The sequence below is a fragment of the Agelaius phoeniceus genome, chromosome 9 (assembly GCF_051311805.1).
Source record: "Agelaius phoeniceus isolate bAgePho1 chromosome 9, bAgePho1.hap1, whole genome shotgun sequence".
NCBI lineage: Eukaryota > Metazoa > Chordata > Aves > Passeriformes > Icteridae > Agelaius > Agelaius phoeniceus.
In genome coordinates, this window is record NC_135273.1 from 23,540,974 (window position 1) to 24,034,936 (window position 493,963).

The 493,963-nt window shown below is 41.1% G+C and overlaps 2 protein-coding genes and 2 long non-coding RNA genes across 14 annotated transcripts; 2 read left to right on the plus strand and 2 right to left on the minus strand.

Moving 5' to 3' along the window:
• Nucleotides 1-113,174: 113,174 nt before the first annotated feature.
• On the plus strand, nucleotides 113,175-452,290 carry ZMIZ1 (zinc finger MIZ-type containing 1). Of its 10 annotated transcripts, none has more exons than XM_077183273.1 (23): nucleotides 113,175-113,381; nucleotides 162,109-162,238; nucleotides 229,623-229,705; nucleotides 295,670-295,779; nucleotides 312,576-312,689; nucleotides 325,515-325,620; nucleotides 400,779-400,923; nucleotides 415,962-416,076; nucleotides 418,279-418,496; nucleotides 419,934-420,132; nucleotides 421,155-421,445; nucleotides 423,444-423,626; nucleotides 425,863-426,037; nucleotides 427,316-427,502; nucleotides 430,713-430,923; nucleotides 432,112-432,217; nucleotides 432,755-432,915; nucleotides 433,201-433,268; nucleotides 434,634-434,702; nucleotides 435,223-435,470; nucleotides 438,281-438,444; nucleotides 444,139-444,387; nucleotides 447,830-452,290. In XM_077183273.1, exons 4-23 carry the CDS (start codon nucleotides 295,720-295,722, stop codon nucleotides 447,935-447,937), a joined length of 3,177 nt encoding a protein of 1,058 aa, XP_077039388.1. In that variant the 5' UTR covers nucleotides 113,175-113,381; nucleotides 162,109-162,238; nucleotides 229,623-229,705; nucleotides 295,670-295,719; the 3' UTR covers nucleotides 447,938-452,290. The 10 variants fall into 10 exon arrangements, with proteins under 10 accessions (XP_077039388.1, XP_077039387.1, XP_077039390.1 ...); XM_077183272.1 differs by lacking the exon at nucleotides 113,175-113,381 and adding an exon at nucleotides 113,716-113,870; XM_077183275.1 differs by lacking the exon at nucleotides 113,175-113,381 and adding an exon at nucleotides 113,716-113,870 and having other exon boundaries at nucleotides 421,173-421,445.
• LOC143694778 (uncharacterized) lies at nucleotides 402,837-407,873 on the minus strand. Its single transcript, XR_013183480.1, has 2 exons — nucleotides 407,406-407,873; nucleotides 402,837-407,301 (listed from the first exon to the last, which is right to left on the minus strand). It is a non-coding gene; the product is annotated as an uncharacterized LOC143694778 (long non-coding RNA).
• LOC143694777 (uncharacterized) lies at nucleotides 447,678-460,846 on the minus strand. 2 transcript variants are annotated; one of them, XR_013183478.1, is made up of 4 exons: nucleotides 460,819-460,846; nucleotides 455,733-455,937; nucleotides 452,990-453,211; nucleotides 447,678-448,105 (listed from the first exon to the last, which is right to left on the minus strand). It is a non-coding gene; the product is annotated as an uncharacterized LOC143694777 (long non-coding RNA). The 2 variants fall into 2 exon arrangements; XR_013183479.1 differs by lacking the exon at nucleotides 460,819-460,846 and adding an exon at nucleotides 460,635-460,791.
• Nucleotides 460,847-461,258: 412 nt separating this feature from the next.
• Nucleotides 461,259-469,278, plus strand: PPIF (peptidylprolyl isomerase F). The gene is made up of 6 exons (XM_054637069.2): nucleotides 461,259-461,572; nucleotides 463,594-463,624; nucleotides 464,474-464,562; nucleotides 466,768-466,864; nucleotides 467,600-467,675; nucleotides 468,078-469,278. Exons 1-6 carry the CDS (start codon nucleotides 461,384-461,386, stop codon nucleotides 468,211-468,213), a joined length of 618 nt encoding a protein of 205 aa, XP_054493044.1. The 5' UTR covers nucleotides 461,259-461,383; the 3' UTR covers nucleotides 468,214-469,278.
• The last annotated feature ends 24,685 nt before the right edge of the window (nucleotides 469,279-493,963 follow it).

The window sequence follows — 493,963 nt, forward strand, 5'->3', positions numbered from 1 at the left end:
TCTAGAAAGCTTTGTTTGGTTTTGGGGGTTTTTTTGCTAGTTTTTCGAGCTTGCATTGAGAACTCAATTTTGAGGGACAGGCTCAACCACTCTTGTTCAAGAATATCTTGTAGAATATAACTGCGTTGTGCATAACAATACTATGCTGTAATGCTCTGTAACTTTTAGCAATTGAACAGTATTTTCTAATATTTTATAGACATTTCTAGCCCAGAAATTCTACAAAGAAATAAAACTGTTACAACTTTTGTTGTAACAATGGAGGCCTCTTATTACAAGACCTCCAGACTCCGTTTTTTTAAACCTATAAAAAGACAGATAAGGGACTTAATTTGGTGGTGAGGGGTTTTTTTTGTTTGCTTGTTTTAATGCTGCTTCAAGATGACTCAGTTTTGGAAGTCTCTTGAAATACTATGCATCATAATTGTCTCTGCCTTTTCTGATTCTTATATATATTATTCTTACTTTGTATATCAACTGCAAGATGTCAGACATTGTTTTCTCACTTTCTTGCCTTCAGAAATCTGTTTTTCATTGCAACACTTTGCACCAGAAGTAACAATTTTATATATCCATCCTATAAATGCTAGGATCTTGCCAATACTGGGAATTTCTACACTCCCCACATCATTTCCTATTCTATTTAAACCACTTAGTGTCATTTTCAGAGCTGTTCAGGGTAAGTGTAAAAGAAGATTGCCACTTCTATTGCCATAAACTATAGCAAAGAGCTGTGAGAAAGAAGAGTTGGCCTTCAAGATTACCTTGTAGGTTCAAAGGCTTGACCCTGAATGTTCTAACAGTTTCATTAAGACACTTATATTAGGAATGTTCTTTCTGAGTCAAGGTCTGATAGAGATGATTAGAAAAAGTCTGAGTAAGTCTGTTCAGACTAAAGGCTTTCCTTATGCGCTGAAACAGGTTTTCTTTTTTGAAACATGTAGTAACATTTACAAATTATAGAATACTACAATGGCAAGATTTCTTCTGTTATGTCATACAGATGGTTGAATGCATGCAGAATAGGAGAGACTGATTCTTCTGCTTCAGCAAATGAGTTTAGTTACATTCTCTGTATTACCTGTATCATTGAGGCCTGAAAAGCACTGCAGCTGTTCATGTTGGTTTATAGATGAAATTTTTTTTTAATTTGTATGTGTAAAGGAAATGTGAGATCTGTGTTACAAAACTTTTTTAACCATATTAATTGAATTGAATAATGTGTTGTATCTTATTAGTTTATACACACATGCATGTAATAAAAATATATTTGCTTCAGCTTTCCTAAAGAAGAAGAAATACAATGTATTTCTGTAATACTGCATAATATTCTTTTGAAATAACATTACATTATTAACTGATTTTCCGTTCAAAGTCTTCCCTAAACCACATGCACCTTTTCAAAGAACTCCCTTTAACAAACTATTCTGCAGCATATTTGGATGAGAGAAAGCAGACAAAGGAGAACTAAGAAATCTTTAGGCAGGCTGTCTAGGAGTTGTCAGCTGAAGGGTTTTACTAGCCTAAAGGAAATTTCTGTTCTTTGACAAACCTTTTCCTGGATAAGCAAAACTTTAGTGATCATTTCTCATCAGATTTTTTCAGATCTTGAAATTCTTGAATCCACTGTACTAGGTCTAGACCACTGCATGTTTTTTATTAGACACTATTGATTCTGGAAGAGACAAATTATCCCTAGTCCTGACCTTGAGCGCTCTGTTAGCGGTGCTTTGCCTCTGTTTTGCAAAGAACTTGTAAATTCAATTAAAACATGTCACACTTGTGTAACATGCTTACCCAGTTAGTTACTAATTCTAAGGCTGCTAATCTTAGTTTGTTTTATGAGGCCATTTCTGAACTTTTCCCTTTTAAGTGGAAATATTCGTTGATAGTTTTTAATTTTATATAACAAAATTAACTACTAGGGCAGGGTTAATGAGCAGCTTGGCTTGTCATGGCCATGAATGGAAAAGCAAAGGTGTTACAGTTGTAACTGGTAACAAGTACAGCAGCATATCACAGAAGGGGACAGGTGGAAAGGACCACAGGGGTGAGGTTGGTCCCACCTCCCTGCTCAGGCAGGGCCATCCCAGTGCAGAGGGCACAGGATTGTATCCAGACTGCTCTTGAATATCTCCACTGAGGGAGATTCCACAGCCTCTCCAGACACCCTGTTCCTGTGCGTGGTCACTGCACAGTAAAGAAATTCTTCCTCCTGCTCAGGTGGAATTTCCTGTGCATCAGTTTCTGCCTGTTGCCTCTTCTCTTACTGCTTGTCACCACCAAGCTGGGCTCAGCTCCATCTCTGACACCTCCCTTCAGATAGAGACATCTGGAATAATGGGAAACTACTAAGACTAACCAAGCTCATGGTTAGTCTTCCCAACCTAGAACTATATGAATGCCTAGAACTATATTCCTCTTACACACCAGTAGCTCTAACCAGTATAAGATCAGGAGGCTGGTAGTAATGGGTTAAAATTGGTTTCACCTTAGCAAATCTGAATTCAGTCACTTGACCTTGCTTTAACTTATTTGTGCTTCAGTACGTCCACTTCCCCCTTAGTAACATGAAGGAAATAATTCCTTTTCCTGTAGTTTTGCCTGACTGCCCTACTTAGACTGTAAAGTCTTTGGAACAACTGCTGTCTGATCTAATGTGCATGTACAGAGCAGAGCACAATGAAGTCCTGATCTCAGCAGGAGCCCCATCTGCTACTGCTGAGATAAATGATCTTTTCAGTACTGGTTGTTTTTTAATCTCTTTAAATTACCATAAATACATTTTTAAAGCCATATGCTTTCATTCTGTATCCCACTCCACCGAAGAAATCTGGGTTTCTGTGGAAATATAATTATGTAACCATATAATTAAAGACTGCATCATACCCTGTACATGCAAGAGGGCTGAGTTGAGGTCAAGTGCCAGACTATCTGCCAGTCTGTGCATTTCAAGTACCTAAACTTACTTTAGAAAGGTTATTTTAAATATACTTTTGTGTATGCAGTTCTGTACTTTTCCAAAGAGAGAATATTCCATTGAGTTGAAATTAGTTCAATTAAACTGAAATTGGTTTGCAGTAGAAGAAACCATGATTCTGAAGAGACCCATTAGTTTCTGGTATTGGGGTCTGGTGTTGGATGCTCCCTGAGGAAATCCAAAGGAAATTTCTCATTTTGTCGGAGGGGTGGAGAGAACTCCATCATAGCAGTAGTGGAGCCCACAGGTTCAGCTGTGTCAGAGAGGAGAGAGGTGAGCAGAAGCTCTGGGAAGGAGGAGACATTCTCTATTCCTCACTCTATTTCTCTCTACTGCATCAGTGTCCATGTGGCACTGCTGATGCGTTGGCAGAGGCATGAGCCTAACATAGTAATGTTTGTTAGGGTTTTGGCCGAGCACACAACATTTCTGGAATATTGCAGATGCTTTAAAGGAAGTGGCGAAGTTCAGAAGTTAATAACTTATCCAAACTGAAAGAGGAATCTATAGGCTGAGCAAAGAACATGCCTCTAATCATAGGTATTTGTCACTGTCAACTTTCAGCATTTTACCTTAAGTAGTGGAAGTTACAGCCTTTCAAAAATGCCACACGTTTCTTTAACAACAGAAATTATTATTCAGCCTGGGTGTTGGGACTGCTGCTGTTTCTGTGCAACAGCATCTGGGGAATAAGGGTCTCTACCTCTTGACAGACCTTGCTCTTTCATGCTCTGAAGAACAAGGGTAATTCCTGTGTTACCTGAACACTCAGATTTGACTTCATATGAAGTGGTGCAGGAGGCACATGTGCAGAAGATTGGGTGGAAAAAGATTTCTTGCAGTGCATGTTTGCATAATCCAGAGACTTAGACTACTGCTAATTATTTCAGTTTTCCTTTTTTTGTTTCTTTCTGAAAAGAGAAGCTGTTTATACCTAGAGGTTTTTTACTTTTGTGCAGTTTAAACCACCATCATCACATGGTGGTGTTTTAAGAGTTGTTTGTGATATTTTGTAGTTCTGCTGAGCTGTTCTGGGGTTTTTGGTGGTCGTGGTGGTTTGGTTTGGGGGTTATTCAACTTCAGGAGACACTAGAGATTTGCATAAAAATCTTTCCTTTTTCAAGAAATCCAGCTAACAAAGAATGCTTGTAAGCACCAGGTGCAAAAAAGAAGGTAATTGTCTATAATTGTGAGATTCTTGCTAACACAATATGTCACTCAGTTGGATATGTACACAGCATCCATTGCTGCCAATGGAGTTACATAAACAAATTGAGGCTACAATAGGGACACTTATGTTTAGCTTCATTTACATGAAATGTATTGATTTTTTCCTTTGGTAAGGGACTGTTTTTTAAACAAAATCAAACATTTACATGTATAAAATACAACATCCATAATTTTTCACAAGTTGTTAAAGTCCAATTAGGTTTCTGCAATCTGTACTTACTTGATAGGAAGATAATTTGCCGTTACCAAAGAAAATACATTTGGGGTATTTCATATGTAAATTGATTTACTTCATAGAAGAATTAAAAAAGGCTTTGGAAGTTGATGCTTTTGCTAACATCAACATTTGCTTATCTTTGAATGGCTTTTCATAATAACAGAATCTTTGGCACTCCCTTTTGGCCTTCCACCCAGTCTCAAGGTACCTCGCAAACACAAAGTTGCACAGTTCGATCTCATCCCCACGTTACAGATGGAGCACAGATAAATCTCTGCCTGTGGTCTGATTTAAATTGCATGTTGGCTTCAGCTTCCAGTGATGGTGGCCAGCTGGCTCTTTTTGAAGTAACCAGTGTAAACTTCCCGAGAAGCTTTGCCTTACACTTGCTGAGCTGCTCTCACTTTCCAGCAAAGGCAGGTTCTGCTGGCACATAAAGGGTGCTCCCCTGCTTGTGCTGAGGCTTCACACCTGCTGGGTGCCTGGGCTGCTGACTGCTCACATGGAACTTAACCACCCATACAAAGAAGATAGCCAGTGATGTGATGAGTGGAGGCTCCAGCATCCTTTAGCTGAGAGGATGTCTCATGCCTTGAGCAGTCAGATAGTCAAATCAAACTATCTGCTCCTCTGTGAAAATTGCTTATTCTGTCATGCTCACTGTTAGTTCCTCTTTGGATGACAAAAACCCTGATTTTTTTTTTTTCCAAGCATGCATTAAGGACAGAAAAATGAGATTTTCATGATTGGGTGAATGAACCCATTAGCTCTGATCTCATTACTTTGAGTAGTGTCTCAGATGTATTTAAAATTAGCCTACTAAAGCAGGTATGACCTTTAAGGAAGAAAGAATTCAGAACTGCTTTTTATTCTAAAACAGGTTCCTCTCCAAATATTTCTTCCAAATTATAAATATTGAACTGTTTTGTTGATGTGTTTTGTCTTGCAAGAGGGAAAGTTACTTTATTTAATGTGATGAAAATCTCTCTCACACTATGTTATATTTATACCTATGGAAATGAATGTTCACTTATTTTTATGCTCATCTCTAGATAATGTACAGAGCAGGAGCAGGAGCTGGAGTTACTGACCTGACAAACTATATCAAAACACTAAAACTTAAACAAAATATTCTTTTTCTATTCTTGTTTCAGAGACAAGTAAACAAAGCATTTGTCTGAATTAGAACACAATTATAACATCATCTAATTGAAATTCAGTTACATGCTTTCAGGTGGCTTTAGTAACATTCCTGCTCACCCCTCCTGGTTATTGAGAATTAATAAATCAAGGACAGGACAATAACTTGTATCTCAAAATTATCTATTTATTCCAGAAATCATTTTACTGACCCTAAAGTATTAGTATTGTAAAGCAGCTCTTTTGAATCTTTGAAGACTAACTAGATCTTGGCCTTTTTAAGTAGTGACCATCGTGCAATATCCTTCACTAGCAACTGCTTCCTCTCTCTAGTTTGTTTGCTAGTTGTTTAATTCTTTTATTTGCTGTTGTCAGTTCTTTTCACCATATTCTGGAACAAAGAAGAAAGCCTATTTTGACATATGGGTCAGTTGCTGGAAGTTATCCAGGGAGGTCTTCCAGATTTGAAGGGGTAGGAGGGGGGAGCAATGAGCTATACCCCATAAGGGATTTCTTGTCCTCCCTGAGAAAAGTCAGAGCAGAAACTGCAACAGGTGATTTCTGGGGTCTGCCAGTCTTTGTTAGTGTCTCAAATGAAAGTATTCTCAGCGTGAAATGAAGGTGGAAGTGAGGAACAAAACAATCACAGAAAATCTGCCTGTGGCCGTATTACCTCAGGCTGAGATCTTGTGTGGCCTCGTGTGTTGCATCAGGACATCAGCAGCTGGACTGGGACCCCAGGGGCTGGTGGCTGGGCTGGAGCACGGAGCTGCTGTCCTGCCCTGCATCTGTGTTAGATCAATGTCATAATGCATCACTCTGTGTGTGGGGGCAGCTTTCCTCCTGGGGTAGCATGGTGTTCACTGAACACCACAAAGGGTACACAAGAGAGACATTGAGGAAAAGGAGGGGAAACCACAGGGAACTTGCACATTGTCTCATAATAACCTCATAAGGTATCACAGTAAGTGCAATGGGAAATACTAGTCCAGGTTCTGGCTTCCTTTCTGATTGCTAACCACTGGTTTGCATTGTAAAATGCTAGAGGCAGTGGCTACACACCACCAGGGCTTGAATACAGGGCTTCATTGAAATTGGGCAGTCAGTTTCAGTTATGTTATTGTTTTAAGAAGGGGCTAAAACATCTGGAAATTGACAGAATACTAATTTTTATTGTTCTCACAAAAAAAAAAGAAAGTACCAAATTGTTTAAATCATCATGGTACAATTTGATTCCAGACTGTGAACTGGCTAAGCAAGTTCAAATCTGAAGCATTTGTTATTTCACCTTTCATGTACAGCTGAAGAAAATCTGACACTTCCACAGATATCCCAGGTAACATCCTTACCTCACTGCACCAGTGAATAACCACCCCACAGCCCCCATTCACTTCTTCCAATATATTCAAGTTGTCATCTTTGCAGATGTCCACATTAGGCTTTCCTGATAAACTGGACAGGATATTGGAAAGGAGTAGAGAGAAATGAAGGAAAAAATGCGGTTCCCCTCAGAGAAATTGCACAGGTTTCTTGATTAGGCTGATTGCTGTGTCCATGCAGACTTCCATGAATTCAGAATTCAGTGAGAATTGACAGATCATTCATCTGGCTCACTGGCTCAGGTTGTATGTTCCAGAGACAGGACAGAGGTAATGGGGACAAACTGACATGTGTGAAAGTCCACCAGAACACAAAAGAGCAGTAACTGTGGAGGTGGTTGAACAGTGAAGTTGGACAGAGGGGTTGTGAAATCTCCAGCTGTGGAGGTACTCAAAACCTGACTACAGTGTATTGGACAACCAGTCCTAGCTGGTCCTGCTGGAGCAGGGGCATTGAACTAGATGATCTCCCAAGCTCCCTGCCAACCCCAAGCATTCTGTGTTCCTGTGTCATCTCAAAGATTTATTTCTGAAAGCTGAGGCTTCTTTCATTTTGCACACACATTCACACCTCTGTACAACATGAAAACCACTACTCCAGCTCCCACCACTGACCATTTCCTGGGTGCTGCTTATTCCAGCAGCAGCAATGTCTCATTTGGCCATTTTTCACTGGCCTCACCAGTCATGCCAAGGCAGGCTAAAGATGAAGAAGAGCATTGTCACACAATGGTCTGTCAAGAACACCACTAAGAATTCTGATCTAAGCTGTTGGTAAGAACTGTCCCCCAGCCCCTAGTGGGGCTGCCCTGTAGAGCTGTCTGGCCCAGTGAATAATGTGGCCCTTCAGGCAGGGATAATTTGGGTGCTTGGGGGGAGGACATCTGGCATGGGAGTTCTTTCTGCTGAAGGCTCACTTCTGTGTTCTGTAGGCAGTGAGGACAGAGAGGTTTGCTGTCTTAAATGGGGATCGTTCCAGGGCTCTGGCTTGTATCATTTATTGTGCTGGTGCAGTCAATGTATGGCAAATCGTAGCACGTGGCAGACATGACTGTCCAGACCTGGGAGAGGTGACCCTGTGGTATTAAACAAAATTTATCCTTGCACAATGTCTGCCATGTCACAGTCACCATTTCGTCATTTGAGGGCAGAAATGCTGTATCCTTGTTTGTTAAAGCCTCTTCCCAAACAGACAAAGCTTGGCATGCTTTCCCTTCTCCCTCTGGCACAGTGCTCCACCCCATCAGCATTCTCAGTGCACAGCTGCTTAAGGGTTATTTTCTCTGGGAGGTGGTTGTGTGGGGGGATGTTCATGTACACACACACATGCACAGAAGGATGTGTTCTCCTAAAGAAGAAACAACTTTGTCAGCAAATTATCTCATCTTATTTCAGCTATTATAATCCTCTTCAAGCCTCAACAAAGCACCCACACATGTTTGATCAAGTCACTATTAAAGAGAAATATTGTGCTATTCTTGCCAACTGGACCACCTACACCTTGGTATCACTATAATTATTGTCAAATATTATTGTTACAAGCGGGCACAAACTGTGTAGATCTTTCTTTAATATGACAGTGGCCAATTTAATGGAACATTACTGATTAGCAGAGCCAGTGCAGAATATGCTAGCATACCTTTTACAAAACTTTATGTTACACTTGAATGGATTACAGAACACCTCTTGAATGCCTAGTGGCTGGCGTTGTGCCAGAGCCTTTAAAAAAATGGAAAATGCAGCTTGCTTTCTCCTTTTTCATAAAGAAATCTGAAAGCAGAAGCACTGACCTTGGCAAGCTTCTTGCATTAAGTTTTCCAGTAGGCAAAAGCACTATAAATCAAACCAGAATAATCCTGTGTATGTTTTTGTTTTCATGCAGGCTGCTAGGATTGCACTTAAGGACTTGATTTTTATTGCTAAAGGAATGTTTTTAAATCATCAGGACCTGGAGCGTGTTGTGAGCTTAGTCCAAATTTCATCATCATCTTTTGCAATTTGCCTAACGCCCCGGCACCCATGGAAATACAATTTATTTCTCTTGCAAAAATCATTACCATCTATGAGCACAAAGAAAGAAACCTGCAGAACAGAAAATGAGCAATAAAATCATGACAAAATCTGCTACCTAGATTCTTTCCCCTAAAGCAGAAAAATAAGATAAACAGTGCTTCTCTTCCTCTCTGAGTTATTATTAGTTCAGTATTATTTATCATACAGCTTGGAAATCTTAAAAGGTTACAGTTTATTTTTCATGCATGGCTTTGGGGAGCCTTTTGACTCTGCTGAGAATTGTAACATGACATTGTTTTCAAAATGAAAGCTCTGAACAGATTATTTTCCACATTATCTAGATAATAGAGGTGATAGATGGGTCCAAGTCTAGCTGGTGTAAGCAGTTGTAACTCATTTAAATTATGGAAATTTGCACCAGCAAAGAACCTGCCTCAAAGAAGGGAAGTCTGGAGGAAATGTTCTAATTCAAATTCATGTTATCTTCTTATTGGGGGGTTTTGGTTTGGTTTTTTGTTTTGTTTTATTGTGTTTTGGTTTGTGTATATGGACATAACTTGCATTTAGGTTTATGGTAAAGAACACAAAAAACCAAATTAAACTGAACACAAATTTAATTCCATCTCTATTTGTTCTTTTATGGTAAACCACTAAAAGATATGTTCCCTAAGCCTGTTTGCAAGCTCCATCTTCCTATGCATCCAGGTCAGCTAAACACACACTTAGATCAGAAACTTAGAAAGTCTATGTCAACACCACTGGGACACCTGGTGTCTTGCAGTAAGCTTTGCTAAGTGTTGATCATTAGAACACATATTTAAACTTAAAAGCTTTCCTTACTGTAGGCTTCTAGGCCCTCCTAAAACTTTGTATCTTCAGCTTAGAATAAATATGTCTCTCTCCACAAACACATGGATGTATTTATATGTACTTTCTTAATTTGCAGCATCTAATATTATTACCATGCTGCACATATAAGCAAGAAGTATAGGGTATTAGTAGGATTTTCTTTGCTCCTTTTTCTCCAGTTTTTCCATCCATACTTTGGATGTGTTATTTCTGAGTTCCAGCACCAGTTGGCAAGGGCAAGTCCTCAAACCCACCCACGGCTGTTTCTGTCAGAGTGTCGGACTGGTGGGGCTCAGCAGCTCACAGCTGAACCATGAGACACAGCTCTGGAGGGAATGATCCTTCTCCATGCATTTTCTCAATGTGCTGCTGGCACTTATAAAGTTAATAGTCACAAGTGTAATGAATGGGCCTACTTTACAATGGACATCACTCACAATTAAGGTTTTTATTTCATGCTCTAAGTGAAACGTCCTTTTTCTCAAATTCCCACATGGCAGACAAATGTTTAAACATAATGGGGGCAACCACACAATCCTTAGCCTAAGTTTTTTCCTGAAATTATTTTCTTTCCTTGTGAATCTTCTTTAGCTGGCTTCTTTCCTTTGGTTTCCCATCACCACAATAAAAGCTTCTACATCCTTATGTACTCTGGAACAAGAGTTACACTGTGAGAAACCACCTGAACCAACATTGGCAGTTATGAAAATAACTGCACTAAGGACTCATCTATTGCTTCATCATCTGCATTTTACATTTTTCTGTGCAATTGTTTCAACAGATGTATATCCCCTAGATTGTGCTGTAAGAGTAGCATATTTTACCTTAGCTGAAACAGTTCCTGAAGTATTTGGCTTAAAACAAAAGTATCCTTATGGGGCTTTGCTGATTTAACTCTTCTGGTTTCAAAAAATAGTTTTACTTACATCTCTAGAGAAACAAATTGTACTAATTTAAGACCTAGCATCTACTTTAAGAGACTGTCTAATGGAGGGGGAGGAAAGGAGGGGGAACTATTTCTACCCTGAAGTTGTCATCTATTAAAATGAAGTAACATTTGAAACCAAGACCATTGCCTTAACTAGTTATACTTTATAGTGTTATAATGTTACAAGATTATGAGGGGAACCTGTTTTGGGCAGATAAGAGTGGAGACAGAGCAAGTCTTCTGATGATAGCAATTTCAGATGAGGTTTAGGTAACTTGGGCCAGTTTAAAGCTGGCAGGCACCCTGTGTAACTTGCAAAGATGGATGGTGGTGTAGCTGGGGGAAGGGATATTCCTCTCTGGTTACATGGCTTCCCACATCTCTTGGGGTGCAGCATGGGGGAGGGAGCTCTGCCAGTTCATCTCACTGGATACAAATGTGCATTTTCTTCTAAGCATTCTTGCATGATTAGGAAAATTATCTCCTATACAGAATATCCATGAAGTGCCTTGCCCAAATGCATGCATTCAGCAAAAATGCTCCTGTAGCTTCTGTAAATAACACTGGTCCACAAAAGTCTTGCTGGCTCACAAATGGCTAAGCTGTGCTTGCACATCGAGTTGGTAGATGCCTTACAACTGCTTAAGCTGGAGAGAGATGCTCTGGCTAGATTGCTGCCTTGGATATGCAGATTTGATAAGCAATTTTGCCCCTCTTTCACAGTGCTAACTAGGTGGATACTGTCTACATGTGTGTGTGTTTCAGTGAGTTGGAGCATCAGAACACAGAGTCCTTACTGGTAAGATGAAACTTAAGTTTTATTTAGTAGCACTTCTTGAAGATTGGAACAGCACCATCAAATCTCTGTCTATGAATACCTGCATGTGGTTGTGACCTAGCAGGAAATAGGTGGTCTGATTCAGTGTATAGCACCACCTCAGCTGACAGCACTATGAAATCTCAAAGGATTCAAGTTAGACTCTTCCTCCCAGCACTCCTGGAGGAACATCATTGATGGTGTTACAGTGGTGGCCATGTAACATTGTGTAGGTGTGCTATACTCTGTTTAATTTTTTATACTGTGTTTATATTCATCCAGGGCAATTAATGAAATGAAAGGTGTGGGTGGCTTGGGGTTCTGGTTGCTTGGGATGGGTTTTTGTAATAAATACAGGAACTCTGCAGCAGAGCTCTTACCAGAGGTCATCTTTAATAAACTACACTCGATGCATAATATACTGGCATGTCATGTCTCAGCAGTATACCATTAATATCTTCTGCCTTACTTTGTAGATATTTCAGAATGTGGGGTATGGAAGGTCTTGAAACTAAAGCTGAATGCTTTATACAGTGTGCTCACTGTCAATCTTATTCAAACATACATTTTAGTCATCTTCCATAAGCCAGGACCCCCAGATTTGCTACATCCCCATGGTGTAATTTCCTCATTCAAAAGACTGCATTGGTAATCATTTAAAGAGACTATAAACAATATCGGTAATTTGACAGGCTACTAGCCAAAAGACATTGTGGAATTTATAATTTTTTGAGAGACAGGTATAAGTGAAGGTTTTGGAGGATCACCCCACTCCAGCTGAGACATAAATTTTAACACTACCAGGGTGCCATTGGATATAAAACTTTAAATGAGCAATATTCTTTGTGTAGGTTTCAAACCTGTGCTTGCAATTTTTCCTTGCAGAGTTTGTATTTATTGAAATTGTTTAGCTTTTGTTTCAGACCTTCAGTCGTTATGGTCTGGCACAAACAGGTAGTGACTGCACTTCTAAATGCTTATTTAGATCAGAATCATCTGATTTCTGCAGTCTGCCCAGGTTATAATTTTATGGTAATATCCTTGAAGCTTTCTGGTTTTATCTTACTTCATCTGAAATTCACTTCCCTAATATTTATGGCCCTTAGTTAAATTAAGAGGTAAATATGTTCTTCTGAGCCTTGTTTAACCACCCTGGAAGTGTCCCTCTGGAAACAGCTCTTTGGAAAGGAAGAAAAGAACTCCTTCTATTGAGTCAAGATTATGAAAATGGAACAAAAATACAAGGCAAAATACAGCATTAGCATCGAGGTCAGAGGGGCAGAGACTGGAGCTATGTCTGCATGGCATTGACATGCTTGATATAATGAAACTATGACAGGAAAGAGTTTTGCAAAACTGTTATCAGACGAGCTTCATTTCCAACCGAGGGTTTCTGCATGGGTCTTTTTAAATCTTCAGAGACACCATCTTTAAATCTGTGGAGATAGCTAAAAGGTATTTTAAATTATTTGACTAATTGTCAATTATGTTTTTTAATAAACATTATAAAAAAGCAAAATATGAAAAAGAGCATCCTCTATAACTACATGCAGACAAACATGAAAATAAGTGAGCTAAGATCCATGCAGAGAACCCCGTACACTTCAACTGGTTCTCTAAAACATATGTGAAGTTCTTAACGTTGTTAATGCTTTAAAATCAAGCTGAGATTCTCACAAAAAAATGCAAGAAAGATTTGGCTACAGACTGCTTCTAAAATTGGCTAAGACTTCACAGAAATATTCATTTCTTTCTACATCATGCTGTAAAACAGTCATTACTTCATGAGCCAATCATGCATGCCAGAGTGCACAAAAGTAGAAATTAATAGTATCTGCTAAGCATCCTGTACACTGATGTTGCACAACATGGAAGAGGAGGGTGACTTTAAAACTTTCAAAGTAAATTAAGAACAAGTCACTTGTTTAATCCTGATTCTCACAGAATTGTAAACAATTCTTTGCTGGCTATCTCACCTTTCACTTCAAGTCACAACAAATTCCATAAAAGTTCTTACTTACACATCTGCTTAAAGCTGAATGGAAGTGGAATTCAATTAACTTTATGGCGAATCTGTTAAAAACCCACAAAACAAGGGAACCAAAAATTCAGTCTGAGGACTGCATCTGATTCTCCATCTTTAACATGCTGCGATGTGTCTATAGATTACAGCACATATGGTCTGTAAAACCACCCACTGTTTCAATATGTCTGAAATACCAGCAGTACATGTAGCATCACAAGCTAGAAATTAGGTAGAAGAATGGATGTTAGTGTTAAACCTACAGAAACACAGAATTCTAGAGTTCAGATTAAATATGTTTTCCTTTGTTCCAACATTGCACCCTTTGTTTCTGTTAGGCTGAACTGGAGAAGTTCTCCAGGCAGTGGGTGCTTCGTGTGCCAGATGTGCTGCACCACCAGGGCAGAGTGAAGGACAGTGTGTGAGGAAAACTTCAGCAAGGAGGTTCTGAAATGAGTCACACCAACTCTTCGTGTTTCTTGTGACTCTTAAAAGCCTCTGCAGTCTTTACCTTGAATATCACTTTAGGCAGTTTTGTGGAGGAGCAGTTTTGCAATACTTTCATGAAATATGATATGCTATTATACCAGCTTAAAACAGTCATCAATATTTCAAATGAACAAATGTAAAGAGCTTCTCAAAACAGGTACTATTTACCTGTACCTCAAACAGATGCCCTTCAATGGGAATTACAGAAGCACAGCAATATAAAAGCACTATCCTGATAATAACACAGATCACGATCACACTGATGTAAATCTGAGGACACCTCCACAATCTTGTTTCCTGCGCTGCATATCTGACAAAATATAAGATATTTAATTCCTGGTCAAAGGAAGGTAAAAGAGCCAAGCTTTGTGTCTCAGCAGTTCGGTGATACTGCTGAAATTGTCTTTACCAGCCTGTCTTTAACTCCTCTTCAATCATTCTTTAATATAAGTGGGAAAGGGACCCTGCTATTGATTGAACTCTTTGTTTTTATCCAACCTGCCTTAAGCTTGAAATAGATCTCTCTTGTCATAGAAATAATAATAAAGGTTTCTCACAGTGGAGAAGGAGGTCCTAGGTACTGTGGGAGTTTTTTGTTGCTCAAATAATAAGTAAAATCTCTTTGGATAAACAATGGCATCAATGCCAGCATCCACACAGTGACAACTAGTGCTGCACAAATTGATGTGCCACCTTAATGCTCCAGGATCGATTGAACATTTCTCTGCTGTTACCTTTTTTTTTTTATTATGCTGTTGTCTTTCCTCAAGAGAACAGTGTTCCTAGCATGACCCCTTTTTCTTTGCACATCAAGTGAAGGAAAATCACCCTTTGCTGTACTTGTGGGGACAGATATTGATCTTGGGCACAGTGATGCAAACCAAAAGTATCTCCTTGAGAGCAGAAGGCATTGCCCCGGACATTGGCCTGTGAAGCTGGGGTCAGACTCCAGCCACAGGCCTTCAAGTTTGTTCTTTTTCTCTAATGAGCAGCAGTATTTCTAATATATCCATGCTGCAGAGAGCCCTGAGTGATTTGGCAGAAGTGAAAATTTATTATTGTCTATTATTGATGTTTATAACACACAACATTGATGTATGTCACAGTCTCAAAACATTTTCTTAACAGTCACATCTATGCCAAATGTATTTATATTTCTGCAAGAGTTTATGAGCAGTAATACCAACATTTAATTTTCATAAAAGCCTTTTTTTCAAGAAAATCCCATAAAGCCTCATCACATACCAGAGCTATCACTTACTGTGTAACAGATATTTTATGCTCAGTTTATGTCGCTCCAATTTGCTTTAGAAAGTGCTGGATATGGACATAGCTAAACTCAGGACAAATCCCTTCTGCTGTGCTGGTAAATATTTGTTTGCCTTTTATAATATACCCAAGGTGAAAAGGTGAATGAAGCTTGAGTTGAGATAAACATCAAAAAGTTTGTGCATTTAGAAAAAGAAAATACTCGGGAATATATGGTTTTGTGTCCGAGTGAGAGCATTAAGAGAGCTAACAGTGGTTCCAGACAGGACTTGTACAAACACAATGCTCCTTGCGAATATAAATTTAGAGAGGGAGAGAAGGCTGTATGAAGTGAACAACCATTCACAGTTCAAGCATTTTTTTCTCTAACACTGTCAGTATAACATCTAACCAGCTTTGCACTTACAAAGTAATTCAGTGCTGATGCTTTGCCTCTCAGAGGATGGAAGATATTTTTGCTGTCATTTGCCTGAGATGGTACTATTTCCTGCTGCTTTAAAGTAAATAATTTATTGTAGCCTGGGGCTTTCACTCTAAGACTTTTCATATATGATACACTACTTACCTTAGCATTCCTGTTTATGTATTTACATTGCTCTCATCTCAGTGGTTCTCAGGCTCCTGTGTACCAACATGTCTTCCACTCCCTGCAGAGGAGGAGTATAAGTCATTAATGCTTCTGTATCCCTGATGATTTTATTAAATGAAGTTTAATTACTTCCATTGCTTTTGTATAACATAATCTAGTGCTCATTTGCTCCATTATTAACATTCAGAGGAATTAAAATAGGGTGCATTTGCATCAGTACACATTGAGCATGATGTAAGGCCAGGCGTAATTAATTTCTCTCACTTACAGCTATGAAGATTGTTAATTTAAAAAAAATAAGGCAATATGGAGGATTTTATTTTTTATTTTTATTTGCATTAGGTTACTGATCACTCTGGAGCTGTAAATCAGCATTCTGGTTAAAAGTCTTCCTATTTTTACTTTGGAGCACTGTTTACTGGTGTGCTGTCAAATGGTAAAATGTAATAATGGAGCTAATTCTTTTTGCTGTCGGGGAAAAGAAATGATACTACACATTCGTAGTTAGGTAACTGAACTACAGATCTAGCTCCTCTTATGAAAGGTAACATTTTCAAGGAGAGAAGGAGAGAGCCCCTCAGTCAATGGTTCCTAACTTTCTGGAGGAGACAAGTGGTTCTACCCAGGTCTGGTCAGGTTCGGTGCTCCCCTGTCCCGGTGCCATGGCTTTGACCCAATCCGTAGCTCCTGTCCTTGCCAGCCCCAAGCTGTCATGTCACAGCTCTGGATGTGAGGTCTGGGAGCTCCACACATCTCCTGCAATATACCCAAAGATCTGCAATGTGATCACACCTTGCTCCTTGGGAACCACTGCTTCCAATGACACCATTTGCAGAACTGCCTGGTGTAGGGGGTTCCAAGCTCTGTTTTGGTGCTCCCAGGCTGACAGAGAGACAGTGACCCATTTTTTTACAGAAAGTGCTGAAAAAATATTTTTTTCTAAAAAAATTTAGTTTGTTTAAAAGCTCACTAAAATGGGAACCATGAAACTGAGGAATACCTAAATCCTCAAGCACTTTTTAAAAATGCATTGCTTATGTAAGAGGATTTGCTAACAGAAATGAGACTGAATCTTTTAAATGAACCATCCACTTTGGAAATATATCACTGCAGTAGCCTTCCCTGACCTTTTGCAAGGGATCCTGTCCGTGTGTTTGCTCAAGAATTTTTGATAGAGAAATGTGGGTGCCTTTCTTGTTTAATTCTTTACTATTTCCATGTGGTAGAATGTTAAGAGATTGCTTTTTCTCCCCTGTCATTAAGTGACCTGCCTTAACCAGGCACTCCAAATGAATCATGACACTTGTCAGCACGTGCACCAGTGATTGCTAAGGAGCTAAGGCCATCTGTAGCAGTGCTTGTTGTTCATTTCCCAGTACAAGGCTTAGTACAAGGTTGTGTCTTTGGCAGTGAATATTTTTCATGAAAAGTCCTCATGAGATGGGGAAGTGAAAGAGAACTACTCTGTCAGCTGTATCCATTTTGTTATTGCCTGCTGGCCATAAAATCAGAGTGGGTGCAGTGCAGAGCAGGGATACAGCAACTGAGAGGGAGGTGGTCCCATGGGAGCAGGAGGAAAAGTTGGGCAATTGTTTGAAAAGAGGCTTTAGCAAGTGCTTTGGGAGTCTTCTGTTAGCCCCTGAGAAAATCAAAAGTAAAGACTGAGCAAAGGTAGTCAAGGGAATCCAGGTAATTCACCACTGATGTAAACCATTGGTGCAGACTTAAATCCTAAGGAATTCAGATCCCTGAGGTGAAGATATTGTACACCTTTCTCAAAGAGAAATTCTTCTCTAGCTAACCTAGTTTCCAAACCCAAAGTCACAAGTATCAGGGGAGCAAGAGGTCTTTTCTCTTTCCTGCTGGGAATTTCCAAGGAGAAGAAGGGAAAGAGAAAAGATAGCCCACTCTGGACTAGCAAAATACTTCTCAAATTCCTGTGAGGTTCTAGTAAGGAAGGTACAAAGCAGACACTAAGATCTCTACTGAGTAGCTACAAATTTACTGTGTTTGAGTACCATGTTTAAATTCTTAATGCTCAATGTCAATTCACTCTGGAATTACAATGGAATTCCCAGGTTATGCAGTGGCCAGTTTATGCATTGAATTCAGATATTGGAAGAAGAAGTAGTTATCATCCTTTCAACATTCTTCTTGCTGTGCTAGATAAACAGTGTTCAGCCTACCTTCTCATTGATTTTAAAACATTCTGATGTAATCCTAAGGTATTTGATGTAAGAAAAGAAAAAAAAAACGTTCAGGAAACCTTCCTGAAATATGGTCAAATAAGATTTCTTTTGTTAACAAAATAAATTCCTTCAAACTGGCTTAGACCAGTGAAATAACAATACTGTGAGACTTGAAATGTGAGGACATTGGTAATGGACTGGTTTTGATGCTATGGATAACTGCACAGAGTGGGAAGCTCCACTTGAGACAACCAGCAGTCTTGTTGTTTCAGTCTAAGAAACATATTTCAAATTCCACAGGCAGACTTACCCTCAAAAATAACTGTGGAGCCAAAATAAATGGTCTAAGAAATTGTTTCTGAGAAAAGTTGGTAATAAATTTTGTTCGTAAAACACCTTTTCTTCCTGTTCCCAAACCTTGCTAAATGCCTTCCTTGGGCCAGTAAGGAGTAAGCATAGGCTTAAAATTAGATCCATGTTGGATTAATGAAGCACTAATAGGACAATAGATTTAAATTATTGATGGTAAATTTTAATTTGAGGAAATTCAAAAGACTGAAACAGAAATTAATTGGATCTCACTGTTTGTTCAACAGATTTAGTAGTACCCTCATACCATAAAACATAGAGAATGCTCGAAGGAAACCTATTGAAAATTCGTTTTTCTTTCTTTAAATTATTTTTTTAATGTGTCCATAGCCTTATAAGAATAAGGATGTTAAAAAGTCACCAACATATCCAGAAAAGTTATCCTTATAAATTATAATGTTTGGGTGTGTCCAGTTGAAAAAGAAAACAACAAAACACAAAATATTTTATTAATTAATAATCATTTTCCAATAACAAAAGCTTCGTGTTCAAATTGCAGCATACAGTGTAAATTGGGGAAAAAATATTTCTGTACCTTCTGCTGTGTAAAAAGCTTCCTTGATAGAATGTGAGCAACCTTGTCTGCATTTTTTTTCTTACTGAAAATCATCAGCAGCTTTCATCATACCAGAAGGTTTTTTTGTGGGCAATACCATCGTGTCTTTCTGTCCAACTTTGATAGGCCACAGGATTTTCAATTTCTTCATTCAAACAAGCATCACAATTGCAATCTTAACTCTAATTTTATAATTAATTTAATGTTCCTAAAAAGAAGAAAGCCACAGCTTTGGTTTCTATTTATTAAATCATACCACCATGCAGACAGAGTAGCAGAATAATCTAGATAATCATCTTTTATGCTAAAAATTCCATCCACACTTAAGAAATTAATCTGGTTTTTAAATGGAACATTCCACAACAAAAAAGTGAGTTTTGAGCTGCACCTAAATGAGATGGATGGGCAGTTACAGTCCTTAAACTCCACAGCATTTCCACCATCAGTGATTGATTAGAGCACAGTTTGTAGGTTCTGTATGCAAAGCAATTACTCTGTCCCCTGAATATCCTTGGCCTGAAGAGGTAGCTGGGAATGGACCATATTTCTCATGGTGTGCTAACTCTCTCCTGCACCAACAGGACAAAACAGAAGGAGCAAACTGCAGCAGATGCCTCTCCAGTATCTAGCTCAGGACCACTGAGGGAGCTGCAGCACTTTGCAAATACAAGGGATTTGATCCCATACTCCTCTGTGTTTTACCTGTTCATCACCTGTGTTTTCCCTGCCTCTCTTTAAAGCTTTTTGCTACTAAAAAGAATGTGTTTTCTTGGAGTGCAAGAGCCTGAGCAATATCACTCCCTATTTTAATTATGTAAAATTGTTGCTATTCACACTGATACAGAAATTATAGGGCAATAGTAGATGTATTGTTTACAGCATGGTAGTAATACTAGGGATTTGCACTATGAAACATATGCAAAAAAAACCCAGCTTGTTTCTGAAATAACTTGAGGTCATGCTCTTTCATTTTTCTCTCAGAGGAAGGCACATTATAATTTTTGATTATATAGTTGGGCAACAGAAAAGTGAAGTTCAGTGCTTCAAAATGTGGCAAGAGGAAGTTGTTGTGGAGACTACTTTTAGTCATTTCTAACTGCAAGTAATTATTAGTTTATTCCTTCTTTCTTGTAAGTCAGGAAGGGGATACATTAGCTCATCACTTCAGAGTGCTGCAACAGGATCCATCCCTGTAGGGGCAGGAATTATCCCCATCAGTGACAAGCAGTGGTCCCAGAAGTGTCACAGAAAGGAGGAAGTACATGCATGTCTGCCTGGGCAGTTTTAAAGGAATGTGAGATATTGTACAGATAATGTGTACATGAAGATTTTACTCAGGCCTTGTCTAAAGGGAAAGAGCCTGCACTGTATGATTGCTTATGTTCTTTAGCTGAACATCATCACCTTCTACCTTCCTGCTTTGCAATACCTTCAAAATTCTGGTATTTTTTATGTCTCTCAGAAGTATAAGCAGAATAATAAGTCCATGTACTGCCCTTGCATGGCACATGCACCTCTTGCAGGAGGCATAGTATGGGTGCTCAGTGTTCTCTGTCACAACTTGATACAGTTCTGGTCCTTTCTGAAAGGTCTGGCAACCTTTTCTTTCAATAGTCATGAAGGACAATAAAGGAGCTCTTGCTTCTCTGCTTGTTGGCCTCTTGCTACCCACTGCTATCTAGGCTACGGCTCTATATACACCATATATGCTATCTATATTACTGTGGTATATATCTATATTTATATATAAATATATATATATGTATTATTACTGTGGTATATATGTTTTATAAAATCTAAAAATTATTAGAACACATGATCAGAGCAGTCAAGACAAAAGCCTTTGACTCAGTATAATCCTTTTTTCATAGTCTGAGAAGGGATTTTCTCTTTCTAGTTACTTTGAAGAAAGATATTATATTTAGCAGTCATATACTTAAAGATTTCTAAGGAAGTGTTGAAAGAAAGGGTTTGGTGGTCTTGGATTCAGTTTGAAAGTGCTACCAGGTCTACATTGCTGATGTGACAAATGAACCCAGATCTGGTCTCTAGTTTGCAGTTATGGTGATGATATACTGAGTCTAAGAAGAATACATGGGACTTCTCAGAAAAACCTCTATGTATTTTAATTCTACCTTTGTTATTTACCTGGACTGTCTTTTTCAATCTCTGCAACTCAACAAGTTTTGTGCTTGTTCATCTTTTAAAATCCATGAGTATTTTTCAGTGAAGCGAGTATAAAAAACATTGAGTCTCCCATGTTTGCCCTCCTGGTATAACATGGTGAGATTCTTCTGGGACACAGATTGTTCTCTTTGTAACATTAATGTAGTCATCAGCTCATAGTTCATAGCTCATGGTGTCATTCTTTGACTGAATCATCAGTATTTATTCCAAAGAGAGGGGAGCTATTCTTAGATCCTCTTTCTTTGAATTTCCATCAAGAAAGATGCTGCTAAATAGAGCTCCCTACCTAGCAAGTGTCTTTGTACCTTTCCAGCAATCTCTGATCTGAAACTGAGTATCAGATGCTTCTTGAAAATCAAAATCTAAAGTGTCTTGGTCTATGTTTACTGTAGCAGTTATCACTGGAAAGAAACCCTCCCTCTATGTTAATTAAGCATGTCCTTCCGCAGACAATAAATCAGTTGTGTCTGGAAGGTCGGTGATGGCTTTCAAGGCATTCTGATATTCAGTCTTGTGAAATTCCTCCTGGTAATTTTCCTGTTCTGCTCTGCTTGCTTGCCTATAATGGAATTGATGCGCTCCTTATTTTTCTTTCTTTTTTGAGTAGGTGTTGTGTGTTTGCCACTTGAGAGTTCTCTAGGGTTTATTCCAAAATTGTCAAAGTTTATAGCACACATTTTCAAATTAACATTCTTAAATATGCCCACAAAATCTGCTGCTGCTCCCCAAATGCATCTTTCTACATTAAGCTGCACATTAACATGAGTACCATTTGCATTCACAGAGAATGTACAAATAGATGCTCAGCAAATTCTGAAAAGATGTTCTGTGAAAATTTTGACAATTATTTAAGGCAAATGTTGTCTAACCTAATAGCTTATGTGTGAGGCTAAATCCAGCAGGATCTTGGTGTACTCTCTGGCTTATGATGTTGATGACTCTCAAAGTTACCTGCTCAGGGAGGATCCTCTAAATTTAAAGTCCTGTTCTAACTTTAAATCTGGGTGTGTATTTCAGCACTCCTCTGGCCTTTTCCTTTTAATCCTTTCCCTCCAACTATTTTTAGATTCCCAAGATCTGTATATATACAGGACTAAACCACAGTAAGAGCAAGCAGGAAGATTTTTCAAAAAACCCTTAAATTAAAAGATTAATAATCTTGAAATTTTTAATGCGTGCTAATATTCAAATGGTTTTTCAGATCCCACACATTATCCCAAAATCCAATTATTATGGTTTTTTCCATAGATTCTGGCTGTGCAGGCTCTCCTAAGTTTCTGAACACCAATCCATTTTCTTTCCATGGTGGAAATTTTTACCAAAAATATTTGTCACTTCTGATCACTATTGATAACTCCTTTGATGTGAAAAGCAGAACCAATTCCAGTTTGCAAGTCTATACTTGGGATTTTTTCATGGGACTACCTAAGATTGTAGTCTGTCTTAGTCTGTCATCCTAAGACCTCACTGTCAGGCTGTTCGATTGAAAAAAACACATAGAAAGAGGCTTTGCATGTAACAAATGCATAATTTTTGCATCCTTACTTTTCAACTATTGTTTTAATTTCATGTTTGTTGACATTCATTTCTTTAACTAAAAATGCTCTTTAAGACAACATTGCATAACCTCTCACAGTATAATTAAAGTAGTTTTTTAATACTAAGTCTAATTGGAGATAGTATGAAAAGGAAAAAAGTTATTGGTCAATGCATTCTTCAGACATTCTCAATATTTTCATCTTCTGATCATTTCAGAGTCATTGCTGGCAACATGGATTTTCCTCTGGAGTAAAAATACTGTATTTCAAAGCTTAGGCCATTGATCACTTGGATAGCAACTTTTTCAAACATTCAAATAAAAAAGTCCTGTCCAGGAAAAGCCACCTTCCTGTATCGCTATTTCACACTATAAAAAATAATGATATACACAGAGTCAGAAGGAATATTATACAACAGATCTGGGCTTCTTTCTGAATTCCTCTATTTTTCCCTCATTGCACCTGTATTGTAATAAGTTTATTTGCAAAATCCCAAAGGTTGCCAGGAATATCTGTCAAAGAAACATTTAGACTTATATAGAATTTAGAAACAGTCATAAACTTTTTTTTTTCTCCTCTTTCTTTAGTTCTGTCAGCTTCCTTATCTTTTAGCTTCTGGCTCCCTTAGGACAAAAGAGTCAGATGAACACAGTCTATCTTTGTCAGATAGACAAAATCTACACCTTTTTGAATGTCTGGAAGGTGCCACATATTTCAAAGTGTGCCCATGGAGGAGCAATAAAAAGCACATAGCTGAATTTCTGACTGCAATTTGGAACCAGAAATAGGCCTGAATTCCACAATCAAATGTGCTTCTCTAGTGCTGAGTTTAACTGTTTCCTTGCAGCCCATCACAGACAGACCGAGCTGTGAGTTCAAATCCCACACTCCGATCCAGGTCTCAGCATGTGGAAAGTTCAAAGAGTTTGGAGCAGCCACTTCTGCTGTATTCACACACTGCATGAGCCCAAACCTTAAAGCAGGGCTCAATCAAGCAGACCAAATTGACTGAGCTTACCTTGTGATGGCACAAACGTTATTGCTTCCCCCCCCGCTTTTTTTTTTCCTTTTTTTTTTTTTGCCTTCTTTTTGGTTGTTGGGGTTTTTTGTTTATTTGGTTTTGGGTTTTGTGGTTTTATTTCTTTTTTTCCCCCCCTCTCCTCTCTCCCCAGGTTCTCAAAACTTAGCAGGAACCTTCATAAAGGCAGAGTCCAGGTTTTTGGTTTGTCACAAAGCATTGGAGCCAGGCAAATTTCCCAGGGTCTGTGCTTTCATTCCAAACATTTCATAGAGCTTTAAATCACATCCAGGAGCTCTCTTCAGTGTTTTACAGAGAAGAAAAATTACATATCTGGCTACTCATTGAAATTATAACTATTTCATTCACCTATTGAGTACAGTAAACTCATCATTTGCAGGCAGCAAACGAATACCTTAACAGATGGGAATTTATATTGTTTCCATGGTTACAATAATAAATACAATGCTGATCTGCCCAGAGTAGCTCTTGTTTTTCAAAAGAGTCTTTAAATTACTTGCATTTTCCAATGGATTTTAAACTTCCTTTTTTGTATTATGATAATCTAGAAGCTATTTTTTATTAATCTAGAAGCTATTTTTTATTATTACAGCATTTATCTTAGACAGTGCTGTTGTTACAAGAAAATGCAATTTCTAATTTCTTTGAAGAATATAACTAGTGGGTTGAGTAAAAATAATGCTGCACTGTGTGCTTATTCTAACCATCACTGTTCTGAAACACAGAGAGATGTTAAAAGCAGCAATGGAGATATGGCAGCAATCTTGAATTTCACCTTTTTTCTTCTTGTTTATTAGAATTGCCAAAGAATTAAACCGAGAACTGGATAAATACCGAGAATAGAACTTATGAAAAAACTGTAGCCTCATTTGGGAAGAAAGAAAAAAGGCAAAAATGTTATTTGTAGGCTTTTTGAGACTGTGCATACATTTGAGCAGTATCTCAAATTATAGGCCACGTAGTAGGTACTTTAATCCACAAAGAAATCTTGTCTGAAGCAGTAAAGTCTTGTTTATGCACAAACCCAGTATTTCAAAGTTAATAGGATAAGATTGCTGGATAAATTGTACAGCAACATTGCCCATTTTTCAGTCCATTTTCCATGGCATCACTGAAAACTATGCAACCTATTTTGCCACTTAGTTGACCTAAAGGTAAACTTCTCTTGCATCTGCCTTTGTTGTGATCAAACACTCTGCAATGGGCATTTTAATGGAAATTATTTATTTCAGCATTTCTCTTTCTAAAGAATTTAAAGACTATTTCTGGAACTAACAGAATTTCTTTATATGTATTTCTTCCCCTTGGAATCAAATGGAAGTGCTGTTGACATGCAATGCAACAGTCAATTTTAGCAGGAATTTTCCTTCCAGAAGTAAATAAATACTGCATCCTGCTGAAATGAGAAAAGACAGATTTGGAAGGGAGACTCTCAGGAGCTGCACTGAAATATGTCAGAGTGGGAAAGGCACCAATACTCCTGGGAACTGGTGTTTTTAATGACCAGAAGCAGTCAGTGAGGATACTGAGCAAAGCTCATACATCCTAGGCAGTGTCTATTGTATCAAACCAGGTCTGGTTTGTAAATTCTGCTTTCTAATCCTCTGTTTGGCTGTCTGTGAAAAATCTATGTGGGCCTCTTTTTATTGAAAAACTAGCTTGATTTGGAGGCTGGGGGAAGGAGGGGTGGAGACTGGGAGCTGATGCTAAACATTGATTTTACTGTAACAGCCTGGCCCGACACATTGCTTAGGAAAGACTGGGTAATTATTCTATTGGGTTGCTTCCCCAGGCTCAAGGTCCAAATTATGTAGGCTGTCTATGTGGCAGAACAGGATTAAAAATGTATTTAAGGCAAGATGCTGTCTGGGCTGAATACAGACCCGCTGCAACTTGCCAGAAAAACAGCCAGCCAGTGCAGAGAATTCAAGAGGGAGTCTGTCTGGATTTAAGTGTTGACCAGGCTTTGGGCTCATATATCAGCTAAAGGGCTGCAAAGGAAAGCAGCACGTCTCAGGGATCCTTTTTGTTTTGTAAAGATTAGTAACTCCCTGGTGCTCTCTTCAGTGTAAAGATAACCGTGCTTAAGAAATTACTTGGCTACATTTGTTTTCCTAGCCTGTCTTCCTCATTGATTTTGAGTAATCTTTTCAAACAAGACATGAAATTCAGAGGGAATATATCTTAAGCAGCCGGGTGTTTGAAGGAATGAAATGCTTGCTGGTGATGTGAGGCAGTAACAAGGCACAGGAGTGCTCCAGGACAGAGCAGCCACCCCCTGGCATGTGCTGCTTCAGGACTGCCCCCAGCCCTGCCCAGGTTTGGCTGGGTGTTGGAGCACTGGGATCCAGAGCTGTTGGTGTCCCACTGGAATAGGCTTGCACCGAGTTTTGTCACCTGCTGTGTATGAAGGATGCAGACTGTGAGCATGTGAATCAACCACAAGTTGCAATTACAAATTACAGAATCAAAAATTGCAGTAAAGGATTTTTGTGTGAAGTAAGGTAAAATTCTTATTTCTTTACACATTTGAATGCTGAGTATCAGTGATACTAACACCAGGTACTAGTTTTCTTTTGAAGCAGATATCAGAGAAGAATAGGATTCTTGGATGCTCAGGGCTCAGATGCTATAATGGAAAAGACAAATGTAGTTGTTCTCCCAGAAATGTTTTTCCAAGCCTTTGTGACTTAATAAAGGCCAGAGCAAAGATTCTTATTCATCTTTCCAGTCTGTTTCACAGTGCTGTGATGGGTGATTTTCTAAATCTTATTCCTTGAAGTGCACCATTCATCCTTGAGAGGCCATAAACTTCAGGATAGCTGGCAGAGTTCAACCTGCCTCAGAGTCTGCTCTTGTAGGGCAGGCAGAGGTAGCCAAATCTGAGGGACTGCTTCTGTGTACTTGCTCTGTTTGGTTTGGTTTTAATGCAAAGATGTAATCAAAAAGAAGCCCCATGGACTTTAGGAATTACTGAAGAAACCAGAAAAGTTGCTTATTAGCTGAAAAATTAAGCATGTGTAACAAGTTTCTTTTAGGTAGTATATAACAAGATATTACTTGTGAATGAATGTGTTCTTGATTAGCAAAATACCCCATAATCACAGGACACTTAGTGGGAAACATGGGTCTAGCCTTTCTCCTAAAGTCTCCTTTTAAGCACCTGGTACTGTTCTCTGAAAATGTGCAAGATATAATCCAAAAAAATTACATGGTAACCATTAAAAATCTTTCATAGGAGCACTGCTAACTTTTTATATGGATCTCAGAAAGGTGATTATATTTTGGGGGTGGGGAAAGGGAGGAGCAGAGAGTAGATGGAAAATTTTACTAGAAAGTCAGATATGTCATGCTGTTTACCATGTCCAAAACGTGTTGATGTCTTGATCATGGGATAATTTCAAAGGTAACTAGTACTAGTTAGCACTCATCATCTTGGTAAAGGTATTCTGAAATGCAAGTGAAAACAGACCTGATGAAGATTGGGTAAATTTGAAAGTCTTTTTAGTTGGAATGTAATTTTATGTCCCTGACTACTAGAATTAATAAGGTCAGGGTTTCACACTTGGTCTCTAATTACACTGAGTAGCATATAGTTTGGAAGACATAATTGTAAGACTTCCACTTCTGCACATTTATATCTTATTTTCATGCTATTGAAAAAGGGAATTGCTTCTTTTTTTCCATTCATTTCTTATCAGTTTTACTATATATGTCCTATTTAAACTGTTTTTGAATGGTGAATTTGCAGTTTAGAAGAAAAGGAGTCAAGAGAAACAGAAAATTCTGCTAAAACAGGATTTGATGTAGCTCAATAAAAAACAAATTTCAGTAAGTCTCAAGGTTTGTGGGAGACTCAGAGCCCAGCCATCACAAGGGCTCCACAGTCAACATTTTGAACTGCTGCTCTGTTTAGAGGCTTTGAGGGACAAAAATCAAATCTTATATTAGTAATCTTTATACTGCCTACATATGGAGGGAAAACCACTGAAAATGCATAAACATTAACCCGGCTTTTCCATGTGATGGGCTCATGTCCTTCTTTCCACTGAACATGGTCCAAGCATAAGTTATATGGCTCTTGACTTCATTCTTTCTCCAAATTTTCTAACGTTGCTCTGGCTGACTAAAACACTCCAAAGTCCTAAATCTTGTTGACCTCAGTTACATGCTGGTGAAGGGAGATGAAGCAGACTGTAGACCTCTGTGCTAGGGAACGTGAAGGATACTGTTCCCTCACTCACTGATCTTTCCTGAGCTGTTCCTGTCTTCAGCATGTAGGGTCATCAGTAAAATATTGCAAGCTGATAACTGATGGGTGGGACAAGTGCTGATGAGCCAGTCCCAAGATGCAAATCAAGAGCCTGTTTCCTATAGCAAGAATCAAATATGGTAAAACAGTGCTTCATTCAGCTTTGACATTAATACTTTCATTTTCAGCACCATCCAAAGTGCATCCTTATTTGGTAAACTTTGGCTAACACAAAGTAGTTGCCATTTTTTCACTAAAGAATAATGCATGCTTTGATGATCTTGAAGAAAAGCTAAAATTAGAATCCTTCTCTAATGGATATTTTCACCCAGTGGTAGGTTTTACTTATTTGGCATTGCTTGTTTCTTTTTTTTATATAGTGTTTAGATCAGGCACAGATAGGGACAGCTTAAATGTGTTCATAAGATAGGACATATTTAGACTCAGATTGTTCAATCTGCATTAAAAAAAAATCAACAAAAAATCAAGAAGCAAAACCCACTGGAACTCAGGAAGTCATGCTTCATTGACAGGTTCTTCTCCTTCCCCTTCTCCTGTGGATGCGGACGTGTTATTCTTAGGAGAAGTCAGGGTTGTGTGATTTAACCAGTTATTTGCATTTAATGCTGGGCAGTAGGCTGCAGTTTCAAAGCAGAAGATGTTTGATGCATCAGGCCAATACCCAACACAAGAGTGACTACTGTCCATGCTGCTATTCCATCACAGCTCAGCTCAGTGGGAGAAGAAACCCTGAGAGACAGAGGCTGCTGGGCCTTTGGGTAGCTCTGCTTTTATCTTTCTTCCAGTCTGCAGATTTGCTTTGCAGAAATATTTTGCTTTATAAAAATATTTTGCTTTACTTAATATTTTCTCCTCAGTATATGCAAAAGACTTCCCTCAAATGAAATAATTAAACAGGGATGTAGAGGTGTTATGCACTGTGCACAGAGATGAGATGCTACCCACCACAAAGGTGGAGGCAATGCTTCCTGGACAGTCTTGTGCATTTTGTACTTCCAAAGGGAGAGCAACTTATTCCCTTGAAAATGGAGGAAGCTTTTCTGTTTTATTTTCTTAATAAAAGCAGGACTTCGAGTATAATCCTCTCTATCTTTTTGCAAGCACAATGGAAAGGCCTATGGAAAGAGCAACATCCACTTACCCTTCCTTAACATGAAATTTCTTCTTGTTATCTAAATCACCATTATTTGATCTCATTGATGGAATGAAGTGACAAAAATCCAATGCCATGGCTTCTAGATGGAATTTTTTTTCTCAGTGACAAAGTACCCTGCTGTAAGGTTTTACTTTCTCTGCTGTCACCACTGAGGAGTTACTTCCTTGACTAATAGACCAACACAGCACACTTTGATAAGTCATCACACAACTGTTCCTTTAAGGTACTAAAATATATCTACTATTAGGGAAAAAAAAGTATATAATATCTCAGCGTATCAGTGTTTTAATTTTGCTAATCAAATAAATGGCTTCTGGAGCAGCACACAGAAGTAATTATCATTTAACTTCGATGGGCAGGGTGGGGTGTACTCCCCTAAGCAATCTGAGGTTTGTATTTCCATGTGGAAATACATCTTTTTGTTCAAACCTCTGATGTTTAACCGTACACCTGTCAACTTTCCTTTAAAACACTCCATTTGTACCATTTTGGTTGCAGTCCTGGAAGTGGGTGGTTGTGACTCTCCTTGTTCTGAGCAGAACCCAGAGCAGTCATATCATCATCAGGTAATGACACCCTGGAGTTGACAGGCTTCCAAAATCTTTTTGGTCTCACAACTGATACAAATCTTCATAATTGATTTGGATTGTGGGGCTGGTAATACAGCACTGAGTAGCAATTAATGCTAACATTTTAGTTTCATTTCATTCTGTCAAATATACTTGACATTCTTTTTATGTGTGAGATTGCCAGGTATAAAGCCATGTGTCTCATTATATGCCTATTTGTCACCTCCCTTCAGATCACTGACACAAGTGATGCAGGTAAAACCTCCCTACTCTAAATTCTTTTAACTCACTGGTTTTGCAAGAAAAATTTATAAAAGGTGTGCCTATAGTTTCCAGTAAATCACATCAATTGCCACTACTGTCTCATTAGGAGTAAACATATGGGGAAAAAACTATTTCCATTTAAAATAACAATAATTTTTTAATGCCTAAATATATTTCCATTGTTGTAGTGCCACTTGGAAACAGAATCATATTTCATTGTGAATTATATGTGCTTCTGCTTTTTTCAAAATTCAAGAGAGTTATATCTGTGCAAATCAGGCTGGCATTGATGCCTGGAATTCCAGTGAATCAAGCCTCCCATACCAGCAGCACCAACAGATGTACCACAGGGCAGTTTACATTTTCCTCTACTGCTTTTAAGCTAGGCTGAGATTCTTTTGGCAACTCATTAAACATATTCACAGAGCATCAGTTTAATAAGAAATTATTATAGAAATTCCTTATCTTTCAGCTCCATTATTTAGTGAACATATATTGTGTTTGATTAAGATTTGGTCTGGGTGGCCCATGATGTACTAAAAGGCTTTTTTTAGGACTGCTGGGTAGATGCTGTAATCATTTGATCACTGTGAAACTACAGGTTGTTTACTTACTGTGAAACTGCTAATGCTCTAGCAAAAGTTTCCAGTTTGGGGGAAAAAATTAACAACCTATTCAGGATTTAATACAGCTCTTGCTATCTACTCATCTTATGCACATTGACTTGGGGATGTATCAGTGTCAAATAGGACATGACAGTTTCAAAGAGCTCTTAAAAGGTAAACCTGTGACGTGACAAGTAATGTGAGAAAGCCAGATCCAGGAGGGAACATGAAAAGCCTCTAACAAGTGTAGGAATCTCCACCATCCAGATTCCTGTCTCTGCACTCTAGGGGTTTGCACACAAGCTGGAAAGAAGCTAATAGGACAAATCCCACCCCCATTTAAAGGTTCAGAGGCACTGGTCCAACAGACCCTGCTGTGGTTTAATTGAGGAGCTCCTCCAGCCTCAGAGGAGACTCGGGCGCTGCACGCAGAGCCTCCCTCCTCCTCGGAATACACTGAGCACCCTTTGCTGGGGGCTCCAAGGGAAGGGGGCAGGAGAGCTGCCTCAGGCTGCTCCTTCCCTCACCCTGCACTTCTTCCTTGGAGTCAGCACCGGAGCTGGGCCAGCAGAGCTCACACTGCTGAGCCTGGGGCTCAGGGGCTGCCTACACCAGCCATCTGAACAAGGTTACCTGAGCAATAAAATAACTGTGAAGATTTCTCAGGAAATCTTGGGAAATTTCTATCTCAATTTCCATTTTTATTTCAATTTTTGGAAGCTGAGCAAGTTTCAGTAGGTTTTGTCATTTATTCAACTGTGAAGTGCAGCCAGGATTGAGTGAGCTTTCTGATTCCTCAGTCCCCTCTTCATCCATCCATTCATGCACTCCTTTGTTAAAAAAGAAGTGGTAAACTGAAACCCCACCAGAGAGTGTTGGAACATCTGAAAATCCAAAATCTGAAATTAGAGCTAAAAGCCTTTTTCTTTCTGTTTTTTTTTGTTTTTGTTTTTGTTTGGTTGGTTGTTTGTTGTTTAAAGCACGCTAGCTGTTCTTTGTAATATTAGTTAGCACTATTGCCTTGTGCACTTTGAAAGCCTTCAAACTGCAAAAAACATTAACATGCATTAAATAATTATTGAAAAGTTAGTCTTGACCCATTGGCTAAGCAGCTTTGGTCTTCCAGTAATTCATAACTCAGTTTCCTTAGTATATGTCAATTCCCTAAAATTTTCAGGCCAGTCTGCTTTGTGCCATGTTGCTTTTCAGTGTCTTAAAGAAGGAAAATGTTTTTTTCAGTGTTACCAAATAAATGACTCTTAGTGGTGGGATCGCTAAAGAGATACGGTGAATTTGAAGGGCACTGCTGTAGAGCTTTTTGCATTCTGTATTTGCCAGGGTCGTCTGTGCAGTATCTTTGGCAAGTTGGTTGGTGTCACAGCTTCATTATGACCTCTTGAAGTGTATTGTGCACTATGAATGAGTCATTTTCAGATATACACAGTCTGTGGTGGAAGGGGGGGGGGTGAATAAATACATTATTACATAATTTTTAAGTCTCTCTAAGCTCCTTCTTTTTTACGCAAGTTTAGCAATTTTACTAAATCCCATTTGAGCTAAATCATGTTAGAAAGAGCCTAATAACAGTTTTATTTCTTGTTATTAAATCATATTTCATTTAAAAATGGAAGGCACCACAGAAACATTATTAAATAACCTTGTGGTGCAACTGTTTGGGACTCACTGGGCTCCTTCTGTGTAGTGTGCAATTGGTACCTGCCAGCAGAACTAATCAAATACAAAAGAGATAACAGAGGTCACAGCATCAGTGTCTTTGCATAGCTCTGTGGACATATATCTACAGATGATGTGCTAAGCATGTATTCATACCATGGTGTATCAGTGTTACAGCATAACCCTCTTGAAACCAAGATTGTTTTCCCAAATGATCTCTCATGCTAGCATTTATCAGTTTTATCCTTTTAGTGATTGGTACTTTTTCTGTGGTGAGCTATTTGGTACATAGGACTTTATGGATTTAACAGTTTTATTAATTTGTGAGGTTTCATCTGCACAATAAAATACCTCAGTATGTCAAAGGAAATATCATAACTGAATTGATTTGTCACCTATCAGAATGTAATCCAGCAGTGGTTTCATTATTATGTTTATTTCCCCTCAATTATCAGCAAACTTAAAATAATGACATAACATCCCTGTATCAATTGACAGGGGAATAAATGCAAATGTGACTGGGTTTCACAAATAACCTCCAGATAACTGGTGCTTCATATTAATTTTTATTCCTTAAGGAATCATATTTCATTGAGATAAACCTTTGTTGATTATTGTGAGCTTTGTCTCCCTGGAAAGCAGATAAGTTGTGATAAAATTTCCATATTTGAGCTCATAACACTGATGTTATGGAGGACTACATGCATCCAACATGATGTGATTTTTCTTTAAGACACTTCCTCATACCTATCACTAAGTGGGTACAATATGTACCCATATATTGTAAAAATACAAAATGTTCTTGTCACTGTGAATGTCTAAAAGGATATAGGATGAGTTTTTCAGCACACACAACTGAAGGCCTGTAGAAGTGACATAAAATCAAGATGCTGAATTCTCTCAGGTGTCTTTGAAAGACCCAAAGTCTATAGTTTTATTCACATATTTACCCTGAAACAGTTGTAGCTGTTAAAAAAGTGATTCCATTTTGACCTATGGGGAAGAGGCAATTTAAGCAGTCCTGTGCTGATGTGGACCTGGAACACTCATGTGATTTGTTGCCACAGACCAGGGTAGTGACTTCTTGAATGGTGAATTTTCAAAAGTTGGAATCAAGTGAATATTGTGAGATGCACTGAATTCTCTGGGATTTTTATTGCCTGGTAGTCTGGTAAAAAAATTATAGGATCATAAGATCATGTCTCAGCAGAGGCCATGATTAAACAAACACAATTATATGTTTTAAAATTGAATAGACATAACTGAACAAGCTTCCTACTGCCACAGTGCCAAGCCAAAGCCCTTGGTGAAGGAAGGTTATTCCTAATGATATAAAGAGTTTGAAATGCTGCACAGGACCAGGGGGAATGGAGATTTGCATTTCTTCCTTCTCCAAGAATGTAGCTTTTCTGCCTTCTGTCTTAAACCTCAGAGCAAAAGAGCGTCACAGAAGATAGTAAAAAACCAAATTGTCCTAAATTATGGTACCAGTTTATTGATAACCCTCATTTTAATATTTAAAAGCATTGAAAATAACTAAAAGTAAATTAAACATCTCAAGTAAAGTATGAGAAAGAAAGCATCAGATCTATTCTTTGAGGTTAAGAGACACAATGGAATTATATAGGAGCACATGCTACTGGAACACTGCACTGCAAATATACAACTTGAACATTTTATCAGGCCAGAGAATCTGTCAGAAAACCAGGAGAATTCATGTCAAGTAATTCTTTCTTCTTGAGCTTTGCTTTCATATACTGTATGTGGTTACACCAAATTATTCATGTGCATTAATTCTAGGTTTCATTTGTGTTTGCCAGATGAATGAGAGACAAGCTCAAACATGGGAAAAATTAATGAACCTGAAACCAATTCAAGGTGAACAAGTCTTCCTCCTCTCTATCCTAACTGTTTCATTTCCACTCTGACCCATGATCACTCATAAAGGTTTACAATATGTTTGGCATTAAAATAAACTAATATGTGCAAAGCATATATTTCAAAGTAAATCTGTGGCGAGAGAGTTTCCATTAGGCCGCGTTTGAATGAGGAGGTTAAAAGTGTACCTACAGCAGGCCAACAAATCTGAAATCTTACAATTAGTGAAAAATCTGGAAAATTTGAAAGTGCCTGGAATTTTCCTAGTATTCTCAAAATATGTTTATAATTACGCTTTCACAAATTTTCAAAAGATTGATGATTATTTTCTGGTCCAATATTTCAATCTTTGCTATAAAAAAGACATCTCTCGTCACTCATGTTTCTATTTATGTAATACTGTAGTACAGATACCTGATGCCACAAAAATTTAAGATATCCACTGTATCCAAGTGATCATAACAGACCAGGTCAGAATCTTTTAAAAACATACACTTCCTTTTCATCTTTCTTTCTTTCATGTGGGGTTTGCATGTTTTTCTTTTATGTCATGTAGCAAATAGTTAAGTGGTTTACAGAAACAAGGAAAAGGAATCATTTATTTGTGGTGGTGATGTGGTATCACTGGATTTGCTTCATTTTTAAAATAAGATCAAGCAATATAAATTTCATGAAGGCAAAACTGAGAAAAAAATAAATTGCATGAGTTTGTCAGCAGCTCAGCTAGAGCAGTATCTTATTGCTCCCCTTCAACATAACATAAGTATCCATATCTTTACAGAGAAACGATCTGAAAATATCAAAAGGAAGTTCTGAAATGTAAAGTCCAAGTCAAGATAAGTTTTCATTATGAAGGATAATAGTAGCACACTGGTGTCTCATTGTTACAGGCCATCAAAAACCACAAACGTGGAAAGAACAAACTTAATATTGATTCATCCTTTATTCACTCACAGCAGCATCAAGATACAGTTCTGACCTCAGTTATATCTCAATAAAGCCAAATTAACTCAACAAAATTACACCAATTTTAAGCCACAGTGGGATCAAAATCCCACTTTTGGTGTTTGTAACACTGAGTTCTAAGCAAAATAATTTCAAAGTACTTCATCCTTATCCATCTACTCATCTTTTCACTTGTTTGAACAGTCATCTAACATGATGAATAGCATCTAGCACCTGTATTTGTTTGTTTGTTGATTATTTTATGAATTATCATTTATAACAATTTGTTATTTTTTTTCTTTTGACATCTAACATCTTATTTTAGTTTTTAAAACCAGTAAGAATTGGTTTATTTTTCTACTTATGGAATACATTACAGATAATGCAAAGAAATAAAAGCAATAGAGAAGAAAATAATGAAAAATATCATTACGTCTGAGATTACAAAATCAATTGTGATGCTCTTTGGTACTCAAAAATATCCAGTTTCTGACTTTGGAATGCAAAATCTGCTCCAAAGAAACTAAAGAAAACACTGACCAGCCCTTTGATATGAGCTGCAAATATCAAGAGGGCTGTTTGCTTATAATCGTGTCCTTTTTCATTAGCACTTTTCCAGCTCTTATGGAAATCCTGGTTCGTGTTAAGGGAGATGTCCAAGGTAAATTATCAGTTACCTACAGAAAAGTAGGACCTGCAAAAAAAGTCTTTTTCGGCTGATTAAAAAAAGCCTTTGAGGGGTGATAGTTACCCTCCCATGGGAAAATTGTCCCTACAAACTCAAATCTAGTTGTTTTAAATTTGTTTGTTTTGTGTAGAAGTAGAAAGATTTAGATATCTCAAGTAATAGAGTACACTGCCATCTACCTTTCCTTCAATAAGTCATAGCAGTGGGTAATTTTCTTTCTTCTTAACTCTATTATATTTGCTGTCCCAGTTCCAGCTAATAGTAAATAACCAGACTATTATACAGTGTGTGTGTTCACATCTTTTCTTGGTATCTTGGTAGAATGTGATTCAGATGTTTGCTCTGGTTTTTATGCGCAGCTCTCAAATCTCAAACTTGACTAAAATCTCAGACTTGACTCTTCATCAAGAGCTTATCCACAGTGTTAGACACTGCAGTGTCCCCTATCTCCCTACTGTGTTGGACAGCTTGAAGAGAAATTCTAACAGCACTTAGAATATTTTATAATCCATTAGTTACAATAGTCTTTTTTAAATGGACCTGTTAACTCAAGTCCTATTTAGGACTTCAGCTAATCTGGGTTTCCAGAGTATTTCAACTAATTTTTTACTTTTACACACACTTCTGCCTTTCCTTTTCATTTGAATTAATTACATCAGAAATGTCTTCAAGAAAATAATGCGAATAATTTTTTTCCCAACAAAATTCCTCTGTGTCAAATGGAAGTAAGGGAGGTTTTGGGGTTTAATGCAAAGGAAAAAAAATCCTTTCTGTTCAGACAAAAACTTGTTGTTTTTACTGGTCCATGAGCTCAGACTGCACACGGAGGTGCTGGCACAGGGGCAGTCAAGGACCAGGCTTCCTGCAGCCACTGCCCAGCACAGGGGCTGAGCATCCATGTGGGGTCTGCAGGTGGGAGCAGGGATGTGTAGGTAAGGCCAGGGGTCAGCTGGAATCCTCATCACTGGCTGATAAATGTGCTCCTGAGCTGCCTGTATGTCTGTGGTCCTTGTCACAATCTCATGGTAAATTTACCTCTGGTAGATTATAGTTTTTGGTGTTCTCCACTGTACAGTGAGCAAGTGTCACTATGGCTCTCCTGTGAGGCAGAGGAGATAAGTGTCCATGATTAATGATGTGGACACTATCTAGCAGCAGGAGCCCATCAACCTGTGACAACTTTCTATTCCATGGGCATTAAACTCCTAAATGCTGTCACAATCCTGCAATAGATTGTAATGGCTGGGAACAAGGAACAGGAAGGAGCTTCATAACCCTTAAGTAAATGAATTTTACTAATAGTTATTTTTGCCTACATTTTTTTTTATACCCAAAAAAAGAGTTTGGAAAATGTTAATTTCAGCTGCCTCCTAATCTATTTGGGAAACACCAATTCCCTTCTGTCTGTTCCTGCAAAAATATGATCATTACTGTGCTGTCTTTTTGCTGCTTTATTTGTTCACAAACGTGATCAACAAAGGCCAGTTCTTCTCTGGGGTCAGGGCATTTATTTACATAATTGCTGCAGGAACATACAGCTTAGGTCCTATCTAGGTTTGAGAGAAATAGCAGGTAGTTCTTGATCTTCTAAAGTCTGAGAATTGGCAAATATTTTAGAAGACAGACCTTTTTTTCTTTCTACAGATGATCTTTTTTTAAATCAAACAGTGCTGGCAAAAAAAATGCAAAGAGTGGAAACCATTTTAAAAAATCTTGACACATTTATGTACTTTGAACAAAATACTTAGAATTTGCTGTGTAGCAGTCGCCCCCACAAACACACAGCATGAGGAAGCTGAAGCAGAATAACCAGGTGATGATATTAAGGGGAGACTGCCTGAGCACTGTTGAAGATCTGGAGCTGAGAGGGGGCTGGTTCTGGGACCACTGTGCCCTCTGTGCCCACCTGCTCATAGCAGAGCTGCTGCTGCTACCCCAGGGCTGCTGCTGGAGCACCTGGCTGTGCCTGCCACAGACAGGGCCAGGAGGAGTGCTGTCAGGAGAGCAAAGTCTGAGCTTTTCCTGATGAGGAGGAAATGCTGAGGAATAGGAGAGATGGCAAGAAAGGGGAGGTTTTGGCATTTTTTAGAAGTGGCTGTTGGTTTGCTTTGCTCTGGGAAGAGAGACTGTGGGGGCATGGGTCTTGGCTCTTTAAGTTCATCTAGAGAGCTGCAGCTGGGTCTTAAAGACACAAATTAGTTTTAGTTAAGTGCAAAATCTATGCAGCAAAATCTTTAACCCCTTCCTCCTGGTCTAAAATGCTACAAAGTCGTGGGATGCGACACAGCTCCCTGGGATGCTCCCTGCCCAGGCCATGGCTGTTCCTCCTCCTGGAGCTTCACATGTTTCATTTTCAATCACAGCTCACAGTCAGCAGTGCAGTGTTCCCTGAGAAAGAGTTAATCTCAAAAGAACAACTTTTCCCAGCCAGGCTTAATAGATTCCCAGCTTTCCAAAGAGTGCAGCAATGTGCAGTTAGGCAGCTGAGTTTTCTTTTAAGTCACTGTTTCTTTTTTCCACACGATCTGGGTTTTTTATTTATGTGGTACAGCTGTGGATGAGCACTGATATGGAGCATTATATTCCTTCTCAGGTGTGAAAAAACAGCTGTATGAGTTATGAATGTGTCATCTTCACTTGAGCGTATTGATACATCCCATATGTTATTGACTTGTGAAATGAATACTGATTGTAAAGAAGAAACATAATGAATAAAATAATTCAGGAAGATCTTAGTGGCAAAGTCTGCAAATAAAACAGTACAATTTTTTTCCAAAACTCAGGGAACACAATCCTACTTGCAATTTTTATATTTTAAGTGCTGAGGCTTATATTCAGGGACTTTCTACTGATCTGCCCCAGTATGTTCATTATAATATATCATAGCAAAGAGAAAGAAGAGAAGGGAAGAGATCACATTCCTGTAGCTTGTCATGATGATTTGTACCTTCAGTAAAGAGCCTAAAAGCAGATTCAGAGATGCCAGCACTGGGAAGCCTCCCTGGGCAGGAGCATGGTGAGACAGGCTGGGAGGCAGCACAGCAGTGCCATGTGCCACCTGACACATCACTGCCACCAACACAAGTGGCACAGGGCCCCTCTGGGAGTTGCACCTGCCAGAAGCTGCCCCAGCCTCTAATCGCAGCCTCTAATCATTTTCTTGTTGCATGAAAAGGAGAGTGGAAAAGAAAACTTTCTGGTTTTTGCAGCTTCTCTGACTGAAAGAAACTATTAGAGATACATTCTCTGAGGACTAAATTGTTTTGTACCCTTAGGCACTAAAAACCCAAAGACCCTGAAATTGTTCAAATACAATAAGAGAAAAGCTCCTGCTTTTTGCCACCAGAACAGTCCTGTGTTTGTGCAAGTTAAAACTGAAGCAGCAGCCTTAGATACTGAGAATTCCAGGAGCTTTATTTGTATATTTGCCATTATTCAAGAAGTCTTTGTCAAAAAGTTTCTCTTGGAGGTCTGAAGAGGGGGTTGATCTGGAGTCATTCTCCCAGTGCCTCTGGAAGCAGATATTTTTGATTATTGCTGTTGGGACATATTAGCACAATAACAAGATCATGCAAAATTTAGAGACCCTGAATTTTGTGTGTGCAGCACAGTGGCTCCCTAACCCTGCCTGGACTTTCTGGGGATAGAGCCAGCAATAACATTGCAGTAGTTTAGTAAGGAGCATCCAGACTGGACTGCTCTTGATGATAAGAGCCCAGAGGTCTGAGAACTATGGCCTGCCCACAACAGCTGCCCTTATCAGTAAGTGCTTTTAGGAACTTATTGTGGCTGTAATGTGTTGGTTGCAGCAGCCCCAGCCCCTGGATGATGGGTTTCTTTTGTTGCAGAGAGCACAGAGAGCTGGGACATGGAGGCTGACTCTCACAGCAAAGGCAGCCAGTGTGAAAGAAGTGATAGAAATTTAGAGGAAGAGACTGTGTGAGGGTGTTAAGCCAGGAATTCCTTTGATTCTGTCAATCAATTTCCAAAACTGTGTATTCACATTTCTAAAAATGCAGAAGTGACTGGGGTGATTTTGGGGGAGGGGAATAAGTCAAGGTGAATTATATTCCTTCTGCCGCAGTGTAATTCCAGAGTCCTTTCACAGTTGTAAATCTCCCTCAGAAAGCTTTGAAAGTCTTTTTGAGTGTTAAAAGCCTGGGTGGTCAAGGTCAGGTGAGTTCCTTCCTCCCTCTTTCCCCAGACAATGAATACTTTTAAGAGGCCTACCCTTCTAGTTAGGTTTCGTTATCTGCACTTTTTATATCCCTCTCCCTACAGGAAACAAAGCAGCACATACAGCCAGCTAGGGGCTCCACTGGAGGACTGCATAATTCCTAACATGGATTTTAAAAGGAAAAATCCTCCTTTTCTTTCCCTGGCTATCCCCAGAGGACAGGATCAATATCTAGTGCAGCCACGCAGGCTGGATCCCCTTGCTCTGAATGTGAGAACAGTGTCTTCTGAGCCAGACCTGGAATATCATGTTGCACAAAAAAAAACAAGCACCAACAAACACCTTCCAAAAGAATAAAATGCTCTGATCTTAAAATCTTTCCTGGGCCATATGCAGGCCCTGCTCCCTTCTAGTTTTTGCTCGTATGTCTCCAGTTTTGAAAACCAGCTTTGATTTGTGGAAGAATAGCACACATATTGTTGTAGATAATAGGACACACTGGGCATTTTGGCAGACAGCAGCTTGAAAACACTGGCTTGCTCCAATGGTGATTTTAGATGTACAGGATGATGTTCTGAAAGGAAGTTATAGCTTTGCCATTGGTTACCTTAAAAATTTCCTATATACCTCTGTAAAAATGCTGCAGATAGCTGTGTTTCTCAAAGTTTAAACTACAGCCTTCAGCACACACATCAGGTTAATTTCTCTAATTTTTAAAATTCTTGTCTCCCTTTTGTTACATCGACAGAATTTCTGTACCTTTGAAAATGGAGCTCTGCTTATTAGAACCCTTCCCAGTCAGGTCTTGAGATGCTTGTTCATATTATGAAATAGGGCCAAGGTTTAATCACAATTACCTGCCATGCTGAATATGATTTGTTCTGATCTACACTGACAGGTCAGTTATGGTCATCATTATGTCAAGTTCCAAATACAATAATATTTCATAATGAGAGCAAGTGCACAGAGATTGAGTTTTAAGCAAGAGTGCACCCTTTGTTGTATGAGTGGGAAGAGCTTTATTATGGCCCTGTGTGTACTGGCTATGTAGAAGAAGACAGTAAAAGCTGTGAATATTCAAACCCTTTCTGTACTTTTTAACAAAATCCCCATTTAAGGTGAGGTTTATTATCACCAGACTGTTTTTTAAATGGTGCTGTTCTTCCAGTGGGGTTTGAGAAGCAGAAGCATTTGTGGCCACAGTAGGTATCTTCAAGAAGACAAACTCAGAAACTGCCCAGGTTGCTGGACCTCTTAAAAAGACATCACTGCTTTTATAAGAGCTGGATCAGTGCCAGAACTACCTGTCTGTAGGATTTATTCTCAGCTCTTCAGAGAGCCCTACCTTGTAAATCTAAACTGAATTAAGGATTGGATCCTGAATTCCTTTGGTTTTAGCAAGACTTTGGATCTTAATAACCCTATATATCAAGATTTTAGTGGTGGATAATCTAACTTATTGAAGAATCTTGTCAGTTATGGCATCATGCCAGTAACTGATCAAATCAAAACCTTCAAGTTCTTACATATATCTACAGAAGAGCCTTTTTCCCCCTCTTTTTTTCTCTTCCAGGAAAGAATCCAGAATATTTACACTATAGATAGCATTGTTTTTTTTAGTTCTTCCTTTCACTTTTTTTTGAGGCTTGATTTTTTTCTTTCATTGTACCTCTGAAGTCTTCCCTTGCTTACTAAGTTCTCAGTTTCTATACAGGCTGCTATAGTCAAGGCAAACATCTGTTTCTTAAAGAACATTATAAGCTAGGTTTATAAATATGGGAAATATGGATTTCTGAATGTGTGGTGCTGGCTTGCATGTGCACATCCAGATCACAGAACTCCTCACTTACAGTAGGTGTTTGAACTGTCAGTGCAATGAAGTTATAGGAATGGAGTCACCATTTCCATGGCTGTCATCCCCTATTGTATGGATGCCCAGCACAGGATAAGGTTGAACAGATCTCTTTCAGCACCTCCTGAAAATGAAGTGCTTCCTATGGAGAAAAAAAAGCCAGCAGTACCCAAAGTGACATTTTGGGATCTAAACTAAACAATTCTCTGATTTTCTGGGGCCAGGATGCTCAGACAAAATTATGGCATATATAAATGAGCAAGCCATAAACACTCACTACACAATGTTTATGTTTGTGGTTGTGCTTGTCTAAATTTAGATCTTATAACCTGGTTGCACAAACACATCTGGCTGAGCCCAATTCCTGCTGTTCTGAGGGATCCCATTGCCTGCATTTATTAAAAATTGTGAATATTTTTGCTCTAAGTTCACTCTGGCTTTAAGTAAGATGATTCACAGTAAGCATTTTGTGTCCTAAACAATGTTTTACTGAGACTTAATCCCAGGCTTAAATCCAAGGACAAAATTCAGTGTTAGAGTGACTCAGACAAAACCCATTATCTTTCCCAGATCAAGGTCAATAGCACAATATGATCTGTTGGCACAATAGTCATTCTGACTTGCCCAAAGCTTAGCCAGCCTCCTGGCTTAGCTTGGTTTGGGGCTGGTGGTACATGAGAAATAAGTTCTATGGCCAACATCCACCTCACATCCAGCATGGTGTCATGATCTGAGAGCAGTGTCTGTCACCCCAGAACACAGGACCCAAGCTCCTCCCTCTGACCTGGCTGAGAGCCACCTTTCCCTCTTGTCTTTTTTCTGCCTCCCCCTGCAATTGATGTTCTGGGGTGCTGTCAGCCCAGTGTGGACACAGACTTCCCAACCCAAACTCTACCAGCAACTCCCATCTTTGATTTCCCTGGGAAACTGCCAACATCCTACTGTTTTCAGATAATTTCTAATTACTACAGAGTATTTGTAGGGAATAGAAGCAGATATTTCTGCTCTGGGTATGCAAAAATTATAGAAGCTTAAATTGTAGAATGGAAAGGGAAATCCAGGTGTTCTCCTGATGGCAGGAGGAAATCCAAATGCCAGTCATGCTATTTGGGTGGGAGAAAATAATTATGGGGGGTTGCTTCAGTTTTCCCTTTTTTTCATGTAATTGTTTTCTGCTTGATCCTTTGAGCTATTGAGATGTTGAAGGCAAAATCTGAGTAGTTTCCTTTTCTGTCATACCCAACAAGACAGTAGAAAATATATAACAATTTAGGATAAATAATAACTACAGCAATTCTTAAAGGCTGGTGTCAGGCTAATAAGTGAACTGCATGTTAAAAGCTTTGCTCTGCTGCCAAAGATAAAATGCATCCCTTTTCTGGTATGTCTCATAGACAAGTCAGAGTGCTTCTCCACTCATATGTATTGACAATTGAAAAACAGGCTGGCATTTGCATAGAAGGAAGCAAGTATGGAAATTCTCAGTATGACACTTAGAATCTGCTGAAACAAAATGCCCAGTTGCAGTAAAAATGTAGATGGCCTGCGTGACCCTCGCCCCAGTTTTGTTAAAACCACGTTTAAACAGGTCATGGAATACTTCTACCATTCCTTTTGCACCCCACATTTCTGTCCTAGGCTTCAAGTGGGAAATGTCACCAGCACCTCCAAGTATATAAAAAAACCTTGCCTGTTTCTACTGCTGGCAGCTTCTTTAGTCTGCACAGATGGGGCACTTCTCTCTGAAAAATCATGCCATAAATTGCACAGACAGTCAGCTGTTGTGATTCTGTCCTTGCTGCCCATTTCCCACTCCCTCTCTGCCAGAAAAGATTCCCCTTTTCTGAAGCAGTGTGAAGAAATTCCTCTATTTCTGCTGAAAATGAGAAACAGTAAATTCTTTAACTCTCTTTTTTTAAGGGCTATTTAACAAACTCCTTTGGCCAAAGATTCCAGTAAATGGCAGTGTTGTCTTTGCCCCACCCAGTCATTCAAACCTTTGGAAAGAGGCTATTTCAGGAAGCCTGTCCTGCTACAGGGGACCTGGGTATTCAGTGTCCTTTGGAGGAAGTACACACCCAAAAGATGCTGCTTCATCCCCAAACTTGGCTGTCAGTCAAGCATTTCCTCATGATTGACATGTGCACTTGAAGACTCATGTTCTGAGACCCTTCATGAGCTTTAGTTCCTTCGCTGCAGCTGAAAGCCTCCTCCCCAAGGTTTCTCTTTGTTTTTCTGGGTGTTTGTTAGGTAGTGTCTAACTGGACACAGGTAACAAGGGGAAAACAAGTAGGTCTTTGCACATCTGCTCATAACCCACTAAGGTTTTCAGCAAGGGCAGGAGTGGATCTGTGGCTGCTGGGAGAGACCATGGGCCAGAGACACTGCCAGAGCCCACGGGGGGGAGGCAGGAGTTCCCTCCTCTGTGCCCAGCCGTGCCTGCTCTGTGTGTGCCCAAAGGAGCTCAGAGGCACCAGGACACGTGTCTGGCCCTTCTGAATGCGAGCTTAGGAGTGATGGAATTGTCTGTTTCACTCCAGCCTGGGTCTGGAGGCTTTGTTTTTAACTTTGCTCTCTCATTTGAGTCTTTAGATTTAATACAACTGAGAACTTGTGGATTATCTTTCTCCTAACCATGAATATTATGTAATCGTGACTGCACTTCTGTGACCTTTCTATGACTTGTTACAGTTATGTGTATATTTTAATAACTCTTTTTTTGCTAGATTCTCAGGCTGACAAATTATTTTCCTTTTTTAGAGTTATGTTTAAATGATATATGTACCACTTGCATGAATAAGTGTCTTCTGCAGCTTGGAAGGGCCAAAACTACAGTTTCCTTATCCTTCAAAAGGCCATTGGAAAATCATATGAAACTCCCTTACTGCTCACACTTGGAAGTTCACATGGAGGTGGTCTCTTTTTTGTGTTGAGGAACTTTAGGAAGATATACTGACCAAATGTTAAGAAACAGAGACTCTCTGGGTTAGTTACTCAGTCGGTTGCAAAAAGATTTCTTCCTTTCCATTCCACATGACAGAAGCTTCTACTGCACTCACAATTTTAGATAGTTAAGTTATAGTCATGTTAAAAAAAAAAAAAAAAAGGCATTGGAGTTTCAGGTAGAAAATTCAGACAAAATAGTTGCATTTAATAAAGTGACTAAGACTTTGCCATTTTTTAAAGTTGGTTATAATCCAAGATTCACAGCTCATACATTTTTTAATTATTTCTCTGTGTGATATTTATGTTTTCTGCTTCTGCTCTTTCTTCTGGATTGATGTTTTGATGAAAGGGATTTGTGAAATTCCTTATGTTTCTTCATCCCAAAAACAGACGTACTCTTCAATTCTTTTTAAAACTGTGAGAAACATGTTAATCTATAAAGGTCCATTAGTTCTGCAAATTCCTATATTAAATTTTAAAGAGTAAAATTTTTAAGGCTATTTCATCCATGTTTCATATCTGTACTGAAACCAAAAGTCAGATGTGCTTAATATGCTTACAGATCTCATAGTAATTGGCTCTTTTCTCAGACTTGGAGGGTTTAGAGCATATGTTTTTCAGCTTGAGACAGATTTTTTTTAATCTGGTGCTAAGGTGAAGTATCATGCAATAGCATTAATGTTATGATTTACTGGAGACCATTAAATCCAATTCATCATCTTATATATTTCCATTGCAAATTGGGTGTCTAGCTTCCTTTATAGCTCAATTTTCAAACATCTTGAAGTGCTGAGAAAGTTAAACTACTTGCATGTTATACCTACAGGAACTAAGCAAATGTTAAATATATTTTTTAATTTCTTTCATTATTATTTGCCTTGATTGAGGAATTAACTTTAAAAATTAGACTGGAGAATGCCTGCCTTTAAGCCTGCTAATAAATTCTTTATGTCCATTCTTTACCTGGCATGAAAAAATTTTCACTGGCTATTTGGTAGTCTGTCATTTTCATTTGTATTCTTTCAGGTTTGTCAGTGAGAAAATTCCAGCAAAGTAAATTAAATAATCTCTCTAAAACTACAAAGCTGGTGAGAAGTGTTTTAGCCAGTTTCACTTGCCATGTTTAAATTTGAGTTCAAACAAGACACAAGATGTGAAATCAACATGTGATATTAGAGACTTTTTAATACACTTTTTTGTGCGTTTATTTATAATAAAAGCATTTATGTGCATTGCAAACCCCTTAATACAAAGTCTGCCAAGGGAATGGTTTAAGTCTCATCAGCACTTGTCCTTATCTCAAAATATGTAGTCAGAGGCAGCTCAGTACCCCAGAAATTCATAAATGTGCATTCATAAATGAAAGAAAGATACCTCTTGGCAGTCTGGGCATTAACATGTGTGGTTTAGAACAAGTCAGAGAACCTCGTCACTGGGGCAAATTCTGCAGTTGAACTTTTCCATATGTTAATAGCAGGAGTGATGGGAAGGCTTATATTGTTATGTGTGAAAAGTAAAATGAAAACAAATGGAAAATAACACTGAATTTATGCTCTTTCTTCTACAGAATGATAATACTTCTTTCCATGGTTCTAAGGTTAAAATATTTTTTATTGAAGGATTGTTTTCTCTTGTGAATCACAAAGAGAAGGTATGAGGGCTGTTAAGGAAAAGCTGCAGGTCTATTAAATTTACATTCATACCAACGTTAGCATTAAGACTTTGGGACTCGTTTCTCATTTGCTATGATGCAAATGTATTCCATATTTTACAAACACTTCAAGGCTGGTTTTTTCTGCCAGAACTGTGAAAAGTGCCCAGAGGGTAAACAAGAATCAACAATTAGCCTGTAGCCAAAGCCTCCAGCCTCCAGTCTGGATTAGGACTGTTGAGAAAATGTCTGTAACAAGTCCTCAAGATCACAGTCTTTCCAATGTATTATTCAAAACTTGAATTACTATCAAATCAGCAGGGAGAGAATGGCTGTTTGAGGGTTAGACATGAAAGTGCCAGAGCTTGCACCTCCTTTTCTGTATTTGTAGGTAACTTTCTAACTTTTTGAAAGAGCTCTAGCAGACTTTCTCATAATCTGTGCTATTATTCCACTGCACTTTGGCTGATAGCTTGTGCAAGTGACCAATAAAAACTCAAGTCAGCACAGGTGGTTTCTGACAGCAGGGTCTGACATTCCCTGTAAGTACTGTGACTGAAGGTAGTGTGCTTTGCTAATAAAAACCTGGGGAATCATAAGGTTAATTATTGAGCCTAGGCCCATCAGAAATATATTTTCCGTACAAAATATATCCTCCATTGTTCTTGGATAGTGCTTTTACCCCTTAAGCTCTCCTGGAGAGTTTAAGAATTCTTAAGTCCTGTTTTTTCCATGTGTCACTTGCCTGCATCCATCCATGATTCTGTGAAGCCAGGATGAGCATAAATAGCTAACAGCACATGCTATGCTTCCCTACTTGGAAGAATTATAAAGAAAATAGGCAGACACTGCCTTGCCCAACAATTTGCTCTTGGTTCTGTACCCAGCCCAAACAGCCTTTCTCTGGGATTATCTGATACTTCAGGAACCACAGAGATTCAAAATCTCTTGTCACAGAGAAGAGTTGGGTTGGAGAAAAGATCTCTACTATCTCCACATGTGACCACTGAAGATGGATTGTAATGTTTGGTCAGAGCAAGGATTAAAACATTTAGAAATCCTTTACAATACAAAGAGAAACATGGTTTAGGGGATTGGTTATTTACTTATTTGTTAGGTTTTGCTTCTTTGTTTTGTGTAAAATTTTTGGGGAGCCTTTTTAGATTTTTATTGAGAAAGTAAAAGAATTAAAACACAAAGCTGGGTTAAAACATGCAGGTCTTATTTCAGCAAGTGTCTTAAGAAAACAAAATTATACCCCAGCACAAAAAGCACATGTGCATTTTGTGATCAAATTTCCTGAATAATAAAAGCAATAGACCTTGATCAAATAATTGCAGTGACATGATTGTGTAAATTCTCCACCTCCTGAAAAGTCCTCAATATTTTGCAAGAAAGTAGCAGAAAACTGAGGATAACCCTGAGCCCTTCATATTTCTAAACAAACTCAGTTTCCTCATACTCATTTCACATTTCCCACATGAGAGACAGAAGCCCCATCTAGTAAGCATCAAACCACAATTTAGAGATTGAGGTAGCAAATAAGTAAAAGGGAGTACATTCCTGTCATTTTCTGTTGCTATGATCCTTCTCCTCAAGACTGCGTGAGATGTGATGCAGAATATACCAGATAGGGCCCTTGTGAGAATAAAGGAATTGAATATTGCAAAGTGGTGCAATGGGAGCCATATATAAATGCTAAGATAAATACAGATTTGATAAATTACCAGCAAAGGCACTGGAGGGAACAATACAAGGCGACGCAGTCAGGCTTTTTCATCTCACTCTCATGACCCTTAGAGAAGACATGGCTTTCCAGAACTCTGCACCTGAGGCAAGATGTTTTAGTCATTTTATACATAATTACCCCTTGAGACCTCTCACATTCTAGGATAATAAAACGTAGCTCTGGCTCTTCAAGTGTGGTGATATACGGATGTCCGTTTTCAGGATGGGAAAAGATGCAGTAGGTCCACAATTCTTAGCTCTGATTGCCACAGCCAGTGTGAGCAAATGCACTGAGAAAGCATGGCTTCTGTACAAAAGCATGGCTTCTGTAAAAAAGCATGGTTTCTGTACAAAAGCATGGCTTCTGTAAAAAAGCATGGTTTCTGTACAAAATTCAGCTTAGCTGCACCTCGCACTCAGCCCTGCGAGGGTTCTCTCCCAAGGCTTCCCACCCGATGGAAGGGCAGACAGGCAGGTGCTGGGATTTGCACTGAAGACAGCTCCTTTGGAGCTGAGGATTTCTCCCAGCTATCTGTGCTGAGCAGACATTTACCTCAGCTTTATGTATACTAGCACCTAAAAGCTAATTTAAAATCAAAGATTTCAGGCATCTAGTGAAAGGAGAATAGTCATCTTTGCTGCTGACATCCCTGTTTCTCAGAGCTGCTAAGCAAAGTGATAATTTGCTACAGAGGAACTATACTAGATAGAATACATTTTTACAGGAATATCTGTATTAAGGAATACCTCTATAAAAACTATTTTGTCTTGCATCATTTTGCCTGACAGAAATATTACTTACACTAAAATCCTTAATGTGAGATGCCCTATAAAAAAGTTGCTTAATTTAATAACATTCATTGTATTAGTTCCCCCTAAAGTAATCACTTTGTTGAGAACACACTCTGTGTTCCTTTATTTGATCTGGGAATAAAATTATCCTGTCTTTACTTTAGTATCTCCTTCTTACTCTTTCTAGAATAAATAAACATGAAGCTGTCACTGCAGAGCATGTACTGCCTCTCCCTGTCATAAACCTTTTCATTTCTGTGATGAGAGAATTTTTCTGCACAATGACCTCTTTAGAATATGCTTGAAGTACTGCATTTTCTTACTTTCCTGTTTCCCATGTAGATACACAAGTAACCACAGAGATTTCCTGCTGTCCCAGTAGATTATATGTCCTATCAAGTTTTCTGTCATTCTCATAGAACTACTCAAGCTATTTATCACAAAAAATGATTTAATATATCAGGCACTAATTTTATTATAATTTTTATTATGGCAACCAAAGCCACCACTTGGGAGATGTGAGCCCTTTTATATCAATGAAATATATAGCAGCCCTCTGCTTCATAAAGTCTTGGTTAAAGGGCTTGATTTGTGCACTGCTCACCTGCTGGGTAAATACTGGAAATCCTGGCCTAGAATGTGGTGGGTGGCTTCTTAGCTATGCCAGCCAAAAGACCTCAAGTCAAAAAGCAGAAATCTCCACAAATAAATCCAAAACCTTATGGCATAACTGGGTCTTTCCCAGCCAGGTGGGAGCATGGTGAATCCCAGCCCTATGTTATATCCACTCACCTCTATGTCTCTTTAACTTTCAACAAAGCTGTACACAAGGATTTCCTAGACTGTTTGTGTATTATACACATGTACTAAACATCATCAAAATTCTTGTTGAAGAAAAAATAGAAATTCCTGGCTTTATTTACTAGAAAAGAGTGTATGAAATTGTGAGATGTAAATGTTGTATGATTTTCATCCTCAAGAAACACGGAATTGCATGGTTTCTGAAAGTCCAAACTGGCAATCTGTTTGAGACACCACTAGCTTTCAGGGGGTTATTTAATCAAAATGTTATTATTTGCAGGTTTCCCTCTTCCTTAGAAGACATAAAGCTCCTTGTTGCAATGTTTTCTGTTGGTGACTGGATACCTCCAGGGGCTGATGAGGAGATGTAAAACTACAGTGAACCCAGTGACCATTTCAAATCTAGGCCTAGTAAGTATTGTTCATTTGATGTTTAATCTTGTATCTGATCAAAGTAGATATTGTTCATTTAATCTTTAGTCTGGTATCTGTCTGATAAAAGCATGTGAGGAATGAGTTGACAGCATCACTGCAATTTGCCAGGCAGTTGTAAGAAATCGTCTTCCAAACTGATGTATTTATTTGGTAGCACTCCTGAAGAAGCTAGCAACACACCAGGAACAGAAATCCTGTCAGCATTAGTCAAAGGACTGAAGCACTCAAAGGAAAAGAATAAATACCCTGGGCTTATTCCTAGTTTTCTTCGTAAAGAACAGCACTTCTTTGTTCAAATAACATCTGAGAGTTGAGTTAAGCAGTAGAAAGGAGGTGGCTTTATGAAGCAAAGAGAAATGCACATCTAGACATCTTCAGAGCAGATGGAAATTCGTGTATCACCCATGTACAGAGCATGTGAGGCTGATTTCAAGCCCTGGGAAAAGCAAAATACCAGAGCTTCCAACACCTCTGTGCCTCATCCCCAGCCACTGAGGAATATGGTGCAACTGCAAGGTTAAAAATAAGTAGGCCCTAAGATCATGTTTCACACTTGTCATAAAGACAGCATTTAATTTTATTTACCTCTAGCTGATTTTCATCATTTTTTGAGAGGATCACCATCAGGAAACAGTCAGGCCCTCTTCTCACCCCTTGCAAGGCTCATGTTTATCTCAGATTGAATCCTTTTTGCCATAATTCAGACACCTGATGTTCTTTCTTAAAAACAGAAAAGTAGGGCTCACAGCTCAGTGTTTCTTTGGTGCCTTGAGAAGATTCCTGTTCTCTGCACTGCCAGGAGGGGTAGACCTCTGCTCTGAGCCAGAGCCCCACGCTCTGCCACCAGAGCCCAGCCAAAGCAGCTGCCACTGCCCCACAGGGCAGCTTTGCCCAGCTGCAAACTTCCTAGGGACTGAGAATGCCCAAAGCATCCACATTTGGTGTGGCAAGAACTTTAATTTTCTTCTTTTTTTCCTAATTCTCTTTAAGTTAGACAAACTGTAAGGGATGAATATAAACAAGGAGCCAGTAGTCAGTGTAGTATAAGAGCAAACATTATAGATTATGAGCTGAGGGACAGGGCTCAAAAGGCGGCAATTCAGAAGCCAGTCAGAATCATCAACTAAATTTTTCTTTACTTACTTTAGGGTTTTTAGTGCCCTCTGGAAGGACATCAACAAGATTTAGACAGAAGCATATCACTACTGTAATGAACACTGACAAAAAAAATTGAGAGACTGGAACTGGAAATGCATTTGCAATACTTCTCTGGGAATTACCACTATAATTACACCAGTTTAGAAAGCAATACCTTTGTAAGTGCTTTTACCCCATCATGTCTCACACGAGGGATTATAGCATTTTAATGACCTTGGTGGCTAAATTGTACAATATCTATAATAGTATGAAATCTATGAGAATTTTTGGCCCCATTGAGGCCATAGAAAATCTCCTACTGACTTTGTTGGAGCCAACAAAATCCATCCTAATTTTTCAGGTGGCCAGCTTCAGCCACAAAGGGGCTTGTATTTTCCCCAGACTCTTAAAATAAGAGTGAACTGATACTTTTCAAATACTTATGCTACAAATGCCCTGAATTATATTTCATGAAAGATGTTATGACATGGAACACACTGTTTCTTCATGAAACACACACCTTTTAATAGCAGTTATTGAGAGGGTGATACATACATCGCTATTTCTCCTGTCACCAAATGAAATGAAATTCATAGATCTGCTCTTAGCTAACGGGATACACATTTTATGGCTAAATAAGGCCTTGAAAATGAAAATCTTCTGCCCTTCTCAGGAGGATATAGATCCAAATTAAATGAGCAAGTTACATTAAGGCACCTGTAAACCTTGAGAAGGGTGTATTGGCTTGTTCATGGATCCTACAGATAATAAACTCACCCATCAAACATCTAGAGAGCAAGCCAAGGGAAGTAAATGTCACCCTGCCTTAGCTTCCCTTATATGTTTTCTGTTTTCTGAAATTGAACATATCTTCTGTAGATAGGACTATAAGAGATTGATAGATGCCTTAAGATCGGTTTGCACATGAAAAGGTAATAATTGATCCCTGGCCACTTCATGAACCAGCATTTAGTGTGTTGTGCAATTTAAGAAATAAATCAGAATAACTACCTGAAGAATAAAAGGAGGCAAAAAAAGCTTACTTTCCTTCAGCTTTAGAAAATATATGTTGTGTTAGGGAAGGTGTTAACTGACAACATGTTTTAACTGACATGGCAATAAATATGACCAAGCACCAGCATTTTCTCCAGTGTGCAAACTGCCTTTGCAAGAGCCTGGAGAGATTCCCACTGGTCTCTGCAGGATTTGGCTTCAGCTCCTCCTGCAGAATTAGTTCATGCCAGTGGAAGTAAATAGGCCCTTGGGGATGCTGCTGCTGCCATTGAGGTATTTATTTTTATAATAACTTGTTGGCTGGTACAGAAATAGGAAGTCACAACCACAGCTCTTGCATGCACATTTCCACACCATTCATCCTTATCAGTTAGAGCCCTTTCTCAAGATAGAAATACTCAGAGCCATAAACTTGGGGGCCTGGCTACCAGCACTTGCTGCACCCTGATGGCTACTGGCCACTCCTCTGGGAGCAGCTTCTTTCCCAGTGCTCTGCAGTGCCTGTTGGTGCCTCCCAGCACCAGCAGCCAAAGCCTTCCCCTTGGACCACAGGGTAATGTGCAACAAGGGCAACAGATCACAGGGTTTTCTGACTCATACAGAGCCAGTAAAATGCATCTCTTAGGAAGGAGCCTCCCTTACTACTTACTGTTTCCAGCGTCTGCTCACACCGTGCTTTATTCAACAATATTTTCTCTAGCTTGGCCCCTTCCTGGCTAACAAAGCCCAGCCCTGTCTGAGAAGCTCTTCTTCTAACTTCCAAAATTGACCCAAACAAATTGTTCTGTTCTTACTTTCAAATCAGGTAGGAAACACTACCAGATTTCACTAGCATGCTCTTCCCTTGCCAGACATGAATTCATAACTCAGAGAAAACTGAAAGGATAAAAAGACTGAAAGGGCCGCTGATAATGACACAGCACTTTCACATCACGTGTGCTCTTTTATCAGCACTTACAGACTTTTAACACAGAGTGGAGCCCTGTAGATTTGGCTGGTTTTCACATTTTAAGAGTTGTTTTCTCACTTATTTCCTGGGTTTTTTTACCAGCAGGCCCAACCACATCCAGAACCTAGATAATAGTTGAATCAGTGTCTCTGCCAGCTTTGTTTAAACTCCCTTTTCTACACTTTAAACAAGGTTGGAGCTCCACTTATTCCCTTTCTGATACATAACTTAAGCAAAACTTGACTTGAGGCCAACAATATCTAAGAAAGGAGACAGAAAGCTTGGGCAGAATAGGAAATAGGTAATTTTGCTGCTGTTGCAAGTGCTGGAATATAGATGAAGCATTTTCTAATAACTTTCTCCAGCTGCCAGTTACTTGTTCAAAATGAAACACATATACTGCAGGGGGAAGCAGGCTGATGTGTTTTTAGGTTAAAAGAAATGCTGTCCAACATCTGTTTGCCACATGGTAGACTTAACCAAAAATTTTCCCTCCTCCCAGCCGTTGCTTGCCTTGCTGTGCACCCATTGGTTGCCTTGTCCTTTCCAGCAGTGGCTTTGAACCTACTGCATGATTCCAGAATCTGTAGGCTTCACTTTGTTCTCACCCAGCCCAAACTCTCATTGGAGTTCACCTGGTGAAGCAGTCAATAAAAGGGACTGAGAGCCTCAAAACACAGTTCAGAGCACCAGAAGCCTCTGAGTGCTGGCAGGAACCAAACACCTCTTCAGTAGGTGGCTTCCACAGAAAATCCTGAGCCCCCTGAACACGCACTCAGCCCCACAGCAAAGCCTACGTTAGCTTGGACAGCCGTATCACCTTCATGGCTTGTGAGCAGCAAACATCAAAGGGCCCTGAATCCCAGAGTCCTAGCTCCCTCTCCTGGCAGAGCAGCGCACGGGAACAGGGACGGGGTGCTCCCCGACACAGCAAGCCCGAACCCCCGGGGAACCGTGCCCTTGAGACCAGAGGCTCCTCTCTGCAAGGAGCCCAGTGGCAATCACCCAGCTCCAGCTCTACCAGCAGATTAATACAGGATTAGCCAAGGAAAATCTATTCTAGTGAAGAACATCTGCGACAGAGCTTTAGCTGCATAAAAAATATGTACTTGAGCACAGATAAAACTTCATTGCTGTGCATTATCTGCAGTCCTTAAGGCTGGGGGTAGTGCAATTCATTCTCTAATACTCTGATACCAGACTGACTCATGCAACTGTGCCATGTTCCTCTCCAACACCACAGCCTTCTTCTGTTTGCTGTTTCCTGTACACACTGAGCCCACAGAGTGCCTCCCCAGACTGTAATTTTTTTCTTGAGAAGTACACATCTACAGGCTAGATGAGAACCTGTCACTGTGGCAGGTCGTGTACAACACCAGGGATCTCAGTAGCAGTCTCCAATCCTTCAGGAGCATGTGGCATTTCTGTTTGGGAAAGGACAGCTATTGCCTGTCAATCCAGAGTCACTTCAGCAACATCCCTGCTTAGTGAAACACATCCTGACACCACGGAGGTGGCAGTGTGACACCTGCCTTCATGGCCCAAGGCTGAAGCAAGGTCCTTCTCAGCCAGCAGCATGTGCCTCCACAGCTTCAGGGAATGAGCTGGCTCCTAATATGCAAAAGAGTCACCCCAAGCACACAGGCCACTGAGAGCAACCCAGGCAGCAAGCCATGTGCAGGTACATGAAGTTGGGTCATCTCAGCCATTGGCCATTAGCACCCTGGGCTGGGCACACCATCAGTTTATTTCTGCAGTGTTTTGATTCAGCCATCATGGGTGGCTGAAGTCCACTGAATGCCTCCCTAGCAAGTGGGTGGGCTGGGATGCCAGGGACAGGGCTTGTTAGCATCAGACCTTCCCCACTCCTGCTATTTCTATGGAGAAAGGGGGAACAAGGTTTCCTGCACAAGTAGAACAACAGGTCTCTCTTAGGGCTCTTTCAGTCTTTGGCAACAAGGTTACAGCTCTTGTTTATGAGGAGCTGGAGGCAGCTCACACATGTGCAAGCTCATTTCTGCTGTGGTTATGTTTTCTTCTAGTTTTCACACTGCAGTTTTCCCAAGACAATGGGTCCTTCACAGGTCAGTGTCTTACTTCAGGAGGCCCCTTCAATCCCCAGCACCAACTATGGGTCCTGCTTAAATGGTGAGGCCTTATGTTCTTAGAGGTCCATAAAGCAAAGCTAAAGCTGCACAGAAGCCTTTCAGATAAGCCAAAGCTGTGGCTCATAAATTATTTCACTGTAAGTTAACCATTAACTGCAGGAGACTTTCTGTATATTAATCAGAATTAAATTATTGTTTCTTCCTCAGGGAGAAAAAATGAGGTTATGAAGAAGAAAGAGGAAGACAAAGGGAGAAGGGTACTTCTGGATATTGCAAAGATGTCTAAACTTCACTAGCATGCTCATCCTATTTCATCTTAGGTATCATAGGCAACTTATCTCTTTATTACCATAATGCCAAATTTTCTTCAAGAAACAAAGGTCCCTCCCCTGCAGATGCTCACACATTCCCTTAGCCAGCCCTCAATCCTGCATCCATCATCAGGTCCGGGTTCCATGCTGTTCTGAAAAGTGTTAACTTACTATAAGAAAACTTAAGATTCTTTGTGACCTGAAAAGCAGTGGTTTCATTTTTGTGCTTTGCCCCTCCTTAGAATTTTGTCCCCAGCAGTTATTATGTTCCTGTGATAAAACCAAAGCTCACTACTAGTGTACTCTATTCTGAAATATGTCTCACAACCAATCATTACATGATGGTGATTACTCCTAACTTAAACTGCATTACTAGTGTTAATGGATTGTATCAAGGTTTGTTTTCTCAGTCTGGTATTTGGACTGAGGATATATTTTGAGATATCTGAATATACTCATGCATTTTCTCACAACATTTTCTTCTAATGCTATATCTACCTTTCTCAGTTTGTACGTGTTTGAAATGGTGGTGCCAATCCTGACCAGCAGAGATCCCAGACTGAGTCCTACCTTGGAACCCGACAGCCTGCATTTCCTGAATTCAAGCTCAGCACAAGGCTTGCTCTCACCACCCTTCCTCAGGCAAGAAGCCCTTTTCACATTGCTGACTACACATGAGGTTTGTGCCAATACACAGGGCTGATAAGTGTTTTGTAGCCATAAGAACAAGCAAGCAGTCAATTACCTAAATTTGGTAATTGATCACAAATATGGGAAGGTTCTCCATCACAGTCTTTAAATCAGAGCTGGTTATCTCTCAGAAAGGGACAGTCTGTTTAGAAGTGGCTGATGCTGATACAGAAATTATGGGGCAAAATAGTTGTAAGGCTGCTTTTATACAGCAGAGCAGACAAGTGCTGGACTCTCTACCTGGGACAGAGCAGCCCTGGATGTGTGTATAGAGTGGGGAATGAGAGGCTGGAGAGAAGCCCAGAGAAAAGAGACCTGGGGCTCCTGGTCGATGGCCAGCTGAATGTGAGTCAGCAGTGCCCTGGCAGCCAGGAGGGCCAGCCCTGTCCTGGAGGGCACCAGGGACAGCATGGCCAGCCAGGCAAGGGAAGGGATTGTCCCACTCTGCTCTGCTCTGGAGGGGGTCTCACCTTGAGCTCTGGGGGCAGTTTTGGGCACCAAAACATAAAAAAGAGATTGAGCTGTTAGAGAGAGTCCAAAGGAGGATATGAGGACAGTGAAAAGTTTGGACGAAGCCAAATGAGAAAAGGCTCAGGTGCCTTGGTCTGTTCAGCCTGGACAAGAGGAGACTGAGGGCAGACCTCACTGCAGTCACAGCTTCCTTGTGAGAGGAAAAGGAGGGGCAGGCACTGATCTCTGCTCTGTGGTGACAGTGACAGGATTTGAGGGAATGTCCTGAGGCTGAGTCAGGGGAGGTTTAGGTTGGATATCAGGAAATGGTTCTTTACCAGAGGGTGGCTGGGCATTGGAACAGCTCCCAATAGAAGGGCAGAGGTCACAGCACCGGCCTGACAGAGCTCAAGCAGTGTTTGGACAAAGCTCCCAGGCACAGGGTGTGACTCTTGGGGATGATTCTGTCCAAGGCCAGGAAATAGACTTAGATGATCCTTGTGGATCTCTTCCAACCATGATATGGTACTATGAATCTTTATCTGGGGAGGGCGTTGTGTATGCCCAGAGGTACTTTTTAAAAAATTATTTTGCAGAGCTGTGCATCTGTGAGTGGAGCTGTCATTCTGCCTCCCAATCTTCTGTTACAGAAAAGATCTTGAAAGGGACTGTGTTATGTAGAAAACATTCACTCACTTCCAGCAGCAGCTGATGTATTGGGAGAGAATTGCTCACCTTTAGTTTACAGACCAGTTTGGCCCCAGCTAGGTAGACAGGCCAGCACACTCATACTGGTGCCAGGAATGTTGCTACTGATCATGCTCACCCAACCATGCTGTATCAGCATGTCCAAGACTAGTTACAGCTAATAAGGCTCTATCTGAAGGGAAAAATGAGACCAGAGTGAGATTTATGACAATTCCAAGCACAGAAAAAGCAATATGAAACGATGAGCTTTAAAGAATGGTAAGGTGCTCTTTACATACAAATATTTCAGAGGGAAAAATAAGAAAATAATAGAATGAACTATAGCAAACACTTTTTCTAAATAGAAGTTTTTTTCTGCATTTCCCATGGCAGTCAGTTGAATGAGGGAAGGAAAAAAAAAAAAGGAAGACCAGAAACTGCGAAACTGCTTGCAACACAGAAAAAGCCTTGAGTGCCTTGAGTGCCAAGAACATGCTCCAGATTTTTTTAGAGATGCATGACTCTTATCTCAGTCCTGATTCATCACAGCTTTGTCCCAGAATTATTCAGAATTCAAGGACCTTGCTCCTGCAGGGTTAATGGGTTACGTTCAGCATTGAAACCCATGACACAAATAGCTGCTTAATTATTCAATCCAGACAGGATTAAGGGGTAATGGAAATAAAAAAAAAAATGGTAAAAATTTCAATGTTTTACATTTTTCAGGGGAAATTATTTTTTCTTTTGACTGTATAATTCAGGACTGTGCAGAGGCAGGAGGAGGCCCATATATAGGAGGGGTTGTGCTGCTTGTGACACAAAGGATTAGCATACCCCTGACTGAAGAGCAGGAAAAGGAAAACACTGCCATAAAAGTTACAGTAGAGGTGAAGAATTGTGGTGAATGTGTAATGCACCACTGAAAAGATGCAGAAGAAAACATAGCAAACTAAAATTCTTATCCTATCTACCGTGCTATTCCAAAACACAAACTAATTTGAAGGGAAGAAGCTGCTGTTCTCGTTGGCTCTCACCATTTGTTCATAAACACAGGCAAGAAATGCTAAAGTGATACAATTACCATAATTATTATCTTTGTGCAGGAAATGCAGTGGTGGTTTTCCACCCAGCATTTCATTCAGCAGCCCTTGTGGCTGTGCCAGTCAGGAGCTAGAGGCACCAAGCACAACCGCTCTGGGAGCAAACACAGGAAATCTGCACCTCAAATGCAGCAGCCACTTGGGATGTCACAGAAAGTCACAGACACAGGAGCACCTAGAGGTATGGGTCAGTCCTGTTACAAGGAAGTTGTGTGCAGTAACCAAAGATGCAGTGCTAAACCAAGCCTGGCAGACATATGGCACTCCAAGAGCAGGCAAACCCCATGGGAATCAGTGGGTCTAAGCCAGGGGTCCTGTAAAAGGTCACACTTAGCATTTATTTAATTGAGCCCTGTTCTGAAAGCATGCTGTGCAGCAGGGTGGAAATAGGAATCCTAAAGAAATAAACAGGATCACTTTAAATCCAAATCATCACTAATGCAATGCTGCTTCGTACAGGGGATATCAAATTAGGGGGCTGATTCCCAAACCTCACCAGATTCCCTTCTTTCTGCAGCTTCCCGTGGGACCAGCTACAGGTAGGGCTTTCCTGTTAAACCCTGGTTAAGCAGCTATCTGTTTGAGTCTGGATAGGGCTCAGGGTAAAGCAGACTAAATGTCTTGTTCAGTTGATGACACTGGCAGTCCTGGTCACTGTCCTCTTATCTTCTCACTCTGATTTGCTTTGGTAACTGGTCTGATGCAAGTTGGGAGGGAGTGTGTGTGTTGAGCCAAAATATTTTTTAGCTTAAAAAATAAAATAAAAATCTTTCACATGTAAAGTACCCAAGCCAGAGTAATTTAAAGGCTGAGTTTGGATTCAAGTTCTGAGTCATAGCCAAATTTCTACCTTCATCCTGTATATACTTGTTTTTGTCTCTCTCTTTAAACATTTGAAAAAGTTGAAGTTTTTAAAACAGATTAAAAAACTTGGGCTGTATACCTTGCATTTTTCACTACTGCATTTCATACTGTGCAGCAGTGAGATGAAAGTTGTGTTTGGATAAATTGGGAATAAAAGGACTGTGGTGTGTTCTTCATAGAATTAACACATAAGGGCTGCATTGTCAAACATATTGGAGGTAAACTAGAGATGATAATTTTGTGTTTGGCACAAAGATAAAGGATTTCTGCCTGCATGCTACTAGAAGTAAGGGATTGTTCTACAAGTGACAGTGGAGGAAAAGGAGTTCTGTTGTTTTGTCACAGAAGGAAAAGGATTACTGTGCAAATGATACTCAAGGAAAAGGATTAGACCACGTATGACATGAGGTACATCCATCATGGAAGGGGCAGGGCAGTGTGTGTTGTATTTCTCAAGAAATTATAACATTGTGCCAGGTACACCACAGCTGAGACTGGGAGTGCCACATGCCAGCACTGCTGGCCTGTTGGGTGTCTGGGACTTTTCTACTGACTGAGGAATCCCAGCCTTCTAGCTCTGAGATAGATGGTTCCTTTCCAAACATAGAATAGAGGAGCAGTGTAAGCCTAGGCGGATTGCTGTTGTTGTTGTTTCCTTAGGAAAAAAGAATTAAATATCAAGCTGCCTAAGAAAAATATGAATGAAACAAAAGGTTTGCTTTCTTCATGGCACTGAGAAGTGTTTCAGTCATTACCTCTGTGAAAGTAGATATTTACATTTCCACGATGCAGCAGCCATCAACCCCCAACTTTTGGCTGTGATAAGACCTGATAGGTAACGGAACATGTTTGGGGTGAGGGCTGTGATATCTTGCACTGGTATTTTATTATGAGAAAGGAGAAGTAACAAGGAGAAGATAGCAATTATTTCTACCTTTATTATGCCAGTTTCTGGCTCAGGACTTTCCAGTTATTTGGGGATTTGTTTGTTTTCCCACAATGATCCTGACATCCAGTTACTCATAACATGTCACTCTCAAGAGCCCTGCAACACTTTGTACCAGGAACTGCATTTCGGAAAAGGTGAAGCTGGGGTCAAACACATTCCTGCTAATTGTGCCGACTGCAGGAAAGTTATTCTGTGATTGAATTTGCCTTCAGAAGTTAAAGGGGGAAGCTGCTAATTGCTTTTAAGGAGGACCCAGAAAAATGACTGTGGGCTGGCCAAGAACTCCCTCGGCCGGGCGGCGCATGCTCCCCGGGCACACACAAGATAAGCACGGTTAATCTTTTGGGGGAGTGTGGTATGTGAGGAGGATGTGCAACTCAAAGTACGCAAGGGCTTAGAGGGAGATGCACAAAAAAAACAGTCATAGAAAATGGGTTTGTAAAAAATGTACATCTGTGCATTTTGTACTGCTGGTACTCACTGTGTAGAAGAAATCTGCTACAGCAACCTGATCTCTTCAAAGCTGCCACCAGTGCAGTGGCATGGCCACTGGCTCTTTTCTGCAGTGTTTCTACAATGCAGGTTCTGAATGGCCTCAGGCTCCTACATCTACTTTTACCATCATCTGACCAGGCAGCATATCTATTTCGTCTTGATCTAGTTTTTTCTTGTAGTTTTCCTGCTTATCAAATCTGCAGTCTCTCTTTGAGTTGAAAAATTCAGGGCAAGGAGAGACAAATAGGGTCTAGTTTGTACAGAATATCACAAAGCAGTCCTGGCTTATTGATGTGCAATATCACAAGGACAACCAGACTCTGATTCTCTGCTAAAATTTATGATTGGGTACATCATTGGGTACATCTCTACTCATCATCCTGTTTTAATTATTTCATTTTTTCCACTTTCCTCAGAAACCCTAACTCCCCAAACCTTTCCTACTGAGAAATACAAGTTCTGAAAAGTTCTGCAAAGCTATCTTGTTTATTCTGTTTCCAGAGTCCTCCTGCCCCTTATTGCGGAGAAGTGTAGCCCTGCAAAGGAAGGGTGACTGCCTGGGGCTTGACAAGGTTTGTAGCTTCCTATATGAGGAAGTGTATGGGGAAAATCTAAGGTGATGTGTTGGCTGAACTTCCTCAAGCCTGGGCTGAAATTCATGAATGAGGGAACTAGATAGAAATTTGCAACATCCTGAGATTGCTTAAGTACAGAGCTCTTAATGGCTGCCTTAGGAGATGGAGAAAGCTGTAGCCAATCTCACTTTAAAAATTACTCTGTCCTTGCAGAAAGAACACCAGGGGTTGTAAATAAGATTTCAGCTGAGAAAAGTTTCTCTCTGAGTTCTTTGGGAGAGTGTAGCAAAGTTGTCAGACTGACTTGGTGCATTGGGCTCCCTTTGCTTGCTGGCTGTTACTGCTGGGTGCAGGCTCCCATTTGAAGTTCTTGGCTTTGAGAGGGAGCACCTCCTAGAGCTCAGTTAGACTGCTGCAAGCACACACCTTCCAATATGCCTTTGGTCTTTGAGAACATGAAGGGGGGGAGAAAATGGCCCTGACAATTGAAATTTAGCAGGTCTGGTTCACTGCTCAGTGAAGTTGATGGGAGACTTTGACCTCAAAAAGGAAGAACCAGCAGATTAATTCTATTTTATGCAAAGAAAAAGGTAAAGTAACACTAGCTAAGAATGAAAAACTGAGTGATACATGTCCAATTTGAAACATGTAACAGGTAAATGTTACCCGAAAGTGACTTAAATAAGGCTGGGTTCTGAAACTATTTCATATAAGGGGTCTGCAAAATATGCATAAAGCCACTTGCAGCCACTCCCCTGTGCCAGTGTGTGATCTGGGCTCAAACTGCAGCATGCATCTCCCAGGAGGTGCATGGTGGCTGTGGAGAAAGTTTTATGATGGAACCAGGAGAAGCTTGGAGTTTTCACCTCAAGTTTCTCTAGTTTGGTAGCAGTCAAAGGTGACTTGAACCTGTAGCCATAAGGAGGATGAACATAAAGCTCTGAAATGAAAAATGTGATCACCAGCAGCATGGAAACAGCATCAGTGCTGCCATGCAAGCAGGGTAACAAACTATCTGTTGCTACTGGGGAGGAGTGGTTGGCACTGGCCCCAAGGGAGCTGTGGTTTGAGGATGGAAATCACTTAGCTCATGAGTAGGCCCACCATTTACCAACACTCCTTCCCAGAGTAGAAACAGTAAAGATGAGCAGCAGTATGGCTGCTTTTCTCTCATGTAAATGCCTGATGAGGATGTTTGCTGGCAAGGAAATGGAGCATGGCCCACATAAAGGTGATCTGGTGGCACTGAGTTCTTCCGTGATTTTGCTCTTTCCATCGGCTGGTATTTTGCAACCCAAGGTTTCAGTTCAGGCTGACTGTTCAGAAAGACATTTGAAAGCAAGGCAGAGGGAAATCCTTTTCTTGTTAACCCACCTGTATTGCAAAGCTTTCTGTTTTCTCTGTTAAAGATGATGAAATCGCTAACCCAAACAGCTCCCTGCCCTTCATTTAGAGATTAGTGACTTCATCAGCACAAGAAGAACAAACAAGAGTGCTGAACTTAGAGTTGGCAAGTCCAAAGCCTCCCAGTCTGAGATGAGCAAGCAAGGGAACACTCACAGCAGTGACAGTATTTTTGTCTCTTTAACAAATGAAGGGACTGACAAGCTAGTGATACAGGCTTGGGAAGCAATCAGCCAAGCCCATCCCTGGTGTAAAACTGGTATTCCTCCAATTCAAACAATGGAAAAGGGGCAAACAAGAAACATCCTTGGTAGCAAATGTGATTAGATGAAGCAAACAGTGAAGACTCTCCTGTAACTGCAGTCCATCATGCAATTAGTTTCCTAACAGCTTCACCATTCAGAGGCCTCTTCCTTGGCGCAGTGCCACAGCAGCCAAATAAATCAGCTTTACATACACGACTGTCAGACAGAGCTGCAGCCCCAGCCCTCCAAAGCAAAGCTGGAAGGCTCTCCTCAAAGGAGAAGAGGCTTGAATACACAGGGGAAAAGAGTTCAATGAGGAAAGGAGGTTGTAGCCAAACAGCACTGGACAAATACCTGGAGGCATCCAAGAGCCCCTGCAGAACAGCAAAAGCAGTTTGTAAGCAAAGGCCCTCGTACCTCTGGCCCTGTCATTGAGATTAAATGTGATCATTGGGAATAATGGTGAAGTGGAATGCATATTTAATTAGAGAAATCAATGAACCCAAATGACTGGGAGGGGGCAAATCATTAGGATCCAGCTCCTGCTGGCCCTACTCAGCAATATTTCAGACTGCCAGCACTGCAAGTGGGTCTGATGGTGGCACATCCCCAGCAAAGAGATTGGACTTGTGTGGCTGCTGTTTTGCACGTGGAAGTGCTGAGAAGGGAATAGGGAGCAGCATGCTCTGTTCATGTGAAAGCTGCCATCTTCAGAAATGAAAGCAATGGTAGGAAAGAAAGCAATCACTCAGCACTGGGGCAAACCCGAAACTCTTGGGCTCGAGGGTTAGTCACAAATGGGCACAGTCACACCACAGAGACACATTGGGAAGGATTTTTTTTTTCACAGCAGTGTTCCTTTGGAAAGCTGGCTGAAAATTCCTTGACAGAATCCTTTTTGCCTGTAAACATTATTTTGTCAAAAAGATTTACCAGTGTATATGTCAATTACAAAGGAAAAAAAATCATAGCAGAGATTTTTCTGAAATGTTTTAGGGCTTATTTCAGTATTGTCGTCTTAGTGTTTATTTTCTCTCATTTTAGAAAGGGTAGGGCAGGAGAGTGAAAGTAAAACTCAGCACCTAACTTCTGACTGAGTGCCAATGTTTCATTACACTGGCCATTTTCACTACATTTTCTTTCGGTTTTATTATCTACTGAAAATTTTAAAAATCATTACCGGGCAACTGTGTTACTTAGTGTTCATGTAACTCTAGGAAAATGTTCCCTGAATTCATACAAGCAGAATTAAAAGGGGACTCAGATTATTTTAGGAGTTTAGAGACAAGGAAGCAGAATTGGCATTTTCTGTAATATATGCAGGAGATGACTGAAAAACTGTGAAGTTTTGCAATAAGTAACCTTATAAATCTATTTGGTATGTGGCTGGGAGGGGGAAAGAGATGAAAATTGACCAATAAAATGCTTCACAAAAATATTAGACTGATCTGAATCAAGAAAATAAATTATTTAAATTCCTTGGAAAGCTTGGCTATGTAACATGCCTTATAGCTCCCTTAGAAAACTGTGGAAAGGAAGGGATTTTCTTGCAACAACATTTTGGGATTAACTGAACTATTTTGCCCAAGGCATGATTTAAGGTACTTTCTTATTAGACACAATTCATGTCAGTTTTTGCATAAGAAACCCCAATCTGCAAATATTTCTAGTGTAATACCACTGAAGTCAGTGAGTTTACACTAGGGATTAATTTGCACTCATCCTGTTTCCTTCACTTTATATATTTGCCTTGGAGAACAGAATTGCCCCAGCTTAGTTATTTATCAGATGCAGAAAACTGGCACTCCTTTGGAAAAGCATTAAAAGCCAATTACAAGAGATCCTGCTCAAGGTGATACCTGTCACACTAAAACTGTGCAGCACTCATGATCCTTTTAATTGATACTTTCAGATGAAGTGATCTGGCCTGCTGCAACCCAGCTGAATTAAAAAATAAAAAGTAGCATTTGCATATTAGTAACTAACTTCTCCACTTGAATCCATGCAGGGAACTACCACTGACTCATAATCCAGATCCTAAAGTACTTCCAGTAATGCAAAGACTTTGTACCCAGTGTTTGGCTTCTGTGGAAATGGTCTGAGGTTTTCTGAGGACAAGACACACCCTATCTCATGGTAATTTTTGTTTCTTTATCAAAAGCAAATGATTCATTTTTTTAGCACGTGAAAAAGAAAATATATTGGTCTACTGATAAGTCTAAAGACTTAGAAAGATGTTTCAATATTGCTAAGATGCTGTTAAACTACTCAGTCATCAGATCTAAAGATATTTTCAGGTATGTTTAATTTAGTGGAAGATGTACCTAACCTTTAAAATTGAGCCAGTGTTCTGTGTAACACTGATCATTTTTAAATTATAGCTGATAAAAATATAGTTGTAAATTATTTTAAGTACTTGGTTCTATGTTTTTACTTTTAATTATAAATCTACACATTCTGACATGTTCTAACCACTGGTACTGAAACCAAATCCTTTGGGAGTTGGAACTCTTTAAAACAGTCTTGATGCAGAATCCATTAAGCCTCTTGGTTTGAATTGCACTGGGATTTTTTTTTTACATTTTTTCTCTGTATGTATAAACCTGGAAGGTAAAGATATTAATCACAAGAACCAGACTGATATTTCAAACTTATTTGCAACAGGATAAGTCAAAGTAACTTGAATGAGGCCATGGAAGTTACTCTGGATTTACACTCCACAGTGTAGCCAATAAAAAATGTGAATAAGTGCCACTTAGGACAATGTTTGATTATTTGTTCAGGTATCTTCAGTGAAGTGAGTATTAAATTTTGACCAGAATACTATTTTCTATGGAAAAATGGAATTTTATATCATTGCAAAGCATTCCATCTACCTGAAAGCTGTTTTCTTTAGGAAAACCATGCTGATAGAAATTTTCTGACCTTTTCTATGCCAGACTCGTGTTTCATAAAATAAGATGTTCCTCAGCAGATGTTTGTGAAAGACCAAGCCACACGTGCACATTCCTACCTAGTTACCCTTAAGGTTCATGGTGTGGAAAACAGGAAGGATGGGCCAGTATCTGAGGTGCTATGAGAGCAGTTGGGGTTTAATTCAGAAAAGCACCTAGATTTTTCTTTCCAGAAATAATAAAACCACACCAAATTTCATTTCAGACTGAATAAAACAGTACTATTTTTATTCTTAAGGAAACCTTCCTGGACATCCCTTACCCTCACTGTTGTGGAATCTTGTTTGGTTTTAAACAGAAAACGAAAATTTTGAACTGCATGCTATAACTATGCTCGCAGTTTGAACTGAATTTTATAGGTCTGAAACCACACTTTACAGAGAATAAGCTGATTGCATGAGAAAAATCTGAGTCTCGGGAAGACTCAGAAGCCTTGGCTGAGCATCAGGTTCACTCTGTGACTGAGGATGTGTCACCTAGGGCACACCTTCACAGGCCTTCCAGAAAAGCAGTATTTTGAAGATCTCAGCCACAGTATCTCGGTATGAATTCTATAATTACATCTTTGGATAAATAGATGAAGGACCAGCTGAATTAAGGTGTCAGTGCAAATCTAAAGAGCAAAGGCCCTCCTGACACAGTGCTTGCTTCACTGGAAGCAGTGCAGGCAACACCTGTTGTGTTTCCATGTAGAAACCCCCATCCTCTCCATGCAGAGACTCCCATTCCCCAGCACATAGGATTTCCTACAGAATGCTAAACCCACTGATTTTCCCATGCCATGTGCACCTCCCACTTTCTGGCTGCAAGGACCAGCAGTGCCCAATCCTGGATCCCTCTCTCCTCTGCAGCCTTGTGCTGTGCGCTGCCAGGGGCGGGCAGAGCTCCCGGGGCAGAGCTCCTGTCTGTCTGTCTGTCTGTCTGTCTGTCTGTCTGTCAGGGAGATGGATGGGCTCGGAACCCGCTCTGCCTCCAAACGCTCCCAGCTCTCTGGAAATGGCCAGAGCTGCTGAATTTCAGCCATTGATCCGCTACCCTCCCCCGTCCCTCTCTTCCCCCTCTTCCATTGCCTGAGGACTCTGCTGCCTGGCTGGGGCACGCTTCGGTGGCAGCTCCATTGCTGGGGAAGAGGTGATGCAGTGAGGGGTGCAGGCTGCTTTGGGTTTACAGTGCCAGCTTTCTGTGAATGGAACTCGTTTAAAAAAAAAAATCAAGCAGCTGTAGCTGCTGTCAGAGCCATTCCATAGTAGCTAAGTGCATCTGCTTTTTCTCACCTCCAAAACGAATCAATATGGCTTTAGATGATTTCCCTGATGCCTGGATTTCTTGCCTTATGCTGCTGTTAGCCTAGACATGCAATTGCTTGGTCATTCCTGCCTTGTCTTTTCAGTCTCTCTCTCCTGGTTTCTTCTTGCTGCTTTCTCTTAAAAACACATATAAAACACTCAGCAGAGCAGCTTGCTTTTGCTCGTATGTCATTTTCTCACACACAGTTTGCCATCCTTTGCAGCCACACACGCTCACCACAGTGCCTTAATACCTGTCTGCCTGGCTCTCTCTCCATCCTCTCCCCCTCCACACACACACACACACACACACACACTGCCTGGCTGATTGCTGCCTAAGCAACATCTGCTTATCGGGAGTTTTTCTCCTGATGCACTGGTTACCGGGGAAGTGCTCAGGTTTTCTTGTGACTCTGTCTGTCTGTCAAAGATATTCATGCTTTAAAAAAAAAAAATTAGTAAATAATCTCTTGGGTTCTGGGGTTTTTTTCTCTCCCATACAGCTTCACGCACACGCACACAACCCCCCCCCCCCGCCCACTTTGGGCAGGCAAATAGGCAAATTTTATTGTAAACCTATCATTACTGCTAAAAATAAAAGACCTCCACACAGATTGAACCCATGCTTTGGGGCTGCCCCATTTTCCTAGATCCTGCCTAATCTTGGATTTGGATTGTTCAGAACACGAGGTATCCCTGACAATATAAAAAGCCTTCAGAAATGCTTATGCCTCATCTGGGCATATTGACATCCCAGTGATCTGCTCAGACAAACCTGCAGTCCATCAGTGCAGCTGGCTGAGGCAGGAGCCCCCCCAATCCCCTTATCACTCCAGTGGTGCACATAAACACATTAGCTGCTTATTTTAGGCACAGCCCTCAGCTTACAAATCCAAACTGCTTTTGCTAGCATCGTCCCTTTTTTGTATTTATTTATCTTTACTGTGTATTGCTCTCTCACAAATTTTGCATTTTGAGGTGCTTTTCTATGCCCAGCCACCCGCTTAAAGCACACAGGAGATCATTACTGGCTTCTGATTAGCACAGCGCATTTGAGTGGCATGCTGGAGGCAAAAATTTGAAGTGTATCAAAATGCAAATATGTCCCCATTGACCTCTGGAAAAACGTGTTACATTACAAAGTACTTTCAAAGAAAGCCAGAAGGGAAGAGGAGAAAAGAGTATGAACTTGCAAATATTTGTGATACTAAAAAAAAGTTAATCAGGCATTGTTACTTGGAAACTTGAATTCTGTGTAGCACAAACAGCTTTCTTTTCTTTAAAAAGAGGGAGGGGAGGGACCAGATGATGATACTTCTGCCCACTTTGTGTCTCACTCCACTTCCTTTGCTAAAGAACCACCAAAGTGAATGGGGTTGATTGTGGTGCATATTTTTTCAATCTGCCATGACTCAAATATGTAGGCTAATACATGGCAATGGCCCAAAAGAAGAGACACAGAAATTATTCATGATCCTTCTTTCAGTGTGAAAGACTCCTTCTATAACCTCAGATTAATAACTCTGCATTTAAGAAGTAAATCCTTTTCACCAAGAAAGGTCAGAAGCAGCCAAATTTGCCTGGAGAAAGTAAGGGTGGTATTAAGGCAAGTGACGTCCCTGCAGTGAGGTATGCCAGAGAGCTGTACTGGGGGAAAAGATTCAACATGACCCAAGTTATTTGAGCTGGTTTCTCTTTTACCCTCACTAGTAATAGTGAAAATACCCTTTCACCATGGAAGACTGCAGAAAGACATTGGGTTACACCAGGAAAAAATAGTCCTGTGCCCCAAAATGAAAGCTTATGGCCTGCCTTGATCCTTAGTCTCCTCAATGCTTTACTGCAAATACTTGTTTGCCTGGAGGCATCACTTCTCTCTTATTCCCTGACACAGAACCAAAAATGTGTCATACCAAAGCAAGTAAAATGTTTTCAGGTAACCTACACCATCCAAGCAGGAGTTTGTACTAGAGTTCAACTTGCTCAGTGTTGAGATTAGCACTGCTGGTGTAATGAGGGCAGGGGTTAGAGCACCCTCTGAGCCCCTCACTGCCTTCTGCACCACTGCTATTTGGTGTTTGGGGATGCAAGGAAAGCCAGGTGGAGATGCACAGCTGCTTCTGGCTGCACTCATAGCACTTTTTATTCTTCGAGCCTTCTGAGTGTCTAATGTGACAAACACAACAGAGAAGAAAAGGGAAGGGAAACAGCCTTATCTGTGATGACCACTAGCTTCTAAAGAGCACGTGAAAGAAGCAGCAGGAACTCCCCAGGACTCCCAAAGGTTGTTTGCCACTGCAGGAACTCCCCAGGACTCCCAAAGGTTGTTTGCCACTGCAGGAACTCCCCAGGACTCCCAAAGGTTGTTTGCCACTGCAGGAACTCCCCAGGACTCCCAAAGGTTGTTTGCCACTGCTTGGCTGGTTTCTGTCTGGCTATTGCTTCATCATACTTGATCATAAACGAAAGCTATCTAATGCTAATGACCATGGTGCCCACCCTAATCATGCATTTGGAATATTAATAAAAATAATTATGTCATGTGACTGCTTTTTAACCAGCTGCTTTCAGGACTTTAGACCAGTATTATAAAAGATGTGCATTTATAAATTATTAGTCTTGAGCATATAAGCACTGCATACTATGGGGAGCACTTTTGTAGCACTTTAAATTAATTTATTGTTATTCATTCCAGCTGTCTGTGATGTAAACCTTTGGCTATAAATTTGTACCACCATCCAACATACCATTAAACTAAAGTGGTGCCCGTGCTGGAACATATAATAAAACATATGAATAAGATTTCTGTGGGGACACTTTTTTAAAACTCTCTTCTCAGTTAATGACACAAGAAAACCATGAGATAACATAGTCATTCTGTAACTATGTATTCATTAAAACATGTCTGGTGGGGGGGAGACTTTTAGACTTGCACTTTTATTGAATACTGACTGAATGTTTTCCTTTACCAGATTGTTTCAATTCATATGCTATCTGGAGCAAAAGCCTTTGTCTGAAGCTGCCATGATGTCACTAGCTGAGACTGCCAGAGGATTTTTGTTGGACCTGAACTTCTCTATGGTGGAAATAGCTCCTGACCACTGAATCACAGCAGTACAAGAGCAAAGAAGTTTTACTGTCTTATCTCCTCTGCAGGCAAACATTCTTTCTCCTACAGATCACCATAAGGGTAACAAAACTTTATCAGCGTGACTAGCACCATAATGCCTTGATCCACTTAACAGTATAGATGTATTTTGTACCAGCCCATTGGAAGATAGAATTTCCTAAAATTTAAAGCAAGTTTTTGATCATGCAGTGCTCTACCAAGCAGAGTTAGAATCACCCATGCCTTACAGGTCTCATCTTGTCCACGTGCATGTTAATACTTTTTGTCACTTTTGTGACAGATGACTTCTGTTGAGCCTGTTTGGAGGAAGTCTTGCCCATCTCAGTCTTCCACTTACACCAGTAAAAGTTTTGCTGCTATTTTCACTGATTTAGGCTCCTGATATCAAACACAGCTATCTGAAAAGCAGAGACAAATATTTGAACTTCAGATTCTCGGCTGAAATAACAGAGCACAACTTCCTTAATTTGTACCATCTGCTCATATAGGCCGTGCTTGTCAGGTCTGAAGCTTTCTGAGTCATTCATCCAGTAGCAGGACTTCTGGAAAATTGACTGAGGGTGGAAAATGGTACTCATGAAGAATAAATTTTCTATTATAACTAATCTCATAAACTGTTACTTTGATGGAATAAAGTTTTCTGTTCCTTTATTTCTAAATCTATCTGAAATATCAAGGTTTGGAAATCTGAGGCTTTGATTTGGAACCATCTGTAATCAACATGCAGGATGTCTGAAGTACTTGGGAATATGTGTACACCAATAACTGCCCTTTACAGGCAAAAATCAATTTGACAATAGGAAGAGTAGATAACAAGATTCTACCTTGAGAGAGAATTTTACTTTTATACAATATCCAGTTCCATTGTCCAAAATCATTGAAATATGTTTCACAGAAGCTTCACAAAGGAGCCTCTAATGCAGCCTGGAACTGAATTCTGCTCCAGATAGCTGGACCACACAAGAAGATTGGTTCCTCTTGGATGACATGTACCAAAAGGCTAAGACAGATGGACACTCTTTTTGAGTCTGATTTGCATGCCACAGCAAGACCCTCATGTGAAGATCTGTGCAAGAGGAAGAGATAGCAGTGGGATGTAGTATCCAGAAGTAACCTGGAGCTTTAGTTACATTTTGGAGAAAGGTGAGAGATCAGATTTACCTATCCATGTAACCCATGTCCCTCTGAACAAAACATAAAGCACTATCAATTTGCACTTTTATATCACTTCCAACAAAAAGAAACAGTTACAGAAATCTTCTGCCTGTTTACACAATGTCTTTCTTATTGTGCCTAGATGTAGGATCTTCACCAGAAAACTAGCAACCAGGGAGTTGATAATAGTGTAATCTTCCCTGAAACTGGAGATTAGGACAAGAGATATACACCAGGTGCCTGAGAGGCCAAAGGATGCTGATTCCTGAGCTGGAGGCTGGGCTTTAGCTGTTCTCTCAGCTAAATCTGAAGACCTTAGTGGTTACAGTAGTCAGGGTGGTTACAGACTCTCCCTTCCAGCAGACATCCTCCATTCATATTGATTTTCCTTTAAATATTCCTTTAAATATTCCATGTCCTGCTACTTCCAGCTTTAGAGTCAGTCTTCACCAGCAGTTTTTACATTCTGTCTGAGAGTACACACAGAGCAGCTTCTGGGTGATGTGTTGATGTGGAGCCATTTTGCTGAGATAAAATGCTATTTACTTCATCAAAAATTTTTTAACTTAGTATAAAAGAAGAAAACTTGGTTGTGTGAGAAAAGCTATAGAGAGCTTTCTTTTTTTATTAATAGATTTATCACTGTCACTGGCTGTGTTTTAACTTATTTAAGAGGAGCTTCCTGACTCGTAGCACATAGCTTATAATTAGTCTGTAATGTAGATAGTCTCAAAAGAAGGGATTGAGTTGGTTTAAGTTACAGTAGCTAACACAATAGTATTCATCTCCCAGCTGCTAATTAATCTGTTCAGCTATCTGTATCTTCCTTTCCTTACTCATTACTTAGAGAGAAGGTCCTATTTCTTTTCCTTCTTAGTTGAACTGTAATCTTTCAGGAATTAGCTGTATTGACTTCATTCTACTGAAGTTTGTTCAAGTCCTCTAAAGGTGCCTCATGGAGGAGGAGAAGAGACGTTTATCTTCAGATTCCTCCTTTCAGCTGATGCTGGAATAACTGCTATATGTGGTGTTTCATTTTCCCTTGTCTGGTGGGACCAAGCTCCTTAGTCCATTACAGTGCCCAGCAGCTCCAGCCAGGCCTGAAGGTCTCTCTGTGTGCTGAGCTGCCCAGAAGCCCCCTACTCCTACACAGGGCATCCTGGATATGACAGAGGATAATGTGTGGATGCCAAGAACTGAAAGCATCAGAAAGGTTCACGGCTGCACCTCTGCAGTTTGGTGAGCTGCCTCAAAACAGCTGCTACATGAGGGGTACACCCCACCTGCCATCCACAGCCACCCCAGAGTGCTGTGTGAAGAGCACAGGAGGAGGGCTGGGAGCCTGTGCCTGCCCCAGCTGAGCTCAGGGACTCGGGACCTTGTGCAGCTGCCAGGCTCCTGCTCGGAGTCCTCGCACGATTGCCATCCCTGCCATCCCCCCTGGCAGGCATATGCTCGCCTTTGTGCTATGTCAAAATATGCTTTAAAGCCCATTTCAGCAGCAAGCTCACTTAGTTTCCTTGCCAGGAGATGTTAATTACTGTGGTGCAGTCTTCTGTTTTCTGTGGCAAAATAACAATTAATTTACACCATTGGAGAAACACTTACACTTTTTTTATTAAAAATCAATAAAACCAAATCAATATAGCGTAAAGTATACAATATCAAAAATAAAAGCTCTTGTTTTTATACTTGAGCATCCCTAATAAAATTCCACTGTTGATTCAAGCTTCTTGTCTATTCTAATCTAATGAGAAGCTGTCAAGTTTCTTTTTAGCATTTTGGAAATGAATAAAAATGGCTGTCCCAGTACTTGGCAAAAGAATGCAATAATTAACCCCGAGTTGTAAGTCAATATGATGATGCAAATGCTGCTGCATTCATCTCTCTGCATTGCATCACCTATGCACCTGGCAGTCCATGGAATCCATTTTGAATTGGGATGGAGGTTAGCTCTTATTTATAGCTGTAATTAGAAAAACACTAGCACTAATGGAGACTGCTCTGTTGCTTGAACGTGTCACACAGAGTAAATTCCACAGCAATTTTTGCATTTTAGCAGGTCAAAAACAAATTAATTGCTTCATCCCGGGACAACCTGTTTATTCTTCAGCATCTGATGATTTACTGGAATATTGATTTCAAAGCTTTTCAGGAAAAATTCCCTCTGATGTTTTTCTACTACTGCTCCAACTACACAGGGTGCTGCAGAGCCTGGGAAGGCAGCTCGTGCCACTCATCTCATGGTTCCTGGGCTACACCAACGTTTCCAGGTGGCAGGAGTCCCTCCACGGAGGGGACAGGAGCTCTGGGATCTGCTCAGCAGTGCCCCAGCCCAGAGCAGCACTAGGTAAGTGCTCCCCCAGCCCACAGGGGGACATGCCAGGCACAGCACTGGGGAACACTTTGCCCTTTGCAGCACAAGCTCCTGCTGTGGTTGGCACATTTCTGAGTGCATCCACAACAGTCACAACTGATTTTTAGGAGCTAGCCAGAACAGAAAGGAACAAGGTAACTTTAATCCTTGTTGGATGGGCAGATCACCATTTCCTTTCCACAGACAGAACCACCATGGGTTTGAGTTTGATGTGGTTTTTTTAACAGCAAATTGATAGAAGGTCCTTTTAAATGTGTGAAATGATCCAGAGAAGACAGCAGGTTTTTCAAAGCCATTAGACAACTTGCATAGCCATGGCAGTGGGCTGGGAGGACAAGTGTCACTGAGATAAAAATGCATTAACTAGACTAATTTAAAAGGGATTGAGAACTCACACAAAAGCACCAGAAACTCCTACTTTGTTACAGTGGTACTGGGAATCTAGACAAGATAACTAACACCAAAAATAAAGAGACTTTAAATGAAAGTTTTGCAGATTGGGATATTTGGCTTGAATTGCCTTAAGAAATTCCAAAGTATGGCAATATGCTACTGAGATACTGAAAAATATTGTAACCTGATGTCTGTACATGGCACATGTGCATGCACCAGTGTTCCCTGCTGCAGCAGGAGCTGTGATGTAAGCACCATTTTGTTACCACGATGAATGAGTTTAAGGTTTCTTACTACTGCAAGAACATACATTAGTCCGTCCTGGGTTTTGTGTGTGGTGTTAAATGTTTTTCTAAGTTCTGTTCTCTGTGTGGTAAAACATGTTCCTGAATGACTTTCTGATGGCTGTTCCAAGCTAAGACAAGCTCTGCAAAGGTAGGATGATTATTTGCATTATATAAGTCTTTCAGACTCTTGAAATATGGGTCTTAAACATATTATTAACTTCAGACACATTAGTAAGTCCCACCAAAGTAAAAAGGATGTGCTTGAGGGCATTGATGACTATCAGCTAAGAAAAAGCTGAGAGATCTTGTTTCCTTCACAGGAATAATTGATTACTTGTGGAATAACTTCTCTGAGAAACTATCACTTGATCTGTATTTGAAATGTATAGGGAGTGTGCTGTATGTTAGTAATCTCCTCCTACTGCAGAATTGATGAGTTTCAATAACACTCTAGTATTTTCCCTTAGAAACAGATGTTCTGTTGGACATCCCACAACAGAAAATCAATACTAGGTGAGCCATAAGTAGTCCTTCCCTCTGAGAGGGCTCCATGGTGACAGCTGTGCAGGAATGAACCCGCCATTGGGCTGGACTAGGACACTGACATTAGCACTAGAATGTTTTTGGGGCAGGTTTATCATATTCCCACTATTTGGAAATCAAATAAATGAGATGGTTTGTGTGCCCTCCAGAGGAGCAGAGCACTGCTCTTCCCCCAAGCTGAAGCAGGCTGCCTTTCAGCCATGAGCATGGACCTGGACTGCAGCTCTGCATGGATCAACCGGAAATGCAGTAGGAGAGGCTCTGCAGGCACACATCATAAGATAGTAACTACCCCAAAAATCTGACTATTTACCTCAATCTGACAAAGGATGGCTAGGGTAAGAGGCAGGGATAAAGCAGTGATTTTGCTTTTATTCAGAAGTTTATGTAGAATAAGAAGTAGAAATAATGGTTTTTCAAATGTTATAAACACTTAAGCACATTCAAAGATCTTCTGGAACAGAAGATGTCTTTGAGGCTTTAAGTATTTCACTGGCCCTCTCATTCAGACAACATAGCATGGCACCATGTGAATGTGTAAAACCATTTCCAGTGATTCTCCTTAGTTTTTTTTTAATGGATGTCATGACACAGAGAGAAATATTAGATGCAAGCAAGCCCTATGGTTTTGATTGTGGTTAGTCTGACGGTTCTGGTTTGCCTTAAGTGGAAGCTGATGAACAATGGTTTAAAAGGAGAAAGGAAAACAGCCTCAGCGCTGAGGTCAGCCAGCCACTTCCTACACCCAGCTGTTTCAGTTTATTTTTTTAATTAAGTTTGGCTTAAATTAATGATGACAGTTTAAAGAGAACTCTTTCACCTATTTAGCTTACTTTACATCTGAAACCAAGTCCCTTCTGTCCAATTGCATTTTGTTACAAGATTTGCAGTTAGGTTCCTAAGAGTCCCTGGTTTCTCCCCACTTTATTTTGTCATCTCTCTGCTCAGCCATTGCCCTCTGCCCTTTTGTGCTCTTTCAAAGGAGGGCTAAAGCTATTGCTGCTGCGGTATGGAAACAAAGTGCCTCCTAATTGATCGTTAATACTGCTGGAGTGTGAGGATGTTGGGAATTGCTAGATCAAGCCCATTTACTCCAGCTTCTGGGTCAGCCCTTCAGATGCTATAAATCAGAATCCCTTCCTGCCTCCTTCACAGCTCAGTGTAGGTTTGCACCACAGAGGAGCAGGGTCAGGGGCTCTGCTCTGCATGAGCACCAGATCTCTGCTTCAGAATAGTGGTAGCTGATTTCCAGAAGCCTGAGAATTAGCAACTCTAGTACTGCTATAATTATTAGCAATTTAGGTGATGGGGGGAGAAACAGAAGGCTTAATTTTTCAGAAAGAATATAGCTTAAAACAAGTTTTCTAATCCTGTGAGATGCCACAGAGTTACACGAATGGGCGCAGTCCCAATGGGCTTTCTAAGCCGGTAGAGGCCCTGCTTTTTCAACAAAATATCCTGTCCTATGGGGGTTTTGGCTTCATTCTTGTGGGGGTTACTTAAGCCTGTCACAACTATCAGTTTAAACCTTCTCTCCAGGCTTGGCTACTTTTCTTTCATTATTAAAGCAACTTTTTTTTTGACTGGGAGACCTCGCCCTAGTATTTAAGGTGAGAGCTGGTGACTCATAACCAAAATAAGAAATGAAGTGCCACTCCTTTTACCTCTCCCCATTTGCTAGGAAAGCAGTAGGAATTGCATCATCACTCATTGCACAGAGAAGCATGATCACTATGGGGGGCAGCCCTCTGCAAATAGTGAAAACCTTGAGGACTTCTTAAATTAAAAATAATCCCATGGCCTGAGTGGTACCATGTTTGGCAATTCATACAAGACTACCGAGGGAACTGCACCCTTGAGGAGGCTGGCAGAACCAGACAGACTTGTGGTGGTTTGGTCATTCCTTGGTTGGAACCAGGTTGTGCCTCATCCACCTCGCCCTTCCCAGTGAAAGTGAGCAGAGGGAGGGCTGCACGTAGTGATGAGATAATGTCAGGACTGTCCCACACCTGGCCCAAATCCCTGACAGAAATCACCCTGTGCTGGGAAGAATGACTGAGGATGCTCTTTTGGGTGAGTCTTTCACTTTTTTGCAATATAGTTCCTAAGTTACAGCTCAGTAATGGTGACAAATGTTTTGTGATGCCTAATTATAAGAATGTTGTACATTTTTGCCATCACATATATTCTTACTGAAATGACCATATGGCAGGTCTGAGATCAAATGGAGTCTGTAGATATTAGGTGAAATCTATACAAGTTTCCAGGCCAAATTCATTTAAGATAAATAGCTATGTATTGACATACAAAATTTTCAGAAATTGAGATTAGTGTCAAAGAAATTTGGTACCTTATATGCATATAAGTCATGGATTTAAAAACAAAAGCAGTTGAGAAAATGTCCCTACCTCTGCTCTACTCCAAAAGTACCTAAACTATCTGGTTTACTTGGGATGTCTTTTTCCTCCTTCATTATTAAAATATTTAACTCAAGTTTTAGACAAAAATAGAAGCATTTGAGGAATGTAATCACATGTTGTTTTCTTCCAAGAAAATCTGCAGAACCTACTTCACTGAACTTTGCACAAATTCACAACTTTGACTGACATTGAACTATGTTTTTTTTTAATATTCCTCTGTGATGAAAGTCTCTTCTCTTGAAAAAATTACCCAGCTGTATTTCTGGTCTTTGTCTCAGGTGTTAACAGCCAGACACTAGCACCTTGTTTTCGATTTTTCCTGTCTTGGAGACACTACTTACATTTAGGCTTTTCTTTTACTGGTGGTAGCTACAATGGTCTGGGCTTTAATCACCAGCAGCTGTAGAAATGAGAATAGGATTGGAAAAGCAAACGTTGTCCCCTTGAAGATCAGTTCAATTCACATCTGCATGTGCACTTTTTTCCTAGTATTACGCTCCAATTTAGTAAGGTTTTGTGTACCTTGGGAACTCATTCTTGGCGCTCTTCCCACCTTTGAGTTAAAATCATGTGTAAAATACTTATTGTGCAGGGAACAGTGATGTGAACTGGGAAGAATATCTTTTGTCTGGCTTATTTCAAAGTAAAATTACACAGCTTATATATTAGCTTATTGTTTTGCAGAGCCATAAACCTCCACAAAACTCCTTCTGAAATTAAGCAGACTAGTTGTACTAGCCAAGCCAAACGGATGCAGGAGTCTAACAAAAATCCAGCTTGATGTGATATTTAATATCCAGCTTTTCATGCTGTAGCTCGATGGTACAACACAGAGGGGATTTCCAGGCTCTGGACCATGGAAAAATCTATCACTTCCTGATGTCCATCCCACCCTTCTGGCAGAAGATACTGAAGCAGGGTGGCAGAAGGGACCACCCCAGTTCACAGCACATGGTGTACTCATTCCAACATCTATTGATTTTAATTTATGTTAACATGCTGGGCTGTGAGCTGCAGCAGGAGGCATCTCTGGTTCATGACTCCTTTCGGGTTCAGAAGAGCTGAGGTTATCACCTCAGAAGTAACCTCTTTAGCCACCAAAGTTAAAGCTGATTCAATCATGAATCAGTGCCCTTAATTAATTCTCCTTTATAAAAGCCCAAAGCAATCATACCGATGTCAATGCAAAATGTCCCAGATGAGAGTTTGATTGTTTCCTCAATATAAATAAAAAAAGTAGTTAAAAAGCTAAAAACCAAATGGCTCTTTGGGGGAATGGATTGGGTCATTAATATATCACACACATATATCAAAAATCTTGTGTTAACAATTTAACCTCACAGCTTCTTAGGACAAAAACAATTACTAGTCTGACAGAATGACTTACCTTCTCTGTATTCCTTTAAACCAAATTGCATAGGTTGAAATGTAAGAATGCATTTTAAGTAAAAAAAATTGTGTCTCCAATAAGTTCAATTACACTCCCGTTTTTTATGCATCAAGGTTTCCCTTCTCTAAAATAAAACAACACTGACTCACCTCACAAGTTGGCCATAAATAGCTCATAAACATCACTGCTACCTACTAACTCTCCCCAGTTTACATCTAAATAAATAAATCTGTCTTTTCTGTAGGTCTATATATAGAGTAACCTTTCTTACTATCTGGGTAGATCTCTCTACTTGACATAGTCTTATTTATTCTCAATTCTGCATATTTGAGACCTGTGAAGAGATATGCAAACTATAAAGGACTGTGTAAAGTTTTGGTAGAGACAAAATTCTGAAGACTGCTGTGGTTAGGTCAATATTGTTTTACTGTTCAGTGCAGCCATATTAAAAGAGGTTGTAAAGGAGAAATGCTATTCCAGGAAAAAATTTTCTTATTTTGGTCCTTGGATGTCCTTACATCCCCCATGGCCTCATTAAAATATGTCTGCAACTATTTCAGTGTGCAAGGGCTCAAATCAGGACAGGGCCGATGGAGGCATAAGCTGGAAGAATTGATGACAATGAACAGGAAAACGCTCTTACCCCAACCCATCCCAAGGGCCCACACCAGAGAGGGAAGCCAGAAGCACAGGTCAATGGGGTTGAATCGTGTCTACAGTGCTCTGGGCTTCAGTCCTTTGTAGGAGATTGGCTATGTCAAAATACACAGCCAGTAAAAATAATTGTGGGCCCTCCCCAGTCTGTCCAGTGCCCTCACCACACATACATAAAAGAGACACTTCCATTCAAGGTGCCCACAGGGCTAAGGTGCACAGCCAGCCACCAGCATGGCACAGAAGCAGCTTCCTTCCTCAGGGAATGTTGTGGGGCATGAGGAGCTGTGGAGGCACTGGAGAGCACAAACCCCAGTGAGCTACTGTTTGCCCAGCCTCAGGGTAGGGAACAAATGTAACCCAAGTTCTTTTGTCTCTGGTGTGGTGCCTGGAAGGGAAGCTGTCCACTCTGTATGGGCTTGATCTCCATGAATGAGTGCAGTAGCAAATGTGTCTAAGGGTGGGGGCAACTGGAGAAACTGAGTCTAGGAGTAGAACAGAGGCAAGCAGGTGCATGGCCCAGATGCACACTCAGCCAGAGAGAGCAGCTTCACTGCTGTGGGTTCATTCCCACAAATATCTACAGGTTCCCTGGCACATAGCAAGCAAGTGATGGTAAAGCAAACTAAGTGCTGTTTGAAATCTGATTTGTAGCTTATTTTTTTCTCTCTCTTTCTTTTTGTTGAATAACCGTGTTTCACTATGACACCTGGGAATATTTGTCTTGGTAATGATTAGGGCATAAAACCTCTGGCAGCAGGATTCTGCAAAAGGAGGTGGGGGCAACCCAGTTCTCATGCAGCAGCCTCACAAGCCCGGGTTTCATAGAGCATAGCTGGATGTTTGAGTGAAAGCAAAATAATTCTTCAAGTTCAAACTAGGGCATATTTAATCGTCTTTGGAAGTAACAACAAAAAATAAGCCAGAGTGCTTTCAAAGAGAAATCTAATAGAAGTAGATGAGCACATGCCAGCCAGCCCTGCTGAACCTGGCCACTGCTGTGCTCCACAAACAGATTTTGTCCTGGGAGAGAGGCCGGGAGCACGGCTGTGCCTGTTAGTTGTGAGCAGAGCCCCTGCTGAGACACAGCCAACAGGTTGCAGCCAACAGAGCTAGCAGGGAAAAGGTTTAACAGTGCTCAAACTGGCAGGGGAAAATCTCCTGTGAAACAGCCTCAGCCTGGTCCACCTGTAACAAATGAGTGGGTTCATCAGCAGGCCTCTCCCACAGAGGCAGGGCACTGGGTGCTGTCAGTGCCACTCTGCTTCTGTGTTGGATTTTCACCATCTATAGTACCCAAACTGAAACATTTTGCTGACAGCCTGGCACAAGGCTGGGGCCTGCCAGGGGCAGGGTAACCCAGAGTGTGGGGCAGACCCTGCCCAGTGTACAGCTGTGGGGCAGTGATGGTCTGGGGACACCTACCAGAACACACAGGGAGAGCTGGCAGGGATGGCATTAGCAATTGGAAAAGCAGTGTTTGGGGTTTTTCCACTATTTAAATACAGGCTGTTAGAATCTGGCAGGTTTTTTACAGGATGTAGTTACATGCACTTAGGTGACAACTGCATTTTAAGCCTCTGCTTTCCTTGCAGTAAAGCCACAACTGAAAACCTGAGTCCAGAGCCAGTAAAGAGGGAGCTACCAACGCTCAGCAGTTTCTCCCTGAGCAGGGGAGGTGGGGCTGCCAGGAAGCAGCTGTGAAAATCCCTCTGCAGAACCACTGCCGTGTCCCCATGTGAGAGCTGGGAGACTGGGGAGCAGCCACAGCTTTGGCACAGCTCAGCTGAGGTGCTGAGGTTGGATCCAGGTCTAGGGACAGGGAATGAAGTGAGAAGCTTGAGAGCAGGACAGGGTCCCAGCTATCCAAGGGACATCCGTGGACTTCAGCAGGGTTCCACCACTTTGGAGGTGGGGAGCCCAGGCCACGGGCTGCTTTCCAGGAGATAACAGCCCCTGGCACCAGCTGCTCCCTAGGGGTGTGTGGGCCCTGCTGGGTGGGTTTGGGCACCTTGGCCTCCAAGGGCCACTGCTCATATTTACATAAAGGGCGGGTGCAGGCTGTGTAAGGCATGGGTGAAATGCTTCCCCATACAAACTACTTTCTCAAGGGAAGAGTAGGGGTAGCCATTTGCAAAGTGAGGTCTGCTAAGCTCCATCTAAGAGAAAAACAATTCAAGCTGGGCAATGCAGACAGGATGCCAATTTTCTTTTTTTCATGGGTTAAAATGGAGCCAGTTGCAGCAAACAACGCTGTAGATTTATTCAGCTGCAGAACTGGCACACAGCAGGTGCCTTGGAGGGACAGAGGGAAGGAGCAGAGGAAAAATGAAAAAGGCTGATGAGAGTGAGCAGCCTGGGAGAAACCTCTGGAAGGTTTGGGCATGCAGGAGGCAGCACTCATGCTTTATGTCACTGCAGAACATTAAATGAGCACTTAAAAAGATAATTAGCACCTTTTCATTGGACCAGAAATCAAAGGTGTAATTTACCAGAAGTCAGTGAACAATGTAAGAGATCTAATTTAATCACATTGTCTAGCATAGCCAGGGTGAGAAATCAGAAGCCCATCCTGGCTGTACAGCTGCACGTACAGCAAATGTGCCCCCAACAGGACAGTGCCACCAGCAGCAGAGCCACAGCTGCTGCAGGTGGTGAGGCCACACAGGGTGTTTGTGCTGTTTGAATTCTACTGCAGCATTTTAATTATTTCACAGTAAAAGCAGAGGGTATGCTATATATAGAAGAAAATGCTCTTGTCTAGAAGAGGGGGCAATTTGTAGCCAAGGTTGGTGTGACAGTTCAGGTGTTCTCTTGCTGACAAGATCAGCCACTCCAAAGTTCAGGAGGATGAGGAGGAAATGGAGGTTTTGTTTTAGCAGCATAGATGAAAGGTGATCTTTCAATATTCAGATTTCAGTTTAGATCTGGACTGCCCAGTCTTGCCTTAAGGCTTTGGAACGGGTGATTCAGCTTCCTTCTACTTTCGGTATCAAATGAAGTGTTCAAAAGATCAATAAAAGAAAAAAACCACTATTAAATTTTAAGTACCATATAAAGAAACTCAGCTTTAACTCAGTTATTTTTCAAGCCATAGCTACAGGAGAAGGCATATTACCTTTATTGGGATTTCTTAAATAAAAATGTTAACTGTATGTGCTCACAGTTGTAAAATCAAGCTGTTAGCTGACTAACAAAGCTGCAGTACAGCAAATCATATTCAGCATTACACCACTTAATGAGGATTAAACTTCATCCCCTGAACACTACTGCCTTTCCCAGATTTCTGTCTTTTTTTTTTCTTCCTTTTTTTTCTTCCCTTGGTAAATCTTTATATGTGTTTCCATGGCAGCATAGAAATCCTGGAAGTCCTAAGCATGGTGGCCAGGACTCTAGATTAAAATGGCTAATCATACTGGTCACCTTTTGATAAACAGAGGCAGATCCTTGCCTCCATCCTTCCCAGGGGTTCCCAGGTGGATCTGAAGAGGAGCTGAAAGGCAAGGCAGGGCTGTTTGTGTCCATGTGCAGTTCCTCTGTCAGTGATCACAGTGAGGCCAGCAGAAGGTAACAAACCTGTAAGGGATGTGGCCTCCACTGAACATGTCAAGAGAACAGTTTCTGATGATTTAAATGATAGCCCTGACAGGAAGACCTGACCTCACTTTCTTAGAGATGTAACCTCAAAAGAACCCACGTAAGTAATAACCATAACATAATGGGACTACACAAAATAAAATTTCAAATTCTCAGCTTCTATTTTATCTATGATTTAGCTCCTGTGGAAATGTAGGTGACTGAGAATAGTCCAGACAAACAGTAATCATTGCCATTTAAGAAAACTGACAAAGCAGTAATCAAAGTAGTAAGCTGGCAATCCCTGGGAAATACAGGTTTCTTAAAGAAAATTCAAGCAAGAAAAGTGTTTGTCTTTACTGCAAAACATTCATTCAACTCAAATAATATATTACCTGGCTCCTAATTATTATGTCTAATTATAGATTGGCCTAGCACATTGGCAAGGAAAATATGTTGTAAAATGTATGTTGAAATATTACTGTGCTGTTGTTGAGTCAGCTCCTGGGACATGAGGCATTAAATATCAGAATCTGGTTGATTTCAGTGTTTTTATGTTGCTTAACCACACTGTTAAGATGTATTCTTGCAAACTTCTCCTTGCTGGTTAAATTTAGCTTCTCTGTTCTCCAGGTGCAATCTGATAACTCCTAGAGAACTGTCTTCCCCATTCTTGCACTTCTCCTCTACCAGACATTTGTTTCCCCAACTGGCCTTATTTATTTTATATATTTTTTAAAATCTACACTATAAACATTTTTAGTTTCAAGTTCCACTATAAAGCTGCCTGTGTTATTTCTTGCTCTGTACTGCAGCCTGCTATCACTGTCTTGCAACCCCTACTATTCCTGTGTATGTTTTGTACTCTTTGTCAGTCTCCTGTATTGTAGATTATCACTGAACAATATCCTACAAACCACTTGAGAGACTTGGACCTTGAAGCTGAATACACATTAAGTAAATTAGGATATTATGCCACAGGGAAGAGATATTTGGACATAAAGTACAGTAAAGAAAGTCCTGGAATGAAAGAATTATTTTTCACTATATCGGTGTCTGTGCTGGTAACAGCAGAAAGTCTGACTTGGGCACTGTGTTCCAGCACCCACATGAAGCACATCATGGCCTTCTTTCAAAAAAAGTAAAAAGCAGTGATTAAATGTTAAAATAAATTGTTCTAGGATTTTGTTAATAAAATGGGGGGAAGGCCCCTAAATCATTGCATTTATTAATTTGTGACCACTATTTTTTAGAGCAATGCCCTTAAAACTCTGGAATTAGTAATCTCCAAGAGAGTTTAAAGAAATTGCACAAAAAAATTACTTATAATAACCATTTTACAGTCATATGGTGACTTGCAATGCAATTCCTGTTTCTTTTTCTCTGAATTATGATCACATATTGCACTTGATGACCGTACCAGAATACTCCCAGAAAAGCCTTATACTGTGAAGGGTTGGGTAAGGATGAGCCAGTAGGCCACAGATGTGATAGACATGACAAGTTCTTTAATATAAACCTTTCTGAGTAATTAACAGGCAGATTTTTTATCAAAAAACATAAGCACACTTGCAAATGGAAAAATAATATAAATGGAATGAGCAGATTACAGTACTATTGATGTCCCCAGTCTTGGGACATACACAGAATAGAGATTAAAACTATTAATAGAAATTTAAGAAAGCACCTTGGTTTTACACAAACCACACAGATCTGCACAGTATGGCTGCTGGTTTATGTGTAAAGACAAAGGAAAATCTCAATTACATTCAGGTTGTTTAGTCTGAATCCTGTGCAAAAGTCTGAGGGAGTGTTCTGTCCTTGGAAAGTCTGCTTTTATCTCTTTAGGAAAACACTGGATCTCTCCATTATAAAGGACCCTGATGGTGTTCTCTCCTGCCTCAGCTTCATACTAAAATGTCTTGAAGTTCAAATACTCTGTGATGGACTTTAATTGATTTCCAGTCAAGACTTCTTAAATCATGTTTCTGAAACATCCACTTATTATTGGCAGGCTCTTTTCCCCATTTTAACTAGTCTGTGGTTCTTCAGTTCTACAGATCAGGAAGCAAAATATATTTACATGCAAGAGTTACCTGAGGCAAAAGAAAGCAGAGGACAAAGCCAATGGCAGTGGAGCCAGCACACTATGGCTGTGATCTCTGAAGTGCTGCAGCCCAGGAGGCTGGCAGGTGCCTCTAAATATAGACATGGATATTAAAATGTTAAAAGTACAATACACAGAAAGCAAAGAGAGGAAAATTACAAGTTTCAAAGAGCTCCTTTCTCTTTTTCCCTTGTCCATGCTGCAGCCACAGCAGTCTGGCCAGAGGTCTATTTGATATTTGTAAAGTTCAATTCGGTCACACACCACAGAAACACTGAAGACAAAAAGCCCCACACAAAACCTGTTCAAAACCTGGTCTGCTGGGTGGTACTTAAGGCTGATGAGCATTGCATGTAATGATGGCTTTGGGTCTTCTCCTGGGGACCTGGGTCAGACCTCTCCTTACATTAAAGAAGAATATTGTCCCCAAGTCCATGGTCTGTGAATTGGACCCTTAGATGTCAGTGCAGTTAAAATTTTCAAAAGGAAAGGACTCTGGGGGGAAGAGCATTTATTAAACCTCTTCTGTTCTTCATTCTGATAAAGAACAAATCTTCAGTGTAATTAAAAAATAGTTCAATCTTTTAAAAAAATATACCAGCACAATCTTACTTAGAAGTTCAGCATATTAGCTGCTAAAATGAATTCCAGCAGCCCTCCATACATTTGTCCAAAATTTCCAAAACTTGCCTGTCCAAGCACCAAGTTAGGCTGCATACTGAGGAAATGTTATTATGCTGTTGCACTTTTCTAGGCTGCTAGCAAAAGTTTGTAAACCTAGTTTCCAGTGCAAACCCCTGGACAGAGAATGCTGTGTCCTGTTCAAAAAAACCCACATATTACCTTCTCCTTAACAGAGAAAATTTGGAAATGGACATGATTTACAGCAAACTTAATCTGTTTAGCTTTATTTTTCAGGAGGACTTTAAGGTCATAGCACAGTTCCACCCATGCCTGAGAGTCAGGACTTGAGCAGTGAGGAAAGCTCCAATCGAGCTGTCCCAGGCAGTGAGGCTGGGCAGTGCTGCTGCCCTGAGTGGCCCCTCTGTGTCCTGCAGCAGTGCTGAGATGCAGGCTGTGAACGTGTGTCTGTCTGCACGGCTCCTGGAGAGCTGCAGAGTGAGCAGGGAGGGGGGGAAACTTCCATGCTGCAGCTGTGCAGGCAGGAGGAGAAAAGGAACTGCTAGGAATGATCATAAGGTGGGATAAGAATTAGACTGTGGATGCTGTTGTGAGAGAGCATGTAGTCCTGAGCAACTTGGGTTTGTGTGGGGCAGTTCATTTCTGTGAGGTTCTCCCTTGCAAACAGGTAAAGCTTTGTGCATTTGGGTATTTTGGAAGTGCTCTACATTAGCTTAAATCCAGTAATGACTCTGCAAGGAGTATAAAACTGACATTGATTTCCAATAGGTCTCATTAATATTTTATCAGAACGTGGCCAAGCGTCTCCTCACAGCCTCGCTTACTCATGGCACCCCTACCCCTAGAGTAGGGAGACTGATTTTTGACCAGCAGGACCCTGCAGAGCAGAGCCCACAGCTGCTGTATGGACAGAGATGGCAGCACACACGTGGGCAGTGCTCCAGAACACCTTCAGTAAATCTCAGGGGAGCTCTGCTTCATGGCAAAGACACCCAGGAGACCTCCTTCATGACTGGAGAATACATGGAAGAACACAAACCATCACAATATAAACCAAGATTTTTTTTCTGCAGTAGTGTCTTAGAGGGAGTTTTGAGATCATATTGCCCTCACCCTGACTAGAGAAAACCTTTTGATCCCAGGAGAGAGACTGATAAAACTGAGGGGCACTGCCTGCAGCAGGTAATGCATGTACTGTAGTCTCATGATTGCAACCTACTTGGGAAGTCCTAGAAATACTGGTCCAAAATAAACAGAAAATAAAGAAAATGAGAACAGCACCATCTCTGTTAAAGAGAAAGTAGAGCCTTTTCCCAAGCAGGAAATGATGTTCTTACATGAGCCCCAGCCAGAATGAAACTGCAGAATGAAGGTCTTTTTTTGCAGATTTTACTTTTTTTTTCCTTTTCTTTTTTTACATCATTCCAAAGACACCAGATCTTTAAAAAGGCAACCTAAAATTTTCAAAATGTTCTTTCTCACTATCATTTCTCAACATTTCAACTAACCTAAAAAATAACAGTACTTTAGTGAAAGCTGTATCATGTGATTTTTTCTTTTCTGATTGAATATTTTTCAGTGAAATAGAGTGAAACCTGATGAAATGCAATAGTAAAATGCACATATTAGACTTCTAAGTATATTTCATTTAGGAATCCTAATTTCATTTAAAAATCACTATTGGCAGTTTTATTATATTTTTAAAAAATCAAGTAAACTGTTGCCTATATTTGTTTCCTAAAAGTATAGACAAATACTGTGCAAGAACTCCTTAACACTGAAATGAAAGCTGTCAGAAGAGACAAACTATCTTGAAATCACAAAATAACTTTTCTTATCTTATCAGACACCACCACACAGAGACTGTTTGAATTTTATACTGCTGTACTGCTGACAGTTTCCACAACTGTAGATCTTAGGAGTGACAAGTGCAGTCAGGCCAAAATTACAAAGGTAGCTGGAGACAGACCTTGATGCCTGGTAGCATTTAAAGCAATAAATGGTTTTGGTGTCTGACTCCCAGTGAGTTGATTTGTCATTTAAAACAGGGAAGGAGGAAGGGGCATGTGAGAAGTCAGCAATCCGCTAATCCTTCTGCGGTGACAGAACGGAGCTGAACCAACCATCATAAAAATGTTACAGGGGAAATACAGGATTTTGCAAGGCAGAATGTCCTGGGCAACAAGGAGAGAGAGGATGAGATTTCTTTGTTGAATTGGGAAAGTACCAGGTCCCAGTGAAGGTGAAATTTTTGCCAGTTTTTCTGCTTTTATTTCAGAGACCTTTCTTATGCAGCCTCCATCTCACACAGGTACTAACCTTGGTGTGAAGACAATGTAAAGATGCACCTTAAAAGAATTTTATAGGTTCATCCCAGCACCACAGCTATTTATCATATGATCAACTTCTGCATGCACAAATGGTCATGTATCGTGACATGCTAAAAGAAGGTGACCCTACCCAAAGTAATTTAAAATAAAACATGGGTAGAATGGACCTAGAGAACTCAGCAGAATAATTCCCTGGTTTCCTAGTTCATATATATGCAGCTCATTCCTGTGTTATTTGAGGTTAAATTGAAGTCATTAAGTCAGATCCATACCTATTTGTTTCTATTCTGAATTTGCCCCAAATATATTTAAATTCTAAAAGCTAAATTTTGTGATAGCAAATATTTTCAGGAAACGTAACCTTGTAAGTGCAGGTGAAAGACCAGAAGAAGAAAAAAATCACTCTGAACAGTGCCAGAACCTTGATTCACTCAACAGCTGAAATGAAAAGTAATGGCAATGAAAACATCTGGGACAATAACTAGAAAAGGAAAAAAAATACTCATATTTCCTTTGCTTCATTTGGTCAAGATTGGAATAAACTTGGGAAATGAAAGTGTTGTAGTGCCTGGGGACAGGATATACCAGGATGGCTTTGCACATAGCATGCACATAGCTTAATATGCAGAGAACTAACCAAAAGGGCTATTTATTTAAAATGAAATAGAGAAAATTAACCTATCCATTAATCATTGCAAGCACCAACTGTACAGGCTAAGTACCATGCTAAATGACTGTTTGCCTGCCTAAAAGTGCAACCACCATAATTTTAGCCCTGGTAGGATGCTGGAAGAGTGCATACTTCTTGCTTTCTTCTTGGAAAAGAGCTCTTATAATCTGCATTGGTTGCACTTTCCTACTTGGTAAATAACAGTGGCTCCAAAGGCTTTACAGCAGATGTACTTGAAAGGTATTCAGAGAGAGCTTGAAATTGCAGTTTGCTTTAGAACAGAAAAAATTGCCTTCCTTCCTGCCCTTAAACAAGCAGGAGCTTTTTCTACATGTCTGTTCTTCCACCCTCAAAGGTGGGAGACTGATCCTTGTCCCCACAGACCCTGCTCAGTCACTGTCATGGGGAGCTGCTGACTGCTGCTCCCCAAAAGACTCAGGATCACAACGGTGCAAAGGAAAAAACCACTGAGCTCTTGATGTTATTGTTCTGCTTATGTGTTCTAATGGTTTAGAAAGCAGAACTAGAAGCACATGTTTATTTTTATCTATCTGTTGTGAAAGGCAGAAGCAGCCATAAGGAGTGATAGGAACTGTGATACACTGGATGAAAGGGTGTATCAGAAATGGGGACTCTAACTTCTCCTTTGGATGAGTGAACTGTGTAACTCTTCAAGTAAAGGCATTTTTAGGGTGTGGGAGGATTGGGAAGTGAAGACTGGGAACTTATACCTTTCTCAAAATACTCTCCAAAACTCATTCTTTCTCCTTTATAAAGAGAGAATTAGAACTGATTAGAGCAGGATAATTTTTGAGGGGAAAAAAATCCCTACAAATTTTTGGATTAACTTTCTACAGTAACTTTATTCTTCTACTCCTAAAATCACTACACGTTTCACAGGGCATTGAAATCCCTCTGTATTTTTAATATCCATATCAATGAAATATTTAAAATTAGTATTTTCTGGTAAAAAAAAAAGACAGGATCAGCTAAAAATTACCCACAAGGTTTCAACTGCCTCCATTCCTCCCTTCAGCTGTTCAAGTCTGCTCTGCATCTTCCTTGGCAAAAGGCTGATTCCCATTTTCCTCCCAGCCTTTCTGTGACACAGCAAATGTTCCGCCAAGAGCAAATAACCGTGCACAGTGGTGGCTGCACAGGGCCAGTGTGGTACAAAAACATTTCTGTTACAGCCCAAGATTTGTCATGCCAGTGCAAACCTTTGTGTGGAGAACTTTATCTGTGCTTAGTGTGAGCGTGTAAAGCAGACATAAGTAAATTAACCGGCACAAGACAAATGTCAGCAAAGTTAGTATAAGAAATTTAAGCTGATCCAAAATGAAACATGCTCCCTTTGGACTTGCCTGCTGTAGGATATTTGTGTAGCAGATTTGCATCTTAATTTTAAAACCCAACTTAAATGTTACTTCCTATTTGGTTTTTCCTTTTGCCGCGGAGTTCGGCAGGCGGCAGAGAAACCCCCAGCAGCCGTGACAGCGCCTTGCCCAGGCAGCTGAAGGGTTTGCCTGTGCCAGGGGGCTTTGCCAGTGCCCTGCCACTGAACTGCCTCTTGCTATCTCTTGTACTCTGGGTGTTTTATCTGCCAGCAAACGGGGAACCTGGTCACTCTCAGTGTGGTCCACAATGACAATAACAAAAGATATAAATCAGATGAGCTTCATTTGAGTTGCAGGGAAAGAGTTATGTTTTGCTATAAAAGGTTATTCATGTTGGGGCATTCTTGAAGATTACTCTGCCATAAGGGGGTTTACTTTATTTATGGATTTATACCAGGAGGCTAGAAATAAAGACTGGAACTGTGGCTTTGCTCCAAGGCCTCAGTATGGGTACTTGACTGCAATAGAGTAGAAGGGAAACAGAACACCTTTGGAAACTCATAAGAGAAGTATGTGGAAGAAGAAATCTTCTATAAGCTTATACCTGTTAAAAAAGTCAGATGCCTCTTTCTCTCTGCTCAATCATCTCAGCTGCTCTGAGCAGCAAATTTGGGAACTGTAATTACATTTAAAACTCCTCCCTCTAGCCAACCCACCCGCCCAAGCCTTAGATCCTCATTTGCTTCTCACAAACTCCTATTCTGAGCAGTACTAGGGAACAGGCCTGCATGTCAGCTGCCCATGCACAGCATCTGACACCACACAACATCAGACATGGTCCATGGAGCAGATAACTTACACTGTGGGTACACAGGAGGTTCTTTTCTGCACAAGGCAGCACGTTCCAGCGCCCATGTTTGCTCACTATATCCTGTATGTTTCTGCTAGAATAAAGTTCCTCTTCATTCCAAGCAGTGGTATGAAAGGCTTCATGGTCAATAAAATCCTTCACAACCTGTGGCATGGCCACCACTGTTACAAGGTGCCTGAGGGACTGACCTATCATAATTTCAGTTAAAAAGGACAAAAACATACCCTTCATGTAATGATATTATAAAAGATCCCCCTTTGATGTACGTGGCTGATGAATTAAGGGTTCTTCTTCTCAGAGTTATGCAGTTTAATGAATGTTTTCCTATGTAGCAACAGCAGCAGTTAGGTTAAGTGCTGTTAGCTGCCTTTACAGGCTCTGAAGTAAGAAAATGGCATAAAACTTGATGCACTACACCACAGACTTTCTCCTCTCCCAGCATGCTAACTATTGAATTATTAAAGACATGATGGGATTTATTGTTCACATTCCATTATGAAATGCAATGTGCTGAAATAGGGCTGACCTTGAGGTCCCTTTGCCAGTTCCAGATCCGGTTTCTTCTGGTTGTCCTCTGCCAGATAAGTTATTAAAGTTGTCAGTGGTGCCTCAGAAGGCAGGTCTGGTCCTTTCTTTCAGAAAAGGTGTGTGTTTATGACAGGATTCTTCTGGCTCTGTAGAAAAGCAGTAGGTGAGAGGGGCTCAAAGCCTCCAGGAGCCTTGGCCAGGGACAGGGAACTCTAGGCAGTGGGAACAGGAGCACTCTCTGTGCTGGCTGGAATTTCCTTTTACAGGAGTTGCAGCTGGCACTCTGGGCCTCCCAAAGATGACTGCAATGTAGTCCTTTTTCCAGACTAAATAATCATGCTAATGTAAGCAGCTCTCTCAGAGGCTCGAATATTTTTAACAAGATTCTCTTGATTTAAATCAAACAGATCTCTTACCTCTGACTCTTCCAGAAGCACAAGAAGGCTTGTGGGACTTTCAGGAAAGCAGTAAGAGGAGAGACTGCCATTTCTCTCTCTCCTCTGTCCTCATTCACAAATGTCTTTACCATTTTCTCTGGGTTTGGATGAACCTTCCTGCAAGCTCATCAGTTTACAAAAGAATCCTCATTTGCTATGTGAAGGAGACTATCCCATAGAATTGGGATAGTCTCCTTTCGAGTTTTGGATCAAGTCTCATGCATTTTTAAGAGGGCTGTTCTTTACCAACAAGCTTCACAAGCTGTATTTAACATTTTTCACAGTCTATCAAGATTTCCTTGCAAAAAAATTGGCAAGCACAGGAGCCGCTTGAGTAAATTCAGGTCTACTAATAAACGATGCAATAAACTATGTTAGTGGATATTAGGATTTAGTTTTGTACCCAAATTACATAATTTCAGAATCTTCCTCAAGCTGATAAAGACTCAGAGATGCCTCTTCTAAGCTCTTTCTTGTAGGAGCATCCGTGGATACAGCTCGCCTGTTTCAGCAGAGGGACCTTTCTGGCTGAACCTGTGCACTATGTGAAGAGAGACACAGAGCAGCTACATATTCCACATTCATCAGGTGAGCTGTGAAGCCCTGGCCACTGTGGGCATTAATTAAGCAAACCACCTCTTATTAGCAGAGGATTTTAAAAGTTTTCAAAGTCTGGCAACTGCTGGAGTGCTCAGCATCCTAAGGGATGTTGATATGAACTACTAGGTTGGGTATAAAAGATGTATGTGACCATCTTGGTAGCTGATGTCCAAAGTATTGCAAAGAAACAGTCATAGGACTAAAGCTTTTATTCTCAAACGTTAAAAGTATAAAATGGGTTCTTGCCAACTCAAATTCCTCAAGCATTGTCAAGCACTGATTTTTTTCACACCTCTACTGATAATGTGGTTATGTATCTGCTGCACTGCAGTAAAAAGTAAAGCAATTATCATACAGTGTTTATCCTTCTGTTTTGGAGTACTATGAAACTCAATTGAAGGGTAATCTAAATGCATGAAAGACTACTGACATACAAAATCTGGTTATTACTTTCAGGACAGAAGAAGGACAAAAAGCAAAGTAGCACATAATTTGCTAAACACTCTGGCTTCTATGAAATCTCAAAATCTTATTTTTATATCTAGTATTTCTGGTAAGCCATCCCTTAAATCCATTCTGTTTAGCAGTGTTGCTTTCATCCCTGTATCTTTGCTTCTGTAGTTTCCGAAAGAGGCCAGTCTGCATTAACTAAGGAAATTTCATCTTATCCCTTATCATCAGAACCAAAAAAAGATAGAGAGCCCTTTGGATTCCCTATCCCCAGCAGATGTTAAACAGCATTTTCATGTATTTTGACTGATGTTAGTGCTGATACTTGGTTTCACAAGATGAATGCTCACCCAAACACAAGATTCAATTAACATTCTTTTATGACTGCATCCATATTATTCTTAACGAGCAGACTCCTTGGTGAGACTGAATATTTACCTCATGGCATTAAATCCACAGTTTTCTACCACAGTCATTAATGGTCATATAGCAAATGATCATCCCAACACCCTGGCTACATTCCAGTTCAAGTAATTATATTCTGCCTCTCTTAATTTCCTTTAGAGAGTAATTGGACCTGATAACAGTCTTCACTTGTTATCCTTAACTGCTCTGCAGCCTGACCACATCTCAAAGCTTCAAGGACTTAATCATAGCTCCCAATAGGTGAAATACTGATAGATGATCCCTCTGCTCACCCCATCTTTTTATCACTTACAAATCCATTAATTACTGTAACACCTTCTAACAAATTCAGCTCTGCAGGTACTGTAGACTATACGATTTGTATATTGCTGGCTGCCTGAAGACATAAGTCAGGAGCTTAAATGATCTCAGAAACTTATGAACTCATTGATTTTTGGAAGCTGATGATATAAAACTGCTGTACCTTCTAAGCGCCTCTGACTTTGCCCACATTAGTGAGCCATTAGGCACAGTGAGAGCAGAGCAGCAGGACAGTGCAGCTGGCTGTGAGGGCTCACAGTCACGTTTAGAGTGCATGTGATTTGGCATTTTACTTCAGGCTGCATTTAGTTTGATTTACTGGACTGGACGTCCCAAATCCATGTGGTTTAAGTGTAGGCCATGGATCTCTTTTCTCTCTAAAGCGATTGAAGCACTATTAGCATGAACCTCAAGTAGAACTTCTGGCTTAGTTTCCTTCACAAGGATATGATTCATATGCACCAAAACAGCAAATGAAACCAGCACAGGATAAATGGGAATGATAGAGAGATTTGCTGCAGAGCTGTTCTGCTCTCCTAAACGCCAGCATGGCTGGGAATCCACTGGAACTGATTGTCATCCATTCAAGCACTGTTAAAGGACAACAAACAGACTTTGACATGGGACATTCCTCTGACCAACCATGAGACCAGACAATAATAAGGAAACGTGTAACTGACTCATAATGTTCAAAAGGAAGTTTTTGGAGAGGAGAGAGGAAGAGACAAGCATACTTCAGTAGCTGATGGGGGGTGGTCTTCAGGAAAAAACTCTTGAGCCCTAAGGAAACTGTTCCAGGTGGCGAAGAATCTGAGAGACAAAACATGTTGGGTTCCTCTGATATGTGCTGGTTTATTTTTGAGGATTCCAAAGACATCAAGCAAAGAAGCGGTGCCTTTGCCCATTTATACTGCAAAGCAGTTAGAACATGGGAGAAATCTCAGTATGGTATGAACTGCCACAGCTGTGACAGCGGATGGGGACTCCAGAGTCACTCTGTGGGGTGACTCAGCATCCCAAAATACTGGATCATGGTTATATGAAGAATCTTTAACATTGGGAGAAAGCAATGAGAAAAGGTTTTGCATTTCTGATGTAGTTAAATTTCAGATCCAGATCTATTTTAAAGTTATTTAAGCTTAAAATATTTCTGAAAATTTTAGCAAACTTCTACCAGAAAGGAAATGAAAAGCAAAGAGAGGGTGTTGCCACATTTTTTTTCTCTTTGTGGGGAAAAAACCCAGAAAGATCATCTATAGCTTCTTTTCCTACTCACAAAATGAAATATGTCTATGCAGAGAGATTGATCCAGTCTGTTTTTTTTAGTTGAAATGTACCCAGCAGTTCTCTGCATGCCCCATATATCCCAGCAATTTATTACATGATGTGAAAGTCAGACTGTCAGAAAATAAATACCTTAGAGCCAGCAGTAGCCAGAAGCTGAGGTGTCCAAAAATGAGTATTAATCTGGAAGGAAAAGGGTGACTAGCTGGAGACTTAAGAGCTGTGTTGCAGAGATGTGTGTGGTTCCTGGAGAAGCTCATGCTCAAATTCTTGTGAAACACACCATTTAGCACTTGCTGCTCTCCAGTCACATTCTTTCACTTCACTGTTTATATTTACTCACCTTTTTCTGCCTTCTGATCTTTGCCATAGCGTTATAATTTTCAGTTTGCTTCAGTAACATTAAGAGCAAACAGTGTGCGACCAAGTTAGACATGGTGGGGGAAATGACAAGGAACATGGTGTCCAAGTCAGGCCTTATCCTGAGGAGCCAGGCAAGATTTTCATTATTTCAATTGCCTTCTCTATATCCCTGTGGTGCCCCCCCACTGAATGCCAGCATTTATGAGGCGAGGCCTTTCTCTGTTTCCATGTTACCAGATAGGAAACATGTGCCCTACCTGGGGATGTGGGACTGGAAGAGGACACCCAAGTCATCCAAAGTGACTCCCGCAATGGTGGGGGAGATATTTAATGACAGGAGGCTCCTAAGCATGATGACTCCACATCCTCCACTATGGAAATGCTTCCTAATGCTCCCCAGGATAAATAAGAACTATAGTTAAAAAACCAAACCAAACCAAACGAAAAAAGGCCAGGGATTTATGATTTATCACAGACAGACAAGAAGGGCATCAGAGTACTGTGAATACCCTGTGCCACTGCAGAGGACTTACTGAATTAAACTTCCCAGCCATTACAGACAGCAACTGTTTTCTGTTCCATGTTACAGAACATGGAAAAAAGCCAAAGGAAAATCCAGCTTTAAATGGAACAGAAATTTCTTAGTAATACTGAGGATGTGAGTAGGACACATTGACCAGATAACTTAAGGAATGTAGTGTCAGCCACATCTTGGAGCAAGCAACTTCTCTGATCCACATACATCTGCTACCAGAGAAGAGCAAGGGCAAGCTGTCCTGTGTGGTATGAAATAACTTGTCCCTTGCCTCAGGAAAGGGAAGGGGAAATAGGGTACCTATATAATGCAATGGTGCTCCATCTGCCTGTCTTCTGTCCTGCAGTGCAAAGTCTGTTGCCATTACTCCATCAAAATTAGAAAACAAAAGTCTATGTGCCAGCAGCATTAAAAATATGCTTCTCTCACAAACTAAAGGTTGCAGATAACCATAGGGTGTGGCTGCAGTACTTAATCAGAGTGTTTAGCTCTGTCAAAGACACCTATGCTGAAGCCACTGTAGCTGCCCATTATCCTCTAAGAGCTGTGGAAGTCCTGTCTATATTTACAGGACTTCAGTGACAAAACTGTGCCCTGTGGATGGGGACCAGCTGCTCATTCAGGGCACGTAACCCTCTACAAGGTGCTGAGGGTTGTGACTGGTCCTCTCTGTCACCCTTCTGAGCAGGGGTCAAACTGTTGCCAAGTTGCCACATATCTCCCAAAAAGACATGGATGAACTGACAAGAGTGAACACGCTGTTTTGTAGGTCCCATGCTGATTATTTTAATGACCATGGGCCCTTCTGGAAACCTTGTGGGGGGTAGAGAACATCACAGATGTGACAGGAGCCCAGCAGCTGACTAAAAGCAGTCCTGGGGGACCCACTTACTCATGGACAGATGCATATGCTAACAACAGACATCCCATCACCCTTACTGCCATCACCAGTTGTAGCTATGAGGACCCAAGGTAAACCCCAGCAGTATTCAGCTGTGATTCCCAGTCAATGGGAATTGTCCTGATTAAACTGAGTGCAGCTCATCAAGTATTTGAAACTCCACTTCAAAGTAAATATTGACACGGTTTAAAGGGATTAACTAAGATGAGTGGATTCTCGTTAAAAACTTTTTGCGAGTAAAAAGAGCCTTTTACAAAGTCTTCACAGTATTTTGAGATGTCATTTCCTGTGATAAAATGGAAAAAGAGGAAAACTTGCTTTAAAAGTATATGAAAATCTCATGTTCCTAAACACTTACTTTTAAATGACCAACTCTTAAAATAATAGCTCTCATAAAACTACACATCAAGTAGCTCTGTGTGTGACTTATTAAAGGATGGTGGATGATGCCACACTGGCAGCAAAGTAATAAATAGATTACTTTGAGCTAAATAGATTAAATTTCCCAGACCCATATTCTTTACTGTATGTAAGCAACATCAAGTGGTCAGTCCTGAATTTTGTCTACTTTTATTTCTCCTAAGTGCAGAACATTTTGCTTCTCTTCATCAGTCACCCTGTGTATACAATGAGAATAATACCTGTAACATCAGCTACAGAAGAGATTTATAGGGATGGATGGATGGATGGATGGAGGAAGGAAGCAAGGAATAGAACTTTGCCACCCGTGCCTGCTCTCCAGCAGGAAGACTGAGTGGTCACCCCGGAGCCCATGGCTAAGGCAAAGCCAGAGAGGGAAGCTTTCCTCCTGCCCTGTGGTGGAAAACCCCCATGGCAGCTCTGTGCCTGACCCCGTGCTTATCTCCCGATGGAGCTGGAGCCTGCAGTTTCCCCAGAGCCGCTATCAGCGTCTCGCAGGCGATGAGAGCCACAGCAGGGGAGAAGGAGCGTCCCTTGCACTGCAGCAGCCCGGGCCAGCCGGGGCCGTGCCAGCCCAGCCAGCTCCCGACGCACCCGCAATAAACCACAGCATGGGCTGGGCAAGGAGCCTGAGCTGTTCACGAGAGGAAGCAGAGATAGGAGATAGACACCAATATTCTAAAAGTGTTTGAAATCAAAACAAACCTCAAAAAGAGCTCCCGGTTTTCTTTCAGCAAAAATCATAGAATTAAATCTTTTACTTAGTAAATTCTTTCTTTTAGAAAAGCAAATTTAAAAATGCCACAGTGATGAACAATGTAATAAAAAAAGCCATCATATTATTCTTGAATGAGGTTTAATAAAAATCAAATAAAAGCAATTATCTGAATTTTCAAGAGGATCACTTCTTCCTTCCCTGAGGTACAAAAGAGAATGAATTCAGGAAATCATTAGAATCAGAAACTGGCGCTGCACAACAGAGCCAGTGTTTGCTGTACAAAGACAAACAGAAATCTCCTCCCAGGCTGACAGGCTCCTTGCTAAAGCTGTTGGAGTGGAAATTCCACCTATAGGTGAAGAAGGGTAATTAGAGGCACAAGAATTTCTTTGTAGTAGGGCTGGCTTTTCTACTCCCCAGCGCAGGCTTCGGCTTTTCAAGTATTCATATTCTTCTTTACTCATACAGAAAGAAATTGGACACATGACAATGTTCAGAGCTGCCCACGGATCCCTCTAAGCAGGTATGTGTGAATGAACACCCAGTAGCACATCCCACAGAGCACTTGCCTGCTCTCTCTTCTCCTGTGTAAATCTGCACTGCCCAGCTTACCCTTTCCTTCTGCCTCTCAGCCATCTCACCCGATGGAGAGCATACAGCATACACTTCTCAGGTGGAAAGGGAAATCCAAATCTTTTGTGAGAATGTGGTGATTTCAATGACATTTTCAAAGGCAGAGAGCAGAAATGCATTATTTCAATACTCTAATTTATTCTGATAAGAGGATAACATTTCATGCTGACTCATTTCAATTTCTTTGGATTCCAATGTTATGGTATACTAAGTATTGCAATATTGATATTACTGTTGAATATTTTGATGACAAGCATGATTTTTTAAATATGCATGAGAATTCTTCAATGTGCCAACTGTTTTCTATTCACACTTTGAATGAAAACAAATCCTGAAGCAGAAATCTTACCATCAAACTAAGATGTACAGAACTAGATTAGACATATATCACTTGGCAGCCAGACTCAAAGGAGCTCCACTGACTTCAGAGGAGCAGCTTTATCTTGCAGCATTGTTCCAGGAGAGCAGAAGTCTGTCCTCTGTGTTACCAAATACCCCTTGTGAATGGTTAAAGACCATTTAAAAGGGGCAGATCTTTCCCTGCTTGACTGATATTCATAAATGCTCTGATTTCTGCCAAAGGAGGACAGCTAAAGTTGGATGCTACATTCTCACTGGGAATGTCCCATGGTTTTGCTGTACTCTTAGGTCATTTAGGACTTGACTCAGTCTTGCAGAAATGGGTCCTTACATATCTCATAAACTATTATCACTTTTCCTATGAGCCTGCATCTTGCTCTGAAGTCAAACTCTTCATTGCTGATTTTTGGTAACCAAACAATTAAAGAAGTGGACACCCATTTAAAATGTACCAAGAAAAACATAACAACAGGAATATAAAACTGAAGGAGAAAGACAGGGAGCAAAGACCCCCTGATTCTAATCTTGCAACAAATTGTATGTAAATGGCCCTCAGAGAAGGCACTGGGCTGTGTAAGTTTCCCTGCTGAGCGTTTTGTACAGCTTGGGCCTTAACTTCATGTCACAAAAGCAGAATAAAAATGAAATGGAGGGAAGTTTGACTCTGCTCCCATCAATGCCCGGTGGGATTCATTGTTCATCTTCCTTGAAAAGAAAGCAACAGCCTTCTTGCTACATATGTTTTAAAATACTTGAAATTTAAGTACTGTTGGGCCAGACTGCCAGGTTTTTTCGCATACATTTTCCCCAGAGAAATTGCTACCTTCTTCAGTAGTCTCAACAGCAAAAAAGACTGAGAAGCACAGGGTTTTCAAATTAAAACATGAAAAATAATCTCGCTACAGATGTCTAAATATTTCATGAATTACATGAATTCAGCTCTGGCAAGATGTGTCATCCACATTGCTATAAAACAGCAAAAAGATTGTTCATATATTTTAAAAGATCAGTCACTTCTCTCTACCCTTTCCTCCAGTTCAATTTAAAACAAGAGAGGATGAATGTTTCATATCAGGCTAAGGGATTGTTTTTATCACTTTTTTACTTTTTCCCATCTCCATCATTTGTGACAGAGATGGATGGTTGCTCTGCTTGTCTCTTCCCTGCTCTGGAGGGCCAGACAAAGTCTCCCTTTAGTCCCCAAGGACTGATTTTAAAATATCACACAAAGAAACAACACTGAAAAGAGGATGGGCTGCATTAGCAAGGATTGCCCATAACTGGGATTTCTGTAACCTGTAGAAACGATGAAGCAGTACAGGCAGCATGAGAATTCATGCTGCTTTCTTCTCACTAAGACTTCCTTTAGTAACGTGCCTTGTGATTTCAGGACTTTGATGAGGGTACCTTGTATTCCACTGATCTGATCTTCAAGTCCTACTAAGCCATTGTAGAACATAAGGTTGGAGGAGTCACTGGTAATCTCCATTCTTCCCATCCCATGAAATTATGGAGCGTGAATTGAAATAACTTTGGTTCTTTGTTTCCATCCACAAATTTGATTCAGTATTTAAACAAAACCCTAGCAGCAGCCATACAATGTATGCTATAGGTGCTTCCAAGTTTTGGGACTATTTCAGGTTTTTAAAGGTGTCGTAAGAAGTGGTCTTAAAGATTGGGACTCTACAGCTTGGGACTATTTTGATAGGGTATAACTGCTGCATGCCAGTTGCCAAAAGAAAATAAAACATACAGAAAAGTCACATTCACAAAAAGAATTTCATCAGAAGTCAGGAAGCCATTAATTTAGGTCAAACTTGCTGCATGAGCCACTGTTTCAAACCAAACACTCACAGAAAATGTAGAATCACTAACAGGAAGTCAAATGGCTGCTGTTTCAGTGGTATACTGGAAAAATGTCTATGTATAGAGATTAAATGAAATAAAACCCCCCAGCTAAAAAAATGATTACTTAAATGATTACTTTTCTGTTTTCAAATTTTCAAGGGGAAGGGAAAGTGGAACAAGTGTAATTTTGCTTTGAACAATAGTGCTATTATTCTTCTTTAAAAGAACAAGCACAGCAAACAAACTAGTGCTAGTATGCTTCCCTTTTTTCCCATGTATTGTGATACAGCAACTAAAAAATAACTGCCCAGCTTTGGCTCACACTAGGGATGAATTTATGGGGCTGTGCCTGCCCTGCAAGGAGAAAGCTCCACAACTGTCTGCAGGAGGTTAGCAAGGATGACACACTTAGGTTGTTTAAGTTGCACTGAAATGACGATGACTCAACACAGCCATGTAAAATATGCAGACACTGTTGCCGACTTGTTGGAACACGGCACTTGACAATGCAGTTTCTCTTTCAGAAACAGGTTCAGGTGCAGGTTCTGGTCAAGCATCTGCCACTTATTTTTGACTAAATCCTGATGCCTGGACTCGTGAGAGTATCTTCTGTTGCTGGGTGCTTGGGTTGCAAATATCCCGTAAGGGGCAGCTTCACTGTGGACAGCTTTGAAACAGATGTGGTTTGTATATTCCAACAGTCCCTGCTAATAACCTGCTGTGTCAGCACTTTGCAGGTGAGGATCTCAGAGCAACAGTTCATTTCACAACCACCACCTGTGAGGCTCATTGATATGCATATATTTGTATTTACTAGATCTACTTGTATTTAACAATGTTTATTCATATTTTTCAGGCAGGCCAAAAGAATCACACAGATGTTTAATTTCCAAATAAACTGTTGGCTAACTGCAGATATTTTCATGTCCAAGCTATCAATTTGAGACACTGTGAATGTGATTTTGAGACAAGTGGAGTGTAAGTTTTCTTGCTAAGAAATGTGAATGTCAGTTGTACCATCAAACTGCTTTTGCTAATCTGATTAACCAAAACTGTTTTCATAAATTAGGCACTGACCAGAGAGATGCTTCACAAAGAAAATGGGCTTGCACTGGAGCAGTAAAGAGTGAGTAGGACTAGCACTAAAACATCTACATTGCCTCCTTCTATTGGTTTTCAAAGTGATTGTACTCATTTCACTTTTTGAATCACTTCACCTTTTGATGATACAGTTTCCCCACCTGTGAAATGGAGTTGCTGGTAAAAAGATCTTTGAAACGTATTGGAAAAGCAACACTGACATTTAGACAATGCCATGAGAAGAGCTCTGTGCATGCATCAGGCCTGGCATTACCAGTGCTGCAGCTCACAGCTGGAGTATGAGATATCCAAAGGACATATATGGATAACATTAGCAGATATCATAAATGCCTTAAATTCACTAGGTCTTTAAAAAATCCCTCGAGCCCAGGCAAATTAATTTTTCTCCTTGTGAAATGTAAATCTTCCCCACACAGAAGCATGAGGTTTTTCCTGTCTATGCAAATATATTTGGGCAGCACAGGGTCCAGGGGACCTTACTGGATGGCAGGCTTACTCAGCTGGGGAAGTCCTTTGCTGGAAGCAAGTGTTTATCATACAAGTTACCACCAGACATAAACATCCGAAAGACCTTTGGTCCTGCATTCACACGAGTTAAAGCTCTAACCTAACCTGGCAATGCTGCTCTACAACAAAGACAAGCTAAATAAATTCCCTACAGACACACAGAAAATGTGCTCCAGCTGCAACCCACCTCGTCTGCTTTCCATTCATGCCCTCAAACCCCATATTCCATGGCTTTAGACATCCATCATCCATTATCTGAAGAACAGATAAATTTACTGAAAAATTAAAGCAAATTAATACGGCAGATCACTGTTTTAGCAATGCTTGTCTTTTTTCAGAGACTGCATTTGTGTGAAATCCTTAGCTCCTGAAAGATTCTCACTTAATTATAAAACATTACTGCAAATTGAAAATTTTAAAATGACACCTTACTATCTTTAATCCCCATCAAGCACAAGTATAGGAATTTTTATTAACATAGAGGAAAAAAACCTCAAAGATATGACTGTTGTTAGAAACAAAGCTGAAATTACTCAGTACCCAACAGCTTTTCTTGTTGGATTGAACCCCAGCAATTAAAAACTGTGTTTCAAATATTTTTGTTAGATTTGACCCACTGTTATCACATAGCTACATTTTTTTCTTTAATTTAATAGCTTTAAAAGTGAAAGAGTATTAGTGAAAGAGTATCAGTACGAAATGTAGTTCTGGTAATTTTTTCTCTTCTGTTAAGTAAGTGCAGAAACATTTATTAGTCCACTTCTCAGAAATAGGACTGGAGCATTTGCAGGGAGAAGGGGTTGTTTGAATTAGGTTTATTAGCCCATTTTGCAGAAATAGGACTGGGGCATTTGCAGGGAGAAGGGGTTGTTTGAATTAGGCTGCTTTTTGTGTTTTTTGTTTGGTGGTTTTTGGGGGTTTTTTAAGCAGAAAACAATTGGCAGATTGGACATTCAGAAATAAGCTTTTAAAAAAGTAACAGCATTCCTGACAACTCCTCCAGCCCAGGAAGTATTAAAGAGAGAGCTCATTATTGCCCCAGCTGTGGCTGAGGAGCCAATTTGAAACAGCTGTACTAAAAGCCCTCCTGAAATTAGCAGCTGGGTACACCCCAGGGAACCCTGGAGGAAGGTCTGGAGTGCAGCTTTCTGAGTGTCTCAAGGCTGTAGGCTGTGGTTTGGGATCTTCTATTACCCCAGGGGCCTGTCCTCAGTCCTCCAGGTAAGGCGTGCAGCTTGCATTGTGCTGGGCACAGCAATGGGAGGAGAGATGGGTAGAGAGCTGTCTGACCCATCTATATGGGGTTAGAGTTCAATGAGTAGTGATGTGTGGATTTCAGTCTGATCAATCTTCTCATAGTTTTGCTGTAAATCCTGAGGAAGGTCTCTTCTGTGCCTTGGCTTAAGCTCTCAAGTTTTAGTGGCTTAAAACCCTTGTGCTGACTCTGTTGAGGTGTCCATGAGTGAAGGTGGGCAGCTGTGAAACTGCTGCTGTGCTGTGGAACCAACATGCACACCCATAATCCAGTGGGGGGTGATGGCATACAGGTTATTTCTGCATTAAGTGCAATCAGGTTGATGCTTTCTAAGTGGTCAAAGCCTCATGAATGTAGACAATTTTCAATGGCCAAAAAACCCAGTACTTGACTTAAGTGATTAAGATCTCAGCCGCTGTAATTTGAAAGGGACGGCTTTTTACTGTGAAGTGCTTAGTGGTGCTCTGACTTCATAGTACCTTACTGTTACCTTGCTATGCTTCTTGAACAGCCCCTTGTGATCCTGGCATAAGGATAATGGGATTAATCTAGGGAGCTGCTCAGGTTTGCTGCAGAGGTGATTGAAACCAGCTGAACAGCTGGAACGTGCATGTCCCGCTTTGCTGGTTTTGTAGGAGATGTACCCTGTGCGTTTCCACAGCTGCATTTCCTTCATGTGCCTGAAGTCATTAAAGTGTAGTTAGCTCTCCCAGAGCCTACGGCTCCTCGGGGCACGGCAGCAAAGGCTCAGCCGGGGCTGCAGCCTGGGCTGGTGGGGACAGACAGGCGGCTCCTGCCTGTTGGACCAGGAAAGTGCTTGCAGGAAGGCCCGGCTGCTCCCCAGAGGAAACCTGCAAGTGTGTATCTCAAGATTTGAGGGCAAGGAGAATGCCTGGAGTCTTAAGGGAGGGCATACAAGGGGGAAAACCCCAAACCAAAAGCAACTTGAATTTCCAGTGTATGACTGTAGCGCTAACGCGGCACACCGTGCTGGGAGATCGATCCAAAATCAAGCAGTACCAAGATATTTCCACTGACATGTTCAGTGGAGTGTGAGAAGGCCTGTGGGAGAGGGAAAAACCTGGTAATATTAGGAAGTGATCACAATAACAGCAAAAAGAGCACAAATTCACTTCTGCTTTTCACTGGTTAAATGAAAAGGATGAGATGTTTGGTGGATCAAGTGGGGGTGTACTTGATCTTTAGTTTTAACCTCCATGTGTTTTGGGTTTTTTTTCTAGGTTTTATTTTTCAAGTCTGATAAAAGACTCTGAAAAAAAAGGGTGCCTGGGCACGACAGCTGTGTTTGATAATATTGTGTCCTCTATCTACTTATTTATATATAAATATTTGCATCTTATTTAAGAGCTATATTCTCCTGAACTTCTTCTTCCTCCTCTCTTTTCCCATTAGGTTACATGACTGACACTTTTGCCATGACAAATCCATGAGTGTCTTAAAAATTTACCATGAAAACCCTGGAGCTTTAATTATTGTGCATTTACATAATTAGTGCAAATACATGCAATTACCATGTGTACCTACACAATTACCAGCTACAATGATGTACTAACAATCCTTATTAAACTTTAGTGGGGGAGGGATGCATTGATTGTATGCACAAGCAACATCTGCACTACAGTCTTTCCTTTTCTTGCACTTATTTGAAATAGCCCCAAGTGTTCGAGGAGGGGGGGTTAATATGCTGAAAGCAGTGGCATACAGAAAGTAGGTCAATAAGCTGTCCAAATTAGAGTTCTAGTGAGATGAAAATACAAGACATGATTCCAGCAATGTTTTCAGGATGCTACAGCTTCTGCAGTTAGTAAAGTACTCACAATTCTTGATTACCTATAGGTGAGTTGTAGCTATATCCTCTATCACATCTGTAGTTCACCTGAATAGAATTTCCAAATTTCTCTTTCATTTGCAGTCTTCTTCCAGTTACAAGTGTCAGCATGACTGGAGTCCTCATCACATGCCCCTTGGCTGTTATGTCAAGCTGAATGTCTACTACTGGGGAAAAAAAGTGTTTCCAAATTACTTAATTATATTATTTATCTTAATTAATCTTTGAATTATGATGAGGGGAATTTCAGCTCATGAATGCTTTTTCTTGCAAAACACATGCTTCCTTTATTATAGAAAGTATTTAACATAAATATCCCAAGCATTAGAAAGCCTGCTAATTCTCTGGGCTCTTGTGTTCTCTAGGAATTTCAGTGGCCTTCTACTTTTCTTGGCTCACATACAATAAAATACAGCAAATGATGCATTAGGGACCACACCTCTTCCTGTTGTGTTCATTTTTGCACTTATTCTCCTATTCAGCTGTAAGGAATTTGTTGCCTGTGGTACTACAGCAAGAGAGCCTTATTACGAAATTCTGCACTGCTCCTTCTGCCCTAAGTAGTCCCCCAGAATAGGACAGAAACTAATCTGCAGCTTTTTTTTTGTTTGTTTCCTTCACTTCATGGACCACAGATGAAGCCTTTGTGGCCTTTTGTGCCACTTGCAGTTACATATGCCTCTGCAGAGTACAGCTGACAGAAGAGAGTGGGGTTTGTTTTGGTTTGGTTTTTCATCTCTGCTTAGACAGTAGAAAACCATACTCTTTGTTAGGGCAGTGAAAAATGGAGAGGGTAATTGTTGCTGCTAAATGCAATAAAGTAACACTTTGGGCTCTCAAGCATGTTTTATGACCAATATGGCAGTTAGCGAATAAAATCCCATGCTCCAGAACATTTTTGTATGTAAATAACCTTTGGTTATTTATTCATATTTTATGAATTTATTTTTTCTTCTTTGGAAATTGTATTAACTATCCCTTGTGGTACTAAATACAGTTGGTTAGGGAAAAAATAGATTATGTTGCTTGCTAAGTTGGAGGACCCATTGAGAATCCAGTCCTAAGTGTGTTTAAGGCTACATTTTATTTAGCATGACTGGCTGTGTTACAAAGCGTTATAGTGCCCTGGCAAGCTCTGGCTGATAGGAAGCAGTTCTCACTGTCTTGAGAGTAACATCTTACTTTACACTTGTTTGCCCTCCTTTCACATTGTCAGCCTAGCCAGTTTAGACTAAAATCTCTCCCAGATGCTCAGATCAGAGCTGAACCCAAGTTCTCTGCTGGGTGGTTTTTGTTGTCTCTGTCTCCCCTGACTGCAACACACAAAAACTGAAAGCAAGGGGAAAAACAGAAGTCCAACTTTGACTGTGACACTCATGTTTTACACACGGTTTAATTTGTTTTTCTTTAGATCTCATTAACATTCTCCATTAAAATTTAGTGAGGCTGAAAGAAGACCTGCTTCCTGACAAAATCTGGCAGTAGGTAGTCAGATGATAGAAAGATGGAGTAGTATTTCCTCTGTCATCTATGAAATGGAAATCCGTACCATGGACATCTCAGTTAACACAGCAAGTGAAGTGCTCTCAAAGTAGCTACAGTATATCTGGGATTACATAAGGTTATCTGATTGCTTTAGATGGAGCAGATTAAAAATAAGGTCCTGATGCGTGTGGTAATTTAAAATCTTTGGGTTCGTTTTTTTTTTTTTTTTGTTATGATGTTCCACATTTCATGCTGGCCATCCTCCAGTTTGCTAATTATATTCTGCTTGAATACATTCCCCTGAGTTTCAACTTGGATAAGGTTTTGTTTCCTTTTTCACTTTTCCTCCTGAAACTGTAATAGTGTAGTGTGAAAAGCATTTAATAACAACAGAAGCGATTACAATCCCTACTCACCAATCTCAGTTGGGATGCCTAGAAATTATTTGCTTTAAGGACAAGGTTTGGATGAGTCAAGTGACTTCAGCCCAGGACAAATTTTGGTTTGAGATTTCTCAAAGTGTAAACGTGCTTGGTTCCTGAATTTAGGCTTGGGTTTGACTCTAACAGGGCAGAGTCTTTCTCTTCTTAAGATGGTTACCTTGCATGCTCAGGGGTACCTAATGTTTATATCCCCATAAAAGCATCCTTTTGGCACTGTATAAACAGCGTGTTTACGATGCTCCATTTCCTCAGCTCACATATGTTAAGCTCCTTTTCAGTATGTTATACATGGCATACCTTCTTTTCCTATCCTTCCCTTCCCTTGTTTTTTGTATTTAAGCTGTAATTTTGCCTCTTGAAGGCATATGTCTTGGTGTTCAATGTTATCTTCCCATGTAGTTTTTAACGGCTTTATTCTCTTTGTCAAACTGATCAAACCCCCCTGTATAATCCAGCATGGTGTGCAAGTGAGAGCTGAGGACAATGCTATAAACTGTAGTTCTGATCCTTCTCAGAGAATACCCCATGCATACCTGAGGCATGGGTGCAAAGTTGCTCAGCAGTCAGTTACACGGGGCTTGTGTTTGCAAGACTGGAGGCTCACCAAGTGTCTGTGTTGCATTACTGTGGCACCCCATAGAGCTCCTAGTGAGTTTTGGGCTCGGAGTACAGAGAACAGTTTGCATAAGACTGCTGTGAGTAGCAGTCTGGTTTAGAAAGAATGAATAAAAAGGATGTGTCTATGTAAAATCCCATAAAATACAAGATGTGTATCCTTGGTCACCAAAAAATGTCTCATTGATGCTCCTTGTCTTGCCTGCCATGGGAAATCTTCTTTGGAGGAATCCAGTCCCTCAAATGAGTCAAAAATGACTCTGTGACTTAGGAAGCATAGGTTGAGAATGACCTAGGCATGAAATTGAAGACAATATGCAAATGTTTTCAGGCCTCAAAAGGAAAAGTGAAAAGTAAAAAGTCCAAACCTCCAGCTACTTTCCTCTTCATGTCTTGTAATTCTTTTCAACTTGTTTTTGTCAGTAAAGTTGTTTACTTTTTCCTCTAGGACTCCAGTTGCATAACTGCAAATTTCCTTAATGTCTTTGCATAGTAATTTCATCTCTAATTTATGAATCCAAATAAACGCTGTTTTCTTTCCCGTACTATTAACAAAAAGACAAAAATGGGCATAATATCAGTTTCTCATGTGTGTGGAGTAATGTGTATAGCCTGACTGCAGCCTCGCTGAAAGTTCATCTCACTTTCACATAGGTGTAATTTTACTGCATCCAGTAGTATTCCTGGCATCCTTTGCTGTTGCTATATCAGAAAAAGACTTGCTAAACTTCAACCCAATTATTGATCAGAGTAAGAATTTGCTTAAGCTAAACCCATGGGTTATGACAGAGGACAGATCAGAGATTTGTGCTGATGGATTAATAGTTCTATGAGGGCTCAGAAGACTTCTAAACGTGTGTACTTGGGGAGCATGAGCTGGTGTGGTGCCAGGGATGTGAGTGTAGCAAACAGCCACCACAAAAGCAATGCTGATGTCAGCCTGTTTTGCAATCAGCACTGATCCCAGGCAGTTTTTGGTGTATACTGTACACCTGCAGTCCCTGTGGGGCTGGCTTGACTGAGCTGTTAACCTAGGGAGCCCAGTTACCAGTGGCTGTAGAACTCAACAGCCCAGTGTGGACTTGGGATCTAAGCATGCACTCTCCACTTTTGGCCTCCGTGGTCTGTGCTAAACCCTATGCTCCAAAAAGAGCTGCATTGATAGCAGTTACCTGATAAAATTTGTATACACAAGTAACCTGGATATGTCTAGACACAATGTCTACATGCCATCTCAATCAATTCCATTTTCATTATGGTATAGAATGAATTATGACAGCAGCAAAACCTAATTTGAACTGCAGCTGAAGAGGGCTAGGGGGAGGTGATATTCTGGTTTACCATACAATCCTCTGGAGAAAAGAGTTCAGATCTGTCTTAGGTTATATAACAGAAATGAGGTTAGCAGATTTGGTCTAATCCCTTGTGGACAGGCCCACCACAGAGCATGGAATAATGTGGATAACTGTCTGTCTGCATGCTTGCTGATGGCTTTGCTACTGCAGCAGCAGAACACTGTTAAACCAGGATCCCAGACTGGGCACTGAGGCTTGTGCAGCCTCTGTTTCAAAAGCTGTTCCAAGATCTCTTGGTCTCAGAATTGTCGAGAACATGAAGAGCAGCCTGGTCTCTTAGAACAAACAAAAAGGGCCCAATCCTTTGTCATTTTGTGAATACTGTTTTTGCTTTGCTCTGACATTGCAACTGAGTTGGATAATTAGGCTGATTGGCCTAATTGAGGACTTTGTTTAGAGGGGTGTTCTTGGGGCAGCACTGAATACCCTAAGCCGACCCTGCCATACATGTAACCTCCTAACTCTTTTTTTCAGTCCAACTGACCAGTCCACCCTTTATGCCACAGCAGGCAATTGGCAGTGAATTGGAGGAGCTATAAAAGTTCTTTGTGGTGGATTAGCCTGGTCCCTGGCTGAAAAAAAGCACATCAACATGCATTAGTGGCACTTTTCTCAATTCACGAATTCTATCAGCACAGGTTAGAGAAAACTAAGGTTGTCTTAATCCTCACGGAATTAATTTTATTTACAAACAAACTGATAAAAATACAATAGACAAACTGACTGCTGCGACCACTTTTGGGGCAAAACTTCATGGGTGACCATCACACCCTATGGAGGAAACAGGAAATGTCTCTTGCTACAGTAGAAGAGCCCTGTGTGGGCAGGTGTAGCAGTTGGGATCTGGCTGTGACACCACTTAACATGTGCTGTCACTGCAAGGGTGGCTGAGCTCCAGTGACTGCAAGTGGCAAAGGTTGCTAGGGTTGCACCTCCCCTGTGGACAGGTAGCACTTCCAACCCCTTTGGTGCCTCTGAACAGTGTGTGGCAAAGCCCAGTTTAGCAGAGGCAGGTTCAGAGGGCACAAAGGCACCTGCTAAATCACTACAATGATTTCCTGCAAGACCTTTATTTTCCTAGCCACATACTGTATTGATCAGGCAACTTGGTTACTGAAAGAAGGCAGGGTGATGCAGCTGGTCAATCGTGCATGATGTGCTCATGTGGAACGTAGTCTGGCAGGAAAACTACAAAAAGCTTGAAAAAGTAAATGTGTGTTTACCAATTTGTTTTCAGCCTGGATGGTATCGGTGGCATGTGCTTAAATATAACGGACAGGCCCTGTAACCTTGTAACGGTGCTGCTGCACAAAGATTTAATTTTCTCTTTCTGTAAGATGGTTTCAAGCAATAAAGCACCAAAACCTACTACTTTGACTTTGCCCATGCCCAAGACAGAAGTTTTGACACCTTAAAAAGATATTAAATTTGATGCCTTAAAAAGGTATTAATTGCAAATGAATTCTTAAGGTATGATGCCTGATGTGTGTGATTATCAGGAGATTACCGTATTGCTACAGTGCCCTTTTTGGTTACCTAAAAGGCTGGGCTTTTTCTGCGCCTGTTTTGATGAGACATCTAATGCTGTGCAGGAGTGAAATGGGCTGCACTGACGGCTTAAGCCTGTGGACAACAGGTTACAGTCACGGGGCCAGTGTGGCTTGGCGAGGAGGGCAGCGCACCGTGACAGGGGAAACGAGGGTCACTGCGGGAGCAGAAGCCGAAGTGGCTGGCAGCGCTCAGGTCCTGGCCCCCGAGGTGCCGGACTTCTGGCGAAAACCCTTCCCTGGCGGGTCCCCGGGCTCGTACGTGCGGCCAGGGCAGTGGGCCCTTAGGCCGCGCTGCCCGGGGCGCGGCCCGCCCAGCCCCGCAGCGCCGCGGGGAGCTCGGCGCGGGCCGGCGGGGCCCGAGCGCTCCCGCCCCGGCGGCCGCCGGTTCTTCCGGGCAGCTGAAGGCAGCGATTAGGGCGGTGGAGGCCGCGCGGGGCACAGCAAGGGAGGGAAGGAGCCGTGAGACGGAGAATCTGCTTCGCTCCCAGTCCGGGCGGGCAATGCCGGAGGGACCCGGCGGCGGCCGGGGGCTGCAGGGCGGGGGGCCCAGCACAGGCACCCCGTCCCTTCCATCCCCCGGGCCGGCGGCGGGGGCCCCCGGCAGAGCCCCGTGCGCCTTTAAGGGGCGGCGGGCGGGCGGGCTGGCAGCGGCATTGTTCCCTGACGTCACCGCAGCCTGTGCGGCGGCAGCGGCGGCGGCTGCTCTCAAACTTGCCTTTGTTATTCGGCGCTCCCCGGCTGACACCGCGGCCGCTCGCAAAACGCGGAGCCGGAGCGCGCCGGAGCGGCGGGACGCGCCGCCCGCCACCGGCTGCCCGTCCCCGCCGGGGCTCTGCCCGCCCGGGGTTCCCCCCGCGGCGCTGCCGGGCCGGGCGGCCGCCGCTCTGTCTCCGCGCTGGGGGCGGGCGCCGCGTCCGCAGGGACCCCCCGCGCCCCGAGGCGCTCGGGGGGCGGCCGGAGGCACAGGGAGAAGGGCAGGAAGAGGGGTCTTTTTTCTGGGGAAGCCACGAAGGCGTAAATGAGCGGGGCGGGGGCCGCGCCGGGGGCACTGCCCTCGGGGTTGGCGTAACCCCGCGCAGATCGGCGCGGACGGGGGCAGCCCCGCGGGGGGAGCGGCGCGGGCAGCGGCGGGAGCGCTCCGTTCCGCCTGCACGCAGCTGAAAAAAATATGAAAAAATTAGACCATCTTCCCCCTTCCCCGAGCGATCCGTCATCACTTTACAGTCCCGATCGTTCTCCTCCTCCAACAACAAGACGAATGTGACCAGCGAGAAGCTACACAGAGCTGTTTAAATTGCTTATCTTAATTGCATAATCTAACAAGCCCCGTTGGAGCAGGGATGAATATATTAGGCTTATTAACAACTCATCATAAAATATTGATTGTCCTGGAAGTGTTTTATCAAGGGGAAGAGAAGTCGAGGGAGATGTTTTTTAGCAGATTGGGGCTCGTCAGACAAGGACGGTTTCTTCTTATTTTCTCCCTGGAAATCGGGCTGGATTTCCTAAGGAGCGCAGGGGAAGAAAAACAGCACAAAAACACGCCCTATTGTTAGCGCCGGGGGCCGCGCTCCGGGCGGCGGGGGGGCCCCGGCCCCTGACCGCCCCCCCCGCGGCGGGGCCGCCTCCCGGGCCCGCCCCGCCGGGCACCGCCGCCCGCCCGGCTTCCCCGGCTGAGCGGGGACCCCCGGGAGAACCCCGCTCCTACCTGGGTGGCGGGAGCTCCGGGCTCTGAAAATAACAGCGGCCCCGAGGGTGGGGGTGGTGGCAATAAATGGAGGGGGGTGGGGGCTAAAGTGCAATAACGGAGCGGCAGGATGTCTCGGCGTTCCAGTGTAATCCCCCTGCCCGCCCGGTAGTTCCTTCCATGCCCGTAAAAAATTCTCTCGTGAAGACGACAGAGACGGAGAGACCTCATGCTTGAGAGTGTGTTGGGTCCAGGGTGGTTTTCCCCTATTTAATAATACAAAAACACCGAAGGGAGTATACATATTCTCCAGCTTTCAGTTTCCAGAGTGGAAGGGTTTCCGAGTGCTTGGTATGCAGGAGGACTAAAACGAGAATCCCCGCCTTAAAAGACACTGTAAGACAATATTTGTATTTTAACTCGTATCTAAGATTTTTAACTTGGTGTGATTTGGGGGTGTGTGTGTGTGTGTTGCGGGTGGAGAGGGGAAGGGAGAGGGCGAAGGGAAGAACATCCCTGTAGGAGGCAGCTCCCTTTCAGATAGGAATCTGGGACAGATTTTGCCAGCAGCCACAAAGCATGGCCCTTTGGTAATAGAATAGCCAATGTAATTTGACACTTCAACTTGCTGTGCTCTCTGCTAGTTGATTCACTTACTCACCCACTAACATTGAGCTCCTTTTCACTGTCTGTGGGCAAGGGGAAAAAAAAGGGGGGGGGAAGGAAGAAAAAAGAAAACAGGGGGAGAAGGAAGAAAGGAGGGGAATAAACAAAATTATATATTTAAAAATACCCGAGTAGAGCTGCAAATCAGTTGGGAAAGAGGATTTTGCCTGCCTTCTTCCTTATTATTTTGCTGCTGCAAGGCTGCTTTGCAATCCGTAGGTAAGTTTCGCGTCTATTTGCGCTCCCTGCTCGCACCTCCCCGTTCGCGGCCGGCCAGGGGTTGCGTCTCGGCGGAGCAGAAACAATGGAGCGGCCACGCTGGGGAAAAAGGTGTACAGGGAGAAAAAAAAAAGAAAAACAACAACATATTTATTCTGCAAGGGGAGAAAATGTGTGGAGACTTCTTAAAGGGGCAGACTGTCCCCGCCGAGGGCGCGGGGCGAGGGCGAGCGAGCAGCCGCGGAGCCGGGCCCGGCGGCGGGGAAGCGGCTCTTCCCGGGCAATGCCCTTCCCGGGCCGGCCGCGGGGTCGCGGGGGGACCCGGCCCGGGGCGAACTTGGAGCAGCCGCGGCGGGGGGCGGGCGGGCGCCGGAGCCGCCGCAAGCACAAAGGGGGCTGCGGGGACCGGGGCGGCGGCTGCCCCCGGCCGGGGCGAGCGCCGTCGGGGCGGGCAGGAGCCCCGCAGCGGGGCCGGGGCTGCGGCTCGGGGCGTGCGTGCCCGGCCGGCTGTGTGTGCGTGCCCGGCCGCCCGTGCGGGGCTCGGGAGGCGCGGGGGGGAGCTTGCGCCTGTTCTCGGGGCTCCGGGAAGCTTGCCTGGGTGTAAATTCCTTGCGTCTGGGTTTTGAGAGCCAGTTGGGACCTGGGCCTCTCTCGCCAGGCAGGAGGAAGGAGCAGCCCCCCTCCCTCCCTCTCTCTTCCCCTCCCTCCCCCCGTGCATCTGTCCAGGAAGCCGCCGGGCGGAGGGGAGGGGGCGCGGGGGCACAGGGCCGGGGGTGCCCTGCCCTGCCCGGCCCGACCCGGCCGGAGCTCGCCCGCCTTTGTGCGAGGGGAGCGGGGGAAGAGCTTCCAGGGGCGGCCGGCGGAGCTGCTCGCGGGGAGAGGGAGAATGGCAGCCAGTTAAAAGACACTTCAGGAATGTAAACATAAAAATAGGAGCCATCCAGCCACGCTCTTGTCCCCCCCCACCCCCCCGCGGGGCTCGGGATAGCATTCTGGGCTGGCGCGGTAGCGGGGAAGGAGTACGGCAGCCTGAGACAGGGGGAGGAAGTTGTTACTATAATCGGGGTTTTAGACTGTAAACTTTGTTTTGCACGTGCAAAGTTTAATTTCGGTGCCGCCTCGGAGGCTGCGATGAGAGACGCGGGGCGGCGCCTCGGGGGTGCCCCTTGGAGTGCAGCCCCCGCCGCCGTCTCTGCTGAAGGTGGAACCTGCCCGGCCGTGGCAGCGGGACCCCGCATCGCCGCTTTTGTCTGGGGTTGCCGGGGTCCCGCTCGCCAGCCCGGCAGCTGCATGACTTGGTGCAAATTGCGGCTGTATCGTCAGTTTATCGAGAGCGAAGCAAACTCAAGGCATAGCTCTGCTCTGTCCGATTGTGCGCCGTGTGTATTTTTGTGCTTCAGTTAATAATCTGCAAACGGCTTAATGGCTCTGTAGTGCCAGAGGAATTGGTTTTCTCCATTTACTTCAGCAGGCCTGAGTGAAGCTGGTGTTCTGACTGCTTTTTTCAATGCATTGACACGAGAGAAGAGGATTTAAGTTGGCAGCCTGAACAAATGCTCTATCAAAGGTTTCCTAAGAGACAGTAGGAGTGCTGGGGTGATGAATGACCTGGGGTAGTTTTAGGGTGCTACCTATGCAAGCTTTCTTTTAAATATGAAATGGCCATTTAGGGCTCTGAATAAAACTGCGCGCATCAGAAAGGCGACAGGCTTACAAAATTTAAAAGGGCAAAAGCCCATTAATGCTGTGGCGAAGCTTTGGCTCCCAGCTCTGGTTGAGTAGTTCCAACTGCCGTGAAGTGCCAAAGCTTTTAAGGAATCTTTAGCAACAGCTTCTCTCTGGCTGTGGAACGGACCTTGGCCTTGGAAGTTTAATGGTGCAGCCTCTCCTCCCCACACAAGAGAGGAAAGGTGAGGGCAGCAGGTGGGAGGGCAACGTAGGGGTGAAGCAGAATCTGGAAGGGAATTTTAAAAAAGGGCTATATGCTGGAATGTATGGCTAAAACTACTTACTGGTGGGAACCCGTTCAGGTTACGATACTGGGGCAGTAACATGGTACAATGGGTAGCTCAAAAATATTACTAGGACCAGCAGAAAAGTTTCACAAAGGAATGTAGCAAAGCTAAACACCTTTGGGAAACAAATCCCTCTGACAAACATGGTTGGTCGTGGATTCAGAGCTCCACTTCCTTCTCTTGACTGGGGAAAATGTACTATGGCATCAATCTTCTCTTGGCGGGGCCTGGTGCAGGTTTGTGAATGCCAGAAGACTCGCTCTGACCTTTCTCTGTTCCAAGCTGAGGATGTTGAAACACCAGCCATCAAACAAAAGAGACATTGAAAGCAAGATCTGCAGTGGAGCACGTGTGACTTTGAGGCTAGCTCAGTGCATTTGGTGGCCGTTTTCCTCAGAGTTTGGGGTGGGGAAGAGGAGAAGGAAAAGGTCACTTATTTTTACAGTGAGGCTGTGGAAAAGCTGACTTGAAATCCCCTAAATATCCCGTAGTCAAGTCTTTTTTTCATCTTTTTAAGTGTTGTTTCAAAGTGCCTTGATTTCTGCTCTTTTTACATATGTATCTATAATTGCTACATTACAAGAGGAAGATTATTTTTCCCCATGGTTGCAAGGAGGACCAGCAATTTTGCATTAATCCACTGCATTAAAAAAAGAAAGAAGCTTTAAGAAAAAAAAAAAAGTCTTTAGGATTATATTTTAAAACAATGAAGAATTTTCTGGGATTGAATTGACAGATTGTGAGTTTTATCTGCACGAGATAACACTACCTCGAAAAGTGGCTGATTTCAAGATTATTCTGTAAATTGTAATTTAAATTTACTTTGGGCTCTCTGAATTTAAGAAGAATGCCTTTGGGACCAGTTGATATAGGTATCTAACCTGCCAATTACATTCATGTCAACATGGACAGATGCTTTTATTGTTTGCATTGCTTACAGTTCACAATACCTTAAATAAACGTTGATCATGATTAGAAACAATAATTGAGTCTGTGGCAAAGGATCAATGAAAACTTTGTTTCAGGAAAGAAGTCAGTTGCTGTGTATATGTACAGAGAATGTTTTGTACTCTCTGGGATGAAACAAATCTGCTATCTTAGTATGGCAGACAATTCTGTTTTTAGATTATTTAAAGAAACCCACAAAAGATAATGGATCAGTTTTTGCAACATCTGAATGATTTCTCCTGTACAAGGAGTGGAAAGGCAAAGCTCTCTGTAGCATAGTTCCATTCATAACTTTTCTTGGGAGTTGCTTGCCCTTTGCCCCAAATCTCTTCCACTTTTATGGGTTCCAAAGGTTTTCTGTTGGGGGGGAAAAAAAAAGGCAAAAGCAGAACCAAACCAGCACCCCAAACCCTCATGGATGGCAGTTAGATAACTGATAGTATAGTTGGAGACAATGTTGGCAGGTTTTTAGCAACTTAATGTTTCTACTAGCAGCTTGGAAAGCCTGGTTTCTCTCCTGAAAAGGAAGAAAAATAGATCTGGGAAAGGAAAAAGAGTTGGAATTCCTTTTGCCTTCCCCAGTGTTGTTGATAGGTTTCAGAACAACAGGGATCCAGCCTTTTTCCAGTCCCGCAGAAGATAATGTGACTATGAGAAATGGAGGTAGTGGCTGGCCAGGAACTCGTGGTGCCTGCTGTGCTGCTCTAACAACGTGGGTGATCAAATGCTGCAGGAGGCGTGAGCTTGGCTTGTTATGGCTTTACCTGGGAAGCCTGTTTCTCATAAATAAGTAGGACTGCAGTTAATGCCTGTGGTAGCAAATTTGACCACTATGCAATTGGCTAATTTGTTCACTCCTAGTTAGACCAATTTTTGTGAAATTCTATCCTGTATTACAGCAAAGCAGCGAGAATATTGCTGAAGATTTTATGTTGGTTTATGTTTGTTCCTGTCAAGTGCCTGTTGTAGGACAAGCAGCACAAGCCCTCTTGATCCATTTAAGTGTGTTTTATGGGAAAACACAGTAAGCAAAACATCAATATAGAACCACCACAGATAGACCTCCTGCTCAGATATTCTATGTTTTCCTTACGCTCAATTCACATCTTCACTCCAAGTGTACGTAAGCCTTCCTGCTGATGACAAGTTGAAGCTGTCAGTGGTGTTAGAAATAATTTGAGCTTTAAAATGGTGTCTTTGGCTTAAAAGGTTGTTTTGCCATATTGATTTCCTCCCCCCCCCCCCCTTCTTATGATAAAGCAGAAAATTCTTATGTAGCAATTTTCAATTCTTCACTTCCGTTGGGTTTCACGTGATCATTAATATTCAGCTTGGCTAATGTTAGAATATTTTAAAGAGAATATAGGCTGCTAGGGAAATGTCCAGGCAATGAGTTGTAATGGATCTCCACAGCTAGACTGTTGGAGGCAGTAGTGTATTATGAGAGTAGGAGATGGCCTTACACTTGTTACATGTTATTTTTGGTTCTAATAATTTAAGATATACTGAAGTCCACATTGCCTGCAAAGATGAAGTTTCCTGGCTTCAGTACAGTGCTCTGCCCTTCCCTTTATGGAGTAGGGCAGATTTCTATGAGTATTAGGTATCCAGTAAAAAAAGCAAACTTGTTCTTAGACAGACAAAATCACTTGCAACCTAATTTCTCCTCTAAGTGTCAATAGGAATTAAGTTACTCCACAGGGAATGACTCATTCTTTAAAAGAACTTGCCCTTCTGAAGGCTCACATAGGTGATCACTCATTCTGGAACACCCGTAGTTTCCTTCAGTTGCTTATACATTTTAGTTCTGTGGCAGAGGACAGAGGAAGTAATTTTTACTCCTGTAGTGAATGGTGTAACATCCAAGAAATCTTTTCCAGTTTGTGGTGGTTTGTAGGGGGATAGAACATAAGAAAATAAAGATAGTGTAGAAAGTAATCTTGCCCCTAAGGAGTTGCAGCTGGGCCAATTATCAAAGATCAGGAGCAGGCCTGACTTTAACAGGCCACAGCTGTAAGCAATGAGAAGAAGATGCTATGAAAGAGTGGGGTGGCTGGGTGAGAGGGGAGCTGGAGTCAGTTGGCTGCTTTGTGAAGAAGAGAGAGTCAGTGCTCTGAGGAGCTGCCCACAAGAAACACCAAGAAGGTATGGAACTTTTGTGATAAAGAGACAACAGTATGGAACCCTGCAATAAGATGATGATAGTGATTGATGCATTTTAGAATAAGTTTTAGTATTTAGTGAAATATCTAAGCTTGGAAAGGGATTTCTCTTCTTTACATGGAGAATTCTATAGATCAAGCTGGTTTGTATTCTCTCTAGTGTACTAATATTGGGGTGGTGACATACAACCTATCACAGTAACGTTCCATTAACGTAAATGTGGGAAGCATACCCTGGTTGTTAATCCAGGGTTTGTTTTGACTCTGCAGACCAGATTTGACTTGATTCCCAAAGTGAAGCTGGAAAGCTCCTGGCTCCATACCAGGCAGCAGGAGGGAGGAAAAGAAATTGCTCAAAACGCCATTTATATGCACAGTGCTACAAACCTGTGTGAATTTCATAAAAGTGCGAGTTTGTATTACCTCCACTGCTCATTGTTAGTCTATACGAGAGGTTTCTTCTTAATGTTATGTTTGCTTGTTTGCCCTGGCTTATGGCAGTGGATGGTGAAGACCTGATTTATAACTCATGTCCTCGTGCTAAGACGTCCTCCTTCAGACCTGTGAAACCTACCCAGGCAATGGTCCAGCTGCCTGATCCAAAGCCAGTTGTGTTATCCTCTTCCTGCAGGGCTGTATGCCAGTTTTTTGGTAGTCAGTGTTGGCTGTGGGCACCGAGGGGCTGTGGTTGCTGTAAACCTTTTTTATTTCCAGGGAACAGCAGCACTGCTGTGGGCTTGACTTCAGAAAGGGGAACAACTCTAACATATAGATAATACATATGTGTTGTCAACGATAGCACAAGAATGAAAGCCACAAAAGTGAAGCATCTGATAATGTCACGTGAAACTAGTATGGAGATGATTGTCTTTATTTGGGTTTTCTTCAAATCTTACTTGTTCTCATGTTCTCAACTCTTTGCCTGGTAACTGGTAAGTTCTTCTGGTGATTTAGTTTAGTAGTCAGCTTGGTCCAGGTAGTATTAACTAGAGAATACTGACTGCTTGATCTAATGCACAAATGTGGGGAAACTGCCTCATTCATATGGCAGCTCTTTGTGTTGTGAAATACTATTTGTCATCTTTGCTGATTAGGTAAAAAAATGTTTGAGGAGTAAGAGAAAAAGCAATACCTTGAAAACAAGTTTGTGTTGTCTTTTGGATTCGTGTACTAGTTTTTCATTCCTTTGAGACTTCAGGGCTCCGATGACTGACTGGCTGGCACAGTGAACAGTATCTGTCTTAGAGATTTCTAGATAGTCTCATAACTAATCAGAAAGCATTATTTATTGGGACTGCAGTGACATAGATATATGACAGAATAGTAGGGGCTTCAATTGGCCATTTAGTGGCAAAAACAGTTCCCTTGATGTGTATCTGCTTGTTTCTTGGCTACATTCCTGATTCCCTTTGAGAACAGTGGAGTCTTTTGGGCTGCTCTGAAATACACACCTCTGTATCTCCATCAGTAAATTCTGCAGTGCAGGTTTCTCTTCTTGAACACCCATTCTGAAAACAGATGAACTGATCTAATAGTGGTTTATTGTGTAAATAAGGGCACCGTGGGGTGAGGGAAAAGTGTAGGACAGTGCTGAGGCTGACACTGTGGGGCAGGTGGTGCTTGAAAAAGTTTGAGATGGGGCTTCCCTGGAAATTGTCTGGTCTCATACTGACAAAGAGGGAGTCTGCCTCACCAAAAGCAGAAATCATTATAAGCTTGTAAGGTGTTTTTATGACTTTGATTTTGTGTGAAACTCAGACCCTTCCCCTGTGCTCTTCTCTGGGACATGACTGTTGTCCAGCAGCCTGCTAGATGGGCATTCTCCAGCTCAAAGGTTACCATCTGCTCTTGGTTATTTTGGAGGTGTGAGAGTGTGATGTGTGAGGGGAAAAAATCCACCACAAGAGAGTTGAATGACAGGGAGGAGAGGCTTGAGCCCTGAGTTGCAAGACCTCCCCCACTCCAACTACAGCCACTTCCTTGAGGAAATGAGAGAAACTCATCAACTGCTGTCCCACTGTGTCTGTGCCCAGTTGGAACAGCACTTCTGTTTGTGCAGCCCGAAGGTAGGATGCCTCCAGAGATAGTGTGAAAATAAGAAATACCTTATGTATCATTGCTTTCACATAAGCCTTAGTTTTCCTTAGTATTGCACATCTCTAAGATCTTGGCTGTTGTAAATGACAAAAAGAAGCTTTATAAATATGAAAATTTTCTTAAAATACATTGCAAAATTCAAGGTCCTGCAGCTAAACTATTTTGACAATAAGCACTGTTACACTTCAGTTTTAAAACTATTTTATATTTTTAGGTGAATGGAAGAACCTTGATTATCTCCCCTGTCCTACCAAGCTGCACCAACCCTACCTCCTGCTAAAGAAAAAAGGGGGCAAGAAAATGCTTTAGAAAGCACTTTTAGAGACTTAGTTGTAACTGAATTCTTGGAAAAGCTGTTTGTTTATGCATCTACCCATAGATGGGAGAGAGAAGTGGTTATTATCCTGCAGGTTTGCAGGGGAAAAGAATAATGATATGGTTGTCAGGCAGTCTACCCAGTCTCTTAGTGTCCTTCTTGTAAATTCTGTTTGTTTAATGCTTATAACTCTTTTCCCAGCAGTGGGATCACTGTTAGAAAAAGTTAACTTCTTTACAGCTGTTATACAGCATATGCTTAGGTCTCCCTTACAGCAACCCAAGGCTTTCCCCAAGCCTTTTCAAGTAAAGCTTCTCTTCTCCACCTAGCACAGGTTGATTCACTTTACATTAATTAAACTTCTTTTTTTTAAAACTGGAATTATTGTTCTAAGGGATGTCAGGCCAGTGAACTGCCATCTTGTACATGCTTTTGTGATCTGACTATCTGTACACTCAGTTCACTGTCCTTTAGGTGCTTTACAAAACCACAAAACCTTATCTTTCTGTTGCACAGAAAACCAGGATGCTGAGTTGCAGTGGGCACTTATGTGCAGATGTGGATGGTAGTTCTGTTACTGAAAGGGTGAATTCAATGTGTGTTGTGCTGTCAAGGCTGTTTCTCTACAAACTAGTGTTCAAATTGGTCCCATTCATGAGTCCCCTTTTTGATTCTGAGATATCCACTCTGATATGTCTCACCTGGTAAGACTTAAAGCAGCTATCAGTCTTGCTTTTAGATGCTTGTTACAGGAACTGTACTTGAGTCTTTGCTTGTTCTCTCAAGTGTGAGATTTCTCCAGAAATCTACATCACTGTTTTAAAAAGCAGTCCAGCTGGAGTTAGATACCATTAGAGATGGGCGCCTAGTAGCTTTCCAAATGAATGCGTAGCTTTGGCTTTTGGCACTGTAATACTCTGACATCTCTCACATTAAAATCATAGCAGTATTATGTAAGGAGAAGTTATTTTGGGTCACTAGCAGAGCTCTCTCAGACTTTGTTAAATCAGCCTTGCAAGTTAAAACACTTGGGCTCCCATCTTCTTCCTGCAGCTTTTTGGCAATATAAGCATGTGGGAGCTGTGTCCTTTCTCAGTCATTTGCCCTCTGCTTTGCTCGGGCTGCATGGCTGGCTCTGAACCTGCCTCTGCCACAGCAACTCGTGTGGCTGTGAGGAGCCCTTGCAGAGGAGAGGCACACTGAGCACTGCTCAGCCCTGGCTTTCACCCCTCAGTCCCAGCTGCTAGGTGGCACTGGAAGGAAGAAGAAACCGGGGGGCTCTGTGGTCCTGATGCTCCAGGCAGACAGGAGTTGGGTGGGAAGCTGGATAGCCAGGAGGGCTTCAAACTGCACTAAACAAAGTCCCACCTCTGCAGCAGGCACTTGCTTGTTTATTTGTAACTCAGGAGTCAGTTTCTTTTAGCCTTGTGTTATTCTTTAGTAGAGGACAAGTAAAACACCAGCTGTTGGTGACCAGCAAGAGACACAATACAGAAGGAATCCCGGGGAACCTATGCAATGTTTGTTGATAACGAATACTTAAACCTGGTGTTTAGCAAAGGTACAGTTTAGATATGAAAGATGCCACACTTGGACTTGTGTGAGTGTTATAAATGCTTCCTTTGGAGACCAGTCCTTGCATTCTGAGTGATCCTTATGTATGCCCGAGGGATGGCCATTTGGAGATGGCTTATACTTCAGAAGGAATCAGCAACAGGACAGGAGATAAATATTTTAAAACATCCACATGCAATTGCTGTGTCCTCAAAGTCTGTGCAGCAGGGAGAGCAGAGCTGCTGGATGCCAGTGCCAGTGGCTGGAGCTGTGCAGGTTGGGAGAGTGGAAAGGCCCCCTGGGGCACAGAGCAGATGGTGCTTGGTGCTGCTCAGGCCTGGGTGAGGCCAGTGGTTCTTTCTGCAAAGGGCAGTGCTGCGCAGTGTTAGTGCTTCAGAGCTTTTTTGACTAAAACGGGTTCTGAAAATATTTGCAATCATTTTTTTTCCACCTGTATTCATGGCAGATGGCTCTTTTGTAAAGGAACCAATTGAAAAGCATCTGAGAGGTGTAGGGTCTGTAGGGGAGAGAAGGACAAGGCTGAGGTGGCAGCAGTGGCTGCTGCTGGAGGGTTCAGAGTGGAGCTCTGAGGAACTGGCTGGGGGGAAACAAATTAGTGCCTTAAATTCAGGATCATGCTGCTTCTCTTACCCTTAAGTAAGGTTGTTTTATCTCCAAATAAATACAAAAAATGCTGAAAATTTAGGATTCATCTGTGGATGTTTCTTTTGTTAAATAATTGGTACTTGGAACATCTATTTTTAAGACTTTGGCATGTTTCCTCTTAGCTACCCTAGAGCATAGCTTCTCCCTCAGAGTGGTGGTTGGTATGCTGCATTTAAGGCAGAGTTTTGTAACCTTTGGATATCTGCCTTTAGCTCTCTGATAGGCTGTGATGGGTCCTTGTGAGCCCCATTCCACTGGAGTGGTTCACCCAGGACAGCTCCAGCTGGGTGTCTGTGTGCCTGGAGCAGGGAGCACCAGGCACATGCAGGTAAACACATTAACGAGCTGAAAGGAGGATAAAGTCGATGACAGGCAGGCTGCTATTGTGTGGTGCCCAGGCTGTGCCATGGTGACTAAGACGCTGTGATGGTTTCCTTATTGGCCACCATCTGTCTGCTCCTGGCTGGAGCCGCTTGGCTGGCGCTCTGCCTTGGAGAGGGACCGGCGCTGCCTCGGCACGGCACCCGGGGCTGGGCTGGGCAGGGAGGGGACCATGGACACCCAGCAGGTTTCTGGTCATAGCTGTGTGATACGCTTGTTTAATCACTTTGGGAAAAACCCCCAGACTTCTGAGACAGCGTTTCAGTGTATTCTTAAAGGTTTTGCATCCTAAATGCTTATAAAATCATTCAATGCATAAACTCTTTTGCAACACTTTTTGTGAAAGAAAGTCTGGTACCAGTGCCTGGTTTTGGAATATTAGTGTTTTGAAAATTTAAAGGAAGCTTCATGTGTTTCTAGCAATTTTATGGTGACACACAATTTGAAATTCAGGTTTAAAAATTTTAATTTGGTCACCCAAGAAGAAACAGCATGTTGGTGTGGAGTCTTACTCCTTTTTCTGAAATTGCAGCTATTGCCTTCAGTATCTTTTTCTCAATAAAGAGAAATGTAAATCAAAAATACTTGTAATATAGCCAACATCTTGTCCTAGCAATATCCCAGCATATTAAATAATAAAATAAAGAAATAGTAAATATCTCCTAACATGTGAAAAATAAAAAAATATTTAAAGTATGTGTTTTGCTCTAGTCGTGCTCATCTTCAGTGTTCATGAGTTTATACCGTATTTTGCTGAAGAAACTGACAGCCAACATTATCTGAAAAACTGTTAATACAAGAAACAAACTATTGGTCAGTCAAGCTTCCATTTTACCCGTTGCACCCAATTTAGGACTATTTTGTAGTAAATGAAAGGTGAATGCATATACACCCACCTCTCTTTGCTTTCCTTCATTGTTTAATAAGGCTAAACCCCCAAAGGAACACGTAACTTTTGGCAGTTGATCTATTTGTGTTTTTAACGTAGAATATTTTTAGCCCAAGATGCAAAAATATGTACTTTTGTATTGAAAGAGACTGTTGTTTCCTTTTATTTTAAACCCTGGATGAGAAACAAGATGTCAGACCTATTATAATGCAGCCCAGTAATTAACATATGTTGGTCTGCCTCTGCCAAGGATTTCTTATGAGTAATGCAAGTTGCACAAGTAGAGGAGTCAGGTGGTTTGTCAGTGAAGAATCATACACATGCTTGAGTGATCAGATCCTAGAGACACCATCTGAAGATAGAATGTGTATCTGTGTTTGAATCTAAGAAAATTATAGCTTAAATGACCTCTCAGCTGCCTTAAGTTTAAAAATCTAGGTAAAGTCAGCTTTTTCATGGTGGAATTTTTTTCGTAATGAGGCATATATGACCAACTCTGATCTATTTTCCTAATAAATGTGATGGGAAACAAATGGTATATTGTGGATTTAAATAACTAAAAGATTCCTGAGCTCTGAAATGTGCTACAGTTAGTGTTCTTTCTACAAGGAGATTTTGTTCCTTAGCCTGAAAGGAGACTGTTGCACACCTATTCATGGTCTAATGTGGGCTCACAATTCATGAATGCATCTTCTGCACAACTTGCTCAATGTGACCCCATCACCTTGGCTGAAGGGACTGGAGCATGGGGATGTAATAGAATCACTCAATATCTCCAGATATTGGAAGTATTAACAACTTACAAACACCAGAGCTTCTTTGGTAGTTTATTACCATAGTGTAAAGCCATCATTTTTTTTTTCTACTTCAGAGTTGTGTTTAATTTGTAGTTTATATTTTGACACTATCTGTTCAGCTATAAATCAAGTTTGACTGTGACAGTCATGGCCTTCAGGCTATCTTTTGGTTGTAAATTCACAATTGTTTTTGCCTTGAGTGCCATTTTCAAGCTATGCAGTGTGGTTAGTCTTGAATAAAGCAACTTTCAATACTGGAAGTGGATTTTGGTGCTTAGACTAGTGATTAGACTAATTTAAGATTGCCAGCCTTAAAATATTCAGCCATTAGAATCCAGGCACATAAAATAATTTTAAGTAATAACAAGCTTGAATTCTTTTGCAAAGTCTGCCTTTGGTACCCTTTGGTTTAGGGTCCTTATTTTCAGGTTTCATCTTGGCTCACAAGCACTAGAAACTCAATTAAATGGACAGAGATGCTGTTATAATTGGTTCACTTAAGGCGTTGGAGCTTTAGAGTACACATGAAAGTACTGTTAGGCTTAGCTTCAGGACTTGTTTCTCACTTTCTGCTACATTTCCATGCCATGTTAGGTCGTGGTAGGTCCAATTCAACCACGGAGGGTATTTGCCACCCTTTCTCAAAACAAGGTAGTGCAATTGGTACTCTCGCTTAGTAACACTGCTTGCATGTTTTTCAAATCATTGAGCAACTTGTGGCTTGCAAAAAGGTTAAGTAAGGACTGCAGTGGGTCAGAACTCCTGATTTGCAAAATTTTAATGTCTAGAAAATGCTGAGATCTCTAAAAGTGAAATTTTTGGATGGAAGTTTTTTTCCCCTTCCACTGTCGTTATTCTAAACTGGGCAGATTCAGCAGCTTTTGAGGAGATGCTGGAAAACCCGACTAGTTTAAGGGGGAAATAGCTGGCTGAGAAAAATAAGTGGTGAGAAAGATGTAGCTGCATTTACAGCCATAGCAACATTTTGGCCATGGGAAGTGAAATTGCTGAACTTCTGTTAATATTTATTGTGTATTCAAATACCTGTCAGAAGGCTTTGTGATCTATGGGTACTATTTTTATCTTCATTTACAAATCAGCAGGTGTTCACAGGTCTGTTGGACATCCATCCTTTTGAGGCATTTATGAGTAAACGTTTCTGGCTGTCATAATTTTGGTTGGTCAAGTTCACATTAATTGCTGCACTCTGTGCAGTTGTTCTAACATTTAAATACTGCCTGTGAGTAGGTTTGATTAAAATTACGTCTCTAGGTGCACACTAAATACCTTTGATACCTCACCTACAAACAACTGTAGAATTGTTGGTGAGAATGACAGCTGCAGGCAATAAAGGAGGACAGTAATAGAAGTCTCAGTGCTGGAGAGAGCATCATAAATCATGAGGTGAGAGCAGCGTGTGTGCTGACAAATCGGTGAGCAGCTGCAAACAGCATTTTCCAGGTAAGAATTATTGCACTTGCTCCTGATAACTGCTCAGAAACCACCTCTTCCTTGTATGTGGGCAACTTTGCCCCTGCACAGGTACTCACAGCAGTGTAAGCTGTTGAGCTCTAGTATTTTGCCTGGGAATGGTGTTTTGTGTGGTGTAAGGTACAAATTGTACATTGGACCTTGGTTTTCATCCAAGGTGTGAGTTTTCCCTTTCAGGGAGGAAAATCCCCGTGCTTATTGCAGCAGATGAGTTGTTTGACTTAGCTTCCTCAGAGACTTTGGAGAAGTGTTCTTGACAGGTGGAGAGAAGGAGATGCATTTGGCTGGTTTTAACAAGCTTGCTTTGTTAGCCCTTGCTGGGTGGAGTTTGGAGGAGGTACATATGCCTCTTCAAAAATAAACGAAAAAAAATACTGGAATGGTGCTGGTTAAGTAAGGGAGATGGTAATCCAGTCACAGAGAAAGCAGTCTTGCTCTTCTACTATAAGGGAGATGAAAACTATTTTAATGAAATAATGATGGGAAACAGATGGCAAAGAGCTAGCAACTGAAATATTTTTGAACACTAGAAAATAAGTGTCAAACACATGTCTTATAATGTAATTATTGCTAAAAGCATAACATGTCAGAATATGTTTTAAAATGTTCAAATCTTTTTTTATGCATAATTCAACTTTATTCTCTTGGGTTCTGGTTAATAGACTTTAATCTTGATAAATTAATGGCTTAGAAGTTTTGATGACCAGAAGTTACTGCCACTTTGCTTGGACAAGTGAATGTGACACCAGTGCCCTGCTCCAGAAAGGTGCTGCAGCTGGCAGACATTCATTCATAGCTTTAATATGCAGTCCTGCAAGACTGCCCTTTGGAATTCCTGTGCTGTCAGTTTGTTGTCCATGATGGGAGAAGTTGCTAACACACACAGGGCCATGTTGGGGCTGCAGTGTGGGTAGGGCAGCCCAGCTGTGGGTGCTGGGTGTCTGGCTCTGGTGTGAGGCTCCCCTGGCTCTGGTGTTGGGGACCACAGCTCCAGAATGCAACACACATCCTGGTGAACACCAGGAGCCCTGACAAGCACTGCCCCAGTGCTGCTGCAGGTGTGACCTGTCCTGTGACAGGGGAACTTGAGTATCTGCAAGGATTTCTCAACGGCTTTGCTGTGCTGTGCTTATGGTTAGAATGTAATTGTCTTTCTGTTGTACTTGAAACTGTTTACATAAATCATACAAATAAAGTGTTCATTAGAAATGGTCCTTTGAATAGAATCATATAAATATGAGAAAATTGTGTCCCAGTTTACACCACACCCCTCTCCCCCACTGGGCAGCAGGATTTGATCATTGGATTGAGAGAAGACTTGTGTGGTTTTGGAATGTTTTCATTGTGGCTGGTTTTGTTGTTTCTTTGTTTGTTTTCTTGTTAAGTTTCATTTTCAGCTGACTTAGCAATGATTGATACCACTGTCCATGACTGCCTGGTTTCTGCATCAATGAAAGGAACATTAGGAACACCTCAGATAAGCAGATGGAGGGCCAAGACCTCCCTTTCAGCTCAGCTCAACGGGCTTCAGGCTGTGACATTTTTCTTTCTCAGTGTCCAGGCACTTTGCAGTTCCCCCAAAAAATGAAAATTATTTTCATACACTTCAGAACAGTGCAACAACCTGGTTTTCTAGAAACTCTTTTTTTTTTTCTCTTATAGAATATTCTTCTGACATTGATGAGTGTACAAGAGAAGCTATTTTTCTGAGTTTTTATATTACTGTAACATAGCCAATGTGCACCTTCATGTGGGTTTTTTTTTTTTCCTCTAAGTCCCATTGAACTGAATACCTCTTAGCAGCCTCACCTGATTTAATGCTTAGCTAGCTCAAGGGTACCATTCATTGGCTGGTGGCATGGTGACTTTTGGAAGATGAGCTGGAGAATGTGCAAGCTTTGGTGCTAGCAACACAGGGCTTTGACTGTGGTGTCCCTGGCATGGCCACATCCCTCCCCTTTGCTCCATCCTCTGTGCTAGCAGGAATGACAGAGGGGAAGGTGTGCAGGTGTGCTGGGTCCCATCTGTGCCTCTCAAAGGAATGGATAAATTATGTCCTGGAGGTGGTGCTGACTGTGTGCCACTGACACAGGCTGGTGGGAATCAGGAAAGGTAGGGTGGCATGGAAGCAAGGGGCCATCACTGCACCATGGTGGATGGCTTGTGTATGGATCAGAATCTTTTATGGCTTTCTGCATTCGCTTCTCCTGGACAGGAATAAATGATGCCATTAATACTGAGGGGACCTGTACCATGATGCCCAGTGTGAACATGCTGCTCTGTGAGAAAAGTGGACAATCCCTCTTTCCATGCTGTGGTTTTGTGCTGTCAGGACTACTTAAGCCTCCTGGTTCCCTGCTGCACGTTATTCCCATCCTTATGCTGTGTTAGCATAAATATTTGTGCAGGTGCACAATGAACCAGACTGCTGAACTGATGAGGATGGAAACAAAAAAACCCTTTTGTGTTTCTTACACGTTTTTTCCCTAGTCTGTTTCCTTCTGTGCCTGCACCATGCTGATGCCCATGAGCATCGCATGGGCAGCAGCAGAGGATTCAGAAGCAGAGCTGGTGTGGCAGACGTGGAGGCAGGAAAGATTGCTTTAACTAGCTCTCCTGCATAGGAAAATAAAACAGATCCACAGCTTCACAATTAGCAGAAAATAATAAACCCAGCTTGTAAATAGATTGGATTGAGTGATTAAAACCACAATATTTTGATTTGCATAAACTTGTTTTCCTATTAGTACAAGAGCATCTGTTGCTGGGGGCAGGTAGATTCTCACTAAATGAAAACCTGAATTGCATGTGACCTTCCCTACATCGGGCACCGCTTGTCCTCTATTAGAGCAGCCTCTGGAACTGGTCAGGAGTCCTGAAAGCAAGGCCCAAACAAAGGGAGCTTGGTTCTGCAGGGCCATGCCCATGCAAGATCATCGTTTGTCCACTGGATGATCTTGGGAGGCTGGAGGCCTCTGCCATCTCCAGCTGCCTGTCCTGCAGAAGTGGAAAGATGCTGGAAGAGCTCCGTCTCCAGCTGCGCTGTGGTTGAGGGCACTGGGGAAGCGTGACGGGGCCAGGGCTACCCATCACACAGAGTAGTCTCCCTCAAGCCTTGTTCCTCCCCATGCTGCCTGGTGCTGTTCTGGGGATGGGATGGGTAGTTTGGGATTGCTGGAGACCCTGAACCTTTGAAAACCCTCTTGGTATGTTCTGTGACACAGTGTGTGAACTGGCACTGAAACCAGCTGTGCTACATCGTGCTGGTTAGTTCTTCCAGTTTGGATTAAGTACCCCCAGCTCTGAGGCTTCTGTTTTGCAGAAGGTGACTCTGCTTTCCACAGACTAAAAGCCCATATGCAGATCTTAGGAGACACTTTTTGTTTTCCTTTGAACAACCTGTGTTTCAACTGAAATGGATTATTTCCTTTTCTGTCAAACCAGGTCGTGGGAACTTAGCACTGTACAGTCAGAGAGGAGGTATCAGGAGCTCCAAGCCCATCCTCCCCTGTGGTTGGTGTGGCTACAGGATACTTCTGTCACCCTTAGCCCTGGCAAAAAAGGCAGCTGTGTATTGTCACAAATTGAGCAGTAAGATCGAAAGCTAAAACCTGGAAAGGAGAGCCAAGCTCCAGCTTGCAGCCCTGGAGTGTTCCTGCTGGCATCTGCTGTTCCCACCCTCAGAGGAGGGAGCCGGTGGCTGGTGGGTGATTCCTGTGGGTGCCCGGGCGGGGCGGGCGGTCCAGCGCAGGCGGCTCTTTCCGGGAGCCGTGGCCTGACCGCGGCCAGCTGGCAGCAGCCCCTGGCTCTGTGCCTCTCCTGCTCCCTGCTCTGCTTCTGCAGCTTTAGAGCCTCGTTCGGGGGCTGAGGTGCTGCAGCACAAGCTGTGCTAGGAGGGTGCCTTGTGCATGGTGTGCAGTCCTGCTGATGTGGGAGCCCTGATTGGTGGCTGGAGCTTCTGGGCACCATGATAACAAAAATAACCCTTATTATTAAACCGAGCATGTTGTCTAAATGCTAGTTGTGATTTTAAATTGTTTTTGTTATGTTTCCTAAAGCCCATGGCACGCTGTGTTTCTTTGATCTGGATGTTCGGAGGTGTTCTGTTACTGCGGGGGCTGGAGCTCGGGGATCAGACCACGAGTGGCCCTGTCCCCTTGGGAGTGTGCAATAAGTCACTCTGGCTGCCCTGTGGGTGTAGATGTGTTACATCTGTGGGGTGCCCATGCTCCCATGGAATTCAGTGTTCTCTCTGTTTACTGTCCATGGGTTTGTTGTTAAGGGATGTTATCACTCTTCATGCCTTACACAAATGAAGTGACAGAGCCTGTGTTGAACAGAAATGCATAAACCAGTCATCTTCAGGTATTGGAGAAAATTTCCCCAAATAAAAAAGCAAGCCCGAGCCTTAAACTGGCCAGTATTTGTGTGCATTTTACTGTGGGCACTCTAAGCCATCTCAGTGAAGTAAACCTGTGACCTTGGTCTAGACTTTGTCCTGATGTTGTGATTTTGAGTAGATTGCTGTTGGGGGTGCCACACAGCATAAAGATTTTGATGAAGAAATAATGTTCAAATTGGAATAGAGCTGATAGCATTGTACACAGATGTTTTGTGCATCAGCCTTTATTGTAAAATAACTTTTAATAGCTCCAGATAATTAATTTTTTTTTTAATTTAGGAAAAAAATAAGATGACTTATGGTTGAAAACAGAAATTTGCAATACCTTCATGTCTCATGTTAATTTTTCTTTCCAAATTTTGTTTTTATTAAAAATCGAATTTTTCTTGAAAAAATGCTGTTTTTTCTTAAGGCAACTGATAAAGGAAAATGCCTGAAAGAGGTCCCTATTCCAGTGCATGCTATTTCTGAAAATTTGATACTTTCAAATAGCATGAAGTAAGACTTCCAAACATCTCCAAATTCACTGAAGTTTTTCAAGTTTATAGACTATTTCTAGAAATGAAGGGCACAGATTGATTTTTGCAGGTGTTTTGCTTTTTCTTCTTGTGATTGGTTCTTTTAATTATATTCCAAGCAAATTACCATAGCTAAATCTTTGTGTGTCAAGATATCAAGAATAACATAGTGTAAGCCTCTTCCATTAATATTCATTGTGATATTTCATAACTGTATCTGTTGAGCAGCACTGATTGAATTTAGAGAAATTGTATTGTTTAAAATCCTTTTCATTAATATATTAAACTCTGATAGGATATTATTGAAATCAGTTTGTACACAGACATTTGCTTTTGCATCTCTAGCCTTCCCTAAGTTAAGAGACTGCTTGCATCCATTAATGTCATGTTAGGGAAATTGACACTCCAGTTTGATGGGATGCTGTGTTTTGGTAGCTTTAAGAATTGTACAGTTTTCAGAAATTATTGGTGAGACTTAAGTGTATTACAAATTAATAAAAAGTTATAGAAGATACTATTTATACTGAAGTGCACAATAAATACTGGATTTTCTTCTAAAGAGAAAATGGTTTGGGGGTTTTTGACTGTTAAATAATCACTCTGCCAGGCTTAATGATTTTAAAGAAAAAAATACACTTAAAGCATTTGGTTTTTTTTCTGTTCTACTTCACTATCAAAGACTACACAAACAGGGGAAACAAGCAGATGAACTGGTCTTTGGGAGGACATAGTTAAAAGTTGTGAAGCCTAAGTGCTATCAAACATATAAACAAACCTCTGAAAGTAACATTCGTATTAACAACTTACTGGTTTTAAATGTGTCTTGTCACTGATGGCAAAGAAATAAGAGGTGAGAGCTGTGTTTTTTTACTTATTTTATTAGCTCCTGGTGTGAAGGAAGTGATGTTATCCTAGCAACCTCCTTGTCTTCATTTGGCCTTCAGCGTTTTTCTGTGTGTGTATGTATTTTCTTAGTAGTGAGTGACTGAAAACATGTGCAAGCCAGCCATGTGCTGATGTTGCACTGACTCCAACTCTCACCCACCCGCCCACTTTCCTTCCTTCCTTCCTTGGAGAGCTGGCAAACAAATTACAGCCTCAACGTGTGTGCTGCTCAGGCAATGGCCCGCTGGGGAAATGCAGGGGGAGAACATTTGGATGCCAGATCAGTGTCTCATTAGGCATTTCTTAGTGTATTTTACAAGTCTGCAGACAAACAGTAGTTAAGGCTCAGATGGAGAAAAATTTATATGCTCCCTGGAGGAAAGGGGGGAGGCTGGGGAGTCTGCTGGGGATTGCAGGGCAGTTGCTGCTGCACCCAGGCAAGTCCCACATGGCCATGCAAAGATTCAGTAATGTGCCCTAAAACCTGATGGGTAGGAGGGGATTGGTGGCCCTCTTGATGACTTTGAAACATGAGGGTGATTGATTGCGTTCTGCTTTGAGATAGGGTTTACAGATCCTGCACAAAATGTTGGGGTATATGTGTGGTACAAGTGTGAAACTGGGCTGAATCCAGCCCAGACCTGCTCAATGAATGGTGATTTGCAAAGTCATGTGGCCGAATCAGATGACTTCAGATGTGTTTTTAAGTGAGGGTTAAAGGAAACATTAAGCTTATGTTTCCTTGTTGCCGTCATTGCTGCTTTACCGTATTAGAGTCTTAATGGCAATGTTTTCCTTTCTTTTTCACAAACAAGATGACCTTGGCAGTTAATGACCTGCTTGCAGTCTTTGGCGTGGCTCTGCCGGGGAGGGAGCATTCGTCATATTTATTCCATAATTCCACATTACAGAAGATGCTCGACACTGGCTGTGAGGAGGCAGTGAGTGCAGCAGTAAAAAGGGACACAGCATCTAGGAGAAGGAGGAGGGTGGCACCATTTCAGGAGAGGGATTCCTCCCTCAGGATGGATGCAGAAGGATCTGGACCGCAGGAAAGCGAATGCAGAAGCCGGGGGTGTGGGCTGCTGTGGGGTAGGCCTGCCTGTGGACAGCAGCAGCCCAGCTGCCTGGCGCTGTGGAGGCAGGGAAGAGCAGCTGCTCCCTCCCTGCACACTTGGGTGCGTTTGCTGGACAGCTGGGAGCTGAATGGCTTTGCTTCAGCAGAGCAAAACTGGTCCCTCAGCACCTGCATAATTGGGCTGTGCAGACCCCAGCACAGCAACGGGGGCCTGATGGTGGGGAGGGCACATGAGCCATCAGCCCTGCTGCTGCCTCATCTGCCCTTCAATATATATATATATATATATATGCCATAAATAAATGGTACCAGGCCTTCCCGACCCACATTGCACTTACTGGCTGGAGAAATGCTGGGTGTGTTTGGTCTCCACATACTTGGTGCTGTGCGCTAGCCCTGTGTCTTGCAGCCACGCTGCTGTAGTTGGAGACTCAATGAATAAAACTAAAGCTCAGAACTCTTGGGTCTAAGTTTTGTGGAGTTTTTTTTTTTTTTGGGTTTTTTTTTGGTTTCTTTTTTGTTTTGTTTTGTTTTTTTTTTTTGTGAGGAGAGAGGGATAAAAAGTTGTCTTTTTGTTTGTTTGTTTTGTTTTTAAATCTAGATTAACCATACAAAGAAGTGTTACCTATGAACTGCTGCACTGGCAAGAGTAAGCTGGTGCTTTGGAAACAATTTCTGACTTGGGAGCAAATAATTTGCTTTTTAAGTTGCTCTGTTTTTTCCTTGGCTTTGCCTCTGAGGCCTGGGTGGTGAAGGGCTCTGGTTATGGGCGCAGCAGCCGCTGAGGGGACAGTGGGGGGGCTGCCATCATGTGAGCAGTAATTTTATTTATGTTGGTATCCTTTCAAACTGTCACAGTAAATCTATGTTTCTTGTCATTTTGTAGATGATTATATAGGATTAGGCCTTTTACCAGCATTTAAAAATTCTGCAGTCATTTTGAAGACTCTCTCCCTTCCTGGCTCAGCCAAGCGATTCCTATTCTTGCTGGTATTCCTCGCTATTTAAATAATGCCGGGCCTGATTAGGAGGAAATGGTCTCTGGAAGGCAACCGACATTTTCAAAAGCACTGTTTCACAAAGGAGACTTTGAACTGTGCTAAGGCTTTAAAAGTTAAATAATATTTTGAATGTTAGAGTTCTAATGTTTTCCTATTGTCATGGGAGACTTGGATCGAGTCCCAGGATTGTGGTTAACTTTGCCTCCAAGCTTAGGCCTTATTTATTACCACTGAGGAGATGAACTTAAGCTACTTCACCTCTTTTTTTTTTCTCTTTTTTCTGTATTAACTCTTAAAATTGAGACAACTTTTAATATTTTTTTATTATGTTTATTTCCAAAAGGGCTATAAGTTTGCTTATTTTTTTAATGGACGCCTGAGGAGGATAAGTGGTGTCTTGGGGCTGCCCAGGACTGTGGCAGAGCTGCTGGTGCCCTGAGCACCCCATGTCCAGAGGGACATGGGACACAGCTCTGTGGAAGGGCTCTAAGGCTCCTTGCAGCTGCTCTGGAGTGAGGGCACTGGAGGCGATTTAAAGAGGAAGATCCTGAGGGGACAGAGCCATGAGGGGCGCAGCAGCAGGGCCTGGGCAATGTCTGGCTGAGGCCGGGCACAGTGCCCGTAGGGAGCGGGCCCCATGGCTGTGCTGAGGGGCAGGGGGGCTTCGGCCCTGGCTGTGAGCGGCCCTGCACTCCTGTCTTGCAAGGAAAGGTGAAAAGGCCCCTTCCCACCCAAACCATCCCACTCTGGTGTGGAGCTCGGCGTGCGCGGCCCAGGGGCCTCCGATGGGATGCAGCTCAGGTTTGTGGCTCTCACAAACGAGTTTATTTTCACACAGCAGCCTACTGGAGCCACAGTTTAAGGTGTGGTTGTGATGGAACAAGGTTGTTTTAGGAAATACAGTTAATACTTAAGGACATTTATGCGTTTACTAAGCCCTCAGAAAGCTGCGTGAACTGTGATAATAAAATTTGCTGTGCGGGTCAAATCATGGCCTTCATTGTTAGGCATGGTTTTTTCCTGTCATCATTCTCCCCTGGGGATTTATTTGGCATGAGGTATAATTTATTTGGCATCACGTAATCTGTGCACAGTAGTCATGAACCCTTGCTTTGAGGATGCGGGGTTCAGGGCTGCTGTTGGTCAGTGCAGTCTCCCAGGGCCCATCTTCCATTGCTGTGTACTTCCTGCCCATTCCCAGGAGCCTAATTATTAATATAATAATATGTAATAATGGCTTATCAGAACAGATTATGTTAGTGTGACTTGCTTTTACCATAAGTCAGTGTATGTTAAAAGCATTTGTTGGTTTAAGTTGAAAGCTGGGTATGTTTTTCTGCTGAGGAAATGTTCCTTTCCAGCTTCCAAAAGGAAAGAAATCCCTTTCTATTTAGCAACATTGAGTGTCTGCTAAAGCAAAAGAATGGTGGTTTTGTAGTTGCATTTTTTGGCCCAGGTGAAAAATGTAATAAGTGAAGCACAAGGCAGAGGAGAGGGAAGAACCTAACCAGATACTATAGAGACTTAATGAATATTAAGCGTTTTCCACTTATGCAGTCTTTTTAATAATCTGAAACATTTATAGTAGTATGACTGCCTGCATCTGCACCAGCTGTAAAGAGAGATAAAAGTCTCAGTTTAACGTGATTTTTATCAGCTTACTCATGCTAGTGTTCAACCTACAGAAGTTTTCACTTTGCATGGTGAAAAACAGCTTTCTAACAACAGGAGTGACTATATGCACAAAGAAACAGTGTAAGTTTGATTCTTTATCTAGGAAATGATGGGGTAACTGATGGTAGTTTAAGTACTTCAGGGTTTTTGTTCCCTTCCCCCCTCCAAGGTATTCAACCTTAGTGCCTAGAGTTGTACTTCATGATTCAAGAATAAACCTGTAAATGCATGCTGAATATTTTCTGGTAACTAATTATAAGAACTATTTGTTCCAAAGTTAATGAACTCCGTATTAGTTTCCTGCATTCAGTTTGTTACATGTGTTATAAAATAATTTCAATATCTTGGGGTTTTCTTAATGTCTGTGTTTAAATGTAAGCTGTTCCAGTAAAGTAAAAAGATATGGTTGTGACTGTTCTCTAAACTGTCTGTGGATATTTAAACCTGTGCTCGTTGCACTCAGGAAGATACTTTAGAAGTTCTGCATTCTCAAACTAATTCTATCTTCCTGAGTGGTTTGCTTCTTTTTTTTGATACCTCAAAAGGTAATGCTAAGAAAGTACCTGCTGCACTTGATGCCAGATACAAGTATCGGTGAAAGTTTTATACATATGCAAGTGGGTAATTAGGTAGAACTTAAAAAAAAAACCAAAAAAACCCCCCCAAAAAAAACCAACCCCCCCCCAAAAAACCGGCAAACCAAAAGCTAAACAATAAAACAACCAATGCGTACTAAATCTGTTGCTTTGGACTTGTCTGTTCAATTTCCTGCTCAGAAGGGCTGGCCTGCACTGCCCCTTCCTCCAACATTTCAGCTTCTGTCTGGGAGCTGCTGAACGGTTTGTGCTGAAGTGAGCGAGGGCCCATTTCATTTGCCCTTGGCTTTGCAGGCTGTTAATCACAGCCGAACAGGTGCCAGGTGGGTAGTGTGGAGCATGGCTCTGAATTTGTGTATCTGAGCACAGTTAAGCCTGGGATCCATTTTAGGTGATCCCATCATCATTATAGGTAATGCCTGTGTCCAGATATGTTTGCTCTTTGCCTGGGCAGCAGAGCCTGGGGGAAGGATGCAGGATAACTTTGTGTCTGTTCCTCACAGATGAATATGTTGCATGTTCCTTAAAGAGTGGACTGCAAGAAAACAAGAAAGAAAAATGAAACAAGCATTTTGTACCACTTATTTGTGTAAGGTCTGGGTTGTGTTACACATCTGGAAGCAGCTTGCTACTCTCTGTGCGTTTGCTAGTGATTAGCTTTTTTTTCCTCTAGTGCTTCTAATTTGAGATCTTGCTATGGAGTTAGGGAGGAGTTTCTATAGAAGCAGATATAGTACTTTCTTTTAGCAGGTTTTTTAAAGCACTAGTATTGATTCGTTTGAAGGTCTATCTCCTCTAATAACTCAAATTCATTTCTTAGAAAACTCACCATCACTGAACTGCTGTTGTCAAGTTAAAAAAGGTAAATGTGAAAGGATCTCATTCTCCTTCGGCAGCAGTTCTTGTTTGTTCCATCTGATGTATTTCTCTTGTCACTATGCTGCAGACCTTGTCTATCCAAGGAAGTGAGTAAGCCACTGTTAATACAAGTGCTTAAAAATATTTTGTTCCTGACCTTTGGAAAAGTTGAACTTAGGAGATCAAAAATAGAGAAGGAAAACTGTATTTCTGTCTTGCTAACTCCCCCCTTCCCCAGGCATACAGAACCTTGAAACTGTGACAGCATTTATGTGTTGTCTTTCAAACTTAAAAAGTGACAGGAAACATTCTCTGCTAGGTTGTAGCTAGGCTTGTAAAAAAACCAGAAAAAAACCAAACCAAAAGACATAGTAACTTTGGGGAATGCTGGAAACAAATGCTGTGTATTTTATGGAGATCCTTTCCTAACTGATTCTGGAACTTTCAAGTTATGTATATATTTAAAATATTTGGTCATGATTGAAAAAAGCCCCTGTACGCTTGATTTCTTGTATTGCATCTTTTTATTACCTGTGATTGTTATTTGTTTAAGTGAAGAGACCTTTCTAGGATGAAAAGGACAGACTAAAGTGGGCTATTTGCTGCAAAGACAATGTCTTCTCTTTATGGTACCTGTGGAAACAATTTCAGTCTGTATGGAAATACCTTGAAAGTTCTCTCTGCCTGCCCCCTCTGCCTGCCACAGCCCTGGGGAATTTTTTTTTAATGGGATTTAGAAGACTTTGAGAAAACTGCTTTTTTTTGGGAGCTGATGACATCATGTGTCTGCTTGTAGTTTTCTTGGGCAAATCAGTGAATATTAGTGCTGCACTGTTTATTGCCCTGTAATGTGTAAGCCCTTTTAGCAATGAACCAATAACTCATGGGTTACACAGTGGTGTCTGAGTGATTTGGAGCTCTCCTGGAGGGAGAATGGAGTGGCATGAAGCTGTGGTAACCATCTTTCGCCCTAGCATTTTGTGCATCATCTGTGTAGCATTTTTAGTTATTGCTAAAATTTGTGGTAGGAAGCTGCCTGAAATGAAATGTGAGGAACTCTGTATAATAATAAAATCAATTGGACTGTTTCCCCAGTAATTCTGGAGACTGATGCATCATTAATGTTGGTAATACAGTAGCTGTCAGATCACAAACTTCTCAATAAATGTGCAGCTGGCAGGCTTTGATGGAAATTGGAGGCAAGCAGAGAATGAGATTTAGGGCTTTGATATATGGGGTGTCAGCCATGTGATGAAGTTTTTATCAATTTCTGTCACTTCTGTCTCTTATGTTCACTACATATGTGGTCTTCCTTGTAGTTTCTGGTGGTGACTGAAATGATAGGTGTACCTTTTTAATCTTTAGTAATAGAAATAGAGGTTAAAAGAAGAGGCAAGTTTGCTTTTAAATATGTTGTTTTGTATATGGTGGCATCACATTAGAAATGTAACGCAATGATTGCCTGATATACACTTAGAGATTTATTAGTCATTATTATAACTTCAGATGGAAGCTGGAAGCAGAACTAATCATCAAGGAACTTGTCTGAATGCAATAGGAAGGCAGTTGTTCAGTATCTGGATTAATTACCTGTACCAGGGAGGTATCAGGGGAACCGGATGAGTGGCTTTTCCAGTCCTTCTGACTCTTTTTTGTCGTGTTTTTGTTTTCAACTGCTTAGTAAATCAGAAACTCTCTACATCTTCAGAATAACTCATTTGAAAGACTTCCTAGAACAGTTACTTGAAAAAAATAAAGTGGGGAAGTTGCAAATTGCCATCAACCCTGATTTAGATCAGAATTACATAAACAGCTGGAAAGTGACACAAATATCTGCAACATAAAGGAAAAATAAACCAACGAGTTTGCTAAGAGTAAATACTGATAAGGACATTTGCATCTGAACACTTTGCACTTATGAGCTGTAAGGAACAAGTTTTCGTTATGGGCTACACTGATTTATTTGTTCACAAAGTTGGGATGTGAGTTTTTCTCTCTTTACACTCCTAAAACAAAATGAGATTTCTAGAAACACAAAACGAATCCTTGCCCATCATATGAATAAGTTTCTGACTGCATCACATTAGCAATAGCTTTGGGTGGCTCTGGGCCAAAGTTGGCTGAGAGAGCCAAAGCAGCTTGCATCAGTGTAGGACCAGGGCGTACACTTTGAGCTGCTCTTGCAGGGGAGGGCTTTACTCCTTGTACAGAGTTGGTAACTTGTGATTTCAGCCAACTTTGGGGGAAGCTGCTTTTCTTGTTTGGATTTTTGACATGAAAAAAGTGAGTATGCAGACGATTTATAGATGAAACTTGAAGGCATAATGATCTGTCCCTTGCTCTGCCTCCACAGATTCTTACAGGGAGGATGTAATTGGTACTTTTATGTGAAATCCCATGGAAATTATTAGTAATGTAACTCTGCATAAAATATATTACAGGAGTTTAGTTAAAAGAAATGCCCTTTAAAAATTTGATAGGCTGATTCTCTATGGGCAGATATCAGACTTAGAGGAATTTGTTTCAGCATAACCTAGTGCTTTTTCAGTAGTTTGGATTTTGCTAATGCCTTATCCACACTCCTATATTTGCTGCCATTTTAGCTACAATTCTGTGAGTTGTGCTCAACTAACAAAAGTTTGAGCAAAATATTTTGGCCCATTTTGCCCCCTTGGGATTTTTGTATCGGTACAAAACAGTTTTTCATATTGAATACCTGCAGAGAAGTGTCAAGTGCAAAAGAATTGGAGCAAAATATTTTAATTCTTGTTTCTTCTGTATTTTGAAATGAGTAATATGCCAAGTAAATAATTCTGAGAAAGTATTTCAAGGGAAAATTTTAATTCCCATTCTAAGTAGTTCACTCAATGTGTCTATAATTCCTCCTAAGGTCTGCAACTTAGATGTTGTCTGTTCCCACGTTCTTTGCAGCCTTAGAACTGGAAGCTGTTTCAAGGCAAGCTGCAATGCTTGCAAATACATGCATGTGGCCGATGTGCTGCTGCTCTTTTAAACAGTATTGCTGGTTCCCCCTTGTTCTACTCATTGATAACTACCTATTTCCTTAAGTCATGATAACTGTATGCATGTATAGAGATGTATGTGTATTTAGGATTTCTATATATGTGTATTCTACATACTATGTATTGTTCTATATATTAGGTACTTGATTTTCTTAGAATGATGCTGTCAGAGGCTTTTTGCTATGGCATGATTTTTTTTTTTTTTCTGTGTGTGAATTTTCAGGAATTAAAGTTTAAGGGGGCTTTTTGGTGTTGAATGCCAAGCTTGCTTTTTGTGGGTTAGACAATGTTATTTGTGTAGGGATAGACAGTATTCATTTTAGCAAAAAGGCTCTGCATCTGGCTTGTAGTCTCATAGGCAGATGAAATCACGAGGAATAGCTGGTAATGTCAAGTAGAATACATGATAAAATTATTAAATTATGTAGCATTGTCTAATCTGCTCACACAGCTTTGCCTGTTACAAGTGACAAACTAATATGCCATCAGACTTGACAGCCCTCTTAGTTTCTTGTAGACACTCGGCACAAACTGTCGTTCATGTGCTCTGGAAGTGATGTGTTTCAGATAACGGGAAATACGTTCCTCTGGCACCTTATAAAACCGTACAGTTGGGCGAGTGTTAGGTGAAAGAAAGCACTGAGTCCAGGTCATAATAACAAATTCAGCTTAGACTGAGTACATGTGCAAGTCCACTTGTTTTCCTTTTGTAGGAGTTTGTGAAACCATTCTTTTAAAGTTAGTGATTTTGTTAGAAGATAAGCAGAAAGACGTTGCACGCGGTCTGCTGCAGAGGTGTGGAGCCAGAGTATGTGAAGTTATACCTCAGCATGGCATGAAAATTTCAGTAGGGTTAAAATCTGTCAGTCAAATTTCTGGCCCGAACAATACTTCAAGTGGATGTTTTCATGGGGTTCAGGGCATGCCAGAGCAGCAAACAGGAGCTCAGGTTTCAGCCCCCTGTTGTAATGGTTATAGGTTTCAGTTTCTCACTGCATGATATGGAGGAAAATGTGCAGATGACCCCAAGCTAATGGGGGTGTGTTGATCTTCTGGAGGGCAGGAGGGCTCTGCAGGGTGGCCTGAACAGACTGGAAAGATGGGCTGAATACAGTGATGTGAGGTTTAACAAGACCAGTGCTGGGTCCTGCACTTTGACCACAGCCTCCTGCAGTGCTACAGGCTGGGGCAGAGTGGCTGGACCATGGCCAGGAAGAAAGGACCTGGGGTTCTGATTAATGGCTGGCTGAATGTGCGCCAGCAGGGTGCCTGCTTGACCACTGGCCAATGCCATCCTGGCCTGGATCAGTAGTGTGGCCAGCAGGACCAGGCAAGGGATCATCCCCCTGTACTTGGCACCAGTGAGGTCACACCTTGAGTGCTGTGTCCAGTTCAGGACCCTCAGTTTGGGAAGGATTCTGAGCTGCTGGAATGTGTCCAGAGAAGAGCAGCAAGGCCCTGAGAGGGTCTAGAACGCAAGCACTATGAGGAGCAGCTGAGGGAGCTGGGGTTGTTTAGCCTGGAGATGAGGAGATTGAGGTGTCATATCAGTCTCTACACCCACCTGAAAGGAGGTTGCATCCAGCTGAGAATTGGTCTCTTCTCCCAGGCAACCGCTGGCAGGAAGAGGGACACAGTTTTAAGCTGCACCAGGGGAGGTTTAGGTTGGACATCAGGAAGAATTTCTTCACAGAAAGGGTGGTTAGACATTAGAATGGGCTGTCTAGGGAGGTGGGTGAAGTTACCATCCCTGGTGGTGTTCAAGCAAAGACTGGATGTTGTAGGCACACAGTTTGTGGTAATTGGGGTGGGGCTGGGCCAAGCCTCATCCCCAACTGGCTACAGCTGTGAGCAGCAGGTGAGCAGCATTGACAGCAATGAGCCATGGAGTGCCAGGGGCACTGACCAACCACCAAAGGGAACAGAGGGCACACAGGTGCAGTGCATCAACAGGAGGGGATAAAAGGCTGGGCTAAATGACAAGAGGAGCAGATGCTTGCAGTCTTCTGGAGTGGAATGATGTTAGTCTGTATGGGCAGGTGCCTGAAGCCTTCTGATGAGGTATGGTTACTCTGGGCAAATACTTAAAGCTTTCTGAAATTGTGTGGTGATACTCTGTGTATTGTGGCTGTCTTGACTGTGGCATATGTTGTGACAGGATGTGGCACTCAGTGCCACAGTCTGGTTGACAAAGTGGTTGTTCAGTCATAGGTTGGACTTGAAGATCTCAGAGGTCTTTTCCAACCTAACTGATTCTGTAATTCTTTGAGTTAAGCATCATCCCTTTGAGGCAGGTCTAATGAGGGGTGATGTGGAACATCTATCTCTACTCCCTTGACCTGTGTTCATTTGTCTGGATTCTTCTATCCTTATTAATATACATCTGGCTTCCTCTCTGGAAACACTGAATGTGGTGCCAAGCCTTGTGGTGGTTTTGGACTGATTACCATGTGCCTGATCAGCTGGCTTGCACCAGTCACATTTTGGAAAGAACCTTCTCTTGAGAGGCCAAGTGGTGTGTGACCGTGCTCACGCACTGCTACGCTGAGGTAGTACCAATGGGTTGAGAACATCTTCACATCTTGTAATGTGCCCATGTCTAATGGCTCAGACTAGAGTAAATTTGAAGCTGCTTTTAAAGTAGGTGCTGTTGGTGGAAGATGAGAGTATATAATGGGAGTATGAAATTCTGCTTCTCCTTGGGTTCAGTGCATTCGCTCTCAGTGAGACAGCCCCAACAAATAGACCCATCATGTCAAAAAAACCAAACTTGCTCCAGTAGGACATGTATTTCATCCTCTTTCAATCTCTCTGTGCTGTTCTGTAGACTGCAACTGATTCAAAACCAGGTTTAAGAATAAAGAGGATCTCTGTTCTATTTTACTTGTAGTGGTCAAGTGCAGAACCTAAGAAAACTGGTTAGAGTGAACAGTTTAGAATTTATATGTATTTCTTTCCCTTTCTTGAGGTCAAAGGACAACTTGATGTAGACTTTTGGAAGGGGATTGTCTTCCCTAATTCTCTTTTGGGAAGAAGACTTCTCTCCCTTGAATCAACTGAGCTGCTTTATTTTCATGTTTGCTTTCTGGTGCATTTTCACAAGATCTGATATTTGAAATTTCTCCATACTATTCTAGTCATCATAAAATTTTGCCAAAAGTGCTAATCCAGATTAGCAAGAACATGACACATCCGTGAAGTCTGAGACATGATAAAAATTAGTTTTAACACATAGGATCAGAGACTTTAAGGTTCCAAACTAATTAGAGACTGAATTAGTCTTGAATTACAACTGGTTTTCATATCTTTTTTGAGATGGAAAGACAAAGTAATAACAAGCAAAGAGAGAGAGCTTTTAAAAGATCATATTTCTCCAAGAAAGAGAATGGCTAGAAGAAGATGAAGTTGCCTTTGTCTTGTTTCTCTTTGAAAATATGTCATGTAATTACTGGTCTTGAAACATAGCTTTAGTTTTCCCTATGTGTTACAGGAATGAAAAATACTGTTAAATTATCATTGTTGATGAGCAGAAGATAACACTTATTTGTCTAAATTGTTTCACTGAGCTTGCTGACGCTGCACAACAATGCTGTTGTCCTCAAGCTGCTGTGTGCCACTGTACGCTATATTTACAAAAAAAGGAAAAGTGTGTAGATACTGTATTTTTAGATGTCTTGAGGCATGCATTCAGGGTGTTTCAGTTACAGGCTTCAGAATTGGGCAAAAGTTTATTAGCTATACCTTTAATAAGATTGCTGTGATACAAAATGAGTAAAGCTTATCCTAAAACTGCTTAGAATAATTTAGTTGTTTGATTGGATTTGTTTCTTTTGGAAGAAACTTCTCACAGATTGCAGTCTTTGTGCTGGGCAGGAAGAGTAAAGTGAGTATTGTCTTAGAGCCATTTGCTTTGAGGTAATGCTCAAAATCATATCTTCAGGGGGAGTGTGTTCTCTTCCAAAGTATTTGTGTGTTAAATCAGTAGGGGCAATTGGTGACTATTAGGTGATGGTAACCTCTAAAAAGAGAGGACAGAGTGTTTCATACTCTAAAAACTAAGTACGTAGAAAGAACCAGAGTATATTCATGTCTGTTTTGTGTGACTGTAAATTCAGCCAGTTTTGAGTTAAATTTTAAATCTGTTTGAGCTCAAGTTCAGTCAAGCACATGTTAAGTTTGTCCTTACTCAGAAAAGTGCTTACATTGACCATATGCTTAAATATCATCAGCTGCTGAATTAAACTCTGAAAACCCTCAGGTGTTCTGCTAGCTTGCTTTTATTGTAGCCTCTGTGCCTCCTGGCAGGAGGTGGGTATAGGAATATCTTTGAGGAGTAGAGCAGGAATTTGTAAATACATCATGCTGTCTCATTTTGGGCTTGAGGAAACCAGTGAGCTTGGTCTGTGGCTCTACATTCTTCATGTAGTGACATAACTGCTGGTGAAAATATCAGAGCACTGGACAATTTAATATTAAAAATCTGTCCTTTCTTTCTAAATGTATCACTTGCTATAGTTTTTCCCAAATATTTGCCCAGCTGTATTTTTGGAAGATCCAAAGGTTTATATTGTAATTGGAAGTTCTTTCTGAATTTGTTATGTTTTTAAAAACATCCAGTGCATTTTACACTGCAATTACTTTGTTTTCCTCCGATCTGTGCAAGTTCTATATGTTACTAATAACTTATTACTCATATTTTTAATTTGACACAGTTTTACCTTGAAGCTTAAGAGAAAAGAAGCTAGAATATTAATTTTGTTAACTTAGCCAAATATGAGATTAAGGTAGAGAGAACTAAGTGCACACAGCTGCTCTCTATTTCAAGGGGTACTTGGTGTATGTTTTTGTACTGATATTAAAGTTAGAAAATATGGTGATGAATATCTTGAGTAAGATTAATTTATATAACTTGTAACTTGGAAGAGAGCTTGAGATTTATGTCAAATAAATATTGATGGTTTGTAACTGAATTTGTTGTGCAGATAAATGGCATCTGACTATTATTGTCAAGCTTGTTTTAACCTTCAGAGATAAGGGGTTTTTTTGAGAGAAACATACTGCAAAAGCTCTCTGGCAAAAAGTCAAGAATTGAAATCTGGTAGTCTATTTACAAATGGTACTTGCAGTGAAAAAGATGGACAGTATAGGGTGGGAGGTTTTTATTTGTTTGAGTTGGGGTTTTTTGGTTTTTATTTAATATATATAATTATTTAGCTGTTGTTCCACCCAGCAAAGCATATCAGAATGAAATGAATGCTTTATTCTTCAGCTGTCCCTTAATTTTGGGGTGTACCATTGTAGCAAAACACTTTCTTGGGTTCTTTATCCAGAGTCCTCTGAAATCACACACAGTCATTCTGTTTGAATAAGCTTATTTTGTTTTGGTACTCACAACCTGCTCACTGGCACTGGAGTGCTGTACCATGAGGTTCATAGATGTTTCTGTGAGAGCTTAAAAATCTTCTGAGAAGTATGCTTTAATATTTTACAATGCTCACGTGAATTTAGGCCAGGAACATAGGCCCATATTAAACAGAATGCAGTGATGACACAGGTGACAAACAAGGGAGTTTATTCTGAAGCACTCTCTTTCTCCTGCAAGATCTGCTGTTCCTGTCTCCTGCCCTCCTTTGCCCTGATGCAGTTGGACCATTTTGAGGATCTGCTTTCAGGAAAATCTAAAAAGCAGTGGAGGTTACCTGTGCCATCGATTAGTGCATCAAAATGCATTATTTATATCCAAGGGGCTCTTGCACTGTGTCTGGGAGGGTACAGAAGGTGGCAGGGGTTCTGTGCTGTGTTGTGCTGGTAGCAGCAGCACACGAGCAGTGTGAGCAAAGCTGTAAGCGGGACAAGAAGGCCTCTTGCAAATTGTCATGGTTTAGTCTCTGCTTCTCTTCTGTGTCTCTCTTTCAAAAGCTTGAAATCTCTTCAAGAAAAATGTATTTGCTTGATAGGTTATGGAATACTGTGAATCAATGCCAATGAGCATGTAAATTGTTTTCATTCAGTGGTAACTCACCTTTTTCAGAAAGTGTTTTTAGCTTTGACCATTAGATTAACTTTTAAGTGTCTGTGTACTCAACTATGTCACCAGTTTCCTTATGTGGAAGAGAAAGCTCATTTGTACCATCAGGTACTAAACTGCTTTTAATTAAAGCATTTCTCAAGTACATGAAGGTTTTTGTCATTTGAATGCAAAATGCTTTAGACTAACAATGAGGAGATAGTAGGATTGGGGAAGCACGATAAAGGTTCCAAGTACTTATTTATTATTAGGTTTACATTTTCAAAATTACAAATTCTAAAATCAGCGTTTCAGGTTGCTAGTCCAGTTACCTTTTGACTTTGCTCATTTTTTGGGTGTGTCCTATGGAGAAGCTGAGCTTTGTTTTTTTAGCATTCTTGAAGTTAAGATGCTGATAGTGTTATGAGCTTGGCTTTTCTATGTCATATGTGAGGATCTTAGATTAAAAGGGGTAAACAACTGATCTACATGGCAATGTTTTCTTTTAGTGGAAGGGAAGGACTAGGAGTTAGAAGAAATAATCAATTTCCTTTACTCTAACTGACCTAATGTTTGCAGAACCTGGTTAGGAACTCCTGATTACTATAATTACATACAGTAACAAAACTGAAGTCCTTTGGAGAAACCCAGGGCAATTTCCAGTGGTGTTTGTGGATGGATTAATTTTTTTAATACCTTTGGAGTAATGCCTCCTAGCTCTTCCCCCCCCCCCTTCAGCATTACAGTCAACAGCAAAATTTCTTTGCAAAGGACTTAATTGGTAGTAATTTGTTGGCTAGATAGAAGCTGTCAGGAAATGGAGAACACAGCTCTGTTGGACACACGTTCTGTGTGGTTTTGATTTATTTAGGCATTCTGGGCTTTGTCCCAGGGTGTTGCTGAAGTTTCAACTTCTGAAAATTTGATCAAGGACCATCTTGTGTCTGACTTCAAAATAATATTAGTAATAAAAAGGGTGGAGCAAGACCACTGTTCCTAGGGGATTGAAAACAGTTTTAGCGATGTGATCCTTCAGAGAGCTCCTGTGCTTCCTCTCCACACAGCTGGAGGAGAGGTAGTATATTGGGCCTCAAAACTGATGTATTAATGAACAGCTGTTAGCATCTGGGGGGCTGGGAGTTGGCATGAATTAAAAATGCTGTTGACTTTCTATTACTAGGTTATTACTTACAGAAATTTCCATTGCAAGTTCCTCTTTTTCTTGTTTCTCCATTCCAGAACAAAAACTTAAATTGCTGATAACTCATTTACTAAAACCAGTGATTTTTACAGGCTGACACTGGTGTTATTAGAATGAGTGAAAAGACCTCTTTTTTTTTTTTTTCCCATTCTTTTTATTCCAACCATTCTTTTTATTCCAATGATTGGAGCCAACATACTGGAATATGCCGACACCCAGGATCACTGTATTCATAAAATGATGACACCTGTTACATCTTATTAAATCAATACATTTTGGTGCTTTTCAACACTGTTTGGGTTTTTTCTTGTCCTATAGTCTTTGAACCTTGGATTTTGTGCTTGAAGTCCTCAAGAAATGTCCAAAACCAAAGCTAAAATAGAAAAAAAATAACAGCTGTGTGATAATAAAAGTGCACTGATGGCTGTAGGAGGGAGGATGCCAGCTTGAAGCAGTGTGTCTTGTCAGCAAATTGAATACTCTCCGAAATAAGGTCATTTTAAGGTAGAAGTAACATATTCTGCTAGAACTGCAGGCTGAGGACCTGTGGGAGATTTAAAAGAAAAGTTAAGGCCTAGGTATCAGCAAAATTTGTCTTGTGTGTGTTAACATATAAACGCAATTGTTGACTTTATTAACTGTAGAATTAGTGTATCACCATAAAGCAGATTGGCAATGTGGTGTCAGTCTTTGGAAGAAGAAGCTGTCTGAGTTTAGTAGTCTCCAGTTTAACCTCCCATCCATTTTAGTAATCTGCACGTGTACTTGTTTGAACCTCCCAACCAAAACTATATCCACGTTTGCCAGAATGTTCTTGTGCCATTCAGGCAAGTCCCTACAAGTCCCTGCAACTCTGTATTTTTGGCAGAGTTTTGGTAGTAGTTCAAGTAATTGCACAGTAAACTCAAAAAGAAACTTGAATGTGTGAACCCATTTGTACCTTCAAAAAAAAAAAAAGAAGCTGGTGTAACCCAAATTTGGCACAGCTCCAGTTTAACCTATGTGGAGCAGCTCCTTTCTTTCCTTCTCAAGAGGTTAAACTTGCATCATCAGGGCAATGTGTGGCGTTGGAGATCAGAAGGCTTCTAGAGATTTCTTTGGCAGAGCTGCTGGTGTGAAAAGGCTCATGGTCTGTGTCTAGAGGGCAGCCAGTTTAAATCTGGGTACAGGGATTGAAACTGCTTTGTTTGCATTCATTTTCCATCATTGCTGATCTAGAAGTTATTTTATTTGGTGATCTGGGAAGATAAAAGCTGGTGGGAGAATGGGCTCTGCGTAGATGAGGGTCATGAAAATGCTGAGGACATGCATGGATGGCATTGACAAAAGGACCAAAGTGTAGACAAGTGCTGTTGTGAGACAGCATCAGTTGCACTTGTGGAAGCAGACACAGCCTTCCCAGCACCTGTGAGTGGTGAATAAAGCTGAAGAGCAGGAGACTGGGGCTGCCTTCCGAGAAATGATTGGCAGGGCTGGAAGATAACTCATTACAGAATCAGCAGAAGACTGGGAAACATTCATTTATGCCAATTCAAATTGCTCTGTCTCTGGAGACTTGGCAGTGTGATTCACTACTATGAAATATTCAGGTTTTAATCATCATTGCCTAGTGCAAAAACTGTAACTTGGTCACTTCTAAAATGTTGAGCTTTTATTTCGCATAAACAAGTGTGAATTTATAGAGCAAATGCATGTAAATAGGTACAAAGTATAGTCATATATTAAGCTTCTAAAAACATAATTGTATCTATAATGTATCCACATTCATATTTACTTGTCTGCAATCTTAAAAGAGCTGTGGAAGAAATTATTTTTCTACTGGGAACAATTTGTGTATGTTTTGGTGAATGAAGAGTAGGGCACAGAACTGAGCACTGGGTGCTGGCAGATTAGCAGTGGCTCAGCACAGAGCATTTAACAGCTGGTCATATATTTTTCACAGTAACTTAAATACATGTCTGAATTGTTCTTAAAGATTTACTTAAAGTACAAAAATCCAGGTTTTGCTGGTGGGTCAGACTCTGCTGAGTCTAAAGGTGAATTTCTGGGAAAGCTGGTATTTTTGTTTCAGATTTGCCCAGCTGTTCCTCATTGCCAGACTTATTGCTGCAGAGCAGTCCATAGCTACAAGACTGGAGCTCCTTTTCTTCAGCTGTTTTCTAGGAATCCCAAACCCTAGTACTTTGCCTTCTGATTCTGGCAGCTCTTACAGCTTGAAGTCATCATGCTTCCTGTTGTTATCCAAGCAAGCTGTCCCCTGATAAACCCAGACAAGTCATTCTGTTCTACCAGATCATTGCATTGTCCAGTTTCTGCTCTAGTGTCCAAGTGTGTGGCACTCCTGGAAACAATGTGTTCCCAACTCCTCCCCTCCACCTAGTCCCCATGGCTTGCCTGCCAAGAGAGTAACTTACTCTCTTTGAATGTAGGTTTGGTCATTTTCATACAGCTATGCCAAGGATTACTGAGTAATTGCAGTGGGATTTGGAGTGACCATATAATGGAAGGGAAAAGAGATTTGTGTACTTTCTGCTTTTTAAAGACAGATGAGCAAGGGCTCACAGGTTTGTTAAAACATAACTCAAATACTGGGCCTTAGCAGCTGCCAAAGGCCCTCTGGTTTGCTTGATGATATGAAGGCTTCTGTTTTAATATGCTATCAAAGAAATAAAAGTGCATGAAACATGGGCTTTAACTGAACAGAAGGGGCATTTGAAAACCTAGCTGAAATCCCTTTTGTGAGGGTTTTTTTGTTTATTTGTTTTTTGTCTCTTTTGTTTTCCTAAGGACCCAAAGGTGCTGGGGTTTTGTTAAAGCTCTTATTAAAGTTTTGACACTCAGCTTTCCCCACGCATACTGTCATAGCTATGTAATTCATATCTCTTAATAATTCCTCCTGAAATATATTAATAATAGGAAAAAGCAAAATTTCTGATGTTATTAATGGAGAAATTGTGTGTGTGAAGATGGCCAGTGTTTTGCTCTAAAATGTATTGCTTTTATTCCCTGGTCCCCTGTGCTCATTTTAATAAGTCTTTCCTGCACAGCTGAAGTGCAAAGTAATAAATAGACAGTATTAGACCCTAGTTGTATGTATGTATTTTTCTCCTCAGAATTTCATTGAAAAGGTGAGCTTTTGTGTTTTGGCATTTAAAAGTAAGCATGGGGGTGTATTTGGAACCCCAGGTAAAATTCATTTTTCAGAATTGCAGTGGCTGAGGTGTCTGTGTTGGACCATAAGGCCTCAGAATCCTTCCTGCTGCAGCAGGAAGGATTCTGATTTTTCTTACAAGGCTTTAGCTTGCTGATTAGTATTGATTGCTGAAGGAATTGGCTGCTTGAACTAGATGCTGAATCAAATAATCCCCTCAGTTCTTGCTTTGCAAATCCATTGTTGTGGAACAAGCTGCTGAGAAGCTTTGCATATGTGCCACAGTGCAATGGGAAATTCTCTCACAGTCCTAGTGGTAAAAATTGCACCTTTTCTCTACTTCTTAACATCCTATTGACAAGTGATATTTGTGCATAAATTTTAGAGTGATAGTTTGTAGTTACATCTAATAGAATAATAAGAAAAGGCCAGAAGTAGCTTTTCAGTACATCCAAGTGATCCACAGTGAGATTGAGCCTTGTAAATCACATAGGTAGTGTTGAAAAATTCCCCATCTCTTTCTGTGTAAACATTCTCTACTGATTCAACTCCTGACACAGAGCATAAACAGAGGACCTGTAGCTAATGAAGCTTTTAAATTTTGTGTTCTGAACTGATGTCCAAGATGTTGGTAACAAACCCATCAGCTGTTCCTGTCCCACCTGCTCAAGGCCTTTACGGTAGTGTGGGATGCTGCATGACAAGAACATGGGGCCGCTGGCTGGGGAAGCAGGGAGCGGGTGGAACCATTGAAAATAGCCAGGGATTTGGTGTGAAAGTTTCAGGGAAGCGCAGTGGTTCTGATCTGTGTTACCTGAAATTGTTGGAATAAAAACTGCAGCTGATATTTCGAAGACCTGACTACTGACATATGAAAGTAGGGATCAACCAAATGGGAGCTGCAGGATCAGCCACCTTCACCTTGGTTTTGCTAACTGGCTTGGACAAAGCCCAGGGAAGTCAAGTGATTGCTACTATGGTGCTCTTTGCAGACTTGGAGCCTCTGGCTGAAAGACAGTTGGTTACCTGTTGGTTATTCTGGGGTCTGGCTGCTCTGTCAGTTACTTCTTTCCCCAATCCTTGACTACTGCATTTTTGTTATTGTTCACAGAAGACATTCAGCTGAAGCCTTCTTACAGGAATTCTAGTTCCACATTTCCCATTGGCTATAACTGCAATTATTATGAAAATACTTGCTTTAGTTGATAACTTCAGATAACCAGTTAACTTCCTGTTCAACTTCTATTCTGTTTGAAAGTATTTCAGATTATTTGATGAGAGGAGGAAAAAATTCACATGAGAAGTATGAGCTATGGAAAAGCCTCTGACCTTGGAGCATGAGTAATATATAGTATTAAGTCATGAATTGTATCATACTGTATCAGGCATTCATAGATGCAACTATACTTTGGTTTTAGGAACATCAGATTTGTCAGTAATAAGAGTTTCATTCAGGAGATTGTCCATGTAAAGAGTCCCTTGGAGACAGTTGTTTTCCCCCTCTGCTTTGGTGGCTGATTAAATTCCTGAGGTTGAATTTCTTGTAATGAGAAATCAGCTCTTGGATGAATTTCCAGAGGAAAAGTATTCACTAAGGGCTATCTGAGCTTCAGGACAAGGAAATGTGCTAGAGGTGGAAAATACAGCCTGCTATATATGCACACCCAGATCATGGTTCACTGATTTATTTTTTTTCCTCCTCTGGAGACTAAAGTCAGTCTTGTCCATTGACCACTGATGGCAGAAGTCTGTGACAAAGGAGAGACACATCAGAACTTGTGAACAGAATAAGAGAATTAATTTATTAAGATGCAAAGAAAGTAGTTTAATGTAGGTTATTGTTACAAAATAATAGGAAGTATTAATGTAATAAATACCTGAAAATGTGTGTAGTGTACATTATAATAATAATGATGTTCTTAGCATGGTCTTGAACAGCCGACATGGAAAAAGTTTCAACTAACAGAGAAATGTCTTCCATATTTGAGATCTCGGAAGTTTTGGGTTCATTATCTGGACCCTTGGGGTCATTAGCAAATCTTTTGAAAATTATTCACATTACTTTTCTGGCAAGGGTGGCAAGTTAGTACCCTCCACTAATGCTCTGTTACCTTCCTCACGCCCACCATGTGCTGGTTCAGCGAGGAGTAGATGACCAAGCACCTGAAGCAGAACTGGTTGTCTTTTGATGATTTTGCAAGCCTGGAGCTAATGCATTTGTTTTAAGGAGCTTTTCTGTCCTACATATGCAATGCATGGAAAGCATGGTGCCACTGCACAGGTCTTTACTAGCAGTGATATGGTTGCCAAATGATCTCTGCATATTGATAGTGAATTTTCTCTGTTACGCGTGTAACTTTCCCTGGGGTGGTGTGAAACTAGATCACCAAAATGATTTATGAAATGGAAACCTGTTTGAAGGCTCATATTAGTGGTAGTTTGACAGTTGTTTGGCTTTGTTACTTTAAATGGCTTTTATCATGGAATCAGTTTATTAAAACAAAGAGGGGCGGCTGGTGAGTATGCACAGAGACTGCTGTACCAAACCCAACTGTCCAATAGAAAGGCCCTGCCTCTGAAACTATTGCAACTCAAATAGTTAAGCCTTGAGTGTGAATCTGTGATGGTTCAGTTAAACATGCAGTTCTGACCTAAAGATGCATCTCTCTCCGCTGATAATGTATTCCTTACAAATAGTAAGGAGATTTTGAAAGGCTTTAACTACTAGTTCAGCGTTGCTTTTCATTAGACTTAGTTGCAGTTGTCATGAGGCTTCTGTTTGGGGATTTGAGTTTGTTTTGTAGCCTTTGCTTATGCTGTCATATACAAGCTTCACATTGGTTAGGAAGGGGAAATGCTAGGGAATTAATTCTGTGCTTCCACCGCATCTCTTAGCTAGAGATCCAGATTGTGGCTTCAAAATAAAAATTCCAGATGCTTCATTGGAAGACTAATGTGCTTTACAGGCCAGACAAAATTAAATAGCACTGGTAGCTGCTTGAAATGAACATTCTCAGTGGCGTGTAGGGAGGAGATAGGAACTTGAGCGGCCTAAAAAAAATTATATATTTAAAAAAAGTAGAAAAGGTTTGGCAAGAAGGATGCATTACAAGTAGTGAATAGTTTTGCATGCACACAAACACCCACCTAAACCAGACCTTTTCCTTGCCTCACCTTGGAGGCAGTGGGCAGGGGCAGCAGCCCTGGCAAAGCTGGGTGCTCAGGCTGTGCTTCCCTCAGCTGCAGCAGCAGCTTTGGGCAGGCAGCTGTGGAGCTGGCCCAAGCACCTCCTGTCAGTGATTTCCATTGTCCTTATCTTGGCAGGTAGCACAGAACACTGCTCATGGCCTGAAGGATAAGTGGGCATCTCTCTGAGCTTGGTACTGGTTCCTGGACCAGTGTGAAGGCTGCTTGTGGTTGTGTGCTGCATTAATAATACTAATGGGCTATTACTCTTACAGTTTTGTATATAGATAAGGATTAATATTATATTGAAATTTATTGTGAATTACTTAGTTTGTTGATATATGATGAAATCAATTCAGTGGTGTAATAGCTTTCATAGTATTACTTTAAATACTGTGCTGCCTTTCCTGGGACTCAGTGTAATGAGATGTGTGTCTTAATTGACTGGTTTTTTTTAACATGTTGTAGATTTGCACTAATGATGGTTGGAAGTGAATATTTCTGTATTTTATAACATAGTTGCCTGTAAACAATCAGGCTAGAAAATGTTTTCCAGTGACTGCAGCTTTTCCTGGCTGCTTTTGTATCAACATTTGGCATTATCTAGTTGCTCGACTCAGTGCATTCTTGAATCGTTTTCAGGAAAAAATACTAACCTCCCTAGGACTTAGGTTTTGGTAACAGACAATGATTTTTTTTTTTTGGTACTTTTTCCTAATCTCTAACATACTTTTTTTTTTTTCTTTGTGGACAGAAATGGTTTTTTGAAGGGACTGAAGCCATTGTTGGGAGTGGAACACTTGGATTATGACAAGTTTTTCCTGCTAGTAGTTTCTAAGTGGGCTCTGGGTGTGGGCACACATTTCTCAAGCAGTCCTCAGCATTGTGTTTAGCTTTTGGATGTGTCTGCACTTTGCTTCAGAGCTATTATTACAGCTCATTTAAACAGACACAAGGTAGTTTAAAACAAATTAATTTGGGTTCCAGTAGCAGGCCTGCTGCAGGGCTAAGGTTTCACCGTCTGAATATCCAGCCAGAGCTGGGGTTTGTGTGTTTTGCATTGATATTTTTATGGCTATGGCTCACCTACAATTGCTGCTGTAGAGGTATGTCAGGTGGGTCCTTGCATGCTACAGTCATACCTGACTTGTTGCTGTGGATTGTGTTCTCTCTTTGTTACATTGTAAAGTAGTGAATTTCAATAAATTGCCAGGGATGAAAGCTAAGAGAGCTCTTGTAAGACAGGTTTTCATTCCATGCATAAAATGGACAAAAAATGGGATATTGATGAAGAAGATGTCTTCACTGGTAGCCAGCCTATTGCAGCCAGGCAAGGTGCCTCCAACTGGCATCCATCTCCAGGTTCCCCATGTTGACATGAGTCATTCAGACCTGCTGCAAGCATTAGGTCTAGTTATAACTTGCCCCAGTAAAGGTTCATATTAGCTTCAAGAGACTATCCCAGTCTCTGCCATTTTTCTGAGCTCAGGCTGTCAGTGTGACAAGTTGGGAATTTCTGTACATCATCAGTCTTAGTGGCTCACGAGCAGGTGAGCAGCTTGGGGTGAAATCTTCATCTCGCTCAAGTTGCTGGATGCTTTACTATTCACCTCAGTGCTCCTTGTTTTCCCCATACACCATTGAATTAACATGTATTTCAAATAGGGATCAAATTTGTAAACATTTTTGGGCTGACTGTAACTGCTGCCAGGTGTTGGGAGTGATTGATGGCGTTGTTACTGGCCCTTACAGCAGAAGTGGATGGGCTTTGGTGCCTCAAATTGCTGCTCCCTGGTATTGCTACCTGTTTACAGCAAAAGACAGAAGCCTCCTTTGAACCATTCTGCTTCATGTTTTAGCCTCTCTCCTGCTGCCAAGAATATTTTTACTCTGCATCAAGAGAAAATGAATTCATGCCTTCAGGATTTGTACTCTTTGCTCTGTGCTATATGATAGCAACCCAGTGAGATGTGCAAGTGGAAACTGCATAAATGATTGATAAAAGCTGAGAGCTGTTTAAATTTTTTTCCTGTTTAATGACTATCAATAATTTAATGCATTTACTGTATGTTTTTAAGAAATAACACCCATATTACAGGCTTGGGTTTAACAGGCTAAATGATTGAAACTTCAAAAAATACCTATTTCCAGCATGAACTGTATCTTCTTTTTAATTAAGAATAAGATGGAAAAAACACAAAATCAGGTTTGTAAGATAGAGGTAGTTGCTGCAAAATAATGTTTCTGCATGCCCCCCTCCTACCCCCCTTATCCTTGGGGCTGATGCTAAGTCAGCACTAGCCCACTGACAGCAGCACACAGGTTACCACCTGGCAGCAGGGAGCAGCAGTGCTTGCCACCCCAGCAGGATGCTGCTTTCCCAGATGTGGCCATGCACCTGCCTCTCCTGTCCCTTATGTCTTGGCTCCTGGGCCCCACTCCACCAGTTGTTTTAGCTGGTTTATCAGCATCCTGTCACCCAGGGGAAGGTTGAGGGGCAAGGCTTTTAGACAAAGATATTGCTTCCTTCTAGATCTAGCTTAAAAGGGAGAAATAAATGCTTGGCAAAATTATTTCCACACTGTTTCTTTGGAAGGGACTAAATTTTTCAAGTGATGAGTATCTCTTATTATGCTTGTGCACTGCTCATTATCATTGTGCACTGAGTTTGGTCCTTGAGACTTTGCATATAAAATGTGAGGTATAAATTTTACTTGTGCTTGGTAGGTACCTTTTCAGGTGATTAAGAGAAAATTAAATAATTTTTTTCATTCTTGGTGGGGTCATTGCAGTTAGACTAGAAGGTAAATGTCATACAGAGGTTGGTATGCTTTAATAGGCATGTTACATAAATGCATCCATGTGAATAGTGCTTCAGAAAGCACAGATTTTTTGCATGGACAAATGTCATTTTGGGCAGAGCTTTTTTCAGGATCCAAGGAAAGCAGGTGGGAAAATACAGATGGCTGTAACATTAAAGCCATAGGGAACAATTGTGTGAACACCTCTATTCAAAGATATAGAAATGAAGTTAGGCATTTGAATTAAAGTTTGTTCAAATTAATAAAAATTACACTGCTTGTTTAAGAAATATATTTCATCTAAGTAAAGTCTAATCTTTTACTTAGACATCTGTTAGTGGTGGATCCCATGAGTTCACTAAGGCAAATGAAAGGACAATTTATTTAGGAGACCTGTGTTTTCATTGACTCTTACCATGTTTGTGTGCTTTGTCTGTGCTTCTGCAACAATGTTTTGGTTACTTTTTCTTGGCTTTTTGTAATAGATACAGTGATAATAGATTGAGAAGAGCTTTGAGTAGAACTTCCTGTCTTTGTGCAGATACAGTTCTGGGAAAATAGTATTTATGTTTGAAGAAGCTTCTTTTTTTCCACAAATGTCTCCAGTACAGGTGTTTGTGGTGGAAGGCCTACCCTGGTGTATGTGTGAGACACGTGCACACACACACATATGCATGAATAATAGGGATATGCTTTTAATTCATACTAAAATAAATGAGAACTTGCTAATTTCTAGCTTGTTCTCATGTTGCTGTAGGTAAACATTATATTGTGTTTTCATGAAATGAAACATGTGAGTTCTATTTCATCTGATTCTGTGCCAGCTGTAGATAGTAGAAAATAGCTTGGAGAAAGAACCTGATTCAGAAGCAGAGGTTCCTGGCTTCATAACCCAAGGCTGAGAGGTTTTATTCAGTTTCATCATGCTATTTTAGAGCAGGTATTTTCATCTTCTTTTTTCTTAGCTTGCATGTTTGTTTTTTTCAGTAAGAAATGGAGGCTGCTACTTCCCTCAATAGATGTTAAGGAAATAGTTGTTTTATTACCTCTCCTAGATCAAAAGGTTGAAAACAGAAAAAGAAAGAAAATAACTTTTTGCTGTGATACAAACTTGACCTATATTAGTACACTCTGAGTGTACTTAAAATTCACCTGAAACAGAGTAGATGTAGATTGGAGAACCTCAAGAACACTTCTTGATTTTCTCTGCAAATTTTAAGAGGTGTTGATGATGATGACGCCCACTATGATTTAAACCTTGAGTTGCCGCATGTTATGTACAAGGTTTGGGGAAGGTTCTCTTGCATACAGCAGTGCTCTGATCTAATTCCTCAGTGTAATGAAATTAGTAGCCATCATAGAGTTAGAAAATGCAATAAACCAGAAAATCATCCAGGTTGGCTGTGTAGCATGGGAGCTTCTGTTGACACAGGAATTGCTCTAAGAGCTGATGGGGGCACCTTGTAAGGGTCAGACAGGACATGGTCAACAAGCTCTTCACCAGTCATGTTGTGCAGATTGGAAGTGAGGGGCATTCCTTTCCCAAAATTTTATATTCTGAATGTAAAAAGTGTCTGGATCACTTAAGACCTAGAATCTGCAAATGTTGTATAGGATTTTTGCCTTTTCCATAGGAAGTGGGCTACATTTGGGTAATGCCTGGAAAAAACACCATCTTTGTTGTGCAGCACTACAAATAAATCTGGTATCATCATTTACAAAAGATAAGTCAAAATTGCCTTCTGGTATCCCTGCTCCAGCTCAGGTACTGTCCAGAATGGGCATGCATTGTGTGAGATGTAATGAGAACCCAGACCTAGCTGGAATAATTGAGGATTATTTTTATTAAGCTTGATGTAGGAAAGCAGCTCTGCTAAATTCATTGCAGGAGTTGACTCACACACCATCTTGAGGGTGTTTGACTCAACATATGCCTAGTCATTTATCTAATGTTGATGTCAACGATTTGTTGCGTTTTGATACAGTGTTTCCCAGTTTTCTGTTTGTTTCCTTCCTGGAGTGGCTGTGTACCCAAAACATTTTGACATTTTTTTTCATACGAATTATCTCTGGCCCTGCCAGAAATTTAGTCAAGTCTTTTGGTTTTGTAAATCATTTTGTGAGGTTTCTCCACTTAGGATTTGACTTTGGGCTAATGCGTTATTTCACTTCACGTTTTTTCTTGCCTGAGGATTTGAGAACAGACCAATCTCACTTTGTTTGGAGCAAGTCAAACCTATGTCTTTAAATGGTACTTGAGACAGATTTCTGTCTGCCTGAGAATGTTGTTTAAAAACTTTGGTTTTTTGCACCAAGACTTACTTTCTGCCACTTCTTGATTTTATGTTCAATTTGAAAATATGCTTTCTTCAAATCTATGTCTACTTTAAATTATTCCTCTTACTAGTAATAGAAAGCAAGTGCAAAATTTTTAAGCACTTTAAATAAAACCAGTACTTGAATTCTTAATAGACTTTACTGGAGATCTGGGGGGGGGAGGGTGGGTACTTAGCAGGGAGAAAAATACTGTCAAAAGCATTCTTTTGATTGGATAATGAAAAAGAAAAGCAAATTATTCATTTGATTTAGGGATACAAAAATAATGTATGTTCGAAGGGGTGATGCGATTTTTTTTTTCTTGCATTTTGCAACCTGATCTGTGCTGAGCTGCTCAGTAAGTATTGATTTGCACATAGCCTCGGGGTGTACACGTGTCAAGAGCAATTCACTAAGGGTCATTTCTTCTCCCATCCCCACAGTTAGGGCTGTAGCACTGTTTCCTTTTTTAAAAAAAACAAAGAAAAAACCCAAAAAAACCCCAACAAAAAAACTGATTTGAGTTCTCCAGGTTTCAGCTTAAGTTGCTTTGCATCAATTACTACAAGTTGGTGGAAGGTGACAGAAAGCAGAAATGCAACTGATGAGGGGTAAGACATTGAGAAAGTGAAATTAAACACTGTGGGAAGGTTTGCCTTTAGGCAGAGGGTTGAGGAGGCAGGTTTTTGAGTAGCTACATTTTTGTGTCAGGATCCATTCTTTCACATTGTCAAATTATTGCTGCGCCTATTTATGGGTGCCCATAACAAGGCAGAAGAGGTTTTGAATCACTGAGCTTGTTCTTTCTCTCCTTAGTGCACATTTTCTGTGTGTTGTCTTCTGTGATCTTTATTTAGTTTTTCATTGTTTATTTACACTGCCACTTCATGAATTCTTTAAATCATTGCCTATCTAGAGGGGAATCTGGACAGAATTACTCTTGCAGTTTTAAGTCTTGCTGACAGGAGGAGAGAAAAAGAGAGCTTTTGTCCCCTAGAGAAATGCAGGAACTGTGGCCATTTAGAATTGGACAGACGTGGTGGCTTTCAGGGAGATGCTGTGCTAGAAGTGCTGCCTTTTATGTTGTATCCTATCTGTTGGGGCTCCTTATTTCAAATGTTTTCCATGAGACTAGGATCTGTATGCTGTTAGCAGATGGGTTAATTGTTGTTTTGAGGGGTGGCAGAAATGTGTGTGGAAATGTAAGGTAGCATAGACTTTTTTCCTTATTTTGAGAACTTGTTCAGATTTTCCATAGGAGAGAAAAGGGTAGAGTTTTTCTGTAGTAATATAAGCCAACAAAGTGTGATGGAGAACAGACTGGATGTGTTTCCCTTTGCTCATTCCCTGTGGAAAACCTTGATTGCCATTTCCTCAAAGATGTTAATGTCTTGCATTCATGCTTTAAAATAATTTTCCACTTGATTTTCCTGCCTTTCATCAGAGGCAGGTACTGGAGGTAGGGAGGGGCCCATTAAATCTCTGTGTCTGTAAGTTTCTTTAAAGTCATGTTTAGGAGTAGGGCAGAGAGAGGGAGATGGTCTGAGGTGATGAACTGTGGTTTTATGGGAGTGAAGCTTGATTGCAAAGTGGTACCTTTAGTCAAAAGGGTTTTTAGATCCCTTTCCCTTCATTCTGTTTTAGAAAAACCCCACACAAATGCTTACTCTTGCTGTTACTTAAAGATTTGATATAGTTGGAATAGATTGTCTTAAGAAAAAGAGAAGCTGTCTTAAAAAGAACCAGAACTTATGATTAATTGCAAATACCTCATAATTGTAGGTATGATCCTCTCAGAGCAGAGTACATAAGCACTCGAATGTTGGTATATACCTGTATGTTCAGTATGCATGTTGGAATTTGCCTTTTGCCAACTATTTTGATAGTAAATGTGGCTCATTTGAATTTTTACAGAAGTGGGTGTGAGCTTGGCTGAAGCTTGTTTACTTAATAGAATAAATGCTCCAGAATATTTTTGAATTGGACTTTAACCCATTCTGACAGGAATCGCTTTGCTTTTCTTAGTAGTGGTTGACATTCATAGTCCCTGTTTTGGTAAGGTGACGATGGGGAAAATACAGGACACCCTAAACTGGTATTTTGGAAGTGCAGAAGTAGTGGCACAGTAGCTCTGTCAAGCAAGAGTTGTAATCAGTAGCCTTTTTGAAAATCATGGAAGCTAATGCTTATTTCCTTTTTTCTACGTTTTTTTCCTCTCCCCTCAGGAAATACTGTTGTGCTGAGGAAGAAAACAGCTTTCTCCTCCTCCTTTTTTTCCCCCCCCTCCCCTCCTTCCTTCTTGCCTGATTCAGAAGCTCCAGGAATGTGCTAATTGGCGGCGGCCTCTTCAGAAAGGTAAGGGGTAATTGTTATCTGCTTTTCAAGGTGTCTTGCCTGCTCTGCTCCTTCTGGAAGGACAGGTGATGGCAGAAGAAGTTTGTCTTTGTGGAGTTTAGCCAAACTTCTGGTTCATGTGGGTTGCCCTTCTAACGTTGGAATGCAAACAGGAGCTTTGTGCACTTCTTGCTCTACTACTAAGTGTAGGATACAGTCCCTTGAGAAAATCTAGAAGATGAGATATATTTTAAATACTTGTAGAGGAAAAAAAGTAAAACTGTTGTATTGCAAACTGATTAACTAAATCTTTGTCTGAATATCAGCTTGGAAAAGACAGTGTTAGGTCTGGAGAAGACAAGTTGAAGAATCCTATCTCAAGGTGCTTCTTTTGTTATTATCATACATGTACATCTGATCAGGCAAATATAGATTGGTTTAATTGTTGTTTTGGTTAGTTTTTTAAATCTGATGTCTTCTCTGGTGTCTGTCATGGTTTTGTGGCTGGTTGGATCCCTGACAGATAAGACAGGAACTATCTGGAAACCCAACTCTAGTTCTGAATGGTGAAACACATGGCAAGTCTTTAACTATCCGGACTTTTTTCAGTTTTGGACAGAAGTGCAAAATGTGGTGTGTGAGAGGAATTTACTTTTGTAGCTATGTGGTGATAGGAAAATCTATGTCCATCTTTTCACTTCAAGGCATTCAATTTGTGTCAGGGATATATAAAGTCCAAAAAATTAGTGCTGATTCATAGAGCATTGTGAGCTGCAGGAGTAGACTCAAGTTTGTTGCTAGACAAATTGCATATGTATTTTAATATTAAAGATTTGTATTTGCTTAGGAGCTGTAGTGCTTTGAGATGTCTTTTCCTCTTCCATCTTTGTGATAGATGTTAATGCTCTTTGTAGTGGAGGTAATATCTTCTGTCTAGACCTCAGCCACTCTGGTTCAGAATTGACAACTTAATCCAGCACTGAGAAGGGCTTTATGCTAACTTGCTAGGCTCTGAATTGGAGAGGCCAGTGCGTGATACAAGTTTTCCTGCTGGATTGCTCGATGGTGCTAACATTTGTGAAGGGTTTTGAAAGACAGTGTGATGCAATAGTGTCTTCAATTGCCCCAGCAAGATTTGTCAGAGTTCATTTGTCAGACCCTCACGCTGACTGAGTACACTAATGTATCAAGGATAAGCTCCAGACAGGTAATTGTGCCTTGGGATGTTCTTTTTCTGATTCTCCATCTCATTCTTGCTGCTGCAGAGGCAAGCTAAGTCTTTATTGAACAGCCACTACCAGCTGTCTGGCTACTTTCTGCAATAAAGCTAATGATCTAATGGGCAAGTGTTTCTTGGGGACCTTCAGCTGAAGCGGAGACAAGGAGAAACATACAGACCAGCTAAAGGGTTCTCAAGGAGTTTGCAATTTCCCCAGGGCTCCTTCTATGTAATTACCTGTCTCTCTCTTTGTCTCCTATCTTTTAATGCAGCAGGAGTGTCAGACTCAAGGCCGCTAATCTTGGTTACTATGGAAAAGCTGGTTACACTCCTCTTGGTGCACTTCAAAAATGGCAATCGTTGGTCCCCAGCTGGTTCCCTGAATCTAACTTAGAAATGGATGATAGCTTTCCTCCTTGGTGCCAGACTAAAGGATGCAGCTGCCTGTGCTGTTGCAGGCAGGCATTGCCTTCACCACTGATGCTGTGGTATGCTGAGAGGAGCCTGCAGGAGCTGCCTTGTGGTTCTGAACATGTTTTCTCTCAAACAAGCTAAGGCTCTAAAATTCCTTTGAAACACAAAATTTTGGGGCACACTGAGATGTGGGAGGCTTGGCTGAGCTGCATGTGTGGAGGAAGGATTCTATAAGGATTCATAGCTCCAGCTGAGTTTTTGTACTGTTTCTGAATGCCTTCAAACTCCCTGGGTTGGGGGCTGAGGGAAGCTTTAGATCTCTTTTGCAGGACTGTGGGCATCGCTTCTTGTTATCGTCTCCCTCCCAGAATGTGTCATATGCAGTGGTGTGCAGTGGAGCCACTGCTCAGTTCAGTAGCATCAGCTGAGAGGCTGTGCACAGCTATTTCTCTCTGGCTGGATGCATCTGTTTGTCCCTCTTGCACAGCACTGGAAATTTGGAGGGGAATCCCTGCCTGCTGCTCCCCTCCTCCTTTTCCTGTTCATGCTTCCTGAGTTGCAACATGTCAGACAGATCATTGCTCTGAAGCTGTGGCTTGGGAAGGGTTCCAGCACAAAGGCCTTGTCTCTGTGCTCCTTTTCATCCTAGTGAGGAGAGGGAAACTGTCCCATGTTGGACAGGCTCCCTTTCCAGCTGCTGCAGGCTTGCACGCCCAGGAAGTGTGTGGTGCTGAGCCCCTTTATGGTACCTTTGTAAAACATGCTTTAACTGTCTGCAAATGTACGGTATTTAAGCAGCAGAGTCTGTATTATCAAATGCAGTCATGCAGACTGGAGTCCTCGGGGTGAAAAGCTCTGGGGGGAGAGGCTGGATGTGACAGTGAAATTTGAGAACCAAAGCAAGAGGAAATTCTTGTCCATGTGTTGGACCTAGAGCAGGTTCAGTAGAGGTGGAGGATGGGGAACAAATACTCCTCCTCAGTTTGGAAGTGTTGAAGGAGGCAGTCAGAAAGGAGAGGGAGAGGCAGGGCAGGGAAAAGGCAACAAAAGATCAGGCTGTTCAGTGGGCCACAGTTTGCTGTGTTTTGTTTTTTGCCTTTAATGCTGTGCTTTTCTCTGCCTGTTCTTCTTAACTTAAAATTTGGGCAAAGATAATTTTCAAGTTTTTTGTTTGTTAAAAGAGGAATCCTACCTCCATTCAAATTTTTTCATAAGTTATGTTTTGTATCAGTGCATCTAGAATGACTATTTTGCACTGTTTTTTTTTAAGAACTTTTATTTCCCTCATCATTTCCCAATTTTGCGTTTTTATTTGTATCAACCTGAGCCATCTCCAAAGGAAAGGTGATACTGCTACTAGTGGACATTTTTTGGTGGGTGACACTGTATGTTAAACACCATGTCTGTAATAACATAGCTGTCAGTTGGAAGTTTGCCCTAATTGTGTTTTTCTTTTCATTTAGAAATCAAGTTCCCAGTTCTTGGGCTTTTATAGAGCATTTCAATAAGGTGTTTGTTTCAGGTCTTGGATTTTTTTTCTCTCTCAAATCCTTTGAGATCTCTGAGGTTAGTATTTCTCATTCAATAACTATATTCAGTAAAATGAGGTGCCTGTCAAAGCTGTGTTGCACCTTAGGAGAGGATGACAGGTTCCTCCTGAGTTCTCAATTTGCAAAGCCTTAGCCATCTCCCACTTTAAATCAGGACTTTGCCACTGCTTAAGGTCTTTAAATACTTCATTAACTTAACAATAAGCCTGCCCTCTCTTGCTTTTTACTAAAACCTTTGATTTTTTTCGGAGTTTCATTTCATGAATGTCACAGGTATTAATTCTTTACTCTGATATAGAGAAGACTTAAATCTCCAACTTTAGTGCAGAAGGCAAAATAACTTCAATCATGAGTTGATATTTCAAAATCATGTTTTCCAGGGTTTTTTGTCTTTTCTACTCTGTTTGGCATACACATGGTTTTATGTGGTGCTGCCTAGGGTATTGTGAGGGCTGGGTACTACTTGCAGCCCAGGCTGTGGTAGCAGAAATCATTCATCCTGTGTCATCCCTTTTTGGCTTAGCCCACGGGAGGACTCCTGTTCAGTTAGCCCAGTCATTACAGTAGAGAGCTGCACTAATATCTTGCCAGCTGCAGGACAGAAGATATTTCATCTTGGAAGCTTTGCCATGAATAAATTTTGTCTAGAAAATTCTGTACAGATTTGAACTGCCAGGCAAACTTATACTGCAAAGTGCTTTGTGAAATGTGTCCTAAAACATTTTTATCTGGTGCTGATGGCCTTAAAAGCCAGATGAAGTGTATCAGTGACTCATGGTCAGTTACTGCCCTGCTGTGTGATGTAAACCAGAGCTTGCTTTGGTGCCTTCTTGCATACAGCCTTTCAGACTGGATGGTGAATTTCAAGCTTGTGCTTATAGTCTGCAGTTCATACCCTAACCAAGCTCTTCTCTTGAAAGAGATCTCTTAAATTGCTTCTAACATAAATAGAAAGTTTCCAGTCACTTCCTTACTAGTCTAGTTACTATTCTTGATTAAACAGATTAGATCTAAATGTTAGAATTACCCAGAAAGTTTTATTTCCCCTTCTCTTCACCTTCTTTCCTTCCATTCCTCCGTCAAAATACAGATTTGTTGCAGTTTTAAGCCTTATGATTTTTCAGTCTTCTGGTGGGCATTTTTGTGAAAGAGTGGAAGATTAACATTTTAAAGAAGCAAAAGGGAAGGTGTGTGGCTTTGGGTTTTCTTTATTGTGTGAAGTTTCCCAAATACGTTTGGGTATTTCTAACAGTTATAATAAAATCAGTTGATTAGACAAGAAAGTTAGGTATATGAAGCAAAGCACTGTTTTCCAGCAAAATGAGCAGCTAGGATGTATTTCAGTCTTCAGATGCTTGGCTAAATAATGGTGACATACGTTTTTTGCTGCTAGAAGTTGAGATTTTGGCGGTCATATGCAACTGTGAAATCTGTAGGCATATACTGTAGCAGAAGCTGTCTTTATGCATATACAGCACATGGTATTTGGCTTGGGAGAAAGTTCTTTGCTCTCTAAGAAAGTCAGGTTTTTGATGGAACTGACTGCTGTTTGTACTTCATAGTTAAAATTTTTAATCTGGAAGGAAAAATGAATTGTATGTACTAAAGATATTGTTGTGTGGCCCCTGTTCGCAGCAACATAGTCTATTTCCCTGTCTCTTTCTTTTTTCCAAGTGTTTCTTTCCAAGCTTGTGATCATAATTACAGTGAGAAGTAGATTACATACATCTGTACATTCCAGCAGGAAAACTGAGCCTTGGAACAATTTTGGACTGTGGGACATTTCTGTGCTCACCTCTGTCTCTAAAAGTGTTTTGGTATTCCCAAAGGGCTCTGAAAATGTCCATCTGATAGGACACTGGGTGTGGGGAGGACAGAGAGTAAAAGGAAAAGGATGGAAGAAGTATACGAGTGGTGGTTCACCAGTGTCACATTAATAGAATCCTCGAATCAAGTGCTCATTCATTTTAACTAGAGGCTAATTAATCAGAGTGAGTAGATAAAATGATAAGCTGCTTTTAATGAAGTGAAGCAGCTTTATTAGCAGTAAGCAAAACGCAAAATATTTGGTCTCTGGCACATGTGGTTTTCATGGGGACTGTGGTTTGCCACCAGCTCTGGATTGTGCTAGCCTTTTTCTTGCTGCACTCTGCAGGCTGTGCTGTCTGTGTGTTTCACCATGTGGCCAATTCAGAATTCAGGAAATAGAGTCTAATCAGAAGCAGGTGTAACATTTTAAAACCAGAAGGAATGTTCCTTACAGATCTTTTTCTATGCCAGATTAGCATTTGCCGATTTTCAAACTTCGGATGCTGTTATTTTTCTTTGGAGATAGCAGCCTTTATGCTTCCAAGCAGACAAACAAAAAGCTGTCTGGATTTACCAGGGTGCCGCTTTTTGAAAGGCAGCAATATGATACTGCTTGCTAACTGCTAACATAGCCTGAAACCAATGAGTAATTATCCACCCATTTGCAACTTAAGAACAGAAATGTTCCAGGCTGGGTGCTACTTGTGTGTATGGTTAAGTAGAGGGCCAAAGCCAGAGTGCCACAGTTAAACTGGAGCAGGCTTGCATGCTCTTGTTTCAGATGGCTTTCTGCAGTGCATCTGTGCCATTGTGCTGCTCCCCAGTGTCTCTCTGGAAAAGCTGTAGAAGCCATTCGATGGACTATGATGTGCATGGCAGTGCAAGGCTATAATAGGAAATACATAAATGAGTCATAGATTAAGATAATGACATAATTTACATTGGACTGAATTACATTAAGTGCCCACATTTAGGCTCGAAATGAACTTCACTTAAGGCTATGTATATCTTTGTTGAAATAAGCTAAAATTAACAAATTATTCATTAAAGTCACCTCGAAGTAAACTTAGAAACTAGCAGTTCGATAAGGTTCCGGTAGTTATGTGAACTGGAGAAGCTGAGCTGGTAGGTGAATGTGATTTGCGAATAGGATGCTGGCAAGGAAATTGTCTTCCCCCCACCAGCCTTTCCTTAAAAGACTCTGCTTCTCAGCGCCATTCAAGTGTAAATCCTTGTGCAACAAAGGGGAGGCTGGCAGCTCCACCGGTTCAGCAGTATAAGCGATCTCTCATGCTTCAGTTGAAAGGTTGAATCCCTGAAACGAGAAAGCTGCTATAGAGGGAAACTCTCAAAAGGCTGCTGAGAATGGCGGGGTGGGGGGGAGCACAGGGTTGGAAAGCTGTTGAGATCCTTGAAAGTGCAGTGGCAATTTTTGTCTTGACTGTAAAATGACCTGGAGGCAGCTGGACAAAAGGAAAGGCTGCTGTTCAGGTGAGGTTGCCATCACCACTCTAGGAGCTGGATTTTACTTGTTCTCTCCCTTAGGAACACAGCATGCTGCTCTATTTGCCAGCACTGTATGTGGTGCCAATATTTTGTCTACAGTGTGCATTGAGTCCCTCTTAGTTTTCCTGTTTGGATTATTCTTTCTAACGACTGTGTGTTGCAAGTCTCAAAGCTTTGGAATTGTGACTTCTTGCTTTGCAAAACAGTATGAAATTGTGGACATTGGGTTTTACACTGAAAGGATGAGGTTAATCTTGCACCTTCTGAAACCCTTGTAAATATTTGACTGGCTACTCGGCAACACAGCTGAACTGCCTGAGTTAATGCTTAATGTGAGAGTGGTCCTGAAGTGCATGGCTTTGGTGATGGGCCAAGGGTCACAGAGTGAGCAGTAGTTCCCCATGAAGACATCTGTGCTCCCTGTTCCTTATCTTTCAGGATTCCTCCCTTTCCCCCTCCACTGCCCCAGATCTGCAGGCAGGAGGAGGTGACATAGCTGAGTCCACTCCAAGCAGAGTCAGCTGGGTGTGTTCAGGTGGCAGTAAAATTGCTTTGGGCTGTCCTGCTGACTTTCTCTGCCCTGGTGCTTTTGCTGGTCCAGCAGCAATGTGGTAATCCTTGATGTCCAAGTGAGGGTAAGTCTATCAGGCTCTTCACAACTACATCTGGGTTTGGAAGAAAGTTTTTGTGCACATACAAATGTGCACCAGTGGGCAGTAGGTAGTACCTGGTCACTGGGAAAGAGCAGCCTAGAGACCTGTGACAAATCTGATCCTGAGTATGTTACAATTTAAATTGCAGGTTCTGGTACCTGCCATGCCTTGACAATGTAAAAGTACCCTCTTGTGTTCTGAATGGAATGCTTTGTAGTGTTGGAAAGTTAGTACCAAGACTATATGGGAAAATGTTTTCAGCTTTATGTCCCAGATCAATGAAAATCCCCTTGTTTTACGGGAACTGACCAGTGCAAGACAGCTTTTGCTTTTCTGATGTAAAGATTGATCCTTCATAATGTTGTGCCATATCAGTCCTTCTAAGTGGCAAGAACCTTAAATGTCAGTGCAAATTGAAGAAGATGCTTCAATATCATAACAGAGCCATAGCATTGTGTAAAAATAAATGTGTTTTTAAACTGATTGTTTAGGTGTGATGACTGTTGCTTGAGGATACCAGCTATCAGAGACCATCCCAGAGACATGTATAATGTGTTCCAGTGACTGTATAAAGTAGCACTGCCCCACCTACTGCACCATGACATGGAAATAAGCAAAACTTTGATTATTGAAAAATGAACTTGTTATATGCTGTTCAAAAAAACTGTAGCACTTTCTACATCTGTGTTTTTTTAAATTATTGCTGCTGTAAAAAGAAATTTGTTAATTTCTGGCAATAGTTTATTATTTTGATATTTGGGAGGGGGTTGTTGTATTGTTTGGTTTGTTTTTGGTGCTTTTTTTTCTTTGTTTGTTTTGGGTTTTTTGTTGGTGTTGTTGTTGTCTGGGTTTTAATATGCTGAATAGTTTTTATGCCCACTTAGAGTTTGGTAGTCTCTATTTTCTAGTCTGCATTTCTGTGGCAGAAACTTTGATTCCTGAAGATCAATTTGGAAATACCCTATCTGACAAAAATGTCTCAGGAGAAAATGAGCATCTAAGAAAGAAGGCAGTAGTGTTGGAAAAAGTCTGTTCATGCTGGTAAGGAGTTTTGACCTCAGACCGGGGACTTACTTGGGAAAGGTTCAGTACATTTGACTCCAATGCTCCTAATCCAAAGAAACCACACAGAAGAAGCTAGAAAAGATAAGGTTTGGGAAAACCTTTTGCTATGTGGCTTGGGATCAGAACACCTTAATCATAGTTTCTATACCTTCTTTTAAGATGTATTAGTGGGCATACACCTGTGTGAGCCCTGAGCATGGCCTCAGCTGGCAGGTGTTAGTTTAGGTGTTTTTATAGCAGAATACAGCGCTGAAAAAGAATATCATTCTTTACAACCCATTATCAGAGGGGGAATTGAGATCTAGGCAGTGGTTCTTCTGAAGGACCACAGCTTATCATGAGCTCAGCCTAGATTCAAGTGAAGTCTAGCATTAGCTTCCTGGAAGTGTTCAGCAGGTGCCTCTGTAAAATAAGAGTCTATTGGGCCACTACAAATGCCAACCCTGTATTTCTAACTGAACACATGGATGCACAGAAAAGCAAAGTTATTTTCCTTCAGTTCCCTGGCAAGGGAACTACATAGCTGGGAATAGAATGGAGATTTCCTGATGTCCATTTCCCTCTTATAATTATAAAACAGCGCTGCTTTCTTCTTCATTGTAAACATGAATCGAGCCAAATGGCATGCACAATTAGCTTTTTTTTCTGGAAAGCTGGAGGGGGAAGGAGAGAAGGAGGAGGGGACTGGAGATATAAAGGGGGAGGGGAGAGTCATTCAGGGACACTGTACCTGCTGGGGCACAATGTAATAACCACTAGGGCAGCCTGGGCTGCAGATGCATTGTTATCTGCAGTCCCCAATCTGGGAGAGCTGCAAAAGGTTTAATGCAAATCTGAGACCTCTGCCATTGTGTGAGACAGATTAGGGCTCATTTGCATTTCTTCTCCTATAATAATTACCTAGCAAGGAGTGCCTGTTACCATTAGCTTCATTCTGTTTGCCTGTGATAACGCCATCAGCAATCTCTTCTCCACGGATTGTGGACACTGTGAGGAAGGGCAGTGGGCCAAAAAAATGATAATAAAAGACATCTGTTGGGAAAGTAGTAGAAAAATGTGAATGCTGAAAAATTAAAATGCAGATAATTTTAGTAATAGCCACTAAATACAGCTGGAGATATACTGTGAGCTGAAGAGTAAAAGTCAATATTAATCCATAATATTGATGAGTGGTATGGTTTCAAATATCAGTTGAGAAAAGCTATCACAGGATTTTAACTGAGCTTTATCAATGGTGCTCAATAGTTTTGTTCAGTCTTCAGGATTGATTTAGATTGTTCTAAAATGAGTGCAGCTAGAGATCAGTGTTACTGAGAGACAAATGTTAACTGTCTAAAACTGATGTGATGCATCAGAAAGTCAGGTAAAATTCTGCAAACTTAGTGGAGCTTTGGGTCCTGGAACTTAAGCAAAGAAGGATTCCTGACTAAGAAATTAGGGCAGATATTTGGGGTTCTTTTACTGTGGGGTTTGTTGGTTTGTTTTTGAGATGGGAGGAGTGAAATAGCAGAAAAGGAATGCAACTAAACCTGGGAGAAAGAGGGTGCTAAAATCAGCTTGTTCTTTCTGCACATTTATTGCATATAGAAGGAACATGAAATCCTTTTGAGCAACATTTGCTGTTCTTGCCACTCACTCTCCTTCTCTTGGTTTTTACCCTTTGCACTCTGATGAAGAAGCTGCTGGAGTCAACCCACCAGAGGCAGAGAGCCCTGAAATTCCCTGTTCAGCTTTGGCTCCTGCCTTGAATCCCCAGCTGTGCATGCACACAGCAGGAGCAGAGAGCAGCTGCTGGGGATGGAGCCCAGCACCCATCTCAGGGCCTGCTTCTGTGTACCACAGAAGATCTTTGGATGCTCCTAGTGCAGGGTGTAGGGGGAACTCTGGAAGAAGGTAGCATGCCAGATATTCTATGTGCATATCAACATCAGGGAGCGAGCAGGGCTGCCTCTGGTTTGCTACAGATTGCCCTGTTTTGGTGCAAGCTTTCACCTGCCAGTGTTTTCAGAGAAGGAATTCCATCTTTCACAGTGGAGGGGTGGGGAAGCAGGAAGACAAATCAAAGCAGCTCTGACTTTAATCTGCCAAACAGCCACCTTACATATATTTAAATAGATGTAGGCTGATTTCTGATCTGCAGCAGGCCATCAAAATTATGATCTCATAGCTGGGTTGTTTTGGGTGCCTTTATTTTTTCAAGTGATATTCTGAGGGTGTGCTGCCACATTCACCTTGTCATCAGTGTGGAAGCAGTAGAATGCCTAGGATACTGCCTGAGGAGTTGGCTGTGGTTCTGAGGGGAGAGAGGAGTGGGGAGTTGCTAGGAGCTTTTCTGTACATGACCTGTTGGGCAGTGAGTGAGCTGCCAGGAGGAAACCTCAGTTCCTGTGACTGGCATCATTTCTGGCTGTTAGGGATTTGGGTGGATACTCTATTCACATAGCTCTGAATTCAGAGTTTAGAGATCCTTATGTGTGAACATCCTTAGTTTTCCAAAATTTTCCTCTTGCCATCAGTTGATTTTCTTAAACTGTGGTAGCAAGGAAAGCATTTTGACAACACTTAATATCAAGGTACATGGAATAGGGCTAAGTGCTGCCTTCCATGATAGCACTAGATATTTAGCATTAACCACAAGTTATATTGATGTAAAGGATTAGAGGGAATGGCAGAGGACTGGAAATGTTCATATTTCTTAAGTCTATTTTTTTGTCCTCTTGATGTTTTTACTGCTATAATGATGTTAAAAATCGCAAACTTGACAGTTACACAAAGACAAAAGGAAACTTTAAAAGAGAAGTTTAAAAAATAGTTTTAAAGCACATGTTTGTTAAACCAAATGAGTGTTTTTAATTCTAAATAAAAACTAAAGGATACAACTGTATTTTATTGAAGAGCATCAGCATAAATCTTTTGTTCTGCTTCAGACCTTTTTCTAGGAGGAGGAAGTAAAATTTGGTGCATAGCTTGTTTTACATATATATATATTATTTACAAGTTGTGCCATCATTACATTGGAATAAAACTGCAGTTGATATAATTGGAAAGGTCTAGTGTATGTAGTGTGTGGGGAAGGACAAGGAAGTTTTGAAGTGTATGGAGAATAATGATTATGTACATCTAAATGTAAGCTAAAACAGAGCAACATATGTTACTGTGTGAGTAATTGGAGATAAAAAAATCTGACTACTTAGTTACTGCAGTATATGTGAAGCTGTATGTTTATATGTATATACAAACACAGTTTGAAACTTAAAAAATAATATAAAGATAACATAGCTTCTTACAAGGCTTGTATCATTTCTGCAAATTATTCTTCTCCTATGGCCCTTCTTTAATAATTATTTTAGTCCAGTCACCATATGTGTTTTTAGGCTTTTATTTTGATTCCGTTGCAGTGCATTCCAAGTAATTTGTGTACTTAGCTGTATATAGCTGTTCTTCTTTAACCCACCATGTGCATGGGTATGTTACTTGTCCCAAGGCTTCTGTGATCTGGAAGAGTGCATCAGAAATGAGTTTTTGAATCCTCTTCCTTATCTGAGAAGTTGAACTTGGGCTTTAAAGGCCGTTGTTAAAGACCTGTAAAGGCATGTGAACAGCTGAGTTTTTGTTGGAGGAAGTGTCACCGTAAGCGTAAGAGCAGAGGTGTGAAAGCTCTGCCCCAGCGCAGTGGCACTGGGACTGCTGTTGTTCATCCTCCCTAATGGGAGGCAGTGGCCTGTCACACCCAGGAGCAAGGAGGTGTTTGTTTGCTCAGGCTCAGGTACACAACCTAAGCTACACAAGCGGGTCTGAGTTGTTTTTCAGTACTGCTGCACTTGAAGGTAAATCTAAGCTGACTCTGTTGATTTGTTGAAATGCATGTTGGGTGCTCTATCCCTCAACAGAAGTTCAAATACCTGTTTGCAGAAAGGCTAAAGTTGTAGGCAAATAAGCAACTTTAGGAAAGACGTCCTAGCTTGGCTTTTGAGAGCAATGCATTTCCAAAAGAGTCACTGAAAAGAGAAAAAAAAGTAGGGGGGGGCTTGTCTGTGCAGTTCACTGCATTAGCAAACGAAGGACCCACATGGTCAGTATGTTAAACTGACCATCACACATAAAGGAATCCAAGGAACAGCTGGTTATTCTCTGGTATCTTTAGGCTGTCTGAGTACGATCATCAGGCAATCCTTTCTGTTGTCACAGAGTCCAGGTATGGACTGCTTTACAGAAAATGCAAGGGAAGTTACTTTTCTAGCTCAGCAGTAGCATGGGCACACAGCTCCCTGCTCCACTTTCATGTCTCACCATGCCTCCCTCCTCTCTCTCCCTATCCAGCCGGTTTAATAGCAATGAGGTTACTAGCTGAAGAACTGGCTTTGCTGACTTTTACCTAACAAAAACGTTTCACAAGCTTTACGCTATATGGCATAGTGATACTTTTTCTTAAATACTTGAAGAAAACGTGCCCAGAGCATAGATATCCATGAAAACATACTTAAACATACATTTATGAAATAATGTGGATAACGAAACTTTTATATAAGCATAACCATACACCCACACAACTTACAAGACTAGACTTATTTTCAGCTGCCTTATTATCAAAATTACGATTTATATAACATAAATTATGTGAGCCAAAGGAGTTTATGAAGCAGAATTCTGGAATTGGTTTAACTCTCTTGATTCTGCAGAATGTTTCCATCTTAGTAACTGCAATACTTTTTTTTTTTAATTTGGGGGCATGGAAGGGGAACAGGAGAGTTGGGATTAAAATGTTTTATGAAAAAGGCTGAATATTTGAAGCATTGCAAAAAGCTCTGTTTTAACATTTATTGGAAGGCTAATTGCAAAATATTTCTTGTAGACGTACTCCAGTACAATGTGGATAGCTGTAGTCTACACAGCAAGTTATGAAGAGAAAACAATGAATTTGCACACTGCTGTCCAGTGACACCCAAACTACTGCCCAGTGACAAAATCTGGGTACCCAAAGCAAAGCAGCAGTGTCCTAGGCACAGGCTCTGCCCAAGGTAATCAGCTTTCCTGAGTTAAAAGAAGTCTGTTTTCTGGGTGGAGCACCATGCAGATTTGCCCAAAGACTGCAAACATTAATCTTTTCATGTGGTTTTGTGAACTTAGGTTTATTTCTTAATTTGTGTACAACTCTGTTGGGTAAAAACATGGTGTTGCTGCAGAGAGCTAATGCACGTGGGTGTACATGTTCTTGGCTCAGCCTCCTTGAGGAGGACTGACACACAGGAGCTGGGACTTGTGGGGTGTTTTTCTCAAACAGATCCTCATCCTCTTTGGACTAACTACAACAGAAGATTTTTCAATTTAATTTTTTTTTATTGCTCTCCCCTGCTAACATGACTAAGGAATTTGTTTTCAGTCCTTGTGACTGGTGTGTGGCTTTGGTCACAGGTCATGATCTTAAATTTGGATGGGTTACAACTCCAACTAAATAAAATATGCCATCTTCACTTGTTCAGTGTGAAGTTAGCTGGGCATTTGAGTAGAAAGGAGTTCACCATTATAAAAGCAGGCAGTCTGAGGAGAATGAGGAAGCTGAGCACAAGCCTGCAAGCACAGCTTGTGTACATATTTGTTGAAAGCTAATTGGCAACGCAGTTGCCTTTCAGAGTTGTTCTTTCACCTATCAGTAGAGCACAACTCTGGTACTTAATGTACTGTAGATTACGTAAACGCTACCCTGAAATATTTGTACAGGCAATTAACTCTTGTTTTTATACTACTCTTGAGTTACAAATGGAAGCCTGCTGTAGAGCTTGGAATATTTATGCTATGAGAGATATTCCATAATTAGATTAAATAACACTTTGAGCAAACTGACTAGCATTAAGATGAGAAAAAAGGATATTGGCTATCCTGTAAGGAGCAGATGGACTTTTAAAATTCGGTATCCAACAAATACAGATGCTGTGTTTGTATCACATTGTTAAGGAGCAGCAGTATTTACAAGGGTTTTGTATTGAGCAAATGTATCTGCTTTTGGTTATTATATTGGAAGACTGTAAATGGTTGTATCACTAACACTGGTCTGCATTTTTTGTGGCAAAACGTTATTATTAATGGAGTGACTGGAAGCATGTGTGCTAGTGTGGTGTCACAGTTACCAGAGCAACATCATCATCTCATGTGTCTGGGTGGCTCTAAGAATACTTATGTAGATGCATATTTATTTTTCTTCCTCTTGCTCTTTTCAAACTTATCTTACAAACATTTTGTCCCTGATGAAATTAAGTCACAGCTCTGCAATTTGAGCTGGATAATAAATGTATTAAAATGCAACCAATTGGTAACAACGGTTTCGAAGCCAGACCTCTGTCCTCTAGAGTTTATTCACAAGCACTTGACCTAATATGACCATGACTATGAATAAAATGTTAAGGGCTTTTATTGCAGTTCATAGTGTGACTTGCTGCTAGGATAATAAAACAACATTTCGAACCTCAGTGGCTGCAGCATTCTCATGCTCAATGTCTGCTTGTGCTAACATAAGTGTAAGTAATGTGTTCCCCAGTGAAGTCAAGGGACTGCTTAAATGAGTTCTTTAGTATTTTATATAGAATCAAATAGGCTAAAAGGGTGGAAAATAAAACTGATGGAATCAAAATCCTTCATACATATGTTGTACTAAGACATCACAATAAGATCAGGTTCTAGCTGATTTTAAAAATCAGCTTCTTTAGAAAGGAGAAAGTGTAATTTATTGTATATTAGTGCAAAAGTGTTATTACTAATAGTGACACACAGATGCATTGGCTGGGTTTTTTGTGGATGAGGACAGCTAAACTTGACTGGCACTTCCATTATCAAGTCAGAAGCCCACTTGCAGGTTTTGGATTTGTTCTCTAAATGGTCCAAATCAATTGCTTCTGTGATCAGATATGTATCTGTTTTCTCCTGCATTTATTTTTCCTCTTCAAAACAACCTCTCCCAGATAGAGAATTATTTATGCAGGAAATTTTAAGCAATTTAACTGAGACTTTTCTCAGTCATTTGTGAATTGTTATAATAGGTTTTACTTGCCCAGTTGAATAGCAAAGTGTTCTTGCCTAAGAGTTCCTCCAGCTTTTTACATTTCTCTCGCATGTATGGAGATGAGCTGTTTGCAGGGAAGAGCTAAGTGTATGAAATGATTCTTGAAATGCCTGATGTCGTCCACAACCGCTCTTCCCTATGTGACAGAAGATGTGAATGGTAAATATGGCTGAAACCAGAAGGCTGCTGCAATTATTGATGATTTTCAGTAGTGTCTACAAGTTTCTCTTGGATTCCTTTAAAGTCCCCTGTGGCTATAGGAAATTAAAGATGTTGGAAACATTACCTACTTGCCAGATGAAAAGAGATGGCAACTGTTGTAATGCCTCTGTCCAGTTGTTGTCGTCTTTCAGGGACTGTAGTTGTTCATTAAAGAAATCGTAGCAAAAATGAGAAATAAATCACCTTAAGAAACAATTTTGGTTTGATGTTTCTCCACTTTAGAAATTTAAAACTAGTTCTTAGTGTGAAAATGAAGAGACAGAGGGATTTCTGTTTAACTGTCAGGACAAGATTTGTAGGTAGAGGGGTTTTAATTATGTCAGACAGTGCAGTTGGAAAAATAATTATTTGTGGATGTGAACATTTCTTCAGAGTTACATTTAATGTTTTGATGGAGCAATTAAGTTTCATTCATTTCAGGCTGATAATCTAACCTGCCTCAGATTTCTTAATCCAAGGTCAGGAGTCATTGGTTCTTAATGAGTGTTGCAATGTGTGAAAAGACCAGGTAGTTTGTAATCTGATCTTCATGACTAACTAGAAATGAGGTGCAACTTTGAAAGAAGTCGAAGCCTAGTGAAAAACCTATTTTTTATTAAACAAACGCAGTTGGACTGTAGTGGGAAATATGGCATGTTTTTGTGTGTCTTAATTTGATGTATTATTTAATCATGGCTGCTTCTGAAGCTGATGGCTGCTGCTGCAGCTCTGGTTATTCCTTTCTATAATATGCCTGTCCTTTCCTGGAGAGTTGGCACTGCCTACCCTAGTTTCAGGGTTTTTCCTAGTCTCTTTACTAGTCTGTGTTAGAGGCTTGGTGAGCTACCATTATTTAGACTCATAAAATAAATTCTATAAATTGATGTGAATCTGCTGGAACTCTGGTAGTTTACAGTGTATCTGATCTGTGTTTTGATTTGTACTCTGCTTCAGTAGATTATACTGACTCAGAGTCTAGGGGCAGCTTTTGCTGGTTTTCATAATGACTGTAGGTAGGACTGAGTAAAATTTGGTGTGGTATTAATTCATGCACCAAGGCAAATTATGGCAGCAAACAATCTTGCAAACTTCTCACTGCCTGGCTTCCTCTGTCACTGGTTTCAGTGATTCTCATTCTCTCATTTCCTGTGCTTGTCACAAACCATTTGAGCAGGCAGTGAAGCCTGAGGAGTACTGGCTGGGGAGGGAAAAAAAAAAGGACAAATAATTCTCGGTTGTGGGTTTAGACCCACACTTCTAACAAAGTGGTTGCAATAGTCTAAACAGTATCCATAGCAAGACCTGCATGTTTTATGCCCATTTATTGTGCTATCACTGCGCTATGGGACTTAGTTGTAATAATTAGCAGACTTTAGGTCAGAGGTGATCTGTTAATTATTCTTCTAGCTCTTCACAGACTATAACTTGCACTAAGCCATAGGAGTTAGTTGAATTAATGTTTTTGGAGCTGAGAAGGCATGGTTGTTGTGCTGGTTGTCTTACTAATAATTTTGTTATACATACCTAGAAGTGAATTGTTAAAAGTTGTACCTGAAAATAAAGGTTTTTCTTCATTTTTCTATGAGTATAAAATATCTAAAGTTTGGAAGTCTGTGTGTCTGACTTTAAATATGGTGGATTTCAAAATCAGGTATGCTATTGGGCTCTGTCACCCTTCCCTTTTCTCCACCCCCACATCCAGAGAAAGAAGTAACCTAGTATCTGAAGAATGCAAGTTATGCAGATGTTCAAAAGGCCAAATAAAACAAATAGATGGACTGCAGCTGCTAGAGCAGCATAAAGGACAGAACACTCACTGCTGTGATGAGAATGCTGCATTTCAGCAGGCTTCTAGCTTTTGCTGTTTGAGGAAAACAGCATGTTATATTAATTTAACCAGTTTTTAATCTTATTTTGATTGTAAATTGTGATTACTGTCATAATTGTTGAGATTTCAAACCTCCAGATTTCATGTTAATGAGGGAACAGAAGAATAAGTGGTAATGTCCTTTCATAGAAAGGAAAAAGGGAGTCCCACAGTAGTACAAGATTTGTTGTTAATCTTTTAGTGAGAAATGACAGACTTTCTTGGAAGTAAATTGCCCCCCCTGTACAATGTCCAAATATATCTTCTAATAATCTGAGATTACAGTGGGAGACCAGACACTGCTGTACATTAAAAGTCAACTTTCCATCAGAAATTTTCATGTTGAGGGAGCTGAAGGTGCCCTGACCGTTATACTCTTCCCAACTGAATGTCATCTGGAGATTAAAAAAAAGGGTCAAAACCTGGTAGTAGACTTGTATGGGACCAAGACACTGAGTAAATCATTGACATGCAGATTAACAAAACTGTTCAGCAATTGATTGCTATTTTAGGGCATTCCTAAGCAACACAATGGCATGCCATAGAGAGATGCCCAAGCAAATACTACCCTCCTCTGGTACGTTCACATAGCACAACCTTTTGCAGAAATATTTGTATTGTTCTGGGAATAGCATGGGCATGTCAGAGCAGTGTAACCATATATTTGAGGTCTACAGGAGGAGAACTTGGCTCTTGCCAGCATTTGGTATTATTACTTCAGCTCTTACAGCATGGATAAACACACTTCCTAAAGGGGTACCATGTGTGAGCCTGGGCAGCTTACTCTTTGTTCATGTTTTAGGAATGGTATGTTGAACAGCAAGGAAGATGTGGTGTCTTTGTGCTCAGCCTTTCTAATCTGGTCCTACTGAACTGTTGGTTTTGACTGTGAAATCACAAAGATTCTAGTCTAGAGGTCCTGCTCAGGGTTTTCCATTTCCTTTATGCTGCAAAATCCAGTCTGACAGTAGTTTGACTTCTGAAATAAAGACAAGGTCATGATTTCAAGCATTTGAGGTAATATTTTGGGCTTGTTACATGCCTGTGTGGCTAGTACCTTATGCAAAAGGATGCCAGCCACTGTGCATATTAATAAGTACTGGAATAATTGGGGTTTTTTAAATAGAAAAAATAAATACAAAGCATGCTAAATTTAAAAAGTGAAAATAAGAGTTTATGAGAAACTTGCTCTTTTCTGCTCTGTTTCTGCAGGTGAGTCTTAACCTGAGAGCAGATTTTATCCAACTCAGTAGATTTTTGCGTTGCCTGAAACTCTGTAGTCTTTTCTGTCCCTGAGAAACTCCTTCCATTTTCTCTGAGGCTCAATTTTGTTTGCACTCTGTTCCTCATTACAGTCTGTTCTTGAGCTGTAGGCACCAGGCTGCTTGCTATAACTTCTACCTGCTCCAAACACAGTATTTAAACCTTCATAAGAATGCTTAAAAGTTCTCCATAGGAATGAATTTTCTTTCACAGGGGTCCACTAATCCAGTCATTTCTGAAAGAAATGTAATGTGTAACACAGAAATTAAATACTATATTGTATGTCTGTATCTTCTATTGTTCCTGAATATTGTGACCAAAAATTCTTATGATACATTTTGTGTGTTTATTGATACATTTATATATTATATGCTTTCACCAATGAATATGGTCTTCAGAGAACAGAAATTCCTCTGTTGTTATGAAGCAATGTACCACAGCATGGTTGTTTCAACAGGCCACTGATACCTACTTGCAAATACATAATTCCTCTCACTAGAGTATAATTAATGGTTAAGAAGAAATTAGCAATGGGACGTAACAGAACACTTCTGCCCACTTAAAATGGTGTTGAGTCATACCATTAAGGCTTTTAACTTGCTTATTTGCATTGCAAACTTGTTATGAAGTCTATCATTTTCTCTTGTGGAAGTGTCTCTTGGGGAAATTGAACTCTCTCCTTCACTTGATGACATTTGCACAATACGTTCCTGATGTTTGAGGAGTGGTGGGCACCATCTTTGAGCTCCACTAGCGTAGTAATAGGAGGAGAAGAATTATGGTGAAGACATTTGTGCCATGGGATATCTACTCTTCTGGTTGTATTTTCTGCTTCTTCTCTAGGAATAAGTACAAATTGACCCAGAATGGAGGGCAGCTAAGCAGATTGAAAGCAAAGCAAACCATTATGGTGGGCTTGGTCTCTTTGTTCCTGAAATGTGTTCCAAACCTCCTTAATTAATGGTAGTGGAGACAAACCTTGTCTGATAAGGTCGTTTAATCTAATGAAACTGGATGGGGTTTGTATGTTTTGGTCTTTTAAAGATTTTATTGAGTAACTGATAATTGCTGTTATTTAATTGCTATACAGTAGCTTTTTATGTACTAAAGTTTCTACTGGTTTGGGTTAGCATTTGCAGCGATTTAGTAATACAGCCTGTGGAAGAGTAAAATGGATGTGTGATTCTTGTGTGATGTTGTGAGGGTTTTTGTACCTGTAATCACATGTGTCTGGACTTGTACTTGGTTGTTCCTGTGAGTCAGGTAGATGCCATCCAGATGCACACTGTATCTGTTCATCAGGTGCAGTACTGTGATGTATGTACTGTCCTGCTCCCAGATGCTGGAACACGTGTGTGGTCTTACTTGGTGTCTGCTGTTTGATGTCACTGCGGATACTGAACATGGAGTTCTGGTGCATATGTGCCATTTCCCCCAGACAGCTGAGCACTTTCTGTAGGAAGAACAGGCTGCAGCTCCAAGTGCTTTAAATGATGAGACCCTCTTGTAGTTCTTTCATTACCATTTGTATTACAGCAGGGACTAGTTTTCACTGGGGGGTTGACCCCCATTTGCTCATTCAAAGCAACAGGCAGTCTGTGCACCAAAACTTCAACATTTGAGTCTGCAGTAGTGAGTCCCTGCTTTTCCTTCCACAAGAGACATAGTTTGTCACAAATCATGTTGAAAAGTGAAGTGTTAAAGAAAGAAAACAGCTCTCAATTCCTGCTTCAGTGCTTCATCTATTGTGTGATGCACCTGCTGAACTGACCAAGGCACTTGATTCAGGGTGGACTTATTTTGGTGCAAGCTACTTAACTATTAGTTGTGGGTTAAAATGACAGCCAGCTTTTCTGTTTCTCATTATGGCTTTCTCTTTTCCATATTCATGTTAGACTTTCCATATTTAGTGTTTGAGATTTTATGGAAATACAGATAGTCAAGTGCTACACTTGTGAGGAGGTGAAATGAGGACAAAACACAGGGGACAAATCAGAATCTTTAATCTTTGCTGCTGCATGTAATTTATAAAATGTATGAGTCTGGTTTCATTCATTTACTGAACTATTTCTCACTCCACATCTCTGCTGTTTTTCTTTCATTTGAACTGTTTCAAAGCTAATTTCCTTTAATAAGGAAGACTCAGCTTAGAAAGGTGCTTTAGCCCTCACACCTTTTTGTCTTAGTTCTTGAGTGTCTGCCCCCTAAAGTTATAGGGGAGTTCAAGTAGTGGTGTTAGAGTTACACAAATCAATTTCATTGCAGAGCTTTCCCTGTCATAATGATCAGTTTGCAGCACAAATCTCATTGATTTTTCACAGCCCTGTGGAAAAAACCAAACCCCGGAGTTGATGAGTACAGCTGGGAGAGACTCAGGAGACACTAATTTTGTGATTAGTGGGAGTAGCTGTGGTTGTTCCCACCTTCCTTTCTGGGTTCTGTAAACCTTTTCCTTAAGCCTGGCCTAGGAGAAGCCTGGGGATTTGGTGTGGTAGCCTGTGAGAGACGGTGACCTCTTGAGAGGACAGAGAAAGAGCAGCACTCACATCCCTGAGTGATGGAGGGAATAATCTTGCTGGGGTCAGTGGTGCCTCATCAGCCAGGGCTGTCTGCTCTCCTGCTCACAGCCTCATCCCACCACTCACTTTCTCTACACACACTCAGAATAATTGGTGCATCACATTGCCTTCTCTTTTTTCCTTTTTCCTGATTTTTTTTCTTTTAATTTTTTAATCTCCTTTCTCCCCAGCTACAGATTTTTATAAATCTTTTCAGGGGCAGAAGGATGGAAATGAACTAAAGGTTTTTCAAAAAGACAAAAAAGGTGACATGGTGCTGAAAAAGTAAGAATTCTCTCCATAGCGGTGTGTAAATTGTACTTCATGTTCAAGCTGTCTGCTTTATTTTTATAAACTGAGTCTTGCAGAGTATTGTCCTAGTACTGACCCCTTTTCATATGCTATTATGCAAGGTATATTTAAATAGCAGGGCTGTAAATCTCGTTCTGGAAAACTTCCCACCTCGCCTGCCATTCCCCTTGCTACTACTATTCCTGTTCAGCCAATGTGGAGAGCTGCAGCAGTAGTCGTGGGGCAGCCCTGTGCCTTCTGGCAGCAGCCTGGGCTGCTTTTGGCCATTGCTTTGTCTACTATCAATTAGCTATGTATTTCAGACTTTCATCTGCTCGTGGGATTTTTATGCACTAGATTTTCTGAGCTTGACTCTATCTTCGAAGCCTGGTGTACCCTTACTGGAAAGGTACAGGCAATCTGTCACTGGCAACAACACATGTAATATTGTCTGTTGTACAAGGAGAAGCTGTAATTGTGGTAGCATAGGAGGATTAACAGTAAACTGTTGAAATTGTTCTCAACTAAATAGTTGTTGAAATACCACAGAATTTTTAAAATTATTGGATTGCCTGTTAGAATGCCACTTTTTATTATTCCAAATACTGGATTTTGAAAGAATTGTTTTTCTACTGAGATTAAATACGAAGAATTAGAAGAACAAGAAGGAAAATATTTTTCTGATTTTGTTCATCAGAAAGTTCAAATGCAAGAACATAAAAACATAGGGAAGTTTACAGAAAATGTGATTTTTTTGGTCTGATTTTTGGTAATTTTTTTCTCCTGCCCTTGCTGTCCACATGGTGTTCCCATGAGTAGGAGCTCTAGTGTACCCAGAGAAATCAGAATCTTCTAAGACTTAACATGAAGATGTTGTAGGATGCTTTTTTTCAGTCCCTCTTTTCAGTCTGTGTACTTAAGAGTGTGTGGTAATCTGTAAGACCTGTAAAAAGCAAGTTTCTGGGCAGTTTGGTTAGGTTGTTATTTGGAAAAAGAAAGCATCAAAGAAGATGAAAGCTGGGATGTCAGCCATTTCAGCAGAGGAAATGGGCAGAATGTGACAGAGTTTAAGAACTCCAGGTCAAGAAATACTAGGTACAAAGAGGCTTTGACTGTTCTAAGTGTATTGGTCTACAAGAGAGAGTTGAGAGGTTAACATAACTGTAGAATAATAGATTAATGCTGAGAAAAGTGCTGTCTGCTTTACTGTCAGTCTTTTGTTTGTGACTAAAGATAGGGTACTATTTTGCAAGGAAATATATAAACACGTTAGCTGATGTTCTAATAAAGGTCTGCACTTTGAGGAGAGCTGTAGCATGATAAAGGAGCAAACCTATGTAATTGTAATTCTTATTTATATTTTCAGTAGTGCAAGTATCTCAGGTCAGGTTAAAGGAAAGAGTTGTGGCATGGTTGTGATCTAGCATTTATCAGTGAAGTTCTGTAAGATAACTGAAGCCACCAACTAAGGGGAAGATGGATCTCGTGCTCCTTGCATCTCATGCACCCCAAACATGCAGTGTTTGCACTGCATCCCCTTGAGTAGGTCAGCTCTCCTAGTTGGGCAATTATGTAGCTGCCCACCATTAAGTCTTCCTGATTTAGCTGAAGCAGTTCACTAAACTGCCCAAAGACATCCACCCTTCTGAGTCTTTGCTGAGCTGAAGTGAATAGGTTTCTGTAGTCTGTCAAATGACAGAGCCAGCACAAGGTTGGCAGCAGAAGAGCGTGGCCAGGAGTGGAACCAGCTTTTAGGACAGCAGTGAGCCATTCGATTGTCTCATTAGCAAAAACCTCACTCTTTCAGCTTCATTTTACATGCAGTGTTAAGAACAGGAGCTTCTCAGTATGTGTTCTCCATATCTCCCCATATGTGTGTTATGGTATTCAGAGGGATGGTTGGCCATAGCACAAAGTGAAGACTCTGTGAGAGTGAAACACAGATGAGGACATGGAGGAGCTTACTTTGCAGAGCACCCTTCCTTTTGCATATCACCTTCCCCACAGCCTGCATGAGGCAGGAGTCCTTTAAAAGCTCCCAGATTTCTTCCAGAGGCAGGCAAGTTACTGTAAGCTGCTAGTGGAGTTCGGGTAATTTGTCTGACTTGGCATGTCTCGCTCATTACTTGCATTTTTTGTTGCCACAGAAGAGTAGGGGGTGAGTGCTGATCCCTGGATGATGCCTTATATTAACTGGGGCAGCAGCATGTCCAAGTAGCTGAGGATGGCAGTGTGAGCCCTGGGGGAGTCATGCACAGAGTTGTTGGCACACACAGTCAGTCAGGGCAGCGGCCACTCAGGGATGTTAGATGTCTGCTGAGTGTTTGAAGAGTTCTGGCTTGGTTCTTTTGCACCTGCAGACTGGAAACTGGTTTTGCCATCTGCCTGAGGTATGGTGAGATCTCCAGGAGCAGGATTACCCAGTCCAAAGGTTTTGGGAGGCTCTTTCAGTTTCCCCCGGTGCAGTTCAAGGGAGAAGCCAAGTCACGCACAGTCCGATGTAACACCTCCTCACCCTGTGAAGGAAACCTCCCTGCCTGTTCACAGCTGCCACAGGGCTCCCCAGCAATGTGCTGGTGCTGTCTGTAAGAAAAGATGGATGCAGGGATCTGTGGGGGGGGGTGGTATTCCTGCCTTGTGTGGCTTTGTGTTGGCAGCTTGGAAGGAGCACTGAGCGGCCGCATGCTGAGGCCAGCGGGCAGAATGAAAAGCCGCCCCATGCAGGGACCTTTTCTGTCCATCTGCTACTAGTCTGTGCTCTTCACTGCTGTATTTGGGAATGAGCCCTCATCACTGGAAGAGTTCATGTGCAGCCAGGTCCTAGACCAGCAGCTACCCTGCCCGTTTTCTGGCACAGGAGTGGAGCTAGCCAGTGGTAAAAGACTACAGGTGTGTGCCCTTCACATGCATGCATGACACGATATATTTAGAAGGGACCTCGATTTAGAAATGAAGGGCTCAGAGTACAGTGTCTGGTTCGGCAAGGAGAATGTGAAAATGTGGTATAGAGGTCTTCGATTCTCGTAGGTTGGAACTAATTGCTGTACAAAACCCTCGCAGGGACTCAGTCCCTTTAAAGAAAGAGCAAACATGTTAATCCTTGATATTCTTTCATCTCTTTGATTGCTTTCTCCTGCTAAATGTAAAGGATTTGAAATATACCACGAGGTACAGCTTTTGGAGACCTAAAAAATGTTTGCATTTGTGATGACTCTCTTTTGCAATTCAAGCGTGCATTTCAAAGGATTATAAAAATCTAAGTCAATAATGCATTTCAGCAATTTTGCCTTGTCAAAACCCCTTCCAGTTCCTTGGTAACTATTAATTGTTGGATTTCAGATGGCAGGGATGTTTGAGCACCATATGTGATTGCATGTGTTAAGCTCTATTGCTGCTGGGGTGGGAGGATGTCAACCACTTCTGAAAAGAAATTCGTACTTGGGAATGACTTTGCCACTTGAAAAGTTAAGAGAGGAGATTATGAATGTTCAGAATTGAATTTCTGGTCCCATTAAGTTGCTGTAGGAATTTTGCCACTGGCTTCAGTCCATCGGTGATTTCACTAGCAAATGTAACATCCGAAAGAAGATCCAGGCAGTGCCTCTGAGGAGTTGACAGGAGAGGTGCAAAAGATTGCTTAGTAAATGAGAAGAAGCAGATATTCCAGTTGTGTATGTATTTCACTTTGCTATAGCAAAGAGAAGAACACTTTATCTAATTTCAGTCTGTGATTTATTTCTTTGACAGTTTTCAGATTTTACATGCCTTTTGGGGAACCCTATAGTTTTAACATCATAATGGTAATAAAATGAAGATATTAAGAAATATGCTATGACATGAAATGCTGTTGCAAAAATTCTTGATGTTTAAATTGTTTTTTCCAGTCTATTAAAATATCTGGCAACACTGTTGTACAATTTGTAATTGTACAATGGTATTAAATAGAAATTACTTCCATTGAGGAATATTATAATAAAATGTTAATGAATATTATTTCTTCTGATCACCTGTAAATATATTCAGATATCACACATAATTCTAAAATATAATTCTAACATCATAACTAAGCATGTATCTTTTTGCTGACAGATTTGGATTTTAAGTAGCCATTAATACAACATTTGTAATAAAGAGGAACAGCAAAAATGTAGTAATTTGTATTAAAATTTGTATTATTCTGGTTCAGGTCATTAACACCATGATTAATACTGTGATTTGAAATTCAGGTCTGAATTTGTGTTTAATTTATAGATTAACTATATTACATTAAGTAAAATATTTTTACTTTATATATATATACTTTTTTTTCAAATTGCTTCCGGTTAGAAATACACATTTTAGTCAGTATCTCTGGCAATTTTGATGTAAATAATCCTAGGGTTGCCACTGTGGTTTATATTCCAGCAGCTTCATGATTTCTTTATCTTTTTAACAGCTATAGTAGTACTCAGGAACAGGCTGCTTTTGCCTGGAGTATTTACCATCAAAATAAGTTGGGAAGAATATCCAAGAATATCCTTTATTGTGGATAAATGCTGCAGGTGCAGAAGTGGACTATAATTTGTGTAATAATATATGGCAGAGCTAGAGCCTGATGTCCCCGTTTCCTGCATCCAGACCGTGCATTAACTTAGCTTTAAAATTTAGAAAAACATCACTGAACCCTGAACATTTCAGTTGCATTGATCCTTGTACCAAAACTGTTCTTCCTCTGCTTCAGCCCAGCACTTGTACACAGCTCTGCAATCCACAAATCAGCATGAGCCACTTGAGCAAAAATGTCTTGATCTTACTCATCAGATATATCAGTACCTTTAAAATGCAGTGAACCAGGCTGTAGTGTATAAAGTTGTGTCAGTTATTGTTTTATGTCCCTAGATTAGAGTTTCAAAAATGCACTGGATTTTTGTACAAGAAATTGTGTGGAGAAAATCTAATTTGAAATGTATAAGTGATCTGCTTTTACTTGATGAGAATTGAATCATTATTTCTTCAGGCATAAACTTACCAAGACTGTTACTATATCTATCCTCTAGTTGATACCTAAGGTATTATCTGTTACTGAAGTTTTAAAGTAAGATTATAATCTATCCTTAGTTGTGCTAGACAGTCAGCTCCATGTATTGTATTTTGTAAATACGTATTGTCTGAAGTGTTTGTGGCATTCTTTTCTGTAAATATTGATGAAAACCTGTACTTACTACATCAGTGTTTTGTCTTTCTGATCGCATTCAGTCTGGTGTTAAATAAATGGTAGATGCCAATCATTTCAGTTAATATTGCATATTTAAATTTGCATCTAAGTGCTTTCTGTGTCAAGTGGAGGCAAAGAAGTTGGTTTTTATGAATAGCATGCTACTTTTTTCCATTTTTTAATCAAGTTCAGAATTAGTGCTTTTCAGTACTCTCAGTATTCATATATAAAAGGGGTGTCAGTTGATTTTAGTCCCTACCAGTGTGAAACTGTTTCCAGCAACTGTATTAACTATTGAGCAGTTAATTGCTGCTTTAAATAGTGTTCTCTCCATAGTCCACTAGGATGCATTCATGCTTACACTCAGCTTTATGCACTGTTTGGCAGATCCTCCTCAGAGAGTTACGCTGAGTTGCACCCTTTCTGGTGCATCAAGTTAGAGTTGTATAATGTGTGCTGTTCTTCATGGGATTCTCTCTTCATAATAGATAATTTTTCCACTCCTCAAATAGCACCATTCCCTCACCTTGGTTAATCTCTTAGGAAGAAGTCTGCCAAGGTAACTGATTTGTTTTGTCTCTGTTATGTGTTGAAGCGCATAATTTAGTGCATCATAATGAAAATTTTGATTGGGACAGACTGTTATGCCTTCAAAAGTAGTACAGGATTGCATGTTGTGAGTCAGTACTGGTCAGGGCAAACAGCAGGGTTACTGTTTGGTCCTCTGTCTGGTTTGGTCCTCTGTCCTGCAGCAAATGCAAACGGTGATAGCCATGTTTTGGGAATGGTGTGCATGTGCTGGGTCCAGGATGCAGGATACACTCTCCTGGTCACTTGCTGGGAACAGGCTGTATATGCCTTCCCTGGGATGGGAATTGCTTTCAGTAATAGCAAGAGAAGCACCTCAGGAAATACCCAATTCTCTCTTTTGTCCAGTTCATGAAAAAAGCAGATGACCATGTAGCTCTGTAGCTGAAATAAATTCTCCTTCTTACTTCCTCTCCTATTTGAGAGTGTTACAAACTTTGGTTAAAAAAGGAATATTTAAAAGTCATTCCTCACCTCTTATCAAAAGTGAATATGACTATGCTCGCTTTTGAAATATGTAGCTACAAAAATCCAAAGTGCTGTAATAGTCTTAAATGCCTGTCTCTGCCTGTGGAAATAATTTCCCTATCCTGTGGTCACCTGCAGGGAGTGGAGGATTTGGGAGTGGTAATGTCTCTAATTAATACTCTAATAGAAAATTTATGGAGAGCTGAACAGCACTTGCCTACCAGATTAATGTTGGGGCTGTTACCCTTGTTCATTCTTGTTTTAACAGCTGCTTGTACTGTATGTACCTCTGGAACCAGGACAAGATTGGCAACAGCTATGCATGGAAATTGGTGAAAATTCATGGAAATTGCACAGGCTAAAGGTGCATTTCTCAAGTTATTTGATTTCCCAATTAAACATAATTGGGTTATGAGGAAAACAAAAAACTGCTCCTTGTAGGGCTGTTCTGCATCACCTCTTGAGCACTGCAGTTCACCCTGGAGGTCTGGGTAGCCGGTGGGGATGCGGTTTTGTTGAGTTCTGCTCTCAGCAGGACACGTGCACCTGGAGGGATCAGGTGGTACCTGAGGCTGTTCTTCCTCTGCTTCCAAGTGCTGGCCAGGCAGATCTCTAAATGCTGACAGCTGTTCTTTGAAAGTGAAAGATTTTGGTGTTAGCAGGGGTCTAAGCAGAGGGGATGCTGCTGCAGTCTGCATTATATTGAGCATCAGGCAGGAGGGTGAGGGCAGAGGGAAGACACTGAAGTTAATTTCCAACTGGCTGCTGAGGGTCTTGCAAGGCTGCATAACCACCCTGAACTCTTGTGCTGTGTAGTGCCCCTGACAGATTTTATGGCCACCAGGTCTCTGGTCTCCCACTGGGTCATTTAGTCCCTGTCTGAGCACTCCCAGAAGCTAAGGGAGGTTGTAAAGGACTGAGCACCTGTCCTTTGCAGCCAGCAGGATCAGCAGAGCCTGTGTGCACAGCCTGTGCCAAGGCTGCCACCCTTGCTGCCCATCTCAGACAAGTGTGAGGGACAGCAGGTAAGGGTTGACAGACTTTGCTTGGTGTTTCCTGGTGGCTCTGGGTGCTGGTCTTTACAGAGTGACAGCTATAAAATTAGATAATCACTTAATCACTGGTAAATTAGGCTTGTGTCTTTGTGGAGAACAAATACAGTATTTATGTAAAAGTTGTTAGGAGTTTTTTTAATTAGCAGAAATAGATGCAAAATGAGTGATGATTAGGCAGCTGATGAATTCAGTAGTACAATTATGCCTAAAGCTATGCCCCGGTACTTAATGATGGGTGCTCTGAGCAATCAAAGGGGCCTATTTATATAATTTATTTATTAAAAAAAGTTAGATATTAGGCAAGATGTCTGTGTATATTACAAGTATATGAACTTCAGTGTCTGTGAAAACCTTTCTAAATTTTGGTAATATAAGTATTTTTAAAATTCTTTCTGTAATTATTTATTTTAAATTACTGTTACTGTAGTTGCTGTTTATTTTTGGGTTTATATGAAAGGCTGTTCTTTAATCAATAGCTAGTGAAATCCTAAACATTCCCGGGAGATGAGAACCACACAGGAATTGTACAAATGAATGTATTTTTATTTCTCCTTTTGGGTAGTCTGAGACCGAGGAGTGGAGAAAATAACATAGCCCTGGGTGTCTGCTCTGTGAAGCTTTACAAAAATGCAAGTCATGATGAGCAGCTGCCTTGTATGCAGCCAGTTGGGAAGGCTAAACTGATTAGTCTGTAAACACTAGGAGATGGTAAGTGTTGGTGTCAAAGGGACTGTGACAGTCATCAGATTGTGGTTTATCTCAGGCTGTCGTTTGAATGATGGCTCTCCCCCACAGAAGCAGTTTTATGGCTTTGCAGAGGTATAATCTGAGCCCAGCCTGATGGATCCAGAGCTGCTCAAAGCAGCTTCCCAGTTCTCTGTTTTGTACCACCAGTCCTGGGCTTTTCATGTGCAAGACTGTTATTTTCTTTTCACCAACCAGGAATTACAAACATAAAATTTACTAGGCCTGACAGAGTGGAAATTGGCACTTGCCCATTTGCAGAAGGGTATTAGACAGCAGCAGAGAGTTCCCTGAGGACAGAGCAAGGGGGCTGCTCACAGGAGCAGCAAGCAGGTGCTTCCTCTGCTGTGTCTGCCAGGGGCACTAGCAAGGTTGCATTTTGCCCTTTGTGCTCAGAGATGGTCACAGGAAAAGGCCTTCCTGTAAACAGATGGACTTCTAACCTGCTGCAGAGCTGGGCAAGAGCATGAGGTGATCCTTTGTGCTCTAGCTGGGTGATGCCCTCAGGAGGGGACGGGCGATGGGCAGTGAGCGTGGCAGTGCTTGGTGGGTACAGTCACCTCTGTGCTGGGCTTGTGGCAGATGTTCTTCAGCAAGGCAGCTGAGGATACACAGCTGTGCATGCAGGAGCTGGAGCTCATTTCTGATACAGCTCCAGTAGCTGCACTACCTACAGAAGTTGTATATAAAACCCACTCTTGGTTTGTTTCTTCAGTGATGCAGACAGGAAAGAAGCTCCTACCTGCACTACTTGTGGACTTCTTGGCTATTTTAAGTTTTAGGGTTATTTAGTACACAGTCATAGGAACTTCTGCTAAAATATAGTCCGTGTCAGTGGGAAGAAAAAAGGATTTACTTGCTCCCATAGAGCAGAGAACCTCCTGCAGTCTCTCATGTCCCAGTAAAGGCTGCCATTTTTCAAATAAGATATCCTCTATTCTGGGTGATGAGCAAGCCCTTCTTCCTAAAGATTTTCTGGAAGACCCTGAGGCACTATCACCTGGACAATAAATTTTTATTTCAATAAGGGTCAGAGGGAGCAGTCAGAAGCTCTGAAAGCCAGCCACAGTGGAGCTCCTCCATACAACCCCCACAGCTGCAGATGTGTTAGGAGGGGGTCAGAAGAGCTGTTTCACAGATGCTGCCTGCTGGGAGATACATAATAGGAAGATAAACAGTAAATGGAGATAAGTAAGAGAAGGTGAAAAGACAGCTATTATCCCCTTTACAGTAGAAAAAAGTTTTAAACCAAGCAAAGGCAAAATTGGGAAGAATATGGAAGCTAGGGGCATATATCTCTATATATATGTATACATATGTTACCTTAAAACCTTATTCCTGCTTTGGGAGTTCTGTAGAAAAGAAGAAAAGAATTACAAGGAAAAACAAACAACAATCCAGAAGAAGAAATTCTAGGAAACTTGCCCTGAACTTTGGAGCAAAGGTTGGAGACTGGAATCTGGTTACTCAGCAGAGGGCTGATAGAGGAAGAAAGGAATTTGTGGAGATAGCAATGAGATATGTAAAGTATCATGAATCTTTTTTTAATGTTTTAATTCCATGTATTGCATTTAATTACATCTTTTCTTTTTTCTCATGAGAGTTAGAAGTTTGTTGTATTTAAAACTGTTAAAAAAATGTGCAGCACCTTTCACATTTGATCCTTTCTATATTTCTTACATTTAGAATAGCAATTTTTACTACTGTCCTATGAATTGTGTAAGAGCATCTTCCCCTTCCTTCTAATTCTCTTGGGAGTAAACCATCCCCAGCACATCCTGATGTGGCAATTCAAAATGCTCATATTCCTGGTAAGAACTGTTTCTTTAATGAGGGCCTGTAATGGTACCTCTGTACTTGCACAATGGAAAAGCGTAGTTTAAGACACAGGCTTTGATTTAAAAGCTGTTGGCAGCTGCCTTGCAGTAGGTCTATTTCTCTGCTTTCCTAGCTGAAGATTTGTATGAAGTGCGACAATTAAGAAACCAGGTTTCCTGCTCTGGATGCAGTGGACAATGCTAGTTGGTCTGCAAGCTGGAAAGATGGTGACATTGGTTACTAGTTTGCAAGGATAAGAGACTATTGATTTCTGGCAAATAGATTATGGTAGGGCAAACATTCATAAAAGCCATGCAGAGAGCATAATAATGTTCAGCAGTGGAAATAAAAACTGCAATTGATTTAGCATGCTGCTATAGAGCAGCACTCCTCCTCTCCCTACCCCAGTTACAGGCTCTTCCCTGCTGCTGTGCCTCTGCCGGGGCACCCACCAGGGAGCCGAGGGCGCCAGTGGCTCTAATTGCCTGGAATTTGGCAGCTGGAGGGGATGCCACTCGCCTTGGCCTGCCTCAGCATTTAGAAATTGCAGCTGCACTGTCCAGACCTGGCTCAGTGTGGTAAACCCATCTGGCTGAGGAGAGCCAAGTTCTTGTCATTCCCAAATGCCCCCTGCCATCCCACCCTCCCATGCCTGCTCACCCCCAGCCCCACGCCCATGTTCTGTGCCTTCCATTGCACACATGCATCTTCTGCTGGGGCTGGTGCTTCCTTCTGTCTAGCTGTTGTGCACCTGAGGAACATGAAATCAGCATTATTGGTTTTAGTTATTATTGTCCTGCATGAAAATTAAACCACTGGTAGCAGTCGTTTGGTGTATCATGGTTTTCTTAAAATTCAGTTCCAAGACAGCTTCAAAAGGCAGAGGTGTGTGGCAGCACTCTGCCAGTGGGATGCTGTTTCGGGTTGTTGTTTGTCTACCAGACTTTCTCTTCCACTTCCAGAATGTTAGGATCAATATTGCCTGATTTTGTGGATTTTGAATGCATTTTTCAAGTATTTTAAATATTTAAGTGCTAGGCCCAGTGATAGGGTTTTTTTCAGCCTGTAAAAACGCTTTTCAGTAAAAACACTGCAATGAATGGATCTGGGTGTGACTTTGTGAGCTCAGAGGGTCAGAGCTTGAAATGCTTGCACAGGAGAATCAGAAACAATATGTTTTTCCCATTTGTGCTTTAAAGTAATCTTACATTCTTGCATCTCACAGTATTCCCCTACCTTTTAATAGTACAGGCTTTGTTTTGAGCGTAAGCAATGATGCCAACATATTCTTCCCCTTTTCATAGGCTAGCCAGCCTTTTTGGGTTTACTCTGTAGTAGTCCCCCAATCTGCTTCATCTTGTGTGGCATTTCTGTCAGTTCTGGTTTGTCAGCCTGGCCTGCAGATTAGAGGTGGGGAAGCCAGGATCATTATGGGATAAATATCCCCTTCTTCTGTAACAGCCATACTGAAACTTGGGGACATCTTACTAGATCATGGCAGTGCACTGTCGAGATGAAACTGTTTAGTAATGCCTGTTAAGGAGTCTTTGGCTCAGCCTTGGTTTTTATGCAAACTGCCTGTTGTGGTGTTGCTCTAAGCTGGCTGTGTCACTGCTTTTCAACCTCAGGTACACTTATTACTTCCTCTTCTCTCACAACTGGAAATTATTCAGCTTTTCAACTAAATTGCATTTATTTTGACTTAGAGTACTAAAAGAAATTGTTAGGTTTAGAATTCAGGTTTGGGTTTTGTTTTTTTGTTTTTTAATGATATGGTCTAAAAATGGCTGAAGTGTGTGTGCATGAGCTAAAATACTGTATAGCTTCCAATACACCCTGCTGAAATCTGTGCAGTGTTGCTGTTTGCAGGTAATTAGTGTTGTGGTATTATTTCTTATGTTCACTAAATTATTGCTGAAGTTTTAATCTGTTGAAATACAAAACTGTAGAGAATTTAATGCTGACCTTTGTATATGAAATCAAGTATAATGATTAGATTTGTGAAGGCCTTTTGAATTAGCTAACATGTACTAACTCATACTTAGACTTGCCATGGACTGCTAAATTGATGTTATTTCCAGTAAGCTTGCTGAAAGTGGGAAGAGAACATTTACCAGAGGTTTCTATCTTGCCATTAACACATATTTTTATTTTATTTTAAAGTGTTGTGTAAAATAAATCCACACAATATGTCTGCACTCATGTGCATAGATGCACAAAAAATATTGGTTAAGAAAGATTTCAGAGCTAATTCATAGTAAGTCAAGAACCTAATGGCAGGTCAGAGTGTACTTTTGGAGGTGGCTATAGGCACGAGATGATTGCAAGGCTGGGCCATGGAGCAAGACAGCAAAAGTGTTTTGTACAGTCAGCTGAAAATACTGTTCTTTCTCTTTCCTACAACATCTAGCAGCTTCAAAGATGGCAGATGACTTTTTGATTTTCTTATATAAAATCTAGCAAGTGAGTTTTCCCATAGTTTGTAAAAAAATCTTAGCTGTACAACACATCAAATGAGGATACAGATTGTCTTTGCATAAGGATTGTGTCTTCTGTAGGAGCAGTTTTTAGGTTTTGTTTACTTCTTCTAACCCATAATTCAGGTTATTTTAATAAAAAAATTTTACACAAATTTGCTATACTAGATGAGTTTGCCCTCAGCTTGCTTGTTTTGCCAACAGTGTTCAGCAAGTGACTCTAAACCAACAACTAGTGTATTTCTAAATGCTGTGTCTCTGAAAGCTAAAGCCTTCTTCCTTCTCTTATGAAAAAATTGCTGAATCCCTTGGTTTGCACCTCATGCATGTTCTGGTTTTTCACCTAAATTGTCTCAGTGGCTGCCTTGGCTGCTATCTTGAAGCAGCATTGCTGAGCTCTTGGATTACAAGGCAGAAGGAAGCATTTGCTCCATTCCAGGATGCCATGCTGAGCTGCACCAGGTCTCATGCAGTCCCTCTGTCCCACAGTGTAGTTCAGGAGCTCCTTTTGTCTGGGCATGGGACACTTTTGCAAGGCTTGCCTTTGCATTGCTACCAGGCACATGCAGAGTTAGTCACAGGTTGCTGTCTGCAGAGACCTTGCACTGCATGAAGAGCTGCCTGCAGGGATGAGAAGAGCAGTGTGAGTCCTGGGCAAGGTAAAGCAGGGATAGATGGGCACTGACACTGCTCAGGCTGGGCTCTGCAGAGGCCTGAGCAGTTCTTCTGAGGTGGAAATGGGTGCTGAGAGAACTCTGCACGTGGCTGGAGATGCTCACTGTTTTGAGCTGAACTGAGTGAGAGAACAGCAGCAGTGTTCAGACTCAGGGAGAGCAGATGACTTGGGTTCTGAGCTCTTCCCAATTTGCTGGATGAGCTGTTTGTTCATATTGCTTCCTCTCTATTCTGCTATTTTCTCTAGGGGTTTGCTGTAGTGGCTATTGCTGTATGAACCAGGTCGAGCTACACTGGGGCCTCCTACAGAAGTTGTGCTGCTATCCCTGTCCCCATTTCAGACAGGACAGATTAAAAAAAAAACCAACAAAAAGCATATGCTAAGTCTTCTCAGAAGTCATAAATTTCCCAGTGTGCCCAGGTCTCTTCTGCCACATGGCCTTCTCATGTATAATGTGGGTTGCAGATAGTTCCAGGTTGTCAAATATGCAAGGAGATGTTAGTGGCAGAAGGGAGGTGGCAGTTGTAGGACCTAGCCCATCTTTTTCTTTGTTCATTTGCTTCAGCAAGCAATTTTATAATTATTACCACTTGTTAATCAATTCCACTTGGTGTGGATTTATGTACCAAGTGCTTAGTGTTGCTTGGTCAAATCTGGAAACAAAGATTTTAAAATAGGGCTCTCTTGAACATTTGATGTGTGGGAAGACAGTGCTTCCTTCGCCTTTTCCATGTCTTTGCAGATACAGCTGAGCTGGTTTGGTGTGAACAATTTGAGCTTTAGAAATAAAATGTACCATGGTACAGACACAGCTGTCTTGGTGCTCTCCAAGCTCGAGCCAGCAGGCAGTGTTGCTGTGCACCACAGCATCCTGTTCTCAGGCCTGAGCAATGGCTGTACTGCAGTTAACCTGCTGGCCAGCACAGCACACCCTTGGAAGAGGGAGCAGAGAATAGAATTTCTTTGTGGACAGGGAGGTGGTACAGCTGTTAGAGGCTTTGGGAAGTTTGCCTGCCTTTTCAGTTACTTCTAATCAGTAATCCTAAGAGCATATTGGAATATCCTGTTTCCTGCTCATCACTGGCTCTGTTTTACCCAATATCCCTTTTCCCAACATATGTACATAGAGTTACAGCTTTTCTCCGTTTCAAAAAGCAAATAAGAATAATTGATTAGATAGTTTTCTTCTAAATAAAAATATAAAGCTTGCAACAACTTTACAAAAACCCATTTCTTGGTATATTTCTGGGCATTTGTATTTTTGTAAGTGGCCTTAAAAATACTATGGATTGTCTCTCTTTATTCATTGAATTACAAGCCTTTTGAAATACCTTTTTGTGTTCATGGGTTTGCACAGTGCATAACAGAATGGACTTGCAGTCTTGGCTGGACCTGTGGTTTTTACAGCAACATTTTTTAATATTTTTCATTCCCACTGCAAGCTTTAGTTAAGTAATTCTGCCCCAAAATCTAGCATCCCCTTTAGACTGCATATTGTCCTCAGGGTACACAATAAGGCTAGCATAGCAAAAGCTTTTAGAAGCATGTGCCTTCTCTCTATGTCCTCTGTGGTGAAAGTGCAGTCTCCCCAACCTGGGTCGATACTACATGTGAGCTGCATTCTCTTGTGTATAAATACACTGTGTTAAAAAAGGAAAAGCTGAGTGCAGCCTGCTTTCTAGTGTGTCCATGCTCTTCTCGGAACTGATGGGGCAATTCCTTTCTCCTGAGCTCACTGCTCCTGGGTGAGCCCGGGGACAATGTGCCTCCTCCTGCCCTTCTCTGCCAGTTGGACAAATCTAGCCTTGGCACAACAAGTTGGGGAGGATCTGCTCCGCCAGGTTCTGGTGAGGTTTGTCATGTTACTCACTGTGCATCTTTCCTGACTTGCCATCTACTCAGAGAGATCTGTAAGCTGGCTGTCTCCTTTCTTCTCCAAGAAAACCCATTTGTGGAAATGATACTGGTATTCATATGCTTAGGCAAGATAGAGTGGTCTGGTTTGTTTTGCTTTTTGTTTTGTTTTTTTTTTTTTAAACAAATATGCATGTTTTAGAGAAAGAAATAATTCTGAAATTTTGGGGGAGGGGGATTGGACAGGAAAAGTGAAACTGGCATGGTGTACAGGTGTTTAACAAATATTATCAATAAAACTTTCAACAAATGTGAGGAAATTAATCTATGTATATATTTTTTAATGCAGTTCAGCAGCCAAAACAGGATGAAGCACCATTTGCTTGTTTTATTTTTTACTGACAAAAACCCCAAAATAAACTCAATTTGGTAAGAAAACATGTCTCAAACACTTATATTGTTTATGATTTGTCTGTTTAATGGCATAAAAATTAAAATATTGATTCCTAAAGCAAACCTGGGGGTGTGAGTGTAGACAGTCTCTCAGTGAGCGCAGTAGTCCAGCAGAAATCAGAAAACTTGCAATCCATTCCCATGTCTCAGAAGAGCTCCTTATTTTACAGGCTTCTGGTTAGTTTGCAGAGCATCTCCCTTGATTTTTGCTCTTAGGGCTGGTGTTTGGGCACTTTGGGAAATAAAACTTGGCTTACAGCCATTTCAGTTAAGTCCTGTCATTTAGGTGGGAAACATAGCAAACAAAGCAATCGAGTCTTATTCTGAATATTCTGGAATGCATTTGAAAGTAGCATCCATTCCAGCATTATAGTTTCATAGTATCCAGTGCCCCTGTTCACCTGCAGCTCTCTGATGTTTGTCAGGCCAAGAGACAGAACAAATCTTGCTTTTGTAGGTTTTACTTTGTTTTACTAGATTCTACTTTATAATGTCAGAGCACACAACATTTATTTACGGGAAAGGTACAAAAATAGTTGGGTCAGGTCAAAGAGTGCCAGGAGAAGCTGTTATGTTTCATTCTTGTTAACAGAGATTTTGATTAATTTTCTTCTCTTGGTTGATTATTTTCCTTCCAGAGTTACTCTTGCCTGGGTTGGACTTTCCTGAAGCGTTTTCAGTTGCCAAAGGCAGCAAGCTGCCTCTAAGTGTCAAAATCCCGACTCTAGTCAGAAGCTCTCAGGAGTATCTACCTGTACCTGAAGGCAGCTAAATAATTTTTTTGAAATTTTAGATTTTGCCACTAGATTTAAAAAGTAAAAATCTGGAAACAGTATTGATGTGAACTACCCCATTAGTTTTGTGGGTCTAAGATTGTGGTTGGGTGACCTGAGGAGACGACTGGATTAAAAGGTGACCAAGCAGAGTTGTTGCCACAAGCCTGTTAAACTTTCGGCAGAATTTGTGAAGAATCTGTGGCTTGAAAAATACCAAAACATATTTGGCTGATACAAGGAAGAAGTGAGAAATTGTTTAGGGAATGGGATCTTTCTGGCTTCCTTCTGAAGTCTGGGATGAACGGTATTTCTGTTTTCCATCATGGATTGTAGGATGTTTCCATCTTGAGATTTTAGTAGTTCATTTCATCTGTCTGTGTTTTGTCATTAGCATTTGGAGTGAATGATATACCTCTGGGTAGTTTCTATTTAATGTGCTTTTAGTACTATTTTCATTATTAGTGTTTTACCAGTAATTTAGTGTTATGTGACTTAGTTAATGATTGCAATGTGATTCTTCATCACTATCACAAATAGTTTGTGTCTCTAAAGGAATGGGAATGAAATGTCATAGCAACAGATGTGTAGTTCTGGAAATGTAATACGTTTTTAAGAAGAAAAATGTAAAGAAAAGCAGAGATCCTGGTTCTTCTAAAATTGGGCTGTGCCTTCACCAAGGTCAGGAGGCCCGGTATGAATGAGTAGCCCAGGGCTGTGTACCAGTGTTTTTAAGGCAGTTAATTTATAACAAGAAGCTGTAAAGCACCAACCTGTGCTAGGTCTCAGGGCTACAATCCACACATGGTGTTGCCTAAGATTGTTTGTTTATGTGCAGAGATCTCCATGATAGCAGTGTCTCCTGGCAGCCATTGGAAACTGCTATTATTAAAAACCCTACATTTCTCATTAGAACAACTCTATTGTACATATTGTTTAAATATAGATTACTAATGAAATGCCTTTTTATTGCTTTGCCAGTGAATACTTTCAGCATAAAGTTAATTTGTAGTGTTATGTAAATTCGGTTTAACTTCAATCAGGTTTTTAATTACGTTTTTACCACAGTAATTCCCATTTGATTTGTCATCTCCTGTTAAGTATTTAACATTGCACAGGGTGTTTTTTTTTCTTATTTTCCTTTTTATTTTCCCCTCCTGTTTTAGTCTTTGATGTCACCTGGAATAGCGCCTCACTCTAAAGCTGTGTAAGTTTGATTTCCTTTCACGCAAGTATGATTTAATGAAGAATTACTAGAGAAAACCAATATTGGAAATACTTTATTGTTTTGGTATTGATTAGCAAAAAGAAGATTAGACAGAGGTACCACTGAGAAGACATCCAGCTGTTTCATATGCTCCCTTCCCTTTACCTTTCTTTGCTTTACCTTTCTTCCAGTTGCTCGGTTCAGTGAACCTTTGATGCTGGCAGCCCTTGGATTCCATTTAAAATGTCAGTTGCTACTTAACACCTGATGACCACTCAGTCTGGGGCTGCCTTGCATAGATACTAATTGTTCTCACAAATGTTTGCTTGCCCACTGAGCAGATAAATGGACCCTCTTTTGGCAAATTGGCAGCACATTAATCACGTCTGAGATAGGGCTTGTCAGGCAGCATCTCAGGGCTAGATAGTTATTTTCAGTTGTAGATACATTTTTTTACTATCTTTTTCTGATGAAATTAAGTGGAAATAGTTGAAGTTAAATCTGTCTTCAGAGGTCATGGCAGAAAAACTTCAAGAAAGAGGTATGATACTTCATGTATCAATGTAGAAATTTTCTCATATACATGTGAAAAGATGTGGATTAGTTTTGTACAACAGTAGGGGGTCTTTTAATTAAAATATGCAGCATTTTTTTTCTGAAATCAGGGCTTCCTTGAACTCAGTAGTGATTTTTGCTCAAAAATTGTTCATGCTGAAGTAAAAACTGTGTAAAGGGTTTATGATACATTCTAAATTCTGGTACACTTGAAGTAGCTCAGTTGGATACTCAAAATTAGCAGCAGAATGTGAAATATTTGCTCTGGGAACATAGTATTAAATATAAATTAATTGCTATCTTAAATTACTTTAAGGACATTTGCATACTTGCAGGTTTATTTCTAGAAGATTGGGATTATAAAGACCTTAACAATATGCTAACCGTCCTGCTTGAAGAAGGAGTGCCTGTAGTGCCTAAGCACAGCCTTTATTTAAAAGTACACTTTTGAGTTATTTGCAGAATACTCTTCATTGTGTGCTTGTACACTTCACATCCGCAGTGTGTTCTGGTATTCCAGGATTGACTGATAGTACCATCAATTCACAGATCTCCTACAGAAATGGAAGATAGAGAAATAATCTACTCTCCCTCTTGAAAAATCACATTTCATATGTAACTATTACAATGTATTTGATTGAGATGGGAATTGTGTTACTTTCTCGTGGGAGTTGTTTGAATTTCTACTGTTTAAAAATCAATTCAGCTTGATGAGTGGTGGATTCAAGCAGTGGAACCCATTAGGATGATTTCATATCACCAGTTACACCCTATTTAATCTTTCTGTTGGGAGATAATTAAGTTGAACTCATTAATTTGCACAGATGTTGAATGTTTCCATCAAACTTGGCTTTCCCCACCCTCACCTGTCCCTCCTGCCCAGGTGCATGGCACTGCCAGCAGTGGGCAATGCCCCATGGCACTGAGTGGGGCAATGCACAGGTAGCCGTGCTCTCCTTGCATGGGATATAAACTTTTCCTGCAGCTGAGGCTGAGTAGGAATCTTGGGCTCTGACTTGTGTATTAGGCTGGCAGGCATAAAGATTGCTTTTCTTTTTTCTCCAACTGCCTGAGATAGAATGGCTCAATCTTTAATGGTATATCTATATATTAAGTTCCCTTTTAAGCCACATACAAGGGAGTTTGGTTTGGGTTTTTTTTGTTTTTTTTTTTTTTTTTTAAACAAGAACCTGTAAATCTTCAGCCTGCTGCATTTCTGTGGGCTCTGAATGCATTTGGTGCTTTGTCAATATGCTGGCAAAGAAATGCTTGTTTTTGGGAAGTGATTTTCTGCATTGCTTTTGACATCTAGGTTTAATTTCCTTTGGAGCAGTGCTATTTTCTTAAGAGAATTTAGAGCTGGTAAAAAGCCCTCATATACAAGAGCTGACCATCTCTCTTTTCTTTCATGTCTACCAAAGCTGACTGGAGTAATGCCTCCCTGCACCCAACATGATACAGGTTGGGAGCAGATGCTTTCTGTTGGCCATGCAGACATTTTAGGAGAAGGCACAGCAGTGCCTGGTTTGCTCCTTGGTGACTGATTGCCCTGTCTGATCACTGGTGCCTGTGGTGGGACTTCTTCTGTTTATTGTGCACAGCAGAGTCCATCTGGCAGGTGACAGACCCAGAAAAGCCCTGTATTCCACTAGAAATGTTTTATGCTAGGAAGGTCGATTGATTTCTGGTTTAGCATCCTGCTTGTTGGCTACTAAAAAAGCTATGTGTATTTTACTGTATTAAGCTGGTTTCTAATACTCTAGTGCCACAATCCAATTGCAAATAAGCTTCTGGTTTTTGTCTTGGTCTGTGTAAAATTTCTCTCCAGTTTAGAGTATGAAATAGAAGTCTAGATCCAAGTTCCTGTGTTGGCATCGAGAATTTACCAAACATGTATGCTCCCAAAACATCCTGAAATTATTTGACCTGGATTTTCTGGCATGGAGTAATGTCTTTTGTAGGGACACATAATCACTTGGAGAAGAAAGATCTTTTGACTGACATTTTTAGCTCTTGATATCTTATATATTTCATAGGTAGTATGAAGAAGAAACTGAAGTTGTAGTAGTGCTGCATCCAACATTATGCTGGGATTACAATGCAATTTGAGTATAGTTGTCAAAATAAAAAACTGGGTTTATTCCCTTGAAATTAATGTAAGAGTTTAAAATTAAGAGACATGACAGCACCATGGGCATACATCTGTTGGACTGGTAATTTACTTGGGATATTTCTAACTTGTGTTCTTGTGCTTGAAATTGTTCTAAGATATTTCAGACGTAAAAGTGCACAAAATGCACACAGTACTTCACCACAAAGTAGTTTATCTAATAAAATACATTCCTAAGGAGATGACAGGTAAACAAATATTCCTCTTCTGATATTTTAACAATATTTCATTGATTTTTCATGTATAGAAGATGTAAATTCTTTTATTTCCTACTACTTTTCCTTTGAAAAGGACCTCCATAAAGATGAATAGAAACCAAAAATTTGCCACCATTTCTTTAATACACCCAAAAAACTTAGTTATGTACGTTTTTGCCATGTGCTCCAAGCTTTTTTTTCCACTCCTTTCCAAAGGAGTGATATTTTAATCAGTTGTGTGGCTATTTTTCCTATTTGCTGAAATAAGTGGTTCAGTCTAGGTGGAGCTGGAAGGGCCTGGATTTTTAAGCTGTTGTGTAAAGTGGAGAGAGGAGGCCGAGCAGAAGGGAATGCCATTAGCAGGCAGTGACAGTGGCAGCAGAGCTGTTCAGACAGCTGCACGTGTCACCTCGTGTACTCGGGTCCCAGTCATGCTGCTATTTCTGTCTCGTTAGCGCAAATCACAGCATCTACTTCTGCCAGTCCCTCTTGCACCTTGGCTTATCTAGGGGCACTTCCTAATGTGAGTGAGTTTGAAAGGGATGGTGAAAACTCACAGTCCGGTAACAAGCTGTTCATTTCACTGCAGAGCACAAAGCAGTGCCACCAAGCCTGTGTCTGGCCAGGAATTGGGCACCTGGCCCCTCTGTAGGCATTTGGGAATGGTACCCCAGTGCTCCTCTAGACTCAGAGAGACAGCATTTCCTACCAGACAATATCACCAACTAAGATGCTTGTACAGAGCAAGTCAAGCTAATTCAGGGAAGGTATGTAGAGGAAAATCCTCTGTCTACTGCTTGTTACTGCTTCAGTGGCCACATATTCTAGATACTGTCTTCTCAGATAAGCACGAAACTCCAGGAGATGGAAGCATTGCTTACAGTGAAGCTTATGGTGAAGTCATACATTTGGTATTCTAACTCAAAGCAACTATAAACCGGTATTATGAATTAAGGTATTTAAAAAAAGTTAAAAACAGACTACTGCTGGTTGATATGGTATTTCTTTTTGTTACATTTTGGTGGTGTTTTTTTTTTAATATTTGCCCATGCTAAGACATCTTTTTTTATTCTCACTGACCTGGACCAGATTTTACATTGTTTCCCGAAAAGTTCCTGTTTTCAGTGCAGTAGGTTTGTGTTGTATTTCAGAAAATAATTATGTAAAAGCATTAATACAATTTAGCTGTTGTTAACTTGCATTTTAAGAAGGCTTATAACCTGCTTAGCTGTTAATGTTCCATTCTTTGTATGGCATATTAATGTCAAGAATTCCTAAATTCTGACCGTTGTTGCTGAGGCCACCCTGTGTGTTAGACAGATCTCTAACTACACCTGCAGTCGTGTGGGTGTCCATATGGAGAAATTAGTCTTTTTGAAGTGAAAATTCATGTTAGATGCTCAGAAATATATCAACAGGATTTCTTTATGCTATTTACAAATGCAGTATATTTCTCAGTTTATGAGTTTGGTACATGTTTACTGTTTGAACAATAATGTCCATATTCACTTGCTTCAATAATAACACTTAATATCAACTTGCAGGTTTAACGAAGTATGAGGCTCATAAACAGGCATAAGCCGAACATAGTATATTGATTTAATACTTCTCCTCATATCGATTTTCTCAACATCTTTCAGCATGTTCAAAATGAGGGAAATTAAAGTTTGTCTGTCCTTAACTGTCTGTCTTGTGTTCTGCAGGGACATATGTCCTGGCTTTTTGTGGTTTAATTGTTTCAGCAATAAGGATGACAAACAGTAAGATTTTTTTTACTTTTTGAATGAGACAAGATAGAGCATGCCAGTGAGTGCTAGGAGAAGCCTTCCCAGCACAGCAATTGATGTGCTATTGCAGGTCTCTGAGCTTCAGCTGTCTGTAGTGCTGTGTGTGAGCAGTTGACATGAAAGTGGCTCCCATAAGTGCTGCCATGCTTTCAGGCTTCCTGGTTAACTGGTGCTGAAGACAGCTATCAAGCTGTAAATGCAAACTTCCCTTGTACAGTCCTGTGCTGGTCAGAGTTGGACGAGAGGGGCTGGAGCAGCAGTGTGGGAAGAAGCCTCTGAAAAGGAGGCACAGGAGTTCAGTTGTAGTGCATCTTGTACGTGGTTGTGAAAATGTACATGTGTCCTGGCTAGTGAGTCACTGGCAGCTTCAGCAGAAAGGGCAGTGGCCAGACTCGTGCTCTGCTTAGAGCACGATTTGTTTCATGGGACTAAACAGGAATCCAGTTGCTGTCCTCCTACTCCTTCATCTGCAAATAACTGGCAATGGTATCCATGCCTCATCCACAGGAAGGGTAAGGGAAAGCCTCCTCCAAGCCTCCTCTGTAAGGGACAGGACGAACTAAACCCTCTTGGTTTAAATAATCTGCAGAAGAGCCCTTTCTTTGGGAATGGTTGTTTTCACATTTTTGTCTTGGGAACTGCTGAAGCATCCCACAGGGTTTGGGTTTCTGTCTTGGTACTTGCTGTGCATGCAGGCAGTGAGAGCAGGCTAAGCACTAATCAGCTGTGATTCATTGTGCCTTTACCCTGCAACATCCAATACTGAATAGATTTGAAACCTTTGATACGTCTTCCTTTGTTGGTTTGTTTCCACAATTCACTTCCATTAATTTCCAGGGCCTTAGGGATCTTTGTTTTTGCGTTGCTGATGCTGGCCATGAGCACACAGGCAGCTGGTTCCGCCTCTGCCTGCCAGGCTTCGGGAGCCAATTCCTTCTGCACAAGCACGCAGCTCGCTCAGCCCTCTCCCCGCTCCTGTCTGGATTATGGTTTCATTAAGGTCTCATACATATGTGATATTTTAACTCAAATGGGATATAATAAATTTCATCTGAATAAGCAGTGCCTTTTATGTGTCATAAATTTTGCCTTTTCCTGTCCCCACTAATATGTTTCCCCCCTTAACATTTCAGTTTTATACTGATAAACTCCTCGACATTTAAATAGTGCTGTGGCAGGCTGGAGGTGCAGAAGTGGGTCACGCAGAGCTATTGGGAGAGCCGTGACTTTTACAACTGCCTGAATAGGAAGCTCCCGGCTACTCACATTGCTGCCAGGTTGCCTGCCACTGCTGAAAGCAGACAAATAAAGTGTGCTTTCGTTCTAAAAGCACTTTGCACACATGATTCACCCTTTTTAGGGGTCTGGTGTGAGGTGGGTAAAGGTTGTTGCTTCAGGTTGAGAAACTGAGGCAGGAGGCTTGTGTGTGCCATTGTGAACAGCTGGGGTTGGGTGCTGACTGGCAGGCCGTGCTTGGGCTCACATCACAGCCACGCCCTTACCTGGTAAGGCCCTTTGCTGGCCCTTTTCTGCCATGCTGCTGGGTCTGGCATCCTAGTAGAATGAAACTTTCACTGTTGTTGCAAGGTAACTGGAGCTGGGAAATGTGTATCTATCTGCTGTCTCCCTGGAGTGGTTGGTTTGGCTTTTTTGCTGTTCTTCCTTTTCCCCCCTCTTCCTTTTTCAGTTTTTTGTCCAAAATAGTTCCACTCTTCCACTTGAAAAAACAAACCAAAACCAAACAAACAATTGATGAATTTTATTTAGTCCTACAATGAGAAGTCAGAATTCTTCTTGCTAGTAAAAGCAAAAACTTGCATGTTGTTTAAAAGAACAAAAGTACTATATTTTCTGAGTTCATCTTAGACTTCTAATGGCGTGTAGTATACATATATTTGTGTCTGTAACAAGCTTTTAAAATGTCTTTATGTGCTATATAATCCAAAAATAATCCAAGTGCACTGTGGCTCAGAGATCCCTGCAGTACTGAATGATTATTAGTGGGAGTGGAGAGATCAGTTTAGGAGATTGCTGTTATAATTTTTGGGGGCCCTAAAATGTGTGGAAATATTTTTTGCTTATGTACTTTGATATAGATTTTTTGGAGTGTGTCTTCTGATCTGTCTGTTGTGTATCTTTGTGGTTTGTGCAAGCTCAGCTTTATTACTTTAAAAAGAAGACATTCCCCCCTCTGAAATAATGTTACTTAAAAAGCACATATGATTATTACACGACTTTCTTGCTTAATTTTGCGTGCTAAAGGAAAGCTATAAAGGTCATTTGGTGAGCAATTTTATCTGGGATTTTCTCCTAGTAGTTAAAACCACATGACGTTAATAACTATTTACATAATCCCTAAAAACTGGTAGGCAAATTGTGCATGTGGAAACATGAAAGGTAATGTAAACAGGCGAGGTGATTTATCCTGAGATGTGTGTTTTGACTGTAAAGCTGTGTAACTGAAGACTGAAAAAAGGTAATTCTAATTCTAATCCATTTCTTTTGTCTTAAGGACTTGGTGAGTTTTGAGTCCTATTCTAGGAAATGGATTTTTGATTTTCTGAGTGAATCTATAAAAACCCCATGAAATCACTGTCTTTTGGCAGTTAGCCAGGTAGTTCAGTAAACAAGCTGGATTGATTATCTCAAAGTTGTTTTTTATGTTAATGTTGGATTTCAGATACATAGTGTCACCTTCATGTCTTCTGAGTTCAGCTGTGTAAGGTATATTCAATCCTGTATCTACTTCCAAAGCCAAATAATTTGGTTTTTAAATATAAGCAGAGAAATCTTAGTTTACAGTAATGAATCCTGTTGGCATCCACAAACAGAAAATAAACCTCAGTGCCTTCCGTGAAACCTAAGCTTCCTTCAGCACAGGTCCTGAAAATAAGCCACCAACAAGCAAGCATCATGCTTTTTTTTTTTTTCCATACAGATGTCTGAGATGAGCAGGTATTGAACTGTTTGTTCAGTGCTGAAAAGGGAAATGTGCTGTTCTAGCTTGTGCTTTACCAGAGGAAACCCTGGTTGGAACAGCTGCCTCCTCAGCTTAGTTCTTGAGGTGCATCCTCTCCTTTCACCTCCTACCCAAGTCTAAGGTGTTTGGAGAGGATTCCTTTAAGGGTGATGAAAAATCACCTTTCTGGGTTTTGTTCAAGCTGAGAATTTTAAAAAAGAACATTAGCAAAGGATGGAAAAATTCTCAGCAGCATAAAGACAGTGTGGGGAGAACCTTATTCTTGTTAGCCACTGTGTTGATGTTTCTGTCTGGGCACCTGGCTAAAACCATCAGTCTGTGTCTTAAAATGGCTTTGTGAATGTTTCCTGCTAATGAGAAGCAACTTCAGGGCAGGGTTGTAATTTGTATACCTCCTGCTTTGATGGGTGATGTACATTGAAAAGGGACTGAGCAATAGCAGTGGATCTGAAAATAATCTGGTGCCAATTCCCCCACCTCGCTCTTGGCCTTGTGTTGATAGCTGTATTTAAAACCTTGCCTTTTGGAATCAGATGATAGTTTAAACCAAGCTGATAGGATCATTTTCCAGGCCCAAATTTCCTAGCAATGCTAAATCCGTAAGAGATGGAAATTGTAAATCAAGTGCTGCAGAAGAGTTTAAGGAACAACTAATGTTATTTCATGATTGTCGTGGAAGTTTGGATGGTTGGTTGGTTATTATTGATCATGATTGGCTTTAAATACAGAAAGAGCCATTTACACTTAGCCAATTTTAATTTTGAGACCTTAAAAATAATAAAAAAGGGCTATTGAAACTTTCTCCATCTACCAGGGCATTTGTGGCCTCGTACCAACAAAAAAGATATCATGCTGCTTTCTCATTTTATTATTTCTTGTATGTACATCATGCCATTTGCATCTTGCTGCCCTCTTTTTTTTTTACACATTTCATTTATAAGTCACTTTCTCTCTTCTGGCAGTAGCTATTGTTTTATTTTCTGGATGCTGCAGAAACTAAGTTATAATTGTACTTATTTTCAGGATTGATAAAACTATGGATAGTTTCTCTTCTACTTGAGAAACTGTAGCCAAGATTTTAGTTTATTTTTAATTAGAATACCTTATGGATTGGTTTACTAACAAACAAACCCCAAAAGGATGACAAAAAACCTTTCAGCCCCCAAACTTCAGGAAAAAAAAATCATAAATCAACCTGCCAAAGGTATTTACTGTGTCTGGTTTTTACAGTGGCCTGAGAACAAAGTACACTTCAACATTGTAAGTTTTCATCCTGTATCTCCCAATAACACCCTGTGGCTTTTGACAAATGGCTTGACCTCTGCTGGCCAAGTTGGCCACTGGTGAGCATGAGGCTGAATCCTTCCAGGCCTGTGGAAGTGCATCAGGTTATTCCATACATTAACTGACTCCTGTAGGTAATATATATTTTTCTCCATTTGCAAAATGGAGATGGTGATACTTTCTGCCTGCCTCTCAGTGGGATCTGGGAGGATTAGTTCTGTCTCTACAGCAGTGTATAAGTGGTAAGGATGATTACAAAGAACAAGATGTGCAATTACACTGGAGGGGCAGCAAGCTGTGAGTGTCTCGTTACACTTCCATAGCAGAGCAGCTGGCTGATGAGCTGTCCTGACCTCTGCAGTCAAACCACATTTCAGCACAGTTGGCTCATTTGTGGGCTACTCTGATTCCTCACGTCAGGACCTCTGTTTTCGAAAGGTGCCATCAGACAGGGAAATACAGATGACAGCTACCCACTGGAGCTGTGCATTTGTGTTTGGCTTGCCAGAGCAATTCCAGGCACTGTGGATGTGAGCACCTGTAGGTGACCATCTTTGACAGAAGGCTGTTCTTTCAGTAATGTGAGTCTTGATGCTCTGGCCACCTGCTTCTCCCATGACAGTCTTCACTCCTTTGCTGGCATCACCTTCTGCACATGGGACATGCTTCCTTACAGGATTTTCCTTTCCCTGCTTGCTTGGCTCAAATTCCACTTAACTCCTCAATACTTCTGCAGTGTCAGCAAGAAGTTGGTCAGTAATAATAGTCATATTTATTTTCTTTTATGTCCTTTTAGGTACAGTCTGTTTATCTGATTTTGCTTAGAATGTGATCTCTTGGGTGGACACCTTCCTGGGTCTTTTCTCATGTGGGCTGCTGCTGTGTTGTCAGTGCTGTACAGGGTTAACCCCTGTTGGCACTTTGACAGCTCTATCTTGGGACACTTGGGAATTCATTTTTTGAGTTTCCCTAAACTCATTCAGTGAATTAAATAAAAGATGTATCTGAAAGGCAAGTTCTTTCATTTGAGCTCTGTGTGCTTTAAAACCCTCTGAGCGGTTAAGTTATAGTGACTGCTGAAAGTAATGAGGATGAGTGATAAGAAAAAGGATTTACTTGTATTTTCATTAGGATCTATTAAGACTAATGTAATCAAATGGGAACAAAATGCTGTCACCTTCTGAGGGTCATTGTCAGTAATTGTAACAATTAAGTGATTATTCTAGTGTCTTGCCTAAGGGAAAATTAAAGTGACTGAAATAAAAAAACAGGAGGTGTGATGCAATGCATTTAGGTGTGGAGCACTCACTTATTTGAACTGGATGCCAAATAGTTTTAATCCACATCGAACAGCTGCATTTGGTTTTCACTTTGATGCATTGATAAAAAACTATGGTGCAAGTAAAGGGCTAATATTTTAGATAGCATTTATCAGAGCAAGAGAAAATAATAAAATGAAAAGTTTCTATTGAACATACAAAAAATTAGGAACCTTCAGTTTTGGATTTGGGTGCTGATTTTTGATTTTGCCAGTTTGTAGCTCTTAAAAAGCTTGACTTTCAAACAAGGTGCTGCAGACTTTCTGAAAGACAGACATGGATGGCATCTGAGGTATGTAATCAGTACAGCCAACATAGTCTTTGGTGTAAATGGCCTCGTGGGATGTTTGTGGAATCAACACTGCACATGCAAGCAGAGTGAAACAGATGGGCATCTAACCAGGTTAGTATCATGGCACAGTCAAAAGCAGTAGAATGAAGCATTCATTAAAATTACCTGCTTCAATAAAGGATCTCAGGTACGTTTTGTCCTTATTGTTGCTCTGTTTTGCCAGTGTCTATCATAAGCAAAGCTATCAGTTAGTGCTGGCAGGATAAACCCCTAAGGCTATTATAACAACAAGCTTTTTATCTCAACTGTGTCCTGTTGGATGGAAGCTACAGTTTGTGGCTAAAGTATTCTGCAATATTTGGACTTGACTCATGTTCCTCAAGTTTTGTGCTTAGCATCAGGTGCCTCAATATTCCTCAGACTGAACTGGGAATATACCCCATAGTTATGGAAAAATAGCATATTGGAAATTAAGGTGACAGACATTTATCTCCACTGATAAAGAGGAGACTTTTATTTCATCCATTTCAAAGCTGTGAATTATGATGTAGGTCTGTTAAGGGAGGGTTAAACTATTTGTCCTGCTTTTTTTTTTTTTGTGTGTGTACTTTAAATTGTATTTTTCTTTTGTTTTAAGCCTTCTCCCATGTTTCAAGTAATAGTTTTTAGAGTGCAGATGTGCAAACATATGATTTCCCTTTCAGGACAATAGGAGATGTTTTGGAATACTCATTCCTACAGAACTTAAGCACCTAAGTATTGTAAATGTTTAAATGACCCAATAAAATCAATGAAAGTTCTTAAATTAATGAACAACTTGGGAATTAGTGATAAAAGCATGTGATCTCTGTGGCTTGCTTTAAACATGCAATTATGAAAAAGGACTTGAGCATGATGGGCAGAGGAGGAAGAAACTAGTCTGTAAAACTTTGAAAATATGGTAAGGGGAATGGTTCATGATCCAGTGCTTCTCTAGAGGAGGCAAAGACTGTGTGGGACTCTACAGTGTGTGGTGAGATGGCTCTCATTCTGCAGAGTCCTTTCTGGGCCATTAGGAGTGTTGTGCTGGTGTCTGTGCAGAGCACCCGGGCAGATGAAAGGTCGCACCTCGCTATTTTGGGGTTGGCTCAGCTCGGAGCTGACACACAAATAAGCTGAAAGGCACAGGGAAGTTGTGTGGTGTGACCAATGCTGGCTAAAGCCAATGGGAGTCTTTTCTGCAACCTTAATGGCTGTTAAATCAGACTCTGTTTTAGCTCAGACCTTTTCATTCCTTGATCTGCAACCATTTGAGAATGTGCTGTTATATGTGAAATCTTTAAATAATGCTTCAGTCTGAAGACTCTCACTTGCCCACGAGTAGTTTTGGAAGCTCTGTGCTGCCACATCATTTTTCTACTAAATTTTTTTTCCAACTGTTGCTTGTGTGGTTTTAGATTTACCTGATATATTGGATACACAGATTAGGGATATTTATTGTTCTTTATATGTTGAAAGGAAAAATTATATTTGAACTCTGACAATCCCAAATCAAGATCAAGATACAGTCTATCACATTTTGTGCTCTGATTCTTGGAGGGTGAGGGTTTTTTGGAACATGCAGTGATGGTGATGCTCCTGTGTTTGTCAAGCAAGTTTCTCCGTACATAAAATGGAACTATTTTTGATGTTTTCCTAAAAACATTATGGTATGATTAAAACATGGGTTGCTTAGGACAGGAGTAGTCTTTGTTTCTGTAAAGAATAGTGCCAGACATCTCTGGTGTATCAGAGAAGGAGTGAGCAGTAGCTGCAGCCATTTTCATTAGGGTCCTTCCTTGTGTGCTGGCTTCACTGCTGCTGTCTGGCAACACGAGTTCTGGGCTGGCAGATCTGCAAGATCTTTCAGATCTGTCAGGAGCCTAATCTAAAGCATGTAAGTCAGTGTCTGATCCTTCCCATTTGCAAAGGGATGTTCCTGAGTTCAGACTATTTTTTTTTTTTTTAATTTAAATGTACTTTGTTTCATAGGAGAGAATCAGGGTAATTCCTAGTCCAGTTTTGAGACACAGGAAAGAGCATTTGCATCTTTATCTTGATTGTGCTAAGCATGTGACCCCCTGGAAAAATGGGCTGATTATGGAAAAGTCTTCTGTTTGTTCCTGATTTCACTTGGCCCTTGCTGTTCTGCTGTTGATAGCTCAGGATACAACTGTCTCAGCCTCACTACGTGGAGACTGCTACAGGTGTCACAGAAACTGGTTAGTTATCATAAACCACTTTGTAAATAATAACCTGTAGTAAAAAAATAATTATAATATTGTTGAAGCACAATTAATTCTTCCAGTAAAACTACAAAGAATTAATTCACAAATTAAGAAATTGAAACTGGGGTTTTCTGTCTGTAAGAATCAAAATGCATTTTTGTGGTTTCAGTTCATTTTCAGTTTATGAAATAACTTATTTTCATGGTGCAAAATTACCTAGTATGCAAACTCTAGACTGAGTACTTGAAAACAAACAGGGCTTTGTAGTAACTTGTTATTTTCCCTGAAGAGTATGTGTGCCCTTTCTTGCACTCAGCATTGTACTGCTTCATGTGGTTTTGTCTTTGGTATACAACCCACTGTGCTCCAGCTCCACACTTGATTAAATGGCATTATGAACTCTCTAATTATAATACCTTCACTTTATTACGCTCGAAAGGATTGGCTCTGGTGGATGGTGGTGCAGACAATGTGCAATGTGAATGCACTAGTTGGAGTTTCCTGATTTGGGTTGTTATATGCATTGTGAGCTTGCTTTGTGGTCACCATCATGGAGGTAAATATGATTGGGGACTATACAAAGAGGTGATGGCTTTCATAAGTGCTCTACTATCCAACTAATAGTTTATGCTTTTATTACAGTAGCAAATATTGAATATCTGTCATATGAATGCAATCTCCAAAACACAAAGAGGTTTTCTTGGGGTGCTTTTGGGTTTTTGAGGGTTTTTTAAAATAGATGTGAAGCAAGTGTTAAGACATAACTTGTCAAGAAAGGTTTTTCTAGGAAAGAAAAATAGATAATGAGGTGTTGTTTGTGGTTTTTGTAGCTAATATGAAGTATGGAACTATAACGACAAGGAAGTTTGGTATGATGTTGGAAGCCTGTTTTTTTTTTCCCTGCAACTTCATTAACCTCATGAACAGTAGCAGAGTTGCTGTATGGTCATTTGTATTTGTGGATTTGTGTGTTATATGCTCTTTCTTCTACAAGAAATTGCTGAGGTCCTCAATGACATTTCATTGATGCTAATGTTAAAGTCTATGAAGTTGTTTATATGGTCTTATCTTCAGACAAGAACCATGTCATTTTAATGGTAAAATAGGAATAAGGGGAGTTAATGTCATTATTGACTAAAACTCAGTACAAAAAGTCCAGAGAATTTGATAGAAGAAGAGATAGAACAGGAATCTCCAGGGTGTAGTCTGGATGTAAGGGTTTAGTTTGCATCTTAACAGTGACAGAGGGAAAATAAGAGAAATAAAGTTCTCATTGTTGTGAGGACCTTACTGAAAAGGAATTAGAGTAATGGATCTTAGATGCAATAGGATGTAGGAAAAAAAGAAATAAAGCATTAGTGGAAATATGGGCATATTCTCAGAGGAGTCAGTGGACCAAAAAGAAAGCAACCACCAATCAAGGGTGCAGGAGGAGCATGGCCTTGTCCCCACTTGATGGTGGGGTCTCTCTTTGCCTTCACTTCAGGCACAGCCCTTGCCTCCCTCTCAACTCTCTCTCTCTGTGAGCAGCCCCATGCAAGGTTATATAATCCCCCCCAACACTGCTTTTAGCTAGTGGCCATGCAGCTCAGCTCTGCCAAACCCCATTGCCCTCCCTCCTTCCCAGAGGTGGCACTCAGCTGAAATGGGAAGTGCATCCCAGGTGTGCTGAGGCTGAACCAGAGTTCTGGAACAGGCAGTGTGAGGTCACTACCTGCATCCACATACCATGGCATGAGTGAAATGTTTTGGATTATCTTAAAATTGACACAGTATCACTGGGGTGCACTGTAAAAGAGGTATCAGTAATTATTTCAGAGTGCTGCAATTTTTGTTTTACTTACAAATGTTGGGGAGTGGGGGGTTTGCAAACAAAACCTAGTACCCTTTAAAAAATATTAACCCTCCCAATAAACAAAACCACAAAACAAAATGACAAAACCCAAGCCATTGAATTTATTTAGTGTCTTTTTAGCATGGTCCTGGGGACATTATCTCTAAGGATATTTTGTGTCCTGCAAATCAGAACCGTCGGCTGCTGCTTTGTGCGTTTGCAGCAGTGATTTTGCAGAAGGCTGACAGAGTCTCTGGGCTGAGCCCAAGTGCTGTGGGCTGGCAGATGCGGCGGGCAGCGTCTGCGCGGTTGGGAATAAAGAGCCCTTGTGCCTGCTGGAAACGCAGGGGATTATAAACGTGAAACTGCTGAAACTGTCCCTTGCATTTGATTTCAAAGAAATTCAATTTGTTTTAAAAATAGGTTCAATACGTAGGTTTCCTGCTTTAACGCAGCTTCATGTATTTAGGATCTTGTAGAAGATGCGGAGGGGGGAGTTTTGGAGTGAAGCAAATCACTGGCAGATTTAGCATCATGTACGTGTATGCCAAGTTATTCTTAGCATGAGTGGAGCCCAGTCAAAAGGCTTCTGGTTTGTGTGCTATTCTGTTGTATTTTAAACTGATGTTGTGTATAATTGGCATTCGTTAAGGGAAAAATGTAGTGCTGTTTGCTTACATCATGCAAAGTAAAATTAGCCACCAAATTAATAACAACTCATTTTTCAGGCACGGACAAGGAGCGGGTTGCATGGCAGTACTGTATGGGGAAGAATCAGCCAGCTCAGTTTTTATATTGTGCTTGTTAATACTTTCCTCCTCCTTCTATCCTTTATGTTGACATTAATGTTAATTACTTATTTGCAGCAACCAAAAAGTATTGATGAAAGCCCATGAACCCAATGTGCTTTTGTAAAATTAGTTTCCTGCTTAAGCAGATATTTCTGTAGTAATTGACACAAACCAGCCTCAGACAGAGAGGCAAAGGCAAGCTGGTTGTATGATTGATTCGCTGTATTCTGTGGTTATTTCATGTTTATTGTAAAGAGAAGACTATAAGTATAGGGCCTGATGCTCCACCTGGGTCCTTATCTGAAGATGTGGCCTGAATAATTTATTAAGGTGCTGTCCTTTACATTCTCTTCAGCTAGAAGTCTTGCCATAAGAAACTCCAGAATTTTAAAACCTTTCTCTTGTTTTGCTTTGCCTTTGTTAAAATAGTGGGACACTATAGTCAATCCCAGCAATCCCAATACTGGTGCAGAATAAGAAGCCGTATGTGCAAATGCTACTGTGCGTATACTGCAATATGGGAAAAATAACTGCCTATTTGTAACTGGATTCTCTCAATGCCTAGTATTTGTAGGTGTTAAAAGGAACTGGTTTAATGTTTTAAGGACACATTCAAGTGGTTGATTGGTTTGGGTTTTTTTTTTTTCCTTAAAGATTAATAAATAACTTCTTTTGTTATCCCACATTACCAGGAGATAAGGAAATAGCATCATATAAGATGTGATCCCCAATAACATTTTTCTCTTTGAACGGATGAGTAGTTCCTTGGTGCCAACCTTGTGGCTTTCATGTGATCTCCCAAATAGCATAAAGCTTGTTGATTTAAGTACTGATTTTGAAACAAGCAATATTCTCTTCTGTCTTGCAGGACAGCTAATTGTGCTGATTTCCCCTTGTTTTGTTCTCTGATTTTCCTTTCTCAGTAGAAAACTGTAAATATTATAATAAGGTCAGGTGGTTTCTGTCCAAGTAATGGATTGCTTCAGGCTTTAAAAATGATGCCTGTTTATGGTCCTGCCATCTGCAGGAGCAGCAGCCTATCATAAAGTTACTGTATTGATTTGTCACTAGTACTGTCTTGTCTGCCAAATGAAAAATGGCTTAAACTCATAACCTAGGCCAGCAGTTTTCTTATTGTAAGCCAGACAAAAAATGCTATTGATCTTCTTTGCTGAAGTGTTCTTTTCACAGCTTGCCAGCATCAACATACTGTTGTCCTTAGTCAGGGCTAATTAGGTAATAATTTAATGCAACTGAGACAGCAATCTCAGTTTGGTTTAGTAGCAAGGGAATATGCTGTAACTTCACAAGTATGGCACCTTTTTAAAGCATGGTCATGACTGCAGTGCTTGTCTCTACTTTTACACTCTCACTTCAAGTTTGATTTGCTCCACACTAAAGAATAACAGTCAGTCCACTTAGGTTGAGGTGTGCTGTCACTTCAGGATTTATAGGAAGCAAAGCCCAGATGCAGTGTTGGTGTCTGTGTTCTTGTATGGTGCTCTTGGTTATGCACTTGCACTTCAGCTTTATGATCACTTCTTGAGTGAAACCAAATAGTTCATTAAATTAATCATGGGATCCCTGTGGTTTGGGAGCTACAGACCAGATGGATTCAGTCACCTCTGAGAAATAGCCAAATATACCTTTTTTATTGACTCATTTGGTTTGTTGGGGTTTTTTTGGTGAAACACCAACCAAATGAAAAATGCACTGCTAAATTGTTTTAAATCAAAGTTTGTAAGATGGATCTTTCTTCTAAGAAATAAGTTTTCTTAATCCTCTTACTACTATGGGGGCCCGGAAGTGGCAAGGAAACTCAGACTGAAAGCATGGGGAAGATCTCATCTGCTCACAGACATTGAAAATGCATAGTAATCTTCTACAAGTATTACTCTTTTTAATTCAAATATTCAATTATGTGTATGAATGGAGTTTGCTTGCTTTCATTCCTTAGCTGTGTATAGGAAGCAATTGGTATAACTTCAGCTGGAGGGATGGCTCAATGTCTATCTGCCCATGTTTAATTTTGTGGGTGGTTCTCCTGGCTTGTCACATACTCTTGTAGTGGTGAAAGGTACAGCCTGTACAACATTCCTTTTAGAATAAACAGTAATAAAACCTTCTGAAATATAATTATACACGTTTTGCCAAAAAAAAAAAGAAACAGGCATCATCTCCCAGTTTTTAGCTGTTAGACAATTTGTAAAAGTTCTTGACCCAAAGCAGCTTCTTCTGCAGTCTTTGCCCAGACAGTGTAGGCCATGTCTTAGTTTATATTTCAGAATCATGCATGATTCAAGTTGTATTTTTGTTTTCTGTTCCATATTGCTGAGCACAGTGTGAGGCAATGCACAGGAGGTGGAAGAAAACAGATGATCCCTGAGGGAAGTTATTCTTTACATTTCATGCATTAGTTTCTCTGGAGTGTGGGTACATATGTTAATTTTGTACATGAAAAAGGAGTTTAATCTATAAGGACACTTAAAATTTGCTTGAAGTAAGGCAACTTTTAATCTCTGAAAGCATCCCCAAAGTGCAATTAACTATTCTGATGTCCTGATGACTCAACAGATGCTTCGGTAAACTAGAACACATCTGTCAGATTATAGAACTGATAGATTGCTATATGTGATTTAAAATGACTGCCCATAAATGGTTGTATTGGGTTAAATATCAAATAGATGGCAGGGATGTCCAGCTTTGCAGTAGTCCTTTAAAAACATTTGACAATGCACTGTTCATTGTCACTCTCTAAAGCTGGCTACATTCACATGAATTACCTGACTCTTCCTTCCTATCTTTAAAACTTGTTTGGGATTTTCTGCATATTGCCAGCTCCTTTCTAATGCATGCAGGCTATTGAGTGGTATTTTTAATAAAACAGTAGAACTAAAGATTTTTTCTAAGCCTTTCTGAAGATTACCAGTAGCCACTTCAACTGATTTTAGGCTGTATTCCATCTGTCTAGCAAAGAAAGAAAATACATTAGCAGTCTACACATGAATAGCTTATTAGTTCATTTGCTGTGTGCTCTACAGTGATTCAAGACTGATCTAAAATATTCATCCACAATTACTGGTGCAGCACAGTTCAAAGTGCTTCAAATCTGTGGGTTTGACCGAGAAATTTAAGGAAAATAGCTGCAAATTGATTCTATATGTAATTAATGAAACATTTCATTCTTATGTAAATATTAAACGCTTGGCTATTTTTTCAGCTTTTTTTCCCTTTCCTCTTACTGAGCTCCCCGTTCCTGACCTCCATTATATATTTGTTTGTTTTATAGGATGGTGGGTGGGCTGGTATGGGGGCATATTCTCTTGAGAGGAACAATTAATAGCTGAGTCCTGTGACTCATACAGTGAACAAACAGCTGTTCTCCCTCTAATTCACCCTTGCTCGGATGTCCATCCCACCCCCGGAGAGGAGCTGCCAGAAGGCACTGTTTGCCTCAGTTGTTGAAGCTCAGTCCCCTTTGTTGTTCAAAATGCCCTTTCCTTGGCCAGCACCCTGTGCCTGTGCGAAGCAGAGGTGCCGTGTGAGCCCCTGGCCAGCGGCTGCAGCCACCCCCTCTGCTGCAGGGACACACAGAATGGCCCCACTGGCTGGGCAGGATTTCCCAGGGCTCCCCTCTTACAGAGTAGTGGCTTTGGCACAACAGAGCTTGTTTGGAGCTGGGGCTGGATGACAGTGGCTTCAGTACAGGTTAAAAGCTTTTGGTGTGTTGCAGAGAAAGGGCTTTCAAGGACAGCACGGAAAGGAGTGGATATTTGTGCAGATATAAGGAGTGAAGTCAGTGAGGCAGGACTGGGGTTTTGTTTGGGGTCTCTCCCTCCCTCTTTCAATGTCACAGAAAATTAATTCTCATTTTAGAAATGCTATCAGTGGAAGATTTTAAGAACAGCCTGCAGGAAAACTTGGAAGATCTTGAGGCAAAGTGCATCTTGCTTTGAAATTACTGTCTTTCCAGCTCAGATGTCCGTGCAGAGCATGAGTTGTGTAATGCTGCCTCTGATGTTGCGGATGACCTCGAGTTTTAACATGGGCAGCCTGGCAGGGCTTGGCATCAGGGAAGGCTCCTGCAGCCCTCCAGGGGACCAGAAAACCAGGATCCAGGGCTACCAGTTTGAGAGTACTTGTGTAATAGCTTGTGTGATAGACAGCAAGAAGCACTATCTGTTGAAACCAAATGACCTGAAGAGAAGATGGGGGGAAACTGCTTCTAGCTATTAAATCCCAAGATAAGACTCTTCCTCTCAGACATCTGTGCAATTATTCCTTTTGGAGCTTTCATTGCTATGACATTAATTTGCATTAAAGGCTTGGATGTCTAAAATTGTGTTTGCCTGCATCTTATTTGGGTCATAGTGTTGCAGCTTTCCTGCCCTTCACTTCCCTGCCATGACAGCACCACTCAAGCAGGCAAAGCAGGCAATTGCACCCTGTGCAGACATGGGGTTGGATATACATGATGTTCAGTGTTACAGAAGGAGGGTGGTTAGGGTATTCAGTGAGCTGATGTGAAGACACTCAAGAAAATGGACTTGGCAGAGGATAGATTTAAACTTCTGTGAAATGCCTACCTTTGCATTTAGAGAAATGGCATTTCACCCATAAGTCTTGGCACACCTGCTAGGGGCAGTGGCTAAACCAAACAAAACAGATGTTCATAATTAAGTTGACTGGCAGCAATATAGGATGTTAAATTACTTTTTTTTCCTTCCACATACTGAGCTTGTTTCCCTTAATATGGGTCTTCACATCACTTGAACTGCTTTCTGTTCAAATTGCTGTTCACTGGCGAGTTCCATTATGATTTAACTAAAATCAGGGAAATAGCCTTCTCATCTCCACTCCCATGAGTGGAAGGAAGGGCAGGAAAGGAAATGTGTATGTTCATCATGTTTAAGAGGTTATTAGGCAGAGATGGTAAAAAAACCTGCTCCTTATTTTAATTTGCTGACCTTTTAACTTTGACATTGGAGAATGAAATGGTTTATATATGTGTTCTTTAGATATTTTTAGTAAGAGCTCTCAGATACTGTTCTTTGGTGTTGAAAATGCACTTAATTTTTAACCTCCTCTGTTTTAAGAAGGTTAAACTTGGAGGGTTTTTCACTTTGATCTGTTAAGGTTAGAGCTGTCTTATCACTGTTGTTTGAGGTAAGTGGGCAAAGGAAAATTTGGGGGATTTCAGCTAAGTTCTGTAAAAGGGTTTCAGTAAATGAGGGATCCAGGTCAAAAATGCAGAAGTTGGGGTGTAACTTCTATAGGAAAACACCGTTTAAGAAGTACTTTTTAGCTAAGAAAAAAAATGAAGAGGTTTTTGCTTGTAAAACCTAGGCATAAAGCTCTAGAAATGGTCTAAGGCTACCAAGAGGTTTCTCTTTGTTTGTTTTTAAAGTTTTCTTAAAAACCAGCTTTCCTCTATTTGGTGCTCCGTTTTTGCACATATGTGTTGCTGTGTACACAACTCTGTTCCATACTGCATAGGGAGGAACATTTTCAGACCAAAACAGACTAAGACTTGTTTATTAACAGAAGATTAGTGAAACAAGATGCAGTGAAACAAAGTGAAAAAGATAAACCACTACATTTTTATTGGTGGTGGTGTAAGTTTCCTTCACTCCAGTATTTTTTTGCTTCATGCAGGTTTTGGGTTCTGCCCCCCCCCAGCAAAAATAATGCACACATGTTGTGTGTAATTCTAAGCCCTTTGCTCTGCCACTGTCCTTAAGTAGTAATGCTGTAAAGATTTAGAAATTATTCTACTGCCAAATATAAGACATTTGTTACTCTCAGAGATGATGGCTTAATTTTTAGTATTCCTTGGTGGTTTATATCTTGACATTTCTTATGACCTACAATTAAAATGACTTTAGCAAAGTCTCAACTTCTATCCAGATTTCTGAGTGTGGCTGAGTGTCTCCAGGGAGAGCCTTGAACTGCTCACTAAATCAATTTGTTCTTTTCTCAAAACAGATTAAGTATGTTATACCACTTTATATTAAAAAATAAATAACCCCAGATGACATAACTGCGACATGTAAAATTAAAAAATGTGCTCTGCACATTTTGAAGGGTAGTAATTTTGATGCCAATGCTGTGCTGATAGTAATACACCAGAGAGAGCAAAGAATGGTTAAAAACAAGCATGTCTAATCCTGTCTCACTGTTCTGCTAGTCTCGTTTGAGAATTAGGTTGATGGCACTCTACTTGGGTGGGTACTAACTGCTAGATGTGGCAATAGTCTTCTTTAACAGAGCCTGAGACACTTTGGTTCCACTGCCTTGTCTCCTTGGAGTTGGATTTTTTTTTTTAATTTGTCTTACTCATGCCTACTGCTTTCTTTTAAGGTCAGTCTTCTCCCTATTCCTTTAGCAAGATAGGCTGCAGAACTTGCTTGTGACTCACCTGCACACTTAGCTGATGCTGCAAGTATAATTTGAGCAGACTTCTCGTGTTTACTGTTTATTTTGTATCCAACACACAGGAGGAGCAGAGGGAGATCTGTAGCTGCTGGTGCCCTGCAAATCTGCAGAGGCTGTACAGGCAGCTGTATGCCGGGAGAGTCAGATGCACTGGCTATGCCAGAAGCAGCTTTTGTTCCTTCAAGCCACTTCCATGGTTGTGCTTGAGTGGATTATTGTTGAAGGCTCTGTAAGTACAATAGAACTTAAGGAAAAGGGAAGGGGAGAATTTTTTCTAAAATAGAACAAAGCACACTAAAAAAGTTTCTACGGAAATAGATGGCAAATGGTCACTAATAATGGGATTTTACAAGAGATGTCCAATCTCCAGAACAATGGTTCCGTTTAAGCCAAGATTAATAATGCTTGTTATCCTGTGCCTGTGAGTTGGCAGCTCAGTCCTCTGCCACAAACAGATGCAGTCTCATGTGCTGCTGCCCGCTGGGCCGGGAGGAGCCGTGACTGCCACAGCCACTTGTGAAATGATAGCGAGCTGCAAACCTCGGTAGGTTTGGGCCCTCCAGCCCCAGGCTGACTCTGACTGTAGCTGGCTGGGTGCTGTTGGCCTGGAGCAGGGGTTGGAGAAGGAGCTGCCTGGACTGCCTTGCAGAGGGCAGCCACACCAAATTTTCTTATTTCAGCTTGGGCCAAAGCCCCCTCCATCAGATTATGGCTTCACAAAAATATGCTGAAATGCCTGTCCTCCTAGTCCTATTTCCCTGTTCCTGCTTAAACCCCTGATCTATTCTATTCACTCATGTGCAGCCCCTTAAATCTGGGGTGTGAGGCTGGGAGGGAGGTAGGGTGCAGCACAGCCAAAGGGACTTCAGGGTTTCCAGGGCTGTGACAAGAGAGCAGAGACATGGACTACAGCAATCTTGGCCTACTCATGCCCTGTTTTTAGGTGCACTGGACCCATCTTAGATGCAGCCTTAAGAAAAGAGCAGGATTGGAAAAGTGGTTCTTTCAGAAATTAGATTTTTGGAGAACAACTTGGGAGAAGAAAAGGATTTTGTTGTTATTGTTGTTCTAAACTGGAGATCGTGATAGTGCAAACAGCTGCCGTTAGGCCTTAAATGCATAGAGTATGGCAACAACCTGGACCTTTGCTTTCCATCTCAAAATAAGGAAATTGCAAATTCTTGGCTTTCTGCAGCTGAGAAAATGTGCATTTCAGTTTTGTTTTATTTTTTTGAAATAATGTGAAATACAAGTTTGAGAAAGCTTGCTTTCTGTTTATGCAGAGAAAAAACTAAAAGTAGTTGTTTGGGGTTTTAAACTGGGAAAACTAATTGAGAAAATTATGACTAAATAAACAAAACTTTTGCTTCTATACACTGGTGAGAAAGAAAATGAGAAAAAACACAAGCAAAATTTACATACTTATTACTGTGATTCTTTCATACTTAGCTGTGCCCTTGTAGCATTCTGCCTAACAGGGTGAGCTTGAGAAATCTCCCTGGAGGACTGGTTGCAGTAATGATGTGATACAGGAGCCACCGGTTTGACCGAGTGTCTGAGTGGCTGCACTGCTCAATGCAGCAGCCCCCTATGAGAACCTGCTTCTTCTATTTTGGGAACAAAAGATGTCAGGAGGCAATGGGGTAGCACAGGAGTGCTGGCCCAGGCTTCTCCTGGGGCTCTGCAGGGCACAAGGAGCCCTGCTGGGGTGAAGGCAGGAGGCTGCTCCAGGGCTCCCCAGGCAGGAGGGGATGTGTTGGGTGCTGCCAGGTGAGGCACACAGCAGGTCCCAGCGCAGCCTGGCCCTTTCTGTGACTTCCTGCTACTTGTGTTTGGAAGGAGTGTGCATCCTGTCTGTTCATCAGATAAGTGTCTGTATTTTACAGCCATGTGGCTGCTGCATTTTGATGTGATGTATTTGAGTGGTTTTGGTTCTTGTTTTAATAAGGATTACTGAGGACCAAGTCTAAGTGTAGGCAAAGCTGAAAGTTGTCTGAAGTCCTGCTTCCCTTCACACAGATCTTCCCAGCTTTACTTTCCTCCCTTGTTCTGTCTCTGCCCAGGAAGGAATACACCAACCTGCACGGACATTCTCGTTCTCAACCTCTCACGGACACTCTGTCTGTCTCTCATCTTCCCTCTCCAAAACCCTCACCTATTTTGCATTACTTAGTTTAACAACAGTTTTTGCTTTTCTCTTATTAAACTAGCAGGCTGTTTCTTGGTCAGTGTGGATGGCATCTGATGCTTGTCAGACATACACTCACAGTTGATTTTGAGTTACTTTATAATTTCAAGAAAGCCCAAGTTTCTAAAACGTCCTGATAGAGAGCTATGATACCTAATAAGGACTGCATGTAATAGTTAAACTCTCTGTAAAGTTTGTTAATGTTTTCACATAGCAGAAGTATGCTTGCTGACCAGTAAGCTTATTTAGGAAGAGCAGCACTTTGTGTTCTTCACTTGTGACCCAGTTACAGCTGTGGATAAATGAGAAGTTGGGATTGCTGACATACTGTGGTTTTACAGGAATTTTGAGTTTGAACATATTCTACAGTTCAAGGAGAATAATGCTGGAACTTCAAAATAATTTGTGCAAGTAGGAAAATACCCTAAAATGCACCTGCCTTATGCATTTCTATAGGAGGATTGTACAACATTCTTTAACTGTTTATCTTAGCAGTATTTTTGTTTTTCAAAAAATTCTGTTTGAGTGTTTTCTATTTGCTATCTCTTCATTTTTGTCTGGGTATGTGGAGTCCAAGTGATATTTTGTGTATGGAAACTGAAGGGTTTACACTTGGTTACTTTTAGAGATTGATTTATTTACAGTTATTTAAGCCCAGCAGAGGTAAGTGCTGAGGTACAGACAGTGAGATACCCTGGGTTCGCTCTTGCTTTCCGCAGAGGGTAAGGCTGAGGACAAGAGGCAGGATTCCAGGACTATCTGTGATGGTCCAGAGAGATCTGTTATGAACTTGTCTCTAAAATCTGGTGGCCACCAGCTGGGACCAGGATATGATGAGAAAGCAGGGAAAGTTCTTGGTGCTTGACCTAAGTCCCTTGCAGTGATACAGCTGAGATTAGGAAGTTTAAAGATGAACTCTTTGACACTTCCCGATTGGATTTCCTCCAGTTCACACTTAGAGTATTTTTATATGCTTTAATTTTAAGGCTTGTAATGCACAGGTTGCTCTGGGTGTTTCCCTTCATATATATATACCACTGCCATTAATTTTAGCAAAATCACTGAGAAAAAGAGCACCATTTTATAAGAAAAGATGTTGAAGCTATGTAGTATATTGGGCCAAAATTGGTGGGTTTAGGAGCAGGGGCTCCAGGGGTGGGGGCATTGTCTGGGCTGCCCTTCAGGAGGGTCCCTGAGGGATCGTGTCTGCCCCAGAGCACAGTGAGGGTCACCCAAAGCAAGGGCATCCCTGGGGAGGAGGAGTCCAGCCTGGGACAGGGGAAATGGAATGAAGAGGCAAGGAGTAGGCCAAGGCCACGTGAGGAGGAGGAGGAGCAGGCAGAGAAGGCGCTGCGGACGCACCCTGCGGCTGAACGTGCTGAGGCAGGGGCAGGGCTGGGGGTCCGGCCCGGCACAAACCGGGGGAGCTGGGCGAGCAAAGGTCTTCGGGTGAGGCTGACCCTTGGGAAGGGGAAGCTGCAGGAAGAGAGGTCCCCTCAGTGGTTGCTGAACATAGTCTCCTTTTTTTCCCCTCCTCAATTTCTGAAACAGTAATTAACAGTTTGTTGTTAATTGTAAATAAAGGAAAATTATGTGGAATTCCCGGAGTTGAGATTCTTTTGCCCATGATGTACAGACAACAGTTTTGAGGGATTCTTTTATTGCTTTTGCTGTTGTTTAAATCTTTGGGGTTTATTTTTGCAGCTTTGGTTTTGAACTTTGGAAGCCTAGAGATAAATATATCGCTTAAAAAAAAACAAAGAGCTGAAAGCTGAAATTTTTATGTGATGATGAGACTTCGGAGAGCTGGCTTTAGGAAAAATTCCTAGTGCTGCAGGGGACAGGATAAAATTGCTGGCGTTGGCAGCTCTGCTGTGCAGGCTCTCCTTCCTGCCGCCGGCTTCTGCAGCCTTCCTGGCCTCTCCTGGTCCTGGTCGGCTCCTCCACCCAGTTGATTTTTGCGGTGTGATCTGCTTGGAGCCGGAGTTCTGCCCGCGGTGCACTTGTCATGCACGCCATAAACATTTCTGTAGGAGTAGCCTAACGCAGAGTGTCCAGCATTGCGATACAGCGGTTCGTAGCCAAAAAATCATTTATGGCCAAAAAGCCTGTGCGTTTTTGTGCTCCCCCTGCTGGATCTGGAAGAGCAGGAAGCCCTCCCGGCTGGAGCGCTGCGGGTTCCCCTCCTGGCCCGGCTCCCTGGCCGGGCTCGGCGCTTCCTGCAGTCCGCTCCTGCAGCGGCAGAACGGGCCGTGCCCCAGCTATGGATGTGGCCAAGGCTGGGAATTGTGCAGCATCGAGTTACGGTGCCACAGCAGGGCTTCAAACACACCTGGAAAGGGTGGCTGAGGCAAGCCAGGTGTAAGGGCTTTCCAGCTGACACTTCTTCTCTACCATCTATTCTCATTCTCAGGTGTAGCCCGCTAACCTCTGAACTTAGCCAGTTCAGGGGTTTTGGGGATCTTACTAGAAACAGGACGAGAGAAGGGACCAGGCTTTAAGAAGCTAATTTTATTTTTAGAAGCTGATTGCTGTTCCCAGCAGGACCGTGTGAAGTGTGTTGGCAGAGCTGGGGCTGGCGTGGGGGCACGGAACAGGCTGGAGCGGTGGGGGGGACATTGTACAAGCCCTGAGCAGGTTGTGCGGGGAAAACAGGGAGCAGATGCTGCTGGGGACAGTGCCAGTGTCCTTAGAACCAGCTTGGACCTGGTTTATGAAAGGGGTGGGTGGTCAGTAATGTGAATTCACAGAAATGTTAATGGCTAGCCCTTTCATTTTAAGAGGTGCTCTATAAAACAAAGTATGAATTGTGGTGCTGGTTTTACAGATGGGCAGAATAAAGCACAGAGGAAGGAGCAAGGCTTTGTGTTTGTGTGCTGCAGCAATGCAGTTCAAGCTGGCTCAAACAGCCTCTGTTTCTACCCTCTGCCACGATGGCTGATCACTCCTGTCTTGGGCCTGCTCCCTGTGTTGTGTTGGCAGAGCTGTTTGAGACAACTTGCTGAAGGAAATTAGTTGCCCCATTCCAGCTAACCATGGAGCTGCATAAATGCAGTGTTTAAAGTAAGACTCCAGGAGAGAGGAGGGAGAGGCAAAATTCCAGTGTCCAGGTAAATGCTGTAGCCTGATCTGACAAAAGTCCAATCCAGTTACACCTGGAATGGTAACCAGATCTTGGGACAGGCAGAAAAAAAAGTTTTTCCTTTGGAGAAACAAACTAAAATAACTAACTGCAACTTCATTAAAGTCCAGTCTGCACTGGCTAAGAAAGTCATGTTAACAAATACTAAATTTCAATCAATTCAAGTGATATTCCTACCTTGCATAAGCAGAAGAAAAGCACTGGGGAAAACTTCTGGAAGAGAATAAACCTGTTCTGGGTGAAAACATTCACAGTTCAATGAGGCCTTAAAGCCAAACGTTCACCCAGGGTGCTTGTCAATATGTAATTTCTTTAAAATTGCCCTTTGCAGACAGTCCCTTGGTGACACTGGATGTGTTGGGGTGGGATGACTGTTTCTAAAAAGGTTTTCAGTCATGTTTTTATTCTTGGTGAATTACCAGTGAAAAGGATAAATATGGCTGCAGAACAAACATTGAATGCAAGTAACAAGTTATTTGTAATAACTTAGGGTTTTTCCTCTGCCTTTTTTTAAAGTCACCTGTTACTTTTGCATAATTTGAGTTGTGAAAGTATCTGCTCTCACAGCTGGTAGTTGGGGAGGTTGGACTGGTTGCAAATTGTGTGGGGCTTGCTGTGTTGTGTTTTGGTTGGTATTTTTTTGTTGGTGGTGTTTTTTTTCCCCAGTAGTATGTGCTTTTTCATGTTTAATGGGATTTTTTTTTTTGTACGGAAGTTATTTGGAAGTCAGTCAAAAGAGAGGCAAAATGTAGTCAGTGTTCCTTTTCTCAATATTTGCTGAGTTTTGGAGCTTGGTAGTATCATGCTGTAAGGACACCTTGTCTGCCTGCTGAAACAGCATGTAACAAAATACAGACTACCCATAAACATTCCCCTGTCTCGCTTTGCAATCTTTCTTTATAATTAAAAAAACATTTCCTAGAAGTTGCAGTGCTGTGCCAGTGTAATCCACAAACTTGTTTTGTTTTGCTGCAGAGAGGATGGTGGTTCTGAGGTATTTTGGTGTATTTTTTAAAGTAGTGTTTGGGGGTTGTTTTATCTTTTTTAATGGCACTTAGCTCACAGTAGTCAGTGAGTACTCTTTATAAAGAGAATAAAAGAGACTTCAGCATGACCTTTAACTGAAAAAAAATTACCATTTGGCTCAGGAAATTTTGATATAAACCTCAAAAGAATTCTCATTATCTTTTCCTTATTTCATTGTTACAAGCATGAAAACCTGTAATACTTAAACTGCTGAGTGAGTCTCAAAAGCTTGGGGGTGGTAAAAGCTGGGCTAGAGCCCCAGCCCAGATCTGATCATCCTGGCTTGGTTGTTGGACTCCTAAATGCTCTTAATTCATTTCAGGTCTTTTCACTGAGCTGATTCAAATGCTGCTGTGTTCTGCAGGAGAATGGAAGCATGATGTGTCTGTATTTTTATTGCAGGAAAATGGATCTTGTTATGTGAGGGTGTTGAGGAAACAGTCCCCAGCTACTGAGAGGAAGAAAGGCCGGTGGGAAATACTCAGGTAGGAAAACTGTGTGTGTCATCCAGCACTAAAAACACTTGTGGGCCTTCATTCTTTTTCCAGACACTCTGTCGTGTTTGATGCTTGAATAGCTGATCTGGTCACTATCATAGTTTATTTGTTGTTTTAAGAAGCAGCTCTGTTTGGTCAATTGATTGCAACAACAAAACACTGCAAGCAAAGCCCTCAGCATAAACATTCCTCAGGCTATCCCCGGTACAGTATTGATCCTGATAGGGAATACAAACAAATTACTCTGTGTGTGCACCATTCCAGCTATAAAACAGAGCAATAATATGTTCTACTTGCTGCCAATAAATGTGCATTTATAATAAACTAAGCAGAAATCCCTGAGTAGAAGTGAGCAGTAGTTTCAATAATATGTTCAATATCTTATGTCTAGCTGTTGTACAGAATTTTTAAAAAAGCACGGAGTGGGCACTCAAGGGTATCTGTTTCCTTCTTCACTTAAGAAAAATAATCTTTGCAGACTTATTCTGTTGCTGCTTTTCCTTTGCTTGTGGGGTTTTTTTTAGATGTTTTTAAATACTTTATAAAGCCATAGGTAAGCTCATCTCTGCCTTTTCAGTGTAGTTCAGTGCTTCTCTAGAATTTGACCTACATCATCATTTTCTTGTGGACCAGCTGCTTCTCCTTACAGTGCTGTGTGGGTCTTCTCCATTTTTGATCCTTGTCAAATCCCAGTGGGATTTCTATATGTTGGGAAATAGCACTAAAGCCACTTCCATACATCTGTATTTGTTTTGAATGCACCTGAAAAAGTCAGTACCCTGTGACCATCACCACTGGGGGTGCATAACTGAACCCATTTCCAAACAGAAAAAATGTTACTGATGATCAGAACATAGATTTTTTTTTTTTAATCTGCTTTACCATGCTCATATAATCCACCATCCATATTTTCAGTGCTGCACTTTGATGAGTTACAGACAGTTGACCTCAAGGCATTTCTTGATGAACGTTTCTATCTGCTCTCAGCCTTGAAAAACTCAACCTTTTCAAGAGCTGTATGGGAGAAAAATGTGTAAGACTAATATTTATAGGCTGAAAAAGAAGGGACAAGAAAGACTCAAGTGTAAAACTTGCTTCCAGCAGAAATGCCATCCCTCTTTTACCGCTGATAATTAGAAGCATTTCTGACATGGTTACAAAGCAAGTTAGTGGTGAGTGCCTGCCATTTGCTGTGCATTTCTACTGCAGGACTGTATTCCTTCCCCATGCTTTCTTCTGTGTTGTTTTCAGACAACCACAAATTTCTGATACTCACTTATTAATTTATAATTCATCAATACTTCTACATTTCAGTTATTTCCAAGTATGTACACGTGATTGTTTGTAAAAATGCAAGGTTGTGATTCAGGTTCAGATTTTGAGTTATTTTTTTTCATAATGTTTAGCAAAGCTTATTTGCATAAATCCTTTCATTAATAGTGCTAGCTGAAATAATCCTGAAAGACAAGAAGCGAGAGAGGTTTTAAGTGCCATACTCTTTGCCAGGAAAAGATCATGGCTGTATTAAGAAATACAGCAGTACTGATTTTAACTCTAATAGAAGATTTAGAGAACAAATACTTACAAGTAGTTTTTACTTAAAAGATTACAAGTAGGTTTTAGAGGTGTCTTAAATGGTTTACTGTATTTAATGGTCCCTGAATGTAGGTCTAAGATGCTTGTCTTAGATAATAAAAATAGTATGTGCATGCCTAGAAATGCAGCAGATAAATAACAAAAGGAAATGCAACACCAAACCCCACCAAAAAAAGCTGTACTCTTGAAAATTTCCTGAAGATTTCCCTAGACTTGGATCCTTGTTTTCCAAAATAAAGATCACTTTTCTCTACCGTAAGGGAACTTGGGAGAGAAGTTCCTTGCTGTGCCTTTGGGTCATGTGACCTCGCTGCTGTAGAGCTGGAATGTTTGCCATGGTATTTCCGGAGGCTTCATAAACACACAGAAAAAACAGTGGGAGTTAGGAGGATTTTCAAAAAAATTGCTGTATTTCCCCCTTCCCCCCCTTTTTTTTTCTGACAGCCTAAATTCTTTGCACTTGAAATGCAGGGTTCTTTTAGGAATTCAGGAAGAGTTTTTATTTGATTATTCCAGTGAATTTTAAGAACTAAGTTAAAATATTTGATAATTTTTGAATTGCTCAACTTGTCTAGAATGATTTCTTACAGATGTAACACCTGGCAACCTACATATTAAGCCTGGCTCTTATTTAGATGGTCTTAATGGTTTACTTTTGGCATGTGTCACTGTGAGTGGCATTCAGTAATCTGACTTGATAGCTGTCATCTTGCAAGGCAGAGTAATGCAAACAAAAGATGAGCGCTCAGACAAGGTTACAGTGAAGAGCCATTTCCTAAGTCCTGCTGTGGTGGCGTAGAATCCCCAAGTCAAATCAGAAAAGCACAGAATTAGTTCTGGCTCCTGGGATATGAGGGATAAGATTATGCAAACCTCTTCCATCTAACTGTAGGAATAGTACGTGCTCCTTCTCAGACTTTGTAAACACCAGCTTAAATTGGGATTATGAGGACCTCTGTGTGTCTGTAATGCCATGGATATGTGATGTCTTAGTGGCAAGGTGGGCTGAAGGGACTCTGCAGTCCCTCTTACAGCCTGGGCTGGCAGAGCTGCAGCTTCTCCTCCTCCCTTCCCCTTCCAGCCAAGCTGCCTGTTGAACAAGAGCAGAGAATGTATCTGTTTTAAAAATAACCTGGCAAAAATAGGGAGGGAGAGGGAGGATGAATGGACTATTTTTAACTTAACCAAGTCCCTCTGTGCAGCACCATGAAGCTGTCCCAGGAGGGGTGGGGTGAAGGCAGTGCAACAGGAGCTGGTAACAAGTGGCCAGAGCTAGGAACTGCTTGTTCCAGATTGCCTTTGTGAAAAATCTCCCAGCAATGAGCCTGTGTATTCCATGAGGCTGCTCAGGCCACGGTCAGTGGGAGGTGTATAACTATATCAAGAGAGGCTTGTTGCTGAATCAGACTATTTATTGCATCAGAAGTTACAGAAAGTCAGCATAGTTTATCTTTTGAGCTTCCCTTTTAAGTATGAAGCAGTAGAGTTTTTTTTTTCCCAACTTCAGGCCCCAAACTGGCACTCTGAGGAGGAGCAGGGGTAGATTTGGAATTGAGCAAGGGCTTGAATTCTGCACTTTTGACAGGGCTTCTTCACTCCTTTCTCCTGTCCCCTACTGAACTTTCTGAGTTCTCTTTTAAAGTGTGACTAATTATTGAATTACATTCTCCTAGTGTTGAAATGTCTAGAATAATCTACATTAATGAAGTACATCGTACATTTTGTTTCTCTAAGTTTTGTGATGTCTAATTGCCACAGATTGTCACACTGTCTGACTCCTGCTCTACTGGTCTCTAGTAGAGCAGTTGAATGAGAAGGGAATAGGATGAAGCTAAGAAGTTGTTCAGAAACTCTTGTACTGTAATTTGTAGGGAAAAACATAGTTTAAAATATTGGCTTAAATATAAATGCTCTGGTATATAGAAGTCATCTTTTTTAAAAGTAAGACATGACTCCAAAGGCAAGCTGTGTTTTAATTTGAGTTTATCTGCTTGTATATGTGGGGTTTTTTCCCCAGGACGCATAAAATATGTATAGCTGAGTAAAATGTTGGTAACTTCTTGCTTAAGTTGTCTTCAGTATTGTACTTTTTAGTAAAATGCTGTAGCGCCCCAAGTTTCAGGTGAAAAGTTCCAAAGTTCTGTCTTGTTCCTTAGGATATTTCACTGGTTTGTCACTTTGCCTGTATGAGACAGTGCAAAGATTTTTTGTAATTTTGTAATGATACTATATCCTTTGGCTTTGACCCTTCCCATCTAAGGATTCCCAAGCCTTCCTAAGGAAACTTTTGTTTAGGCAGGCCAATGGGTGTCATGGTTGAAACTTGTTCTCAAAAGCTCTGTGTTCCTAATGGCCTTTGACAGTAAATTATATTTTTAATGAAGGATTTGCTATCTGGAGAATTGATACTGACAGGACAGTATTAGTTAAAAATAGAAGAACCTTCTGCAGACACATTGCATTCTCTCCTGGTTTTACTTTGTCCAAACAAAAAGCAATGTACACATAGTGAGTAGACAGGTCTTTTAGTCTGAGGTACTTCCTTTGCAGATGGCTTCTGATTCTTTTCCTTTTTTACTTTTTTTTAAAAAATAAGTATTGCTTTGAAGGGAGACTAAATCAGTATTCAAGGATTCTGTTTATCATGTCACTGCATGGGAGATTGCTGTATTCTGTACTAGCTACTTTATGGTGGTGTGTACAAGATTCTTATGGCCTTATAAAGGATGCTAACTTGCATGCCTCTCTGCAAAAAAAGTATTTCCAAAAGAAATAATAAGCAGATTGAGTATTTATTTTTGTTCAATACAAAAGTATTCAGAGCTAACTGGCAAATACTTTACTTCTCTACCCTCCCTTTTCCCTTAATCATGTTTATCTCCTCGCTGTTTTCTTCTATTAGAAATGTGTTCTTTTAGGGTATATTAGTTCAGCTGATTTATAAGCCAAGATTTTATCTTTTCACTGGAAGGATGTGTAAGTAAAGGGACTGAATGGTTATTTGACTTTTCTATCCTGTACATATGTATACTGTATATTTTAGATATATTAGATGCGTGTGTAAATTGAGATCCTGTTTCAGAACAGTTGTCGCTGTCTGAACAATGGTTGATGATTATATATGTATTTTTAAATGACTGAAAAATCTAAATAAGGCTAAATTAACCTGCAGTAATCATACTGTTGTGTTATTTCTAAGTGTTTCATACCAAATAATATTTAAATACATTCCTCTATTTCACGTTCTTGAAGTTAGTAAGTTGAAGGTATGACTGGTTTTTCACACATTTCATTAGGCCTTGATATTTCTGACAGCATAGCTTTCTTTTTCAGGCCTTCAAGTGAGAAAACAGAGAGAAAATTATTTCCTTCTCAAGACAAAAGAACAGTGCAAGTGTAATTTCAGCTCTTAGTTTTTCTTTTGTCTGTGTCTCTTAACCTGGTGTGATTAATTTGGTTTGATTTGGTCATGTTTTTAGAAGCTTATGAAAGGATAGGGAGAAGGGAAGAAAAACACTCCTTTGAAGCAGGTATCAGTGATTCAAATGCTGCCTTGAATCAGGAAGATAGATATGTCTGAGATCTGTGTTACTAGAGTGTGAGAAATTCTGTGTGAAATTCCAGCAGGTGTTTAGCCCAAACTGATGATCAGGCAAGGGTCAGGGACAAGTATACAAACTGCTTGAGTCTGCTGAGGATGTGTAGTCTTCACCCCAGATAAAACTAAGCCTTTTCAAAGAAAATATTTTAAGCTAGCAAATCATGGAAAACCTCCATATACACAATGTAATCTAAAAATCTCAGAAGTCAAAATAAACCTAGTTAATCTGCATAATCTGAATGTGTGGAGGAGTTTGTCTGCCACACCTTGTGGGGTCTCTTCTCTCTCTTGCTTATACCTGTCCCATACATCAGAAAGCTCAAACTGAAAGCTAAAAATACTCTTTTACAGTGGAGTGGGAGGGAAAAGAAAACAGGCATGAACACCACCTTCCAAAGATCCTGAGTGTTTGCTGCAGAACAGTCTGTTGACACAGAATGCAACAAAATAATTATGTGTTGAATAAGGTGTTTTCTTTGTCGCCTTTGATTGGGGCACTTCAATGGAATTTCTGCTTGCCCGTGTGCTCTCTTAATGGGTGGGCAGAAGCTGACTGACTTGTATAGGTTGGTTTCTGCTAAATATAGTTTAGCAATGACCATTTTATTACTGCCCTTTTAAATGTAAACATTCCCAGTCTCTTCAGGCACTCTTCTTAAAATATGCCTTTTATTTCCCCCCCCCCGATGATTTTCATTGCTACCCTTTGATTTTTGTCTCATTTTGCTCTGAATTTGTAAGTTTCTCAGCCTACTACTGCCAACAGCTAGACTGTCACTAGTCCTTTAATAAAATCCATGGCACCAGGGGAGCACTGGTTTCTTGGGTTCCAGTCTGATTACAGATTTCCTTCTCTCACTTTCCTCTTTTGGACTGTTTAAATGTCCACCAAAAATAGTGAATTCTTTGTTGGTAGGAGCACCTGTGCAGAGCCCATTTAACATCTACAGTATGGTAATGGTTTTTGGTCATTCTTGCTCTGGACCTGATAGAATCCAGAAGTGTAGTGCTCTTTATCAGTTTGTAGAGTCTTGCAGTGCTTTGCTCTGCCTTTCCCTCACCTTTCCCTTTGGCCTTTTTGGTGCCTGGTGCCTAAACACCTGCCTGGTGGCTTTTTCCTCAGAAGTTCTCACTTGGAGATCCCTGTTCCCTCCATCTGCTCACAGCACTCAGAGTGTTTTGGGAGTTGATGCAGAGGGGAATGATGGTCCTTGCAGCAGAGGGTATGCTCCAAGAGAAGATGTACTTACACCATGTCTTGTGGGCAGATAGAAGCTTGATGTACTTCAGCTGCCCACGTTCTGTATGGAGCCAAAGCAGAAGCCCCATATCCATCGTGTGCAATTTGTTGGGCTCAAGCTAATAAGCTCGGTCTCTTGGCAGGATGTGTTAGATCAGGCTTACTGCTGTGCTAATTGTGCTTACACAGCTTCCAGTTTGGAGCTGGCTCATTTACAGCTGGCTTGGATGGTGGCCAAGAAGGCTCGCCTCTGCCTGCAGTATGCCATGTAGACATACACACATCCAGCACTTGAACATGTCTGTCAATAGCAGGAAATTATATTTGGAGGGAGGGGCAAATCTTTGGCCTGGCTGCAAGTGTAAACAACGACAATATTAACGAATGAGGAAGTAGGTAACAGCTTAATAAGGAGAAAGTTTGATTATTTTAGCCTAATTTAGACTCACTGCCACAAGTTGTTTTCAGCCTGCTTGGCCCTGTGTTGTTCCTCATTTACCACTGGTTTTGTGGGGGTTTTGGTTTGGGCTTTTTTTCCAGTATAGCTTGGGAACACTTCCTGAATTTAAGAAACCTCATTGTAGAAGTGAGCAGCCTGGTATTTTAAATGAGAAACAGAAACAAATCTAAACACAATGTTAAAAAATGGGCAAACATTCAGAGGATAGAAACTTGCTTTTATGATTAGCCCATCCACTGTTTTTCATCTTCCCTTACTTCGTATGTTAGCAAGTTATTGTGTACACTGGCTCTAGTGCAGTGTCAAGGATTGGCCCATCTTAGTGTTCAAGTGCTGTAGTTACCTAAAAGTACAGGATACTCACTAGTAACGGGAATTATTCAGGAAGAAGAAACCCAGAGCTGTAAAAAGTTCAAGTTTGTTTATTTAGGTTTGAAAAGCTAGAGCTCAGAATGACTTGAAAGCCACATCCTCAACTGGCAAAGATCAGTTTCATCAGTTACCAGCAGCTGTGTCATTTACTTCATCAAGAATATGTCCCCTCAATTATTATGGAATCTTCTGTCTGTGGAGGAGGGTGGTGGTGGATGGGAACATGGGAGTATGTATGTGTGTGTGTGTATATATATAGAGAAAAAACTGGGCTAAGTCTCTTAACTTATTGTTAAATAATGAAATTATTCATGAGCCACATTGCTATGAGCTCTCTTAATATTTGAGCCCATTTTTTGTTCAGATTATTTTTTTAGTTGCAAACATGCATGCATCACTGCATGAACTTGCTTGACAGTTTAGAGGCCACTTCTCCTTTTAAACAAGCCTTGAAGAGACAGTAACAACCTTCTAGTTCTACAATCACTGTTATTAAAGCAACCAGGGGAATGTATCTCTGCAAAGGCAGAGTTGAATAATGATTTAGCTCCCAGAATTAATTTGAAATTTCATCAGCACTAAGTAATATTTTAGTGGCAGTATAATCCTGTACATTACATATTAAGTGTGCAGACTGCACTGCCAGAGGAAGAACCCTGCAGTATTTAAGTGACACTGTAACACCATGGTATTATATTCAGGTCATTAGGGGGCATTTTACAGGATTGAAGTGATCTGGCAGAATGTCAAGGGTGAATCGTATATTCTCTGTTTCTTTGCCTCTCCAAATATGTAGATTAGGGGTTTAAAAAAAATAAATGACACATTGGTCACCAGTGTTCCTCCCCTGTCTCAGCCCAGTGTATCACCTGTGCACCACTTGCATGGTCAACAAACACTAAGGGGAAGGGAAGGGGAATAAAAGATACAGATGGCTCAAATACTGAGGGCTGGGGAGTTTTGTGTATGAATCACAGCAACTGATGGATAAGCATGAATTCAAGTATTTGGCTTTTGTGTCAGGTGTCAGCAGGTGTCCAGAATGATGGGAAGTTCTGAGCGCCAAGGTGGGTGTTTCCAGAGCAGATCCCTAACACTACGAGGCAGGGGCACTCTTGTGGTTGAATATACTAAGGGAGATGAATGCCTCTAACCCCTTTGTGCTTTAGAAATTCCTTCTAAATTCATGTGTGTGGCCCATCATAATGATTTTGATACCTCTTTTCAGATGTAGTCTTCAGTCAGCTCTGGTTGAATTTAGGGAGAGTATAAGGCTGTGAAAAGCATGTGTTCTCAGCAGCTCATTGCTGCCTCTGGCAGAAGTTGCTGCCATTCAGATCTGCTATCTAGATAGTTCACATGATTATTCTGTGCACCACTGGAGACAAACTGGGCTGGGTTAGTTTAAACATGTAAATAGTAGCTTTGGATCATTCTTTCTGCAAGAAACAGATAATCATGACACAAGTAGCCTAGCTGTCTAATAGCAAATTTCACCACATCAGTTTTCCCTTGTCTTTCCTTCACGTTGTTTAAACTACAGCTTTTGGGGTGGTGGGAACATTTTTAAAAATAAAAACAGTGATAAGAAAGGATCACTGACAACGAGTGAAGCTGAAATGATGTTTATCTTCCAGTGGTGGAGATGGCAAGGTAACATGCTGGTTGGTCAGGGGTTCATAACCTTTTCAGATAACAGAGTGGCCATCATAGGAATGGGGTGCATGGCTGTGATCTTTCTGTGCTCCAAGTAGTTGAGGGGGGAACCTCAACAACAGTTTGCCTGTTGGAAGAGTTTGGTTTTCCCTAATCCAGAAGATGGGCCAATTTGTTATAGGATAATACGTGTTTTCTTCTTGCTGCACTCCATATGATGGGAAATTCTTAGAAAAGTCTCATGGGCAAGAGGTGTGCCTGGCTGCTGCAGAGTAGTACTGAAAAGGAGTGGTGAGGATACTGGACAACTGGACAGTATTTTTACAGGTCTTTCCTGTAAAAGATACGTAAGATAACATTAAAATCTTACTGGGGAGTGGTGGCAGGACTGGTATTTGTGGAGAAGTGCTGGCTATGGCCATGGGAGAGCTGCCTTAGCTGGCAGAGCTGCTGCTGTAGGGGGCTGGGGAGGCAGACCAGCGGGTTAAACACAGCCGTGGTGCTTCCGTGAGCACTCGTGAAGGGAAGCTCCTGTTCTTCCTGCTGCCTGCCTGTGGGGTGAAGGCAGGAAGCTACAGACAAGAGCTGGGCTCCTGCACCCTGCCTACATAAGTGTCTTCTGCTCAGAATACCCACTTAGAGGCATGACTGGATTAACCCACAATAGCTTGTTTTCTGTTCCTACTGCTTTCATATATGTCAAAATATTTCAAACATTATTCACTGTATTTTAAATTACTTCAATGCCTTCTGCTTCCTTTTTTTTTTTTCATCAGAAAAGGCTAAACTTTTATTTTCATATATATAGACTACTCTCACTGAGGGTAAAGTTTCGGTTTAGATTTTGAGGACTGTTCTCCCTTGATCTTGATTTTGCTTTGGTTGTCACCAGCTTTTGTTTTAAAATATGTATCAGGAAGCCAGTTCTGTCCAACCATTTCTTTTTCAAGTTAAAGGCAATGGGCTTTCCTGAAAAATGTCCATAGAAAAAGAACTCCCCAGAGTGTGTCTCTAGTGATCTGTGCAGTTAGCAGTTATTCCTGTGAGCTGTCATTTTACAGTAAAAATAGAAAATGTAAAATATTGATTACATATGCAAGTACAAGAAATGTACATCTGTATACTAGCTCTCCAGGAGCTTGTAGATAAAAATAGATTTCAGTCACATTTTTCCTTTTAATGTGCCACAACAACTAAGTTTTGGTCTTGAAGAAGTATGTGTGAAGCCATAAGGCTATAAACTTGTGAAGAGAACTTTATTCCAGCTATTTAGTTAAATAAATAGCACGGGACTTTTATTTTTTTTTCCTGGGACTTCCTTTCCTAAGTAAGGGACATGTACTACTTATCACGGTGCAGCAGTGAGCAATACCATAAAGTTCAGAGCAGGATAGATCTTTGTTATGCATATTGTATACCAGGTATTTTAGTTTTTGATGCTATAAGTCTGATGCCCATGTTATTGTTCCACTTGTACTGCTTTTTCAATGTATTTGCTGATGCTGGAACACTTTTTGCACTAAATTTTAGATAACTCAACGTCTGCTTTTCTCAATTGAAGTAATCGTGCTGCTCTCACTGGTGGTACATAGCTCAAGCCTGTTGAGCTTCCAGATGTTTGCCTTCCATCTCACGAAGGCAAACATCTGGAGGATAGGCTTCACTGTCCTTGGCCATTGAATCTGTTGTGACTTTTTTTGATGGTTATCAGTTTGAAGCAATGTCAGATACTGTTTTGATCCAGAAACTCTCCAAACCAACCTGTGCCTCTAGCTTCTTGTAAGGACTGGTCATGAAAATAGGAAGATTGTAGGACAAGCCACATTATGTTATGAGGTGATGTGTATGTGATAAGTTCTGAGTAATTACACAATAAAGTAATCAGCCAGCAACTTGTTACGTTCCTCAGTAGGGAACCTCAATAATAGGTCTGGCAAAAATAGAATTTTCCTTTTAATAGCCGTTGTCAAAGTATTTTTAAGTATTGTCAGAGTATTTTTAAGTATTGTCAGAGTTTATTTAAAGTTGAACTGTGACACCAGGTTCACTTTCCAGTTCTTTGTAGAATGAATCTTAATAATGAATTGAAGGTGTTTTAGAAATAGGGTTTGTGGTAGAGTTTAATTTCAGTGATTATTCCCTTCATCCACAGTGTGGTGTAGGACTGTAGATATTAGTCTCAAATTATGTCTTAGTAACATTTTGAGTAATAACCACCTGATTCTTTGATATTTTGGGTTTATACATGAAACCAGGGGATCAACAACATTTGCTCTTTTTGTTGCCAAAATGTAGCTTGACTTCTGCAAACAGTTCAATGGAGTGGATTCAGTTTTGATAGTGGTATAAGAATATAATAATAAGGTATAATAATAACATCCTGCATTTTTGGGAAGGTTTTGCCTTTGTTTTCTGTAGCTGGTAAATTTATTATTTTGTATGTAAATACGTCCAGACCCAATTTACTACTTGTCACACGAATATACTATACAAGCTACCAGAATATTTGTAGCTGTAGTGGTCTCTGATGGAGAGGCTGTACTTAGCAGTATGTCTGCTTTCTTCCTTTTGTAAGCTTGCAGTTGATTCTTTTTTGGACAACGTGCATTCACACATACTCACACAAAGTGCATTATCTGCCTGAAGCCTCAGGCTAAATGTGTGAGCCCAGGTGTCATATTTCTAATGCCCTTTGCATGAAATGTGAGGTAATTGTCCAAGTGCAGAAGCTGTAGGTATGTTTATGAAACATGAAGTACGGGCACAGTCTGAGATTTCAAGTGTCTTATGAAAATGTGTGTGGTAAGGCTACGCTGTCTTCGAAACAAACTTCTTATGTTCTTGAACTTCAGACTTCTCAGTCCTGAAAAGTGAAGTGAATGACAGAATACCTTAAATAGCTCCGTGTGTGTTTATATTTAATAGGTCTAAAACCACTTACACCAAGGTAACTTACTGCAAAGGAGAAACATCTGCTGAATCAATTTTCATGAAGTAGATGGTTTTCTTAAGTTTTTGTGTTGTGAGGCCTCCCAGGCAAGAGGGGAAGAAAGATACAGGTATGGTGATCTGTTAAATAATTGAAACAAGTGGATTGTGGGTAAATAAATGAGTGACAAAGAGATGATGTAAGGAGAGCAAAAAGCATTCTTGCACACAGAACAGTGGATAGTGCCTACCTCTCCATCGTGATCCCAAATGCGAAAAAAATCAAAGGCTTTTTTCTTACTGGAGAGACTGAAAGAAGGTCAAGTTCAAAAATAGCTTTGGGTCAAAAAGGAGGGAGGAGAAAGAGACAGTGTAGTCACTGAGATGAGTAACTTCAGATCACATTTGAGTGTCTGAGATGTCATTGAGGGAGCTGCTGCTGAGGAAGAGGCCTGCCGTAGCTAATATTTTCAGTATAGAGCTGACACATGATATGACTACAAGAAACGGGCTGCCTTGGTGCAGGTTGTCATTGTACCCTATTTATTGGTCTCTATTGATCCTCCATTTCCATGGGTGTGATGCTGGGACTTCTGAGGCCACATGCCTTGGTTTTCTTGTGGCAATATTCCAAGCCATTCTATAAATCCTTCCTCATGAATTATGGAGGAAAAAACCTGCCCTGTTCCTTAAATGGTTAAGACTGCTAGGAAGACAGTGATGGCTTTTGTGTAATTTAACACTTCTTGTCCTCAGCTGTTTACTCACACAGTTAGAAATTGACATAAATGGTGGACGTGTGTTCTAATCCTTATCATCACTGTAACATCTGGAAGTCATAACTTTTGAGGCATTTGTAGCAGCAGAAATGGTTTAATGTTGCTGAAACTTCTTTCCTATAAGCATTAAAAATTCATATGGTAGTGGATTTAATCTGAGCCTTGTGTACAAGTACTTTGACTAAATACTCTGTGTTTAGAAACAATGTAGGATCTAATATGCCAAGGAGAAAGGATTTATTTAATTTTATTCAAAAACTTCCAAACAGATTGAGTCCCTGATAGTCTCAGCAGCTGATACCTGTAGTTAGATTTTGAGGAAGTGTCTTCTACTAGTATCTCAGTATTTTAACTATAGTTAAAAAAAAAATTAAAAAAGTAAGGCATAATACTATTGAATGAGATAAGAGTCTGAAAACCCCTGCTCAATAAACTGATATATTCTTCAGGAAATTGATGCTATATCAAAAGCTGCTTCTTCAGATAGCAATCATTAGCTTAGCTTCCCAAAAATGAATGTGAAATACCAACATTTAGAGAAGGCTGTGCCTGTTTATAATGGTAGTGGTTTTGTATACAGCATTCTTGGCTTATCTTGAGAGGGGTTCTGACACAAAACAAAACCAATGCAATCTGTTTTAGCCACCAGTACTTTCTTCTGACCTTAAGTATTTCTTGGCTTATATGTATGAGATCAATTCGAAGTTTCAATATTTTCTCTTGTTTGGGTTTTTTTCCCCTCTTTGTTTTAATGACCAAATATACAGGATAAAAAGAGGGTCCTCTGTATAAAATCTGAGTTATATATTTAAAATTAAGCATATTCTCACATACAGGAATTAAACTACGAATGTATGTCTTTTGAATCAGTCTTTCTAAACAAGGCACAGAAAGCTACATCTGTTGTGGTGGCAGTGGTCTTTGTTTCCTTTTTTCTTTTGGAATAGCTGAATGTTTTCTTCAAATAATCTCTTTTATATATATAATATATTTTATATAATAATCTGGAAATCTACCACTGCTGTGAAAATGAAGCAGTGTCCACTGGACCAAGTAGTATCTTGCATTGAAGTCCCTTAGCAGAAGGAGCAGTGAGACATGCATGCCTGGCCCTGTGTGATCTGTGTGTAACAGATTATCTCTCTTGAAAATGAGCATTCACAGCTCTCTTGGAAGTCACTGTTCTAAAGGGTGTTCTTCATTCACAGGGAGTGAGCCATGTTGCTGTCCCACTCAGTGGGACCCCAGAGGTCAGCCTGAATCCTGGAGATCCACTGGGAAATGTGAAAGCTTTGGGGTGACCTTCAGATTTTTAGATGTGGGTAGATGTGGTTTGGTCAGTCATGTATTTGTCTTTTTCAACCCTGTTGAGATGAGCTTTAGTGTGCTGAGTAGCATAGATGGGCATGGCTTGCTTGCACTGAGCCACTGCTTAGGTGACCAAATACATAAGCAAGCTGATTTTTGCACTGAGCAGGTTTTTTAAAAAAATGGGCACAATTCCCACTAGTTCCACTTTCAGATCTGTCTAAAAATGAATGATTGTTAGTATTTTCACACTGATGATATCTTGGAGTCATGAATTATTTATCTTCACGACTACATGTGTGTGAGAAAGGATTTGGTTACCCCTGTTTTACAAGAGACAGACCATGAATTGACTTGTAGGCTGTGCCTGTGCTAATGTAGAGTGCTCTGTGGAATGACTCTGTTGGGAAGCTGCAAGGAAGGGTGTTGCTCATTGTACTGTGCTTTATTTTTAGAGGATTTGAGAGCAAACTGCTGCAAGCATCAGACTGCAAGGACTATTGCCTTTTCTCACTCTTTCTTAATTCTGTGACAGTCCTTATCAAAAACTGGGAGTGTTTTCAAGTCACATAATGGCTTAAGAGTTTTATGTCTCCTGAAGGAAGCCCAAACCAGCTCAATTGTTTGTTTAGAGGGCAAGGTGCAGTGCGTTGTTTGTGCCGCCAGCCTTGGCAATGCCTTCCCCTCCCCAACTTCTTTGTCCCCCTTCTTCCCTTCCCCCGCCTCCCCAATTATTTTTCCAGAGACCTTGGCTTGCTGCTTCTGGGGCAGCAGCAGCAGCTGCTAGTGCTGTCCTGTAATTCTTCCCTCTCAGTCACAGGGGACTGGAAGGGGAAAGACGGTCTGGCTCAGCAGCAGTCCACCAGCTGCCGCTACGATCTATAATGCGTAAATTTGCAAAATACAGCTTTTAATTTTGCTTTGCAGTCAGAATGAAAAACTAGAGTGCACCACCACTGCCATCATTGATTGATTAATAGAAATAAATGCTCCCTGCTCCCCAGTTCAGACTCGGACAAAAAGAACTTGGAAGTGGCTAAAAATAAAAGGTAAGAAACCTGACAGACTTTCCCACCAACAGAGTAATTAAGAACACATTGTTGTGTATGTGTGCTTGAGAATGTGCTCTGGCTAGGAAAAAGCTGTTGAGTAATGCAAAAATATTAACTAAATCACAGTATAAAATCAGGCTTAGGGTCATGATACTCTCTGAAGTACATGGATAAGCAGGGCTTCTTTGTTACAGCGTTAATGACTGGGGGAGTCCCACAGATTCTAGCCTAAGAGGTTTTGAAATCGTGCATTGAGACATATTTTTGATTTTGAGGTTTTTCTTAAAGGAGAGAAGGGGAATTAAAGAAGAATAGGCAGTGTTTCTTTCTCTGCCAGCAATGTAGTAGCCATAGTAAGTGCTTGTTTTGTGTCCAGTCATACACCTTGGGTAAGGAAATGGCCCATAGAAAAAGTAAGCAGCCCCCAAATTTTCATTAGAAATGGATTTGTAACCTCTTCAGTGTGCGTTTATGAATGATGAATCTTTTAGTTGGAGCATTCAAGAAGAACCAGCTGTAACATGGCCAAAATTTGTGAGAGAACTTGTTTGAATTGAATAGTTTAACTCAGTGGGTTGTTCAGAAGATTTGAACTATAAAACACCGTACATAAAAAGAGTTCATGTTGTTGTGGCACAGATGATTGACCAAAGAAAAATTGTTGTGTGTATAGCTGAGAGAAGTAATTTTATCACAAATCAGTTTTGCAGTTCATTTGTCAGAATTTGGGAGAGAGCAGATCTAAACCTTACCTTTGTGGACAGCCTGACTCTGTCAGTAAATTACAGTGTAGCCTAGTACCTATCCCCAGAATTACCAGTCCTGATTTCTGTACATCTTACATGATACTGATGTCAGCAGTTTTAAGTAAAAGCATAAGCAGCCCCTGATCTCACAAGACACACTACTTTGAGTAGCTATGTTGTACAGACATGTTGGCAGAAGTAAATATAGATGTGTCTTTGAGACTCCAAAGAAAACCAATTAAAATAGTTGAAGGAATAAACAAAGAATATTTTGTGCATGTGTATGCACATATTATCTTTAATTTGTTGGAGTTTTTTTAGTATGTGGAAAATGAGTATATACCATGCCTCCCATCTCCTGGGAAAAGAGAGTAAGAAGAAATTATGTAGTTGACCCGTTATTCAGGCACTTGGGAATTCAGAGAATGGAAGAGCAGTTGGTTTCTCTGAAGTCCTACCTGCTTATATACGTATATTTTAAATAAACATGGTATGGTCAAATATTTATATCAAAGCAGTGTTCAGTGGTATCAATTGGGCAAAGAAGTAAAATTTATTGAAGTGCACACACTTTGTGTCAGTTGCAGTGTTTTGGGTGGCTACCTGCTCACTTTCAGGGAGAAGAGGATAAAAATTAACTGAGAGAGGCTTTTCACAAGTGAAAACCAGCTGAACTCTTGGAAATACTTGGAAATACTGCTTTAGCCAGACTTTACAATGTTACACATTACTAGTCTTGTCAAAGTGTCAGAAATTGCCTATTGAAAATTGTTTGTGTTTAACCTTTAAAGAAAGACTGCTAGAGTGTGTTTTAAAATTGAAATGGTAGCAAGCTGGACTGAAGCTTGCTAAGTTCTGACTAGATGGCAACAAAGGCCTCTGGAACTCACAGTGAAGTTTCCAAGAAAGCAAGGTCCCCTTTCCAATATGTATTTTCATTTGCCCTCCTGTTGTGGTAAAGGCATCTGTCTTCTGCCAGTGTTTTCTGAGCTATGCACTGAAGTCTTTTGAAGATGATTGAATTTGTTTTTTATTGACTTTTTCATCCCTTCAAAATTAATACCTTTATTTTAACATTCAAGGTCCCAAGCACAGCTTCTTTCCTGCAGAGATTGTTACCGTGGCACGACAAAAAGGACCCTTACTCGATACTGATATTTACAGCACAGGCTGTTTTCCATCCATTCTGCAAGGCCTGATTCATAATGTGAAGAACAGCATTGAAGTGTCAGTGAGAACCAACCTTTCCTCATTTCTGCCCCTGTGGGGATTTGAGCAGTCTCTGCAGCCTCCTGCATAGACACTGCATAGACACTGTATGCAGGGGATGCCACTTCTGGGGCAAAGCTAACCTGGGAAGAGTTGAAGAGTGGAGTTCTGAGGGTGTACACTGAAATTTTTCTGTAGCTGCATTCTCAGTGGGTACCTCCTATCTAACTCCTAACATGGAAGTGGGAAGGTGGCTGTTACTATTCTTTCTTGTCCATGGAGCTTTAGTTGTGGATGGGAAGCTCATAGTCTGGTCTGTAGATCTATTCTGGTTCTTAAGATAAAGCATTTTGAGATAAGAATAGTCAGAAATAGATGTTAAAAGATCAGAAAAGAGCCCTAAAAGCACTCCCTGAAAAAATATGGTATCTAGACAATGGGCTACTTAATTTCTAAATTCCTCAGCCACAGAATTCCTTGGTAGTCTTACAAATCCATGTTCCCCAAAACCTTTTCAAGGGAGTGAAAAAGGAAGAGGGAGAACAAAATCTAAGTTCTAAGCTTGCCTAACATGTCACTTGGGATAACAGCACTTCTATATGTCCTTAATAAACACAATGCCAGATCAGGAGCCGAAGGATAATCTTTGCTTTAAATTGTTTTTCTATACTATCTGAAGCTGCACAGTGTAAAATCAGGAGTGGAGAAGGGCTATCCTGAGTCTCTCTCTTTGCTGCTGGTACAAGCATAATTTCATTATGCAAACATTTGCTCCATTAATTGTCATTATTCCTAATCCTCCATTTTGCTTAATGGCAAAACATTTCACTACAGGGGAAAAAAAAAAATTGATTAAAGTAAAGACTTTCACACAGTAAAGACTACTAATTGAAACCTGAAAGGGATACCCCCATCATGGAAATTCAAAATTACAAAAGTTATTACTGATGTAACTGGAGAAGTGATACTTGAAAATCCTCATAACACTTTGCATTAAGTTTTTGTATGTTGTAAATCAGGATTGGTTGATTTTTTTCTTCCTCTGTAAATGTAAGAATGTAGTAAATGGGTGCACGGAGTGCTACATGCGTGTTTTTACAACATGCATTTTGTCTGCTGATGGAAAGTAGATGTTTGGATTGTGCATTTGTGTCCATGTGGACCTCTAAAAGGAGAGATTGCAGATGGGGGTGCTAGAATGTTTTGGTTTTGTTTCTCCCTGGTCCTTCCGTGTGAGGGTTTTTTTAGCACCTGTCTTCCCCTGCAGTAGTATTGCATTGAGAGCTTGGAATAAAATACTTTTCCCTGTGCAAAGCTCACAGGTGTGTTTGTTTTGCTCCTTTGCAGTCTGTGGTATACAGCAATGTCTTATTTCTCTTCTCTAGAGGTTGTTAATACTTTACCACAAGGAAGAGTGAGGCATAGGAAGGGTTCCCTGCCTCTCCCTCCTGCAGCTCCTGCAGGAAGGGGAGGGCAGTGAGCTGCTCCTGGAGAGCTCCTTTCCCATATGACAAACCTCCAGCTTGCAGGCACACAGATGGGGTTGCTTTGAATGAAAAGAAAAGAAAAATACGAATGCTGATACTTATGTGAGAAACGTCATGTACCTTCACTGAGTGTACAGTGGTAGAACAGCACTTTATAAATGGGTTTTGAGATTGCACAGCATTTGTTAAGGAAAGGAATAAAAATAATACTTCCTTTGGAAGGAAAAAAGTAATATTATAAATGACGTTCCTCAAGTATTTCTTAAAAAATTGTGTTTATTTGAAGTTTAAACCTACATAGTTCTGGAATTCTGTGTTACTTTTTGGTTCCTGATTTGGCACATTTTTGAATGCATAGTGTATATTTGGTTATGTGTGTGTCATGAAGGAACTTGAGTAAAATGTAAATTCATGGGTTTAAAATGACTTTTCCTGAGGTCATCTGTTCTCTGTGTGTTTTGTGCTCTGCATCTCCCTCCATTCCCCCACCCTCAGGTCCATTAGGTGTCAGTTGGATTAGCTCAGTGACTCTTATCAGGCCTCTTTTTTTTTCCTGTTACCCCCTGATAAATTTATGTGACCTAAAGAGTGAACTCCAGGCACAACCATATTCCTGCTGGGGACAGGAGCTGCATTTGCTGAAGCCCTGTGTTGGTGAATAGTACCCCACTGTGCTCTATATGGGAAAGTGTGTGGGTGGCAATTTACATGGTAAACAAAGGCAGGCAGGGTAGGAGGACAGTTAAGCTTATGTTTTTAATGCTTGTCCTTAAAAAAATCTGTTGGAAATTAGCAGCAACAAATATCACAAAAAGAACATGGGTGTAGATTTTTCCATTTTTAAGAATCAATCTTTAAATAAAAGTATTTTTGACGTACATTTGTAGATAAATTTATTGATATGACTTGTACTGATTTTTGTGGTAAAGGCAAATAAAAACTGTACCTGTGACTATTCAATTTAAGGATAAATGGAAACCTTTTATTTAATCAGCAAAATGGTTCATACTCATCTGAAGGATCACACACATCCCCTTCCTGCCACACTAAATAGGTTGTTTGCTTGTTTGTCATAAAAGGTGTAGAAAGGCAATGTGAATTAAACAGCAAAAGGCTAGAGAGAGTGTCAGGAAGCATTGACATTCTTATTTGTGGTGTGTATCTACTGTGTGACCTTGGACAAGTCTCTTCACCTATGCCATATCCTGTTATTAGATTATAAATCTCTGCTGGGAAGATGCTTGTCGCAGTTTGCTTTTGTATCTGGCAGAGGGTCTTTTAGATATCATTGTAAAACAAATAATAGAAAGAAGGATAAAAGGGTTTTTTCTGGAACACTAGCCATCAATGGAGATAGGGATTTCTTTTTAAGCTTGCTCTGGTGCCCACTCATCTACAAAAAAGTTCATTCACTGTGTCACCTTCCAAGCAGTAAAAACCTTCTGACATGCAATTTGCTATTCATTCAGCTAAATAAATGTGAGTGACTGTGCTGTCCTTGGGAAGTTTTGCCAATGCATTCTAAACTGCAAGAAACCTAACACATTAATATTTGCAGTATTTTAATTAAGGTAGAGGGCTTTCTGTGGTGCTGTTGTCTAAGCTGTATTTTAGTTGTGGTCGCAGGCTGTTTCCTGTGGCTCCGAGCGAGTGGCTGATCAGTGCAATAGCTGTTAACCCCGGACACGCTAAGGAGGGAGAGGAGCTGCCTTACTCCATTGATGGACCTTGTTCCAGTCTGCCTCTCATTTTGCTGCCATGCCCTTCACGCTGCCGTGGCGCTGGCAGGGAGGCTGGCACTGCAGGCCCTCCCTTCCAGCTCACTGGGGTGCAGCCAGGCCGCTCACAGCTGCTGCTGGCAGGAGCTCCCGGTGTGACCCTGGTGTCTGAGGGCCTCTGCACCGAGCTCCTTCCCTGCACTGGGCTTGATGAGTGGCGTGGCTGAGCTGGGGAATTCAGCTCTGGTTTTTGCAGGGTTTAATAGTTAAAATGTCATGGATTTGCATGTCACTGGGAGGAAAACCCTACCTGCTTCCGGTTGCAATGTAGAGGAGCAAATATATATTTTTTTAAAGTTTTTGGGTGGTTTTGTTTAGTTGTTTTTGAGGTTATTTCTTCTGTGCCATTCAGGACACAGCAAGTCTATTTTTCAAGTATTTTGCTGCTGACACACTACCAAATTTTTAAAAGAGTGAGAAATTAAAATTTACAGGTGATAGTCACTTAATTCTAGAACTTGACTCTTTAATTACAAAATAACACTTTCATTTGAAGTAACATAAGAAAGATTGCTTTTTAATTGTTTTACATTGTCAGAAAGGATAAATATGTAAGTCTAATCTGTGCTCCTGCATACAGCCTAGAGTCTCCTCTCCAATAATATTTCTGTCAAGCTGTTTAATTTGTTGTAGCTTTTAAAAGATGTCATGTGATGTAGTAATTTAGAAAGTAAAAAATGAAGATGGTACAAAGAGAACGTACCTGACATGAATACAATATAATGTACATGTGGTTCAACTTACTCTGCATAATATTCCTACGCTGTTCCTGTTTGTTCCTTGGGCGTGACTTTGCTAATGGCACAGAGGGTATTGACAGAGGTCTTTGCTGATAATTACATTCTAAATAGAATTAAATATGGAGGTGGTGCTAGCAAGGTGCTAATTGGCTTACAAACAGTTGTGAGATTTTTCACTTGGCCAGCACTAGATGAGAGCATGTGATGCAGTAGTTCTTGGACAGAGAGGACTGCTGATGGAGTTGCTGAAGCTGACAAAGCAGGATGTCCTGTGGTGTCACATTGGGGATGGGTGCTTTGTGCTTAAGGCACAGACAAAATACTTCTTGGATAGCTGTGGGACTTTAGGAAAGCCATTTAGTCCCACTGTCTAAAAGAGAGTGATACTTAGCCACTTGTCATTCTGGAATTTATGCTTGGGGGGGGGGTGGTATATATTTATAAATAAAAGGGGTGTCATTAGCTTACAACATGACTTGAATACAGGCAGGTTTAAAATGTGTTTGTCATCATGGAACAAAAGCATGGTGGGTTTTCTGCATTAGTGTGGATATGCCATATTGCAGCTACACTGACTTTCAGCTATCATCAGCTGGTTGGAAAGGCCCCAGATGTCGCTTAGACAACACACCTTACTCTTCCAAAAGCCAAGGCTTTTGTGGAAGCAGTAAGTGTCATTTTCAAAAGCAGGCTGGTGTGGGAGTGCTAGGGGATGTGGGAGACACCAGGAGCAGCCAGGGTTGTGATGAGCACCTTGGTAGCAGTTGGGTGCAGCTGTGCCAGGCGGTGCCGTGGCTGTGGCTGAGCATGACTCAGGCCGGGGATCTGTGAGCAGTGCCCGAGCTGCTTTCACCTCCTGCTCCTTTCTCAGAACCCTGCTCTGCTCCTATGGGGTTGGCAGAGCTGCTCACCAGGCAGCTGCTGCCCTGCTGTGAGTGATAGCTTTCCATAGGAAGGTAAACCAGCAGCAGGGCTGCTGGCAGCATGGACTTTGTGGTAGTGGTCTGTCTGTGATACCTCTTATGTTAAGCCTTGAATGATGATGCAGTGATGGTTTTCAGTGGGAACATATTTCAGCAAAGGCTGAAACAATTACAGTCTGACATGAAGTTTTTGTGGGCAGTTAAGGAAAAAAAATAATACTGTGAGTCACTGACAGCAAAAACCTCTGTGTTGTTTTTGGTTGGTTGGGGGTTTCTTTTTTTTTTTTCTTTTTTAGGACAGCTTATTTTTGCTGAAATTTCATCTCTGTAAAGTAGAGTTCTTGCATTATTGCTAGTTTTTTAAGAGGTAAGCAAAAGTTTAGGTTATCCCCTAATTTCTCAAATACAAAGGGTCTGTAGTTGAGGCCAAGTATGGGACCATGCATCCACTGAAATTAGTCATGATACAGTGCTATTTTTTGGCCTTGGTAGATACTGTATCAATGTGACTCTAAACCTATTTGTTGCCTTGCTTAGACCTTTGAGTTTATCCTGTAACTGCTCAAAAGACCTGATTTTTATCAAAGTTTTATTATATAAATCTTTTTCAGTCTTGGGAAGATAATGCATCCTTCTGTAAAAGCTGCTTCTTGCTGGAATCGATGCAGAGCAAGGCTCAGTTCCTTGCAGGGCAGTGTCATTGTTGTGAGGTTATCAGAAGGTTAAAGGTACAAATCTGCTCCAGTAACTTCTGTGAGGGAAATATGGAAAATGATACATCTCTTTTGTAAATGAGATAGCACAGTGTGTGAGATTCTGACCTTTGCTGTAAGAGGTGCAAGTGCAACAAGATTTTGTGTCTCCAAGAAGACAAGATTTAGATGCTCCCACTTGGGCTGTAAAGGGAGGTGAACTTTTGCAGAGAGCATTAATAATGCTTGTCATGGGTTACTGTTGTGTATCCTGCTTCAAAAAACAAACCTTTATCCAAAACTTTGATCCTTTTTAGGTGGTTAAAGAAGGCACAAGAGGCATTTTACTGCATTGTCACATGCCTCTGAACTGGTGTTTAGGTTTTCTTGGAAGAGGAAGGAGTAATACCCCAGCAAAGGCTCTTCTTGAAATATTTGTGGCCATTTTGAAATTGGGACAAATTGAAACTTGCCCAGGATTTCTGGACCAAAGAGATGCTAGTAAGGGTGTCCACTACTGGCCTAAAACTTCTGGAAGCTTGGAGGTTTGCACAGTGCTAGTGGCAAGTCGTGCTGCCTGAAAAAAGATGCACAATTCAGGTTTTGAAAAAGGAGAACGTGCTGTGATAGATAAAGCATATTTAAAAGCATTTTGAGAGTTGAAATATGATTTTGGTTTCTTCTACCCTGACTTACTCCTCCTCCCCATTTATATTTTTCAATAAATCTGCAGCACTGGAGTTATGAAAGTGATTTAGGAAGACAAGACTGGGTGACAAGCTAGCTAGGCAATGGCAGACATATTAAGCATTCTGTAGAGATGAGAGTATTCTACTCTCTTATTTGAAGAAGCATTTCTTTTAACATTTAACCCTATTAGAACTTCAACATTATAAATGATGATAAGATGTTTAAAATACATTTTAGTTTTTCTCATATATGTTGTCATCCTGTGTTTACAGTGGAACACACTGTAAGTTTAAGACTTTGGAAATTCTTCATTTTGGAATTGAGAAATGTATGAGAAATATGATTTTTTCAGGCAGTCTGAATTTCCATCTCAAATTAACTGGAAAATCCACGTCTTCCAAATTTTCTATTAAAAAAAAGTTTACAAAAAAATTGCTTTGCTTTGAAATTGCTCTCTCTTACATGATGCAGAATGCTGTCATTTTCCAGTTTCTTTCATTAGCTTTGTGTGCATCACCATTCTCATTCTGTTAACAAAAATATTCATGTACTACTTGCATTGTAGCTTGAGCTGTGAGGGGATGCAGTGGCAGGGCAGTCCTGACCAAGACCCAGCTTATTTTAATCACTGACTGAAGAGCAAGTCCCAGTGCTAATAATTATTGGAACTGTGACGTTTTCAGTGTCTAAGGCAGGGAGCCATAGTATTTAAAAACATTTCATGTTTAACCAGCGTTTTGTAAAGGAGTTTTTATTTCATCATGAAAGCCAGTGTAACTCGTTGATCCTGGGTCTGGATCCAACAAGGAGCTGCAAGCAAGCAGGAACCCCTGTGTGGCATTTTCATCAAGGCTTAGTGCCTCTGATGAGTTTCTCAAAAGTGTCTTCACAAGGTTAGAGCTAAAGCCATTGAGTTTAGGGTCCCATAGGACTTTTTGAAGCATTCTGGAAACCTCAGCATTGTTTGACAGGACCTTGCTGTGGAAGGGCTGTCCATACAGGGGTGCTGCAGACCCCCCCAGCAGGCAGGAGGAGAACTGGAACTCCCAACAATGTCATCCCTTACCATGCTTTTCCTCTGAGGGGTTTCAAAGACTGGCAAGCTTGTTTGCTTGGCAAAGCTTGTAAGTGATGAGCACTTTTTGATAAAAGTTTTGCTAGTAACTTAAAAAATAAGTGTTCTCACTGTTACGTCGGGTTTTACAGTCCCTTTTTTTGTTTATATTTAAACTCAAACCATTGAGAAGTTGTATGTTTCTGCAAATTAGGTTGTTATTCTGTGCAGTTTGCATTTGAAAACAGGCAATCCCCCACAACATTACAAGACAGGGAGAACAGGTGTATCTTCCCTTTTGTTCTGTCAGCATTTGTTCTGGTTTTAAGGGAGAAAATAAACTGCAATTTTGGGAAATGCTGTTGTATAATACTCTGTGATAAAATGTGTGCTAGTTCTGGTCCCTTGTGCATTACCTACAGTTGCAAAAATGGAAACATGCTCATATTTTTATAATAACAGCAAAAACAGTATTCTCTGGTTTTATGAAAAAATATGCATTTAGATAATAATGCCTACAACAGTAGGGATTAAAAGATCTGGTAAAAGTTTTGAGATTTTTGAGCTATAAAAATATTGACTTTTATGTCACTGTTAAGACCAGAGCTTAGCAAAGAACATGAACACGTGTTTAACTTTAATATGATGTTATTTTGTGGAGTACTTAGTGTGAATCTAATTATATATGGCAGTCCTGACTTGGAACTGTAATGTAGATCATGTAACGAAAAAAGAACTAGTCATGACATGGAGATTAATCCATTTTCAGAACTCCAGATTTTAGAGACTTGTAAGTCAGAGAATCTTGGCAAAACTCTCTTTTATGACAAAAGTTAGAGGTAGGTATTTTTGTGATTGATTGGCCTGTTCTGACCAGGATGTGTTATGTTCAGTTTTGGCTCAGTCAGACTCTCCTGTGTGGTTTTGGGGGAATAAGTGGAACTTTCTGTGACTTATTGTTTGTCCTACCAACAAGAGGTAAAACTGTTTTTCTTCTGCCAGCTGACAATCTTGAAAATAAAGCTGAGGCCTGTAAAGACTTGAGCAGCAGATGGACTTGGATCTTTTACATATAAATCAGAACATTATTCATGCGTGGTCTTCCAGCATTGTGTAATATAAGGAAGACTGTGTTATGCTTTTTGGTATTTCAAAAAATGTTAGTTGCACTTAAAAAGATCTGAAACAGAACTGGTTCCCCTGATTCCACCTATCAGGTTGTTGGTTCTGATGCTGTTTTGTCACAGCAGAAGAGCTGCTTGTGTTAGTGCCAGTCTCATAGGCTAGTGCTACACACCTTTTCTCTCCTAGCAGAAGATATTTCCTAACCATTGGTATATTTTTAATTAAAAGGTTTCTTGATGTTTCCTTTAAAATGAAAACAAACCCACTGGGATATCCGGGCTGGAAAAGCTACAATTTGTGGCACTGTTTTGTGTGCTTCTTAATCACATTGGGCAGCATCCCAGGGGTGCCACTTTGCTATTGCAACCAGCCACTGACTTAATCTTAAGTAGGATTTTAATGAAGATCCTGGTGTGGATGTAGTAAAACATCCAATAAGGCTACTAAGATTTACGTCACTCTCAGTTCTTGGAAGGTAGGCAGTCCTTTTCCCAAATGGCAGTTTGGACAGCTAAGAACCACAACTCCTAAGGATTTTTCTTTCCATTTGTCCCTACCATTTTTTCTTAGGCTTAAGCTGAGACTTGTTTTTTTCCTCCACTATTCCAAACCCCCTTCTCGCTCTGAGAACAGTTGCAGATGCTATCCATTAAGGTCAACTTCATTCATTTAGCCTTGGAAATGAAAAACTCCTACCCTTCCTCCCTCCACCAGTGATTACCTTCTGTAAATGTGCTTGAAAAATTCCTTGTGGTGAAGAACGTTGTGTGGGATGGAGGAGGGATGGGAGAAAAGGCACTGGGGAGTGTAACAGGGGAAATGACTCTGATTCAGTGCCTGGTTGCACATACATTTCTCTAGATACTCTACAAAGCTTTGGGTCTTTACAAGATTCCTCCCAACTGCCTTTGTTCTTTGTGTAGCTCACTTTCAAACCTGGCATGTGGAATTGTTTTATTCAAACTTTACTGAATGACAGGATGTACCTTAGAATTAGAAATATGATGGGCTGTCAGCTGCTTGCCCAAATTCCATCAGATCTCTATAGTTCTTAATAAATGAACTGACAGCTTATTAACCAGGCGGTGCAACAGGAGCTTCATTCTGTTGTAAAATTTTAAATCGTGTTGTTTTAACAGGCATGCAGTTTATCACCACCTCTTTTCTCTGGGAATGAGAAATAAATAAGGATAAGTCAATCTCCCCCTACCACCCTGGTTTCTGGCAATATTAATAAAGATTTTGAGCTAACTGTGAAGTTAAGAGGAGATATCCTGCAGAAATACTATCAAGCACTGAGAAATTAAGTTAATTTAGTGTCTCAGGGTTAAGTGAAAACTTGGAGCATTATACAAGTCTAATGCTTTTTTGTTTAGTTTTGTGATTCCTGGTAAACAAACATTTTATCTAGCAGCCAAAAAAAAAAGATCTTAGAATTTAGTTAGGTAAGCTACTGGCTTTTCATTTAAGTCTTAGCCAAACAGAGGTCTTAGAACTTCTTCATTGTTACATGATTCACTTGGTAAAATCAGTCTAAGGATAAGTCAGTAATGAGTGAATGCTGTTGCTGACTGCATGTTGCTGCATAGTTATGCAAGATCATGGCTTTCTTCCTCGAGTTTTGCAATACTGTTAACATTGTGGAAATACCACCAAGAATGAATCCTTTATTTAGCTTTTCACTTGGAAGGCCAGATACAAGTCAAGAGAATTAGAGACTGCAGTGCTTTATCAGGTCTGTAAGCAGCTCCTGTACAGTAATTAAATAACACAGTGCAAGAAATGGTGCTTACAGCTGAAAAGTCCCCACGTGATTTTCTGAGAATCAGATTGGAACAAACTGAGCTGGACTGAAAAGTGTATTAACTGCAACATTTCACTGAAGGTACTAATCTGTGTGACAGTCTGGGCACATCAAGGGGGAAATGAATCTCCTAAATACTGTTATTAGTCTCTGTGAGAAGCCATGGAATACTTCATGAGTGAGATTTGAGCTCTGTGGCCGCCAAACAAGGTTTCTGTCAGCAGGAGATAAGGACGTGCAGCCAGGCCAGTGCTGAGGGGGGTCCTGGCACAGGGCTGTGCCAGGGCTGGGCACTCCCTGCCCTCGGGTGCAGCCAGGCCAGGGAGGTTCCTGGCAGCCTCCCTGTGCCCTGTGGTGAGCTGCCATGTGCTCCCCATCCTGGCCCTCTGCAGAGGCCAGGCTGAGCTTTTGTACCCATATCCATCCACTGCAGTCTGAGTGGCTGAATCTTGCACTGAACTGTTCTTTGGGTGTTGCCAATATGTATGCCAGAATCTTCCCTGGCTGGTATACATGTGGCAAATTGTCTACCTTGCTGCTTTTTAAATAAGAACATCCTTTTCCTGGGTACTGCCTTTATCACAGGCTGGCTACTGCTGAGAGCTCAGGTAACTTGCTTTGCTCTTTGATGCATGAGAAGCTGTCAGCTCCCTTCCAGCCATAGCTGGCTTTGGCCGAGAAAGAAGCCATGCAAGAGCTGGAGTCCTGTAAGAGAATGTGTGAGAGTGACAAAACCCAGAGGTTTTAGTCTGGCTTTATTCTCTGGAGGTGTGTGCTGTAGTCTTGCTGTTCATTCCAAAAAGCAAGAGATGGAAAATGCATTGTGTGCTTCCATCAAGTAATTTTGCAAATCAGGTTTTTCTTACCTTGGTGTTTTAGCCTCACAATTAGATTTATATCAGAAGGAAGATGTTTTTAGGCACTTGCAATTTTTGAATGCCAAAAACTCATGCACACACTCAAGTGTTCTGTCCATGAGTTTCCTCTTAGGTGAATGAGATGGATGTGCTGGCATTTATCATTCCATCATCTTGCCCTGGGGAAGCCTGCTTGAGACCCTGGTTGTCCATAGTGGCCATGCTGCCAACCAACCACCAAATGCACTTTGATAGATGGAGCTTGAGTTGGCTCAGAGAGAACCAGAAAGCTGCAAAATTGGATATGATGCCTTCCTTGAAATTTGCTTCTGTTTTTCCTTTGTAGAGGACTGTTCAGTAAGTGTCAGTTTCCTTGTGGATGCTATGCTGGAAAGTCATTAGAACTGACCTTGGGCAAATAGTATTGAACTAGATTAGTGATTTTTTTAAATTTGGCTTTATGTTTTTACTTCCTTCTTTAAAGCAGCTGTCTCTTTGTACAGTTGTTGGTAAAGCTGGGTGTTAAGCAGATTACTTCTGGGTTGGGAGTCGTGGCTGGTGGGAATCTCTGGATGCTGAGGTGGAGGGGTTTTTGGTGTGGAGGAGTACAAGTTAAGAATTTGAGCCAGAGGAAAAACAAGACTGGTTTACCAGAATCAACTGATCCAGAGTGTTTCAGATATCCTCTGCACAAAAATGGTATTTTCAAGAGAAATTTTGAGACTGTTTTGCCTTTAGAAAGTAAGTGGGGTTTTTAGCCTAAGCAAAGCTCTCTCCCCTTACTCCCTTTAGGAATTGATCATTAAGATATGAATTATTTCAGCATGTGGAATAATACATAGTTCTTGAGCCTGAGCTTGTGCTAACTCTGTGTCTCACTAAACATGGTAGTATGCTTTGCTGTTTCATCCTTAGGAAGTATCCTGCTTAAGTGCTGGTCACTTCAAGTAATGAATTCAGTGCATAGGAATTTCTTCAAGAATCTGTGTAATGTTCTAATGAAATGCAAAATCCTTATTAAACAAGCTCTCTTTCTGAACCTGCAATGTGATGTTTTTAATATAATAGTAGAAATTGTATTTTTTAAAGCAATTTCTCCAATCAGATCTCTGGGCTGCATCCAGCATCCTGGTCCTTTCATATGGTTCATGCATTTCTCAGAAAAAGCAGAGAAATTCGATGGGGTGGTTTTTACTCCTCTGTGTTAGGTTAGTGATTCCATTTATTATATATGGACACTCACAGATACCAAAATTTGTTTTTATAATGTAGATTAAGGATGGAAGGTGGTTGGAGTAGGCAAATGGGGAACACAAGAGAGAACACACAGTAGTCATTGTGTGTGGTGGGAAAAATTATTACAAATTTAAATATTTCATAAGCATACCTTTGAAAATGGAAATCAAAAGCTAATATCATTTTACCTTTTTAACCAGAGGGCAGTTGTTTGCTGTGTGTAATAAGAATGTCTTAATTGTGTGTAATATGAATTGGCTGCCCTAGAAATTTTGTAGAAATTCTTCCTACAATAAAAATTTTTTTGTCCCTCTCCCCCTCATAATCATGTTGAGAGAGATATGTCCTGCTCATGGAGTAGAACTGTTGGCTGGTGGTTTTAATCAACACATACTTTCTTGATGGATTCTGCCTATGCTAAAAGATAAATGGTGCAACAGTTAGAGAAACATCCAGCCTTCCTTTGAATTAGTCTTTTGTAACATAAGTAAATTATCTGGAAGGTACTCAACCACAGCACTTTGATAATACAGGTGTTTAAATGGTAATAGCTGTTGGAATTGGAATGGGAGTGAAACAATAAAGTCATTAGGGTGTTACAACATGAAATTAAGCTATCACTATTACTGAGCAATATTATTATCCTAAAGTCTGCAACTCACAGAGCAAATGAAAACAATGTAATACCCCTCTAACAGTAGTTTACATTAGGATTTAGTTTAGCTATGATGTTTGCTCATGTTATAGTATCTTTATTAGACAGAAGTCGTGACCTGGTGCACAGTATTGTAACCCAAAAGGAATAGCATAGAGCTGCTGACCACCTACCAAAGTAAATCCTGCTCTCTACAAAAAATTATCTTTTGTTCAAAATACTCATAGTGGTGACTCACATGTTACAGCTAGCAAGAATGTAGAATATTAATAATTTTGTCTAATATTTAAATTACTTAATTATCTAATGTATACTTAGATCCTGTGGACTTCTGTATGTATCTGTATAATTTTGAGGAAAATTTTTGTTTGCTTGAAAAATCTCAGCTTTCAATTTGGTCAGTAATTGTTCCTGAGATGAGGATGAATGTGTGAGTGAGAATGACATCTGTATTTATGAATATGATGGGGGGAAAAAAGTGCTAATGAATTTTACTGGAACATGTTATATTCTGAGTGGAATATAACATGTTCAGTAGGACAGACTTGTGTATGCAGCAGCTCATTCTAATAAAACCAAGCCCAGTCATTGAAGGGCTGAGCAGCTTGCTTACAGATAGTTGAAACTTTTGAAATGAAAACATTTTTCTTTGTCGGAATTTAAAAGTTTCCTGGAAATTTTTACAAACTACATAGCTTTGTAAACATTCAATCATCAAATTGCTGCTGCTGCTTCTGTTCTTATTGTTGTAGCTATTTATTAGTGCATTAGTGAAAAGAACAAATTTATTTCCCCTGTTCAAACTGGTTTTGCTGAAACAATTCTTTAAATTGTTTATAACATTACTAGGAGGCACCTCCCCTATGACCTGACTGCAGTTTGCTAGCTAGTATGCATACCTAGATGATACAAGGAAGAAAAAAATTTAAAATATAAAGGAAATGTTTTGTTTTTCAAGAACCTGCAGTATTTCACTGCAGATTACTATCTTGGGAAAGATCCTAAACTGATATACATAAATCACGTTGTCATAGAAGTAGATGAAATGAGGGCAATAAACATTAACTAATACATTACTTCCTTTTGTTTCAAAAAATAACCTTTTTCCAGTTTTAGTATCTTCTACACCAGGAATTCCTAGTGTATCTTTGAGGTGATTACTGCCACTTTTCCTTCTAAGCAGCCACCCATCTTCCATGTTTTGCTGTGTGCTGGCCTCAGCTGTAAGGACCTTAGTCTTGTGCTTATTCAGATTGTGTTTCTGTCTCTTGGTCCCCCAGAGCCAACCTGGGACCGGGGTGTTCCCCTCCCTGCTCCCTCAGTCCATGCACCCATGCTGGCCCTTTTACAGAAGCAGGTTCACTGCAGAGAAGGGCACAAGCTATGAGTTAGAAGGGGTAAAAAGAGTAAGGAGTTGGAAATATCTCATAGACCAGCAACCCTACTGTGCCCCATCTTCCAGTGACTCCCCTTCCAGTGCAGGTCATAAGCTCAGGAACCCAGAAGATGTGACTGGCATTTGTTCCCCTTCCCTCATGTGCTGCCAGCACGGCGCGGGGAGCTCTGGCTGGCACAGAAGCCTGACCTGCCAACTTTGGCTCAGCAGCTGTGCTGCTCACCACGGGGTCCCTGGCTGCCAGAGGGAGGGGTGCTCTGCTCACAAGGATGATGTGTGCGTTCATTCAGGCAGCTAGCCCCTCAACTAGGTCCTAGCTGGAGGCTGGTGTCACCCCTGTGCTCTGAGGCTGGATGTGCACAGGCTGCCTCACAGGGATGTGCACGGGCTGCATCACAGGCATGTGCACAGGCTGCATCACAGGCATGTGCACGGGCTGCCTCACAGGGATGTGCACAGGCTGCCTCACAGGCATGTGCACGGGCTGCCTCACAGGGATGTGCACGGGCTGCCTCACAGGGATGTGCACAGGCTGCCTCACAGGCATGTGCACGGGCTGCCTCACAGGGATGTGCACGGGCTGCATCACAGGCATGTGCACAGGCTGCCTCACAGGCATGTGCACAGGCTGCATCACAGGGATGTGCACGGGCTGCCTCACAGGGATGTGCACGGGCTGCCTCACAGGCATGTGCACGGGCTGCCTCACAGGCATGTGCACGGGCTGCATCACAGGGATGTGCACGGGCTGCCTCACAGGGATGTGCACGGGCTGCCTCACAGGGATGTGCACGGGCTGCATCACAGGCATGTGCACGGGCTGCCTCACAGGGATGTGCACAGGCTGCCTCACAGGGATGTGCACAGGCTGCCTCACAGGGATGTGCACGGGCTGCCTCACAGGGATGTGCACAGGCTGCATCACAGGGATGTGCACGGGCTGCATCACAGGGATGTGCACAGGCTGCATCACAGGGATGTGCACGGGCTGCATCACAGGCATGTGCACAGGCTGCATCACAGGGATGTGCACGGGCTGCATCACAGGGATGTGCATGGGCTGCCTCACAGGGATGTGCACGGGCTGCCTCACAGGCGTGTGCACGGGCTGCATCACAGGGATGTGCACGGGCTGCATCACAGGGATGTGCACAGGCTGCCTCACAGGGATGTGCACGGGCTGCCTCACAGGCGTGTGCACGGGCTGCCTCACAGGGATGTGCACGGGCTGCCTCACAGGCGTGTGCACGGGCTGCCTCACAGGCGTGTGCACGGGCTGCCTCACAGGCGTGTGCACGGGCTGCCTCACAGGCATGTGCACGGGCTGCCTCACAGGGATGTGCACAGGCTGCCTCACAGGCGTGTGCACAGGCTGCCTCACAGGCGTGTGCACGGGCTGCATCACAGGGATGTGCACGGGCTGCCTCACAGGGATGTGCACGGGCTGCCTCACAGGCGTGTGCACAGGCTGCCTCACAGGGATGTGCACGGGCTGCCTCACAGGGATGTGCCCGGGCTGCATCACAGGCATGTGCACGGGCTGCATCACAGGGATGTGCACAGGCTGCCTCACAGGGATGTGCACGGGCTGCCTCACAGGGATGTGCACGGGCTGCATCACAGGGATGTGCACGGGCTGCCTCACAGGGATGTGCACAGGCTGCCTCACAGGGATGTGCACAGGCTGCCTCACAGGGATGTGCACGGGCTGCCTCACAGGGATGTGCCCGGGCTGCATCACAGGGATGTGCACAGGCTGCCTCACAGGGATGTGCACAGGCTGCCTCACAGGCATGTGCACAGGCTGCCTCACAGGCATGTGCACAGGCTGCATCACAGGGATGTGCACAGGCTGCATCACAGGGATGTGCACAGGCTGCATCACAGGGATGTGCACAGGCTGCCTCACAGGGATGTGAATGGGCTGCATCACAGGCTGCAGAGCCTCTCTGTCCTCTCCCCCAGCTTGCGTGCATAGACTGAGCTGGCTGAACCATGGAGAATAATCCCTTGATGCTTGTGGGATTATTCACATTTACAGTCAGGCCCTGCAGTACCTCCTGTGCTGGTGTGTGCCGAGAGCCTCGAGCGCCCGCGTGGTACAAACACTGACAAGTGATACTGAAGTACAGGGCAGATTCATTGCTGAATCTTGTTGAAATTGCCTTTGTTTCTGAGGCAGTAGTGCTTACTGCTGCTCTCTTGTCTGTTTGGGTTAACCAGGACATTTGGATCTAGGAAATCCAACAAAATTTTCCTTTCTGAGCCCTCTGCTCTTGCACACTCTGCTCTTTTGGTTTGTGTTGGGCACTTTGTTGGCTCTGCCCTACTCTCACCACTGTTTCTGCAGTACTTTGTCTACAGAAGAGAGATGAGGAGAGGAAACAGTTTCATCTTTCAGCAAAAAGTTTGACCTGAATGTTGTTTGGTATTTAACCCTAATTCTTTAAAAGCTTTAATGTAACTTCATTTGCCAGTACAGGTACTCTGCAAACTCTGCAATACAGTTCTTCATGCGAGCTTTGTGCCTGTTAAAAAGCTGGTTGTGGTTTTGTATCTTGTAGGTAATACAGAGATTTCTGTAAGAACTGATGTTATTTCTTACAATACTGTTAGGAAACTTGGTGCTACTGGATTTAAACAAAACCACCCTTTGGTTGGGCTGACAGAACAAAATGAGTTTGTCTGTTTCATCTGGGGAATCATAACCTTGGATCTTGACTTAGCTGACAGGAGCCAGAGCTATGTCTCAAGGTCTGGAGTGACAGTGAATCTACGTTCAAGTACCCTGGACTTGCCTTGATTTATATTGCTGTCTTCCTTGCATAAATGATGGCTGGTTTTTGGTATGCTGGCAATAAGTGAGATCAGTGCAATAGCTGGTGTTCAGAATTCAGGGTTGGTTGTTTGAAATCAGAGGAAAGCATGAGTGCATGTACAACATGTTTGTAGTTATGCCTTAAAATCCGGTCTCTCCATGGAGCCTGCTCAGGCTTGGTGCCTATATGCTTTTGATTGAGACAAAAAAGAGTTAGAAATAATGATGGGGGTGTGAAAGGGGGGAGATAAGGGGTGGAGGGGAGGAATGAGAAAGGGCATGCCAGCTAGTGCAGCTGCAGGTTTTGAGCTTTGTAGGAACTGAAGCAAGGCTGTAAGCTGTCAGCACAAGTGAAGAGCCAGAAAAGATCTGACAGACATAAACATGACTGCTTTCTTCAGCTGTAGAAGTGCAAAGGAACAAACACAGATCTTGACATACATCATTCTCCTCCTTAGATAGTGTTAGAAAATGTACGAGTAGTCACCAAGTTTTATAACCCATCAAAGCCCAGCACACTTGGATAACAGAGAAATATTATTTAGCTCCCCCTTATATAAGGAGAAACCTTATATTTGAGAGAAAATTAGAAATTTTACTGTGGGCATCTATATGGAGAATATTGTGTTGTTTTCAGAAATTTTAAGCAATGTGGTGGCACAGATATTTGAAATTCTGGGGTGCTTGGCATGTTGCAGTGTGTGTGATTTCACAGACTGCTGTTATGCAAAGGCTGAAATCCCCAAGAACACCCAGGGTTTCTTGACTTTGATTCCACACCTTTTCATGTATGAACAGAGTGTCCTGTGTATTAAAACAGGCCATTTCCTTACTCCTGGAAATCTTAACTTCAGCAATGAGAAAAAAACCCCAAAAACTACTACCTTGTAGTCAGAGAAATGTAGGTCCTGTATCTTTACTCCATCTTGATATAAGGATTTTTTTTCACTTTGCCATTTTAAAAAATAGTGACATAAATGGGATTCCTTAAAGAAAAGGGCTAAGTTCCAAGCTCACTCACCTCCTTAGAGTAAAATAAAGAGGAGATGACCTGATTAGATGAACGACATGTCAGTTGAAAACATAATGTTTCCTGTTTGAAGAATTTTAAAACATTGGACTTCATTTGAGTATGGAAAACTGGCTTTCCCTTCAGGAAGTGTTAGCTCCCTGCTGCTCTGCAAAAACAGTGGAAAAGAGAATCTTTTCAAGTCAATGTTTCCACTGTAAATAGAAAAAGAACTAGTTTCCATTTTCTTCTTGGTTGTTATTGCTGGGGATCATAAGAATCCCTATTTTCTTTTCCTGAGTGAAGCCCACAAGGTAACCAGATAAAAAGTTAGAAATGGCTTGTGGGGAGAGGAAGAGAAACTGAAGGAGAGGGGGGAGAGAGAGAAAATGTCTGAACTTGATTAATTGATGGAGTAAATAAGTTCCCGTGGTATGTTTTTTGCAAATGTTCATATTTGTAAGAATCTCTTTAAAACACCCTCTTCAGTAATGATACATGGAGGTCAAGGAGCCCCAGAGGGTGAGAGGAGCAGCCCTTCCCTGTAATCAGGAGCCCTTTCTGCTTCCTCTCTCCTACCACACACTTAATTACACCTGTTTTTGACATAACTGAGGTAGGTAGAAAAATGTGGGGTATAGATGTGAAAAGTGAATGGTATCTGTATTTAAGGAGCCATTTCTTTGATAACTGTGTTCCTTGTTTCTGTTTTGCTGTAGCCTGTGTGGCCAGGACCTGGCAGATGAGAGGAGGCAGAGAAAGTTGTTGCATTAGTAATTCTGCCTGTCAGTGTTCATGAAAACTTGTTCTGAAAACAAGCACTTACCCACACATCTTGTGCTTTCCAAGTGCCCCTTTGGTTAAGGAAGCAATGGGGGAGAGAGAAGGTTTTCAGTGTCATATTAGCACGGCAGTAGTGTCCAAATTGCCACTCTGCTAGGAAAAAGTATAAGCAAAACATCTATTTCTGAATTATTCTCAGTGGAGAAGGTCTTAGAGAGTAAAGAAGTGCAGTCAGACTGTTGATTAATTTGCCCAGAGTGTAATTATTGTGAAATAGCAACGTAACTTTCTTTCTTTCTTTCCTTCCCTCTTTTAGTTGCACATGGTGGTTTTACTGGTACTACAGAAACCCTGATTATATTACCCTGGCATTCTCGGGGACTGTTAAGCAGGAGTTTTCTCTCTTTTGCTCTAAAACTCATCTAAATGGAAAACACATTGTCTTCATTATATGCCAGTGTTGAATGAACAGAGTTGCCATAGCAACAGCCATCTGAGGCCTTGCTGATTTCAGGCCAGTGAATGGGGTAGACAAACAAAGTACCTTCAAAACCAGAAGGGAACAATTGCTATTCATTCAAGCCAGGTTTAAGATCAGCAAATGTCTTTAGCAAAAGAAATGCAGATAAGAAAGTATCAGACATGGCCAGAGAAGAATAACAGAAAATTATCATAATCTTAAACTTTCCTGCCTGGTGGTATAGCATGAAAGATGATTCTTCAGGAAAAAGAAATAATTAGAGCTGAAGAGCCAAACCACAGTCTGTCCTCAGGCTGGGGTAGCAGTGTCAGTCTGAGGAGTTGATGTGTGCTGTGTTAGCAGCAGCAGCAGTGGTGGGAGCCTGCAGGAGGGGGCAGCTGGGCCAGGGCAGGTATGGCAGGGTGCCCATGGATCGAGGCGGCCGTGGGCAGCTCACGCCCAGGGGGACTCGGAGCCTCGCGTGTCCGAGGTCGATATTGAAGAGCTGTGTGACTTCAGTCATGAGCCTCCACTGCTTACTCAGCAGCACCTGAAAGTAGTCAGGAGCCCCAATATGTTTGTTTCACCATTTTATTGCTCCTGAAAGACTGTGATAGACAGCTTTATGTATGACATGGTTGACATATTCAACACAAAGCCTGGTTAGACTTAATATATATTCACATAAAATGCCAAAAAACTGACTATGAAATGTTTGCCTTGAATAGAGATGAGGTGTGTGTGTGTCTGGTATGTGTAATTGTATTTTCTTTCTCCTTAGTCCTACACAAAAATTTAAGTTATAATTTTCTGACTGAAGTGCCATTTCTGATCTCAGGGTTGTCTAATGTGTAGAGACATAAAGAGGCAGAGGCAAGAAAAGGAGCACACACGGGTTGCATTTTGTGTGGGCAGTGGGCTTAGAAGGTGTCTGCTGAGAGGGGTGGTGTGACAAAGCTCTCTCCTGGCCCCCACACTGGATTTGACAATAGCCACCACAAGCAGAGCTGTGTCACAAACAGCCCATGAAGCAATGGGAGGAAAAGGGCAGGAGTGGGTTCAGGACTGGGATTGCTTGTGGGAGGCTGTGTTGTGCTTTACTTCAGTGAGCACCCTGGGTTGGAGGCTCAAGTCATCAGTTGGATACCAGAATCTCTCTCCGGAAGTCCTGGAGACTGGAAAAATTCTGTGTGCTTGGTTTTGTGTGGTAGGTAGCTTAAAAAAACCAAAATTTGAGAATTTAATTCCAACGTAAGACCCACAACATGGTACTGTCTCAGCACATTAGCGGTGTGATAATGTAAACTGTGTGCTGCACCAGCTGGGGAGTTGGTGCCCTTGTGAGAGAGAAAGCAAACCCCTCTCTAATAATAGGAAAATTGTTATCGTGGGAAGCTGGTTGTGAAGATGGAGTCTGTCAAACTTCACCTGCTTTCATTACTATGTTTTATGTACCCTGTGTATGTGAAGGAAGGGTTATAATAATTAGTGATCAGTTGCAAATGTCAAGGAAACTCTTTACCAGTGGTGTAATGGTGGCAATATGTATCACAGATAATACAGTGTATTTTTAGGCTGTTTACAAAGGCATATTCCTATGTTAATCATCCTCACAAAACTAGAATGGCATGACAAGGTGAATTTCTCATCAATAAAGTTCTGTAAGTACAATCAATTTAGGGGTTGTTTTTTATTTTCAAAATGAGAAAAATACAAGGCTGTTTCATGTAGAACTTAGATTAATTTGGACTGAGGTAATATTTGAAGTATGGTGTTGAAATACTCAAAGATGAAACACAGGCCACCTCACCTTGAATAAAAATTTATTTTCTGTCTGGTTATGAATAGACAGGGTAGACAAGATTTAAATGCTGGCAACAAAAGTATTACTCAAGAGGAGGAAGAAAATTAAAGATGGACATATTGAGTTTAGAAGACAACTAAATGGCAGGGGGGAGGGTGGGAAGAACGTGAAGTAGAGAATAGTATGGAGGCTAATCATACATTTTAGTCTCTTTTCATAGTATAAGAACAAAGATGGATTTGTTGAAACTGTAAGGCAAAAGGCAAACACATCTAACACAAATCATGAACATAAAGAATGCTGTCTTTGCAAGGCCAAGATGGTAGGCAGACTCAGAAAATAGCAATTAATTTTATTTATATGTATATGTATGCCTGTGCATTTTATATATAGTCACAAATTTAAGCTTTCACACTAGTTCTGTTAGATTTGTCTACTTATTAGTCAAATGTGACATAATGAAGTTGTGCTTAAAGTAAATAGCAAAAACTTTTGTTGATAGCAAAAAATCACTTTTATAGTGGAGGCTATTGCCTGTCTGTCAGCTATAGCCTTCAATAGGTGTGGCTCTGATTGCTCTGAAGATAGAATGCTGTAAGACCTTCCTTTCTGAATTTGTTTGTGAAAGTTTTCAAGAGACATTCATAAATGAAGGGTTTTGTTTTCTTGTTGGTGTTATTGTTTTTATTCTGTGGAAGCACAATGTGTTCTAAGGCTTTGGATCCCCTTTTATCTAATGTCACAGAGAGCAATCCACAGCTATCTGTGCAGCCTAACAAACAGACCAGGTTTTGCTCTCTCTTTACAATGCTATCAATTAGCAGTCTCCTGAGCACTGGGCCTTGGGAGATCTCTGGAGGACTGTCAGTGGGCTGTGCAGACATGTACTTCCACTTACCTTTTCTGAGAACTTTAAATGGATTTGATGTGTTTATCAAAATCCATAGCTGTGAAACAGACATCTGTACATTTATCTTAGACTGTGATTAATAACATGTTTCTCTTCTGTTTTTGTGGAATTAAAAGTGACTCTAAAAGAGCTGATTTTTTGTGTTACTAGCAGATTCTAGAGGCAAGGTATGTAGTACAAGCTGGTGCATACAGGATTGTGGTTCAGTCTGTTTTGATTACTAGATGGAGGTTGTAGCTTTCAGATATTTCAGCACAACTGTGGGGTTTGTCTTGGGCCTCTCGCTGCACGTTTTATACCAAGTATTACTCTTATCACAAAGCCCTACTAAGATCCTGCACACCTAATCCCTTTCACCATCATTTGCACATCCTGGAAGCATTTAGTCATGGAAGATAGGTGAGACCCATGGATGGCTGTCCTGTGTTCTAGACCACGCCATTGCTTGTGATGAGAACTTGCAAACTGAAACGTTAGAGGCACCTCAGCACTGCTGCTTACACAGCACAGTTAGTACCTGCTTTTTCCAAAGCTTTTCTCCCTCTCTTCTGTACGACTGGTTAACAGGGTTGAGCATGCGGTTCCTGTGTCTTCAGCAGTTCATGCTTCCTACTTGTATTTTCTGCTGTTAGTACATCAGTGAGATTAAGCATCTTCTAATACAAAGGCAGAGTGCAAAGAAATAGTGCTGTAGGTTGAGCAGCTGGATAAGGTGATGGATGTGTGCCTTGGAAGCAGTCGTTAGACAGATAGTTCATTTTCCTGTGAGGCATCTTAGATGTGGAGCTTGTAATTCAGTAGCTTCACTGAAAAATTACTTCACTAGATATATTAGTTATGGGCAGCTTTAGAGTACTCTCCTTTTTTCAGTTTTTAACAGGGTATTAGTTAACAGATTGTAGAATGCTTAGAATATTTTAATACTGTAGGTAATGACTAGCAAGAATAGCAAAACAAATAGTTAGCTTGGAGCAGTTTAAATGGTAGCAGTCTTTCCTTTTGTTAAATATGACCTGGAAAATGAATTAAATTATTCTTTTTAGCAAAGCATGCAGAGTATATTTCAAGAGGCACAGCAGGAGAAATGATCCAAACCATGGCAGTAAGATCACTTCTATTTCCTTACTGCAGTGGCATCATCTTGTTCAGTTGCTTTACTGCCTCAGTAGGTTTCAGTAGTTTCCATGTTGCATTCCAGTGCACTCACCCCTGCAGGAAGAGCATCCAGAGAGAAGCCCTTTCTGAGGAAGGGGGGCCCTGCTAAAGCATCATCTTCAAACTTTAGTTGAAATACGAGAAAATTGCTCCTAACTCTTTAAAACAGGCTGCTGTGTCCAGTTCCCTGGAACCTTGTAATAGGAAGGCATAATCAGGATTATTGAACATAACCCTTAGCAGATACAGGATTTATTTTCCTATAGCACTTAGTAGAGAACTTGAGGATAAATTTTCTGTGTAGAGCATAAAATTTGTGACCAGATTGTATCTGATAGTCTTGAAATACTGGATTGTTTTGGTCCCAAAGGGGCAGTATGAATAACCAATATATAGGAGTAACAGAAAAGTATTTTCCCAGGATTATATTGTAGCCAGGAGAAGAAGCTAAAAGTGTAATATATCCGTTCTACCATGGTGAATGAGAATAACTTGGAGGCCGTTATTTGTTAAGAGGCTACTAGACAGGTGGATTGTAGGAGAGAAGGTACAGGTAAAAGGATGGGAATTCCTTTGTTGTGGAAAGGAAGCCTTTCAATAAGGAAAAAAAAATGTTGTGTGGTGGCCTAGGTGTAAATGACCATATGGTGTTACTCCACTGTTGAATTGGTGGTTATTGCACAAGCAATGATTGAAATTAGCCATTTCCTTGGAATGGCCCATTTCATCCTGGAGACTGTTTTACACTGTCACAATAAAGATGTTGCCCATTGCTGCTATTTCTGAGTCTTTGGAATGTAAATAGTATTTGGAGATAAATACTTTATAAAAATATTATATTTACTAAGACCTCTTCTAACTTATTGTATTAAGTCATACCTTCACCCCTTCCAATGCATTTTTGCAGGTTAGTGCCTTGCCAAGCCCAGGTATAATCTGTGAAGGACAGTTACTTCCCATCAATTGTGTTACTGCCTTCAAGTCTGATGAAAGAAAATAATTGGAGTAGGAATTGTTTTATTTCTGTCTTAAGAAACTGTAGTTTACTGGGAGGTGTGTCAGTGCAGAGTGAGAATTACATAAACTGTAATTTTATTGTGACTTTGTACAGAGACTAACAAGTTCCCGTGTCCTTGTTGATTTTTTTTCTCTTTCAAACAGCCTTGTGAATAAGAATTTTTGCTTTGTTTCCTTGCTTGAAATATTCATGTTTAAATACTGTTTGTATTTATGCTTTGTGGAAAGCATCCAAAAAGTATGCTCCAAGTAAGATACCAGTGAGAAACAGTGGGAGTTGCAGGGTAGAAAAGAGCACTCCTGTGTTTCCCAAAGTGATGTTGAAAGGTGTTGTTGTGTACAAGGACAAGGAGAAAGATCTGATTTGAGAAAATATCTGATTCATGACATGTAATATGGGAATTGTTGGGCAATCAGACTTAGCTCCTCCTCCTTGGACAAACTTCATGCTCCTGTTAATGTTCCCCGAGATCCATATGCATATACATGCTTTAAATTGCATGGAGCTCAGATTATCTCTCCTGGCAGGGAGGAGAGCAGAGTTACTATCTGTACAGAATTTTTCAAAGCTGATGCTTCAAGCTATCTTCTCTGCACATCTGACATATTCCTGCTTCATTGTTGACTCTAGCACAACACTTACCGTGAGAATCAAAACAAAGTAATTATCATCAGATTTCAGTGGATCTAAGTAGAAGGCAAAAATACATGTATGTGTAGAGGAAAGAAAAACATTTTGAACTAAGTCTATAAAGCCCCTTAGCATTTTGAGACACTGTTAGAACTACAATTGTACATAAAGGAATTAAAAATAAACAGCAGAGTAAAAACTAACTAGAGTTTCTCAGCAGTATCAATTTAAAGACTTTAGTGAAGGTAGCTCTGCTATCGCTTTTTATTTGCAAATGCCACATTCTGCAAGAGAAAAGAATACAGATTGCTGTTTGTGTGTGATATTATCAGTAAAGCCTAGTGCATCCTTCCAGTGCTACAGTCACTACAAATCTCAGCACTTAAAGCCCAGATGGGTTTCCAAGGCTGCTGCATGAAACCCACTTGCTCTGTGTGAAATAGCCCTGGCTGTAGCCATGTCTGCTACCTGTCAATCTGGAGGACATGAAATCCTTGGAACAGTCAGGATCCTGATATTTAGCAGTGCTGTTGCATAAGCCTCAGATGTGCATATGTTCTGTGTAGCTCCAGCTGATGCTGAAGAAAATGGAAACCAGTCTAATAGCTAAATTTAAATCAAATTATAAATCATTCTATTCAATTCAATTTCCATTTAAAAATAATTTGGTTCAGGGATAGGCATGTGACTGCAAGCCCTGAAGACTGAAATGCTCTTTATCTAGACACACAACTGCCTTGACCCTTATCTAGAGGGACTCTTTAATCTGCTAATTTAGTTTTTATGCCCATTCAGTTCTTGACCTCTGTGACTCAACTTCCAGTCAGTAACACTCGTGATGGTTGTTGCAGTGATGGAGACACCTGCCCATTAACAATGGGACTGAGCTGAACAACCTTTCTATTCTTGTCTAGGCCTCTAAACAGGCAGATGGTAACAACATTTGGTCACCACTGATTGGGCTTGCATTTGAACTCTTGACCTAAAGGTGAAGGGCACTGTATCCTATTAGGAATATGAGCCATCAAATTTAGTTTTAGTTTTGATACTTAACCTGGGATGTGTGTGAAGTCAAACATCTCACAGATATGTGAAGGAAAAGAAGACATTTCTTCTCCATCTGTTTTTAACTTCATTGTTCTGGGTTATAGTTAACTCTGTCAGCTCTTCATGTTAGCAGCCTCTTCTTTGAAGATTCTCATGTTAATAACAATTAACAAAACCACACTCCAAGCTCCTGTCTCAGGAAAATTCTTGGTTTTTTCTGTTGTAAAATGCAATCTTTCCCCTTCTCTCTCTTTCTCTGTTATGTGCCCTTCATACTTGTTGCTGTCATTTTTTTCTTACAGAATTAGCAAACAGTTTTCCTGAGAGACCTTTTTCTGATTAAACAGTGATCCCTGTGATTCTCTTCTGTACTGTTTGACTTGCACACATAAAGTACATGCCTTTTTCTATGGTGATGTTATACCTATTTATCTCTTCAAATTTTGTGTGTGTGTGTGTAATTATCCATATTCAGTACTGTGACACTACTTTTATTAATCTGTGGCCTCTAGTACATAATTTTCTCTGTCCCTTTCCTCGTTATTTGTAAAACCCTGTATTTTTTGAAGGCAAAAAGTTTGTTTTACACTTCTTTGTTGAAAATGTCAGTCAAACAGGTTGGGGGAAGTGGAAAGTAGTGGTGCTTCTGATTCACGACTTCTAAAGAAGGACTATATTTCTATTTAGATGTAGCAAATATGGATATGCAAGTTATTTATCCCTACAAAGTACTGCCATCATGAGCTGACAAAAAGAGGTCTGTTAGAAATTACCCTGGGGCTTACACTGCAAGCACTGCTGCCAGGCACACTGCAAGATTGCCAGTTGCTTTGAGTTGCTGATGGATCAGCAGTTCTAGAGTATGAAACAACAGGATGCAGAGTTTCTCAGACTGCCTGTTTGATCATGTATACTTCATTTTATCTGCTCTGGTGGTGTCTGGATCTCTTCATTTAGGTATCATTTCAGGTTTAGTAGTTTTAATATTCTAAAGGTGAACAAAAGAATAAAGCAGGTTGTGAGATGAGAGGCAAGCATTTCAAAGCATGTAATAAGAGGGCAGATACTGTTAGATGAGTTAGTGTTTGATGTGTGTTAACTAAAGCTGTGTCTGAGGTGAGCAGAGCCTTCAGCAGTGGGGCCGGGCTGGGCCTTGCAGCATTTCCCAGGCAGCCCCTCTGTGCTGGCCCTGCCCCTGGGGCTGCACAAACCCACACAGCCTGCTCCTGCTGTCCCAGGCTGGACCTGGCAGTAGGGGAGCTATGTTGCAGTAATTATGCCCCTGACTGATCAGACCACCTAGCAAGATGAAGTTCTTCCTGACAAATGTCTCACCAGGCGACAGTCCTGGCTTTTAGCATTAAAAACTTCTCCTACTAACTTCATTTTCTGTGCTGGTACTGGGGCAAGCTACTTGAGGGGCTTTGGATGCTCCACCATGAGTATGGAGACTGGTAAACCTTTGAAAGATTGTCTCACAAACAAGGAGGTCTTGGGAGATGCTTTCATAGGAAGAAGAGAATGGAACCTTAAAAAATTGTAAGTATAGAGACATCTTGAGATGCAGGACTCAGATATGTTATTTTGGGGTCCATTGGGAAAAAACCATTTGAGATCTGAAATTGCTAGCTGTATTTGTGATAGAGAAGCCTATAGCAGAAGTGGTGAGAAGGAAATTTTTGATGACTTTTCACACTGAGCATGCTGTCTGAACTGCTACATTTGCACTAAGCAAGGACTCAGCATTCTTACTTGCTTGATAATTAATGCAGTTGAATGATAACAAGAGTTACCAAAACTTGGTCTTAGAGAGCAGAAATTACTTTTCATGAGGAATTTATTGCAAGAATGAGACCAAGTTGCCGAATTCTGTGGGGAACAGACCCAGGTTTGTAGCTCATCTTAAAACATGACTAAAGAAAAACAGAAGGTTTAGAGTGCCATTAGTGGATATATTACTTTTTTTTGGAAACAAATTTTGAGATTTCAGACTCAGTAGGAACTGCTGAACTGTGGAGTCTTTTTTGTTGAATAACACAGCTTGTGCAGGTGTCAGTAATGAGGTAAAGCAGTGTCATCCTGCTTGCTGGGTGATCCCTGCCTTGGGAGCAGCCCTTGCATGCTGCCCCTCCTTTGGCAGGAGCCATCGGAGGAGCAAAGGTGTGCAAGGACAGCCAGCAGCAAATGAGAAATGCAAGCCCTGTGTTAGCAAAGGTGAGCCAAGGTGGCGGCCTGTGCTGTTCTGGGGATTCATTACATGCCTGCATGTCCTGAGAAGGGTGATAAGGAAGATATGTGCAAGAGATTTGCAGTCCTGTTTACTTTCAAAGTTGTAAATCAGTAGCACTCTCTTCTTTTAAGGCTGTACCAGGACAAATAAGAATGTGCTAATGGTCTTGCCTAAAGTGTCGTGGTTTTGGGCTCGATTTAAAAATTTGCTATAGAATAAATTTGTTGATAAAGGCAAAGAGCCTAAGTAATCTCAGAGTTTTGTAATTTTTATTATTTTTTAATAATTAAAGGTGGTTATACATCATACTGGACTCTAGGCTTGTTTTATTTCAGGATATTTGTCTTAGGGAGCTTTTGTAACTTAGCTTCATTGCATGGCTGAGAGAGATGTATTTAATTTAAAGAAAACACTTGTATTGCAATATAGTTCATCTAGATGCTTTAATGTTACCTGTGTGATTGGGCTAATTGAGTAGATGATAATTTTTATGGATCTATTCCCATAACACCCTGGGAAAGTGTATTATTCCATTGCTGTTAAACAAGTGCATAGATGAACCTATGACTTTCCCAGACTTCCATGGGAGGAGTGACAGGGAAGTTGAATGCACCTTCCCAGATCTCTTGTCTAGGACTCCCAATAATGGAAAATATTCTCCCTTTTTATTATGTATGAAACATATGTGCAGCTACATGTTAGTGTAGAGAATGAGGCTTATATAAATTACTGATTATTTTACATAAATTATCCATGTTCTATGAAAGTCAAGCCTCTAGAAAGGTCCTTCATATTTATTTTTAACGATTTTTGGAAGAGAGTGTACTTATATTTCAAAATGGGCAACTAGAATATACATATTTACATACAATTTGCAATTAGATGTAGGTCTTATTAATTATTTAAGAAAGACTTGCTATATTTTTGTAATGAGAAACCAATTATCATGTAACAATTAAGAATTCTAATATCAGATGCTTTTGGTTCTGCTCAAATTAAAATTAATGCATTTTGTAATATTGGTACACAAATTCAGAAATATCTAGGAAATAAGTTTTGTTTTCAGAAATGAGGATTAAAGAGTCTTCATCATCCTCCAAGTCAGTGAAGAGTCAGGCTTCTTAAGAAATTATCTAGACTTGCTCTATAATCACAGTAATCAGAACCAGGTATCTCCAGGGAGCAATTTGTGCCGCCCAATTTTGACATCTGTCTTAGCAAAGGACAAAGCGTCCTCAGAAAGTACTGCTCCATTGACTGTTGATGGAACCTGGATGGTTACTAAGGCTAAAACCTCTCTTTGAGATGGATAATATTGAGAATCCAGGTCAAAGTTATTGGTCCTTTTGCTAAAGTAGGAGAAAAATCACTAACCAGAAGTTTTGGTTTGTTTCTTTGTTTTCTGTGCAGAAATCACCAAGAAACCTAAAAGGATGAGTCAAACATATAACCATATTCTATTTAAATTAAATAAAATTAATTTTCCTAATATTTTTCAAATATTTACTTGCTCTTAAAAGCTTTTTTTACACCACCATATAGAACTACAAGGCTAATACTTCCTACCGTGTGCTAAATGTTGAAGAAAATTTGAGCTGTGTTTGGGGTTTGGTTTTTTTTTTTTGGATTTTGGATTTCATCATACATTCACAAAAAACAGCATTCTGGATTCTGTAAAACCAGTGCAGGATCTGTCCATACCATACACTTTTTAACAACACATGTTAGATACTTGCTCTGAAATAGAAGCCAGAGCTGGTTGAAGATCTGTGTGTTCTGTAACCCAGTCCCTACAGACCTAAATTAATTACACAGCTCAGCAAGTCCAAGCTTTACTGACCGAGGGAGACGTCTTGTGCCTCTTTCTAAAGAGGGAGTAAATGCTTTTGGGTTTTGGTTTTTTTTTTTAAACTGTTGTGGTACTTGTGTGCAGGTTTGCATTTTCCACTGATTTAGGAGTCCTAAAAATTCCTTTAGTATTAGACAGAATATTTATTATTTTCTCTAGTAGTGCTTGAGATTAATTTTTCAGCTCCATTTCTTAGGAAATCCAGAACCATATTGCTCAAAGAAAGAGAACTATTTATTGTGATCAGACACGACAGAGTGCAGCAAGATTTCACAGGTTTGTTTTTACAAAGACATTGGCACATGTGCATTTTTCTTCACTGATGTTTAAAGAAGTTCAAGTAACCATCTCTAGCCCCACAAAATTACATATGTAGTGTACAAATTGCAATAGCATAAAACAGCATGCTCTTTTGCTGTATTTAAATTTTTGGTAGTACTGTATCATTAATTCAATTTTTTTCCACTGGCACTTGAGTTACTCTTCATGCATTTTGTTTATATTTTGAGGTCCCTATGATGTTTTCTAACAGTTTTAGAGTTTTAAGAAGTGAAAAGCTCTTAGTAGTTTCACTGTCATAATTTGTCTGTGAAAATATGGATTCTTATTTTTCCCAAATGACTTCAAGGAGAAACTTGTTCAGCCCATGAGACAGAATTGTGGAGGTACTGCAAACCCAGTCATGGATTTGGTGATCTCTTGACGTTTATTTGGATATTTAGGGCTTTCTTTCCTTGATAAAATGTGCCTGATAATAAAGATTGTGCAGTCAAAACATTGCACAGAAGTTGACTACTCTGTTCAAGGCATGTCTCAATTTTCTGCAGACGAACCAATAGCTAAAGTAGCCTCGCTTTTGTTTTAGGAAATGAATATAGCTGCAATGTAGAGATGAAGTGTATGTGCTGAAAAACATGGACCCTTTGCATTGTAATTTTTCTGTCTCTGATTTTAAGTGATAGAACTGCTGTTTATCATGGGTTTTAAAGTGCTTTTTTATCATGGGTTTTATGGTGTTAGTTTTAGGAGGAAAAACTCCTACTTCTGTTGATCTTTAAATATCAGACAAAGAGCATCATTTTGTATCACAGTGATAGCTATTGGAAGGAGAAAAACTAGAACTTCTCAAGATCTGGTGTTTAAAAACCAATGCTGGTTGAGGAAGACCAGTAAATGCTGGGATACTTGTGGAGGGGTGCCCTTAGAAGAGGAATTCTTCATGACTAAGAGCATCTTTGTAAAAATTAGCTCTTGTATTTCTATTGATCAGAGTAAGGTGAATAGTTCCAGGGATAATTAAACCTGGGACAGAGACACAGCTTTATGGTATCATGCCCAGTTCATTTTTCACCAAAAATCATTATATTAAAAATAAATATTTACATTTGTGTTCAGTACTTCTGTTGGGAAACATAGATCTGTAGCAACAGAGTTACTTTGAGACCAGTGCAAACAGGAATTGCATTTCCCTGGAGATTTTGGGCAGAAACCAGTAGTAAATTACCTGGCTATAAGTACTTCATGCAGAGGGTCAGTAATGAAGAGTCATAAAAGCCTGTAGCCAATATCTTCACCTGTGATTTATACTACGGGATGCACCAGTGTTTAGGTTTTCAAGCTGAAACGTCTTTAAAACACTGATTTGAGAAAGCAGAGAGCCCATGTCTTTTGACAGTGAGTCATGTTAAGTATCAAATTTGGATGCTTGTACTTGTCCAGTATTTCTGATTTTTTGCCCTGCTGTGTACTTGGTTTTAGAGAAGATACTTTACCCCACTTAAATTTCTGTAACTCTTTTAAGAAAGGTTCTAGCACAATTGCTGCTAGAATAACGATGAGCTGGTTTATAGGCTTCTTTAAGTGCAGACAATGTTTTCTGGTTAATATTTTGAATATTTGATGTAAAAAATGTAAATTACTAAAATACTCTGCATCAGGTCTTCCATTTAGCATTATCCTTTCACACTGCGGAGTAAACTAATGAATTACAGCATGATTACATAGCACATAATTAACTTTGTAATTAATATGCAACTGCCACTTAAACTAAAGTACTGCTTATAAAGATGTACGGCAACAGTAAATCACAGGTCAGAAGTAGCACTTTGGAATTTTCAAAAGAATGAGAGTAAATGCAGAATCACTTACAGCAGCAAAGTAAGTTAATTAAAAAGCAGATTAATTGTGAATGTCCTGTTTAATTTTAAATACCTTTGCTATTTCTTTTCCCTGAAGAAAGAACAAATTTAAAGCCTAACTCATTCATTGTTTTCTTAGATGACATATTTAAAAATGAGCGTTAAACTGTCCTGGTTGAGATTAGAATTTCGTTAGTATTCCTTTCTCATCTTGGTGCATGAAAGGGTAGCATGAAACCAGCAACCTTTTACTTGAATGAATTCCAGCTTTCTTCCATGGTCTTCTTTTTTGGCTTGTTTTTCTACATCAAGGCAGTGAAACAAAGTTAGTCAAACCAAGTCCATCCTTTGTTTTGCTGATTTTTTTTTTAATTTTTTTTTAAGGAGGATGAGGGTTTGTTCTGTGCTATCATAACCAATGAAGAATGACAAAAGGTCTGAGTTCATTTACTTCAGACAAACTGGTTTTTTGCCACTGTCCCCATTTGCTGGTACCCCCAGCAGTGGTGCTAATGCTGGATGCCCTTGTGCTGACAGATCACAGGCATGCAGAATGGCACAGCAGTAAAATTGCATCTCTTGCAGCAGATTTCCAAAGTATTAGCTGTCCTTCCTATACCCTTTTCCTTTCCATCCATCTCCATGTGAAATACTATTGATAATGGCAGGGAATTGAAATCTCAGATGTAGGTGTGGCCATACTGCCTTGGTTCAGACTCTGCTTGGCCAGTGGAAAGCACTATTGAAAAAGGCACCAGAAGATGCCAAAGTTTAGGGGTTTTTTTCAAGTAGAAATAGCACATTTTGGAGAGCTCTGTAGCCAGAGGCCATGAGAATCTAAGTGTTACAGCTCTTTAACACCTTTCTGACCTTCTGAAGGTGATGCAGTACAGGAACTAGACCCTGCAGGTGTATGGGATGCTGTTCATGTTGTCAGTACTTCACTATGGGCTCCTTGATCTATAGGTTGTACTTAATCTCCTCTTATATCCTGCTTACTGTCTGGTTAAAATAAATTAACAGGATAGATGTCACAATCAGTAGAAAATGGCTACCCTAAGCATATAATGCATCTTTTAAAAGATTTAGTGGTTTTTGTTAATGTTTCTTTTGTGAACCAAACTAATTTTTCATGTTGAGCAATACATGACAAACAGCTCTAACTTTTGAGCTGAAACCCTTTGATTTCTGTGTTCAGTATGCATGGTGCTCATTATATTGTTGGTTGCTTCATCCACATGATGCTATTTTTTTCTTTTTAAATGGCTATCTGAAACTTCTGACCTGGAACAAAGAGTGATAGATGCTTCACAGTTGCTCTTCATTCTAGATAAATAATCATTCAGGCATAATTACGTGCATCTCTCAGAACTCATGAATATCTGCTGCCTGCTTGAATAGCTGGGAGGGAATATACATTGCCCTTACAAATCCTTCAGAATAGGCTGCTGCTTGTGTTGTATTTAGGAGGGGAAAAAACAGGAAACAAGGAACACACCACACACCAAAAAAAGGGGAAAAAACCTAAAAAACAACCAGAAAACCACCCAAACAAAAAATCAGAAACCACAAATTCTTCATTTTCTGTTTGCTGGCTTTGTTTTTCTTCATTGATTGCCATGCTCAACAGGCTGATTACCATGAAAATTGACATGTAAGAATAATCCTAAAATGTAAGAGTAATCCTGACTTACTCTTCAAAAATAAAATTTACTGGAAGTAGGGTATGCACTGTAAGTAGAATCTAACCTAATGGAACTTGGAAGGAGGTTTGTCAATAGAGTTTCATGTGTCACTTAGTGGGTCATAATGTGACAAACAGGTCAGTTTTATAATCATCAGATTTTTGCCTTAGTGGTTCAAAAAGGAAATGAAGCTTTAGGGAGGTGTCTTTTTTTCTGAAAATGATGTGTGGTGCATTCTTGGAGGTTCAGTTCTCGGCATTATGAACAGATGCTTCTGAACTAATCTCAAATGTCACATTTCATGCATAAACCCTGGGGGATTAGCAATATCAGGATTCCCTGAGAGTATTCTTGGAGGTTTAACTTAATACTCTCTCCCAGGGAAGTGTCCCACCTACTAACTTGATGAATGCTTCCAGGCCTTCCCAAAGGCCTTCTCTCTAATGCCAATCCAAATAAGGCCAGGGTAGAGGGGACACAAGCAAGATTGTGCAAAGCAGTGGGGCTTTGAGGCAGCCAGTAAAAATCATGTGGTGTAGAAAAGTCTGAGATCTCATCAGAAGAGATACCATGATTTGATTTTACATTAAAATGGAAAGTCATCAACATCTGGTAGAGGAAAAATCACAGCTCCATAATTATGATTGAGTTAGTCGTATTAGTTGGGAGAAATGCAGACAATTTAAAATATGAAAAAGTTAATCTCCTGTCTAGTAAATGCCCACTTTTCTATTTTAAATATTTCAGTGACTGTTCAGAAAAGCTTTTATTTTAAAGTAGTAATAAGTAAAAAACTCACTGTTGTCTGGAAATAGAGGTGCTTGTGATGGATGCTTTGATAAACTCTCTAACTGTAGAGGAATTGACAGCTATGTTTTTAGCATATTAGCCAGCTTTTTTTACCTTGTAATATATATTTGATATGTTATGTTTAGATAAAAAAAAACCCTAAACCCAGAGAAATTCTTCCTTAAGCCTCTGTTAGAATGAGCTCCTGTCTAAACAGAAGATAAGAGAGGGGGTTTAGCTGCAGTTCTCCTCCATCTACGTGGATGTTTTTGTGATGAGGTTATAATATATGTTAACATTATGCTGACACGGACAGCTCTAGCCAATAGGTTAAAATTGTTAGGTAGTTTGTCTTTTTGACAGATCTCGTCTCCATGTCTAGCAATTTATATGACCTTCCAACTCTGGTATTTTCCTTGCCAGTGTGTGTCCTAACCAGCTCCCTTCTACCTATTGGCCCTGCCTTATTCTCAGAGACTGACAAGGCAGCCTGTGCTTCAGTGAACCTGTGAGGAGGCTGCTGGGTCACCCTCAGGGTTAAATGCTGCTTTATTCCGTTGAGTGTTAAATTGCTTGTTCAATTCTTGGACATGTTTTCTTAAATTGATGTTTTAAACTAATTTAGAAATTCAATTTCTCGCAGGTAGAGCTGTGGCAATATGATGCATCAAACAAAATGTATCACATTTCCGTGTTTTCCCCTCACAATTTGGTACATGGGATGATTCATAAAAACCTAGCTAGGCATGCTCTGCATCACAGATGAATTAAACTGCAGGATAAAATCCCTGTTTCTGGGACAAGTTTGCTGAGTATCAGTTGTGTGAACTTTTCTCCCAGGTTCTGTAACATTCAGGATTTGTTGTTTGATCTTGCAACAAAGTGTTTATCTGAGTTTGTAATATGAATTCTTTCTTCCCCAGCATTTCATCCCATTCCGTGTGCACATGTGTGCTTATGTCTGTATTTGCATGTGTTAGCTCAATCATAGCAGGTCTGTTGGCTTTCACAAGGAAGGAGGCTTATTAAAACATGCTGTGCTGGTGAGGTGCTTTTCACAGGCCAGTCAGAAAGCTCTTGAGAACTTTGCTGCTAACAGCCATCAGAGGTTTTCTTCCCATAGCTGCATAACAGCACTGCAGTTGCTATGCAGTTCATTAGTGAGTCTTGACTCTGTGACAGGTGTGATGTATTAAAAGCACTTGTATTACATAACCACGTTTAAAAAAACTTGAATTGCAGGTAATATAAACTAATTTTTTCTAGAGATGTGAACAATCCTGAAGGAGAAGCGAAGGCAAGGGGGGGAGCAGAGATGGCAGCTCTGATAGCCTGAAGAGGTGGCAGCAATAAACTAACTTAGGTCCTTAGCAGTACTTGAGAGACTTGAATAAATTAGAGTCATCCCAGGAAACAGGTATCTAAATGGGTTTTAAACCATTTCAGAGAATGAATCTGTATTCCTAACGTCAGCTGGAAGTAGAATAGGACAATCTATTAACACTGAGCTTCTTGTGACAGACAGGGAAGGAAGGACGGATTTAGTTGTTAGGACACTGTCTGGGGCTTGAGTGAAAGGTTCAAAATTACCTGTGTTGTCACCTTGGACAAATCACCTAGACAACGTGCAACTGAGCTCCTCCAATGTACCTCTGCTGTAGAAGAGAACACAGTAACAAAATTCTAGTAGAGAGCAAGTTTGGCTCCCTAAAATAAGGTCAACCTTTGAGCAAAATACCTTTCCACTTAGTGTTGTTGAAAAGTGTATGATTTTGTTGCTCAGCAGTAGAAGTCACAGTGTTGCATTATAACGTCATACACATCCCTCTACATGTTTTCAGGCTTATTGAAGGCAATAAAAGAAGAAATTTATGTGGAAACTGGATCCGTTCTCACAGAAACTAAAATGGGAAGAAGCTTGAAAATAGGCAGTTTGTCCAATGGATTTATAACACTTGCAGGTGGTAGCATGATATTCTGTGGCAAAAAAATCCACTGACTTTTGACTGTTATCATAGGATATTTTCAGGGACTAAATTGACCTTACAGTCAATTACTGAGCTTACAGTACTCTTACGGGTTTCTATTTATTTGTTTCTTTCTTTTATTGTTAACGAGTATATGATTGAATTAATGTAGGTGCTTAATAAACACTGATATTTTATTGAAAATCTCAGATCACTGTAATGCTTTAATGATTGCAGGGGAAAGTGATTAATGTTGCTTAACTTACACTCTACAGACTTTGTAACAGAGTTGTTTGGTTTTGGGGTTTTTTTCATTGGTTGCTAATACAAATTACTTTCAATACATGTATTGTTATAGCTTTCTTCTTCTTTGGCTTACAGCTTCCTTTCTGAACATAATCTTATGCAGTCAGGAAAGGGTTCAAGGTCTGATCTTGTCCTGCCATTGAGATGGTCATAATGCCTAGTATTATAGTAATACCTCTGTATTTGAGCTGGTTAGAAAAAGTTGTCAAATAAGTCTTATTTTTCTAAAGAGAAGTAATTGTTGAAAAGGACTGGGAAGTCATACATTGTCCTGTGGTGCTTGATAAAAATATTTTGTCATGTGTTCTGTTATAGCAGTCCTGTTAGCCTGTACCTCTCCAGTATTTGTGCCAACCTGTAAAAAGGTTGGTGAATTTTGTTCTGTTAGGCTTTTCTTTTAAAGTCATTATTTCCTGCACACATTTCTGACTTAAGGACTTGTTTAATTGTTGCTGCTTTGCTGTTTGCCAAAAGCCCAGAAGTCTGCTGTTGGAGGAAGACAGTGTTTATGCCAGTGTTTTCTTGCTTCTTATGCTTCGTACAGTTGAAACTGTGAAAGTAGAAGCTGAGAAGTGTATAGACAAAAGAAAGGGCTCTGCATTGTTTAGTTGTTTACTGTCTGCCATTTTGAATACCACCTTCACCTTAGGAGGAAAAGCTGCAAGTAAGTGCCTAGGTCTTAACCAGCTGGTAGACAGCATAGAAGGGTAAGAGACTAGAAATTTCCTTATTCAGAACTGATGAATGTCTAAATGTAGTACAAGGCATAGTGGTGCTCAGGTCCCATCTGACCTATGGGAAAGGTAGGAATGTATGGATCAAAGAAGTCCTTAATCTGAAGTAGTTCAAGTTTGTGACATGGCTTTTTGATTGGGAAGGAAGAGTTGTTTGAATTGTTCCCTTGTCTCAAATGGGACAGGAGCAAATGGACTGCTCCTGGAGCATGACTTGTTTCATGCCAACCTGTCCTTTCTTTTTATATCCCTGCTTGGATCAGTCATGCAATAAGCATGGTCATAAGCATGACCTTTTTAATCCTGTAATATGGCATATTGGGGAGCTAGGCTTTTTAAGCAATGAACCATCTTTCAAGATAAATCCCTCCAAATTTCAGATATCATGCACCTCAGTTATTCTGGGGAAAAGAAAAAAAGGTGCCAAGATGTAACCAAGGATCACAAAAATCAAGAGCAAAGGACAAGGAGAGGTAGGATAGGGTTTTACTCTTTGTAAGGCTTGGTATTGTCACAATAACATGTCTCTCCTTGAGTTCATCAGAACCTTTTTAGAGGGGATACTTGTTTCCTTTTCAGGGGAGCCAAGTGTTGTTTCCAAGAGTTGTTTCACTGACTCCTGCCTGCTGAAGGCTTTGCAGTGTGGCTGCTCTGCCAGCTTTGAATGCGTGTCACCAGCACATCACATTTGATCACAATGAAAGCCACTCCAGAGTATGTCTAATCAGCAGGGCTTCAGAAAAACTTGAAGGCTCTAAAGCTGACCTCTGGAGTCTGTAGTGTTGCTGTTGGGAGCAAAGAAGAAAAGTGTGCAGCTTTTTGAGGTCTGTTCCACTGTGCTATAATAACCATTTAAACAAAAAAATATAAGAAAGGAAGGATACAAGTAGAAGAAAATACCGTCTGGACTTTAACTGCTTTTATCCAGCTGTCACCTGGATGTATAGTTGAAGTTTATCAAGCTAATTCTGTATTTGGAAGTCTGGCTGAATGCTGGAAATTTGGTCTTGAAATTGCAGGAAAGGCTATCATCAGATGTTTTATCCTTAACTTCAAGTAATAAAAAATTAATGATTTTACACCGTCACTTCATTGCTCACATTAAACTAGCTTGTGGTAGCCCTAGCCTGAACTGTGATTCGTGTTAGGCACTGTGTGTGTTTGGTGGAGATGGCATCTACCCAGAGCAGCACTGGGTGTAATTGGAAAGTCAGAGAAGCTGAAGAAGTGAAGCCTTTGGGGTGGAGAAGAGCTCAGGTCTCTGTTCACAGGGCTGGCTTTGCCCTGCAGTTATGGGAAAGAGCTTCTGGGCATATACTTTGTAGTAATGATGGTGGTATGAAAAATGCAAGGCAGTCTAAGTGTCTTAATTTATGGACCACACTATAAATAATTCATTAGCAATAGTGTTCCTGTTTACATTGTCTGTGATAAAAATGGGAAGTCTGCCTGCTTCAGTTTGTGAGACAGTTGTCATTCATAAGTTGTCAGGCTTGCTCCTGGTCTGTTCCAGTCGAAACAGCAGTGGGGATGATGGGAACTGGGCTCTCCTCTTCTTAACAGGAGATACCACATTGGTTCCTAGTCTTTGCAGTTCAGGTAGCTTTTGTTCTGGCCAAGGTAGCTTTTGTTCTGGCCAAGTTTAGCATTTTTATAGTTGCTGCTTTCAAATACATGAGAGGATTTTCAAAAACCTGCTGGAGATCTGTGTTGTGCTCTGCCAAATGCCACTTCAGCTTTGGTTGTGCTATCACCTGAGGGTGAGAGACCTAGTGGAGGTACAACTAAGAGATCTGTGCTCTCAGAAGAAATTCTACTGAAATCTGTTCCTGATTATCCCAAGAGGTTTCATAGTGAACTGAGCACATGACAGATCTTCAACCATGGAATTCATAAACCTTTGAAAACTAAATTGTTAAGATTCTTGATAAAAGGAAACTTATCTCATGGTAAGTGTAAAGTTCTCTTTATTTGCCTCTAAAGGAGGTGTGGGACACTGGTAATTATTAGAGGCCAGTTTCTAGATAAAAGGTTCCTCTCCGTTGATCAGGTGGTGAGAAAACAAATGGGGCAGAGGATCATGGATGTTTCAGTTAAAATCTTTCTTGAGGGCAGCAGGCTTTGTTGTGTAAAGCTCCTGCAGTATTTTGTAATCTAGGTGTCTGGAAGAATTTCTACCTTACTGGAATTCTGGGCACTTGGAAAGCATGAATAGCAATGACTACACTACAGATAGGTAAGTAGCAGGGATATGTGCAGATTTGACTTCATTGGAATTGAAAGCATTGCACTTGGAACTAGTTTTAAAATACGTTGTGTTCAAAATCAATTCTAGGGTGTCCAAAGTATTTCTGGGCTTTATGATAAAGTTTCAGTAGTAATGCATCTGTCCCTTTGGGTGTGTTTCAGGTCCTTGAATACTAGCTTTTGAGACTAACATAAACAGCAGTCACATTTCAAGCCTTCCAGGATATTGTGTTCACACAATGTTTGATTATGTATGTACAGAAGAGTTTTCCATGAGGGATACACAGTCATTTGATTTGCTTGTCCAATCCTGGCTCATTTTACCCAGACTCTCACTACAGTTTCTTAAAATTTAGGATTTGGTGGTGACTTGAAATGCTGAATGTTTATCCAGTTGTATTGACAATTCAGTAAAACCAAATCCTTTGGTTTTTAATGTATATTCTCCAGCAGGCTTTGTTGTGTATTCTGCAGGTCCACGAGTATTCATATAGATGGCTATCCAGTCAGCTGCCTAACAATGAAGATGATAAAAAAGATTATAGACATTACCAAAACTGTAGTTTTGTTTTGTCTAGATGCCCAATATTTCTAGTTTAAGTTACTTAAATGAACGTAACCCTCTAGTAGTAAATTGTCATAACTCAAAGCAAGTGGAAAGTTTGTGAGAAGCCCAGTGCAGGCAATATAATTTGGCTGCCAGCAACTGCTCTGTTTCTCCAGTTATAAAAGTTCACAGCCATCCAATATCTAGTTCACTTTTTCAGGTATGTTTAGTTTTTACAGGTTTTGCTGGTCCTCCTGAAATTTATATTGCTTCTATTCTGGGGAGCTTGGTAAATATTTAAATTTCATCAGAACAGACCAGAATAATGGCTGATGTCAAAATTGTTGTAGTATGTGTCTCAAAGCAGCTATTCAGTTGCTCTGTTCTCCAGAGACTTGGCTGATTGAGCTAATGTTTTTTCTCCATTCCTTCCCTCTCCCTGAGTGGTCTTCTGCAAAGCAGTGATGCTTTCCCTGGTGGCTTATGAGAAATCATTGGTTTTAGGAAGACTTCCTTATCTCTAAAATGAAAGAAAAGATTAATAGATCTTAATTTATAGTCAATAAGGAGAAATTACCATCTACTTTGACTATTTGTCTTCTTTATGTTGCTAAACTTAGTGGGGAAAAAAAAGAGTCCAAATCTATCCTCATTCCTTTACTTGGTGCAATATAGTTTGGGGATAGGGGATTGTTATATTCTTTGTGTTGCTACTCAGTAATGAGGAATAGAAGTTGTGATAGTGCAGTATCATGAGAAGAAATCAGCAATTTCCTTCAAATGCTACAGTTCAACTTCCAAAACATGCCTGGTTTCATCTGATAAGTAAGAGGGCCTTCAGTGTCAGAATGCAAATCCTTCTCACTTCTAATTCACAGTGGGCTTGAGGTAGTTCTTGCTAGGAGCATTTCTTTGGGTTGACCCAGGAGATTTTGACCTCTCTTTGTTATATAGCAGGCTATCTGCTGCAAGAGTTGTTATCAGAGCATAGCAAACACAGAGTAACATCTTCAATTTTTGACAGGTAATTGTTGAAAATATTTGCTGCTAGTGCCATCTCTCCTCTGTCCTTTTCTCCTCCTTCTGAGACTGTCTTTGACAGTTTGGTTAGGTCATTACTGTTTCCTCTAGACCTTTAGAAAATATTTATATTAGGTTGTCTTCTGTAGCTCATCTCTCAGGTTTTAAGCAAATAACTTAGGTGCCCATGTCCAAACCAGCTGGTTTCCTTTAGTAGCTGATAAATGTCTAGCAAAAGCAGGAAAAAGTTTGCAGTTCATAGATGTTCTTTGTTGCAGCTCTCTAGACTCAGCCCCCAGAAGGTGTAAAGCCAGGTGATGTTAGCGATGCTACATGCCTGTTTGCAGGATTTGGTAGGCAGACACGATGAATTCTCAGCAAATACTTGGCATCTTACCACAGAACCTCTGAAAGAACCAAGCTTTCATTAGGTAAATAAGCAAGCATGGCATGCCAGAATGCAAACCTTTTTCTGTTCTTATTCTCATCTGACTTCTGCAATCCTCCCACTGAGCCCAGAAGGTGGGAAGAGGTGCTTGATTCTGCTTCAGTTTGTAGACTGGCAATTTATCAGGGAGAGATGTTTTACATCATTGTTGTGTGAGTGATCAGGGACACTGGTTATGAAATCATTTGAGCACAGCCTAGAAAGGTTTTAGAGATGGCTCATTTGCTTGTAGCTGTCCCAATGAGGATTAGTATTTCTTACCTGCAAGCTACAGTACATATAGTAAACCTCTGGATCAGTGGGTTCTGCTGTGAACTGTCAATGTTTGTTCTAGCAGATCTGTCTATATTAGAGTGTGCAAAGCCTCTGAGAGCACTATAGCAGGGCTCTCAGCCCTGGCTCCCCAGTAGCGCACTTCTACACACTTTTGCCTTTAATTTTGTGTTGTTATCTCTTGCTGTTTTAAACTGCAGTGTCCTTTTACCTCCTTGCTCTCCCTAAAGATAACAAGCTGACAGAGCTGATGACACTAGGAGCTGAATGGAATGCAGGGAAACCAACCTTATAATACAAGTTTGCAGCAGGGCAATTACCTGTGATCTGCAGATGCTGCTCTGGGTCTGAGGAAACCACTCATTTCAGCCAGCAGGCTGGAGGTGAGGGCTGCCGGTGCAGAAGGCAGTTCATGTGCTTAATGGTTAGTGCTGGCTGGTGACCAGCTTGCCCAGGCTCAAGGGAGCTCTCTCCTTAGCTCTCTCTTACACAGTGTGTGAGGATTTTTATATTTCTATGTCTATACTTTAAGTATAGGTCATATCCCAGTGCTGTGTGTGTGCTTCCAGCTAGCCCGACCACCTTTGCTTTTGTAATCAGGGTGCAGATGTGCTCCATGATTGAACAACTTGTGCACACCGCCGCTCCTCCTCCCCGAGGAGTCGGGCAGGCTTGCTTATGCAAGCTGTCATGCTGTCTTTTTTTCAAAAGCATGTGTGGGTTTGCTTTTGTGTGTATCCGGCTGGCTGTTGGTGCCTGCATATAATGGGCTCTGTGTATAAAAACGTTCCCAAGCACACGGCTGCGGAAACAGCTTCCTTAAACCCGACAAAATTGCCAGCCCTTGCAGCTCAAGCCACCATAAATTACAAAAACCTGCTCCCACCTCCCTGAAGCTGTGCCTGCCGGGCGCTGTGTGCGCATACACACTCGCTTTCCTGCTCTCGCAGTCAAAGATGATAGAAAGTCTTCTGGGGATTACTGCACATTTGTAGAGCAACAATGGAAAGCAGCACAGCACAAATATCTATTCTCCTCACCCAGCATAACAAACGCTGCTTTGTCTCACATCTGGCCCTTTTTAATAGCTCAAAGCCAACAGCAGTAGCTATTTAACAGCTTATGGTAAATAAAGCTTTATTAAAACAACTTCCTTTTTCAAGTGTTTAATGATGAAAACAGCTTTTCACCTGACATTTTATACTTTTTGTACCATATCTAGTAGAAGAAATAAATTAGTTCTCATGGATAGATATTAAACTTTTTCCAGCAGATGATCTTTGAAAGCATCTTTGAAAATTCTCGTACTGAAAAGCGGGCTGGGAGCCCTTTGAATGCTGTGTGAGCCATGTGCCTGGGTGCAGACGTGCGGATCTGCATTGTGCCCGCGCTGTGCGGGCTGTCGGGGCTGCGCCTCGGGGCTGGGCTGTGCCGCGGGCGGGCACCGGCTGGGGCGGGGAATCCATGCAATTACACGCAATTAGCAGCGTTAAACCTGGGTGTACACGCGGAGGTGCGTTCTGATAGTACAAGAAACAACTTCTTACAATATGTTTAATGGCAAGGAAAATGTCAAGTGGAACTAGATGGTTTTTTGTCTCCGGACCGACAAATTTTACCACCAGGACAGGACGCTATGAGAAATAATGATTCTTTAATCCATCCCTAGAGGTGACAGGCTCCCGGGAGCTGCGGCGCTGGTTCTGACCCGGCTCATCGGGGGTCCATGCTTCAGGCGACGGAACGCGACTGTTCCGCCTCGTGTCCTCCGCAGGACCACTGCCCCGAGCCCCCGTCCCCCCGCGGGCTATCCCGGTTTCCCCCTGGTCCCCCCCGGGCTGTCCTTGGTCCCCCCCGGCTGTCCTGGTTCCTCCTGGTCCCCCTCGGGCTCTCCCTATCCGTCCCCCCCCGGGCTGTCCCTGTCCCCCCCGGTCTGTCCCTGTCCCCCCCCGGTCTGTCCCGGTCCCGCGGCGGGCTGTGGCGCGGCCCGGCGGCGCCCCCTGGCGGGTCGCGGCGGTACCTGCCCTCGCCCGGCCCCGGCCCCGCTCCGCCGCAGCCGCTGCCGCCCTCGCTCCCGCCTGGTTTGTTGCTTCATCGAAGTCACTTGGTAGATACAGATTGCCTGCCCTCTCGTAGGACCCTCAGCATGCCGGAGACTTGAAGGAAATTATTAGTTTTTAGCTGATTGAATAAACAGCATTAACCAACTTGTGTGCTGTGGCGGCAGGGGGCAGGGATGGTTAGAGCTGCTGTGCTGAATCCTTGCTTAAGGAACTGATCTTCATTTTCCCTTCTCACCTACTGTTAAAATTTCTTAACCGATAAAGGTGTTTCCTGTGTCTTTTAATTTATGGCCTTCTTGCCTTGGTCCAAAGTGCCTCCAGATTAGGTCTTGTCTGGTGCAGCCCCCTCAGGGTGGCTGGTCCCCCATGGAAATGGAGACCTGGGTGTGAGCTGGCCTTGAGTGCCGCTCACAGCAGCCTCCCCTGCTGCCTGAGAAGGGCTGCCTTTCCCCCTCTGCCCCCGGAATGGATTTCTGGTGGAAAGATGATTTGCTAAAAGCTTGGTTTCTGGAGGAATGGTGCCCTGTTGCTGGGGCAGGGGGTGGGTGGCAGTGCTTGGGGCTGGGCAGCAGCTGATGTTCCAGTGAGCACCGCACCAGCTCCATGTCTGCCCAACAGTGAGGGTGGGCAGCCTGGGGGAACAAGAGCAGAAGGCACCATGTGAAGTCTCTCTAGACTCAGGGGGAAGGCTGGGCCTGTTCCAGTGATGGCTCAGGTCTCCCTTGGCCGCAGGGGAGCAGATTTCCCTGGTCCATTGGCCCCACGGGGGCAGAGTTCTCACTGTGGATGGCAGTTCTGGCCATGAGGAGAGCTCAGCCCAGAGCAGAATCCACACTAACTTTCCAAACGCTGAAGGGTTTTAGACATGTTTGAACAAGTGGTGAAATGTTTGGCTTAATTTTTTCCCCCCTCTCTAGGGGACTGTTCAGGCTGCCTTAGGAACTGGTGGGGGCTATGTTTTATGAAATTGTTTTCTTAATTGTGTTGCTTGGAAGTTCCATTTCTGATTTAATAATTGCAATCTACTAACCTGAACTGTCACCCAATACAGAGTGTAGTAGAATCTCGTGAAATTCTCTTTCATGAACCCAGTCCAAAATTTCATTTGCTTTTCATTGTGGAAGAGGGTTTTGTAGTAATGGTTTAAAAGATTCAGTATGTTTAGGGTTAAAAAAAAAGGCTAACAGGTCGATACATCTGTTCCTTTAAAAAAACGCATTCTCCATTTTTGAGACATCATAAATATGTAGATGAGGCCTCTTTAATTACTGCCTAGGGCTATAAACTCTCAGTGCTAGAGGGAGGGAAAAATGAAGAATAATTCACCTTTTTTTTTTTTTTAAGAGAGGGAGACTGGGTCTTTACCTCAGAAAAGAAAGAAGAATGGGGCTTTTAATTGTTGAATTACCAGAAGGTGCTGGGAACACTTCTTTTTTTGTTTATCCTTTTGGATGGGGTTAGCATGTAAAGCAGTAGTGTACAACCTTTCTGGCGAATGTGTGCACCAAACAGAGGGGATTTGTTACAAAGCACCAGGAAAAATTCCCTTCTCTATCCTCCTCTGCCAGTACCCTTAATCCTGATCAGCAACATCCCCTGCTGCCTCTTGAGCTGCTCGCAGGCCCGGATCTCAGCGTGCTGTCTAATGCAGGGACACCGCAGGCCAGCCAGGGACCCTGCAAAGTCGTTTTCACTTGTGACCTGATGAGTGCACAGCACTTAACCGAATAGAAGTCTGTTCTTATTCAGCCCTGACGGCCTTTCTGTATCTTAAGTACTGTTATTTTCGACTAAGGTGATCTTGCTGCTACTTTTAAAATAGGATGAGATAGACAGAAAGGGTGTTTTTTTAAATTTCAGGACGTGGATGTGGGGAACGAGGCCAGAGTACAGCAATACCCATGTAGTAGGTATAGTTACTGGAAATTTAATTCTGCTGTTATTTTTCTTCCAGCCAAAATGGTCTGGTGTCAAAATGCTTATTCTGCTGTGGTGAAATTTCTGATCTCTATGATAATTTTCACTTCCCATGTTTAATCTTTTAATTCTTGCTGAGGCCCATGAAAGAGTAATTTCCAGATAATAATGGTTTCCCACTAATAAGCTCTGCATTTTTTATAGCAGAAATTACTTAGAGCCAGTATGCTCACTGAAAAAAATTACTCTATTTGATGCTCTTATGATGTGTCTGAGAGCAAGATAAAGATGAGTCTTGCAGCGGTGAGGCAGGGCATTTCAAATACAAAGCCTTGTGTCATTGTGTGTGATGGGGCTCCATGTGTACAATTCTGGCTGTTTGGTTCATGCAACAAATGTTTGCTGTGCAGGGGAGTTAGTGGGCTGAGGGCCTTCTCTTGACCAGGAGAGAATAAATGAGATTGGGCTGTGAAAGTAGCACCCTGTCAGCTGGAAGGGCTGGTGGATGATCGTCCCTCTCTGCTGGGAGGGAGAAGAGGCAGAGGGAGCCTGGAAGGGCAAAGGCTCAGCCACAGAGCTCATGTCATGAGAACAAGTGGAATTGAGCATGGAAGTGAAAATTCTTCTAGCCCACTAGGGGAATGGTGAGAGTTAAAGAGTACTTTTCTATGAGAGCCATTGGATTTTTAAACCAGAACTATTTTGGTGACTGACATTGATCAGATTATTACAGAATTGGTGTTCCCTGTCTCTGTAGGAGAGTAGGGGATTGCACTCCCAGTCCTGCCTCCAAGGGCCTCGTTGGGCTTTGAGAAGAAGCCCCATTGCCATGTGGGAGAAATGGCAATTTGGACAAGTATACTACAGTAAGCTGTGGCTCAGGTAGCTGATACCATGATAGCAACCTCTGATTTAGTTTATGGTTAACTGTAAGGCAGTGAACTGGAGTGGCATTATATGTGTACACATGAAATTGTCTAATTCAAAAATGTCATGACTTTCTTGAAAAAAAAAAAGGTGCCTCAGTTTGCCTGTCTTCAAATTTTTCAACAAACGTCTATGTGCTATATGTATTTGTTTTCAGTGTGCCCTTCTCCATCTGTGCTGATGTTCAATTAAGATGCAGATAATGTGTCCTGGCTTGTAAGATGGATCACTGGTGAAGTACTGTCATGTCTAGGCTAGCTTATCTCTTGATAAATACCTCTGCTGTCCACTGAGAGATTAAACTTGATGACTGCTGAGGTCTGTCTGGGGGTCCTACAGGCAGATAAGACTGTGTAACTGGCTTTTAATAAAGTACATCAATTTACATTTGCTAGAGGACCTTTGGATAGCACGTGCTATTGAGAAGGCAGTGGCATAATCAGAAGATAATACTTGCATACTTGGCTCTTCTGTTCCATAAGTATTATAATTTATTGACAGGAATGCTTTATTGAGCCCTCTTGTGTCTAGAGCTTGGAGGTGGGGAGCTTGAGCTGCTGTTCTAAGACCTCATTTAGTTGTCTAGCAGGAAAGATTTCTTCCCCTGAGTCTAATCCAGCAGGAGCCATCAAAGAACATTATCAGCTAGGTACAGAAATCTCTGGTGGTTTGGGTGTGAGGGATGCCTGCAGATCTGTGGTCTGGGGTCTGTCTCATTGTGAGAGCTGTGTAATCAAGGTTCCCACCACAGGGAACAATCTTCCTCTCAAGGGGGTTGAGTATGGACAGTGCTGGAATTGTTTAACTGAAGAGATGTTGAGTTGTGCACCAGAAGTGGTGAACAGTCATCTTCTCTAACCAGACAAGTATCTGAAAAATTTGCTCTCTCTTATGTGTGTGGAGGGAGCGGAAAACAGTTTTGTCATGAACAGTGCTCCAAATAACAAACGACTCAGTGCCACTGAAGAGGTTCATGAGGCAGAGGTTTCTGTGCAAGACTGGGACCTTGCTTGTGCTACTGTAAAGTTTGTTGTAAATAGTTTGGTGGTGGCATTTGGGTATATACTTCTGTGCCCACTCATTGTTCATGAACTCCAAACACTAGTCTGAGCCTTAATTTTTATTTTCTAAGTTTTCTTTAATGTTAGAGGAAGGTTTAATTTGCCTTAAATCACGCTCATTGTTAAGAGATGGACCTAAAGACCACAGGCCGTGTTTTTCCAGAAGCAACAAGTAGTTTGTTCAGCTGTAGATACTTGAATGAACACAATTTTTCTAGAAGGCAGGAACTGTGCATCCCTTTGCTCTGAAGATTAGGCCTATTCCATAGATTTATTCTAGGTTGTACATCTGGACATTTGTCATTCTTCAAGTCTGGGCTGTGTTGTGGATCCCAGTCCTTCCTGTCCCATCATCTTTGCCATTTCAAGGGCTCATTAAATAGATTTGCTAGTTGGAGGAGGGTCCAAAATGTACCTGTTGCTTTTATTTTCAGTCCAGAAATCCATATTCTTCAGGACACACATTTTATACTATTTTTGGCCATGTAATACTCTGCTGTATCTGATTTATTTAATATTTATGGGAGGTATTTTCTCTTAGAGGAAGATTAGGAAGAATCCCCATGCCCTTGTCCTTGCAAAAGCCAGGCTGTCATTGTTACTGGGATTATTATTATTATTTTATCTCACAGTGTGCTCAGGGATGTCTTGCAAGCAGCTCTGTTGAATTGTTCAGGTGGTGGAAGCGTATGGACCGTGTTCAGTGATCTTTATTGTCCTTTTTGTCTTCCAGATCGAGGGATTTTAATGGCTTTCAGGTAGAAGAAAGTGGAGACAATCAAAATGAATTCTATGGACAGGCACATACAGCAGACCAATGACCGGCTGCAGTGCATAAAACAGGTGAGTGAAGGTGGAGGTCATTGCTGCTGAGTGAGGGCTGGGTGTGGTGTGCCACGTGTTGCATATTACAGTGTCCTGTTGCTTAACGAGTGTCCTTGCCCTTCAGAGGGAAGCAATGGGACACACTAAGCTCATTGAAGAGAGTATCTGCTGTGAGAGCTGGTGTATTAACCTCAAAAGCCAAACTTTCCTGTACACCTTTCTAAGAACTCTTTAGCCTGGAGATGCAACAAATCTGTCTCAGCTGGAAGCAGAGTGGTGCTTGTCCTGCCAGCTCAGCCCTGGAGGGTCACAGTGGGCAGCTGTCATTCCAGTGCTCTGAGCACAGTAATCCACAGTTCCAATGGGCCAGTTTTGATTTTAATCCAGTAGCTGACCTGAGACCTGCACTGCCTGGAGACTCAGAACTTGGATGGTTGGCATGCCTCCAAGTGCTCACAGTGCTGCTTAATCAGTTTGCATGGAGATTGCAAAAACTTCTGATTGCGAGGTAAAATTTTCAGAAGCATCTGTTTGTGAAGATGAAGGGCTCTTCACATGCCACTGCCTTTCAGTGAATTATGTCTCATTTACAGATTTCCCCACTGTAACTGTGCTTGCAAATGCTTTTATAACTGAGCAATGGCAAGGAGGCAGAGACTGTCTTTCCCTGTTTTACCCTTCTCAGTGAACTTTTCTCTCTAGGGTTGCAGGCAGTGTGTATTCTCCTCTCATGTATGTTCTTATGCACATGCAACAATCCTAACAGAGTTTTCATAGCAATGGTCCTTTTAGAGGAGGTGAGCAAGAGAATGGTTTGTCATGTTAATATTTCCTGTATTTATCTCTAAATCCATGCATGCATGCAGCAAACAGGCGCATAAAAAAAATGCAAGTTGCACACAGATATTTTCAAGATCCCATCTGGATCCAGGAAATGAACTGCAGAGTTCATCTCTTCAGACTGGTTGAAATTTTCTGAATTACACTGGAAAAAGACAAACTTGTTATTCCATGAAATAATGTTCCCAAATAATTTTTCACTGTTGTATGGGCAGTTTGTTTGTCAGATCAGGTCACAGCAGAGTCCTGCTGCTTTAGTTTTTTTATTTGTGTTAGCTAAGTTAAAAACCTGCCTGCCTACTTGTGCCCTAGGACATATGCATATTGCTTCTTGAAGCAGCACAGCATTTCTCTGTTCATAGATTTGTGTTGTAGACACAAGCACCCTAAATCAAAGGAACTGATAAAAGATAAGTGTGGGGGTGGTACTGGATGAGTAGCTCTGGATTTTTAAATTTATTTCTTTAAGGACAACTTCCTCAAGAGAAGTAAGCAAGGAGAAGTGCTGATGTCTCTGTGGTGAGCAGCAATAGGACACAGGAAAATGCAGTGACACTGTGTCAGGGGAAGTTCAGCCTGGGCATTAGGAAAACGCTCTTCACTGAGAGGATGGTCACTCACTGGAGCAGGCTACCTATGGAGGTGGTCACAGCACCAAGCCTGTCAGAGTTCAAGGAACATCCAGATGATGCCCTTAGTCACATGATTTAATTTTAGGTAGTCCTCTAAGGAGCAGGAAGTTGGCCGCCTTATTGCTTAGAAGTCCATTACAATTTGATATATTCTTTGATTCTATAAGAATATGTTTATCTTCTCAGTTTCATCAATCTTCCATCATAATATTATTATAGCTTTTCCTAGATATTAGTGGAAGTTTACATTTTCTAGAATGTGTTGTAATGCAGGAAATGTGGGGTTTACAGGAGATGCTTTGGGTGACACAGAAAAAGATTACAGTTCACACCTAAACCAGATGATAATGATTTTTCTCTCCAAATTTCCTTTATAAGAGAGAGTTTCAGAATGAATCAAACAAAGCTAGTTCATAGGTCAAGGAGCAGAAATAGGAATCTTTTCCTGCAGAATTGCTGGTGGTAATCCATCCTCACTCTGTGGTGTCTCTCTTTCATCACTCTGCAGTGAAAGTTAATGCATCTAATGGCCCTTCAGAGGCCTGAGGAAAATATGAATTTGAGGATTTCATCCCAGTTTCTTATGAACAACTATCTGGTTCAAAAAAAACATGCCCTTGACTGGTACAAATTGGTGTCCTTTTTGGCCATCCTAGCCCATAGGATGAAGAATGAAGGTTAAATTGCAGAACAATTTAACCTTCTAGCTGTAAGAACAGACCTTTACATCAAGTGGAGACAAATGGAGGATGCTGCTCAGCTCCTTTTTCTAGAGCTGTCAGTTTCTGTACATAATTTATATTATTTTAATTAGATAAGAGAATATCAAATTACACTTCTTAAAGTTTTAAAGAGATAATTTTGCCTATGTAATGGGTACTCTGTCAGTTAAACCACTAACTTCATTTATACTTAGTGCTGTTTTGCATATGCAGCTTGGATATTTCTTCAGTGATGAAGGCCAGGGGGAAGGGAGGAAGGTCAGGCTGCCCATAATTTGTGTAGCACTCTCTGTTTTCTTTGATCCAGGAGGAAAGCTTGGGGTTTTCTGGTAGACCAGGAGCATGCTTGTGTCAGAGGTCAAAGGATGCCTGTAAAGGAGCTATCCTGCTTGGGAATGCTTGTGAATTCATGGTTCCCCCCTTCTGTTTATGCTCAAAAAAAGAGAGGGAGAAAACTTTTGTTTTCAACTCGTGACAGACTGTAGTTAATTAAGACAGTGGCTGAACAATGAAAATATGTCTCAGAAAGCTTTTTTTTGTGTGAGTGGCACTACTTGTAGTTTTGTTGGAGAGGAATGACTGGTTTGTTTTTTTTAAAGAATTTGTTTTGTTGATGAAAGTAGCATCAAAACTGCTGTTTGCTTTTTCATAGTTTGAGAATCTTGTGCTGTTATCTTTGCTGTAGTGGAGAAAGGCAGTTAGTTTCTGTCTCTTTTTGGAAGACACTCAACTCTCTGTCACAGGGTCATAAATTTCCATCTTGAGGACATTACCTTATTCTTTGAGACAGGCCATTAGCTGGCTAATACTAGAAAGAGTCATTTCCAGTTCACCCATTGAGAGCTGGACCGCACACTGCCCTATGCATGTTGAGTTTAGGAGCAAAGCACTACCTTGCATGGCTATAAAAATTATCTTCACCTATTCTGGGGATTAACTGCAGGGGCAGACAAAAGTGTGTCTGCCTTTTCTTCTGGTCTTTCCCTGTTCCCAGACTGTGAACAAACAGTGCTGCTGTTCCCCTGAGCACACATGTGCTTTTGGGGTGGTTAACACAGCAGCGGTGTGGAAGGTGCACTGCAGCAGGGGGAGGAAAGCCACCCTTCCTTGGCGCCCAGCATCTGCAAGTTTTATAACTCTGCTGGCAGCCAGTGGCTCCTGCAGCCAGACTGAGAGCTGTCTGCAGCCCTCCTTGCCCCTCACTCCAGCCCCTGAGAAATGCTATAAATGGTAATCCATGTGCCTCTTTAACTAGATCAGGTTTCAGCACAGGGTCAGGACAGGCTTCTTTCTTCCCAGCTCTGTGACTTGTGAGACACCCACAATATCCTTGCTGACTTCTGTTCCAGGATCAAGGTTGTGTTTTACCTTCATCTTTTTTAGTGCTTTAAAGCTACAAACCCAAAACTTGTATATGATCAGCTAGTTAGGAAATGAAGTGTGTGTTAAGAAGTGTTTCAGAATAGATGAAAGGGCAAACTGAAGAGGTGGCTGTGTATTTATGCTTAAAAAAACCCAGACTTCTGTGGAAGGCTGGAACAGCTTGTGTGGTCTCTTTGTAGCTGATTCCCTTAGTATTTGTAAGTGTGTGTGCTTTAAAATCAAACATAGCTTTTTTGATGTACAGTGGAGAAAGCCAAAGTAACAGGCTTTCCTTAACACGTGCAATTAGTTTGTCATGACACAGGAGACTCTTCAGGGTACGCTGGAGGAAGCTGGATGTTCAGGCTTTTTTCTTAAAGTCTTTGTCCATACAAACAAAACCACAAAATTACTTTTGTGCAGAGCAAAGGTCTGATGGCCCCTGAGAATTCCCTGCCATATTTGAGGCTGCAGTAATACTCTGTTTTTCTGCTCATGGCTCAGGTGGCTCTGGCACAATGTCCGTGAAGGTGTGGGGCAGCAGGAGCTGGTTCAGGCAGGCATGGAGCTGAATTTGAGTGCTGCCTTGCTGCCCAGGCACAGCCTTCTCAAGGAGCCAGCTTGCCTCCTGCTGCGTAGAAAATCCCAGTCAAGAATTGACTGGGTTTCTTAAAGCATTCTTCAGAGCAGTCCAGAGGTGTGGCTTTAACCAGATGCTGCCCATTGCATTTGTTAGGTGATAGAAGCAAATGCCAGGGGGAATCAGTGGGTTGGGTAGCATCTCTCTACTCTTACTCTAATGGGTCTACTTGAAAAACTTGGAGCTATTATGAATCTAGGGACTTCTACCTTTTGTGTCTCTGTTTGCTGTCAGTCAGTTTTGTAAGGTTTCTGTATGTTTCTTCTGAAATTCTTGCAAAGAAGTAGATGAAAAAACCCCTTTCTATATTGAAATTACAAGGAAGCCGCCCCTTTCAGAAAGGGTGTGTGATATCTTCCCACTGTGCTGAGTACAGTTGTTAGGCTTTGTTCTAAAGCTGTGCTGAAATGTTAGTAACAGGTTAAGGAGAAGTGTGAACAGGCTCTCTGGTGTCACAAGTATTAGATCATGGTGGGAACAGAGAAGGCTGGTTCTGCTGCTTGTGTCATGGTACATCAGGGCACACTGAGCTGTATCATCAAATGGTGCAGGATCACCACGCAATTGGAGACACACGTCACACAGCTGATTTCCAGAAACCCATTAGCATTTCTCCCCTCTTTCCTTCCAGAAGGCTTGCTGAATTGCTGCCTAGCAATGCTTTTTAGTGCCGACCCAGCCATTCAGAGAGATATGCTAAAAGTTGTAATTGCTGTGTGTTTGTGTTGATATTTTCTTGCTCAGATTGGAAACAAGCAAGCCCATTTCTTTCATCACTCAGCAGCTAGGTTTTTGGTAGCTTGCAATTCAGAGGAAAAAGACTTCTTTGTATGTTTACATAACTGTTTTTAAGCGCTGAAGTGTTTGAACTAATTCTTCTGCTCTTCAGTGTTGTTGTTGCAAACTCATGTAAATGCTAAGCAGTCCTAAACGTGTCATTTTTAGTGTATTTTGGACTGGTTACCAAGGACTGGTATGAAATTACAGCTGAAAGGATTTTAATAAAAGGAAAAATGCTTCCCATTTCTTTTCATTTGCCTGTGCTTAAAAAACTGCCCATAGTAGTTTAATAAAAATTTCATTCTTGAAGAACTTTGAAAATTAAAACTATTCTTATGAAGAGTGCATTTATGTAGAATATACTTTTTTTTTCTATATAAGTGTTACAGGGGTTTTAGCAGCTAAATGTGAAATAACAAGGCTAAAGGGGAAAAAGACCTTTTCCTTAATAAGACATTTGATGGGGCTCAAGTGTTACAGTTTGTTGGTTGAATGGTCCGTCAGTGTTGTGTTAGTAGCTACATTTTTGGGTATCTATCTTTCTGAGGCCTATAGCCACAAGTTCTTTGTCTGTATTTCTGCTCAGTCTGTTGGGATATTCCTCTGCTAGACTAAAGTATGTTTAGGAAAAACTGACAGCAGACCAGCTTTCCTGGCTCCTCTAGTCCATTTAGAGACTTGTCAGTCAACATTCCTGCTCATTAGATCCTGCATCCTGGTAAGGAAGCTGCAAGGGAAGGAGCAAAGAGGCAATGTGCTAAAAGCATTTCTGGTGGGGAGGGGGAAGAGAGCACCTTCTTGTTTGCAGTATTTGGCTGGTTTGTTTATCTGACAGGGTTCCAGTGGGTGGAATATAACCCATCATGTGAGGTGGATTGGTAAAATTGTGCAGCTTCCCTTTGCCCATTCCCAGTTCTGCTGCTTTACTGCAGCACCTGTCCTTGAGGGCTGGGGTGTTATTACTCTTAATATTAGTTGTGTTAGTATCCTCAGGATTTCCATTTCAAAATGGAAAATCCACATTTTAAACTCAGTCAGAAAACCTCCAGAACCCGTAGGATTTGGGATAGTTTTATCCTTTCCTGTGCAGCAAATTAATCTGGCCTGTGGTTTAAAATTTTTTGGATAAATAAGGAAGAATATTTGAAAATTCTAGGGATCTGTAAGTGGAGTCCATGATGCCACCTTGGTGTCAGATGAGCATAGGAAGTCCTTTTTGTCAGCAGCTGGGTCAAGCTCTGCAGTGAAAGTGTGACACAGATGGTGACATCTCTGACTTGTGTCCTGCCGTTTCTGGATCTTCCTTCCAACATATGTACTTGCTACTTGAGCTGCTCCTGTTGTGTGCAACAGCAAATCCATAGAGCTGTGGCTTAGAGTTTGCACATAAGTTTTTTACCATTTGTAAAAGTAGGTGTTTTCAAATGAGTCATAGTGGCCAAAGTGCTGTTAATAACAAGACCCTTCAGCTGTGCAGGCCTCTGCCATCATCTCCTGAAGGAAAAGTCTTTTCACTGGTGTCTTTTCACTCCTTCTTTCCTTTCATTCCTTCACTCCTCTGTGCAGTAACAAATTGTACGTGGGCAGGTCACACAGCAGGTGCTGTGGGCAGTTTTGTAATTGAAAAACTGTCTGGGGAAGCATTTTTCCTTTTGATTTGCAAATATCTCAGTAATGCCTTACTGGCTGGTAGGACCTGTGAGAAGAGGTCATGAGAATTTTACATCTTCCACTGTGGTAGCAGTTTGTGTAGTCATCATTTTAAGTAGTCACCTTGAGATTTTATCTCTGCATAGATTAAGAGATTAAAATAATAAAGATTAGATCAGTTGATTAAAAGTGCTATAAAAAGCTCTGTAAGTAAGTAAATTACTCAAATGAGTAAAAAAAAATTAATTGCAAAACAAAGTATGTCCAACAAATGTGCTGCTGTTCAACAGGATATACTGAAGACTAGTAGATATTTTTCAAAATCAGTGAATTTATTAATCTGAAATTTAGAAAATTAATAAATATAGCTATTTTAATTAATTTTAAAAATTTAATTCAGTACATATATCAGAGGAATTGGTGCCTTTTTTTCCCCCTTGCCATCAACTCATTTTATACTTTTAGGTGGTGTTACTTCTTTTTAAAGAAGGCACTATTGACAATAATTTTCCAGTAAAGGGGTGATGTAATACTTCTTTAATGTCCTTGAAACACCTTGGTAAGGTAAGAACTGCATGAAAGAAAACCACTGACCCAAACTTTTCATGAGGTGATACATACCTAAAGTTGTGAAATGGTTTACAGCACAGAAGTATTTATGTAGACACCCCACTTTGCTGAGTCCTTCACCTAATCTTCTGCTAAAACACATTATGAAAGTAGATGTTCTTACCTTACAGCAGGTAAGCAAGTCTAGAACAAATAAGCCTATTTTTATCAATAAAAGCCATTACCAATTTATGTAACTATTATTGTAATCATGAAACATTATTCTAATAGTGCAGTGGTATTCTAAGAGAAAGACTATGGGCACTGCTTGGAGAAAATTAACTCCTTGATATGTTGAGATATTTAGGACTGAAACTACTGACTGAAAGTCACGAGGGCATTTGAGAAGAAACTCCTGTATCCTTGCAATGCCTGCTGGAGTGAAGTGGAATGCCTGCTAAGGCTGAAGAAGCCTGAGGATTGTTGCTGTAGTCACACAGAGACATCTCATGCTGGCATGGTGTAATAGGGAGATACTAATGGAAAATGGGTTGTTTCACTTGCCAAGAAGAGCAAGTGAACTGGTTAGGCAAACTGATTTCATAATTCTGTTGAGCTGTAATTACAAATCTAAAGAGAGACTGGAGCCTTGCATGACTGAGCATGGCCTTGGAGAAAGAGCAAACAGTTGTACCTTTGTCTTTTGACTTTTATCCCATAAAATCAGTTTGGGAATGCTTAAGGAAAAATACTTCTGACCCCTCTGATTATGTGGAATCTTTGCAAACCATAGTGTTTCCACTGCTCTCAGCTGACATCATAGCAGTATCTTGGGGGTAAGGAAGGTGCAAAGCCTGCACCAGCAATCAGGAGATGAACATGAAGACACACTGCCATTAGTCTGCCCCATTTCCATCTTCAGCCAGATCTGATCACAGCCTTTAGGGGCCCCCAAGTCACAGTTTCCTCATGAGCAGGGGAGGGTGGGTGGAACAGTAGGTTGTGACTAAAGGAGTTTAATTTGCCGCATGTTCCCTTAATTAACATAAAGTTTTATCGAAGTATATCATAAACACAGTGCAGTCACAAAGACAATGTTGCAGTTCTGATCAGCAGAGTTAAGGAATGATTCTTGTTTCAGCTCTTCTGGCTTCTATGTATAGTTCTTGAGGATCAGATGTTAAATCCATTCCTTACACTTCTGTAAAACTAATGGACAAGCCAAGGTTGCAGTATCTTTCCTTTGCTCCAGCACATGCATCTAGATGTGCAATCATCCTCACAAAACTCATGGCACAGGAGATCCAGGCAGCAGAACAGGGCTGCTCAATTACCAGGCATTCACCTTTTCTGCAATCAGTACTGAATTATACACACACTTTATACTAAAAGTGTATGAGAGAAGCATCAATTAAAATCTGCATTAATATAGATTTTGTTTCCTTACAGTTCATAACTGAATAGCTTGGGATTTTTTCAGTTCAGCGATGCTCATATTTTTATTTCTTCTTTTTCTCATTTGTTTAGCATGTGATCTTGCACAGTATTTTCTTGATGTTAAAACATCTGACAGAGGTGCTGGTCATTGCTCACTATTTGTTTAGTTTTGAAAAAGAAGCTGCAATGGACAAAGGGGGCAAAGGTGACTCTGTTTGTTTGGTTTTTCATAAGTAGGAATGGCTAACATGGTCTTAATCTCTCTCTATTAGTATATCTAGTGCCTCTCAAAATGTGAGCCTAATAAAATATTTATAAAGCCTCCGATGGAATGAGCCATGTAAGTGCAAGATAATTCTATTAATTAGGGATCTCTCAATCTCACAAACACAAAATTGGGAGGGGGGATTATCTGAATGCAAAGTGCACAGCTTGAGCCTTTTAATTTTTTGCTAAATAAAACAGTCTTTGATATTGAAAAGGACTGTAGAGAATTGAACTATCTATACCCATATCCAGATAAACAAAAATCACACTCCCAAAAGACAGTGAAGAGCTCAGTGCTCCCCTCTAGCCTCATGAAAAAGACCATTTGTTTTGAATATTGATTGCAGATGAGTTTTTAATTTACTGAGTACGGCTGCTTGTGGATAGGGCAAGGTGTGCATAATCACTGTTGACAGTAAAAAAATAAAGATGGAGAAACCACCTATTTCAGGTCATGTCATTTTTTACATTTAAAGTGTGTTCTTGGGTAGTGTTGTCCTGTATTTCCATACCTGAGCTTTCTGGCAGCCAGTGGTGGATGGGGATCTGAAGCAGAGACCTTTGCATAGGAGGGGAGACAGGCTCATGGGTTGGGCTCATTCACAGAGCTTGCTCAGGGTTTGGAGTAATAAAGGCTCCATGAATGTATTAAAGCAAATGGCTCTTGCTGATTTGCAGGTCTTATGGCGCTGAATGAGCCATCAAATTCAGGTCTGGTAGCAGTGTACCTGTGCACTGAGTAACAGAGAGACCAGCTCTGTCTCCCTGTGGTTATGCTCTGTCAAGGGTGTCTGACCAGGAATCCTATTTACAGTCCTAAGAGAGGTGATTAGTTGTCCTCTGGGAGCTGAACACCCTTTGCCCCACGAGCAGGAGCACAGTAGTTCTGCTCCCAGTTGTTTCAGTTGATGGGCATGTAACCTCTGCCTGTTCTTTCTGCCCTTCCTCTTCCAGGTCCCATTCTTCCCTACTCCTCTATTTGCCCCTCTTCAGCACATAAGTGCATTTTCATTACACATGACTGCAGACATGTCGGGATGAGCATTAAGATGGACAAAAAATAGTCTGAATTGCCTGGCAGAATCTGCCAAAGCACCTGGCCACCAAATCCCAGCTCAAGGGTCAGAGTGAGATACACCATACTCTTTTCTAACACCAGAGTTAGAAAAGTACTGATGGAGTCAGCTCCATCACCACAAGTGAAGCAGGTCAGCTCCTTCACCACACGTTATCAATCAGTTTAGCTCCAAAGGAATTATAGGTTCTGCATTTATAATTTTGAGTATACTTACTTTTATATATCAATTTTGATAGCTGTGTTTACAGTTTTGTTATTAAACTAATAGAATTACAACCATATGAGATTTTCATTTCCATTGTTGTCAAGAAAGGCTTGAAAATCTGCATGCTTGCAGCTGAAAATAGCAAGCAGGTCATGTGAACTTGAGAGTTTCACAGGCATTTCAAATGTATACAAAATTTATGTCATGCAGAGTATCTGGCCTCATAGTTTGGAAGAGATAGGGCTGGGTTTTATGTAGCTTGAAATTCTGGACCTTTTGGAAAGTTTTGAGAGCATACAGATGAACCTGTTGTCTAAACTTAGCTGGATTACCTCAAGAATAAATATGTACAATATCAGAACACTAAAAATCCATGCTTCCTTTTGGAACTTTTCTTTGTATGCATTATGTTTATGTAGAAAAATGAGGAATATTAATAACAAAATATTTATCTGGCTTGAAATAATTGAAAGTATTTTTTTTTAAAGGAGGGTGTTGTGAGGCAGGAGAAGTGTTTATGCTGTGAACTTAACTGTGTCATCCTCTTACATTGATGATACAGCTCCACCTTTGGGAGAAGTTCCACCATGCATTTAATCCAAAGCTGCTGCTGAGAGCAGAGTCCTGGTACCTTCCCAGCCCTACCTTTTGTTTGCTGCCATGTTCTTTGAGTCAGGTCTAATGATTGTGTGGTCACATAGGGGATCTCACTGTGAGTGGTGACTGAAAGTCTGCATTTGGGAGGTTAGATGACAGTCAGAACAGCAAGTGTGTTCTGAGGCACTGAAAGTGCTGGGAAGTTCATGTTTGGGCAAGGAAGCTCACAGAGACAACCTGCCATAAGACTAAGCATCACCAACAACATGTGCCCTAGGATTTAGGTCAGCTTCAGACTAGTGTTGGTGTGGAAAAATGCCATGCTGTAACATGTGCCCATTCCCATGGGCTCCTGAAGGGCCTCCCCTGCAGTGGCTCACACTGCTGCTGTCTCCCCTGCTAGTGCTAAGGTTCAAGGACCTGCCTTGCCTGCCATCCTGGAGGGCCAGGGCAGCTCAGATGGTTAGAGCAGAATGGGGCTAATTTACCATGCAGGCAGGCCTGTGTCCTCCTGTGCTGTGCAGGGGAGAAGCAGGAGAAGGCAGAGGGGGGCAGGAGCCTTCTAGGGCTGGCAGCCCCCAGTGCCTGTGGAACAGCAGCCCAGGCTTTCTGTCCTGCAGGAGAACAGCTGCCTCCTGGATTCACTCTCCCCAGCTGATGGACCAGAATGTTTGCCAAGCATACAGCCTTGCCACATGGTGTGTAGGAAAGGGTTAATTTCAGAGCAAAGAAAAGGCTACCTACATCTCTCTGTGCTCTCTTTTTCTGTGCACTGAAAAGCTCCCTGTGTTGCCAGTGTTTTGTGTCGCTGATGTAAAATTCCCAGACTCGTTGATTAGTGAAGCTAGACAGTAGACAGGGTCCAAGTGGCTAACCATGTGAGAAATTCAGTGACTGTAGGCTACTGTTAATTAACCTAGAATCTACAACATGGCATAATGTCTGTGTGATAAGTTATATTATCTTCAGCAGTTCAATTAAATCAAGGAGTGAGACACAGAGCAGACGTAACTCGGCAAAACAAACACACAACTTGAGTCAGCCTTCATAATTTGCTGCGACATCACGTAAATAAATGCAATAACTTGTTTAGCATAGTTAAGCAGTTTGCTGCTCAAAAACTTACTGCATGACATCTCATTTTGAATAGGTTAAATTGAGGCAAATTAGGTCTCTGTGTTCAGTCTGATGTATTCCACAGAAAAGAGTGAAAAAACCCTCCACTAGATATGTCATTTGTAAATTGAACTTCAACATTTTTTTTCTATAGCAGCAGAGAGGAACATATGGATTTCATGTTTAAATGATTCATTTTCCATACCGTTGCTATCACGTTCACATTTCTTGATGTGAGATAATATTAAACCTCTGTAAGTGTTCTTAATTTTGACTGATATTCTTGCATTGCTTACTAGACTGTTCTGTCTAAGGTGCACAAGTGTAGAAAAGTTTATATTTAGAGAGGATAAGGCCATCATCATTGCCATGTTTTAATGTGGGTAATTGGCTTCAGTCTCCAAAATCATAGTGAATCTTGGGTGGCAGGAAGTGGTTTTCATCCACTTTTCACCCACCAACCCAGAGAGTACTCAATTTCCTTTAGTATCCTTCTAAATAAGGTCTTAATTATATATACTTTTTTAACTCAAAAGGGAATTTAACTCATATGTGGAATGAAGCTTATATTTTTGTGCCCATTGCAGAGTTTTTATTGTATATCAAGACTTTCTGATCACTGTTTGATTGCAAGGGAGTAACAATTTCAATGGGTGGCTGTATTTTGAAACATTGGGACCAAAAATTGCCACATGTCAGCTGTTGTATGTAACTCTCAACACTGTCATTGATGACAGAGCAGTAAACCATGGAGTGGGCACACACACAGTTGCAGTGGAATCTGTGAACTTGGGTCCTACTGGACCTGCATCCTCTGCCAGTATGTCCACACAAATTTACAAAGGTGGTCTGTTCTTTAGGTAAATAGAGTGTTTTAAGCCAGAGGTGATCATGAGCAGCAGTAGATGTTCCCATCTTCCCTGGAATCCAGCTCAAGTGTCAGCAGTCCTCAGAAAAGGACTTTGCTGGTACAGTTCACTCTTCTTTGGAGATAGTAAAATGGATAGCAAAGTCTTCTGCTGTTCTCTTTATTCCCCTACACCAGACTGTTAATTGAGTAGCTACAAAGAGCAAGAGATCCCTTCCAAGATCAAATATGACTCTGAGACTCAGACTCTCTCTTCAGAGCATCACCTGGTGATCCCCACAATAATGATATGCTCACATGCATCAAGTATTTCTGTGATTTCTGTTCTATTCAGGCTAAGAGAATATTAGATTAGAGGTGTTATAAATGATTAGACTGAAAATCTTCGAAGTTTTTTCAATTATAGAAATTGTCATGTTTTGCTAATAGTCTTCTGAAAAGCAAATTATACTGAAAGCAATCTGGTAAATAACTGTTTCATTCAGTTCATTGGCTTTGTTCATTTTTGCTTCAGATTTTATTCATACAAATCCTCTCCACTTGCTGAAAACATCATTGCTTGCAAGCATGGTGCTGTTAGGTGGCCCTTCACTAGCAGCTTTGAAGATAGATACACCAAGATGTGTTTTACCCAGATCTGGTTCATTGTCATGTTTGTCTAAACCAGCTCCTAATGAGGTGGATTTTTTTCCCCTTGTTTACAAGAAGCACAGTTTCAGACAAGACTCTTCAGACATATGCCTTGCTTCTTCAAAATGCTGCCAATAATTTCAGTTGAAGAGGATAGAGCCATGCATGTAAAATGCTTCACAACAAAGCTGATGGATGGATCTGGCATAAGCTTTGTTTTGTACTTCTGTTCTTGGATTGAGAACTGAGAATATCTCTTTATTTCCTGCTTGATGAGTATGGTAGATGTAAAATTCTTCTCAGGCAGGCTTTTTGTTGTGAGGATGTGAATGACACTGGAGCTTTTTGCTCCACATACAGTGTTTAAGTTGTCAATAAATAAAAATCACAGCAGGCATTTGGAATGTTTTCTTATGTAACTGAGGGAAGGAATTGCACCTGCCTTCATGCTTTGGTTCATGCTGAATGTTCTGTTTGTTTTCCACAAAAGTAGCCTTAGCCTTTGAATGTGTAAAAGAAAAACTGGAGGAGAACCTGAATTTAAAATTATTTAGAAAGTCAGAAAGCTGTGAGAAATATGTCCCAGACAGAATTCTGTGCAACATTGCAAGAAATGTCCTCGAGACCAGCTTTTATCTCATCCTGTAAACTACTCAAATAGAGGCAGGACCCCTGGTATTCTGACTTTTTCCTGTGTTTTGTTTGGAGATTTTAGTCTGTGATGGAACTAACAGAATTGCTGATCCTGCCCAGTGAGTTTCTCCCCAAATTTCAGTGAGGCAGTTGCATTTAGCAAGTCAGGATTTCAGTATCCCCTCTGGATTTAAGTGGGTTCTGATAGTGTCCCTCAGGGGTGAGTCCTGATGCAGTGAAATAACTTGCTGGAGGGTTACAGAATAAAAAGTTAAAACCAAGTCATTGAGGTCACCCCTACCTTGGTGCAGGCAAGTAGAAGGAGCCTTTTCTGCCATAGCAATTGCAAGTTTAACACATGTTGAAACTTTAATCTAGGAAAAAAAAATACTGCTTTTCAGTGGTGTTCTAATAAGTACAAATTACCCTTATGGGGTGCTACACTGAAAATAAAGCATGTGCATAAGGGTGTGCCCTGCTTTTTATCTGCTAGCCTATATCTAAAAAAATTGTTCTCATTCAGGTATAGTGTGTTTCTCAGTGGTGAAATTTCACTGTAAGCTTTAGCAGAAGATGTGTGTAGCTGGCAAGCAGCAGCAACACTGGTGAGAATAAATATCATGTAGCTCTTACTTGGGCTTTTGATTAGTGGCTCTCAATTCATTTCGTTTCCCACAAGGAGAGAAGAGTTACTAAGAACTATTTCACATACAAAATTGCATAGATTTCAGTGAATTTTTCTTTATGTTGTTTCTGTGGTTTTGGTTTGGTTTATTTTTTCCCTTCTGAGAGATCTGTGACCTAAGTCCTATCAGTACAGTAGGCATTCAGTATTTTGTTCATCAGCTCATGTGCCTCTCTTGCCTTCTGGAAATAGTGTATTTGATATTAGCAGAGCTTACACATGCTGTTGTATGGAGGTTTCAAGCAACTTCTGTTTCCCCTGCAGATCAAAGTGGTCTGTGGAAGGAGCTGTATTCACAGAGAGATTTGGTGTCAGGCAGTCACTTCTCTGGTGGTTTAAGTGAAGAGTTCAAAAAAGAATCCTTTTCCCTTTTACTTGGAAGATTCATAACCCAAACTACTGGCTCTGTTCATGGGATTTTTTTTTTTTGCATGAAGCCTTACAATATGGCTTCTTACATGTACTCACTTGGATTCTTGCCTTTCATCTGTATACACATTCATTTGACTCCTCCACCAATAATTATATGATCAGCCAGAGATTAATTCTGAAATGGAGCCTAGGTAAAGCTCTCACTGGTTGGTAATGTGAGCTGTATCTGTGTTGGTAGAGCAGAGGTAGAAACCCACTTTGCACAATGCCTGTCTGCTTTTTCAAATTCTGCTATGGTTTTAAAAATCCATGCCCTGCATGTCAGTCACCCCTTGTTAAAACAAGGCCTCTGACCAAGAGCATCCATTGAATAAGAATTATCTAATGTAACGTGGTCCAAAAGCTCACAGACTGGGAACTCCTGAAAACCTGCCATGGGAGGAATTTTTTTTCCCTTCATTTGTCGTGAAGTTAATATATGCAGCTACTCAGGCATGAGGGGATGAAGGGAGAAAAAATAGGTTGTGAACATTATAGTTGATCCAGATGCTTAGAAATGAGCAGTCATGTTTTCCCAAATTATGCAACTGATTTAAAAGTAATGATATATTTTAAAAATTATGCCCCTGAGATTTGTGCCTCCCACATAAAACACTCATATCATTTTCATATTTTTCTCAGCAATTCCAAGAATTATAAAACCACTTCCTAAAAAAACCCAACAATTCCTAAATGCTCTCTTTTCTTCTTGTTTCTGGAGTTTTCACTGATACATCTACCATCACCAGAACTGGAGAATTTCGTAACAATATTACTGTTGTAAATTAAATTCCTTCTTTTCTGTGCCATCCCTCTCCTCCAGCTAAAATTTTGGAATACTTTGGCCATGTAGACAGTGAGGGATGACAGTGTGAACAATAGTATTAGGTAAGTTTATTAAGTGCCTCTAAAATCAGGACTTCCTGTTGTTCAGTAAAAAGGCAGAAATTAATGTGATAGTCAAGAAAAAAAAAAAATCCATTGTCCATGCAAATTTCAAAACAAAATGAGATTTTTTTTTTCCCCCTTTCAAAATCCTACCACCCTCTTCAGGAGAGGTAGGGTTCCCCTCTGAAATGTCTGCATGCCTTCTGTGCATGTGGAAGCATCTTCAGTTAAGAAATAACCCTCAGTTTTTCATGATCCTGAAGCTGATCACCCTAATTGCTCATGATGATGTCTCGAGCAGCAGAAGCCAAGGTTCCTGGAAGGGATTGGTATAGAGAGTGGGCTTCTCCCTGGCACTGGCATTTCTGAGTCTGTCACATTTGCCTCATTGACCAGCAGCAAAGATGGAAATCTTGATTATTGGAAGGTGCTGTGCTGGTATGTCCCAACAGTGGGGCATAAACACACTTCAATGGCATTGAACCTGAGACTAAAAGTTCCCTTAATTTGGGCTCAGACAATTTGGATTTCCAAGTGGAATCCACTATGATTTGCAGGTGGGAGAGGTGGTGCTGTGGAGAGAGAGTTTGGGGAGCTCTGGTATTTCAGCTATAGCTTGTCTCTAACTAATGAAGTCATGCCAGAGAATGGTGTAAGCATTAATAAGAATGAAGTAGGATTTTTTGCATTCACTGTGCAATTGAGTCTTGCTTTTGAATTACACGCTGTTCCTAGTTGCCAGACTTGATAATTATGTGATGTAGAAAGGAATATTCAGCCCTTGTGTATGTTATTTACCATGTTGCTTTGCCTTCCCTTTCCAGCACTTACAGAACCCAGCAAACTTCCATAATGCAGCAACAGAGCTCCTGGACTGGTGTGGAGACCCCAGAGCCTTCCAGAGGCCGTTTGAGCAGAGCCTGATGGGCTGTTTGACGGTATGTCCACCCTACTGTGACAGCGGCTCCAGTTCTGTTTTATACTCTGTTCACTCTCTCCTGGCCAGAGGAACTTCATTTTCAGAATCTGCATTTTAAGGGAATTTTTGTCATTTTACCTCAAATACATAAAGCCAGACCCTGACTTGTTTATTTGACTCCATTGCTTAACAGGAAGCAAAATGCAATAACAAGAAGTTGGAGCATAAGAGGGCTAAACGTTTTTAGTTAGATTACTTACAAGTGCGCAGGCTAGATTATTTGTTATACACATACAGTGTTATTTCATGGTTTGAAATTGCTCAGTGAGCCATGTTCTTACAGAGTGATGAACTTTCCAGGTACTTCTTTTCCTTTGGCATTTTTCATAGGGCTGAAGGACCGCTTGCCTTTTATTCTAAATTTGCTGTGTTTCCAGCTAAACACTGTTTTTGCCACGCCTGTTCAGCTTACTTTGTTACATGAATTGACTGCAGGTCTAAGCTTGACATGCTAATTCCAACAATTCCATTGATTTCAGTGCTTTCCTTTTCATTCACTTTTCATTAAGACCTCTGTAGTTCCTAAAGCAACTTCATTATAATGCATTAAAATATATATTTTTCTGTGCATTTTGGTTTTGAAACTTTTGTTTTCCAGCAGCAGCAGTCTAGAAATGTTATGCAGAGTTGAGACTTTAGGTTAATTAAATTCTGACTGAGCAGAAGGATTAAAAGTCTCACTGCAATTTTCCAAGCAGGATGATCTAAACAAATAGTCACAAAAGAAACAGAAATTCTGAAATTATTAATGAAGAGACTGTAATTTTATTTGTTGTGAGGCAGAAGTGCATGGATTACTTTCATGCAATGTGTAGCTGGTATACATGAAACAGACATTAAGACTGAAATTCAGTTGCCTGAAATCCAAATGTTAAGGAATGGCTCCATCTTAGTGTGCTCCAGTGTATAGCATCCCTCAGATGTGTATGTCAGAAAGTTCGAATAAATCCAGTTATACTAGGAGGTGCATATAATCTTCTAGTCAGAGAAAAAATAAAATAAAGGAAGTTAAAAATGGTAAAGTCCAAAGACAGAATATTTAACAATTCTGTTTGAAGTAAAAGTTATCGGTAGCATCAATTATGAGAAAATGCACATAATGCACATATGGGCACAATGTGACCATAACTATATTTTGTTTATGCTTTTTAAAAACTTTCCTAGCATTTTTCAGGGTAGCTTTTGGGAAAGGAGACATTCACCTCAGGTATAGCTGGGCAATCTGTGCACAGTATTTCTCTGCAGCCCCTGCTAGAACATGGTGAGTCTGACCTGCGACTTCCTTGCTGTTTAAATCTTTTCTTTCTACATGAGCAGATCTTCAGCCCTGCCCATGTGAAGGGTCAAAATAAGGTCTGAGTGCCAGTGATTCATTCTCCTCACAGTGTAGAGAAAGTGGGCAGGAAATGTTCCATGAAAACTGGTGAGGTAAAACACAATACGTGGTTTTCAGTGTGTTGAAATGAAAATAGTGTTTTTCTCCTGTCAAGAATGAAAGAAAAGAAACCAATCTTACCATCTAAGTACTGTTAATATTTGAGCCACATGTATTACTTTGCTTCATACTTCTCCCTGAAATCTGAACAGGGTGGCATGCCCCCTTTCCCAAGCTTGTTGTGGGAGAGAACTCTCTGCAGTGTAGGACTGACTGGCAGCAGCATCTTTATCACATGTTGTAATTTCATTACATTCCTGACAAGGAAATAACACAGGAACTTAACCAGGTGGCTTGTGCTGTGTTTGATAAATACACAGGGTTTGCAGAATGCCTATAAACTGCAATGAATATGTTTCTTGTTCTTAATTTTAAAATCCCTCTAAGAAAGATATTCTTTAATTTCTTGTTGTGTACATCCTTCTTCCTCTTCCTGCTTCCCATTAAAGAGACTTAACAGCATGGTTGTATCCCAAGAGGTTTGTACTTCCTGTATCTTCTTCATACATTAACAGTACAGTGGGTAAGGTCTCTTTTTTAATTTTTTTTTGTCCTTATATCTATATTTTTTCTATTTAAGCTTACACATATATAATTTCTTCCTAATTAATATGTTCTGATTCATAATTTAGCAGACATGGATTTTTATGCTTTTTGTTTCCTTACAGGAAAAGGGGTTTGTGTACTTTTAATAAATGTGATAGAACTTCAGTCTGTTTTCAGAGAAATTATTCAGAAAGTTGCAAATAAGTCAAAGGTAGCTGAAATAATGGAATATCATGAGTAGATTTAACATCAGATTGCATAGCTTCATGTTCTGTACTGTCAGAAGCCTATTTTTCTTAATGCTGATAAGGTTTACCAGTTCTTACTTCTTTGTGAGGATTATGCTAAAAGAAAAATGAAAAATGAGTATGAAAGTATTCAATCACTGAAACAGGATTACTGTTTTATTTTGCTAGCCTTTAAAATGACCTTCAAAGTTAAATTCCCTTAAAATTTCTGTGTTTTTGAATATACTTTTTTTAAAGCAAGTGATCTCTACCATCATTGCAACATTTGAGCTATGTGGTTCTTGAAGACATTTAATTTGGAAATTTTACAAATACTAAAAATGCTTGCTTGCTCATAAACCTTCCCCTCTGTAGTATTGAGAATGATTTTTGTTATTTTTATGACATTCTGTTCCTTTAACTCTCTGACCAGGGAAAAAGTGGTATGCTAAGCTGTTCTGGAACCATCAAGGGATATGAAATGATCATGTCCTATGAGTGGTAACATGACATTTACTAATCCAAACTGAAACTTATGAGGATGTCATGAATGCAGAAAGGCAGGCTCTCTCAGGAATGTGCAAACAGTCATTCACACACTGCAGAGTTGAAATGCATCAGATGTGATGACAGAGCAGAAGAACAGATCTGCTGTGGTAAGAATAGCCAGCTGAATAGGTTATCACAGATCAGCACAACATGGGTATCCTAGGTATAACAGATCCTTTGCATCATGTAAGTCCTATGTATAATCTTTTACAAAAATTAACCAATTAGATTTAATCCAATTAACACAGGACAGATATGCTGACACTTTGAAATAAGGCTTTAAGAAGTGGTTCTTAGAAGTAGTTCTGTTTACCTGACACACTGTCTTGTGTTGGGACTGTCAATAATGTCTGGTAACTGCATAACCTTTTGTATTCCTGTTGCCTGTCTTAGAATAGATGCAGAAGAATGATCTTAGAAATATTCTGCCTTGTCAATAGCAGAGGAGCTTCCAGCTTCATTTATGGAATTACTGCTTTTGATAATAGTATATAGAATATATGGAATAGGCTGTTGTAGAGGGTTTTCTTAGATTGTAATACCAGCGCTTAGGGAAATCTTGGTGACTTAAAAATTGCATGAGTTCACTAGACAGCAATTGTTGAACAACAACATGTGTAACACATGTCTAGTGTTTGTCTTTCCTTGGTGATTTTTTGTTTTTGTATAATCTGTGCACATTATACATACTGGCTATTTGCAGTAGATAGTTTTTGCACATAAACAGTACTTCATAATTCTGAAGTTACATTTGCTACTGTGGGCTCCAGTGACATTGTGTGCAATGTAATAGGAATGGTTTTCTTACCTCTAGAAGAAACTCAAGATTTGATACAACAGGTAAATTTTGCCAGAGAGATAGCTAATAAAGTATGTAAACTTCATTTCAGTAGTCAAATACTTCACATAACAGATACTTTAAATGATTACTCATTTAGAGTTTAAATAATTTCTTTTTGTGATGAAGAAAGTAGGCTAATGCTGTCAAGGCCTATGGACAAAATTGGGGTATTTCTGTGCAGTGCAAACAGTCAAATAGAAAAGGATACATAGATAAACCAATTACTTGTGCCATAAATAGAAAATATTTTTTCATTAACTAAGCACCAAAAACTGTGCCTCTTCTGACCAAAATGTGATGCAAGTGCATTGTGTTGCTATGTTCAAACAGTTCTGACAGACACTAATTCTAGAGCTTAACTTTTTGTGCTTATCCATTACACAAAATCACTAGAGTGGATAATAAAAATTTATAAGAATACTCATTTCAACAGATAAATAATAAGTCAGGGATAAAGGGGCAAGCTTTGAATCTGTTTTATTTCTTGCAAGCTACAGGCTGTGGAAAGGTTCCCTTAAACAGCTTTTACAGAGCTCATGCAAACAAATTTTGATCTTTCTCAGAGACAATAAAATTTCTTGTTACTTGCCAAGAAAAGCTAGGTGTTCTTTTTCAACAGTAGTTATTTTCAAATCAAATAGACAGTCTGTAGGCCAGAAACTGAATTATAATTGAACTCATTGAGTCTATAAATTATTGAAATGGCAATGGATATGGTATTCTTTTGTATATAATACTACTTCTACAAACCAGGCATAGCTGTGTTTTTATTAGGATTGAAAAAATTTCTTACTCTAGTACTAGAATATATTATGGCAAGGCTGATAGTCTTGATACATTTAAGAATTTAATTCTCTAAAAATGTACTGTATATGCAATTACCTTACAGTCTTCTGAAATAAACACCTTCACTTACTACACAGCAGTTAAAAAAATAACCCTATTTTGGCCAAATCAGATACCTGTCCAAGCAAAGAAATACAAGTACTTTAATCACTCACAGGTTAACTTTTCTCCTAACCATTTCCCAATCCATGTGGATAGTACAAATCAGCGTTTAACAGTAACATTGAGCAAAAAGTTACACAGTAATTTAATTATATCTCTGTATATGGGAGACAAAAGCAAAATATTGGTCAAAAGCTTCTCAGGAAAGAATGCTACAAAGTAGACTGCAATACAAATAACTTCCATTCAGCATTTGGCCCAGGCTGCTTTGTTCATTTCTGCCCCTTCTCAGGTGCAGTGTAGTCTCATCCCATGGTCTGCTCTTGCCAAGCAGTTTAATGAGCAAATGATCTTAGTGAAGGCTTTGGGTAATGTTTGGTGCTGCAGCAAAAATGGAAATGAGGAGACAGCTGAGAGCAAAATGGACAGATTTACAGACTTGTCTTCAACAAAGGACCATAGAGGCACTGCCTTGTTCTCTTGCTGTGCTTCAGGTTTACAAGGCACCAAGTTTATCATTCTGTAGGGCTCTTCAGTGCGTCCGACCAAGAAATAAAAGAGTGAGAGAGGCCAAGCTGTGTGCAGTTACTCTGTGGCTGTAGCTAGGGGCTTCATCTGAGAAATTAAAATCCATCACTACAACGGTTTTGAACAGTAGGAGGAATTTAGGTAAGCAGGATGTGCTTACCTGAGCTGGCTCCTGGTAAATCAGTGAATGTAAGAGAGCTTCTATGGTGAAAGCTTTGTCACTAACCACTGTGGTTGGGATCTGAGTGTCTCTTTACATTCAAGAGATGCAAAGACTTCCTACCCCAGACTGTCCACAAAAAACTATGCCAAAATAGTAATTGAAATAGTAATTAAAAATGCCTTCCCCCCAAATCTTAATGTTCTAGATTTTCCTCTCCAAATACTGGGTCTGCCTCAGTCTTCAGATGTGAGAAACTTACCTGTGTGTTGTGATAGAAATATTTCTCTTTAAATTAAAACAAACAAAACACAAAGCTGTAGTCCTAGCTGTACTTCATTGAAAGGTTATGGATTTCATTTAAATTTTTTGTTCTGCTTATAGTTCTTACTACATCTCTGTACTGCAGATAAGAGTTGCTGAAATAAGAGGCATCAATGATAAACTGATGGAAGTATCTGCTAAAAGTTCATATCTCAATGATACCAATACAGTAGTACAGTAATCTTTTGAATTGCATTTCTCTTCAGAAAATCCTGGAATTGAGGAATTTTAGATCATTTTAAAAAGAAAAAAAACCTTAACTGCTCTCAGTTTCATAATACAGAAATCTATTTTAGCTTGTCTGATATGGTATGAATAGCATAATTGGTTAAAAAAAAGACATACATGTTTAAAAAAAAAAAGAACAAACAAAAACAAAAAAACCAACCAAAGAATGGCATATCTGAATAATGTGAGGTTTCCATAACAGGATGCCTCAGACTGCAAATGCAGCTAATGCTTGCCTGGATTCATTCTGTTTCATGCAGAAAGGTACATAATCAAAAATCAACCTGTGACATTCCAAAAATCAGATTTCTAATCAGATCAGGATTTGAATGTGATTAATTAGCTGGAAGAGTTGGTTCAGCATATCTATACCCAGAAAAGGGGAGGTTGCAGCTGCCCACGAGAGCCCTAGAAATGTTACATTTACTCTTTGTATTCAAGACTTCCAGAGCAAAAAGTTCACGTGGAAGAAATTCTGCTCCCATCGTGCTCTCCAGGCATCTGTTGAACACAGAGCTTTGTGTTTGCAGAGCAGCACAGCACTCCAGGGCCGTGTACGTGCTGTACTGCCAGGGTACAGCCAGCAGGCACAGAACACTCTGCTTCCCAGCACCTCTGAGCACTACCAAATAACTCAGTGGTACTGCTTGTCCTTTCACTTCGTGCTCTCCTAAAGCCCTTTTTACCTAAACTTTGTTAGTCTTCTCATGGGTTATCTGAAACTCATTGAGATGTCCTGCTCTCCAAAGCCAAGTGTTTCTGGAATTCCCTTGTCACTCTGTCTGCATGAGCAGCGTGTGTTTGATGCAAATCACTGTTCAGAGTGTGCCAGGACTCAGGTGGCAGCAGTACTGCAGTGACCCAGTGATCAGCTGGTTTAATTACAGCACAATCCCTGCCTCATTTCCTCTGGGACAATTTTCAGTGGAGAGGGTTGAGTATAGTGACCTTCTCTTGGATGTTTGTGGTTGTTGGAGAGAAGCAGAGAGGAAGAGCATGTAAAGGAGGAGATAGCCTTATTCTGCATGATTTATGTCACCGTTGCAGGAAGCCTCACAAAGTACACGGCAGGCATACTGGCTTATTTTGCTTTGAAAATATGGCCTTTATCCACCTTATAGAGTAGGAAATAATTTTTAAGAAAACTCTTAATTTGAATACAAGGACTCTGTAAAGTCTCTTACATTTGCGGAACCTACTTAATGTCTGTTTTCAAGCATCAAAGGCAAGAAACTATTTAATGATATATATAACTTCCCTGACTTGCTTTGATTGTCTCTATTGTTGAGGCAGCCCTTCTGCAACTGGAGTGTAAGAGTCTCATCAGATCAGGACTTCAGATCACAGATTTCTTCCTCCTTTTCCTACCCTTTTTTTTTTTCCTGTTTGAGGCAGATCACTATTCATGTTGCAAAATTCCTCAATTTGCTTCCTGTTTATCTGATCTTTGTGTGTTACTGAGGGGGAAAAATTACCATCTACATTGCAGAATTCTAATTACAAAATTTCTGCTGTAGTCTTCAAACTGCATTCAGATAATTTCAAGTATGCACAAGTGGCTGAACACGGAGCCGTCTGAACTAGCAATCAGCTGGCATTTTTAGTTTTGAGCAACCAGCAAATTGAATTGGTAAAATTCATTCTGATGCCAGCAGGGGGGAGTGCTCTTGACTGCTGCTAGTTAAGAGTTTCATTGAAAGTGCAACATAATGGGAAGGGAGTTTAGAAATAAGCAGTCGTGTAGCTCTCTTGATTAACAGGGCTGTTAGGTTGAGAGCCACATTGTTCCAGTACTTCGTGGGGTGATGACAAGCGGGGCAGGGACTGAAGCTCCTTAGCCTTGCAAAAGGAGAAAGGAGGTGCGGGGGGAGAAATAGTGAAGGTAAATTCAGCAAAGAAAATATGCTGGTAGCCATATTTGTCTGCTTTTCATGTAATTAAAACCTCACTCTCATCATCTTCTCCTCACTGTCAATGACCCTGAGAGTTCAGACATCTGGATCTCTGCAGAGCTGAGTCACAGACAGTGAATGCAATGTCTCCTTTTTGAAAGCTGTTTATCTGAATTATTCAGATTAAAGATTTCAGAGGTTTGAAGTGATCAGATTTTCTTACTGGCAGTTGATGATCTAATACTGTTTGTTTGCAGATAGGGTATATATTCCCTTAAAAACAGCTTAAAATAGCTGTTAGTGCCCTATCAAAATTTAAATAAAACTAGGTGTTGCAAGTGTGTTTAGGAAATAGGCTAGCTTTTATAAAGTCTAGCTGTCTGGAATGTTATTGTAAAATAACATAGAGAAATGTTAGGTGTCAAATCTTGAGCTGGCCAAGCACCTCTCTCACCCATGCTAAAGGATGATGATCTCAATTTATGGTTGTGATATTGGGAACTGTTCTGTATGCCTGTTGTTTTTTTCTTTAATGCACCACTTTTCAATGGAATGCTATGTTATGTATGGGTAGGTCAGTTCAGATAAGTTCTTACAGCATTGCAGAATGAAGTCATGGTTGAACACATGGTACCAGCTACACGCTGTCTGAATTTTTGCTGATTTGCTGAGTTCGAATTTGTAGTTAGAGAAAGAGTATGTTTGCAAATGGTATCATAACCCCTTAGCCATAACATTTAATGGATTATTGAAATTGTTGCCTAGATCCCATCTGATCTGCACTGCTACCTGAGTAAGACTGAAATCACGGGAGGTTTCAAATGTGCTAGAATTCCTGGGACAGGGTTCAGGCTGAGCTGGATGGCTCCAGTAGGCAGCAGGTGTCTGGAATCACTGAGGTTTGGCTTGGGACAGGCCTAAGGGACCGTGCTGTCTACTCTTTTTCTCCAAGCCAGGATGTGATACAGATACAGTCTGGTCTACTATAAATCCCCTTACCCTCCAAAAGCCAGAGAATGATAGGTAGGTCTTTCCACTGCCTGATGATTTTTAATACTTCATACATTTTCCCAGTGAGTCACATATACACTAAAAGATGAATGTCTGTTCCTAATTTTCTATTTAGGCATATAATTTTTCTTTCTTCCCAATCTGTAGTGTTTCATGTGTGTCTTTGGTCTCATTTTTGCAACATTTTTCCTGGTTATAATGGTAATTTTAAACTCTTACCCTCTCTTGTTAAGTGTTTGCAGACTCTTTTGCCTGCAAAACCACCTAGAGGTTTTGCAGTTTACTCTGTCATTGTCCAAGTCAGGACTAAATACGTAGAAATTACCTGTAACAAGCACAAGTTATGATTTGACAAAGGACTAGTAATTAATAATCTGAGTGAAATATATACTTCTGTCATCTGGGCATATTCCTTTGTTACAATAGTGTTACATAAGACAATGTCAGAAGACATTAGAGTTAAGATATTGTAACTTGTCAAAGAAGGAAATTGCATGGTGCTGATGTATTCATGATGATGTTCTGTATTGCTCACCTAGCACTTTAATATCTGTTTTTGTTGTCTCTCTGGATATATGTACTTCCTGAGAATCACCTTTTACAATCCTAAAACCAGATTTGCTATATCTCCAAGCTCTCTGTCTTGAATGAATTTCTGAAGATAATCATTAGCAGTTACACTGTTTGTCCAGGTAAATTCCTTTGAGGCACTCAAAGGTAAATTTCATCAGGATCTGCTGACCTGAATATATTAAACTTACCAAATGTCTTGTAGCTATTTCTTTGTGTTTTGTGGATCATGCTCCTATGATGCATTTGTCATCTTGTTTCTGAGAATTCTCAGTGTCTGTTTAAAAAGCCAGGGGGTCCCTTGCATACAGAGGAAAGTCTGACAAATACCAAGTGAGCAATGTCTGACTTAAATTGTAGACAACCTGAAACCAGGTCTTGGGAGAAGAATCTATGATTTGTTCCATTGGCCTTAATTTTGAAATAAAAGTCTTTGACCTGTCACAGTTGAAAGAAAAATTTGAAATACAGTCAATGCAAATATTTGTAAGCCTTGTTAAAAAATTCAGACAAGATGCAACTGGCACCATGTGTTCAACGATGAGTTCATTCTGCAATGCTGTTAGGACTTACCATAGTTGACCTAACCATTCCCTGTAAAGGAAATAGATGTGTACTGCCCTGTTCATGTTGAGCAAGCTGAGGCAAAAGGGACCAGAGAAAGCCCTCTTGAGCACAAGTCCACCAGTTTGTTTAACAGACCCTCTTCCTGCATTTAATGGAGGGCATACAAGAAAACTGTAGATGGAAAATTACTCTTGGCAAAACAGAAATTTTATTAGAAATATCTGCTTTCTATTAAGTTTCTTTTGAGAGAAAGAAGGGACTTTTTGTGCAGTTTGTCAGCGGAAGCACTTTCTTTCAAAGTTACATTATTGTTTTTTTAGTTTTTTGGGGGTTTTTTTGCTAAAACAAATTTCCAATTTGTTTTCCCTCACACTTGGCATGAAGAAATAAGTAACAGTTTGACTGGCTGACCTCTGCACACTGTCAAGTTCAGATTCTGCCTTCTCATGCTCAGTCCTTGTGTGGTATTTGCCACACGAGGTGGGAGCTGCCAGGCTGGGCTGTGCCCATCAGGGTGTGCTCAGCCTTGGGCTGCACACTCTGGAAATCTCTGCTTTCCACCCCTGTGAGCTTCATGGCACTGCTCCTCTGGCAGGGGAAATGAAGAAAAGGCAACTGATGTGATGTGGGAGAATAGAAAGTTAGGTGTGAGCCTGTGGTTAGGACTGCACTGACCAAGGCTTTGCAGTGTGTTCAGTGAAGACAGGGCAAGCAGAACTTGGCTTTTGTGGGTTTTACAGTTCTCTCTGTTTCCTGAGTTAGCAAGATGTCAGTTGAGAGTAGTGATTTGGCCTCTTGCTAGGACAGTCTCAGGATTTGTAGCTTCATGTATTAAAACAAATCAAGAATATAAGCAGCCAATGCATTTTCTGAGTTGCTGTGTGCTCACTGATGACCAGGGGTATCTGCCTTTCTCCAGCTTCAAAATAAATGGTTTAATGATTATACGCTGTTTCAAAACAGAGAATGGGAGGGACCTTTCTCCATTGTTTTACAGACCTGATTGGCACTCTGAAATGTGTTCCTCTGTGATGGGAGAATACATGACAGCTAAAGGAGTTGAAATAATGTTTGTACATTAATGAGACATTGTTCTCAGGAGCCTTTTGCAAGGTGTGGTTTTGGGTTTATCAGAAGAGCTTTTTGTCTGTTTTCTTCTCATCATCCCCCCCCTCCCCAGATATCTACTTTTGGGTGGCTGAAGTACAGTGATACTGGAAGTAGAAAAGGGAAACAGATTTCCAAGTATGTAAGTGTTTTCCAGATCTCATGGCAGCCCACCAGTCTTCACTCCTATTGCTATTTTTGCATGAAATATGACATATCATATTCTCTTCTTGTTTTTCTGTTTTTTAATGGTATTGTGAGTGAGTTTTTATCGATTTTTAAAAAATTATTATTATTAGGTTTATTTTTTTCTTAATTTTGCAAGTTTGGACCTAGAGTCTTAGCCGGGATGCTAACAACTGGACTTCTAAGTGTAAAGGATTAAAGGCTGAACTACCAAATTGGAAATGTTTTTATTGTTTATAAAAAAAATTGTATTATTTCTTTTACTTTATTCCTTTTTACTTTTCTATCTAAAAGCTGTAGTTGTAAAGGTGTGTATTACTCTACTGATCATCCTCAATTTTCATTTCTTTTCCCTGAAGCTCTCTTCTCAGTTTTGAGGTTGGAAAGGTTAAATTTAGGGAGGGAACATTCCCACAGATTAAGTCTTATGAATGTCTAATTTTTAAATTAATAAGAGCAACAGAACAAAAAAAATCTACCTGGGAACTTCATTCATGTTAATTCTTTTTTAAGAAATAAATTTGGTTCTTAATTGTTAATTAGGAAAAGTGGATATATTGGAAAAAGTATAGGATAATGTTTGTAGCTTATCACATGCCTTAGTTCTTCACTCTCTTCCCTACTGTTGCTTTTTTCAGTCCTGGACACACATAATTGCAGTGTCATTCATTAAGAAAGAAGCTTTCAGATGAAGAAAGGGTGGGAGAAAGATCTTTTCTTGTACTGTAAGCTGTTAAAGATAGGGACTTTCTTTTGCCTCAGGAAATGGTGCTCTGTTCTTGTGCAGTTCCCAGTTCCTTCATTGTTTTAATGCAAAGAATAATCTGTTTTATCTGTGCCTCTGAGTCTGAAGTCATCATGTGCCACTGGAAGGCAATAGAAAAGCTGTGCTGTGTATAACTTTAGCATCATTTGGCAGAATGACTGTGGGATTGTGTTTGTGCTGTGCAGATTTTAAGAGGATACGTTCTTGGCTGATAGCTGGGTTGCTGGCTTGGAGGAAACAGTTGACTGCTTTTTGTCCTTGACTACAGTCTTCAATTTGCCTGGTTTTGCTAGTTCTTCTAGATCAGTCAACGACAACAACAGTCTTACCCTAATTTAATGTTTGGCAAATGCTTCTTGCACAGGCCTGTTCATTCTAACACTGTGGTAAATGTGCTTCCCAATACAGTATTGTTGAAATGCAGCAACTGTGACACTGAGCACAGTGTAGGACAACCCTGCCCAGCAGTGTGGAGCGGGCATTTTAACCTAAAGGACCTGAGCACTGCCCTTGGGAAAAGGGCCAGGAGCTGCACAACAGAGGGAGAGACTGAGGATTTCTCATCCTCACATCTCAAATACAGTAAGGTGTATTCTGTACAATCTTTACATACATTGCTCTTCCGTTAGTTCTTCTGGCTTTTGTCTCTCCAATTCTTATGGAACTACGAGGCCTTTCTTCTGACAGGTGGTCAAATAATTGGATCACCAGAATACTCCTGTGTTCAGTTCATTGTGCTTGTGTTGGAAACTACTGGGGAGCACTGCCTCATACCATGTTTGTGCTGTGCTCTTGCAGCAGGTTCAGATGTCAAACATCAGTGCTGATAAGCAGGTTAATGTCACTTTGTCAAGAGCTCAAGTAACCCTTAATGAAGCTTTCTCTTTTTCCCTCTGCAGGTGGTTAGTCGAGTGGCAGCTCAGCAAGGATTCGACTTGGATCTTGGATACAGGCTACTGGCAGTATGTGCAGCCAACAGGGACAAATTCACTCCAAAATCAGCTGGTAGGAAAAGCCTTTTTTTGATGTATTGTTGATTCTCAGATAATCATATTCTGTAAAAAATGCTACCTGTGACTGTCTTGCGTTCTGTATAAAAACAAAACCAAAAGCAAACACTTATTTGGTGGTTATGGTTCTGTTGCTTTTAGCATTTCAGTGGCATGCTCTTCTGAGGATACGTGACTTTGAAATTTATATTTTCCCCAGCTAGTGCTGTTTGTTGCCCTATTTGATCTCATGGATGAAATGCTGCTTCCAGAAGCACAGATGTTTAGTAATTTCATGGTGGGAATGAACATACTCAGACCCCTCTGTCTTGGTAAACCATTGATTTTCTGTCATGTGGCAACCTCTAAATCTTTCACATCCATTCTGCACTCCCTGGTATATCTATTGCAAAACTCGTACTCCTTAACTTCATGTGCCTGTGCAAATAAGTACCATGGTTTCTTGTACATCTAGTCCTTAGAATTACAATTTTGAGCCAAGAGTAGGTAGTAATTCTAGTGTTGTAGTAACAAGTAGCCATTTTCCCAGTATTTTACAGCAATAATCTGTTACAGGTCTCTGATCAAGTAGCAATATTTGATCATGATGTATTACCATTGCTCCTTTAAGAGATGTAGAAAATGCACTTAAGGGTCTTTCTGCTTCTCACATGTTCGATTTAACTGGAGCATTTAATTCTGGTTCTCCTTTTCTTAGCTGATGAATGTCAGCATAATGTTCACTGGCTTGGAAAACAGGAAGATAATTGTTCCATTCCAGACTGAGCATGGATAACTTTTCTGCTTAGTACTAAACTGGTATGCAGTCCCCATTTTGGAACATCAGAAAAGGTTACCTTCTTCCAAAACAGTGACTTTTACCCAACTGATTGGGTGTTAATATTTCTTTTCGTGTTCCTTTTCAGTTTTTATCAGCCCCAAACATGGCTATCTTTTGTCCTAAGTGTTCTAAGCAGTTCCTCATGCAGAAGTGGCTTTCACGTCAAAGCATATTCACTGGACTTACTGTTTTATTTTTTTGTATGTGAAGGAACCATTAATCTTACTAAATGTTGAATAAGCTGTCTGATTTTCATCCAGGAGAACTGTGTGGAGGATAAAACGTTCTGTTGACCAAGCACAATGTCTCTTTTTTCAGACTTCCTATTGAGTTTATCCATTAGTTAGCTATCACATCTCTTATTGGTTGTTTGGCTTTTTTTTTTTTTAAAGCTTATCAAAGAAGGATTTCCAGCTATGACAGCATTAAATTTTCTTTAAAAATATAGCTCTTCTCCCTCTCTTACTAATTCTTCCTGACGTGTCTCTCCATCAGTGTGTTAGAGGAGCTGAGGTTGAGAGTCAGATGTTGCAGTTTTTTTCCTTTAGGGCTCACTGAGGGAGTAGTCTTGAAAGCTGCTGGTCAGTCATCGTGATCTAGAAAAACCCAATGTGTTTCATTTCTACCAGTAATTACTTTTTTTGAGGAACATGTGAGGTTTCTTTTAACTTAGCACTCTGTACAGAGTTCACGCTTTCCCTTTTTAATTGATAGAATACTGGGAAAACTGGTAAATCACATGCTCTTCACTTGATATATTCTAAAACCCTTCTCAGTCCTTTGCTTTGCTTCCTATTTCTCTTGTATATTGAAGTAATTTATTTTCAATTATCTTGAATATTTGTTTTCACAATTACTTTGGTTTTACTGTTTGTACAGTTGTTTCACCAGGTCTTCCTGGGGTTTCATCATGCCCATCTACACTGTGCATTTTGTGCTCTTACTATCTGTGTTAAATACTCATATTTTGGGACATACCATAAGATATTTGTGAAATGTCACATATAGCCCCTACTCTAAGGATGTCACATTCACATAGGGGCTCTGAGAGCTACATCCTTCAATAGGCAACTTTGAAAGATTGACAGACTGGGATTACAAATGTGAGGTCATTTCAGAACATACAGACTTGTTTTAAAGGGTTATTTTCCACATCAGAGTGCGTTAGTATTTGCTGATTTCTCATACAGCTCTGCTCCTTCATTCAGTTTTTGTAAAAATGTTGAGATTGTCCTTTGCTTTTCTTGTAGAGAGTGTGCTTCATTGAAAACTGCTTTTTGTGACTTGCTTAAGTTGTTGTCAGGGATGCTTGCAGGTTGTTTTGAGAAATTCCTTCTGTTTTCTTTTGCATCTAATGAAAGACACCTTCAACACTTCTTCCAGTCACATTCCTGCAGAAATCCCTGATGTAGATATCAAATTGCATTAATTTTAATGAATAAGAATTTGTTTTTCCCTTCCTCTAGGCTTAAGAGGAATTTACAATGGTTTGCATTCATTCCTTCAAGTATGAATTTAAAACTGCCAATGGGATCGTCTGGAAACATTTTTAATAGATGTTGTTTAGTGTCTGACATTCTTAAATGCTAGGAGAAAAAAAGACTTTCTAATTAAAACATATTTGAGTAGGTGAGCATCGGGGAAAATAATTGCACCAAATCCTTTCAAGGGCCATCCACTGTTAGTACCTCCTTACAGCTGGGGACAAGGCTTGTTGACTTGTGTCCTGCAGGCTGGGGGCCTGGAGGTGGTGGCTGGCAGCCTTTGCAGCTCTGCTGTGTGGAGCAGGTGGAGCCCTGCAGCCCAGTGTCCCTCAGGTCTGCTGGTTTGCAGAGATGCCTGACCCAGTGCAACCAGTATCCTGCTCCTGTTCCCCAGAATTCCCACCTTCAGCTTGCTCAGGGAGCTCTCTGGCAGAAGAGCTTTTGCTGGCATGGCTTCTTTCCTGTTTGACTGCTCCCTGAGCTGTATCTCCGCGGGGCCCCAGGAGGGTCAGGGTCCCCATGGCAGTGCCTGGGGATCTCACTTATCCCTGATGGAAGTGGGCTGGAGCCTGAGGCTGGAGGGCAGAGCATCCAGCTGCCAAATTGGCTCAACTCTGTGGGAAAACCAGCCCTTGGTTCTTGGAAATGTCCTCACGCTGTTTCATCCCAGCTGGTTTGAGTTGTTCTGGTGGTGGCTCCCTGCTAAGCTGGAAGGGAGGTGCAGATCAGAGTCCAGGCTGGCATAGGGGGAGGCAGGGAGGGATAGGAGGCTGCAGCTGGGTGGGGCAGCTTTCAGGTGGCACAGCCTCAGCTGGGGAAGGGCAGGGCACCTGACCAAGAGCTGTCAGCTCCTTGGCTTCTCCCATCCAGGATTGTTTGGTGTTGCCAAGACAGTGTTTGATGTACTTTTTGGTGTTGCTTTACTTGGTCATTGAGATAGTTAGCAATTAGCTATTACAAGTTGTTCTGGGGAATGCCTAGGGGGCAGGTTCATGCAGCATGAAAAGTATTAATAAGTTGCCATGTGTGTTTTTAAATAGAAATGACGATTTAATGACTGTGTCTTTTGTCTCTGCTTTCTGGTGTTTGTACCTGAAATAATAGCTGCTGCCTTTTATTCTTCTAGCCTGTGCTGCTGCAACAGGGCAGCAGCCTCAGCAGGAGGTCAAACACAGCATTTCCCACCCTGAAGACAAATGACAAAGCCTTTAAAAATATATGTGTCTCTTTTGGTGACAGCTGCTCCCCAGACCTTCCACTGCAAATTCCTTTGCCTTGTTGTGACACCTATGGGGAATGGCCCAGCAGGTTGGCTGCCTGCTCATTTGCTTCCAGACTGCAGTAACCTGACTGAGTTGCTCTTAGTATGTGAGTGCATAGGTGTTTATGTATTCTGGCTTTTCTTCCTTAAACCTGAAGCCCTTCTCTCTGAACAGTGTTTGCTTGGACATTTTCTCAGCATATCTGATGCTTTTGTCCTTCCTGTAGAAGATTTTAAGTCATTTGGTAGCTTTATTTTAACTGTTCAAATAGAGTTCAGCAGTTAAAGTGTTTATTTAAAAAAATAGGGGGGCTGGAAGAGAAAGAGGGAGAACAATTTTCTGTTCTGAGTTGGTGTTTTTTTTAAGATACTTTATCGAGCTACTGAACTTCATGGCTCTTGTAGCTACTTTTCTAGTTTTGCTTTTGTCAGGAGGCCAAGCTGAGGCCAGACAAGGGGACGACAGGATGAGATCATACAGGGAGCTTTGTCAGAAAAGGACAGTGTTCACTATCTCTGTAAAGAGAGAGAGGAAGGAAGAAGCCTGAGGGCAGAACTGTGCAGAAAAGGTACTTTAGCAGGCACTGAGCAGCTACAGCAAACAAATGCTGTGATAGCTTGGATGGGCAGCCAAATGTTGGCTGTTTGATAGCAGAAATAGCAACCTTTTTTGATATCACTTTGCTTTCAACCCCTTAGGCTGTGCTTGGTGCGCTTCTGATTTCACTTTTCAAGAGCAGTATTACTTAGTAATCTTGATTTTATATGAAGTATGCACTAAAACTTCATAGTATTTGTGGACTCTGTATTATGGGGTTTTTATTTCTTTACCTTCAGTCATTGTACTGAAGCTGTGATATAAGAGGGCTGTTCCTGTGAGTAGAATGCCAAAGCTGTAATTAAATTGGGCCCTGGGTTAACTGAGGTATTTGCAGTGAGAATGCTGCCAAATGGAGGTGTTAAAACATTACTGGACAAGATACTGAGACTGAAGGTATGTCCTGATCAGGATACATTTTCAAAGCAATAGTAGAGATTGGGCAAAGACTATTTTGCTGTATTATCAAATCAAACTCCCAGAAATTATATAAAAGGAGAGAAGAAATGATGCCACAATGTGAATGAATAAAAAGGTAGAAAGTAAGGATAACCTCTAGATGATGGGGGACCATAGGGCTACATTAACACTTTTACTAAGTTTCCAGTAATAGTGTTCACATTATCTGTGGAGACAAGGCAAGGCGAGGTGGCTAAAAGGATTACAAGTATAGAATAGAAATTACTCCAGCCAAGGCTGATGGCATCCCTCCAGCTTGAAGGGACCAAATGATTGACAGGCCTGTGTTAGGAAAGAAACAGCATATAAATTGTCAGTCTCATGCCTCACACCAAAGATTTCCAGCAAGTCAAGTCAAAATGGTCTTATACGACTGGAGAAGAAATACAGATGCTGTATCTGCACTTAGGAAAGTGGCTGATAAGAATAAGTAAGCAGCTTTATGAGAGCAGAGTAAAAGCTTGGGTTGTTTGTGAAATGAAAGCTGAGCAGAGTTACAAAATGTAAGTACTAACAAATGAAAGACTCAGAAGAAGAAGAGCTATTACACTACAGTACAGTATTGACACAAAAACATACTGCTGTAAATTGAATAAAACACTGAAATAGGTGGGGAATTCAGAATTATTAGGATAGTTGCATTTAAAAAATATTTTCAGCTAGAATGACAGTGGATAGGGATGGAGCAGAGTAAAGGAAAATGGAAAAGTGAAAGAGCCTTTTTAAAGATAAAATTCAGTGTATGAAATTGTGTAATGTGGTTCTTGATGTAGCTGGGAAGCTGGTTAAGAGCCTTTTATCTGTGTTGTCCTAAATTTCTACTACATTTCCATGCAGATACCTAATCCATTGGTAGATAGAGTTGGTGTCCCTAAAACCATCCACTTGACAATTCTCATTAAAATAAAGGTATTATTTTCTTTCAGCTGATACCTTCTGAAACAGCTTTTGGTATTGAAAACTGACTACATTTCAGGTGATCTCTAAGTTCACTTCCCCGCTCTTAGCACAGATTCTCACTGTGTGCCCTTGTCTGCTTTGTTCTCAGTTTTGTAGTTCTTTATTTTTGAAGCAAGGATAATAATATGCCTTCAATCTCACTTTTATTTATCTCATTTAATTAAATCCAGTATCATGCAGTACAGAATCTACCTCTTCCTCTGTAGGTAGTTATGCAGTGCAGCAGAGCCATGGCTTCAGCTGGGACACTTTGTTGTCATACAGATAAAATAATTCTGTTCTGGCACATATATTGGCAGGATACACCTTTGTTGCAACTAAGTCTTTCTTTCCTAATGATTTATAGTATGGATACTACAAATAAATGAGTAATTAAATCTTAATTCATTTAGATTGTGGGGTTAGTCTTATTAGTTTCACTTAATGAAGTTGATAGGGCATTCATTTAATGAAGTTGAAGGGCAACTTCCCTTGACCAAAAGGAAGCAGTCAGTAGAGCTGCTTGGTGGCAAGCAGCATTAATTCAGGTGTGTAATCTCTGACAGCCAGCTTAGGTTGGCTGCAGAAAAGGTACACTGGACTTCACCCATTTGTCCCACCCATGAGTTCACTCAGAATAAAGCTCTGTCAGACCTGCAGTTTGGCAATTATATCCTGTACCTTGAGCCTCTGTCAGGTTGGCTTGACACATGGCAGACATGTCAGTAGTCAGCTCTCAAACATGTTAAGAGCCTGCAGAATGAGAAGCTTTTCCCCACTGGGCCTTATTTGTTTGGGTTGTTCTTGTTCCCTTCCTGAAAGGTCTGCTCCTCATGCATTTGATCTGCCTTCTGCTCATGGGAAACACGATCATACTTGTGTCAGATTTTCATTATCCTCCTAGTAGCTAGGCAACTCCTCTTCATTTTTGCTGGGAGCTTGAGGACCTCATAACATATCAATATATGTAGACATTGTTTTGGTGAAAATTCAGTTCATTTTTGGCATTCACTCTTCTGCTGTACACTTGAACACCTCTGTTTATAAGGGAGGTTGCATGGCTGAGCTGCTCCTTCTTTATTCTGACTAGCCAAAATACCAGGTGGTGTATCTGGCCTGTTCTTTTTGACATTTCATGGTCCTTGTTACCATGGTACCAATTCTGATTTTGAGAGATGTCACAGTAAAACTGTTGCCAGGTTGGAACATTTTTCCTCTAATGCCTTTACTATAGCACTTAAAGAAATTGTGGGCACTCAACTACAGCAACAAGCTTGCCCTGCTGTTTTCTTAGTCTGTGCCTTGGATTTCTTGAGGCTGGTACTTACCTGAATGCTCTCTTTGCAGCAGATTTGATGTGTAGTGCGTTAACTTATCATGCAATTCCTGGGAAGAATCTTTTCCTAAAGTGTGCAACACACTTCCACTTGGACTGGAACTGTCATTCCCCAGAGAAGACTTCTGTTGATCTCTATCAGTGTTTTCTGTCTTCTGCTTCAGGGATTCCATATGTGCTGAGAACAGCTGAAGATTTGGTAGTAGAGACAGCTTAGCTCTTGGTCTGGGTGTGAATTTTGATTTTTCATTTTATGTTGTTTTGAGTAACTTCTCTCTGAAGTTGAGGTAAGTCACAAATAGCAAGTAAGAGGGGAGGCAGCTGTGAAAGCCTGCATATATTCATGGGAGAGAAGAAAGCAAACTCTTAGGCATTTGCCCTTTACGAGTTACCTTTTCTCAGCTTACAGCAAGCAGTCCCAAGCTTGTTCCCTTTTGAGCTGCAGCGCATCCGAATGTCCCTCAGTGCCAGTGCTCTCTTATTAGCCTGTGTGTCTTGGAGGCATTCAGAGGAGTTTGTGAGGAGTCCAGCTATGAGAACAGTAGCATAGCAACTTCCATGGGGCTTCCACTGGGAGCTTTTGTGCTGCTGGAGGGCTGAACCACAAAAGCATGAACTGTGTGAACAGATCAGATGATCAAGCTCCAAGAACAGCAAGTTCACTTCCTAAATACAATTCAGATTCCACTGCTCACATCTTCAGATCCAGCCCTAATTCCTCCAGGCTCATATGCAGCATGGAGTCAGCCTGTTAAAAAAAGTTCTTGCTCTGAGTACTCTAGACATGATACTCTGAAAAACACAATGATTAGTAGGGAAGATGTTATATGTAGTATTTCTCTTCAAAAAGAGATTTCCATACATAGAAGTTTTGAAAAAATGTTTCTATTTCATCTTTTCTAATGCTCCTATTTAAGCACACCTGTTAAAGTGTGCTGATAGCACAGTATTTGGAAAAGTTTTATGTGATACAATACATTTATTTAAATACCTGTGAAGAATAAACAAAAAACCATTAAGATTCATCATCAGATATAGTTATAACTTCTATCGGTCTTTGTGCCATTTCGTGTGAGGAGATTCAAGGAGAAGGACCACAGAATAAAGGAAAATTGATTTGAAGAGAATTCTTAAGTAATATCTTCCCAAAAAAATGTGTATTGTTCCGTATAACATGAGCTGTTTGTCTGAGGAGTTCAGTAGAAGTCAGTATGTTCATGTTTGATGAGGCTTTTGGATTGTTTCCTTTTTATGGATTGGTTTTGCCTCTACCTGCTTTTTCCAGTAAAACATGTAAAGAAAACCATCAGATTTGCTCCCATCTGCAGGTTTTCTGGATGCCAAGGTAAATAACTCCCTTTTTATTTTTTTGTATTCTGGTGAAAATGCAACAGTACATGTCATTATGAGACACTTCTGTGAATATCCCAATAAATCCATACTTTATTCCTGACATTTCCATGGAAGGTAAATCATGCTTTGTAGCAGATATCAGTAGCACCTGACTTGAGGAATACATGGAAGAAATAAGATTTTTCTCATGAAGTTTAGTAGCTTAGCAATAATAAACTCCAAAAGGTGTGACTCTAACTCGAAAAATAAGTTGGTTTGAATCTCATTTGTGACCCAAACCAGGCTTTTAGGAAAGTCTGGGTGTCAAGCCCCACAAACTAATACATGACAGTGAGTGTGTCTCTACTAAAAGATTTCCTATAGCTGCAGTTGGTTTTGGGGCTGAAGCTCATATATAAGATTTCCTAATGTGATGGAAGCATAAAGTGATTTGAGCATTGAGATGCCTGGATATTGTGGAGTCCTAAGGAATCTCTTTGACTCTTACCTGTCTAGTAGGTATCTCCGTCATGTATCTGCTTTGCTGCTGTATGTATTTATGTGCACTGTTACAAAGAACCAGTGTTCCTTCTTGTTTTGTATGAACTCAGTATCTACTCAGCTTCTGAGATCCACTCTCAGCAAAACTTAAAGCAGTAGCATTCATGCAGAATGTTGGCTCCTATGAAATATGTGATCAAACTAATGAGTAATTCAACCTCCTTCCATATATTCCTTATTTCTTTGAGAAATGCCTGCACTTAAGGTGTGCTGGGGCTACCAATTTCAGTGGATAGAAAAAGTTACAGGTTTTTAAATCCTGCCTGCCTTGTGCTGTTGTTTCCCAAAGCCCTGTTTAGGGCTCTGTAGATTCAACCCTTCAGACACAGACATCGATCCTTAGTTTCAGGTTCACAGAATGGTTTAAAATGTGCATCTTCTAAAGCAAGTTCTCAAGGGAAGCATAAATTTAAACATTTTTAAAGGCAAGTATGACTGACTTGGCTCTGAACTCAATAATAGGAAGCTGAACAGGAGTTGCTCCTGAGGAAATAAATTGAACAGTGAACATCTGTGTACAAAGCAGGGTATTTGTTTCATGTGTGATAGTTTCCCTTATGACTGCCTGGCCGGACCCAAAAGACATTAATCTTGCTCACTCTGGAAGATACTGTCTTTCCATCACAGAAAAAACAAAATGAAATTATTTAGTGTATTTACTACAGAAGCAATTTCAATTAAGGCGAAGAACCAGAGAGACCTCTAAGTTTCCAGCGTGAAAAATGAAGCACTGCTGGTCTAAAATAAGATTGTGAGAGGTTAATTGCCAGAAATTTATAACGGTTGCTGTCTCCCAGTAGGAATGTTGTAGTGGACCTAGTGGTCCTTGAAAAGCTACATACCATTGCAGGCAGTAAAGGGATTTTCCTTTGGAGGTTTTCTAGTATTACAACCAAATGTGTTTGAAATAATAAGCAGTAGCTACAGTAACTGTCTTGACCAAAGCAAAAGCAGAGAGGTACTGGAATTGTGTCAGTGTTGTGCTGTCTTGAGCAAAAGCAAAGATTTGGGTAGGTCTTTGTTAGACCCAAAATTGTGCAAACCTCCTTTCTCTGTTCTGTTACAAAATCTAGCATGTCTTACAGGACAGTAAATTGATTTTAAATTCTGATCTAAAATTTTATGCAGTTTAGCTAATTAGACATTCAGTACCTAAGATGAGCTGGAGAAGAGCTAGACTGACATTTTGGTCTAGCAACTGTCAAAATGGAACAAAAAAAATGTTCCAAAAGAGAGAGATACTTTTAATTTCTTTCAGTGTGTGGAAAAATAATAGGTAAAGACAGAGTCTTTGATTGGAGGAAATTCAGTGTTCATTTGATTCTTTGTGGCCAATCATTGCTCCCAGCTTGCAGTGATCAAGGAGGCAGAAGCTCCTCGGCCAGGGTGGTGGCAGCACAGTGTGACAGCTGTCACTCAAGGAGCTCCTGTCTCTGAGCCACTGGGTTACATCAAGAGCATTGTGTGAAGCTGTGTGCTTGGTGTGGGGTCTTGGAGGTGCAGTTTGTGGTGACTGGGGTGGGGCTGGGCTGAGCCTCATCCCCAATGGGCTACAGCTGTGAGCAGCAGGTGAATCCTATTGGAGCTAACGAGCCATGGAGTGCCCAGGGGCACTGACCAACCACCAAAGGGAACAGAGGGCACACAGGTGCAGTGCATCAACAGGAGGGGATAAAAGGCTGGGCTGAAGAACAAGAGGGGCAGATGCTTGCAGTCTTCTGGAGTGGAATGATGTTATTCTGTATGGGCAGATACCTGAAGCCTTCTGATGAGGTATGGTGTTACTGTGAATGGGTTGGAGGTTTCTGATATTTTATGGTGACACTCTGTGTATTGTGGCCATCTGGACTGTGGCATGTGCTGCAACAAGGTCTGGGCACTGATCTGTCTTCTTGATAGAGAGAATCTTGATAGAAAGGTGGAAGGAATTGTTGTGTTTCTGTTCTGTGTAAGCAGGATCAGCCCTGTGCAGAATCATTCACTGCCTGTAAAGGGTCAGAAAGCTGGGATGAGAAACAAGAGTAGTGTCTGCAAGCAAAGTTCTCAAGCCAGTGACACAAAGCTGGCGGATCATCACACCACTGCTGGAGGCTCAGTGGGATCCTTTGGTGATTGATTACCAATGATATTTTGAGATACCTCTGACACACGCCAAAATTCAAACATTTTGTGACTTTACTGCCAATTTGAGAACCCGAGCCATGTGTCAGGGCAAAAAAGTCAGCTGAGCAGAGTTCAGGAGCCAGTCTTCCTGTGGAAACTTTGCTGGGAGCTGTGCTTCAAACAGACCTCAATCCTTTGGAAGGACTGCAGAGTGGTTTTCAGAGTCCCTTTGGAGCAGCTATGTGTGCAGAGGCATGTCAGCAAGTTTTCCTTTCCTTTGATTGCAATATGTGTTGTAGCAAACACTGAAAGTAATGTTAGAAAAGCAGAGGGGAAATCCTAACTTCCATGTCTGGCTTGGCACAGTCCCTTTAGTTCAGTCAGCACTACAGACTGCCAGGCTTCTGCAGCTGAAGGTATCTTCTGTGTTCCTTGTGTTTTCTTGTTCTGGTAGAATTCACATCTTCGTACATCAGTGATACATGTATGCTTTCACTCAGATTGAGTGAAAAAGCTAGAATTTCCAACCCTGGGATGGATTATATTTTCAAATCTAGGGAGTAGGGGAAATGTATTTGCCCCACATTTAAGTAAATCTTAAGTTTAGTCAATCATACAATCCTAAACTCTGTAGAAGAGTGGTGACCTCTAAGGATTGTCTTCAAAAAGTTAACACTGATAGATGGCTGACAAGTCTCAGAGTGATACGAGTCACTCTGGAGAGGAGTTTTGTAGAGAAAAGACAACAAAACCAAACTAAGGATGTGGAAGGACTATGAGCATATATGTGTATCTGTTGTGAAGTAAATACATTTGGACTGTGGTTTGAAAAGTGGAATAGTCTGGAATACTAGAATACTGGAAACTTGGAATAGTCAGATATGAATTAGATGCATTGCTTCATGAAAGGCAACTTTATTCTGCAGGTGCCATTTAGTCTACAAAAGTGAAAAAAAAGTCTATCTTGGATCGTTGGTCTGTTGCTGTGTTTATATGCAATAAGTGATGTTTTTAGCTGGCTTTCATCTCTCTGTCCAAAACTCTACTTATCATGAGGTCAGTAAAGCTAAAAAGGTTGCAGAGAGATTGAAAAATTAAAACCATGCTTGAGAAAGCTCATGTGTGCAGAACTAACTGTCTTACATAGCAATTTTGGAGTTACTTTTTAAGGTTCTATGCCTAGAAAATTATTTGTTAGTGATGAACTCTTAAGCCTCTTCCCTGGAGGAAAAAGCCCCTATTGCTGTGTACAGGATAGTGAGACACTGTAGATTCAGTGTTTTCAGTGTGCCCAGACCAAACATCATCTGTCCCACACAATAAACAGTGCCCATTCTTTTGGCAGCTGTTTGTATGTTTTTAAAGCAGTAGAAGAGTAGAGATGACAGAGGTGAAATAGTTTTATTCCTTTTACTGATGCAGCAAAAAGAAACAGAGCAAAGAAGGGTGAAGTCACACTATGGGAGCAGAGGAAATGGACAGCAAATACCTGTTCTGCCTGTAGAATTGGCAGATTCTAGACAAATGAGTTACTGTGGGGGAGGCTGGACCCTAGGATAAAAATATAAATTTTAGAATGCAAAAGTCTTTTTTTGTCCAGGGAAACCCAACCATGTGCTAATTCAAAACCCAAATTTATGGGGATGGGATAATGAAGTTTTGTGATATCTGCAGATTCTCCTTATGGCACGTGCAAGTTAATAAGCAAATAATACCCCCAAACCCAAAATTACTAGCTAGATGGGGTTTTTCTACTTCTCCTTCAATCCCAATGTCACCCTATCTCAACACACTAAATGACTTTATAGAAATTGATAGTAGGTTTTAAAAGAACTGACAGTTGTCACTTAAAGCATATTGCTTTAATAATCCAACTGGGACATTGTTATTCTATGCTCATGTCTCCAAATACACTCATGAAGTAGGTACATAACTGATTTCTTTATACTGTCAGCTTTCTCTTCAGTTTTAATTTGAGGCTGGACCTTTTTAAACTTTCTTCTGATGCTCTTTTGACAGAAGAAATTTAGGTATGTGACAAGAGATTTTGAGTGAATGCTGGATGAACCATCTTGCTGCATGCACACATTTGTGGGTAGGGTTTCTGAAAAATCCTGAAATCAGTGGGATTTCAGATAGATGTTTCTCAGAGACCCATTGGTATTTTAGCTGTGTAATTATCAGCACAGTTCATGCAAACCAATGCATAACAAATCCTTTGCCCTTGCAGTTTCCTGGTGCAGCTCAGGCACCTGGCAGCGGCTCTGTGGGTGCAGCCCAGTCACCCCACCCTGGCTGTGGTACAGGGGATCAGGGAGCTCTGTAGACCAGGACTGTGATGGATGGCAGTGCCTGCAGTACAAATGCTCTTTGGGGTTCCTTGTTTGAGTAACTCTTCCTGCAGTGTTTTTCATACTGAACTCAGTTCTTGGTTTTCCCTGTTTTCCTCTTCCCCCTGCACTGCTGTATCCTTCTAAAGCCACCTTTAATTGTAGAATGCCTGCAGTTAATAATGGCTGTCATGTATTCCAAGTTTTAAAAAGCCATAAATGTGGCAGAATGGGCCAAAATAGCTGAGTTAAAAGGCTTGTTAAAGATGCTATCTGTGTGCTGAATCCAATTCGTGGGCATGTTAAAAGACAGCAGATTTTCCTCTAGAGGTGTTTAGCAGAAATGCCTGGCAGAAGTTGTATCTTTGATCTTGCTATTTTGCTCTGGTGTGCTGTGAAGGTCCCTCATTGTCTTTTTTATCTCAGGGACTTGAACCTTTATTCTGATGGCTGGATCCGTGGTGTTCATGTTCTTTTCATTCTCCATGCAGTTTTGGTATTGGGGTATTTTTGTTGGCTTTGGTTTGGTTTTGTTTATTTGTCTTGATTTTTTAATTAATTTAATTCTTTACTATTTTGTGACTGTTTTTACCTGACCTTAAAATATCCCAGATTTTGGGACCTAAAGGCCATCATTCAAATGAACAAATAAGACATTTACAGCAGGCTCTTCCACATTGCAAGAGCTAACAACATTGCAAAAGGATTCCTATGTAAGTTTAATTTCTCTGTGAAATAGCTGCTTACTTGTCAATTTTCATTTGTAGTGTGTGGAACACTACTTTTAACTCTTTATGGAAATAGAAAAAAAATTCTGTCTTGTAAAAAAAAATATCTGACTAACAAAAAGAAGAACTGGCCCACCACATGTTTTTCAGCCATGAAACTATCATTATTCTGGAAAGCACTTAGGTCTATGCTTATTTTTTGAGACATGCTCAGCTTCTTTCTGCATGTCATAGTGAAGATGAGTTGTTCAAGTGCATTCCTGAACCAGAACCTTAGCACTAATCCTTCAGTCACTGCAAAGAATAAATGAGGGGCAAAGACAAAGGGCCAAATTAAAATCAACGAGATTCTATTCAGATGGGCTCTGCTTCAGCAAGCACATATCTAATTATAAGCACAGAAGTAGGCTCACTGACGTCAGAGTTAATTAAACTGCTTAAATTTAGGCACATGCTTAAATTCTTTGCTGAATCAGTATTTTTGAGCCAGTGAATAATAGGACAGCGTTGCTGGTCCAAAGCATGATATTTGTGGGTGGGAAGGAGTTTAAACTCCCCCTTTCTTCCATCAGTTCTTCTGAGGTCTGCCTGCTGGCGTTTCATTTGAGTCCCAGTGGTAAAGGAATGTGTCAACATGCTAAAGTTTCTTAGAGTGTTTGCTAACAGTACCCAAACCCAGCAGCTGGATCTCTAGTACTTTTAAGGCATCTTTGCTCCATGTGGTGTGTTCTGCAGTAAGGCAGGACTATGCCCAGCACAGTAATCTTTCCAGCTTTGTGTTTTTCTGATGTCACTTCTATGAAGTTAATCCCTTTGTCCAGTGTCTGAAAGGCAAATTACTAATTCATTTTCATAACAAAAAAAAAAAAAAAAGAAGAAAAGGTGTAGACACAAGTGTTAAATGAAGAGTGTCTGACATACAGGAGCAGTTTTGATCTGTTGATTTCACAGATTATTTCAGTTTATGATGTCATAAATAAATAAGCTGTTATTTGTTGTTCTTAGATCATTAAGGGCCTAATAAGAATAAGAATTTCCCCTGTAGGAATATGAAGGACAACATGATACTTCTTGCACAGAAGCACACATGGGAATTTCAGCCACCTTGTGTATAAGAGCTGGGGCTGGCTGTGAGCTTTTAACTATAGTCCCTGCCTAAGCAACACAGTAGAGTTGCCCTGATGTAGTAGCCAGGGATTAATCAAGGAAGCACACTGCAAAAGATCAGATTTCTTGTACTTGGTAAAACTCACACCATGGGCACTTAGGGTCTGCAAGAGAAGTTAATTAGTCATCAACAGGAATAGGTTCAAAAGACAAAAGCAGGTAAGAGCCAATCTAGAGTTGTGTTTTAGATGGTATTCAACATTTTGTTAATGTGTACAGTGCCTACTAATCCCTTCTACCTGGTGCATGAGTCTAAAGCTTAAATTTGATCTTCATTTAGATACCATAAAGGGACATGTATTCATTTATGTATTCATATTTTTGTGGTTAAAAAGAATAATTAAAAAACACTTTCCTTCCTAGTGACACCTACATCAATTTTGCCAGTAGTGACTGAAAGCCATTGCATTTGGAAAAGTGTTCCCCTAACTGTGCAGGCAGCTCTGATGGAGAATGGGTGACTTTGAAGTCAATATTTGTCTGTATGGTGCAGTTCACTCCATGCCAGTTGGCAGCTGTGTTCACAGCCCAGAGCAGTGGGCCCACAGGAGTCTGGAGTCAAGTCAGAGCTTCAGTTTGACTTGGTTCCCCTTGCCAGGTGAGGTAAAGTCAGGAGAGAGGGAGTAGCTGTGGATGAGAGAACTGGGCTGTTGTCAGTGACAAAGCATCAGCTTTCCTCTGTTGGGTCTCCCACATTATCCTTTTCTCTGGGCCAGCAGCTCATCATCCTGCCACAGGCCAAGAGAATCGGCTCTAAAGAGCTGGAGCAGCTGCTGCAGCTGCTGACAATGTGTGAGTGGAGTTAGAAGAGGGAAGCAGCCCATCAGGCAAGCAGCTTTCTCACTAATGTAGTATAAATTGTCTTTCTTGCTGGACATCATCTCTGCCTGCAAAAGAGGGGAAGATCAAGCCTGAATGGTGGATTTTTTGGACTGTCTTTTTATGTACATTATTCTGTGATTGTATTCAATGTGTCTCTCGAAGATGATGATTTAATTAATTTAAACCAGTGTATTTCTTCACTGATTTTCTTAGGTTTTTTCTCCATATCTCCATATTTTGCATAGAAGCATGATTTAAGTGTCAAACTATGTCTATTCTTCATGATAACAAGGATCAAAGTGGGGACACAGTCATTTTGTACATAGAAGTTCTCTAAAGGCATAACAGGTTACAGTAGGATGTGTAATAAAATCACCTAAGTGGGCAGATTTAATTATGATTGGATCATGTTACTGAAGGTCTTGAGTCACAGCTGGGGCTTCAATAAAGACTTGTTTTCTCTCTTCTTCACAGCCTTCTATCTGGATTTCCATTCTCAGTTTCCCTAGGTGCTTCAGAGGGTGGTAGCAGGAGGCTGTTACAGCCAACCTAGCAGTCTCTTGAAACATGAGGGCTTTGAAATCTTTTTTTGGAAGTGTCTCAAATATCAGTATTTGAGACTGTTTAAAAGCAATCAGTTGAAGAGAAAAGGCACTCATTTGCCAGCCACAGGGAAGAGCTCTTTGAGGAGCATTTTTTGCCATGCTTCATTCTTTTCCTTCTATCTTTCTGTTTCTGGGTGGCAGTTAGGGGACAGTTCAATCTTGTCTCTCATACTTGCATTGCAGAGAGCAGGAAGCATCCTATGGACTCTAAGAGAGACTCCCAACATAAGGGGAAATAACTGTGCAAAGTGCACATGTGTGCAGGGTGTGAGCAGTTTGACATCTTACCACTATGGGTAACAGATTCCAAAGGGAAATCACACATTCTTATTGCAGGAGCTGGAGTGGGGTATCTCGAGAAAGCATTGCTGTCTGACCTTTAAAGCTGTTACCTCCAGGGCAGAGTGAAGCAGGATATGTGCCTCACTATTGACTGTGACATTTCTGTCCTCAAAATAGAACACTACAATCCCTTTCTGGTTCAGACCAGCACTCTCTGTGGATATATGATATTCACACAGGTCTTGATTTTTACAGGGTTTTAGTAGCTGGATATCCAGATGAAATAAATGCTGAAGGCCTTAAATTGGGAAACAAGGTTGAAAAAGAGGAAGGAAAATACCTCACTGTGCTTTTGTTTGCTGCAGAATAGAACATAATTCCTGTGGAAACCTACAGCTTAATCTGAGTCTGCTGAGATCAGAGATGACTAATCCACCTAGAGGATCCTTCAGCAATGGGAAGTGGCTGCACAAATCTGTGTAAACCAGGGGATCTTTTCTACCTCCCTGAGTTATATAGTTAAGAGTTATTATAGTCTTAACTACAAGCATAGGGGTGTGTTCTGCACCATAATACATGCTTTCTCTTTTATACTCAAGATAAACTGTTGATTCTATTTTTATTTTTTGAGTATGTTTGGTCTATATGCAGAAATCAAGCATTGTATGAACATATTCAGTTTCTTGCTAGTTTTGATGACTGTAAAAGGCAGTAAATGTGAATTTACACTGCACTGGTTGAAAACTGGTAAGGAAAATAAAATATTGCATAATGCATTTATTTATTCTCCAGCCAACACTGTCACTCATCCAATGCCATGCAGAGCAAATGCACCAATCTTGTTTAGCTGAATTCATGCTGGCCTTCATGTAGTTGAGTTTTTCATTTAATATCAGTATAAAATGATAACATATGGGAGTTACTGATCACGAGAATATTAAGAATTAATTTTTACAATAGAAGAAACCTTTTCAGTGGGACATTGAGCTTGGGCAAGCTGACATGTTTAGGTGGAGTTCAAGTTCCCTCTTTCTAAATCTGTTCAGCTACTTAACATCTTAATCAAATCACAGAATAAATCATTTTAGATTTGGATAAGTTTTTGATGTTTTCAAGAGGACCACATTGGCTTTGGATGTTGGGGAAGGACCCCTTCAGTCCCCTGAGAAGGAACTGACACATCATTTCAACTGCAGCTCAGAGAGCTGTGTCAGATCCCCTTCAAACTGCTAAGACAACACAGTGGAAGCATTGCACTTTACAGTTCCTTGGGGGAGATGCAAATGGTGTAGGGGAATAGTAATTCCTATAGTTTGGGCAGGTAAACACAAGTGCTCTGTTCATCCAGCAGTCACCTGCACAGAGCAGACTTTCAGCTGAAGATCCTTCAAATGAACTGTGGGACCAGACTTCTGTGCTTGCTTGTCATCTTGGAGAACTGTTTGCTCTTCAGGGTTGGGGAGAGGGGACAAGAAATCACTGTGTTACAGAGAAGACAGGCTCATCCCTTCCAACCCACCTACTGCTTCTACCCTGCTGAACTTCTAGTGTTACAAGGAGGTCATTGTAAGTCTGTAACTTCTGAGAAGAGGAAACGCATTCTTCACATTAATAAGCAGTTTCCCACAACAAATAGCAATGGGAACTTTTGGGTTCTTCATTGGAAAGAATGATACTAATTGTTTTGCCAAAATAACGTGGCTAATAAGAGCTCCTTGCCCACATCCCCCTTTTTTCAGGTCAGTGTGGCACATTCCAATTTGTGTTTGCTTGGAAGCACTGGAGGAATCCCACATGGAGGGGGAGGGTGTTTTTTTCATGCTCGAGCATGCAACCCAGTAAACCTTTCACTTTCTTCATATACCCCAGTTTCAGGGGAGCTGGGAGGATTCTGGATTTCCCCCCACATGCTGAAAGAATGCAGCATTCTTTGTTTTTCCATCACAAATGAACTGAAACTTGTAATCTCTGTACTGAGCAGAAGTGATTAAAATAGTGTGGAACAGATGGTTTAAAAGCTGCCAAAGACTGAGTCTTTTGCTATTTTGTTTCTTGAAACAACTACATTAATTCCTGAGTCAGCTTTGAGGGGTACCATCATAACTCCTCTGAGATGAGAGAGCGTTCTTGTTTCTCTGTCTTTGGCTGCTAATTAATAGCTACTAATTAATTTTTTTTTAATAAAAAAATGCATACTAAAAGCTGAGGTAACATTTTCATGCAGGACAGAAATGGGAGTTTTTCATGGAGCTTTTAACAATACTTTTTTTCTTGGAAATTTTGCTACTTGTGTTAGGGTTCATTCTGTGTTCTAGTTCTACTGGAATGAAGACACTGCAGTACTTTGAAGTGGTATTTGGTTTTGGTACTCAGGGCATGTGAGTTTGGTGATTTGAATACATTGATTTGTACATGGAAATTTCCAGACAATCTTGTGATCCAGAAACCCCTGATAAAGCTGTCAGTGTCAGGTGTGCATTCCCTGCTGTTCCAGGTGAACAGATACCTCTCACACCAGGGGGCTTGCAAACAGCAGAGTTGTACCCTCCCCAATGCATGTTGTGAAACAGCATCCTGCTCTTTGGAGCTGCCTTTTTATTTTCATAAAGCCATAGTCTGTAGCTGAATTCTAAGAAAGACTTTTGTACTGTCAAGCCAAAGCATGTCAGCTATGAGTGAATGTGTGATGGCACAACACACCATACTGGCCTCTTCCAGTCTTTCACTTCTGCCATGGAGCTACTCCAGCAGTTTTATGGGCTGTAAATTATGACAAGGTCTTTTGATGTTCCTAGACACCATTGGTTTACTAATGCTACTTAGAGTGATTCTTATGTAGCAGTTCTCTGCTCTCAGGTCTGGCATCCGCTTGGGGAAGATTTTTAGAGACTGGTTTTTGTCAATTTAGAGAAATACCTACTGGTCATATAATTTTTGTGAAACCTTGTGATTTTCCTCTTGATTTATGAACTCTGCATGAGCTGAGCTATTACCATTTTGTTGACTTGATCCTAATTAAATTTAAGGTTTTCAGTCAGTAATCTTCCTAGCAAAGTAACATTTATTTTTACATATTTGATAGTGCAAAATCCCAACCTGTGTACAATCAACAGTAAGTGACTTATAGAAAGGAGGGGTAGGAAAACCAGGCTAAATTTGTGTTTTTATTTAAACATGGTTTTAATTTTGTTAAGGTTTGCAGTTTCAAATTGGAATTTCAGAGATGTAGTAACTGTCTGATTTCTGTAGATGATGCTGTGTTTAAGCAAAGAGAGTTTTAAAAAATAGAAGTCTTGCTGAATGTCTGCTGAAACTGAATTTCTTGGCCACCTCCACTCACAGTGATGGGAGCTGATCTGTTTGTCCCCCTCATTTTTTCCCAGTGTATCATGTCCCCAAGCAGTAAAACCTTAGCTGGATGTTCTTTTCTATCTGGGCTCTTCTGTGAAGTAAAGAACCTAACCTGGCTTCTGGAAGATGTAGGTAGAAATCGGGAGGCAGCCAGTTGCTCAGGTCTGGGGCCATCACCAGCAATGCCATTGCAGGTTGGACACTTGGGTTCTGGGGAGTCTGTCCCTGGCTCTTCTCAGTGGAAGGCTTCTGCTGTTCTCTGTGCTGCAGGTGTAGTTGCTAAACCTGGGCTGTTGCACTACACCTGAGACCCACTACAACTGAGTAATGTTTTACATTTTAAACATTTACTCTGTTTTGCTTAGTTTCCCTAAGAGTTTAAAGTCTTAGTACTAAATTGGTGGGGGTTTCCCTCTTTTTTTTCCTTCAAGGAATGGAGTAGTTATTGGTCAAACCTTGCTTAATGGGCTTTATATCTCCTCAGTTACCAATTATTTTTTAAGGCACAGGAAGGCAAGTGAGAGGAGAAGAAGGATTTTGAAGGTTCTCTATTGAAACTTCTGGTGTTGTTTATTTTTTAAATTCTCCTAAATACTCATACTAGGAAGTGACATAATTGCGTAGACTTTTAATTTCCTCAATTCCTGTGTGGTCTTCATCCACCTTCTCAGATGTTGTCTCCAGATGTTTAAAATCACTTCCTCCCAATTAAATATCTGCTCCAAAGTGACAAAGTGTAAGACCACATATGTCTCAAAGGCCAATGTATGTTGCAAGAGTCTTTGTTAGTAGATATGTTGAAGACATTTTCCTTTGCCTGAACTTTTAATGCACAGACAGTGAGAAATTGCTCTGCTTATTGACCTCCATGGGGGAGACTGGTTGCTAGATTTAAGTACACATTTAAAAATGCCCTGCATCTTCTCTGTAAGTACTTTGGATGTCTCTTGTTCAAGGTTGTCACTTGCTCTACCATCTAAGGGTTATTTGCTGTCCAATTGGAGTCTTTTTAGATCGAAAGTAGTGATGCCAGCTGATACGGTGACTTTACTATTTAATTAGATGGAATATTTTAAAAAAACCCTCTATTTTCATATTATAAAAGTCTTTATTTTATTTATATTTTACTTTTATCTTATCTTATTTTTTAAACTTGATGCAGTATGCCTGCTGTACCAAATGAGGATTAATGTAGCCAGTGTCATTCTTTGATCAATGCCTAGTAGTCTTTTCCTGGACTGGTGGCAGGGTAGAAGTATGCAAGAGAAAAGAAACTGAATAAATGGTAATAACAGTACTGTAACTGGGAGAGGAATGGAGAAAATATTAGATGTTTTTTAAACTTGGTTTTCAGAGGTAGACTATTGAATATTGATGACATTATGTAAAGGTAACAAAAGATTAAAAGAGATGAATTTCTGAAGATGTCAGAGAAAAATAATGGGTTTGTGCCATGGGGAGAAAACAATAAAAAGGAAGCAGTGGCAAAAAAAAACAACAAACCTTTGCTGATAGAAATTCGTCAATTTATAGCTAAATTAACACTTATATGGAAAATTAACTTAAAATACATACAAGAGTTTGTGTGTGCATGTTTTTGAGGTTCTATGCTGTTAGATGATATCATTCTATAGGTTGTCACTCCTTTTGTTACATCTTAGTCTGCAGGCTTGCAAGCAGGTGGTGAAAGCATGATGCGCTTTTGTGTGTCAGTGATGTGAAGTAGATGTTTTTAAGGGGGTTTTTTGGAAGGGGGAAGTGGGGGAAAGCAGTGAGAAACAACCCAAATTCCACCTATGGGATCACGTTTCAGGGATGCAGCCTCCTGACTAAGCATTACATGACAAATGTCAAGTGAAATGATAAATGTAACATTTGTGAAAGCAGAATCACTAAGCAAGAATCTCTGAGTTCAAGATGCCAAATTAGGCACAAGAGCTGAGCTGTGACCACTGTGCTCATTGTGTTGTGCTGCTGAACAGCTCCTGATGGTAACAAGATAACCCAGGCCTAATCACAACCTAAACCATAGCAAAAGGCCACTTAGCCGAGAGAATAGAGTTTGAAACTCAATTGTTATAGTCACATTCTTGGTTGTAATGATACGTCCTTTTAAAAGGAAGAAATATATCACTCAAAGCTTTCTTAAATATATAATGTTACCTTCTTTAACAAGTTATTGAAAAACTTAGTTCTTGCCTTACTCTGTTTATTAGTGAGCTAAACATTTGTTACACCAACTACCAGCTGTAGTCAATGTATTCTCTGTCTAAGGAGGTGACATCATCTGCTGCAGTCACCAAAGAAGAAAGTGCAGAATTTTCAAGGGGTGTAATCTGTGGTTTTTCTGGTGCCCTGATGCAGCACTGGTTGTAGTATAGTTCTAGTGTAGATGTTACTCACGGGTACTCTCATAGGTCCCATATGAGGTCACTGCCATTTGTGCTAAGAAACTCTGCACACATTTTGAAGGTCCTTGCTATGAATAACTTTAATTGAGACAGGAAAGAGAGTAAAGGAAGGCAAGGGTTGGAACAGAAGAAGTGGGAACTGAATTAACCCTGTCAGAGAACTGGGAAATGCTGTCTTGAGTCTCCCCACTGCCTTTGTCTCACCACTGTTTTTCTGCTGGTGCCTTTTTTTGAGAGAGAAGATAAAGAATTTACAGAGTTTATGGTCAGGACACTTCCTCCTGGATTTGAGATTGTGCTCTTAAAAGTGAGGAACCTCCTGTGGAAATGGACAGTGTTAACTCAGTTGCATGGGCTTTTAGACTAATTACAATTTGCCACCGTGAGGTCTTGTCTGAGAGCAGTCAGGAACCCAATTTAACTCAGGATCTCAGTTTAAGGATGATGTTCTTATGAGACTGTTCAGGGCAGTGCAGTCAGTGACAGAAGGGAGCCAGCCTTGCCACAGGGACTGAGTGCTCTGTGTCAGTACCTGGCTCAGTGCCTGCAGAGCAGTGACCTCCTCACCCTCTGCCTATGGGATATGCCCACAGTCAGGGGCTGCTCCCTGAAGTGAGGATACAGGTGAGCAGTGGATTTGCTGTTAAGCACTGCTGTAATCGATTGCATTCATGCGCTGAATTCCTCCCAACAGGGCTCAAGTGGTGACACAGTGACTTCTTCCCTTGTTCACCTCTCTGTTCACTGTCTTTGTAAATAAAACCAAGTGTACTTGGAGTTGGGTACTGCTTTTATTTCATAAGATGCTGGGCAAAAATGCCTTCTTTTGTATGTCTCTATCTTTGTTTCATTTATAAATGCCGAAAGCAAAGAGTGTCAGGTTGCTTGGGAGAATTTGGTCTAATTTGGACAAAGCCCCAGTGTGGCTGCCTCCCCAAAGCACACCTCAGTCTTGGAAGCTGTTCCTTCTCCTTGTTGCTGCCTCCCAGAAGGTAACAGGGGTGGCTGCTCCCTCTGTCTTGGCTGCTCCTCCCAAGGGGGCAACACTTACTGCTCTGGTAGTTAAAAGAATGTATGGATTTTCCTTCAGATTTACAGTCCATGTTTGAGCTTACTTGCTAGCTTGCATTGCAGCTGATTGACACTGTCATCTTCAGTAGTGTTCTGCACACTGCAGAACTGTTGTTTTCCCACAGATTTTTTTTTCCTTACTATTGCATTCCTCTGTCTGCAGGATGAGTACCCTGCAAGAGCATTGTTGCTTAAATATCAGTTCTTTAATCTGATGTAATTATTTAGAGAATGTTTTCATGTTTTTGATGAAATAAGATCTCTAAGTCAATACTTTGTCTGAAAGCAATATAAATATTTTATCAGAATTATGTAAATTGTGTTACACATTTTGGTAGGTTTAAGGTTGTTAGTTGCCTTCCTGTGCCATTCTGTAGGGGTTTAGACTTTTTTTTAAATGCTCATGAATTATTCTTGCTGTTGTATAAGGCAATGTCAAAGTGTTAAGAATTTAGTGTACTTTTAAAGCTAAAAGTTAATAAAAAATACTCATCATTTCTGTTATGAGGGTATTCTAATCCTCCTCATGTCTCTGGTTTGTAGTGTAATTCCAATGATTAGTCATAAGAAAATTACTTACATAGCACCCATACATGTTCAGTTTAGTTCATCTCTCCCTGCAGCACTAGTGATACTTAAAACGTTTATTTGATCAGTGGTTTGGTTTTCTTCATTTCTCATCATAAATTGACAGAATTTGCATGTTTATTCCCAGAGTACAGAAACTGCTTGCATGGGTCTTCAGCTTTTGCTTTTACATAACTTGAAATTTCAAGATACATGGGGTTTTTTTCCTGATTGCTCTGTTGCTTTATTTTGGAAAAATTATTCAGTAATGTAACCAAAGCTGCAACAGAAAAAAACCAAACCAAGAATGTGTGTATGTGGATTTTTTATTTTTTTTTATCTGTAGGCCAATGGAGAGAGTACAGGTGAATAGATATGCACTGGGTGAGAAGTGTTATCATATATGACATTCCCTGTAAGCCAGTAAAAAAACTGAAGCAAGAATAACCATCTATACCCATCTACACTACTTCCCGAAGTCTTTTCTGTAGAGGTGTTGCTAACAAAAATTAAATGAAACCTTTTTGTTTTCATAAAGAACCCAAGGAAAAGTCTTTTTTCCTTGTGTGGAAAAATAAATTTGTGCTGTAGAGTTGAAATAGTTTGCTTATAGTGTTGGCAGGGTTTGCAGTCAGTGGGATGTATCTGGAATGGGAGTAGGAGCACAGAAGTGACATATTGAGGGTTACTGAGAAACCAGGGTTATCTCTCTCCCATCTGCCCTTTTGCACCAGTGTAGAAAAAGTGACAAACTGATTTTATCTTTGCCTCTGTCTTTCTCCCCCTTAGTTCCAGGAGCATGGCAGGATTTCCAAGAGAGTTAGAAGGCATATAAGTCTTCTCAGCTTGCTGAAATAGCAATTTCCCTCTACTAAATGAGGAAGCTGTTGAGGAGTGGTATTGAAAGTGACTCATTAACTTCTTTCCTCTGGCTTTGTAAAGCTGACTTCCATTTCCCCCTCTGTGACTTTGGTACAGGAGTTTATGGCAGACCCCCATGATTCTGATTAAAGTGAGGAGACTCAGGTCACTAAACTTGGCTCCTTCAGTAGAGATAAGAGCTACCATTAAATCCCAGAAAGAAACAGCAGATGAGAGTGCAGATAGCACTAGAATATAAACTCTAATTTTGTCAGGGCTATAAATATTAAAATCATAGGCCTTCACCCAGAAGAATGTCTTCAGAAAGGTAAAGGTGATTCAAAGCAAGAGAGAGGCAATTTGGAGAGGATATCCTATACGTGAGAAAATAGAAATGGTTTTGGTGAGATCTGAGGCACTGTAGAAGTTTCATCTTTCCTTCTGGAAAGTCCCTGCCTCATGAAGGTTTGTCATTTCTAATACCTCATCACAGAAATCATCTTTAAGCAAAAGCAGTCTCATTTTTTGTTATTGTTGATTTCTGTAAATATGTCTAATAATGCCTTGCCTAAAGTAAAAAGAAATTTACTTTTGTAACTTTATTTCTCTTAACTTAAAAGCAGTTTGCTTTCACTCTACTAGCTTTTCTTTATAGGTATGAAAATATATTACATCTCCTTTAAGAAAAAAATTTAACATGAGTTTAAATTCTGAACCCCACACAGTATTTTTCCATCAGCAGGTCTTCCAGGCCCAGATAAGTGGCCTACAGAGTAACACCAAAGTGTGTTAAGACTCAGTTAAATACCCTGCCAGCACTTTTGAATTGAACATGTTGATTATAAAGGTGCACTAGTCAGTAAATAGTTTCAAGAGTTGACATTGACTGTTTGGCTAAAAGTTAAAAGCTGTGGTAATGACCTGTGGTTTCTCAGTTCATGGATGTGCTGCACTGAAAATCTGTTTAAGATGCTTGTAGCAGCAGGAGATGTAGCACTTTTAGAAAATCAGACCCAATTATGCTTTCTGAAGTTGAAGTACCCAAAATTTCATTTTCTCATCTTCTCTAGATCATACTCTCTCATTTAAGCTGGTCTCACTGCACCTGAACTTTCACTTCAGGTTTTGAAGTTAGAGGAGATACTTGAGTGTGTGTTCCTGAAGTACTTTAAGTAATTAAAAGAAATTAAGTGATTAAAATACAGTTGTCTGGTTAAGCTTTCAAAGAATATGTTCAACTGTAATGTTTACTTAACAGTGGATTTAAATATGAAACAAAAAGTAAAACCACATTTATGGCCCAAGGAAACATGCAAAATTTTCATGATTTTACTTTGAAGGCTTCATTAAAAATAGCTTGCCATCAAACTTCCCATTTTCAAGCTTCTGCTGTGAAATATTTAATCCTTAACACTCAGTCTTTTGACTGTGGACAGTCAGCCTACCAAGGTGACAGTGGACAGAGAGACTCAACTGATGCATATTGATTAAGAAGAGGATAGTTCCTGTCATTCACAGGGGAAGATTCTAGACTTGATCAGACGATCTCTTGGAACAAGATTCTGTTCTGGGGCCTGTAAATCATGGAAGCACAACTTCTGTGAAACTCTCCATGTGATGTTGCAGGAGAGAAGTAAGAAACAGTGTTAAATATTGTTGGATATTTTCCGGATTATGTATATTTTTGTTGCCATACTATTGCTTTATATTCTGTCAGAATGTACATTATTTAACAGATGGATGTAGTTATTAGAAGATCTTGAAGTGTGAATGTTCCAAGGTGTAGAGTTGCTCTTGGACTCAAAGTAGGCTAGATCTGTTCTAGAAGTCCTCTAGTAATGTAGGATATGTTTATATGCCAGAAATCCTCTTTTAGTGGTATCACAGAAACCCTCAATTGTAAATTTAATTTCAGTGAGAGCCCAATAAGGGCAGTATAAGGCATAGCCTCTTGCCAGTATGAGCTGTGTCTGTGCTTGGTAGGAGCTGGCAGCAGGGCTGTCTTCCGTGCTTGTACTGCCAAAGATTTCTCAGGCCGAGAAGACTTTCAGCATCCTTTAAAGAAATACAGAAACTGGTTTAAAGTGAAATATACAGAAGATGGTAAAAAGAAAAAGAAAAACATGACTGTAACTATTTGGTAGCAATGTGCTAGGTATATATTGGTGATCTCAAAGTGAGTGATGCTTTTGTGTAGTAATAGTTTGTTTTGGAAACTTTATGTTCTACTGTACTCAGCTTATTTAACCCACAAGCCATGATGCTTTAGAATAAAGAACAGTTTAAGAAGGATTGAATGTTCTTACTGGAATCCCTCTATATGTAGACATATGGTTATTCATCTTGAGGGCTCTTGTATTTTGTTCCTAACTATTGTATTTTCAGTATCTTATTTGTGAAGATGCAATTATGCTGTATATATAATAAGGAAAGTTGTTAAATCTAAGTATTAGGTAGTGAAGGGTTAAAAAATCTATGGTCCTAATAATGTAGAGAAATGCTGACACAAGTTCTTCAGTCCTTTTCCTGACAGAACACCCATCTTTAATTTGCTCCTCTCTTTACCCATATAACATTGTAGATCTGTCCTTGAAAACAGCTCCTGCAGCATGAGCGTAGCCAGTGGAGTCAATTTAGCAAAGGTTGCTGTCTGTGTCCTAGCAGAGCAGGCAGACAGCCTGGAGCTATGACTTATAATCAACTGAACAGGTATATGAATAATTACTAAAGATAGAAACCTCTGTTAATTGCTGGGTTTAATCCTGTTCTCATAAATTGCTGCAGAATCACCCCCTCTAGCATTAACCATCACCCTCCTTCTAGCATTAACATGTCGAAATGAGTATTTTTCTCAGATCATAAGTAACCTAGTAGATTTGGGAACTTTTTTAGTTTTAAAGTTCTTGCCAGTGTTTAAGCACACCAATACTCTCTGTGAGTCCTTTATATCCTCTTGGAAGCCTTGAGGCCTTGAAGTATTTGGAGTTGACCGAGAGCTGAATTTCCCAGTTTCTGAAAGCAAAAACTGATGTTAAGCCTATTGTTTCTCTTAAAATGATTATCTACTAAGAGGTTTCTTTAACTCTGAGCAAAGCCACTTTCTTTTCAGACCATTCAGTTTTTTCTTCAATCACTCTGTTTGATTATCAAAGTGGAGAAAACTATAAAGAATGCCTCTCTCCTTCTAGTTCTGTCCTGCTGCTAATACAGTAATCCTCAGTAAGGGGGAAAAAATTAAGGGATGCTCTTAGAAATTGATTAGAGTATGAGGGAAGAGTGACAGTGACTGCATTTGGTCTTGACCAAGAGCATTTTGCCTTATTAGGCTGCTTAGCAAGCTAAACTGTACTTCATCTCAGAGTCCTCTAAAAATAGCTCTGTATGGCTTTCTGGCACATTGATATAAAAAGTGTATGATGATGGTACATGGGGTTGTTTAAATACAAAGCTAGAAGCATGAGCTGGCCTCCAAATGATGAATGTCTTTGTATTCCAGAATGGAAGCTTTCCAAGACAGTGATGCATAGCCACCAATTTGTAACTTTTCTTTTAATTTGTAACTTAGGACTCTTATCTGTTTGATTATTATGTAACCCCTCATATGTTTGATATGGCAGCATGAAATATCTGAATGCACTTTCAGTGGTTTTCTACACTCCACAATTGATTTGAACAAAGTGACATTTGGTGTTGTTTTCATGGAGTTTTTAAAAATAAATAAATAAAAATAAAAAAGCACTGCATCTTAACTTTCTCATTTTAATGCTCTCACAGTTCACTCACAGCACAGAGAAAAAGTTCTGTCATGAACTTTCCTGTGTATAGAATGTAAATTGTGAGGGTAATAAAGGACATATCTTCTCTTTACATCTTTTCTTACTGCATTTTTGTCCCACTCGGGATGTTTGTATCACATTCCTTCTCACAACTGCTAACTTCCATATATTAGTGGATTGGTTTTAAAAAGTAATAATAAAAAGGATATAAGCAAATAGCCTAGATTTTCTCTCAAACTCATTTTTGGAGTGGAGGCAGCTGGGTGAAATGGGACCAAGAGGAGTCCCCATGTGGAGGGGAGGGCAGCTCCAAGGAGCCAGAAAAGCAGAGCAGCAGCTCCTCACACTGCTGTGATTGGGCTGGGGTGTGAAGTGTCAACTGCATATGAAGGCTTAGAAGGAAAAGATAAAGGAAAATCATTACTGGGATTGACTTCATGGAGGGCTTGTTCTTTTGAAATCTTAATGAGGAATATTCATACAATTTATATTTCTGGAAAATAATTGTGAAGAGTCAAGACAGTTCAGTCTGGATTTACAATGCCAAGAAGTGTTCAGGTACCCTAGCAGAGCTTCCACTTCCCAAGCTTCTGATTCATTTACTCTTTTGCATCCCATTACTTCTATATTGCCTCACAAGCTGCTGTTCTAATAGTTTTCCATCTTCTTTCAGTGAGACCTGATTAAGTTGCTGTCTTCAGAGCTGCCTTCTTATTCCCTTGAACAATTAATCAGGGAGAGAGAAAGCTTAGCTCTAATTAACCCACAGCTTGCCAGAGGTGGGGCTTCTGCTATATGCTCAGTAAAACCAAATATTTTCAGGGAGAATATATTCTTAACCATCTTGAAAAGCAGCAGAAAAAATGCCTTATTGAAGTGCATATTAAAACTTTCTTAGAGAGGTAGTAGTCCTCATTACACTTGAGAGTCTTGCTTTATTATAACAAAGTTTTTAGTACTTTGCAGAACATATGAATGCTGAAAGATTTGTTTGAAATCTAAAGAATGGTTCATCAGATATTCCCCCAAAGTGGTGTAAGGCTAAAAATGTCTAAACTACACGAGGACAATCAAGCAGTTTGCAAGATGTGGTATGGAAATATTTTATCAAAACTTAGTGAAAAATCAGGATGTTTTAGAAATTCACTTGATCATGCTGAAAAAATGCATGTTGAATGGAAAGGGCTTCAGTTAATTTTGATTTCCTTCTGATTTGCTAGAGATGTCATGAGCCCAGGTATCAAGAGGCACTGAAAGCCATTTGTGCCATGCTCCAGTTTACCAAGGAATTGCTCTGGAAGCATCCAAAAGTTAGAAAAACAATAAAGCTCCCATGTCATGAAAAGCAGATCTTAAAACATACATTGGCATTTGTAGCAAAATAGACACATTAAAATAAGGGCAGAGCATGACAGGTGGGGTGTGTTGTATCTGTCTTTAAAATTGCCTGATGAACAAGTTGGGTTGTGAGGGGGCAGCTGCAGTGGCTCTGCTGTGTGTGAAATAGAGCTGGGGACAACTCTGGGTTGATGCCATCACTACAGTGACACCTTAGGTCTGTAAAGCCTCTTTTCTGACTGCCACACTGCATTACAGATGTGATTTTTCCTTCATGTACTTTGTTCTTGATTTCTGCGTGCTTTGGTTACCTTCGCTTTGCAGTTTTCCATACCAGTATAGCTGGGAAGAGAACCAAAGGTACAAACATAATGAACAGCTTCTCTGTGAATTTCTGAGGGGTTTTCTGCATTGTAATTTTATAGAGCATCTTGTTTTCTGCACATGGTAAAGACATTAAAAGAAAGAATGAAGGAAATAGAGATTAGAAAATAGCAACATTATTAGATAGACTTAAGGTAGATCTCCCTTTCCAAATATTTTGGCAATTGACAGAGGTGTTCATTGGAGTGCCTAAAAGTCTATCCTGAGTCTTTGCAGAGGCTTGAAGGAGTATTGTTTTGTAATGGGGTAACAAGAACATGAGCATGTCCAGGGTCTTGAAAGTTAATAGGGCATAAGAGCTTTCAGAAGATTTTGAGTGTTTTGGTCCAATTGCTGTGTGCATCCAAACAGCATTTGGTGTTTCCAGGTTCAGATCAGAGTTAACTAAATATTAACTAAAACTTTTAGTTACCAAGGGCTACAACAGTGGTCATGGGCAGCAAGGAAAAAAAGCAGATGCTGTGTTACTACCTTTTGTAACTTCCCTACCTTTGTTTTATAAATCCTAATGCAGAAGGTGGCCAAAGGGTATGTACCTTACTCATAGAATTCTTTGCAGTGTAGTAATCTTACTTAAACGGGATAGGACTCAATCATGTGAAATGGTCTTTTCTTACTGTGCTTTTAAATACTGGGTTTTCCTTCCACACCTCTTTTGGAAGGAGTTTATTTGATTATGTAAAAATGGGTTATGCATGAAAGACACTTGATGCAGAGTCAAAGGATTTTAATTTTTGGTTTTTCAAGTACATGGTTGTTTTTTTACTCAGATGCAGCCCTTAGATTTATAACAGCTTCAGCTGATTCAACCTACTGTGAAACATCAGGAAAAATCGACAAGGCCACTGATCCATGTATTCTGTGTATTTCAACTATGTAATTGTAAGCCTTCTAAAGAGTTTTTTGAATCCCTTAAATCAATAGTAAAATATATACATATCCAGGGAACTAATTCTTGGGCAAATAACCTGCTCTAGACAAATATTGTAAGGAACTACCCTGCTGTGTTCAGCACTGCAGCAAAACTCAGATGAATAAAGATTGGCCCCTGAGATAAACCTTTAAATCTTTGGTCATAGAAAATTTGCATTGCTAAAGGATTATATTATGACTCAGTGGGCAATAACTGCTATTACAGCTACTTGAAGAGATTTTCTTTACCCATTTATGCTTTCTTTCCCTACTCTTTTCTCAGCATACCTCTCACAATGCTGTTACAGTAGAACGTGATGCTGTCTCTTCTGTAGTCTTCTTGATACTGAAGTATCCAAATGGGTGATTTTCTCACCACCCCTTGCAGCCTCTCCTTCTTTTGCTGTTGGTGGTCTGCATTTTTATTACAGGTGTTGATCTATTTGATTAAGTTTTTGCAATATTACTGAAGAGGGGCAAGGCAGGAGAGAAGTGAGAATTATGCCTAAGGGCTACCTCACTTGAAGCAGTTGAAGATAAGCATCATGCTGTTTGTGTTGAGCAATCGAAGGCACCTGAACATATGAATGTGTTCACATCATTACCTTGTTCACCATAAAAAATTGGTGTTCCAGGGGCATGTCTGCAACTTAAGGACAGGCTTCTGACTTGTTAAAAATACACTCTTCAGAGAAGTGTCTTTGCATGGAGAGCAAAGAGCAGTACCAAGAGAACATGGTTTGTTTCTGTGCCTGACAGGATTGATATTTGGGAAGTTTGTTGGTGATACTGTTGTGCATTGACAGTGTATGCTGAACAGACAAATGTTGCCTCCTACTTTGAGATAAACAGGACTTCTCTGAAAATCTTCTAACTCTTCCCCTTAATCAGCTAGAGGTGGTCCAAGTAAGGGTCTCCTCTTTCCCCCTGTAGAACTCAAATCCCTGTCTCCCCTCCCCTGTGGGGCTGAGCAGGGACAACAGCCAGCAGCAGGCACACCCCCAGATACTGAGATCCCTGGGGCCTCAACAGAGCCAAAGCACAGCCAAGAGCCTGCTCTCCCACCCCTGCATATAAAAAGGTGCTTCCCAGTACAGACCTGCTTCTCCCAGTAGTATGTGTCTTCAGTGAGTTGTGTTAATAGTTATCATTGCCTGAGATAACCTTCCTTGTGATGTAATTTGACATACTGCTGTCAGAGGGGCTTAAACATAGTAATCTTTAAAAATGATTGGGAATTTGCCCTAGAGAAAAAACTGTTATGATTAATTTCTACAAATGATAAACCACTCCTCCTTCAAAATACTGCATGCTATGAAGTGTGATTTAATCCATTTGACTACAGAGCCTGATGCTTCTGACAACTATGACTCAAATGTCATCACAGAAAGTGATATTTCAAGTGGCAGGGTGGGATTAGAAACCTGCTAAAGATTTGTCAAAGGAGAAGTAAGTACATAATTTTTAGATAAGTGATTTGTCTACTCTAAACCACTTCCTCTGAAAGACAGGCAGCTTTAAAAGAGAAACTTACACTGTTGCACTAGAAAGAGCAATTTAATTGCAGAGAGATACTACTTATGATGGTAGGTAGAGAAGAAAAGATAGGATACTGGGGAATGTGTTTTCTCTACAGAAAAAATAAAATTGCTTTTCACCCTCAGAAATTAACTTAATTGTGGCTTCTATGGGGAAGGAGCCAGTCTCAGTATCTGGGACCTCGCAACCACCTGATATGTTCTTGTTGCTGTTTTATGTGTTTTTTCAAAACACAACAAAACACCGTGGCTTAGGAATTGTGTGAAAACTCTGTAAATGCAGTAAAACCTGAAACAAGTATGGAAATGTTCATTCAGTCAAGAATTCATGTAACTTTAGAGCAATTATCAATTTCATTCACATCCACCAAGTCTGAACTCCCTGACAGTCCCCTAAAACTTGTGCTTTTTGTACCTATTCTGCCAGTCTAGCTGTATAATTTACACCTCCTTAACAATCTGTCTACTCTGAAAGGCAATGAAAAAATTGCATAAGGTTCTGTACTTTTCTTCCATGTGACTGAATCTGAGATTTGACCCACTGCAGTGGAAACTATATTTTGTGTAAGCGTTTGTTCCAGCAGCCCCGTGGGTCCACCTGCATCTATGAGGAGCCAGCTGAAGGCTTGCCCAGGCTGTACAGACTCGGGACACTGGCCCAGCACTGAGTCCTGCACCACCTGTAGCAGCTGTGTTGTTGTGAAGTGTTCCTGCAGCCACACTTGAGCAGCTCTGAGATTGCAGAAAGTGTGGAGGGTCTGGTTTGCAGTTCTGCTTGGTCTGATGGCCGTGGAGAGAAAGCAATAACCCTGTCTGACAGGCTGACCTTGAGATCCTGCATCAGGAGTGGAAGTTAAGTGAGAGCACACATTACTCTTAGCTGTTTGCAGTGGATTCCCTGGGGGGAAAAAAAAAAGAACATGAAATCTGACAATGCTTTTTTGTGGAATCATTTTTCAGAGAAGAGCTGCTCTTTGATATCTGTGATAGTTTGCTGCTCCGATCTGTCATGTTGCCAACTCACTGCTAAGGTGTTTGGGAAGCACAGTTAAGTGACTGTAAGCATGGCAAGGGAAGCTGGGGCCATTTTTTCACTGAATGGAATTTTGCTGGAGTGACAGTATTTTTTTCAAGTCCTCCTGTTTCTATTGTTTGTATTTTGTTTGTTTCTCGCTGGAACCTGCCGGCTGCTTCACTGCGAGGGGGCCGGGTGCGCCTTTAAGAGGTGGAGGTGACTTTGTGCAGGTTGTGCGGGGAAGGAAGTGGCTCTGCACCGCGGAGGGTGGCAGGAAAAGGCTGGTGCTCGGCTGGCCACAACTTAAACTGCCAGTTTTCCCTTTGAGAGGCAGCAAAGAATTGTCACATTAGCTTCCTGGGGGTTGATTGTTTGTTGCCTTTTTTTTTCCCCCTTCGGCACTGTCAGTTGAAACGCTGAGCACCGCAGGCACAGCTGGACGTGTTTAGAACTCTTCCATGGGCAGCCCCGAGCTGGGAGTGCCGTGGGAACGGGTGTTGTCTTGGGAGCAGTGCGCGGCCGGCCAAGGTGGACCTGAACTCGCAAACATAGCCCAAGGCACCTGTCCGGGCCGGGCGGTCCCAAAGGTGACAGCGGCTCCAGTGGCAGCCCCAGCCCCCCGCCTGCCTCAGTTTCCCCTGGCGGCGGAGGGATGGCGCCTGTCGCTCCGCCGGGCGGGAGCGCTGGGGCGCTCTGGGGCCCGCAGCCGGCGCCGCCGCTCCAGCGACCTCCCGGGCCCGGCCCGGCCCGCCGGTACCTCCTGCCCGGCGCGGGGCGGCGGCCGGTCCGGAAGGAAACTCCGGCCGCGGGGGCCGCCCGCCCCAGGCGCTGCTCCGCCGCCGAGGCTGCCCTGGACGCTAATTAGCATGACTAGTTTGATGGATTTAGTCAACAGCATTCAGCAAACAGGGTAGGGGGGAAGCGAGGGTACGAGATTTCCCAAATCTCAAGACTTTTCAGCCCCGGTGCCCTTAATGGTTTGTTACGCGGGCTCGAACAAGTGTTGCTTCCAATTAATTGATCGAGGGGATTTATTTTAGTGTTTTGACTGGGTGCCAGAGACAGAGGCTTTGTCCTAGCGTTTTAAGCACCACCCCTCCTTGCAAGTTTGAAATGTGAGCTGCCTGGGTGGTTTTTTTTTTCCTCCTCTCTTTCTCTCTCTTCCTTCTGGCAAAGTGGCTGTGGCTGTGTGTGTGTGTGCGTGCGTGTGCGCGTGTGTGCACGAGAATGAGAGAAGGACATACCTCTCTGTGTAATGGGAAAGCGAGACATGGATCACTAGAGACAGAAAAGAGAACCATCAATATCAGTAACATGCAGCTGAGGTGAGATTTTTCTGAGTGTTTGATTTTCTTAAAGCCCTTTCGGAAGATTTACAGCAGCCTTCTGCCATGCTGTATGCCGAAGACGTACTCCTAAGCAATGTCATAGGGATGCTTACATGTCTATCGCCGTTTTAGGTCTGTTCGCGTACGTGTGAAGTTTTAAAGCTTAACCTGATTCTCTTTATTGTCTCTAGAGGGTTGTAGCTTGAGCACAAATAGCCTGTTGGCAAGTACGGCATGAGCCCATTAGCAAGACTCCATCTGTGATTGGTTTTGCCTGGAAACCGGGAGACAAGCAATGAATAATTGATGCGTGTTGTGCAGTAGCTGGACAGGCAAAGAGGAGAGAGAGAGGGAGAAACAGAGCAGGGTGCCCTCAGAGGGGGAGAGCGAACAAGCTTGAAAATAGCTACTGGCTGCCTTGTGCTGAGATGAAGGCAACCCCGGCTGTCTTTGTTCTGCACTGGCTGCTTTCTGCCTAGAAGTGTTTGCAGACATATGTGGCCTCTCTGCAGCAGCAGAGGCAGGCGCGCAGAGGAGGGGCGGCAGAGGAAGCCGGGCTGGTGAATGGGATGTAACTCGGGGGTAAGTTGGTTCCGGGGGGGCGGCGGCCGTGCGTGCGGGAGCGGGGCCGTGTGCTGGAGCGCGTTCGCCCCGGGAGAGCCCGTGCCCGTGTGTGTCTGTGTGTCTGTCTGTGTGTGTGTGTGTGCGGGAGCGGGTGCATTGTGGGAGCGGCGGCGCGGGGCTGGCAGCGATGGCAGCGGGCTCTGCCCTGCCCTGCCCCGCACCCTGCGGCTCGGCCCGCGCCCTGCTGCCCGCATCTGCACTCACACCACCAAAAGGCAACGCCGGTTAGCGGTGGCCTTCCCTGCAACTTTAGCTTGTCTGGCACTGTCAGAACGTGACAAGCTGTTCTGCAAACAGCAGTGACAATACTGCTGCCACCATTTCATTTTTACCGTCTTTATAAAGACCTTGCCACGCAGAACTCACATCTGTGGCGAGTGCTTTCATAGAAGATCTCAAAGTAGTATTAGTATCAATGACAGTCTCGGGTATTCCAGTTGACAAGTTTTTTGCCCCTTATGCTGAGTAGTAACAAGTGTCTTGTTTATTCGTTTCCTGTGTAAAAAACTGAAAAGGTTACTTAATTAGCATATTATTTAAGGAGTTATCATAAAGTTTCAAACTAGTGGCGCCAGACTGGAATTTGGGACATTAGTTTTATTGTTTAGTTTAGTTAGTCGGCTTAATGCAAATAGTATTTAAAAACTCAATAAAATAGCATATATCAATGTATGCCAAAAACAAAATGCAAAGGATCTATACAGCTTCAGTGTCTGCAATTCAGATGTTGACAGCACGGTCTGTTGGGGGAAGAGAGGTTGCTATTGTACATAACAGCTCTTTGAATCGGTAAAATCGCTGTGCAAGGTAAAATAGACTTTGCATAAAGTAGCATCAGTGATTCTGGAGCCACTAAAGCCACTGTCAAAACAAGTTGTGACTTCAGTCATACAAACTGTTTGTCCTGAGTTCAGGTGAGCCCATTATAAGATCCAGTTAAAAATCCCTTACTATCTGTCATCTTTTGATGAAATAAATGCTCTCTGTAGACATCTCATGGGGTGAACTGATTAAATTGAACCCACATTTATGACAACTTACCTTGGCTCATAATACTATAAAAGACAGTGTTCACTCTGCAAATAAGTAGCTTTTAGAATTAAAAGTTACTGTAGAGACAGTTTCTTTCAAGAAGTCATGTCTTAGGTTAAGCTAACCGGGTCATTAGGCTGGGGTGACCTAGGAAAAGCAATTAGTGTGACTGAAACACTACTTGGAAATGGAAGTACATAAAACTAAGATCCAGCTAAAATTGCTCTACGTTGTCTAATATTTCCTGTAGTTTTTGTTCAAGTTAGAAGTTTATTACAGATATATTGGTAATAAAGTAATTATCAGCATCTAATCATGCATTAAAGTGGAAGTGCCTCTGAGTTGAGCAGAAGCATGTCTCTCCATGCTGTCACCAATCTGCTTAGCAGAATTTTGTTCCTCTTTTTGCTTAGCATTTATACTGAGATGGCAGCTAAAGTGCAATAGAACATGGGGAAAAAAAGTTCGGGTTTATGTAAATTTATTTCAGTAGAACTCAGCTAGTAATGCTCCAGTTTAAGTGAACAGAAAAGTGTTACCAAAGGCTTGGTATCAAATTTATGGTCAAAGTTTGATTTACAAAACTACTTAACATTGTTAAGTTAACACCACCCTTACCCCATTCTGGAGGAGCCATCAGAAAATTCCTGGGGAAATACGTCTGCAAGTGCAGTGAAATTTCACTAGTAAAGAAGTTATCTGAATGAGTGAGGTACAGTTTCATGTTAGCAATTGAAAATTGATCATAAGTGAGATTTGAAATGTAGTCATAAGCCTTTCATCTTGCGTAGATCGTAGTAGAATGGGTACAAATGTCAAAGCTGTGCGTGGTCAATGTCTCTGTGATCCTGGCTGATGTGTTGCTGTGTTCATATTGCAGTGAAACACATGCACTCTCTTGGTATTCCTTGTACTGAAAGTAGCATTTAGTCCTGGGACCCTTATGCTGGATGAATGCTCCAGGAACACCCAAGAGAGCTTGTCCATGTGTAGTGGACAGCTTTTGGTTACAAAGCAAAGAAGCAGAGCATGCAAACCAACAATGAGAGAAAAATAGAGGGCACTTAGGCTCAGTGAATAAACAATTTGTTGTTGTAGTAACAGGTGCTGTATTAATTACAGTGAGATAGTTTAGAGAGAATAGTCTGGCAAAACAGGCTTGCTGTTGCCATAAGAGTTAGTACAGCAATTAGTTCAAGAGAGTCTCTGAATCCAATGCCCCAAGCCCCTGCAATTACAAGATGTGTAACTAAGACAAGAGAATAGTGTTTTTCTATGTCACGAGGTAAGCTGAGGACACAGAAGTTCCCACGTTATCCTCAGTTGTCACTGGAACTGTCACTATGCAAGGCTGCTTTCTCATGACTATTACATCAGCAAAAGGGATATTGCTGATCAACAGTGACCAAAAATCATTAGAGTGAAGCCATCAGGAAACTGTCACTCTGTGGGATGGCACAACCGTAACTTTTTTTTCTCCTAACAAAAGAATACACTGTAGGTTATATTTAAAAGTATCAAAAGAGCTAACCAGGGAAGGAGCTAACCAGCAGAAAATAAATTACCCCAACACTTCATCTTGTGATACATTGTTAAAATTATGGTTCAGAGATCTCAGTGAAGGCACTCTCTGGTTGGCTCCTCTCAGTTGGAAACAGAGTGCCACAGGAAATACCTTCCTCTGAGGCGGATCTGCCTAGGGGAACTTCTGTTTTCTCTAGGGTGGAACAGCAGAAGAAGCTGCTCCTAGCACACTGCCATGAAACTGCTTGTAATCAGCTGGACAGCAAGGTTTTTGCTCAAGGAAAAAAAAAGAGGTGGGGAAAAGTTGCTTCCTCCCAGCGCTGCTCAGCTATTGCTGCATTGTTGTTCAGTGCAAGCAGAGCTGGGTGATCTAATTGAAGTCTCAGAAGCCTTGCTGGGCATGTGGAGAGCTGTGCAGGCTGAGCAGATGGTTCACTACTTCTGGTAGCCTGCAAGACACAGCAGAGACATATCCAGAGGGTTTTAAAAAAAAATCATGTAACAAATGACCCCACTGTGCGTCCCCTAAATTTCTTAGAGTTTGTTTTCCTTGTACTGCCTTTCCAGAGGAAACCAGAAAGTTCTGTGAAATAAACCAATAGACATGACATCTGTTTCACTGTAGTATGGTGTTACTGGCTGTTTCTTTGAAGTAAGCAAAACAAAAAGTAAATTAATTAACAATAACTAAAAGTTAACACACTGAAAAGAATATATTAAGTTAATATCATTTGGCTCTTCTAACAGCAGGATAGGAACCAAAATTCCACGGGGTATACCTTCTAAAATGCTGAAGCAAAACGATGTTTTGGTATATAAAACAGTTGTTTTGGAAGTAACTAAAAACAATTTCAAGTTACTGAGCAAACAGCATGTAAAATGTTGAGCTGGCCTTCAAATGAAATGGCTGTTTCACTAATTGTGAGAGGTAGACCAATGTGCAGTAAAGCAAAGCAGTAATAGCTTTCAAGGCATGGGGAAGAGTGTGTATCCATTCATCATCAGGGAGAAAGCAGCCAGCCAGTCTGGCTTTCACTGACAATCCGGGAAGGAAACAAGAGAAACCCAGAAAGATCACAGACAGTTTTTTTATTTCTATTTTTAATTAAAGAATTTACTTGAAGAATTTTCTCCTTAAAGTCAAGACAAAGTATAGTTGTAAAGAAAAATGAGTGACACTGGGACAGTAATTACTTCAGTAGTGTGGAAGGCTGCCACTCAGCCTACCTCTAATAAATACTATACATTTCTTTAGTTCTTGACCTAGATCATTCTTAAATATTCTCTGGAATGTTTGTGTGTTACTAATCCTGAGTCTTAGGTTGTTTGGGATCATTCTATTGACAGTAATCCAGTGCAATCAATGACAGTTTTAACTATTTCATTAAAAAAAAAAAAAGTTAATTTTGTTCTCAATTGTCTTTATTAGTACCAATAAAATGTTCTGACAGCCAGCTAAGCTCCTGATTCTTGTTTTTTATTGTAACTAAAGTACAGCTCTCAACATTTTGATGAGTAACCCTCAATGTTTGTTTATAAACTTCTAATCCTCAAACTGAATTTTGTTGTTAGTAGTTTGTGGTTTTTATACCTCCTCAGTGTCCCTTGCATCTATTAAATTAAGTTTCAGGGGGTAGGCAAGCTGGACTCTCTGTTGAGATCCTGGAAGCAGACAAAATCCCACAATTGTTGGTGAATGCAAGCTTGTTAGAATGCTGTTTGGATATAGTGTTACAGTACCTAGAGAGGTTCATTCTTTCACAATCTTATCATTAAAACTATCTGTACTGGATTTTCAAAATCATTCTGACCTAACTTAGTTACAAATAAAGTGAGTAAAACTTCAGTAGAAGGAGAACTAGGACAGATGGGAAGAACTGGGATTCTCACAAAAAGCACTCCTTTACTTATTCTTGACTATCTTTTTGTGGTCAGCCTTAGAAGGTAACAGGGAGAAGTAACAGGAGTTTGTCACAGGACTCACTTCAGTTCTCAGTTAGCTATGGTAACCAGTTTTACTGACCTGCTGTTGCTTTTGTGATTTAAAATATTTAACATTTACTAACAACCTTATTTCTGCATTAATATGTAGTAGGAAAAGAAAAAAATACTGGGGAGGGGGTGTTGTGCCACTTAGTGCCACTTACTTATCCGTATAGCAGGCCAGACTTGAAAGAAGGGTGTTAACAGTACTTTTACTGTCTTATCTACTGACACTATCCAACTGTTTTAGAAAGTTAAGGTTTTCAAGCATCAGCCTAACAGCATGGCTTTCAGAGGAGCCTGTCATGATTTACTTATTCATACAGATTGCAGTGGCTTATGTAGTCTTGATCCTGCTTGATCTGCCAGCAGTATTTGCTCCTATTGATCACAGGCTGTTCTTTGACTGCCTTGAGCAGCTTGTAGGTCTCTCTGGTTCTGTTAGCAGGGTCTGCTACGGGTACTTCTCAGCCGTCTCATTTTGCTGCTGTCAGTGGTTTTAACTCCAGATTTCCTGCTCAGACAGATACTCTGCAGAATTGTGTCATGCTGCTTGTGTTTTTCAGGAAGTTTGGGAGCACCTTAGTGAACTATGGTGCTGAACAGGGGTTCTGTCCTGATTTGGCTGGTAGCTCAGGTTTGTAATGTGTGTTTGGCAATGTCCCTGGCTGTCGTGTGAAGTCATAAGTGTGTAAAAACTCCTTCTGTGCTAGGTGTAATAAAATACCATATTTTTGGAGATAACCAGCAGTTCTTCACGTTCCTATACACCTTTGCATTCCTACTGTTTTTCCAGCAACAGGGCAATTGAGAGGTTAGTCTGGAAGAAATTTAGAAACCAGTTGTCTTGCACATAGATGAGTACTATTAAATTGTTCTGTTTCAGCCCACTTTCCAAAAGGTTATATATGTTTTCTAACTATTCCTTGGGGTGGAAATACTGTAGTTCCTTAATGGGCTGATTTACCTGGAAGGTCCTTGAAGTAATTTGTGTCTGTCAAGACATACACTTGATTAGAGCAAAGTTGCACTAGACTCAGGTTAGAAACAAATGTTCATCTCAGTTTATATATGGTCTTCGTCCATTAGTAATGGAAGATTTTAATTTTTTTTTTTACTTAATGACTTTACAACTTGTAAATATGCTCTTAAGATTTTTGCAAAATGCAAGCGTAGATAGTCCTTGTGTGTTTTGTGTTTCTGGCTTCAGTACAAGACTGACCTTCTTTAGAACATGCAGTTAAGTGTCTGACTGTTACTGTTTGTGACACCTTGTATCATTTTGATAGAAACACAGCCCCACAGATGGTCTTTGAGCAGACAGAACAGTTATTTGCAGACTGGCTTTTTCAAGAAGTACTTGAGATGGAAAATTATGAGGACCAAGTGATTTTTACTTGCAAGGAACACATCTACAATGTATGATGACCCACTCTTTTTATCATGTTTCTGTCTTTGTAGACACATCTAGTAAAACTAGGATGTTGGCTATCTGACTTGCCTGACATGCAGCAAACTTCCTCTTTGTCTCTACATCTACAAAAAAATAGCAGGGATATGAATTCTCTCACAGAGAGAGTTTGGGGCTTTGGAGAGTTGATCATTAGTGTGCAATACCCCATAATCTTGGATTTTGTATTTTGTGATAAGCAGAACAGAGGATACAGTTTATAATATTTGCTAAGTTAAGTGTAGGTTATAGGAGATCAAAAAATGGAAGTTTTAAAGTCCCATCTTAAGTACTGACTTTAAATGGCTTCAAGTGCTCTTGAAGCACTCATGAATCATGTTGCAAAGGCAAAAATGTCCTTCTTGTTAAATGACTGTAATCTAAAATGTTATAGAGAGCTAAATGATTTATTGATGTCTATTTCTGAGGCGTTTACCTGCACCTGTAGCCAGCCCATTCCATTTATTTTGGCTTGCTGACAAATTAGCAGGCTATTTGTATGTCAGATTTGGTCAGTAGTTAGCTCCCACCCCCTTACATTTTGAACTGCTTCTAATGTAATTGTTTGTGGTATTGGCAATTTATTATCCAGATAGATGTCATTCAGGGGAGCTCTTTTGCATAGAGAAGAGAAAAAGCAGAAGATCTATTTATGTATATTCTCATAGTGCCTTGTAGAAAGCCAGTATGCAGGAGAGAGCAGTTTCCAAGCCTCTTCCATGCACACAGGCAATGATCTATGCATTACCTTTCTTTCCGCTGGTTTGCAATGTCAAATATTAGGTTTCATATTTAGTGGCTGAAATAAGATTAAGTCTGTGATTATGGCCATTGTTGCTGTATCTAGCCACCCCTCAAGAGTGAGCAATTCAAATTACATATTGGAGCTTTAACTGCATGTGTAAGTTGCATAAATACTCTCAGGGGGAGTTGAAGCAAGCGTTGCCACCTGCAGTGGTTACGTTGCAGTGCTTGAGTAAGTTTTGTGGGATATTGAAGGCAAAATTACTGTTTCTTGCTAAATTGTTTAAACTGCTGGCTTAGATCTTCATCACAGCAAGAATCTGAGTGCTGCTTTTCCAAGTCAGAGTGCTCCAGTGTTGCACAGAGGCAATTGCAGGTTGCCTGACCTGGGCTGCCAGGATGCCTCCAGCCCTGCTGCTCCAGCTGCAGCTGCTCACTGCATTTGCCAGATGAAGGGGACTAGTGAAATCTATTGTGTGGATATGTTTTCTTCAGCTTAAATAATCTGATCTTGCACTCTGAGTTTTAAGTAAGATAGGAAATTTGGGCTTTGACACAGCCAAAAACACTTTCATGTCACAGGAACATGGTCTGGGCTGGTCATCCTGGCCAGCTGATTCTGCTGGGCTTCCCTGGGACTGCAGGTGGGGACAAGACTCAGACATTGTTTACTCCTCTCAAACAGCTCCATAGTTAACATTGCTGGCACTGTGCAGCATGAAATGTTTTATGATCTTACAGCCTACTTAACCTTTGATGTTTTCTGTCAGCATCTATTATGACCTGGTGGCCTATGGTTAGTAAAATGTGCCCTTGCAGGCTGCCAGATACTGTAATGGAATTAAGCCTTTAAAATTATCAGACCTGTCATAGGGGCTTACAATCCTTTGAGAGCTTTAAGTGGTTTCTTACCTTTGCTTCAACACACATTTGACCTGGTTGAAGTGGCTTTACTTGCTTGTTTTGTTTTTACTTCCTGTTAATATTTCTAAAACTGGGGGGGGGAGGGCAAGGGGAGGAAAAAAATTCATTTCCTTGGCATCTTCATGAGGAGTTTCTGCAGTTCTGTCCCAGATACCTTTTTGGTTTTTGGGTTTTTTTTACTCTCTTGCACTTGTAGATTGAAGTCTGGAGATATTTCTGTGGGAACTTGTTCCTTTGAGTAAGGGCACAAGGATGCTTCATTATGTGCCTTAGTCAGCCAATGTGCACTGAGGGCTGGCACAAGGCAGGAGGGAATGTCAGGCTTGCTTTGAGGGAGGTTGGACTCAACTGAGTGCTCACAGAAGGTGCTGAACCAACACCTCTGGAAATGAATGTCCTCTGCAGAGTGAGTGCAGGAAGGACAGTAACACTGCAGTTACTCTTAGTTACCACCTTTGTGCTTTCATCTGAACAGAGCAGAGTATGAGATTTTGAGATGGTTTACCTTTTGCTAGTTAGTTTTCAGTTACCTGTGAAATGCTGAAAGTAATTTTTTAGCATTTTAATGGTGTCCCTGTGATCATTAACACCAAAAGTTAATTAGCAGAGAGATACTACATGTATCATATCCAACAGAAATTGAACTATACCATAGAGAGGCAGTTTGACCATGTTGCATGCAGCCTGTAGCCAAGTCTGGCAGGCCACCTTCTCTGAGCCTGATCCCTGAGCCTCATTTCATAGTAGTTTCCTTTCTTTGTGAAGTGGTTGTATGTGAGCCATTTCTATAAGTTGCTGCACATTTTAAACACTGTTTTGTTTTTGAAGAATGATACAACTTTGGCTTCTGAAGTAGTGCCATGCAGACTCAGTTTCTTGCCACCAGCAGGGTGATGCAAGGTGATGAAAGAGAATAAAGCTAATAAAATGCTATTCCAAAATAAAGCAAATAAAATGCTGTTTTGTTTGAGACTTATCAGATGAGTGATAGAGGGGAACACACAGCAGCTGTCTCTTTTGCAGGAAAAGCCCTTATATTACAGCAGTTTTGGGGTTTTTTTTACATTTTTACTCTTCCCATACAGCATAATCAAGCGAGGTAAAAAAAAATGTGGTTCCTGCTGCTAAACTGCATGCAGGCGTTAGCCCCATAAATAAAATTAATTTTAAAAAATACATTAGGTTTTCTGAGGTGACTTTAATTGGGATAGATGCTGGAATAAATTGGCCTCTTGGGTAAGGAGGACAAATAGACAAATACCCATCCCCCCAAAAAGTAACTCCTGTTACAGTTTTTAGAGCAATTGCATCAATACTAAATCCTGAGCTGGAATGCTCTGAAATCCTGACCTTCCTACAGCTGTATTTCTCTTTTTTCTTTGTTTTTGGTACACAAATCTCAAGAGCCTCCCAGGACACTCACTACTAAGCAGAAGAAATGGAGATGTAGGAATGAAAGCTGTCATCAGGCAGCCCTGGTGAGTTGGGCTGTCTCTTCTGATCCAGGAGATTGAGTATATTGATGGCTAATATTTTTACTTCATGACAGTCTGGTGAATGATCTCATCAGTTGTTGCTAGCAGATGCAAAAAAGATGCACCTGTGGTAGCAAGACAGGAATTTTTTCTGTGCTTCTCTTGGGACATGAGTGTCAGGCATGAATGACTTTTCTTTCTGAGTGTAATAGTCCACAGCATTTTGGAAAGGTACAGAGTAGATTACAATTGTTTCTTAGTGGAGAGAGGGGAGAAGGACCCATCTCAGACAGCAAATGCCTCTTCATGAAAATTTGGGATTCCTTCTGCCTCCTGGGAAATTGATGCTTTAAGGGTTGTCTAGCTGTTCTGAGAGGAAGTACCTGAACTGTTGCTATTTCTGCTGTCATGGCAAAGGTGTGATAATGGTGTGAAAAAAAATGAGGAGCAATGAATGTCTTCTTTCAGTACTTACTGTGGTTTATTTAGCTGGATTGCAAAGACATCATGCCTATTTTTAAATAAATTTTTAGTAAACAACAAGGAAAACAGCTTGTGCAGTCAGACAAGCAGCTTTCCACAGTGGCCAGACTCACCAGTCCTGACTCTCTGCTGTGTTCTTCTCAGTGTCAAGTGAAGCAAAGCTGATGCAGTGAAAAATGGGAGCTCTGTCCCATTTTTAGGGTTACTTAATCCTCAGTGTTGATTCCCAGTTGCAATGGTTTCTGTTACTGGTTTCTTTACTTTGGGCATCCTACTTCTCAATTGTATGTCTCCTGTAGTCAGAGCACCTGTGCCTGTGAACACTCACACTTTGGCCAAGTCATCCAAAAGAATGGGTGACAGACACTTCACTTGAAATAGACATTTGTCTTTCCAGCCATCTCATCAGTTTCAAGGATGTACAAATTGCACAAAGCATCAGGGAGACTAAAATGAAGGAATTTATTTTAATGAAGTAGAGGCTGATAAAACAATATTGCATGAGAATTCAACATTTCTTATTTCAGTGGAGTCTTAAGTAGTAGCCTGAGTATTCCCTCTGCAGCTCAGTTCTGCCTTCTTTCTGCTCTGTGTTTACATAATGGCACTTTCCTCTAACATTTTGCTCCTGTGCCTGTGTTTGTGCAGTACTTTGACTGTCAAAATGTCTGACTGCAGTATGGAAGTTAATGTCTTAGTGTGAAAGTAATATTTATTATTCATTGTCTCTGCACTGAAATGTCTCTGAATTTGTTGATCTTCACAAAGCATGTCAAACAGCTGATCATTTTTCAAAAATTTCACCCTAAGTAGTGCTTGTTACCTTTAAACTGAAGGGTGATTGTGGCTCTCAATTTTCTGTCAATGGAACCACCATGAACCAGCCTTCTAAATAATGCTATTTCAAGCTATTGTACAGTTTCACTCGTAGAATTTGGCAAATTTTTAAGTCTTCTTCAGAGGGCTTTAGATTGTTAACAGACTGAGGCAATTTAAAGGAATGTTACCGGTTGTCACCATCTAAAACTGGAGTCTACAGCTGAGTTTTCCCATATGTATTTTCATTGTTTTTGTAATCTGTTTTGAGATCAGTTTTGGGTGAATCAAAGGATCCAAGGGGGAAAAAATATCTAAGTGTCTCCAGAAGCTTCTCTTGCAGATTTCATTGATGATCAAGGTATTTGTGGTCTGTCCTTAACTCTCCTTTTTTTTCATAATTACAGTAGAGATTGAAGATTGTGTTTCATACTGCATGAGTACTAACATCTACATACAAGTAGTGACTCAAGCAGTAAAATAATCCATAATCAGATTTCCTCCAGTAATGGTAATTTCTCTCTCAAAAGCAGGAAGATAGCTCCATCTGTGTAGGAAATAGAAGACACCTGTGTTCTGGTTTAACACACCTGTAAATAAGCAGGGAAAAGAGGAAAAATGCAGGGGAAGAGAAGGCTACTATGTCAACACTTCCCTGATAGTTATGGAATTACTAAAATCATAAATTCAAGTTAAACTTTGACTTCTAGAAATTAGCCATCAGACTGGTAACTTCTGCCTACCTTAGCCTACTCCTTCATGTTTTTCTACAGAACTGCATATGCTTCCCTTTTTATAGACTGAGCTCTGAGAACTTGTCTGCTCTCCACTGAATTTCCATTTTATATAATGTGAAAGACATGTACCTTTTGGGAGATAGTTTATTACTTGATTTCAGTGATTTCTCTGAAACCTGGAAGAAAGACATTAAGGTATAAATGATAAGGAGTTTGTGGAGTGAGGATGAAATCACCTGGAGCAAGATCTGCACATAAAACTTGTGTGTGCATGGAAATGCCATTAAGGACTGTGGTTATTTACAACACTCAACACAGGCAAAAATGCTAGAATAGGTATCGTTCTACAATAAAAATGCTGTTTTGCTGATGCTGCTTGTTTCACTCAAGGAATCAGTATTAGCTATAAACTAGCCAGATCACACTTCTTTGCTGATACAACCCATATTTACAATTGGCACACATATTAAATTTTTGAGGGGTGTTGTGCTAGTAGAATATCTATTGAAATGGTCCCAAGGAATGGAAGAGGCAAGAACCATGCTCCTGAAAGTAACTATCTCTTACTGCCTATTGGAACTTCCCAAGGTTTTCACTGAGTGCTGTTTTCTGGCCAGTGCTCTGTTGCTCTCTGATACTGTGCATACAGACTGGGATTGTGTGTTTTGTTAGTCAGTGTAGTTGCCATGAAAATGCTAATTTACAAGGTTTGCTAGGGTGTGTCTTTTAACAAATGTATTTCCAAATAATCTCTCCTGGATGCACATCAGTATATCTCTCTGAAATAGTCCCCTTGCCCATAGCATCATTTTCTTTGTCATGGATCATCCATGAATAATGGTAAACCTGCCTAGTCCACAAATTCTGTAGGGAAAAAGAAAGGCTGGCTGGTAAAAAGACTGGTAATCATTTGAACTACACCAAAATGTTATTCATTCATTCAAGAGAGTCTTCTCAGCATTATGGAAATATGTAAATATGGCTTTACTCCTTGAGAGGGGTTTTAGGATCAGTCTGGTGCAGTTCTGTATGTAATTCATAGGTTTCAGTCCAGGAGGACTTGATCTTATCCTAAGTTTCATCTTGAGTTTCAAGTTCAAAGGACTATCAAAGAAAGTATGAACTCAATTTAAGTGGGTTTGACATTATTGATAGCAACATCTTCCATATTCCCTGAGTTTCAGTTGCCCAAAATGGATGCCCAAAATGCATCCCAACCCCTCTTGTTCAGCAACCTCAGATATGTTGCCTTTGATAATTTCCTGAAGAAGCAGTTTAGCCTGGTTTTAGTACAAAAATATTCAATTCTATCTCTGAGTGAAAAGTGGTTTTCATGTATTCCCAAGGCTGCTTGGTTGGGTGTTTTTTTGTCCTTCTGTGCAGTGACCTACCCTTTGGGAAAAAATTGAAACTTGCCAGAGCAGGGCATATTTGCAACTTGAGCAACTCCTGGCTAAGCCACATCTGTAAGCTTTTTGTAAATGAATTAAAATGATTGTGTGGTCCAAAAAACTGATGTGGTCCTTTTTTTCCAGACAAATGGTCTTTAACTGTGTTTTAAAGATCTGTTCAAAGACAGTATTGCTGCTAGTCTTCTTCTTCTCTGTCGATTTGCTTCTGTAGAAATGTGTTTGTATTTTGGGTTTTTTCCTTATCTTTTAGGTTTTGACAAATAGATCAATATTTGGATCAAATGACAATAACATGAGACATCTCTCCATATTCTAGCACTTTAGGTGTGATAATTATTTCTCTCTAGCATTTGATAATCACTTGTGTAGAATTTCATGTTTAGCCTCTCTAAAATCTTGTTAATCTAGCAGGAGTTGACTGTTGATGCTACAGTTCAGTGAAACCAACGTGTTCCCCAAAGTGGGGCTGAAATTGGTTCCTGTGTGGAGCCTGTTTGCAGAGCAGTGTCCTTTCCCTACCTGAGGAAGGCTGTGCTGAACTCAGAAGTGTAACCTGTCAGTGCTCACCTGTTCTGTGCACTGTGTGCATGCAGGGAGGAGGCCACAGTGCAGATTACTTTGATTGTATTGCTGTAGGTAGTTGTTCCATTTGAAAATGAATTGTGTTCTCATCTGCATGCTGCTTTATTGAAATAACAATTTAGAGTAAAAACAATTCAGTAATTTCATTTGGTTTCAGTAACTGTAGAATTCATCTCTTAATCACAAACTGAATTCTTTAATTTCTATTAATTACCATTAAAAGTTTCTATTTTCATTGGAACAGGGAAAGTGGGAGAATTTAAGTTCAGGCAATACTTTAACAGCTGCAGCTCTATAAAAAGCTCAGCTTGGGTGAAATGCACTCAGGACTGGGACATGCTGTTGCAAGTAGCCAGCATGGTGATCCTGATCCCTGCACACTGCTTCACTGACATGAAGAACTCCTTCCCCCAGAGATAGTGTGTTTTCTCTCTGCAGAAACATTGTGTCTGTCAGCAAGAAAGATGATGTGTGCTCCTTTTGGGCTGCATAACTAAAGCTGCTGCTAGTAATCCAATTTCAGAATAAAGGCAGCTGAGTAAAGAGTCATAACATCCAAAACCTAAGCAAGATAGCTGAAGTCCATGAGCACAGGAATAACAAATGCTAATATACCAACAGTGACAGGCAACACACCTGAATCTGATGTAAGCCAGGCTGAGGAAGAACTCCTTAAGTTAAAGAAGGTATGAGGTACAAGTGAGGGGAAAATCAAGTGTCTAGTAGCAATAGTGAAGTTCAGATGTGCTTTTTTGCTTTATAAGCTTATACTTGCCAAGAGTGTTTGTGACTTACTTTGATAAGTTCAGCTAACAAAACCTGTGAAGAATTGATGTCCAAGGAGATAGCAGCATTTTGTCTCAATTTTGAGAGCAGGTTTTCAAGGTTTCTCTCCTGCCCAGGGAAGGGAGTGGCCAATGTTCTGCTCTCTGCATGTGCAAAGGCAGATGGGCAAATGTACCTGCCTGCCTTTCCTGTGTGACAGCTGCACCCATTAGTCTGCATTTGCTATCTCTGTGTCTCTGGTGCCATATGTTCCTTTTCTTTAAATAAACAGGTATATAATAGTTAGGACAGATGTGAGTAGCAAAAGGGCATAAGAAAAGAATGATTTTAAACAAGACTGAAATGATTGATCTTGACACCAGTAGTCTTAACCAGTTGATGGTAGAACTGGATTAGTACGTGCCTTACAGTTGCTTTCACTGTTCCTGTCAATGGAAGGATATCTTTAATCAACTTACAATTTTAGTTTCTATCTGTCTTCTTATGACTCATTAGTATTTGTAATTTCATCCTTTTTGAGCTTAGCAGCTTGCCTGTTGCTTACTAATATGCTTGAGGAGTGCTGCAGATTGGTTTTGTAGACAGTCTAGTCAGTGTTGACAGCAGAGAGGCTCATGCAACTGTTTTTGTTTTGTTTAATTTAATTTCATCTGCACAGGCTCATTGAGGTAAATACTTTTTTGAAATGCCTTAGAAAACAATAGTATTAAAAGCATCAAATATAAACATGAAAGAATTAGCATTAAATTACAGAGAAATGGCAGCTGCAAATGTAATCATGTAGACAGTTTATAGCAAGATATATTGTTGAGTTGCACATACTTCATTCAAAAAGATACTAGGAGTGTGTCAGTGTATGCAGTGGAGAGATGTAGTTTCCTCTGTCAGGGAGGAGGTTTTTGTTTTCAGTTTTATCCTGAATAGTGAAATCTAGAAGGTTATTGTTTTATTAGAGAAGAGCATCTTTGAAAACAATGCCTACTATTATGTCTGATCATCTTCTTTCTTTTCCTTGTCAGCAATCTACCACATCTAGTTCTGAACAAACACAGCTCTTAAACATGAATGGGATTCTCATTATTTGCTACCTGCACCTGATTTCTTTCTTCCCCAACCTCTGGTGTTAATGAACATTAGTTCACAGTAGTTTCCTATTCTCATCATATGTTTTAGAACAGGCAGTCTAAAGATTAAAGAGGATAAATGAGGAACCTTAAAAAAGCCTCTTTAGAGTTGCTTATCAGAGTTTGATTCCCTCGTTGATAGCATAAGCTAAGGATTTATGAATCAAATACAGTTCTGAACTGCATTCTCCAATACTGTTTTTCATCTGATTTGTTACTGCTGCTTGTGTATTTACACTTCTTCTTAAGGTATCAGGAGGAAATAGTGTATCATAAATAAGACATCAGAACACAATTTAGCCTAAGCAAACCTTAGCAACCTTAGCATTTGTTGCTAGGAAGACAGAAAATAGTTCTACTGGCCCAATTCAACATGATTTTGAAAGAGCACCCCTATGTAAGTTTGCTGGGAGGATATAGAGAAATGCCAGGTGAGTGGAGAAGACTCTATAGCAAATTTACTGCAGGATTCTGTCCTTTATAAGTCACTTGGTTTTCCAGGGTAAAGGACTGGAATAAGCTCTGCACTGGTGTCTCCTCCTTGATGAGCTGCTGTGGTTGAGGGGCCCTCTGGATTTCTAATGCCCACCATGGGAAGTGTGTGCATGTGGGACTGGGGTGTGGAGTGGGGCTGACAGCCTGACACAGGTCTGGAACTTCCACTCTGCCCAGGAACCAAAGGGTTGTTGTTTTGTGCTGGAGAGGGCAAGACCAACATCCATGGCCCTAGAAAAGTAAACAGAATTTTTAACAGATAAAATCCTATCCTTGCAGCAATTGATGTTGGTTTTGCCATTCTTCTGGCACACTGAAGATTTCACCAGGGGAGTTCATTTTCTTGTACTTGTTTCTCCCATTGCCTAGAATATAGAAACTTGATAACATTCTCTGCAAATCATGTGCATTTTAGACATGATAGCTACCAACTCCTGATGTGCATTCTATAATCCAGCCTTCAGGTTTCAAATGCTGCCTTAGATGCAAATGTAAGATAAGCATGTTACCAATGTGACCTGCACATACTTGTCTTTTGGCCACGCGATCTCTATGCATCATCATGTTTCCTTCTTTGCATTCTATTAATTTTTTATGAGCTTCATTAGAACTTTAAAGCACAAGCTGTTTTCATGTAGAGGGTTTTTATGGTGACTAAACATTGGAGAAAAGAAAACAAATAATTGTCCCACTGTACATATTGCCTAGAATGAACAGATTGATTTAAAATGCACTGCTCCAGTGCTTTATATAGGCATCAGTATGATTCAGTTCTTATTTTCTGGCCTTCAGTTTGCTAATCCTGATTTTCCAGTTAGTCACTTTTTTTTTTTAGCTAAGTCTGTTTCATTTTTAGCTAATACATGAAGTTTATGTTTGTTGCTTTCATTGGAGAGGTAAACATTGAATGGAATCATTAGGTAAGAATAATTCCTAGGTCTTTTCTGAAGTTAGTAACCTACATTTCAAAAAATTAGTTTTTTTCTCTTGCACTTTTAATTATAGATGTCGCATGTGACAAATGTGTGAAACTTGCTATACTTCTAAGAACAAGAGCTAATGTTTAATGTCCATTTATGTCGTGTATATTTTCCAATGTCAGTGAGCGTGTGCATATAAATGCTTAATTTTACTTTGAGTTTCAGTCTGTTCTTGGCTTCATAAATATTTGGAATAGGTATTTCAATGCACTTGACTGTGTGAAGGAAAAAAACTAGCAGTAGTAAAAACACATGTAGTCTTTTCTGAATACCAGTAACATAATTTTGAAACCTTTCCATCAAGTGTAACTTTTCCATGACTCTTGGTGTTTAGCAATAATGTAGTTTTTTACTGTTTACTCACTCAGGTATCTTTGTGTTTCTTCAGTTGTGTTTGCTGATCTCTGAATCTATAATTGCTTGTTTAGCTTTTTAAGACAGAGAAACCAAAACCATACTATTATTTCATTGAACAATGAGCCTTTGACTTTAGTAGCAGTAATTAAAGTACTGTTGTTGTTTACGTCTTATGTCCCATGTTTCTTTTCATTATCAAAATTGATGATTTTGAGTAATTTTTACAGTGCTGTGCCCTTATCCTGAAAGGTTGTGCATATTTAAAATCCACTCATATTTTAACCTTGTACAAATGGTCATTTTCATCAAAACAAAAAGTAGTGTGGCATCCACTTGTCCGTTCCCCTTTTTTTTTCTCTCCATATTGTCTTTTTTTAACCCAGAAACGTGCCATCTGCAACTCTTTCATGTTATTTTTAAATTCTTTCCAGAGACTGGATGAATGCATTAAACAGCTTTCATTTTTGATGTGATTTTGGTCCCCCATGGCCTGTTCATTGTTTGCTGTATTCAGGACTGCTGGTTCTGGTTTTGTGTTCCTGTTAAGCAGCTCCAAGGGGGCACTGTGCAGTTTGCTGCAGATCCCATCACCCCCAAGCTTCTGGGGAGTCTGTTGCCAGGGGGTTTGTCCAAGGCTCTTCAGAAGGGCACTTGAGTTACATGAGCAAGCTTCACTTCAGGCCTGGTTTCATTGGCACCTTCCAAGGTCTGGGCTGCTTTGCCTCTCATATGGTCAGTTCAATGTTTTCAGTGAGCCCATCTGAAACCCTTTAAACTGGGGCTCTGCACACCTCAGGTGTTTCACTGTTGAAGAAAGCAATGGGCTAAACTCAGCCCCATGAAGGAGAAGTTGTTTCTGTTACTGTTTCTGTTGCCAGTGCAGAGTGCAATTAACCTACATCCTCTTGAATTGTAAAGCATGTGGTAAAAAAACTCATGGAGCTCTGGTCTGGTGCTGTAACTGCTGAAATTACAGATTGGTCCACCTTTCCTTGAACAAGCTTTCCAAATATCTTGTTCATAAGACTCAAATTTCACATCAGCAATAAAAGCAGGGGTTTTGCTGACATTCTAGTGCAAGCCAGCTGTCTGCCCCTGCAGTCTGTTTTTATAAATATGATACTGGGGCTTCACACTCAAGGAGGTCAGTTTGAGAAAGCAGCTGAAGGAGGCAGTATTGTCTGCCTGCTGCTTGCACTGGGCTGGAGAGATGGACTGGTCATGTTGCCTGTGTGGATTTTTTTTTCTTGTTTTGATTCATCATGCTCTACTGTAGTCGTTTGCACAAAGGATGCTTTTAAAGGAGTAATGAGTGCTTTCCTGTTTGGCAGTTGGTTAAACTGAACTTTGTGTCCCAGTTCTTTACGATTCACTCACACAAGACCTAAAATATTCAAGACTGGTAGGGGGGCAAAAAGCTCTGTCTGGCTCATGCTGTTTTGAGGAAAAGGGAGTCTTGGGGTGGAGAGGTGGGAGCCCTGCAAAGACCTGCAAATTATGCAGTGTTCTTTCTGTCCATGAATAGTTTCTCTTGTGAGTGAATGAAGCTGTATTTTTGGACTCACCGACAAAGCAACTTTTGCTACAACTAGGTTTTCTCCAAAGCACACTTTCTGTGCTTATTCTATTTATTTTTTTATTTTTTTAAAAATATAATGATTGATTTCTTGACAGTAGTCTGAGGGTTTGAGTCAAGCATCCAGTGTCCAGTTAGCCTTGTCTGTGATAGTACCACAGATCATCTTCCTGGACAGCAAGGCTCTATTGAGCCTCTCTAGTAGAGTGTCTGTTTTAGGAGATTTTTGTTCTCTGGCATCTCATCTTTCTACTAAGAACTGCCTCATGCTTGCAGAGGAAGTGAGAAGCAAAATCAAGTTCATATTTCAGCCTGTTATTATTTACCTTTTGCTGCACCTTGCAAATAATGCCATGAAATTACAGTTTTATCCTTTATTGAGTGCATAAATATAATACACATGCTCACCTCCTCTGAGTATAGGGGCCTCTGTGACCTCAGGACCTATCTTTCAGTTTGGAATATGATAACTTCAACTTCTGAAACCAGTGGATGTCTAGTTTAGGGTACCTTGATTGGCTTCAGTTGTGTTTCATTTTACAACTTATTCCAGGTATGAGTTGGTACCTTTGTGGTTTTGCCTACCTGCCTTTCATGTGAGAATAATCCAATTTTGTTGCAGGTTTTGAGAGAATTCATCTTTTTTTTTGCTTTAAAAACACACATGCAGTAAAATCTAATGAGATGACAAAATTTATTGGCCATTATAAAAAACTTCTGATGTATTCTGTTTTTAACTCCAGGGTGTTGCAATGGTTATTAAAACAAGTGCTCCTTATAACATTTTCTGATCATTTCTCAAGACATCTGCCTTGCAAAGTCCAGTCTTCAGAGCTCTAGAAATCAAAAGATGTCTCATGAAAAACTATAGTATCTAGTTAAAAGTGAGAATTGCAGTTCAACAAGTTGAGGTAACTTGAGGAAAAAAAAATTATTTAAATTAACAGATCCCTCTTGCACTTGGTTTATAGATTGTTTCTTTGGTTTAAGAAACGTCTCTTTGGCAGGATCACCAGGAAAAGTAAAAAAGCAAGTCTTTGTCATATGCTCTAACCAGTGTTGTACCACCAAATTTATTTCAGCAGTTATAAAGATAATTTTACCACTCAGTCTTTGTGGAATTAAAGTGCTTGTCAGAGCATTTTTTAATTAGTCCTACACGGATCAGTACATTGGAGCTGAATTTTAGGTATATTTCTAATAAAGGCAGGATTGTTAGGGCTCATCATACTAATCATGAGACTGGCCTTGGGACTTATCCTTTTGTTGGGTTTTAACAATTCAGGCTGAAATTTAACAAAGTAGGCATCTAAAACTGAAGGGGGAGAAAAGAGGGAAAGGAAAAAATGAGGAAGGAAAGAAGGAATGTGTTTGTGTGTATTTAAAACTATATATGTACTTGAGAGAGCAGGCTAGGACTTCATTTATGAAGAAGAAAAACTATTGATCTTTTCCTTGTAGAGCAGTGTTTCCCAGTTGGCAAGATGGTGGCCTTTGAGTAGCAAAGTCATCAAGATTCTTTTGTCTTTAAAAAAAAATCTCCCCAGTGTTGGCTAAGCTGATATGCAGCTGAATAACTGTGGTTTGTAAGTACTCACAAGGGACCTCCTTGGCTTTAGAAGAGAAAATCTCAGAAGTTCTCCTTGTGTCTGCCCATGTTTGAAGTGCTCCCAGCTTTGGCTGCTGAGCAGCGTGCTCAGGCGCCAGCCCGCCTTCCCAGCTGAGCAGGCAAAGCCCAGGCAGCACAGGGAGACCAGACCTCTTCAGCAGCTGGTGCCAGTCACAGGGACACAGAAATCAGTCATGTTAGCAGGGTCTGTCACAGAGCTGTGGATTTCAGCTGCATACTGTATCTATCAGAAAAATCACAGCATTTCCTCCAGTGCATCCCTTGTCCTGTGCTTCCTCTCAGGATGTTTGCATGTTCTGCTATCAAAAGTATGTGATATTTCCCACCTGAAAAAATATGGAAGAGAAATTGCTGAAGTGGATAATTTTGAATATGTTACTGTTGAACTGATCTAATTTAAATTGACTGCAACTTATTTTAGTGTAGCTGTTCAAAACGGAATACTAATTTACAAATAGTGGAGTAATACACAGCTTAAATGTTCAGTTACATGATTTTTTTTGGGTTCTTCATAGTTCATTTTTCTAGCAAGCTGTAAAACCTGAAATCATATTGTGAGCAATAGAGAAGTTGGAATTCACATGAATAACATGAAATAGTATCTCAATTTTTCCTCTAAAGGTTAAATATTTGTGATGCCATTTATTCCATCACATCCCTGTCTGCTCCTTGAGCTACCTGGTTAGAGGTGTGCACACCTCACATCCCTGCCTGAGGCTCTGGCTCCTGTGGTTACACAGGCAGTCAGGGTCAGCTAAGGTACACCTGTGTTCTGGCTTGACTTGCAGTTACTGAAGTCTCAATTAAATCTAAATGGGGTCCATCTGCTTTCTGAACTACAGTGCCTACTTAGAGTAAGGGGGAGCGAGGCTCGTATCATCACTTTTGGTCAAATATCCAAGATGCTTGAGCATTTTGATACATAAATTTTTTCAAGTTCAGTCATCACCAGTTAGACTTGAATTTGTTTGGAACTGAAAATTTGGGTTAGTTATAAATCATCAAAGAACCCCAATGTCATCACTCTTTGTGCAAAGAAATCACTGTAGATAACTTCTGTGCATGTAAAAATAACATGGGCTAATTGAAATAAAATCTTAGGAGTTGGGCAGTTAGTGTTCTGAATTGCTGCTTGTGCTGCTGACTTGACTCACAGCTTCCTTCAGCCTGCAGGGGTTAGCAGGTCTGGGAATTGAGCATCCTCCAGTGCCTGTTGGGAGCTCATTTTTTTCTGGTCCTTGGTAGACAAGTTGTTCTTAAACTGGGACATGGCAGGTGTGCAAGGGAATAATGGGAGAGCTCATGCAGCATGAGACTGTTTCACTTCCCACTGCCCACACAAACTTTTTTCCCCCCAGGTTTCCTTCCCTTTTCTCCTGTTCTTTCCTGAGCTGTTCTGCAGGTCTGGTCTGTCTTGTGCACTGTTTCCAAACACAAGCAGTGACCTCCTGCTTCTTGTGTCCATTCCTGTCAAGGGTTTTAGTGCATGGGAGCCACACCCTCTTGTACTGTGTCCATCCTTTGTTCTGTTTACTCTTTTGTTTCTTGCACATTGTTATTTGTTAAACCTTCGGCTTAGCTACTTGTGTTTACCCTGTTTCAAGCAAGGTAACAAGTAGCTAACCTTTTTCTTGTAGCCATTGTTAGGAGTTTGTTATGCCTTATTCTGAGTGTACTTTACTATTAATAACTAAAATATTTCTCTAATATGGAGTTTTAAACTGAACAAGGTAAACACAAAACTGAGACGTCCCTATGGTGCAAGTCATGAGCCAGCACATGATAACATAATATTTTTGATATATTACATCAAAATATATTGATATATATTGACTATTGAAATATTCAATATTCCATATAAAATATTGAAATATTTTAATAATTTAGAATGCTAAATTATTTCACCAGATATGGGTACTATGACTCTTAATATTTCATTGGGCTTTGTTTCTTGTATGATCCTCACTCTTTCCACCATTACTTTAGTACCAGGTACAGAAGAACTTGAGGTGAAAGTATTTGCTGTTATTAGTTACTATTATTTGGTTAGTGCTCATATCTAAATCAGAGTGCTTGTTGTGCTAAGCACTCTGCAAACATCTTTGAAGAGACAGTCTCTTCTCCAAAGAGTGGAGCAGATTAATACTTTAGTTGTTTCACCTTACTACTTAATGCTGCCTTTTTTGCACTTTGCTTATATTTATCTAAGGATATCTATGCCACTTGTTCCTCTCTGTAGTAATAGAAGTGATAATGAGGTAGCCAGTTTTTATTTGGATTAAATGCAACTTTCCAAAGCATAAAAAAAAACCCACAAAAAAGCAGAGTATCATCAGATTGAATAAAGATGTTGAAAGACTTGTGTTCAGTGAGACCCTGCTGGGACCTTGTCTAAAAAAAGGAATGTTTCCTGCTTTTAAAAGGTTTGGTTAGAATCTGGAGTTAATAACTTTCCCACATGTATGTTAGGATTGAGATTGCTGTGTTTTCAGTTCTACAAGTGTGCTAGATTATTATTTAAAATTTCTGAGCTGATGTTGTCTGTCCAAACACTGGAAGGGTCTTCTCTGACACCTGTAAGGTGCATCTGATGAAGTAAGCATATTGGAAATACTTTTTTTGTTGCCTTGGACAGATGAAAATACACTGTGAACTCAAGAGACCATTGGTTTAATCCACTGTAATTTCTCATCTTTACTAAAAGAGGTCTCTAGTAAAGACCTTATGACTTGCAGTCATAGCATGTCTGGAACACAGCAGTATCAGTTGCAAGACATAACAACTGTCTTTGTTAATTGGTCTTTTGTTACTGCTCATTAGTGCAGTGCTTGTACTTCTCTCTACTCGTTCTCCCTCACCTTAGCCCACAGGGGTCTAGATTGTGGATTTTGCTGGTTGTTTTTTAATCAGTGTCTATCTGCAGAAACTTGTTAGTCAAGAACCTGTCTGACAGAAAGTTGTCATTTGTTTCATCAGGATACCTATAGAAATGTTTGCTGTAAATCATGTAACATTCTTCCAGTCTTCTCTTATCAAGTCTTTATGCCTTTTTTAATGCATTCCTTTTATCTTACCAAGCTGTTCATTTTGGCTTACTCATGTTGTGTTCTGCTATCCTTTTTGATTCTTAGATTTTTCCAGGATGAAATACATTTTTGCTTTACAAGGCTTTCTCAAATGTACCTTCTCTACTAGTTTATTCCAGTCTGTAATAGCAGGGGCTTAAGTCTGTACTCCATGAAAGCTTTGAGATAGTACCTTTTATAAATACTGCAGTGAACTAGACTATTTCCCTTTAAAGCTTTGATTGCTTGATGGTAGGTTTCAGCTTTGAACCCTCTTCTCTCTATTTAATGATCTGCTTGGGTTGATGGACTGGTGCTGGAGCTGTCTGTGGTCCCTGCTCTGGGTGTCACACAGGCTGCAGAGTGGAATGCTTTCCCAGAACAGGCATGTGCATGGAAGGCTACTTAAAAAAGAAGATTTTTAGGCTTTGCCACTTTGTTGGTATTTATTCTCCAGCATTCAGTGATGTGTTTGCTTGGGCAAGAATTTGCAGTGAGTTTCTAGAATGCATGTTTTATTTTCTGCTACATGAATCTGTGCTTTTTTACAGCTGCCTTGCAGGAACTCCTCCTGTCAGATTAGCATGGTCTAGTGGTCTGCATCCAGGCTAGGAAAAGAGCCTTTAATCCCTCATCTGATGTTGAGTGCATTGATCCTCTCCTCTTCAGGATGCTATGAATGACTGTCCTTGTTGACTGCCATTATCCTTCTCCAGAGAAATTCCCCTCTCCATTCAAGACACCCTGATGTATAGATGTGAAAATCCTGTTTCTGTATTGATGTCCAAACTCACTCTCTCCTTCCTGGTCTTTTTGTCACCATTTGCCCTGAGAGGTTCCTCAGGAAGTGGAGATAGTCTTGGCAGCAGAAATTTTCACATAGCCCTGCCAGTAAGGACCTCAGTGTCCCTCACCAGTAACGTGTCTCCCTGGCATTCTAACCTGAGTATTTTCCCCAAAGGATTAGTTCACTGCCTTAGATTCCCCCTTGGTGAAGCTAGGATGATGTTCTCTTCACAGGATTAGGTGAGGATTAGCTAGTGTTTATCAGCAACTTGCAGATAAAAGAAGTGCTTTGTTTACATGTATATCTTTTAGAATGTGTGGTCTTGATCACTTGGTAGTGCTCAACTCTGCATTAGACAAACATCTGATGTAGAATACTGTTATGCAATAATTGATACAGATAATTAATAACATGTGCTTGGATATTTAGAAGTGAATACCGCTTCTTGAAAACTGAAGCATTTTACAATTTGAAAATATTCTGTCCTGTTCTCTTTTAGTACTATTATTATTATTAATATTGCTACCTTTAAAATGTTTTGTATTAGTGTTGACACATAGGATTTTTGTGGACATTGTGGAAATACCAACAATATTTCTGGCCTAATGACTGTAAGTACTTCTAAAGGTAGAAGGAAAACTTCTGAAAGGTCTTTCAAAAGTTATCTTCTTATAAAGACAGACAATGTCTGCTGTTACCTTTCAACACCAAATATCCCTTGTTCATGAATTAAAGTAGCTGGAAGCTGAAATTCAGAGTGTTTCTTCTGCATCTTTTATAATTTCTGGGGAAAAAAGGGTTTGCACCAACTGGAATCAGCTAAAAGTCTTGTTGAAAATACATCTTGTTCTTCCCTAGCCATATTGGCTCTGTGGGGCTTTCTTGGTAACATGAACAGATATGACTCAGAGAGAGAACAACTATGTTGTGTAGGAAGTTAAAAAAAGGTTTTTACCATTTTGTTTTGGCCAACACCAGTCAAGCTGCAATGCCTGCCTTTTTTATTATGTTTCTTTTGCTTCTTGACAGCCAGTGGAACTGGAGCTGGTATCCTGAATTGATCTTAAGAATCCATGAGAAATCCAAGAGAGAACAAACAAGATGTTCTCAACACTATGTGATATTTTTAAGTGTTGTAATTCCTAGTTTTCATAGCATCAAACTGCAGATTGCTAATATGGATTGTTTTATATTGCAATAGGCCAGATTAGATGGGTATTGCATTAAAATATTAGTTGAATTGGGCCAAATTTAGATAATTTGGCTTTTGGAGACCTTTCTTACATGGAAAACCTCTGATCAGGAAGAAAATGTAGTAGAAACTTGTTCTCAAAGTAAAATACAGGATGAAAAGTATGCAGCAAGAGGGGGGATGTGGGAGTACATGATAATATTCCACCTTCTTGGAGCCCATCTAATTACCTTCTCTATTCTCATTAAGTAGACAGCACCCTCGGTTCCTGTTCCCTGGGCTTCTGTTACTCTTGAGGGTTCTCCTCATCTCTCCCTCCCCCTTATGTTTTCAAAATTACCACAGTCTATTCCCCTTGGAGAAAATTTCGTATTACTTGACTAGAAATTTGTTCTTTCATTCAACCAGCTTCTTTCAGAAAACATTCCTGTGATAATATCCATGAGAAATTTTTGTCCATGACATCTTTGTTTTGAAATTTTATTGCATTTCTTTCAAGTTCCTTCTGGAAGGAGCCAGTCCTTACGTGTTTGTGAAAGGCCATTTATATAGGCCCCAGGCATTAAGTAGCCAGGCACAGTCTGTATGCAATAACATATCTGTAACCTTTCAGAAACCTTATCTTTAACATATTAGCTTATCTTTTGCTCTAATTTCTCTTGGGTCTTATCCTCTATTGTAGCCACTTTTCCACATTTCTTAGTTTACAGGAGTAAAATTAAAAATATCATCTGCTAGACTAACATGGAAGTATTTCTTAATGTATGAAGGAGAAGTTAGATTTTGTATCATACACTTGAAATGGTGTATTGAAGGAGAAAAGATTGTATTGGTAGAGGTTGTGTAAATGTAATGTAAGAGACTGAGCTTCAGACCACTAAAATTACTTAGAATATTTTCAACCAACTTCAGTAGGAGTAGGAGCTAATCCAAAATTTATTTTGACTAAGAAGATAGAATTTTATTCACCAGCTGCTTGGACAGCATCTTAATGTGTGCTGTACAGTAATATTTGATGTTCTGATGTCCATTCTGATTGTGATTCTTCTTTCCAGATGTTCTGGGAACATGAAATTGATGTGGTTGCTGTTTAGATAAGATGTTTGCTCAGTGCTTTTTTTACAAACTGCTGCCTTTCTACAGGCAGTGGAACAGAATCTCTGTCCCTGGGAAATGCTCTGCAGAATTAACAGTGCTTGAAGTCTTGGGAAATACTCAGTGTGTCCCTTGCTGCCCTCTCTCTTCCTGTATCTTCTCCTCCTCAGTACGTGCTCTCCTCAGTTTTAGCTTCCAAAGATGAAAATCTTTCCCCGATAATGTCTTGTGGGTATTACAGCCTTGCTTAAACTGCAGGCTCTGTTGGTCATGTCAGGTTGTATTCCAGTCATTTTCCCAGAAAATGCCCCGAGGAGCTCCATACAGCTTATTGGAAATGGTTTCCTATTCGTGTTTGTTACTACTGCCGTGGGATTGTTTAAGCATCCAAAAATTTGTTTGTTTTATTTTTAAAATCATCCTTTTGCACTGCTCTGACAGATTTGCTGTAGAAAATCGATGCTAAAATCTGGTTCCGTGAGTGATTAGGGTGTGTTCCTTCCTCTGCCGCCCCAGCCCGCTCCGATCCCGGGAGGCAGAGGCAGAGCAGGCTGGAGCTGCCGCTCGGCCGGCATCGGGAGCCGCTCCGGTGTGGGATCCGTGCTGGGCTGGGCCAGGAGCCGCTGCGGTGTGGGATCCGTGCTGGGCTGGGCCAGGAGCCGCTGCGGTGTGGGATCCGTGCTGGGCCGGGCCAGGAGCCGCTCCGGTGTGGGATCCGTGCTGGGCTGGGCCAGGAGCCGCTGCAGTGTGGGATCCGTGCTGGGCTGGGCCAGGAGCCGCTCCAGCGTGTGCCATCCATGCTGGGCTGGATCAGGAGCCTCTCCAGCGTGTGCCATCCATGCTGGGCTGGATCAGGAGCCTCTCCAGCGTGTGCCATCCATGCTGTGCTGGATCAGGAGTGGCTCCAGCGTGTGCCATCCATGCGGTGCTGGATCAGGAGTGGCTCCAGCGTGTGCTATCCATGCGGTGCTGGATCAGGAGCCTCTCCAGCGTGTGCCATCCATGCTGTGCTGCATCAGGAGTGGCTCCAGCGTGTGCCATCCATGCTGTGCTGCATCAGGAGCGGCTCCAGCGTGTGCCATCCATGCTGTGCTGGATCAGGAGCGGCTCCAGCGTGTGCCATCCATGCTGTGCTGGATCAGGAGTGGCTCCAGCGTGTGCCATCCATGCGGTGCTGGATCAGGAGTGGCTCCAGCGTGTGCCATCCATGCTGTGCTGGATCAGGAGCGGCTCCAGCGTGTGCCATCCATGCGGTGCTGGATCAGGAGCCTCTCCAGCGTGTGCCATCCATGCGGTGCTGGATCAGGAGCCTCTCCAGCGTGTGCCATCCATGCTGGGCTGGATCAGGAGCGGCTCCAGCGTGTGCCATCCATGCTGGGCTGGATCAGGAGCCTCTCCAGCGTGTGCCATCCATGCGGTGCTGTCTGGCTGCCGTTCGCACCCGCCCACCGCTCTCGGGCCCATGCGCCTTTTCAGGGGCTGAGAGGAGATGTCAATGAGAGGGGCGGGCGGGTTCGCCGAGCTGCCGGAGCAATTGATTCTTGTCTGCCTCTCCGAGCAGTCTGTCTGCGCAGCAGCACACGAGACGCTTTTGCACGCTTTTTTTTTACCCCGCTAATGCCCTAGTCAGCAGCTTGCAAAGGAAGAATAGTATTTAAAAAAAGAAATAATAGCAGTCCTCTGTGAGCCGCAGTGAGTGCATGGACCAGAGCTAAATTTGGAAAGCTAAAGCTTATTCCATGCAATATTATTAGAATTATTTGGGTTTCCAAAGGCACACTCACATACACACATGCATGTGTTGCTGACCAGCTTTTCCACGTGACTCGGCTAGATCCAAATGCAGTTATTTATAGATGGAAGGAGCAGTGATGACATTATCTTACAGCACTCCAGCCCTGAAATTACGGCACTTTTGTGCAGGGAGAGGTGGCCAGGTGTCCTCTGTGAGAATTTAGGCAGGCTGCTCTTCTGCAAATGTCCAGAAGAAGAGGTGGTCACAAATAACCCTTTCTCTCTCCCCCAATTCTTTTTAATTTTCAGACAGAGAAACGAAAGCTATTGAAAAATCAGTCTGGGCTGTGATTTCTACTGGCTTCTTCCCTAGATGCTTGTAAAAAGCAATTAGCCACATTCATTTTTACACCTCTCCCCTCTTCCGTAGACAACTTCTTTCTACCTATGTAAAATGATAAACATGCCCCTGAAGACAAGGAAACGGCAATTTCTAATCTGTCTAAAACTAATGTTCGTCGATAGGCTTTTAAATACAAGTCTCTTGCTGCAGCCCTCCGTGTGCTTGTAGCTCGGCTAATTGCACTGAGGCTGCTCCGTGGCACTCGAGCCCCGGCGTGGGGCAGCGCCTGTGCGGGGGGGAGCAGCTGCCGGCTCCCGCCTCTGCAGAGCGCCCGAGCCTTGCGCTTCCTGTGGCCAGGGAAAAACCAAATACATGGCTGGGGAAAAGATTTTTAAGTAAGAGAGACGAGGAAAAAAAAAGATTAAAAAAAAAAAGGACGAATACTAAAAGAACCCGCTGTCGGGTTCACAGGGTGGTCACACAAAGAAATGCTTCAGCAGAGCTGGGAGTGTGCAGGCTGCAGCAGAGCATGGGCACAGACAGCAGAAGATGGGGCTGCCTCAAGGCAGTAGTGCTGCTGAACACTTTGTATTGTGAAACTACAACTAAAATAATCTGAAGATGGGGGTAGGGTTGTTTAGATGTTTCTTATTTTATGCCAGCTTGGGTTTTCTCTGTGGTCCTAATTGTAACAGAGCATAGATGATTTTCTACTTTTGCTTTATCGGTAATAAATGAAATAAACATAGTGTATGTGGAGTCTTTAGGGGTATCAGAATGCCTTAGCAAGAGCATCCATGGCTCACAAAGTCTGCTCCTGTAATATTACTATGTTTCAGGTGGGAAACGTTCAGTAGCCCAGAAGACACAGCTATAGGACATGGAACTTTAAGGGTACAGAAGCCCTCCTCTTGCTCAGATTAGTTACCAAGTTCCCAGTGCAGCTTGAGAACAATTATTTGGTATTTGACTTTGGTATATTAATTGAATGTTAATTAATTAGGCAGTTCTCAAGAAAAGGTGATTAGTACCAGAGGAATAGAGCAGGTTGCTAGTAAAGGAAGATGACAAGTTTTGTGGGGTTGGTAGGACTCAGAGGGAAAAAAGTCCTAGAGAAGTAATGACTCTGTTAGAAAACTACCTCGTCAACTGGGCAGTGAGATGGGAAGCATTGCTGCCTTGAAACTGCAGTGCATGCACACATCTGTCTGCCCTGTATTGTTTGAGCAGAAATCAGTTAAGCTAAAAACTGCTCTAGGCTCAGTTTCTGTTTCATGCTGTCCTTAACTGTTTTCACATTCAGCACTTAGAGAGTGGAAGGATAGGGTTAGGGTACTTCTAGCTTAGTTCTGTTCAACTACAAAGTTTGGATAGTATGAAAAATGGTCCTGTAACCCCCAACTTTGAAAGCAAGCAGTTTTGTTCCTTCAGCACTTATCAAGAAGTTGGCAAAGTTTGTATTACACTAGTCAAACAAAAATTAAAAAAAAATAATCTGAGGACACCTGATAAAACATTCTTTTCCTGTAAAAATATAAAATAATGTAAAGTTAAAACAAAAAGCAAGACGGCAGAACCAAAAAGCCTAAAGTTCCTAAAATAGCTTTTGGTCCTTCTGAGTTCTGGCTGTGCAGTGTTAACTTTGGAAACACGTTTCTGCTATAAATTTTGGTTGTGTGGTTTTTGTAATTTTTTTCCTCTCCTTGAAAGCCTCTCCAGATGTTTTACAGTTGTTGTTTGAAAATGTTCCATGGCAGGCACAGAGACTGCGGGCACAGAGCAGTAACCCCTTGATGTGGTGGTTGTGGTTTTTCCTTGCAAAGAGAGGAAGGTGTGTGATCCCCTCTGTTCTGGGACTCTGTTCTGTCACAAATGGTGTGACCTTCAGCACATCACCTGCTCTCAGTTTCTTTCATCTTTAAAACTTAGCCAGTAAGCCATGTAGCTGCATGGCCACTTCAGCAGTCTCTACAGGAGCTCCCCACACTAGCTAAGATGTCTTTTTGGGATAATTGTGAATACAAGCCAGGTTTAAATACTTTCCCAATGCTGACTGATTGAATTTCCTCTGTTCACAAACACAGATTTCATTTGATTCTAGAAGACTTCACAAATTCATCTGTGCTTTTAGCTGAAGAATCCATTCTCCCTAGATCTGTATCTGACCCTTCTTCTGCATCTCCATTTATGGAAATTCCTCACCTTACCCCTTAGGGTATTTTAAAGCATTATAATGCTCCTGATATCTAACCTGTGTCCTTTTTATCTCTGTATTATTGGTGATTCTTCTGTGGATACACTTAATGCTTTCTTACTCAGAAAATCAGAACACTGCTGTCAGTCTTCCCTCTTGTAAAAAAAAAAAAAAAAGTTCAAACCAAACCCACCAAAAGCCCTAATCCATGTAATCATTTCTTGCAGAGTATTTTGATGGGTTTTTTCTAATAATTCTGATTACTTTTCTTCCCCTTCTGGGGCTGTGCATTATAGTGGGGTAGAGAGAAAGAACTGTGCATTTCCCAAGCTTGAGTCCCACTCATGCAGTCAAGGAAGCTGGCTGGGTGTGCTTTGGCAGCACAGCACAGCTACTGCCTTCACTGGCCCTCTGAGCAATCTGGTAATGCTCATTTCTATTAGTGACTGTTGGTTTAATAGTTTGGTAAGCGTTAAGTTTCCTGCCATGTTGTGTTGTGTTCAGCTAGACCTAATTTCCCTTGTTTATTTATGAGTATGTCATGTTAAGCAGCACTAAAGCCGGACTGAAATCAAACTAGTCTATGCTCAAGATCTGTTGTCTGCTAGCATAAAGAAAATGCAGAGGTAAGGCATGATTTGTTTCTGAAAAGTCAATTTTGGTAGTTACTAATTTTTTTTCTTTCCTCTTGATTCTTTTAAATAATTTGGGTTAGGTTTCCATTACAGGAAGCTGCACCTCCAGTTCTGCAGTTATTCCTTTCTTTTGTTTAATGGTAGACACCAGATTTTCCCTCTTCCAGACTTGCATCGTTGTGGTGATTGTGCATGGCTCCCTTGTGTTCCAGCTCTTGTTAAATTCATCTGTTGGGTTTTTTTCCTAGCACTTTCAGATGTCAGTAGTGGTATTAGCTCAGGAGTTGTTTACAGTAGTAATTGGAGGGCTGAGGATGGATTAAATGAAACTGAGCCTCTCACCTGTAGGTCACTGCTTTATCTGTAGACAAAGATGGGTTCAAGTGTGTCAGTCTCATTTTTCAGATGTCTGGATTATGTATGAAATCTGTTGATGACTAGCTCTGGCATTACAAAACAAAAGCGTGCAGCAGTAATGAAAGATGCTGTTGTTTGAAGTCTAAGCAGTGAAACCAACAGTTGGATGAGTAAGAAAACAAGCAGTCTAATGCTATTGGAGTGCATTTCCTTGAAAAGCCTCATCCAAGATTCACTTGCTGGTAGCCTTTCACCAGTGTTGTCTTCTCTTTATATAATGGGCTGTATTTTCAGATGTAGCAGCTTGGGCAGAGCTAAGCCTCAATGAGATGCTTACGTATTTTATCTGGATCTGTACAGAGTGTTTTGTGCTTGCCAAATTGAGCCATTGTTGCTATGTTTTGTAATGTATTACTTCAAAGTTAATGTAGTGAATCTGGTAAGATCCTCTGCCAAGTTTTGGCAAGTGTAGAAGGAAATTAGGGAATCCCAGTTCCACTGAAGGCATGGGGTGAGGATAGCAGAATTCAAATCTGTGTCTTCAGCATGAACTATTCCAGTTGGCAAAAGCCTTTGGGGAAGCCTACATATATATGTGTCTTGAGAGGTATTTGTGAGGAATTGAAGATGTGCCAAGGCAAGCTGGACCCATATTCAAGACCGGATTTTGTACGTGGTGTCAGTCTCATGCAGCAGTCCTAAAAGCACATGCTGAATAATTCTCAGGTTTGCAGTTAGGATTTTATTGAATAAAACCTCTGTTAATTAATGTGATACTACATTCAGTTTAATTAGGTGTTCCCTTCATTATCTATTTTCCTACAAACCTGCATGATTTTTTGTTTTTTAATTGTAATACATAATTGCATTATAGATCCTACTGGGGCAAAGCTGTATATTTCTGCAGGACACAGCTGTAGCTATAGTAATGAAGGAGGCATTCTTGATAAAAGGCACTACTTAGATATTAGGGTTAGAAATGTGTACCATGCCCTGTTCCACAGTGTTGAATTGTGGCTGTCAACTTTATGTTCCTGTTGTCATTAGCAGGGCAGTTCATGCCTCCTGAATGAGGATCTGAGCCAGCTGCCCCCTTGCTCTGCTGGGGAATTCAGTTCCATGCAGTTTGCTGTGCAGTTTGCTGGGATTGAGGACTTTTTAAATCTGTGTGCCTTTGGAGGGGGCTCTCCTCCCTACAGGGGGCAGGTTTGTGTTGGCACTTTTTAGATAAAATCAGTCAATTTAATCCAACTTACTTGGACTTCTCAGCTAACATCACTGATTTTGCCTGATGGAGAAGAGCAGCTACAATGCTCAGGTGTCCAGAAAAGCAGCCAGCTGGGTGCAAGCCTCCCGGGATGAGGTGGCTGCAAGCCCCTGGGATAAGCACTGGCTCTGTGCCGTGGGCTGCTGTGTGCGAAGTGGGCATCTGCTGGCAGCCGGACAGACAGGCCTGGGAGGAGGGATGGACTCCCTGGGAACTGCTTTGAGTCCATGCTGAACAGCCAGACTGCTGAGAAATTAGTTCTTTTGCTTTGTAATTGGCTTTGTGTATACTCCTTTTGTGCTGTCAGTGTTGAGGCAGACACCGAGCAGAAGCTGGTGTAATGACAGGGTAGGGCTCCTCTGTCACAGGGTTAGGCCACGGAGCAGTACCTTGAGAGAACTGCAGAGGAGGGACAAACACAAATCTCTGCTAATGGACTGTCACATCCTGGGGTTGTGGCCTTGCTTTGCTGCCCTGACCGACAGGTGAGCCAGCCACTGCCATGCTCTGCTGGGGTATGCGGGGAGGAGAACTGCAGGAAAATCAATCCTTGAAATAGTTTGACATGAGCAGTTTCTCCCTCTCTCCATTTCCTAGCTCTTTAAAAGCAAAATGGCTTTTAAAACACATGGAAGACATCTGATTTTCAGTTTCACAAAATTGCAAGGATTCCATCCTTTTAATGCAATTGACCTTATTTTTCTAATGCTGTCAGCACATTCAGCTTTAGGTAGCTAACATTTTCAGTGTATTTTTCCAAACATGATATAGTCTCCATTTTTCTATGTAGAAAGAATAACTCCTCTAAATAAACAAGACAATAGTTATTTCCACTCCTCTCATTCTCTTCTCATTGCTGCTTCCCTTTCCTCCCCACTAAATACCTCACTGGATGCTTTATAAAAACTGTATTTAGATTGCAGTCTGTAGAGGACAGAGCAGAAAGCACTCAGTAGCTCTTTATTCTACTTATCTGGAATTCTCCATGTAAAAAAATACAGACTTGTTTCTAAAAGCAATATAAAATTAATGGATATGATTGGTGAAAAATGATGTATTTTCTTACTTACGCTGTAAATATCTCTTCAGCCAAATGCATTTCCTTCTGAGACATGAAAGCAATCTAGTGAGATGGTGCTGAACAGATAGTTCTCCAAATCAAACTCCTCCTTTTTTCCTAATATTTTCATTGCAGCGAATAAGAAATACGGATCTGCCAGTCTGCCTATTGAACTATCTACTGCAGCTTAACTGCAGCAAGGAAGCAGTAATCCTATTGTGCTCTTCCAGCAGTCTCCCGGGAAGCAAAAGGCATTGAAATTACTGAGCTGTTGTCCTATCCCCTCCTCACCTGTCTTTGTGGCTGTAAATATAGTGTCTGCCTGTAAATAACAGTTTGCTGCACCTTTAAGCATGTTCCCTAACAAGAGGCAGCGATTTACTGAGGTGATAAGCTGTAACTAATACTAGGGTATCATAATGGGTAAATAGATTAGCACTGTGCTTCTCTGTATTTTGCTTTCTAGGGAGCTGCAGCTCCTGCACTCGAGGTGCTTACTGTGGCACTTTGCAGTGCCAGAGATTGCAGCTCCCAGGGCCGGGCTGGGTGCAGCTGGGGAGATGCAGCAGTGCCTCTCTGGGGTAGCACTGGCTGCACACCCTGGTTTCTTTACTTTTTCTGGTCCCTGGCCCAAAAAGGGTTGTCATGGGCTGTACCAATCTTCTGTGCTATGGCTATAAAATTATGTTTGACCTGCATCATGAGCATCCATCATGTTAATATTTACAGGTATGCCAGCATCATTTGTTTTCAAGAAGTATTAAGTGGGGCAAGCAACCTGGGCATGATCTGTGGCTTCATCCTGCTCAAGCTCCTTGATTTTCCTAATGGAAGGGCCCCAGCACTTACAAAGCAGTTGTGCTGCTGCTGCTGGGTGATGGGCAGTCGTGGCTGTGAGGGATGGAAAGGTGCCCCAGAGCAAGCAGTGGGGGCCTTTCTCTCTGTACTGCCTGGCAGGTTTTCGGCACAAAAGGGCCCTTACAGGAAAGGAGCAGTACCAGGGGATGTGGCCGGTCCTAATAATTGTGTCGCAAATCTTGTGATATTTGGCATGTTCTTAAAGACTTGGCTCCTAGAGGCAGGGGATTAAATAACAATTGCTTCCTTTCTCTTTCAAGCAAGGCTTAGCTCTGTGGTTGCAGAGAAATGCTTAGAATGTGACTTGGGCTGACTGGAAAAAAAAAAAAAATTGCCTTCCAGCCTTCTTTCCCCTCCTGTCCCCAGGATCCCAATGGGGATACATTGCCATGTCTTATGATTTTTTTCAATGAAAGAATTTAAGACTATTGGACACGTCCAGAAGGACCTAAAGTGTTGCCAACTTTGGGTGTATGGGAGTATTTATGAGTTTTTTAAGGAGAGGTCAGTCACATTCTGTGCTGAGACCCACTCTTGTAATGTCTGGTCCTCTTCAAAGAATAGAAAAACAAAAATGGGACCGGGTAGCAGCAAGCTGAATGTCTCTGAACTGATTTTTTTCTCTTGCTTCCTTAGGGAAACCCCTTGGGCTAGTTGTAATTGAAATTCCTCTTGTTTTTAAATCTATATTTCTGCTTTTCACAAATGTGAAAGCTGAGGCTGCTCATGTCTGTGTTGGTTTCTTAACGCAGTCGTCATTAGCAAATCGGTATTGATTTATTCCTATGGAAATAGATCAGTGCTAAAAGTGAAATGCAATCCCATTAAGAATGATACAGGTTTTGCAGATGGAGAAAAGTAGGTCAAATATTGCACCAGTCATCCCAGAGAGTGTCCCTTTAAGCCAAATAAATGTGTGAATACACTTAAACTGTCAGTACGTTATTTGATTGCCATTATTCTGTATCTTTTTGCATGAGCTAGCAGAGCCCTCTATGACGGAACAGGAGTTGAAAGAAAATGTCAATTTTGGTATATTAACCAGGTTGTGTTTTACACCTGGGCTGTGTACAGGGCTTCTTGGGGGCTGTATGCACATGTAAGGATTCTTCCTTTCCTCTCATTGCAACAGTTGAGTTCAACTTAAGCAGGAAAGGCACATCATTGTATGCAAGGGACATTGTAGCAATGCAGCAGAGGAACACGATTTAAATCTGATCATTAAACTGCCGCAGCAAGGGGCTGCGAGAGACGGTGTGGATGGTCCATCTGCAAAATCTGTGCTCCTGTTGTACAAGGAGGAGGGGCCGAGGGGGAGAAAAAGCAGCTGCTTGGCTGTGCTATGAGAGGGTGAGACTGACTGTTGGCACCATCTGTAGCTGTCCTTTGTGCTTGCTGCTTTATCTGTTCATTATAGTATGATACTGAAATTCTCGTGCTTTGAGTGTAAATGAGTTGAGATACGCCTAATACTGTCAGCATAAAAAGCAGTAACTAAGTACACTAAAGATGAATAGTGTAATCTGTAAATTCATTTTGAGTTTGTTTTATCTTGCTTGAATAGCCCAGGAAGTGATGTTCTCCAGAAGCCAGCTGTACCAGATGTGTGTTGGCAGGGTATATATTCATCTTAGCGAGCAGAGAGCAGAGCACTGGAGGTGGATGGGGCAGGAGAGAGGGGAGGCTGCCCTGTGTGTTCCAGCAGAAGGGAGCAGACTCTTTTAGAGGGAGGAGAGAGCAGGTCAGAGGGGAATTCGTAACTCCTAAGGTGGCTACAAACAGCTTTGTTTTCATTCCATGCACAAGTACCAGCACAGGGAAGAGAGTGCTTATTATACATGGTACATGAGTTGAAATGTCCTGAGGGAGGAAAGGTTGAACTATAATGAGTGCTGATAGGGATGAGTAAATTTCCTAGGTTTTTACCTGCAGTCTCTTAGTTTCTAAAAACATGGGTCCTCTCCAGATAACTTGTAGAATAAAACCATCCAGCTTATCTTGAGGACCTCTTTGTTCTTTGATGGTTTACATTTTCCTTTTATAAATCTGCGTACTGGATATTGGTAATAATAACTCATTAAGATGCTTTCTTATCTTCACCTCACCAAAGCAATGCTCTCATTGGCATATTCTTTTTCCGGGAGTTACACTGCTTTTTTTTCCAAGCAGGTTTGGCTTTTGTTTGCAGATTCATGCCCTCAGATCCATTGGGTTGTTGCTTTTTATCTTACTTGTCAAGTGCACATAGGTGTGCAGAAGGAGCAACTCCCTTCTCCCATCATAGCCTCCTCTAAGATGGATGATTCTGTAGTAATTACACTCGGCTGTGGCAGTGCTCAGCATCCACTATTACTCATCCACTATTACTCCGTGATGGCTGCGTTAAGTGTTCGGCAGAACACTTTGTTCGTGTTTCCCGAGCTCAAGTGGCTGTGGGCAAGGGAAGAAACCCTGTGAGGCAGGAATTTGTATCTCCAGGCGGCTGGAAAGGGGGAGGGGGGCCTTTGTCACTGGCACATTAGTAATGATATGCCAGGGATAAAAGGTGAGTATAATTTGATCAAATGCTTGTTGACAGATTCCTTGGCTAATAGAGAAGCAGCTTAGACTGACACTCGTTGCTGGAACATTTCACAGAGCTGGAGGGAATGCTTTTTGTAGGCTCCGTGTGAGGCTGACAGTTTCCCAGTGACCATATTTAGTTACATAAAGAAACGATGGCCCCCTTTTGTCACAGCAGAGCTTTAAAATGCCTCCCTAAACACCTCTCTTGACCTTCTGCTTGATAAATGCAATAAAATTGCTACCTCTTCTTTGTCCAAATGCAATAAAATTACTACCCCTTCGTTGTGCTAATGTGTGATTAATTCACAGCAGTGGCCCAGGCGATAAGTATTTTTCTTGTGTGGCCATTTAACTTGAGAAAATCCAGTTGTTTCTTGTACCGTACTTGTGTGCATTTTTGGTAAAGCAGGTTCTTTTTCCTGCCCCACAAATATGACTTTACAGTTAGTCTCTTTGGAATTTGTTCTGTGTTAACAGTGCATGTGAGTAGCTGCTGGGAAAAGAAGATGGTGTACCCTGAAATGATAGCTAGCTACTGCTTATGATTGTTATTTGGTGAAAAGACAACCATTAGACAATTAAGACATGAAAACAGGAGCCTCAATTTTAGAGGATTCTGCACTTGTCTCTTTTAAATGAGCAAGCCTGAAATTACATCTAGAGTTTGTTACTACCCTAAACCGCTATGGCAGCTTGGGTTTTCAGTAGTCTTCTGGTTCTCACCCATCCATATAATCTGTTGATTTGTGTTCAGTCTGCAACACCTCAGGAAGGCACTTAGTTAAAAATTAAACATAAAGCGTTTTTTTGTTCTGAGGGTTTTGTAAAGCATCCTTTAAAGAAGAAAAAAGCCCAAGCACTTCCACTTGAAAAGTTGATTTCTTTCCACTGCAGGATTTTTCAATTAGTCTGCACTTTGTTCCAGTTAAACTCCTCACTGTGTTCTCATACCTGGCTGACTTTTTACCAGAGCCACTTCTGATGCTGGAATTTAAATAGGCAGCTTTAAGACTGGTGTGGATGTTGCTGGAGGTTTCGGTGGGGTGTCTTGGCTGGGTGCACTCATCGGAGCACTGCAGTCACTTTGGGGGGCTCTGCTTACTGCAGAGTAGATGGTTTCTGTGGCAGGGCCTGGTCTTTCCTGAGTGTGGGTGCATAAGGGAGAGGCCACATTTTCAGGAATAATGACCCCTTTCATGTCTTTAGAAGGAGTTGCAAGCTCTTCTTCCCTCTAAGAAATCTCTGCATCTTCATAGTTCATAAGTGTGATTTTCCTGTAAGCACAGAATTACCCTCATTGACTACAAGATTAGGCACATAATGGAAATACACATTTAGGGGTTGTGCTGGGTCAGATATAGATTTAAGTGCCTAACTTTGCATCCATACATCATTCTCCTGTTTATCTATTCAAGACTGGTAGCTCATAGCAGTTTTGGAAATTAATTTGTGCACATGGGTTTCTCTCCAATTAATCTTATGAAAAAAAACCAGCTGAATAGAAAAGAGGTCTTTTTTTCTTTGCTCCCCCCATAAATGATGTCTTCTCTATGTTTTTGTTATGTTTCTGTTAGTGTGAAATGAATTATTCTGCATCTTGCTTTACTTGTAACAGCTATCCCATGTCCTTTTGCTTCATCCATTCTTCATCTCTGTGCTTCTGGGCTATGCAGAATGTTTGTAACTTGGGTAAAAATGTTCTTATGATAGTGTAGGGCAATTAGAGACTCAGTTTGATAGGATAAAAGTGTGAGTGGTGGTTCACGGGCAAGCTTTGCACTCATGGTGTTTGTCTAGGTCGTGACTCCTGTTACAGTGGCTTGCACCTGCAGGGGGCTGTGCTGGTTCCTCAGATGTGTGCTCACTGCCATTTGTTCTGTTTGCACAGCACTGCTTTCATCGTGGTGTGAGGAGCTGGGACGGCTCTTGCTGCTTCGCCACCAGAAAAGCCGGCAGAACGACCCTCCCGGGAAGCTCCCCATGCAACCCCCCATGAACTCTATGAGCTCCATGAAACCCACCCTCTCTCACAGGTGAGTGTGGGCCCAGCCCCCAGCACTGCAGCCTGGGCAGCGTGTTGGGAGACAGATCTGCTCCTTGAAATGCTCGCTGCCACTGCTGGGGGGAGCGACACTGTTTCACGCACTGCTCAGCACTAGGGCCAACAGGGTATCTGTAATTACAGCAAGCACTAAAGAAACTCATATTTTCTCTTTGCCAATTGCCCCATATGTGATGAAGTGACACCTCTGTCTTCAAATCTGTGGTCAGATCAAGTGGGTGTGCTTTCAAGCTTCAAGTCATGCCCTAGAGATAAACTTGTACCTCGTGTCTCTCATCAGACACTTGCCTGATGTTTATTTAAATACAATTGGCTTTTCTTGATGTTGAAAACTTTTCACTGATGTTCTGTGTTTTAACCATCACTGGGAAGGTATTGCATGCAAAGCAACTGTACTGTGGGTGTAGCCATAGATCAGAGGATGTCCTGTACAGTCTTGTATCAGGTGAGGATCAGACAGCACTTGTGTTAATTTAGAGAAAACATGAATGTTAAAGGACACTGAAAGAACATGATGTGAAGCCTTTGATTACCAAATTATGTAGAGGATCACTAATTGTAATTCTTGTCTGCACAACTTAGGTCACAGCAAAAGCTGGAGATAAAGTGTAGACAGGATTGAGCATCCATTCAGTGCTTTATGTTTCTGGGAGTTTTTTTTTTGAAGGCTTTCTTTACCTCAGCATCACATTAAAAAAAAATCACAAATAGTATAAATTTGTTTTATGTAGGTTTTTTTTTTGTTAGTAAAGGACTATGAGAGTGTAATGAGTCTAAATTCCTTGTACCTAAGTTCTGTGATAGCCTAACTAACTTGAACTTTTGTGTTAGAGTGGAGTTTAGTGACATCTTTGTACCAGTGCATTTGCATATGCAAATCTGTCTGCAAACAATTTTTGGGGTTTGGGTTGGACAGTTTTTCATTATTTTTGTTGCATTTATGGGAAAACCATGCAATAACTATGTCTTTTATTTCAGCCCTTGAGAATAAATGAAGTCCTTTTTTTGAAGTATAATTAATGTACATCACTGCCTTTTCAGAGTACCTAGATTTCCTCTTTTTTAGTTGCTTATGAAACAACTGATTGTAAATACCTTTAACAAAAAAAACCCAAAAAACCAAAGAAAACTTAATATTTTAAAATAATTTTACACTTGGGAGAAGATTTTCAGAAGACAAAGTGAAATTAGTGGCTAGTCTGCAGAGAGTGTGGTGCAGTATATGTGCTCTCTTAGGTGTAGTTTTGTAGTTTTTAGATGCCTGATTCTCATTTGACCTTTTAGCCTCTGTTCCTCTAGAGTCTATAAAGTAAGACTATCTCACAGGGGCTGTGTGCTACATTACTAGATAATAGATAAGATAGGCACAACTCACTTCTTTCGTGGCAATTTTCCACTGAAACTGTCACATGTCAAAAAAGAAATACTTTGTTCTACTAAACCTAAATACCAGCATTTCCAGCAGTACCGAGTCATCCAATATCCTGCCTGTGGCAGAGCAGCCTCATCAGTGTTAGGCAGTTCCTGCATATTTCTCTCGAGTATTGCCCTTGAATTGCCCTACTGGGGAAGAGATTGGGAGCAGTTTCTAAATTACTCCTCTTTACCTACGAGATGCCCCTCTAGAAACAGAATTTCTGTGGCATCACTTCTTATATACAATAACTGCAGCAGCCACTTTGGGGTTTGAAATGTTTGCATCACTGCTTTGGTGTGTGCTGTTGTCTCTAATTTAAGTGTAACTGCTCAAAATCTCTCAGGTGGTATATTAGAATGAGACATCCTGTGGCTCTCCAACTTCTTTTTCCACCTGGAACTGTTTATTTTCATACATATTTTGTAATCAGTCTATAAGACAGAAGTGAAGTATGGTGTGAAGAAGAATTGAGTTTTCTATTTGTTTTAATTAAACAAAAGATGAAAAGCCATTAAGTACAGTATTAACTACAGTCAATGATGAAGCTGTTGATGAAGAACCATTTGTATTTGCATTAGATTACAATTGGGTCAAAAGCTTAGTATTAAAGTTCACAGTATCTTATCTCTAATCCACAAGACTTTTCTGTTAATTCAAACAAAAAAAAAAAGCATGCTTTGTATTTCCTGAAACAATTAATGTAGCCAGCTACTTCAAGTTTTGTAAAAGAACTAGATATTAAATTAGAACAACCAAGAGCATATACAAGTACCTTACTTAACAAAGGCAATGTAGATATATGTGAGCTGCTGATTATCATTAGACACACAATTAAATCCTTCCCTGTCATCAGACAATCTTGAGTACTCCATACAGAGCTTTTTCTGCTGTTCCTTTTACTAGCAGCAAAATTACCCAGAACTCTAGTCAGGGGACTAGAATCCTGATGTAGCAGGCACTACAGAAATACAGGTGCTTAGTCTCAAAGTTGAAACAGGGCTCAGCTATTTAAAATAAATTGTGACTCAATAATGTATCACAAGAATCTAAATCTAAGGATTCATATTTAATAAACTATGGGCACTTAACCTAAAAGTAATTCACTCCTGGCCTGTTTTTAAGGACAGTCTTTGATTTTTAAAAGTTAATTGAGCTATGTGAGAAAACTGAAGTAGACTGATCAAGGAGGGCTTTCCTAGTGTTACTGTTGGTTAAATGCACTTACAGAGAGCAGAATGTAAGCCATGTGAGGATGTGCACACATGCAGCAAATGCTTTCAGAGTAGGGACTGTATTGTTAATTTCTTTCTAAATTTAGTTTTTCATTTACAGAATGATCAAGTGTTGCATACAGAAAAAAAAATCAGCTAAATACCTACTGTCTAATGCAGGCCAGTTGGCTGGATTGCAAACTCCTGTGCTTTGTGAACAGAATGAGCACTGGGCTGTCAGAAAGAACCTCCCAATCTTAGGGGTTGTTTAAGTCTTTGCAGTCTAATAGTCAGCTCAAACTTGAGTGTGGGATTTTATTTTCACCTTAGACCTTTTTATTGATTAATGTGAGTAAACTTTACTCCTGTATTGAAGTACCAATGTAGGACCTATCCACCTCCTTAATCCTGTGGAACTTGTAATTAAAAACCTACTTAATGGATTTATGGGGGACTTTAGGAGAGCTGTTAGTCTTCGGGCTAGCCCTTTTGCACAGGAGTGACATTTCATGCTTTCTAGCTTGCAGGGTAATTATTTGTGTTGTAGTTTTCCAATCTGACAAACTGTCTGTAATAACAGATACTACTCAAGGTGGCTGATTCTTGAATAAATATAAGGTCTTTGGCAAATGCTGTTATATAAGTACAAATTATTGTCATTATACACCTTCCAATGCTTTGATGAAGTTCCTACTTAAGATTCATTACATTAAGTGGTGGACCTCTACATGTGTATCAAATTGAATCTTGGTTGAAATGGGTACAGTTCCAATCAATCCCAGCAGGAATTGCACCCTGGTTCATTTTTACGTCAGTCTGACTCAGGCAAGCTCTGGGGGGCTTCTCATTTCTTGCACAGCTTGTAGTAAAGCTTATTTGTCCACAAAACCACCTAGAAATAGACAGCTGTTAGTTGCAGTTTAGTGTGTTGCCATGAGCATCTGTAGGGTTCTTACTGTCTTCACTCTCGCTCCAAATTTTGGTCTTATGCATTAATTGCCAGCTGTCTCACAGTTAGTGACCCAAGGGTGGTGATGCTTCTATAGGGCAGTCATGCTTGATGAAATATATGAAGATAATGTTGTTTTTATCACAAATTACTTAGTGCCAAACGTTTAGAGAAAATTGAACAGTAGATGAAATGAAGCATTAATTCAATCATACAGTAGATGTGTTATTTATTACCATTAATGTTTTATGTTCAGGCAATCAAAAATACCTTTTAGTGGCTAGACTTGCTTTAAAAGAGTGATTGTTTTTAATGCTTGTTTTGTCCTTTTTTTCTTCCAATTTAAACCTAAGAGCTGAACTTTGAAACTTTCATAGGAGCTTTTGGAAAAGAATGGTAAATCTGTCTAAGTTTTTACTGAGTGGTAAGGACTGGCCTGGGCATTGTTAACAATCAGGAGTGAACTGGTTATAACATACTAGTACAAACAGTGTCAGAAGTTCTGTAAAGGCTGCTACCTTTTCAATTTTGCATCATAGGCTGTTTTGACCAACAGTGATAGTCACTTCAAAAAAGTCTGGGTGAGGTCACGTGCAGCACACACACACTTTTATGAAAACAGGGACATTGTGCATGTTTTATACATCAGTTTGGAGTAGGGGTTGCTCCGTTGTGTCATGTGGCTCTGGCTTGCATGAGCAAACTTTGCAAAATAATTCTTAACTCTTGAGGTAAAAGATAAAATTGTTTCAAAGCCTTTTCATCTTTCTGGTTGTGGAGTTGTGAAATAAATATAATTAGGGACTGAACAGATGGTAAATCCTAATATAAAAGAATATACCCAGTAAAGAAACGTATATTGCTTCTGATTCTGCAAAAGTAGCTTTGCTGTTTTTTCCAGTTTCCTTTCTGTCAAGAAATATTAATATTTACCATCAGGAGAGAATAGGGAAGAATTCAGAATCAAGAAATGTTTCTGTAGAAGAGTCACTCCTTAAAGAAAAAAAACCCAGAAAATTTCTTCAGAATAGTCTGCTTATGTTCTAAGCATTGCAAAAATAAAACTAATTGCTCCAAAGTATTGTCCCAAGAGTTGTCCATCTCATCCTCTAAGTGAAAGTACTGATACTAATTTTATCACATACACTTAATGGGGAGGAAGTGGAAGAAAACCTTGAGCTGTTGAAGCTAAAAGAAAATTATGAGTACCTGCTCCTTGAAAACTGATAAGTGTAACCATTAGCTGCTAATAATTAAATATTGAATATTTTCATGTGAGAAATCTGCATTTCATTTTAGATAAGTTTGTGGTCAGTTCTTGTGGTAACAGGAAACAGTAATGGGTAACTTGATTTCAAATATGTATTCCTTTACATGCTTGGTAAAAGGTATAGGATAAGGATCATCTTTTCTTGTGTGTACAGCACCTTGCACAGATGTGAAAACAGGTCTTCTCTATTGATTGATGAGTCAAAGTGAGTGCTGTTGTAATAAAACTAATATGTAGCAGGACTACTATAATTTTATGGGATTTTTTTCTGATAAGTACATATAAATGGCTGTATACTCTGTATTTTTCCTGTAGGTGTTGTAGTCTTATGGTGTTAGTTTGTGATTTTTTTAAATTATACAATGCCAGCTGATATTTTTAAAAGTAAACACTAGGCAAATATTATTTAAGGTCTGTCTGCTGACTGAGGCAAAACCTGATCTTCTCAGGCTTTGTGCTGTCTATGTTAATTTTTACAGTACAGCAACAGCTTTGAATAGATAGGTATCATTCTCATGTTTGGGCCATATTGCACAACTAATTCCTGAAAATGTCTGGTCAATTGTGATTTCTGTGTAGTGATTATCACAGGAGTATCATGGCTCTTTGCATGAGGTCTGCTCTCAGAAGCAGGTGATATGTGCTGAGCGTACATAATTTTCCTCTTCAAGCATATTGGAAAGGTACCTTCTGTCATTTGTTCTCGATGAAACCAACTGATTTCTGGTGGCAGTAGGGTTAAAAATCATTTAACTGTGGCAGTACCCCTGGTTTTTAACCATTTTGACTGTCAGCACGATAAGCATGTGGTGCCACTGAAAGCTATACTTTGCCTAGCCCTTTGTTGCAAAACTAATTGAAATCATTGGGAGTCTTTTAACTGGATTGAACGCCTTTGGATAGGGCACATCAGAACCAAGTCAGTGCCCTTCTACCTGCACAGCATCAGCCCCACCTGAGAGGTGGAGCAGTGCTTTGCAGGGCACAGAAGGGCTGGGGAGGGCCAGCCCGTGGCTCGGCACAGGGGAGCTCAGTGTGAGCTCTGCTCTCTGGGTACCCGCGCTGAGAGCATCGCGCCCAGCCTGCCTGCCAGGAGGTGACATGGCTCCTAAGCAGGGAGGGAGCTCACAGTCTGGCACGTAACAATTACTGACATAAATTACAGCAAATACCATGTCTTTTTAAACGATTTGGGGGTATTTTTGGATTATTTGGCAGCAGGATCACAGATGTATATTTTGTCTAAGACTTGATATGTTTCTTGATGCCTTTTCTTTACATGTATCTGTTATTCATTCACTTACATGAAAATGTCACCCTCCACAGGATTTCTCTGTTAATAGATTACAAAAGGAGTGAATTCCCGGTGCTCAGTTTTGTCAGTTGTTGTATTCCTGCTACTCCCGTACATTTGTATTCTCAAATCTCTCAGAATCGCAGTGAGAAGAAAAGGAAATAGTCATTACTATTTGCAGTGGTGGAGGGCTTTTCTAATGGTTTCCCTAAAAAAAAAAAAGGGGTTAGCAATTCGAGCTAAGACACTCCTGGCCGGTTTTCACTAGATATGACAACAAAGCCTGCTTGGCAGACAGAGCGCATCAGCAACCTGGGCAGATGGGTCGGTGACATTAATTAGATACTGGCAGTGCTTTTAGCAGGAATCGGTGATCTCTTCCCATGAAAGGGCTGTTCCGGGGCTGGGGAGCAGCGCACCAGCCGGGCACTATCTTCAATGTCCTCGTCTCCAGCGAGCTGGGAATGCGGGGAAGGTACCACAGCCTGTTCGTGCTCTCAGCTCCCACTTAACGCGTCAGGGGAGATGCGATGTGACTGTTTGTTTGCCCGTGTCCCTGTGTCACCAACAGCATTTCCAAACTACCCTGACAGGCAGGCAGAGCGCGGAGACGGCTCGGGGAGACGCTTCTCAGACCTGTCCCTCCCCGGTCAGGTTACTTGCCCTGCCCTGCCCTGCTCGGCCCGGCCCGGCCACTCCGTCCCCGCCCGCCGCGCTCCGGGCGCTCCCCCCGGCCCGGTCCCGGTCCCGGCCCGGCCGCTGCCCTCAGGGTTCGGCAGGGCTGTCCCCGCTCCCCGGCCAGCCCCGAGCCCCCAGCCCAGCTCGCTCCCCGGGAGTTGCGGCGGTGCTGTGCTGCCCCCTCCTCCCTCTCTCCCTCCCTTCCCGCCGTGCCTCTCGAAGAAAGCGGTTTTTTTCTGTTGTCGGGGAGCGTAAATCAGCTTCATCTAAAATCTCGGAAGTGCAAGTCCATCACATCTTCCTCCGAGCCGCCTGCTACACCTTGCGTGAGTCAGACTGCAGAGCTCCCGGTGCCCTTCTCGCTGTGCGGGGCTGCTCGTGTTTCCCCCTGTCTCAGAGGCAAAAGCACAAGTGGAATCTGCTCACGCTCTCAGCGGTTCCTTCCCCGGTTGTTGTAGCAGTCGCTGACCTCCAGGCACTATGAATAAACAGCAAAGCTGGGAACAAAAGGAGTCTTCTGGCTGCCATTATCTCACATTAACATAGCAGACGCGCTGCGGTGTGAACAATGCGAGTCTCATTCGCCGATAATCAGCGAGTACCCAGGCATTTGGATTACCAAGGCAACAGGCAATGGTAGAATACTGGGTGGGTGTGTTTTTTATTGTAAAGGAGCAGTCGGATATGGAAACCCAGGTATATTGATAAAGCAGAGCAGAAGGAATGCCTGGTGGCAGGGGGGGACTGAGGGCTCGGGGTTGCATTCCGACACACGTGAGATAAATAAGACATGGATGAAGCAGGTCTGTGCTGTGAGATGCAATAAAGATTAAACGGCATTTGTCAAGCTGAAAACGATCATAAGATAATTTCAGCATTTTGTAAAAGGTAACAGGTGGCATGTTAATAGCAGGGCTGTTACCGGTGGATTTTGTAACTGTAATCTGGGCTGTAGTAATGCATTGCATGGTCTACTTGTGTGACAATAGAGCTGGGTGTGATGGTTTTATCTTTTTTCCTTTTATCAGATGGATGCTGTAGTCCCCATGTCAGACAATGTAACCCCTTCTGCTTCTTAGAGGCAGGAGTGGGTCTCAGTAGCATTTTTGTTTCTTACCTGCATAGCTGTGATCGTTTATTCCACATGGACAGAAATAAGTGGCATTATCTCTGTATCTTTGCGTGTGCACACACATGTGCGTGGACATATATGAAATCTGTAGTGAAGCAGGACTGTGTGTGCATGCAGGGGAAATGTGCTGTTTTGCAGGTTCAAACACTTAAGAATTAATCTAATTATTTGGCCTAATGCATTTTTCTAATTTCAGGACTTAAAATCAGATGCAGTAACTCTTGCTGAGCAGCATGAGACTTGCAGGCATGGCTCTAAGTGATGACACTGAATGTAGAGTAAGGAAGCACAGCAGCGAGCGTGTCACAGCCCGATCTGTAGCAACCCAGTGTGAAATGGAAGGCAGCATTCCCGCCTTGTGCAGTCATAAGTCATGCAGGCCTCACAGGCCTTGTCACAAATGTAAAGAAAAAGTTGAGGGCTTTCAGCTTCCAGAGGTGCTTTGTATCACCTGCTGAACTGCCAGCTCGGTGTTGCTGTCTCAGTCTCCACGCAAACGCCTGTACTGTGCATATGTGTGTGGCTGCATGAATGGTTATTATCAATGTGTGTGTGGATATTTAAAAGAGCAGAGGCAGGGGGTGATAGCCACCTGCTAGCAGCAGGTGCCATCCAAACCACTGAGCTGATAAATGGCTTGTTGCCTTCACCTTTTGACTGCTTTGCCTGCATCTGCTCACCTAGAAGGGGTTCAGAGTGCTTCTGTGTTTGCATACAGTTTGCCAGAAAATAGCCTCCTTCTTATTACAGTGAATTATGAAATTTCTAACTGCTTTCAGTCTTCTTTTCATCCAGTCCTGAAACAACACTTGAGGTAATTCTTTCTTAGGCAAGGACTAGGTATGGATCTGCTGTGCATTTGGAGTTGGGAGAATCAAAGCTTTGCAAAGAGTTACAGAACATACTCATCTAGTTGGAAAGAGTGGAGGGAATCAACAGACTTGAGAAATCATGATGGGATAGTTTTTGGAACTGTGTATTTTCTTTGTAAAATCTGGATGTTTGTTGTCACATCATTAAGAAGTAGAGGTAAATAAAGTCTTGTAGAGTACTTCCAAATTGGCTTTTTTCATTTTAACGTTACATAAAATCACCCAGTGTTTTGGGTGGGATTGTGTTTTAGGTGTTTGCTTAGTGAAATGCAGGATGATGCCATGATTTATGCCAATACAATTTAAACATCTTCAGATAATAATGCAAAATAGAGGAATGTATTTCAGGAATATGTGAATCACATAGATGGCATCAATCAAAAGCTAATTCTTGCTAGTCATCTAAATCAGTTATTAGTATACAGACTGACTACACCACCCTCTTGCTTTCCTCATCTTGAATGTAAAAAGTTTATGGTACCTGCACACAACATCAGCTTTTAGTTTGGTTCTGTACCTTATGTGTGATGTACAGAGGTGCTGCCTCTTTGTTTCCTTTACAATGTGTCATCATATATCCTTGCTGACTGTGAGTGGTCTTCATGTTCTTCCACATTGGTGTCTCCTGGCTCTGCCATGTTCCTCTGTATGAACAGACAGCAAATTGCATAGGGTGGTTTACAGAGTCTATGGAAAACACAGCACAAAAGGCCAGGGGATAACTCAGTTAAATTTTGTGATTTGTGTTTTTGAATAGTAATGGGTTTATAGTAACTTTCACCTGGGCTTTAAACTAGGCTTAAGTGTTCAGTTGAAACACATTGGCCAAGCACTCTAAGTGCATGAAGATGGTGCATGTATCTCAGGTGGGGAGGTGCTGGCTTTGTTTCTTTGGAAAAGAGTCTTAATGAAAAATGACAAGTCAGTTTTCTTCTAAATATCTAGTGGTTTTCACAAAGAAAATAAAAGCAGTTCTCTAAAACATTTTTGATTGGCAGTAAGTGAAAACAAATTCCGGGTTTCACTTGTCACAGTGGGTTTTCTTGAATTAATACTCAAGGTCGGGGATATTTTCAGTGGAACTTTGACCAAAAGGAAAAAAAAATACATTTGATCTGTAGTTTCTGAATAAGTTGTCAGGGATTCCTAGCTTATTGAGTCGTACTGAGGTTTGCATGGTGCAGTGCAAATAGTGAATTTGGTCTGCCTTTTTGGTATGAAATATTAAAATGCTCCAGAAAGGACTCTAAGCTATTTTCTTTCCCCGATTTTTTCCCCCAATTTCTAGTGTTAGGTTCATGGTGGTGCTCTAATCAAGAAGGCTTGGAAACTGAATCCATATTATCCATTAATAAAGCTACATGAGTGGTGTTCTCTCAAGAAATCCAAATAAAACAAAAATTAAACCTGAATGAAAGAAGCTGAGCTGCCTAACTCTTGAGACAACCCAGACATGAAACTCATGTCTTGGTGCTTCAATTATCTGGGGCTTTCTTGCCTGTTCTGATTGTGGGATTTATGATATTTTTCCACTGCAGATGCATCAGGATGTAGGGCAGAAAGAGGGGAGCAAGGAGCTTGTTTGGAAATTGTTACAGTTTTGTTTGTATTAAAGTAGTGTCACCTAGAGGCTCCAACCAAGAATACAGGCAAGGGGTGCAGAGCACCCTGAGCACACATCTGCCCAGAGGCAGAGCACGGTGCAGACACAGAGAGGTGCCATCAGGCAGGAACAGATCAGCAGCCCCAGTTTTGGGTTGTATTTTGCCTGTTCTGATTTTTGGCCACGTGTTACTGCAAAGACATGTTTGGCCTCTGTTGTTCTCTGTGACCTGACACCTTGTCATGAGGTACTCTTCTCTCAAGGTGTCCATGGGTGAGAGAAGATGATGTGGGAGAAATGACAGTCAGTGTTCCAGTGGCAATTACCTGCTCATCTTGGTGTCAACTGAGAAAGTTAGGATAGGGTTGGTAGATTTAAAGGGGTGAGTGAATTCTGTGTGTGCAGCTGCCCTTCAGGTGGGATGACTGTGCTTCAGAGATGTTAGAGACCCCTGCAAAACTGCAAAGCTGGCTTGAGGGTAAGCAACAGAAAGTAGCCATTGGAGGCCCAGTTGTGGGAAACTTGATTGTCAGTGGTTGGACTGAAAAGGCTTTTTTGGAAAGTCAGCACCTGGTGCAGTAGTTGGGAGATGTACAGTGTTTGAAACAGAGGTAGATGCTTTATGAAGGTAGTGTTTTAGACACCTGGCAACAAGCGACGTGGAAAATCACCAGGAATGTGTAATTCCAGTTTTCCCTCTCCTCCACAGTTTGTAAAGTGCCAATGCTCTAGGGATGCATGCTTCACTAAACCATCTGAATCTTTCCTTCGTGGAGGAATGAAGACATGTAAACAGAGTATCAGATACATATACAATTGCTTTGGTGAAAACATAAACATATTTAAAACACAGCAAATAATGCCACAAGTCATGTATAAATTACAGCAATTCACTTGTATTAATTTATTCTACAAAGGTCACTTGTTATTAAGCAACTTTTATTAGAATTATCTATCAGTCTCTGTCTGACATGAAGTCTGTAACTTTTCCTTGAGACTGGATATCTGCCTGGTACTGGGATTAAGAGAAGCTTGACCTAACTACCAATGTACTTCTTCAACATGAGTGTTATATTACTGGTGGGTTCAGTACATTTGCCAGTAGCTAAGAAATCCTTCCTCATTGCTTGATAGCAGTTTTGCTAGCTCAGAGTAGTGAAACATTACTTTGAGAAGTAATTTCCCTCCCTCTCTTCCTCTTTGCTCTGTGCCTTCCTCTGCTGTTTGGCCTTTAATGCTGACCAGTAGTATGTGTAGGTTCATTAGCACTATGGTAAATTTAGTCAATACTCTTTTAGTGGGCTCCAGCTGAGTCCAAACTGACTCACTGCCCTCCAGGGTGCAGTGAGAGACTTAATTACCCTTGTACAGTTCAACAGGAACAATGTCATGGGCAGCATTTCGCTTTGGCTGAAGAGGTTGAAGCTTCTTTCTTTATTGGCTGCCATTTTCAGGTTTAAAGAAAGGGATTTCAGGATAATTCACAGCTCTGTGTAATAACAGGGGAAAACCACTGCTCTTTGCAAATGAGAATTGGATTGGTCACGTTTCATTACAGTACTTACATGGATTTTCCTTTGATGGTGGGAATATTCCTTTGGGTAGTTTTAAGGACAGAAATGGAAGTTGAAAGAGCAGAGGTGGAGGGACAAGTAATCCTCTAGTTGAGTGGCACAAGTTTCAGCATCTCTTACTGCTTGAAGCCAAGGAAGTCTTCATGTGATGGAGAAAGGGTGGGTATTGTATCCAGTATGGCAAATGTTGTACTCTGACATGCATGTAATTGGTGATGGGCCAGAGTAAATGCTGGGGAATGCAAACCATGAGATTGCCTTGGATTTCTCATGGGGTCACTGAGGTGAAACTTGAGGGACGAGGTTTTGGGCAGTGAGTGGATATCAGGCTATTTAAATTCACGTTCTGCGAGGCACATCTACCACTACTTCAGTCTTGTATAATTTTTGTGATTAATAATGTTTGAGATTTTTCACTTGGTCCTGTGTTGGATAATGTGGTAATCACGTGGTTCAATGTGCGCAATGAATATTTCTCAACAAATCTATAGCTGGTCTCTTTTTCTGGCTTTTTTGTGTGGTGCTGGAGGCTTATTTGTCAACAATACGATTTCTTGAGGTGTCACCCATTTTAACTGTAATACAGTAAAAACTGAGTGATTTACTCAGTATTTATAATTAGGATTAAGTGATTATATAGTGTTTGAGAACGCAGTGTAGCCTTCCACTGAACAAATGATCTACCACTGAAAACTATGGAGGAATGGTACATGAAATCCCTTCTGCATACTGTAAAGGAGAGGAATGGGTGAGAGGAACATGCTTAAGAGGCAAAGAAAGTGAAGCAGTAATTATAACTTCTTAACAGCAGGCTGAAGCATTGCTTGCTCTAAGTTGGAGTGTGTTGACAAACTGTACGCCATATTTGCATTAGAAGAATATTTAGTGACTCTGTGGTTTGATTCCTGCCTGTCATTACCCTTCTTATTTACTCATACACTTGCAAAATATTTGCCTTGCTCCTCAGGTTTTATTACCTGTCCACAACACATCAGTGGGGAATAGAGAGGAATGTCTGCAGTGAGCCCTTTCATTGCTTATGTCATGGAGAGAGCTTCTTTGTAGTCACTGAAGTGCATGAACACTCATATGTGCCATAAATATCCAAACAAATCACAGAGCAGATATCATCAGAAACAGTCAGAGAAGGAAGTAAAGTAGGAGGCATCATTCAGAGCAGGATAAAAGAGGAAATCTTAATAGCAGTCACAAATTCTGGGTTAGTCATCATTTGTCTCCATGCTGGTGGAGGGACTTGCATTGCGTCACTTGCAAATATTAGTCACTGAAGCCATTGTCTGAGCCTCTGAGTGAGAGGGGCAAGATTCTAAGAGAAAATATTTTAAAGAAACATGGGCTAGCAGGACTTAGTGGTTGCAAGGTGTTCAGTATGCCCTTATTCACACACAGATTTATATGGATGCTGTCAGTGTAAACATGACATGTCAGGCATCTTACAGAGAATTATGGTTTACCATTAGTTTTCTCTGATTATTTGTTAGGGGAAATTATTCTTTTATCTAATTTAAATTTTTGTGTGATTTTATTCCTTGATTGAATATGGGTACTTTGAAGCAAATAGGTTAGTTCAAATTTAGAGTTATGTTCTAATACATTGTTGGTGTGCTGGCAGAGCATTGTGGAATTTGTTTGAAATTTCCTAGCTGTTTGTGAAATGTATTCACTGCTTCATTTACACAGTTGCTGCTGCTGTTATTACATTATTTGTTACTCAGGACAGAGGCAGTTTTTATCACACACATGCACACTTTGTGCAGAGCAATTCCTTTCTTAAGTGATTCACACCTGGCGTTATGAACAGGCTAAAGAATGAGCACAGGGGTAGTCCTTGATTCTAGCTCACAGCACAAAAGGAAGGAGTGGTCCCAGCCTGGAGCACTGTCTGGGGTCACGGGAGAGTGAGCAGGCTTCGAAGCATGTTAATAGAGTGCATGTAGAGCCTGTAGGTATTCTTTAGGCAAGTTAGCCCTTGATAGAATTTTTGGTGATAGCTGGTAGTCAAGACAAAAATGCAGTTCTTGATATAAAATACAAATCAATGGTGTCTGAAAAAGAAAGAGCAATGTGTGTCTCTTAAATAGTATTTATATATATATATATCTAGACGAGGAAGGATCACCTGAGTGTATGTGTATATATATGCAAATTGAAATCTAATTTACAAGTTATTAGTACAAGAATGAGTAAATTTCAAGTGGAATGTGTTTTATGGTCATAGGATTGATAGTTACTTTCACTGGATTTAAGATATTTCATTAATTACGCTAAGTGCGTGCCTATCCTGGGCTCCTTCTGAAACCACCAGTGCTTTTGTAGGAAAAGAACTGTAAGAAATGTTTGCTTGTATCTGTGGACAAAGCTAATGGAAAAACCCAATCCTCTCATCCACATATTTATCTGAAAGATGTGTTGTATATCTGCAGTTGATTTTCTAGAATGCTGATTAGCTAATACCGTTTTTGGCATGCAGCTTATCCATCGTGTGGGAGAACACTATCTGAATTTCAATTTACTTTTCCAAATGATGTTGAACTGCTATTGCTTTAAAGGCTTTTCTGGCCATTTGAGGGCCCACTGCAGACAGTGGAGCTGCAGTCTGGTCTCAAAATCTAATTGAATTGATATAAGGCAGCTGAAGCAGTGACTGTTGAAGAGTTTGAGATGAATTGCAAAAAAAAATGCATGCTTCTGAGTAACTTGGTGTCCTTGTTTGAAACTCTGCCCCTGAATTTACTTTCACTGCTAACAGACCTTTTTGTGGTAGAAGCCCTGTGCTTCAATATAGCTAAGGAATGCACTCATTTTATGTGGTTTGATACAATCACATTGCTGTTAAAGAAACTTCATGTCTCTGAGAATACTAAGCTAATAGTGGAGGAAGAGTGGAGAGTTAAGGTAATGTCAGTCGTTCATTCCTTTGTCACCACCAGCAGCTTGCCACAGTTTAAACTTCCAAAATCTCACCCTTCTGAATGTTTGTTTTTGCAGTGATGGGTCTTTCCCTTATGATTCTGTTCCCTGGCAACAAAATACCAACCAGCCTCCAGGCTCTTTGTCAGTGGTCACCACAGTATGGGGTGTGACTAACACCTCTCAAAGCCAGGTAAGCTTCATTTTTATGCCTCCTTCCCTCTTGATATGCATTTCTGCTAATGTTTGTAAAATGGAAGGTATTTTGGAAAATCCTCTTGGGATCAATAGCAGGGTCTGTGTCCTTTGTTGTCTATGATGCATTATTTTCCCAGTCATGTCCTCTTTGGTGGCATTGAACAAGAGGTGTCTGAGAGCTTGAGTCAGTCACTCCTTTGGCTGCATGCAGATGTCAGGCTTGGATTTGCCTCGTATTTTACGCTGCATGGTTTCAAGACAAAAAGCATGGGATTGGGGTATTCCCAAACCTCTTGGGAATTCAGCTTGTATGTGTTCTAGTAAAAAATTTAGCTTGATTCACCAAATGATAGTTGTTGATTTTACCTGGGGTTGTGTTGTACTTGTGGGCTGGTGAAATTCAATACCAAGTCTACCCCACACTGAGTTGCTAACTACCAATTTTAGGCTGTGTTCTTTCCAGTCTCTCCTGTTAGTGCTGTCTAGCTTTGTAAAAATGTTTCAACATGCATTGGAGCACAAGCATGAGCTCTTAGCTCCCAGGTGGGAGCTATACTTCCTGGATTTTCATTTGGTTCTCTCCACTATCAACTCTCTTTTTCTTCTGTGTTGTATATTGAATCACACTATACAAAAAGAGGCAGCTTTTATGAAGAAGTTACCAATTACTTGTGATAGTGCACTCCGAGGGATGTGGTACAAATTAAGCATGCAGACAGTCTGGCCTTTGCTTACACCATAGGTGAAAAGCTCAAAAAACACATTACCATCTTTAATGAGTGCAAATGGTACATAAATCTAACCTGTCTTTTCTACTTCTTTCCAACTATGTGGTGTTAGATCCCATACAAAATTTTCTGGGGATTTTTTTGTTATTTTAATTTTGTTAAATTGAAATTGTAATGGAATGAGCCATTTGAAAAAGAAATTATTCAGAGGCCAAGTCATATAGATATTCACACAGCAGTTATGTAAGCACTGGTTATGGTGAAATCTTTCTTCAATGAAACAAGAAGAGGAAACAGTTACAGGATCTATAACATGTTTTATTATTGTTGATTTCTTTAACACCTTACAAGAAAAGGTATCCCATCTGGGAGAGAAATACCTGAGTAAAAATGTTGGTATATATTTGCCAGAAAATGAAAATATAGTTTCTTTTACACTTGAAAAGGCAAAAGGAAAGATAAAAAAATACTCAATTTTTTCTCTCATAAGAGTACTGTAATGTGACTTGAACTCTTCATGGTACTTCAGAGGAAGGTGCAATAGAAGGAAAAACTCTCTTGCATTAAGAAAGAAAATGCTTCTTCAGAGTCACTGCAAGGGAACAGTGAAACTCTGGAACATGAAGCTTGGTTATAGCTATTCAGAGCAGATTGAAATGAGTGTCAGGATTTCATGTAAGTCTTTGTGCTCTTTGAGGGAAAGGAACGAGCGGGTTCACCAATTCCTTCTCTCAAATGCCTGAAGCTGTTGAGTTAGTCTTCTGCAAAAATTTGAGTTTCTTCCCAAGTAGGAGACTTTTCAGGAAATCTTATGCAGGTGACCCATGGACAGCCACACTTACATCTCCATGGAAATCATAGCAATTTGGAAAAAAAAAATCCTTTAAACAAGCAAAACAAGTCCTTTTATACAGAGAACAGAGGACTCTTTTAAAAGAAGCAATAAAAACAATCAATAGACTATTGTACACTACTTAGGGAGTCAAGAATAGGTTAAACTACTGAAATATGTTCTTTGACAGTTTTTCTATCTGTAGTACTCTTTGCATTGTGCCAGTGGAACTGACTACTTCCAAGTTACTTCCAAGTCCTGCATCAAACAAACAAACCAACCAAGTAAACAAACAAAAAAGCTCTCACCCCCTCACACTCACCATCCCAAAAAAAAAGCTGTGTCCTTTCTTTTAGTCAGATGAATGGTCACAGCATGGTTGTAGCAGGTCTTTCTCATAAGTATTTTTAATAAGCATATTAATTTGGGTTCCATCTAGTTGAAAATCACCTGTTTGTTTGGAAATGGCAGAAGTAGAAATCCCCAGGAATGTGCACGTAGAAGTCAATGAGGTCTGTGCTCATTAGAGTTCAGAGTACAGGTGGTTATGTTTTAATTTAACAACTGCAGCAAATCAACTTAATTTGCTTGAAGTAGTTCAAGGTACAGCCCCTTACTGTCGTGTTCCTTCTTGCAGGTGCTGGGAAATCCAATGGCAAATGCTAACAACCCTATGAACCCAGCAGGAAATCCCATGGCTTCTGGGATGACAACCAGCAACCCTGGAATCAATTCCCCTCAGTTTGCTGGACAGCAGCAACAATTTTCAGCCAAGGCAGGCTCCACTCAGCCATACATACAGCAGGGCATGTATGGGAGACCCAATTATCCTGGAAGTGGAGGGTTTGGTGGCAGGTAAGATTTACTTCTCTGAGGTGGAAAATGGATGTAAATACTTGATAAAGCTTGTTTTAGTGACCTGGCAGAAGTGTCATGGGTCTATTTTAATTATATAAAGTCTCAGTAGCTATTTTTTGCTGGTTAACTGAAGCACACACTGCTTTTACAGCTTTGGAAATCAGCTACCCAAACTGCAAAGAAATTCATCACAGTAAATGGAAATGGCTTAGGTCAATCAATTAGCTCTAATAAACCCCCAAAATAAAGTTTTAATTAAGAGAGATTGTTAAACAGACCACAGGCTTAGGAATGATTAACATTTAATAAGGCCAGGATGTGAAAGGTATTGATGGTATAATTTCTACTTGCATATGGAGGAGTAAGCTTGAGTACTGGGCAAAGTAGTCTGCTATGCAACAGAATATTTCTGCCCAAAGACTTACTCCACAGCAGGAATTTGAAAAGAATTGGTAATGAAGATGTTTGTTAAAAAATATGGTTGTGTTATGTATTTATTTTGGGGAAGTAAATGCTGCATTACTCATATAATCCAAAAGTAATAGCCTGGCATTAGTTATATGATGATTTTCTGTGTCTATACTTTGTAAACAGGGATAGTGAGGGCACTTAACTGAAACCACTATTTATGGTGCAAAGGCTGCAGAAGAGACTGCTGCTGCTAGCATAGGCAGTCTAGTGTGAAGAATATAAGCTTGGGATTCAGAGAGAGAGAGTTGTTCTCTTCCTTCATCTCTGCCACTGATCTACTGAGTGACCTTGAACAAGCCAAAAAGTTTCTTCAGCTTTGTATTAGCACCTCTAAAATGGACACAGTACAATGGCCCATATTTATAAAGATATTTGAAGTGGGAAAGGCGTGGTTTGGCTTAGCTTGGTTTATCTCAGGATCAATAGTAGGGATGGGCAGGAACTGCAGAACACACAGTGTGGGATCCAGTGGAGTCGATTGCATTGGGTCTCTCCTGGCCTTTCTGCTAAGGTTCAGGGAGAAATGCTTTTATGATACCTTGAACACTTGCCATAATTCACCACTGAGGCAGATTAATGTGCTGTCTTGGAGGAAGTTTGCTGTTCCTGCTCCCGTGCATTTGCCCCTACACTACTGAGGAACAGAGCATTTACTTTCAGCAGTTCAGCTCTACTTTGCAGGAAGCTACAGAGTTGCAAAGAAGTTCACTGCCTTCAAAATGACTGCTGGCACTGCCTTGCAATCCCAGTGGCAGCCCTATGACTGTTCCACCTGGGAGGCAGGTGTAACTTGTAGATGCAATCCCTATCTCCTGTACACACCTAATTACCTGGCCTGCTGGCTTTCATTAGTCATTGATACGTGCTTTTGGAATGGTTCCAGGTGAAGATCACACCAACATCCAGAACAAAATCCACCAGGCACATCTTAATTCTCCCCTCCTTTCTCTTCTTCCCTGTTAGTTATCCTGGAGGCCCAAATACCCCTGCAGGAATGGGGATCCCCCCCCACACGAGGCCACCAGCTGATTTCACCCAGCCAGCTGCAGCTGCTGCCGCTGCTGCAGTTGCAGCTGCAGCTGCTACAGCAACAGCTACAGCTACAGCCACTGTGGCAGCCCTTCAGGAAACACAGAATAAGGACATGAACCAGTATGGACCGGTAAGAGAGTAACCCTTATGTCTTCTTACCTGCCTGATCTGGAGCATTGCAGGGAATTGGCTTCCTTCTCACTGTTGTGTTTGTTAGGGTGCCTACTGTATTTTTTTTCTTTGTTTTGGTGCATGAGCATGGTTAGAAGTGCTTATGAGAAACTGCTGGAATGTGTGTATGTAGGTATGAGTCAGTCCCCATGTTTTTCCCAATAAAACTTGCCTAACTGTATTTTGTAGTTTAGGGGTTGCCTCTTGGAAATAATGAAAGATTTCTCAGTTACAACTGCATCTGACATGTTACATTATTACTGTCTTTGCCAGCCCTCTAAATTGGTAATGAAGATGTTTGTTAAAAAATATGCTTGTGTACCTAGTGAAATGTTCTAGAATCTTGCAATAGTTTTTGTAGCTGTTGGACAATTGTTTATTTTGCTAACTGCAGTTGGTTATTTGGGTTATTTCCCTTCAAACAGGGAAACAACAATAGAAGAGAGATTTGGTTTGTAATAATGTCTATATGGGCAGCTGTGTGAGACATGCATTTCCAGTGATCCATAACTTCTAGTGTGTTATGACGTCATGGAATCATTTTTTTTCTTAAAATAAACAAGGGCTTGATCAATTCAGGTTTTTCCTCCTTAGCTTTTTTACTTCTCTGAATTCTGAAGTATGAGAGTCCATATGCCAGGTGATGAAAAGCACAGGCTCTTAGGAACTGTGGTGTTGTGCTCTATTTGCACAGCCAACATCCTAACCTGTTACCTTACAGTACTAGACCAGCCAGTTGAAACAATTAATTTGTCACCTTAGGCTTACATCTGTCTTCAACTCTTATGCATTTTACAATTCCAATTGGATTTTATTATAATAACTTCACCACCCATCAAATGTTAGAGACCATTGAAGGAAAATGCGACATAAATCCTCCCCTTCTTCCCTTCCCCAAAAGCATGTTCAGCTCCCTCTTCCCATTTTATAAATGCATGTCGCATTTTATTCTTTTTTTTTTTTCTTCTTCTTCCGTTGAAGGTTTGTTCCTCTTTCCAGATGGGTCCAACTCAGGCTTACAACAACCAGTTTATGAACCAGCCTGGTCCTCGTGGTCCTGCTTCCATGCCAGGCAACATGAACCCAGCAAGCATGGGAGCAGGAATGACACCTTCCAGCATGAGCGGGCCACCCATGGGCATGAACCAGCCCAGGCCTCCTGGAATGAGCCCCTTCAGCACCCATGGGCAGAGGATGCCTCAGCAGGCCTATCCAGGCCCACGCCCCCAGTCTTTGCCTATACAGGGCATAAAGAGACCATACCCAGGAGAGGTAATAAAAAAATGATCTTTTGTGGTCACTGTTCAAGTTGCAACATACTGGGTAAGGTGTGGTGCACATCCCTCTAAGATAGGTGCATCTTTGTTCCAGCCTTGGTAGGAGTGCAGCCATTAAAATATTAGCAGGAGCAGCTCTTCCTTTTTAGCTTCTAAAGTATTCAGGTTAACCCTTGCTATGTTAGTCCATATGATGGTCACCAAGTCCAAGAAAGGCCTCAAACCAGAATATCATTCTAAGATTCTCATGCTGACTTCATAGATCTTAAGCAGGCTTCCATCACATGAGTGGAGTCTTGTGATGGGGCAACTTAGAAGAGACACTGAGGGTGAAATACTTCATTTTAGCCCAGTAGATATCTGGTCTGCATTTTCTTGGATGGTTTTATTATTTTAATGAAATACAAGACAGACATTGTACTGTAACACCAGTAGTAATAGCAGTCATTTTTTAGAGAAGAGTTGCTTTCCAAACTTTTTGAGTGTTGATTTTCATAGTCACTAAGATGAATATAAATAATGTTGAACTCAAATCCCTCTCTGTCAGCATTTATCTAATACCAGCTTCTGTGGAGTGTGATACGGTCCCATGCTGCTACAGGAGATCTACATGGCTTTATAGGCAAAATTACATTGCCATTGACTTGTATTATGACAGGGCAAAACACTTAGGCTCAGATTTTTAGAGAAATTTAGAAAACTGAAGATGTAGACAAATGAGCTTTTGGAATCTAAAAGCACTGATGTGTTTTATTCTTCAAGTTAGCATGAATTGGGCAGTAGAGGCTTTTTAGAATTCCAGCAGCTCCCAGCATCTACCCACACCTAAATGTTTTTACCAATCTAGCCCTCACTTAGTAGCTTCAGAGATCATTTCCTGGTGAAATTCTCTGTTCAGCTGAGACTTCAGCAGCAGGTGTAGAGCTCTGAATATTATGATACTGCCCTGGCAATAATTATGGTACTAAGAGTTTATGGAAAATGCACAGCAAAGAGGACTGTGGCATGCAGAAAATACAGAAAACATTTCTGCCTACTCTACAGAGCTCCATTTCTTTCCTGCTCTGCAAACTGTTTTTTCTAAATAAAAAACTAATCAGAAATAAAAAAGGGATGTGCTTTTGCAGGAGTTGCTTCTCTTAGGAGAACTTATTTACAAGTAAGTTAAGAAAACACAAAATGTGGCTTGTTCACATGATTTTTCAGATTTCATATTTTGAGGATGACTTTAAATCTCTTTTTTGCTGCTTCAGAATCAAGTTTTTCATCGTAAGTGAATATGTTCATGTTTCCAACAAGTCAGTTCTGAACAGTCCCATGTATGTTGCATGATTGATGGGCTGGAATTTTGCAGATGATATTTGCCTATTGTGTATTGTAGGGTTCATTTATGGAAATGTCTTATCATTTATTTTTCAAATGGACATTCTACTACCCTTGGAGTTCCAGTTTTCATTACTTCAATTCTGAAGCCATAGGGCAGTCTTAGCTAGCACTAGCCAAGTGCTTATGACTAGTAGGAACTTCTCTTTGGCTGTGAAAGTATTGCTGAATACTCTGGAAAGAGGCCAGCAGAGCAGTTGGGTTGAAAAGGCAGGCGTGGACAGCACATCTTCTGTGCTCTTGTCCCTTCCAGGGTTTTGTTTCAGTTATTTATTTATTTAACTTTTTCTTTTTGTGCTTCCATTCTACATCTGAAAAAGGAGCCCCAGGCTTGGGTGTGGGTAGCACTTACAAAAACACAGAAATTTTGTGAACTTTGCATCTGGTTGTAATTCTGGTTTCTTCAAGCACAGTGACCTCTGACAGTGTTACAAGGCTGAGTGTGTGTGTCTTACCCCCCCTTTGGTTTGCAAGATTTTTATGCTTTTAGAAGTATTCATCTGAAGGGGTTTTGTTTGTTTTGATTATGCTTCTGAACGTATGCTAATAATCCATACAAGAAATCGGCTTGTATAAAACATGGCTTTGTGTTCTTGCATCCCTGAAACAGCCCAATTATGGAAACCAGCAGTATGGACCAAATAGCCAGTTTCCAAACCAGCCTGGTCAGTACCCCACGCCCAACCCTCCGAGACCCCTCACATCTCCCAACTATCCTGGACAGAGGATGCCAAGCCAGCAAAACACAGGGCAGTACCCTCCTCCAACAGTCAACATGGGGCAGTATTACAAGGTAGGAATTCTGAGATTATCATCTTGTTCTGTTCTGGTGGCCATTTAATAATGAAGTCACATTAATGGTTTCATAGATACTGGGTTTATGTAGTTTAGGGAAAGAGAGAAAAAAACACCAAGTTTTTACTAATGTTTTGGGTATCACAGAATCAAGTCAATCAGCCAAGTTGCATTGCAACTTCAGAGCAGTTCATAAAGAAAATCCAATGTTGCTGCAGCTCATTAGAGGCTTTTACAAGAAAATGTTGGGTTTGCTTTAAAAATAGCTTGTAAAAAGAAGTACCTAATGGGATTCAGGTGTAATGTTTTCACCTATTCATGGTCCCCTGCAAGAATGGAAGTATGGAAATCTGTAATAAACAAGTTCCACATTGCAGCATTCCGGTTTTGGACCTACAGTGGTCACTGTTGGATTAAACCAGGCCAAACTTAAAAGGTGTTCCAGCTGTAGGTTTCATCTTTGAACTGAAGTTTCTGTGACTTTTTCCAACCTCTTCCTTCTTTTTTTTTTCTCAGTCTTTTCCCTCTGTGCTCTTGTTTTGGGCAAGAACTAGAGTTGTTAAAATGTTGCCTAAAACCTGTTTATGGATACATCTTGAGCACTTTGTATTCTCCAAGCTGAGGTTGCACTGAGGGCCTGCTGAGGTTTGCCACCTTTGAAATGCACACAAATGGTCTATTGCACACAGGTACTTCAGTGAGTATAAAAATGGGGAGGACCATTGATCTTCTGACCTGCTTAAAGCATTAGCTGTTGAAGTATCTGGACTGCATTCTGAATTTGAATGTAGGCTGAAAGAATCTAACTTGCACATTGTTGTTGAATTGGAATTGTTTGGTGTGATTCACACAGAAAACACCATTAAAAAAAGAGGGAAAGCAAAACCCTTTTCTGTAGAGCATCTCTTCTGTGTGCAACTGTGCTGTCCACTGTGGTACCCAAAGGAATGCCTGTTGGATCATGGCAGCTTTTGCAGGTCACTGTCAGGAAAAACATGAGGAATAGATAGATCTTCTATATAATCATTCCAGTGCAGTCACTTATGCTAAAGTAACTGCAGAAGATCTCTGTCAAATTTTTAAGTGACAGATTTTAAATATATTTTATGTACATTTATTTTAGATGGGGTTTAAGTTTTTTGTTTGCCAGATACTTCTGACAGGGAATTTGTTTATTTACCATGTATCCCCTATATTGTATTCAAATATTGACTGCTCTGGAAACAGTTAGGAAAAAACAGATCTTGTTAAAAAGTCAGATTATCCTGGTTAGGGGGAAAAAGCCACAGACAAAATCTGAACCTTTGAATTGTAATGATTGTGCAGATAGTAAGTGTGTGTGTCAAATATCAAAACCAAAGATGGCTGGAAACTTGTATGTTTAAGTCTCAAGTATCTTAGGTTAGCAGAGCAGCATTTAGACACAGAATCAGATTTGAAGTCACAGTTCTTGGGCTGTCTGTAAAGATTTTCATTTTCTGACAGTGTCCTGTGTTTCTGCTTATGGTACACAAGCCATGCAGTTGCAGTTCTGTTTAATGTCAGCTTCCTTCGCATCAGGGTTATTGGTTTATTCTGTTGACTGTAACCACATCTTTAATTATAAGACACTAAAGCAAAGGTTTATTTAACTGTCCTTTTTTTGTCACTTTGTCTTAGCTAGCAGCAAACTAGGAACAGAATCAGATTGTAGGGACACAGAATAAAAAACATCCCCTGACCCCCAGAGCTTTAACTCTGAGTAGAAAAGTTGAACAAGGATGGAAGAAAGGATAGATAGAAATACAAAGGACACAGACTGGCAAATTGTGTGTCTTTAGATTTTATTTTTTTTTTTTGTGTAGGCTTCTGTGCACCGTGGCTATTTTGTGAGGAAGGCAGAGGGGGATACAAAGGGCTGGGTGGGCTGTGGCTCAGTGGAAAAACTGAAGCAAATGGCTGGTTGGTTTTGGAAAGAGAGCATTGAGAGGAACACAGTAAACCTTTTAGCAGCCTTGTTTGTATCTAGTCATTGCCTGAATAAACTGGCTGGTCTGCTGGTTTCAGTTCCTGCTTTGGTCTCCTAGTGTGCCTCTTCCCTGAAGGCCTCATGGGACATCCTGTGGTTTCTTCAGAAACAGAAGGGCCTCCCTCCCTTGTCTGTTGTCTTTGATATTTAATAACAGTGCTGTTCACAAGGCTTATTGTTCTTATTTCAAGGCTGCAATAACAATATGATGTTATTTATTTTCTAGCCATCAAGGCCTGTACCTGTGGCAAATTACCCTCATTCACCTGTTCCAGGAAACCCCACGCCACCCATGACACCAGGGAGCAATATTCCTCCATACCTGTCACCTAACCAGGATGTCAAACCACCATTCCCACCTGACATTAAACCAAATATCAATGCTTTACCACCACCTCCAAGTGAGTAGCAAACAGAATGCCCCCGCAGTCATTTATTGTTCCTCTGTTCTCTGCCACATGCATTTCAGAGTCTGGAAAGTAGCTCTGATTGCTGCTCTGGGAGAGGCTGGAGTTGTTAACTGGTAATAGGTGGCATGCACAGTGTAGGTTCACTTGGGCCAGTGGACAGAACAGAGAAAGACTGCTATGCTCTTCTAAAATAGAATATCAGAAAAGTTCTTCCAGGTTAAACTTGTAAGGATTTTACTTCAGAATTATTCCTTTAATATGCTTCCTGAGGAGAAAATACTTGATTTTGGGTTTTGTTGTGTGTGCTTTGTAGGCTTGTTTATTGTATGAACTTCCATTTGGGCTGTTTTGTTCAAGGGCAAAGCCATTCATTGAACAACTCTGCAGAATAGGATAAAATGTGAATATTTATAGCAGTGTCTCTATTGTGATCCATACAGGCTTCTTAGGAATATTCAGTACTGTGCCAGAAATTGATATATGTTCCTTTCAAAGCCACTCAACGTCACCGCTATACTTGGCTGGGAACAGGGCAGGAATAACAAGATCTCTCTGACTGGATACTAGCACGAGATGTTTGAGGTTTTGAAGTGACTGATGAACAATAAGAGCTATCATTTACTAGGGAGCTGGGAGAACCTTATGTTTTCTATAAAATAACTGCTGCTGCATTAGCACTTTGCAGCTCTGGAGTTCAGGATAGCTGAAAAATCAAGTAGAAGAAGATAGGCTGCAGTATTATTTGGGCAAGAACACAGGATTTAAAGCCATTTGGACTTCATAGATCAGCTGTAAGTTACCTCAAAATCTACTCTTATGGGCTCAGATAGTAATTGAATACCAGTGTCTGGTCATCACATAGTTTCAGCTGATGAAACTGTTGAAACTAATTGGGTAATGTTGATCCCTGTTCAAAGCAGGGAAAACAAACATTATCACAGTTTGACATTATTAAGAGATTTGTTTTCAGTCTTCTGCCAACAGAGTAAGCTTGAACACAGAGCCTATCCTGTAATAAAAACCAAGAATTCTTGCCATGCCTGGTTTCTGTTGGTGGCTGGAATGCTATGGCCCTAATGTGAAGTGGGTGACAATAGGAGAGGCTCAGTTTGAGCCTTGTCACTTGTATCAGTTAGATGACAAGAGTTACTTTTGATTGGTTTTTTTGTGTGTGTGTGTGTGTGTGTGAGCCCAAGTTAGACCCAGTAGCAGATCACTGTGCATTTGTTACTGTTCTGTATAAATACACACATTATTGTTGCACTGCAGATGCTAAAGGGAAAGTTCACGCTTTCTCTCCCTCTCCGATCCCAGCCAACCACACGGACGAGCTGCGCCTGACGTTCCCTGTGCGGGACGGGGTTGTCCTGGAGCCCTTCCGGCTGGAGCACAACCTGGCCGTCAGCAACCACGTCTTTCACCTGCGCCCCACCGTGCACCAGACTCTGATGTGGAGGTGAGCTCAGCCCTGCTGCAGGGCAGTCAGGCAGCCCCTGAGGGAGCAGTGCCAGCCCACAGGCACTGTGCTGAGGTGTGCCAGGAATTTCACTTCAAAAATTGTAGCCTGGGTAGGAAGAACATCCTTCCAGCTCACAGGCCCTCTCACCTGTCATTTTCCAGAGACAACATGTTCTAAAATGCTTCACAACATGTATTGCATGTCCTTGCTGATAGGTCATAGTAGTGTCTAGAAAACCACTGCAACCATTGAATCCTTCCTGCTCTGGGTGGAACAGGAGTGGGGTTTTCCCTGACCCGCACCACTACAAACTTCCATCTGGGAATCCGAAGTCCCAGGTGCTTTGTAACCTCTGAAGTGTTAGCCCTGCAGGGCTCTTAGAGTTTATGCCTAAATTAAATACTGCAGAGTTATCTGATAATGAAGAATAACCCACTAAGAGTAAGGATCCAATTAAGAGGCTTGGTAAAATCATTTGGGAAGACAAGTGCTTGAATCCTCCAAACTTCAAAAGTTAACTTCCTAAATTCCCCTATTCTCTCACTCCACAAGTAAGCACAGCTCAGACATGTGAGAGCATAGCTTTTCTCATACAAAGGCTTCTGGTTTTCACTTACAGTGAATTCTTATTTCCAGCACAGAGGAATATTTTTCCTTGGTGATTCTTTCCTGTATATAATGTAGATCTGTATAAGTGATACTAGAATCTGTTTCAATTGCACCATGTTCATGGAAGGACTTTAGATCAAATGACAATCAGAATCTTAATTTTTTACAAATTTATATATTTTCAAATACTACAGAATAATTTTGTCTCCTTGTTTGGTTTTTCTCAGAAAGTATCTCTGTGTTTATCCTTGCTGAGCCAAGATAAACCCTGCATTGTCTGAGCCTTTCTGTGTGCCTTGTGGAGTCTGGTTAGTTGCTTGGGATCTTGCATGGAGGTTGCTTACAGGTGTAACTTCAGATTTTCTTTTTTTTCCTGTGAGGATCTTCTTCCCACTCACTGGAATCCACTGGAGATTTGTGTTTTCCTGCTGTGGAGAGTGTGAGGTGGGCAGAGAGATGTGCTCACTTCCCAGGCCCAGGACAGACTCCAGCTCTAAAGCTGAGGCTTGATGCAGGATGCAGGAGTCCTTGCTACCACAGTGGCCCTGTGCCCTGAGGGAGCCTGGGGGCTGGGAGGGAGGGAGGGAGATGGCAGGCAGACCACATCCAATAATTAACACCTAACTTTGAGGTCAGTTATTGCTTACTTGCATTTCATTATCGTGGAGTACTCGCAGCTCAGGGAGTTTTGGCAGTTATTTGCCAGTTCTTATTAATAAGTAATCACTACTGGGGATTGTGCTGGCTCATTCAGTAGATTTATAGTGCTGCACTGAGGCATGAGGCTGTTTCTTAATATCTGTTCTTTCTTTCTTCCTTCCCTCACCAAACACATAGCCTTTATTTAAACTTATTTTAATGAAGACTCACAGGTAAACTGTGCTCAGGTCTGCTGTTTTGAAAAGCCTGTTAATAGTGGGGAGAACGGATGGTCCTGTAATGAAGTCATTTCACATTAAGCTCAGGGCTGGATGGATGCCAGAAAAATGAATTAGTCACATGTGTGGATGGATTTTGGTTTTTATAGAGAATGGTGGAACCGAGCCAATTCTCAATATTTTTCTGCTAGTTAAAATATTCGGCGAAGGCTCTCACGTGCACACACATAATGAATAGCAATGCAAGTGTGTTTCTCCCCATGGGAACCTTTCATGGTTACGAGAAACAGAAAGGTTGAAGGCAGGGGAAATGTCTCCTTGAAGCTGGTTCAGTCTTCACACTGCTGTGCTGTTAATAATGTCCCATGGTGGAGACACTCACTGTGTGCTGAGGACACGGGGCTGTCCTGAGCTCTGTCACCACTGTGACACTCAGCAGGCCTGCTCACCTTGCCTGCTTGCCTCGTATATCAGAGCTACCAAGGCTTGATCCCCTCCAGGATCACTGTGCTGTGCTCTCCTGAGGTGAGAAACTGAGTGGAACTTGCAGACTGAGCTTTCAGAAAATGGTTGATAGAATAATGAAAAAAAGCCTGAAAAGACTTGATGTAGGTGGCTTATGTTGAAAGGTTGGGTAATTTGTATCTATAAATTTCTTTTTAAAAAACCCACATGTTTGTGTCCACTGCTAAATCTTGATGTTTTGGAATCCAGAAAAGATGATGTTGAGTCAGATTGAAGTCTTGGTGAGGAAAATGGCTGTTAGGATGTTAATCTCCTGAATGATGTGCTCCTCTTGGATCTTACAAAGATATCTTCTTTCAGGCAACATAGATTGTTCAGGAATGTAGATTTTAAAGTTAGCACAATAAACTTTGAGCTGTCTTTTGCTGTCAAGAACAGCAGAATTCTGACATTTCAGTTGAGTTTTCTGTGTTCTTTTAAATTTCTTCTTGAAATTACTCATTCCTAACACAAGGTTAACATACATTTATGAAACTAAAGTCATAATCTCTACCCACTTAATTTTTAATTAACTTCATCTCAGGCTTTTCATTTTTTGAAGGTGTTATAGAACTGATTTCTGAGGAGCTAAATAGTGAGTGGAAGTTATTATAGGGGAGGTGGGAGGAATTCATGCCCTGAAAGAAGGTCCAAATTGGATAGATTTAGTCCACAGCCATGTTAATTTAGAATCACAGAAAACTGATTTTGGTGGGGAGTAAGATATAGGAGCCATTTTATCTTAGTTAATTTACTTGTTCTAAGGCAGGATTAGCTGTATTTGTATTTTGTCTGACATGCATTCATTCAAATGCTTCTTTGAGTGCTCTGAGGTAGTGAGGAATCCAGACAACCCATTGCAGCATATTGCTTCCTCATTCTTAACTCCTAAGACAGGAAGGACCTACGTGATATTGACATTCTTTTTTCTGCAGGATCACTCCATGGTCTGGGTTTCCAAAGAGGTTTGAGATGTTTCCTTGGAAAGTCCTTTATAAGTGTAAAATAGGAACAACTTTGGGGCATGCTTGCATCATTAATTCATCGTGACTTGCTTTTGTTCAGGGCTTTTATGAAGGAAGTGTGTTATATTCTTAATGGCAATAATTCAAGAAAAATAATCTGATTGATCAAGAAGAATGTTCCTAGCATAAAAACGACTGCCCTGTGCAGTATGAAAGCAAAGTTAAAGGAAGATTTATTGGTTGTTGTGCAGGTCTGACTTGGAATTGCAGTTTAAGTGCTATCACCATGAAGACAGACAAATGAACACAAACTGGCCAGCTTCAGTCCAGGTCAGCGTTAATGCAACCCCACTTACCATCGAGCGTGGTGACAACAAGACATCTCATAAACCTCTGCACCTAAAGCACGTCTGCCAGCCAGGGAGAAACACCATTCAGATTACAGTGACAGCGTGCTGTTGTGTAAGTACACCCAGCTCAGGGCTGCAGCTGCTCATGCTGACTCTGCTATTTACAGCAGTTTGCAAATGTTGCCTTAGCTGAAAGAGCCGTACTCTCATTTTTTCCCATGCCTTTTTCTGGTAAGGTTTTTACTTAATGATGTTGACACATTCAGAGTGCTAATATGGAAATTTTTGCTGCTTAATTGTTGCAGAATGTAGTGGCGTCCTTCCAATGTCTCTGACAAGGTTCATGGCCTAGGGGAGGGAGTTTTATCTCCTACCTTCTCATGTCTGCCTGTGTAACAAGGGGGCTGAAGCCTGTTGATGTAGAAGTAGATGATTACAATGAAGACTGTTGATGGTACTAATTTCATTTACACAGTGTATTAAACGGTATTTGGTTTGTCATGAAAACAGCAACATTGGTGCTGTACCTTTCCAGATGAAAAACTCATATTCAATGATGCAATCTAGACCATTCAGTTTTCCCCTTTCTCCTTTTCCATGGGTTAGTTACTCTTGGGGATGAGTACTGTATTTTTAATGCAGACTGTTCTGCAAATCCAGTCAGAGCTTCTGACTGTTCTCTTGTCTCTGACAATAAAGCAAGCTGCTAGCTCTCACAAGGTCAGGGTGTGAGGCATTTTGACAAGAAGCCATCCACCCATTTTTCTTTACTTCACACGGCTGTTTCCCTGCATAATGTCATTTATCTGGTAGCAAAGAGCAGGGGGCAGCATCCTGTGAATCCACAACGAGCTCTGTGTTGGGTAAGAAGATTCAGCTGATTCCAGGCATATCAGTTGCAAATTGTTTTCACAACTTCCAGCGTAGTCTGAGGGCAGGCAGGTAGGCTAGGCTCTGTCAGACAGTCCAGGGTTTTAAAAATAAACCCTGAAGTCAGATATTAATATGTCAGCTGTACGTATACTGAATATTAAGGAGGGAGAAAATGCAGAAGATCCTTGCTTTTTTTAAAGCCCTTCTATACATTAAGCGTGGAGTTACTGCACAGTGTGCAGAATATCCATAAGGGAGCGTGTGTGCTCAGCAGAGCAGAACCAGCTTTTATGTTTAAGCCTCAGGCTCTCACAGAAACCAAGTGTCCAAGGGAAGAGTGCAGCTCAGTTTGGGAGTGCATTTAGCACTCCCAGACGTTTAACCTGTGTGCTGGGTTCTCTTCCTAACAAAAGGTGTTTCCTTGCAGTCGCACTTGTTCGTGTTGCAGTTGGTGCACCGGCCATCGGTTCGCTCCGTACTCCAAGGTCTGCTGAAGAAACGCCTCCTCCCAGCAGAACATTGTATCACCAAGAGTGAGTTTGCCTTCTTTGGGGGTGATGATTTCCCAGAATGTCTATGTTCAGTTGTGATAAGCTATCTCTGCCCCAGATTTACTTGTTTACTGATAACCTTAAGCTGTACTTAAGGAATTTGCAGAACATGATGTGGATGGATGAATGGCTATTTGGGTGGAGGTAACAAAGTTTCAAGGACACAAGCTTAGTACCTAAAGAGGACTGTCCTATTCCAGAACAATCTCTCTGGCTTTTCCTCCATATTTGTTTTTGACTCATCAATAAAGAAAGGTTAATTCTTTATTTGTCTAGGGCTTCTTTGGGTGCTTGTATGACACTTAATTTGATTAAGAATATAGCTGATATGCATGTGTGATGGTTTTTCTGTTCAGGAGAATGTACTCTCCTTCTTACACAGAAGACACCTGTGTGGGTATATTGTTCATTCAATTGTCCCTTAGATATTGAAGGCATTTCTTAAATGTTGAAGAAATTTCAGATTTCAGTGTTAGAACTTACAATACACTTGTGCTTTCTCACCTTCTTCCTAAACAGTCAAGAGGAACTTCAGCAGCGTAGCAGCTTCCTCTGGCAATGCAACACTAAATGGGGAGGATGGGGTGGAGCAGACTGCTATCAAAGTGTCTCTCAAGTGTCCAATCACATTCCGGCGGATCCAGCTCCCGGCCAGGGGTCACGACTGCAAGCACGTACAGGTGAGTGGGTGCCAGTGCCTGGCAGGGTCCCTCTGCCACGTGGTGGTCCAGTGCCTTCAGTGTGGGAGCACCCAATACATGGCATTTGTTCTGTCAGCCCCAATAGTTAACTGTATGATGTTTAATGTAGAGGAGAAAAGTAAGCTGTTTGGTTTAGTTTCCAGTGCTAGGAGGCTTTTTTCATGTCAGTTTTACTTTTGTCTAACAGCTTCATTTAATACAGTATTTTCCTTTTGTTTTGTCTGGTTTGTTTTTTTCCTTTTTTGTTTTTTTTCTGATACCTAGTGCTTTGATCTGGAATCTTACTTGCAACTGAACTGTGAAAGAGGAACTTGGCGGTGTCCAGTATGCAAGTAAGTGCATCCATACTACATAAAATGCAGTTGTACACAATTTGACCAAATTTGGATCATATTTAAAATCATGAAGGAGAGAAGAAGGAAGTTCTAGGAAATAAGGTTATATACCACATTTACTTAAAGAGCATAAAGTCCAATGAGAATTCCTGAAATATTTTACCACCCTGGATTATTAGAAATTCAAAAACATGTAACAAGATATTTCCTCACAAGATTTCATTACAGATCATCCATGGGTTGTATAGGGTTCAAAAGAGGTTCAAATATTTACATTGATAAGATAGATATCTACAATCCAGAATAAGGCTGATTTTTTTTTAAAAAGTAAAAAATTTCCAAGGAGCAAAAGCTGCAGTTGTTGCTTAGGGAAAAAGAGGGATGGATACCTTGGTATAATTTCAAGCTAATATTTTTACCAATGAGTTAGTGTACTGCAGATTAAATGGAAGAAGAACTTGGAAGTGGTTACAGACTGTCCATCCTTGTGTTTAACTGGGCAGAAAACCCAGCAGAATGTCTGCAGGCCAGTTCAGTGTCTGCGGCCTCCTGTGCTCCCGGCACAGGGTTGGGAGCAGGCTCCAGCCTCAGCTGAGGAGCCAGGGCTCTTCAGCTCCAGCAGCTGTGGCTGTACCAGCCGGCCCTGGCTCTGCACAGTCTCCACTTGGGTCCTTGCTCTGACAGCCAGTGTTAGGTACAAACAGCAGTGGGTGTTGCCCATTCTGGCTGTTCTGAAGACATGGCAGGCAGGAGACGAGCTCGTTTCCATTACTGTCCATGGCTGATCTGTGCCCTAACACACAAGTGCTTTCTCCAAACTGCCCAAATCTGTTCTATCTTCTATATTTGGCTAAAAATATCATGAGAGTTGATTATCTTGCCTTCTTAATTCATGTATTCATGCATCTAGGCTAAATTTTTGTCCTCCGTCTCTGAACATGAGCACCTGCATTCAGATCTATGTGTCTACATAGCTAAATCATTTCCAGTTTTGTTTTGTTCTGTCCCCATCTGTGCTGATCTTAAGTAGAGTAGCTGTAACACTTAGTTTTGCAGTAGTACTGTGGACCTCAAAAAAAGAGAAAGATCTAATTTAAAAAAATAGTGCTAACTGATGTTTACAGGAGAGATCTGCTATGTTTGAAAATACTTCAAATTTGCAATGTATTTCACTAACAAAAATTACTTAAAGAGTGTGAACAGCTCGTGGACACACACAAGTAGATGTATCCTTATCTATTTGATGTAAATATCCTGGTAATGTAGATGTAGAACATCTAAAACTGTTTCCCCAAATTATTCTTTCCCTTGCAATATTCTAACATGAAGTTTGTTTGTTTTTTTTATTTTTTTACTTTTTAGTAAAACTGCTCTCTTGGAGGGCTTGGAGGTTGACCAGTATATGTGGGGTATTCTGAACGCCATACAAAAGTAAGTGATCTCCCTACTGATACCCAAGACTAAGCAACTAGGAGTTATGGTAATGAGTACTGAGATACTCACACCAAAATAGATCTTGGTGATTGAACTTGAATATTCCATTGCATGGTGTCTTGGGGGAGCAGGTGACAGAGTGAATCAGTTTCCATCTTCTTTGTAGATATTGTTTGGGTTATCTCCTAATGGCAGCCTCACCAGTGAAGCAGAGGGAAGAGCCAGAATGGAGGATTAAATGCTTTCTTGTATTTACAAGCAGTCCCTCTGATTCAGAGGTGGCAAACCACATTGATATGTTTGGATTTCATTGTGTGGATAAACATAGAAATGTGTTCTCATGGTTGCCTTTTTTTAAATTTGCTTTCAGCACACTCTTGAGGAGTAAGAGATCTTAATGTTGTATTACACCAGAGCATTTCAGAACATTGGTTACCATGCAGATTCTTAGGGAAACTTCAGCAGAATTGATTTAAAGATATTCAACTAAATGCTAAATTTTCACATTATTTTACAGCTCCGAGTTTGAAGAAGTTACCATTGATCCAACTTGCAGTTGGAGGCCGGTCCCTATAAAGTCAGATATTCACATCAAAGATGACCCAGATGGCATTCCCTCAAAAAGATTTAAGACAATGAGTCCAAGCCAGATGATCATGCCAAATGTAATGGAGATGATTGCAGCTTTGGGTCCTGGCCCGTCACCTTACCCATCCCTACCCCCTCCTCCAGGAGGCAACAGCTCCACTGAATATGGTAACCAAGGTTAGTTCCATGGCTTTGTGCAGCCAGCTGCTCACTCTGGCCCTCAGTGGTTCAGTCAGCCTTGTGATTCAGGTGTGTCAGTGCATCCTCTCAGAGCGATGCACGAGGACAATAAATGATATGGCCGCAATTCTGAAATTCTGAGTAAGTCTTTTCAGTTAAGGTTCATCTGTTCAATGGAGTGTATATTTTAGTAAGTATTATATTTTAGTTATATATTGTAGTATTTAATTATTTTATTTAGTATTTTAAGTATTTGTGCTTGTCATATTCATAGTCATGCAGCCCTCCCTGAATCAAGAAACATTGTATATTACCTTCTATATTCATGGCCTGCCATAATAGACATATTTCTGCTTTTTTTTTCTGTGCATTGTCATTCTGTTCCACTCTCAAGTGAAAACATCTGGTACTACATAAGTATAAAACCTGACCCATTAACCCTGCTACTTGTGCCACTAGGTTAACTTGTGGCCATGTGAGTGACATTCCATAGGCCACCAGAAAAGGGTCAACTTGTAAAGAGCTTTTAGCTGCTTTGCAAATACCTTTGCATTAGAAAATTCCTTTTGAGCTCCTCTGCCCATGTGCTACCAGATTGAGGAACAGGGAACTAAATGCAGCCAATGGAGATAGGTTTTCAAATTACTGGTATGTTGTGAATAACTCAATTTTAGTGACAATTCTGAAAACATGAAACCAGAGACTGTGTCTTTTGCAAGTAACATTATATGAGTCAGTTCAGCTCTGGGAAAAGACCAACTGTTCACACTATCAGAATCCCCAAATTGATTACAAGGTGATACATGTGCTTTTTGCAGGCGTTGAAGAAAAATATAGATTGCATGCAAAATACAGTTAATTTGCTCCAGTGACTGCAAAACTGATGACAGATGATAAAACTTACAAGGTTTTCAAACAGATGAATGATTACTATAACAAAGCCAAGAGCACTGAATCACATATTTTTTCCCCTATTTAGTAGGAGTAAAGTGCAGTCAGAGCCTGAGAACAGAGCTGTCTGTTCCTCACCATATTTCCAGCTCATACTCAGGAGCAGACAGGATAGCCCTGTCACATGTGGGGTTTAGGCTTGGTGTGAGCATTGCTGTTATTGAGCAATGTGTGAGCATGACTGTTATTTTGCTGTCTTCCCCTATGGGTCCTGTAGCAGAGGTAGTGACTGCTCCTTGCAGCCCTGAGTCCCCTCTGGCAGGTGAAACCCACCTGTTTGCCCTGCAGTAGGGATGTCAGCACAGTGTGCCAGATTATCCCAAATGTCTGACAGGTCTGTCCCTCAGCACATGGCACTGCTCTTGCTGCAGAGAGGGGCTTGCTGCTGCATGGCTGTAACTCCCTGGGCATGGTGCCTTGTATCTTTATTCTCCATCAATACATGCACTGAAACTTAGTGATTGCAATTACATAATGTCCTTTGATTAACAGTTCTTCAGAGCAATGTAGTAGTAGTAGTAGTATTACTACTGTGGTTTATGTTTGTTTATTTGGGTTTGACAGGAAGCATACTGAGGTTTAATTTGCAAACATAACAAATATTCAGTGCTACAAGACCACATTCCAGCTGCCTGCTAAATAATTATTCCTGATGCAAGGCAAGACCAGCTATGTTCTGTGAGACTCATCCAGTTTGCAGATTAACAAAATGAGAATTAGTAAGGCTCTGCAGTATTTACATGATAGATCAAAGTCCTGACGTCTTTGAGAAGTACTCTTACATGGCTAATGACTACTATTCCTCCAAGATTAAACTTCTGCTTGTGAAGCTGTGCTAAAGAGCAAATGATGCAACTACTTCAGTTTGTCAAACTCCCTTCTTGAGTTGAATATTTAAAACTGTGGTACTTCTACTGACAAACTGCAGGCTCTCTGTGCAAGCTCCAAAGCTGTTTTGTTATTTCAGAGCTCAGTATCATCCACTTCAGTTGCTTGTATGAAATAGGTGAATAGTTTTAATTCACTTTTTGCTGTTCATAGCAAATAAGCCACTAGAGTTGATATCTGAGTTAGAAGTGTTAAGAGAGGAATCTTGACAAAAAATATGAAGAGTAAAATCCCTGTATTGGGATACCTGCTTGCTTTAGAATTCGGGAGATCCCTGGGCTGAGGTGGGCTGGATCCCTATGGACAGTGGTCATACAGTACTTGTCCTGCAGAGCAGCAGGGGACTCCAGGCCTGCTTCAAGATGTGTGTGTAAATCCAGTCACTAAATCCAGTGAATTTTGTAAGTTTTTTGGGAGCCCCAATTAGATAAGAACACCTCTTCTATGCAATTTATGAAGGGATAGAGTAGAGGCTGTGCTATGATGTGGTATTGTGGCATCTTCCAGATTCACTTCTGTCAATTACTTTCATCAGAAGCTGAAGCAGTGCTACAGTCTTACTGAGTGTGTAGAAGCACAGCCATAAATAACACAGGTGTCCTATAAATAATCTGGGACTTGGGCAGTCAGTCTCAGTTACACTGAGATGCTTCCAGATACGAATATCCCATAGAATTTAATATCCTGTTTACTTCTCGGCATGGTTAAGTTTATGTGGTGACTTGGCAATAGTTTTTCAAAATGTCAGCAGTTTTCAATTAGTTCCAACTCATAAATGAATTATTGCAGCAGCCAGTGTTTGGAAGCCAAGTGCCCTGTCCCCACTCACTCAGCATTGGGGGCACAGCTTTGTCAAGTTCAGTGTCACAGCTCCCTGTGCTGTGCAGGGAGAGCACACATCACACAGCTCCTGCAAGATACTCAGAGAGATCAACCTTGGAAACAAATCACATCTGTTTCTCTTTCAGGCAACAGTTACCAAGGTCATGGCAATTTTGACTTCCCGCATGGGAATCCTGGTGGCACATCTATGAATGACTTCATGCATGGGCCACAGCTGTCACATCCCCCAGACATGCCGAGCAGCATGGCAGCTCTGGACAAACCTCTCAGTCACCCCATGCAGGAATCTGTAAGTAATGGTGCTGGGCACGTAGGTTCTCCTTGGTGGGGGTAAGGAGCTCTCATCCAGCCGATGGACTCACCTTAGGAACTGCTTTTACTTTCTGTGGGTTCCTCACTTGGGAAGTTGGTGAAATAGAGTAGTCTTGAGAAATGCCAGAAATGCCAATTTTTAGTTTCTGGCCATTTTGAGTTTTTGGAGAAGCATTTCTGCACTTTTTGAATTGTCATTTAAGCTTGTTTATCTGAAAGAAAGAACCTGGCTCAGTGTGCTTGTATTAATCATTGTGCTTTGCTCTGACACATGAAAAAAAATGTACTTCATTCTCTAGGCCAGCAGGACTGTGAATATCCATCTCCAAGAGACAGCTTGTTAAAGCAAGATATTGGATGACTTCAGAGCAGGGACAATATCTTCCCTGGCTTTTTCTCTGAGGGCAAAATTTGCATCAAAGCATTTTGTGGGGGAATTCTACTCAAGTAGCATGAAAGGCACTTTTAAACTTTTGGTAATAGGACAAGCTTGCAGATTTCAAGGAGAGACACTGCCACTGGTCTGAAAATATCAATGTAAGGGACTGAAAAGTAGAGGTTCCTCAGGTCTCAGATGGTGAGGCAGAACTGTGTATTGGAAAAGCAGCTTGCTCAGAGCACTGAGTTTTCTATACAGAACTTTATATATCTCCAGAAAATGCAGTACTGCAGCAACTAGGTGGTAGAAAAGCTACCAGCAGCATTTAGCTCTTAGGCATGGTTAGTCATCTATTTTAGCTCTGTGTGTGGGGTGTGTATACATCCTTTTATGTTCATTTAAGTTGCAGAGCAGGGGGTTTAAAGTGCGCTGTTACTGCACAGGAAGGATGTTTAACTTGACAAGTCATATGTGCCGTGTCTTTAGTGAATCCTAGAAAGTACAATTTCAGAATGTAATGAGGAAACATGGTAGCAGATGCTCAGCAAAATCCTACTCAGTCAATGTCTCCTCTAGCTGGCAGTGGGTTTTCCAAGGAGGATGGTGAGAAATAGAAGAGAGTGGAGAAAGAGTTCTTCGTATAGTTTGGAGAGAGTCCAGGTACCAAGCCTGTCTGCAGAGGAAGAGTCCAGAAACTGTAATGACTTTACCACTTTACAGGCTGATAAATGAGGACAAACATGCTGTAGTTTTGCATTGGCAAATTCTGCATACACAGCACAGAGTGGTCAGAATTCTCTGCACAAGAATCAACCACACAGTATCAGAATACAGTAGTGAGAGGAAATGGATGAACCAGCCTGAACCACTCACAGCTGCTTTCCTTCAAATCAAAGTCACAAGGAATTATTCTTTGCTTCCCATCATCTGGCACCTGCCTCCTGACTTCATCAGGCATACCTTTGCTCTAGTGTTGCCCTGGTGAAATTCTGAAGTGGTAGGATATGAAGTAGTTGAATATAAAAGTGAAGAGTTTGTAGCTTTCTGAAAATGGGACTGTTTACATAGAGTAGAGGTGAAAGTTCCTCAAGGCTATGCATGTTCCAGAGCTCTGTATCTAGGCAAATGTTAATGCAGTTCTGTGGGCCAATCTGTAGCATATCTAGTACTTGCTTATGATAGCTGGCAATTAAAGGAAACCTTTGCCTCACTTCTCCCTCATCTATCATGCTACTCAAGCAATATCATTTGGGAATAGGAAGCAGTGCTAAAGCAGATTCCTACATTATGTCAGTGGCTGGTTTTCTGTAATGAGAATCAGTTTTCAGGTCTTTTGGCAGAGGAGAATTAGATTAACCTTGTCAATGTGGCTGTGCAGTTTTCAGTACACATTTGAGGACTCTTAGTGCTCCTGCACGGCCTTTTCAGTGTTATAAAATCTCTGCTTTCCTCTTTCTTTCTTATCCTCTGTTCTTTGCTGTCAAAATGAACTGTTTGTCTGTAGCAGACACTCAAGAAAAGACATCTTTTAAAATTACTGCTTTTAGAGAAATACATGCCTTTAACACATGCCTAAATTGTGTAGTTGCATGTCTTTGAAGAAACACTTCATACAAAAACAACTATAAACAAATTGTGTGACTGAACCAAGGTTTTAAGATATGGCCTGTGCTCTTCTCTGGCTTTGTCTTTCCTTTTACACAGTTAGCAGTTTTTTGTAGCTTGCACATAGTATTCACTTTGGCCATTTACAAGGTGAGTTGGGATTGGATGTTCTGTCCTTTTAGACCTGAGGTCTCTCTTACTGGAGCTGAATGCTGCTGAGGAAGTTCCTAGCAGTCCTATTTTGAAGATTTATGTGGTGGCCCTTACACAGTGGTAGGAAGAGAAAGTTGATCCCTCCAGACATACTCTGTAGGTCACTCCAGGAAATGCAGATATTTGCCCAGTGTATTTAGGGCTGGGTAACCAGGGATAGATCAATCAGAATTTCCTTCTCTTAACAGTGCTGTTCCATTTCTTCTTCTTCCTCTAGAAGAAGAAAAATATCAGGATCTGAAACATGACCAGAATACCTCTTCCCCAGCACAGTGTTGTGAGAGCTGTGGAACAGATACCACATTGCAACAGTGCAAGATTGCTGCAGAGCAGCTGCCACAATCATGGCAGCTCCTGTTTCAGAAATTGTAACCGCATTTTAGACAACAGAGAGAATTCAGTTAGCTCTAGTTTAGTGCTTCTTGCAGACAGTGTAAGGAGGGACTGAGCAATGGATGATGACACCATAGGTTCATACACTCAGGGAGGTGATATGAGCTGGTGCTACTGTAAAAAGTCATTGTCCTTGTTTCTATTTTCACTTTTCCTCCGTCTCAGCAAAACTGTTACTGCAGCCATGAAGTGATCGGGACCCAGGTACTGATATGACTGGAAACTAATTCAGGGGCAGGGTGGGGAAATTCAGTGCATGTCTACCAGGTTTCACCTTGCAGACATGGCAAACTGGTGGATGGGAAAAGTGGCCAAGAACATCAGCAGGGTAGGCAGGATGGCATCTTTTAACAGTTTTGGTAGCTAATACAGCAGAAGAGTTGGTAAAACTGTGACCCTGGTAATAGAGAGAGATATAAACTATTGACTTAACCTGGTGATTTTCTCCCACTAATAATTTTCTTCAGAAACAGAAAGAATATTGCTGTGCAGTGGCAGGCCCTGTTGCTCCACAGCTGTACATCTCAGCACTCCTAGAGGTCACTGTTGGGCTGTAGAGCTGTGCTGCTGTGTGCCATTAAACTGAAGATGTAGTTGTCTGCTCGAAGCTTTTCTTTCATAGACTGTAAATGCTTTAAGAGTGCCAAAACTTATGCTGCTAAAAACAACTCTGGAATTATCTTACTGTGCAAGCAAAGGCAACTTTGTTAGACTCTGCATTCATAGTGAGGGTCAGTGCTTTCAGAATAAAATAGTGGGATTCGCAGGTACAAGCTAAACATACCCAAAGTGTGCTGCTTACAAAGTGTTTGCACCATAGCAAAATTATCATCAGTTAGCTGAATGCAAATAAAAAATGTTCCCATCCTGAGCATTTTGCTTTCTCACTGAGGGGCTGGTGGAGTCAGTGGCCTAAGTTGGATGGATTTGGAATCTGCGATGGCTCTTCAAAGAATGTAATTGCCCTCAGTCTTACAATAAACAATTAGTCCCTATACACCCCTTGTCTAAGGACTCAAGTGACTGTGTTATCAGCTAAATATATATTTAAATCTTTGCCTGTATAAACACAATGTAGTATTTCTTACCTGCTTATTTGTTTTGAAATCTGTCTGAGTACATATGAATGCCTCTCCTAGTTAAAATAATTATTTATATACATGTGCCAGCATGACCCTTGCTTTATGCATTCAGGGATAAATTTAAGAGATTCCTCAATATAATCCTGTTTGGTTTTGGATTTTTCCAGAAACTGATTTCCCACATTAACAACACTATCATAAATTGCTTTTACTTTTTGTTGTTATTATTCAACTTTCTAACTTCCACACTTTCTGTTGCATGTGTCCTCAATGAGTGAGGAAGGAAACAGTACTATTAAGACTGACATCTACTTTTACTTGGACTTCTGCAAAGTTTTTGGGCTGCAAATTCTTTTACATTAAAGTGTGATCTGTGGGCAGATTTTGTACAAACTTACCCCTATGGTAACAACAGTCTTGGAGAATGTTTTTCAAGTAGTCAAACTCTGACCCCAATGGAGACATGTATATCAGTAGTTTTTACCAGTTACTTTAAACTCTCTCATGGGTTAGAGAGCCAAATACCATGCAGGTAGAATCATTTCCACAAACCTTTGTAATACCAAAGTATTGAAAAGGACCTCCATGAAGCTGAGTGAGACTGTCCCAATGGATCAGCGTTCAAGTTTCAGTTTTCCTAAGAGTGGTGAAAAGTATTTTTTTAAATACTTGTTTCTCTAATTTTTTGATTTATAGGAACATTTAATTAAGTTTTGTAATAACCTCCCTTTTGCTTTCTGAAGTTGAAGGCTGAAGTTAAGATAACTTTGCAGTTTATGTGATATGAAAGGGTGAATACTTACATAGCATTTTGCTGGTTTCTGTTGGCTTGGCTGGATGAATTTCATGCTGTTGTTGTATGTATTTGTTCTTTTATTTCAGCTTCACTTTGTCCAATATGTAGCATTCCTCAAAAAATGTTTACATTTTTTGTTTCTCCATATGCCCAATTACCATGAGATGTCTGATTCTGAAGCATTCAGACACTTCTTTCTCATGGCACCAAGGTCAAGCCCCATAGAATCTACTAGCATTAAATGTGACATGCAGCAGAAGGAAGAATTGGACTTGTGCATTTTTATTGCTTCTCTGTCCTGTGAGAAAGACTTTTCCCTCATTCAGTAATAGGAAGACACATGTGGATTGGTAGCTTATTCCCCACAGAAAGCATAAAAAAACCACTAAGCTCTTGCTAGACAATTCATCCACAGCATGAATACAAAGCAGAGCGTGATTGTTGGCTTAGTTGAAGCTAAGGCCATGTACTTTGCAGTCAGCAGGTGTGCACAGCAGCTCAGCTCATGGTGGGGAATGTGCTTCCTGAGTGCCTTGGTTCTCTCAGCCATCAGAACCCAGCAATGTCGGAAAACATTCAGCCTTTAACAGGGGTTAACAGGGCATTCTGAGAAGAAAAGGAGGGAAGGAGTGGGGAAGAGCTGGTGTTTGCAAGATGTTTGTCAAGAGCTGAGACAGGAATAGGCTGCAGTATCAGGAAGCTACCGAACAGGGGAGCTGAGCAGAAATGATGCACTTTCTCAGGTAATGAGTTTCCTGGCATAGGGATCATTCAACAAATTCTCTGTTCATTCACAACATTTTTTAGGGCAAAAGCATCTGCCTTGCTAATGCTGAGCAGCGCCCATAAGCCTCCTTCCCTTCTCTTTGTGGTGCATTGTTTTGCATCTTCATATACAGTTTTCCACATTACAAGGAAGCAAACCAACAGCACAAGTTCAACGTGTTTTCCCCTTGCAGACAACCTTCAAAAAGCTGAAGCACTTCCTCCAGCATTGGGATATGGAGTTTCCTTTTCCAATGGCGCTTTTTTATTTCTTTTTTTTGTTGTTGTTGTTTGTTGATTGGTTTTGCTGGGTTTTTTTGTTGTGTGTGTCATTTTTTAATTTATTTTGTTTTATAACATGCAGTTACAGAGTCAGGCACTGCGAGCACTGTACCTTGTGGCCTCACTTTCTTTTCCTGCTTTTTTCCTCCTCCGCAGATCCCTCATCCCGGCAGCACTGATCAGTCCCATACTTCCATGCAGCAAGGTTTGCACGTCCCTCACCCCAGCAGCCAGTCAGGGCAGCCATTACATCACAGCGGGCCTCCTACCCAGCAGTCCCGGCAGCCACCCCCGGCCGCTTCTAGCAACCATCCACACAGTGACCTGACCTTTAACCCCTCCTCAGCCTTAGAGGGTCAGGCTGGTGGACAGGGAGCACCCGACATGCCGGAGCCCTCGCTGGATGTAAGTCTGTGTCATACTCTCATCTGCCTGCCATAGCGTGTGCTTCCATTGCGCGGGAGGGCGGGGAGGGCAGGGGCCGGGGCCGCTTCCACAGCACATGCCATCCCTCATGCTTTGGTACATGGGCACCCGTGCTGCAGCCAAGGTGACAGGGCACTCCTGACCTGCTGGGAGAACGGATGGCTCTGCTTGGAGCAGCTGCGTGGTGTGTGAACCATAGGCCTCTTCCTGGCACCAAGGCAGGCGTTTCTTTAGGCAGCAGCTTGGGCACCAGGCCGGGAGCCATCTCCTCCTTTCCCACCTCGTTGCTGGTTGGGCTGTGCTCTCCTGGACCGTGAAGCTGTTGCAGTGCCTGGACAGGAGGGACACAGCTGTGTGAAGTTCTGACCGTGGCGTTGCTGTGCCACGTGAGCTCTGTGCTGAGCCCTGCAGCATGTCCTGGCCAGTGGAAGTGGGGTCTGTGTTGGCCCACCCTGTGACACTGTCCCTGCTCCCTGCAGCCAGAAACAGTCTGTGCCCTTCTTGTGGGTGGCTCAGCAGCATAAGTTCCTCTTCCCAGTATACCACACAGGGACGTAAACAACATGGACATTTTCTGCCTCCTTAGCCACCATGGGAGGCAGCTCACAACTAACTGAGGTCTAGTTTTAAGGCCAAAAGTAGTCTTCCATCTCTTAACATCGATTCAGTGGAGTTGGAAGTGACTTACTTGAGGTATATCTCTCTGGTTAGCCATCTACCTCCCAAAACATAAATCCTCAGCACTAGGATTGGATTTTTGTTTGAGTCATGCATTCCTGTATGTGTATCTTCTGTCTGTTCCAAAGTCTGCTGCTGCACAGTTAATTTCCTTAGAGATGTGTTTGCTTCTGTGCCTTGGATTTATATCTGTATTTGCTGTTGCTGTATACTTGCATCTCCCCTGTCACACAGGAGTACTGGGCTGGCAGGTAGCCTCACAGGGGAGGGAAGGGGTTAGGGGAAAGATAGAGGCTCCAGGATACTGCAGGAACAGTGATCAGTGAGGCAACTTCTGCTGTTTCACACAATATGGTTGTGTGCACATCATGTGGGAACAATAGTTCATGTGGCAGTTGAAGTTCTGAACCCTTAAGGATCCTGTCTGAGCGATACTGAAAGGTGAAAAAAAAAGGTCTCTTTTTTCCTTCTAGTATTTAAGAAACATTCAGTATTTTGTTATGGGTCAGGCACCCATTCCTTGGTGAGAAGCAAAGTACAAAAATCTGTACACTTACACAGTACTGTGGTTATCACTGATGAAGGATTGCTGGTTTCTTAACAGGAGGCAAGTGCTGTACAGTGTGGGAAATAAACTTACTGGAAATACCTGTGATCCTGATCAGATGGATTATTGTAATGGGTGTCTTGTGGCTGAATAAAGTCCCATGCAGCAAAGCAAACAGGGCACTGTACTGTGGGCAACTTGACCCACTCCCTACTGGCACAGTCACAGTCATTCTGCAGAATTCAGTGAGATGCAGTCCAAGGTTTAACCTGGGTTAAAGAATCCACTCCTATGGATGCAGGCACAGACAGGGGAGATCTGCACAGGTACTTCAGACAGCAGAGGCTCAAGGCTGAAATCACTGGTTAGACCTCTCCATTTGCACTTCAGGAGCATAGGGTACACGTCTCCCAACTCTACCCTAAATCTGGCACATTGCTGTAGCTTCTGTCCCCATCACCCCCTCACAGGCCCTGGCACTCCTCTCTCTTCTGTCCCTGCTCCAGCACAGCACTCTCAGTTCCCAGCAAGCCCTTCCTGAGGTCTCTGGTTTTCCCACCAGTGGGGCAGGAGGCCAGCTCTGCTGCCTGACCCCTCTGGCTGAGGGAAGCTGAGGTCACCCTCTCATAGATGATTCAAATTTTTAAGAACAAGTTGTAAAATTGTAGGACAGATTCAATAACTTTTTTATTTCTCCACACTTGGAGGGGCTGCCGTTTTCTTTCGACTCTTTTTTTTTCTTTTTGGATTTTTTATGATATACTCATAAAAAATTATAATAGGAGGTGAAGTACATTTAAAAGTCTCATATCTCCATACAATGACAATAGCATTTTTACCATTAATAAAATGAGGTGGTAGCTTAAGAAGAAGATTCCTTCTGGGAGATTCTGTTTATGTAAACTTGACATGGCATTTTTTCAAAATGCTTAGAAAGCAGTAAACTTTTTTTGGCATTTCATGTTTAACTTACTGAAAAATTTGTTCATCCATATAATGTTAGAAGATGAAGTTTCATTTGCACAAGAGTAATAGAAGCATGTAAATACAGTATTTATTTGTTAAATTGAAGTGGTCAAGCTTTTGGTTTTATAATATTTGAAAACACTGAACAACTTAAAATTAATTTCATGTACCTACTATTAAGTTTGTTAAAATAGTCCATATTTTTCTGTCTTTAAAACAATGCAGAACATAAAAGGGCTTTATTACAAACTGTTCCCTGCAATTTTTTATAAATGACACTTTTATATTTGCCTAGGAAAGGGCGAGATGCATTGTAGAGCAGAAAACATTGCCTGATGCACAACCCAGGAGTTACAATGTGCTTGTCATCTGTCAGATCAAAAAGAATGTGTTGTGATGGTTTATTTCCATTTTCATGGAAATACAAATTGAATACCCATAGCTATTCATTTTGATACTTTAAAGCACTGTGCAGAATAGGTCATCTTCTGTTGGATGGAGTGTTACACCTGTGACCCTTTAAAATGTCTGGAATTGCATGTAATGCTGTAGTCAAGTAAGTACTTCCAACCACTGTAAACTCCTGCCACAGAAAGGAGAAGGACCCACCCAGCTGCCTTGCCACTCCTCTCTCCATCCTCCTCCTTAATTGTTTTTTTTTTTCCACTTTCCCTGATTTGTTGGTTGCTTTAACCCTGGGTGAGTTCCTTGGTCACTGTCCCAGAGCTTAGATCAGTGCACTGAGGAGTTACTGGGGGTGAGCAAAGGACAAGGCTGCCTCCTTCTGTAGAGTTGCAGGCTCTGGATGGCCATCAAACTGATGTGTGAGAGCCAGACAAACCTTGGTCCATCTGCCTTAAAGCTCAAATATGGATTACTCAAAGTGCTTGTTTCAAATGCTTATGCAGTGTCTTATAGGAAACATCCATAATGAGCATTTATCCAGAAGGTTTTGTCAGCATCACGAGCCAGGCTGATGATGGGGAGGTTTGAGAAACCCTAACTGAGATGATAATGTAATTCACAGGTGAAAACTGAGTCACAGAGACTTTCACAAGCAATTGGATACTGCATCATCTGAGGGTGTTAGGCTTGTGACACTGCCTTCTGTTTTATTTGGATATATTGTTATGAAAACCAGATTCCAGGAATGTGTGGTGCTTAATCCCTTTCTTTTCTCAGTTGTGTTTCTGTTATCTGTAATTTTTATTTTATCTTTGTATTTTATAGCTGCTTCCAGAACTCACAAATCCAGATGAGCTGCTTTCATACCTGGATCCTCCTGATTTGCCAAGCAATAGCAATGATGACCTTCTGTCTCTCTTTGAGAACAACTGAAACCATATGTATTCTCCCATCCTTTTCACTTGTTCACACGTGTGTGGCTGCACAGCGAGGAATCTTAACACTCCTTTTCCACAAGAGAAGAAAAAAACCTCACAACTCGATCCAATGGTGCACTCCCTGCTTTCTTCATCTCAGAACTGCTTTTGTTAGCTTCAAAGACTGCGAAAGTGATGGGAGAAAATAATACAAAAGTTAAATAAATGCAGTAATCTCCGAGTCTGCCGTGCTACATGTGACAAAGAAGCATAGACAGTTGTGCAGCTATTGGAAACCCCATTTGGTGTTCATCCTCTAGAGAGAGAGTTCTGTGATAAACATAGTGTGAAGTATCTTGGCAAAACCGAATCTTGGCAAGGGAAGAAAAATCAACAGAATGGAACTGTCTTTAATTGACCTGTCTCAGAGTGTCTTTACAATGCTTGTTCTTCCATTTTTTTGAAACTGTATCTCCCTCTACCCCACCTCTCCTCTGCCCCCCTCCAGCCATGGGTTTGCCTTGGAATAATTGTCTTGGCCACACACAAAATGAAAAAAATACCTACAAAGCTCAAAAAAGCACAAATCCTACAGTCAAGTGGCAGAGTTAGGGATGACACACAGGCCTGTCAGAGGGAGCCAGCAGTGTAGCTAATGCCACTCCAGTAACGGAGTCCTGAGCTCTGCAGGCTGCGGCCGTGGGTGTTGGGATTTCTGCAAGCGCAGGGATCTTTACCATCTCTTTACAGAGGATTCCTCTGGCCCAGCACACAGATTGGAAGCACCCAGGAAAATTTTTCTTAAAGTTTGCAATGTTAGGGATTTTTGTGATTTGGTTTCAAATCAGTACCATTTCTGACTGCATTAACATCCAGCTGTAGAGATTGCTGTAATAGATCTTTTTGCCATGTATGCCATACATAATGGAAAAGAGAGGGAAGGGGGATGCAAACCAAACTGTTCCTGATTATTACCTACAGCCTTTGGTGCCCCAAGAGTTTGTGTCACTGTCTGTACTGCACAATGCATAGTAAGACAAGCTGGGTTGAAGGCAGCGAGGAAATCATTGCAGGATGGAGGGAGAGTAACATCATTTTCTGCATAATTATTTTTAATAATCAGCTTGAGAAGGGGCATTGACATTGGACAGACGTCTTACAGCTTCATTTTAGTTTTGCTTTGCATTCTGTTTTCGTGACTGTTACAGATACTTCTGCCTTTTCCTTTTCTCCTCCTTCAGTTTAAACTTCTTTTTTTAAACTTGGGCTGCTGGGATGAGCTCTTTCTTCTGAAGGACCGAGTGTGGGGAGAATAAGTACCTGTCAGTAGATTGCTACTGCCCTCAAGAGACCCTGCTGCCACAATTACTGTCTTGCCCCTGTGATCTTTGCTTCTCGTGTGGTTGCTGCTCCTGCATGAGCTTCCTATTGCTTCTGTGCCCATTTCTGTGCTCTTTGTCTCTCTCTCTCTCTTATAAATGATGTACAGTAGCTGTGTAAGAAGTGCATGTGTGCCAACTTTGCCCTCGTGGTGCAACATTTCAGCTTTTCCCCACTGTACAGTTACTGGTTTTGTTTCTTTTGATACTAAAGCATATTTGACCCTACTCCTTTTCCTCTTCCCAAATCCAATCAAACACCCTTCACTTGCTCGCCACAATGCGTTTTAAACTGAAGTGCCAGGCAAAATTTTGTTTGTTCCTGTCAGTTTGACTAGATAGCTTCCTAGCCCTCTGTGTTTAGTTTGCAATGCTGTAAATGGCATGCTCTGTGCTTACGACTCTGGATTTGCTTTCCTCACCAAAGTCATATTTGTAAATTCTCTGCATTTTTTGTTTTATTTTGCTCTTTTTGTTAACATTTCCCACTACTGCTGTACATGCGTTGTGGTATATATATGCTAGTCAGCAGCACCTTGCTGTAGATATTAAAGGAAATGGCGGTTTAGTTCTTTTATTTTCCAGTAGGAGTATTGAATCTGTCAAACGTATTATGTAGAAATGGTCCCACACTTATATTTTTCCTCTTTCAAGTTTTTTTAAGAAAGGCGCTGTTCATTATGCAAAATCAATTATTTTAAGAATTGCTATTGTAAATATCTTTGTGAATATTTTAGTATCGTCTTTGATAATATTCAACATTTTCATGATCTGGTTATACTTTTGCTGGTGTTTTTAAATACCTTGTCTGAAGAAGAATATGGGTCCTTTTTTAAAAAAGAAAATTGAGGGTTCTTTAACAGAATAAGGGAGTTGGGTTTTGGGTTTTTTTTCCCCCTATTTTCTTTTGGTAAGTTAGCCCAAATTTCATATCCATTTATGTGATGAATGAATTGATACATCAAGCAGTACCTGGATAATCAGGGCCCAGCTCTGTCACAGAAACATAATTGTGTTTGCCTAGGGAAAAAGTGATTGCCTAGGAAAAAAGTAACCCCAAGTGATCAACCGGTGTTCATTGACTGTGGGTGATCATGAGCTGGTAATGGCAGAGTTTGTTCATTTGCCCAAGTGAGCAGAACACATAGGACCATCTGTCTGACCAGGTAAAGATGCACTAAGGCAAGCAGCAAATCTGTATGGTACCGTATTTATATCGCTGTACTGGTGCTCCAGTCTCTGAAACTGGGGCAAAGACACTTAGGGATGTTGGTGGGTGGGGGAGGGAAACAGTATAGTATATTTTATTCTGCTTAGAAGTGTCTTTTTTCTTATGTAGGCTTGACAACCTGTAGAGGATCTGTGCAGAATATTAAAGATACCTTGGTGTAATACATGGTAATATGGTTGTGGTGTGGTGCTGCTATCACACAATTTCTAGGAAAGACCATTGTTCAGTTACTGATACAGATGTGTTGTGTAGCCATTTTCCTGTAGTAGTTTCACCCTGGTTTTTTGCTGCATTTTTTATATAGGTCTGGAAGTCATGTGCAGAGGTGGCTAATGATAAACTGACTTTATGCCCTTAGAGTTAGTTTTTTTCTGTTTGGGGGCTAAGTTCCTTAAGCCATAGGTTTGGGAATAAAGATTTCTCACTATTAGTTGGAACTGGTTGCTCTGATTTATTTAATTGACTCTATTTCATGTTTCATTCTCCACTGTTTCCTGAGCAGCTAAGTTAGTCACCTAAAATGAATTTTCTCTTAAACACAATATTAGTATTTTAAGCCAGGTATGTTAAGGATTGACCTTTTGCTAACTGCTAGTATTTAAAATGTATCATTTAAAAGTACCTGTTGGAAAGCATAAAGGGAAAAAAAAAGCCCCATAGATATTAGCAATATGTTTGGAGCAGTGTTGGCATCTGCTTTGTACAGTAATAGATAATTGAAGCGGACAGTTGACATCTTTAAACTTACAGAAATGTTTGGTTTCTAAGCAGAACTTAAAAAAGAAAGTACAATTTTTACCCATCACCCAAACGTTGGACATTTGAGACAGTTTTAAAATTTACCTGTCAACTGAAATCAGGTACTGTATAGGGAAGTCACTATGAAAAAGCTTCTGAAAATTTAGTTATTTTTTTATCTGTTCACTGCCGTACTAAAGTTTAGAGAAAAAAACCTAGCAAATAGGGTAATCACAGTCATTTCTTTTAAAGCTTAATTATTATATGAGATTCCAGTAGTATTTTTCTTCTTTTTTTTTTGTTTGTTTACCTTTTAATCGTTTCCCTATGGAAGTTCATCTGGGAAAGAACCCACAGAGATCTACAGTTCTGCTGCCAAGACATTATTATAGGACTGACAGTACACGCCAGTGTCTGCAGCGGAGACTCAAGGGACAGCTGTACATATGTAAATGACAAATAGAGACATGTTAACAGAAATGCATTCATTTTCCTTGGAATGTGCATTGTTTTTATTTCGCAGGAAAAAAAAGCTTGAAGCTCCATCTTATGTGGAAAATGAATCCTGTTTGTTAGCGTTTGTGGAGTCTCAGCATTTGTTCCACTTTCACTTCTGTAATATACTCTGATCCTTTGTTTTGTTTTGTTTTATCTACATGTAATATTTAGCTTACGTGTACTAGTCTATCACCTGTGTATTTTTAGGGTGCTACAGAAATAATGAAGAAAAATACGGGGATTAAAAAAAAAAAAAAAATTGTAACCAAATTCATACTTTGTACAATTTTTGATATCACGATCAGAGGAGAATTAAAAAAAAAAAAGTACAATCTGAGGTAACATGCAAAAATGGCCATTGTCTTTGTTTGTACATTGTATGTACAGTACAATGCAATCATTTCATACTTTAAACTGGTCAGAAAAAATAATTGTGATTTTTAGTCTTGCGAAACTGTATGTAGTTAGATGATGTGACAACCTAATATTTATCTAATAAATATGTATTCAGATGAAACCTGTATATTAGGTGTTCATGTGGTTATTTTGTATTTAAAGATCAAATTATTTGACTATTGCTAGACATTTATATACTCTGTTGTAACACTGAAGTATTCTCATTTGCTCATGTTAAATTTCTTTTCCTAAATAAATTTGCAAAATTAAGGTCTGACTAATTGGCAGCTGCTTTGTAAATTTTGAGTTTCATTTTGGAACCATGAACTTCCCCTTTGCACTCCCTGGTTTGAGTTAATGTGGAAGTCAGTTGCATGAGGTGTACCTTTTATCAGAGCAGGACTCGGTGAAGGAAGGGAAAGGTGGGAACCACCCTGGAGACCAAAGATAAAAGAAAAGATTATGAATGCAAATATGGGATCACACAGAAAAATGTCCCTGCCAAGCAAGGCATTGGTAACTTGTTGTTCAGTATGCAGGGCACTGCCTCTCTCCCAGACAAGTAATAATTACTTTGAAATTAAGTCTTTATGTGATATGAATAAGAGGAAAGGATGTCTTCTCTCTGGAATTGGCACATGTGGAGATATTAAACAACCAGCACCTTTGTTTTAAATTCTTCCAAATTTGATAGTTTTCTTTCAATTGGAACCTGTTAATAAAGTGAAATTAGACAATTTTTTTTCTTAATGCATCTCCATTTAAAGTTGAAGCATTTGGTTTCTAAATGCAACCTATGAGTTACAAATCTGCTTAATTTACCTACCTGTTCAGCTGTAAGCAGCCTGAATGGTGACACAAGGAATACTCATAGGATATCAGCAACACACACAGGTCCTGTCCTGGTGGAGTTCTGCACTGAATGGAGCCACAGCCATCACTGCATCTGAGAACTTGGGTTAACCGATCTACTGAGTACCTCTGGATTTGCAGATGGCATTTCTGAAGGTGTTTAGGCAGAACCCACCTTTGAAATACATTCAAATACCTGGGAACAAACAACCATTTCACAATATGAGTATCTATCTATCGATGCAAGCACTTATAGCAATTATTCCACACCTCCACAAGGGCACTAGTCTTTGTTGATTGAGATACACACACTTTATGTGTATATATATATGTGTGTGTGTGTATATATATGTATGTATAAATCTAGAGATTTATTTTCTGTAATTGGGAAAAATAATTTGGTTTTGACTCTGAATTTCTGCCTTCCTTGGTGGCACTACCCATTCCAGTGGAGTTTTTTAGGATAACGTAATAGAACGAAGTTACTGTGAACACTGTAGTGAATGAAAAAGTATTTATCCATTTCAGCCCATAATTAATAACTGTTTTGGTTTTGGTATTGTTTTCCTGGAAGCTCCCTAGAAGTGTCAACAAGACGTAGTGCAAACTGACTTTGGTACTGTACAGCTGGAGGAAAACTCGTGATGTCCCTAAGCACTGTTCATTTTTCAAGCTTCCTTTGAAGTCTGCAGAGGCTGCAACAATCCTGAAAGTGGTATTTCTCCCAGCTGTCACCTGAGGACCCCAGGCTAGGTAAGATGTGTGTATACAGTTGCTGCTGGTGTCTCCTGCCCCATGTCTTGGCAGTGTGTTCTGTGTGTCATGCACTCTGCTTCCAGAGAGCCACCTACACAAGTATCTGTCTGTGACTTCTCTGTTAATCCACATGCTAATCAATTGTTGAACAACTTCAGAACAAGCTTATTTCCCTGCATTTCTTCTCTGCTCTTCCTCATCAGTATGGATCTCTGATTCATGTTATTTTGTTTATGCACATTATGTTCTGTTGCCATGCACTTGACCATGCTTTTTACAGGAGTAACACATTGAAAACAATTAGGAATGTGGAAGGGGGACAGACCCCTTGTCTCTTTTCTGCTTGGACAATGGGGATGGAGTCCTGTGCATAGAGCTGTTTGCTTTCATGTAAAGTAACCTAGTCAGCATATAAAGCAGCTGTACAACTCTCACCTGATATTCTATATATAATTCTTTAATTTGTTATTCTTCTCTGTTTCCCTTTAAAATGAAAGAATGTGGTTTTTACATTTGTGTGCCTAATCTTATATTTGTATGTGTAATTAACCAGAATTCACTTCTCTTTTATCTGCTTAAATTCCACATCTGTACAAATCTTTCTGCATTATGAACTTCCAGTCATGAACCCTTCTTTTTTACAGTTTTAATTATTACTGATGTGTCACCTTATTACAGTTTTCCACTTTATGTCACCAAAATCCTACTGACTCTTATGTAGGATACTGTTCCTAATATCTGTCATTGCATCAATGCACTACTCATATTTGTACTGTCTAAAAAGAACACAAGAGTTTTCTTGTCTCACGCAGACCACCGAAAGCTTCTGCTGAGATATCTTGTTTCCATCAGTCTACAGAATTTTCCAGGGGAATATAAAAGTGGCCCCCAAGGAACCTGATCAATGATGCAATTTTGTTTGTAAAGCAAGCAGCCAGCAATTAGGTCACAGCTCGTGCAGGCTGTGTTAGCACACAGCGTGGCTGCCAGGCTGGTTTGCCATGTAGCTCATCCGCATTTCCAGGTACTCCTTGCCTAGTCCATAATTGGTTTCCTATAATTTAAGTACAGCCTTCTGTTAAAACCCTTCCCTTTCATGGACTAGATGAGATAAGGCTCTTTCCCCTGTCTGTAGAATATGTCTACTTGGTCTGCCCAGTATCTTTCCAAGTACTCAACTCACTGTGCTTTTTGATAGATCCAGTCACACACAGCAAAGTTAATACTACTGTTTACCACTCCTAAATACATTGGCTTCTCTGCACCTTTTTGGGGCTATCAGACATCCTAAGAGGTATATTTAGGATTATCAATTATGATTTTCCCCTAGGTCAGAGTTATTTTTAATTCAGTTTTACAGTTTAGACTTTCCAGTTTGTCCATAGCTGTTTCATGATGCTGGTTGCTTTACATTTTGCTAAAATATTCTGGTACATTTAATTTGTCGCCTTGGTCTCATATGAAGACATTGATTATTGGGAACACAGACACAGGTTGCTAATTTTAAGAAATTTTAACTAGTTAAACATTAGAAAAAGATAATTGTTTTATATTTTGGTTTGCAAAAATAATTGAAATTCACTATATTTATTTAATAAATGCTGGAGTTGAAATCTGAGTATGTTTTTAATGCATATTTAAATTTATTCAATTTTTTTAATATTTCAAAATTATAATCAGTGCTCCCTTTCCTTACTTATGTGTTTCTCAGAATGTATGTTTTTACGACATGGAAAATCGGCAAATTTTACACATTTACACATCTGGTGAGCTTCCTAGTTAGTGACTGGCAGTTCATAAAGTCATTCAGAATACATTCCTTCACAGTAACTCCTAGCAGTTTTCCTTTCCAAGTTATGAATGATGTTCCCTCTGGGAAGAAGCATGGCTTCCATTGCCACTATCAAACTGATGACAAAATGTGCAGAAATGCCACTGAGTCAGAGAAGAGAATTTCTTACCCTTAGCTTCAGAATAATTCACCAAACACTTCATTATCCAGAGGTGATGTTCTTGGACTGTAAATGTGACACATGCTAATTTGCATCTGACAACCTGAGCTCAGCTGGTGGAACATTGTGTGTTCAGGTGATGGCCACGCACAGTTATGTCATACAAGGACGTCATCAGGTTCCATGCTAACTCATGTAGTACTGCTGGTACATGCTGAAAGGAAGCAAAGCTTTCAGTAGGGAAATGGCAAAAAAGCAGAGAAGAATCTCAAATTCTGTGTGGTGAGGTTGCTCCAGCAGAGTTGTTTGTTACAGAATAACTGGTGGAATTTTAGAATTAGTTTAGAGCAGACAGGATAATTTATCTTGCACAAGGTACAAAGACAGCTGTTACCTCAAAGATATGCTATACAAAATGCATATTATATCTATATTATGCATATAAATATAGGTATATATCTGTATTATATATATATCTCTATATATTAGATATATATTTATAGATTGGGACACGAGACAAATGCAAAGAAAACCCAAGTCTTTACCAGGCAGCTGATGAAAGCTCCAGTCTTATCTTACTCATACAGCATGAAGTATCATGACTAACCAATTCTTAAAGTATTTCTGATACTATTCCCTAATTACTTGTTCCTCAGAGCAGAGGTGGTAAATTAACTTAACTGATCCCTGTAAATTTCAAGTTGTGTTACAATTGAAATTTCTGTGGTTTTAGAGGTAGAAGGGCTCCTGTAACTCTTAATACTGCTTTTTAAGTATGCAGGGTCTCTCCCACCCACAGGCAGAACCACCTATTGATGTCCTGAAGATTTGTGAGGCCACTGGGAGTAGTAGCTGCATTTTTCCTAGAATCTAAAACCAGGCATTTTAAATGTCCGAAGTGCTTTGCCAGGCTGATGTGATCTATCTGTTGGCAGCTGTTGCAGTGTATGGACAGCATTCTGGGCACTGCATAGAGGCACTGTGACACATCAGCAGCGGGCTGCCATGCATTATGCAGGGAGATTGAGTAATGAATTCCGGGCAAGCAATGTCACTCAGAAGTTCTGAAATGAAAATGCTAATCACAGCTGTAAAGAGCATGAGTGGATTGAGGTTTTTCTTGTATGACTATTTGTAGGTAATTAGAATGAAGTCCTGTGGGGAAACTGCTCCTTTAAGTACAATGTGTGCTGGAGAGAATGTTCACGTAGTGAGCTGAATTACTACAAGTTCCTAAGAGGAAACCTGGATCAGGGGAAATATTTATTAGCATTTTTTCTTTTTATCCTTAAGTGTACCCATGTGGCCACTCTATGCCCTTTGAGCTCTTGTATAGTTTAATTTCACACTGCAATCACTTAGTGCAATGGAGGTGTTTCACCATCTCCCCCACTCCAATCCCCATTCATAAATAAATGCATATCACAGACAGAGATCACAGAGTTCCTTTCCAGCTCTTCACTCATCTTCCAGCTTAGCCAAAACCTTGAAGAAAATATTAAGCTGAGTCTTTTGAAGTGCCACACATCCAGGCTCTACAGGTGGAGAGTGGAAATGCCCACTGCAAATTCCTGCTCTCCTCACTTAAAATCAAGCTGAGTACCTGTATGACCTCTCCTTATTCTAACAGTCCTGATTAGCAGAGTCCTTGAGATAACCATGTCCCATATGTGCATTCATTCTTATGAATGTCAGAACCAGTATCATGGGAACTCCCTGTATCACAGTATCAAGTGATGTTCCTGTGCAATGCACTTAATGGTAGATTGCTCCAGCCTGTATTTGAGATTTTATTGGCATGGTCCAAGTACACAGCCCCATGAAGAGCATATCAAAATGGGCCACAGACCATTCTGAGTTCCATATGGTTGGATTCTTGCAGTAGGGAGATTGCAAACTGCAATCTTATCACATCTGCCAACAGCATCAATCCGAGATTAACAATTAACCCACATTCCTGTGTCACAAATGAGCAGGCATGCAGCTGGACAGTTAGAATCAGGAATGCATATCACCTTTTTATCTGTGCACTGCATTTCAAGATCCTTCAAATCAAAATTCCCAAATTTTAGGTCACCTTTCAAGCATTTAGTCCTTCTGTTTCTTTGGAAGAGCCACTTGACCGCTCTTACTGTTTCCTGGCTATCTTGGCACAGTGGTGGTAATATTTAATCAGTTACTGAACAGCATTTATGAAGACTTTCAAGTTGTAAGTAATATAGCAGCATGAAATGCTGTTATTGTATCATTCAAGGTTCTTTTTCCTGTACAGAAATTTCTCAGCTACAACATAAGAAGGGTCCTTTGGTAGGTGGTTTTTAAAATTTAGAAACTGATTTCAAAAGGGCCCTCCTTGTTTATCCATCTCTAACTTCTGTGTAATTTTGGGGGAAGGGAGAAAGGATGATGAAACCTGTAAGGGCAGGTACCCATATCCATGAGAGCTCTGCTGAAGCAGCTCTTCTGACTTTTGTCTGCACCCCTGCTCTGTTGCCTATGTAGTTAATGTGGGGTGCACTCATTTTCCAGCTCAATGCACTTATCCCCTGCCACATGTTGCAGAGTTTCAATGATGAACAAGTCTACAAATGGATGTGTTCAAAGCTCCCCTAAAATTGTATCAGTTTGCTGAGGTAGCTCTAAGCCTCATTTGGCAGTGATATAGTGGCCTTGGACAGTTTTTGGAGATCTTTTTCTGTCCTTCTTGGAAAGTGACCTCTGTAATTCACAAGTTCTTAGTCAAGCTGTCTGAATGAGCTGTAATTCATCTGACTCTGCAGGAGTAGACTATAACAAGTGATTTAGTAGCTCTGTTGCATAAACCTAGAGATAATAATTCAGTCCATATTCTCAAATACAAAAATCGCTGCTGTTTTGTCTTCTCACCAAGGCCTGCAAATGAGAAAAACTCTGCTGTTTGCTCTACCAAAGATGTCTGTGAACTCTGCTGAGCAAAAAGCTGTTTCACTGTGTTTCCCAAGTGTGACACAAGATGGTATTTTCTTTTGCTCATCTTTTGTCTTGTTTATTAAATAACAAATCCTTCAGGGCCAGAACTGTCTGTTTTTCTAGGTATAAACAGAACAATTTTGATTTGGGCTTCTAGTGGCTACTTCAATTAAAACATTATTAAAAAGGAGTATGAGGTTTTTTACTAGAATATTGGTTGATGATTAGATTAACAGAAGTCAAAATTTACCAAAAATAGACTTGAAGCTGAGAAGATATAACAAGCTAGGTAGAAGTGCTGATTTAGATCCTATTTAAAAAAACCCAAACAAACAAACAAAAAAACAAACAAAAAACCTTAAGGTTATTGGCAAAGAAATAGAAAATACCAGCATGGCATTGTATGCACAAAGTCATTGTTCATCCTTATCTTGAATACTGTGCAAAGCTCCTTTTATCCCAAAAATCTGTAAGAGTGGAACAGCTCAGAGAAGGATAATAAAGATGATCCAAAGACATGGAAGAGCTTTGTTATAAATAATAATTGAGTTAGCTTTGATTCTTCAGTCTTGAAATGAGAAAAGAGCTGTAGGTCTTTATGACAAAGATAGATACCAAACAATTAGTCTCCTCCAGCACAAGAAGTAAGGCACATTGATGAAGGCAACTGGAGCAATAGTCAAACAGACTCTTGTGCTCTGAGCAGCAGGCCTGTGGAAGGGCAGCTTCCAGTTCATCACCAAGGAAGCTGCTGATTTAAAACCCGTCCAATGAGTGGATAAGTACATGGGAACAACAACAACAACAACAAAAAAAAAGATGGCTACATACCAAAGCCAGCTTAGGAAGTTCTCTGGAGTGAAAGCAGTATCAGGTTGAAAGCATACTGGTCTATAATACACCCCTCTCCCCCATTTTCACTCCTCCTTAGGCATTTCTGGGGAGCCTCAGGACAAGATGGACCTTTTAACATAGCATTATATGGTTCTGTAGTTACAGAGTGTGGTACCTGCTATAGTCATTCTTACAGCATCAGCAGTTAAGGGTCTCTCTGGAGCATGTGCCTGAAAAATGGTGTTAGTCTAGGATTTCTCAGTTGTTTGTAATTGCACATTATAGTCTAGCCCTGATCTTTGTGGCAGTACCTTGACTGACAGCTTTCTGTTTATTCAGTGAATGTTACCAATGAAGGCTCTTTTAGCTGCTTGACACAAAGAACTTAGGTGGGATTGAAAGTTTACTATTCCTCATGTAGGGGCTGTATGATTCTGTTCTACTGTATCACAGTATTTGTATGATTCTGTTATACTGTATTACACTACTACATTACTGTAAACTTCATTAAAATAACTCTAATTTATAATACAAGAAACATTGTCCTCTTATTGCAGGGTTCCATACTGTTGTCTCTTTATCACAAAAGTTCCATACCTTCTTGGTCTTTCTCGTGGGCAGCTCCTCAGAGCACTGACTCTCTCTTCTTCACAAAGCAGCCAACTGACTCCAGCTCCCCTCTCACCCAGCCACCCCACTCTTTTATAGCATCTTCTTCTCATTGGTTACACCTGTGGCCTGTTAAAGTCAGGCCTGCTCCTGATCTTTGATAATTGGCCCAGCTGCAACTCCTTAGGGGCAAGATTACTTTCTACACTATCTTTATTTTCTTATATTCTATCCTCCTACAAAGAAATGTAAAAAGTATTAGAATTATGTTTGATTTTCTTTCTTTTTTTTTTTTGATATCTTATGGCATTAAGAATTTGAAGAACTTTTGGAAGTACTTATACCTGAAATCAGGATGGAAACTGGAAAATTCAAAATAATATCTAAAAAGTAATATCAATGTGTACTGAGTACTTTCATCTAAGTTGCTAAATTAAGAAAACTTAAAATTATATGTGTTGTTATTTTCATATAAAACACGAACGATATTTCACTACATTAAACCGGGACTGCTATTACCGTAATCCCCGGGGCAGGTTTGCGGCCCAAGCGCAGGCGGGCTCCGGAGCGCTGCTGAGCGCACGACCGGGGCTGCGCTGCGGAGTGACTCAGGGACACCCGCGTTTTGAGACGCGTCAGTGCCGAAACTCCCGGGATGCTGCCCGTGACTCCCGTGCCCCCGCTGATCCCAATTATCCCGCACCTGTGACAGCTGCGCCGCCTTCCCCGCCTCTCCGGAGCCATTGTGTAGAATGATGAAATTTTAGAAACTTCCCCGTCTCTGTTGGGGTAACGGAGCTGTGAGGAAATGTGCAAAAAACCCTAAAAAGCCCCACACGCAAACGGACAAACGAGATCCCCACAAACATCCCCAAACGATCGCTGGGCAATGGTGGGCGGGGAGGGGGCAGCACTGAGGGCAGCAGGGGCGAGCACGAGGGGCCGCCGGCTCCCCGCCTTCAGCCCGCTCCGCCCCGGCCGGCCCGTGGAGCCCTTCTAGCGCGTCTCCAGCTTCATCCTGGGGTTTCAGCCCGCTGGGCACTGCCCGGACCCCGCGTTCAGCCCGCTGGGCCGCCCCAGGGCGCCTCAGCCCGCTCCGCCCCAGCCGCCATCTCACCCTACGCTGCTGCTGCTGCCGCCGTCACCAGCGGGCGCTGCGGCGCCGCGGCGGAGCCCATAAAGGCCGCGGGGCAGCGGCGGCGTGTCCTTGTATCTGTCCGCGCGTCTGTGGCTGGCAGCGCCCGCTCTGCGCTCTGTCCGCCCGCGGGATGCTGGCGCTGAGCGCCGCCCGCCGCCTGCTTCGCCCGCCCGGGGACCTGCTGCCGCCGCCGGGGCTCGCCTGCATGTGGGCGGCCGGTACCCGCGGCTGCAGCGGAGCCGGCGCAGGCTCGCCGAACCCGGTGGTGTACTTGGACGTGGGCGCCGACAATCAGCCGCTGGGACGCGTCGTGCTGGAGGTAGGGGCGCGGGGGCTGTGGGAAGCCGGCCCGGCACGGGCCCCAGGGGACGGTGCTGCGGAGCTGAGGGCGGCCTGGCCCCGGGCATGGCGCCGGGGAGCGGGCAAGGTCAGGGCGGGCGGGCAGCGCCGGCTCCAGGGCCCGCGGCGAGGGCACACAGATCCCGGTGCGGGCGGGAGAGGGGCCCGGGGGATGGCGGGGCTCGCCCGCCTGCCGGAGCCGCTGCCTGGCTGCCCTGGGGCTGCTCTCCCGGGGCGAGAGGGCAGTGGTACGGTCCCGCCAGGAGGGGTGGGCTGGGCTTGGACCGGGGCTCTCGCTGAGCCGCGGCCAGCCTGTGCCCGCGGCCGGTCCCTAAGGCCATCCCACGAGACAGCCGGGGCGGAGGGCACGGCCCTGGTGTGGCTGCGAGCCTCGAAGGAAGTTGCATAGTGTGTAAGCAGAAATACTGAACAAGAATGAACTCGCTGCTGTCGTGTGCCGCTGGCTTGAGAGGGGCGAGCGGTGTCCCAGCGGCACCGGGGGGTCCCTGGCCTTCCCACCGGGGGCCGCTGCTCCTGGGGCAGCCGGCCCGTGGGGCCAGCCCCCAGGTTCATCCTGTGTTTTAGTGGGCGCTCGCTGTGTGGTTCCTGTGCATCCTGAGGCTGTCAGTTTCCTGAAGTTCCCTCCTCCTCGAGCCTCTGGCTCCACGTGCCGCGAAGGGCACCGCGCTGCTGACAGCAAGCTCAAGAGCCGGGTGCCAGCTGGCTCCATCCTGAAAAATCCCGTCTTGAAATGCTCGGCCATGTGAAGAAGGCCTGAAGAGAAAAACTTCTGTAATATCAGTTCTTAAAGGAAAAAAAGCGCCGTGGGCACCGTGTACTACGTTATGTACCTGCGACCCTCGGGCCGGGATGTGCCTCACATAGATGCAGTGTGTATGGGAAAGAGTGAGGGCTGTGCTCCAGAACCACGGGCTGGAGAGCGAATTAAGCTCTTAGGAATGCTGCCTGCTGAGGGAAGTCAGTGAAATACTACAAATACAGACCTTGGGTCTGTATTTGTAGTATTTTTTTAAAATATAATTCATCAGAGTTCTCTCTAAAAGAGGTTCCTTTGAGACTAGAGCCCAGTATATTTTTATTTATCGGTAGTGTTAGCGTATTAATAAATTGGACTGTTCCAGCTGTTGTGCTCTCAGGAGGTAGCATTTCAGGGAGTCATAGGTAAAAATATTACTCTTCAAGTTCCTCATTCTGGGTGGTATTTTTAAAAAAATAACATTAATGTTCTTGTGTTTCTTGTGATAGCATTTAATTTCTATGCTAAAGTTCTTTAATCTGCCCAGTTTAGAGATAGTCTGAATGCCTTGCAGCATCACCTTGAATCTTTGGCTGAGCTGTAGTGGTCTGCTGCAAGTTATAGCTATCCGAGAAGAGTGGCCTAGGGAAGGAACATTAAAATCTTACTGCAGCCATGCTGTTTCTAGGTGTCTGCTGCTGGTCAGGATGTCCGGCTAGGTAAAACTGGTCTGGCTGGTATGGCCAGTTTTATGTCCCTTTTTAAGGATAGTAAAAAGATGTACAGTAATCAAAATCAGAAGTTTTCGTTGGTTGCAAATGTGTATGTAACATTGTAAGTTGGTTTTGATGCACAGTTTCTACTCTTCTGTTTCCTTTGCCTTTTCTGTCATTTTCAACAGCTGGTTCTGTGCAGGGGCTGGAGGAGGACTTTGGTCTCTCTAGTTGTATCCAAACTCTTGGGGTCTATTATGAAGATTCTTCTTAAGTACTGCTCAATTATTAATTGATCAGTGAAACCATTAGACACTGCTCAAGTGGCTCTTCATTAACTGGCTAAAGGTTTCATTCAGGGGATATTTTTCATTGCTGGCCAAATGCTTGGAAAGTTTTGAGGTATTCATGGAATTTTGGATGGCTTGTGATTTCAGATAACACTTTGGGAGAAGAGTCTCATGTAAATGTTTTTTATGTACATTTGAAAAGGCTGACTTATGAATTTGTCTGTTTATTTTTCTTTAACAGCTGAAAGCTGACGTGGTCCCAAAGACAGCAGGTGAGGCAGCATCTTCAGAATTTCATACTTAAATACTTAATTTATAGATGGTGATTTTCAGGAATGAGAAGGTGCTTTTACCCTTTACAACGTTTTTTCTTGTTCTATCCCCAGTTGTTATATGGAGAAATATGACAGGAAGTGTTAGTGAGGAGATGGAATTTGTTATTTTTCCAGGTAGTTTGATTTTGCAATTTGCACCAAGACAGTACAGTTCATATATTGGGTTAATGGTGCTGAATATGTTTAAACCACACTAGCTGACATTAAAATCAAACCCCAGAGCAAATGGGGAAGGGCAAATCAAAGGGGTAGTCTTTCTTAGAGTTTCCAAAGAGTATATGGGGTTTTATTTTTCTGGTCACTAGCTGATTAGGGAATTAATTTTAGAAAGTTCTTGTGCTTTATCATTTGTTTCCTTCCTCATCTGATTATTTAGTGGTTCTGAAAAAAACTTGTACTTTTTAGTTCCTATTAGACAAATATCCTTTAAAAAAAGACATAATCCTCACAACTGCTGTAAAGAACAAAGGCATAATAGTCAGAAAATGAAACCTGTGACTACAGGCAAAAGTGGGGGGAGCTGGAGAATTGGAGTCACAGCAAAATAAAAGGGAGATGAGATGGAAAAGACTTATGTTGGTACCCTGTCCTGAGGCTAAAGAAGGGGTTTTTTCTTGGCTTTATACCAGGGTTTTTTTAAAGTATGGAAATAACTGATAGATTGATAATACTTTAAAGATGCAATCAAGTTTTTGAAGCGTATAATCTTGGGCCATGGTTAATCCAGTTGTGTTTGTATTGCCACATACAATGCAGAGTATAATACTTTATGCTTTGTTTCCACAGAAAACTTCAGAGCTCTTTGTACTGGTGAGAAGGGATTTGGGTATAAAGGATCCACTTTTCACAGAGTGATTCCTTCATTTATGTGCCAGGTAATGTTGGGGGTTTTTAATTTTTTTAATTAAATTTAATTTTATATTGTTTACATATTTCTAGAAACAGACTAGTGGTAACATTTGAAATGGCTCTGCTCTAACCTTTGCTAACAAAACAACAAAGAAGTGACAGCATGACTTGCATTTCTGATATTTTTGTAATAGCTGTTGCTTAGCTCATCTTTTGTACAAATAAGTGTAAGTTATTTGTGGATGGTCAGAAGAAGCCTGTCTGAAGGCTTTCTGCTGTAGTAGAGCAGTGTACTTTAGTGTGGGGCAGAGCTGACTACATGGCATTGCTTGGGAGAAGCAGTTGTGGGTAGAATGACAATCTACCTTACTGTTCTCTGTGAGCTGACAAACAACATGTCCATTCCTTATTCCCAGCAGAATAATCTGTTCACAATAGACAATGTGTTTTTGTATTTTTTTAATGTCTCTGTAATATGGAGGGGACAAGGAAACCAAAAGTGTTGGTCTGGGTTGATTTTTGGGGTGATGCATCTGAGATGGATTTTGTTTTGGTTTAAAGAACAGATCTTTTGAAATTCTGGACAACAGCCCATGCATATTAACATCTTTTTACTTAAACAGCAGCAACCAGAATAACAACAAAGCTTTTTTAAAGCTTCTTTTTGTACGCTGCTTGGTAGATGAACAGGATGGAGCTGCTGTAGTGCACAGGATTCCTGGTGGTCCTCTCTTACCTTAAAAAAGGGTACATTTCAACAACATTGCATTGTTGAATGGCTTTGTAAAAAATCTGAGAAAATTTTAAGGAAGTTTGAAGGTTATAAGTAAGCATGCTTTATTTATTAATGAATTTATTAATATTATATTTAATATATAAATAAAAATTATTATGAATTTAATAATGATAGTCTCCCATCCTCAATTGTTTTTTTAAGCAAAAACCACATTTGTTAGAACAAGAGGCCCTAGTTGTATGACCTATTTTTAAGAAGAAAAAAAGGGACAGGTGTGCTGTAAAGGACCTATTTTCCTGCCTTTCAAATGCAAACTAAGATTTTGTGATGCTGACAGAGGGATAGAGTTTAGAAGTCTTTCTGGGATCAGAAATGCATTAAAAAAATACAAACACAAACCCTACTTTGAATTCTGTCACGAATTTGTGAAGTTCCCTCTAAATCTGTTGGGCTTGCCTGCCCTGCTTTGGCCCCCCAGCTGGACTGGAAATCAGGATGCTAGATGGTTGATTATGGTATGGTGAGATAATGAATTGATGTTTAGGAATTACTCAGAGGTCATTGCTGAAGTGGAAATACTGTCATGGGTTTCAGCAATTTTCAAGTGAGAGAAAACAGTAGTGGCTCCTGCATTTGTTGAGATGGATTGTTGATGTGATTCAGGCAGTTGGTATGGCCTAATTGAGGGCCATCATATCCGGGACTGGGCAATTCCATGGTTCCACAGGGCATGCAGCACATAGCTCTGGGACTGCGTAGGAGCAGCTGTGACACCACCTGTAGGAGGTTACTCAGGGTGACAAGGGGAAGCTGAGGGTCACATGCACTACCTGTTGGGTATGAGTTCTCTCTGGCACAGGTGGTGTCACTCCTGCAGAGGAGATGGCACGTGGCTGGGAGCAGTGGTTGGGAGCCACCTTGGTGAGTCACCGTGGCTGCATTTTTTGTTTGAACCGGTTTTTTGTGTTTAACCTGAGACAGGTGGTCACATCTCTTCTGGCAAGCAGCATGGGGTCAGCTAACATAAGCTTAACATAGCTCTGGTGTAACAAACAGCAAAACCTAGAAATAGCAAAGGGTAATAATAATGGAGATCCTGACCAGTGTTTATACCTGTTGGAAGAAAAGAGGGGGGAAAAAGGAGTTGGTAGGTCTTGCCTGTGGTAATGAACTTAAGTGATTTGGTTTTGAGGCCTTTGAGGTGTTTCTTAAAATTACTGCTGTTTGTTCCATCACTTCTGGGAGAAAGGCTGGTAACACAGAGAGATGGTTGTAGCAGTTATAGAGAATATCAGCCATATCTGAAGCAGAAATCTACTTTTAGCCTGACTGTACTGGCTCTAAATTGAGTGGCCATGCTCATCCTTAAACTGAAGAAAATTTGTTAATGTTGTCACTTTTAAATTAGAGCAAGTGTGTGTATTTGCAATAACATTACTTCTGATATGAAATAGTCCATGTATGTTAGTAGAGTTAATATCTTTTTCTGTTTCAGGGTGGTGACTTTACAAATCATAATGGAACTGGTGGAAAATCCATTTATGGCAGTAGATTTCCAGATGAAAATTTCATACTTAAGCATGTAGGACCCGGTAAATAAACATTTTCTTTTTTACCTTCTGAAGACTATAACCTATGATAAAGCATTGTTTATGAAGATGTGTTTTTTAAAAAATAAGTGTTTTTAGATTTATGGGTCACTTGGTAATTACAGAAGTATCAAAGAAATTGAACAATGTTGAACAATGTGTTGTCCCTGGCATATGCTTATTGGTGTGGACTGTTCTACAAATATATGCCAGCCAATAAGGGGACTTAAAATTGTCCAAAGGTGAAATTACTGCTTTCATAAGTCATAGAGTTGAATTTCTACTTGAAGATTACTGCAGAAGTAAAACAAAGCAATCTGGAATTTCTTATTTAGTAGGTAACACAGGTATGTCCTTTTAAGCTCAAATTAACACCAGAAAAAGCAAAGGAAAGGCCATACAAAAGAATATCTAATTGAATTCTATAGTCTCTCTTATTTGCATTGTTACTTCCTTGTCCCAGGAGGCTGCTGCTGTTGAACCACAGGAAAGGTTAGCTGGTGTTAATTGCGTTCAGGGCGTGTACAGCTAATTATGTTACTAACACTGTTGCTCTGGAACCAAGGGGGGCTGGGCAGGAGGGAATAATCCAAGGCAGGAAGTTGGCATTAGAAATTATTTGGAGATACTGTGAGACTATCACATCTTCTGTCAATCTTTAGTTTAAATGTGCAGAGGAAAATTGTCTTTTGCGCTGCATACTTGTTACACCAGTCTAACAAGCTGCTGCTGTTCCAGGTGTGCTTTCAATGGCCAATGCAGGACCCAACACAAATGGATCCCAGTTCTTCATTTGCACTGCAAAAACTGACTGGTAGGTTCTCAGCCCTGCAGATTGCCCTCATTAATTGATGCCTGAATCTGAAGGGTTTGGGGTTTTCTTAGGGATTTTTGTTATGTTGCTTGTGGGTTGGTATTTTTTTGTTTGTTTGATTGGTTGGTTCTTTGTCTTGTTGTTACTTCCGGATTACTTCATTCCAAGAGAAAATAAATTGGTTTTGTTACTTGAAGGAGGAAGAGCTGTGACAGCAACAAGGCTGCTATCCCTCAGAATGTTTATCAGGTCCAGAACTAAATTCATGTTATAAAGCTTTGTGTCACTTGAAGGGCAGTTGAGCCTTTGCCATAGAGTTGGTCAGCAGGTGAGAGCTATGAAGATCTGCTAACACTGTCTTTATGTTTTAAGTAAAACTGCCTTTGTGTATTTGTTTTACAGGCTAGATGGAAAGCATGTTGTTTTTGGGCATGTAAAGGAAGGAATGGATGTAGTGAAAAAAATTGAGAGCTTTGGTTCCAAGAGTGGAAAACCCTCCAAAAAGATTGTCATTACTGACTGTGGCCAGCTGTCCTGACCTTTTGCCCTACCCTTCATGACTACTTGGATGCTGTGAAAAATGAATCATAAAAACACCCAAACATTTCTTATCTCAAAAGTAGCACCTTTGGAACCATGTTTTTTATTTAGCTTGGTCCAACTTTTATACTTATACTGAATAATATTGATAAAAACCATAAAATAGTAACTGAAGCATGTTGTAAGTGCACCACCATGGTAGACACACTGGTTTGGTAGAGTCCCCTTGTGTTTTGCAAGAAGTGCTGAAGTCACCAGGGTGTACCTGACTGCAGTGTTGATACTGTCCTTAGTATTTGGATGTTTCAGCTGTTACAATGGGTGGTGGAGTTGACAGCAGGGGTTCTGCATTTGGGGGTTAGGTATAAATTGAGATATGTCATGTTTCCTTTGGTGCTAATAAATTCTTATTCTGTTGTTCGTCTCATCATTTTGAAGCAATACTACTGACCAGTGCTCTCAAGGCTATCTGCAACAGCACTGGCATTTTCTTTGTGTCTCAGTTAAATTCTGTCCAGTAGGTTTAATGAGCAACTGTGGGTTTCTTAAAAATTAATTCTGGTTTAGTCTTTCTTACAGCCTCAGACTACTTTTTAAAAATAAACTCTACCTGACCTGCTTCAGTGGAGCAATTTGACTTTTGGGTTAAGTAAATTGCTTTAGGTTGAGTTAGGCTACTACTGAAGCTCTACCTGGCAATAGGACCTCACCTCAATCCTGCCAAAGGATCTCAGGACTATCATGGAACTGTGAACTTCAAGTGTGCTTCTGTTCTGGATCTGGGTCTGTGAGGAATACAGCTCAGTTCTCAATATATGGCCTATTTTTGTACTTTGAGAATATAATCAGTATACTGAGCTTGCTTGAGTGAGAAATAGGTTTGATTGCCTTTCTGTCATGTTGATCCTGTGAAGTCAGCCCAACTTGGGTATTACTTGGATTATGATTTCTTCTTATGTATCATCACCATCAGTCAGAATTGGTCACCACAGACTCACAAGGCCTAATCAGTGCAGCAAAATGGTTATTGTGGGTTTATGCACGAGAAGGAAAGAATTCAGCAGATCAGCTGAATTTATACATTTCATTTGTATAAAGCAGGATGCATGTTCTATGTGGCGTACTTAAACAGCAACAAATGCTGGAATCTCACACCACTGCCTTTGGAATCACTATGGCTGTAAAGTATCAATGATTGTGGGGAAAAAGCACATGATTGTTTTGTGCAATAATCTCATTAGAGAAAAACTGTGATGGCTTTCTTCAAATGTGAATTTATTTTCATTGCAGGATGATATGTGGGTTTAAAACTTTTGTACTGGATGTTTTTTGAACTGGGGGTTGCACTCGTGTGTGCAAGGGAGAATTTAGAATGTAATTTTGCAAAAAATGGAATTCAAAAGCTTTTTATTCTTTCCACTGTAGCTGCTTAATCAATGTAGTATTTTTTAAAAATTAAATTGTGTTGCTTTGGCTTATTTCACTTGGATACAATAACATTTTTTTTTGTGCATTCTCCTAATTTGTATATGAAAATTATTAAATACACTTCTGCCACCAAAAAAAAGTCTGCTCCTTTCTTGAAAGCAACAATATGAGAAGCTGAAACCTCTTGGGCTTACCTGTGCTGTTTAATGCTGTTGACTTTGTGATGGGTGTGTGTAGGGGGATCGAATATAAGAAAATAAAGGTAGTGTAGGAAGTAACCTTATCCCTAAGGAGTTGCAGCTGGGCCAATTATCAAAGATCAGGAGCAGGCCTGACTTTAACAGGACACAGCTGCAACCAATGAGAAGAAGATGCTATGGAAGAGTGGGGTGGCTGGGTGAGAGGGGAGCTGGAGTCAGTTGGCTGCTTTGTGAAGAAGTCAGTGCTCTGAGGAGATGCCCACAAGAAACACCGAGAAGGTATGGAACTTTTGTGGTAAGGAGATAACAGTATGGAACCCCTGCAGTAAGATCTGCTGGTATTGAGACTCCATGGTGTCATTCAGGTGCAGCCAGCAAGAGAGCGGGTGATGGTGCATTGCTTTGCCTCTCACTACTGGGCTAAAGTATCTGTCCTACCTGGTCACAGCACTCGGTGTCCTGCTCTGTGCCTGTCCTGCCGGGTCACAGCACTCTGTCCCGCTCCATCCCTGTCTGTGCCTGTCCTGCCGGGTCACAGCACTCTGTCCCGCTCCCTCGCTGTCTGTGCCTGTCCTGCCGGGTCACAGCACTTTGTCCCGCTCCATCCCTGTCTGTGCCTGTCCTGCCGGGTCACAGCACTCTGTCCCGCTCCATCCCTGTCTGTGCCTGTCCTGCCGGGTCACAGCACTCTGTCCCGCTCCCTCGCTGTCTGTGCCTGTCCTGCCGGGTCACAGCACTTTGTCCCGCTCCATCCCTGTCTGTGCCTGTCCTGCCGGGTCACAGCACTCTGTCCCGCTCCATCCCTGTCTGTGCCTGTCCTGCCGGGTCACAGCACTCTGTCCCGTTCCATCCTTGCCCGGCCCGGGGGCAGCGCTCGGTGTGCGGGCCCCGTTGCCCGCCAGGTGGCGCCGCGCGCCCGCGGCAGGCCCGGCCCGCCGTGAGGGGCCGTGAGGGAGCGCGGGGCCAGGGCCGGGTGCCCGCGGGCTCCCTGGGCTGCCCGGGGTGCGCTGAGCTGCCCTCCCGCCCTCCTGGAGCCTCAACGCTGCCCTTGCATCCCACTGTCCCTGAGAGGCTGCTTCAGGTCTTCGGGATGAGAAAAATAGTAAAGCAGTGCCTTTCCCAACCGCGGCTGTCCATTGCCGAGAGCTTACTGAGGTGTGATGGAAGGTGTTGAAGCTGAGTGTATCGTCCAGAACAGTTTTTTGGGGAACTAGTTTATAGAAATCCTGCATAACTCCAATAGGTCACAGAAAACAGAGGTATTTACCCTGGGGAAGTAACTCCTAGAAAAGCAGAGGGATGGCAGGTGTGCTACTGCCATTTTCACCTGGATGTTTAGAACAAACATCCGTACGCTGTCAGAGAGGTTGGCACGTCCAGACTGCCTGTGGAATGAGGCTGGGGCACTCCAGGAAAAGAGCCTGCAGAGAGCTTCACGTGGCTACCACTGATGTGCTTCCAGATGCAACACAAGTAAGAAAGCACACCCTTAGGTAAAGTGCAAGTAAATATACACAGAAAAAATGAGTTTATATTTCAAAGTTGTTTCAACAAACTCACAAATGTTTTTGTTTAGTCTCGTGTTTTAATTATTTGTTCCAGACTTTCTGCTTACATAAATTGCTTTCTTTGGTGCTAGACTGAGTCTATATCTCTTTGTTTATAAAGTTTAAATGCTTTGAAGTCAAGACATTTGAGGTACAAAGTGTTGTTCTCTTTTGTAATGCTGTATACTCTCCTGGTAGTAATATATCAACAATCAGAACCTCAAAGAAGTGAATTACTGAGGGTACAAATCATTTTATGTGACATTTCAAGGCCAATCTGCATGTCCTGCTGCTAGCTGAGAAACTGTAGTTGGACAAGCACATTCTACCCAATTTAGAAGTAACCAGGCTAAAAAGCAGTTGACCTTGAAGTGAAAAACTTTCAAATCTTGACCTACAGGTTTCTTAATTGGGTCTGACTGTTAAAAACATTGTATGGACCAGCTGGTCACAGGTGAATTTTTGCCCTGGATCTTCACAACCCAAACATCAATTTGTTGCACTATTGAACTGAAAACTGAACCTTGGCAACAATTGTCCTGAGCCTTGACATTACTTCTCCACTACCAGCTCTGATTTTTGCAGTACAGCTCTGGCTGTGCCTTTTCCTTGCTCTCCTGCCTCCAAGTGGTCCCCACATCTGTCGTGGGGCACTGTGGCCACCCCCAGCCTGCACCCTGTGTTGGCTGTGGGTGAGCTGCCAGACCCATGGGAGAGAAAAGATCCCAGTTCTTCATTTCCATCCTCGTGGGAGGGGACTGAGCACACTTTGCTTGTTGTGAGCAAAACTGGTTTCCCAGCAGTAGCCAGCTGGGTGAGGGCAGACAGAGGCACATGGATATCAGCAGTGGTTTTTACTTCTCCCCAAATACTCCAAGAGAAGGAGCTCCAGCTCCAGCACAGGTTACTCATGGTGCCCTGGCACAGTGGAGAGGAAGGCTTAGGGGAGCTGTAGGACAGAAAGGCTGCTCCTGCAGAGGCAGGTGGTTCCCTCTTTTGAGAAGTGAACAGGAGCTTACTTTTTTTTTTTTACTTTTGTCAAAGCTGAGGCCAAGGGTGTCAGGAACTGGCGAGGGTGTGATTTAAGAGCTGTGGGGTGCAGGAGGACCTTCACTGTGAACTCTAAATGGTGGAAGAGGAAGGAAGGTAACTGAGGTAGGAGAGGGATCTGGTTCTGTTACAGTGGATCTGAATGCAGACAAGCTTGTTTGTTTGTAGATGCCATGTCTATGTGAGAAAGATTTGAGGGACCTTGCTGCAGAGGGTTGTCAGTACCTGCTGCTTGCTCTGTTGGTGGTGAAGATGCAGCATAGCTGGAAATAAAACTGCTGGTGGTTTTGGCTTGAGTTCAGTGCAATCATATCAGAGGATAATGCTGACTCAAAATGTTTGTTATTTATTAGCTGGTTAAGTGAACAAATTCAGTCATTGCTGGGATTCATAGAGTTTGAGAAGAGTGGAGGATAACTTAGAGGCACACCTCATCATCTCTTAGGAATACAGCAAAGTGGTCAGGTCCTGAAGGTCCTGGGAAAGAGCAGTATAAATGAGCAGGTAACTGAACTTCAGGCTCTAGAACTGCTGCTCCAGGCTACCTCTCCCCCCTGAGGGAGCAGTTCATCCTCTGGCTTGGTAGCCCTCCATGCACTCTGCTTGGTGTTAGCCTGCATTCACTATGCAGATATATGGTTTTGGGGGCTAAAACTCAGGTTGTGTGTAAATGTCAGCTCACCTCCAGCAGCCCTTGCTGTGAGTGTTTTGGGGTGTGTGTGTGTTTCAGCAGAGCACCTGCTTAACCACAGGGCTCTGGGAGGGCCTCTCCAGGTGTCCTCCCCCATCCTCACAAAGCACAGCCCCTGCAGCTGTGAGTGAGCAGCTGTAGGGTGAGGGGACAGGCACAGTGACCTCCCTGGGCAGCTGCTCCTTGGGGCACCTCCATGCAGAGGCAGGGCATTGCTGGGACCTGCTCTGGCACATGCTGGAGAGAAGCCCTCCTTCACCTGGTGTTAATTTCTTATTTATTAGAAAGCCACATTTCTTTTCACAACCACATCCTGGCCCTGCAGGTCTGAGGTATTGTGAGCAGGTATTGTGTCACTCCATCCTTCCCTGACAGGTCACTATTTTTAATTGCCCTTGAGAAACACTGGTGTGAATTTTTGTTCCTTTTTACCAGCCAGGACAAAAAAAACCCCACTTAACTAGGGAAAATAACTGACTGTGTCTTTAAGATGGGATCAAGGGCAAGTTAAAAATGTACAGATACAGAGGTTTTGGGTGGGGGTGGGGGGAAATTTTGTCACCGTTCTCATTTTCACTCACCTCCTACTTAAAATTCATCCAGGAAGGTAGGCAGAAGAACACAACAGCTGCTAAAATTACTAGGTGGGAATCATTTTTAGCAGGCACAAGAGTCTTGCGGTTTTCCTGCTCACGCTCTCCCCCTCCACTCCTACCTCATCCCCAGCTGGTTGCACTTTCCTCCCGAGAGGCTTTCGTGTCGCTGGTGTCTCTGGAAGAGCGGCCAGCCCAAGGCAATCTGTCAGTGATGTGCGGCAGCTGCCCCGCCGGGACCGGCCCGAGGAGGAGCCCTGGCCGCGGCTCCAGGGCCCTGGGGGGACTCGCTCGCTGCTCCGACCCCAGCCCTGGCACAGCTGACACGAGATCCTTGGAGATGCAGAGGAGTGCGAGGAGGAGGCAGCAGCTGCTAACGTTTAGGTTTTGCCAGAGCAATAAATTTTGCATTAGTACTAAACAGTGCATGCTCCAAATTATGCAGTATCATAGGGTTTTTCTTCCCTGATAAAAGTCAGTGTTTGGTTAGAATTTTATTTTTTTGGAAGCAGCATTGCTATTAACTTGATGGTTGCCAAGGCCAAACAAAGTGCGAAGTGTCCTTTGAGAAAGCTGCGTGATTCTGTGCATTAAGAGCTGGGGGATGCCAGCACGCAGTCTCAGCCTTGCAGCCTTTCACATGCTTTGCTGATGTTGCCAGGTTCCTATAAACGCTTTTCTGCATTTTTTTTTAAGAACATTTCCTTGCCTAAAGTGCAGAAGCTCAAATTTTGCATTCTTCGCTCTGATTTTTGCTTGGTAGGGGGCTGCACACGCACAGCTCATGGGAGGAGCGTGCAGCGGCACCGAGGAGGGCTGGCTGGACAGGGTGGAAGGGTCACAGCTCGACCCGCACCGAGCTCCACCCCAGCCCTGGCCGCAGCCCGGGTCCCCACCCCGAGCTGACCATGACGTTACAGAGCTGTTAACCCGCTAACCCTGGGCCCCCTGAGTCACTGCTGGATGCGGACAATGGGCTGGCCCTGAGCACTGGGAAACAAGGCCGAGTGCTGCCCGGGTGGGTGGCGGCAGCGTTGGTTACCGGGGGCTGACAAGAGAGGTCTTTGAGATTGCTCTTGGGTCTGTGGGGGCACCTCTCATTGAGAGCTGGGGCAAATTTTGCAGGGCACAGTGTGCATACTCCAGGTCAAGCAGTTCCTGGCTGGAAGCCGCCTGAAAAAATATCCCTTGGCCGGGCGGCTTCCCTCTTGCTCCCTGCTTGCCACCGCCCTCTCCCCTCTGTGTACAGCCGGTGATGTCAAGCAAGAGAGCTGCAAGGGAGAGAGCTCTGCCTCGACTCCTGCTGTGAGGCCACACAGATCAGTCCCTGAGAGACCGACTGCCTCCACCCCGCAGCAGAAAGCCGGAGAAAGCTGCCAGTCAGTTCCCTGCTAGAACATCAGGTCGTGACTATGGCTCCCTGTGGTCAGTGTGTTGCAGGCAGAGCTTTGTCGGGTGCTGTGAGCAGAAAGTGTGTTCAGATGTGCCCTCTGAAAGCTTGAGTGTCCTCCACCACCTCCGGAGCAGCAGTGCCACCCCGAGTTCTGGGGTGGGGCTGGATGCAGAGCTGCAGGCTGTGGGCCCTGCAGGTGCTGCTCCCCAGGGCTGCTGTGACATGCAGGCTGTGGCCACTGCTGCCGGTCCTTCCCCAGCGGTGGGGCCAGGCAGCGCCGTGTGCTCAGAGGCATGATATGGTGGCAATGCTGTCACTGCTGCTGGTTGTCACAGGGAATGGTGAACACATGTGCTGCTTCTTGTGCTTTCCTTACTTGGGCATTGGGATTCCTGCAGATGCACGCCCTCTGACATTCCAGACTTGCCCTGTACTGAAGTAACTCCCCCAGTCTGCAGCAAGAGCACACAATTCCTTTGGCTGCCTGTAAGTCACCAGCCTGAAATCACATCTCAATACCATCTTCTTCCTACTCAGCCCAGCAGTGAAATGCAAACATTGCTGAGAAACTGAACTCCCAGCATACACAATATTTGCTGACCATCACCAGTTTGTGCCCCTCATGCCATAGCTGTGCCCCCAGTGGGGCTCAGGGTGTCTGCATTCAGCCTCTGCAGGGAGTCTGCTGGCATGGCTGCAGCTCTTGGACCCTTGTCATTGACACATCTTTGGGGGGCAAAAGTGGATGCAGCTGCCCTGGCTCTGAGCTGTGCTCCCACATCCCTTTGGGCTGCAGGCATGCTCCCCTCTGTGTGAGGGTGGCTTGTCTGTCTCAAAGCATCAATCCCAAAGCACTGAAGCTAAAAAAGGTGCAAGGATTTAATATGTGGAGGAAAAAAAGCATCCACTCAGAGAGTTAAATGCTTTCCTTTGACTGCAGGGTGAGCAGGATCACATAGAGCTTGAAGACTTGAAGTATGAGACACCAAATGAGAGATCACCAGTGGATTGGCTGTCTCTGGGGTGGCTCCTGTTACAAACTACTTATTGGGACTTACAATGTCATCTTGGGTCAAGGCCGAGCAGTTCATTTTTCTAGTGCTTTTATTAATTCTGTTTCTTTGGCTGTTGTTTTGAAATTAATTGTAAAAGTGGTTTAATGTCCCTGGATTTTGTAAAATAGTATTCATGTGCACAGATGAAGTAGTGCACAAAAAAAGGAAAGCTAGATGTTTCTTTTAGTTGTAAGGATGACTTCATTTCTGGGGTGAACTGGAGGATTGTATGATGGTTAGTTACAAAAAGCATAGAAACTGGTGTGGGACAGTGGGCAGGACAATCACGTCTTGCACTTCTCCACCTTTTGAGCTCCATTCCCTTCATGACAAAATGAAAGGGAATGTTTTTTTCTCTTCACAATAATATGAAATAATTTTCCAGAAACCATCCTGGCCCAGATTGCCTTAAGCAGAGTTATAAAACTGCATCTGTTTCAGCACACAATTCACAAGAGAGGACAGCCAGACTGTACCCTGACAGCTGGCTGACATGCCCTTCCTCTGGGGTCCTGCTGAATGCAAACCCAGAGCCATGGCCAGCCCCCATTTGCACAGCCCCCTTCTTGGCCATGCTCAGAAATGGGACTTGTGCAGTTTGCAGTCAATGCTTCTCTCTGCTGTCATGGTCTGACTCCTGACTAAGGTGGAGGAGGCAGAGGGAGGGAGGGAGGCAGGGGCTGGTTACCTCTGCAGGTGGACAGCACAGCAGCATTTCCCAGATGCTGATGATATTTTTACTCCTATTTAATTACTTGGCTCAGTTAATGAAGTTTGTCATCTCCTTCCAAAGCTGTTTCAGAGTGTGTCTGAGGAGTGGGATGGAGGGGGGCACCTCCACCCACCACAGCACAGGAGGGAATGTCCTTTGCTGCCAGTGTCACACCTGAGCTGCATCAGCAGCATCCTGCATTGCAAGGGCAAAATAACATTTTCCTTCCACCTTCTGTTTCATTGCCTTCTAAACTCAAAGCACAAGTGAAAGAGCAAGGGTGTCAGACTGAAGAGGAACAAAGCTGCAGTAACCCACACAAGAGTGCCAGGAGGGTCAGTGAAACAAACTTGGAATTGAAGGGTTCAGTATGGATGCAGTACATTAGAATATAGAAGAAAATATTTTATATCCATAGGAGAAGAGTTGACACATTGAGATAAACCAAACCACTGAGATAAACCAAACCTAAATGTACTTCAGGAGCCATGAAAATTAAAAAATGAGAGCAGTGATGCATTAGCCTGTAGATCAGCTGTGTATCTGAACCTGCAGCTGCAGAGGAGACACAAGCAGGACACACAGCCACCTGCAACACTGCAGGGCTGTAAAGCTTCTCATCCCCACGTCCCCATTCCTCCTGCCAGTGCTGGCTCACAGGTGTCTTCACACTGCCTGAGCCTGAGCTATCCTGCTTGTCTGCAGTGAGGGACTCTGCAGATCTGAGTTCTGATCCTTTCCCTTTCTTCTGCCTGCTGGAGCTGGGAGGAAGGCATGGCAATGAGAATCTTCCAGCATGGTTGGGGGTTACTCTGGGAGCTGGGCTGGTGGTTCCCATCCAGCTTACAGTCTTCTGCAGTGCTGAGTGTGTCAGCATTGCCTCCCAAGCCTTTAAATATAAGTTAAACTTACAGCGTGAGGGTTCTGCCTTGCTTTCAGTGGGATTTTGCAGCCATTGTTATCCCACCTAAGAGAACTCAGTTCCTTCTTTTTCCCCTTTTGGGACATGGCCCATTCCACCTTTCCAGAAGCTGCTTCCTCAGGAATGAAGCTGACAGTTTTTCAATGGCTACTTACAGCCTGCAGATAACATAGGTTTGTACCCTGTTGTTCTTTGAGAGCAGGGTCCCTCCAAGAGCAGGCTGAACTCTGTATCAAGGAGTCAAAGGGTTAAAATAATATTACCCAAGTGTGTCATTGCTGGCTAAGGTCCTGGGCTCAACAAAACCCCAAATTGTTCTTGTTCCACTGATGTAATTCATTATCCTGAATTTTACCCTTTTTTATTATTTTAGTACTCCTGTGTCAAAGTCACAGCTTCAACATGTATTCTTTAGTTGTTCTCTCAAAACCTGGCAGAAATGTGAGTTGGTGATAAACCAGTTCTGATCTTGTCAGTATTTGACTTCATTCACCTGATGAGCCAGTTTGCTGCTGATCAGAGTGCTGAGGTGGATTCTGTCCCCTCTCCAGGTGTCTCTAGCCCATTCCCTCCTGTCTAGTCATGTAAGTGGGATGTGCTGGGAAATGGCAGTGGTCCCAAAGGGGGAAAAACACTAGGAGAAATGATTTGAAACGTCACTGTGAGTGTGGTGAGGCACTGGACCAGGCTGTCCTGAGAAGCTGTGCATGTGCCATCCTTGAAGGTGTTCAAAGCAAAGCTGGATGGGGTCCTGAGCAGTCTGGTCTGGCAAGCCCTTGGCCAGGGGTTTGGAACTAGACGGTCTTTAAGGTCCCTTCCAACCCAAACCATTCTGATTCTATGATTCTCTGACTTATGGCCATGTGGTGTGATCCTTAAGCTGATACAGACCTGCAATAAACAGTGAAATTTTTATCCAATTCCAATCCAGTGTAACTTATTGGACAAGACTCTGTCCTCCTGATGAAGCATTTAATTTATAAGCAGTTATTTCTTAGCTTTTTTTCAATAGTCTTACAGGTGGGGCATCCCAGTTTTAGGGTCCCAGCGCTGAAGTGGTTTCATTGATACCAACAGACCATTGACATAAATGAGGACAGAGAGTATTCTACATGTATTATGTACTCTCTGGCAAAGAGCAATGGAAAACTGGAAAAACAAAACCACAGACTATAGAGCAGAATGAATAAAAACAAGAAAATAACTAGGTCCTTTATTTTAGGAAACTCTCCAACAACCTCTAGTATGCATTAGTGAGATATCAACTTTCTGCCTTGCAGAAAGAACTATAAAATATTATATCCTAGCCCTGCACACTTTAAAGTTCCTTGTCCTTATTACAGCCACTGGTTTATTAAAACTGGAAATGGACCTAGACTAAACCTCTGCCCAACTATGTCTGAATGGCTGCATCCAAACCCTGCACCTTTTGAAAACTGGTCTCTAATGTTTAAAACAAACCCAAGCCCAATACAACAGCAAACAGCTTCTCATTTCTCCTCCCTTAGATTCCTCCCTGAACAAGAATCCCTGCACCTGGACATACAAAGCTGTTAGGTTCATGGGGTGACTCCTTACCCACTACTGTTAAAGGCAAAATGCCCAGTGTGGTTAGCAGTGCCTCAGGATTAAATTCAATGCCACCTGAAACCAAGCATATATGATCAATATTGAGTTTGAAAATATATATGTATTTATTTTAGGTCTACTGATGTGATTTGTTCTGTTTGTAAGACTAACTGGCAGTAAAAAGTATTCATTTCCCATCACTTTTTTGCATATTGCTATTCTCCTGTCCTTGTAGTTTATGGTCTCTATTAAGGAATGTTGTCCTTTGGATCATTTTTATTGGCTTTGCTTTTTAAAAATCAGTATTCATGCTTAATATAGCAGTTTTTCTGGTAACAAAATTCATAGATTAAAAAAAACAAAGCAGCCCCTCTTTCCCTTGGACAGATTTGAAATGCAATTACTTTTATAAGCTATAAATAAAGGCCTAGGAGTTGATGTTTAGTGGGAAACTCTCCCAGTGTATTTCAGTCTCCTCTGATAAGAAAACTGTTGACTTGGCATTTTGGGGAGCTGTTCCTTGTGCTTTGTGTTCCTGCTGTAGCTGCCAGGGGTTAGCCAAGCTCCAGACTGCAACGTGGCCAAACCAGGAGCTGCCTGTGCTGCTGGGCTGCCTTCTGAGGGTAACACCACGCTGGTGGCTGCTGGGTTCTGCCCACGAGCTGCTGGGCCAGGCAAGCTTGGCCCATTGTCCCCTGGATCCTGCTCTTGGTGGCATCTCCACCAAGACCTGGCAGGGGGCTGTGACAGCCTTTACTCCACCTGGGCCCAGCTCACACCCTCACCATGAGGTCATCCAGGACTGCATGTAATGATGGCTGGTTTTTATGTTGACAGCCCCTGTGGAGGGTTTGTTCAGAGGAGGTAATGCAGCCCCACACTGTTACACATTGTCATTTTGTCCCTGGTAGGACACTGGGATAAGTGTCAGGCTGTCAGGACAGAGCCCCTGGGTGAGCAGGGACTGGCCAGCTCTTCCTGCTGCTGGCTTCATCTCCAGGCTGATGCAGGGGTGTTTTGAGGAGAGTTAGGAATCCTTAGTGACAAATTAATGGGGAGACAGAGGATTCTCTAGTGATAAATGAATGGGACAGAAATCTCTACTGGTGAATGAGTGGCTTCAACTAAAAGCAGCCACTGACAGATAGGACTGAATTACTGCATGAGTTTTATAAAGCAAAGTGAAGGGTTTGAAGTGATTGAAATGGCACCTATAAGCCTTGATTTGCAATACCAATGTTTTCTCTTGACCTCATTTTGTGTGAACCTTTCCAAAGAGCAAAGAGCATTCATGGACCCAAAGTTTTCCTGAAGGGTTTGTAATTTGGCAAAGGTAATTTGGCAAAGGCTCCTCGAAATGACCTGGCAGAATTATTAGCTTTTGAGCAAAATGTGCTGTGTTATTGGGGTTCCCTGCCAGCCTGGGCTAGGTTTGGTTTTTTTTTTTTTTTTCTTTCTCCATAGTCCAATCCAGCAGGGGAGCAGCCCAGGATAGTTCAGTGGGGAAGTAAAGTAATCCTTGTCAGATAAAAAAGAGCTGTAAAAGGACTCTGGTTCTAGTGGGTGAGGGCCCAGTTAAAGAGATTATGACCCAACTCAGAGTCTGTTTCACTAACTAAAAAGAAATAATAAAGAATCTAGTACTTAAAATGGAATTAATTTTCACTTTGGATTGTGGTCAGATTGGAATCAAGTCTAATTCCTTCAAGCTATGCTTTCCCTCAAACACCATTAGTCTTTAGAAGCTTTCCCAGGGGAAGCCAGTTCATTTGTCTCAGAGCACATCGTGTTGCTGGACTTTGTCTCAGTGGAGAGGGAAGGCTGGGCTGTAACTGCAGTCTCTCCTAATGAGCTCATACTTGTCGCACATCCAGGACTAGATGGGCTTGTCTGCCCCTCACACCCACCAAAATATCGCTGTGTCCCAGGGAAATGGGGAAATGACCTCCACCCTGGGCCCCTCAAGGCCTGGGTGATGCTGAGGTACGCACGGGCTGACGCTCCCTGCCCCGGGACTGCCGGACCTACAGGGCTTGTGCAGTCACAGGCATTTCACAAGGATTACAACACCTTAACCAATTCCCAATCAGTTCTTTTCATCAATACCAACAGAAAACCACTGCTGATAAAACATATGGACAGAATGATGACAAACAGGTAATGCTAATGGCAGGAAAATCCAGGATAATAATGAGTGACTTGATGTTTTTTACACAGCCAGCTGCAACGCTGTACTTCTGCAAGCAAGGAGGGAGCATGTTTAGAGTGAGCATAGCATCCTAAAATCTGCCCATCTGAAGGAGTTAAGGGCTGCTGTGGAGTCAAAACCCAGCACGAGCTTCCATTATGGTGCTGTGGCAAAAGGGCTGCTGAAATTCCTGGGAATAGGAAGCAGAAAGAGGGGAAGTTGAAACAGGAGAGACAAACAAAGGTATGGTCTTTGTGGTTCAGGGACTGCTTTCAAAAGTTGTTGAAAAACTACGCAATTGACAGATAAGAGCAACAGAAATTATTTGGAGTAAAAGAAAATGACTTAAAGAGACTCTTTAGGTTAAAGGAAAATAAAATGGGAGGGAGGGAAAGCAATATCTGAGTGACATCATATAGGTGGAATGTGAGACAAAATTACCAGGTACTTAATTTACTGTATGAAAGCATACACCTGGAATCTAAGGTGTGCAAATTAATCTAGGAAATGAGGATAGGTTCCTCTCTTTGAAGGTGTGCTGGAAGAGTTATTATGCTATATAATATTAGAGTCACTGGCTGAAATATAATGACTTGCAGCATATGAGCTGTCACAATAGATGCTTTAACACTCTATTGTGACCTCTAACTGCATTTAAACCCCCCTTTCCTGATGTGAATCTTGGCTTCCCAGCACTCCTTATCATTTCTTTCTACTCTCATTCTCAGTCTGTTCTTGGAGGAGTTTCTCCCTCTCTGTCTCTCTCTTTCTCTCCACTTGTGTTTTTATTATACCACTGCAGACAAAAACTGGCAGTTTGAAAGGTCCTGAAGGGAGTTAGTCTCCCAGCTTCATCTGAATTCAAAGGGAAATGGGTGCCAAACACAGACCTTGTGAAAGCCTTTACCCAGAGCCCTGAAATTTGGTATAGCTTTGAAAACATCGTAAAAAGCAAGCTTGCTGATAGTGGGCTGTCTTGAGTTTATTCCTTCATCTTAAGCATTTTTTCTGGTCGGGGCTCTATAAATATACACACTGATGACTAGAAATAAGAAAGTACACGTCTGGCTGTCACACACCAATTTTCTGCAAGGAAAATCACTACAGTTTTTAACTGGCTCTTTATCTCAAAGCAGCAAGTATCCAGACAGTTGTCTCCAACTGTTGTTATTAAATTCAGCAGGAAATCCATCCTGTCCAAAAGAATTATTAGTTTCCATTGCTCCTGGAAATGTCCAGAGATGTTAATTTGTGTGTGTTTGTGTTGCCCAAGTAGCCGACCAGTGAGCAGGGCTCTGGTTTGATCTTGTCCTTGAGCTCAGGGAGCTGGGTGGCAGCTGTAAAACTGAAGTCAACATCTAAACCAGGGAGTTATTTATGAAGGCAAAACACCCCAAAACACCCCAATTCCTCCAGCTAAAAATATGTTTCACATCAGAGGGTGGTATTTGAAATTAGTAGTTTAGCATGTCAGAGAGGTGTCCAGATGCCATTAGCAGCATTTTTTGCCATTAAGAAATTGGTATTTGTCAGCTATTTCTGCCCAGAGTTGTGTGTGATGCCACAGTTTCCCTTTTTACATGCAAAAGGAAATAACTGTGGTGGCAATCTGGTCTTTGTCAAAGCTGTAGGTACTCAACCACAGAGCACTCCTTCCTCATACCATAAGCCCCATTGGGAGTGGAAATCATCTACCAGAGGAAGAGCCAAGGAAAAGCAGAATGGGAGAGGATTTTGCCTTGGCCAGGTGCCTAGAGCAGAGTCCCCCTCTTGCCAGTGTCACCTCAGTGCCAACAAAGAGGGAGCACCCTGGGGACCTGACCCCTCACTGCCTGGGCTCCTGGGCTGCAGAGACCCAGTAGTCCCCTGCAAGGGTGCTGGGGAAGTGCTGCTGTGCCTCCAGCCAGGTGACCAGATACAAGGCAGCCATCAGAGGTAAATCCCACTGCTTTGCCAGTCCGCAGCATACAGGTTTCCCTCTCCTCCTTTCTACAGCACAGGAGAGCTTGAAGCTACACCCTGAGATCCCTCCTGGACCCCTTTCCTTGGCCAGCAGACACTGGTGGGATGGAGGAACCGGCATGCTCAGCCTTGGCTGGACCTCATGCTGCAGTGTTACCCCTCAGGTTCTGTCAGCCCTACCAAAATGATGGATGTTATCCTGCCATAAGCCAGGCAGCCTGTCAGTGTATTTGCAGTACTCAACCACCAGCCCCTGTTTGTTTTTCATAAAGAACTCTAAGCTCTGATGTGTTGAGAAAAATCCAGATTTATCTTTAAAACTTTGGTTCAGCTTGAAAATCATTGTTTTTCTGGCAAACTAAATACATCATGAACATTTTTAAGGGGCTCCTGCATGAGGTCTTCATTTAGCTCTCACTAACACCACAGTCATGTATAGCCATCTGGCAAAAGTCTTCTGGAGAAATATGACAGACAGCCCAGAGACAGCCTTCAGAAATAACCATGCAGCACTGACATAGTTCAGATGTTTGATTTTACCAAAGATCCTTCTGGACATATATAAAATAGGCCTCAGTGAACACACCCCCTCAGAGGCTCGCTGCCAGCACAGCAGCAAATAACAGCTGCAGTCAGTGTGCAAGATGTCCCATGGTACCAGGGGGGGATGGAAAGGCTGGAAATGAAGCTGGCCAGGAGCACTGCAGCCCCCCAGCACCAGCACAAGCTGCTGACACTGTCCTGGGGACTTGTGAGAATCATGCTGGGTGCATGACAGTGAGTTTTGCCTCAGCCAATAGGTGAATCCCTGGGCTGGCTATGGAGGCAGCAGGTAGAGTTTCCCAGGAATTGTCAGCATTCACTGTGTCCTTTCCATCTAGTCCTGAGTGCAAGACAGCATCCCCAAGGAGCAGTCACCTGGCTGGGCTCACCTGGAGTCAGTGAAATCTGTGCAACTTCCTTGCCATCATAAGACAGTTTTGCAGGACAAAAATAGGGGCTGTATCAGCCCTTCATCTGGATAAAAGAGTTGATAGCCCACAAGCTGATGTGCTGAGGTTTCAGCTGCATTGAAGCTGACCATCTCATTAAGTTTTAAGGAACAATTTCAAATACATATGTAGTTTTAGAAGAGAACTGGGTTGTTATGCTACAGTCAGCCCCCTGCTTACTTTCTAATCCCTACATAAATGTATGAAAAACCCCAAAGATTGGATTTTATCTGTTGTGCTTTACTGTCACCCTTCCTTCTGGCTGGGATGCCTGTGTCCAAGGAGCCAAGAAGCATTTCTCTAAATGCTGACAAAAAACCTGGTCTGGCATTCTGCAGAGGGTAAGGGCATCTTCCCATACACCGCCCAAAAGCTCCTGTGGGCACCAAGCTGCCTGCAGGCTGTGCTTCTCTCTATATTATTCTGTCAGGTTAGTGGGGCTGGCACTGAACCAAAGCAAATGGTTATTCATTAAGCCTTCAGATCAATTTGACAGAAAATAGATATAGAAAAAGAGAGTTTATAGAAAATAAAACACAGAACACCAAGATTTGGATATCATCAGTTGATTTCTTCTCCTCTTTTCAGGGTCTATTTCTGCACTCCAGGAACATTCACACACATTTAGGATTCAGAATTTCTTCATGTTTTGACCTTCTCTTTTCCCTTCTCTCTGCTTCCAAGCAGGCATCTTGGCTACCAGGAATTTTGCACACAACCAGCCAGTCAGTGTGGCCAGCACTTAGGTCACCCATGGCTAGTTGGGAATCCCCTTGTTTCTAGTCAGCTTTTTTACCTTCTCTGAGTAGTTTTCTCTTCATTCATAAAGTTTTCCATGTCTTTTTAGGTTCCATTTATAGAATATTACTTGCAAACTCATGAGCTTTGGTAGATTTGGAGATTCTCATGGAGAAATAAGAAAAAGGAGTGTGTTGTCCAGCTGTCTCAGGAGCAGCATGCCCTTCCCACCTTCTCTAGCCCTGGGAACTTCACACCACGTGCACTCTTCATCAAAGCTCCAAAAATGAGGCTTTGGCAATTAGTAACAAAACTAAAATACAGCCATTCAAAAAAACATTACTAGAACCACACATACAGACTAAAACCACTTTTCCAGTAATGAGTTCAAGATGGATAAAATATAGGTCACAGGGTTCCAAAGAAGGAAGAATTTGAGGAGTCAACCCTTAACATTTCCTATCTTCCAAGTGCTCTGTTTTACTGTCTAATTGTTTACTGCTGTCGACTCTTGATTATCTGGTGTAGTGAAGGATTGGGATGACCAAGACAAAGTAAGAACAAAGATAATACAAAGCATATGGCAATTAAATGGTAGGAAAAAACCCAAGAGCAGTGTGGAAGTCTGGGTAGCACTGACCTGGGAAAGGGTTGATGTGGAGAACCATGTGATGGAAAAAGGGTGCAGCTGATCCAAGCTATTTTGTAACTCACTTTGGGTTCCCTGTGTTCCCAGAATGATTAATGCCCAGCTTTGTTAACCTGCCTGTGAGTGGCTGAGGACTGTTTTATTTATTTTTCCTTTGTGGCCACATCAGTCCAATAAAGTGTTTTACCCTCTGTGTGTTACTGGTGAATGTTTAAAGCAAGGTCAGCACAGGGGAATGGTGAGCAGTTCACACTGTCAGCCACCCCCCAGGTCCCTGCCAGCCCTGCCAGGAGGAGTTGGCCATCCTGGCCAGTGGTGATGCCCTCCCAGCCCTGGTTCTGGGTGGGCAGTGCAGGCTGTCTCTCCACAGCAAATCTGCTGCAAATGGAGTTCAGTACAGGTGTACGCAGGGAAGCGATTCAGGAATCGTTCCCAGATGTTGTAAAAGGTCTCGAGCTCCAAGCCAAGCTGCTGGGGGTTTTCAAAACAGCTTACCACTGGCTGGAAAATGTTTATAGGGGGAACCAAAAGGCCAGAACATTCATTTATGTTTGATTGCTCAGTGTAAGACTGAATGCCTTCCTTGGGCTTGGGCTATTTGGGCAGGTAGGCTGCAAGGAAGATGTGCAAAGCTTTATCAGGCAGCTCATTCAGGAGAGCTTATGACTTTCACAGAACTACTTTCTGAGCGGCTTTTTTCCAAAGTAACCATCCTCGCTCTCTCCCTCTGGCACTGTGACCCTGGAACAAGCGTATCACAATTTTGGCATGTGTGGGACATGCTACCACAGTACAGCAATATTATATGGCAAGTACAACATATGTTTTGGAAGAGAGTTCGGTTTATTTTAGCTGCTCCAAATTTACTTGACCTGTTTAATCCAGCTTTCACACTACATCATTTCAATGACTGGGACTGCTTTTAGGTCGTGCCCCACAGAACATATGCAGCCAGTTGGCCTTTCATCTGTATGCTTAATTGTCCAAAATTATTTCCATGTGATTAATATAAACCCACAACATCCATGATAGGCCAGGCCACTCCATCATCAAGTTATGTTTGGCAGGTGCAGGGTTTGTCCCACTGAGAAAGGAATAGTGTGAACACAGCACGCTGGGGAGCCCAGACTGCTTCCTAGCTGGGTGTTATCTGCTTGCTCCCTCTCTAGGCTGGGTGTGAGTTGATACTGACTCAGGCACCTACAGGACACCAGTGAGGGGCAAAGCTCGTGGCACGGACAGCCCCATCCTGCTCTGGATGCTGAGCTATGGCGTTGCTTGGCTCTTTACTGCTCTGCAAAGGGAAACAGCAGCTCGGGTAGTTCTGGTGCGGGAGCTGCTGCCTCCCCAGTGATACTCAGACACGCCTCTTCTCTTGGGACCTCCCTTCTGAACCCACAGCAGAGCACTGCAGCTGCAAGAGCTGCTGTGGTCCTGAGGCTGAGGTGAAGGTGCAGGGCCAAGTGAGTCCCATGACTGCTGCAGGTGGTCTCTGGCACATGCCCCGCTGGGGGATGGGACAGCAGAGAGTGCCCTGCTCATGGATCACACCAGAAGCACCACAGGTGTTGTCAAGGGATGAACAGCCACAGTGGCTACACCTTCACCCTGCTCCCCAATGCACCTGTGCTGCAGTTGTAGCTGTGTCCTCTGTCTTGCAGGGACTTTAGTGTAGTACCCTGTATGGGGCCCATGCCCCATACAAAATGAGGTGATTGCTGTGGCATCATTTCTTTACAAGAGAGCTGCTCTTTCCCCCCTTCTACGCTCTGTTTTTTCCTGTCAACAGCAACAACCCTCATCCCTGCCTGGCAGCAACTCCCTCACCAGCCAACTGAATCATCCTGGAGACAGGAGGCTTTTCTGGGTGCTAAAACTTTACAAGGCAAAGGCTTAGAGAATACACCCATATGCCCTGCCTGGAAACTGGCTCCCACCTCTGCGGAAAAAGCCAGACAGTCTCAATTAGGCATTCGTGGAAAGTGGGGACAAGCTGGGGCTGGAGCCAGAAGCTGTAAAATTTTCCACGTTTGCCAGCACTGATCCTGCAGACCCGTCTGCTCATTCCATCTCGGCCTCCTTCTCACTAGGCAACAAAATGTGCTGAAAGGAGAAATCAGGAGGATCGTTTTCATACCCAGCATTCTCTGGTTGGGATGGTTTTTGTTGTGCTGCAAAACCATTGCACTGTGTAACTTGTCTTCCCTAAAGCTGAGGGGAGCAAAATGATCCCCCAGCAGTGTGTGCTCCACCCCAAGGAGCTGTGCAGTGGCTCCACCAAAACAAGCAAAGAGGCTCCAACCAGGCCATTCCTGGGACAGAAAAATCAGAGTCATCCCTGATGAGAAATCCTCCTGGAGCTCTTGCAGTGAGGTTTGACAGAAGGAACTTCGGGAAGAAAAGTCAGAATTATTTGGCTGTAACCCAGCTGCAATTGGCCACACCTGGGACTAGTAGAGCAAGCACGAATTCAGCTCACAGCCCTTAGAAAGCAGTGCTGTCTGCCTCATTTTTTTGGAGAAAGTTTTTTGGTTCTCTGCTAAGCCAGTGACTGGGATTGTGTGAGAAAGACCAGAAATCACAATTGTGACTGGAATACAGAGGCCTTGATTTGGTTCCTGTAAGGGCAGGGAGGTGGCTGTGGTCACTTACCTGCATCCCTCTGCAGAACAAAAGCATTTCTTAAGAGTATGACTGGCAGTGGAGAGCACCAGGGTGTTTGTCTGTGCTGCAGGTGGTGTGGGGCAAGGGCTGGAATGTGTGTGGCAACACAATTAAGGATGTTTGGAGGGGACAGCATGTTAATGTAATTCCAAATTTGGTTTTGAAAAACCAGGGACAGTGCAAATCATGTAATACCACTTTGGACTTAAAATGAGCAACAACTGTAAAATACAGACTTTCTTCTTTACAGACAGTGAGGAGGAGTTGGGAGAGGCAAGAGAAAGTGGGGAGGTACAAGGCATAGAGGGACTTGGAATTTACAGTTCCAGTTGTTTTGGGCACAATCACTTACAACCTATATCTGTAGGTGAAGGAGCCTCTGATTAAGTTCACCAATTTTATAATCTAAACATACATGTCTCACTCCAGTCACTGAACAGACTTTACCCAGATGAGTTTTTTAGGAAATTAGTTTGGGGTGTTTGTCGTTTGTTTACTTGCTTGTTCTGCGTAACAGAACACAGTGTTGAAGTGAATTCATAGCAGATTTCTTTTTCCTTTTTTCTTTTTCTTTCTTAGATGTTCCCAAAGGGGATTGGTTACATGCTGGAGATTAGACAGTATCTGCACTAAGAAAAAAGTGCCTTTTTTAACTCTTAAGAAAACCAGAATATGTGCCAGGGTGAAAGTGAGGCTTATATGCCCATCACTACTTGCTGTATTGTCTGTCTTTACAAAAAGAACCAGGGTGACAAATTTCTCCTACTTATCATATTTAGAAAGCTGTTTGAAATCAGACAGATTTACTGGTAAGGTGTTGAAGGGAAGAATATGTTTATGAAGTGCATTAAATTTTATTTAAAAAAAATCTAAGATTTACTTCACACCTACAGTGCTTGAAAGAGCAAATCACACATACCTCAGGCTGAATTTCCCTTTTGCTGGGACTGTAAAGCCTTATTTGAGACCCTATTGTTTCTTCTCTTGTGCTAAATTCTTGCAAAGAGGTGCACAGGGTTCAGTGCAGGAAGGAAATCAGGGGAGAAAAAGGTCACTTTCTTCTCTTGGCTATATTTATTTTACAAAAGCCTCCTTATGTATCTTCTTTGGTCTGAATATTTCTGTCTGCCTCAGACTGACATTTCCTCCATGCATAGAGAGATGGGCAGAGGTAGTTGTGGCAGAAAAGATAAAGCTTTTCTCAATCCAGACATGCACATCTCATGCCTTTCCTGCAGCTCCTGGGTGTGAAGCTGCACCCTTGGAGTAGAAGGCTTAAAATCAGTAGATGGGGAAACATGGGTGCAGGCTGACCAACCTCCTTGTCAATTCAGGGTGTCCTTGGCTGTGGCTCGGTGCTGGCCAGAAGGGCTGAGCACAGCACGGCTGGAACCGTGCAGGAGCCCAGCACAGCCTGGCTGCCTCCCATGGTGACACTGTGCATGGCTCAGCCAGAGCCTCTAACCTCATTGTTATGAGCTCCATTTACTGGACCTTTTGGATGCTAAGAGGTGATTAAACACCTCTTAGAAATTTTCCTTGGCGCAGTAAATTCTTTTGTGACCCCAGAAAACCATATGGTAAGGCCAAGCAAGGGCTAAACCCTGTCCTTGCCACTTGGAGAGCAACAGTGGTGGTGTGGCCCAGCAAACAGGAGTGCAGTGTATAGATACATTTAAAATAGCTTTAAAAACAGCTAATTAGGAATAGCTTTTTTAAAAATACCGTATGCAAAGAATTTAAAAAAAATTAAACTCAAACAAAAAAAATTTGCTACAGTAGTGCAATGTTCTGTTGGAGACTACAAATTATGGTAGTTTTCAATTAGTTTCCTGTTAAGTAGCCCAACTAAATGTGAGCACAGCTGAGTTGCAAGGTCAGAGCATGAATGCTGGAGAACTGAAGGGTATTTCCCTGGGCATGTCTGTTTGAGTCTTGCCCAGCAGCTGTCAGGTGCCTGCTGGGTGCCACATATTTCCTTACATATGGGGCTGAAGTATGTTTACATTCACATATTGCAGCTCCCAATGTCACACAAAAAAATAATCCTTCGGCCAGACAACAATCAGACTAACACTTACTCAGATATCCTCTTTCCTACAGCAGTTTAGTGAGGGAAAAGATACGAACCACAGGCAGTCAACCTTCTGTTGGCATCATCTCTTGCTGCTGGAGGCTTCTGTGCTTTGGGACTTCCTGAGCAGGGTCACAGCTTCGTGGTTAATAACCCTTGCAGAGTTTAATTTTTTTTAATGTGGTTTAGTAGTTGGTTTTGATCTCATTTATTCTTTTGACAGCTAGAATATCCCATGACTATGCATTTCAGTCTGCTGTGTGAAATTTTTTGTTTTAATTATATTACCTCAGATGTTTGTATCCAAAATTCCTTTTTTCTAGGAGAGTTGTAGAAGCAATTAATATTTCTTCCCTTATTTGTGTCATTTATTATATTGTGGGGTACTAACACATCTGCCTTTAATGATCTCTTTTCCAGAAGATGGAAGCCCAGTGCACAGTCGCCTTTCACAAGGAAATAATTTCTTTCATTTCTTCATTCCTGAATTTTTTGATTTCTGTTTTGTCCTTCTAAAGAGATAAGGATTATATAATGATGTTTTCTCTTTCTTTTCTTGTTCCTACTTCCAAATCCTCTGTTTGTCTCTTTTTTTAACTATTATGGCTGAGTTGAACAATCCAAAATAACACAACACACTTATTCCTGACTATTAGAAGCTAATTTAAATCTGTTTTTCAATATGCACCATTTGGGGTGTCTTTCACTGAGCATCAGGGACTCAGCTGCTACTTGTGTCTGGTTTTGCTTTTGCTACTCTGAATCAGTGCATTACTGTTCATCCCCCAACTTAATATACCTAGTTTCATTCCTTCAAATCCTGGAACATGTTGATGTGAGTGGTTGTCTTTATTTAACTCAGTCACTTTTGCTTCAGTTTAATTAAAGAAATGCAAAAATACTTGTAGCCAAGTATCTAAAGAAGTAACCGCACCTTACTAGCCGGGCAAGGTATTAGTTGTTGTGTGTAATTGCTTTGTATTCACAAATTGTCACAGACATTCAGAGGCATTAGCAGGGCATGTTGGAAAGCAATTTTAATTGATTGATTTCAAGGTGTTCTAGTCAAGATTCTGTGTAGTGGAGTTTACTTGTGTATATCCCTTAGTGAAATTTCTACAGCTGCGGAAGCGTTAACTGTGTTGATCTTTCAGTTCCTGTGAACATTAAAAGGAGAGTTGTCTCTCCTAGATGTGAACTGAAGTATCCTTTGCTTCTCAGCAGCCTGTGAAGATTCCTGTTGGTGGCACTGATGTCTGTGCTCTTTTTTCCTGTAGCACTTGGGGAGGGCTCTGGGTTTGTGCTGCAGCAGGCAGAGCCAGGCAGGAAGCACTTGCACCTGTGGAGGAGCTGGTGCCCACCCCCATTCCCCTCCATCCCTTTCCCACCCCCCCACACAGCTGGCCAGCACAGATGGAGCCCTCAGCAATCAGGGCTGGTAGCCAATATAAGTGAGGCAGAGACAAAGGAGGCCCTTTTCAGGGGCTGTGTGTTTCAACTCTCTGAATTTTGACCTGAGGGTACTCAGCAGAGGTATTTTTTTCCTGTGCTAGTGGTTTTTTTTCTATTTATCATTGTTTTATTTGCAAGCAGGGAGTTTTGAGGTCTTGCTTCCTATTACTTCTGCAGTGTTTTCCTGTATTATTCCTTCAAGTTTTGCTGGGTGAAATCAAGTTGGGTATGTCTGGCTTCTTGGCAATCCTTTAAGCTGTACCTCCTTATGTTGCCAAACTCTAAGGAAACTTAATGGAAAGCTGGCTAGTGTTAGATTTCCCATACCTGCTGCTTTGATGTGTTCAGAAATTGTCTAAGAGAAAGCTTTCTTATGGTGTTCTGGCATTCTCCTCTCTGGCTTCAGCTGGTGAACTAGGAAACTAGAGTGGTGATTAGAAGAAAATCTTTGGTTTGCACCTTACTCCCCTTAAAATGTACATAAAGCATTTGGCTATGATTTGCTTTCTTTGTAGGCATGGGGTTTGGTAGGGTGAGCTGGGCTGTAAGGTCCCTTTTTATCTCTTATCAAAAAAAAAAAAAAAAGGAAAACCTTAATGATGACTATATTTTTATTTAGCTAAGCTCATGGCATAGAAATAAACCTTTCAAAGAATTCCCAGAGTTACTGCTGCTCCTGGTCTCATAGGCCCTGGAGCCGTGTGCCTGGGCAATGCTGTACCCAGGGCTGTCTCACAGTGCTCTGTTCTCTTCCACAGCAGTGCTGGCTGCCTCTGCTACCCTGGGCTGCATGTCAGGGATGCTCCAACACCTCACAACTGCAATTGCCTCTGCTTCAGTCTTGGTCCTTTGGATAAAGACCCCATAAAGGCTGACTGAGGTAGGTGTTTCTCAGCATGTTCATTTGCAAAATGTCTTACAAAGTTTGCAAAATGGTTGTGAGAGGTATTAACCTAAGTTGTTTGAATGAGGTTTTGCAGTTTTGGTATAATGACCAGTTTTCTGGGTTTGGTTATCTGAAATGTGTTTGAGATACAGATGGAGAGGAAGAGCAATTGCATTACTTTCAGTAAAACAGAGGTGCTTGAGGAGTGCTGGTTGTCCCCACATAGGAGTTGACAAATTATCTGTTTCTCTAAGTCCAGAAGGTGAACACTAGAGAAAAGCAAACCTAAATGTTGCATTCTATTTTTCAGGATCACACACTACATATACTGATCAAGAGTAAGAATTTTATGTGTTCCAGTTAAGAGGTTTCTTTAGTTCTTAGTGGAAAGACCTGGCTGTCAGCATTCAGCCCTTGGTGTTTTGGGTTCCATTTTCCTTGCCAACATCTCCTGTGTACAGCCTTTGCAGAGGGGTATGGAGACAGGAGCAGCCTTTTAAACATTTGACTGTGCTGCATGGCAGTGAATATCCCCTTCCCAGCTGGGATTTTAGGTCTAGTCTGTATCCTGCTATACAGCAGGAGGATCTGAGAAGAAGCTTTTGGTGTGATGTGACTAACATGAGGAGTAGGAGCCTTGGTGTGCTGTTTAAATGGGTTTTCATTTAAGAATAATGAAACAGCTTTTTATTTTGAAGTGTCAGTGTTATATGAAATCCCTGTTAATGAAAGCACTATTATTTTCCTGTAGTGGGAGTCATTTGGCCCTTCCATTACAAGCAGGTTGGTGCATTGTCTCTTGACCTCATTCACACAGAGCAGGAAGGGGAAATGCTTCGGCAATGAAAATGATGGAAGAGTTATTTGATTGTTTTTGTTGATGCTATATCATTTGTGTTCATCTACTTTTGTTTTAAATATGGAAAGGTTATTTCTTTGAGGAATCATAGAAAATGTGGTAATAGGGAGCTAAGATTTGTGGT

Excerpts from the sequence above, each read along its gene's own strand:
- PPIF (XM_054637069.2), top strand. The coding sequence starts at position 461,384 with ATGCTGGCGCTGAGCGCCGCCCGCCGCCTGCTTCGCCCGCCCGGGGAC. Across the intron at positions 463,625-464,473 it reads CGTGGTCCCAAAGACAGCAG|AAAACTTCAGAGCTCTTTGT; the intron begins GTGAGGCAGCAT and ends TTGTTTCCACAG. Across the intron at positions 464,563-466,767 it reads TTCCTTCATTTATGTGCCAG|GGTGGTGACTTTACAAATCA; the intron begins GTAATGTTGGGG and ends TTTCTGTTTCAG.
- ZMIZ1 (XM_077183273.1), top strand. The coding sequence starts at position 295,720 with ATGAATTCTATGGACAGGCACATACAGCAGACCAATGACCGGCTGCAG. Across the intron at positions 427,503-430,712 it reads CACCAGACTCTGATGTGGAG|GTCTGACTTGGAATTGCAGT; the intron begins GTGAGCTCAGCC and ends GTTGTTGTGCAG. Across the intron at positions 432,218-432,754 it reads AGAACATTGTATCACCAAGA|TCAAGAGGAACTTCAGCAGC; the intron begins GTGAGTTTGCCT and ends CTTCCTAAACAG.